The sequence below is a fragment of the Peromyscus eremicus genome, chromosome 10 (genome assembly GCF_949786415.1).
Source record: "Peromyscus eremicus chromosome 10, PerEre_H2_v1, whole genome shotgun sequence".
In the NCBI taxonomy this organism is placed as follows: domain Eukaryota; kingdom Metazoa; phylum Chordata; class Mammalia; order Rodentia; family Cricetidae; genus Peromyscus; species Peromyscus eremicus.
The window spans coordinates 9,497,021-9,967,020 of NC_081426.1; the positions used below are offsets into that span (position 1 = coordinate 9,497,021).

The 470,000-nt window shown below is 40.4% G+C and overlaps 5 protein-coding genes and 1 long non-coding RNA gene across 23 annotated transcripts in view; 4 read left to right on the forward strand and 2 right to left on the reverse strand.

Annotated features, from left to right (window-relative positions):
- Ehbp1 (EH domain binding protein 1) overlaps positions 1–30,578 on the forward strand; it is a 275,408-nt gene extending 244,830 nt beyond the window's left edge. For all 13 annotated transcript variants that reach the window (XM_059275363.1, XM_059275366.1, XM_059275368.1 and 10 more), the window contains 4 exons: positions 21,409–21,508; positions 22,716–22,789; positions 29,232–29,346; positions 29,561–30,578. In XM_059275363.1, the coding sequence (XP_059131346.1) occupies positions 21,409–21,508; positions 22,716–22,789; positions 29,232–29,346; positions 29,561–29,651 (380 nt within the window). In that variant the 3' untranslated portion in view covers positions 29,652–30,578. The remainder of the gene's footprint in view (positions 1–21,408; positions 21,509–22,715; positions 22,790–29,231; positions 29,347–29,560) is intronic.
- A 6,292-nt stretch (positions 30,579–36,870) lies between these two features.
- On the forward strand, positions 36,871–40,138 carry Otx1 (orthodenticle homeobox 1). 3 transcript variants are annotated; one of them, XM_059275425.1, is made up of 5 exons: positions 36,871–36,984; positions 37,814–37,987; positions 39,291–39,466; positions 39,548–39,613; positions 39,644–40,138. In XM_059275425.1, the coding sequence occupies exons 1-5, from the start codon at positions 36,871–36,873 to the stop codon at positions 40,107–40,109; spliced, it is 996 nt and encodes a 331-aa protein (XP_059131408.1). In that variant the 3' UTR covers positions 40,110–40,138. The 3 variants fall into 3 exon arrangements, with proteins under 3 accessions (XP_059131408.1, XP_059131409.1, XP_059131407.1); XM_059275426.1 differs by having other exon boundaries at positions 36,871–36,967; positions 37,836–37,987; XM_059275424.1 differs by having other exon boundaries at positions 36,871–36,967; positions 37,836–37,987; positions 39,291–40,138.
- A 6,051-nt stretch (positions 40,139–46,189) lies between these two features.
- Positions 46,190–175,355, forward strand: LOC131920899 (uncharacterized). Of its 2 annotated transcripts, XR_009381791.1 has the most exons (4): positions 46,190–46,295; positions 64,677–64,865; positions 174,727–174,887; positions 175,270–175,355. It is a non-coding gene; the product is annotated as an uncharacterized LOC131920899 (long non-coding RNA). The 2 variants fall into 2 exon arrangements; XR_009381790.1 differs by lacking the exons at positions 174,727–174,887; positions 175,270–175,355 and adding an exon at positions 64,938–65,137.
- Wdpcp (WD repeat containing planar cell polarity effector) lies at positions 117,400–410,272 on the reverse strand. 3 transcript variants are annotated; one of them, XM_059275369.1, is made up of 18 exons: positions 409,935–410,272; positions 317,991–318,074; positions 314,357–314,404; positions 313,449–313,499; positions 310,458–310,528; positions 310,124–310,183; positions 277,601–277,715; positions 275,100–275,233; positions 271,596–271,787; positions 254,384–254,993; positions 245,616–245,804; positions 242,274–242,397; positions 220,701–220,764; positions 190,656–190,758; positions 148,034–148,193; positions 125,566–125,648; positions 124,231–124,259; positions 117,400–117,476 (listed from the first exon to the last, which is right to left on the reverse strand). In XM_059275369.1, exons 2-18 carry the CDS (start codon positions 318,049–318,051, stop codon positions 117,426–117,428), a joined length of 2,145 nt encoding a protein of 714 aa, XP_059131352.1. In that variant the 5' UTR covers positions 318,052–318,074; positions 409,935–410,272; the 3' UTR covers positions 117,400–117,425. The 3 variants fall into 3 exon arrangements, with proteins under 3 accessions (XP_059131352.1, XP_059131354.1, XP_059131353.1); XM_059275371.1 differs by having other exon boundaries at positions 125,566–125,645; positions 409,935–410,271; XM_059275370.1 differs by lacking the exon at positions 409,935–410,272 and adding an exon at positions 379,197–379,315.
- Positions 409,974–427,130, forward strand: Mdh1 (malate dehydrogenase 1). The gene is made up of 10 exons (XM_059275372.1): positions 409,974–410,082; positions 410,392–410,583; positions 415,810–415,908; positions 416,558–416,654; positions 419,084–419,259; positions 420,484–420,606; positions 424,214–424,390; positions 424,819–424,932; positions 425,737–425,826; positions 426,798–427,130. Exons 2-10 carry the CDS (start codon positions 410,581–410,583, stop codon positions 426,921–426,923), a joined length of 1,005 nt encoding a protein of 334 aa, XP_059131355.1. The 5' UTR covers positions 409,974–410,082; positions 410,392–410,580; the 3' UTR covers positions 426,924–427,130.
- Positions 427,131–446,382: 19,252 nt separating this feature from the next.
- Positions 446,383–459,851, reverse strand: LOC131920849 (cytochrome c, somatic-like). The gene is made up of 4 exons (XM_059275311.1): positions 459,731–459,851; positions 452,876–453,001; positions 447,033–447,231; positions 446,383–446,551 (listed from the first exon to the last, which is right to left on the reverse strand). The coding sequence occupies exons 1-4, from the start codon at positions 459,849–459,851 to the stop codon at positions 446,383–446,385; spliced, it is 615 nt and encodes a 204-aa protein (XP_059131294.1).
- Between the last annotated feature and the right edge of the window lie 10,149 nt (positions 459,852–470,000).

Consider the following 470,000-nt stretch of genomic DNA (forward strand, 5'->3'; position numbering starts at 1 on the left):
ACCTTTGGTTTTAGTGACCCGTGGCTAGCTGTGATCTTAATACAGAAATGCATAATGTCAGAAGGTCAACAGTAACCTGATGCTGTATCACAACGCCTGCATCATTCCCTAGACTTCATCTCATCAGATGGCCATTGGAGCAGCTCATGACCTCTTAAAGAAATCTGAAAAGCTATTTTGAGAACGAGATAACCACATATGTGTGTTTTTTAAGTGTCACAGTATGTTGCTGTAATTGTTTTATATTATTTTACGGATGTATTTGTTCATCTTTTGCTGTAGCTAACTTCTAAGTTAAGTGCAATCATAGGCCTACAGGTGCAGGAAAGCACACACACACGGGTGCCGTGCATACACACGTAGCACTCACTCTTAGCAGTTCCAGGAATTACTCGATGGCCTTGGAGCCTGTCTTCCAGGGTAAAGGTTCTCCTGTGATTACAGTTATTTTAAACTTCTCGTGTCTTTTCCCTTTACAGTGCCGCGGACTAGGCACAGTGTGGCGCATGCTAGGCATTTGTTCCATCACTGAGCTCCTGGTCCTCGTGCTGCCTTTATGCGATTGGGAGGAGTGAGAGTGGTCTAGGAGAGTAAATCTGACATGCCCTTTAAATTTTTTCAAACTGCCTCCAGGAAGCTTTCCTGCATCATCCCCTATGCATAATTATCCTCTCCTCTCACAACATGTAAAAATCCTTGTAGCTGTGCGTGTTCATGACTGCTCAGGAGCTTATGGAATGTTGTACTTGGACTAGCAAGACTGAGATGAGATCCCTGTCTGCTGGCTCAAGGACTCAGCAGTATTCTGCATGTAAATGTCAGTCACAGTGAGACAGTTGTCCTGCTGTAAGTGAACATCCTTTGACTCCGCTGCTCCTTGTTACCCAGAAACCAGCATTTCCAAAGAAGGAAAAATCAAACGGATAATATAATGCTCCAGTTTCTGTCAGTTAGTAAGACAGAAATGTAGAACTCTTAGTTGTATAGTTTCCTAAGTTTTAGTTTTCTGTTCTTGTTTGCTTATTTTTTTCACTTATACTTTATTAATACAGCTAGGAGAGAAAAAAAACTGATATAAACAGTACTCATGGGCTTTTTATGAGTTTAGTTGTTGTTTGAGAGACTCTAGAAACAACTCTAAAATCTGAGATACTGTATATTTTTAAAATAGAAGTTCCATTTATTAAGTAAAAATTAAATTTGCCATTTTCATTCAGAATGGAGTCTTTCTTAAAAGCTAAGTGTGATTCGTGGTGTTAAAGCATGACTTTGTAAATATGTGCCACATGAGACTGGGAACCAGGCATGGTCCCAGCCCTGAGGAGTCTGAAGCAGGAGCATTGCTGTGAGTTTGAGGCCACCCTGGACTATATAGTGAGTTCTAGGCCAGCCTGGACTGAAAAGAAGATCTTGTTTCAACAAATAGCCACTTTTGTTAGGTTAGAACTAATCGACTTTGGAAAGTTGTATTTTCATGTATGTCAGAATCTCATTACTTTGTTTCTATAGATTTAAATGTTATGTCTGTTCATAGATCAGACTCCTCCTCATCACCCTGGTCTGACTAGATTTAAGCTGGCACACGTGAGGAGCATAGAATACATTTCTTGCTCAGAGACCAAACAGCTAGCCAGTCCCTGAGTATATTATCAGGCCAGCTCTTTCAGAAACGTATTGCTAAAGAAGCTTAACATTAATTATTGTAACTTTGGGAAGATTACATCCACACTAGCCTTGTAAGAAGCAGCATACACTTCTTGACCTCCAATGCTAGAGCTTTAAGACACAAGAATGGCATTTTACCAACTTTAATGGGATAAACCAGTATAATCTTGCAGCAGTAAGGAAAGAGAAAAGTGTTTGGAGTATAATACCTTCTGATTCTAATGGAGGCTGCCTGTTGTGTGTGCTGCAATCATCATTCATTTGCTTCTTTTGTTTTGTTTTCTGTTTTAATTATTTAAGGGAAAAGTGCCTATATTAAAAAAAAAAAAGCAGGTTGCTTATTGACCTTTTATCTCAGCTGGTACTTCTGTTTGTAAGCCCACTTCGTTTTTTGTATGTGGTATAGAAAGATAGACAAATATAAACAGATACACAGCTGCTCTGTGTTTTGGTGAATACCTAGCACTATTTCGAGAGCTCTGAAGCATATGTGCAGATATGTGGGGTAAATTTGGGCATGCCTTTTTAGTGTGGTTTCTTATTTCCCAGTTACAATCCCGTCATTACCGTGAGCAGTATGAGGGCCGGCAACGTGCTATGCCTCCCGCCTCTCCAGATTTTGTGTTGTGCCTGTGAACACCATAGTCATTTACCCAAATAAATATAAAGTGTATATTATGTTTCCTCCATATGTACATAATTTAAAAGCATTATTGATTTTTTTAGAACTGTTCATTCTAAAATAGAGAAATTCAGCATGTCTCCATTGATTTAATTCAGTACATGAGAATGTTGGATTATGATTCATTTTAATAGCTACATTAAAAAATACATCTAACATTCTTAATTAGAATAATCTCCAAAGCCAGTTAAATGTTTTAGAAGACAAACAGTTTAATTAGCTATCCTCAGAGGTTCCCTTCCCCCATATGTGCAGTGGTCACAAGCTTGGTGTGAGCCTTTCAAGCCTTCCTCAACAATTGGATGAAAAGGGATTTCAGGCAGATTAGAGGGGTGATGCTTTATATGTTTTTCCTAATCATGAGATGTGCAGCATCTACAAAGTTTCACAAAGAAATGAAAATTTAAATAAATTTTCCATTGACAAAGTAGTTAGCATTATTACAAACTGACGCATCTAGTGATAAGACGACTTAATAAATGTATTCTTTCCGTCCTGGACAGAAGCAAAACCAGTGCATGCTGGGTGGATGAGCAAGTGATATGGCAGATTAACATTCTAACTAGGGTCAGCGCTTTCTCCCAGAAATCACGTCTTTGTTCTGCTCTCCCATGGTGCCAGGACATTTTTGGAAATAAATTCAGAAAGTTGGAACAGAGCTGTTTGATTTCAGTCTTAATTTCAGTCTTAATTCTTGCTTTTTCTCTTGTTCTTGTTTACTGTATTCCTTCTCAGAGTAGAAATTCTAACATATAAACATGAGGTTTTTTTCCTTTGACTTTTACACAGTATCTTCAGAATTTGAGGCTTTGCTATGTGAAGAAGATAGATTTCTCTTGTACCCAGAAGGTCTCCCTCCCCTGAGCTGGCTTTCTGCTGCTTAGCTTTTAGTTTGCCCCTCAAATAAATAGTATTAGTAGATTTAAATTTTTTTATTATAATTGGATGGCAAATTGTTAAATAAACCAGAAATAAGATATATAAGGTTAACTGGAAAGAGTTAAGTTCACAACTACATGGTAGCTATAGTATTTAAGTTGTGTGAACTTCCCATAAAACTAAAACATTAATTTATCCTGTGTACATAAAGTACGTGGTAAGGTAGCATCTGAAGTTCAAAAAGCTGAATTGAATTTGAAGGGGGAAAGGGCATTTAATTGGTCTATTGAAATGTTAACAGAAACTGATATGCCATCAAATAGACTTTAATGACAGCAGTGTTGCAGTAATGTCTGTATTCACTTGCAAAATTGTTAATTAGGGCAGTGTGGTAGTTCATTTGTTATGTACTGATGTGCTTCACCCAATGAGAAAATCAATTTTATACGAGAAATTTACAAGACTTGCTCTGAGTCCCAAGATTATTTTTAATTGTCAAGTGAATGTTATTATACTGTAAACCCCACATACATATTTCAGTTGGAAACTTTCCTGTTTCTCTTCAGGATAGAATTCTTGTCCCCCCAGCCCCTTCTGGGATCACACTCAAGGCCTTGCACATACAAGTGTTCTGTCACCAAGATGTATCCCCCCAGCATCAGCAGCCTTCCTGTTCTATTTCATAACATCTTGACAAATTATAATGACCTATGCAAACATCTGAGTTTTAGTTTATATGAAACTTCGCTTAGTTGAGTCTGCCTCAGACAACACTTATTGTTTCTAAGTTAAACCAACTAAAGAGGAAAAGGGAAGCATAGGTGTGGTGGATGCTAATTCTCCGCCCTAAATCAGTGTGTAAAAACACTGGATGATGCGGTTGCTCAGCATAAGCACTTACTGCATTAACTGGGAAGGACTGCTAAGACCGTCTCAAGGAATTTCAAGATTAGTCATTAAATCTTACAAGATTCCTATCATAAAGTTCCAGCACAAATTTTGGCACTGTGAATTCTCTGTGTGTGTATGATGTGATTTGAGCTAATTATTCCCTAGGGCAGCATGTGCAATAAGGAATCTTAAGAATCAACTTTTAAACACAGATTTTTAATACACTTTGTTTCATACATATTACTACCACAAAATTATAAATGTTTGCAAATATGTAGAGTCTTGGTGGTCATCTAGTCCGGGCCTTTTACTTTCACTGATAAAAACAAGCATTTGGAGTAAGAGATTCACCCAGAGCTGTAAGGAGAACTTGGTCTTCTATTCTAGCCTGTCTGTTCTGAACCATGCTTCTTAGAACACAATTTTTAAAGAGAAAGAAAGGAAAGAAAGAAAGAGAAAACCTCAATCCCTAAATACTTCAAGAAAAAAATCCAGAGTTTGAAATCTATCTAAAAATTATCTAAAAATACACTGCAGCTGGATGTGTAGCTCTGGGAAAATGCTTGTCCAGTGTGTCTGAAGCCCTGAGCTTGATATCAGTGTGGGAGAAAGGAAGTGTGTATATATGTTGATAAGTATATGTTGAATTATCTGCCGTCATACATTACAGCTAAGTGAAGTCCTAATTGGAATCTCCTAAATCCATATTCTAACTCACTTACATAAAATAAACTTTTTGCAGTTTAGAGTCTAAATGTTCAAGAATGTAAAATATTGTATGTGTGGTAATATATCTATTTAAGTACGTTTAGGAAAAAAAGTTGTTTTGAATCAGTTTGTGAATCAGTTATCACTTTGTGGTAATAAATTTCTTAGGTTCTAGTGGTTTCTGCTTTTAAGTAGGTAAGTAGATATCCATGTACTGTTAACATTTATGGAAAGACATTGTTAGTTTTATACCATGAAAATCCTAGGCACATTGTAATATGCTTTTAATTCTTCAGTAAGATTTTATCTTGATTCTTTCCACATTTCAAACTACATATGTACACGGTCCCTATTTAGCTTGCTAGAATAATCAAAATTCTAGAACATTTCATTGTGCTAGTATGCAAATGTATTTACATAGCAATAAGTCTAGGTTTCCTTAAAGAGGAAAACAGAACTGAAAATTGAGACTAACAAATAAATGAAAGTTTCTCTAAATCCACTGAATAATAGAGGCAGTGTTAAGGCTAGCCACAGTGTTGAACTAAACAGAGGGATTACTCCTAGGTTTTGCATCAGTTGCTCTGCTGGGTGGCCTCACTTGTCAAAAAAAGAAAAAGAGGGAGACAGAGAAGAAGTTTAGCAGACAAACATTCACATGGACACATGAAGAAAAGAAGTATTCTTAATTCCATCAAAGCTTAAAAAAAATCAATCATTAATTTATTCTCACTTCTACTCCTGGTCATTTGTGAAAAACATCTGGTCTTTAAATCCTAAGAACCTAGACACCCATGTAGTAAAAGCTGCTGTGAAGAAGCTGTGGGTCTGATATGATGCGAAAAGCTATGTCCGTGTGTGTGTGTGTGTGTGTGTGTGTGTGTATGTGTATGTGTATCCTGTCTAACATATACTACATGTGTGTGAAGAAATAATACTGGGTATGATGTGATGTGAAAAAGCTCTATGTCTGTGTGTGTCCTGTCTAACATATACTACATGTGTGTGAAGAAATAATACTGGGTATGATGTGATGTGAAAAAGCTCTATGTCTGTGTGTGTCCTGTCTAACATATACTACATGTGTGTGAAGAAATACTGGGTATAATGTGATGTGAAAAGCTATGTCCGTGTGTGTGTCCTGTCTAACATATACTAAAGTGTTTACTTACAATGCTTTACCCATTTTCCATTTTGGATTCTAAAGACTTTGAAATGTAATGTGCTTTTGAAACTAGAAGTTTTAAATACTACTGCTTTTTAAAGTCGTAATTTTCATGTCTGTCCAAAGTTATTTAACAAAATAATATCTCAGTATTAGAGGTAATAGTGGTTTCTAGTAAAATCTAAATCAAGATTGAAAATATATATTTTAAAATAGTTTCAGGAAAAGCATCTTATTTTCTACACAGCTAAGTAGTTGTTAAAATATTTCTTTTAAAGCTAGACTTAGAAGACAACAAAAAATGCAGGATTGCTCTGCTTTTAATTTGGCATAACTAGGCTGAAGGATTTGACTTAAGAAACTGGTAGAGAAATGCATTTATGGAGACAATTGTCTAGTAATATTCACATTGCAAAGTCGAGAACTGAGTCACTATGACAGTAATGACATCTTGTTTAAAATTTGAAGCTAGCAGTGAAGGAGCTTGGTGTTGGGGGACATTTAAATATACTGTTTCAAGTTAGCAAAGTTTTAAGTACTATCTACATACATGTAAGCTACACTGTAGCAAAGAAAAATGGTACATTGCAGATCTTTTATGCTTTTGTTGTTTTAATACTAACACTTGGGAGGTTGAGGAGAAGGATTGGTGAGGCTAACCTGAGCTACATAGTGAGTTCCAGTTCAGCCCTGGGCTACAGCCTGGGATACAGATGTCTTAAGATACACACCAAAATGAATGAACTTTCAAATTATAGAAGAAAGCCTAACTCAAGCTGTAAGTGATGACACTTAGAGCTTAACTGAATAATATTTTAAAAATACTTAATTACATGTGCTAATATACTGTTTAACATATAAAAGTTCTCCCTCTGCCAGCATACTGCCTACACAGGCTAATGGCCTTTTATGTTATAACCAAGTGTTCTGTCAAAAGCTTTGTATACAAATCCTCCATCCTCTTTCTGTCAAACAACTTGTTCTGTGTGCCTTGCTTGTGGTGCTGAGGACCAAGCCCAGGCCCTCCTCGGCAGGTGCCCACTGGGTCTCTTTAAGCTACTTGGATCAGATTGCTTGGATACTGTATTTTGCTTACTGCTGCTCTCTATCATCCTCTGGGCTTTTAATAATTACAAATGTTAGAAGAGCTTAAATACTCAGATGTGATTTGATTCTAAGCTTTTACATGAAGCACTTTTTTCACAATGATAAAAAACTACTCCTCAGACATTTCACTTCTGCCATAAACACGTTATTGTAACAAGGCCCTGTTTCTAAAATATACATTGAAAGTAAATCTAAAATTTATGTGCCATATGTAGAATTCACTTGTAAAACTTTGTTTAGCCCTCGTTTCAGAGACACTGATGTCCAAAGAACTGTTAGGATACTAGAGATGAAAAGAAAATCACTTTCAACAGCTTGTGAAGTACAACGTTTGAAATAGTTCTTTGAGAAAGTACAGAATATGGCTTGCATGGGTCTCCTAACTCTCTGGGAAAATGAGCTGTTGACATTCTTTTGGGTAATCATCCAAGTTAGGAGGGCAACCACAAGGGTTTAGCAGATAAATTCATCCCTGAAGACCTTTATCCATTTCATGTCAACATAGAAACATTGGCATTGAATAGTGGTACTAATGCAGCCCATTTAGCATTCAAATGAGCCTTACCTTTAAAGTGGAAGAGGAGGAAAACCAGGTAGGTGATAACTTAGTTAAGTTTTCTAAGAAGTGTTTATTATTTGCACACTTTAAGCACAAGCCACTTTCCCCTCTCTATTACTTTCAGAAATAGAATTTGACTCTTAGACGTTGAGCAATCAGCTTTTGAATCTTAACTAAATAAATCAATCCTTCGTTTTACTTATTAGTTGTAAATCACAAAATCCTAATGTTTGTTCTAAAAAATGACTGGCAACATTTTAGGTTCTTCCTCTCTTTAGACTAAATGACTTGGGCAAAAGAGAAAGCCAAGCTGTAATAAATTCATTAACTAAGTATATTTAAATTAACTAAGATTCACTCACATACCCTTTCTTAGAAATGGAGAAAAACTTTTTGACTCACGCTGGAATGATACTATCTAGGGCTGACTGTGCAGGAAAGGTTCCCACAATGCATTGTACAGACCCAGGACTAACAAACACCCTGCTGCTCTGAGCCCCCCCTTCCCAAAGACAAAGGCACAATGAAATAGAAAGCTTACCACCGGTAGCTTTCATAGCTTTCAAAACGACAAACTAGGCGAACCCTGCATCTCCACCACTCCAATTTTGTCAGAATGCTAATGAGCTTGCTCTGATCTTTACTCGGCTTCCCGTGTTTTCTACATCTTCAAGGACCACATGGTGCTAGCAAAATAAAGACAACTAAATGAGAATTTCGAATGCTTTTTGTATTAGGACCTGGTGCTTTTCAGGGGACGCACTCGTTGAATATTCTCAACTTAAAAGAGTACAACAGGGGGTTGGGTATGAACTTTTTAGCAGGAGGAAATTTGAACAAAAGTAAATTAGTGAGATGAAGAAAATATGAGAAAAATTTCTGATTAATTTCCACTCCATAATATCAATGACACCTTTAGTCCCACTCGTACTCTTCTAACAAGGGACGCTGATAAAAGATGAATGATTCTGTGTTGTTCACAGTGACTGTTTAGTGGGTTTTAATAGCAGCAGTCTACATAAAAGGCACCAGGAAGTACTCCGCATTAGCAGTTGAGATCACTAGTTAATGGGATGATGCCTTTCAGCTTTTGTCACAAGATTATTAGAAAGGACGGGTCTCTCTTCTCACCCTTGCCTAGTTTGGAGTGCCTGTTGAGCACAAGTGCTAAAATACAGGTTTCTTGGTATTGTTCCACATGTAAAGCAAAAAACCTTTTAATGCAACACCTTTTTCCTTTTCTACCAGGTGATTTTGTTATTGATCTTTAATCTTCCCCTTTAGCTGTATTAAATGCTTCAAGTGTTCTGCTTTCCACTGTAGCCTTGATGCTGGCTATTTGTGTTGATAAATTCATTAATATTAAACAGGATGTAGAGAGAGCAGGAGGGCCTGTGATTTAGAAAACAACTACTTGGGCAGTTTTTGGATTTAGGGTATAGATAGCAGCATACAGTTGAGATTGCTGAAGTAAATACTGTAGGCTTGTGTCTGTAATTATGTGTCTGTTGTAAGGAACATACCTTTCACTCGCCCTTTTCTCTGCAATCACTATACTTGTACTAGGAGAATGAAGACAGTCTGCTCCCATCTCCAACTGCGCCCGTATCTAAACAAGAAAAAAATGGAAACCAAAACTGGCATCGTTTTTACACGCTAAGATATCTGATTCTGGACAGCTAATAAGTCCCTGAGAAAGGACATTTGGTGATTCTAAAACACAGTGACACCTACCAGATTTTGATGGAGACTTTTTTGTCTAGTGTTTTTCACATTTAACACATGAATTTGTTATTTTTTATTCGCTATTTGTATGCAGTGTTATTTTGAACTTTCTTGTATCCTAAACATTATATTTTAGTTTGTTGTAGTTCTGTTAGCACTGCTTAACTATTGCCTCTCAAGATACTGTAGTTTATTCCCACTTCTAACATAATGAAAGAGAAACAAAATCCTAGGAATAGGAATAACTTGGACAAGCATAGTTAACAAAGTCAGGGGAAACTAGAAACAATATTCTAGAAATCTATATAGTGTTTTGTAACTTGCAAATTCCAGATTTACTATCATTTATTTTGATATTTCTATCTCTATTAACTGTGAGTGGGAATTAAGATTCATTAAAATAAAATGTCCTCATTTTGTTCTTGATAACAGACATAAAATCTCTGTTCCCATACTAATTGCAGTGAGAAAAGCCTTGTCACTTAAGGTGTACATTAAACTAAGTCATTCCTTTTTTGGTTATTTAGTTACAAAGATAAAAAGAAATTAAAACTATACATTTAACATATATAATTTTTTCTAATTGACATACTATAATAAAATAGTAAATGATACTACTTATGAAGTAGCATGTTTTTATTTGATCTTGATATACACAACATATCAAACAGACAGGGAAGGTTATAATGTGTCTGCAAAGGACTTTTCACAAGAAGCAGCAAAATAAACAAGAGAATTTAGTATAAAGATTGTCTAAAGTCCTGATATTATACAGTTAGCTGTAATGAGTAATTACAGCATTGATTCTGTATTCTAAAAAAGCAGTATTTGAAAGATAATATTTTATATCTGAAATTTTTCTGCAAAGTAAGTTCTGTCAGTTTCCTGAGGCCATGTACTGTACACAGGCAGACTCCAAGATATGCTAGGATTGCCTTTTGGGGAGTAAAATGCTAACACATTTTTTGGTAATTTGGTATTAGAGATCTGCTTTGTATATCTGTTAATTTTTAATTGTGTGAAGATTTTAATTATTGTATGTTACCTGAATCCATCATTTTCTCATTATAAGAAGCTGTAATTTCGTGCAGTTAGTTCATTATGTAGAAAAGTAACAGAAAACATAATAGAAGGTGTCAAACAGTTGAGTTTTGTCAGTGTCCTTGATTAGCTGAATCAGAGCCACATAAGAGAGCAGTGAGCCAGAGCCCAGCTTTCTGGTGCTTCCTTTTGTTTTTGTTTTTGAGTGTTGGGAATTGAACCTGGGGCCTGGATATGCTTGACAAGCACTCTCCCATTGAGTAATGCTCCTAACCACTTCCAAAATTCCTCTATGAGCTTTCTCTTCAGAGTTCCTGACTCTAAGGTACCAAGACCCCCCTCCCAGCTTCCGTTGATGCTACTTTAACTTTAGGGGGGGCTTTTCTTCAGTGTTTAACCAGATGTACACCTTCATCTAAAAACAGCCCTTGCTGCTAGGAATTAGAACCCCAGCTGGGAAGGACGATAACCAGGATCCCTCTCTAGTGTTTGCGATTTTCATTCCTACCTTTACAAGCTCAGCTTGTAGCTGTGAACCTCGATTACCACAGTAACCATGAACACCCATCTGAGGCTTGAGGGTGAGGTCAGTAGCACAGCGCTTGCCGAGGATGTAAGAGGCTCTGTGATTCCCTAGCACTGTGTAGTTAGTGGTCTGTGTCATCTGTCCTGCCCTCCTGTGTCACCCCAACCCTCACCAAACTCTTGAATTCTTTTCATTCTTCTTTGTTCTCTCTCTACTTAGAAAAACAGCTGATACCATGCTTTCTGCTTTTCTTTGCCGGCTGGTCATTGGTCCAACATCTCTTTCGACCTGATCATCATTTGGACTCTTTAGGAGAAAAACCTGTAAATTGTGTCTAAAGTGGTAGCACCCAGTAGTTGACTCATTTTAATTTATGCAGGAAGTACTGGATCATAGATTTCTAGAAGAAATATAACCTCTGATTGAGAAATATAGAGTCCCCGAAGGTTTTCACGTCAGGCAGGAGTTTCCTCTGTCCCTGACTCTCATTGTATACCCAGCTTTCTCTTCTATAGTCTTAGTGGAATTTCTCATCTGCTGACTCATGTTTATTCATTTATCCAGAAAAACAAATGTATATTATTTCTGCCAGTGATATTTAGATGGTATTTTCCATGCCTAGAAACTTTGAATTGAAAATGTAAAATGTAATTTTTTAACCTGAGGAACGATTGTTTGAAACATGCTATTGCCTGATGTGGGATGCATACTTATTCAAGACTGCAATGATTTTTTTTTTAACATTTAAGAAACTAGGCATTCCAGGAAAATGTTTCTCTTTTTCTCAGCAACTATCTATGACATAAAATTCAGGCATTTGAACTGATTTGGCAGCAACATTTTTTTTCCTGAATGTGAAATTAGATTTGTATAATGTCATGCCAATGCTAAAACAACATGCCATACATGGAATATTACCCTTTTTTCTTTTAAGAAAGATTAATCTCAGAGATTTCTTTGTGAAAAGACCAAGACAGTGGTTCTCAGACTTAGATATCAATAAAAACAAAGCAAACAAACAAACAAACAAACAGAAAAACAACTCGGTATGGTAGTGGTGCAACCCTGCAATCAGCACTCAGCACTCAGCAGCTGAGCCAGGAAGAAGGATGAGTTGGATTCCAGCCTGAACTGTATATTGAGTTCCAAGCCAACCTGAGCTATATGGCAGGACCCCGAATCAAAAGCAAAAACAAGGAGACACCCCAAGTGGTTGTTAAATATACAGCTTCCTATGTCCTGCTTGAAAGAGCCCCATGCAGTGGGGCCTGTTGGTGTTTGTCTCCTGGGCACTTGCAGTAGGGATTAGCTGCAGAGTAGACTGCAGGTTCTTGGTAAACACACCATGTGGACTTAAGAGCATAGACTTTTAAATACTAAGATCCTCGCTGGAATCTAGGTGGTGGTCTCGGGCAAGTGCTTTTACCTTTCTGAGTCTTTTTCCTCAGCTATTTAAAACAGGAAAAGGGGGCCGATAATACCTGCTTCAGGAGGTTGTAGGAAAAACCACATAGACATGGCAGAGGGCAAATGAGTACTCAGTACAGAAACACCCGCTGCTATCAATATTTCTATTAGCTGTCATTGTTTTTACCTTGACTCTAACCGTACCTGTTACCTCCTGATCTGCATATTCTCATTCTGTAATGATCACCCCTGTTCCAGCACTTCTCTACCCCTCTCATGTGCCCATATTCCTCCCAAGAAATGTCAGGGCATGGTTGAGAATTTGGCATAACACTGGAAAGCTGTTTTAACTGTTGGTGGTTTTTAAACTCTAGGCTATATATGAAAGTAACTTTGATGAATATCTGTATGGATACTGTAATTTTTTCCTATTAAATAAGTAACTAGGAGAAAGAAACCTTGGTATTGTTTCATTTACTTTAAATGCTTCATGTAGAAAATTAATTTTTAGTGTGTATGGAGTTTTGTTGTTTTGTTTTTGTCCTATAAAGATACTAAGTTTGGGGTTTAATGGTATTTGGAAGAAATTTGTAGAAAGATAAATATTAATCAATAGACTAAAGTTTGGTATAGATATAAATAAATAAGCACACACGGTAACAAACATATGTATATCACTCAGTTATTTTCCCAGCCAGGCCAGTCTCATGTGCCTACAGTCTTGGCTACTTGAGAGGCTGAGACAGGAGGATCACTGGAGCACTTGAGACCAGAAGTTCAAGATTAAACTGAGGAATATAGCAAAACCTAATCAAAAATAAAATGCAAAAAGAAAGGAAAGAAGAAAAGAATGTTGTTTTCCTAAGTGCCTATTACCATCAAAATAAGAGTATAAGAAGTTTCTCTTTTGTTTTTAAGATGGTAGCAATGGGTGGGAGTTGCCGTGTAAGTTCAGAGTACAGAGTTCCAGGCACCTCACTTGCGCATGTCCATTGCTTTAGCTGGCTGGGTGTATTCTGTCTTTCCAACCTTTGCCCCTCCCAAAGCTACAAAGCCAACAATCTCAATGCCAGTTCACTCAGACTTACAAGTATCACTTGCGGGCCAAAGCTAAGAATTACATAAGGCACAGCATTTCTGTCCAGTGGTATCTTGTCTCACTCACAAGAGATGTAATTGGATAGACCAGCATATGGTCATAGTCATTGAAGCTTCTAGTTTTGTAAGAAAGATTAAAGATGTAGACAAGAGAGACATTTAGATTGATAAAACTTTATTTAATGGATTTAATTTTTAAGCCCCTAAAATTAAAATTTTGTGCAATGTGGATTTGTATAGACTTGTTTTCATTATTTTTGAAATTAAAAATTGTATTTCAAGTATAAATGATTAATTTCCTCTTTTTCCATTCTCAGTCCTGGGGATCAAGCCCAGAGCCTCATGCATGCTAGGCAAGTGTTATACCAATGAGCTACATCTCCAGATGAGAAATGAATTATGAAAATACTCATAAATATTTTAATTTCTCATGAGAATAAAATTAAAGAAAGCCAAAACTTAGCACTGTAATGCCATTTGTTTTGAATCAAGTGCTCATTTTACTGTTACTGTACTTTTGAGACAGGGTCTTACCATGTTGCTTAGGATGTCCTCAACCTCATTGTCTGGGACAAAATTCATATGCCATGACTCTTGGCTCATTCAGTTGCTTACTTCCAATCAAAGCAAAAAGCTAAGAATCATTAAAATTTTATTAAGTAGTATTATATTATCAATTAGTATTCTGTTTTAGAAAAAACTGCCAAATATCCATGAAGCCAACAAAGTTGGGTTTCAGATCACAGAATTTTATTAAAATATTTTTTTCTCATAGAGGACACTTTTGTATTTTGTTTTATTTTGTCTGATACTAGGTAGACCTCAAACCTAGGGCTTTACACATGCTATGTACATACTTTATGGCTGAATTATATCGTGGCTCTCCCAAATGCTTTTAAATTATCCTGAAATTTATCATTATAAACTAGGTAGCTATTTTGCTAAATTTGGTAGTAATGGGTATGAGAAATAAGTAATAACTGATGGGCTATGAAGAACCAACAGATGTGCAGTTGACTCTTACCTATGGGTAGGATTGCTCGGTCCTGTTTGAGGAGGCCCCAGCTGTGAAGAGACACAACATGAGGCCACATAGCTGAATGTTAGATTGCCTCATGAGGTTTAGGCCAGAGTCTGAAGTGGACTCTTGGAATATCATGCTCTTTGGGTTAAGGAAGATAGAATTTTATGCCGTGTTAAAAGTGGAAATGTAATATCTGCAGAGGGCTGGAAGAGATTTATAGATAACTATTGTTGGAAATTCTAGAGGTTCTAGACATTAAATGTGTGATTCTTCCATGAATTTCTGTCTAAAGAAACTGCCCGTAGCAAGAGGACCTTTGAACTCTGCTGCATAGAATGTGCACAACCTTGGAAAGAGAAATTCCCACAGGACCTTGTATTCGAGTAGCTCCTGTAAGAAAAGAGGAAGCATGCGGCTGGGTGTAATAAGCCTGTAATCCCAGAGTCTGTGCGGCTGAGTTAAGAGGATCAAAATCCTGCAGTTTCGGATCTGCAGGACCTACCCCTTCATCCTCTCACAGATCATACATAGGGTGGATGTTGGGGTGGGGCAACTCATATCCCTGGTTCTGGGCCTGGGTAGTTGCTGGGTTGGTTGGCCCACCAGCTCTTCCTTGTCCTCACCACCAGGGTGAGCTTTTAGCATTGCCCCCACTAGGGCCACAACAGGATATCTGAGAGGAGTCCCAGTGAGGGCCCAGCATTGATGGTGTAGCAGAAGCCAGAGGCCTCAAACCAGACCAATGACTTTGCAATGAACACTTCCAAGTAAAGATGTGTGGACTAAAGGGTTTACTGTGTGACTCACTGTGTCACACTGCAGCTTCTATGACAAGATTTTTCCTTTTTTCTTTTTTTTTTCTTTTTTTTTTTTTTCTTAATTTTATTTGGGGCAGGGAATGTTGCAAGGGTAGAGGGCAGATACTAAAGGATTGGGAAATGAATGGGATCCAGATACATGATGTGAAAGAATTAACAAAAAAAAAAAGGACCAAATTCAAGATTGGCTTGGTTACATATCAGGCCCCTGTCTAAAAAGGGAAAAGGGTTTGGGAATTTGGCTCTCTTTGAAGAGTGCTTTCTTAGTGTGCATGGAGCCCTGTGTTCTGTTCCTAGCACCTTATAAACCAAGTATGGTGGCTCACACCTATGATCCTAGCACTTGTAAGGTAGAGGCAGTATAGTCCAGAAGTTCTAGATCATCCTTGGCTCATCACGTGTTTGAGGCCAGCCTGAATTATATAAAAACTGTGGGATGGTGTCGGGGAGAGGGGGAAAAAAGAAAAGACAGCAGGGAGAGGAAGAGGAATGGGCATGGCTGAGAACCTGAGTTCAAAGTCACATGACTGTCCTTACAGAGAGGAAGAAAGGGGCTTAGGAGGACCAGTATCCCCACTATGTTCTGAGTTTGGCCCTAAGAAGAAAGGCTTTGGAGGTTCAGCTATTAGCAACAGACAAGGGACTCAGTTAAAAACATAGTCACCTAAAAACTGCCCTGAACAAAGACCATAGTGGATACAGAGTCAAGATGACTGGCTTCACCAGCTACAGGAACCACACAGTATATATAATAATACATTATAGTTGGTGGGCAAGGATAAGGGGGTTCTAAGGGGAATTGGGGGACGAGGAAAACATGATCAAAAATTGTATGAAAAATTAGATAAAGAATTGAGCTAGAAATTTATAATCTTTTAAAACAAAGACTTTAATATTTCTTTGATGTTTGTGTACATGGGTAAATGTGAGGTTGCTATAGCAAGCATGTGGAGGATCGATGTCTACCCTGTGGGTTCCAGGCACTGATTTCAGGTCTCTGGGCTTATCCGAAAGTGCCTTTACACATTGAGCCGTCTCTCTGACCAGAATTTATAGTCTTATCTATGAGTTTCTCAAAATTAATACAAGTGAGTACTAATAAAATGTACTTTGTTTGCACGATGTCGTTAAAGCTTGTGAGTAGGTGGACTTCTGTAAAATACTTTGGGTATGGTTTGGTTCCAGGGCCGGCAATGCTGTACCCAAATGACCTTTTTAAAAAGTGAGAGAGAGGGGCTGGAGAGATGGCTCAGAGGTTAAGAGCACTGACTGCTCTTCCAGAGGTCCTGAGTTCAATTCCCAGCAACCACATGGTGGCTCACAGCCCTCCGTAATGAGATCTGGTGCCCTCTTCTGGCCTGCAGACATAACACTGTATACATAATAAATAAATCTTTAAAAAAAAAAAAAAAAAAAAAAGAGAGAGGAGAGAGAGAGAGAGAGCGCAAGAGAAGAGAGAATAGAGTTGGATGGGTAAGGAGGTAGGGGGTGCTAAGAGGACTTGGGGGAGAGGGAAAACAGGGTGAAATTTTGTATTAAAAATGCTTTATGTAAAAAAAATTGAATTAGAAAAATGGTTAAGCCAATAAAGGCACTTGCCACCAAACCTGAGGACCTGAGTTCAGTCCACAGAAGCCACATGGTGGAAGGAGAGAACAGACTCCTGAAAGCTGTCCCTGACCTGCACACACACACACACACACACACACACACACAAATAAATCTTAAATCCTTGTGAAAAGATACCTCCAGAGTTTTTGACATTTAGATACGTAAAAGTTTATAAATCCCTCTTGTAACATGGGTGTGTATAACACGTGTGTGTGTGTGTGTGTGTGTGTGTGTAATTTTGTGCAGCTCTTCGTGTTCAGCTTGACATCAACGTCTCTGCCATATCTAGAGCCACTTTTGAGTCGTTCCTATGACAAGACTGTGAGAGAACTTTAAGGCAGACTCTCCAGCACAGACAGAAATGAGGGGCAAGCTGGCAGGGAGCTGTGCAGCTGTAGAGACCGTTCATGACTCAAGTGTCTTCACTCTGAGGCGCCTAATTGATTCTCCAAGTAGACAGTGATCCTCTCTGTGGAATGATATCTAGAGGAGTAACTCACTGTGTTTCATCCCTTTGCAAAGTATGTTCAGTGTTCCTTAAAGTACGGACAGCTTTGGTGTTGTGAGCATTTTAACTTTAGTCAAATGCCTACCTGTCAGTAGTTAGGGCAATCACACGGGACCTGAAATATGAATGCCTTGGGGGCTCTCAGCAGTGTGAGTTGGGGGTGGGTCAGTGATGGGGTGCTGGCTTACCACAAATGAGGCCCAGGGTTTGAACCTTAATCACTGCAATATAAATAAAACCATTCCAGATTTGGAACCTCACTCTTTATTTTAAAACCTCGAAAACACTGCTTCTGGAAAGAGTAATGAAGACCACAAATTGTTGGATGAGTGAAGGAATTCTTGAAAGAAATCATATCTTTTAATCTTTTGTGAGTTAGAATATGAAAGTGGTTACTATCCTTAACTACATTATTAAACATGTACAGGGTTGCTACTGCTGGGCTTCCCATGCAGCTTTCTGTGCAGTGACTTTTTTTACCTGTGTGAGAAGGAGAATGATATAAAGTCTAATTTACACACAGTTATTTTTCCAGCTCTTGTCCCTCGATATTTAGTGTTTTTACACCTCATACTGCAGCTACAGTAACTGATTGGAAGGAAAAAAAACTGATGTTAAGATATTTGATGTCAGAAAAGATGTCACATTCCTACAGGGCAAAAAAAGTACAGACCGCCTTAAGGGGACAAGCTTAAAAACTGTGTGTAGTTTTCATGTCTGTTACTAGAGATTATAATAGTTTTCAGGTGAGAACTTCTTTGGGGGAATGTTCTTATTGGCAATACTTAGCCATTTTAGTAAATGTTTACTGAACTTCTAATCCATATCTTTTTTAGTCATATCTTATTTCAGAGTGGCCTGCAGTAGTCTAAGTCATGAGTTTTGCAGGTTATGAAACTAAAAAGAATTTAGGATTTACGGAAGTATCAGTACTGGTTCTACAGTGATGAAAATGTATTGCAATTACAAATTTAAAGTAATTTTGAAAGAAGAAGTTAGAAGGTAAGGTTAAACAAGATTAAATGATTTCTGGGCATTTTGTAATGCAGGCTCCATTTTAAGCTACAGTGTAAAGTGCTTTATTGTGAGATCAGGTATTGTGGGGAAGCTAGGACTGCCTTTTCTATGACAGCAGCAGAACACAACCCTTTTTCTTTCTGCACTACCAACACGGCTTCGCCACCACAGCCCACTCTAAGTAATTAAATCAGTCCTTTGTACTTACCGTATTCTCCTCTAGTGACGGTACTAGATCTGATTATATGCTTCATGCATATTCAAAGTACCGCACTGACAGCTCTTTAATGAGCTCTTACTTAATCAGTATGAACAATGTTCATCTTGTTCTTTTTTTCCTCATGCATTAGAGCTAGGAACAGTTGGGAAAAATGAAACATCCAGCATTCATTTGAAAAATATATTGTACTTTGAAAAGTGTCTAAGCTGAGGAAGTTGCATTCTGCCCTTTAAAAGTCTGATGGACAAATTGGATTACTAGTATTGGATTAAATAACAAATGGTTAGAGGAGAAATGAGAAAAGCTCGCTGTGATCAGGGGCTTTAATATTTTTTGTTGCTTATAAAGCTAAAGGGGTCTTTAACCAGTTATTAAAGTCAGGATTAATTTGTAATGGTTCAACTTGCTGGCTTTTAAAAGCTTTTAAATTTAAAATTTTTAAATCTCTACAAACAATAGTGTAGGAATACGTTAAGAGAAACTTTAATTTTTTATTATTAGGCTGTCTATAGATTTTCATCACTGTATACTACCTCAGAAAAAGATTAGTGACACAGAATTGATTTATGTTTTTTCAGTGACTAGAAATGAGCTCTGTAGCAATGTGTAAGTGTGTCTTTAGATATTTGCTAGGCTTATTTCCTTTGGAAACATTACGTTCTTTTATTATTAGTTATTTCCTAATAATTATGGAGCTATCTTTGATTCTTACCTAGAAATCCAGACATGAACTAAAGAGAAAATAATACAGTTCCACATCAATATTGTTAAACTCAGGAAGCAGTGTTTTCCATTGACGAAAATGATGCTAATGTCAGAGAGGGCCACTGCTTCTAGTATTGCCTGCAAGCCTCAATTATAGGTTAAGTTCAACTCAAAACAAAGTTTTAATATGTCTGTATCTTTAGAAGCCACTGAGTTATGAGCACAAGAATTGAGTCTTTAATCAGAAAATGAGCTATCATAAAATCTGCACCTATTAATATTGCACACATGTGTCATTTCACTGATCAAAAACGCTTTCACCGGGGTACAATTGGCCTTTTTCCAAACTGCAAGCTTTTTCTCAGCTTTTTCTTTTTACTCTTTCTTCTTTTGTTGCTACCCGGGGATTTGTGCCTATCGCAGCCCTGTATCACATGACCAGTGTCAAGACATCACATGGTCCAAAGTGAATACAAAACCAGCCACCCTAAAGGAGAGATTAAAAATACTGTAAAACAATAAAGACTTTTGTTCAGACTCTGAAAGAATCTATCTTAAGTCGGCGTCACACATTGAGTTTTAACAAGATGTAATGATGGCGCACATCCTCACTGTTCTCCCTAATGACGGGCAGCATACTCTGAAGTTGATGCAAGATCTCATGCACGCAGATCTGCTTTTAATATTTTAAAACATTCTTTAAATTTATATTAATGTGGAAATAGTTTAATTATGGCATTTCTATAATTTATAAAGTAAATATTTAGACAACATGACAATATATACAATAGGTTATTATATAATATCATTTCACTGAAGTAAAAGAAGTTCGTGTCTGTGTGTGCATGTGTTTGATGGACATGGCAGTCTGTGGTTCTGAATAGCATTTGCCTGTGACCGTGTCGTCTTTAGGAGAAGAGGAGTTCTGAACTGAGGGGGTGCTGAAAGAAAGCCCTTTTAAAGTAGTTATACTTCTGCAGTGTTGGGAATTTTTAAGTAGACTCAATGTCTTCAACTTTTAAATGGTACTATCACACTTAAAAAGAATATGTACAGAACAGTCTTTGCAGGGATATTTAGTTCTTATTAGGTCTTTAAGTTTATCCTATGAATGTTGTGCAGAAATTGAACTGTTAATATTAAGTAATGGGTTAGCAAAGTAATAAAACAACCATGGATGGAACTCAGGGGAAAAAAAGTTAAAGGATTACAAATTTGACTTGGTATCATTTACAAGGAGAGCAAAGGGGATATATGGCAAAGGGGGGGTGGGTATTTTTCTTTAGTGTGATTGGGACCTGCACATTACTGTATATGACCAATGTCAAGGATGTGCTAGAATGTGTCACAGTCCTGGGGAGGAGCAGTGGCAGAGATGACTGAATGGGTGTGAGTGAATGTAAAATAGTTACTTCACAGTCCAAGTGTTAGAGTGTGTCTTTAATGAAAGGGTTTTAGTATTCTATTCATTGTAACAATTGTTTTTCCACAGAGAGCTGTAGGTCTTTCTTGTAGTCTTGTCATTTACAGTGCACTTAATAACTTGTAAGTAGTTTGTCTTGTCTGAGTCAACAAGTTCTAAGTGGTATGTGCACACGTGGTAATTTACTTTCCATGAAGAACGTAAGAAAGTTGTTAAAAGTATGCTTTCACAGGATCTCTGGACTTCTCTGGTCTCCCTGATAATCTTATGATTCTCATAATAATTTTTCAGTTTTAAAAAAAAGTCGTGACCATATGTCTGTCAGCACCCTGAGTTCCTCATTGAAACATAATAGCAAGTCAGCCTCTGGGGAGGATTTAAAAGGTGGAGCATTTTGTTGACGGTACTTAGTGTTAATATGATCTACAGGTGAGTTCAGGGGACCAAAGTGCATTCTGCACAAGTGCGGCCTTCAGAGCACCGGCTTCTGAGTTTGTAAACACTGATTCTGTTTTCAGAATATGCTATGCAGTATTGGAGCACCCAGAAGATTTTTCAAGTTAAAAAGTTGTGCTGGAGTGTTATTTGGCTTTTGGGTGTCACATAACACTCCTCTTTCTGGTCTGTAGGAAGGAACACAGAAGAAGAGGAGGCCATGATGCAGGAATGGTTCATGCTAGTGAATAAGAAAAATGCCCTAATAAGGAGAATGAACCAGCTCTCCCTCCTGTGAGTACTCAGCTTAACTGGCCATCTCAGGCTTCCCCTGGTGCCTTCTTTGGGTTTAATATTTACTAAGCTTAATCTTTTTCTCTTTCCTTAGAAAGCTAGCATATAAAAAATGTTCATCTGAACAGTAAGAATTTGCGAATGGACTGATAAGACACTGAGGGGAAACGTGTTTTTTTAAAGTCAGGAAATAAGTAACAATTTTGTGCATAAAGTATTTTTAAATTTTTATGTATTATTTGTGTGTGTGTCTGTGTATATATGTGTTTTCCAACTGTAGTGAGAGTGTGGAGGTCAGAGAACAACTTTGTGAAGTCAGCTCTCTTCCTCCACTTTCTGTGGATTCTGGGGAACAAATCCAGGTCATCAGGCCCCCATTTGTTGTGTTTAAGAAATAAATCCTTAGTACAGAAGAGGATTAGCTTTCACTTGGGGCTAGAGGAGAACCCTCCAGAAAAGTAAAATTGAAGTTTGTTTTTTAAATTCTAAGTTAAAAAATAAAATTCTTTTTAAGAAAAAATATTTATTATCTATAGACAATGTTGATATAAACTTTGGAATGAGAACTGAATTACCTAACAGTGACTTTATTGTGAGTGTAGTAATTAAAGTTCAGTGGAGACTGGACTAAATACAAGCATCCAAGACTTCAACGTTGAGTTCATTATAGAAAGTAATGTCATTCCCTCCTGCTCATTAGCAGTGTCCCTAGACTGTGTCAATAGTATGGGCCAGCTTACCATGTTTTATTGGAATGGAAAAACCTAAGTGTTGTCCTTTCTACCTTGCTGAACCTGGTAAAGGGGGGTATGATGAAAACTTAGGTTGTCTGTGTGTTCACTTCTCTCTGGTAGGACACTTGTGTTTCTTCTTTTCACATGAAGTGTTCAATAAAAGAGTATTTATTGTGAACTTTGAATATTTTCATTAGATCCTTATACCTGACACTTAATCCAAGAAGCATTTAAGAATGGGACTGCTTAGCTTTATACCTCAGTGCCATTCAGAACTGAAGGAGGAAAATAATAACACTAGTAAGCTTTCAACTGAGGAAGGTTTGGAGTCTGTATATCATTTGTTTAGAGTGGCTTAAAGTTAAATAGAAAAGTCAGTTATGACTCCTAAAATCAATGTAAACTAAAGGTTCTTTTAAGTGTTTAATGATTTAGTAATTAGCATATTGATGAACTTTTTACAACTTGCCTAGGGAAAAAGAACATGACTTAGAACGAAGGTATGAGCTGCTGAACCGGGAACTGCGGGCGATGTTAGCCATTGAAGGTAAGAGCTGAGGTGAGGGTGGGCCATGATAGCCATTGGAGGTAAGAGCTGAGGTGAGGGTGGGTGATGATAGCCATTGGAGGTAAGAGCTGAGGTGAGGGTGGGCCATGATAGCCATTGGAGGTAAGAGCTGAGGTGAGGGTGGGTGATGCCAGCCGTTGAAGGCAAGAGCTGAGGTGAGGGTGGGTGATGCCAGCCAGCCATTGAAGGCAAGAGCTGAGGTGAGGGTGGGCCATGATAGCCATTGAAGGTAAGAGCTGAGGTGAGGGTGGGCCATGATAGCCATTGAAGGTAAGAGCTGAGGTGAGGGTGGGTGATGCCAGCCGTTGAAGGTAAGAGCTGAGGTGAAGGCTGTGAGGTGTCAGCTATCAGTGGAATTTAACTAGTGCTATACACATCTGGTGTGACTAGGGCAGTTCTAATAGGTACCTACAGGGATTGTACATGTGCCTTGAAGACAGAAAACAGTATCAAAACAAAAACAAGAACAAGAAGTTAATTTAAATAGCTAATCATTATGTTTGCTCTTAACAGAAGTTAACTTTTGAGTCAATAAGAATAGATTTCTGTAAAACATAAAAATGTATGAGCTAATTTGTTTTAGATGCATTTTATCTGTGTACATTTTGAAGTTGTTTCCATTGGGGAGTTTTAGTAAAGATTTATTGTTTTGACTATTTGTCATTAGGACACTCTTGTTCTAGTCTGTTTGCTTTGCTTTGTTTTTAGACAGGGTCTTACTCTTTATCCCAACTTGTCCTATAGCCTGGCCTAGAATTCAGTATGTAGTCCAGGCTGGTGCCCATCTCGTGGAAGTCCTCCTGCCTCAGCTTTCCAAGTGCTGGGATTGCAGGTGGAAGCCACCACATGCAGCCTCTGTGTACTTCTTAACGTTTCACTCCTGTTAAGTAAATGTTTGTACAGTGATTGATGTAAGAGAAAAGGACATACTTGCACATTTTGTAAGCCGTCGAGATGAATGGTATAGAAATCCTATGCACAGTTTATAGTGGGAGCAAGCATCAGCTAGCTCACGTTTAGCATTTACTATATATTTTTTTAAGTTCTGAAGTGTTTTATAATGCTCTTCTTATATCTCCCAGTTAAAAACGCCTTATAGTTCAAAGATTTTTGCTTAAAAGCTAATCCTTTGGGCTCTGTAAAATAGATCTTTTGTCTAATCAATGCAAATTGATTTTCCTCTTCTGTATTGACCTCTTAACCCATTGACTGTCCGTGGTAATTCCGTTTCACCTGATAAGGTACCTGATCCATAAGTCAATTCTAATTAGTTCAGAAACTAGAAATTTAAGTTTGTAAGTGAAAGCCAAGACTTATATTCTTAAAATATTTAAAAATATATTACTCTAAAATAAGGCCTATTTATCAATGACCTTGTATGTTTTAGAAGCTTTACTTTAATTACTTTTATATCTCTAATCTCATTTGATACTATCACAGATAACATTTGTATATCTTCTTTTAAAACTCAATTTACTTTGCTTTTCAAAGCTTCACTTGGCTCATTTCTTTCAAATGGTGAGATGTATCAAATGCCATTGATAACTATTAAATTTTTTTAAATTATTTTAGAATTTTTGTGAAATCTGTCACTGCAGTAAAATGCCCAAGTACAGCAAATGGTGTTTTTCCTTTAGATATAATTTTTCTAGTTATAGTATGGTTTTAAAAGAGATCAGAAAGCTAAATAGTTGAAAAGTAGATGCAGCAGTTACTATATAAGTAGGATATATGTATAATGTATCTGTATATAATATATAACTCATTATACAGTATATTCTTTATAGATTCATTATACATTACACCCAATGTAAAGTAGTCTTAATTTGTTTTTATACCCATCCTCTTCTGTGTAGAAGATAAATTGTCCCTAAAATACAGCTTTACATGGTATAATTGGCGTTTAGGGCAGAGATGAAATACTGTTTTTATTCCCCAAACCAGTATTATTACTAAATATGCATCTTATAACACCCTTACACATGGAAATATCCCAGTTTCATTGGCCATCTGTATGCACAGGCTTAGAATCTACCATTTTTTCTGCCTGAGTTCTTACACATACAGCCATATTTTAGAAAACTTTAAATGCAACTATTAGTCTTTTGGCTCTCCACCCCGCCCCTCCCTCTCCCCTTCCTTCCTCCCTACAGGAGCATTTTCAATTGCACTGTCCTGTAGGTGACTGTACCTCAGGTCTCTGTGTCAGCTTCCATTAAGAGGAAGGGGAGAGTCTTGAGGAAAAGAACAGCCTGTTGATCACAAGGAGAGCCACTTAGAGATGCCTGTCTCAGTGGCCTGAGCAGGACATAGGCAGGGCCACCCTCAGCATGGACACACGTGTGCTTCAGACCCCAGAGCAAAACATGGAGCAGACACCAATAGTCCTGTGTTGTTTTCCTTCATCTGAAAACTCACTCCTCTTCTTCCAGCATCTTCTCCTTAGCCATAGTTCTGAACTAAAACCTTTCCAAGTGACTCCTGTGTTCAGAGCATGCACCAGCAGAGAGCAGAGAATAGTAACAGCCACAGCACACCGAAAGAAACATTCCCAGTGTGGTTTGAGAGCAAAATACTATGATAGTAATAATAATATTCAATTCATCCATTCTTCTGAGAACCCATAATCACTCTAACCCTGTTCTCCCTCTTCCCTGAGGGGTCATAGCCGGGAGTTGCTTCTCTACTGAGCTCAATTGTAAGGTTCCCTCAAGCTAACAAGCATCTTTGAGATACTTTTTTTCTATAGTTTTTGTAGTTGTTGTTCCAGATTATTTAATGCTCCCTCGGGAAAGACAAATTCATTTCAGCACACATTAGGGTGGGCTCTTTAGAGAGGGGCATGTTCATTTTCTGCACAAGAAATGGATCTACTCTAGGATTCGTACATCTTGATTTGTTCTTGGCTTAGAGTTTGAAGTGGGTGCTCTTCTAAAGGATTTATGCATAGGTTCACTATTTTTGTAGTTATGGTTTATATGATAAGCTTTTTATATTTAAAATCAATATGTAATCCTGTGGAGGAGCTTATCCCCTAAAACCCCATTTGTAAATCTATTTTAGCTTTGTTACACAGCACAGCCACAGTCTTCCATGGATTGATTAGGCTCCACAGTAGAATCCTATCAATGGCCTGTTCTGATGATGAGGCAAACTCCTTCAGGATTGCTAGTTGACTGGAACTAAAGATAAGACTTGACTGCAATCCCCCAATGTGCTCTTTACAAAACCAGTGTTAATTTTCATCAAAGTGCCAGGCTTTCTGATTGTGGCAAGTCTGAAGATTTTTACCAGACCTTTAGGTCTTTCTGTTAAAGTGTGTTTAGGTATTTCTTTTGCTTTTTTCCCCCCACAGTAATTATCAACTTCAGCAAATAAATGGAATTAGGGCATGAATAATTGGCCCTATATATGAAAAAGAATTTTTTTCAAATTAACAATCAGCTTGGTTGAGATAGGCATAGACAGCATCTCTTCAACACTTGGGCTCAGATGCAGCATCCAAACTTAATCCTGTTTGTGGTGAGAGGCTGTGGCTTCTGTAGCAGGAGCACACTGGAATCTTTAAATCAGTCAGAACCACGTTCTTAGTCTGCCCAAGTTAAAGTCGGTGCAGCTGGCCAGTTAGCTGTGACTGGTGCTGTAGATACACACAGCCCTTTCATTCAGTTTCTAAAGGTGATTCGGAAACAACACATGACATATCCAGGTGAAGCTATTTAGAAGAGATTTTTAAACTTAAGCTTGAACATACCTACTAACCTTGATCAATTTTGAATGTAATATTTTTAATGATCAAAATAGTTTACTAATTTGTCAATTAGCATTCAGATGTATATGTTAGTAGGTAAGTGTAAATGTGCATATATAATATGATTTGTACTTACTGTGGGAAAGAAAATACAGGATATAAGTTTGCTAATATAAAGTCTATTTATTGCACATACGTATGTGCTCTGTATTTGACTATTTTTAAAATATTAAACACAGTAATAGCAATTAACAGCAAAAATCTTTGCATCTTATGTTAAAATATTTTAAATGCTGATATCAGTTAAATTTGACTCTCAAAATGTTAAAAATTACCTAGATATTTTTCAGTTATAAATGTTTTTTCAATAATGGAAAATGTTGTTATTGAGATACAAAAAAAAATTGAGATAAAAAAATCAATATTTCAGAGATTATAGAACTTTTATCTGTTCATATTGTTAAAATTTAATTTTCCAGTGTTAATGAAATCCTGGCATTTAAAATAATTAAATCATTTTTAAGTAGTCAGATTCAGAGAAGTAATTTAATAAGAATTATGTATTTGTTGTTAAATCATTTTCTTGGTTTAAATTGAAATTTTTTAATTCACATTTTTTTGTGTGGAGAAAATGTGCTTCCTAATTGTAAACTTATCAAAATATTTTAAAGCAAAGAGTTATGGATCTTACACCAGCAATCAGAATTTCTTATTCATTAAAACTACTAATTTAATAAACTTAATTTTAATAAATAAAATTTAGTCCTAATTTCAGGATCTTTTTCTGAATTAATATTTCAAGAACTATAATTACGTAAAATTAGACTAAAATTGTCTATTTTAAAGATCCTTCCAGTTGCAGAGTCTGTTCAATTCACTTGCTCTGGAGAGTAAGACAGACTTAAGAGCAAGAAGAGATTAGAAATATTTCCGGCATTCCAGTGTCCTTACTTGCATGGGTCCAGAGAGTAAAACTGTAATAGAGGTGGCTTCTCTGCATTTCGTTTATTGTTAAAATTGAGACACAGCTTTCCATATGTTTCCTACCCTTTAAATGAGAGCATAATCAAAATCAGTCATTGAATGTATTTCTATTTGTGATGGTTTGTATGGAATGTGGGTAATTAGCATGGTGTGTTTAATATATGTATTTTGTGTTCGAGCTCATGGAATGAACAGTGATAAAATTGAGTGAAATAGCTTTTCCCAGCTTTGCTAACCTTTATTGCACGATGATGCATCTAATTTTTAATTTGTAAATACAAGATAGCATTCGCTGTGGCACCATTTGCTTTCCTAGAGCTGCTGAGCAGTTTGCTGTCTTGAATAAATTTTGCTTTGGAAGGGGGGGAGGGATTTGAACCAGCACATTCTTGTGTGGTTTGTGAAGATTCACATGGTAACCAGCGTAAGCATTGTTAGGTTTATCTGAATAAGCACCAGCCATGTGAGTTTTAACATGATTGCCCAGGGCAATGGAGAGAGAAGAGAGAGCCCCGAAGGATTGCACTTCTCTGGTTTTTGGAAAGTGTATTTGCTGGAGGAGGGGGCTGTAAGAGTCAGCGGCCAGGGTGCCTTCCCCCTTAAAGCTGGTGTCCTGTTTCCCTCCAGGTCCCCATTTGTTCTGCTATCTCCTCCTCATCTACTTCTTCTTTTCATTGTTTACCTTCCTAATGAGGGAGGCGGGGTAGACTGCGGCTTGATTGACAGCTACAAGCCCTTACAGTCTGGCCAGAGAGCAGTTGGCTTTGGTTTCAAAAGTGTTTTAAATGTTAGATTGTGGTCCTGTTTTTATCAAGTGAAACTGCTGCTCATCTTAAGGAAATTATCAAAGCTGAAAGGGTTAGGCTATGTCTATCACTGGGTACTAAACCTGGCATAAAAATGGCCACCCACCTATAGAAAAAGCACTGCCCAGCGCATTTTCCGACCTTTAACATGGAGTTTCAAAAAGAAATCTGTAATTTTTTCTTCCTTTGCAAAAGTGCTTCCATTTGAAACCACCCAGCAAATGTCTCCAAAAGAAAACTGGCTGTGATGTGATCAGGGCTGCCGTGTAATACTGCAGAGCAAATTTATTTTTTTACTTCAAAGAAAAATGCTAATTAGCCGATTCACTACTTTTAAAGTTATTGTGAAGCATATGGCGCCCAGTGTGAGATACATCCAACTGCTAAAATAGAGCGGGGAGGAAATTAGCGAAGAATGGGCTGTTTGGGGTGAGAGTGGGGGTGGGGAGGAGAGTAGGTTCTCAGGCAGATCCTCCAGCCCTTTCAGAAGGATTTTATCGCCCTTCTCTGCTTCCCCGCCTCCTCGTTTACCCACTCCCCCTGCCCCAAGCCCTGGGCCAACCTCTTCTGGACTCCAGCTCCCCTCCCCCACTTCGCCTGAATTCAGGTGCCTGCCTCCGCCTGGCCACTGACTCACACCTGGTTTCTCGCTGGCTCATAACCTGCGGGACCAATCTTCAATGAGTATTTACAAAGTAGGGTTTGGGGCGTGAAGCCCTGACCACCTCGGCCCAACTCCCCCAGCAAACACTGACTAGTGGCCGGGTTAAGGTGGTTTGCTGAGATGTTAGGAAACTGGATTAGGCGGGAAGGGGAGGGCAGGTTCCGAGCCTTTGCTCTGAGCCTAGGCGGGTGGTAACTGGCCTCCCGCCCCCTGCAGACTGGCAGAAGACCGAGGCCCAGAAGCGCCGAGAACAACTTCTGCTGGATGAGCTAGTGGCCCTGGTGGACAAACGCGACGCCCTTGTCAGGGACCTGGACGCTCAGGAGAAGCAGTGAGTGGGGATGTGGGGTGTGTCTAGGGAAGCCACCCGCCAAGGGAACATGAAGTTTATACAAAGTTCATTTCGGGGATCTGGGTGGACAGGTGCCTTTGTGCCCCGTCCCCCCATTGCCGCCGGGAATCCAGATAGCCTGTTTGGGGGGTATTGCTGCTCCCCACTAAAGGAGGAAATGTAATTCTATCTTTCCTGTTTGTCTAACATCCAGGGCAGAAGAAGAAGATGAGCATTTGGAGCGAACTCTGGAACAAAACAAAGGCAAGATGGCCAAGAAGGAGGAGAAGTGTGCTCTTCAGTAGCCTGCGGACCAGATCTAGGTCCCCGGCCAGGGACAGGCTGGTTGATTGAAAACTTTTTAACATTTTGTTTGACTGGATTGTACTTCTGGATCACCACCCCCTTTCCCTCCTCTCCAGATAATATGCCGAACTCCAGATAGCTTTAAGGATTGTGAGTTAATCATGAAATCGTTTTTTCAACCATGTGAAGTAGCTCTGCACAGACACCTTGTGAGTGACCAGTGATGGAGATAGATACTCAAGAAGCTGTCCAAAGGGGAAAGGCCTCTCTCTTCACTCCCCTTCCGTGTGGGACGACGAAAACCTGAAGCTGTTTGTTGTAGTACTGTTGATGATAGCATAAGGACCGTGGGTGGGGGGCACAGGGAGTAAGAAAATGTCATGAATGATTTGTTTGCAGTCCTGCCGTATGTAACACTGTTACCTGAATCTCATAGTTAGATCATAGTCTGTGTATTGGTGAAACTGTGTTCCATTTGCCAGTGAGGCTTTCTGCAGTTGTGTGCATTTCGCATAAGGATAATAAAGTTCCTCTCTGCTCTCCTCAGAGGATGATGGCCCTTTAAGGTAGCCTGAGGTAAACCTCGTGGTTTGAAAGGTGAACTGTGAGAACAACCAAGGGCTCTGATAGATGGGCAGCAGTTTACAAAGGCAGTTGTATCATCTGACGACGCGCCATCTTTTAATCGGAATAATTATTTATTACATCTTGCTTGGTTCCTACTTTTTGTTGGGGCTCAACATTGGCTCAAGAATGCTGTTAATATTTATTTCTGTATTGATAAAAGTCTGTCTTGGCACTAGAAGTAAATCTCCAATTACATCTCTAGCATAGCACTGTGTTTTGTGAAAATGGTTATGTTTATTTATTACAATACTGAGTCATATATAAATTTTCAATAAAAGCAGAAACTTTCTTACCTTAAACCCTGCTAATTTTTTTTTCCTTGCAATGAAAACTTTGTGTATCAGTAAGACTCTCCATGTGAAATCCAGCACAGGACACTGGACTGTTTGGAACTGACAAAGGTCCAGAGGAACTTCACCCATATAGAATGCAAATTGCAAAGTCATTAGTCACATCTCAGGGAGTAAAAACTATCCTGTCCTTTGGAAAGGGTCATCTCTCTGAAAGAGTCCAGGAAATTTGTGATTCCACACCACTGGGTGTGGGGACGCATCATGATGAATTTCCAAGCGTGTAGAACTGTGTCCCACCGTAACCGGCAAGTCTGTGGGTCCTGAAATGAAAGGGAGAGCTGTGGTTGGGGGAGGGGTTGTGCAGATGGAAGAAAGAGAGATGTAACAATTTCTATACGACCAGTAAAAATGGGCTCTTCTACACTGGGTGTCCGAACAAAGAAAGCCCCTTCAACAAGTCCTGAAACTTACCGGAAACACTGGTATTCACTTTAGCCCCTCTCTCTGTCTCTGTTTCTCTGTCTCTGTCTCTGTCTCTCTCTCTCTCTCTCTCTCTCTCTCTCTCTCTCTCTCTCTCTCTCTCTCTCTCACACACACACACACACACACACACACACACACACACACATATTCAGGCTTTCACTTCACTCGAAAAGTATGCTGCCATGTCCAATTACTCGTCTTGCAAAGTGGTAAAAACTTACACAGAATTCCTTGATGGCAAAGAATTCTGTTTCCTTCTCTTTCTGGTGAAAAGTTACTAGAACTAAGTGAAATCGGGTCTTTGTCCTCTTTATGAGAAAGCAGAGCGGCAAGTTGCTGCTCTCTGGGGACATTCAGAATCCTATCCAATTTACCCAGGTAAACCGGCTCTCGGAAATCCACCGCCCGGAGCATCCTGGGGCTCCCTTCGGGGTGGATTCGAGAAACCGTCCCTTTCCAGGGGCCTGTCAGGAAGGCGTTTTCCCCTTCCCCCATGCCGCCCCAGATCTACGAGGTGACCAAACTCCCCTAGTCCTGGATTTGCTTGCGATTGGGGGCCCCTCCCGCTTGGTTCCCAGCCTCGCGGGGTTTCCCTTCTCCGCAGCGCCCGAACGCCCCTCAGCGGCGGCGGAGCACGGGCTGGGACCGCGGGATCGGGCCGCAGCCGGGGAGTCGCGTTGCTGAAGCTCCGCACGGTGCCCGGTGGCGGGCTCCCTAAGGCAGGCCAGCACCCAGCCCGCCACCGGACGGAGACCCTGAAAACCCGCTCGGTGTGAAGAGACAAAGGGTCGGGGGCGCGGCGACCGCAGCGTGTGTGGCGAGCGGGTGCAGAACTTTCTCCCGGCCGGGGTCCCGGCCCCTTCCCCACCCCAAGTGTCTCTCCAGCCCCGCCACTCTCCGGCGGGCACGAGGTCACTGGGGTGCCGCATCCGGGCTTGGGGCCCGCTCCTGGCTGCTGGGCCTTAGACTGAGGCAGCGTCCCTCTTCCTCCTGGCTGCACAACAACCCTTTGAGGGAACCGTCGAAGCTTCTGGACCAGCGTCCTGGACCCGGACATTTGGCTAGCAAAGGCTGCCACAATCCTCTGCGCCGAATTCAAAAAACTTTCCTCTTGGTCTTACTCTCCTTCTGCTCTGTTCTCTCCTCTCTCCACCTCTCTCTCTCTCTCTCTCTCTCTCTCTCTCTCTCTCTCTCCTCTCTCTCTCTCTCCCCCTTTCTCTCTCCTCCCCCCACACCCTCCACCTCTCCTTTTTCCTTAATCCCAAGGTTTTACAGGATGAGCATTAAGGAAATTCGCCTGCAATTTGGGATTAGATAAATACTCTCATGGGAGGGGGGGGGGTCCTTGCCACTCGATACCTCCCACTTGCCCGAGAATGGAGGGGGACAGCATCAGGAACCGACAGCAACCGGCTCCCACGCGGTGGGCCTTGGGGACTGCGCAGGCACATTCCAATGCGCACAGCAGCCCCACTTCGTCAACCTGACCCAGGCTAGGGTCTGCGACAGCCAGCGCACCCGCCCTGAGGAGGCCAGAGTCCCAGAGAGCCGGAGCGTGAGCCCAGGGCCCCAGAGGGCCAACCCAGGCTCGCAGCCGGGAGGCCGGGACAGGGATGCGGCCAGGGCACACCCCAGGACGTCGACATTTTCGTGCCCGCCAAACCAGTGCGCCCTAGCCCGCGCCATTCCCCGGAACAGGGGGCAGGAGTGTATTTCGTTTCTTTCTTTAAACCTCAGCACGGTCCCCGTAGCTCTCAGCCTGACCGTCCGCCTTTGGGGATACTCCCGGTGGGGACCCGGGAGCCTAAGGTGTGTGCTCGCTCGGGCCCGCGCTGTGCTCTGCGCTGCTTCTTTTCCGCCTGCAGGTTTTATCTCTCTCCCTCTCATTTCCCCCCTTTCCTCGTGTTCTTTTATTCTGCTTTCTCTTTCTCTCGCTTTTGTGAATGGGCCGCGGTGTCTTTGTTCTGGAGAGAAGCGCCCGTGTCGCTGACTTTTGTGAACCAGAGAAGGATCTTGTAAAACCTCCTTTTCTCCTCCGTGGTCCCCCGCTCACACCCCTCCTTCCCTGCCCCTTTGATTAGATGTTCCCTCATCGTTCAAAAAAATGTAATTTCGTTAGTCTGGCGGCCACTTTCTTTGAACATTAGCTCGCTTTCAGCTCCAACTTCAATTAGAAGGAGTTGATTTTGAGAGATCAACAAAAGAACCGACCAAAGCCTTATTAAAGGTCCTAAGAAGATCTCTCGGTCCTTTGAGAAGCAGTTAAGGAAACAGTGTGCCCTCCATCATATTCTGTTACCGTATTTTATTCGGACTCCAAAGAAAAGTGTCGCTTGGGGGAGGGGAGCAGCACTTTGATGAGCGGCAGTCGCGGCCCCTTTTCACTCAGCGGGCTCCCCCTTCCTTCTGGTCGCCCCGCGCCCGGTCAGCGAACGGTGCGGACCGCGCGGCCTGGGCATCGAGGTGCTCCGGTCTACCGTGCTCTCGGCGGCTCCCGAACTCACCCACGCACATACTCGGGCTCAAACTTTTCACCCGCCTGTTGGGGTGAGACTGGGAGAAGATGAGGAGAAAAGCCTAGGAAAGGGCGGAGATGTGGTTCCCTGCTTTCAGTAGGAGATGCCATTTGAAAGAATTGCCTCGCTCGGGGTTGGGCGGAAAATAGTTTTTTCTCTCGCTTTGGAAAGTCCACACAGGTAGACGTCCTTAGCGAGTTTATTCGGCTGGGGACTGGGGTCTTCCAGTACGAACAATCCAGGGAAATGGTTTCCAGGAGGCTCCTCCCGTAATGTGGTGGGAAATGAAGTGAGGGGTCGGGGTCTGTGGCCACATTTTCCACCAGACGGTCCCTGGTAGGTGGAGACGCGGAAGGACAGATCGAGTGTGAAAAAGAAAGTTTTCTATCAAAACCTCGCGCCTAAGAAGTAAAATGTGGGGGGAGGGGGAGGAGTCTGAGTTCCAACAGTTCGGAAGCAGCTTTAGGACTTGCGAACACCTTTGGTGGGGACCCGGAGCCCCTAGAGACGCGGAGCAGCTGGTAAGCGGCGGCGCCTCCCCTGCGGGTGCTGGCCCTGGGCGCGGGAGTCCCGGGGCGCCGCGGAGTGCCCGGCGTGCCCAAAACTGCTCCCCGGAGCTCGGCTCAGCTGCCCGCGCCCGCACGAGCCGCCCGCAGGTGGGGGGCGCGGAGGGAGGGAGGCTCCGGGTCCCAGGGCGCCCCAAGGAGAGCCAGGGGCCGGCGAGCCTCGAGTCCGCCGCCCGGGAAGCCTGGCGCCCACACCCCGGCCGCGAAGCCCGGCGGCGCGCGCGCCAGCCAGAACCGGTTATCCAGCACCTTTCTGCCACTCCTCCGTAGCGCGGCCCAGGCGAGGGGAGGGCGGGGGCCCCCAGGCGGGCCTCGGGACCCGGGGCCCCCTCTGCTCCCGCGACTCCGGCGCTGCCGTCACCCTCCTCGACTCGCTCTGAGCGGAATTTGCCACTCGAGCCCCCGAGTTAGCGCGCGACCGAGGCGGGGCCGGCGCGCGGGGAGGGCGGGGGCGGGGGGCGGGGGAGGGCGGGGGCGCGCGGAGGTAACCCCGGCTCGCGCTGCCATTGCCCGGCGCTCTGTCACTCAGCCCGCTCGAGGCCCCCTATTGGCGGCCTAGCCCCGTTACGCACTTGCCTCGCGTTCACATACCCGGGGAGGGCAGTAGAAAGGTGATCAATCTTCATCAGGCTACATTTCCAATCACCTAAACAACCGAGCAAGACAAGCCACTCCGACAAGGTAAATTGCTTGATTTATTTAGTTTGCCAAGTGACTCTGCAGCATTTCTTCAGTCCCTACCGCCTCCATGTTGCACCGGGAGTGCAGCGGCCACCGCGAGCCACCTCCTAACTCTGTCCCTCGAAACCCCCCCCCTCCCGCCCCCCGGTCCCGGTCGAGGCCAGGTCTTGGGAGGAAAAGCATGTGGGACTTTGCAAACAAAGTATTTGTGCAATAAAGTGAAACCTGGAAGGACACGCACAAAGCTCCTGGAAAAAGCAGGAGACGGGAAGAGGGAAGTTGGGGAGAGGAGAAACCCGGGGGTCCTAGACCCGCCGCCGGGGTAACACCTGTGCGGCTCTGTTTTGCAGGTTGGCCGCCCCGAGGGTCTGGCTGAGGGCGCGAGGTAGATGGTGAACAGCCCCGGCCGCGGAGGGCAGGTAAGGAGGGAGCCGCGGGGCCGCGCGCCACCCCGGGACGGTGGTGCCTCGCCTCGCCTCTCCTTCCTCCACTCGACCCCCGCCACCCAGGTCCCCCGCGGGTGGGCGGGGCTGGGGGCCGGAGGCCGGGCACCCCTGGGCTGCGCCGCCGACCCTAGGCCGCTGCTGAGCCGGGCGCCCCCTCCCCCGCCTCCTCCGAAGCTGCGGAGCTGGGGTGCTAAGTTAGATGAAAGTATTCCAAAACTCACGCCGCACCGTCGCGGACCCCCCGTGGCTGGTGGCCCGTGGCCCTCCGCCTTCTGCGCCCTCGGCTGCCCTTAGTCCAGGCCGCGGTCCCCGAGGACCGAAGCAGGGGCTGGAGTTGGGATGGGAAAGCTCCCGAAGTCCTCCGTTTCCCCCTGAGTTCCCTGCCCTGGGCTCCTGGCAAAGCGGGGTGCAGCTAGGAGCCCCCCTCGGGTCCCAGGCCTACCCCCCAGAAGCCCTTCTTCGGCTGGGGAAGAGCGCCAGGGGCTCGCAGGGTCTGCGGCCGAACCTCGCGCTCCCGGCTCGGGTGTGCGTGAGCTTCCCGACTTGAGGCCTAGTTCGCTGCCCTCCACCGGGTTCAGAGGACGGCGAGGAGCCCGCGCGACCCCGGCCGCTCCGGCTCCTGAGGTCGCCAGCACTCTTGGGGCGGCTGGGTTGGTCATCCTTGATCACACCCTGGTAGGACGGTGTGCGCTCACCCGGACTTGGTAGAAAGAAGGCCCGGCCTGCGCCGGCGTGGGAGGGCGGGTGACCGCCTCTGAGGCACCCCTGACCTTGGGCGGCATCTGGAAACTGCCACTTCTACTGTGGCGCCTTTGGCGTCTTCTTGCCGCCTCAGCCGGGCCTGGGCCGCATCAGCCCTGGGGTGCGGTGAGGTCCGGGTTCACCCGTCTCCTAGCGTCGGGGGCCCAGGGAGGTCAGCTAGGATGGTGGTTGGGGCTCTGGCGGAGGGAGCAGCCCTGGGGCTCTCTGAAGGAATGGTGTGTCCAAAGTGGGCAGTCGCCTCGGCGATCCAAGGCGAACTTCTTGGGCCTCTGTAGTGCCAGCGGTTTGATCCCTTTTCAGAAACATTTGAAACTTAAACGAAATAACCCCGTACGCTCTGTACGGCCCTGCCGTCCCGGCGCCAAGTGAACATTTGCTTCAGCAAATTGCTTCCGCAGCACTAAAAAAAAAAAAAAAAAAAATGACTGCACTTGGGAATTTTGCACCCTCCCTGGTCCCGGCTCTCACCTCCTAGGCCCGATCGCGCTTTTAAGTTTTCTTTCCTGTTGACACTCGAGGAGTGTCTCTGGCCCTTGTCAAGCCCTAAAAGAGGAAGGAACGATGTGGGGAAAGTTTTCTAAGAAGCTGTGTGCTTGCTGAGCTTGGAGGAGAAATGTCTTGGGTTGCCACCCTGTGAAGTTCCTAGCCTGCGCCCCCTCCCCGTGCGAGGATTATAGGAACTGAAATCCAGAGTGACTGCGGGTGACGGTTTCCATGTGTCTCCTGTCTCCTTAGGCCAGGCCCCCAGAAGCAACAGCTTGAAGGACTTCGAAGTGGGAGCCCTGAACTGCTCCTGGCCTCAGGCCCCCTGGATCCGTCGGGGCGCCTCCACCCGCCTGTTAGCATGATGTCTTACCTCAAACAACCGCCGTACGGCATGAACGGGCTGGGCCTAGCTGGCCCTGCCATGGACCTCCTGCACCCCTCTGTGGGCTATCCTGGTGAGCAGTGGCCCTCGGTCCCTACCCCCGCGCCGCCTCAAACATTGGGGGAGTCCGTCCTTTAACGTTTGAGCCCACACTGTCCCCAACACAGGCCCAGGGAAACCATTAGCTTCCCGCCTGTTGCCTAGATCTGGTACAGGCTCACAGGTTTGAGTCAAGGGCTGGTCGGGCAGCTTAGAAACTGCAACCTACAACTTCGGAGTTGTGATGCCTGCAGCCTGTGGTGGTCCCACCTGCTAGAGAGAGCATGCTGTCCAACGATTTATTTCCTTCCCTCCGGTTCTCTCTTTTTTTTTTAATACCCCTCCGGCCCCAACATTTCATGAGGAATCCGGACTCGCTAGGCCCTAACATAGATAGCCACATTTCCCTTATGTCTAGCTGCCGTGAGAGCTGAGCTCTTTCTCCCCAGTCAGATAGAGTGCCCTGAGACCAGCGGCCTGCCCAACTCTCCCGCGGTGGTGCATGACTCCAGCTGAACCCCGAGTTTCTTTTGTAGATTCTACTTCTTTGCTTGAATTTATTCTCTTGGAAAGTGTGCCCAGGTCCTGTTTCTGCCTAGCTCTGTTCTACTTCCTACCTCACAGCCAGAAGTGTGAGGGCTTAGGGAGATGAGCAGCGGGGAATGGCTGGGTTGGTAATCTCCGAGAGGCACGGAGGCCGCAGGCCCTGATGTTTCAGACTGCAGCTTCTGGTAGATGCATCCACTCTGTCCCACCTGTGGCCAGGGAAGTTTGCGTTCGCGGAGGTCGGCCTTTCCCTTCCACGGCGGGGTTCTGGACCTGCCGGAGGACCTGCAAGTGGCCGCTAGTGCCAGTCCTCGTGACCCCCCGCTGACTGCAGGCGCCCTTGCATGTCCCCACAGCCACTCCGCGGAAGCAGCGACGGGAACGCACCACCTTCACGCGCTCACAGCTGGACGTGCTGGAGGCGCTTTTCGCAAAGACTCGCTACCCAGACATCTTCATGCGGGAGGAGGTGGCGCTCAAGATCAACCTGCCTGAGTCCAGAGTCCAGGTGCGGGATTCTGGGGCTCTAGAGTCAGGCTAGGGGCGCTAGGACGGGCCGGGAAGATGTGGCTCGGACGGTCTGGTGTTGGGGCCCATTCACCGACTGGACCGCCCCTCTCCGACTCCCCCTAGCGCCGAGCTTCAGTCAGCTAAAAGGGGTGACATTAAAAAGTAATGGCTTTGAGCCCAATGTCTAGCTAGCCCTGGTCCCCAGGGCGCTCGCGATGTTGAAAGTCTGTTTTTGGAATTTTGGGGAAGCCAGCCGTGTTCCCCGGATGTAACTTTCTCAGAAGGTTAGATAATGGCCCCTGCTTCTTGGCTACCACAGAACTTGGCGGTTTCCTACTGAGCCTTAGCTCTGCTTCGGCTCTTGTCTTTCGTACCCTTGCCCTGCGTCCTAAAAGTGCAAGATGGAACTTGGCTGCAGTCTGCCTCGGAGTGTGCTCCGCGGGGTGGAGTCGGTCTGGTTAGGAGTTTCTTCCAGTGTAAAATCCAGATGCTGGCTTTACCGTTTCTAAGATGCAACGGTTGAGAACATAGAGTTCTGAGTTAGCCCGACTCTTCCTGGAGGGTCTTTTGTCTCGACTTCTTTCCCCGAAGGCTCGCGAAGGGACTGGGAATGCCCCGTGTCCGGGCCCCTTCCAAAAGGAGTGAGAATTTATGACTTACCCTTCCATTTGGTACCCCACCTGGAGCCAAAAGGCCCAAGGAAATCTCACCCAGGCTTCCTTCACGAGAAGCCCGGGTCCTGGAGTACTGCTCCGGTCCAGCCTCCAGCCTTGCTTCTGTTCCCACCCAAACACTTGCCCTGCCCAACTCCAGTCTCCAGGAGCCGACTCGGTGAAACCCCTCGGGCCCCAGACTTGGTGACTGCCCTACACTCCGATGCTCTGTACCTCTCCGCTGTTTCCTGAGCTCTGTTCAAGGAAAACGGGGCCTTCAAACTAAAACGGGGCTGCGGGGAAGCAGCCAACCGCAGCAGCTTAGAGATGGCTGAACTTCTGGCTGGACAGACGCAAACGTTCCGCCCTCGGGCAGAGTTGCGCTGGGCTTGGGGAGGTGCGCATCCCTCCTGCGGAGGAGGCTGACTGGGGGCTTTGCGCAGCAGGATGGGGGAGGGCGCCAGAGCTGGGGACCTAGCACGTGCGGGGGAGGGGACAGGGTCTGGCAAGGCCGGAGACTGGGAGGGGTAGGGCTGGGATTGAGAGGTCCCCGAGATCCTGGGCGGGGTGTGCGTCCGAGGGGCGGAGGAGCACTGAGCTGCACCAGCCAGCCCCCTGATCCCCTCTCCTTCCCCGCGCTCACTGCAGGTCTGGTTCAAGAACCGCCGCGCCAAGTGCCGCCAGCAGCAGCAGAGCGGGAACGGAACGAAAAGCCGGCCGGTCAAGAAGAAGTCGTCTCCGGTGCGCGAGAGCTCGGGCTCGGAGAGCAGCGGCCAGTTCACGCCGCCGGCCGTGTCTAGCTCGGCCTCTTCGTCGAGTTCGGCGTCCAGTACCTCCGCCAACCCGGCGGCTGCTGCGGCCGCGGGCCTGGGAGGAAACCCGGTGGCGGCCGCGTCCTCCCTGAGTACGCCTACTGCTTCGTCCATCTGGAGTCCGGCCTCCATCTCGCCAGGCTCGGCGCCCGCATCCGTGTCGGTGCCAGAGCCCCTGGGCGCGCCAAGCAACGCCTCGTGTATGCAGCGCTCGGTGGCCGCAGGTGCTGCCACTGCGGCGGCCTCCTACCCCATGTCCTATGGCCAGGGTGGAAGCTACGGCCAGGGCTACCCCGCGCCCTCCTCCTCTTACTTTGGCGGGGTGGACTGCAGCTCCTACCTAGCGCCCATGCACTCGCATCACCACCCGCACCAGCTGAGCCCCATGGCACCCTCCTCCATGGCTGGCCATCACCACCACCACCCGCACGCACACCACCCGCTGAGTCAGTCTTCGGGCCACCACCACCACCATCACCACCACCACCACCACCAAGGCTACGGAGGCTCTGGGCTCGCCTTCAACTCTGCCGACTGCTTGGATTACAAGGAGCCCGCCGCTGCCGCTGCTTCCTCTGCCTGGAAACTCAACTTCAACTCTCCCGACTGTCTGGACTATAAGGACCAAGCCTCGTGGCGGTTCCAGGTCTTGTGAGCCCAGGAGTGAGAGGGAGTGGAGAAGAAACCAACTACCTGCGCCCTCCGTGGTCCCCACGCTGCTGCTGCTGCTGCTACCGCTCGCCTTTGCCTTGGCTTTTCCAAAACTGAATTTTCACTCCCCCAAGATGTCCATTGCCTGCAGTGCCGCTCCCATCTCTCTGCCACTTGCTTGGGGGGGTAGGGTGTAGACCCCTCTCCCCCTTGGAGGTGGGGCCCGGTGCTTCCGCTTGGCCCTCGGTTTCTTCACGAGATGGCAGTGTGCTCTCCCTCCCAACTCGTGCGTCACCCCTTCAAGTCTTTCTGGACAGCTTTTATGCACCTGGAGCCTTCTCAGGCTCTTCGCTCTGACCCTCTCTGTTTTGAGCTCAACAGTTTTATTTATTCTTTCTGGACACTGAAGTCACTAACTGGCGTATTATCTACCGTTTGGAGTGCGCCCATACACACTCCTCCAAATCAAACCCACCACTGTTTCTCCTAGCAGACTGCCTCCCCTTCAGCTGCCCTTGATCCAGCTCCCCATCTGCAGGCCAGAGCTTCCAGCACCCCCACCTCCCCAGTGGTGAGCGCTGAGCCAGGCCCTCGGGAGGAGAGTGCCCAGCCTCCATCCCTGCCCTGCGCTGGACTGATTCAAGCTTCCGCCTCGGCGGGAATGCTGTACATAGTCGGGTCCGTTCCAGGGACCACTTAAACTTTTTAGTTGCTGTTGGTTGAACTGAGCATCTCTCTTGTTTTAGCGTCCAGGAAACAGAACTTTAAAATATATACATCACATATCTATATATATACACATATATATAACAAAAGCAAAAAAATATTTCCCCTTTGTTCCCGTTCCTCTTTCTCAAACGATGGCGGTTCTTATTTTTCAGTTGTTACAAGCTGTCCTGCCCCTCTTCACATCTCCCTTTGTGTATTTATTAAAGAAACCCGCTTGGTTCCAGGAAGCTGGGCGCTGGAGGATCAGAAGTGAAGGAAACAGCTAAGTCGGGGTACGGGGCGGGGGCTAGACTAGGCCGGGCGCAGGACGGAGCCCTTCACCGCCCTAAGCACAGAATCAAAGTTTCGGCTTAGGAACAAACAAAAGAGGTGAAATTATAACACTGTGGAAAGCAGACCGACCCCGGAGTCCCAGGTCCGGTTCCTCGGTGGGTGTCTCTCTCTTTGAACACCCCTGTCTGTTTAGTGAGTTTTTAGTGAACCTTCACTCTCCGAAATCTGCGGAGGGCACCTGTGTATCTATCCGTTTTGGTTCTGGCCGCTTGGTCCAGTAGGTGGGAAAGTAATTTGTAAATTTGATTTGTCCGATGTGAAGATCACAAATTACTTGTTGAGATGTAAGGCAGTCCGTCTCCTCTTCCTCTTTCTCTACATTATTTCCCGAAAATAAAAGCAAATTAAGGAATGGCTTGTCAGCGTTGCTCTTCTAATTCCAGCTTCGGGTCTCGGTCTCAGGGGACTAAAAGGGAGGAAAGCTGTTAATAACCCGCGTGTTAACGACCTGCGCGAAGCTGGAGGCTGAAGAATAAGGCGGGAAGTCATAGCAAGAGTCCCCCAAAACGTTCTTTTAGGGAGTGTTCTCCCCCACACACTCCGCACCAGCCCGGCCTCTCCCCCTGCAAGGTTTTGACCCCCGCACCTCGTCGCCATCTAGGACAGACACAGGTGTCAGGACTCAATCCCAGAAACAGCTCCTTTCTCTTCAGAGGCAGAAGCCTGGCACTGATTTCTTCACCCTAATTGCTTGCACCAGAAAGAAGAGGAGGGGGAGGGGAAGAGGGTCGGGAGGCGGGAAAGGATACCGCTGTAATGCTGTCTGAGCTGAGCCAAAAAGGAAAACAAAACGAAAAAAAAAAAAATCTGTGTCCTGCACGTTGGCAGCAGAGAAGCGTCCTTTCGGCCGAGCTGTCCCGGGTGGCTTCACGGCGGCTGTGGGATCCTAGAGTCCAACCACGTGCTCAGGAGTCTTTCTAAACCATTAGTTCGCACCAGAAGTTGTCCAGTCACCAAACTATCTTCCCCAAAGGTTCTTTAGGACCTGTAAACACACATGGACCAGTACGAGTTTCACTTCCTCCGAGGAGGAAGACGCCGGGCCTGCAGCCCTGAGTGGAGGGCAGCTGGCCTTCCGTCTGGGGGAGACGAGGGCTTGTCAGTGTCACCCTTTCCTCCCCGCCAAGCCTGGGAGGCTAAACGGGAGGGAGACTGTGTTCATAATGTCGGCCGCCCAAGCAAACCCAGGGCCCACAACTGCCCAACTCTTCTGACGGCTCCCGAGTGTGAGGCCAAGAAGCCGAGCCCACGGGCGGGAGGCAATAAGGAGACAACGAAAAGTGGCCCGCGGAGTCGGCCGCATCCCCGCTTCCTCCGATTTCGTGAGCCTGGTGCGAGGCCGGGGGTCGCGCCAGCCCGGTGGCAGGCCTTCGAGCCGGGGCTGCGGGACAGCCTTCCCCAGCGTGGCCCGCCTGGGCCCGGGCGGCCCGGCTCAGGCCCAGCCCCTCCAGCAGAGCCGTCCCAGGGCGGGCGGAGGGCGAGCCTCTGGCCGCGCGGCCCCTCCAGGGCGAGCCGTGCCCGCGAAGGCCGCTCGGGACACGGCCCTGGGCGCCCGCCCCGCCCCGCCTGCTGCGCGCAGGCCCCTGGCCGCCGGGCCCCGCACCTTCGCGGGAAGCGGGGCTGGAGGCCCCGGCTGCGGGCTGGGGAGGCCTTCCCGGCCGCCCCACAGCTCCCGCCCCAGGCGGCCCGGGCGCAGCCGCCGCCCCAGAGGCCCCGGGGGGAGATGGGGGGACCTGAGCCAGGAGACCGGCCTGCCGTGGCCTCTGGGGCGGGGTACCCGACCCCCCGGGCCTCGGTTTCGCCCCAGGCTGGCCGGGGCGGTTCGCGAACTTCCCACCGGGGGCCGAGGTGGCTGGGAGCGTCGGTGGAGACCGAGGCCTGGGCTCCCGGGCGGCCGCTCGCTCGGTTCCCGCCTGCAGCACGAGGCTTCGCGGAGCAGCGGGCACGTGCTTCTCCCCGGGGCCCGGGGCGGGAGGGAGCCGGGGAGGGCGGCCGAGGGGGCCGGGCGCGGGGCCGGGACGCGCGCCGGTGCACAGGGCGGCGCGGACGCGCGCGGGCCCTCGGGGCGGCCGCCACCTGTTCGCGGGCGCGGGTTGGGCAGCGTCCCCGGGTCACCCGTCTCGGGAAGCCTGAAGTGTGTCTGGACCGGAGCCTGGCCACACGAGCTGGAACCGAGCGGCCTGGGCGCCCCAGCCGCAGGAGGACGTCTGCAGGGAGCCCAACGAAATCTCCAGGCGCTCGGTTCGCAGCCCGCCTCTGTCGGCTGGCTCGCACCGCGGGCCACCAAGGCCTGCCCTGGGACGGACGCGTGCGGGGCTCGCGGGTGACAGGTGGGCCAGCCCGGAGGCCGCCTGGGCCCGACTCTCCGGACTCCCTCCAGAGCACTGCGTTAATTTGTTGAAGCCCAGAGAGTCACTGGAATGAGACAGGGCTTGCTGCTGGAGCGCTTTTCTGGCACTCGGTACCGGTACCGAGGGTTTGGGAAAAACGCGGGTTTTCTGAATTGTCGGTGTGTGCGGGCGCGTGTTTGTCTGTTTGTCTGTTTGTTTGTTTTGACAAAATCCTTAGAGCAAACCGGGGGGGGGGGGGGATCTGATTGAGAGAATAAAGCGGGTGAAAACCTTAATGAGTGTCAGCAGATTCACGCCTGCTGTAATCCAGAGACCAAAACTGAACCAAACCGAAACACCAAGTTTTTGTTTAAAAAAAAAAAATTACTGCCCCCCCCCAACACATACACCATGTGATTTGTGGGAAACAGCAGCTTCCACAGCTGTTGTGATTTTTTTTCAATTTTAAAAATAAAAGATAAATTCATTACTAACTGGAAGAATTAATTATAATGTTAATGATGTCAAGCAAGGGTGTCTGGTGACAAGGTTGTGTTTAAAGATGTGGAAATAAAATGTATCTGATATATAACTGTCGCTAATATATACGTTATTGGTAAAGAGAATCTGCGTGATTACCATTCAAGACCAGAAAATTACTTGGCTTTTGATGTAGAATTGATTTAAGGATAGCAGTAACATATCTTTATGAAGTTCTCTAATTAGCCGGCTGTGGTGACACAAACCTGTAAGCGCAGCTCTCAGGAGCCCGCAGGAGGACACAGGAAGATCAGGAGTTCAGGACCAACCTCACCTACGTAGTAAATTAAAAATCTGCCTGGGCTGCAGAAGACCCTACCTCAAAAAGAAAAATCCCTCCCATGGCCCCCAGAAAGAAAGAAAAACTTAGAAAAGTTACAAGTGATTCTGTGTTTTTCACTTTGCCTCCCTTCCTTCATAAATTTCAGCATTTCATATGAAAATGAAAAGTCTCAAGATCAACAATAATAAAAATCACCACCAACTTAAATAATATTGCATAATAATGAATTTCTTATTCGACAACAGGAAGTTACTTCAGTTATCTTAGAGAAACAGTACGTTTAGATAAATGTTTGGGGGGGGGCGTCTGAAAACCAGAGTTCCCTGCCTGTTTTTAATAGATAGTTCTTGAGGAAGCAATTACGCCTTTTAATCATTGTGTTGATAGTTACTGGTATCTGAAAAGAAACATTGGTGTGTGCGGGGTGTGTGTGTGTGTGTGTGTGTGTGTGTGTGTGTGTGTGTGTGTGGTGTAGGAGAGACACATTCCATTTTGATCCAGTGTTTTCTTTAATTGTGCTTTAAAAAAGAGTTGGGTTTTACTTAAAACACATCAGGGCAGTGCTTGGAAGCTCGGGAGCAGAACCCCGGCCAGCAGTCCTCCGGTCCTCGGGTCATCTCAGTGAAATGGCAGTCATACAGGACAGCCCTACTTCAGACTGCTTTGAAACACATCTACTTTTGTTTCCTGAAGAGAAAAAAAGTGAATGTTGCTCTGAAAACTGAGTTGAGTGCTGCTGTAATATACAAAACTGCACACCTGTGTTTCTTGTCTATTGCTTGAGCCATGGAAGATCCTGAATACTGTTAGAAGTGTTCCAACGAGATCTGCAGTTCAAATAGATTTGGGCTCCCTTTAATCAATGATGAAGCATCAGTACAGAACTATTGAAAATCTATTGTTTCTAAAAAATTGTACCTCTTTTTGGTGACCAATATCAAAGAGATAAGACTGCATTACACATTCCCAGGTCACAAATGCCTTTTTAAAAAGGTTAATCTTTATTGAGCTGCTTATGAAAACTATTTGGAATTTTTAGAAATTCTTTTAAAGTAGATTATAAAATTATGATTTAAGGAACTTGAGTCCAAATTTTTGGAGGGATTGAAGTGGAATATAAATAAATCATAACTAATTTTGATACTTGGGGGTAAAAACTAAAATGTAAGAGTAAACGGTCTCTGATTCCACAGCGTGGTGTCTAAAGAGCTTATAAAATATTTTTAGTGTACAAATATTCTTATGTATGTTTGAAGCTCTGAATGCTTCTAAGATATACCATCATCTGTCACAGCTATTTCAAATAGGGATCGTATTTTCTTTTTAAAATTTATTTTAAATTTTTCCTGTGAAATATACATATGAAAGAAATTATAAAACAGATTTTTACACTTTAAAAAATAATGAAATATACATGGTGTTACAAGTTTTTAACAAATGCTTTGAAAAGTAGACTTGCAGTTGGTTACAATGTCAGTATTTAAACTTGATGTTAAATAAAATACATCTATGTTTTAGGTATTTGGTTAAATACTTTAGTAACTGTATATCTTTTAAGGGAGAGAAATACTTGAAAGAGATAAACATTCTCCAGGCTTTTGTAAACTCGTAGCATTTCTTGGTGGCGCTTTGTCTGGTTGTGTCCTTAATGAAGGGCAGCAGAAGATGCTGTTCCCGTGTTTATATTTGATGCCATTCAGGGGTGGCTTGGATCTTGATTTCAGTGCTGGTGACCACATATTTCTAACCTAACCCTCTCTTTTTGATTCTGTACTCATTCTCCTTCATCCCCTGAAGAGACCTCAGGGCTTTAGAACTTAGGGTGTTGATGAACTTAGGGTCTTCTCTCCTTCCTTGTGACTGCACCAAGGACTTGGCTCTAAAACAGTTGGGGAAGAGAGGGAGAGAGTAAACGGGCTTAGTACAAGTAAAAGCCTGATCCCAGCACTTGAGAGGCTGAACCAGGAGGATTGCTGTGAGTTTGAAGCCAGCCTAGGCCACATAGGAAGACCCTGAATCTAAGTTGAGGGTGGGATTAAGGACAAATGAACAAGATCTTCATTTAAGTCTTAGTTGTTAAGGCTGAGGGAGCTTACATAGGTTTCATTTTATTGTTGTACATTTAAAGTTTTATTTTTTGTTTTGATACTTTAAATAAAGGTCTGGGAATGTAGCTCAGTGGTAAAAATCTGTAAAGCCCTGAGTTCATCCTTGGCACTGGGGGTAGGGGGCGGGTTTAAAAAGCTATTTATTTGTTTGCAGGAAATAGTATTTACAGTGAGCTGTGGAGCTTCCCATGCTTTGGCCTACACACTATTATTCACATATATTGTTTTGTTTAATCTGCTTAAAGCTTCAGAAGTGGTGATAGGTGAAACTCAGTGACTTAGCTACCTACTCAAGGTTATATAGTGGTATGTAGCAAGCAGGCCTTGGTACTCACTGTCAGAGCTCAGGTCTTTGCTCTGGGAGATGCCATTTTATCTTGTAATATTTCAGCAAACATTCATTCAAAGAAGGCACATCATATAATTTGAGAATCAGATCAATTCGAACTCCTTTTATTTGTTTATTGTGCTTGTTTTATCAGTTAGATACCTGTGGAGAGGAAACCTCATCTGAGGAATTGCCTCCATTGTCGGAATAGCCTGCGAGAAGGTCTCAGGGGCATTTTCTTATTGCTAATTGATATAGAAGGGCTCAGCCCCCTGTGGATGGTCCCATTCCTGGGCAGGTGGTCCTGGGCTGTTAAAAGGTGAACGAACCAGAATGTGTGGGCCAGGAAGTAGCCTTCCTCCAAGCTTTCTGCTGAGGTTCCTGCCCTGAGGTCCTGCTTTGGCTTCCCCTGATGATGGCCTGTGACCTGTAGACCAGGTGGGCCCTTTCCTTTCCCAAGTTCCCTTTGGTCAATAGAAAACAAACTAGGAAGTTTGTTTATGATTTTCTGTGCTGGAGGTCAAACTCACCGCCTTAAACATTCTGGGTAAGTGTCTTCTACTGAGCAAATAACTTCAGCCCAAAGCTGTAAAGTTTGAATTTGGGCAATTGAAATTATTGTGTGGGAAGTTCTTAACCTTTTTTTATTTCTGGGTATCACTTACTTCTCATTTTAATGGTTTTCAGAGAGCTAGTAATAGCGTATTAAGTGAGGAGACTAGCGTGACACTAGATGCCTTCCTATTTTCCCCTTTAATTCCTTACTAATTTTAACGTCTAAGTGATTTAAAAATTCCTTACTGGTTGGTTCATGTTTATGAATAGTGTTTTCTTTTCTCGACTGAGACCTTTTTCACTCTTTATGACAGTGCTTTGCTGCAATTATGGGATTCCTGATCCAGGGAAGGCTTGCACACCGGACAGGAAACTGAGAACAGGTTAATGTGCTGTGTACAAGGCTTAATTTGCTTGTAAAGAAACATTCAGGATTTTGTTCTCACTGACCAACTTGGCAAGTTCTTTTTAGTTTTGATGCTTGTGGCTTGTGTTGTTGTCGTTATTGTTTGTTTTTATCTCAACCATGACAAATTCTTGCCTTTTTATATGAATTTCATTTTGCAAAACTAAATCTAAAATATGTTTAAGATGATTTAACCAGTTGGTGAGAGCAATTGTGTACACAGCAGAGGTCTTGGTTTCTCCTTCTCCACTATTTAAAATCCTCAAGATTCTATTCCTGCTACTGACTTCCTCAATCTTTCTTTTATGTGTAAGACAAAAAAAAAATTGTTCTTATGTTCTGTTTAGAGAATGAAACAGCCAAGGTCTTGTCTTTCCTTGCGTTTTCTCAGTTGAGCCACAGCATGTCCTCAGACAGCACCTGGTCATCTCTGAATGTCTTTTATTTGAACTTTTAAAATTAGAAACTAAGTTTTCTTTGTTTGTTGGATATGCTTGCCTAGCCTTCTTAGTATTTTCTAGTCTTCTATAAAATTGAGACTTTTTGATCATTGTCACATCTCTTGCAAATTTTAAGAGCTTTTCAAAATTCAGGCCATGAAAATGTTAGTATATGTTTATTTAAAAGCTCATAAAGTTTATGCACTCATTAAATCATTAGTGATCAATGCCACCCAGGCCAAGGAATAGCATATTACGACTGAAGGATTTCCCTGCATATCTCTTGGTGGTCCTCTCTGCCTCCTCAGAGGGAGCTATTACCTCATGCTCCTGGCCATGGCTTTCTTGAGTTTCTTCTCTAATTTAACTACTTGGTCATGCATTCCTAAGCAATATAGGTTCATTTCCCACGTTCAGAATTATGTGTGAATAGAATTACATTGTTTTATTTTGTTAACTCCTTTGCACACTTTTTATAACTATGTATCAGTAGGCACACTGCCTCTTGTTGAACAGCAATCTTCTGTATGCACATGTCACAGTTTATCATTATTCTGTTGAGAAGCATTCGGGTTGTTTCTCTTTGGGACAATTGTGACAGTGTCACTCTAAACACCCTTCTGTGTATATATATATGTATATAATGGTGCATATAAAGATGCAAATGTGTAAGGTATATTTTAGGAGTGAGTTGTTTGACCCTTAGGGAATTGTATGCTTTCACTTTAGCTAAATACTGGCATAATCATCCAAATTTGCTGAGTCAATTTACATTTCCAAATACTGAATGTGAATTCTAGTTTCTCTCTATTGTTTTTTTTTTTTTTTGCCTGAATTTCAGTATTATTGGATATTTCAAACTTTGACATATTGGGTGTATAGTACTGTTTCATTGTGGACTTATTATATTTTCTTGATTATTTAAAAGATTGAGCTTTTTATTATTTTTCTTGTCGATTTGGTTTTCTTTTGGCATGGTACTTTGTTTTAGGATTGCTCTGTGTAACAGCCCTGGCTGTCCTGGAACTAACTTTGTAGACCAGGCTGGCCTCGAACTCACAGAAATCTGCCTCTGTCTCCTGTTTGTTTGTTTGTTTGTTTGTTTTTTCCTCATTAGATCCTCTGCTCATCTCTGATTGGTGAGAATTCCTTATATATGCTGCATCCAGTTCTTTATCATTTGTATGTGTTGGACATACGCTTTCTATTCTGTGACTTGTTTTCAACTCTGTGGATTATATTTTCTTTTACATGAGCACAGGCGCTCCCAGAGGCCAGAGGAGGGCATCAGGGGACTAGAGTTACAGGTGGTTATGAGCTGCCTAGTACCGGTTCTGGAAACTGAACTCCATTCTCTGCAAGAGCATCAAGTACTTTTAACTGCTAAGCCATCTCTCTAGCTCCTCCTTTTATTTATTTAGTGTGTGCAAGCATGTGTGTATGTGTGTGCGTGCGTGTGCGTGCGTGTGTGCGTGTGTGTGTGTGCGTGTGTGTGTGTGTGTGCGCGTGCGTGTGCATGTGTTGTGTGAGAACATGGCACACGTGTGGAGGTCAGAGAACAACTTTCAGGTTTCCCTCCACTCTGTGGGGTCTGGAGATTGAAATCTGGTCTTCAGACTTCTCAGCCAGCTCCCCTACCACCTGAACCATCTCACCAGCCCCTGGAAGATGTTTTTAAAGCAGCAGATTAATAAAGCTTTTTCTTTTGGGTAATTTCTTGTGTTTTATGAAATTTCTTTCTTCTTGGTCATAGAATTATCCCTTTATATCTTCTGATGAAAGATTGCTTACAAGTTTTGCCTTAAATATTTAGCATTTGGTCCCCTGCTACAGGGGCCTTGAACATGCCAGGTGAGGACTCTCCTGTTGACCTGCTTCTGTGCCCTTTCCCGACTTCTTGTGTGTGACAGTCCTCCCTCTCCTCCTCTCCTCCCGTGAATCTGTATACCATCTTTGGGTGCTAAATCCTGTCTTTAATTTGAGGTTGTCTGTAAGTCCTCAGCTGAGCCCCCCCACCCCCCACCCCCTCACCCCCGTACTTAGTTGTCTTCTGGATCTTGCCACTCAAATGCCTTAAAAGTGTTTGCTACTCAAGAGTAATTGTTGTTGTTGCTGCGGGGGGGGGGGGGGGGGGGTGGGTACGTGCGTTGATCAGAGGCCAGCTTTCAGGAACTGTTTCTCTCCTTCCGGTGGGGAGTGAACTCAGTTTTTTAGGCTTGCGGAGCCCGCCCGCCCTTTCACCTTCTCACCCGCACTGAAGTCATTTTCAGCCTGTCTGCTCTTTGCTACATAGATTAAGTCATCGTGTAAGCCCAATGCCTGGTGGAATCTCTGACTCTCCTCCCGTTAAATAGTCATTGTGTCCAGGTGATTTCATTCTGAAATACATCTCAAAGCCATTCATCCCCTTCTCCCTAGTCGCACAATTACCACTCAGAGCTCTGCTTGCTGCACCACAGCCTTCTGTTTTTCCTCCTCCTCCTCTCCTGGCCCATGGCAGTCTTTCACACTACCTCAGAATTTCCTGAGACAGCAATTGTATCTCTTTCCTGCTTTTACAGCCTTTCATTGTCCCCATTCTAAGTGAAAACTGTAGCTCTTTCCATGACTCCTGCCACCACGGCAAGAATCCCACTGTTCCCCACACATGCACCTTCTTGTTTCCCAGAGAGGCTGGTAACTCATTGTGCTGTCTCCCCAGTTAGTCTCTCTGCTTGGAATAGCGTTCCTGCTCTCTCTATCCTGGGGAAACCTTTTTCCTTCTGCCCTGTTCCCCGACAGAATTAACCCTTTCCTCTCTGAGCAGCGGCTTTCATTCCTGTATGGCAGGGCATCTGTTTATGTAGTTATCTCCCACGCCAGCGAAGAAGGCTTGAAAGACAGAATGTGTTCATTATTTTTATTCTCCGCTCCTAGGAAGTCCTGATATTTAATAATAGTACCCCAGAATACTTAAGTTTAAGAATGGTGCTGACTTTAGCGGGGCAGGAAGGTTATAGTTGCATTAATTAAAAACTTGTAATAAAAATGTGGTTGACCGAGCACAATACAGCACAAATAAAATGCACTTGAACAGACTTAGCTGACAAGGTTAAATTTGTTTACAGAAATTCTCAGTACAGTATTGCTGAAGACATTCTTCTTCAGAGAATACAACAAGCATGCTCTACCCTGCTGCGCTTTTTACATTACTCACCTGACAGAACTGGCTAACTTACAGTGTGGAGAACTTTGCTAACCAGAACAGTGGCGGGCCACCAGTTTTTGCATGTGTTGGTTTTTGTAGACTCCCATAAAAGATAACGTAGTGTGGTCAAGAGCAGACCTTTTCCTGGAGCTCAGACAGCACACAGAGGCCACTGCTGGGTTCTGCTAACAGTCTGGAGAAAGCTAGGTTACTGTTTAGAGCATGTTGATGTTTCTCTTTATAGTGTTCACATTACTGACTTATTGAATATGTAGGGGCATTCCAAATACAAATGTTCTTGGAGAAAATGCTCTTCAGTAAGATACACACTGGCAGGTTTTTTTGTTTTTCAGATGTTTAGGTCCACCTGGAACTTGTGATGTTCCTGCCTCAGCCTCCCTCACAATGAGATTCAAGACACAAGCTCACAAGAGCTGCTCATGTTGTTTCTATGTGAAAGTCTGACTGAACGACACCTCAAAGAAGCTTGAAAAATACGCCCCTATATCTGCAGATCAATTGCTATGTGAGGAGTCCGGAGATTTTTAATAAACCAGCCTAAAAGCAACTTCTAGAAAACCACAGTCAATGAATGTGTGCTTATTCTAACTCTGTTTTGAAAATAAACTAAAATGAAGTTCAAGAATGAAAAGGGAAAACTAAGAACAAAGAACATGGTTTTGGAAGCTGCAATACTGATGGATGGGCAGCAACTTAGACAAGCTGAGCACCAGCCTGTACGGCCTTCAACCTTCCACACCTGGCTAGCTGTGACAGGGATATATAGGTACTGCTGGTTCTCGGTGGGCAATCAGCACCCTCTCAGCAGGAAAGGAGAGCTCTGTCTTACCTTGAAGTTATACAGCCATGTGTTCCGACTTTGGACTTTTGAGCCTGGAAATAATTATTGTAGATCAAGTATGCTGTATCCTAAGGGATGTCTGGGATGGTTTCCTCTTCTGCACCTTACAGACCCTATTTAGAAAGTAGGAATTCTAAATGGAGATGCCCTCCATACCCTGAAGGCCTTTAAGCTGCACTGGATGCACCCAATGTATACCTTTGGCAAACTCTAACAGCAACATGAAGTGTTTCAGCAGCAGACTCCTTGTGAAAATTTGACATTTTCTACCATTAACTCTTTTTTGACTGGGTCTCACTATGTAGTCCTGGTTGGCTTGGAACTTGCTATGTAGACTAGGCTGGCCTTGAACTCAAAAGAGATCTACCTTTCTCTGCCTCCAGAATGTTGGGAATAAAGGTATGCACTACCTGGCCGTGGATAGGAGGGGACTGGACCTGCCTGGACTGAATCTACCAGGTTGAACTCAATCCCCAGGGGAGTCTTTGCCCTGGAGGAGATGGGAATGGGGGGTGGGCTTGGGGGAAGGCGGGGGGGGGGGGGAGGGCCCCCCCCCCCGGCGAGAGGGGGGATGGGAGGGGGAGAACAAGGGAATCCGTGGCTGATATGTAAAATTAAATTATAAAATAAAAAAATTTTAAAAAGGTGTGCACTACCTTGTCAGACCATCAAGTTTGTAGTTTTCTCCTTTCTACATGCCCTTTTAGCACAACACATCCCCTGAATCTGTAGACCTGTCTTCTCTACATAATGACTGAGGAGGAGGAGAAAGCCAAATGCACAGCTAGCTACTGAATGCACCACAGAGTCATGGTCACCACCTTGGCCTTGGGGTCACAAGCTTCCCAGCAATCTCTGTCTTTCTCTCTTTTTTTTTTTTAAGGTGAGGAAATGACTTACTTCAACTTACACTTCCAGGGCATAACCCATCATCAAGGGAAACCAGAGAAGGATCACAAGGAATTACTAAGGAAGGCTACTTACTGGCTTGCCCTCCGACTTTTGCTCAACTCTCTCTCTCTCTCTCTCTCTCTCTCTCTCTCTCTCTCTCTCTCTCTCTCTCTCTGTGTGTGTGTGTGTGTGTGTGTGTGTGTGTGTGTCTCCTTCTCTCCCTCTCTTCCAAGACAGCATTTCTCTGTGTAGCCCTGGCTGTCCTGGAACTCTGTAGACCAGGCTGGCCTTGAACTCACAGAGATCTGCCTGCCTCTGCCTCCTGAGTGCTGGGATTAAAGGCGTGTGCCACCACTGCCTGGATTCAACTGGCTTTCTTACAGGTTCAGACCCATTTGCCTAGAGAAGGTGCTTCCCACAGTAGGCTAGGTCTTCATGTAGCCATCGTTAACTGAGACAGTCTCCTCCAGACACTGCTGCAGATCAATCTTATCTGGGCAATTACTCCATAAAGTTTCCCTCTTCCCTTTTCTCGTCTTTTTAAAATCTTCACTGTGATTCTCTTGAACCTTCAGGACTGACCTGCCCCCTGCCTCAGCATCTCCTTTACTTCCTACTTCTTTGTGGCAGTAGCACCCATTCTCCTGGCACGGCTCTTTCCAAGTCACTAACAACGTGTCTATCATCCAAGGGACAATTTTCAGTCTTAATCATCTTTAATCTCTTTATAACACTTGATTCAGGTAGTCATTTTATCGTCTATAAAATACCTTTTGTGTGTGTGATGGGAATGAACCCAGGTCATCAGCAGTTCCAGGGAAACCTTCCTCATATGACACTACTCTCTGTTTACCCATTAAGTTTTGGGGTTGAGACTCCTGTTGAGGATTTCTTTTCTAATTGTATGTGCCCTTACTGGGTAGTTCATTTCTGCCCGTGCTTTCAGGCACTCGGAGTTTGTACCTTCCCTGATGTCTTGATCCATTTGTGAGCTGCTTGCTATCAACACCACAGTCAGAAAGTTTTCACACCCATCTCTGTGCTTCGTTTTCTCTCTCAGTGAATAACAACTGCATCCTTAATCCCAAGAAGGAAGCCAGAGTCCTCTACAGTCCTCATTTTGCTCTGGTTACCAAGTTCAGTCCACTCAGTAGCTCTTAACACCCTCTGCCCTTTGCACTTCAGGTACCATGTACAATGTCACCACTGCAGTCTCTGACCTCATCCATTCCTGTAACCCGACACCCTTCTCAAGTCCCCTCCTGTGTGCAAATCCAGTGATAGCCAGTTGGCAAAGATGGCCTCCAAGGAATGGTCTCTCCCAGGAGTCACACTAAACTACATTCTGTGTGAAGTTACCTATTTTAGATCAACACTGAATGGGATCATAAGATGCTTACCTTTTTTATGACTTATTTTGCGTAACCATTTTGTTGCACTCGTTAGCAGTTCCTTCTCTCTTCAAGGCTGATTGTTCACGGCCCGCACCCACAACGTAGTACGGGTCGTTCATCCACCACTGAACCCTTGCGCTGTTTTCACTTTGGGGCTCCTGTGCACATGGTGTTATGACGGGAGTATTGAAACGTCTAGGCTTGAGTATTGGGGGTCTGACGGAAGTGGAATGTTCTATCATATGTAAGTCTATTTTTTTTTGAAGTAGCCACCATATTATTTCTCATAGGGGCTGTGGTCTTCCATTACCTCCTGCAGAGCACAAATGTCACCCTTTTCTATATCCTAACAAGGTATTTTCTAGAGTTGTCCTTTTTAAAAATAGTGGCCCTGATGTATAGAAGTGGGTTTCATCTCCCTAATGATTAGTTATGTTGAACATCTTGTGTCTGTTGGCCCTTTGTATTTCTTCTTTATTGAAATTTATGTTTAAGTTCTGTGACCACCTTAAAATCTGTTCTTTCCTTTTGCTGTTGAATTTATGAATCCTTTATAATTTTTAGATATTAGGTCCTTATCAGATATGTGATTTGTACACATTTTTTCCACTCCAGTGATTTTTTCATCCTGCTGATACTTTTATTTTTGATGTACAAATTTTTAATTTGATGGAGTCCAGTGTATATGTGTTTGGTTGCCTGTGTTTTTGTATCATATACAATAAATCATTTCTAAATTCAATATCATAAAGGGTTCTCCTCTCCCCTTAACTGTTTTGTGGTGTTAGTGTTTATGTTTCTGCCTCTGATGTGGTTTTGGTACATGTGGCGATGAGGCAAGGATGTGACTCCATTGTTCTACACGTGTAGATGTGGCTTTCCCACCAGCATTAGCCATAAATGACCCTTTACAACCAAGTGTTGGGTCCCCTTGCTAAAAGTCAGCTGACCAAACTGTTTCTGGGCTCCCTGTGGTCTCAGTCTGTGTCTATTTTTATGCCACCACTACAGTGTTTTTCACTTGTGCTTTTACTTTTAGAAATATTTTGTTTTGTTTTGTTTATGTTGGGGTGGCCTAGGGAGATGACTCCTGAGGATGAGTATGCCCAGAACTCATATAAAATCCAAGATGTGGTGGTAAATGGGAGGCAGTGACAGGCAGATCTCTGGAAGATTGCGGACCAGTTAGTCCAGCCTACTTGGCCGAGTTCCAGGCCATTAAGAGACCCTGCCTCAAACAAAAGGTAGAAGGCGCCTGATGAATGACACCCAAGGTTATCCTCTGTCCTTGATATGCGCAGGCATGCACAGGAGCACCTGCACACAGGTAAGCATCCATACATGAATGTGCAAACACACACACACTGACCAATGAACATTTGTGCACTTCATGGTGTAGAGCAGATTTTGTGTGTATGTGTGTACGTTGTGGAATGGTATCTATCACCCCACATTCTGACGTTTTGTGCTGGTCTGTCTGGATGCCTGGATTCCCATTTTCTGTTGAGCTGACGTGAGCAGTCCTGAGACACTTTCACTTGTTCTCAGATCAGAATTTTTTATTTCTGGAATTAAAAGCCCAAATCTGTTGTATAAGGTGACTGCCCTCTTCAGTTCCTTTTTTATCATCCTACATTAGTGCTCTCTTGCTTTTTAAACAGCCAGTTTCTTTAAAGAGTTTAAACTGATGCATAATTGTGCATATGGGGTACAGTGTGATAACTTCATACATGTAGACAGTGTGTAAGGATCTCATCCTGATATTTATTTTTCTCTCTCTTCAACATTTACCATCTCTTTCTGTTGGAAACCTCCAGATTCCTCTTTTAGTTCCTATGGCTCTTCTTTTTTCTATTTCTATGTATGTATGTATGTATGTATGTATGTATGTATGTATGTATGTATGTATCTATCTATCTATCTATCTATCTATCTATCTATCTATCTACCTACCATCTATCTATTATCTATCATCTATCTATCTATCTATCTATCTATCTATCTATCTATCTATCTATCTATCTATCTATCTACCATCTATCTATCATCTATCATCTATCTATCTATCTATCTATCTATCTATCAATCATCTATCTATCTATCTATCTATCTATCTATCTATCTATGTGCTTTTCTTTGAGACAGGATCTCTCTATGTAGCTTTGACAGGTCAGGAACCTGCTATGTAGACCAGGCTGACTTCAAACATATAGAAATCCACCTGCCTCTGCCTCCCCAGTGCTGGGATTAAAGACATACACCACCATGCCTGGCTCTTGTGGCTTTTTAAAAGATAAACTTTATTGTATATACTTAAGGTTTATTTGTGACTTTTGTAGTAAATTCTCAAAGTGGTCTGTGTGAGCACACTCACTTCAGTGTGCTTACTCAGGATCAACAGCTTGCTCTCCTGGATCTCTTGATTTCCTCCTTCTCTGCCTCCCTCCCTTTCTCCCTCCTTCCCTCCTTCCCCTTTCCTTTGTTTCTTTCTTCTTTTCTTTATTTCTATTTATTTATTTATCAATTAATTAATTAATTAATTAATTAATTAATTAATTAATCTTGCTGTGTAGACCAGGCTGGCCTTGAACTCATCTTTTTTTTTTTTTTTGCCTCAGCTGGCACTCTTCTAGACCACTCCTTGGTGGTCTCTTGAAATTTCATGTGAATTTTCTCTCCCTTCCTCCCCTTTCCCCCTCTACTTACTTATTTTCTTTTGAGATAAGATCTGAATCTGTAACTCTGGCTGGCCTGGAACTTGCTATGTAAGTAGTAGGATTAAACCATTCTCTATGCCTGCTTCTAATTCTTCCTTTTTTGAAATAAAATCTTACAGTGTTACCTAGGCTGTCTTCAAATCCAAGGTGTGACTGATGTCTCATTCTCCCAAGTGCTGGTGTTCAAGTGTGTACCATCATTCTGGGCTTCAGACTTTCCTATTTTTCTAAAAAATGCTCTTGGGGGTAGGGGAAGCTGGAGAGATGGCTCAGTGGTTAAGAGTACTTCCTGTTCTTCCAGAGCATCCGTGTTTGGGTCTCAGCAGTCATGTTGGGTGGCTCACAACTGTCTGTAACTCTAGTTCCAGGGGGGTCACATGCCCTCTTTTTGCTTCCATTTGAATCCCAACACACTTAGCATATTCTCTCTCCCCCCTCTCTCTGTCTCTGTCTCTGTCTCTGTCTCTGTCTCTCTCTCTCTCTCTCTCTCTCTCTCTCTCTCTCTCTCACACACACACACACACACACACACACACACACACACACACGAAAAATGCCCTTGAAATGTTGCATTGAGCTTGTATATTGCTTTTAGCAGTATCATTATCTTAATGATATTAAATCTGGAAGTCCAGGAATGTAAGATGCCATTCCATTTTATTTGATTTCTTTCAGCAATGTATCATAAACATGTACAAACCTGATATTCCGCAGCACTTATTCTTTAGTATTTTATTTTTTGGAAATTATGACAAAATGCAAATAACCTTTACCATCTTATCCAGTTTTTAGTATTCAGTTAGTATTGCTAAATGTATTTATGTTGTGGTCTGGTCAGTCTTCAGCACTCACCATCTGATACAGCGAATTCTATGCTAGTTAAAGCACGTTTCCTTTTACTCCCTCCCCTGGGTCCATGGCAACTGCTCTTTCACTTTCTGTCTATGCAGGTGACACAGTGGGGACCCCATTGAATAGTACCCTAGAATACTTGTCTCTTCACGGATGCCGTATTTCATCTGGCATGCGTCTTAAGAATTCACTGATGTCTTAACATGTTAGAAGGCCATGTACCATATTTTATTTATCTTTTTATTCCAAATCGGTGGCTTTCGCATGCTGGCTGGTTAATCCTGCTCTACACTTGAGTATACAGCATATTAGGGTCCTAGGACTGCTCTGACAAAGCATTCTGACTGGGTGGCTTAAACAGTAGTAACTAATTTTCTCTTAGTTGTAGAGGCTCGATATCCAAGGCCAAGACACTGCAGGGCTGGTTTCTCCCGATGCTTTTCTATGTAGCTTGTAGATGACTATTTATTTTTCCTTTTCCTCCTCTTTTTTTTTTTTTTACCTCTCCCTTCTTCTCTCTTCTCTACTCCCTCCCTTCTGCCTCTTCTTCCCAAGAGAGGATTTTGTAGAGTACCAAGCTGGCTTGCTCTATGGATTAGTATGACTTGAACATCTAATTTTCCTGTCTCTACCTCCCAAGCTCTGGACTTACCACCACACCTAAGACTGGTTGGTTGGTTGGTTTGCTTTAGCTCCTGAGACAGGCTCTCTCACTGACACTGGAGGTCACCGTTTCTCAGGGAGACTGTATGGCTGGCAGTCTCCAGCAGTTTTGTCTCGGCCTCCACACAAATGCCGGGTACAGGTACACAAGACGATGCCCAGCTCGTATGTGGATGCCAGGGATCCATACACAGGTCCTGATGCTTGTACTGTGAGCACTCTCCCTATGGTACTGGCTCCCCACATAAAATATAACTTTTTAATATTGATTTGTATCCTATAACTTCTGTTCTTCAGATGGAACTGTGCAACCATGGGTTGGCAATGTAGCCTCAATGTGATCTCATGCTAATCTTGTGCCTCTGTCTCCAGAGTCCTAACATTGTGGGCATGCACCAATGTGCCCACTCTGTATGTCCTCCAACTTTGCTGAATGTCTATTTATCCTAGCAGATTTTACATGGGTTCTTCCACATGGAAGACTGCACCTTCTGTGACTAGAGATGATTTTACTTCTTTCATTCCGACTTGAACCCTGTTAATTTTTTTCTCTGACTGCTGCTTCTAGAGCTCCAGTGCAAAGCCCACCAGATGATGAGGCAGAAGTGGGCATGGATGACTTAATGAACAAGGAAAATCAGGCATATTTGGTTTTTAGTTTAGTTTTGGTTTGACTATTAAGCAAACTATTCTTTGCATGGAGTGTATGCTTTCATATGAGGATGCACTTGGCACTACTTTGGTTTGGATGTGATGCACAGGAGAAGGACTTTAGAAGGAATCGTATGGGACTGAAAGAAGGGAGTGGAGCAGAGAGTGTAGGAGGACATCTTCAGAGGAGACATTTAAAGAGAGGTGTGCTCAGGGGCAGCTGGGACCACCCCACCACTAGGAGGCAGTCCCTAGCTGTCTCAGGGCTAGACTGAATGTCTAAGCAGGATTCTTCACATTGTTAACAACTATAACAAACGTAATGGGAACTTTTGCAATTCAGGAGTCAACATGGAGGGAAACCAAATAGGTTAAGTTTGTAAGTTTTCCGTGGTGCTTGGCTTCTTTGGTATGTGTCCACGTGACTTACCATTCCTGTGTAAGGAATGAAAGAGAAAGCTACTCATGGTCCTGCTTGAGGAGCAAACTGGAGCATGGTCACCCTACTGCTAGACCCCTTCACACTTATACATGGCAAATGTACTGTGCACTTAAAATTGAGAATATTTAGTCACGATGGCATCTTGGTTAATTTCTGCAAAATGTTAAATGCTAAAACAATCTACAGATGCATTCTTAAGGTTGAGAAACTTAATATAAATAAACAGTGTGTACTTGAATATAGCTGTAGTTTTCAAAATTTACCTTTTATTCCTCTTTTATTACACAGAATTAAATTTGTGCATTAGGCTAGACTGGCCTTTAGACAGTTTGTTAGAATGAGTCAGAGTAATTCTTAAAGTGATGCAACGTTCTATGATGATTGATGAGTCTGTAGCTCACTTCTGTTTCCTGCTCTTTCTGAATCTTTCTAACAGCAGCTGGGATCACTTGGCGGACTGAGTTTCTGTAGTCAGCATGTCCTGTTAGAACTTCCCCCTGCACAGAAAGATGTATATGCTTCTTCTGTTACAGGTCTGTCCGCTCTGATGCTAACCAAAATTTTAGGAAATTCTGTCATAACATGTTAGTGAACTCCCATGACTCTAGTCCATACCCTTCTTAAACTTTAAGTAATTGGTTTATATTCTTAGCATCCGCCACTCAACTAGCCAGCAAAAACTTTTCATAGTTTTACCATCTGAAGGTGAAGTAACATTCGTATTCTTTGGCTGCTCTGTGGGCCCTTGACCTTCTAACCTGCGGGTGTTGCCTGAGGCCTGGACTCCCACCTCTTATTCCCTCTACATTCATTTTCCCCATGACATCATTCCTTTTGGTGGTGAGAGATTCAGCAATTACTTTTATGTTGACTTTCAAAGCTATCTATTCAGATTGATCACCTTGATTAATCAAATCTGAAACTTAATTTCTATGTCAAACTAACTTCCCTAATATAAATGAAGTCATTTCTGTCTGTCTGTCTTCTCTGTAAGTCAGAAGTCACAGTGTGACTACCAGTCTTTCTCCTTATTACTTTCTCCGGGAGACTCTGGGCTTTATTTTTCCATTACTTTAAATCCAGGCTCGTGTCCTTCAAGAACTGTCATTGTTCACCACCGTCTCCTCTGCTTCCCTCCAGGATCTAACCCACCTTCCTTAGCTAATCATCTTTGTCATGGTGAACACAGCGTGCTGATGCTACTCAGTTCCTGGCAAACACCGCTGAAGGTGAGCAATCCTGAGCCTTGCCTCACCGCCCAAGGATCCTAGGGTTGTTGCCTAATTGCGAAGGTTTTTTTCCTCAGGAGCAGTAGAAGATAACCATTTGCATACTTCTCCGGTTGTTTCTCCCATTGCTTTCTTCTCCTGACTACTCTGCAAATCCCTCTGATGACAGACAGATTATACCTCTTTGTGCTTCGGCATAATCAAATGCTAGGAATGTAGTAAAACCTAACTGATAAGTATTTTGTCTTTTAAATTTTTATTTTTTAAAATATTATCTATGGGCCGGGCGGTGGTGGCGCACACCTTTAATCCCAGCACTCGGGAGGCAGAGCCAGGCGGATCTCTGTGAGTTTGAGGCCAGCCTGGGCTACCAAGTGAGTTCCAGGAAAGGCGCAAAGCTACCCAGAGAAACCCTGTCTAGAAAAACCAAAAAAAAAAAAAATATTATCTATGTATGTGTGTGTGCTGGTGTGAGTTTTTATGTGCACCTGTGCGTGAAGGTACCCACAGAGGCCAGAGGGCACCCGATCCTCTGGAACTTGAGTTACAGTCAGTTGTAAGCCCTCCAGTGTGGGTGCTGGGAACCTAATCTAGGTTCTCTGCAAGAGCAGTAACTGGTCTTCAGCGCTCGGCCCTCTCTCCAGCCCTAACTTATCTTGTCTTAGTCATGCTGTGTTTTCCAATATTTACTGTAACTCTACTGTTCTTGAAGATGTTAAAATATAATTTTTATTCATGTCTATATGTGTGTGAGTGTAACTATGTGTACATGAATACAGGTGCCCGAAGAAGCCAGAAGCATCACATCACCTTGGCGCTGGAGTCACAGGTGTTTGTGAGTGCCTGGCATTCGAGCTAGGAACCAAAGTTGTATCCTATGCAAGAGCAGCAGGCAGCAATCACTGAGCTACCGCTCCAGCCCAACTGTGCTGGGTTTGTTTTTATTTAATTATGGCTTTGGCCAATCATGTTACACTAAATCAAATTCTTATTTTTAAAGAACAAAAGTTTGTAGGCCAGTTGTCCTTCATATCATTGAACTGAACACCTCACTTTTCTTTTAATTGAAAATAGATTTTTTTCATATGATATATATAATTTTTTTGTTTGTTTTTTCAAGACAGAGTTTCACTGTGCAGTTCTAGCTGTCCTGGAACTCAATCTGTAGACCAGGCTGGCCTCAGAAATCCACCTGCCTCTGCCTCCAAGTGCTGGGATTAAAAGTGCCCACCACCAATGCCTGGCTCATATGATGCATTCTCATCATGGTTTCCCCTCCTTCATCTCTCAGATCCTCCTCACCCCACCCCACCCTCACCTATCCAACTCTATGTCTTCTTTCTCTGTCTCTTTAGAAAATAAACAAAAAAAACCAGAATAGAATAAAACAGACAAAGAAAAAGAAAAAAAAACAGCAAAGAAAAAGCATGAGAAGCACATACACATAGAAAACCCATACAAACACAAAATCAGAAACTATAATATGTAAGCAAAAAGCTGGATGTGCAAAAAGGGCACACCTTTAATCTCAGCACTCAGGAGGTAGAGACGGACAGATCTCTATGAATTTAAAGCCAGCCTAGTCTTCATAGCAACTTACAGGACAGCCACAGCTACATAGTAGAGACCTTGTGTCACAAACACTGAAAAACATTTTATTTACATAACTTTGTGTATGTGCAATTTTTTTCTCACCTCTCATGGAGTGGGCCTTAAATCCAATCAGACAGTGGTTGGTTACTCCCACAACTTCTGTACCACTGTTGCACCCGTGTATCATGTAAGCAGGTCATCATTGTAGATGGAAGGATTTATACCTGGGTTAGTGTTTACCTTTCTCTTCTGGTAACATTCACAGTACCTTAGAAGGGATCATGAATACTACTAGTCCATAGGGATGAAGGCTCTAGGTGGGCACCAGCCCAACTTCTCCGTGTTCAATGAGGTATGTAGGTATTGTCTTCATCATTAGGGCCTTACCATCAGTTTGTGGAAAGCAACCTAAATAACCTTGGCAATAACTCGAGTTGTTTGGGGATTTCCATGGGGCCCCTTTGGCCAACAATTCAATTAGATGTAACCCATTTCCAGCCCTGGAGGTTTCATTTTGTGGCAAGAGATACCTAGTTAGAACTTTGTGTCACTATTAATTGGTGATTAATTCCATCCATCCATCCATCCATCCATCCATCCAGAAACTTCTACTGTAGTAGATTTTTATATGACTCTTCAGATGGACTTAGTTTTAGCTGTCCCTCCCCATATACCCTTCCTTCCCCCCTTTTCCATACCCCATTTTGTTTAATTCTCCAGTACCAGCCTCCCACATCTCTTTATATCTATTCTATTTCCCCTTCCTAGAGAGATACATCCCTCCCCCCTAGTCCCTACTCTGTATCTAACCTTTGTGGTTATATGGATTGTGGCATGCCTATCAGAGGCTTAAAAGCTAACTAATATCCATATAGAAGCAAATATATACCATATTTGTCTTTTGTATCTGAGTTACTTCACTTGGGATGATTTTTTTCTAACTCCATCCATTTACCTGTGAATTTCATTTTTAAAAAGTTGAGTAATATTCCACTGTAAATGTACCACATTTTCATTATCCATTCATCTGCTGACAGATGACTCTTATGAGTGGAGCAGCAATGAACATGGATGAACAGGAGTCTCTGTAGTAGAGTGTAGAACCCTTTGGGTATATGGCTAAGAGTGGTATAGATGGATCTTGAGGTAGAACTATTCGCAGCCTCCTGGGAAATGGCCATACTGATTTCCACAGTGACTGTACAAGTTAGCACACCCACCAGCAATGGAGGAGCGTTCCCCTTACCCCATATCCTCGCCAGCATGATCTGTCACTTGTTCTATTGATCTTGGCCATTCTGACTGGTGTAGGATGAAATCTCTTTTGCATTTCACTGTTGAACTTTTAAAAGCTCAGTCATTTGTGCTTCACATTTTGAGAACTCTCTGTTTAGATCTGTACGTCATTTTTAATTGGGTTACTTGTTTTCTTGAATTTTTTTTAGTTCTTTATAATATATTAGATATTAGCCCTCTATTGGATGTGTAGTTGGTAAAGATCTTTCCCATTCTGTAGCCTGCTGCTTTGTTCAAATGACAGTGTGCTTTGCCATTCAGAAGCTTTTCAGTTTCATAAGATCTCACTTATTAATTGTTCTTAGTTTGTGTGCTATCAGCATCCTGTTTGGAATGTTGTCTTCTGTACTTATGAGTTCCCCAGTTTTTCTTCTTCAGGTTCAGTGTATCTGGCTCTATGTTATGGTCTTTGATCCATTTAGAGTTGAGTTTTGTACAGGGTGATGAATATGGATCTATTTGCATTTTTCTACATGCCAAAATCCAGTTTAACCAGCACCATTTGTTGAACATACTGTCTTTTTTCCAGTGTGTATTTCTGGCTTCTTTATCAAACTTATTTTTTAAAATAAATGCTTTGTAGCATTTACTTTATATTCTAAAAATATGACTTATTTATACATCTAATAAATGATACAGTGCCTTTATCATGAGATTGTATCGTTACTTTTCATCTCTGTCACCAAAAATTCCTGTCACAACAACTTCAAAGGAGGACTTTTGTTTCTGTGTTTTGAGGCAGGGTCTCACTGTGGAGCTCTGGCTGTCCTGGAACTCACTATATGAAGACCAGGAGATCTGCTGTCCCTGCACCACCACACCTTGCTCAAAGAAGGATTTATTATTGTTCAGAGGTGACAGTACATCAGGACGTGAAGACCATGGCAAAGCACAGCCATTCATATCGTGATGGCCAGGAAGCAGACACAGGGTACTGGGTGCTGGGTGCTGGGTGCTGGGTACTGGGTACTGGGTAGTATTTCTCCTTTTTATTCTGTTCAAGCTCCAGTTCATGGGATGGTGCTGTCCACAGTTAGGGCTGGTCTCCTGGAAACATCCTCACAGAAAAGCCCAGAGTTGTGTCTCACCTACTCTAGATGCTTTTAAAGCCAATCAAATGAAAAATAAGTGAAAACAACTATCTTAGCAATTTATTCCTTTAGGAAACTGTCTTAATAAACACATTGGAATTTTTTGCATGTACATGTGGGTATGTTATACTTTATGTGTATGCATGTTTGCATGTGTGAGTACACCTGTGTGTGTATGCATGTGCACATATGTGCACAGGCTTGTGGAGGATGACAGTTGTTTTCTTTAATTGCTGTCCACTCTATGTATTGAAGCAGGATTGCTCACTCGAACCCGGAGCTTGCCTAGTTGGCTAGACTCAGTAGCCAGCTTGCTCTGGGCATCCTTTATCTCTCTCTTCCAAGTACTAGGATTACAGGTGGCTGCCTGTCCACACAGCTTGTACATGAGTGCAGGGAATCTAAACTTCTGTCTCCATGGTTGAAGGCAAATATCTACCTGCTGAGCCGTACGCCAGAACCAGAGTCCAATATTTCAAGATGGATGTGCTGAGTCATGACCACATGTGAAATTTCTAAACAAACCAGATGTAAACAGATCAGTAAACAAAGGCAGCAGGGACATGAGGCAGTATCATACCCAAGCTGACTGGAGTGTGTTGTAAAAAGCATGGGGAGTGCTATTTCTTTCTCAATAGTACAATTTTCTGGCATGGTGAAAAATTCTTGGCAAAATCCCAAACTGTATTCCTCCAAAATTCAGCACATATCACAGCTCTGCAAGATGATGCTGTACTTAGGTGTAGTATGGAGTTAGAATGTAGGCTTGTGTGATTATGAACATAGTTGTCCCTCATGTGCCTATACATGAGGAATTAAAAGTAATGGAGGCAGTTGTTGCTGTAATTATCCCACTTCCTGGCTACTTGTTTCCTGCCCAACAAGTATCTTGTAACTATAAATTCTCCCATCAAATTTCTAAAACAATTTAAAAATATGTACAAATTATTATTATTATTTTTACTTAGAAGACTGATCAATGCTAAAATTATTTTGTTGCTGGGTGTGGCATCACACATCTTTAATCCCAGCACTTGGTAGACAGAAGCAGGTGGATCTCTATGAGTTCAAAGACAGTCTAGTCTGTATGGCTAGTTCCAGAGCTATGTAAGGAGACCCTGTCTCAAAAAAAATTTTTTTTCCTAATGAAACCAACATTTCCCAGTTTTCCACATGTGTTACAGATAAAACTGAGGGAGGGAACATACTCTTAAGATCAAAGTAAAATTATTTTTCTTCTAGACTGCAAGTTTTTTATAGTCTTTTAATGTGTTAACGGGGCTTATCAACCTACTCAAAACGGATGTAGAATTTCTCTAGATTATTCTATAATGAAGTCCTTTGAAGATTGCTAAATTCCACTCAGCACTACTAAGTGTATTAGACGCAGTGGGGTGGACTTTGACGATAAGCGTAGCAATGCCTGTAATGCGCCTCATTTATGGTGGGAGCTCGGTAGCCCTTGGTCATCTTCATTTCAAGGTACATGCACCTTGTTACTTACAAGCTACAGACACCGCTGTTCTACCAGAATGCCATAGAACAATTCAGTACTGAACTTTGAAATTTAATGAATCTAAGCGAAGTTATGAAAAAATATGAAAAGCTTTACTCTATCATTGCGTTTGTTATCAACCTCTAAGTAGCCAGATGCAGGCCAGGGCCGGCCCTGGTGGAGTGGATCAACATTGGGTCTCTAAGTGGCCGGGGCAGGCATGGCCGGATGCAGGCGTGGCTGGATGCAGGCGTGGCCGGATGCAGGCGTGGCTGGATGCAGGCGTGGCCGGATGCTGGCTTGGCTTTCGCTGGTGGAACAGATCAACACTGGGTCTCCTTTGACTTAAAATCTGATGTGAATCCTTTCTCAAAATTTCATGTGGGACGGACAGAGAGCTCAGTGGTTAAAAGCACTGTCTGCCCTTCCACAGGTCCTGGGTCCGGTTCCTAGCACGTGCTTGGCAGCTCACACCTGTCCTTAGCTCCAGTTCCACTAGACCGATGATCTCTCTGGTCTCTGTGAGCACCAGGCATTATGTGGTGCACAGATATACATGTATGCATAACATCCATACAAATAAAGTAAATACAATTTAAAAAATTTAAAGTTATGAAGGAATTATGTATGATTTGGAGGAGACAATATTAAGTGCATAAATGTATCTTTTAAGAAATACCAACCTAAATTCTTTGGAGAAATGTCAAGCAAAACTGAAAGTCATGTGGAAAAGTCAAATAGGAGGAAATAAGTGAAGGACACAAATAAACCACACGTGTGGAAGTGTTCTGCAGATGGAAAGCCCAGAACCCTCTGCAGGACTGTGCAGAAGCACTCACTAACAGAACAGCGAGTCTGGCTTTTCCTTGACAAATACTGTAGTTTTGTAAATTACTCAATTGTTTTCACACATTGTGCAGAGCTACTTAATTTCAAACTGCCTGTGTAGGATGTTTAGTAATTATGCTAGAAGATGGAAAATATCATAGAAAAGAATGAAGACTTTAGGTTTTACTGAATAGTTGGAAACCCTTTCTTCATCAGTAACAGAAACAACATGGTTGAACCGAAAGTAAATGGCACTTGAATCTGATCCACTCCTGCTTTAAGAATACCACTAGCTTGGCTGGATAGGTCTCGGTTAGTATTTTCCTAGTTGCCCAAAGCCATGGGCTCATTCTTAGCACCACATAAAACCAGGCATGATGGTGCATGTCTTTAAACCCAGCAGGTGGGATGGAGGAAGGGGGATCAGAAGTTCCTTATTCTCAGTTACATAGTGAGTTTGGGGCCCGTCTGGGATTCATGAGCCCCTATCTAAAAATGTTAGCTCTGTTACCAAGACAAACTAATTTCCTTTTCCTTCTCTTCTCTTCTTTCCTTCCCCCCCCCCCCCCACTTCTTTCTTTTGGAAAAGGTCTTGCTCTATAGCCTGTCTGGTCTCAAACTTGTGGTTCTCCTGCCTCAGCATTCCAAGTATCTGGTATTATAGATAGACACTTGCCATCGTGATTAGCTGAATGACTGGTGGATATGTTTCACAGCATCTGGACAGCTCCAGAAGGGTGAGAAAAGACAATGAACAAATATTTTGGGTGACCCAAATAACAGTTGGTTTCTGTTGTAACTGGACTGAGCATGAGGAAAAAGACAGAAATGTTTTCCTTATAGGAGCACCTAGAAATGTCATCATCATAGTACTAACACCTAAAGGGAAGGGCTGGCTGACTTTAACAGCAGAGAAAACACAGATTGTCTGGGAAGAAAGTGCAAAGACTCGCGACAGCTCCCTGCTTCTCCCCAGTGGAAGAACCAGCGTGGGAGATGTACCTGAGAAGAGCAAGGTCATGATTCTCCCTGAGTTATGTGGAACATTTGAGTAAAAGCAGGTGCAGCTAAAATAATAACTATTTCTAAATATGCTTGTCCAAATTAGAAGTCGCATCTCCGAGGACTTTAAATCATGGCTGAACTGCCGTAGCAGAGCAAACCCCATGCTGCTGCTCAGCACCAACAACATGGTGAGGAGCATTGATGGGCAGGTACACACAAGCCATGTGTGTGAGTGCCTCAGGCCATCCACCCAGGCCAGGCTCAACAGACGCACAGCTTGTCTCTCCCAGGTGACAAAGAAGGGCTGAGTGTGTCCTCCAAAGGTCGTGAACACAGAGTGAACTTTATTCTCAAAGCAACAGTGTTAGGAGGAGCAGCCTAGGTACTGACAGGGTCTTGAGGGCTGGGAGAGCCGTTACTATCCCAGGAGTGGGCTATTGCTGAGGAAGGTATGAAAGGGAGTCTGGCCCAATTTCTTTCACTCTTTCTTACTTGCTTGTCCTATCTTCCTCCGTGAAATAACAACATAATTATGGGCCCCTCAAGATACGCAGGTCTTGGCTAGAAAGAGAGCCCAGCAGTTAAGAGCACTTGCTGTTTTTAGAGAGGACCTGAGTTTGGTTCTTATCACCCATACATAGCTCACCACTACCTATGACCACAGCTCCAAGAGGTCTGACACCCTCTTCTGGCCTCCAGGGTACCCACACTTGCATGATACACACATACATGATTAAAAATAAAATTTTCTAAACAAGTTTTAAGATGACATGTAATTAATCTTGGATTTCCTAGCCTCCAAAACAATAAAAAACAAAATTTCTGGTCCCTTCTCCTCCCTGTTTCCTCCCCGCCTCTTCCCATCTCTTCTCTTTCCTTTGAATGATGTGGTGAGAAAAAGAGATGGTAGGAAGAGCTTGAGGGTCCGATGCAGGTAAAGAAATCCGTGTGAACACTTGAGGCGGTTAGCAAGCCGGGACTGTGTAACGAGACCCTACCCAAACCACCACCGACAAAAACAAAATGACCACGAGCAAAGGAACCCAACCCACCCACTTTTCATATTTTGGCTTTTTGTAGAAAGTGAAAAAGATTTGTCTTTAGTATAGTTGGACTCTGGGTACCATTTAATACTGCCCCAAACTGGACTATTGTTACTATGACTATTATTCTTGTTTGATGAAACCATTTTGTAATGTAAGGTACCTTTTTTATCTATGGACTGTGAGGTGACCTAATCAGTTAGAAGTGAGAAGAGTCAATTTTGTAAAAATGGCTGAGGAAGAGCCATATGAAATACTTTAATTAAAACAAATAAACTGTGATTTTGATCGGAAAGTGCATAGCCTTTTTCTTTTGCATCTTTGAGGTGAGGCTATGATATGTAGCCTACTCTGGTCTTGAACTTGATTAATTTATTCCAGGATGTCCTCAAACTCTCTGTCCTCCTGATTTAGCTGTGCGTGCTGGGATTATAGGAGTGTATCATCATGCCCAGCAATAGCTTATTTTTGAAGACTGAATCCTCTAGGGAGTTATTTCAGAAGTCTGAAAGCATGACCAATGTGAAAGTGTTTAATTTGCTGAGGATTGTTACAGCTGTCTCTGTTGTTGTTTTTACTCTTTGCTTTTTACTTTTTTGACTTTTTTTGGGGGGAGGCCAAATAAATAAATAAGAATCTTACTCTTACTTATGAATGCCCAGCCTTAGCTTGGCTTGTTTATAGCCAGCTCTTGTTAAATTATCCTATCTACCTTTTGCCTCTGGGCTTTTACCTTTTCTATTTCTGTATGTCTTTTCTTTACTTCTTACTCCATGTCTGGCTGGGTGGCTGGGTGGCTGGGTGGCTGGCCCCTAGCATCCTCCTTCTCCTTTTCTTGCTCCTCTATCTCCTCCTTCCAGATTTCTCCTCCTATTTAGTCTCTCTGCCTGTCAGCCCTGCCTATCCTTTCTCCTGCTTTGCTAATTGGCTGTCCAGCTCTTTATAAGACCAATCAGTTGTTTTAGACAGGCAAAGTATCACAGCTTCACAGAGTTAAACATATGCAACACAAAAAAATGCAACACATCTTTGCATCATTAAAGCAAATGTTCCACAGCATAAACAAATGTTACATATCTTAAATTAATATCCCAGAACAGATGTCTATAATATGAGATATTTTATTTTGATTTGGAAGGAGTAAATAATTTGCATAACTATCATAATTCATGTATTATTAGTAGAAATTGTTTTAAAATTAAAACTTCCTGAGGCTGGACAGATAGTTCAATGGTTTAGAGTACTTGTTACTCTTGCAGAGGACCTGGGTTTAATTCCTAGCACCCACATAATGACCTATAACCATCCTAACTCCAATTCTAAGGGATCTGTTGTCCTCTTCTGACCTCCATGGGCACCAGGCTTACACATGGTGCACATACATACAAGCAGGTGAAACATTCATACACATAAAATTAATTAAAATTTAAAAAAAGACACCCCGAATTGGGCCTGTACAAATGGCTCCACAGGAAAAGGCATTCACCATCAAGACAGATGACCCGATTCAGTCCCTGAGTCCCACAGGATGGAAGGAGGAAATCACTTCTGCAAGGTGTCCTCCGACCTCTCCATGTGCGTCATGGACCTCTCCGTGTGCGTCATGGACCTCTCCATGTGCGTCATGGCATATGCATGCCCGCACACAATGCATCTTTAAAATGCAGTAAAAAACGTTAAATATACCATATGTGTAAATTTCTATCTTAAGACTGTGAAATTTAATATTAATTTCATTACTAGGGTGAGGGTATAACAAGTTTGCCATTTGGTATTATTAAATTATTGCCCATTTAAAATAGTCTTTTCTGGTTTTTTTGTTTATGATTTTTTTCTCTTGAGATGTGGTCTTGTTATGTTGACCAGGTTGGACTCAAGGGAGCCTCTGGACTGGGCCTGCAAGCAGCCAGGACACAGCGTGGGTCGCTAAGCTTATGTACGCTCATCTTAGGTACCTATTCTGCTCAGAAAATGTAAGTTTGAAGTGCTGACTAGGAAATTTGGAAACATTATTTTTAAGAAGAGTTTTTGACAGACAAATCGGCAGCACCGCCAGTTTTGCATCATTATTTTTGGCAAGATGACTTGTTGTAATGCCAAGACCGAGATATATGGTAGCTGGAGTTAGAGATGATCCAAAAATTCCTTCTCAAACTGCGATAAAGCTCACACTCACAGGAAATGGAGTGTATATCACAAGTAACTAGGTGTGTACACGGCGTGAAAACTGCCCTAATGAATCTGGGGAGCTTCTAATAAGGAGACAGAATCCTCGAACTGCTACAGATTTCAAGTTAATGAAACATTCAAAGCCTCGGTGTTCAGTCAGGTTTGAGTGGTAGCTAATAAACACAGAAAGCATCGTGACGGTTTCTGATACAAACATGTTCTGTCTGTAGAAAGTATTAGAAGCTGCAAGAGAAAGGGCAGGAATGGTGAGCTTTCTGCTGAGGTGGCCTGAAAGACCATCTCATTTTTACTTTTTAAATATTTTTATTTAATTTAATTAACTAATTAAATTATTTTTGATAAAGGATCTCTCCACGTAGCCTTTTGCTGGCCTGGAACTTGCTATGTAGACCAGGCTGACCTCAAACTCCCAGAGATCCTCCTGTGTTGACCTTCCAAGTGCTGGATTAAAGGTCTACACCATCATGCCTGGCTTTTGGCAAGACCGTTTTAAATGATAGTGTGTAAGGTGCTGGGTGAGGAAGACCCAGAGTCTTGCTGAGCTCAGGTCACGCTGCAAAGACCATGTTCCAACCTGGGATTCGAACCCAGCACAGCTCAGAGAGTGGTTGGGGGCTCTGGTGAGCAGACATCAAAAACAATGCCCATTCTGTAATGAAAAATATCAAATCAGAGAGGAAGATCTGAACAGTGACCCCCTTCAAATAATCTCTCCAGCACTTTATTCAATATAGGAAAATTCTTCAGAAAACTGGCATTCTTCTTTATGTTTATATACAAGATTCACTCTAGTCATGAATGTCACTGGCGTAGCATTTGAACATATATGCATCAAAAATTCATTGTTTTTTGTCACTAGAATTAAGTAGAGTTATTTATTCACACTCATTAAGGATTGGGTTGGTGGCTTATACTTGATCTCGACTTCTTCCTGCCTTTGTATAACCACGTACAATTTATTTCCATGCTCATTACGTTCCAGCTACAGGGCTGTTTGCTTGCTTTGTGAGTTTTCTTTTTCTTTTCAAACGCCAGGCTTGTTGCCCTGCCTTCAAATGCTGCTGTGTCCTCTGCCACGCATTCCCGGGATAGTTTGTTTACTCTGTGTGTCTGGCTCCCCGTCACCTAGCAGGCCTTGAGGATCTGTGGAGCTACCATTTAGTCTCCCCCTGTAGTAGCATCTTTCAAACCCTGATCTAGATCTTCTCATCTTTCAAATGCTAATCTAGGTTTTATCATGCTGCTCTTGTTTGTGGTCCTTGGTCCTGTGTCACCCTCACTTACATGTTAAGTGTCTGTCTCCCCCTCAAGAGCAAGTCGTTTTGTCTGTCCGGTTTGTCACTGCATCTTTGGATGACAGAAGGTACAACGTCATTATCGCTCATCACTATCCACTCCGTTATTAGAGTGAGAAAGTGTCGCTCAAACTGTACCCTAAGCTTGTTAGCTTTCATATCAGCAGCCTGCTGTTTTACTTCCCCACACTGTTTTTAATCAGTTTCCTTGTGCTGTTTCCTGAACCAGTTTCCTGTGAGGCACATTATAGGTTTGGAATCTAGATTTAAAAAAATGATCATTACTCACCCCCCAGTAAGTAGCAATGTGTTATGCATGCTTTAATATCAGATTTTCTTTAGACTGTGACTGTCAGTTTCAAACGTCTATAGTTGTGTGGATCAGGATTGTTTGTGTAACCCTCAGGGGCATGGTACAAGCTAATAAATCAATGGAATTTGCAAAAATACTATATTGAAATAGGTTGGTACAGATGAGGAATTTAATTTTTTCCCCAAATGCTATCAACTTTAGGGTTTTAGGGATCAATGCATACTGCCTTATTGCAGTTTGAAAGAAAATGGCCCCCAAAGGAAGTGGCACTATTAGGAGGTGTGACGTTGTTGAAGTAGGTGTAGCCTTGTTGGAGGAAGTGTGTCACTGTTGGGGCGGACTTTGAGGTCTCTTTTGCTCAAGCTTCCCTCAGTGTGACTGGCAGTCAGCTTCCTGTGGCCTGCCTATCAAGATGTAAGGACTCTCAGCTGGCACCACATCTGCCTGCATGCTGCCATGCTTCCCACCATGATGACGATAGACTGAACCTCTGAAACAGTAAGCGAGCCCCAGTTAAATGTTTTCTTTATGAGAGTTGCCATGGTCATGGTGTCTCTTCACAGCAATAAAAACCCGAAGACACTTATTATTTGATGAACAGCAGTATCTTATTCTTGGGTTTTCAGTGTGTGTAGGTTTAGTTTAAATAAACAATAACTTCAGATAGAGGGAACATGAAAGGAATCTGCATTTTAATGTTTCTGTATTTAACATGAATTGTTACGGTAGGCTTATAAGAAGAGTATAAAAAGCTAAGTGTGTATTCCAACACCTAGATCAACAACTAAAAGAACAAAAGATAACGCAATATTAATTCAATAGACAAGTTAAGATGGAACACTAAAGGAGAGTCAAACAATTAAAAACATGGAAAATAAGAGAACTACAAGAAAAAAAAACAAAAAAATAAACTAATTCTAAAGCCAGATAAATTAGTATTTATATCAAATGTAAATGCTTTAAATATAATCATTAAAATATAACCATCATCAAATTTAATAATAACAACCTCACTATCTGTCAGAAATCTACTTCAAATATAATGGTATAGCAAGTTAAAGGAAATGGGGAGAATATATTATGCAAATAGTAATTGTGGTGGTTTGAATGAAAAATGACCCACATAGGCTCATATATTTGAGTGCTTGGCCCCCAGCTGGTGGAACTGTTTGGGAATGGTTAGGAGGTGTGGCCTTGTTGAAGGAGGTGTGTCACAGGGGGTAGGCTTTGAGTTTTCAAAAGCCTATGCCAAGCCTAGGCAGTCTGTTTCTCTGTCTCTGTCTCTCTCTCTGCTTCCTGCTTGTAGATCAGGATGTAAGTAAGCTCTTTGCATATGTAGGCTCATATATTTGAATGCTTGGTCCCCAGTAGGTGGAACTGTTTGGGAAGGGTTAGGAGGTGTGGCCTTGTTGGAGAAGGTGTGTAACAGGGGCAGGCTTTGAAATTTCAAATGCCCATGACAAGCCCAGGCAGTCTGTTTCTCTCTCTCTGCTTCTTGCTTGTAGATCGGAATATAAGCTCTTAGCTACTTTTCCAGAACCATGTCTTCCTACCTGCTGCCTGCTCTCTGCCTTGATGGTCATAGACTCACCCTCTGAAACTGTAAGGAAGCCTCCCATTAAATTCTTCCTTTTAGAAGTTGTCTTGTGATGGTGTCTCTTCACAGCAATAGAACAGTAACTAAAATGCTAATAAAAATGCTTCGAGTAACTATATTTAAAAGCAAAAATAGGCTGGGTATGGTGATGCATGCCTTAAATCCCAGTGCTCAGGAGGCAAAAGCAGGCAGAATTCTATGAGTCTCAGGCAGGCCTGATCTATATAGTAAGTTCCAGACCTGTCAGGGCTACATAGGGAGACCCTGTATCAAAAAGAAAAAAAAAAAAGCTTCAAGGAAAAGAAAATTACCAGGGGATACTATATAATAATTACAGGTTCTATTAATCTAGAAGACATTGATTTTTATTTTTTACATTTTTATATAATGAGAACTAATGAAAGGCATTAAGATCAAAGTGAAAAATGACTTATTGGAAATAGTTAATTGTGTAGAAATGTGCAAAACCAGAGTGCCACAGCATATTCAGCAACATTGCCAACCAGAAGAGAAATATATCAGGAATTAACATTTTAAAATCACATATATTTATTTATTTACTTATTTATTTGTTTGTTTATTGTGTGTGTATATGAGTCACGATAGTCAGAGAACAGTTTCTTGGACTCAGCTCTCTCTCTCTCTACCATGTGAGTCCTGAGGATCAAGTCTGAGTCGCCTGGCTGGAGGGCAAGGGCCTTCACCCACAGAGCCATCTTGCCAGCCCCCTCACATCTGGGAGTAAATTGAAGTAAAATTCACACAGAACACAATAAGAATTTAAGGTTTCTTTTAAATAGTCAGCTGCTAATCCAATCAGGACTGTTTTGTTTGTTGCTTTAAATAAAGCATAGATAACTGTTACTGAGACCTACTCATAGAACGGTTTCTCACTGTAGATCTCCCTAATGGGTCTCCATTCTAGTTTCTTGGCAGCTGCGCCGGCCCCCCCCCCCCCCCCCCGCTTCCCAAGATACAAATACATAAAAAGTCAGAAACTAAAATGCACAAGAACTAAACCAATTCTAAATGTCTATGCCTCTAAGAACAGATTCAAAATGTCTGACACACAAAGTGAAAGAAGTGGAAACAGAATTGGGGAAATCCAATTATCCTTGAGACTTCTGCACTCCTCAGAAAGTGTAAGAAGCTAAGAGAAAAATCATCAGATTGATAGGCTTGGGGTACAGGCTGTACCTGGCTCTCCCTCCAAGATAAACCAGATCCTAGGTCATCAAACACATCCATGCGAAGTCTGATCTCTAATGATATGGAAATAAACTGGAAAATATCAAAAAGGTACCCGGGAAGCACACAAGCATTTGGAAATTCAACATCATAGTTTTATAACCTCTCTGTGAAATAAATCTCAAGAGAGATTAGAGCACAGTATGGTCCGACTGAAAAGAACATTGTAAGCTGGGCATGGTGGTACAGCCCACAGTCCCAGCACCCGAAGACGATGCAGGGGGATGACAGGTTCCAGCTACCCTGGACACAGCAATGCCCCCACCCTGCGACACCAAACAGAACCATGAGAGCAATAAAAACAATGAAGGGAAATAACACCAACATGGTTTTCAAATATTCTGTAATGAAAACAAATTCATTTAGAAGAAAAAGTTCTTAAAGGCTCATCTATTCTGGATGAGATAAATGTAAAATTTATGAAGTAATAAATACTTAAGGTGATAAGAAAATAGTATGCATTAACAATCTGTGCAAACTAGTCTAAACAGAGGTAACAGAATAAGTAATACATACTTTAATAAAGATTAGACAATAAATTTTCCTCAAATGACACAGTGAATAAAATAACTGAAGGTGAATTTAAAATTGTTCTTAGCTGGAAAAAGTAGGTGAACTAGATATTTAAATGTGGAAGTTAAAAGAATGTGGGATCGCCGGGCGGTGGTGGCGCACGCCTTTAATCCCAGCACTCGGGAGGCAGAGCCAGGCGGATCTCTGTGAGTTCGAGGCCAGCCTGGACTACCAAGTGAGTTCCAGGAAAGGCGCAAAGCTACACAGAGAAACCCTGTCTCGAAAAACCAAAAAAAAAAAAAAAAAAAAAAAAAAAAAAAAGAATGTGGGAAAAAGAATGTGGGATCTTCTTGTGAGGGAGTTCTCCGTCTTGAGTGCCTTGCTGAGGACGGCCGAGGGGTAAGGGCGGCCTCTGTTTAATTTCTGCTCATGTTGACTGAAACAGCAGTTTACATGCTCTACAGGGAATTTGATAGTCCTTAGTCATTTTTTTATTCTGTGATTTTTTTCATGAGTCCCTGGTTTATTTTGTGAAACTATAAAATGTTTGGTTGTAAAAATAAAACAATTAAAAAATTCTGTGGTACAAAGGATGGCAAAATAATGTCTTCAAAGGTATTTCATTCCACTCAGTGGCTGATAGTCCCACAGAAACAACTTCCAGAACCAGCTGGTTTATTGGCATTTTTCTTCAGGTTTGATTCTTTTCATTCATTCATTTTAGAATGAATTTCCTACATCCACATGACCTCGTCCTTGACCATCCCATAGCGATGGCCTGGACTGTAACTCCAGTCTACATGACTCTAGCTTTTGTACCCACAATTACATGCCCTTGCTCTAATTCCCAATCTGCAGGAGACAGCTTCTAATTGCTTCTAGGGGTGAGATGTGTGTGAAGGGATGTTCATCAAATAGCACGATTCCAGGGCTATGAGCCAGGCATGTTCCCAAAGTAGAAATCTTGGTACCAATGGTACACATTATAACTTTCATTTTTTATCTATTTTCCGAGTGAAGCAGGGAATTTTTAGTCTTCTACTGTACTTGTGAATTATGTAAGCCCATCTCTCAAACTGAGGACATACTGACACCCAGATAAAGTGCCTTTAAATGGACCTTCCATTGTAAGGTTTCACTTTTATGTAAAATTGAATCAAATGATGACTTTAATTCTACCCCTTAAAATTAGATGTGTGTTGTATTTCATATTTTAAAGTAAGTTCATTTGTACTGGGTAGATATTAAAACCTTTTAGGAACTCCACTCCTGTTCTATGTACCTTTCTGGCATTGGATCCTGTTTAATTTTAAAATCTGATGTCCTCCTGGTGTGCCGAGTAAATGCATTATAATATGCCGGAGGATTAAGCCTCACTGTTCTGTGTCAGGCTAATCCTTCACATATAGATCATCACTTGACCTGACAGAAAGATGGCTGCAATTCAGGAGGAAAACCTCTGTGGAGAAGTATCAGTTCCATTATTTTATGTCAGATGAGTCCTGTACCTCTTGAGAGGTATTCATGCAGTTCCAAATCAAATTAAAAAACTCCATGAACACATTTTCTCTGGGTTTTATAGGGAGCCATAAAAAAGGTGTCTCAGTTATGTGACAAAATAATACAATTGAACATGTCTGTGCTGACTCTGACTTTACTGGAGGAACTTGAGTCCTTAGGAGTTATCCTTTTCTATTTTCATGAGAAAGTTTTAACATTGGTTTAAACTTTAATTTTCTTATACAACTTGAAGTGTTTCAGTTTAAACACAATAGTGAAATCATAAAAACATTTCTTTACTTGCTCATGTTTTCAAATAAACTAGGTAAAATTACATGCATGTAGGTGAATATTAAAATTGGTCACAGGAATGGAGATGGCTGCTATAGTCTGGGGATTAATGTATATTTAAGAAATGGCCGAGGCCAGGTGGTGGTGGTGCACGCCTTTAATCCCAGCACTCGGGAGGCAGAGCCAGACAGATCTCCGTGAGTTTGAGGCCAGCCTGGTCTACAGAGTGAGACCCAGGACAGGCACCAAAACTACACAGAGAAACCCTGTCTCGAAAAACAAAACAAAAACCAACAACAAAAAGGAGAAATGCTCAAAGGAAATTTAAATAAAGCATAGATTTGTTCGCTTTTTTTAACAGAAGGTTGTATAGAAGGACTTAATTATCATTTTAGACAGAGTGCTCTGTGACTGAGGAGAAATAGTGACTGTAAATGTTTTAATGAAAAGAAGAAAGTTTTGTTGTTGCTCACTTGTTTCTGGAGGCAGGATTTTACTCTCTAGCCTTCGCTTGCCTAGAAGTCAGTGTAGCCCTGCTTGAACTCCAGATAATCCTCGTGCTTCAGCTTTCTGAGATTTTGAGTCACAGGCAGAGCTGCTATGTTTGGCTTAAGAGTCCTTTTTCATATTTAAGACAATGTATGTATTGTCTTTCACTATGTAGCCCAGGCTAGCCTTGAGTTCAAGTCCTTCCAGCCCTTCCCTAAGGTGCTGACATTACAAGTCTGTGTCACTAGGCAGGCACAGATATTTCATATACTTACATAACACATGAAAAGTGTTTTATGTATATATGTTGGAACAAAGGAGAGTTCAGAACAAAGCATAAAATTACAGTAGATTGTAGGCAGTGTAAACTTAAAATCTGGATGTTTTTAACGGTTGTATTTTAGTCTCTGTGTTTTGTTTTTTAAAGGTAAGACGTTAAAGATTTACTTGTACTTGTGTGTATGTGGGGTATGTGCATGTGAGTGCAGATGCTCAGGAGACCAGAAAAGGATACCAGATCCCCTGGAGTTACAGGAAGTTATGAGCTTCCCAGCAGGGGTGCTGGAACCAAAAATCGGGTTCTCTGAAGGAACGGTGTGCGCTGTTAACTCTGAGCCACTTCTCCAGCCCCAGGGTGTATTTTTGTTTTCCTTAGACTGTGTTCAAAATCAAAAGTGGTACAGAAATCTCGTCCCTTGCTGTCCATATTTCCCACCAGCAGGGCATGTTGGCTACAGTTGATGGCCCTACATTGAAACATTACTACCTCAAATGAAAGTTTATTGTAGGGTTCACACTCAGTGTTTTCTGTTCTATGGATTTTGATGATGTACAATGAAACTTATCTCCTATCACACACCACCAGACAGAATAGTTTTAAATTTTAATTAATTAATCATTCCCCAGCCCGATCACAGTTCTCCTCTCTCTTTTCCTACCAGTCTTCTCTCCCAACCTCCCTCCCCGCATTCACTCCTCCTCCTTTCTCTTCAGGAAAGTGCAGGCATCCCGTGTATATCACCCAGTCATGGCACATCAAGTTGCAGTAAGACTGGGCACCTCTTCTCCTATTGAGGCTGGACAATGAAGCTCAGTAGGAGGAAAGGGTCCTGAAAGCAAGTAGCAGAGTCAGAGACAGCCCCTGCTCCCACTGTTGGAAGTCCCACAAGAAGACCACACTACACAGCTGTGCCACATGTGCAGAGGGTCAGTCCCATGAAGGCTCTCTGGTTGGTGGCTCAGTCTCTGTGAGCCCCTGTGTGTGGTGGGTGCTGTTTGAGGCATGCCCTGGTCTCTGAGAGCCCCTGTGTGTGGTGGGTGCTGTTTGAGGCATGCCCTGGTCTCTGTGAGCCCCTGTGTGTGGTGGGCGCTGTTTGAGGCATGCCCTGGTCTCTGTGAGCCCCTGTGTGTGGTGGGCGCTGTTTGAGGCATGCCCTGGTCTCTGTGAGCCCCTGTGTGTGGTGGGCGCTGTTTGAGCCATGCCCTGAAGTACCAATCCCTAGTGAGGCAGCTGTAGCTGTCACACTTGCCTATGACCTTGAGGTACCAGCATCTGGGCGTGGCCCTTAAGACCTGGGATACAAGTACACTGGCCCTCTTGGCTACCTCATGGTTCTGGATGGTGAGATCTTGGACCAAGCTGATCAGCGCCCAGACCCTGCGATAAATCTCCCATGGTTGTGAGTTTACCCCCATATAAATTCCTTTGATCATTAAACAGACTCAGTGGATTTATCCCATTATGTATGAGCCAAGGTTAATTGATTCTGTGGTTTTTTCTTGTGGTGTCCTTTGCCCCTCTGGCTCCTAAAGTCTTTTCTCCCTCTCTTCCACAGGATTCCCCAAGGTCTCTACATCTGTTTCCATCTGTTGCTGAGAGAAGCCTCTCTGATGACAGTTGGGCTAGGCAATAATCTATGAGTACAGCAGAATATCATGCTGGGCAGTGGTGGTGCACACCTTTAATCCCAGCACTAAGGAGGCAGAGCCAGGCAGGTCTCTGTGAGTTTGAGGTCAACCTGTTTTACAGAGTGAGATCCAGGACAGGTACCAAAACTACACAGAGAAACCCTGTCTTGGGGAAAAAAAAAAAAAGAATATCATCAGGAATCATTTCACTGATGAAACTAGAAAAGATCATCCTGAGTATGTAACCCAGACCCAGAAAGACAAACATGGTATGTACTCACTCATAAGTAGATATTAGCTGTAAAGTCAAAGATAACCATGCTACAGTCTACAGACCCAGAGAGGCTAAGAAACAAGGAGGGCTCAAGGGGGGTGCATGAATCTCACTGTGAAGGGGAAACACAATAGACATCACAGGTAGATGCGGAAGGGGTCTGAATAGGGGGGTGGGCATAGGAACAGGAGGGATCAGGTCGGGGAGGATGGAGGGAGAGAGTATTGGGAAGGACAACTGGAATCTGGGGGCATCTCTGGGATGAGCTAGAAATCTAGTATAATGGAAACTCCCAGGAATCTACGAGGGCGACCCTAGCTAAGACTCCTAGCAATGGGGGATACAGAGCCTGAATCAACCATCTCCTGTAACCAGGCAAGACTTCCAGCGGAGGGATTGGGACTACACAATATAACCACATAACCTTTGACTTACAATTTGCCCTACTTACAAGATATGCTGGGGTAAAGGTGGTACAGAAATTATGGGAATAGCTAACCAATGACTGTTCCAGCTTGAGACCCACACCCTGAGAGGGAGCGTACCCCTGACCCTGCCTGGAGGGCCAGGACCCAGAGGCCGGACAGCCCAGAGACCTAGGATAGAACCAAACATGACGGGCAAACAACAAAGAAACCAGAATACTTTAACTGCCCTAAGAATCTTCTGCCCCCGCCTGTTACTCTCTTATTCCCATAACCCTTAACACCCACTGCTCTTTTGCCTTTTCTAGAATCTCATATGGTTGGAGTTGTTTAGTAGTGGTTAACTTCTTCAGGTTAACTTGAAAGTTCATTTAGTACTTATTATCACTAAAGTGCCGAGTATTATTCCTTGAATTTTACCCACTCATCTACTGAAGGTCGTCTAGATTGCTTCCAGCTCTGGGCAGCTATGAATAAAACTCCTGGGCTTTACATGGATCTGTTTTCAGCTTCTTTGGGCCAATAGCAAGGAGCTCAATTGCTGGACTATCCCTTCCAAATGGCTGTGCTGCAGTGTATTACTATATACAAAGAACGAGCTCCTGCCCCATGTCCTTGTCAGCATTTGGTGTTAAAACTGTTCTGGACTTTGGACATTCTGATAAGTATGCAAAGCTATCATCTTAATTTGTATTTCCCCAATGACATGTGGAAAAGAGATTTGTTTCTTTTTAAAAGTTATAATTATTAATGCATATTAGTTGTATATATGAATGGGCTTCACTGTGCCATTTCTTACATGAATGTGCTGTGGGCTGGTCACATCGTCCCCATCTCTTACCCTTACCCAGCTGTCCCTCTATTTCTTTAGACCTTTTTACAATTCTAGGAGGAATGCTTTTCCACACCATCTCTGTGTCTTTATTGTTGAGCTATCTGTTCATGCCTATGGCCTGCTTTTTAATCTAGTTACATGTTTACTTTCTGAGTTTTAACAATTCTTTATATAGTTTAGGCAATGATTCACAAGATTTTAAAACTTTACTGTTTGTGACATTAATTTTTATTGTGTGTGCACATGCGTGTGTGGGTGTGCACATGCCATGGTCCACACATGGAGGTCGGAGGACAAATTTGTGCTGGTAGGCTGTTTTCCTCCTCTATGTAGGTCCCGGCATATTTGGCAAGTGCCTTTACCTGCTGAGCCCATCCACTGACCCATGAGATGTTTTTTTTTCCAGTGAAGTTTTCACAAAGACAGTTTCCTTTTGTTACATCCTGTGCTTTGTCTGCATTTACTCCGGTCCTGTTCCATCCCCTCCTAATAATCTCTTCGCTTCCTCTGCTCTCCCTTTTTTGCTTTCATGTCACACACACACACACACACACACACACACACACACACACACACACAATGGTTTTAGGGTTACTATTGCTGTGATGAAATACCATGACACAAAGCAACTTGGGGAGGAAAGCGTTAATATTTGATTTACATATCATGAATCACAGGCTGTTGAAGGAAGACCAGGACAGGAACCTGGAGGTAGGAGCTGATGCAGAGGCCATGGAGGGGTGCTGCTTACTGGCTTGCTGCCCATATCTTGCTCAGCCTGCTTTCTTATAGAACCCAGGGTTGGCTCCACCCACAATGGGCTGGGCCCTCCCCCATCGATCACTAATTAAGAAAATGCCCCACAGGCCTGCCTACTACCTCATCTTATGGAAGCATTTTCTTAACTGATGTTCTCTCCCCTCAGAGGACTCGAACTTTTGTCAAGTTGTGATGTAAAACTCTCCAGCACAGTATGCATCTGCAAAGTTAGAGAACCCACAAATAAGAGAAAATGTGGTATTTGTCTCTCTGTGTTTGGCTTATTTAACTGAATATGATGATCTGCAGGTATGTTCAATTTTCAACACATGACATTATTTTGTCTCCCTGGCTGAATAAAATGCCACTCTGTATCTGTACGACATGCTCTTTAGTTGGCCTCCTATTGATGAAAACCTATGCTGATCCTAAAAGTTGGCTAGTATGAGCATTGCTACAGTAAACATAAGCGCAGTTATTTCTATGGTATGGTGATTAGCGTCCTTTGGGTATATACCCCAAAGCAGTATACTTGAGTAATGTGATGGTTCCTGTTTTTAGCTTTTCTGGGAACACCAAACTGATTTTCATGGTGGCTGGACCAATTTGCATTCCAGTAGGGTAGAAGGATTCTGTTTTCCTTACGTCCTCTTGAGCCTTTGTTCTGTTTTTGTTTGTTGAGTTTTGTTTGTATCAAGAATTCTAATTGGTCTTAATAATAAAAACCTGGAGCCAGATATCCGAGTAAATGCTGAAAGATCAGGGACACAAAGGAGCCAGCCACAGCCACCTCTTACTTCACCAACTCCTCAGCCTGAGAGGGGTGAGCGCCTGTCTCCTCCTGCCTTATATTCCTCTCTGCCCAGCCATATCACTTCCTGTCTCCACATCCTTAGTGCTGGGGTTAAAGGCATATGTGCCTCCCAAGAACTGGGCTCAAATGTGTGAGATCCCAAGTGCTGGGATCAAAGGTGTGTGCCCCCACTGCCTGGCCTCTATGGTTAGCTAGTGGCTGACTTTACCCTCTGATCTCTAGGCAAGCTTTATTTGTTAGAGAACAAACTAAATATCACCACATTTGGTTTTTTTTGTTTTGTTTTGTTTTGTTTTGTTTGAGACAAGTTCTCACTGTGTAGCCCTGGCTGGTCTGGAACTTGCTCTGTAGACCAGGCTGCCCTCACAGAGATCCGCCTGTCTCTGGCTCCTGAGTGTTGGGATTAAAGGCCTGTGCTACCACACCTGGCTCTAATACATATCCAATAATTATCATTATTCACCTCTAGCTCTTAACATTTTCAGCCCTCTCTATCACAATGATCCCTTGGGAGCAGAGGGTATGATAGAGATATTCTACTTAGGGGTGAGCATTCTGCAGCCTCTCATTTACTTCACTGGGGGTCTCTGTGTTAATTCAAACAGAAGCTTCTGTGATGGGGGTTGAGAGATGCATTCACCTATGGGTATAATGAATAGTCATTAGGAGTCAGTTTGATACTGTGCCTATTATTTATTATTTAGCACTATAATAGTAGTGTGTTCTCCTCTAGGACCTATGACCTGTCTAGCCACAGGTTCTTGGCCCTGATAACAAGGCCAGATATGGGTTCCAACTTGTGGAACAGGCTTTGAATCCAATCAGAAAGTGGTTGATCACACCATGACATCCATCCAGTATTGCATCAGTGAGCATGTCTCGCCAGGCCAGTCGTAGCTTGCAGGGTTCATAGCTGGGTAAGATGATAATTACTTTTCTCCTCCAGTACACACACAGCACCTTCCAGCACTGTGAAAACTAGCCAATAAGGATGAGGCTTCCAGGTGAGTACCGGCTTGATGTCTCCGTTTTATGACTCATGTGTATGATGTCTTCAGCAAGCCATCCGGTTCCGGAGGGTAAGCAAGAGCAATGTCAATAGCCTATGATGGTTTGGGGGCTGGGGGGATTACTGGCCAACAAGTCCCCAAGAGGTAACCCTTTCCCAGCAGTGGATTGCTGTTTGTTAGTTTGGAGTGTCTCGTGGGGGCAATTCCATCGAAGCTTTTTAAAAATATATTTGTATGCATATATTGTAGGAAACTGCTACAGTGGTGGGTTTCCAAATAACTTTTTTTGAAATGTCCTTAATGTTAGCTATCCCTTCCAGGAAATTTTTATTTTTATTTGTTCTTTGAAATTATAATGTATTTTGATTATATCCACCTCCACTATCCTCTTTGAGCCCCCCCCCCCCGCCCCAGGAACTCTATCATATTTCCAAGTTCATGTCCTATTTATTTATTTATTTATTTATCTGTAGCCCACTGACTCCAATTAGTGCTGCCTATGTGCTCATGGGCGTGTGGGGTCAGCTATTGAGTCATGGGAGGCCGGAAGCCTAGCAGTGGCCAGTCTGGATCGTAAGTCCCTTCCCTTCCTGAGCAACCATCAACTGCTTAGGGAGGGGTGGAGCCATGGGAGTCCCTTCTCAATCTATGCTGGAATAGTTACTTTTTTGAGTTTATGTATATATGTGTGTGTGCCCTGTGAATTTATGTGTACCTCATATTTACAGGTATTGGTGGATCCCAAAGGGGGGTTCCCCTGTATCTGGATTTACAGATGGTCATGAGCCACGTGATGTAGATACTGGGAACTGAACCCAGGTCCTCTACAAGAGAAGTAAGAGCTCTTAATCACTGAATCACCGATCCCCAAGCCTGACACTATACTTTAGATTTTTTTTAAATTATATGTATGGATATTTTGCCTGTGTATATCTATAAGCCACATGTGTGCCAGTGCCAGGTTGTCAGGCATGGCAGCCTTTCCCCACTGAGCCATCTTGCTGGTCCCAGGATAGTACACCAAGTTCTGGCACAAACTTCCCAAATCCATTTAGCCCCTCGGACCTGTAGTCATGTCTGGGGTGTTAAGACTCCTTCTCCACACTGCTGCTGCTGTCCACACAGTTTGTGTGGCTTGTGGTCTCTTGTTCCCATCTGGATCCTGTGCCACGTTCCAGGTTCTGATGCCCTGCCTTTGAGGTCCCAATAGTACGTGAGGGGATGATGCTCATTCCAGATTTCTCAACTTTTGGGTTTTCTCCATCTCATCTGGATCTGTCTGTGGGCTGCTGAAATATTGTCCTCTGATAGTGAGTTCAGGCAGGCTGGATTCATTTTCTATGGAGGTCTTCTCATGGTGCCACAGTCCCACAGTCCCACAGTCTAGGTCCCTACACTCCTAGGTAATGGTGGACAAGGGAATTGTGGGCTTGTAAATGTTTTTATTTCAGATTTCCTTACTCCCTTTCTACTGCCTGCTGTGGGATGTTCTGTATGGCAAATGTGTTGCTTGGATTGGTCAATAAATAAATCACTGATTGGCCAGTGACCAGGCAGGAAGTATAGGTGGGACAAGGAGGAGAATAAAGCTGGGAAGTGGAAGGCTGAGTCAGAGACACTGCCAGCCACCATGATGATAAACAGCATTTGAAGATGCCGGTAAGCCACGAGCCATGTGGCAAGGTATAGATTAATGGAAATGGATTAATTTAAGCTGTAAGAACACTTAGCAAGAAGCCTGCCACGGCCATACAGTTTGTAAGCAATATAAGTCTCTGTGTTTACTTGGTTGGGTCTGAGCGGCTGTGGGACTGGGGGGTGAGAGAGATTTGTCCTGACTGTGGGCCAGGCAGGAAAACTCTAGCCACATCTGCCACTTGCTATGGCTGTTGAATTCAGACTTCCGCTTGGGTTTCTGGTAAGACAAACTGTCTCTCCATGGTTCTTTTTTAAATTATAATTGTGTGTGTGTGAGCGCGCACGTGTGTATCAGACCACATTTCTGTGGGTACCCTCAGAGGGCATCAGATCCCTGGAGCTGGAGCTAAGCTGGCATGGCTGCTGAGAACCAGTTGGGTCTTCTGCAAGAAGAGCAAATGCTATGAACTGCTGAGCATCTCTTCAGCCCCTTTCCATGGTTCTTGATCTGCTGGGTGCTCAGAGTCCCTTAGGGCATTTCCCTAGTATAATTCGGGTCCTATATTTCAATCCAGTGAGTCAGTCTTTGTCTTCTGATTTGGGAATTGAAGTTTAACAACTTCAATTCGGAATTGTCATTGAAAGATGCACATTTATTCCTGTCTTTTCATTTCTCTGTCATTTGATACCTTGGTAATCCTCATTCACTTATTTGCTGTTTCAGTGAGCTTTTCTTTCTTGCAGCCTCAATATGTTTACCTTTCTCTTCTGTGTACAGGATGCCATGCAGGGCTGGCTTAATGGTTATGAATTCTTTCAGTATGAGTACTTACCATGGCAAGTTTCTCTTTCTCCCTTAATTGCGAAGGACATCTTTCCTGGAGATAGCAATGTGAGTCAAATATTTGTCTTTTGAAACTTGAAATACACAGTTCCACCCCCTCCTGAATTTTAGAGTTTCTTTTGACAAGTGTGCTTTATTCTGATGGATTTGCCTTTATGTGTATCATCTTAGGGTTTCTATTGCTGTGACAAAACACCATGATCAATGCAACTTGGGGAGGAAAGGGTGTGCTTAGCTTACACTTTCATATCACTGTTCATCGTTGAAGGAAGTCAGGACAGGAACTCAAACAAGGCAGGAACCTGGAGACAGGAGTTGATGCAGAGGCCATGGAGAGGAAGTGCTTACCGTCTTGCTCCACATGGCTTGCTCAGCCTGCTGTTTTTGTGCCTGTACCATACTGTTTTTATTACTATAGCTCTGTAATATATCCTGAGGTTTGGAATGGTAATCTGTTCAGCAATATTCTTTCTCCTCAGGATTGCATTGGTTATTCATTACTTTTCTTTTGTTGTGATAAAACATCATGACCAAGGCAGTTCATAGAAAAGAGTATATCTGGGCTTACAGTTCCCGAGGGGTAAGAGTTCATAATCGTCATAGTAGGATGTAGCTGGCAGGTGTGGTGGCTGGAGCAACAAGCTGAGAGCTCACATCTTAAACCACAAGCAGGAAGCAGAGAGAGCAAACTGGGGATGGCATGTGTCTAAACTCTCAGAGCCCACCTCCAGTGACGTACTTCCTCCAACAAGACCATCTCTCAGGCCTCCTCAAACAGCTCCTGAGACTGGGGGTTATCTATCTCATTCAAACCAGCATAGCTGTGTCATCTCATTCAAACCACCATGGCTGCATCTCATTCAAACCACCATGGCTGTGTCATCTCATTCAAACCACCATGGCTGTATCATCTCATTCAAACCACCATGGCTGTGTCATCTCATTCAAACTACCATGGCTGTGTCTCATTCAAACCACCATGGCTGTATCATCTCATTCAAACCACCATGGCTGTATCATCTCATTCAAACCACCATGGCTGTATCATCTCATTCAAACCACCATGGCTGTATCATCTCATTCAAAACACCATGGCTGTATCATCTCATTCAAAACACCATGGCTGTGTCTCATTTAAACCACCATGGCTGTATCATCTCATTCAAAACACCATGGCTGCGTCTCATTTAAACCACCATAGCTGTATCATCTCATTCAAACCACCATGCCTGTGTCATCTCATTCAAACCACCATGGCTGTATCATCTCATTCAAACCACCATGGCTGTATCTCATTCAAACCACCTGGTTTTTGTTGTCTCATAAAAGCTTTAAGGTTTTTTTTTTTTATATTTTAAGAATACCATGGAGATTTGATTAGGATTGCATTTAATCTGTAAATTGGCTTTGGTAGAATTGTCATTTGCCAATCCATGAATATGTGAGGTCTTCCCAACTTCTAATGCAGTGATTCTTAATCTGTGGGTCACAACCCCCATGGGGTCAAAAGACCCTTTCATAAGGATCACCTAAGACCATCAGGAAACACAGATATTCACATTACAATTCATAACAGTAGCAAAATTACAGCTATGAAGTAGCAATGAAAATAATTTTATGGTTGGGAGTCACCACAACATGAGGAACTATATTAAGGGGTCACAGCATTAGGAAGGTTGAGGACCACTATTCTAATTTCTTACTTAATCTCTTTCTCAGAGATTGAAAGTTTTCTTCTTTTCTTCTTCTTCTTCTTCTTCTTCTTCTTCTTCTTCTTCTTCTTCTTCTTCTTCTTCTTCTTCTTTTTGTTTGTTTTTTTGTTTTTTGTTTTTTGAGACAGGGTTTTTCTCTGTGTAGCCGTGGCTGTTCTGGGACTTGATCTGTAGACCAGCCTGTCTCTGCCTCCTGAGAGCTGGGATTAAAAGTGAGTGCCCCCACTGCCTGGTGAAAAAGGTATTCACTTCCTTGGTTGGGTTAATTCCTAGATATTTTACTTACTCGTTTATTTATTTGAACTGTTATGAATGAAAGTGTTCTGTCTCTTTCTCAGCCTATTTGCTAAAAGGATGCTGACTTAAATTGACTTTGTCCCTGCGTGGGAGCCCACAATGACCCCAGCTTGAGGCTTGTTTCCATCTTGACTCAAGGTCAGAGAGTCTGAGTTTTGCTCTGCAAGGCTGTATAACAGGATGTTTGGCTAAAGGTGTGGTTGCCAGATGTCTTACTCCCCAAGGCTGTACAACAGGGTGCTTTGCCAGAAGGCGTGGTTCCTAGATGTTTTGAGAATTAAGGAGGTAGTTAAGCTTGTTTGTCCTTGAACCATGGTGTCCTTGAGAGGGGGAGGTTCTCTTGCCTCCCTTGCTTTGGGTATAAAAAGGCTATGAGAAATAAACTCAGGGCTACTGCGGTATTGACTCAGAGCCTTCCCAAAGCTATCCTGTGTCTCTGTCTTTTTCTTTTTCGTCTATGTCTTTGTTTTTCCTATCTATTATTTCTCAATCCTCACTCCCCTATTCAGGACTGTTCGATAGGTGGGGCCTGGCATACCTGGAAGCTGAAAATATTTATTTCTAGAAGTTGTCTAGTGGAGTTTTTAGACTCTCTTATATATAATATCTTGTCATCTGCAAATTTGGATAATTTGACTTTTCCTATTTACCTTTTATTTTCTTTCTCTTATTGATCTAGCTAGTGTTTCAAGTGTTATATTGAGAAGAAATAAGGATAGTAGATAGTCTTGTCTTGTTCCTAATTTTAATAAGATTGCTTTAAGTTTTTCTCCACTCAGGGTAATATTGCTGTGGGTCTGTCATATATTGCCTTTATTATGTTGAGGTTGTTCCCTCCAGTCCTACTTTCTCCAGGACTTTTATAATGGAAGAATGTTGGATTTCATCAAATATATTTTCTTGTGTGTGTGTTTTAAAAAGTCCATTTCTATTATTATATTTATTAACTTATGTATGTTGAACCATTCCTAGATCTCTGAGATAAACCCAACTTGATCATGGTAGATGATTTTTAAATATTTTGTTTATATTTGGCTTGAGAACAATTTTTTTATGTTTGGCTTGCAAATAATTTATTGAGGATTTTTTATCTGCTCATCGGGGATATTGATCTATTATTATCTTTTTTGTTGTGTCTTTATCTGGTTTTGGTATTAGATTAATGTTGGCGTCATAGATGGAGTTTGAGAGCGTTCCTTCTGTTTCTAATTTTTTGAATAATTTAAGAAATATTGGCTGCAGATCTTCTTTGAAAATCTGGTAGAATTCTACTGTGAATCCATCTGGGTCTGAGCACTTTTTAGTTGGAAGGTTTTTATCACTGTTTCACTCCCCTTATTTGTTCTGGTCTGTTTAGGTTGTTGCTCTCTTCTTAACTCTGGTGGTTTGGATGAACCTAGGAATTAGGTTTCCTAACTCAATGGAGTATGGATTTTAAAAGTATTCCTTAACAATATTCTGATTTTTTTGGGTGTCTGTTGTAATATTTCTCTGTTAATTTCTGATTCTGTCAATTTGGGTCATTTCTTCCTTTCTTTTGGTTGGCTGGGCCAAGGATCTGTCATGCTTGTTAATGTTCTCAAAGAACCAGCACTCAGATTTCTCTATCCTTGTGCCGTTTGCTTTATCCTGTTGCATTCATTTCTGCACTGGTTTTTAGTATTTCTTGCTGTCTACTGGATTCGGATTTGGTTTGTTCTTGTTTTTCCAGTCCAGGAGTTGTTCAGTCCAGCTGTCTCGCTGGTCTTCAATATGCACTGGAATCCTGAAGAAGTAGACTCTAATTCCAGTATGAAGGAATGGACTTGCCCGCAAGGCAGAGCAAGTAGGCAAGGAGAGAGTAAGAGGGAGGGAGGGAGGCAGAGGCAGAGGGAGAGGGAGAGGGAGAAAGAGAGGGAGAAAGAGAGAGATAGAGCTTGCTTTCTTCTTCCATGTCCTTATATAGGCTTCCAGCAGGAGGTGTAGATGTGGATTAAAGGTGTTTCTTCCCACCTCAAAGATACAGATTAGAGGTGGACATTCCTACTTCAAATTAAGCAAAAATCCCTCACAAGTGTGCAACTCCATTTTGGAGTTTTAGTTAATTCCAGATGTAATCAAGTTGACAACCAAGAATAGCCATCACAAGTCCCCCCCCCCATCAACTTGACACACAATCATATCTCCTTGTTATGATTAATTTCCGAATGAAAAAGTAACCAGATCATAATAATACCTAAACTGTCCCATGTACAATTGCAAAGCATTATAAATTTAGGTGTCAATGTCCTTTGAGGGACATTCTTTTAGTATCTCAAACTTAAGTATGATAATCATTGATATTCTCTTAACTGATATTATATCACATGATAAAGAAATGGAGGAAAGAAAACAAAAATATCTGTACAAACACAATCTTAACAAAATACAACAGAAATGCTCATGTCAACCATAATATTCATTTCTGCAACTGGTCACGTGGCCTTAGATGGTATTTAGAACTACCATCTTCTACTACCCATTCTGTATTTCCTCCACCCTCGGCAAGTCCCTCAGCAGATCTTGGTTCTTTTCCTGGAGCAGTGACCCATACCTTCATTACTGATGGGTCTGTGCCCTTTGTCATCCTGCCAGGATTAGGCAATCGCAGTTTTCAATGACTTTAATCTCAGGACCTGGTAGCACCAAGAGATGCCCTGAAGGACCTCCTGGACTCCAGACATCTTTCTTACTTCCACTGTGGAGAAGCAATCCAGTTTTCCCATGGTAATTTGGATCAATCACCTCTCCTAACACTGTTATTCCTTTCTTAGTCTACTGGCTTAAAGGCATCAGAAGCCCAAAGTGGCCAGGAGGAAAACTGAGGTCCCAGTTCAATGGAATGTTTGCTGTGGCTCCTGGCAGGAGCACTCCCAACTCTGGAACCGAAACTTCTAGGCTGGCAGAACTTGAGGTCACAGGAACAGGAAGCAAAAATTTTCTTAGTATGTCACTTGGGTTATAATGAGTGGAACTATTTTCCCCTTTTCACCCTTGATTTCTGGACCTGTGGGTCATGGCTCCATATGTTGGTGCCAGTTCAAAGCATGCACAGCCTTCTGGAGAACCCTGCCCCAGCTCTCCAGGATGCTGCCACCTAATTGACACTGTAACTGTGTCTTCAAGGCCATTCCATCTTTCTATCAGGCCAGCTGCTCCAGGATGGTGGGGGCCATGGTAAGACCAGTGGATTCTATATTGTGGTCCACTGTCACACTTCTCTGGCTATGAAGTGAGTTCCTTGGTGAAGCCATACTATGTGTAATACCATGATGGTGGATAAGGCATTCTGTAGTCCACAGATGGTGGTTTTGGCAGAAGTATTACATATAAGAAAAACAAATCCATGACCAGAATAAAGTGTCTACTCTAGTATTGACAAAGCATTGTCCTGTCCACAGAGGAAGTGGTCCAGTGTGGTCAGCCTGCCACTAGGTTGCTAACTGGTTAACCCAGGGAATGGTGCCATATCTGGGGCTTGGTGTTTGTCTCTGCTCTTGTCAGATCTGTCACTCAGCAGTAGCTATAGCCAGGTCAGCTTTGCTGAGTGGACATCCATGTTGTCAAACCCTTGCATAACCTCCCATCTTTGCCACCATGGCCACTTTGTTCATGGACCCATTGGGCAATGACAGGAGTGGCTGGGAAACCCATGACTGTCCACAGGATGGGTCATCCTATCTACTTGATTATTAAAAATGCTTATCTGAAGTCACCCTTTGGTGAGCATTTATATGGGAGATGAGTATCTTTAAATCCTTCACCCATTTAGAGATATGTATCCACATATTTCTTCCGAAGCTATTTTTTTCACCAATTCTCTGAACGTCCAGCCAATCATTGGCTACAGTCCATGGATGAGTGAACAATGGCACATATAGCCATCTCTACTTCTAAACAAAATGTATAACATGTCTACTACCTGAAGTTCTGCCCCCTGTAAAGATTTCCCCTCACAGGTATCTTTCAGGGTTGTCCCATAAAAAGGCTGTAATGTTGCAGCTGTCCACTTCAGTGGTGCCTACATAACATGTAGAACCATCAGTAAACCAGGACCAGTTCTTTTTCCTGCAGACAACTAATCATAAGGCACACTCCATGAGGCTATAGGTACATTGTTACCATGAGGCTTGGTAGCAAACAGCATTGTAAGGAGGAGTAGAAACCATAGGCATTTGGGCAACTTCTTTATGTAACTTGCTGGTCCTTTGGGATCTGCTCAGGCCTGATCTCATATCTAGCATTTCGATTTGATAATAGATTACTGCTGTGCACATCCTACTTTATGACTTGGTGGGTCCAATAATACCTAGCTCATGATGGGCAGTTCAGGTTGCATGGTAACTTGGTGGCCCATTGTCAAATATTCCACTTCCACTAAGGCCCAATAACAGCCAGGAGCTGTCACTCAAAGGTGGCACAGCCATATCTGAATGGAATGGCAGAAGTCATAAAGCCAGCACAGCTGCTTGACAAAGATCCAGCAAAGATGAGCCACATGATGGCTGCCATGTCACCTTTGGTTTTCATCTCCACCTGTTACATACTTGGGGCACTTTTAATATTTGTACAACTTGACAATATTGGGTTGATGGAAAATTCCTTACGAATCATTTATGCCTTCTCCCAGGAATGCTGCTTCTAAGCTCACCCAGGAAAGTCCTGAACATACTATCCCCCCCACACACATACTTTGAGGGAGATATCCTTATCTACTTGAAGGTCTTCCTTATGCCTTGGAGGTTGTGACACATAAAGAAGAAGCCAGAGGTCTCTTCATGAGGCTATGAGGCATTCTTGAAACATTTGTCCCTCTACTTACACAGGAACAAGATATTCAAAACAAAGTAAAATTCAAAAAGGTCAACAAGATTCAGTGGGCTAGAGGAATTGTCCACAGTTCAGATTACAAGGCTCTTCCCACTGTACACTCAGACAATTACATGGCATACAACTCTGCCCTACATAGAGGCATATTGATGAACAAAGTATGGAGTGGAAAGATGATAAAAGTATGAGGTATTAGGACCTCCCTCTTTTAGAAGTTAATTCATGCAGAGCCACTATAATGTCATATGACCAAGGAACAACAGAATGCCAGGATTAGACATATCGACAAATTCTATAAGGATATAAATGTGAACATTGATTGTATTATACCAGAATTTAAATAATAAATGCAACAGTTTTAGCCTGAGGATTTTTCCTGGGCACTCTGACCACTAAGAGTTAATAATACACTGCTTGAGACATGGCAAAATGCCCAGGGTGGTTGAAGGTTTTGTTTTGGTCTAATGTCCTTGAAGCAACCAAAACAGTCAGCCTGAGCACAGGCTGTCATATGCCTCTAGATTCTCAAAAATTAAGTTATGGGGTTAATGAGTAAGAATGATAACTCTGTTTATTAATGATGTCAAAACTTGAGGGAAAATGATTGGAAATGATAACTGTGTTCTGTCATAGTTTATTAATGATGACTAAAAGATGAGCAAAAGGAAGTGAGACACATGTTCAAAACCAAAAATGATATGATCTATGTTTTGGAACATCATGAATGTATCCCTGCTAACTAAATTCTGTATAAATAAAGAAACACTGGCTGCTAGTCAGTCAGGCTGTAAGATTCTCCCGACCACCATGGCCTGGCTCACATCCTTCTCCCACCGACTCCTTACATCCTCTGCAGGACCCATCCACCGCCAGGGAATGGCTCCCGGCACAAAGTGGGAATAGTTGTCTGCAGAGGATGGTAGAGCCTTGCTCTCAAATTCCAAAGGTCTCTTTTGTGATTCACCGATAGGGGCCTGACAAAGGCTCCAAACAGGATTCCTATCTGCCACTGACACCTCAAGTACCACCAGATTTGCTGGATCCTATGGTCTAAGTGGTAGAGCAGCCTGCACAGCAGCCTGGGCCTATTGAAGAGCCTTCTCCTGTCCCAGGCCTCACACAGAGCTGGCAGCTTTCTGAGTCCCTTGTATATGGGGCAGAGTAACACACCCAAGTGAGGAATGTGCTGTTTCCAGAATCCAAATAGGCCTGCTAAACATTGTACTTCTTTCTTGGTGGTGGGAGAGGCCAGGTTCAATAACTTATCCTTTACCTTAGAGGGAATATCTCTGCATGGTTCACACCACTGGACTCCTAAGAATTTCACTGAGGTAGGCCCTTGAATTTTGGTTGGATTTATTTCCCACTTTTGATGTGCATATGTGTTACTAATGGATCTCAAATGGTTGCTACCTCCTGCTCTCTTGATCCCATCTGCATAATGTTATCAATATAGTGTACCACTGTGATACTATGTGGGAGAAACAGACCACCCCTTCAAGTTAAGTTATGGCACAGGACTGGAGAGTTAATATATCCTTGAGGTAAAACTGGAAAGGTATACTGCTGGCCTTGCCAACTGAAAGCAACTTGCTTCTGGTGGTCCTTATGGATAGGTACCTAGAAAAAGGCATTTGTTAGATCAATAGCTGTGTACCATGTACCAGATGTGTCAATCTGTTCATGTAAGGATACCACATCTGGTATAGCAGCTGCAATTAAATCACCATTTGAGTTTTTGATAACCAACTGTTATTCTCCATGCTCTGTCTGTCTTCTGTACTGGCCAGATAAGAGAGTGAAAGGAGACGGACGGTGGTGGCGCACGCCTTTAATCCCAGCACTTGGGAGGCAGAGCCAGGCAGATCTCTGTGAGTTCGAGGACAGCCTGGGCTACAAGTGAGTTCCAGGAAAGGCACAAAGCTACACAGAGAAACCTTGTCTCGGAAAAACCAAAAAAAAAAAAAAAAAAGAAAAGAGAGAGTGAAAGGAAGATGGGCTGAGAACAATCACCCCTGCATCTTTCAAGTCCTTGATGGTGGCACTAATTTCTACAATTCCTCTAGGGATGCGATACTGTTTTTTGAGTCACTATTTTCCTTGGCAGAAGGCCTTCAGTTAGCCTTTCCAAGCATATTAGGCCTCATCCACAGGTCAGGGAACCAATGTGAAAATTCTTCCAACTTCTAAGTCTATCTATCCCAATGATACAGTCTAGGACTGGGGAAATAACCACAGGATTAGTTCAGGAATCCACTGGACCTACTGTGAGTCAGATTTCAGCTAAAACTCCATTGATTACTTGACCTCCACAAGCCCTTTCCTAACCAGAGGGTCACAATGTTTCCTTGGGTCTCACGGAATCAGTGTCAGTTCAGAACCAGTATCCAACAGACCCCGGAAAGTCTGATTGTCTCCTTTCCCCCAGTGGACAGTTACCTGAAATGTTACTCTAATTATTCTTTATCAATAAAAATCCAGGATCAGATATTGGGGTGAGAGCCTGAAAGGTCAGAGAAGCAGAGAAGCTACCAGTCCTTCCTATCTACTCTGCTCCTGCCTCCAAACAGAGAGCCACATCCCTTTCCACCCACCTTACTACTTCCTCTCCTATCTGTCCTCAGTCTTCCAAAACCTCTATGGTTAATTTTTGTCACTAGTGGCTAACTCTGCCCTCTGACTCCAAGCAAGCTATTTGTCAGAACATGATCAAAAAAAAAAAAAAAAAAAGAGAAAGGAAGAGTTTAACTTAGTAAAACCATATATAATACATATAATAACTATATACAAATATATACAGGTAAGAATTACATTAAAAATGTCCAGTCCATTTGTATTTGACAAATTCAGAGAAAATACTTTATTATCTGTCCTATCTTGGTGAGTCCAAAGTGTTGAACCAAATTCACTTTCTCTCCTAACTTGTATTACCAACCCAAACTGTCTTTTTATGTCTCTCAACCTTATACACTTTACACCTCTTTTAGGAGTTTCTTTTCTGAGTCTGGTAACAAGGAAAACTACAACTATCTAGTCTTCAGCCCCATCAGGGACCTGAGAAGAAAATAATGTTACCTGAGTAAACCAGAAATGCAAAGTAACAACTTCCAAAACTAAGAAATGAGAGAAACAACTAGCTGCCTGGACAGTCACCCAAGATTCCTTTGCAACATTGGGGCATCCATCTTTAGCCTAGAGGCCTAGAATATCTGATAGACTTTTCTGTGAAGCAGGAGTTTTGAAGGACTGTCCATCTTTGTCTTGGCAAAATTCAGTAGTCACTTCCTTTTGTGTCCTGCTTGTCCAATTTGGACAGCATATTGTCAGCAGTAGAGGCACAGGCAGTTTATTGCCCAGTGGCTAACTTTTGCCACAAAGAAAATAAACTCCAAATGGAGTTTCTTCAATACCCATAATTTTCTCTAAAGTAGATTGGTGCTGCCAGGAGCAGACATGTCTCATTGTCATAAAAAAAAAAAGAACTGGCCGGGCGGTGGTGGCGCACGCCTTTAATCCCAGCACTCGGGAGGCAGAGCCAGGCGGATCTCTGTGAGTTCGAGGCCATCCTGGACTACCAAGTGAGTCCCAGGAAAGGCACAAAGCTTCACAGAGAAACCCTGTCTCGAAAAACAAAAAAAACAAAAAAAACAAAAAAAAAAAAAAAAAGAACCTTGTGTTATTAAAATATCTTAAATGCCATGTTCTGTAGATCTCTGAAGTGTTTGAAGATGACCTGTCTATCTAAAATATATCTCTGTTTGACCTTGGAAACATACCTAACATGACTGCAAGTTTGATTGTAATAGGCGACTAACTACTAACTTGCATTTCTTTATTATCCTAAATAGTTGGTAATAATAACTTTATTGTTAAATGACCTGTATAGGTACAATATCTTGAACAAGAGTAGAAATATATGTGTTCAATATACAAAAATATCTTAAACAAGAGTAGAAACATATATATAGCATTAAAAAACCCTCAAATTTGTGTCAATATACAAAATCCATACCAATGTAAAACAATATAAAACTAGTAGTTGCTTTTTGTTTTAAAAATAGATTAAATAGTCTACCCTTTTATCCTATTTCTAAATCCCCCCTTTTTCTTTTTAGAATGATATCCCTGAATCTAATCTCTTTTGTTCAGCTTTTTTCCTGATCATTAGCAATAACAACTTGTAACCAACCCCCCTAAACAATGGCAAATATCCATAACCCACTGAATGACCAAAAACTGCCCACTCCACCTCTTGGGAATTTAGGCGTCATGTTCTTAAAATTGCTTCCTGTTGTCTGGAGGTGACAGTTTCTTTAGGAGATGCTGAAAAAAATGGGATAATTGTCAATTCCTAGGAGATCTAGCTATATCATTTATGTCCAGTCTTTGTGTAATAGGAAAGTGCAGGGCTTGTCTCAAGTCCTGGCTAGAGTAGTCTGTGAGGCTGGATCATCTCAGCTAGCCATCTCAAAATTGTCCTGAACTGTTTGTAGTCCAAAGCTGATCTTTGGGTGGTATTTGTCAGCTTGGTGGCATTACCACAATCCAGGTGGAATTGTCATTGTGGGGCCCCATCTTCCTTTTGGAGACTTTGGAGGTCACTGTTAGGCATGGCCATGGCTCACTGCAGAAAACTTAAAGATTTTAAATGTCATATGCAGCAGATCTCAAAGAGGTTAAAGGACCACAATTTGTTATGTACATCCAGAGTACAAAATTTAATTTATGGTTACCTGATAGAGACTCAAACCAGAAATCATGTACAGAAAGCTAGATGAAGCCTTTTTCTAGAATTAGTTAGTACTCTATATGATCATTAATATCATGACAAAAAGTTTAATATATATATTAATCTTATAAATTTTGAGATAATATTTATACCTTGAGAAAAGTTTCAAAAGAGCCAAAACCAGAGAATTATGAGATTAGTGGCAACAGAATAGTCCCTTAATTGTGGTTTTTCTTCTGTCCCATATCAGGTGGCTCTTCTGATATGAGATAGAGATTTTGGATTTTCCTTTAACAAGCATGCTTGTGTTTAGAGAAGGAGAGAGCCATGCTCTAACTCCAAAGCCAGGTTTAATTTTCAATGTAATGGACTACAAAAAGACCATTTATATTAAATATCTATAGAGAACAGCAGAAACAAACACTTGGGAAGATTTATGAAATTTTATCCTGTTGGAAATGTGATACACCAATAGGCCAATTTACTCTTTTTCTTGGGATATTTTTTCTGGATGATTCATCCTTTTTCTTCAGATGTCTCATTTGTCCAGTGGTCTTCAGATTCCTTAGCCTTCATTCTCCTGAAAGACAAAAACAGAACTCTGCCCCAACCCTAACTCTGGGGAATTTCCCTTGTGATAAGTTATATCTGATCAAATGAAAAGCATTTGTTAGTCTTGTAAGTTAGTTTAGATTGCTAGCTGATTAACTATCACCTCTTCTTAGTAAGAGGTCTCTCTTGTTTGAATCTATTCTTTATCAACTTTGATGGTATCCATAGCTTTTCTTCTCCTGTGGAAACAAAAGCAAAACCTCTTCCCCAACATAATACATATCCTAGTTTCCATTCTGAGTGCAACACATCTTTGAAGTATACAGTCTGATTTAATTCCATAGTTCTTTCTATTATCCAATGTCTCTCCACAGCTGTCATTTCCTTTCTCATTGGCATTTAGAAAATTTAAAGTTAATAAAGCATTGTGTAATCTATCTCTGGGGGTCTTTATTACCCCTTTCTGTTTATCAAGCATATCTTTTAGAGTTCAATTAGATCTTTCTATGACTGCTTGGCCTGAAGGATTGTGGTATACCTGTAATGTGCTTTATATTGCAATATGCAAAAATCTGTTTCATTTTACTAGAGACATATGCTGGAGCATTGTCAGTCTTAATTTGTACAGGTACACCCATGATGGCCATAACTTCTAATAGCTGTGTAATTATAGAATCAGACTTTTCAGAACTCAAAGCAATTGCCCATTGAAATCCTGAATATGTATCTATAGTATGGTGTACCTTTTTTTAATTTTTCAAACTCTGCAAAATGAAATACATACATTTGCCAAATTTCATTTCTTTGAGTACCCTTTGGGTTACTTCCTGCAGGTAGTGGAATTTAGTTATACGAAGAACAAGTAGGACATTTCTTTATAATTTCCTTGGATTGTTGCCAAGTGGTGAAAAAAATCTTTTTTAAGCCCTCCCTTTTTTAAACATGGTACTTCTTATGACATTTTGAGGCCCCCCCAGCACATTTCCTACCAATAACTGATCAATTTCATCATTACCTTGTGCTGAGGGCCTGGTAGACCTGTATGGATCTGATATGTGTTATATATAAGGGATGATTTCTATTTCTGACTATTTCTTTTTATTGAATAAATAACAAAGTTAATTCTGAATCATCTGGAATAAGTTCAGCAGTTTCAATATGTAAAACAACTCTTTCTGCATATTGAGAGTCAGTAACTATATTAAGAGGTTATGGAAAAATCTAATAATACCATGAGAATAGCATAAAATTCAGGCTATTGAACAGAATCATATGGGCTTTGAGCCACTTTACTTAAATTTTCTGACTTATAACCTGCCTTTCCTGACTTATTTGCATCAGTATAGAATGTAGGGCTCCAGAAATTGGTGTTCCCTGTACAATATGAGGAATGATCCAGTCAGTTCTCTTTATAAACTAAATTCTCTTGCTTTTGGGATATTTGTTGCTAATCTCTCCCAAAAAAAATTATTGCAAGCTCTTTTCCAATGTTTACTTTCTGCCCATAATTTATCAATTTCAGGATTAGTAAAAGGTACTACAATTTCTGCTTGGTCTATTCCTGCTAATTGACAAAGTCTTAATTTTCCTTTTAGAATCAACTCAGAAACATTTTCTACATATGTCTTTAATTTTTTTACTCTGTGTGGTAAAAATATCCATTCTAACATATTATCTTCTCTTTGCATTCAAATCCCTGTAGGGGAATGTGTAGAAGGTAAAATAACCAGAATACAAACAAGCTGTAGATCCAAATGATCCACGTGTGCATCTTGTAATTTCTTTTCTATCAGAACCAATTCTCTCTCTGCTTTAGCTGATAATTTTCTTGGACTATTCAAGTAACAGCCTGATGCTTCTCAATTCCCCTTCTCCACAACCAGGACCATGGCCAGGGAATGTTCCACCCACAGTGGGTGGGTCTTCCTTCCTCAGTTAATAGGATCAAGATAAATCCTCACAGGCATGCTTACAGATCTATCTCCCAAGTGATGTAGCTTCTTTCAAGTTGACAATTAACATTAACCAGTACAATAATTGTCTTAGTTAAGGTTACTATTGCTGTGAAGAGATACCATGACCACGGCAACTCTTATAAGAGAAAGCATTTAATTGGGGCTTGCTTACAGTTTCAGAGGTTTAGTCCACTATCATTATGCCTGGCAGACATGGTGTTGTTGGAGAAATAGCTGAGAGGTCTACATCTCAATCCATAGACAACAGGAAGAGAGACACTGAGTCAGGAGTTAGGGCTTTTGAAACCTCAAAGTCTACTCCCAGTGACATATTTCCTCCAACAAGGACACACTTGCTAATTCTTTTCAAGTGGTGCTACTCCCTAATGACAAAGCAGTCAAATATATGAGCCTATGGGGCCCATTCTTATTCAAACCACCACACTAATCATATTCAGTATTTCAATTTGTTCTTTTCAGTATTTCTCTTTATTGAATTTCATTTTAGTATGCTGTATTCATTTCCTTTAGTTGTTTGTGTTGTTTGTAGTTAATTTGAGAATTTACTCATGTCCTCTTTGATTTTAATGAACATTATATAATCATCACTTGTCTAGAATTTCATCTAACTGGAAGCCAGTACTATAGAATTGGTAATTTCAGGATGATTCAGGTTGCTTTGGCTTCTCATATTTCTGTTCTTTCTGCATTACGTCTTTTATAGCTAGGATTTGATCACTGGTTGGGTTTATAAAAAATAATATTTTTTCAATGGAAGTATTTGTAATGATCAAATAAGGCTGAATTAATACTAGCCTGAGCTATGTTTCATTTCTCTGTGCTGGGGCAATAGCTCAGTGGTTGGACCCTCAGCTCACATGCTCAAGACATCAGGTTCGGTGCTCTGTACTTCCAAGACAAGATGCAGAAGTAACCATCACTGATGCTGAAGTCTACTATGAAAATGCTATAGTACCTATTTTAAAATAATTGCCTCTCAACTCCAGTATTCTTTGTGAAGTAAAGGAACATATATAGTACTGTGTGCACTAAGTAAAGTGTGGATATGAGCAAAGAGTAATACTTGTGGTTAGGATTAGGTGCTGAGAAAAATAGGGGAGGGAAAAGTAAATACAAGGGAAGAACTGTAAAACCAGGAGATGTCATAAGGTGAACATGTATTGCCAAGAGGAAGAGATAAAGAAATGCAGTAGACGAACCTAAAGCAATCCTTCCTCAGCAGGGTCAGAAGAAGGAAAGGAGAGAGAGAGCGGGGGAGGGGAGCAAGAGGAGAAAGAGAGGGGGAGAGAGAGAGACAGAGACAGAGACGGGGGCAGGGGGGGCACAAAGCTTGTCCAGTAAACAGACATTAGATGTTAAATAAAGGTACCAGCAATGTGATGGTAAGGTCTGCAGCAGGGCGCTGCATCTATGCTGTCTCTGCCTGGCCCTGTCTTGTCTTGATGGTCTTCTGCAGATGGCCCTGCCCTGTCTGATGGCGGGTCCCAGATGTCAGTTGTTCCTCTGCGCGGTCCACTGAGGGGCTTTTTTTTTTCTTTTTTTGTGGGTCATGGGAACTAGTTCCATCTGGTGATGCTTTGGTGAGTGGTTCTGGATGTGGAGACTATCACAACGGGTACACTCTATCTAGACCTCAGCTCAGACCAACTTCTACTTTGAACATTAAATTGTTCAGAGTCAAAATTGTCCTGCTCCACCGAAGTCTGCAGGATGTTTTAGAGTAGATTCTCTTGATCTTTGCTATGGCTTTCTAGAGTGTAGATACTTTTCCTCTAGGGTTGCCAAGCCATGGACTCAACAGAGGTCATTTTAAACTGGCTTTTTGCCACTGTTCTGTTAGAATAGCAAATGTGGGGAAGAGAAGATTTTCCCACCTACCTCCCCCTCTCCAGGTGTACCTACCTCTGCAGCTTCTGTCTCCTCCCACTCCGTCCTGTTGCGGAAATACAGTGCACATTTTCTGGGTCTTTCTCTGTTTTGAGCTGTAGTTCCAGTATTCCTCAGTTAGACTCCTTCACTGGGTGGAGAGCATTGCCAAATGGGGCTAACTACTCTGAAGGAATTCTTTCTCCTTCTGCTTTACACTAGGAAGTTTCCTATTTTACTTTGCTCCTAAAACTAGTATTTTTCCACCATCACCCACCTCTTAGGATAGCTGTATTCCAGATATCCCAGATTATTCCCACAGATTGTAGCAGTCTGTGGGTGGGTGTCATCCACCATCTTCTGGAAGCTTGGCTTGTGTGTTCATGTTTTTTATACTGACTATTTCAGAATATACTAATTTAATTTTAATGAAATACAGTCTGTCAGTTCTTTCTTTCATGAATCTTGCCCCTGGTGTCACATCTAAAACATGACTACCAAACCCAAGGCCCTTTAGACTTTCTCCAACATTATCTTTTTAAGAATTTTATTACATTTTCCTGTGCACGTGGAAAGCAGTGGTGAATGCTGGATTGTCCTCATTTGAGCACCACCATTTTTCTTGAGACAGTGTAGAGAGAGTTCAGTCTCTCACAGAACCTGGGGCTCATTGATTCATCTGACTGGCTGGCCAGCAAACCCCAGGTGTCCTTTTATTTCTACCTCCTCAATTAAGTCCAGGCTACTGGGTGAGACTTTGATGTGGGCTCTGGGATCTAAGGTCCTCATACTGTGCAGTACACATATTAGCAACTGAGCCAGCCACCTCCATGCCTGTTAGGAATTCCATAGCTTTAAATTTTACAGTCGGTTTCTATAAAGATTGTAATGTCTCTGTCTAGAGATTCATTGTCTTTTTTTCATGTGTATATCCATTTGTTCCAAACCACAAATGAAGTGTCTTTCATTTGGTTCGTTGTACTGCCTTTGGTCCTTTGTCAAAGGAATATTGACTATATATAGGATAAGTCTATTTCTAGTTCATTGATCTATTTGCCTCTTCCTTCACCAATACCAGGATGTTTCCAATATGGGGGCTTTGTGGTGGGCTTTAAACTTGAGTAGTGGTAGTCTCTGCTTCCTCTCTTGACTATTGTGTTGACCAGGCTGGTTCTTTTGCTTCTCTCCATATAAACATTAGAATCAGTTTGTTGATCCCTATAGTTTGTGAGGTTTGGGTTGGAATTGAACAACTCTGTAGCTTAAGTTGGAAAGGACTGATCTCTGGAGAGTAGAGTCTTCTAAACCACAAGCACATTATACTTATTTGGTTCTTTGATCAGAATCTTACACGTTTCAGTGGCTAGATCTTACCGATTTGCTAGGCTTACACATAAGCATTTTATTTTGGGGAGTTTTTGTTTGTGTCCATGTGTGTGTCATTGAGGATTGACTAAGACCTTGTGCGTGCTAGGCAAGCACCACTGAACCATGTCCCCAACATTAAGGATTGTGTTCTTAAGTTCAGACTCTGCTTTGTGTTGGAATAGAGGAAACTGGTTGACTTTCATTAGCTTTGCATTTTGCAATCTTGATACAGTAACAGGTATTTTCTCATTAATTCTTTCTGCAGTTCTTCCATGATTTTTTTGTTTGTTTTTTTGTTTTTTTTCAAGATAGGATTTCTCTGTATATCCCTGGCTGTTCTGGAACTCACTCTGTAGACCAGGCTGACCTTGAATTCTGAGATCCACTTGCCTCTACCTCCCAAGTGCTGGAGTTAAAGGGGTGCACCACCACTGTCTGGCTTCATAAATTTTAAAAATGCAAATTGATAATTATAAAACTCAGGTTATAATTCTAAGTTGTTAAAGTGTAAAAGTAGCCTTAATGAAATCTTCCTCTTTTTTTTTGGAGTTACTTCAAGACAGAGTAGATCTCAATGAATCTATTTCAGAGCCTTCAAAATCATCATTACAATTACATATTTTAAAATTGTGATAAATTAAATATAATATACAATTTACCATCTTCATTCATTCTAAGTGTGTGATTCAGTAGGTTATGAAATCAACCTCTAGAATGTTCTAATCATGAAGCACCAAATCTCTATATGCACTTAATTAACAAATAGGTCCTGGTTCTCCTGTCCCTTCAACCATGACAACTACAGAGCTACTTCCCATGTCTACAGATTTGACTCCTCTTGATATCTCCTTTCACTGAAATGATATGCTTGTCTTTTTGTGACTGGTGTATTTCTCTTAGCACCACGTCTTCAACGTCCATCCATCTGTGTTGCAGCATATGTCGGAACTGCCTTCCTTTGAAGTTGAACATCCCAATGTGTATGTGTATACACCACATTTTATTTATCCATTCATCTGTTGGTGGACATTTGGGTACGTCTACCTTTTCGCTGTTATGAATAATACTGCTTTTGACATGGAAGTGTAGATACCTATTTGAGTTCTTCCTTTGAGTTCTCTTGGGCATGCGTAGACAGTGGTAATGATGGATCATACAGTAATTCTATTGGAAGTTTTTGAGGAACTATCATGCTGTTTTCAAGTGATTGCACTACTTTACATTTCTAGGAATAGTATACAATGGTCCAATCTATCTTGCCGACTTGTTTTGTTTTGTTTGCTTGTTTGTTTGTTTTTGGAGATAGGGTTTCTCTGTGTAGCTCTGGCTGTCTTGGTACTAGCTCTGTAGACCAGGCTGACCTCAAACTCACAGAGATCTATGTTGTATGATATTTTGTTTGTATTCTGACAAATAAATTTTGCCTGGAGATCAGAGGGCAGAGCTAGCCATTAGTTAACCATAAAGGCCAGGCAGTGGTGGCACACACCTTTAATCCCTGTATTTGGGAGGAGGAAGCAGGAAGATCAGGAAGGCCACCCTGGGCTACATGAGATGAACTAGTCTAAAAGAGAAACAGAGCCAGCTGGTGGTGGTGCATGCCTTTAATACCAGCACATGAGAGGCTCAAGTCTTTGATCCCAGCACATGGGAGGCTCACACCTTTAATTCCAGCACTAGGGAGGTGGAGACAGGCATATAAGGCTAGTGGTGACAGAATCTTGCCATCCCATTCAGTCTAAGGATTCGTAGAGACAAGATCTCCCCCATTTGGTCCAAGGATTCACAGAAGTCAGAAGTTTCTAGTGGCTGCTCTCCTTCTTTGATCTTTCAGCTTTCACCCTTGATATCTGACTCCGGGTTTTTATTGTTAAGACTAACTTAGGATCGTGCTTCAGATCTACCTGCCTCTGCCTCCCGAGTGCTGGGATTAAAGGAGTGTGCCACCACTGCAGGGATGCAGCATTTTTTAAAAAACAGTTTTATTCAGCTGTAAAGACATGAAATTTTCAAGAAAATAGATGGACCTGAAAAGTATTTTTTGCTTTTATTGAAAACAGATTATTTTCTCATCTAATACATCTTGATTCTAGTTTCCCTCCCCCTATGCCTGCCAGTTCCTCCAACTCCCCTCCCCTCCAGATCCACTCCCTTTTCTGTCTCTCATTAGAAAACAAACAGGCTTCTAGGAGACAGTAACCAGACATGACAAAATAAAATATAGTAAGATGAAGCAAAAACTATCATATCAAAGTTGAATATGGCAACCCAATAGGAGGAAAAGGGTCTCAAGAGCAGGCACAAGAGTCAGAGACCCAGTCATTATCACTAAAGAGTCCCATAAAACCACTAAGCTAATAGCTATAATATATATGGGAGGAGCTGGTGCAGACTCATGTAGGCTCTGTGCTTGCTGCTTCAATCTCTGTGAATTCATACGCACCTTGCTTAATTGATTCAGAGGGCCTTCTCCTGGTGTCTGCTACCATCTCTGGCTTGTACATTCTTGTTACCTCCCCTTCTGTAAGATTTCTTGAGCTCTGAGGAGAGATATTTGATGGAGACCTGTAGCTAAAGGACTAAGCCTTCCTCTTCCCAAAATTCTTTTTGTCTGCTTATCCTGTCTATACTTCCTGCCTGGCTACTGGCCAATCAGTGGTTTATTTATCAACCAATCAGAGCAACATATTCACAGTATACAGAAAGACATCCACAGCACTCCCCCCTTTTCTTTTTTTTTTTTAACAATCATAGATTTACTTTTTATTCAATGTTAATGTTAATGTTACAGAGTTCTTACACTGCCGAACCATGCCTGAGAACCCAAAGAAAGAAATGGTGTAATGGACAGCCTCCTCCACCCAGACAGTGTATTAAAACTTGATTCATGTGCATTTTGATAGTTTCACAATCTTAAAAAATTGTAACAAGACTTGGAATTTGCATCTGCTGCAGGTCTTCAGTGTTCCAGTACAGCATGCCATTAAACAAACCTCTTCACATGTCTCTGTTCACTTCTCAAACCCTAACCCCAAACAGATTTGGGGGTGGATGGTGGGTGGGGAGTAAAGCATACTTTCAGCAAAGTATGTGGCTCAAGGTGAGAGATTATTTGTTAAGGTTTCTGGTACCCAAATAAGTCTTCAGTTTGACCAAGAATCTCAAACTTCTAATCACCCAACATGCTCCTGGCTGGCTCAGATCACGCCAACATTATTGCCCAGAATGGCATGCAATCTGGTCAGGAAACACTGACCTACACCTCCCCCTCGCTTCCTGCACTGCTGCACTCACTCACTGAACTCAAGACCTATTCTCAAGCTAGGAGGGCTTCCCTCATTATCTGTTTCATTCCTGTCTCATCTGCATTTGGCAAAGGGACTCATTACAGACAAACCCAGGCACTGCCATCATGCAGTCTCAGTTGCCAATATAGAGTATTTGTACTGAACCATTTCTAGTGACACGGAAGTAGGTAACTGCCAGACTATTTCACTAGGTGGAAGGGAACATAGCAGTGACCTCTTTAAGGGCCAAGTACTACTGCAAAGTTCAATTGTAATTATTAAGAACAGAAGTGTTATATCACTGGCTATTCCCCTGCCTTTCCAAGTGACCATCGCAAACATACTCCCAAGGTGGACAAGAGCTGGCTGGGACAAGGAATGTATCTACACAATTGCCAGTATCTTCAAATTTGGGGCACACGCATAGACTTCTTATCAGACACAAAGCAAGATTCATGAAACAACTTCAGGGTGTTGGTGAGGTTTTGCTCCTGTTGAATTGAATTGTTAAAACAGTTCAGTGAACCCCTCCCCACCTGAGCAGACACCACTCCGTCCACAGCAGTTCAATTTAGACCTGATTAGAGGAGGCTGGAGCAGCACCTGGATTGGAGCCTCTGGCATCCACTGCCCTTTCTATCAAAGGATATCTGGTTCCACCCACGGATTGGCAAATTCACAGGGCATTTCACAATTCCAGTGCCTCAGTCAGGCTATTTCATCACATAATATGCTGTCAAAGAACTTATTCCAAGTCAAAGCAAGGCCTTAATGTGGAAACAGAAATGCTGAAAGAGTGTTATTATATATGTAGACCACAGAATTTATCCCTGAGAAGTCAGTTGCCTTGAAACCATTCTGGATGTTGGATCATCTGGGCCATGGTGTCACCAGAGACCTTTCAGGGGGTCTTGGCTGGTCAAACCTGATGTATCTTTTTTTTTTTTTTTTTTTTTTTTTTTTTTTTTTTTTTTTGGTTTTTCGAGACAGGGTTTCTCTGTGTAGCTTTGCGCCTTTTCTGGAACTCACTTGGTAGCCCAGACTGGCCTCGAACTCACAGAGATCCGCCTGGCTCTGCCTCCCGAGTGCTGGGATTAAAGGCGTGCGCCACCACCGCCCGGCACAAACCTGATGTATCTTAATCTGGAACAAATCCATAGCCTCTTGCTTTCTGTGGAAACAAAAGCAGAGCCTCTTTTCCAAAGCAACATATCCTTAGATCCAAATTTTGAAGTCAAGATACCTTTAAAATATACATATTGGATTAACTGAGCAGCCTTTACAATCAAATGTCTTTCTGTAGTAAAAAAAATCCCAAAGACAATACAATCCAGATTCTCTTTGTAAAATCCATCTTTACGTGGCTTATTTTTATACTACCTTTATTGTCTCTTTAAAGACTTTATTTTTTAAAAACTGTTTATTTAACTGTCTATCCTCCTTTTCTTCTTTCTTTCAAGCCTATGTACATTTTTACACACTGTAAACCATTTAAAGTCTTATTTTATCTGAATCTGTCTTATTGGGAATCTATTGCTTTAAACTGCAGCATGACTAGAACTGAAATGGCAGCCTTGGCTGCTGGCTCCACCTACCTCAGCTTCCCAACATGGTGGAACTACATTTACCAGCAGCTTTGGGGGAACCATGCTCACTGCCAGACTCTGGGAGACAGTGGTGGGTCTATGCCTCTATCAAAGGAGTGTGTAGCCCAGAAATCTTTTTTTTTCTGTACTAGCAAAAGCTATATCCAGCATGCAGCTTGGAATCTGCCATGCTGCAGGTCAAGCCTGCATGCCATGAACTAGCTATAGAGTAGCTCAAGCCTGCATGTTGTGACGTCTCGTGCCACCCACACGAGATATGAAGCAGGAACCTGTTTTTGGCTGTTTAGAATTGCTTATTAAGTATTCTCAGGTTTTAGGTGGAAACTGGAACGGTTGGGCACCATTTGTAGCCAGAAGTTTTTCTGTGTCCTGCCTAATCCATAGCTGCTCAGACCCAAGTAAACACACAGAGGCTTATATTAATTAAAACTGCTTGGCCATTAGCTCAGGCTAACTACTGACTAGCTCTTACACTTAAACTCAGCCCACTTTTGTTAATCTATATGTTGCCACATATTCCGTGGCTTTATCTGTATGCTGTTACATGCTGTTCCCAGTAACTAGAGTTTTCCTGCCTGGCCCACAGTCAGGACAAATCTCTCTCACCTGCCAGTCCCACAGCCGCTCAGACCCGATAAAGTAAACACAGGGACTTATATTGGTTACAAACTGTATGGCTGTGGCAGGCTTCTTGCTAACTGTTCTTACAGCTTAAATTAATCCATTTCTATAAATCTATACCTTGCCACGTGGCTTGTGGCTTACCGGCATCTTCACATGCTGTTTGTCATCGTGGCAGCTGGCAGTGTCTCTCTGACTCAGCCTTCTACTTCCCAGCTTTATTCTCCTCCTTGTCCCGCCTATACTTCCTCCTGCCTGACTACTGGCCAATCAGTGTTTTATTTACCAACCAATCAGAGCAACACATTTGCCATACAGAACATCCCACAGCAGTTCCCTGGACAGCAGGCTAGTGTCTGCTGACTCAGCCTTTCTCTTCTCAGAATTCTTTTTGTTTGCTTATCCCACCTATACTTCCTGCCTGGCTACTGGCCAATCATCATTTTATTTATCAGCCAATTAGAGCAACATATATTCACAGCATACAGAAAGACATCCACAGCAGAGACCTTCTATTTAGACTCTTTCTCCATGTACTGTCTGGCTGTGGGTCTCCGCATCTGTTCCCATCTGCTGCTAGAGGCAGCCTCTCTGATGATGACTGGATAAGGCATTGATCTATGAGTATAGCAGAATATCATTAGGTGTCATTTTATTGATACTTTTTTAAAGACCAGTAGTGTTTGGCTTTACCCTCGGTCTCTGGGCTATCTAGTCTCTGGTTCTTGGTTACCCAAGCAGTATTGGGTATGGGCTCTGTGATAGCTTGAATGTAATTGGCCCCCATAATCTCATAGGGAGTAGAACTATTAGGAGAGGTAGCTTTGTTGGAGTGGGTATGGCCTTGTTGGAGGAAGTATGTCACTGTGGGGGTGGGCTTTGAGGTTTCCTATACTTAGGATACCACCTAGTGTCTCAGTGGACTTCCTGTTGCCTGCAAGATGTAGGACTCTCAGCTGTTCCTCCAGTACCACATCTAACTGCATGCTGCCATGCTCCCCATCATGATGATAATGGAATGGACCTTTAAAACTCTAAGTTAGCCACCCCAATTAAATTTTTTCTTTTAAAGAGTTGCCATGGTCACGGTGTCTCACAGTAATAGAAACCCAAACTAAGACAGAAGTTGGTACCAGATGTGAGAGCCAAAGTTACATTTTAAGTTTTAATTATTATGCCTTAGAGATCCATGAAACAAAAATGCCTCTGATCTGCAAGCCCCTTGCTCAAGGACATAGTTCCTGAAATGCTAAAGGCTATTGTTTATGGAAGATAACAAACCTCATGTTTTCACTTCCCTAAACAAGTTTGTTTGACCCATCTGCACCAGATGTGCTTGACCACATGTGGGCGGGAGGTATGTAGGCAGGAAATACATCAGGATATATTCTTGTCCCTGATTGAAACTCTAAGTGAACCATCCCAATTAAATGTTTTCTTTATAGGAGTTGCTGTGGTCATGGTGTCTCTTCATAGTAATAGAAACCCAAACTAATACACGTTCATTCTTGTGGAGTGGGCCTTAAGTCAAATCAGATATTGGCTATTCCCACAAGTTCTATGACACCATTTCAGAGCAGACTGCCGGTCAAAGGTTTTGTGACTGGGTTGGTTTCCACATTTCTCTTTCAGTAGCCTGCAGGGTACCTTCCCTCACCAAAGAGACTAGAACACAGGGGTGAAGGCTCCATGTAGGCACCAGCTCAACTTTGCCTTGGTCAATGAGTTCTGTTGGTGTTGTCCACAGCAATGAGGCCCCCACTGTCAGTTTGTAGAGAGCAAACCTTTGTCTTAGCAACAGCTTGGGTTGCTTGGGGATTTCCAAAGGGCCCTCTTGGCCAACAACTCAATTGAATGCAACCCAGGCCCACCACTGGAAGCTTTGCCTGGTATCAGTGAGATGGCTGGTTGAGACTCCATATGCCCCATTACTAGGAGTCATCATTAGGATCACCTTCATAGATTCCAGGAAGTTTCCACTGTACTGTTTCTACTCCCTTTCCCAAAGCCCTCCAATTCCAACCATCTTCTCCCCACACTCTCTTCTTCTACCCATCCCCCTCATCTGACTCTCCCCTTTCATCCTCACCCACCTCCAGTTTGCCCAAAAGTCTCTTCTATGTGCCCCACCCAGGACATGCATGTGCTCCCCGCCCCCATTCCTCTTTACCTAACCTCTCTAGATCTATGGATTATATCTTGGCTATCATTTACTTAACTGCCAATATCCACTTGTAAGTGAACACATACCATATTTATCTTTCTAGGTTTGCGTTACCTCACTCAGGATACTTTTTTCTAGTTCCATCCATTTGCCTGCAAATTTCATGATGTCATTTTTTTTAACAGCTGAATAAGTCTATTGTGTAAATGCACCACACTTTATCCATTCTTCTGTTGATGAACACCTAGTTTGTTTCCAGTTTCTGGTTATTATGAATAAAGCTTCAATGAAAATGCTTGAGCAAGTGTCCTTGTAGTAGGCTGGAGAGTCCTTTGGATCTATCCTAAGAATGATATAGTTGGATCTTGAGGTAGATCAATTCCCAACTATCTGAGAAGCCACCATATTGATTACCATAGTGTCTGTCCAAGTTTGTACTCCCACCAGCAATGAAGTATTCTCCCTTTCTCCACATCCTTACCAGCATGAGCTGTTACTTGCATTTTTGATTTTAGCCATTCTGACAAGCATAAGATGGAATCTTAAAGTAGTTTTGAATTGCATTTCCCTGGTGGCTCAGGCTGTTGAACACTTCTGTAAGTGTTTCTCAGTCATTTGAGATTCCTCTATTGAGAAATCTGTTTAGATCTGTACCCCATTTTTAATTGGATTTGGTGTTTCAATATCTAGTTCCTTGAGTTCTTTATATATTTTGGATATTAGTCCTCTATTAGATGTGGGGTTGCTAAAATTATGGAGTGAGTTGACAAGCTTGTTTTGTTCCTGATTTTAATGGAATTGCTTTGAGTTTTTCTCCACTTAATTTGATGTTAGCTATTGGCTTGATACAAATTGCCTTTATTATGTTCAGGTATGTCTCTTTTATCCCTAATCTCTCTAGGGCTTTTATCATGAAGGGGTGTTAGACTTTGTCTAAGGTCTTTTCTAAATCTAATGAGGTGATCATGTATTTTTTTTGTTTATATGGTAGATTACATTTACTGATTTTCATATAATAAATCATCCCTGCATCTCTAGCATAAAGCCTACTTGATTATGGTGGATGATCTTTCTGATGTGTTCTTGAATTCAGTTTTCAGGTATTTTATTGAGTATTTTTACATCCATGTTCATGAGGGAGATTGGTCTGTAATTCTCCTTTGTTCTTGAATCTTTATGTGGTTTGGTATCCGGGTGACTGTGGTCTCATAAAATGTGGCCATGTCCCTTTTGTTTCTCTTTTGTGGAATAACATGAGGAATATTCTTTAAAAGTCTGATTAAGTTCTGTGCTAAAACCATCTGGCCCTGGGCTTTTTTTTGGCGGGGGGTTGGGAGAGTTTAATGACTGCTTCTATTTCACTAGGGGTTATAGGTCTATTTAAATTGTTTATCTGATCTTGATATAACTTTGGTAAGTGGTACTTATGGAGAAAACTATCTTTCTCTTTGATTTTACAATTTGGTGAAATATAGTTTTTTTTTTTAAAGTATGTCCTCATGATTCTCTGGATTTCCTCAGTGTCTGTTTTTAAGTCCCCCTTTTTATTTTTTATTTTGTTAATTTGGATATTCTCTCTCCACCTAACTAAAAAGTAAGTTTGGATAAGGGTTTATCTGGTCGATTTTCTCGAAGAACCAACTCATTGTTTCATTGATTCTTTGTATTGTTCTCTTTGTTTCTATTTTATTGATTTCAACCCTCAGTTTGATTATTTCTTACTCTCTATTCCTCTTGGGTATGGTTACTTCTTTTTGTTCTACAGCAGTGGTTCTCAACCTTCCTAATGCCGCGACCCTTTAATACAGTTCCTCATGTTGTGGTGACCCCCCCCAACCATAAAATTATTTTCGTTGCTACTTCATAACTGTAATTTTGCTACTGCTTTTCCCTTCCAAATGCCTTTAACTCAGTCAATATGCCAGACTGGTATAATTTTAACTCCTTTACTAACATTTAAAACCATAGTAAAAGAAAGTATAATACCATAGTTTTGGCTACTTGGTCTTTCAATAAACAACAAACAACATTTAGAATTTGTTATTCCCAACTCAGTTTATTGATGTGTACTAGGAATGAAACTCAGGTTGTCTGCAAGAGCAGCAAGGTCTCTCAGCTACCGAGTCATCTCTCTAGCACCCACACTAGATTCTTGTGACTAAATTTAGTTTACTATGTTTGAGTTAATTATTCCAGAGACATGTGAAGTTGGTGTCTTGATTGGTTTTGTTTTTTGTCCACTCGACACAAGCTAGAGTTATCTGAGAAGAGGAACTTCAGTTGAGAAAGACCTCCTTCATGGCCTTTCAGCAGGTCAGTAGGGCGTTTTCTTGATTAATGATTGATGTGGAAAGGCCTATCCTGCTGGGTACAATGCCATCCCTGAGCAGGTGGTTCTGAGTTGTATAAGAGGCTGAGCAGCATTCCTAAAGGGCCTCTGCTTAGTTCCTCTCTCCAGGTTCTTGCCTTGAGTTCCTGAACTTACAGGATGGTGAGTGATGGACTGTGACCTGAGAGCTGAAATAAACCTTTTCCTTCCCAAGTTACTTTCCATCATGGTGTTTATGACAGCAATAGAAAAGAAACTGAAACAGTCGGGAAGATGGGAAACGAGATTCTGTTTAATGTTCATGTGGGTAACTGGCAAACTTTACCACTAGGAACAATATTCATGGACCTATAAATACACGTATTCACAACCACATTCTAGCATAGAGTTTGAACTGCCTGACAGAGAAACTGGAGAGGGTACTGACCACTGCCATTCTCACACAGCTGCAGAAAATAGTGGTCAAGTAGCAAAAAGTTATAGTGCACCAGGAATGTGGCTTGAGGTTGTGGGATTGACAGCTAGAGTACCTGCAGGAAATGACGTCATCCTTGCAAAATCATACCTTTTCTTTAAAAATTAGTCAGCTTCGGGGCTGGAGAGATGGCTCAGTGGTTAAAAGCACTGGCTGCTCTTCCGGATGACCCACGTTCAATTTCCAGCACCCACATGGCAGCTCAAGAGTATCTGTAACTCCAGTTCCAGGGGTTCCAACATCCTTACACAGACATACATGTAGGGAAAACACTGATGCACATAAAAAAAATACAAATAAACTTAAAAAATTAGTCAACTTTGATTATCTGCAAGAGAAAGGATAGAAATAGTAAAAAAAAAAAATAATCCAACATGTCATTAGGATGGCTCAAAGATTATAAACTCAAAACTTTTTAGGCCAGTAGCAAACTGAAAAATGTAATTTTCACCTCCTTCCTGCTCTCATGTTTTTGGAAAGATGACAGTTTAACTCATATTATCAAAGACATCTATAGTTATAAACTATGTGTCATCTGCTAGTGGCAGGTATTGAGGACAAGGAAGGGCCTTTCATGCTTACAACTTACAGTGCTGTCACTTTATAGGTGCTGGGAGAAGATGGGTGGGACTTGGGGTCAGGGACAAAGGATAGCATATTACAGCCACAGGAGACAGAGTATTCCCCCCCCCAATGTATTCCCTGAGCCCCATTTCCGTATTTCCATGTGGCACTGTGGAAAGAAAGGGCTAGGTACCACCTGCACTCTCTGCAACGTTTTGAGGAACCCTGAGCTCATGGAGCTCAAATCTGAAGAAGCAGTAGCCTCCATGGGAAGATGACAGCTTGCTGTGGCAAGGGCCACCAGTTCCTCATTGCAGGATCCACGATGGAGAAGTGTCTGTTCCAGTAGGTCTGACAGGAACTTTTGCTTAACAAATATTTTATTAGTAATATAAATTAGTAATGTAAATAAGACCAGGATTAGAAATTTTTGTAAAGATTTCTTTTATTATATATTTATGGGTGTTTGGCTCACACCACATGTCTGTGCTTGGTGTCTGAGGAAGTCAGAAGAGGGCACTGGATTCCCTGGAATTGGAGTTATGGACAGCCATGAGCCACCATGTGGGTGCTGGGAATTGAATCTGGGTCCTCTGCAAGATAAGTGCTCTTTACTGCTGAGCCATCTCTACAGCTCCCTGTTATAGAATATTATTTTAAGATGTGTTACATTTGCTTATGCTGTGGAACATTTGTTTAATGATACAAAGATGTGTTGCATTCTTTTATGCTGCATTTGTTTAACTCTGTGAAGCTGTGTTACTTTGCCTGTCTAGAACACTTGATGGTCTAATAAAGAGCTGAACAGCCAATGGCTATGCAGGAGAAAAGACAGGCAGGGCTGACAGGCAGACAGAATAAATAGAATGAGAAATCTGGGAGGAGAAGAAGGAGGAGCAAGAGAACAAGGAGAGGAAGACACTAGGGTCCAGCCACACAGCCACACAGCCAACCACAGAATAAGAGTGAAAGTAAGATATACAGAAGTAAGAAAAGGAAAAAGCCCAGAGGCAAAAGGTAGATGAAATAATTTAGGTTAAGTAAAGCTGGCAAGAAACAAGTCAAGCTAAGGCTGGGCATTTATAATTAAGAATAAGCCTCCATGTTTGATTTATTTGGGAGCTGGGTGGTGTGTCCCCCCAAAAAAGAGAAAAGAGCAAAAAAACCCAACAACATTTTGGCACCCAATGTGGGGCTAGAGTAAAAGAAAATCCAACAACAGCCCCCAAAGGAGGAAAATTTTACAAGATGAGGGAGAATAAGACTTAAATGTTCTACCTCTGATGCTCCAAATGATGTATAGTTTCTGACATTTAAGAAGTACACACATTATGAAAATAAGTGGTTGAGGACTTTTATTTAGGGTCACTTTGCTATTGTTATGCTGTGCTGCATGTACCAGCTTTCCTTCTATTAAAATCCATACATGGAAAGCTGGTACATGCAGCACATTGAATCAGGGCAATATAAAAGATACGAAAAAGGCCGGGCAGTAGTGGCGCATGCCTTTAATCCCAGCACTCGGGAGGCAGAGCCAGGCGGATCTCTGTGAGTTCGAGGCCAGCCTGGGCTACCAAGTGAGTTCCAGGAGAGGCGCAAAGCTACACAGAGAAACCCTGTCTCGAAACCCCCCCCCCCAAAAAAAAGATACAAAAAAGGCAAGTTTTTTTTTTTTTTGAGTTTCTAGTGATTTACACCAAACCAAAATGAACCATTCTGAGAGAACCAACATCTCCAATGTCCTGCAAGTAAACAGATAAAAATAATTAAGCCATGTTCAAACAGAGTAAAACACTAACTTAACATATCCTTATGATTTTCAAGTATTTCAAAACAGTGAAATGAAATAAAAATGTGCTGTGCTTATGTAAATGGACCTTCATGTTTACCTTACTCAGTGACTACAATGTTCATAGCTATTTATAAAAATCAATCCATAACTAACACATGAGGCATAAAAGGGCAGTGACAGAGAATAGGGTGAGGCTGTGGAGCATCTGTGGACTCTAGCAACAGTCGTCATTTGTGACTCTGCTTCAACATGCTTTCAAGGTTCCTAGAACATGCACTTCTTGTTCTCTTTGGTGTATGTGTGTGGGTGTGTGTATGCGGTGTGCACACATGTTCATGTACATGAGGAGGTCTGAGGTTGGCAGCAGGTGCTTTGCCCAAGTGTTCCCCATGGTCATTATCACAGCAGAGTCTCTCACTGATCTCACAGTTTACCAAATCTGGCTAATACATTAGCAAGCTGTCCAGCTTGCCCCTGGGATCCCTCTCATTGCCTCCCAAGTGTGAGATGATATGTGACCATCACACCCACCTGGCTTTTATGTCGGTTCTGAGGATCTGAACTCAGGTCACCATGTTTACTGGCCAAGTACTTTATCCACCAAGCCATCTCCCCAGACCTAACATGTCCTTCCAAATCTTGCCTTTATTTTAACTGTTTGTTTAATTGTGACTTTTAAAGTAATAGGCCATAAAACAGTAAAGGTTATATTCCTTTTTGTTTTATGAAACCATGGAGAAACACCATGAGAATCTCATCTTTCTTCCACTAGTTTTCTTTTCATGACTCTCCTCCAACCTTACTAGCTACAGAGCAACAAGGTTTCATTACAGAATTCTGAGATTAAAGGTGTTGAAGGTAAGATAAGGATGGGCAATCATACTTGGAAATAAACAGTGGGAGTATTTTTTGAAAAACGTCACAGGCTACTTGCTATTGAAGTGACAAAAACAAGAAGTCAAGGGAGTGGGACTGGAGTGCTCCCTCACCAGCTCCTGCCATAATTGAAGAAATGTTCTTAAAATCCAAGTGGAAACCATTTATTTTAAAATAATTTTTGAGGTAGATATTTAAAAATAGTTTTAGGGTGTCGTACAGCTTAGTGGTGGAATGTTTGCTTAGCATGTGCTAAGAGCATCATGAATAGGAGTGGTTAAGTTCTATATTAAAGTCCTTCCGACTGAGAAAAGCTTTTCATAGACTCTGCATTAACACTTGGTTCCTGGAAGGCCAGGTTGCTTCCCTAAGAAGCTCTGTGTGCTTTAGCTGTTCCTTCCATCCTTCCCTTCCCTTTCCTTTTTCTCTGTCTCCTTCCTTTCTTCCTTCCTGATTCCCTGGCCCCTCCCCCATCTACTTCTCTTTCCTTCCAGTGATGCCAGGGTTTCCTTAATTTTTTTTTCTTCTTCTGAAGTTCTTGATTTAAAATCCATCTGGTTGTTAAAAACTTTACTTTAGGCCAGTGGTTCTCAATGTTCTCAATGCTGCAATCCTTTAACACAGTTCCCCACGTTGTGGTGACTCCCAACCATAAAATTATTTTCATTGCTACTTCATAACTGTAATTTTGCTTCTGTTATGAGCCATAATGTAAATATCTGTGTTTTTCAGTGGTCTTAAGGCACCCTGTGAAAGGGTTGTTCAACTCCTAAAGGGTTGCAACCCACAGGTTGAGAACCACTGCTTTAGGATATTGATTGGTACCTGTTTTACCTTAGGCAGATATATTGAAGATTAACAAAGCAAGATATTTTATATTTGATAATTTCACATTATTAAAAGTAAAGAATACTCATTAAATACAATTTAGAAAATGTAAATATATGGTTAACATATATTTGCTTTCAGTATTTTTCTACAGATGTTTAAATAAGTGAAATTATTTTAAACACATATACATATTGTCATGTTGGGGATTGAACCCATGGTCTTGTTAATGCTTGGGAAATACTCTAGCACTAAGCCATATCATCAGCTGGGATTTGGATACATAATCTTTGATTTTAATGTCTGAGTTTTATTCCATTACATACTATTGCTTAACCACTCCTTTTAAATTAAATCTACATGGTTTCTGATTTCTTTTTATAAATAACCCTGTGATGGATGTTCTTAGAGAGGGACCCTTCCTGTGTTTACTATTACTTCTTACTCTAGAAACACCCTGTAGAAGGAGGACTTTTGGCTTAAGGTTGATGATGTTTTAGCCCCCGATAAAAACTGGAGACTTGATGGTTTTACTTTGTTTCTTTCCTTTTGGTTACAGAAGCTGCCATTGCAGCGAGGCTGACCTCAACTTTATTGTGTGCTGACACTGCTAATCCTTGACTGAATCAAAGTGTGTGTTAATTCTTGCAGTAATTTACAGCAACAGAAGAGTGTACTGGGTTTCTCAACTGATTTCTACGTATGATTAAGTACCTGCCAAGCACTATGGCTGTCACCCAGTGTTGGGGAGACCATGTCACTTTCCCTTCCATGCACCCAGACTTTGCTAAGTAGACTTAGCATGTTAAGAGCTGCTTTGCTGCAGCTGGATTTGGACCTACTGTCACTTGAGGAAGTAATTTTCCTTGTATGGTCTGGTCATTTATGTTAGATTTCCTCTGTGTTACCAATGGTTCTCACTGCGTTTGATTTAACAAGCACCATTTTCCAGGAGGAGCAAGTTTGGAGCCCAAGGATAAAATGATAAGCATGGATTTGGACAGGTGTTAGGTCTGGGATATTATCTAGGCAGACTTACGCATTCTCCTTCTTGCACCTATGTTAGTTGTTTGGGAAACACTAAGTGATTTCACGCTTGTTCATAACAGCAAGACAGTGAGCAAACTAGCCATATGGCCTTAAGAAAGTTACAGTTTGTGTGGCAGGAAACTACCCGTAGTCCCTGCTGGCCTCACACTCACTCACTGTGTAGCCAAGACTGGTCTTAAACTTCTGTGTCTCCTGCCTCCAACTCCCAAGTGCTAGGATTACAGATGTTCACTACCACACCGGGCACAAGCCAGAAGTTACAAGTAATGCACTTTCAGAGATAAGAGGACAACTTGAGGGTCAGCTCTCTCTCTCTCCTTTCACTATGTGAGTCCCGGGGACTGAACTCAGGCTGGGTGACAAGTGTCTTAACCCACTGAGCCATCTTTCCAGCCAAGCTACAAGCTCTTTAAAGATTCACTTGATTTTGAGATCTGTCCTACTATGTAGCCCATGGTGGCTTTAAACTCATGGCAATCCTCCTGCCTCATTTCTCTGAATGTGGATTCAGCAAATTTATGGCTAATGATATGAATCCAATCTATCTTCCATCATTTCAAGGCCTGCAAGTCAAAAAGATAGATATCCAAGTTCCTCCACAAAAGTCTTTTTGCACTTCGAAATGGCTTGCAAAAATATGAAAGCATATTTTACAACAACTGCATGAAATTCATGTTTTTATGATAATTTTATTAGGACATAAGGACCTTCAATTAAGAATAGACTTAGGCTGTTTTTTGGTATGACATAAGAGTAAAACAGCCATAACAACATCGTAGTCTACAAAGCCTAAATGTTTTCTCCCTGGCCCTTCATGGAAGTGTTTGATGATCCCTGCTGTAAACACTACAAAGAAAAGCATCATTTTTTCTGCTTTTTATAAGCTTCCTGTACTAGAAACCAGCTTGCTAAGGAGGAAAACCATTCAAAATTCCTACCACTTGAAACAGTATAATTAGTATTACATATTGATTGCATAAACTAATGGAACTCACTGTAGGATATACATGCATGAATACTGAGTTCATCATGTCCATCCACCTTCCTTCTGCTCTGCATATCCTTCCTGGTATCCAGCAATCCTTTTATTTTCAGGTCCTACTTTTATTTATTTTTATTAACCAGTGGAGAGTGATTTGGCTCAAAATGGCAAAAATGTCAAGGTTGAGAAACCTGTCTAGAGCTGCACTGTTGTAGTGTCCAGCTTTATTCACTCCGAGCTGGCGACTATGGGAACTGCTTCGTCCCAGTTATTTCCATGGTGCTAAAAGCAGCCTTGCACAGAGAGCACCCGTGTGAGCTAGATCTTTACCAAAACCACTAAGACTGGAGTCAGCCATGAGAAGCACCTGGAAAATGTGATAATGACTCCAATTTTATCTTTTTGTTGGATATATCCAATTGAAGTTGGAAAAGAGGTGATAAAAATGTGGAAAAATCGTTATTCCTGTGGTTTGGAAGTGGTTTGTCCCCTAAAGGCTGATTAACAAAAGCATTAGCAAGTTGTAGGACCTTTTAAGAGTGAGGCTCAATGAAGGTGATAAGCCACTGGAGGCCTGCTCTCCACAGGAACTTATGCTGCACTTGCAGAGTAGAATGTTGTAAAGCAGCAAGCCTAACCCCAATCTCTCTGGTCTGTCTTCTCCACATACACTCCTGCCATTGAGATGCTGTGTTCATGAAGACCTTCCCAGATGCTGAACTGATGGGATTGTCCAATCTTGTACTTTCAGCTTCCATACTATAGCTTAAATATATTCTTTATAAAGTACATAGCCTTAGGCATTTCATTGCAGTAAAAGAATATAATGTTATGTTACAAGAAAATATGCATGCTAATTGAAACACTATTTAGAATAGCCAAGTTAGGCAACCAGCTGAGTGTTCATTCATAGATAAATAGATAATCAAAGTGTGGTGCTGTGGAATAATCCTCTTGTATACTGTAAAGATTTGTCACTCAAATTGGTTTAATAAAACGATGATTGGCCAGTAGCCAGGCAAGAAGTTTAAGTGGGGCGGCCAAGCTAAGGATGATGGGAAGGAGAAGGGTGGAGCGAAGAGTCACAAGCCAGATGCAGAGGCACCAGGAGATGAACGTGCCATGCTAATAAAGGTACTGCCATGTGACAGAGCATAAATAAGGAATATGGGCTAATTTAAAATATAAGAGCTAGTTAGTAACAAGCCTGAGCTATTGGCTGAGCATTTACAAGTAATATTAAGCCTCTAAGTCAATTATTTGGGAAGCAGCTGCCAGTTATTTGGGAACAGGCAGGCAGAAGAGAAACATCCAATTACAGTGTGCTATACATACAAAGTGGAGCTTTAGTAAGCCATAAAAAGAATGAAATTATGTAATTAGTAGGGAAATGGATGGAACAGGAGATCATCGACAAATAACCCTGTTCTAAATCATATCTAGATGTATATTTGTAAACATAATATGTATATTCATAGTTATGTGTTATATATGACATGGAAGTAGAAGACTGGAGAGAGAACTAGTTGCAAGGGAGAGGAGAAAATAAGGGAATAAATATGGTCAAAGTATACAGTGTACTCAAGTGAAAATGTGTTTACAAACTACAAATAAACTCTAGTCAAACACATACTCTCTCTCTCTCTCTCTCTCTCTCTCTCTCTCTATATATATATATATATATATATATATATATATATATATATATATATTTATATGGAGCTAGATGGTTTAGTGAGTAAAGGCACACGCTGTCCAGTCTGATAGCCTGAGTTTGATCCCTGGATCTGCACAATTAACGAGAGAGCAACCTCACAAATTGCCCTCTGACCTCCACATGCACATTGTGGCACATGCACGTTGTTGTCCATACCCCCCCCCACACAAAACAAATGTAAAGCTCTATTTCTAAGAGAAATTGCAAAGCAATATTTTAAATATATAAATAAAATTTATCAGTTTCTCTAAGTTTTAGCAAACTGAATGTAGACTATTCATACATATTCATTGGAATATAGACTGCTTTCCTCCTAACTAAATCCAGATTTAAAAAATAATGTCAATAAAGGTATGATTATCTATAAAGAGGTTGGTTGAACCAAGTAGATTTAGTCCTTGTAATCAAAGCCCTTGGGAAGATAAGGAATGAGGATTGCCCTGAGGTTGAGGCCAGTCTGGGCTACAAAGTGAGTTCCACTGACCTTGGGCTACAGAGCGAATTTAAAAATTAAAAACAAAGACTAACAACAAAAAATGCAAAAAAGTAGACTGAAGTAATGATGTTGATAGTTACTATTATTAGGACAGTTACATACAATTAACAAACTTCCACCACACTCATTCAGAAAATAATTTCATGGCAATCCTATGGAGCATGTGGACTCGTATGTGTTTTACAAATGAACTCCAGACTTAAAGAGATGAAAAGGATTTGTCCAAAATGACGCCATTACTGTAACCATCATTCATAATGATGCCTTACAATGAACCAGTTCACATGGCCTTTTGTGGACGATTCACAATACTAAATGAGGGTTTTTTTTCCCTCACACGACATTTTTTTTTTTGAGTTGATCAATTTAGGATGTCAAAGACAGAATACAAAGGGGGGCTTAGAATCACTTTCCAGAAATGATATTTTATATGCACTTCTCATAAAATTATATGAAGTAAAAAGTATTAGATAAATTTTCTCTACTGTCTTTTTAAGTCTTCTGAATAATTCCAGCCATCTACTAGTAAAGGAGTGATATGCACAGACATACATAGAAACACAGATACAGATTGCTGCTGTATTACTTGGCTCCCAGCCTATTAATTTTTGACTGTTGATGACTTCAGAGGGAGCTTTACTAAAAATAAACAGCTAAACAGTTATCTAGAAGCTGTTAATGTAGTCTGGTTAACGTAGGCCAACAGACAGCATGCGGAGTTAAGTTGGTTGTAGAGTTTCTCACAGACACTTTACCTGTCCCCTGTAGTCTTCTTTCAGTCCTCCTAAAATGAGATCACAGTATGAATGAGAATCTAATAAATCATCACAAATAAATTAAAATGGCAAAAACACTAGAGAAAATAATAGCCAGATTTTAACTAGTCTAAGATTGCCAATTACAAGAGGATGCTCAGCTCTCTCGACTGAAAAGACTTTCAATGTCCACATTCATTTAAGTGGAGGACACCCAGATTGTTCCTTTCTAAAAATATGTTTTTGAGACAGGGTCTCATTGTGCAGCTCTGGCTGTCCTGGAACTCACTATGTAGACAGGCTGGCCTTGAACTCACGGAAATCTGCCTGCCCAGCTTATTCTTTTCTTACAGTGGTATCTTCACAGCAAGGCAGGTGAGTTTCACTGACGTGCCAGAGCTCTTTACAGACTTCTTTAGAGACACAACGCTGCTCCTGAAGTTCCCAGATCTTACACTCTGCCCTCTTGACCTGTGACCTGCACAGATCCCCTTTCCTCAAGGCACTCAGTTCTGCACGCCTGACTATTGCGGCGTGGAGTGGAGCAAGAGACAGAATGGGTGGGTCAAGCTGGAGTCATCTTTCTGGAGGGTGGTGAGAGGACACAGAACACTGGCAGGCCACACTCTGCCTCTCCACTCTTTACACCATTTATTCTGCATGTTGAAATGCGGCTGCTTCCCAAGGGCTGTTCAGCTGGCCATGCTGGCTGCCAGTGATTGATTGCTCTGTCACTTCGTCACTCTTTTTTTTTTTTTTTTTTTTTTTTCCCTTGAGACAGGGTTTCTCTGTGCAGTCCTGGCTGTCCTGGAACTCACTCTGTAGACCAGGCTGACCTGAAACTCAGAGATCCGCCTGCCTCTGCCTCCCAAGTGCTAGGATTAAAGGCGTGCGCCACCACCATCCTGGTACATCTTTTAGGGAGTCTCTTACATGGTTGCTTTTGTTACATATTTACTGTGTACATATGTACACTGCTTTCCTGTTAAACTGGACAAGAACAAAATCACCTTCCCAGAGATCCTGAGAGTGAGACTACTTGAGTGTAAGCTCCAGGCTTACCACATATATGCTAGAAACATGGACTCACGGGTCCTGTTCTAGACCTACTGAATTAGAATCAACACTTTAACAGGCCCTCACATGTACCTGTATTTACTCAATCATTAAGGCTATCTTTCTTTTTTCATCGGATAGTTCATCGTTTTCTGTTCTACCAGCCACCAGCAGTCTTCCACTCCCTAGAAAGGCTTAGGGTTTCTCGTCAGGAGTGTACAGAAACTCCTGAAATGACCATGCTTCCTGTTGTCCTCCGTGGGACCCGAGTTCCATTACCTTCTGCATCTGAGGCAGTGATCACCGAAGAGTCAGGGTGGGGGCTCCCCTCCTGTTCACTCCTTTTCTCGATTGCCTGTCTGCTGGGTGGAAAGTTTTTAAGAGGAAAAAGGGATTCAGAAAGAAAAAAAAAATAACGGTAGGTATGTTACAGAAAGAATTCTATACTCTAGCGCTCAGTATAGTGAACATATGAAATATTTTCAAGCTTCTGAATATTTAAAAACATAAATTTACAAAATTTCCTTGAAACCTTTCAGCAATTATATCACTTTAATATCGTTATGTTAAAAAGAAAGTATCTTCATTTTCTAAAATATTATTATTATTTTAACAAGATCTCACTGTGTGGCTCTGACTGGCCTACAATTCACTCTGTAGACCAGGCTGGTCTTGAACACAAGAGATCCACCTGCCTCTGTTGGGATTAAAGGCATATGCCACACAGCCAGCCCCAATCTTATTTTTAATGAGCTATTTTGGCAGTTCTGGGAATGAAGGCCAGGATCCAATGCTTCCTAGGCAACATTCTAACACTGAAGTACACGCTAGCTCTTATTTTTTTCTGTATATTGGAAATATTCAACCCCAGTTCTGTTCTCTTGGCCTTCCTCCCTCTTACAGACCTTTCCCTCCTTACAGGCAGCCCCCCCCCCCTGTACTTTCATATTTGGTTTTTGTTTTTAAATCTAAGTTCCACATGAAATATTTGCCTTTCTGAGTCTGGCTTTTTCACTGAAGATTATGCTGTGTCATTTTCTTGTAAATGACATGATTTCATCCTTTATGGTGGAAAGTCACTTCCAGTTATCCCACAATTAAATATTTATGTCACTTGTATCCCTGCTCTTCCCTTCTCTAGGGCTCACCCGCCATGGTTTTTTACTTTCCCGGCTTCTGCTAATTACTCTGGGCTATAAACTCACATCTGAAGACTTGGAGCTAGGAACCACAAATGAGAGAGGACATGTGGTTTTTGTCTTTCCTAGTCTTGATTATACCACTCAACATGATCTTTTCTAGTTCCATCCATTTGCCTGCAAATATCATGATTTCATTTTTCTCTACAACTGAATATAGTATTCTATTACGTACATGTACCACATCTTCATTATCCATTTGTTAGCTGAAGGACATTTTTGTTGTTTACATTCCGTAGATATTGTGAATAGAGCCACAGCGAATAGGTAGGATGTCAAGTCCTTTAGGCATTTGTCAAGGAGTGTTAGAGCTGGGTTGTATGGTGGATTTATTTTAATTTTTTGTGATTCTCCATATTGATTTTCTGAATGGCTGCACCAATTTGCATTTCCACCAACAGTAAATGAAGTTTCCCTTTCCCCCACCTGTCCCTCCAGCATTTGTTAGTTAGTTGTTTTGTTGGTCTTAGATGCTCTGACTGGGGTAAGACGAAGTCTCGGTTATTTAGGTTTGCCTTTACCTAATTGCTAAGGACGACGAAGAATATTTGAGGTATTTATTGGCCATTTTTGTGACTTCATTTGAGAGCTCTCTGTTCAGACCCATAGCCCACTGTTTAAATGTGTTGTTTGTTTTTTGACTCTGTTTTTTAGTTCTTTGTATATTCTGGATATTACTCCTCTATCAGATGAATAACTAGCAAAGATTCTCTCCCATTCTCCTCAAATAATTGTTTCCTTTGCTGTGAAGAAGGCTTTTAGTTTTATGAGGCCCTACTTGTCAATTGTTGGCCTTGATTTCTGGACAAATGGAGTCCTGTTCAGAAAGTCCTTTCCTGTAACTATATCTCATAGGGTACTGTCTGCTTTCTTCTAGTGGTCTCAGTGCTTCAGGTTTCACAGTGAGGCCTTCAGCCTGTTGCAGTGAGTTTTGTACAAGGTGATCGATAAGGTCTAATTCATTCTTCTGCAAGTGCACACTCACGTTTTCCCAGCACCTTTTGTTGAAGATGCTGCCTTTTCTCTAGTGTATGTTTTGTATCTCGATCAAATATCAGACACCTGTAGTCACGTGTACTCACGTTTGAGTCTTCTCTTTTGGTTCAGTGGTTTACATGTGTTTGGTGCCAGTACCATTTTTTTTTTATTACTATGGCTCTGTAATATATCTTAAAATCTGGAATGGTAATCACTCCCGTATTTTTCTTTTCTCAAGACTGCTTTGGCTGTCCTGGGTCCTTTCTGGTTCAAGTAAATTTTAGGCTTTTTTTTTTTCTATTTTTGTGAAAATGAGATAGACATTTTGATTGTGCTTACACTGAGTCTGCAAATGGCTTTTGGTGGAATGGTCATTTTTACAATATTAATTCTACCAACCCATGCTCACAGGTCTTCCCATCGTCTAGTGCCTTCCTCAATATCTTTCTTCAGAGATTAAGATTTTCACTGTAGAGGTCTTGCGCCTTCTTGGTTGGGTTTATTCCTACATATTTTTTCCCTTTGAGGCTGGTGTGAATAGCAGTGTGTCCACCATCTCTTTCTCGGCGTGTTTGCTGTTGGTGGATAAAAAAGCTACCGTTTCTTCTAACGTACATTGCTATATTGCTGAAACTGTTGGTTGTTCTAGTTTTCTGGTGGAACTGTAGGGATCTCTTGGGGATAACATCCTATCATCTGCAAATGGGTAGTCTGCCTTCTTTTCATATTTGTAGCTCTTTAATTCCCTTGTGTTATTGCTATAGCTTGTGCTTCAAGCACTATATTGAAAAGAAATGGGATACTGGACAATCCTGTCTCATTCCAGACTTTCAATAGGCTTGCTTTGTGTTTTTCTCCACTTAGGATAATGCTGGATGCATCTGTCATATACCATATACAGGCTTTATTGTGTTGGACTATGCTCCCTCCAGTCCTACTCCCTTTAGGGCCTTTATCATAAAGTGTTGTTGGATTACGTCAAATGCTTTTTCTGCATCAATTAAGTCTATTTGTATAATTTCTTATATTTATTGACTTACTTATTTTGAACCATCCCTGAATCTCTGGGATAAAGCCAACTTGATCATGATCTTTTGATATGTGCCTATATATGGTTTGCAAATATTTTATTGAGGATTTCTGCATCTAGATGTCTTAGTTGCTAATTTTATTGCTGTGATAAAACACCATGAACCAAATCCCCTTTTCTTATGGCATCCAGGACCATGGGCCGAGGGATGGCACTGTCTACTTTGATCTGGGCCCTCCTCTATCAATCATCAATCAAGGAAATGCACAACAGGCTTGTCCACAGGCTGATCTGGTGGGTACTCTCTCAGCTGAGGTTCTCTCCTTCCAAATGACTTTGGCCTTGTGTCAACTGACATAAAAACTAGCCATCACATATGTTCATCAGGGATAGTGGCTCTGTTCTGCTTAGTTGAGCCAAGGATCTGTCATTCTTGTTTATTTCCTCAAAGAACCAGCTCTTACATTTGTTGATTATTTGAATTGTTTGTTTCTATTTCATTAATTTCTCCTCTTATTTTTATTATCTTTTGTCATTTACTGGGTTTGATTTGTTCTTGTTTTTCCAAATTCTTGAGTTGTATCAAAAACCATTTATTTGTGCTCTTTCTGATTTTTTAATGAAGGTTCTTAAGAGTTATAAATTTCCCACATAGGACTTTTTTTTAATATATCGCAAAGTTTTTGTTGTGTTGCATTTAAATTTCTTTTATTTCCAGGATTAAAAAAAAAAACCACTGTCTTGATTCTTTTTGACCCATTCATTATTCAATGAGTTGGTCAATCTCCATGAGTTTGTGTACTTACTAGAAATTTGTTTGCTATTAAGTTTTATTGCATTATGGTCAAATCATGGTCTATTTTTCTGTTAAGGTTTTTGTGTTCTAGGATGTGGTTTATTTTAGAGATGGTTCCATGGTCTCCTGAATAGAATTTATAGTGTTTGGTGTTTGGGTGGAATATTCTGTAGATATTTGTTAAGTCTTTTTGATGTCTGATGTCAGTTAATTCTGATGTTTCTATTTTTGTTTTTGTTTTGTTGTTGTTGTTTTGTTTTTTTCTGGATGACCTGTCTACTGGAGGAAATGGTGTATTGAAGTCATCTACTATCATTGGGTTGGTGGTAATCTACATCTTTAATGCCAGCTGTACCTTTCAAGTAGACAGCAATTTGTCAATTCAAGTGCAGCAGTTTGGTGCAGACATGCTTAGGACTTCTAAGGTCTTCTTGATCCCTCGTTCCCTGGATTAGGACTGAGTGTCCTTTATCTCTTTTCATTAGTTTCTGTTTGAAGTTTATTTTTGTCAGATTGTTAGGATAGCAACGCCTGTTTGCTTTCTGGTCTCATTTTACTGCAGTAGTTTTTTCCATCCTTTCACTCTAAGATGGTGTCCACTTTTGCTTGTTTATTTATTTTATGTCCTACCTGCAGTTTCTCCTCCCTCTTCTCCTCCCAGTCCCTCCCATCTCCCAGTCCATTCCTCCTCCATTTCTCTTCAGAAAAGGGCAGTACTTCCATGGATATCAGCCAGCTATGGTCTATCAAGTTGCAGTGAGACTAGGCACCTCCTTTCCTATTAAGACTGGAAGAGGCAATCCAGTAGGAGAAATGGATCCCAAAAGCAGGCAAGAGAGTCAGAGACAGCCCCTGTTCCCACTGTTAGGAGTCCCACAAGAAGACCAAGCTACACAACTGTAACATACGTAGAGGGCCTAGGTCAGTCCCATGTGTGGTGTCTATTTTAAAGTTAAGGTGAGTTTCTTGTCAGCAACAGAAAGATGGATTTTATTTCTTAATCCATTGTGCTAGCCTGCGTCTTCTGATGGGAGAGTTGAAACTATTAATATGTATAATCATTATCGAGAAGTGTGTTGATTGTAGTCATTCTGTTGTTTGTTTTGTTGTTGTGTTCCAGTAATTATAGCCTTATTTGTTTTCTTTCAAGAGTTCTCAGCTGTGCTTACTTCCTCTCTTCAGCCTGAAGTATTGCTTCCAGTATCCTCTGTAGGGCTGGTTTGGTGGAAAGGAATTTTAGCCTATTTGTGTCATAGAAAGTTTTTCTCCATCAACTCTGGAAGATTTTTGCAGGGTACCGTAGTCTAGGTAGGCAGCTGTGGTCTTGTATGACTTGGAGTGCATCACTCCACCTGGCTTTCAAAGTTTCCATTGAGAAATCAGTGGTTAAGATGAGTTTTCCTTTATACATGACTTGTAGTTTTTCTCTTATGGCTTTCAATACTCTTTCTTTGTTCTGTAATTTTAGTATTCTATGTCGAGGGGAGTTTCTTTTCTTGGTTTTGCTTATTTGATGTTCTGTGTGCTTTTATCTTTATGGGTGTGTTTTGCCTTAATTTGGGGAAATTGTCTTCTATGATATTACTGAAGAACTCATCCATATCTTTGACCTGAGATACTTCTCCCTCATCTACGCCAATATTCAAAGTTTTGATCTTTTCATGCTGTCCCCACATGTTCTTTTTCTGTCTTTAAAATTTTTCATATTCTCTGCATGTGTGGTCTAATCCTCTTCTTTATCTTCAAGTCCAGATACTGTCTTCTACCCGATTCAGTCTACTTGTAAGGCTTCTCCCGAGGTTTTTAAAATTGCATCACTGTGTTTTTCAGTTCCATGTTAAATGCTTCCAATAACTTTATATCTCTTTATTGAATTTGGTTTTTTAAATCTTGGATTATTTTGATCACTAAATGAATAAAATTCAGCTATAGATCTGTGTTTTCCTGGGTACCACTCAGGAAGAAGAACACTACTGTTCTTTTTAAGTAAATGGAATTATTTGATTTTCATCTCCTTTACATTTCTTAAATTCTTTGATGAAATTTGTTGTGGAATATTACTTTAACCATATAAAGATGTATTACATTTGTTTATGTTGCGGAATATTACTTTAACTATGTAAAAGTGTGTTAACATTTGTTTAAGCTGCATTTGTTTAATTGTGTAAAGATGTGTTGATGTTTCACCTTGCCTACCTAGATACCTGATTGGTCTAATAAAAAGCTGAATGACCAATAGCTAAACAGTAGAGGTATCAATAGGTGTGGCTGGCGGCCAGAGAGAATAAGTAGGAGGAGGGATCTAGGCTCAAGAGGAGTAGAGAGAAGAGAAAATCAAGGAGACAAAGATGGAGATGTCAGGGCCAGACAAGGAGGAAGCAGGAAAGTAGGACATACAGAATGAAAGAAAGGTAAAAAGCCCTAAGGCAAAATGCAGATGAAGAGAAACAGGTTAAAATAAGTTATAAGAGCTAGCAAGAAAGAAGCCTAAGCTAAGGCTGAGCATTCATAACTAATATTATGTCTCTGTGTCTTTATGTGGGAGCTGGTTGGTGGTCTAAAAGAAAGCCTGCTACATAAATTTATAATTGTTTTTGGAGTTCTGTGTTCTGGAGTTCATCTAGGTAGTTCTCCCAGGAGAAACTTTGTATAGAGCTGGTGGATTTTGGGAGTTTGGAGTATACTGTCTTCATATTGTTTATGTCTTTATGATGAGACCTAGGCATGTGGACTTCTTTTTTGGCTATTTGTCTAATGTAAGAATCTATGCTGCTTCAGACTAGACCAAGGTGGAAGAAAGCTGGCCTGGGGTCAGAGGTAAATCCCTAAAAAATGGGAATAAGTTAAGAGGAGGTGCTTAGGCTTCCTCAGAACTTGGGGGGTCCTGGGTCCCTGCACTGTGTGGTGAGTGTGAGGTCCCTGGTAGGGAGTGATTGGCAGAGAATCCCAAATGAATGTAGACAGGTTAGTAGGGACAGCTGAGGAGGGTAGAGGAGGTAAACTGGGGGTGATTTGGGCCTGCACCACATGTGGCAGTTGGTCCCAAGGGTATGGAGATGGGCTGGGAGGAGGGGTAGAGGTGAGCAGCAGGGCAGATCTAGGACGAGCCTAGGGAGACCACAATGAGGGAGAGAAAGGAGGGCACAGGAAGCCTCCTGGGTCCCCTCCCAGTGTAGTGTTGAGGGGCCCTGGAAGAGAATGTGTCTGCATGGGTGCATGTGTTTTGACTGTGCCCTGTCATATAAGGCCAGCTGTGAAATCTGCCAATTTTGGCACTAAATTTTTTTGGATCTGGGAATATTTTAGAGTTTGGATTTTTGAGTAAGTGATGCTTCACCTTTATTGTTAATCTGCTGTTGCTGATTTTTGCCTATAGAGTTATGAGAGATTGCTCTATAGTGTCCCATGTCTATATTCTTCCTTGTTTTGGCAATGGCAACCCCAGCAGGCAAGTTAGGTCTCTTTGTCTTGTAGTTTTTGAAAGATTGTATATAAATAATGGGCTTTGTTTTTGTTTTTCCAGAATGCTAGGCAGAATCCACCAACGATACTATCTGTGTCTGGACATACCTTTTTCAAAACTTGTGCTTTGTTTCTGGGCAGATTCTTACACTGCACAGCTTGAACTGGCTATCTATCCTCTTGCCTTGGGCTCCCTCAGTGCGGGGATTTCAGACAGATAGTAACCGCTTAGCTTGATGCAAGCTTTTATTATCACCACCTCCTTACTTACACTTGCCTCTAGTTTAATTTCCTTTTCTATTTGTGTTTTCATTGTGGAAACTCAGTTTGTTGATAAAAGACATTTTTTATATGTGCATCTAACAGAGTAACATTTTTTACAATACACAACTTAAGGCATATGCTCTACAACTCTGTATAGTGTGCCTCTAATTATCAGTTTATCTAAAATTATGTTTTTAAATCTGTAAATGTTTGCAGATTTTGTCTATCTCTTTCTCTTATTTGTCCTCAATTTAATTCCATTACAATCAACACACCGAACATACTGTGCATTTTTTCAGTTTGTCTATAACATCAGATGTGGTCTGTCTTATTGAATGTTTATGTGAATTTAAAAGCAATATACATTCAGGTGGCAGATGGAACAACTTTTTATGTAAACTCACATAGGTTTAGAAATATTTAAATTCTGGTCTTTTTTTTTTTTTTAATAAATCCACCTGCCACTATTCACATTTTGGGATTCTCATATAACCGTTCCAATGTATCCTGTCTGGAATTTTCATATACTTTCAAGGAGAGCCAAAATGGAGTGTATTTACTCCATCTCACCTGGATCTTAAGTGGCCATATAGTATCTAGTTTTGGGATATATCATATTTATTCTGAAAATTTCCAAAGAGAGATTTTGGTTGTTTACTTTTATACTAACAAAGTGATAGACATTTCTACTTAGAAATTACAAAAATGAAATTTAAAGCCATTACATTTTTAGGCTTTTGATAATGCCACTAAAATGACATTTTCAAAATATTACACTGATTTTCAAAAATTGATCACTAGAACAGAAGGACAGAATTGAAATCCTCCCCATCTATTCTCCCCAGTAGTGGTCATGCTGGAGAGGCAGTAGCTGGTGTAACCAAAAGGAACCCCTAACATTGGCCCTGCCTGTCAGGTGACTTAGTTTGATAAGAACATTCTCTTCATGCAGTCTAGATTACAGATATGAGGGATGACAATTAGAAAGTCACCATCTCACAATCTCTGATAAAATAATATCTAAGAAAAGTTGCCCAATGATTTCAAAACGAGAACTTAAAAGAAGCCAATGGGGCACTTTATAATGGAGAAAGCCAGGGAAGGGTCAGTCTTAGGCCCAGACACGGATCACCAGCTGTTGTGAGCATTTGTGGAGAGGAAGCGTTCTCTCCTCATCTTGTGTGCACAGTGTGTCTGAGAAACACACAAAGCCTGTCTACCATCGACCAATAGATAACAGGGAAGGCCTGTACGGAAAAGCATTACATGACAGTGATAGGCTATCTCTGTCACTGGCCCCTTCAGGCAGATTGCAGGATACATATATACAAATACACACAACACATACATATGTGTGCCATTTCAGTACTCTTGTTCAGCTGTTAGCTATACAGGAAAGAGCAAAACCACAAACTCTACTTTAAACTTTAAGGTATACAGACAGAACTATCTATCTTTCTGAGGTTGTTTTCAACTTTCTATACTCTCTCCCTGGAAGTCTAACCTTAAGCTCTGATGGGAATAAAAAAGCTAATTTCCTCAGTGCTTCTTGAGAGATATTAAAGCCACAAAGAATAACTTCCCTTTCATAATAAACTTTAGTGGGTCAGAAAAAGAATTTAAAAAAAATGGCAGATTAAGCTGGGAGGAAAAACAGAAATACTCTTAGTTTTGTTCTCCAATTTCCACTTTCTTTCTAACATTATTTTTTACTTAAAAATGATAATTACATTCATTTATTTGTGTGTATGTGCATGTGTACTTGAGCCAATGTATGTATGGGGAAGCCAGGGACAACTCTGTGTTCTCTCCTTCCAGCCTGTGTGTCCCAGGGATTGAATCAGTCTGGTACACTTGATGGCAGGCATCTTACTCTGAGCCATCTTCCTGGCCTCAGTCTTGAGTTATCCTCAGGCCTCTGTCTCCCAAGAGTTGGTTTACAGGTGCCCATCACCACTCTGGGCTTCTCACAGTATCTTGTACAGCTTTAAAAATCGTTGCCTTAGTCAAAATCTGTAAATATCTTTTGGTTGCAATGAATTGATGACATATTTTCATTTTTTTAAAAAGGGCTTGTGATTGACTATATTTTTGGGAACATGTTTAAAATTGGCTAGCTTTAGTCATTTTCCAAACTTAGAAAAATATATCTCCTGAGAATTTCTAGTTTTATAGGCAGCACCTATAAAGTAGCTAGTGGGCCGACAATGAATGTAACCAGGTCTGTCTAATATACTTACGAGCTCAGTTACAGGAAACGCTCAACATAGTCTACATTTATTTTGGTTAAAGATGTAAAAATGGACTTTGTAGACATATGCCATATGTTCCCCTTGCATGCCAAGTTAGCAAGAATTAAGACTGAGATGGGCAAACAAGGTCACCTTAGGCTGAGCCAAATTAGACAACAGAATAATTGTCAGGTTTGCTGTTGGCAGGGACAGTTTGTTCTGAGCCAATCTTCATGAATTATAGGCTGTAATTTTTCCCGGTAAGTCCATTGGCAGACATTCTGTTGACAATTTCTCTGTTTTGTAAACACTGCCATTCCCCTCACTTACATTGTTTCCAGGCACAGCAGATCCTGAATAAATGGGTATTTTTGTTTGTTCCAACTTTAAGGAAACTTGCATAGATAGGAGTTAATAAAAATCAATAAGGACAAATTTAACTTTTAATTTGGTAGCATTTCATTTGAAATTTTTTAGATTTCAGCTATAATAAACAGAAATAAATTAACCAGCAATAAACTGAATTTCTGAGTGTAAATATCAGGGTGGATAAATTTTCTGAGGACAGCACCAGTGGGAAGGGAGTTACCTCATTAATCCACCAGTCCATCAGTCCATCAGTCCATCAGTCCATCAGTCCTGTTCCATGCTGCCTTCCACCCCACAGTGCTGGCTAGTTTTAATTGCCAACTTGACATCTGGAATCACCTAGGGACAGAGTCTCAAAGGATGGATTGGTTTGTTCCAACTTTAAGAGAAGGTTGGGCTGTGGGCAGATCTGTGGGGGATTGTCTTGATTATGTTGGCTGATATGGGTGGCACCATTCCCTGAGTTTAAGGCAGAACTTTGAGTAGAGATTACATACTGGTCAGTAAGCATCCACGCATTCTCTCTGCTTGCGACTGGATGTGAATAGCTGCTTCTAGCCCTTGCCTTGACTTTCCCATAGCGATGGACTGTGATCAGAAACCAGAAAGCAAAGAACTTTTTCTCAAATTGCTTTTGTGCCGTTTCTGAAGTCAGTGGAAAGGTCCCTGGTTTCCCTGCTAAGTGTGATGTCTGCCATCTCCATGCTATGGAGCCTGGATGCTAAGACCTGTGTCTTTTATTCTTGGTGGCTTCAGCAAGTTTTTCATGAAAGTAGTTTGAATTTTGTCAAGTCTTCTCTGTATCTTTGAGATAATGACTTCTTTGTGTCCTTGAGTCTGTTTATGTGATGTAGTGTGTTTACTAATGTGTATGTTGGACTGCCACTGGAATACTGGAATGAAGCTAATTTGTGGTGAATGGTCTCAAATTGTTTATTTATGTAGTGTGTGTGTGTGTGTGTGTGTGTGTGTGTGTGTGTGTGTGTGTACAAACATGCCACACTGTGCATGAGGAAGTCAGAGGACAACTTGGGGCAGCTGATTCTTGTCTTCTACCATGTGGGCCCTGTGGATCAAACTTAGACCATCAGGCTTCACAGAGAGTGCCTTTCCCCATTCAGCCATATCAGTGGTGCTCTTTTCTCTGTTTTAAAGATTTTCATTTCTTTTTTTCAGGCAAGGTTTCACAGAGCCCAAACTCACGGTACAGCTGAGGGTGACCTTGACCTTCTGACCTTCCTGTCTGTACCTCCCAAGTGCTTGCCCACCACAATTGCTGTATACAGTGCTGGGGATCAAGCCTAGGTTTTGACGCACGCTAAGCAAAGACTACGAACCAAGCTGCATCCCCAGCCCTCAATTATCATTCAGGTGTATTCTTTTTTTAAAAAAATATTTTCATGTGTACAAGTGTTTTACATGCATTATGTAAGTGTGCTGGTGGAGGCCAAAAAAGAGTGTGAGAGTGCCCGGAACTAGAGTTACAAATGGTTGTGAGCTGCCGTGCCGGTGATGGGAAGTGTAGCTGGCCCTCTCCATGCAGCAACTGTCCACCACTGCGTGGCTTGCTGGCTCCTTCTGACGCACTCCCGAGTCTGTCTGCATGCACTGTTTTGAGAAGTTCTGACCTGTGTGCAGGAGGGAGCTTGGCCTAGAGTTTCCTTTGTTCTATCGTGTGATCAATATCTGCTTTTGTGATCACTATCACTGGTGTGTAGAGTCTGAGCACATGCCTGCCTTCTGTATTTCCCAGAGTCCTTTGGGGGAACACTGGTGCTAGCTCCTCGGTGGTCTGCTGGAATCCAGCAGCGAACCTTTCTGGGCCTGAACATTTTCATATTGCTGCTTCAACCTCATTGCTTGTAATGAATCTGCTTAAGATATTTATTTCATATTTTTTCTTGATAAGTACTACGTTTCTACAAATTCATTCATTTCTTTATAATTTTTCACTTCCTCTTATTTTCTGAATTTTATTGATATCTGTTGTAACCTCTCTATTTTCATCTCCAATTTTCTTAATTTGGATTGTAGCTCTTTTGGCTACTTTAGCTAAAAGTTTATTAAAATGTATTTTTTCAAAGAATCAACTCTTTGTTGTATTGGTATTTTTGTGGGATTTTGTTTCTGTGTCCGTTTCTATGTACATGTTCTTTCTTTCCATCACCTAGCTTGTTTTTGTTTTTTCAAGATCCTAAGGTTCATCATTTGGTTATTTATTTAGATTGCTTTGAATTTTTTTCCTTTTATCCCCTCTCAAGATAGAGTTTCATTGTACAGCCCAACTGTCCTGGAATCCATTCTGTAGACCAGGCTGGCCTCAAACTCACAGAGATCCACCTGCCTCTGTCTCCTGAGTGCTGGGATTAAAGGTGTGTGCCACCACTTGGCCTGATTTTTTTAATGTAAACATGTAATCCAAGATTACATTTCTCCTCTCATCCAATGACTGATGGAAGCGGATGCAGAGATCCACGGCCAGGGCCCAGGTGGAACTCTGGGAGTCCAATTGGTGAGAAAGAGGAGGGATTGTATGAGAATTGTTGAGACCATGATTGGAAAAAGCACAGGGACAAATAGCCAACCATGAACTATGAACCAATAGCTGAGGAGCCCCCAACTGGATCAGGCCCTCTGGATAAGTGAGACAATTGATTAGCTTGAACTGTTTGGGAGGCCCCCAGGCAGTGGAACTGGGACCTGTCCTTGGTGCATGAGCTGGCTGTTTGGAGCCTGGGGCCTATGCTGGGACACTTTGTTCAGCCTTGGTGTAGGGAGGAGGAGACTGGACCTGCCTGGACTGAATCTACCAGGTTGAGCTAAATCCCCAGAGGAGTCCTTGCTGTGGAGGAGAAGGGAATGGGGGGGTGGGCGGGGGGTGAGGGTGGGAGGAGGGAGGACAGGGGAATCCGTGGCTGATATGTAAAATTAAATTAAATTATAAAATAATTAAAAAACGATTACATTTCTCTGGACTCTTTTCATTGTATCAACAGGGTTTTGTATATATTTTCACTTTCTTAAATTCTAGGAATATTTTAATTTTTTTTTTACTATGAAACCCATTCATTATTCAGTGTTTCTCAATCTCCATGAATTTGTATGTATGCTCCATAATTTTTCTTTTTTATTTCTCTTTTTATTTCATTGTGGTCATATAGAATAAAAGAAAATATTGATGAGAATACAGTACTGAAGCTGTTCTTCCTGTGTTTGGCTAACTTACGTCATCATACTCAATAGTTGAATGGAATTGGGTGTATCCATGCATGTCTCTTTAGTCATAATGTCACCTTGATGGATTATGCCCTTACTCAGTTTAAGTGACTTATTCAGTCTGACTGACTTTGGTTCAAAGTTGAGTTTTTTAGTTATTGTGACACCTATTTGTTTCCTCATCCCACTTGCTTGGAATTCCTCAACCCCACCTTAAGATTCTGTTTGGAATCCCTCTCTCTGTGCTCCCACCCTAAGGCTGTGTCTGGCTTTGGTGATTTCTTGGAGGCAACAGAGAAAAAACCCAAAACAACAGAATCTATGCTTTTTCAGGCAGGGTCTCACTGTGCAGCCCTGGCTAGCCTGGAACTTGCTATATAGACTAGGCTGCCTCAAACTCACAGAGCTCTGCCTCCCTTTGCTGGGATTGAGGGTGTTTGTTACTATGCCTGGATAATTCTGCTTTTTTGATCTAATCTGATAGTTTGTGCCTTTTTATTGGGGAAATCTATCCCAGTAATATTCAGAGAGTAGGCACAGTGTGAAAATGTAAGGAGAGATACAAAAAGACCAGCTTTGCTTTCCAGTCACGGAAGTAAGAGGACATGACAACACTGTGTTCACATATTAGTTATCCTGGGAATAAGCATGCTCAGGGAGGAGGCGAGCGCTAAGGCTACGACTAACATCACATTGACAGAGGCAAACAACAGACACACGGAGGCAGTTCTAGATAAAGCAAGATGAAGAGCAAAAGGAATGAACTCAACCCAAAGCCACCCCAGCTCCTAGCAGCCTGAGATTCAGAGACCCCCACACCAGGTCAGAGAACATGCTTTGGGGAAGTCTATTGAACAGAAAAGTAAAAGGGAATAGTAGAGAGAGGAAGGGAAGGGGTGAGGACAAGGGCGGAGCAGGGCAGATGGGCCTGAAATAAGGGCCTTGGGTGAGGTGAATGAAGACTCTGGAGAGCTTCGGGGTGCAATGGACTGGCTCTCCACCGCTGCTGCTTCCGGCTAGGACATTCAGTTCCTCCCCAGATTAGACACCAGGACTTCCCTGGGACGCCCTCTGAAGGCTGGGCCACAGGGGCTGACTGATGGTTAAATGGTGCCGTGCTGCTCATGGCTGGCCGCCCGCGGTGGCCATGCTGGCAGAGGAGAGTGCTGGTTGGAAGAATCACAGCCATGGTTACCTTTTTAGAGCTTTACTGGGAAAAGGGGGGGGGGGAGATAGGGAGAGAGAAAGAGAGAGAGAGAAAGAGAGAGGGAGAGGGAGAGGGAGAGGGAGAGGGAGAGGGAGGGAGGAGAGGGAGAGGGAGGGAGAGGGAGAGAGAAGAAAGAGAAGGGGGGAGAGAGAGGGGGAGAGAAGAAGACAGACGGAAGGAAGGAGCAGAAAGGAAAGAGAGAGACGCACAGAGGGCCCGCCTGCTTTTTAGGCCGGGACGCTGTCGCAGGTTGATGACGTAATTAAGGACAGACTCCTTACACTGACCCTGTCTTCTTCCTGGGTCCTGTTCTCAGGGTGCAGGTTGAAATGTTGGCTGCACCCCCTCCCTATGTCCAGGGGGCACTCTTGGAAACTGTATCCAGATTCCACACAGGCTCTGCTCCAACCAGGTTTCCCCCTCACACACCATGCAGTTCTAATGAAAAATTTCTTTTCCATATTCTAGAGGAACTCTGTCAGCCAGCTTTTAGCATACAGTCCCATGACAATTGCTCTGGGTTGCCACAGAATGTGGTTAATGGAAGGTCTGGAGCCACAAGCTGAGTCCAGCAGGAATCTTTTTTTTTTTTTTTAAATGACTTCCAGGATATCTAAAGAGATGGCTTAGCTCTTAAGAGCACAAGCTGCTCTTGCCTTAGCATTTGGTTCCCAGAACCCACATCGTGGCTTATAACCTTCTGTAACTCCTGTTCCAAGACCCAACTTCCTCTTCTGGCCTGTGTGGGTATAAGGCATATACATGGTGCACTTATATACATGCAGGCAAAACACTCATATATTTCAAATAACTAAAAACCTAAATGGCTTCCTGAACAGGGAATATAGCTCAGTTGATAGTGTTCCTAGTTCAACCCTAGTCTTCCTGGGTTCAATCCCAGCCTCTGATTCCAGCACTTAGGAAGGCTAGGCAGGAGGATGAGAGAACTGGGAGGTTTCCCCATCATCTCCTCTCCCTCTGCCACTACGGTACAACATTTACCTCCCTTTGTCCCCCGCCACAATAACTGCCATTTAAAATATCTACTATAGAGGGTCCAGGGTACAATGTGGACTTTCTGAGGCTCTCTGTCTTATACCCTAGTTCTGGTGTTCCTCTAACTGGGAAGGGAAAACTCCCTAGTCCCTCTGGACTAGATCCTCAACTTTTCCTGTTCTGCTTTGTAAAAACATATTTTATTTTGCTATTGAATCGAGATTTTCCCATCAGCCATCTCTTCCAATAGCTATTATTTAACTTTGCCCAGTTTATTCCCAGGAAATTTTTGCAGACTTGCTCAGTGTATTATATGCCATCTTCCAAGAAACTTCAAAACTTTTTAAACAATTATTCTTAAGAGAAAGAGGAAATCCAATATGGAATTTCTAAAAGTAATTATAATAAAACACTACCTGTTCAAATACATGTTTAAAAAAGAATTCATTAATCATTTTTAATCAATAAAAGAATAAATGAAGCATTCCTGACTCAAAAATTCTAAAAGGTGAGAAAACAAAATGTGGACTCAAACTAAAATGAATCACAGGGCAGAATGAAGCTTAAAGCAGTTAATGGGAGAGCTGGCACCAGCAAGCTCTCTCCAAGTGGGTCCGATGTAAATACTTTAGATCTGTAGAGCATGCGTTCACCATTGCAACTACTCAGCTCTGTGTTGTGGCACAAACGCTGTCACTACAATGAATGTGTGTGGCTGTGGTCCAATAAAACTTTATTTACAAAGGAAAATGGTGGCTGGCACCCAAGTACAGTCTCCCAGTCTTCATGGAGTAATCCAGAGAAAATTGATTAAGAGATAACAGAGGTGGATGATTTCTACTGCAGTAGCAATAGAAAACAAAACTTCACAGACCCAGTTCCATCCTTTTGGGCCTGGCTTGGTTTTTGGGAGCACTGGAGACTAGAAATCTGCATGGTCCCTTTGTAAAGAGCAGAGAAAAGGAATCCAGATAAGGGGCAGAGAGCAGCATTAGCAAACGGAGACTCTGTTTTCTCTGGGCCTGCAATAGTGTGGAATGACATTTCAAAAAGACCCTGCTGAAGCAGCAGAGCTACATACAGCCTGTGAAAACAGCTCTGTGAACTATAAGAGGAAACTCAAGGAAGGGGACATGGGAGTGAGTACATGCTGATCTGGACCAGCAGAATTCTGCCCGACTCTATGACAAAGGTCTTTGTGTCTGGACTGATGGGGGTAGCAACTGGATCTGAGCCAAAGCTTCAGGGACTCTTCCACACCTCTCCAGGAAGCTCAGCAGATAACACAAAGGTTGTTGGGGGGGCACGGAGCAGCAACCGGATGCCTCCAGGCCAGGCCAGAGATGTGACCAGCATCAGAGGGAGACTTCATCTTTGCAGCACTGCCTACTGGCCAGGTCACTGTGTAACCCAGTCTACCAAAGGAAGGCCTGGGGGTAAGAACAGGAGAGCCCTGGATAGAAACAGACCTCTGAGAGCCAGGGATGCATCTCTCAGACACTAGAAGAATCCAGCAAAGTGACAGACAGACTGTCCTGATATGGTACTCTGTACCAGCTTTCTACCGGCCATATTTACTCTTTGTATTCTTTATATTCATGTCAATTCAGCAGGCCAGCTCTTGCCCTGTCCACTCTTCCCTGTCTGCCCGTTCCTTTTCCGTTTGTTTCCACCAAAGAACACAGTCTGGCCAGGTCTGCAGGATCTCTAGCTCAGTTCCCTAAGAGCTGGTTACACATGTCATTACTACCCTCCCTTGTAACCCTTCATCTTCCTATTAACCCAATACTGACCACATCTTACCTGAGTTGTTCTTCCTTTCCACTCATCCCCACAGTAACTAATATACTAGGGCACATGCTGCTCTAAGTGCCCCTTCCTAAAACACTGGCACTTAGAAGTGGCTGATTCATTATTCCACTGTTACTCTACTTGTACTGTGGGCCTACCCTTTGATAGCACTGGGGCTGCAGACAATTCTAACTGAAAGGGGATAATGGGGGGCAGAGCCTGGCCCCTCACTACAGTCTAGCAGAAGAAAACAACACAGCAGCCCTTCATAACCTAGTCTCTCCTGAGCAGTGCAAATGTCTCCTTGAACAGAATAAGTCTCATTTCAAAGAAGTAAGTGAAAACGTATTTCTAAAAAAATTAAATATAAGCAATCACTTAAATCTAGATGTGCTAGTTCTGATGCGAAAACATAAGTAACATAAAACCCGGAGCAACATAACTCCTCCAAAGTTACTAACCCACAGTGATACAGTGTGAGTGAATTAAATCCCAGACAGACAAACAAACCTACCACAAAAGAATGAGTATAAATAAGTTCAAGAAAATCAAAGAAGACACAAACCTCTGAAAGAATTTTCAGAAGACACAACAGCTGAATGAAATAAGACAGTCTCAATACATGACATGAGAGAGAATTCAGTAAAGGGATGAAGGGGTGTGGATTCTGAAACAAAAAACCAAAGTGAAATACAAGAAAATTAAAATAAGTCTTCCCAGTGGAATGGTCAGGGAAGGGGCAGAATATTGAGCTTGGAGATGGAATCAGGGAAGAAGGACAATGGCTACTTCCAAGATACCTGAGACACCATGAAAACACCAAATCTAAGATTCTTGGACATAAAGAAAAATTTCATTCTAAAGGCATAGAAAACTTTAAAAAAAAATCATAGCAGAAACTTCCCAGACTTATGGAGATTCCAGTCCAGACAGAGAAAGCATTGAGAACACAAACAGCCAAGATCAGAAAAGAACCGCACAATGTCATATTCTATTTAAAATACTAATACACAGAACAAAGTAAGTGGAGAAAAACATCAAGTCACATTGAACAGAAAATAATAGGAACTAAAAAATCCAGGAGGACCTGGACTATAAACACTTTCAACAAAGAAACAAAACACAAAAGTGACATAGAAAATGAAGGAGCCTTCCTATATACCATAACAAACATGGTGAAGAGGAAATCAATCAGGAAAACAATCCAATTCACAGTTCTCTCTCTCTCTCTCTCTCTCTCCCCCCTACCTTGGAATAACCCTAATCAAGGGAATGAAAACCTCTGTAATGAAAGTGTTGAGACACTTGAGAGAAATTGAAGAACACTAGCAGATGAAAAGATCTCTCACGTTCATAGACTGGAAGAATCAATATTGTAAAAATGACTGTCTTACAAAAATAAACAAATACAAATCTAACACCATTCTTCATAGAAATAGGAGAAAAATCTGAAATTTCATTTGGAAGTGCAAAAGACTTAGACAGTCAAAGTAATGCTGGAGGTATTAGGTCTGATTTCGAGTTGTGTTATAAAATCAGTACAGGGGCTGGAGAGAGAGCTTAATTGGTAAAGTTCTTTCTGTGCAAGCATAAGGTCCTGAGTTCAGTTCCCAGAACCATGTAGAAAAGCTAGGTATGCTTGTAGTTCCAGCTCTGGAGAGGTGGAGACAAGCTGATCCATGTAGATTGTTGGTTGGCCAGCCTAGCCTAATCAATGAGACTCATACTGAGAGATACTATCTCAACAAAACAAGGCGGGTGGCTTGCAAGGATGACATCTGAGACTGACTACTGGCTTCCACAGACACATCCACATACCCACACACATGAGCAAGCCACTCACGTACATATAAACAAAAGGCCAAACAGCATGGTTCATGGGTACTGGGACAAGGAACAGAAAAGATGATCCAGATAAGGCTCACATACCCACAGCCATGTGATTTTTGATAAAGATGCCAAAAATATTCACTGGATAAAACCAGCCTCATTAATAAATGGTGTTAAGAAAACTAGTTATCTGTATATAGAAGAATGAAACTAGATCCTTATACAAAAACAACTACAAATGGATGAAGCTGGAAAAAGGTGACCCAGACACAAAGAAAAACCTATGTTCTCTCGCACATGTGCATCTGAGCTTTGAATATTTAGCTATGTGTGTTTAACATGGACTTGTGGAAATGAGAAAGGGGCAATGGAAGGAAGGAGGAATCTCCTAAGGGAGGGGCAATATTAGGTAAAATGAAAGTAGAGAGGGAGAACACTGGAAGTGGAAAGTAAGCAGGGAGGGGACTAGAGGTATGGGGAGAGAGAAGAGGCGGTTAATTATCATAGAGGGTATATGAAAAGCCATATGTAAATCTACTATTCTGTAATCTAACCAAGTAATTTGTCTGGAGATAGGAGGCTGACAGAGGTGGAAAATGAGAGTAATTAGAATCCATTTTAAGCATGTATAAATATGTCAAAGAACAAGTTTAATGAGAAAATAGAAAAATTTTAAATGGGCTAATAAACAAAGTTCTATAAAGAACAAATGTCAATCATCAATAAATATTTTTGAAAGTGTTCAACATCCTTAGGTGGCAAGAAGATTCAAGTCAAAACTACTTTGATATTTCACCTCACCAGGGAATAACTATCATTGTGAAAACAAAATCAAATGCTGGTAGATGTAAGGAGTTACTCCCTGATGGTGGGAGGGAGACTGGTGTGACCACTGGAAATCACTGGAGGGGTTTCTTTAAAAATTAAAAACAGAACTACCACATGAGACAGATATACCTGGTTATATATCCACAGTATTTTTTGCCCTACCATACAGATACATTTTTTTTATTGCTGCTCTGTTCATAGTAGCAAGGGAAACAAGCATAAATGGCCATCAGCTGATGAATAATGAAAATGTGGGAGACAAACACAATGCAATTTTGTTAAACCATAAAGAAAAATTAAACTGCAGAAAAATTAATACAAGTAAAATACATTAAGTGAGGTAACTCTGGCTCATATAAAACAAGCATCCATCCTTATATGCAGATCCTATATTTTAATTTTTATAGAGTGGATTTATGTAGACATGTGTATAGAAATCAGGAAACTAGAAAGGGACCAAGAAGAAGCGGGGAGAGGCTTTATGAGAACAGAGGGAGATGAGCACATTTCATAGGACAGTAGAAGGGTCAAAACTGGACATAGAATGCTTCAGTAGAGGTGGGGAAAAGAAACATAGAGGATGTAAGGGAGGAGGGTCAACCAGAACTAAGTATGCGCAAAGAGCTAAAAGAAAACCCTACGATTTTGTAGGCTAATTAAAGAATAAAAGTTTGGACAAAGGTACCATGTGCAAGTGGGGGACTATGTAGGCTGGCATGAGACAGCTGTCATCAAGTCTTACTTGGTTGTGGACCAACCACCCTGAGTGCAGGTGACAACTAGTATTCAACCTACCAGATGAATAACTCTCTGATGGGAAGCCCCACTTGGCAAAGACCATAGGGTTACTGGCTCTGGAAACTGGTTGCTTCTGTCTGTAATTTCTCATGTGTCACTACATTTCTTCCCTAAAAACTGCTATGGGTGTTTTCTCACTGCTTGTCTGTTTATCTCATGCATCTATTCCATCTATTGGGGGCACTTATAGCTGTGGAATGTCAGGAAGATAATTTCTACTTAAGCTGTATAATTCTGATGAATAGAAATAATACTGGGGTATTTTCATAACTGACATAGGAAAGTAACAGTATTCTCAGTCACAAAGATAGCTAATTTTAGACTTCAGAACAAATTCAAAACAGAATAGCTACCCCTGCAGAGAATACACAAGGACAAGTTCCCAAGTGGCTGTTAAATCAAAGTCAGGCTGATAACACTGAGACATGGCTCCCTGTACAGGTCCTTTCAGTGGTTGGCTTTCTGCATATATTCCTAGCCTCAAGGTTCAGCCAACTAACTGTTTATTGTTTAAGTCCTGAATTTCAATGTCACTTTCTGTCTGGGAATCCTGACCACTCAGAGATATGTGCACAGCCAAGTGTTAACCCACTGGCCAGTCAGCACCACCTCCCTAGCCTGAGAGAAACTGTGATTTATCATGTATTATGAGAATGGGTTGGCCCCTGAAAATGTAACATATAAATGTCCAGAGTTTGGCTATTGATATGTGTGTGTGTGAGTGTGTATGTGTGTGTACTGACAGGGAGATGTAGCTGGGCATACAGAGAGAGCTGAGGAGAGAAGATGAGTAGAGAAGTAGTAGAGAGCTGTGTGAGAGAGCTGCTGCTATGTAGGTGAGAGAGCTGTATGAAAGAGATGTGTGCAGAGAGGGCTGTGTGTAGAGAAAAGAGATATAACTGTAAATAGAAGTATATGGCTGTGTGGAGAATGTGTGGAAAATGTAACTGTGTGAAAATAGATGTAACTATGTATAGAGATGTATGGCTGTGTAGAAGAGAGATGTATGTATGTAAAGAGAGATATGTAGCTGTATGTAAATAGATGTAACTATGCGGAGACAGAGAGAAAGAGAGTTTTCAAGATGAAGTAAAAGAGAAAGTTACCATCAGAAAGCATGTGTGTTTCTTTATTTTTCCCCTGAGATAGAAGTCTAGCCTTCAGATAGATAAGAATTTTTCCTAAGCCCTCGCTACTCTGAGGCATTCTTTTTGCTACCCTGGGTAAGTTCCAGGAGCTAGCCTCCTGGGCTGTGTTAACAAATTACATAATCATCTCAGTAGGTTCAGGATAGGTATCTGACAGTTCAACATGCCTGCATGAAGGTCCTGAAGAAACTAGGTATAGAAGACACACATCTAATAGAAAGAAGTCTGTATATGTTAAATCTATAGACAAAATTATACTGAACAAAAAATATTGAGGCCATTTCCTCTATAACCTTAGAATGTGACAAGGGTTCTCACTCTCTCTACTCTTAGTCAATATTGAGATTGGAGTCTTGGAAATAGCAGTAATAAAAATAAATAAAAGGGATATAAGAAAACAGACAAATTATCTCTACTTGTAGATTTCATGATACAGAAATGATACAATGGAATCCACCATAAGACTCTTGGATCTGATAAAGTCCTTTCAGCAAAGTGGCAGGATACAAAACCAACATACAGAAACCAGATGCACAATTGTATTTGAAGTGCTGAATGTGAACTACTTCCTTATATAGTAAACTCTCAATTCAATATATTTTACCTGTTAGAAGGGCCATTTGGTATTTTCTGATGAACAGCATGCCTGTGTGTGGAACCAATGGAAGGAAGATCTGGAAATGTGTTTTCTCCTTCAGGTGTTAAAGCTGGGCCAGCAAAAGCTTCATTTAGCATGTCTCTTCCATCCAAGGGCCCCAGGAGTTCTGTTTTATATACAATGAGTAAGATATGAGAAAAATGCAAATACAGTTTCTGCTAACTAGTTTGTGACTAACAATTCATGTGCCCAGTTCAGGTTTGTCCTTTGTTATCCACTGTATAGTATGGGGGGTGGGGGAGGGACCGGCAGTTCCTGTCTCTTATGAGTACTTTCATTCTACTTACCTCAGCCAGGGTCACCAACATGATTCTTCTCAAGATCAAGTTCAAAAATTCTTTTATACTTTGCCTATTCATAGTGCTTTTGTCAACACAATTCATCATTTGCTCTTTTCTTAATGTTACTCAATTGCCATGCTGTTTTATCATTTTGGACAATTATAAGGAATTGGTCTAATATATAGTACATAAACTTAAAAAGGAAAGTCATTTTTTAGATATTTTATGTGTATGTATATGGGCTTACATGAGTTTATGTGTGCCACATGCATGAAGCTGCCAGGCATCAGATTCCCTAGAACTGGAGTTATAGGCAGTTACCAGTCCACTGATGTGGGTGCTAAGAACCAAACCCAAGTCCTCTGCAAGAGCATGGACATACTCTTAATTGCTGAATCATCTCCCCAGGCCTCTCAGACATCTTTAAAAAATTTTTTCTTTAGATAAGTATTATTTTAAAATTTTAAAGTAATTAAAAACTGTGCATGCACACACACGTGTGTGTGTGTGTGTGTGTTTGAGTGTGTGTGTGTGTGTGTGTGTGTGTGTATGCACATGCATGAACAAGTGTGGCAGGCATGTGAAGGGAGGTTGACATGGGAACTGATTCTCTCCTTCCATCAGGCCCCAAGGATCAAACTTAGGTCCTAGACTCAGTGGCAAGCACTTTGCTCTCCATGCTATTTTGCAAGCCCCTATTTTTATATTTTTATTTACTTTTTGTGGTGACAGAAATCAAAACCAGGGTCTTGTGCATGCTAGGGAAGTGCTCTACCACTGAGCTATACTCATCAGTCTCCAATTAGAATTTTAAAATGCACAGGAAGAGGTATATTTCCATGTCACAGACATGTAAAGATGAGCAGACACACCTTCATGCCTTACAGGATGTTGTTTAGCAGGTTGAAACATAGTGAGGCTATGAAAAGTAGGTTAATCATGAGAAACATAAGCCTTGTGAGAAAATAAAACATTCCCAGGACCATGGTATTCATGTGGAGGGTGTGTTGTGTTTAAACTTTTTAAATTGTGTCAAGAAAGACACATGGCTTAAATTTTACAATCTTCTAAATGTGCACTCAGTAGTATTAATTATATCTACCACATCCTTGCATAGCTCATCTGTAGAAGTTTAACACTGTGGAAAACTAACTATATCCATTAACAATCCATTTTATTTCTTCTGCAGCCCAGTAGCTACCATTTTATATTCTTTCAATGAAGTTATCAAATTTAGATATCTTATATAGTATTTGTAGTTTTGTGACTGGCTTACTTCAATAAGTGTAAGTTCTTCCACCTCCCATTTTCCCATGTAATATTTTGTGAGAGGATTTCTTCTTTTCAAGGCTGAAAAACATTCCATCCACTGGGTCATCTATTTATGCAAACTTGGTTGCTTTTATCACCTAGACTTTTAAGGCAAACCCAGGTATGAGAGTGCTGATATGCCACTTAAAGAGGAAGGCAGAGAAAGAAGATTAATCAGTGTGGCACACTGGAAAGACTACCAGAGGGATCCAGCAACCTCATTCACCTGAGCATAGGCACGAGGCGCTGGTTTGCTCAGAGTGAGAATGAGGACAGAGGGCAAGAGATGTGTATAATTAAGTTGGGGCCAAGGCATAGTCTGGTTGACCATTGTCTCAATCTTGATGTAGCACGGTAGTCTGAAGTCCTTATGTGAGGGGAAAGGCGGCTCTCAGATGGTTATTCCTACTCCAGGTAGAGACTCACCATCAGAGAGAATTCTCACATAGGAGAGGTTCAGTCCTGCAAGGCTCTTTTGCCTCCCAGAACACAAGGTGACTGCAGATTGAGGACAAGGACTGGAGACCTTTAGGTCACATTGTGCAGGTGTGTAACTCTGCAAATCTGTCAGTAAGGCGCTTCGGTCACCCTCATCACTGTTCCTTTAGCCTCGAAGCAGAATGACAGGGCTGGGTATCCCCAGTTTCTAGGCAGGTGCTCCTGAGAGAGCATCGTGGGATAATCAGATACAGAGTAGAGAAGACACTGTACTCCCATCTTGCTTTCAGTAACCTCCTGGGCCCAAATGAGTAGTGACGGCCTTTGCAACAAATTCAGTTTCTGAATGTCTGCTGTGGGGATTGTGAGCAATGTTGCTATGAGCTAGATGGCACAAACACATCTTTATGGCCCTGATTCCAGTTCTTTTAGATGTGTATCAGGCAGTGGGACTGGCAGTTCTATGGCAGTCCTTTGTTACTGCTACAACAATTCAGGAAATTAAATTTTCAGTTTATTTTTTAATAATATTGTTTTATACATCAGACAAAATAACATTAAATAAAATAATAAAGGCAACTGACCAAAATTAAAAAAAATAAAGCAATCTGTAGAGACCCACGGAGGTTTTCTAGTTAGAACTTACTCAGGGTCTAAGTATCTGAGCTTGCTTTACCCAGCAGGGCTGCATAAGGGGATGATTTGACCACAGGCATGGTTTCCAGATGTTTGGAAGGGTCGGCACTTGGCTGTGCAGTATGCTTTGATCTAGCAAGGGGGGGGTCTTTTGTCCTGCCTATTGGCATTGTTAAAAAAGCCCTTCTGAAGAGACAGAAGGGGCCATTGGATTTTGATCTAGGCCTCCTGAAGCTATCCTGTGTTTCTGTCTGTCTCCTCTCTGCTATCTTTCTATCTAAAAGTTTCTTATCCCTCTCTCCTCCTCATAGGAACCCTGGAAAAGGTGGGAGCTGACCTCCCATAGATGGCACCTGAACAGGGACTTGGGTACAGAAGATAGATAAGTGAGAGCAGGAAAACCTCGTGGAAGCAGTTGGACATGTCCGGTTTTGTATGAAAAAGTTAGGTGGTATTTTATTCTTCAGGAGCAAATATAGAAAAATTAGCCTGCAGGAAGTATCTCTCACTCTGTCTAGGTTCCTCTCTCTCTTTCTCTCTTTCTCTCTCTCTCTCTCTCTCTCTCTTAAATTAGGGGAAAATATAGGGCTTAGGTATAGGAATATAGTGTAGGAAGCAACTTAGGGTAAGAGGAGAATTTCCCTAGTGCCAGACTTGAAAACAGTGTCCAGGAACTTGAAAACAGTGTCCAGGAACAAGCAGCCACTTCCGATTTAGCAGTCTGAGAAAGAAAAGCCGAAATGGGGCAGAGAAACAGCAAGCAGATGTTTGAATATTTGCTTGTAAAAAGTTTGAAAACCAGGGGAGTTAAGGTAGAACCACAACAAGTACAAACAGAGGTTTTTGGAGTTCATAGAGGAACTGTGTCCTTAGTTCCCTGATTATGGGACTCTGGAACAGACTCCTGGGGGACAATCGGAGTCAAAATGCAAAAATATTATGAGGAATATGGGCTGGAAAAGATTCCTGTGGAAGCTTTTGGCCTGTGGGCGTTAATTTGGAACAGTTTAGAGCTAAGCCTTGAGCAGCTGGGGGGAATTTTCCCTGAGGTGGACTCGGAAGAGACAAAACCCTCTACTCTGCCAGCTGCTAGATGAGAACACTTTTACAACATCACTCAGTCAGGGTCAGTTCCCTCTTGGCCATGAAGCCAAGTTTAAGGAACAGAAGTCTTAGGATGAGACAAAGGAGGAACTAAAGGGCTTGAAAAACTTAGTAATTTCTTTCTCAAAAACTGGAAGCTCTTCAGGTCTCTCCTTCCCAGGTCTCTTTTCCTTCTGTAGGGGTAGAATTAGACTCACCTGGGGGGGGTCTACCAGAATGGGAAAGCCACCCATAATTGCCCTGGCACAAAAGCCTCCTAGATCATGGCCAACCCTTGCTGCTAGTGCTGCACCTTCTCTTCAAGTTAGTATTCAGGAGGCAGCTAGCAGAGGGAAAGAGGTGCAAGGATTTCAAATGTTCCCCATAATTGAACAGCCAGACACCCAGGATAATACAGTGTAAGTGAAACCACAGCTTGTAGTGGCTGGGTTTCCTCCCAGAGCCGGGGTTGCTTAAGAGCCATAGCTTGTATCAGCATGAGGAAGCTTGAGCCCCTGGGGTGAGAGGCAGTTGAGAGTGCTCAGGCCTCAGGACTGGGATTGTAAAAGCCTGAACAGAGCTAGCAGCTAAAGTTGTGCAGTTTCTGTCTGCTGGTTGAGCAGAGAGCCTTCTGAAAGGAGTTCTGTAGCAGCTCAGTTACAGTGGCAACCACCTTTGCTCTGATGTAAGGTTCTCGAGAAAGACTGTCATAAAATGCTGCTGTAGCTGGCAGTGAAGTTTCAGCAACGTTTGAATTGTTGCATTCAGGGGAACTGCAATGAATTTGGGTAAAGGGACCACCCTCCAGCTGGTGACCATTTCTGCCAGTTCCGGAATGGCTGGCAAGGAAGGTGGCTCAGGGGGAGTGGCAGCCCCCTGGTAGCAGCACTCACTGAATCCTGAGGTCGAGGGAGCTGGATACAAAGACTGTAGAGGTGCTGATGAATTAGGCTCTGATTTCAAACTTTCAGGGGCACTATAAGACTGTTATTAGAACTGACTATTCTGAGCTTTTAAAAACTTCAGAAATGAAAATTTTGAGTTCACCTACAATTTTAACTGTGGTGACTCATGATTCATATACCTTCTGTCTTGTTGAAAGACAATGTAAATAGTTCTGTTAAGAGATCTCTTTTAGAGGTTTGCTAAAGTTTGTAAAATAGTCCTATAGAGAGTTTGCTCTTGAATGTAAGTTTGTAAGAATTGCAAATATGTATAATATATTCATGCTAATTGTAAATATGTATAGTAATACTCATACTAGAATGATGTTAACCTGTTGATATTGATGAACCATAGTTTGGTGAAGCTAAGGAAGTCTTTAAGTTTGATGCAATTGCATCAGGAGTTTATTGATTTATTTGATGCATTTGCATCAAGAGTTTATTGAATTAAAAAAAAAGGTTTTGGCACAGCTAAGGCTGCTATAAACATCTTAGGCCCATTCAAAAAAGGATATTCCATATTGGTCATTCTCTACTCCTTTCCTGGGGGGGGGGGTGCAGCAGCCCTAGGGATTGCTGTTGATATTCCAACTATTTGCAAGCTCTTAGTAGGGACCTGAGTCAGAGCTAAGTTAAGCTCTGTACTTCCCCCTGACAGAGGCTGTTAATCAGGGATGGACAATGCTCTTCTTGCTGTCGTCTAACCTAAGACAGAGTATGCTTGATGGAAAGTGTATCTCATGGGTGGGTAAGGTTGACTAGGGAAGAAGAATGACCTAAGGCAGGCACAGTCTATCTGAGGGAGCTGTAGAGACCCACAGAAGTTTCCTAGTAAGAACTTACTCAGGGTCCGAGAATCTGAGCTTGCTTTACCCAGCAGGGCTGCACAAGGGAATGATTTATGGGCGTGGTTACAAGGTGTTTGGAAGGGTCTGCACTTGGCTGTGTGGTATGCTTTGATCTAGCAAGGGGGAGGTGTTTTGCCCCACCCCTTGGCATTGTTTAAAAAAGCCACTTTGAAGAGACAGAAGGGGCCATTGGATTTTTACCTAGGCCTCCTGAAGCTATCCTGTGTTTCTGTCTGTCTCCTCTCTGCTATCTTTCTATCTAAAAGTTTCTTATCCCTCTTTCCTCCTCATAGGAACCCTTTAAAAGGTGGGAGCTGGCCTTCCACAGCAATCTTTAACCTTTTTATTTTCTTTTCTTTTTAAAAAGACAGGGTCTGGCCAGGTGGTGGTAGTACATGCCTTTAATCCAAGCACTCAGGAGGCAGGGCAAGGCGGATCTCTGTGAGTTCAAGGCCAGCCTGGTCTACAGAGCTAGATCCAGGACAGGCACCAAAACTACACAGAGAAACCCTGTCTTGAAAAAGAAAGAAAGAAAGAAAGAAAGAAAGAAAGAAAGAAAGAAAGAAAGAAAGAAAGAAAGAAAGAAAGACAGGGTCTGGCTGGCTGGCCTGGGCTAGCCAATTTATTATATAGACCAGGCTGGCTCCAAACTCAGAGGTCTGCCTGTCTCTGCCTCCTGGGTTCTAAGATTAAAGGGTTGCACCATCATTCTCTTTGGTCCTTTTGTACATCTCATGGGAACCGACTACGTATAGCAGAGGTGAGCAAGCGTGCATAAACATACACACACACACACACACACACACACTATTACTGGAGTGCTTCAGACAGTATTCTATTGGTAGTAGCTTTCCTTTTTGGCTATTCATTTTTAAAAAGATCCTTTCTCCCCTCAAGATTATAATGGACATGGTCACAGAGAATGCTCTTAAATATTTGGTCATTCATTAAATATTTAAATATTTGGTCATTTGACACCATTAAAACTTGCTGATCCCTAACAACATGTGCAGACATATAAAACATAAATAAAAAAATACAAAAGTAGTATGGGGAATAGGGTCCCAAAGTCGAGGTGCTTAGTCTCACCATGTTTTGTCAATATCCATGGGAGGCTTGTCCTTTTCTGAATAGAAATGGAGGAAGAGTGAATAGGGTGGAGGCAGAGGGGAGGTGGGGGGGAAGGGACTGGGAAGAGAGGAGGGAGGGAAATGTGGTCAGGATGTAAAATAAATTAATAAAATAAAAAAACTCCCATCAGGATATACAATAAATAATAAAATACAAACATATTTTTATTTTTAAAGTACTTGAAAAAAGTCAGGGCCTTGGAAATTTTGGCTCATTTTCTCTCTCCTGCTGCAGATTCCCACTGTGGCTGTAGTGGGGCCATCAACTATCATCTGTGGGATAGAGGAAGCCCTAGGCCTTTCTGGTTCACAGTGAGCGAGCTTGGGCTTTGCGAAGGAAAGTGAGTCCCAGCAGCCTTGTTTAACCTTAGCTTTTCCTTTCTGTCCATTCATATCATCCACTGTCTGCTTCTTAGTGTCTACATCATCATCAACTGTGCTCCTGCTGTGTCACACTGTCAACAGTGAGGCCCAACTCCTTGTTTTCTTCTAGGAGTTTTGTACTTCTGGGTCTTACATTCAAATCTTTCATTATTCTGAGTTACCTTTTGTACATGCTATAAGGTGATGGTATAGCTTACGGTTTTGCATATGAATATGGTTTTCTGGATACCACTAACTAAACTTACTGAAAAGACACTGCCTTTTCCGTTAGTGGTCCCAACATCCTTGTTGAAAATTATTTGACCACATACCTGAAAGTTTATGTTTGTGGTCTCCATTCCATTTTGGGTTCTATTGGTCTATATGTTCACTTTTAGTTTAGTGTCAGTTTTGATTACTCTACCCTTGAAATCCAGAAGTATAACATAGCTGACATTGTTTCAATAGTCAAGTTTCCCTTGACTATTCAGTATCCTCTGTGATTTCATATGAATTTTTAATAGGGGGCCATCAAATGGCTCAGTAGGTAAGGTTGCTTGCCACTGAGCCTGAAGACCCAAGTCTGGTTCCCAGAGCCCACACAATGAGGGAGAAACCTCCTTCTTCAACTTGTCCTCTGACTTCTACATGTGCACCACGCCACATGCACACAGATGTAAATGAATAAACGCAAACAAAAATTAAGACCCATCTTTGTAGTTCTGCAAAGTCATCATTGCACTTGGATAGGACTTGCACTGACTAGCCATTTGCCTTAGTGGTACTGCTATTGGTCAATATTTGTCTTCTAGTTCATGAATATGAGATGTCTGTTTTTATCTTTTTTGTTCTTGAGACATGAGTCTATACATGTTGTACAGGCTGGATTTGAACCACTGGACTCAACGAACCTTCCCATTTCAGTCTCCCAACTTTTGGGAAGACATGTGGGCTGTCACACCTGTTCTCTACTTTCTTTCAGCAGCGTTTTTCAGGGAACACATCTTTCACCTCCCCAGTAAGGTTATTTTCCTCTTTTAGCAACTATTGTGGATATAACTGTTTTCATTATCACCTTTAGATCACTCCCTTTGAACATGATGACATGTTGATTTGTCTCCTATCACTTTATTGCATTTGCTTATTCTAACAATTTTTTCAATGGAATTTAAAATTTAAGAGTTTTCTTTATATAATAAGATCATGTAATTAGCAAGTAGGTCATTTACTTGTTTCAGACCTGGATTTTTTTCTTTTACATCTTTTTGGCATAGTTAACCTGGTTAGGGAATTCTAGTACCTCATTAAATATAAACATAAAGAACAGACATCTTGGTTTTTCCTTTGTCCTATAGAAACAGCTTTCAGTGCTTCAAAATTGTATTTATTTATTGTATTATAGATGTGCATGTACCACTGTGCATACATGAAGGTCAGTTTTTCCACCATGTGGGCTCTGGGGACAACTGTCAGGTTGACAGGCTTGGTGACACAGCCTTTACTTGTTGAGTCATTGTGCCAGCTCAGGCTGTCAGTCTTCATCACTCAGTTTGCTTTAAATTGTAAGTCTGTCATATGTAGCCATTCTTATGTTAAGGTATTTTCCCTTTACTCTGCTTTGTTGAGTGTTTTCTATCATGGAAAGGGGTTGAATTTTGCACATGCCATGCTAGTATTGAGAAGATCCTTAGCTTCTGTCCCTCACTCTGTTAATGTGACAGAGTACCCTGACTCTCATTTGTTGAACCATTCTAGCTTTCCAGACAGAAGTCCTGATTGATCACTGTGTTGCTTTGTCAAATTAGGGTTGCTAGCATTTTGTTAAGGACTTTTTCATCAGTACTAATCAGATACATTGGTCAACAGTTTTCCTTGCCTTGTATGACTTTGGCGTTAGAACAACGCTTCCTTTTAAAAATGGTTCTGGGAAGGTCCCTCCTCAATTTTTGGGAAGACTTGAAGAGGATGTTTGGAATTTCTCTTTAAATGTTTGGTAGAATTCTCCAGTGATGTCAACAAGTTTTGGGCTTTTCTTTGTTTGGAGGTTTTGGTTACTAATTCAGTTCACTTACTAATTGTCTACCTGTTCTATTTAAGATCCAGTTTTAGTAGCTCAGCATGCACTGATGTAATGCTGGATAAGCACCCTCATCTGATGTACTGGGTAGGATTACCTGGAGGCATTTCTGATTCTTAGCAGAGCTGTTTTGTTTTTGTTGTTGTTGTAGTTGTAGTTGTGGCTGTTGTTTTTGTTGTTGTTGTGGTGGTGGTGGTGGTTGTTGTGGTTGTGGTTGTTGTGGTTGTGGTTGTTGTGGTGGTGGTGGTTGTTCTTGTGGTTGTGGTCTATCAATTTTGTTGTTCATTTTTTTGAAAGCTGCATCTTAAGTGTCATTGACTTTTTTTTTTTGGTCATTTTCTATTTTGTATTTTTTTCTCTGTTTTAATCTTATTTCCTTCTGGGTCTTTTGGTTTAATTTGTTCTTTTAGTGGTTCCCTCAGATATAAAGCTAGGCTATTTATTTGAGATTTTCTTTTTTTTGTGATGTATATCATATATTCATGTATTTCCCTTGTCTCAAGACATTTTAGAATTTTCTTTGTGATTCCCTTTTTGGCTCATTATATGTGTATTGCTTTATTTTCAAATATGAGTTTTCCAGTTTTACTCCTCCTACCAATTTTTGGTTTAATTGCACTGTGATCAGAAGATACTTTATATAATAAATATTTTATTAAAAGGCTGACTTAAGGACTGGAGATATGTCAGTGGCAGAGTAGTTGCCTACTATGCCTGTAACCCTGGTTTTGATACTGAGCACAACAAAGTTAAAAAAAGAAGAAGACTTGTTTTATGGCTTTAATTTGGTTAGTCTTGGAGGATGTTCCAGGGGCATTTGACAAGACCGTGTATTCTAGTTGTATGAATAGTCAGTATATATCTGTTAAATCTATGTCTGTGGAATTATTGAATTCTCTATCCACTATTAAAAACATAAAAGAAACTGTGAATTATTTAGAATTTTGTTTTAGTCTTTTTTCCCTAGGACAAATACTTAAGCTTATAATTCATGCACCAAATTCAGTTTATAGATGTTTACTCTATAGTACTTAAAAGTTATTTTCAGTTATTTACCAACAATGGAAATTGGTATTTTTTTCTTTAAATTTTCAAACTATTAGAAAGATGATACATTCTTAGATGTGAAAAGCAAATGAAATTTAAATTTCAGTGTCTAAATGAAGTCTTATTGGGGCACAGCCACCCTTGTTTATAATATACAATGTCAACAGTGTTAACTTGAGTAGTTTAAACTGTGTCTATGTGACCTACAAAACCTAACACACTTTCTGATTCTTGATGAAGTCCTTGAACCCTGCTTGTTTGTCTTTTCTACTGTTTTACTCTCCCCTATCTTACACATGCCCCCAGGATAGAAAGACAACGGTGGAAAACTCAGGAGACTAGTGTGTGATCCCTGCTCTTATCAGACATTTTAGATCAGTCACTCATCTCTCAGCTGCCTTTTCCTCTCTGTTCACCAGAAGTGCTAAATTGGCCTTGAGTAGTGGCACACATCTGGCATATCAGCACTGGGAGGCAGAGGCAGAAGGATCCAGAGTTCAAGGCTAGCTTGGGCTGCATAGAAGACTCATTCTCCAAGACAGTAACAGTTCCTGAAATGTTGGGTATGAAGTGTGTGCTTTCAACAACTGTTTGACTCAAGAGAACTCAGTGTGGGTGTATATTTGTCCCCGACCTGATCTTATACACCATTCTTAAATCTTTCTATTCTGTTGGCTCTGTGCCTTCAAAGGAGATACCTTCCCAGTCCCCAGTCTCCAGAGGATTTTCAGGGTAAAACACATTTCAAGGTGTGTAATCACAAGCAAGAATGAAAATCTTTTACAGCATTGTCTGTTAAACTGACAGCTCTACCTAACAGAAGCCATTAAAGTATTTACAAAGTAGCAGCTGCTCTTGTTAGAAATACAGCTTCAGGGGAATAAAAATAAACAAGCTGATAAGTGCAAGATAAGCCATGACCAGTTCTGTGTATACACTGCACAGTATTTAGAAAATTCTGATGTTTACAGAGCAATCATACTGTAAATTCTCAAGTTAAAAGGACACAGACCCAGTAAGGGCTGAACTGTTCACAAGAATTCTTCATGGTGATCTTTTAAACAATTTAGGAAATCCCTAAACATAATCTTTTAAGAAGTGTTAGCCTTTTGGTATGTGTTATTTTGTACTTAAAAGATAGTTGTAAGTGAATGAAGAGATCAGTTGAGTCCTGTGCTATCCTAAAACTTCAGCCAGGACTCTTAGGAAAATGAAATACAAGTCATTTTATACCTTAACCTACTGATTTAGTATTTTATATATGTGGCAAAGATTTGTATTTTCTAAAACTTTTATAGGATTCAATGTTGGTCACTGAAAATTACTGAAAATGAAGCTGGCAGTGGTATGTACCTTTACCATTCAACATCATAAAGAGAGAGAACTCCTGACAGTTACATAGAAAATAGGTACTTGTTAAGTCCTGGGATAATACGAGCTTGCCCACTTTATTGAATAACTTTTACTTATTGGTAAGAACATTATACTGAAAGAAAAATCTTCTGGTAGTTATTTTTAAGTATTATCTACTAAGAGCTTGAAGAAAACCTACACGATTTCATTAATGGATTTTTGTGGAAAGGCTAGAATTATCCCAAACCTTTAAAAATATTTTGGCATTATTATTCATTATTATTCCTCTTCTCATCCTCACATTAGTTTCTTTACTGTTGCTGTGATTAAATGTCTGATGACAGTGACTAAGGAAGGAAGGCTTTGCTCTGGCTCACACGTCAAGGTCCCATCCACCATCCATCATAGCAGGGATCAAGGGGGCAGGAGCTTGAAGCAGCTGCTCATAGTCTGGGACCCAAGAGCAATGAATGCTAGTGCTCAGCTGGCCTTCTCCCTGTAGAACCTAGGGGCAGTGATGACCACTTGCAGGGTGAGCCTTCCCACCTCCCCTAACCTAGTCAAGATACTCCCCCAACAGGCACGGCCAGAAGCTGACCAACTCCAGAGGATTCCTCACGGTCTCAGAAGCAACTCCAGATCTGTGAAGATGAATCAGTATTGACCATCACAAACCCTCTCACTGTATTCTGATCCTGGGGGTTTTCCCAGGCATTGTTTATAGGTGTGTACCACTGTGCCCACCTATTTTTAATACTTCTCAAATATAGTATTTTCCATGCTATTGATAAAGAAGATATATTTAGAACTGGGAAAAGTCAGACTAAGGTTGATGATGGTGATGAAGGAAGTATGAGGATGCTCAGAGAGTAAGAAAGAGGAAAAGGAAGTATGATGCCTTCCTGAGAGGTACGCATGGCAACTGTCTCTTAGGGTAACCTTGTAATGTTGTGTAGTGCTGGCCTCAGCTACTTCACAGTGGTCTACATGAAAGCCACATCCTCCAGTACAAAAATGACATCATATATTCAACTTTGTTTACTTATTTTTAACAAACTATGTATATTTCTTTGGGGGAGAGTTTTAAAAAAAATTGAGGCAGTATGTAGCCAAGGACAACTATAAACTGGTTCTTCTGCTTCAATCTCCCCAGAGTTTTGATTCATAGGCATGTACCACCATGCCTTGTGTATTATAACAGTTTTTAATGAGCAAAAATTTGTCTTTAACATTGAGTTTCCCCCACCACCTCAGATACTTGAGAAGCTGATAGGCCTAAATGGAAAGGAAGTAAATAATCACTAACTCTTCGAGCATATAAATATATTAATATCTAAGCCTGCCTATCTGCCTGTCTGTTTTTAATAGACAGTGACCTACTACATAGCTCAGTTTGGACTTGAACTTACAATCCTCCTACCCATCTCTCAAGTGCCAGGATTATAGACATGTACTACCATGCCTGGATTGAGATTAAAGTACTTTATAAGAATTTTATTTTCTGTTATCATGGCTATGTTTTAATTGATGTTACATTTTGGTTTCATATGCCAAGGGAAGGAGGGTAGGAGGGAGGAAGAGGGGAAGGGAGGAAGGGAGGAAGGAGGGAAGGAAGAAAGGAGGGAAGGAGGCAGGCAGGCAGACAGAAAGGCAAGCAGCAACATGTGTTTGGGGAGTCTATTCCAGAGAAACCACGTGGGAAAAGAAATTTAATAAGCAAGATCAGATGTCATTTCTTATTGTTTGTCCTGGTCAGAAAATATAATGGAAATCCAGAGTTGCTAAATCTATTTATTGATTTCCAATGGTGTCTCTAGGGGAAGCACTTGGGAGGCAGAGGCAAGTGGACTTCTGTGAGTTTGAGGCCAGGCTAGTACAGTGAGTTCCAGGAGAGAGAGGACTAGACAAACAGATCTTGTCTCCAAAACAAAACAATAAACAAAATAGTGGTAAGATACTAGTTATCATTGTTTCATTTCTATATTTATATAAAATATATGGCAATTTTATAAGTAGAAAATGAAAGGGCCAGGAATATAAAGATGAAGATTTGTTTCAATGACTTAATAATAGTCTATTAAGTTCAAGATTTTCTTTTTCTGGGGATTGAACCCAGAGCCTTGAACATGCGAGGCACTGAGCTGCCTATCCAACCATTTGAGGATTTTTTAAAGGCTCTTATTGTTGAGGTACCATCAACAGAAACTTCATTTAGGGAATCTGCATAACTCAGAAGAGTTTTACCTCTTCACCTAAGTACACTGTGCTTAGTCATGCAATATGATAATCACTGGTGTGGTGATATGTTGTGTACCCCGGTAAAGCTTACCTGGGGATCAGAGGACAGAGCCAGCCACTAAATTAGACATAGAGGTCAGGCAGTGGTGGCATTCACACCTTTAATCCTATCACTCAGGTGGCAGAGATCCATCTGGATCTCTGTGAGTTCAAGGCCATACTGGGCTACATGAGAGAAACAGAACCAGGCAGTGGTGACACACATCTTTAATCCCAGGAAGTAATATGGCAGGACACATATATAAGGCGTAAGTTATATAAGGCATATATAAGGCATAAGGAAATAGGAACTTGCTCTCTTTAGACTGAGGATTTTGTAGAGGTAAGAACTTGTGGCCAGCTTGCTCTGCTTCTCTGATCATTCAGCTTTCACCCCAATATCTGGCTCCGGGTTTTCTATTAATAAGACCATTTAGCAATTCGTGTTATATATGACACCCAACGTTGGGCATGAACCCATGACCCTGAGATTAAGAGTCTCATGCTCTAGCAACTTTCTATTAATAAGACCGTTTAGCAATTCATGTTACACACTGGTAACCTAGTGAGGGCAATTCTAGGTTCTGCTTGTGATTTCAAAGCAGGCCATTCAACTTCTCAGATAGTTGATGACAGTGTTAAGAAATGGCATTTTATTATTGACTACCACTATTTTTAAAAGGGCATTTATTTGACTGTTCATAAAAATAAAATATTCATGCTCTGATTTGCAAAGTCTCTACCTTGAAATTTACCCTGTAAAACATTAATATGATGGGTATGGTGGTTTAAATAAAAATGGCCCCCATAGGCCCATGGGGAGTGGGTGGTACTCTTAGGAGGTCTGGCCTTGTTGGAAGAAGTGTGGCTCAGTCTCTTCCTGATGACTGTGGATCAAGATGTAGAACTCCCAGCTACCTCTCCAGCACCATGTCTGCCTGCATGCCATAATGTCCCGCCATGATGATATTGGACTAAACCTCTGTACTGTAAGTCAGCCACAATTAGATGTTTTCCTTTATAAGAGTTGCTTTGGTCATGGCGTCTCTTCACAGCAATGAAACCCTAACTAAGATAATGGGGGAAAGGTATTTATGCAGATTTGTGAATAAACACATACAAACATACTCATTATTACAATTCCATATTTGAAACTCAGAGAATGACAGCATCTAGCTGCCTGTCATCTGCTTTCAAGTTAGCACCTTATGTCCAGTCTTGCTCTACAACCTGGAACATCTGAAGTATTGGGGATTAAAACAGATCATTACCTGAAAAACTTTAAAGTTAAAAAACAAAAAAAACAAAAAACTTAGGGCTTCAGAAATGAGGTTTCCTCTCCTTTGCTAGCTGTCACCAGAGATGTTTTTTGCTCCCCAGTCAGCTGTATTCCTTTTCACACTTTTAACGTGGACATCCTCAGCAACAGCAGGTCAAGTTTCTTTCAACTCCTTTTCTATTGCATCTTCTATACACAGCCATGTCTGGCTCTGGATCAATGGTTATTTTAGGTCCATTTTGATAGTGCAGATAATTTCTTGTATCTTAAATTTGAAAGGTCTACTATGCCATGTAACTACATATGCACAGGTTCCAGAGATGAGGGTATAACCACATGGTGGAATTTGCCTCCTATCCTATTTCAGAAAAGTTCCCTTCATTCCAAGGTTCTAGTAGACTTTACCCAATTTTCTTTCTGTGCATATACTGTAAGTTTTCAAGTGTATGTCTTCATTGTAATCTGCAGCTTTTAACATAATTGGGTCTCTCATTGATCTGACACCGCCTTACCAGGTATCAAATCCAGATCTTCTCATCTGTCTGAAACAGACTCTTTTTTACTTTTAACATTTCTGAATCAATATCTCGTCCTTTCTTTCTGTATTTCCCCGTAGCTATCTGTCTACCTGCATGCCTTATATTCAATACACTATTGGATTTTGCTTTGTCCCTATTTATTTATCTATCTATCTATTTATTTATTTATTTTTCTTTTTTTTGAGACAGGGTTTCTCTGTGTAGCTTTGTGCCTTTCCTGGAACTCACTTTGTAGTCCAGGCTGGCCTCGAACTCACAGAGATCTGCCTGCCTCTGCCTCCAGAGTGCTGGGATTAAAGGTGTGTGCCACCACCGCCCCAATACTTGGTGTTGCATGTTTTTTTTTATTTGTTTGTTTGTTTGTTTGGTTGGTTGGTTTTTTGAGACAGGGTTTCTCTGTGTAGCTTTGGAGCCTTTCCTGGAACTCTGTAGACCAGACTGGCCTCGAACTCACAGAGATCTGCCTGCCTCTGCCTCCGGAGCACTGGGATTAAAGGCGTGTGCCACCACCGCCCGGCTCTGAGCTTTCATAATTAGTAATAAGTCTCCTTGTTGTTTTTTGTGAGCAGGTGGCCCAAAGGAAAGACCAATTACTAATGGCCCCAAATGTCCCGCCATGTATTTCTACATAAGACTTGAAAAAGCTTAGAAAAAAAGTTTCTAAACAAACAAAAACAGAGCAAACACATGGCTTCCTAGTCCCACAATCTCTTATGCAGGCTGCAGTACAGAGATGTGCCCCCTGGCCATTGCCTGCAGGCTTGAGCCACCAGCGCACCATGAGCTAAGCTGTGCAAAGGTTTAATGTTTTGTTCATGCAGACAGAAAAGGTTACAGACACACAGCAAAGCAGGTTTGTAGTTGGAAGTTTTCCTGTGTCCCGGCCAGCTGGTAGTCAGGACAAATCACTCCTGTTTGTGTCCCCCAAGTAAACACACAGAGGCATATATTAATTATAACTGGTTGTCCATTAGCTCAGGCTTATTACTGACGAGCTCTTACACTTAAATTAAACCTTAATTATTACTTATGTTTAGCCAAGTGGCTTGGTACCTTTTCTCAGTCCTGTTATGTTATCTTGCTTCCTCTGTGTCTGGCCGGTGACGCCTGACTCTCCCTTCCTCTTCCCAGCCTTCTTCTCATTTGCTCGCCCTGCCTATACTTCCTGCCTGGCTACTGGCCAATCAGCATTTTATTAAACTAGTGTACAAGAGCATTATCTCACAGCATTTCCCAATTTCTGTCTAATCAAAAAGAAAGGTTTTAACTTTAACATAGTAAAATTAATAATAGAACAGTTATCAAGAAAGAATTACAGTTACAATATGTAGTCTATTTGTATTTTGCAAAATTAAAGAAAATATTCTATCATCTATCTTATATTCGTAAGTCTAAGGTTTTATATCTAACTTATCTTTTATCATAACCAAGGAAAATTATAATGATAACTATCTAGTCTTCAACTACATTAAAGACCTCAGAAGGATATTATATTACCTAAGTAAACAGGAAATGAATTGTAAGCAACTTCCAAAAACCTAGAATGACAGAGACAGCTGGCCCATGGACAGTCATCCAAAGTTCCTCTATAACACTGTGGCATCTGTTTTCAGCCTATAGGTCCGGAGTCTCTCAGTCATGTAGCATGAATCTTAAAAGTTCTTATTAATAAAAACAAACCTGGAGCCAGGTATTGGGGTGAACACTGGAAGATCAGAGAAGCAGAACAAGCCACAGCTTCCTCACCTCACAAATTCCTCAGCTGATCCTGTTTCCTCAAAATGAAAGCCTCTGTGTCCTCATCCAAATGGATCTCAGCTGAACTGCTACTCAAAAGCCTAAATTCTTAACCACGCTAGTTCCTGGTCCTCATGCCTTATATATCTTTCTGCCATCACTTCCTGGGATTAAAGGCGTGAGTCACCATTCCTGGCTGTTTCCAGTGTGGCCTTGAACTCACAGAGATCCGGATGGATCTCTGCCTCCCAAGTGATAGGATTAAAGGTGTGTGTGCCACCATTTTCTGGCCTCTGTATCTAGTGGCTGTTCTGTTCTCTGACCCCAGATAAGTTTATTAGGGTGCACAATATTTTGGAGAACACAATATCACCACACAGTCTCTTCTCTCTGTGTCCTGTAGAATGTCTGGCAGTCTCCTCTGTGAAGCAGGAACTTGAAGGACCATTTGGTCTTGTTTTGGCAAAATTTAGTGGTCATTTTCCTATGGGTCCTGCATGTCCCGTTTATACAACACACTATTGAACAGTCCAGGCAAGAGCAGTTTCTTGCCCAAATGGCTAACTTTTGCCATAAAGAAAGCAAAATCCATATGGAGTTTCTTCAATGCCCATCATCTTTTCTGAAGTAGATTGGTTCTGCCAGGAACAGGAATGTCTCAATGTTCAGAAAAATCTAAGTTTTTAAGACATTTTAAATGCCATATTCTGTAGGTCTTCGAAGTGTTTAAAAATTACCTACCTAATTGAAATATATCTATGTATACCTAGAAAACTTAACTAACATGACTATAAGTTTGATTATCATGGATGACTATTAATCTGTATGTCTTAATTATATATTACCATTTTAAATGAGTTGCATAAACATAATATCTTAAGCAAGAGTAGAAATATACATATAGTATAACAAAATTAACTTTAAATTTGTATCAATAAACTAAAATCCACAGCAATGTAAAACATTTTAAACAAGGTGTTGCTCTTTAAAAGTATATTCAATAATCTACCCTTTTATCCTATCATATCTATATTCTACATTTCTATATCTCAGGTTCAGATGGAAAAACCTCTAAACAGGTTATATTGTGTTTAACAATGTACATAGGCTTAAGAAAAAAAAAGGAAAAGGATATAGACAGCCATAAAAAATAGTTCAAAAATAAAAAAGTGAAGTCTTTAAAGCAAAAAAAAAAATAATAAGCCATGTAAGGATGGGAAATATTATAACACAGGGAGTTTAGACCTTACATGGTGCTTTGCTTATTTTGAATGCTATTGAATAGACAACAGCTGCTGAGAGACATTGGATTGTGAAAGGGATTGCTGAATTAAACCAACCTATATACTTTAGGGATGCCTTAACTTTAAAATGGAAGTTAAAAAAAATTATGTTGAGGAAGATGTTATACGTTTGTTTCCACAGGAAACAAAAGGCTGTGGATTTATTCCAGGTTAATAGAGATCAGATTTGACTGGTGGAGACCTGAGTATTTTGGTTATAACATGGAGGAGGAAGCCAAGAATGACTCCAGGACAGGTGATGTGTAAGCTGATCCCTCTGCATGGGAACAGCTCAGAGACGAGATGAGACATGATAAATGTTGTTTGTTACAGAGTCCTAATGCTTATTATTACATGTCATCCTTTCATATGACATGGATAGAGATTTGTATGAGTTTGGTTATACAGTCCAAATGGACTTATAAAGTTGACAGATGCCTTTTACTTGCTCAAACTTAGAACAACAACAACAAAAATCATCTTTAACTGACTTGTGCACACCACACAGTGCATACTTGTGTTAATGCAGATATGTATGTTACCTTTAAAAGTTTGTGTGTTTTCAGAGCAAGGGGAACAGACACCAATAGAAATAGGTGGCCCAGATGATCCAGCTTCTCAGAGTGCCTCTGCTGCAGTTTCCTCAGAGTTCTGCATCCAGAACAGCTTCAAGGCTGCTTGCTCAGATGGTCCAGCCTCACAGACTATTCCAGCCAGGACTTCAGAGAAGCCTTGCATTATCACACCCAGACTGGATATTAGCTAGCTCCAACCAGGACTTGACCATTATCTTAATTTTCCTAGGGTCCCCTAAAGATGTTATCACCCCTAGACAACAGAAAGCAGTCTAGAAAACACAACACCCATATTCCCAAGAGGTAGGGTGGGTGGTTTTTGGTCATTGGGTGGGTTATGGATGTTTGTCATCATTTAGCAGGGTTGGTCATGGTCAGGGAAAAAGATAAACAAAGGAGATTAGATTAGATTTTTTTCCCCTTCTTTCAGAAATAGAAAAACTATTTCTGAAGGGAAAAAGTGAGGTATAGTATTAAAATGATGGATTAAAGGGTAGATTGTTGAGTCTACTTTTGAACAACCACTAGCCTCAAATATTTTACATTGGTATGGATTTTTGTATATTGATGCAAATTTAAGGTTATTTTTGTTAGGACATACTGTACAAATGTGCTCTTGTTTAAGGTATTGTACCTATGCAGTTCATTTAATAATGTAATATAAATTTCTAGTCCTTGAAAGTTATCATTACAAACTATTTAGAATAAACAAATGCAGATTAATATTTAGTCACCTATAACAATCAAACTTATAGTCATGTTTTCAAGGTCAAACAGAGATATATTTTAGATAGGTGGTCTTCAAACACTTCAGAAACCCACAGCATATGAGATTTAAAATGTTATAATAACATAAAGTTTTTCATAACAGTGAAATACGTCTGCTCCTGACAGCACCAATCTTAGATGATGAGCATCTAAGAACCTCCATATGGAGTTTGCTTTCTTTGTGGCAAAAGTTAGTCACTGGGCAAGAAAGTGCCCTTTCTTTGACTGCTAACAGTATGCTGTCCAAATTGGACAAGCAGGACACATAAGAAAGCGAATGCCAAACTTTGCCAAGACAAGGGGGGGGGCGGGGACAGTCCTTCAAAAATCCTGCTTCACAGAAATGTCTGTCAGATATTCTAGGCCTATAGGTGAAGATGGATGCCCCAACATTATAGAGGAATTTTTGGTGACTGTCTAGGTTAGCCAGTTGTTTCTGTCATTTCTATATTTTTTAGAAATTGTTTGCTTTGCATTTCCTGTTTATTCAAGTAATACTTTATTTATCCTTCTCGGATCTCTGATGGAGACTGAAGACTAGATACTTATAGTTTTACAGTTTTCCTTGATACCAAATTCAGAAATGAAATTTACATAAGAGATGTAAAGCTTATAAGGTTGAGAGACATAAATGCTTAAATTGTTTATCTAAAAATGTTTTGAGGTCTAAAAAGATTGTTTTAAGATGGTAATACAAGTTACAATAGAAAATAGTTTAGGTATAAAACTTTAAATTCATCAAGAAAAGATAAATAATAGAATATTTTCTACAAAAATGCCAAATACAAATGTACTGGACATTGTGAATATAATTCTTACCTGATAATTGTTCTTACTATATATAGTTTTACTATGTTAGAGTTAAAACCTTTCCTTTTTATTTAGACAAAAAGGGGGATATTGTAGAATAATCTTTTTGTACACTGTGAAGATGTGTTACTCTGATTGGTTTAATAAAAAGCTGAACAGTCAATATGTAGGCAGGATTTCTGAGAAGAGAGGATGCTGGGAAGAAGAAGGTGGAGACACCAGGAGACCCAGAGCAAGCAGAATGGCCACTACAGAGATGAGGTAATAAAGCCATGAGGCAAAAAGTAAATTAATAGAAATGGGTTAATTTAAGATATAAGAGCTAGCTAGAAACAAGCCTAAGCTATTGACCAAGTTGGTGGCCCAAAGGAAAGGCTGATTATAGGGGTGTGTTGACCCTTGGATAGTGACTGTTATTTCAGACAGTAGCTCACCCTCAGAGAAAGAGGACAGAGCCTGTAGCCCTGAATACCAGTCCCTCAGAAGAAAACTGCAACTCCACCCTACTATAATGTATTCCTCTCTATTATACTGCAAATGTCTCTACTGTAAGAAAATTGACTAGAACTAAAGGAAAGGAAAGGAAATAAAGAGAAGCTCAACTAGAAAACTCCAGATGTACAAGTCCAAACACAGAAACAAAAACAACACATATACACATACAAATCAAAACAACATGTCTGCTCCAAAATTACTAATTCCATAGTAATGGCTCCCAGTGAGAACAACTTGGGAGAACCTTCCAGAAAAGAATATAAAATAAGGTTATAACTATATTCAAACAATGTAAGGAAGCCATGAATATACTCTAAAAGAACAAAAACACAGAGCCAAATGAAATAAAGAAGTCAATTCAAGAAACAAATACAGACTCATTAGTACTATAGAAATATTCTATAATGGGGATTCCCTAGATACCCTAAAAACAGACCTTAAAAGAACAGCCATAAACTTTATCAAAGAATTCAAGATTAAAGAAGATAAAAAAAAGCTAAATAAAAAGAATGACCTTAAAGACAAAAAACACCCAAGTTATGCTCACAACACAAATATAAGGCTGAATAAAATGAAGGAAATCTAGGGTTTGAAAATTGAATTCAATAAAGAGAAACTTTGAAGAGAATTCAAGTTGAAGTCAAGATGGAATTGAAAAACTCAACAACCCTATTAGAAAACTCAGGAAAAAGTTGTACAAGTTGAATGGATTAAGTAGAAGACTGAATATCAGATCTTGAAGATAAAGTAATTAGGCTACACAAGCAAAGAATAGTGAAAAAAATAAAAACACAGGGAAGGTACATGCAGAACCTCTGGGAAATCATGAAAAGACCAAATCTTTGGATTATAGGCATAAGTGAAGGAGAAGAATCCAGGGTCAGTGGCATAGACCAGATTTTCTATAAGATTATAAAAAAAAATTTCTCCAAACTAAGAAAACACACACCCATATATATACAAGAAGCACATAGAACAACAGGTGAAAAGAAAAGAAACTCCCCACAGCATATCAGTTAAAGCACTAAATATACAGAACAAAGAAAGAGCATTGAAACCTCAATAGAAAAAACAAAGGTCACATATAAAGGAAATCCTATCAGAGTAAGACTGGTTTCTCAATGGAAGCTTTGAAAGCTAGAAGAGTCTAGACCAGTGGTTCTCAACCTTGCTAATGCTGCAACCCTTTAATACAGCTCCTCATGGTGTGGTGACCCCAGCCATAAAATTATGTTTGCTGCTACTTCATAACTAATTTTGCTACTGTCATGAATCATAATGTAATATCTGATATGCAGGACATCTGATATGTGATCCCTGTAAAAGGGTCATTCAACCCCCAAAAGGGTTGTGCCACAGGCCTAGAGCAATGCATTCTAAGTTCTAAGAGACTATGGATGCCAATCTAGACTACTGTACCCAAAATAAACTAGCTGCCATAGTTGAATGAAAAGAAAATCTCTCCATTATACAAACAGGCTAAAAGAATTCCTATCCAGCAAACCAATCCTAGAGAGAATACTGGAAGCAATACTTCAGACTGAAGGGAGGGACAAGCATAGCCCAGGACAGTGGAACAGAAACAAGTGAAGGTATAATTACTGAGACACAAGCATGACTAAGAACACAAAAAGAACAAAATAAACAATGAAATAGAAAAACAATGAAATAGAAAAACAATGAAATGGCTGCAATCAATACATACCTTTAAATAATAACTTTAAATATTAAGGGCCTTAACAATCCAAACAAAGACAGCTGGCTGAGCGGACTAAGGAAAAAAAAATCCATCTTTCTGTTGTCTACAAGAAATTCATCTTAACTTTAAAGATAGGCACCTCCTTAAAGTAAAAGGATGGAAAAAGTACTCCAATCAAATGAGACTAGGAAGCTTTCTGGCGTATTATCATAATATTTGATGAAAGAGAATTCAAATTAAAACTAATCACTTCATTGAAATCAAGGGAATAATTGACCAAGAAATACTACAATCCTAAACATACACGTACCAAAGTCTGGTTCATACAGTTTCATTAAAGTGTACTACTAGAATTAAAGACATACTAACACCAACCCATTACTACTAGGTATAATGGCTAATTTTGATTGTGAACTTGATTATATCTGGAATCAACTAAAACCCAAACACAGTTGGGTATACCAGTGAGGGATTTTCTTTCTCTTTCTTTTTTTTCCTTCCTCCCTCCCTCCCTCCCTCCCTCCCTCCCTCCCTCCCTGTCTCTCTCTTCTCTCTCTCTTTCTCTCTCTCTTCTCTCTCTCTCTCTCTCTCTCTCTCTCTCTCTCTCTCTCTCTCTCTCTCTCTCTCTCTCTCTCTCTCTCTCTCTCTCTTCTTTGATATGTCCTGGAACTTACTATGCAGACTTGAACTCACAGACAGAGATTCTCCTTCCCCTGCCTTCCACATGCTGGGATTAAATGTGTGTGCCACCATACCCATTCAAGGGATTTTCTTGATTGGATCATATGGGGTGAGAAAAACTCATCCTAAATCTGGGCCACACTTTTAGTAGCAGATCACAGAGAGGGACAGGGAAAAATGAAACTTTTGCTTTAAGCCCACTTATCCTCTCTCTTACTGGCAAGTCCATCTATCCTGTGCTCAGGTATTCACTCCTTTGGGATTCCAGCACAAACTGATGACCAGCAACTCCCTAGGAATCCTCTGGGACTCTGTCAACTGCTGAGACATTCAGTCTTCTGGGCTGAACAACTACCGATTCTTGGCATTTCCTCTGAGAGACAGCCATTATTGGACCACCTGGAAACAGCCTGTGAAGTACTCTAATCTCTCACTGTGTCTCCCCACACCCCCTCTCACACACTCATTTGATCAGCTGTTTCTTTAGAGAACCATGACTAATGCAATAGATGATTTCAAGAATCTACTTTCTTCAAATAGCAGGTCATCTGGACAAAAATTGAACAGAGAAACAATTGAAAAACATCATGCACCAAATGAACTTAATAGATACCCACAGAATATTCCACACAATCACCAAAGAATATACATCCTACTCAACAGCTCATGAAGCGTCTCTAAAATAGACCACATCTTATGACACAAGACACAGCTGAACAAATTAAGAAAAACTGAAATAAGTCCATGTATCCTATCTGAGAATAATGCAGTAAAACTTAAAGATTGATGGCAAAAATATTTCTAGTAAGTCTATAAACTCATGGAGATTAAACAACTCGCTACCACATAAGGAAGGGGTCAAAGAAGAAGTTAAGAAAGAAAACACTTTTGGATTAAGCAGAAATGAAAATGGAATACAACAAACTCAGACACATTGAAAACAGCTCTAAGAGGGAGACACACACACACACACACACACACACACACACACACAACTTTTGAAACTACAAAATGCTTTAAACAAACATTTAAAAAATAAAAAACCAGTACCTTAGTAGCATTTTTCCTATTAAGCACAGATAAATAAAACAGAAAAAGTAAATATATGTATATATATATATATATGCTTACATTAAAAAATTAAAAAGAACACAAATAAATGACCTAATACAATTCAAAAATTTGGAAAAACAAGAACCAAATCCAGTAGACAACAAGGAATGATCATCAGGGCAGAAATGAAATAGAAACAAAGAAAATAATATAGAGGATGGTGACAGAGCTGGTTTCCGAGAAGATGAACAGACTCTGGGAACCTGCAGGCCACTCCAGCCAGGGAAGCTGCGAGGCTGAATGCAGATCTTCACCTCACCCTGTCATTCTCCCAAATCCAATCCCCCAGCCTCATCCCCAGCTCTGCAGCAGATTACCTGCTGCAGCCTCCCCTTCATCTCTGCCCCCTTTCTCCAGTGGATCCCACAGATCCTCCCCCCAAATTTTCTTTCCCCACTCATTGGATTTGAGGTCTGTTCCATGGGAGGAAATTCATGTCTCATATGATCACGTTGTCAAACTGCCTTTTAAATATTAATATTTATTCTTTTAGATTTGGGCTGCTCTCAACACTAGTCCAAGAAGCCTCTTTTTACAGTGGGCAATGGTTAATGCACAGACTCATAACTGGTCATAAATAGTTATAACTCATAACTGATTAGACTGATTTTGAGTGTTCAGCCCCAGATGGTACAGGTGTATCAATACCCACCCCATCCCAGGGCTCAGAGAATATCACAGAAGATGGGGCAGAAGGAATGAAGAGTTGGGGGATGTGGAGGAGGGATGTGAAATGGCGTCTTGGAATATGACATGGATTACACTCATGAACAGAAGCTGTGGTTACCTACATAGGACTTGTACAAGATCAAACCAGTCAGAATTCCATCAAGGGTGGAGGAGGGCTCACAAGGCCCCCTCCTTAGCTCAGGAACCACTGGCAATTGATGGCAGCTGAGGGATGGACAGTCATTTTTCTTTGGGATTATGTGCTACAGTGGATGGCTTGATCGATACCATGCACATATGAACCACACTACTGGACACAATGAGAGTAAAGAGAAAGAGACATAAAGATGCTGTGAAGGTTCAGGGGTCAGGGGAACTGGAGGTGGGAAATGGGGAAGAGATGTGATCACAATTCATTATACTGTATACTCAAAGAATATTTAGAAAATGGATGAATGTAGCTGGGCATAGTGATGAAAGTCTGGGATTTGAGTTTGAGAAGCTGAGAATAGAAGATCAAAAGTTCCAGATTAGCCTGGGCTGCCAACAAGAGACTGTTTCAATAAAAAAATAAATAAGTAAATAAAAATACAACAAAAAAGTGGTCAAATATTTTTTTTTTCTGAAAATGTATTTGCAAAGGTAAAGTGTGGGAGTGTTTGGTTTTCTTGAGATGGAGTCTGATGAGCCCACTTTGGCCTTGACCTTGAAGGGATCCTGCTGACACCTCTAAGGTGCTAGGATTATGGTATGAGTGCCATGTTCATGTAATAAGAAAAGTTTAGATAGGGTAAATGGAACCAAATATTTAATACTGAAAGCAAATATTTTCTATGAGGACTGCTATAAAATATTGTGGGACAAGGGCATTGGGTTGGGTTCACGTAAGCAGTATTTTCATGGTATAACTTCCACTCATTCCTAGCAATGAGTAGCAGTTTTGAACCTACAAAATGCTTTAAACAAATGTGTAAAAAATAAAAAAGTCAGTATCTTAGTAACATTTTTCCTATGAAGCACAGATAAATAAAACAGAAAAAAACAAAAATGTATAAGAACGGAGATTGTCAAACTGTGTTTATGCCAGATCCAGCTTGCTGGCTGTTTCTCGTAACTTGTGAGCTAAGAACAAATATAGAAAAGTAGACTACTTAGTGACGTGTCAACATTACATGGAGTTGGTGCTAACATTTATGTCCACAGAGCTTTCATGAGACTGGGCCTTGATGCTTCCGTTTACACATACACACTGAGCACACGAGCACAGGCAAAGAGAAGGCAGAAGGCGTACACCGGCACACTCGGAGCATTACACCAACGTTAACAAACTGCGGAGTCTTCAGTACTTCCTTCACCCTGAATAGGTTGGTCCATGGCAATCAGAGCTTCTAAATCTTCCCCAGTTTTATTTTAGTTCTAATAAAGAAATGATTGGTTTGTTCCTCAATTAGTCAGATTTTTCATTTTCATTTCTAACAGGTAAATTCTTCAGACTAACAAGAAACTATTTGAAATAGCTGTCTTTCTCTTGAACTAAATCTCACAGCTGTCACCTTGGAGTAAAAGGGAAGACTAACATATCATTTTGTGCTGGACCACATAATTAATGGACCAGTGCACACATTGATGGGTTTAGATGAAAAGTGATTGAAATTTGAACCACTAGCTTTCCCTTTCGTGTTACTTCAAAACTAGTTTGAGCTTCAAACATCAACTTACAGGTGTTTGTCTTTTCTTATTTGTCAGATGAAGACTTTTCTCAAGACAGTTTCATGGTTTGGTCCACCTCGAAAATAACCCCCCAGAAACTCATGATTAAACCTACAAAATAGGTAAGACTACGCTGTGTTCCTTAAGGAGCCTCAGTGAACATTTCCTTCTAAAATTAAAAATCAGAAGTGGTACTACGAACAAGTGCAAGTACCAAGTGTCCATGCAGAACGCTCTACTGAAAGTGAGGACTGAGCAATTCATTCACGTATAGTAGGGCTAAAACCTTTAATATCTAAACTACTACTTTATTGAAATCTAGAAAATACTCTGTTGCAAGTATGGTTTTTGTTCATGGAAAGAGGAGAGGGTGATGGAGTATTTTGATTGACTATATTGTATCTGTGCAGTTTGAATTTTTACAATCTTATATATATTTTTTAAATGAAGGAAGTTGCAATATATGCTAATGGGCCTTAAAAAAAGAAAAAGATCAAACTAAGGAAGAAGTTGTATAGTTTCTGTCCAAGTGTGACATGAATATATTTGTTTCTACATTCATGAAAATAACTGGTTATTTCTCATTGCCTGCTTTAAAATACAAATTGTTCAGTAATTCTTTATAAAATAACAAAGGTCTCCTTTGATTTTTTTGTATTAATATAATTTTAATTAAGTGTATGTTTTAAAATAATGATTTAAAATCTGCCACAAAAGTTAGTGAATTATCTTCTTTATCTTCATCTAAAATAGCTGTTGAATATCTGATCTAAATCATATTGGAGGCTGAGTTACCTATTGTGGTGCTCAACTCTGCAATATACATATGCACATAGGTCCATACATATGAAAGTCTCATAGACCCCTCTTTGCATTGCTCTGTACTATAAGGGCTTGCTGCATTTTTTTTCCAGATGGGTGCTTTTATGAGTCAAAACATTAAGAACATTTTCTGAATTTACCTCTAGGCATTAAGGCAAAAGAAGTATGGGTATTATAACCTGACTTGTTTTAAACATCACTATGCTACTCTGAATGACAGCTTATAATTTACAAGTAGGGTGTGGCTAATAAAGTCACTGAAGCAGACACAAGCATAGGTTTTCCCCTTATACACACTCCTGGCCTGTCAATCACACTTCCCAAATGCTTTGTTGCACAGACATGCCAATAACTAAAACCACATTTTACCTGTTTTTGTGCCCAAAGGCTTTTAAAAGGCTATACAACCAAACCAGTGTTTGGAAATCCCAGATTAAAGCTCAAGTCTTCAAGCACAGGCTTTTATTTCATCTAAAATATTAAAATGTCCTTGTATTTTCTTAAAGTAATTGATATGTTGTATCAAGAATGACAAAATTATAACTTAACAAAATTGTTAGGGTTTGGTTTTTAGACATTTCCAACGTTTTCTATACTTCTAAACAATGTGAATATGAATGACTTAAGCATTTCATGACTTAGTGATACTTACGTACATCATACACAAGGAAAACAAACAACAAAAACCTAGGCTATGCTGAGTACATTTCTTCAGCATGCAATTCCAAATAGTGAGTGTCCTTAGTCATTTTTTCTTGTAATCTACACATTCTCTGTATATGCTCTATGCTGTGTGGTTATTCTATACAAAGCTTTAACTTTAAAGCATAGATTTGGGTAGTGAAAGCAGGCTTGCAGACACTAAAAAGTTTGTGTATTTTTAGCAAACCATTTTCTGGTTTTAGCAAAGTGATTTCCATTGTACTAGATTTCAAAGGGAGAAAATGAGACCATGGCGCTGTTGAGATTTCACTTCTGTACACATTTCGTATTGGTGTACAGGGTGAGAAAGCAGGCAGAGAAACAGGAACGGCAGAAGGGAGGGAATCTGACTAAACACACTACTCCAGGCTGTGTATGAGTGACAGCTACATCTGTAACCTTTAGAGGCTAAAGGAAGTTTTTAGTTAAAATAAAAGTGTGTTGTAGTCTGGAAAACAGCATCTTCAGCTTGGATCATGTTTTCTGATGGCTTCTGTCTCCTGGCTCTTCTTTGTAGTGTTTTATAATAGTACTGAGGTCTTGACTATCTTTTCCTTAACTTGTAGGTATTGAAGGTATGTATGCTAGTGTTGAATGGTATATTCTGTGGCTTATTTTCTATATGTAGTATGCATAGAAATAAACTTTCATATATTGGTCTTGTGTGACACAGTAAAAAGAGAGTGAGGCTGACAGACAGAAGTGCCATGGGGTGGAAATGAAGGCTGGCTCACAAAGGAGCAGCTAGGCACAGAGGGCAGCAAGTCTTATGGCACCAGGAGCCACAGTCCTCCAGCCAGACTTCCTTCTGTGCGGACTACCTGGGCCTTTGGTGCTAGAGTTCTAGAGCCATGGGAGGACTTCTCCTGGGACCTCTAGGGTGATTATGGGTAATCAGTGTTCTGGGCACTGGTCATCCTTTCCTGGAGCTGCAGGACCTAACTCAGACAAGATCAGGTGATGTCAGGGCTGTGGGCACCTAAGCAGCTATTGTCCAAGGCTGTGGTATGGAGAAGACCTTCCCCAGGTCCCACAGGATGAGCAAGAGTATACTAAGTCTTCTAGTAACTCAACCACAGGTATAGAGAGGCAGGACACAGACAGAACCTTCCCCTTGTCCCAAGGGACAGCTGGTGGTTGTGCCGGGTTTTCATTTTCATGCTAATAGCCACAGTCTCAAGGCAGTGGTCTAGGGATGAAATCTCTAGGTCCCAAGGGCAGAGTAAAGAGCAGTATCAGGGTTTGGAACCCGGATTACATCTTTGTTCTTGGAGCTGCAAGACTTGGCTGGGATCTTTCTCATCTCCAACAGAGAGCCATATGTAATGCCAGAACTTTTTGAACCAGAAATCCCTAGGCTGTGAGTTGGGGAATCATGCTTACTACAGGGCAGATATAGATGAGGTGCAGGCTCAGGCCTCTGGAGGCTAGTGGTCCTAGAGCTGTAGAAAACCTAGGGGCTGTCCTCTGCTCTGTTTTGTTGGCAGGCCCAAGACTTCTGGTGGCATCCAAGGGCCAGATTCTGGGCCACAAAGGCAGGATGGTACCTGTCAGTGTTGTTGATGCAGCTACAGCCCGCGTGTGTTTTTTCATCAGAACCGAGTGGCTGTATTTAAAGTGAGCACAGTGGAATTCGGCCTTCAGGCATGCCAGTCAACTGCTAAGTGGGATTACTTGTACATCCCCGCCCCGTCCTTCTCCCTCTGTGTAGACTCACCAACCCCATCCAGAGAGCCTGGGTTAGCAAACTGCTTTCTTCTTTTCTCTGGATTGCCTTTCCCACCTCTGTAGCTTTTAGACTTCCTGTTACCTCCTGGCAGGCAGATTTGTCTGTGGTCACTCCTGGAAATGGCTTTTTACTTCTTAGTCCAGCTCTTTTCTGTGGCAGTCATTCACAGGGCACCTCTATTTGGACATTTTCACCTCTATCTTTCAGTGATTTAAAAAATACTATGCAAGTTGAGTTTACTTTATCCAAAATACCTGGAATGCAGATGTGTTTCGGATTTGGGGATGCTTTTGGATTTTGGAATAGTCACATATATATGAGATATCTGGAAGATGAGACTGGAACCTAAACAAAATTTCACTTTCATATTCTATATATACCTTACACATACAGATATGAAAGCAAGTTTTTTGTTTTTGTTTTTTTACAGATCTCCCTATGGCTGTCTTGGAACTTACTATATAAGCAAGGCTGTCCTTAAACTCACAAGAGAGCCACCTGCCTCTGTCTTCCCAGTGCTAGGATTAAAGGAGTTCACTACCACACCCTGCTTATTATTACTTTTTAAGATAATAGTAACAACTCACTATGCTTCGTAGGCTGAACTGGAATTCACGACCATCTCAGCTTCTCTTGTAAGTGGTATTATTGGATGGAACAACCAGTTTAGCTCAGACACTATTCTTAGTGCACTAGCCACACAAGGTTGGATGTGGCATTTCCTACTAGTGGAATCATGATAACATTTTAGAGCATTTCAAATTCCTGGGTTGGGGATGTATAACCTGTTGAAAACAAGGTCAGTGACTTTTTTGTAGAGATAAAATTCATATAACATAAAATTGTTTCAAGACATTAAGAAGTGAACAATTCACTAATTTGTTCTATATGAGTCAGTGACATTTTGTATAAGTTCTAATTACCCTTAGATGACATTGCACGTGATTGTGGATTCTGAAGCTCTTTACTTCCTCTGAAGAGTAGGCTATTGAGTCCAGTGCAAGGGAGCAGCGGGGTGGGCAGTGCGGTGGTTTTTATTTGACTGCCAACTTGAAGAGCTCTAGAGTTGCTTGGAAGACAATTTCTGGGCGAGTCTGTGAGGATTTTCTAGAGGAGGTGAAGGAGGCAGGAAGACCTACCCTAACTGCTAGACTAAATAAAAAGGAGAAAACAAGCTGAACTCTCAGAATTCCCTTCCTGCACATGTCATATGACCAGCTGCTGCAGGTTCCTACCACTCCTGGGGACGACGCCCTCAAACTGTGAGCCAAAATAAATTCTCCCCCAAGGTGCTTTGCTCAGGGCACCTTATCACAGCAGAGGGAAAAGAACTGAGATAGTAGCAAGATTACTGGCTGGTGCTGTTGACATTTAACAGGCTGTAAGTGACATCTAGAATGAAACAAGGTGAACACAGCATGCAGCAGTGACGCATTTCCTGTAGTGGATTGACTGCTTACACATAGTTTATAAAAAAAGGAAAACAAGAAAGAAGTCCAAGTAGCCAAGAAAAGACACCATAAGCTGACTGCAGCAGAACAGGCACATGGTAATTACGACACCAAGTCCACTCTTCTGTGAGAATGGAAGGGACATGAAAATGTCACGACTCAATGCAGTAAACTCTGACAACAAAATCACATAACCGTTCCCTCAAACTCATCTACAGTGAAGCAACCCCAACAAGAGCTCAAGTGGGGTGTGTGCATTTGTGTGTCTGTGTTTTCGTAAGAGGACGACTGGACAATGGAGAAGAGTCTTCCTATTTGGACTCCTAATGTTATGCAGCATTACAATGCACTAATTTTGAAAATTATCCATTGAATTACTCAGGACAAGTCTCCTTATGTGGTTTTTTTTTGTTGTTGTTTTTTTTAATAGTCACACAAATCATTTCAAGGGATACCACATAAGTTTATCTCTCTTAGGATGTATCCAGCTTAAGCTAACTGAAGAGTGCAGAAGTTGCCCTTTTACCATTAGCCGAGGAAGACAACAAGGCTCTGTGATCTTAAGCATTTCCTCTGCCCTGTCTGCACAAAGGGAAAAGACCATGGCAAGCTTTGCTTCTGATGTCCCAATGTGGCTGCAACATTATTTAGTATAGACTCTCACATGTCCAGAAAACACAGAACAATTAGATATTTGTGAAGTCCAGTACTGACTTTAATACCCACTTAACAAAGTTTATCTCAAGTGAAAATATAAATAAAATCATGAACACCGCAGTCAATGGATCTGGGAGGATGCTAGAGTCAAGTTCCTGCAGCAGAGCAATGTGTGGGTGTCTAGTGTGAATGTGCTTCAGGCTCCTGCCTGCTGATTAGTATACTGGAGGATAAAGATTCATGCTCAATTCTGCCCATCTGTAAAATCATTTTAATCTGAACATTAAAACAGTTTTAATGCATACTCTGTAATTCTTAGTTTCATATTTACTGTTTCAGTTATCCTATATTAATTATATAAGATGATGGGTTTCATTATGACTTTAATCTTTGAACTTGAGTTGTGTATGTGTAGGACATATGGAAGTTCTTTTCTTCCGTTGTGGGTTCCAGTGATTGAACTGAGTTTGTCAGTGTCCACCCACTGAGCCCTCACACCAGTCCCACAGGACGATGTTTTCACGCATATATACTTGGTACTCTGCTCATATCCACTGCCTCCATTACTTTCTCCTGTCTGTTCTTTCCCCTCCTGCTAGACCCTTCCTCCCCATTAACTGTTCACCCATTTTCATGTTACTCATGTTTATTTTTTTAAACTATAGTCTACACGAGCAAAAAGCAGTTTTGTTTTTCTGCGTCCAGCTTATTTCACTGAATGATGGTCCATCTATTATGCTGCAAATGATAGAATGTTGTACTTCTTTGTGGCTGAATAAGATTCCATCATATACACGTTGCCACATTTTCTTTACCAACTCATCTGCTGATGGCCATCTAGGCCGATTCCTCAACTTGACTATTGTGACTAGTGGCACTGCAAACGTGTGTGAGCAGACCTCTCTATTGCATGGTGATTCCAACTCCTCCTGTATATCCAGGAGTGGTATATATAACTAAATCAATGTGGTAGTTTAGTTTTTTGTTGTTGCTGTTGTTTTTTAAACCTCCATACTGCTTTCCATACCAGCTGCACCAATTTACATTGCCATCAAGATTATGCAGGGGTTCTGTCCCCCCAGAATCCTCATTAGCATCTGTCACTGGTTATTTATTAATAGTCACCTCTCTAAGGGGATGTTGTGGGGATTCCTTCAGTTCAGCCAATGGCTTTGGGAGTAGAAAGCCCTAGGGCGTGGTCTTGCCTGCGTAAGTGACTGCTTAAGAACAGAGGGAGAGAGGTCATGAGCTCTCTTGGGTGGACAGAGCAGGATAGTTGGTTTTGACATGGATTTGACATTTCCCTGCTGACTAAGGACATGGTTTTGTTTTGTTTATTTTTTTTCCAGGTATCTACTTTCCATCTGTTTTTTGTTTGTTTGTTTGTTTTTTTGTTTTGTTTTTTTTTTCTGCTGAGAACTCTCTGTTCATTTGCCCATTTGTTGACTGGATAATTCAGAACTTGGGGTGTTTAGGTTTTTTTGTTAGAGATTCTAGATATTGATTCCCAGATAGATGTATAGATAGAAGATATTTTCAACCATTTTATTGGCTGTCTCTTCACTTGTTTCCTTTGTTGTCCAGCCTTTTTATTTCACACTACCCCATTGTTCCTGCATGCAACCTTTTCATTATGCTCATACCCAATGTCCTTCTTTACAATTGACTCTCCTGGCCTCCTCCTTACCCACACAAGGTGGCAGGGTGTTCTCAGGCGTATGATGTACCCAGCATAGCTCAGCCTCAAACAGTAGGTTGCCCCCTCAAGCAAGATGGAGCCTGGTCATAGCATAGTAAGACACCGGAAGTGACAAGATGCATGTGGCTTTTGTTTTTCTTTTTTTCTTTTTTTTTTGGTTTTTCGAGACAGGGTTTCTCTGTGTAGCTTTGCGCCTTTTCCTGGAACTCACTTGGTAGTCCAGGCTGGCCTCGAACTCACAGAGATCCGCCTGGCTCTGCCTCCCGAGTGCTGGGATTAAAGGCGTGCGCCACCACCACCTGGGTGGCTTTTGTTTTTGTCATTTGTTTCTCTAATGCTGGTCTACTACAAAGCGTGTCGTCACTATCGAGGCTTGTGAAAACCATGGGCTTCTCTTAAGGCTAGAAGAGTACTTGTCCCCTGGATGAGGCTTAGGCCAGCCAGTCTAGCCACACTAGTGAGCTCTAGGTTCGGTAAAGAGGTCTTGTCTCAAACAGTAAGGTTGAGAGCTACAGGGGAAAATCCACACACACATGGGGAGGGGCAGGGGAGAAAGAGTAGTTTTAGTAGTGGAAGGAAACATACAACATAATTTTGTCACTTAAACTGGTGGGCCACAAAGAAATACGTGGTGCAGCCGGCCGTGGGCGGTGCAGCCGGCCGTGGGCGGTGCAACTGGCCTTTGGTGCAGCCATGGCAGCTTACTATGGAAGCCTCACGGGTGGGGTGTCTGGGAGTCTAGGGACAACCTGGTCTACACAGGGAGTTCCAGGCCGGTTGGTGAGATGCCATAATAACAGCATGAACCCTTTTAAAGGTATTATGGTCAAGATTTTTTGACATTCCTGACATGAGTCTTGGTGTCATGTTCTATCCATCACATCAAGGCATCTCACTTTGCATAAACAGAAGAAAGGTTATAAAAACTTAGCATGCATATCACCCCCTGTGAGAACATTTGCCAACTATTTCTTCTGCTTAATGAATCCATTTCAAATATCTAGATTGCCATCCTGAAAAAACTGTAAATTTCACAAAATAATAAAACATATCATTGCAGTCATAAGCTTATGAACAAGTCTAATTCTGAAAAAGATGGGAGTTTTTGACAGAAACAGTATTTTTCTTTCACATTTATCTTGTCTTCTGCCTTTGAATATGAGTGCTTAAGCACAAACCTGTCTTACTTCTTCTTTAAAAGCAGCTCACAGAGAACATGGCAACTAGCTGCTACAAATAATAAAGAATTAAACACGAAAGTAAAATTAGTAGAAAACTTACCTAGTATTTGAGGCATGTACTCATTAAGGAAAATCACCATGAAAATCTAAATAATCTAGACTAGCTCTAAACACTTCCACTGGTGATTATGGAGGCAACTGAAGTGAGAAGTCATGGTAGTTAGGCAATGTAAGACAAAGTATTTCTCTGAAGAAAAGTAACACACACACACACACACACACACACACACACACACACACACGCCTCCACTAAAGTAGACTACTTGACTAAGTGGCATTTAATCTTCTATTGTATTATAAATATAGCTGTAGGTCAAAATACCCACTAAATTAACAAGCCAATCCCCTTTAATTTCAGGAATTGCTTCCCATTCATGAGGGAGGAGATGTTCAAGACTACGTCCTCTTAGTGTAATTTGTCCACATCCCACACAATGGTTTTGAAGAAACTGACATGGGGCCCCCTCAGAGCCACCTTCCTGCAGTGTGCTGCCCACTTGTCTGAGGTGCCCAGATTTAGGACTGTTTAGCAAATGTGGAAAACAAAGAGGACAAAGAATGTTTCTTACTCTTGTATGTGTGTGTGCCAAAATTCTTAAATCAGAGTAGTCAATTGGTATCAGTTGGTGCTATGGCAGCAGGACATACAGCAACATCAGTGAACTAACCAACGGCAGAGTGCTCAGTGACTCTGAGTACGCAGCAAGCAATTAAATGCCCACGGTCTTCAACTCTGTTCTGGAAAACTGTGAGTCTGTGTCCTCATTTTAAAAGTGGAAAACTAATACTTAACTCCAGTGGTTACTGTACATGCTAAACATGTCTGTGACTGTGCCTAGTGAATAACATGTGCTAACATTTAGCAATTATTTTCCAAGAAAACTGATTCCTTTATAGCAGCAGATCTTGACCTGTGGGTCACAACTGTAGGGTAAAAAGGCCCAAGGAGAAAACACCCTGCCCCTGACTTGACCCCAGGACAAGCTTGAAATCCCACCAATCCCTAAGCTTGCCCCAGAGTCAGGCTGCAGAATCCCAACAATCCCTAAGATCCCTGAGCATGAAACCCCACCAATCCCTGAGCTTGCCCCAGAATTAGGCCACAAAACCCCACCAATCCCAAGCCACCCTGGAAAGTGCCCCCCAAGAAACCCAATATAAACTATGTATTCTGTTCAGTTTACTGCTGCTTCTCACCCTAGAGGCAGCTGTCCTCCTGGATTTTTCCTTCCCAAAAATCTCTTGAGTGAGGTTTGTTGTGTGGTGTGACACTTTCGACAGAAAGCAGCCCAGCTGTAACCTGAGCCAGAGCCCAGCAGAGCTGTATCACTTCTGCCGGGGAAGCTTTCCCCTGGTGGAGCAGAGTTGTTACACAGGGTTGTTACACAAGGTTGTTACACTCTGAGGGGACCTGAGCTGAGCTGGGACACTTCGCTGGAGCACAGCAAAGCAGAGCTATAAGCTGTGACACTTACAGAGCCTTTGTGGTATTCCTTGGCTCCTGACTGCCAAGATACCTTTCCATCCTAGCCGCATCACTTACAGTGACCCCTTTGGGGTCACTTATCAGATATTCTGCAAATCAGATATTTACAATACAATTCATAACAGTGGCAAAATTACAGTTATGAAGTAGCAACTTAATAATTTTATGGTGGGGGGGTCACCACAACATGAGGAACAACTGTATTAAAAGGTCACAGCATTAGGGAGGTCGAGAACCACTGCTTTATACTCTTATCCTGATACTATTCCAGCTTTGGACTCAACATAGCGTAGACAATATCTCCTCAGTAAAATATTATCATTCTTTGCTTAGTAACTGCTTATTTAATGATAGGCAAGTTTAAATACAATAATTTAATATTTCAGAATTCAAAACTATGTTAAAGAGTTGGGTATGTAGCTGAGTAGTAGAGCACTTGGCTAATATACATGAGATCCTACATTTAATCCCAGTCCTGCAAAAAAAAAAAGGATAAAATTGTATTTAAATAATAACAATTTTTCTTGAAATATTTAAAAAATAGCTATTTATCTTAGAAAGGAATATTTAATCTAGAGGAAAAGCAATGCCTAAGAACTGGTCTTCTTTGAAACACCACATTCTGTGGTTGACATATCACACACACACACACACACACACACACACACACACACACACACACGGGAGAGAGGGCGATGACAAAGATTTGAAACCATTATATTTTAGGAGTTTCACTGACAGTTCTCCATCCCTCAGTGGTAATCCAGCTTTGTAAAGAGCTCTGAAGCCAAGCAAAGCAGTTAGTAGTTCTTGATGAGTTTATCATAATGAAAGGCTTAGAACTATCTCTTCATACAAAAAATTCCCAGAACAAACTTGACATGTCACAATAAAGGAAGATGTGGAACAAAGTTCATTTCCTACTGCCTGTGGGTCAAGATGTAGGACTCTCAGCTCCCTCTCCAGCACATGTCTGCCTGCATGTTGCCATGATGACAACGGACTAAACCTCTGAACTGTAAGCAGCCCCAATTAAATGCTTTCTTTCTAAGAGTTGTGGTCATGGTGTCTCTTCACAGCAACCGGAACCCTAACTAAGACAGAAGAGAAAGGTGAAGTAGAGTCAAAAGCAGGCTGGCATGAATATACTTCCTAGGTGAAACAGGCGACATCAGATAGCTTGTCAAGCACAGTGTAAAGTTGGACAGTCAGCCACAACTGAAATTACTTACGGAATTAAAATTTTCTTTTGAAATTCAATTTTAGAATTTTAAGTATTTACAATTTTCCTACAGGTATACACCCACCTCTCTACCCTTCCGTTACTCCCCCCTCTCCTGCTGTCTCCTTTGCTCCCACAATCGCACTTCCCCTTTCTTGTCAAATAGACTTGCATGATTTTATGTGTTTATACAAAATCTAGGAACCACAAAGGAGAGAACACAAACAATATTTGTGTTCATGAGACTGGCTTAATTGGCTTAATTTGAAAAACCTACAGTTGCATCCAATTTCCTGCAAATGATATTACTTCATTCTCCCGGGCTGACAATTCCATTGCATTGGCACCACATTTCTTTATTCATTTATCTGGTGTTGGACTCTAGGTTGATTCCATAGCTTAGCTATTATGAACTGTGCTGCAGTAAACACTGTTGTGCAAACATCTCTGTGATGTGCTCACTCAGAGTCCTTCGGGGAAAGACCCAGGAGTGATATAGCTGGGTCGTATAGTAGCTCTATTTTTAGTTTTATTGAGAGAGTTCTGTAATGCCTGGCCTAGGCTTCTGCATTCCTGTCACCAGCGTGTGGGTTTCCCTTTTGTCTGTATCCTCACCAGCATTTGCTATTTCTTTTCATAGTAACTGTCATTCTTACTGGAATAAGATGGAATCTCAATTTTAATCAGTGTTTCCCTGATGGCTAGAGTAAGGCTGAACACTTTTTCCTGTGCTTATTGGTCAGTTGTATTCATTTTTGAGAACTATCTGTTCACTTGATAAGTTTGTTTATTTATTTGATTTCTTGATGTTTTAAGAACAAGATACTTTATGAACCAACTTTTGCTTTTATCCTTGTGGCACCTACTGGATATTATTTCTATACACACCTTTACCATGACTCTAGGAAAACCAAACAGGCATCTTAGGAAGAAGAGAACTTGCTAAAACTCAGGCCTTGAATGATTTTTTCAGTGGTGTGGGACTGTAGTGACAACATGTTGGTAAACAAAAAGCAAGATGAGGATGCAGCCTCGTGGTGGTGAAGTGAGCCTTAGGACCCAGTGGTGGGGCCAGCCAGTCCTGGAGCACAACTCAGGGTTGTGAAGACAGAGCAAGGCACTTTCTCTTTTAAGTCACTGTGATTTGTGATCTTTTGTTCAATGGCATCCTGGGAATATTCCAGAGAGAATACTTCATCTAATACCTAAGAGGAATATTCCTAGAATCAAACAAGAGACCATAACACACATGTAGCAGAGTGCTAGAGAGTTCCCCAGGAACCCACAAAGATGACTCCACTATAGACTACAGGCAATGGTCAAGAGGGTGCCTGAGCTGACCTACTCTGGTGATCAGATGGCCAAACACCCTAACTGTCATGATAGAACCCTCATCCAGTGTCTGATGGAAGCAGATGCAGAGATCCATGGCCAAGTCCCAGGTGGAGCTCCAATCAAGGAGAGAGACAGGTGGGATTATATGAGCAAGAGTTATCGAGACCATGATTGGAAAAGGTATAGAGACAACTTGCCAAACTAGTGGAAACACATGAACTGTGAACCAATAGCTGAGGAGCCCCCATGGAACTGGACTAGGCCCTCTGGATAAGTGAGATAGTTGTTTAGCTTGAACTGTTTAGGGGTCCCCCAGGCAGTGAGATCAGGACCTGTCCTTAGTGCATGATCTGGCTTTTTGGAACCTAGGGCCTATGCTGAGACACTTTGCTTAGCCTTGGTACAGGGAGGAGGGGATTGGACCTGCCTCAACTGAATGTACTAGGCTCGGCTGACTCCCCAGGGGAGACTTTGCCTTGGAGGAGGTGGGAATGGGGGGTTGGGTTGGGGGGAAGGCTGGGGGGTGGAAGGAAGGAGGACAGAGGAATCTATGGTTGATATGTAAAACGAATAGAAAATCTCTTAGTAAAAAGAAAAAAAAGTGAAAAAAAGGATCAAAGTGTAAAAATAATAAAAAATAATTAGTAACACCTGTATTTTATAGGCATTGCAGCTTATCACTCAAGACTTTTTCTTACTATAAACACATGCCATGTTTTAATTTGAAAGGCACTATTAATCGCTAACCATCACTAAACTTACTCTTTGCCAGTCACTGTTCAAAGCATGAATTAACTAACCCAATCCCATGCTAATCTATAACCTATAACTACATAATTATGCATGTATAACTACAGCTACATAACCTATAACTATAATCTAGTACTTATTAAGAATGTGTTGAACACAGGAAAGCTAGGCACAGAGAAGGTCAGTTCCTTACTCATGGTCTTGTGTGACAGCCGAACAGGTGCCAAAGTCCAAATTGAGCTCTTTCACCGTGCTGTGTTCTAAAACCCAAAGCAGCCATCTCACAAATCTTCCCAGGTTTACTCTTGTATATAACACAACCTGCTACATTAATTACTCAGACAATAGATGATTACAGATTGAGAATACCCGAAATAATCAAGTAGCATAAAAATGAACAAATCCTCCACTTAGGTCAACAAAATTTGCACGGTCTCAACTTACATTATGACTTTACTACAATAGAGTGAATGAGTTTTGGCTTATAGGATTTGTGTTTTCCAATGTAATTTTAAATACAGATTATCATCCTTTTTATTTTATATTTATTTTAGCTCTTCTTGTCATACTAATAAGCAACATAAATTTATCATATAGTACCAAGAAGCAAGAAGAAATAGAAGAGACAAACTATTCCATACCTTACTGCCACCATCTAATTCTTATTAATGTTAATTTTATGTTTTATGGTTATTAACCACATGGCTGTGTTATATCATGTTGAAAATGCCTCTCTTTCTCCCCTACTTAAACCCAACAACGTCAGAGTCTCTGACTGACTGGTTTGGCCTAGTTCTGTGGCTTTGTCCCCTTTAGAATTACACCTTGAGGACTAGAATCGATGGTGGTGGGATTTAAGAGCAACTGAGAAGTGATGACTTTGGATGCCAACACCATAAAGCCAAAGCCTTATATGACTCATTGGGGAAGAAACTCGCTATAGTACTTTCAAGTACTTCTAAAGTGGGAATCTTCTAAATCTGTGTTTAGGAATTACTCAGACATTATACAGAAACCAAGTCTACTACAGTCCTGGGGGTCTTTTCTGTAGACCACAACAGAAAAACTAAGAGGAATAACAATTTTGATATGCATTTGTCAATACTGGAACACTCAGCCGCATTAGACAAGCTGGGTTTAAAAACAGAAAGTACATGCAGATGTATTTTTATTTTGTTATACTATATACAAAACCTTTTATTTTGTTACATTATAAAGTTTAAATGAACTTTAAGAGTCAATGTAGGCTTTTGATCTATCTTTAGAATACTACATGAAACAGCGACATTAGCAGCTATGACAGAAAAGCACACACATGAACCCTGAAATACCCTGATAAGGGAGAGAATTATTTTAATATGCGACACATCTGTGTCATCAGTAAATGGTTAGGTAAGCTTCTGTGTTGGCTCACAACAGCACTGATGGTGACAACACACTCATCTCTTTCTCCCCAGATCTCATGAAAAGAGCAGTGTGGAGCTGTAAGATGGCGCAAAGGGTACAGGCGTTGGGTGCCAAACCTGACAGTCTGAGTTCAAGCCCCGGGATCCACATAGTGGAAGGAGAGAATCAACTCCCACAAACTGTCTTCTGTCCTCTACACATGTGTTTTGGTATACATATACACACACAAACACACACACACAAATAATAATAATAATAATAATAATAATAATAATAATAATAATAAATTAAAAAGAGCAATGTGTTTTTACATTCTTCTAAACAGTGACCTTGGCTGTTACGACTTATCAATTTCTTTTAAAATTGCAGCTTGTTAGGCCGGGTGGTGGTGGCGCACGCCTTTAATCCCAGCACTCGGGAGGCAGAGCCAGGCGGATCTCTGTGAGTTCGAGGCCAGCCTGGGCTACCAAGTGAGTTCCAGGAAAAGGCTCAAAGCTACACAGAGAAACCCTGTCTCGAAAAACCAAAAAAAAAAAAAAAAAAATTGCAGCTTGTTTAAGAATATTCTACTATTTCTCAAGACTTAGTAATTCTTGCTTTTAAATACACTGTGTTCTACAAAGAGTAATTCAAATAAATCAATTATACCCTATAAACAATAGAAATGACATTAAGAATTCCCTAGAACCAAAGCACATTTAAAAAGTATTTGGTTTTATTTTATGTGTGTTGCGTTTTGCCTGTATATATGTCTGTATGAGGGCATCAGATCCCCTGGAACTGGATTACAGACAGTTGTGAGCTGCCATGTGGGTGCTGGGAATTGAACTCGGGTCCTCTGGAAGAACAGTCAGTGCTCCTAACAGCTGAGCTCTCTCCAGCCCCCAACCACAGCACTTTACCAAGTGCATTAGCTCTTACCGACTCCAGAAGATACTGACATGACGTCAATGTCACATGCTCTTCTTCTCGCCACTTCAGCCAGTGCCAGTTCACCCACATCCAGGGCAAGGTAATGAATATCCTTTGGAAACAAAGAAGACAAAGACTGATTAGAAAGTAATCTTGATAAAGTTATAAAGTGGAGTCTCAAAGGAAGAAATGTTCAGAGAACAAAATAGATGTGGCCACTGAATATTCTTTTTTCTGTTTTCCTGTTTCTGGCAGACACTCAGTCCCAAGTAAACACACAGAGCCTTATACTAATTACAGACTGTTTGGCCTATGGCTCAGGCTTATCATTAATTGCTATTACAACTCAACCCATTTCTATTAATCTATGCATCGCCACGTGATCAGTGGCTTTACTTGTGTTCCATTACATCTTGTTTCCTGAGCAGCGGCTCACAGCATCTGCCTCGACTCTGCCTTTCTTTTCCTTGTGTCTCTGATTGGATTCCCTGCCTGGCTCTATTCTGCCTAGCCATAGGCCATAGCAGCTTCTTTGTTTGTTTGTTTGTTTGTTTTGTTTGTTTTGTTTGTTTGTTTTCCTTTTTTTGTTTTTTGAAACAGGGTTTCTCTGTGTAGCTTTGGTGCCTTTCTTGGAACTCACTCTGTAGCCCAGGCTGGCCTCGAACTCACAGAGATCCGCCTGCCTCTGCCTCCCGAGTGATGGGATTAAAGGCATGCGCCACCACCGCCCAGCTACACTAAGTTCTATACAAGGAATATTACAGAAGAACTTAAATTTTATAAGCCTAGAAAATATGTGTTAATATTAATACTACCATTTTTAAACTCAGGTTATAAATAACATAGGTGAATTACAATTCCATTCTCATTTTTTTTTGAACCTAGTAGAGAGACAGATCATTACAGGCCAATTGTGAATTATAAAGAACTGTGACAGATTTTAATGGCAGTTATTTGTCCATGCTGGAGCTAAAGGGAAGAAGCTGATCTCTGCTCTGAATGTTGAGGATTTGTGAGAACTGTACTGGGGAAGCAGCAGCATGTGAATGACATCTGTGCATATGTGTGCAAAGCTTGAGTCATTCTGGAAAGGGATGGCAGGTCTGTCCAATGGGAGAAGTGCTGGGCACATGGGAAAGCGATGGAAATCACAGAGTAAGCACAGTAAACACAGTCACTGAAAAAACTTCTGCAGTGTGCAGAATGGTCACTGGAATAAAAATTCTACTGCAATAAAAATGGAAAAGAGAATATAAACTGGCAGTCTATAATGAACAAATATAAATGCCCTATAATTATGTAAAGATATTTCATATTATTCAAATAAATGTAAATCAAAAAACTAATTTCTGATTTTTTTGAATTATATGAATTTATAAGAAATAAAATGTCATACTTTGATATATGCACAATATGCAATGAATCATCACATCAGGGAGTTAACACATTGGCTAAGTTTCTAAAAGTTAATAATTGATTGCAAAGCTTTGGCACACAGGCACATACACTCAGAACACAGTTCCTCAAGACTTTAGTGGTCAGGGGTCAGAAAGTATGTCTGATGTGCCAGACTAACCTGTGTTGGTACATTTCTCAACTTAAGAATAGCTTCTAAATTTCTAAACGGTTGAAAGATATGTGTTCAACCACTGTTCATGAACTTTGAAGGGCTGTGGAATTAGCTTTAGCTGCAGACTTGAAAATGTTTTAAACTAAAATTACAAGGGAAAATTGATTCTGTGAAACATACTGTGATAAAATCATTCTGATGAGAACTAAAATTGTTTGAATTGCAAGTCATGTCAGGACTGCAATGTCAAAAGATGTGTTTTTCAAAGTGATATCTTCATTCCTATACAAATTCCCAGAAATATATTTTAATTTCAAACCACAGCAATGTTTTTCAGGCCTGTATGCATGTGTAGAGAAAATTTCCATATTCCAAAATCCATTTGGTGTGCAATTAAGGAGCTTCTACTGGAAATGATTTGCAATGTAATGACATGCTAAAGACATTCTAGCCTTTCAGTTAATAGAAATCTAAAAATGCCTTCCAACCTGTGAATGCACTCAATGAAAGCCATGTCTCAGGGATGCATACTGGCATTTGGTAGTACTGGTATATACAGGTGGAAAGGTATTTGTAAAGGTTTTCAAGATATGAAAGTCTCATCATAGATCAGCACCAGCAAATCAACCTTTATGATAAATTTCGAGGTTAGGGAACACCACATCTTCCAGAAAGCTCCATTTTTTTTTTCATATTTGTAAACCTGGACTACAAAAAATTGTAAGTCAGTGTACATAATTTATGATATTCTAAATTTCACCAATAAAAGATTGATGGAGGGTTTGGAGATAGCTAAGTGAGCAGAGCACTTGCTACACAGCTTGAGGAGAAGGGATACCCAGAAACCACAGAATGCTCCCTTCAAGAAGCACACTCACTATCAAAGATGACACCATCTTAGAGTAAAGAGATAGGAAAAACCACTCCAGCAAGTGCAACTAGGAAACAAGTAGGCATAACTAATTCTACCTGAAAGACAAACGCAAAACCAAACAAGACAGAAGTGATAAAGAAAGTCACTTCATATCACGGGAACAGTCCATCAAGAAGACATTTCAACTCTAAACATGTATGTACCAAACAGAGGTAAAACCAATTTCATAAAACAAATGTAACCATATATAAGGTCACATATTAATGGCAAAACAGCAACAGTGAATGACTTCAATATTCCCCTTTCACAGACAGGTCATCTAGATAAAAATTAGAGAAACAACGGAGTTTAACGACACCACAAATCAGCTGGACCTAACAGATACCTACAGAACATTCTGCCCAAACAAAAGACTCTACTTTCTTCTCAGCAGCCCACAGAACTTTATGTAAAATAGTTCATAAATTAGGCCACAAAGTAAGTTTCAATAGCCCCAGTGTTCTATTTTACCACAATGGAATGGTAGAAATAAACAGCTAGAGAAACTACAGAAACTCATCGAAATCACACAATGTACTGCTGAATGATGAATGAGCCACTGAAGAAATGAAGAAGGAAATTTAAAATTCCTAGATTTGAATGAAAATGAAAACCTTGGTATATAATGAAACCAGTCCTAAGAGGAAAGTTGTTTATAACTGTAAGTGTCCAAACAAACAAACAAACAAAAATCAGAAAGTTCAAATAAATAACTTCATGGTACACTTTAAGCCCCTTGGGAAAACCAGAAACCAAAACAAACATAAAAGCTGTAGACAGGGAGAAATAATTAAGATAAATGCAAACATTAATGAAACAGAAACAATACAACAGAATAAAAAACACAATACAAAGAAAATAAAAACATAATTAACAATCCTTTAGCCGAATTAATGAAAGCAAGAGGATCCATAATAATAAAACTTGAGATGAAAAGGGGAAATATTACAACAGATACTGTTACTGTTGATTACTCAACTCCACATGGGACATGGACATTAGCCCTGCAAGGCTCAAGGAACATTAAGGAGAAAGGGCAGAAAGAAGGCAGGAGCTGGTGATGGGGGAGGGCAGTACACACTATCTTCTGTGCAGGACGTGCGCTTGCACTGGACCTGTCAAAAGTGTGTCAGGATAGGGAAGGATTCATGGCGCCTGTGCATCCCTAGAGAAAGACAGGGTTTTGATAGATGCTGGGGGCAGGGAGGCATGCCTTCAGTAGTGTTAATCCTCTATGTCCTGGAGGCTAGCTCCACACCCATGCCCACACTAGGAGAGGTGGCTCATGGTTAAACTCGGGGGTCATAAAAGTGAAACAAAAAGAAGGATGGGGGGGGGGCTGTGAATATGCTCAAAATTCATTGTATGAAATTCTCAAAGAATTAATAAAAAATTGTTTAACAAATGAAACAAGACACAAAAGCAAGAGTGGCACTTGTATGCAGGAGAAATAAAAAGTTAGCCATGCAGCGATGGTGCACACCTGCTGTGGGATGTTCTGTATGGCAAATGTGTTGCTCTGATTGGTTAGTAAATAAAACACTGATTGGCCAGTAGTCAGGCAGGAGGAAGTATAGGCGGGACAAGGAGGAGAAGAATTCTGGGAAGTGGAAGGCTGAGTCAGAGACACTGCCAGCCGCCTCGATACCGAGCCACGTGGCAAGGTATAGATTTATAGAAATGGATTAATTTAAGATATAAGAACAGTTAGCAAGTAGCCTGCTACGGCCATACAGTTTGTAAGCAATATAAGATTCTATGTTTACTTGGTTGGGTCTGAGCGGCTGTGGGACTGGCGGGTGAGAGAGATTTGTCCTGACTGTGGGCCAGGCAGGAAAACTCTAGCTACACACACCTTTAATCCCAGCACTTGGGAGGCAGAGCCAGGTGGATTTCTGTGAGTTCGAGGACAATCAGGTCTACAGAGTTCATTTCAGGACAGGCTCCAAAGCTACACAGAAAAACTGAATTCTGTAACAACTGAAGAAGTAATGCCAACCCTTCTTAAACTACTCCAAATAATTAAAAAGAAACCTTGTAGGCTTATTTTATGAGGCCATCCTTTGTATGATAAAACAGAGACACGAGCACTAACTGAAAACAACAGACAAATAAATATCCATGTGAATACCAGCACGAAAATCCTCAATGAAATAATAGTAAACTTAGTTCAACAGCACATTAAAAAGCTTACCATGCTCAACTCCATGTCAGAATTGTTCAGTATATGTATATCAATACATGTGAAATATCTCATTAACAAAATGAAGGACAAAACCTACATGCTAATAGCAGATGCAGAAAATTCAACATGTCTTCATGATTAAAAAGAAGAGGCAGTGAAGAGATGTGGTAGTAATGTTTCTCAGCACAACAAAGGTCATATTCAACAAACCACCAGCCAGAAAGCTTTCTCATCTAAGGTAAGGAATAAGGCATGGATAAATATTTTGATTCAATACTGTACAAAAATGTCCTAGTCAGGGCCGGGTGGTGGTGGCGCATGCCCTTTATCCCAGCACTCTGGAGGCAGAGCCAGGTGGATCTCTGTGAGTTCGAGATCCAGGAAAGGCACCAAAACTACACAGAGAAACCCTGTCTTGAAAAAAAAAGTCCTAGCCAGGGCATTAGGCAACACAAGGAAATAAAATGTGTTAATTCAGGAAAGGAAAACATAAAATAGTCTCAGCTGACAGATGACATAATTTTATACATAGAAAACCCGAGTCCACCAAAATGCTATTAGAACAAATAAATTCAGTAATGTTTCAATATATAAAAATCAGTAACATATCTATATGCCAACAACAAACCAAGAAAAAGAAAAATTAAGAAAACACTAAAATTTACAAAACCTTAAAAATACTTACAAATTTAGTCAGGAAGTAAAAATACGTACAATATAAATCACAGATGAAAAAGCTGTAAAGATGAAAACATATTGAAAGATATCTCACATTCAGGGCTGGAACTATCAATATTGTTAAAATGTCCATATTACCTAAAGTAAAGTGATCTCAGATTCACTGCAATTCCTAGGAAAGTTTCAATATAACTTTTTCACAGAAATAGGGAAAAAAATCTTCAGTTGGTATACAAGAAAACACCTCAAATAGCCAAAACCAAAACCAAACAAAAAACTTCAACAACAAGAACAAAGGTGTGGCATTTCACTACCTGACTTCAAATTATGCTATAAAACTATAGGTACAGCGTGGCATGGATACCACATTATAGCAAACTTTGTTTCTTTTACCTTTTCCTTGGGACGGTAGTGTTGTACCCTAAGTGCTAATCAAATGCTCCACCACTGAACTACACCACAGTCCCGGGCAACTCATTTTGAAAGAAGCCATAAGAACACACAATAGGGGGGAAGTCTGTCCAATAAAAGATGTAGGAAAACTGGGACCCTACATGCAGAAGAGTAAAGTAGGATCTGTGTCTTTACCATGTTCTATATACTCAGCTCAAACAGCTACGATGTAAATTTGGTTCTTAACTACAAAGTTACTACACGGAAACAGGAAAAGGTCCAGGACACTGGTCTAAGGAGGATCTCTTGGACAGGACCCTAACAGCAGAGATAAGACCAGCAGCAATGGAAAGCAGAGCTCCATCACACTAAAGGGCTTCCTCAGAGGAAAGGAATCCACCAACACAGTGAAGACACACCACACTTTTTAAGAGGCTAAAGTTTCCCTGATATGACTATCATGTTCTAATCATATTCTGAATTATCACCTTGTATCCGTGTTTCCCCCATCACCCTCTTGTTCCTCTTTCCCTCCCTTTAGACCTCTAGCTTTCCCTCTCCAGTCCCCTTTCTTTTTTTTTTCTTTTTCTTTTTCTTTTTTTTTTTTTTGAGACAGGGTTTCTCTGTGTAGCTTTGCACCTTTCCTGGAACTTGCTTTGCAGACCAGGCTGGCCTCGAGCTCACAGAGATCCGCCTGGCTCTGCCTCCTGAGTACTGGGATTAAAGGCATGCACCACCACCGCCAGCTTCATGTGTGTGTGTAGATACATATATGTATATAATATACATGTATTGTACATATGAGACCAAATACACACTATTCATTTAAATCTGATTTATTTTCCATTTTAATATGATGATCTATGGTTCCACCCATTTTTCTGGAAATGGGATAGTATCATTTTTCTTAGAGCTAATAAAATTACATCTGTATATGTAATCACATTTTCATTAAAAAAAGTACTAATAAAGAAATTAAATTCTTCCTTTCCTTTGTATCCCCTTCATTTCTTGTCTTATTTCCCTAGTTAAGACTGTGAGCACTACATTGAATAAGAATGTAAAATTGTTCCTTACGTATTCTCAGTGTTTTTTTACATTCAGTATAACATTGACTATAGATTTACATAGATAACTTTTATGATGTTGAGATACGTTCCTTCAACTCCAATTTTCTCCAGGCTTTTAGCTGGAAGGGGTAAGAAACTTTGTCAGCACCTTCACATGTAATCATTGGGATAATCCTGTGATTTCTGTTTTGAAGCCCAATTATGTATTACAATACACTCATTGATTTACCTATGTTGAACTACTCTTGTATTCCTGAAAGAAACTGATAGTTCTTAGTGTATGATTTTTTAACGTGTTCTTGAGTTCAGTCATTATTTTACTAAGAATCTAACATCTGTGCTTGTGCTAGGTAGTTTTTGTCAAGTTGACACAAACCTAGACATACTTAATAAAAAGGTAATCTAAGGAGAGGAATTTCCTCTGTCAAACTGGCCTGTGAACATGTCTGTAGGTGGTTTTTGTTTTGTTTTGTTTCTTGGTTCATGATTGACATGGGTGGGGCCAGCTCACTGTGGGCGGGGATACTCATGCTGGACAGGTGGTGCTGAATTGTTTAAGAAAAATGCTAAGTAAGACATGGTAGCAAAGCAGTCAGCAGCACTCCTCCTTGGTCCCTGCTTCAGTTCCTGCCTTGAATTCCTGCCCTGACTTCCCTTCACAATAACTATACGAGTAAGATGAAATAAACCCTTTCCTCCCTAAATTGCTTTTGAACATGGTATTTATTACAAGAATAGAAAACAAATTAGGACAGTGTTCATTAGGGATATGGGACTTAACTTTTGTTTGTTTGTTTTGTTGTACCTTTATCTAGTTTTGATGTCAGGATAACATTGGTTAGCATAAGTCTGTTAAGGTGCCATCTACTGTATTCTCTTGAACAGTTTGAAGAACACTGATGTTAGCACCTTAAAGTGAGTTTGGCAGGCCACGAGACTCTTTGTTGGGAAACGTTTTTTGAGATAGTGTGGTGGCTTTAATGAAAATGGCCCCCATAGGCTCATAAATTTGAATGCTTAGCTACCGAGTGAGTAGAACTATTTGGGAAGGATTAGAAGGTGTGGCATTCTTGGAGGAGGTGTGTCAGTAGGAGTGGGCTTTGAGGTTTCAAAAGCCCACACCTAGCCCAGTGTCTCTCTCTCTCTCTCTGCCTACTGCCTGCAGATCAGGATGTAGCTCTCAGCTACTTCCCCAGCACCATGCCTGCTTGTCAGCTGCCATGCTCCCCACCACAATGATAATGTGACTGTTGGGACATGTTGGGTTATGACACATGGCTGTTGGGAATTGAACCCTGGTCTTATGGAGGAAGAACCAGTCCTCTTAATCACTGAGCCATTTCTCTAACTCCCAAGTGTAGGTGGAAGTTTCTGGGTCCCACCTTGAGGTTTTTGTTTTTGTTTTTGTTTTTCATAGAAGTTGTCTCTAAATCTGTAAGCAAGTCCCCCATTAAATATTTTCTTCTATAAATTGGTTATGATGTCTCATCACAGCAATAGATAGGGTTTTATACTGTAGCCCAGGCTGGCCACTAACTCATAGCAATTCTCCTGTCTCAGCCTCCCAATTATAGGATTGCAAGTGTGAGACACCATGCCTTATTCTAGAAAATTACTAAAACTTCAATCTCATTGTTCATTATGGATGTTTAACTGTTTATATAATCTTATAAATTTACCCATTTCTTCTCAATTCACAGGCATTTGTCTTTATTTAATTTGAAAATTATTACTATTTTATGTGTATGTATGGGTGTTTTGCCTGAATGTATAAGTATTAAATATGTGTGCCTGGTGCCGCAGAGGCCAGAAGAGGGTATCAGATACCTAGAAAGTAGAGTGACAGATGGTTGAAACTTGTTGGGTTGTGACATATGGCTGTTGGAATTGAACCCAGGTCCTCTGGAAGAGGAGCCAGTACTCTTAACCATAGAGTTATCTTTTTTTTTTTTCTAAATAGAAGTTGTCAAAGTATTCTCTATCCTCTGGAATCTGTTGTAATGTCTACTTTTCCACTTCTAATTTTATTAGTTTGAGTAGTATCTCTTTGTTTTGGTCACATTGAATAAAAATTTGTCAAACTTGTTTATTTCTCAAAGAACTCTTTAAGTCTATGTATTGTTCTTTCAGTTTCCATGTCAATAATTTATGCCCTGTTATTATTTCTTGCAGACTAATGCTTTTGGGTTTGGCTGGTTCTTGGTACATCATTAGGTTATTTTATATTCCTCTGATTTTTCAATGTAAAAGCATTGCTAGCTATAAATTTTCGTAGTATAATGATTTTGCTTTATCCCAAAGACTCTGTTAAGATATATTTTAATTTTCACTTGATTCAATGAGTATTTTAATTTATTCCCTCATTTCTTTAACAAATCAAGGATCATTCAGTAATGTGCTATCAGGGGCTGGAGAGCTGGCTAAGTAGTTAAGAGAACTTGCTGCTCTAACAGAGGACCTGAGTTTGGTTCCTAGCACCACATAGTAGCTCAAAACCATCTGTAATTCCAGTTTCAGGTGAGCTAACACCCTCTTTTTCATGGGTACTGCATGCTAAACACTCGTATACATGATACAAAATAAATCTTTGGAGAAATAATCTTTTTTAATTATTTTAGAAGAATGCACTGTGAGTCTTCCATTTTCAGCAGTTTTTTATAGTTTTTCTTGCTACTAACATCTAGTTTTCTTCCACTCTTATCTGATGAAACACAAGAGGCTGTTTGATGTTGTGTACTTTGTAAGGTCTGCCCCTGGCCTAGAAGGTGCTGTCTCTGGAGAAGGTCCCATGGGCTGCTGAGATGATGCACACTATCTGTATGCTGTATGAGATGAATGTATATTCTCCATATGCTATAGGAGATGAATGTATATTCTCTATGTGCTACATGGGATGAATGTATATTCTCTATATGCTGCATGAGATGAATGCATATCCTTTATATGCTGCATTGATAAATGTATATTTTCTATATGTGACATGAGAAGACTGTATATTCTCTATATGCTACATGAGATGAATGTATATCCTCTATATGCTGCCCAGGATGAATGTATATTCTCTGTATATTGTATGTGATGAATGTATATTCTCTATATGCTGCAGGAGATGAATATGTATTCTCTTTATGCTGTATCAGTTGAATGTATATTTTCTACATGTTGCATGTGATGAATGTATATTCTCTATAAGCTGCATTGGTTGAATCTATATTCTCGATATGCTGCATGGGATATATCTTTCATCTAAAGGTGTAATTTAAGTAAAGTTTTTGTTTATTTTTAGTTTGAATGTCTTAATATGTCAAGTAATCAACTATTATTATACCAAGACTTGTGTGTCATCTTATATCCATTTAGTGTTTGTTTAGAAAATTTAACATTTGGTGCATATATATTTATAACTGTTGTGTCTTGATGTTTTCTCTCTTTATTAATATGTATTGAACATCTTTATCTCTTCTAACTTGGTTTCAAGTCTATTATGAACAAAATAACCACACATTTGTTTTTAGCTACTGTTTGCCTGATAAATTTCCTTCCAGTTTTTGACTTTCAGTCTGAGAGTGCCTTTACCAGTGAACTGAGTTTCTTGAAGGCAAGAAATAATTAAATCTTCTTTTTAAATCTAGTTTGTATATTTAAATTAATAAGTTGATATTATTTACATTTACTCAAAAAGAATTGCTAATTCTTATATTTTATTGCTTGTTTTTTTTTTGATTGGGTCAATGTTTAGTTTTCTTTTTCTTCCCTATATTATTACTTACAGAAATAAGATTAAATAACAAAATAGAGAATATAGGAGGAATGAATTCAAGCTATTATCACATTATTACATTAAATATAGGAAACAGAAACATTTGAAATAAGATGGTCATAACTTACAGACATGTATCATAGACCCAAGAACACAAGTGTATACATAGGGAAACACAAAACAGGGCTATGTATTTGATAGGAGAGAAGATAAACTGGAACATCTCCAAAAATCCTTATTTCAGAAGATGCATGAAAAGGAAGAGGGTACTAAAAAACCAAAGATGTGATTAAAAAAGTAGCAGTCAAATCTAATTATATTAATATTTATATTAAGTAATAATGTTTAAAAGAGTCTAATAAAGCAGAGGTTGTTACATTGGATGAAAAGTAAGACTCAGACACATACTTTAAGACATGGAGTAGAAATAAAAGAACAGAAAAAGATAAAATGCAAACACTAACCAAAGACAGCTGAAGTATCAATAGTCAAAAGACAAGTGAAATAGAAAAAGGGATATTTTATGATAAGCATTCAATGGATTCAAAACACTTGAAGTAAATCTGAGCAATGAATAGAGAAGTGCTGAAATCTATAACTAAATCTTGAAGTTTAATCTCTGCTATCTAAGTAGTTATTGGAACAAAATCAGGTTAAAACAGACAATACTATTAAGCAGGTATAACGATCGTTACAGACTACTATCCAGTGAGAACATAGTACACATTCTTTTCAAGTGCATTGGAAGGTAGCAAGACAGACTATGTGCTAGACCATAAAACAACTCTCAAGAACTGAAAATTACAAATAGTACTGAAAATAATTTTGAACAAAGGAATTAAGTTAGGTATCAATTTATAAATGCATATGAAAAATCTGCTAGAACTTGGCATTAAATAGTTCACTTTCAAATATCTTATGGAGTAAACAACATACCTTAAAATAGCAATAAGATACATCAAAGCAAGACATGCTATAGCATACACTATAGATATAGCTATAGCATATAGTGTAGACACAGACACAGCAGTATCTACAAGGAAATTTCTGGATTTGAGTACTGTGGTAGTTTGAATGTACTAGGCCCCATAATCTCATAGGGAGTGGCACTATTAGGAGGTGTGGCTTTGTTGGAGTAGGTATGGCCTTGTTGGAGGAGGTATATCACTGTGGGGGCAGGCTTTGAGGTTTCCTATGCTCAGGATATCACCCAGTGTCTCAGTTGACTTTCTGTTGCCTGCAAGATGTAGGACTCTCAGCTAATCCTCCAGTACCACATCTTCCTGCACACTGCCATGCTACCCGCCATGATGATGATGGATTGACCTTCTTAAACTACAAGCGAGAACCCTCAATTAAATATTTTCCTCTAAGAGTTGCTGTGGTCATGGTGTCTCTTCACAGCAAAAGAAACCCTAACTAAGACAAATACACATACAAAAAAACAAAAGAGAGAAATAAAGATTAACATAAAAATGAATGAAATGAAGCATTGGGCCTGGCTTTAGCATCTGAAACTTCAAAGCCCACCCCCACTGATACACTTCCTCCAACAAGGCCACACCCATTCCAACAAGGCCACACCTCCTAATAGTGCCACTCCCTATGAGGATATGGGGGCCATTTTCATTCAAGTCACCATATGAACATTAGATGAAATTCAGTTTCCAGTATGCATAAAGTTTACAGTGGGTCACGCTCAGGCAGAGCTGTACATTCATGGCTACATTCATATACAGATAGTAGAGCTGGCATACCACATGACCTGCAACATCTCCAACATTTGTTATTTCATTTTTATAGAAACATTTGCTAACCACTTGAGATACTTTGCCCTGATGAAAAATTTAACATGATTTAGAATCACCTACAAAATACACCTTTGGCCATGCCTGTAAGGGCATTTCCAGAGCAGTTTAACTAAGGAGGAAAGACTCAAAGTGAGAGTAGGCAGCACCATCTCATGGGCTGGGTACATGGACTGAGTAAAGATGGGGCAAAGAATGAGAGCTGAACATCAGCATTCACCTCTCACTGCTTCCTGACTGAAGGTATAATGTACCCAGCACCCTGAGGAGCCCACTGCCATGACTTCTACCCTCTCAAACCCTGAGTCACAGAAACCCTTCCTCTCAGACGTTATTTCTGTCATAGGAATGAGAAAATTAACTAACACATTTCTGAAACAGAAAATGGACAGTAAGTTGGGTTTGAAAGGGCATACCTGTAATCCACCACTTCAGAAGTTCAGGCAAGGGGACCACAAGTTCAGTGCCAGCTAAGGACACACAGTAAAACCGTTTTGAAAGAAAGAAAGAAAGAAAGAAAGAAAGAAAGAAAGAAAGAAAGAAAGAAAAGAAGGAAGGGAGAGAGGGAGGGAGGAAGGGAGGGAGGGAAGAAAGAAGGGAGGGAGTGAGTGAGCTGAGGAGCCAGTTAAGATTTTTTCATCTTAATAACAACCAAATGCAATGCTAAGCACTGTGTGCATCATGAAGAAAAATTCCTAACCATAAGTAACTTATTTTCAGTCTTTAAAAAATATCATGGTTTTGAAATATCTTCTGAGCATTATTTATTTATATTTTATTTACTCCATTTTCTAAAATGATGGTTGGCATTTACTAAAAACAGACAGACAAACCTTTAGAGCGGGGATGTGGCCCCACTGGAGGAAATCTTGTTTAAAAGACAGTTGGAAGCATGAGAAACAAAAGAAAGAGGGGCTCAGGAACAAAGCAAAACAAACCTGAGATCATGAGTGTCAGCTCTCAGAGTTGCTAAGCCAGGTATCTTGAAAGGTGATATTGACATTGTCATTAAGCTTAAGTAGTTGGTAGTTTCCAACTTGACAGCACCTTTAGCCAAACAGCTATTTGTAGTAGAATATTATTTTAAGTGTGCTACTTTTGTTTATGTTGCATTTGTTTAACTCTGTGAAGCTGTGTTACTGTATCTGTGTAAAACACCTGATGGTCTAATAAAGAACTGGCCAATAGCAAGGCAGGAGAAAGGATAGGCGGGGCTGGCAGGCAGAGAGTATAAATAGAAGGAGAACTATGGGAAGAGGGATTGGAGATCTAGAACGAAGTAGCCAGAGAAGGAGGAGGACTCCAGGGGCCAGCCACATACACACATCAAGCCACGGAATAAGAGTAAGATACAGAATAAGAGAATGGGAAAACGCCAGAGGCAAAAGATAGACGAGATAATTTAAGTTAAAGAAAGCTGGCTAGAAACTAAGCCAAGCTAAGGTCAGGCATTCATAATTAAGAATAAGTCTCCATGTATAATTTATTGTGGAGCGGGCCCCACAAAAGACCAAAGACTGACCAATCAACAACAATAGCTATTGTTCTAATTTCTTTTCTGTTGCTGTCATAAACACCACAACCAAATACAACTTGGGAAGGAAAGGGTCTTTTCAGCTTAGATTTCCATGTCTGTCCATCATTGAATGAACTCACGAGAGGAAAGGAAACAGCAGGAATTTGAAGCAGAAACCATGGAGGAATGTTGTTCATTGGCTTGTCAGTGCCAGCTTTCTTATACAGCCTAGACCCACTTGCCTAGGGATGGAGCTGCCCACAGTAGGCTGGCCACTTTCACATTAAGAATCAATCAAACAAATCCTTACAGACATGGCCACAGGGCAGTCTGACTGAGGCAATTCTTCAACTGAAGTTCCCTCTTCCAGGTGACAACAAAAACGATAGCTATCAAGAAGTACATTTTTAAGTACTGTGGATGATTGATAAATAAAGTGCTGATTGGCCAGTAGCCAGGCAGGAAGTATAGGAGAAAGGAGAATTCTGGGAAGTGGAAGGCTGAGTCAAGAGTTGCCAGCCAGACACAGAGGAAGCATGATGTAAGATAACAGTAAGCCATGAGCCATGTGGCAAGGTATATGTTTACAGAAATGGGTTAATTTAAGATATAAGAACTAGATAGCAAGAAGCCTGCCACGGCCATATAGTTTATAAGTAATATAAGCTTCTGAGTGATTATTTTATAAGTGGGCTGCGGGACTGCGGGGGATTGGCAGAACCCGGGGAGAAACATTCCAGCTACAGATTGAAGGTATGGATTAGTGCAGAGAGTTTGCCTGACATGTAAGGGGTCCTAGGTTCTATCCCCCCAGCACATTAAAACAAAACAGAGTATATGTTTTTAAATTTAGGGCATATTTTATTTTATTTAGAGAATTATTGGATGAACTCCAAGATATAGAATTTAAAGGAACAATTATAAACTTCAAAGAATCCAAGGAGTTTAAAGAACTTCAAGAGAATAAATGCCTGAGTGATGCAGAGCAAAACCCAGAGATAAGGCTGACTGAAATGGTGAGGATAACCCAGAACTTGACAGCCAAATTCAATGAAGAAGCAGAAATATTTAAGATAGCTCAAGATGAAAGAAAGACAGAATTAAAAATCTAAACAATCCAACAAGAATACTGAAGGGAAGCTGTATAGGGAAATGGATCAAGTGGAAGATAGACTAGGGATCAACAACATAAACAGACTCATAAAAATGGGGATACTTAAATCATAATTTAAAAAACTTTTCTGACTTAAAAATGTCTAGGCCCAGATTTCTACCAGACTTTTAAAGAAGAGCCATAGTCAATCCTTTTAAAAGTATTCAAAAGCAGAAACAGAAGGGGCTATCCCAAATTCTTTCCATGTAGGAAGATTACTTTGGTACCAAGTTTAGGTAAAGACACAACAACAAAGAACACAGAGATTCAAAAATCCTCAACACATTCTTCTAAAATGAATATAGACATTATTTAAAAGATTATCTACATGATCAAGTTGGCATTATCATGAAGCTACAGGGATGGTTCTATAACATGAATCTTAAAAGATCTTATAATAAAAAACTCAGAGCCAGATACTGGGGTGAAAGCTGAAAGATCAGAGAAGCAGAGCAAGCCAGCCACAAGTTCTTACCTCAATGAAACCCTTAGTCTAAAGAGAGCGAGTTCCTGTTTCCTTACACCTTATATACCTTTTTGTGTCCTGCCATATTACTTCCATGGATTAAAGGTGTGTGTCACCACTGCCTGGTTCTGTTTCTCTCATGTAGCCCAGTGTGGCCTTGAACTCAGAGAGATCCAGATGGATCTCTGCCTCCTGAGTGATAGGATTAAAGGTGTGAATGCCACCACTGCCTGACCTCTATGTCTAATTTAGTGGCTAGCTCTGTCCTCTGATCCCCAGGTAAGCTTTACTGGGGTACACAATATATCACCACATTTCCCCTTTTTTTTGTCTAAAATAATAAACGGTTATAACTAATATAAGAAAAACTATATATAATAAGTACAAGTATATACAATATATATAGGCAATAAATACATTAATAATGTCTAGTCCATTTGCATTTGACAAATTCAGAGAAAATACTCCATTATCTGTCCTATCTTTGTGAATCCAAAGGATTGTATCTAATTCACCTTCTATCCTAATTTGCATTACCAACCCAAAACTATCTTTTGATGTCTTTCAAACTTATACACTTTACACCTCTTTAGTGAGTTTTTTTCTGAATTAGTTAACAAGGAAAATTATAACTATCTAATCTTCAACTTTCTCAGAGACCTGAGAAGGAAACAATATTAGCTGAGCAAGGAAGAAGTACAAGCAAGAGACTTCCAAAATATGTGAGAAATGACAGAAACATCTGGCTGCTTGGACAGTCACCCAAGGTTCCTCTGTAACATTGGGGCATCCATCTTCGGCCTACAGGCCTAGCATACCTGACAGACTTTTCTGTGAAGCAGGATTTTCTGAAGGGCTGTCCTACTTTGTCTTTGCAAGGTCTAACAGTCTTTCTTTTGTGTCCTGCTTGTCCATTTTGGGCAGCATACTGTCAGCAATCAATATAAGGGCACTTTCTTGCCCAGTGGCTAACTTTTGCCACAAAGAAAGTAAACTCCATATGGAGTTTCTTCAATGCCCATCATCTTCTCTGAAGTAGATTGGTGCTGCCAAGATCAGACATTTCTCATTGTCATTAAGAAAAGAATCTATGTTACTAAATATCTTAAATGCCATATTCTGTAAATCTCTGAAGTGTTTGAAGATGAGCTGTATATCTGTTTGACCTTGAAATCATACTTAATATGACTAAAAGTTTGATTGTAATGACTATTAACTTGCATTTCTTATATCCTAATTAATTGGTAATAATAACTTTTAAGGACTAGCAATTTGCATTACATTGTTAAATGAGCTGTATATGTACAATACCTTGAACAAGATTAGAAATATATGTACACTATTTTCTAACAAAATAAATCTCTAATTTGTATCAATATACATAATTTGTATACAATATACAAAAATCCAATCCAATGTAAAATATTTAAAACTAGTAGTTGCTTTTTAAAAGTAGATTCAATAATCTACCTTTTTATCTTATCATAGTTCAACAAATGCAAGTCAGTAAATGTAATAAATCACATAAATAGATTTAGAGAAAAAAATCATATGTCATCTCAACAGATGCAGAAGAAGCCTTGAACAAAATTCAATGGGAGCAGGAATGGAGGGGAACAGATCTCAACACAATGGTGGCTGCCATGACAAACAACCCCCAGCATCATCCTAATATGTGAAAAACTTGAAGCAATCCCATAGAAACTAGGAAACAGACAAGCTGTCTGCTGTACCTACTCCTCAATATTGTGCTCAAAGCACTAGATGGATCAATACAGCAAGAAAAGAAAATTAAACAAATACAAACAGGAAAACAAGTCAAGCTATCCCTATTTGTAGATTTGATATGATATTATACATAAGAAATTCAAACAATTTCACCAAAAAACTTCTAGAAATGATGAACAATTTCAGCAAAGTGGCAGGGTACAGAATTAACTTACAAATATCAATAGCTTTTCTATATACCAATATCAAACACATAAAGAAAGAGATAATGGACATATTCTCATTCACAATATCCCCAAAGAAAATAAAACATGTAGGAATAAACCGAACCAAGAAAGTGAAGGACCTATACAATAAAAATTTTAAATAAAGGGCAAGGGAAAAGGGAGAGAGATAGATAGGGGAAGACACTAGAAGACAGAATGTTATAAAAATGACCATTCTACCAATAACTATTTACAGATTCAATGCAATCCCAATCAAATTCCCATCTCATTCTCACACAAATAGGAAAAAAACAACTCTAAAATTAATCTGGAACCATAAAAGATCCTAGATAGCCAAATCAATCCTCAGCCAAAGGAACAGTTATTAGAAGGATGACCATTCCAGATTTCAAGATATATTACAGAGCCATACTAATAAAAACAGTATGGTATTGGCATAGAAATTGACAGGTAAACCCCTGAAACAAAATAGAAGATCCAAACATGAGTTTGTGTAACTATTGGCATCTGATATTTGACAAAGATGCCAAACTATACACTGGAGAAAAGGTAACACCTTCAGCAAATGGTGCTGGGGAAATGAGATGATCACATGCATTACAATGCTGTTATCTACTGCTTTTCACAAAACTAACTCCAAATAGATAAATAATCTCAACATGAGAGTGACAGAAGAAAACAAAGGCAGTACCCTACAGGATACAGGGTAGGAAAGGGCTTTCTGAATAGGACTTCATCAAGGTTAACAGTTGACAAGTAGGACCACATAAAACCAAAAGCCTCTGTATAGCTAAAGAAACAATAAAACAAATGAAGAGGAAACCCACAGCATGGGAGAGAACTTATACTAGTCATATATCTGACAAAGGACTAATACTAAGAATATATAAAGAACTCAAAGCCAAGAATTAAAAATACAAATACTCATTAAAGAAAATGGGCCAGGCCTCACCCCTCTTGACAAGTATTCATGATACTAAAAGGTATTCTGCATATCAGAGGAGGTGGTCAACACCAACCCAGCTGCAAACCCTTCCATCAATGCTGACCTGTCTGCATGACACGCTCGTGTAGTAGTGGCACAAAGGTTGTGGGGTAACCAACCACTCTCTGCTTGGATTTAAGGTCCATCCGTGAGATGGAACCCATGCCTGACAGTGCTCAGGTGGTCAAGAACCTGAGACTAGAAAAGCAAGAAACCTAGAGAAAAACCAAATACTAAAGGGCAGGCCCCATGCCCACAGTAGATGGTCAACATAAAACTAAACCAATGGTATTTTGGGAGGCTTTTTGTCTTGGAGTGTCTGGGCATTCTACCTTACAGCTTTTGCTTATATATTATGATTTCCAATTTTGTTTTTTTACGGGATTTCTGTATAAGGGAATGTGTGTGTTTCTCTGCATCCGTATGTGTTTCCTTTGCTTTTTCTCTGGCTCTTTTACCCCATGTTAGTTTCTTTATTTGGTCCTACTCGGGTTTGTTTGCTCTGGTTGTTGCCCTTTTGTTTTCTAATGAAAGAAAGAGAGAGAGAAAAGGGTGTGGATGGGGTGGGGGTGGGGAAGACCTGGGAGGAGTTGGGGAGGAGAAACTATGATCAGAATATATTGTATGAAGAGAAGTATTTTTATTAAAACAAGAAAAAACAAAGAAAATGAGCAAAGAGTTCTCAAAATAAGGAAAAACTGGCTAAGAAATATCACATAAATGTTTATCATTCTTATCAACTAGTTAAATGGAAAACTAAACAAATCTGAGGTTGAATCTCGGCCCAGTCAGAATGACTACGATGAAGAGAAGGAGCGACAACAGATTCTGGAGGGGAGGGGAGGCAAGGTGCACCCTCGTTCACTGCTGGGAGTGCCAAGTGCTGCAGCCATTATCAAAGTCAAAGTGCAGAACTCTCAAAAAGTTAAACATAAATCTGCCATGTGATCCAGCTGTACCACTCCTTGGCATTTGCCCAAAGGACTCCACAGATAGTTTCTCAGCCACGTTCATTGCCCTCTATTCACATGGCTAAGAAATGGAAACCAAAGTGTCCTTCCACTGACAGAGGAATCTTAAAAATGTGGTACATATACACTGTTCAGCTGCAAAGAAGAATGAAATCATAAAATGTGCATGTAAGCAGATGGAAAAAAAGACTATTATATTGACTGAGGTAACCCATAAAGAGAAACTGTGTTCTCTCTCATCTGTGGTTCCTAACTCCAAATCTTCAGATGTGAGGACATACCCTTTAGTATTGGAAGAAAGCAGTGAAGTGAAAACTGACCATGGCAGGAGGATTACAGAGTGTCAGAGGAATAGCAGGATACAAGTAATATGACAGGAGAAAGGGGGAAATGGGTGTAGGGAAGCAGGAGCAAGAAGTCAATGAGAAGCAGAGGGAAGAAGGAGAAAACCAGTAGCAAGGATGTCTGAAAAAGCCATAAGGAATATTATTTCTTGCTTACCTAAAATTACATACTATACATACAAGTGTGTGTATATACATATGTAGTTTCAATGAACTTATGCCACTTGGGGTAATAATGCTCTCCCCAGCAGGGCATACACTAATAAATACCCCAATATCAAGCATGAGAATTCCCCCGTTTTGAGTTGTTGTTCAGCGTAGACTAAGAGTTTCCCAAATGATATATCCTATTGCTCCTGCCATTGGTTGCCTCCTAGAGCTTGAAAGTAAGTCCCTATTGCTGAAGACACCATGCACTCTGGACACAGGACTCTAGGATTTCAAGGCCAGCCTGATCCTAGCACCCATATCTGGCAGCTCATAGTTGCCATCTCCAAGAGATCTAATCCCTCTTCTGGGCCTCTGGGATGGACGGACAGACGGACGGACGGACACACACACACACACACACACACACACACACACACACACACACACAAAGTTTCTCTAATTTCCATAGATTCAGCACAAAAGGAGAGATTTACTCTGTGTACACAATAGACTATCTTAAAGAAAGTGTACTTTGTGTATTAGTTAACTGTTTTGAGTGGAGACTTCCAATTAGAACTTCAACTTGAAAGCCCAAGTTAGGTTTGAGTCACTAGAGTCCAGAAAGGTACATATATTCCTGCAATTGAAAATTGCAATTATAATAGATTAAATGCCAAGGCTTATTTCAGAAGTTAGCAGGTATAAAACTCTTCTATGTAAAAACAGTGCCAAAGAAGCAATTCTATGTCAACTTGATCACCAAGCAAGTGCCTAGGAATAGCAGATGTAAGCCGCCCTACAAAAACCATGCCAATGGAAGACAAACTACCCAACAGTATTATGCCAAGGGAAGGCACAGATGGCTGGAGAGCAGCAGTTATAGGTCTTTTTATAGCATTATCAGATGGTACATTTGACATTCCAACTGGCCTTGTGCCAATGGCCAAGGTAGTTAGAGATGCCAACATGAGAATGCTCAGAAGGCACACTCTTCTTCATGCCATCCATGATGGGGCCAGAGAAGCAATCTTGGGTGGTTTTTACGCCACAATGAGTATAGCAAAACAATTATCTTTTATGCCACAATAATAATTGCTTTGGAGAGGCTACCTGAATTTTCAAAGCGAGAATAATGTTCTAAAGACAAGAAATTAGAAGCAGCATTTTGTGACCAAAGCAATAGACTTTCAAGCCACACAGATTCTACCTAGAGAAATAATGGGCAGGGAAGTATCTAGAGCTGCTGCTGTAAATAAAGATGTACATTTTAAGAGCCACCTCAAGCTTCCACAAAGTTTCAAGTACAGCTCAAAGGTTACCTTTTCTGAACTATTTGAGAAAAAGTTACCAACCTAGTTGAGAGGCTTTACATTTCCTACAAAACCACAAAACATCAAAAAAAAAAAATGAAACTAGCACTGATAATTTGCACCCACATAACTGCAAAGTTTCAACTATTCTCAGCTGTTCATTACACCCAACAGACCAACTTTTGATGCATTTAGTGATGACCTTCAGTCTCCTTTGGTCTTCTCCCTACGGAAGCATCCCAATTTTCAGGAGCACAGGCTACTTATAAGAATGACCCTCAATTTGGGATTCAGGATTCACCTTTTTGGTAGGAAAGTCACAGACAGGATGTTGTATCCCTGCTTTTATACCAGGTGGCAAACTATTTTCGTTTGCTCCATTTCTGTTTTATTATTATAATTATTGTATTATTAGAGTTTGGCATTTGTAGTACAGACTGGTCTCAAACTTGCTATATTGCCAAGGATGACCTGATTCTCTTATCTCTACCTCCCAGGTTCTGGGATAACAGGAACATCACCACACGCAGCTATCTGTTCTGTTATTGATGAGTTATGACTGTTAGATTTACACAGTGTTTGCCAATTTTCTCCATGGCAGTTACTCTTGTTCCCTTTGTAAGTAATAGACACTTTTTATAACATTTTGAAAAACACTCTGAGAACCTTTCACTAGCCATAGAATCCATTAGAAACTTTGTCCTTATTTAGTTATAGTCAGGATGTTTGCCAAACTGTGACTTTCTAATTCAGGCGTTACTTTTACAGTTGAATTTATTTACTTATTGACAAGTGTACCAGTATGGATTAATGGTTACCCCATACATTCTGATACACTGTGGTTCTCATCACATTCACTTGAGATATTTCCTAATTTCTTTTGTGATTTATTCTGAAGATCAGGAGATTTTTTTAAATAACGCCTATTTAATTTGAAATACTTGTGAACTTCAGAAATACAGAATATTACTGATTTGTAACTTAATTCCTTTGGTTTCATGTACCATTTTTTAGAATGTTTTGTGCCTTATCATACACCCTATATATATAAAATAAATATATGATAAATATATAACTAAATGACGTACATTTGAAAATAATGTAAATTCTGCAGTTGTTGGAAAATAATGTTGATTCTGTAGCTTCCAAAACATTAAGAAAAGTTGATTCACATATTTTAAATATTTATAAATCCTTGCCTACTTTCTCTATGAATTACTACATCTATCTTTTTACAGTTTCTCAACTTTTGTTTCAAGTATTTGAAGCTCAGTTATCTTGTACACAATTGTTTATTGTGTCTTTTTTTTAACTAAACTTTTATCATTATACATATCTGTAAGGGGAATGTTTCTATAATTTTTTGAAACTACAGACTTCTGAATTCAAACTTTGATTTTTTTTCTAAATGTTTGATATTCTAAATTTGTATTTCTCTTTCTGATGAGAATACCCATGCGAACATTTTGTTTATCTTTTTTTGAAAACCTTGTGGCTGCAGTGAAACCCTTATCTCTAGTAATTAATACCTTGTTTTCACAATGACTTTGTAGTAGTCTTTTTCTATGATCACGTTTACATATTTTTACCTTTAAATTATTTGTGTTGCAACAGTAAATTATATGCTGAATATAACCTCTGACCTTTACTTACTAAAGAAGTTTACTTTTTAACTGGAAGGTATAATCTATTTGAATTCAACTTAATGCATATGTTTGGGCTTAAAAATTAAAATCTTGCTACTTATTTTATTTTGTCTTTTTCTGTTTTAGATAGAATATTTTAAAATTTTTCCATTTTTCTGTATTGCCTTTTGAAAGTTACATACCTAGAAGAAAACCCTCTATTTGCTATAATATGCAATTTTAACTTGTTACAATATACCTGGGATATTTCAGCAAAGAGGTACCAATCATATACCAGTATAATTCCATCTGCCTATGTTAGCATCATTCATTTCATTTTTACATGTAATAAACACAACCTTAATAACATAAATTTTACTTTAATATCTTATTTTTGCCAGGCGGTAGTGGTGCACACCTTTAATCCCGGCACTCAGGAGGCAGAGGCAGGCAGAGCTCTGTGAGTGAGTTCCAAGAAAGGCACCAAAGCTACACAGAAAAACCCTGTCTCCAAAAAAAAAAAGTCTTTTTAAAAGAAATGAATCCTTAAAAGCTAGCCACACACAAATTGACACTTAAAAACTATCTATATTTGTTGGGTACCACATTGATATACTAATATATGCATATGTTTTATAATGTTTAAATGAGAATAAACATATACATCTCAAACATTTACATTTCCATGTGTCGACTATGCTTTGAAGGGTAGTAAGATAGAGAAAAGACTATTAATTCACTGCTTCTCATTCCCAAGGCTTGGGTGCATATACGAATTCTGGTTTAAACTTTTGAACAAGCTTTACTTATGTTTTCTCGCAGTGTAGACATGTTGGTGCATTCTGTCACCTTTGATTCCTTTCAAGTTATCTTTATTTTATCCTCACCTATGGATATTCTCACTGGATATATTCTGTGTTCACAGCTTTAATTTTTTCAAGACATTAAAAGATACCGCACTATATCTTGGCATGTAGTTTCTATTGAGGGCAACTGTAATTCACATCAGTTATTGGTATTTTTGAGCAGTTTTTTAATTTCTATGTAAAGACTTTTCTATCTGGGTATCCTGTGTTGCTAGGATGTGCCTGGAAACTGCTTTCCTGTATTTGAGTTCACTAAGATCTTTGAATCTGAAGGCCATGCTTCCATGAAACTTCTACTAAGAGCATGACTCCAATTCTGCAAGTCATTCAGACTGTTCATTTTGTTGTTTGTTTTATTTTGTTGTTTTTGAGATTGGATGGTTTCTGTTCACCTGTTTTTAAGTTAATTTTACAATTTTCTCCTAATGGGCATTTTTTTTCTATATTTTTTTGAAATTTTTGAGTTTTGAATGCGAACATTTTTAACCTTCCAATTTTGTACTTTTTAATTATAGCTCCTGTCTACCCTCTTTTATCAAACATAGATGCTCTCATACAATGTAATCTGAAGACGGTTTCCCCTCTGATCCTCCTCCCAGTCTCTCTCCACCTTCTCTCTACCTGCATTCATTCCCTTTCTGTCACTCACTAGAGAAGGACAGGCTTCTAAGAGATAACTGAAGGGTTCACAACATGCCCCCACGGTCGGGCGTGTTTGCATATACCCAGCAGACACTTTCGCCTAGCCAGCTCCAGATCAGGATAGCCATTTCCGGTCAGGGCATGTCTCCTGACCAGGATGCCCGGTGGACCTGGACACTTCCTCCTAGCCAGTTCCAGATTAGGACAGCCATTTCCGGGTCAAGGCGTCTCGCGCGACCAGGATCCGAGATGTTGCACAATGTAGCCATGTGATCTACGCGCTTGCGTGGAGTAGTGACGTCGACCTGTGCACACTCAGCCTTTAAAATCCGGCGCCATGTTCCCGGTTCTCCTTCCTCTCCACACACGTGTTTCCTACAGGCCTGCACACTCTCTGTCCCTTTATCTTTAATAAAACTCTTAATAGAGGATTCTGTCATGTTTCGTGACATTTCCTTGCAGGGTAAGGGGACAGCGCCGTCAATTAATTAACAATAACAACAAAACATAACAAAATAAAATGTAAGATAAAACAACTATCATATCAAAGTTGGGCAAGGGAAGTCAAGAGAAAAATAAAAAAAACCCAAGAGCAGGCAGAATAATCAAAGACCTACTCACTCACATTCGAGAGCCTTGTTTTTAATAAGAATCCCACCCAAACATTTTGCTCGTCATTTCTTTAAAACCTTGAGGGTGCTGTGAAACCACTGTAGCTGTTACAGTGTTACTGCAGTTGGCTTTCCTTGTGATCATAAATGTAAGCAAAGACAATCCATCAAGATTCATGTGAAATAAAACAAAAAATCGGGAGAAAAGGAGTATGGAGGGGGCACTACAAATTGGAGGACACACACATTCCAACAGATAGGCAAAACGCAACAAAGGAAGAGAAAAACATGAGCCAGCATTCCTCTGAGACCCTCCTAGGCTGACAACGTCTCAATAATGGAGAACAGAAGTGGGAAGAGAGCTGAAGTGCCAAAGACGCTGGAGTCCTCCACACTCAAGAGGATCAATGACCAGAGACAGGAACCAAAAGAACAAGAAGGGAACCAATCTGAAACCTAAAGAAGAAAGGTATGAAATTAATTGAGGACCTAGATGAGAAAATTACTAAAGAAGATGAAAGAATCAGTAACGTGAGAGAAAAAATTTAAAACATCAGGGAAAAATCCCATAAAGAAATTCAGACACTGAAAAAGCACCAGACAGAAATTTTTGAAATGAATCAACCAAATAAACAAACAAACAAACAAAACAACAACAAAAACATAACATAGCAGAAAGCATCATCAGCCTTCAAGACCATGTAGAAAGAAGTCATATTGTTTTCAGGAAAATAGATATGCCAATTGAATTATGCCTATTTCAGAAAGATAAATTATGTTTTCTCTCATTTGTGGTTCTGAGATTTTATATATACACAAAGTCTTGTATGTATATATGATATGAAAGTAGAAATGAAATTGTGGAGAAAAAAGAAGAGGGAAAGGGATGGGAAAGGGTCTCAATATGCAGCATACACATACAGGGAAACTTAAAAAAAAAATAACTACAAAAAAGATGTCAGTCATACCTAAAGCGATCAATGCAATTCTATTAAAGCTTCAATGATATGTCTGTGCAAAACCAGAAAAATGCATCTTAAGATTCATATGCAATCTCCAAGGATCTCAGATATACAAAGCAGCCCAATTCCAAAACAAACTATAAGTCCACTACAAAGAAAGCTGCATGATCCTGGCACAAAGTCAGAACTATGGAACAATGCAAGACAAAAGAAAGTCCATAAAAAGTATTTGTCCATCTATAGTCAAATATTTTCTGACAAGAATCTCAAGAAAAACTTACTGGTGCTCACTGCTACCTGAACTGCTTCGAGAACCCTAGTCCACGGTTTCACTACCACTGACCTTGAACATTTTTCTGTGCTTATGGATTATTTATAATTTTGATTTTTTTTAAAATGCCTTGTTGTGGTTTCTGGGTTTTAGTTCTGGTATTTTACTCTTTACTGGTTACTTTTTATATATCAGCATATTCACTCTTTGTTAAGAAGAATGCTGGAGGCCAGCAGTGGTGGCACACGCCTTTAATCCCAGCAGAGCGAGGCAGATCTCTGTGAGTTTGAGGCCAGCCTGGTCTACAAAGCAAGATCCAGGACAGGTACCAAAACTACACAGAGAGACCTTGTCTCGAAAAAACATACAAACAAACAAACAACAACAAGAAAGAATGCTGGAACATCAAAACAACTTAACTGAAACTTTCTGCAGTGGTTTCAAATGCTACTATGACTGTAGATTAATTCAAGTACACAAATCAATCTATTTTCTAAGACACTGTGGTTAAGAGAACAGACTATGAAACAAGGCTGTGTTAAATGATTCTAAGCTATCAAGTAGAGACATTTTAAAAAACATACAAATTTCAAAAGTGTCTAGAGCCCAGAATTACTAATCTTACACACACACACACACACACACACACACACACACACACATATACACACACACCTTAAAATTACTGTAAAAAGATTTGAAATGTGAGTAATAGAAAAACATTAGAAACTCTAGTTACTAAGTTATTATAGTATGCCAGGCACTTCAAATATGTTAACTTATTCCATACTTTGGCAATTTATGCCTTGTTACCATTTTACAAACAATAAAATGTAGGCAAACAGTGTTAGGTAAACTACATAAAACCCACACAGCCAATAGCTGAGTTGGGAACTGAATAAACGGTCCTGAATATTGTTTTAAAAAGTCAATCTGAGGGCACTGGTGTGGAGATGGACCTGAATGACCTGCCTCTTCTACTCTAACCCTTTACCCTAAAAGCTGGCTTCCCTCTTATTCTCCAAAGCCTCAGGTCTCCCCCGAAATGAGGTGTAGAAAAAAGATGGAATGCAGCCAGATGTTACTAAAGATGTCTCTTCTGGTTTAAAGCACTCAGTGTGTGTGTGTGTGTGTGTGTGTGTGTGTGTGTGTGTGTAATCCCAGGGTTTATTGTGTGACACTTGAAATCTGTATTATACTCAAATTGTTGTAAATGAAGTTTTACTGGAACACACCAACACTCACTGTTTGTACACCGTGACAGCTGCCTTCACTCTATGATAGTAGTGTTGACTAGCTGTAAGGCTTGCAAAGTGAAATATTTACTACCTAGTCCTTTCCAGAAAAGGCTTTCAGACTCCTGATCAAAATTATGATTGTATCACTCTTCTGATTCAAACCCTTCATCAAGTTCCCACAGCTTTAAAGACAAAGTCTAACCCTTAGCTCACACTGGGCCTCTCTAGTCTCAGTCACCAGGTTCCAGCCACATCACCTTTCTTGTCATGTCATATACCTTGATCTGTTCATCACCACCAGAGGCTAACGTGAAAAACATTATTTTCAGGTTAGCTGATCCTTTGCGTGGTGTTTTTGTTGTTGTTGTGGCTCTGAGACAGTCTCATGTAGCCCATGTGGGCCTCAACATTGCTTTGTAACCAAGGATGACCTTGACTTCCAGTCCTCCTGCCTCTACCTCACAAGTCATGGGATTACAGGAGTGTGCCACCGCACCTTGTTTATGAGTTGTGGAGATCAAACCAGGACCTTGAGCATGCATGACAAACACTTTGCCAACTGAGCTATGTCCTCAGCCAGAGAGATTTCTTTTTTTGCGGTCTCTTTGGTATTATTTTTAATCTTTAAGGAAGAGATGGCTTAAAGATAATAAATCCTTTGCAAGTAGAGATAATCCTGCTTATTTTATAAACTTTCATTTTTCAAAAGAGGTAATATTTCTTAGAATATAGGCTATGAACCTCTGGCCAGATGAAATTTAAACACTAAGAATCAATCTATACGAAAACATGATAAATTCTTTTAGATAATTTCAACATCAACTCTCAAATGTACAAAAAGTACACAGTACTTTCATAAACTTAAACAGAGCTCTGAGGCCTCAACACTTTGTATTTTGAGATGCCTTAAAATAGACCTTGGCTAAAGGCGATGTCTTAGACGAGGAGTGAAGATGTGCACTCCGAATAACGTCTGTACTTTTCCAAACTGAGTCTAGTCAGCCTCTCCTCTATTTTAACCCATCAGGAGAAAATCTCTTGGGTTAAGGAGATTTGAAGGAACACAAAGACTTTCTCTAAATTTGTACTGGGTTAAACAGATTAAAATGCTGAAACAAATACAAAAATAGTTTAGAAGGTGGTTTTGATAATTATATTTATTAATTAATAAAAGAATAAACTACAGAATACAATATTCTTAGAGAAATTTTGCCCAGCAAAAAACATCACAATTCTAATCATAGTTCTTACCTGCCCCCCGGCCCCACTCCAATGGAACTCTCAGTACAAAACAAGAAACATGGGCCAGTCCTGGTGACCAATGCCTTTAATCTCAGCACTGAGATGGTCTAGAGTGAGTTCTAGGCCAGCCAGAGCTACATACTGAGACCCTGTAGAAAGAGGAGGAAGAGGAGTGGGAAGGAGCAGAGGAATGGGAGAGGAAGGGGAGCGTGGAGGACGATATACCTCCACTGGAATACTAAGCAGAAGAGGTGGGAAGACAGAGAGAAGAAAGGTCAGTCAGGTGGGAATCAGAGCTCTGACATGGTGCTGTCCACAGCAGACTGTGGTGAAACTGGTAACCTGTCAATATACTGACATGCCTGCCCAAGTGGAGAGTGAAACGAAGATGGAAAAGACAGTGGTTATCCTTTCGAAAGCAATTACTATTTTTTCATGATTAATGTATGTACAATTGATTTGAAAATATGAAATTCAAATTTTGTCATCTGTAATTCAGAATTTTAATACCAGATTCACTTGAAACACAAATGACCTAAGGAAACAACAACACTTAGACAGTATCTTCATGGTGTAAAAGAACAGTAAAAACCTTTGTCTTACTGTTTCATTGATAACAATGGAATTGCCACTTCATTCATCTGACCTCACAGGGTGAAAGTTCTCATAAGACCGGAAGCAGGATGGGGGAGGGATGTGGGAGTGACATCGGAGGGTTTGGAGGGAGGAAAAGGAAGAGAGAAGTGTAACTAAGTTACAATCTGAAAAACAAACAGACAGGAACCTGACAGTGGGCACAGGGTCTGTAAGAAGCTGGGCAATGTCACCCCGGGGCAAGTGACAAACAGCAGGCCAGGAGTGTGGCGGACTCACCACCTGTAGATTCACTTTTCTCTCTAGTTCTGCCAAAACTCAAGTAAAGCATTCGTGATTTCTTACTTCTCACTGAAGCTGAGGGACCAACAGTATGTCCAGATCTCTGGGACACATTTCCTCCTGTTGCCTGGCTTCTGTAGCTGCAAGCTTGCTCAAAGCATGGATTAGAAAGACATTTAAACTTAATAGATGGAAAGGTGTCAATCCTGCACATCAAGGCTCATGGGGAGAAAAGTTCAAGAATTATAAATGCTTTGAAAACATAAAAGATCCTTTGGCCCTGGCAAGGAAAATGTCACAAAGTCAAAAGATACTAGATAGCTATGACCACCTTCACGAAGGCAGTGCTGCGAGCCACAGTGGAATTAACAATGCCTTCCCTCCATGTGTCTAAGGCCACAAATGACACTAATCCCTTTGAATGGTCACAAAGGCTGACAACTTACTCAGCCTTAGAACTGAAGGCACAAAAATCATCTCTGGGAATGACTTACCATAAACAGGTCACGAGCACCAATGTCAACAGCTAAAAGAAAGGCCTTTTCAAATCTCTGGTACCTGTGATAAAGGGGGAGATGTGTTAGTTGTGAACAAAGCTATATAAAAGAGAAAAGTGGTTTGTTTTATGTATTTATTTGATATTATACGCATTCTTCTGATGGGGAAATACTTTCCAAAACAAAGGGTGTGGCCCACAAGGATTTTCTGACATATGACATGTTCTTACACTGGGGAGGAGCTGAGCCCAGAGGCCTGGGAGGTCGTGAATGCGACTTCTGTATGAGTGGAAGTCAAAAGAGACATTACCAAATGTGGGGAGATGAAAACAGACACGAATTCCTCATAATTTTCATTTTATTTGGTTTTTTAAGAGAAACTTGTGGGGATATAAAGAATATAGCAGGATAAGAGTAATTGACACATTACAACTGTACCTCTTTGTTTCTTAGATAAAAGTTAAGAAATGAAATCTCATATTATTATAAAATGTCACATTTCTAAGTCTTAAAAAACATTCTCAGCTAACTTGAAAGAATAAAACAAATTATTTCTAATTTTAAAAAAGATATTACTTTGTGCTCTTTTCAATGATCATATTTCTTCTTAGAATTTTCTATTTTGTTGTTGTTTTTGTTTTTCAAGACAGGTTTTCTCTGTGTAGCCCTGGCCATCCTGGACTTTGCTCTGTAGACCAGGCTGGCCTCGAATTCACCCTGCCTCTGCCTCCCGAGTGCTGGGATTTAAAGGCGTGTGCCATCATCGCTGGGCTAGAATTTTCTTCACAAAAGTTTTATTATTGGCTAAGACATGTAAGAACAAACTTGATTTTAAGTGAAGTGCCTCTACATAAAGTTTAAGAGCTCAAGAGAAAAGCACATTGCAAACACTTCAAACAGGTTTAGGGCACACAAATTTGTCCTTGTTTTGTCTGAATGCAGAGAGTCATTTTGATAGAACTCATCAAAACAGCTTGTAGACTGCTCACCATTGTGTTTTATATTGTAAAATCCAGTGATAGAAAATAAGTACTAAAGACTAATAGTACACATTCCATTTGCAAGGTACCTAACTTAATACTAGACAGGAGTTGTTAGGTTCTGGAACATGTTCCACATTAGGCTTGATGCCTTGGGATGGCCATCCACCCTCCCCTACCCACTTCTTACTAGGAATTCAAGTAATTTGCCCAAATCTCTCCTAGCTATAGGTCCTGTGGCAATTTTGTGTGTTTTTGTAGAAAAGGGATTTATCGGAAAGGAAGCATGCTGTCTCATGTACGAAGAACAGAAAACATTGGTGTGGGAGTGCTTGTTCATGCCCTTGCCTCTGTTTTGCATGGTCCACATGCTGCAGTGCTGACTGCCCTGTGACACGTCAGCAGCGGTAGCCATCCACTTCAAATGATTTAAAGTCTGACTGTACGAGCCACATCTAACCCCATAAACTGCCCCTCCTAAAATCGCCAGCCTTGGTTCTTCCCTTTCCTTCATTCCTTGTTTCCCGTTTTGTAGGCTGATTTTTGCCTGTCTCCTTTAGAAGTTGGTATTCTATAGTCTTTAATTTCTATACTTACTCCAGTCTCAATAATCATATCAATGACTCATAAATTTACATCTCTAAGATCCATTTCTCTGCTGATAGCCAAATTCTTTATTTCTAGGAACCTCAAAGTTAACATGTCTAACATGTATACTGTAATATCACTTTGGCAAACATACTTAGGACACATTGAAATTAGAGGAAGTAACAAAACAAATGTCATTATGAAGCCCATTCCTTTAAACAACGGATATACACTAAAAAAATCAAAATAAACCCAAAGGAGTCCTTATTCTAACAGAGACGCTTGCACATCCATGTTTATTGCAGCTCTTTTCAGTAACAGCAAGGAAATGCAGTCAGCTTAGAGGACCGTCAGCCGGTGGATAGTGAAAATGTGGTACATTTGTAGCTGAAGTTTTCCCGTGTCCTGGCCTGCCAGCAGTCAGGACAAATCTTTCCCACGAGCGTCCCCCAAGTAAACACACAGAGACTTATATTACTTATAAACTGTATGGCCATGGAAGGCTTCTTGCTATCTGTTCTTATATCTTAACCACTGCTATTAATCTATAACTCGCCAAGTGGCTCGTGGCTCGTGGCTTACCGGTATCTTACGTCATGCTTCTCCTCGTGGCGGATGGCAGTGTCTCCTGACTCAGCCTTCTTCCACCCAGCCTTCTCCTCTCTCTTTGTCCCGCCTACACTATCCTTCCTGCCTGGCTACTGGCCAATTAGCATTTTATTAATCAATCAATCATAGCAACATATATTCACAGCATACAGGACATCCCACAGCACTTCCCCTTTTCTGTTTTTCAAAAAGGAAGATTTTTAACTTTAACACAGTAAAATTACATATAAAACAAGAATTACAGTTACAATATCTAGTCTATTTATAATATCTAGTCTATTTGTATTTGGCAGAATTAAAGATATCCTATCTATCCTATATTTGTGAGTCTAAGGTTTTATATTTAACTTATCTTTTATCATAACTAAGGAAATTATAACTATCTAGTCTTCAACTACATCAAAGACCTCAGAAGGATATAATATTATCTGAGAAACGGGAGAAGGATGCAAGCAATTTTCGGGAGTTTTGCAAGAGTAGACAGAGACAGCTGGCAGCCTGGACAGTCATCCAAAGTTCTTCTGTAAAGTTGGGGCATCTGTTTTCAGCCCACAGGCCTAGAGTCTCTTGGTCACTTTTTTCTGTGTCCTGTAGAATGTCTGGCAGTCTCCTCTGTGAAGCAGGAACCTTAAGGACCATTTTGCCAAGCAAAGTTTAGTGATCACCTTCCTATAGGTCCTGCATGTCTAGTCGATCAAGCAGTCCAGGCAAGAACAGTTTCTTGCCCAAATGGCTATTTTTGCCAAGAAGAAGATAAACTCCATATAGAGTGTCTTCGATGCCCATCCTCCTCTCTGAAGTAAATCGGTGCCGCCAGGAGCAGACATGTCTCAATGTCCAGAAAGTCTAAATTTTAAAAAATATTTTAAGTGTCATATTCTGTAGGTCTTTGAAGTGTTTGAAGATTACCTACCCAATTGAATTATATCTATATATACCTAGAAAACAACATGAATATAAGTTTGACTATCATAGAAGACTAATTATTAATCTGTATTTCTTAGTTATCCATTACAATCTAAATGAGTTACATAAACATAATATCTTAAACAAGAGTATATATATATATATATATATATATATATATATATATATGTTAGAACAAAACCAACTTAAAATTTGTATCAATAAACTAAAATCTATACCAATGTAAAACATTTTAAACAAGTTGCTCTTTAAAAGTAGGTTTAATAATCTACCCTTTCACCCTATCATTATCTATACTGTCCCCTTTTTTCTTTAGAAAGAGATTATATTTATAATAAACCTGTTTTAAATAAAAATTTTGGTTTTTCTCTGTCCCACACCAGAGGGCTCTTCTGATATGGCACAAAAGAATCTCTCAAACTTTTTTTTTCCAATATGCTTGGGTTTAGAGAAGGAGTGAGCCAATTCCATCTCCAAAGCCAGCTTGGTATATTTGGGAATTTGGGCGTAGCTTCTCATACTACTTTCTGCTGGATGAGGGCACTGTATTCTTATGGGGACATAAAGAAAATTTTAGGATTATGGAGTAGTCCATGAGGCTGTATTCTCTGAGCCAGTTGCCTTGAAACTATTCTGGATGTTGGATCATCTGGGCCATAGTGTCATCGGAGACCTTTCAGGGGGTCTTGGCTGGTCAAACCTGATGTATCTTAATCTGGAACAAATCCATAGCCTCTTGCTTTCTGTGGAAACAAAAGCAGAGCCTCCTTTCCAAAGCAACATATCTTTAGATCCAAATTTTGAAGTCCAAGTATCTTTAAAATATACATATTGGCTTAACTCAACAGCTTTTACAATCAAATGTCTTTCTGCAGTTAAAATTTCCAAAGACAACACAATCTAGATTTTCTGTGTAATATCCATCTTTACGTGGTTTATTTTTTATATTACCTTTACTGTCTCTTTAAAGACTTTATTTTTTAAAAATATCTATTTTTTATATAACTGCATATTTTTTTCATCTATGAATAAAAATGAAATTTATAGGAAAATGGATGGAACTGGAAAACATATTATGTGAGGCAACCCAAGTCCATAAAGACAAGAACTGCATGTTATCTCTGATATGTGAAGCCTGGCATGGAATTATTGTTTATTGTGTGCATGCATATATATATGGTATATATGTAACTGCAGGTACCAGTGCCCATGTGTGCAGTCAGAGCATCCTCATCTTCCTTTGTCTCTCCATCTTAGTTCATTGAGACAGGGTCTCTCACCAAACCTGGAGTCCACTATTTCGGCTAGGCAGGTGGCCAACAAGATCTAGTGATCTGCTTACTTCTGCTGTCTTTTTTCACTCTGCCCCCCACCTGCCCCCAGCAATGGGGTACATGTCAGGGAGCTTGGCTTCTTGTGTTTCTGTTGTTCATGCTGAGATGTGAACTCAGGTCTTCATGCTTGTGCAGTAAGCACTGTTACCCACTGAGCCACTTCCCTATACCTGGTGCACGCGTGTGTGTGTGTGTGTGTGTGTGTGTGTGTGTGTGTGTGTGTGTGCGCATGTGTGTGTGCGCATGTGTGTGTGCGCGCGCGTGTGTGTGTGTGTGTGTGTGTGTGTGTGTGTGTGTGTGTGCTGGAGTGATGGAAGGGAGGGGAAAGTTATGTAAATACAGAACTCAAGAAATTCTAAAAAAATTAAATCTCCATCATTTTAGCCATAATAGTGGGTATGTGATAGTCTTGTGTTACAGTTTGATTTGCATTTCCCCAGTGACTTATGGTGCTGAGCATTTTGTATGTTTATTTGCTAACTGGGTGTTTTTATTGCTATGTAGCATTACATTGAATGCTGAATCCATGAGATTTTCTTTGCCGATATATTTGTAATTCTGTTCTTACACACACACTTATTTGTTCCTTACCAACTGCCTCTTTACCATTATAGAATACCCTTCTTAAGTGTCTAATAATAAATTTTGCCTTAATGACTATTTTTATTATATTTTTAAAAGACAATATAATATTCCATTAAGTATCTTCCTTCTTGGTTTTCTGTTTCCTAAATGCTTTTGGTGTCTTTCCTGCTTTCTCTATTAGAAAGCCTTTAGCTGAGACAGCAGTGGGTGTTGTATGTATTTGTTTTGGTGAGTGTACATGTACGTGTGTGTGTGTGTGTGTGTGTGTGTGTGTGTGTGTGTGTAGAATATACACATTAGAGTAGGTACATGTACACAGGCATGTGTAGACAGCAAGCACTTTCCTAACTGAGCTATCTAATTCTAGCCCTGTCTTCATATGCTCCTGCAGGTACTCTTGGGAATATTGTTCCAACCTGGGGCTGTGAAACAATCCAATGTCTGTATCAGCCCTTACACAAACCACTAGAATGGTCAAAATATATAACCATTGTTTTTGTTGTTTTGTTTTGTTTTTGTTTTTGTTTTTTGTTTTTTTGAGACAGGGTTTCTCTGTGTAGCTTTGAAGCTTGTCCTAGAACTCGCTCTGTAGACCAGGCTGGCCTTGAACTCACAGAGATCCAATTGCCTCTGCCTCCAAGTGCTGGGACTAAAAGGTGTGTGCCACCACCACCCGGCACAACCATGGTTTTAAAGCAAGGTCTTTCATGACCCTCTGGCACCCGCCAGCCATATGAGGATTGCAGACCTCTGACTGCCCCCACAGACCCTATCATACTGAGGAATGAGGAACCACAGGGAAGGAAGCAGTAAATATCACAATGCCTTCCTATCACAATTCAGCAGCCTCTGTCTTCATTAAGCATTGCCTTGACTGCTGTAAGAATTTTAAAAAAGGGCTGTTCAATCAATTTTTGCCCATTTAATGGGTACTTCAATTCTGTGAGCAATTCCTGGAGTTTCTTCCTATTTTTCATGACAGGACTACTTGCACTTCTATTTATAGATGGCTGTTTTCCTGGTAAGACCTTATTTTCTACAAGCTGTTCCCAGGCAATGGTTGATGATTCCTGAGTAGACAAATATTAAAGCTGTCCTGTTTCTAGGTGACTTAAGATTGACACTAGATTCTTTAGATGGGTGACTTTGGCTTGATGATTTTCAGTAACCTTTCCTTAGCAATATGCTACATAATTGTAGAATATTGTAATGGTGGGGACAACACAGGGGAGCAATGTCTACCAAGACAGTGGACCTAACCAATTAGTACTGGGTTGTATTTACCCTCAGGAAGGAATGATGGAGTGCTATACACAGTTAGTGGCTCTATGTAAGCCTCTCTGGTAGCTTACAAAGTCATTCTTCATCTGAATGGCAGGGACAGTTAAAGTGGAACAGCTAATAGAGGTATCACAGAGTTTAAAGGCACTACAAAGGCAGTTCTGCTGGGATCCTGAAATAAGGGAACGGTACATCTGGCTGGCACATTGCTCCTGAGGTGCCCAAACTGCACAGTTGTTGAATGTGAGCCAACATTTCTGTGCTACAAGATGCTGTAGAGACCTTTGCCTACAATACAACACATACTCCTCACACCCATTAGAACATGCCTCCAGTACTTTCCTGGCTACCAGACTGACAACCTGGGATCTATATTAGTACAATGAGCTAGGGACATGCTGAACCCAGTAAGGTAAAGGACTATATATCCACAGAGTTGTAATTAGACAGTGTATACCACAGGAACACTCCTTGGAATGAATTCTGAGCATGTTTTAACATGGGATCTGGAACAGAAAACTGGTTAACAATTCAGTGACATCAAAAGGGTTATTTAACAGAATATAGAACTTTTCACTCTATCAATGACCCCAAAAGATGGAACAACTCATAGAGGGCTAGGAAAAACAGGAACCAATACTCAATGAGATAGAAGTGTCTGAGTTGTCACAGCAAACCACAAAAGAAAAAAAGGTAGAGGGTAGATTAAGGAAAGGATGGGCATATTGCTACCACAGGGTGAGCTGCAGTGGTGGTGAACACAGCAGATGCCAGAGGCTTCTGGTCTTGCCCCATCTTAGTTGATATGAAATAGCCTAACTATACTCTACACCTGTATGGAAAACCGGACATTAGTTGCCAAAAGATGCCCTGGCTGTTGTGTTGGGATCTGAAATCCACCTACACTGAGAATATCCTTGACCAGGGCTGCTAAAGCAGGTCCATTCCCAGAAGATATGGAACCCATCACCATTCCTTGACCAACTCAATGCAAACATAGCTTTAGGTTTCAGCTAAAGACTTGGATGACTCTTGTGCAAGTTTTGAAGTTGTTTCTTTATGCAGCATCTACCTGGCATGTATACAAATCTACAAATTCTCACCTCCCCAAAGCAAACAACTCAAAAAATGGGCACACCATATGACTACTCTTTCCCGTTCTCTGGTCTAAAAGGCATGTCTAGTCAGAAATCGTGTTCTTATAGTCCATGGTTTTTAAAAATTATCAATTTCACTTTTTCTGTAGAATAAATTACAGGTTCCAAGTGTTTTCTAGTAATTGTCATTAGATACAATATTCTGGAAAGATAGTAGAAGCAGGCCATCTGATTTCTCCATACAACTAAAGAGTCTGTATAGGCCTCAGTCTTTAGAAGGACTGGAGTGGAAATAATATCCCTCGATTGCAATGCTTTGGGACAAGGTCTCTATAGCCCAGGTTTTTGGCCTTGAAATCAATCCTCCTGCCACAGCCTCACATGTCCTGAGATTATAGGTCTACACTACCACAACCAGTTCCAATGCTCTTTAAACTCCATCACTAATGGCTTAAATGTAATTTAAAAGAGGTCATCTTCTTCACTTAGCAAGTTACAACTCATCTAAAACATTTACACTTCCCCGTGGACACTCAGATTCACCACACACTAGCTCTGGAGCTGCGTTACAGACCTCAACAAAAAACTTTGCTTCTAAGGGTATTCTCCGACTGAGTCCATGTACCTCTTATCTCCTGTCCTAGTTACGTTCTGACCAAAAACCACTTGAGGAGGACAGGGTTTCTGTGGCTTATACTTCCAGCTCACAGTCCATCACTCACAGGGGACAACGATGACAGAAACTCAAGGAAGGAACCATGGAGGAATGCTGCTGTCTGGCTTCTGCTTGTTGGAGTATTTTTTATAGGGCTGAGGACCACCTGCCTGAGGAATGATGCTACCCAAAGTAGGTTGGGCCCTCTTGTATCAGTTAGTAGGAGAACTCTATAGACTTAGCCCTTCACCCGTAGACTAAGCTGACCCAGGCAATTCCTCAATCGAGGTTCTCCTCTTAGATGACTCTAGCTGTGGCCAGCTGACTATTAAAGCTAATCACGACCTCCCTCTCTGCCTTTTCCTCCTTGCCCCTGAATCACTTCTCCTTTTCTTTCTCTTTCCTCTTCCTCCCTTTTATGTTCATTATCGCAATACTACTTCCACAGTGTTTGAATCTTAGTAAAATACAAACATCATCTGGCTCCTTCATCTACATTTAAACATTCACAATATCAACAAACAGCCTTCTGAATTTCTCTTGCTTATGAAGTAGTCTCTTTTGCTTACCTGCATTTGCAAGGAAACTCCACAAATATTTAAAAAGTAATGTTTAAACATTCCAATTAGAAAACAGACAAAAACCATTCAGGAGACATTTCAACCAAAGGTATACAGATGGAAATAAACACCTGAGCATAGACTCAGTCCATGTCATTTAGCCATAAGGAAAATGCAAACACAAGTGTCAATGAGCTATGCCCCGAATCTGTTAGTATAGCTACAGTGAAGAACAATTAGGAGAACCTGGCTCTCTTGAGCTCTGCTGGTGGGAGGGCAAAGCACAGCCCAGGCACTGTGAAAACAACAAACATGGCAGAGGGCAGGCCCCGCAGAAGTGAGAGTCTTCACAAAACCCCGAGGCTTTGCTTTTTAAGATCTCCAAACCAGAAACAAACAAAATGCCCCTTGATGGGAAATTCCCTGATGGGAAAAACTAAACATTTCCAAACATTTCTTGGAGAGTTAGACTGGCAGGTTTTGTGCATAGGAAAAAAAAAAAACAATATTCATTAAAACATTACCAATAAAGTCTTTCCCCCAAACAAAGCAAATGAAAACAATCCTCAGCTCTGACTAGACCATAAGCCAAACAACAGAAGACAGGCCTGGAGTGACTTTACTCTGGATAGTCACCGAATTTGAAGCATGGTCAAAGTCTAAAAGGTTAGGTGACACCAGCCAATGTTTTCATGTTCAACAAAAGCTAATAAAAAAAATGACTTTTGTCCCTTCCACAAATTCTGTTGACTTTTTTCCTCAGAACCATTTCAATCTTTCCAACTGAAATCGAAAACTACTTAACTTGCCACCATCCCTTATTCTGAACAGTTTTTATAGTTTTCCCTGAGACACCCTGAAAGATTGCCCTTCATCCTTCCCTCACAGGCACCTTCCTGGGTCTGAACCCTTCCTACTGAGCCGCTTCTCGATACCCAGTGTCCGTCTCTGCACACAGATGGCCTGTGCTCAGCCAAGGCTTCACACTAACATACATGTTTATTTTAAAATGTTGGTAACGGCTCATGGCACCTGCTGTTTCTCACTTCTTGTGCTCAAACCCCAGTGTGCTATAGCCCATCGCTTTTCAATAATTCTCTGAGCTTTCCTTCCACCCCAGTTGTAGGCCTTCCACTACGGTATCAATTAACTCAACATGAAAGCCACATCCATTGGACAGAACCTATTAGGACGACTCATCAGTGCAGCTGACTCAGACGAAAAACATCTGAACCGCAATGATAAAAACCAATCATTCAGACATCATGGAACACAGTAAATCAGATATATATAGCCATCCTATAGATTTTAGTAAAGTGTTTCCATGACAGGACAAGATGGAAGAAAGTGAGAGAATAATCTAGGTTAAGATTCAAAGTAACTTTAATCACCTAGGCATGTGGCCATAAAATATTAAAGCTTTTAAAGAGTAAACTACAGGTGAGTTACAGAAAATAAAATAAAATGGATAGGCAAAAATAGATGAGAATAAGTCAGAAACATCTATACACAGTGGACTAAGAAACATTAACACTGTGGCCAAAATAGGTACTGAATAATTCATGCACAGCCTTGAATATCCATGATGCTGATGGGCCACTTATTCTGAGCATGAGTTACAACCTCAGCAGCCATCGGCAAGGTAGAGTTTCTGTGAATGAGCACCATTCTCCACTCCTGGTGTGTGGGCACTTGATAAATAGTTGTGGAATAAATTAATGATGTTTATTTTTATTTTTATTTGAGATAGGGTGTCACTATATAGTCCATCTGGCCTAGAACTCTCTATGAAGACCAGGCTGGCCTCAAACTCACAGAGATCCACTTGCTTCTGTCTCACTAGTACTGAGATTAAAGGCATGCATCATCACTGGGCATGAATAATATTTACAAAAAAAGAAGAAAGTCAAGAAATACTTAATTTTACTTTAAAATATTTTATAGGAATTAATAAGCTTTAATACATGCCTTTTTCTAATACTGACATGACTGCACTGTTTTCTAAATGATCTTTCTGAAGAGATTATAAAATATTCAGTTTTTAACTAATTTCATTACTGTTTAAAAGACAGAATCTTGCTGTACAGCTAGCACTGAAGTCATGGTAATCTCCATTCAGCCTCCTGAAACCTGGGTTACAGGCACAAGGCAGCACACCCAGCTTCTAGTCCATCACTCTTCAGGGGCATCTGCTGGGCCCTGCTTTGAAGTGGATGGAGGCTTTATTTTTTTGATTTCTCTTTCCTACAGCTTCCAATTTTATTTACACAATTGTATTCTTACATTAACAAGGTAATTTCTTTTCTAATCCTAATTTCTAGAGTTAACATCCGTCCTTTTTGTTTATTTCTGGGTACTGCAGTGTGTGGGCACTAGATTACTTCTATGCTTGTGGTTCATAACTGATTTCTGTTTTATGAACACAAATCACATTTACAAAAATAAGAATGAATTATTTTGTCCTTGTCAAAAGCCAAAAGCCATCTAACTAGACATATTAACATCTAGATGTTGACTGCAATTATTTTCACTTATTTGTATATTTTTAAATTTTAAAATTTTAAAGTTTTAAAAATGAAAAACTACACTAAGATTGAAAGCTAATCACAACCTTAGGAGTGTTCATGCAACTGTGAAACCAAACTGGAAAATACACATAGAAGAAGTCTAGTTTTTGAGTCACAAGGCCACAGCTGCTATCAAAAATGGTTTAATTTGTGGAAACAAAACTTTGGTTCTCATGGCTACTCATAAACAGATTGCTCACTGTGTTTCTGTGATTCTTGATTCAAATGCTCCACTTCCAAGAAAGTATTTCATTCGTTCCTTTTTCTAGTGCCATGACAAAATGCCTGGCAGAACCGAGGGTGGGGGCTCGTTCCGACCAGTTGAAAAGGGGCCCAGCATTACGGTGGGAAGACATGGCCGCAGCAGGGAGAAGTGGACGGCCACACTGCAGTGAGAGAGACGTGCCAGCAACCAGCACGCAACAGTGCTGCCCACAGCCAGGGCGGGTCCCCCCAGTTAAACCTCTCTGGAAAAGGCCAGCACAGCATGCCCAGAGGCATGTTTCCTAGGTGACTCTAAATCCAGTCAACTTGACAATGAAGATTACCCACCCCAGCAGTGCCTCCCGAGAATGTAAAGAAGGCTTATCATTAGAAAACCTGCAGATGGAATAACTACCCTTACAGACCAGGGATAGTGGGAGATTAAAATTTATAGATTTAAAGACTTAGATAACGTTCAGTGAGACAGCAATTATGATTAGCATTGTGGGGAGACAAGAAATGCATAAAAACATAACAGTGTATATGACAACAGCATCATACCAAACTATGAATGAGTAGCATCTTTTCACTGAAGTCACAAGTAAGACAAGAAACCTTAACATAATTATTCACTACACAGAATTAAAGTGTAAATGTATGATGCATGGGGGCATGATGATTATCTGTAGACAATTTTATGCCCACCTCAGAACCCAAGTCAATTACAAAATTATTAGAAATAAATTTTAAAGTTCCAGAAGAGTCATACACTATTTCTCACATACCAAGACTCACCAGTTATGAAGTTTAATTAGAAGAAAAAAACAGTAGTATTAGCAACAAATAAAAAACAGATATACTACTTAGAAGGAAGGAGATATGTCTGCAAAAACAAACTACAAAATTGAATGAATGAAGAGAAACAGAAGAATGAAGCATACAAACATATCAGTTCTTTACAAAATTAACACACATACTCATGTGTGTCATGGCATTCTAGTCAAAAGCCTCCAAAGACTTGCTTAAAACAACACTGGAGTCCATTTGAGAAATTGAAACTATGGCACAGGAACACTCTGAAGGGCTAGCTCTCTGGATCACATCTAAACTTAGGGTAAATGGAGCCAGGCCCAAGGCACACAGCGGTAGTCCACGTCACTGAGGCCTTGGTTCTACGGTTAGCCTGGACATCATGGCAAGGCCCCATCTGCATCAGTTCACTTCTCTGTTGCTGCGATAAGACACCAACCAGAAACAACTAGGGGGAGAAAAGGGTTTACTTCAGCTACTTTCTAGTCCACCACTGAGGGAAGCCTGCGTAGGAACTCAAGACAGGAACCTGGAAGCAGGTACTGAAGTAGAGACCAGGGAAAATGCTGCTTACTGGCTTCTTCCTGTGTCTTGTGCAGCTTTCTTACATAACCCAGGACCACCCTCCCGGGGGTGTCACCACCCACAGTGGGCTGAACCTCCCTCCTCGATCACTTCAGGAAAATGCTCCGTGGACATACCTCCAGGCCAATTTGATGAGGGGCAAATCCTCACGTGAGGGCCCCATTCCCAGGTGGGTCCAGTTGAGTAAAGTTGACCAGAGCTAACCAGGACACCATCTTAAAAAAAAAAAGTTCTAACAAATGAAACAACTAACTGTATGGGCACAGGAATGTTGCTCTAAGTATAGGTCAGTAGGAACAAGAAATCAAAGCAAATGTATTTAACAAGGTAAGAGGATGGAGAGGTTACTTTTAATACCCTGTGTTAAGGTGTTTCCATGCCCAGAATCCATATAAAAGCCAGGTGGGCTTGGTGGCCTGCCTTTTATCCCAGCTTCCTTGAGACAAGACATCCCTGGAGCAAGCTGGCTTGCCAGACTAGCTGCAAAGGCAAACTTCTGATTCAGTGAGAGACACTGCCTCAGGGGATAGGGTGGACACTGAGTGAGAAAGACATGTGATGTCAGCCTTAGGTCTCCACCTGCATACATACATGCATGTGCGCACACACACACACACACACACACAGAAACCAAGAGAGAGAGAGCCGTACACATATATGCATATATTACACACAAAAACCCAGTCTCAGTAACAGCAAATGACCAAGGATTTGCTACTGTTTTGTTAAGAAAACTAGAAATTTAGATGACTTGTGATATGTGAAGTTTGTGGGCATGCATGCACATGAGTGCACAGATCCACCAGATGAGTTCAACTTTGTGACTGCTGTCAAAAACTGTCCCATAATTGTAAGTGTGGAATAAAAACGGGCTCCGATGTCATGAGAACATTATGAATGTGACATGAGATAACTGGCTAGAGCTGGGAGAAAATGAAGCTGGATCTGTACATTATTTATTATGCTAAATTATTTTCAGAGTACTGGAGGAACAAAATGTGAAGCATAAGGTCAGAGATGACTGAAATAAGCACGTTACTGGTTACAGAAAAATTTCTATAATCTTAGAAAGATGCAAGACGGCAAGCAAGAAATCACAAAACACAGTAACATTGGTCATTTAAAATGTCTATTGAAAGAACAGTCAGAAAAGATGCACTGAATTGAAAAATAAGTAGCAAGTGGGTTTTAAAAGTATTTGCAATGTATGGAAGATGTTAAAAGCAGGAAGAAAAAGATCCCATAGCAGGAGTGGGGCTGAGGAGAGGAACCGGAGGGAAGGAGCGAGGGCAAGCCCTGACCATCTCCTTTTCTAAAACCGAAGAACTAAATAAAAATTTAAAAACAAACAAAAAGGTCTATATTCCAACAGAGCGAACAGAGAATTCACACCTAAGCAAAGTGGGTCAATGAATTTGAAAGGATCTGCACATTTGTACTAAAGACACAAACAAGGATGCTCACAGCAACATTACAGGCAAAGCCCAAGACAAGATTTGAGAAATGAGGGAGTAAATGGCAAATTCCTGCATGTCTTTGTCCAAACTCCAAAGGCAGTCCAAATAGCAATAAATGAGTTCAGCCTGAACTATAGGAGGATTTCCAGTGGCTAGATGAATGTTAGCATTCCTCAGGAACTTAGGAAGCTGGTTCCCTTCTACCCAAAGGAGCCATCTCCCTTACCTCTGGCAGGAGGGACATTGGCTCCCTGTGCCTATCAGCACATCAAAGCTCATCATCAGGCTCCCTCAGTGTCACAAGTACCTGTTACACATCTTGGAGTCCCTGCTAGCATCCTGCCTAGCCCTTCTCACCTCCAGCTCACCAGCTTCCCTCACTGTAGCTATTAATTCTCCCTAGAACCCTGATATTTTTGCTATGATTTCTCTATGGTCTGCTCTTGCTTTAAAAAAAAAAAATGAATGAATGAATATCTAGCCACCAGGATAAAAGTTAACAACTGAACTGTCATTTCTACCTGCTGGGAGAGGGAAAATCAGTTTTCTCCAACACAGTGACACTGGATGTATCAACCACACCGGGACAGGCCTCACAGTCAAGAATAGTTGACCAACATAAAATGGACCCTACTGGGTTTTTGTTGTTTTGTTTTTGTTTTTATTTGGTTACAGTCCGGTGTCTGTTTGTTTTTGGTTTTGTTTTCTTTTTGCCTATGGTTTTGTTATTGTATTGGGGTTTTGTTTGCTTTTTTGAGAAAGAACTTAAAGTTGAGTGGGTAGTTAGGGGGAGAGGATCTAGAAGGACTTGGGGAAGGGGAAGAATATTGTCCATTTTTAAATGGTTGCTGCCTTTTAAGCCATAGCTATCTGAATCAGCAACTGCAACCCCACCACTACCAGCAGCGGTTAGGCTGAAAGGGCCGTAGCCAGAGGGAATTCCCTTCGGCGCCAACTCTTGCAAAGCTATGAAGGGGACTTAACTAAACCTCTGTCCCTCTAAAGAACTCAAGATTCAAAGGTTAGGGTGGAATTCTGCTCCTTAGAGAGCCTGAATAGCAAGTAGTTCACCTCCTCTCCTTGTCCTCGTGCTTCTCATGGCCCCTCCTTATAAACCTTTTCTCACCTGGCTCCTCCCTACCACTTCCTGTCAGCTAGTTGCTGACTCAGCCTTCTGACCACAGGTGAATTTTATTTAATCAAACACATGTTTGCATCACTAAACAAACACATTCCAGAGCATAAACAAAAGTAACACACCTTGAAATAATATTCTACAACAGAATATGATCAAAATATATTTAAATTTAAAAATTATTTCAAATAATTAAAAAAATAAAAATATAGTGTAAATTTACCTTATCAGCCCACTCACTGATGCTATTATAATATCAGCATATACATTTCACAGGTATGCATGCTGTTCTGTGGAATCTAGCCCTACCAAGGGTGCAGACTGGAGCTGTCTTTCTTGTTAGATATAGCATTTGTCTTTTGATGATTACAAGTGTTTAGTTTCTAATCAAAGACCTTTCTGCTAAATGAAAACATAAATTTAATGGACTAGTTTGTGGTGATATATGTTTTTAGTAAATACTGGAAAGCTTTTAAGAAAAAATGTTTAAAAATTTAAGGACTGTACCACCATCTGCAACTCCAGTTCCAGGGGATCTGACACCCTCTTCTGGTCTCCATGTCCCCAAAGCACACAAACGGTGCACAGATATACATACAGGCAAAAGGGCCATTCACGTGAAATAAAAATAAATCTTCAAGAAATAATTACCTTCATTCCTATATAGTACCCCGCAAACCCTCAGTGCTAAGATCAACTCCACTGACTTCTACTTCTGAAGAGATTGAGTCCATGTTACAAATGACACTTGTCTCCTCTTCCTCTGGCACTCAAGACACATGCTCCCGAAACTGTAGGTCTCTGCTGGTATTCGTTTGTAGCAGGGGCTTGTAAACTTTCTCTGTAAAGGGCCAGAGAGCAAATACACTTCGAGGGGTACACAACCCTGTCACAACTGTAGCTTGCAAGCAACCATAGGTGTTATGGAAACAAACGGGCTGGACTGCGTTCCAATGGCATTATATTACAAACCTGGGAGGCAGGTTATAGTTAGCTGACTCCTGCTTTATATAATCGGCCCTGGCATCTGTGGTCAAGGACATGCAGTGACTTGAAATGGGGAAATACCTATTTAAATTGGGCTGTTGGAAGATTAACAAATAGCCAACTAGCACAAATTTGAATTCAGTACCTCATGGTGCTGGGAGAGGAATGATTTCCTGGGGGAATGTGTGGACCTAGTGCGTCCTCCCTGGCATGGGCATTCTACTCAGTGCCAAGTGCTACTAAATTATCTCAGAAACACAGTCTGAGGGGAAGGCACAGGGAACAGGATGATGTTCATCCAATGGACAGCGCTTCCACCAGACTGGCAGCATGAGTTTTCATGATCTGTTGTACTGCGTGGCAACCCCAGTTGATAAGAATGTATTACATCTTTCTAATTTGCTAAAATACAAAATCCTCTGTATAGAAAATAATAAATTGACGAGATTGACAGATACGTTAATTAACTTGATTCAATTCACACTGTTCTCTATAAATACACAGAAGTACTCTTTGTTAACTAAAATAAAAGTCCAAAGTTTCAAAAACAAAAAACCTTTCTCCTGTAACCATGAGGAGTACTAGGGCCTAAAATCATAATCTTATCACTTCTTAGGATTGCCTTGCTTTGGGTAACAATTATTTCTTCCTAAAGGAAAGACTTAACACTGATCAACATCTTTATGTCTTTAAGAAGTTCTGACTACAGGTTTGCTAAGAGAAAATGGCCTCAGGCAAATATTAGGCAACATTTGCTTAGCAATGGCTTAATTCTGAGGAGCACCCTTAAATGACCTAAGATTCCCAATTGCCTAACACTGTCATAAGTAGGTTTCATCATAACAAGGTTATACTTAGCACGCAGGGTGATTATGGTTGTGAGAGTTAGAATTAGCAGACAGCGCTGCTGTGGATGTATTTGGAGGTACACTACTTTTTTGTGTGCAACTCTTCCTAACTTACTACTGACATTCTTGTAAGTGTGCACTTGGACTTCGGAAACCTAGAACTCCCTAAGTAGGTAAAGCTTATCTCAGAGACCTTATGTCTGACATTATGAACTCAAAGGAGCCAGAAACAAAAAGATTGTAGTGTCTCAGAGACCAGAGGAGCCTCAAAACTAAAAAGAAATTTCACCTCCCTAACTGTTTCTCTATTAATAGTTAAATAGCCTAAGAGTTTTTTAAAAATTGAATTAGATGTATTCATTTTCTGTGTAAGTGTTTGCCCACGTGCATGTCTGTACAACACATGCAGGCTTGGCTTCTCCACAGGTCAGAAGAAGGCATTGAGCCCTCTGAAACTGGAGTTCCCAGTGGGTGCTGGGAACTGAACCTAGGCCCTCTGCAAGACAAACACGTATTCTTACACACCGAGCCATCTCTCCAGCCCCTAATTCTTTTTCTAAGTTACTATGTGCTTTCATTTTAACGCTGTAGTTTTCAGACATCATAACTGAGCAGATAAACAACAAGGCAGAAATGTCAGGCTTGCTGCCAGTGGCATATACCAAGGTTCTTTAAAACTCTTATGCACATGTGTGCATGTTTCTGTCTGTGTGCATGCATGTGCCCATGGAGGTCACAAGAAGGCATCAGATCCCCAGGAGTTAAAGGTGATGTGGGTGCTGAGACTCGAACTCAAGTCCTCTAAAAGACCTGTATGCATTCTTTACCACTGCACTGTCTGTCCTGTCCCATGGGTTGGCTTTTTTGTTGCTGTGATAAATATCAAAAGAGAAACAAAAGGAAGTAAGATTTATTTTGGCTCAAAATTTCAGGTTTCAATCCCTGGTTGGCTCTTCCCTTCTTCCTGAATTATTAGTACAAATATTAACGTCAACACAATATATACCAGCCACATTCTATTACAGAAATGTCCAGATATACAGCAAAGTTGACAGAATAAACATGAAGCACCGATGCTCTAACATCACGTTACAACTGGTATCACACATCTAGCCACTTATCTATTCTTATCTACACCAATCCATTTTAATTTTTTGTGTATAAGGGAGAACACATGTATTCTTACATTCCTCTACATAAAATAATAAATATTATATTTTTATTTCTAAGCAGTAAGTCGTCTTCCTCAAAATAGCTTACTATTTTATAAGCATTTCAAAAGCACCTGCCTTTATGTTAGAATCATTCACATCACTGTATCAGAAAACAGTAGCCTTATGTTTGAAAAGAAAATTAATTAAAATAAATCATTAACTCTGTAAATCATTCTACTTCCACATTAATGAAATAAACTTCCTATGGGACATAGTCACGTGAAATGTTTGCTTTTTCATTTCATCAGTATTGACTTGTTCCTATCACAGTTTCTGTTGGTTTGTGATGGAAAGCTCTTATTTGATAATGGTTCCCCACTAAGTGCTCTGAAGACTATTCAGTTTCACAGAGGTGGAAAGGTGAAGAACTACTTTCTAAGCATATTTCAGGCAAAGCTGCATTTATTTTTTGTAGGTGTCCTGCAGCTTAACAATTTTTATAAATAGTCTATTACTTCTTTAATTTTATTAAAACAAACACTTTATTGAATGATTTATACTATCAGGGAACATTTCTTTTTGAAACTCAGCAATTTTGAACACATACAAAGAGTTCTCAAGAAAGATATGTCTTACAGTTTAAGTATGTTTGAACTTGAAAAGCCAAGAAACACAGAAAGATGTCTGGAGAATTGCTTTCCAACAAGAACAAAACCCAAATTGTATACAAACACTTGTTTTAACAACCACACATACACTTGTCTATTAGCACAAAGTCAGACTGTGACCTCAGCCTTTGTACGCTGTATCAAAGTAAAGAAAACGCAGCACTCCCCTCATCAGGAATCCAGCCTGAGTCCCACTCGAGTAACTTCAGCTATGTTCCTAATCTCCTGAGGCTCCTGTCTTCTTCCTCAATGTAAAATGCCACAAGGTGGCCTTAATTCTTTAAAAGTGTTTAGGGAGTGTTAAAGTAATGACCAGCCAAACCTGGAAGTCTCGTGCAATCCTAGCAGGTCCCACTTTTTTTAAAAAAAGGCATTTGACCTGTTTCGTTTCCCCTAGATAAAACTTCTCGGCCCATTAAACGAAAGGATGTTTCCAACTTAGGCTATCTCATTCAGTTTCTACTAACATACATTTCTCTTTTCTTTTGGTTTTTCAAGATGGGTTTCTCTGTATAGCTTTGGGGCCTGTCCTGATCTTGCTCTGTAGACCAGTCTGGCCTCGAACTTACAGAGATCTGCCTGGCTCTGCTTCCCAAGTGCTGGGATTAAAGGCGTGTGCCACCACTGCCCATTTCTTTTTTTAATGCCCTGTATAGCCTACTACTGAAATAGAAACTAGTGAATTTCATTGCAACTAAAAGCATTCAAAAACAGGAACATGAAAAAGTAAGCATTCCCGAAGAGAAACAGCTCACCGGACCAAACAGACCAGTTTGAATATAATCCTGATGACAGTAGTAAGAGTCACCCTGTCACAAAACACCCAATTTAAAACCCATAGAGGAAGAATATTCACGTTCATGGATGAGCTTCCTAGGGCAGAGGTTGTAAAAATACAAACAACTGCTGTAAAATCAAGAGGCCAAAACCACAGTGATCTTTTTGAGCTCTTTAGGTAAGAAGTTCACTCAACAATCTTCCCCAGAAACAAGAAAAATTAAATGGCAAGGAAAGCAAAGAGCAAAGCCGTAAGTTCAAGTATGCGTGCCTTTAACCCCAGTGTTTTTAGGATATGCTCATGGATGAAGACTGTCACATTTAAGATGAAGTGTCTCTTGAAATATGCTAACACCATTCAGATAAAAAGGCAAGATTCAATTACAGATAATAACTCTTGCAATATATTAACATTCCCTGGCTTTCAAAAATATGATTTTCTAAAGGCCTCACTGCTGTGTAGAGTTCAAAGTACCACTTTATATATAGATAAAATTAATTATGGAGCACAAATGCCTGTCTAACAGTATACCTCCTCAAGCTTGACCAATCTGAGTCCCCCCACTTTTGGGACAGTTGAACATCTGTCAATCAGCCTATTCTTGCACAGATGACAACTCACAGTTATTTTGGAAGGTAGTATCTGAAAACTAAACAACAAGTTATAGTAAGTGTCTTCAGGAAAGAGTAAAAAACAGTGGAACCAGCCTTAGATCCATGGCCACTTGTTGTTCATCTAAGTAAGCCGATCCTCTAAGCCTGAGGTTATTACTTCAGGACATGATAGCACTCCCTTATAAAGTTGTTCTGATAAAAAATAAGAGACTATTATCAAAGTCTTTGAATGTCCTGCACAGTACGGCAGCAAGGACATTATTAGAAAAGTCAACTCCTTCACACAGTCCTTCCTTTTTGTAAATAGAACTCAAAAGTTTACTATAACACACATATACAGAATACAGTAAGGGCACATAAACAACTGAAAGAGAGAATTTGTAACAGACCCTGGTACATACCACTCATCCTGAGAAATGGATCATGATTGATGTATTTGAGCATCCCAGTCACCTGTACACTATTACATTTCTTTTCATTCCAGAAAATAACTCTCACAATAACCATTTACCTGGTTTTAATACTAGTTACCACAGCATTTATGAGTCTGTAATCTTTCTATCCAGATTTTTATCTCCCTTCCATCCTTCTCTGTGAATGTATGCTATCCTCCAACTTACAGAATTTTTTCTCAGAGCAATATTTGACATTTTTATCAAACTGTCAAATAATTCATAAGGTTGAAAGAACACATATATACATATAAAGTAGAAAAATGAGTTACAGTGAGGTTGGCAACTGCCATATCATATGCAAGGACAATGGAGAAGTCTCTCTCTAGCAATCACGAAAAGATAGCAAGTCCACAACTGCCTCACAGCCTCATAGCACAGACACAGAGTTCTGCCTTCAGTTTAAATCAGAATATTTGTTTAGGATAGGAACAAAGTTCAGTTCACGTTTTCATGTTGACTTTTCCACATAGCTTTTAGTATATCATATTAAAGAATAGAATGTATTACTGATGATGTAAAGGCCCTAGATAATATTCCTAAAAAGGAAAGGAATAACAAATAAAGACTAATACAATGTGTTTTTTTTTTAAAGAGGAAAGCTGTCAGAAAATGGTCATATTATGGAGAAGCATTCATGAAAAGCAGCTCTTTAATATGTATCTGATGCCCACCAAACTGGCGGTATTATTCACCTGAGCAAGTGGTGGAAGAATCTCCTGGCATACTTGCTGATCTGGTCTCTGTACTCCAAAATAGTTGTATCCAAAAGTGGTCTTGTTGGAGCGTAGAAGGTTCCAAGGCTTGTCTCAAGCTGCGCTGTGGAATTTAAACATAGCAGCACTTAAAACAAGAGAAACTCCTTCAATTACAACAGAATATTTGTGTTTGCAGTCAGTCAGGTTCTGCAAATTTGGATGAAATGTGAACTTGTTGCAGGAAAGATGAAATTAAAATATGACAGCTGGTACAAAAGCAAACCTGTGTATAAAATGTCACTTGAGACAAAGCTGACAATGACTCTGAGCAATAAAAAGCTGTCAAAATTGAAGAAATCCATAATGAACCAACATCTCACCACAAATGGGTAATTAAAACAGTGACTCATCAAAGTAATACAGTTTGAACTAGTATTTCCAGTAAAATCAATTTGCAGTGTGCTCAACATTATGTGTTCTCTTTATTGGAAAGGAGAAAACTAACTTTTTGAACAGGGAAATGAAATTAGCACAGTAGAAATGTTTTCTTAAAAAATACCAATAAGGGGCCAATAAGATAGCTCAGCAGTGAAAGACATCTGCTACCAAGCCTGATGACCTGAGTTCAATCCCCAGGATTCATATGGTAAAGAAGAGAATGACTCCCACAAGTTCTCTGACCTCCACACATATACTATGGCTAATGCACATGCACACACATTCATGCACGCATGCACACACACTCACTAAGTGACTAACTATATATTATATATATATATAATATTTAAAATTAAATAATACAAATAAAGACTTGTATATTGGAGTAAGATATGTCTGTGATGCAATTTTAGGAGAACAATGAAAATCTGTATCTTGTCCCTAAATCCTACCATAAACAAGGTTCCGTGGTTTGTCCTTTCATGAAAACAAATACCCTGGGATAGGAGAAGATTGGAAAGATGTTTTTCATAAATGGGGGAGGCTCAGAGATAAGAGATTAGGGGATAAGGAGCAGCCTGTCTACTTCACAGTTTTACCAAGATATGCCAGTGGGGCTGTGCTTCTGCCCAGAAATACCTGGAAGCAATTACCATATGGACAGAACATGAGTATGTATGAGTATACTATAGTTCACAGTTAGATTCCTCTAATATTTGTGCTTCCAACGCTGGATTGAATAAACAAGTCATTATTTAGCGAAACTCTTAGTTGTCGGCCTATTTAGATTTCCAAGTAGTAAATACCTCATCAGAGTAATTGCTATGGCTTGACTAAGCTTCAGTAATGTCTTTATTTTTTTCCAATCTCAAATCTACACAGTAAAATAGGATGCATTTTGGAGGTATTTTCTTTCAAAGCAGCAGTCAATTTAGATTAAAATTGAACATAGCACTGTCACTGTGAAAACAAGCCAGATTCTTTTCCTATTGCTTGTTTTCCTGACAGCATGTTCCGTACATCTGAAATGTTCAAGTCTACATGGAATACGTGTAACTCCCAGCACAGCTACGGATTCATTAGGCTGCCCAGCTTGATGTTGAAGGCAGAAATGAAGATCTCAAAGACAGACACAACACGGATAGAAATAACAGCGCACTAGGTTTCACTAATAAAAGGCCAATGAATTACCATGTCAAATTTGTTAGATTCAGATAAAATAAATCTCAACAGGGAATTCTGAATGTTTTAGAAATGTGTTTTGTAGTTACTTGAGAGGAAATGCACATAGCTACTTAGCATATACACATTTGGATAACCCAGGATATATAGAGAGTTTGTTTTAATAGCCCAATATTATAAAAGCTTTTTTTATTTCTCTATTTCTCCAATACAAGGCTGTGAAAAAATCTTTTATTAGGATAGGAATCTGATAATGCCCATTTGTGCATTTCTTCATAATCTTTCTTACAACCTAGCAATTTAATAACATAAATTCAATAAGGTGCAAGCAACTTCTCAGTGTCTGGAGTGAAACTCAATATTTTATGTCTCCGTATTTCTTCTTTAACTGTGAACTTGGGACTTATTACACAGAGCATGTATATCACTACAGACCTGGGAGACTCTGCTCTTTTGTTTCTGTTGTTACTTTTGACAAGTACTCAATCTTGAGAAGTGTATCAATATTAAAAAAAATAATTACTTGAGATAACTCTGTAGGCAAAATTACAGTAATTCTTTATCCCCTAAAATCTTGGGGTTATACTTTTTCTTTCTAACCTATATTTCTTGAATACCAACAGTGGGTCATGCACTGTGGTAGACATTTTCTTCATGTAAAAATACTGACATTTCCATAGGAGAATTTGGACTACTGTCAAAAAGTTTAGCTCACTCTTAAACACACATTAGAAGGGAATTCTGGGAGTTAGGTTAAAGTCTATAATATAAACTTCCTAGAGATTCACGAGCTTACCAGTCAACTACAGATTTTTATCAAAAAAAAAAAAACTTATTATTTTGGAAAGGTAATAAAAATAAAGAAAGTCTATTTCTTTATTTTTAGTGAAAATACTAAAAAAGAAAATGTTCTCCAGTAATAGACTTTCCCTAATTTTCTTATCCTGTATTATTTAGTGATACTGTCTAGTTATAACTTCCTAATGTTTATATTAGTAGCACAAAGATATGAAATAAAATTCTAAATCGCAGCTATTTTGGTATATTTTATATCATATAAAGGAATAACAACTCATACATACATGCTAGAGAAGTGGAGATGTAAAAATCTGTTCTCATATCTTATGTGTCATTTGTTTCCTTAGTGCCCTCAACCTCAACAACACATCTTGGATTTCCGTGGGCAAATTCCCAAGAAAAGGTGAGGAAATCCAAGCAGGAGAAGCAAGATGTACATCAAAAGTACAGACCCAAAGGATGAAAACCAGAAGGGCAGCTGGGCTACAGACAATTCTGACACACACAAAAGGAAGTGTAAGGAATTACTTTCTGGACAGAGGACTTACGAGTGAGAAAACACACTGGTGTTTAACATGAGATAAGAAGAAGACCTTGGTTTGCTGTCCTTTGTCTGCAGACAGAGAGAATAAATGAAATTTCTGATCAGATCTTAAATCTGAGCATATTCCACACATGAGCTTGACTGAACTGTGTAATGATGACACTGTGAGTTTCAACACAGACACAGGCAGAAAAGGTGTCCTCTGTGTTGACAAATACCACACAGGAAGTACCATTTGGTAATAATTTTTGATATCCTTTCACTTTTAATATAGCATTAATACTTTTGTCCTTCAGTCTCCAATAACATAACTAACAATCATTCTGAAACTGACTCAAAATGGATTTCACGTACACTCAAAACCACTGATGTCTGACCTTCTCTCTCTGGAGTGAGTCTTTGTCGAAGAAGATGGTTCATGATGGCGCTCATGCTGACGAAGCACTGCTGGCCCATGGTGTCCCAGTTCATGCTGCTCAGGATGTTTATTGCCTCATTCATCTCATCACAGTGAATGTACTGGAAGATGAGGTCTACCAGGCCAAGCTGTCCTCGAGTGAGGACGCCTGTCACAAAACAAGTAAAGCCAGGTGAATCTTGAAAATACAAAGTAAAGTAATAAAACCAAACACACTCTTTACACAAGGGGAAAAACATACTGGGAAATCAGAGGCACATTGGTTTGCCCTTTCAAAAGAAAATAAATCCACTTCTAATGTTGACAGAGCAGGAACATTAAAAAAAAAAAATAAGTTCAGCCAGAGTCATTTAGTTTTATTTAGAAAAGGCCATTGGCATTTGAAACGGACAACTTTTCCATGTAAAATGGCAAACACTAGCTTTTAAGCACTGTTCAGTTTCGTTTGTTTCGTTTTTTCATCTTTTAAAAATGAGGCTGGGAAGATGGCCAGCTGAAGAACTGTTGGTGAGTAAGCATGAGGACCCAAGGTCAAGCCTCCAGAAGCCAATGTAAAAATTAGGCAAAGCAATGCATGTCTATGACCTCAGCGCAGAGGAAATGAAGCCAGTGCATCCCGAGCGCTCGCTGGCCAGCCAGTCTAGTTGAATGGGGGAACTTCAAGTTCAGAGAGGGACCAAAACAATGGAAAGCAACTGAGAAAGTCTCCAGAACTGACCCCTGACCTCTACCCGTGCACACATGTAACATACACACAAATATGTAAATATCCATACACACAAATATGTAAATACCCATACACACCAAAGGAAAAAATTTAAATGCTAACTGTAGTTTTTTTCTTCAGCAAGTGTTTTATTGATTTAGGTAAGTCTATAAAAACTCAGTACAAATAATCATAAAACTAAATGAGAAAATTTCTGTGAAATTATTTTATAAGCTATAAAATAATATAAAACATTACTGTAATTCTTTTTATTACTGTCATCAGAATTTAACTGGAATATTTATAGGTTTCATGATTTTCAAAATATATTAGTTCATGAGAAAGATGCTGAAATTCTTCATACTAACTCCAAGTTACATAAAAAGAAAAAAACAAACCTACTTATGCTGTATCTAACAAGACTCAACTTGACAGGGAATCTGGGGAATGGCCCTAAGTATACTAAGCAGTAAAACTTTACTATTCCTTTTAAGTTGTAGAATCAACAGATGTAACTACCAAAGCTCATGAGTCTGTGTCAAGCACTGGAAGTCCTATCATAAATCAGGCAGCTCCTGGCAGTAGATGGCATGTGTAGCAACTTTGCAGAAACTGAAAACAGTCTCTTTCGCCAACCTCTGTCAGAAACAGCAATTCTACTAGGAGCAAGAGGCGGAAGGAAGCCGCTCTGAACAAAGGCTACATATGATCACAGTCAAACAGTTCAAAAGTAAAGACAGTGTTATTTTTAATGGTGGTGGAGGAGACACAGGACATACAGAGAAACAAAAAATGAATGATAATAGGCTTTGCATCTGAAATTATGCAAACTAGACAACAACAGGAAGACACTTTTAAAGGGCTTAAGATAAAAATAAAGATAACCTAGAATTCTAAACTCTTATAATAGAGGATTCAAAATTCATGAAGAGATAGAAAGTCTTTAAATACATCTAATAATAGAGTTCTGAATAATGCAACAAGAACGGACAGAACTGAACGGGGTGGGAGGACCTAAGTAGACAACTGGATTTCAGTGTATCTTTCATGAATCAGAGACTATATAAACAGAAATTCTGGAAAAATACTTGAAAAACACTGTCAGTGAAAAATTACCAACTAGATATATTTTCTTTTCTTTCTTTTTTTTCCATGACAGGTCATATGTAGTCCAGGCTGGCTTCAGACTCTTTATATAGTAGAGGATGGTCTTGAACTTCTGACCCTCTGGCTTCTGACTCTCCTGTGCTGGGATTACAGGTGTGCACAGCCATGCCTGTCCAAGAGTAGCTACACCCCTAACCCAACACTTGTAAAACATTTTACCCAACAACAGTGGAACATGCATTCTTTTTGAGGACACACAAAACATGAACCAAGCTAAAGCATGTTCAGAGTAATAAAACATCCTACAGTGCATTTCAAAGGTTTGAAATCATAGGACTAGATTAGTTCTCTAACATCAAAGGAATTAGATATAAAAACAGAGAGAGAACTAGGAAATCTCCAAATATTGACAAGAAATGTCACCAAGTGAGATTTATCACTAGAGATTTAGCCCTGAGGAATCGGAGAGATGGCTCAGTGGTTAAGAGTACATACTGAGGCTAGAGAGATGGCTCAGAGATTAAGAGCACTGGGTGCTCTTCCAGAGGTCCTGAATTCAATTACCAGCAACCACATGGTGGTGCACAATGGGCTGGAGAGATGGCTCAGAGGTTAAGAGCACTGGCTGCTCTTCCAGAGGTTCTGAGTTCAATTCCCAGCAACCACATGGTGGCTCACAACCATCTGCAATGAGATCTGGTGCCCTCTTCTGGCCTGCAGTCATAAATGCTGTATACATAACAGATAAATCTTAAAAAAAAAAAAAAAAAAAAAAAGAGTACATACTGACTGTTCTTGCAGAGGACCTAAGTTCAGTTTCCAGTACCTACAACACACAGCTCACAACTACCTGTAACTCCAGCTCCAGGGGATCAAATTCCCTCTCCTGGACCCTGTGTTCTACATTCACATGTCCACATACACATATACATAATTAAAAATAAAACAAATCTTCAAAGTCCACTAGAAGTCGTTGTTAAATTTTTAAAAATACAAAATATGAATAAAAGGAAAAATAATAATAAAGAAAAGAAAATATATGGCACTAACCATAATATGCTCAACTCCAAAAGTCATCAGGGAAATGAAACTAACAATACTATATATGCACCCTAATGGCTAAAATGAAAAAGACCATTGATGTAATGTCTTTTGAAAATGTGGAACAACTACTGCTCTCCTTGCTCACCCACACACTAAACTGTACAACCATTTTAGAGAACCATCTTTCTTTCCAAGTAGCACATGGCCCTGACAATGTCCTTGTCTAGGTTTTTCCCAATAGCAATGAAAATATGTGTCCATATAAAGACTTGGTCATAAAAGCACAGGACATTTTTAGTGCTTTAGCTTAGAACCTGAAATAAACCAAATGTCCACCAACATGTGAAAGACTAATGAAGTATCATGGAGTAGCAATTTAATGGATTACTGTAAGGTAACATGAAAGGAAACTAACAGATAAATACCAATATGGAAGATTCTTGCATGTTAATGCTGACTGTGAAAGCATCTAGACACAAGAGTATTTACTCTATGGCCACATTTCTATGGAATTCTGTAAATAGCAAATCTAATTGGCAATGAGAGCAATCAAAGTAGTGCTTACGAGCTTTGAGGAAGGACTGTAGGAGAATGTTTTGGAGTGATGGGAATGTGTATCTTGTTTGTGTTAGCAATCATGGGAATGTATGTAGTAAACTCACTGACAAGCATTTTAAGTGGGCATATTGTATTTATGCAGATTACACTTCAATAAACTTGATAATAAAACCATTCATTACCTTTCCAAAGTGAAGGAAGCAGACGCTGTGTAGAAAAAAAGGTTCATTTCAAATGAACTCAGAGATGACAAGAGCCATTTAAGTTGATAAGACATCCAACATAATACCTACATTTCTTTTCTCTCCTTTTCAGAATTAATGGATTTCATTGTTACATTTCCTTACACATGTATCACTGGATTTTGGTTGTCTTTGCAACCTCCCTTACGTCCAGCCTTGCTGATTCCTTCTGATTTCATGTCAGATACATGAGAGAAAACAGGTCATACTCGATCTTCCTCTCCATTGCCCTCTCTCATGCTCCCCTACTATTGTTTGACATCTTCCTTTCTACTTGTCTCCCTACTTTCATGTCCTTTCTCTTCTATTCTTTGAATATTCTATACATAGGAGATATATATATATATCATATACTATTTGATATTTGACACATCTTTTGCAGAAATTAACTACCATCACATGTTGAGCAAGCTATAATACTAAAATAACTCAATGTTACTCAGCTGTCAAAATATTAAACTCAATTATTAAAAAATGACATTTAAAGAAAATATTATATTACAAAGTTTCTCAAAAAAACATACATAGTTCTTGCTTTTTAGAGAGACAGACAGACAGACACAGATACACACACACAAACACACACACACACACACACACACACACACACACACACACACACAGAGTCTGGGATTTTTAAAACTCAATGAGAGAAAAGACATTAGCTTTAATTTAGGTTATTCCCAGCTTTGCAGGCTCCATGTGGGCACTGTAGGGTCATTCATGTAGCTAGACCATCACCACCACCACCACCACCACCACCACAGAAAGTGAGTCAGAGAGCATATGCCTTGGTTAGGAAGCTACACTGTTATGGTGTGGGTGGGGAGCCATAACCTGAGAAGCAGACGTTATTAATCTACCACTGAGTATTACCGTTGGATAATCCATGACCAAATTTGATCTGTTACAATGATACCTCTTAAGTGTTTGGGATATAATTAGGGTAATGAATGGAAAGCAAAGGAGTATGGACAGAAGGTCTCTATTTGATGAGGATAAAATATGAAAGTTTTTGATTTGGAGGCTCCAACTAAATAATTATAACATCTACTAAAATGGAGAATATAGAAAAGTGGGTTTGGGTGAAATGATGGTGGCTGCATACCTACACATTATATGAGGCAGTACCCAGCAACTCAGGGAAATGTGTAGATGTAGAATCAGGAACAATTTTGGACAGAGTCAGAGATAGGACAGTGGCTGAGTCCATTCTCTGCTCCTATAACTGACTGAGTAGATTATAAGCAGTGCAAGTCTATTTAGCTTATGACATGGGACAAGGGTAAGTGGAGACTGCATATACAGCAAACACACCCCTCAGTAACTGCATCAATCCATTTATGAGAGCAGATTCCTTGGGACCTAATCAGTTCTTGGAGATTCTACCTCTTCACACTGTTACAGTGGCAATTAAACATCACTATGGCTTTCAGAGATGAAATTCAAACCATAGTGCACAGATGAATTATAAAGAAACTTTCAACCAGAACAAAATGAGATAAGAACCAGAAGTATCCTCCTGAAGAACTCCATTTCATGAGTAGGTAGAAGACAAGTGAAAAAAAAGAGCTGTGTTCAGAGTCATAAAAAAATGTTCTTTGATCATGGAGGTAGTTCGGCCAACATCAACAAAGGAAATACATTTATCACACAGGAAATCACCAGAGACCTCTCCATGAGTAGTTCCAGAAAGTGCTGCAGACCCAAGCCATAGTTCTGGTACTGAGGAGGCAGTGAGAAGCAAAAATGTCGGCAAAGTCGGTGTTCACTGTCACATCAGCGACTTTGGAGATGGAAGAAAGTGGAACACTTGTTCAGAAGCAAAAGAGAAACACTGTCAATGAACATTTGTTTTTTATGAGGTGGCCAGGGCCTGCTTCTGCACTGATGTACTAAGATTCATGGGAGGTAGGAAGGACCGCAAAATACAGGTGTCACAGGAACAGTGGTGGCAAGAGCAGCCTAGGGCTAGCACTAGCAGCCTGGCCCTTCACAGCATACACCATTAGTGGAGTGGGGGCGGGGGGAGCAGGTAAACTCAATGAAGTGCTAATACCAGGAGAGAGCCTGTGTTAGGACAAGACCTGATGGCGTTAAAGCATTGAAAGAGTGGAGAGGGCTAGACAGGTTTCACCTCAGTACAGTGACCAGGGCCCCTCTCATAACTAACCCCAGTCTACACATGTGCATAATGTCACAAGGCTTTCTGAATAGTGCACTTACTCTGTCTAGAACACAACGTTGGGAGCATGACACTTCTGTTTCCCAAGGAAAACACTCATCGGGAAGTCTTCTTGAAACAGAGAAGATGTCCTTTACATACCCAACATTCTTGTGTAACCATTGAAAGGAATAAGAATGGAACGTCTATCCTTAAGAGTTTTCCTACAGCAGTATACTAACTGACCTGTTCTACAGTGAAACTCCAAAAATGTTAGCATATTGGCATCCGCCACTGCCACGTTTACATGTGACAGTATTCTATTTTAAACTATGATCTATGATTTGTCTTTACAATTTTAAATTGTAAGCTACACCTTTCATGTCAAATTTTCCAAAGGCTTGCATAACAAGCATCTGAAAAAGAGTCTCATAAAGCGTTCTCTCGGGAGAGCTGCACATGCAACTACCTGTTTACATATGCAGTAACTTGAATTATACATGAAAATGCCACATGGATGCCCAGAATCAGCTCTGTGTTAATTCAAGAAGTATATTAATTTTTGGATGTATTTAGTAGCAGATCATAAGAAAAATCTGTTCTTTAAAACTAGGTTTTCTTTTTTAAAAAAAATTGCTGGTTGGAATCTACTATTTCAAGTAATCTACTCCTCCCAGGAAAGAAAATTTGATATAAATATTAATTTCATAATACATTAAAAATGGGACACAAAGCTTTTTAAAAAATCCTTAGATATTTCACATTTAGCTCTTTCAAAGAGCTAAACTGTAAGACTGCAGTTTCTCTGTCCTGTAGACTTAAATGAAAATACAATTTAAAAGATAAATGTCAGTTGCAGAAGTCATCACCTTTCTATCTGAACGCTTGACTTCTATTGGATAATTCTATTCCAAGAGACCTTCTTGGGAAGGAGGTGACAGCCAACTCATTGCCTAATTGATTTAGGAACAGTGCCCAGGGAGACAGTCCAATTAAGTTTACAAGCTGGCAATTAGCAGGAAGCCCTCTAAATCCCTACACTGAGAGCCTGTTTACTTTAGTAAGAAGGCAAATTCACTAGAGACAGGAGGACAAAACTGTGCTTTTTGCAAAGCTGTTGTGAGGAGGCCCACAAGGAAGAGCGGAAGGGATGCTAGGTGTGCATGGACAGACAGCATTCTGTTTGACAGGTAGCTGAGTAATTTAAAGGAAGGAGAGAAGAGAAAGAAAAGGTAAGAGAAAAGAGAGAAAGAGAGAGAGAGAGAGAGAGAGAGAGAGAGAGAGAGAGAGAGAGAGAGACTGTATATTTTAACAGACACAGAAAACATCAAACATCCACTTTAATTAGTGCTGTATATGGAGACATACAACTGTTAAAATGTAGTTGGTCAAAGTCTAACTGGATTATCTTATAATAACAGAGATTCCAAACATTTTTTAACAATTTTAACATTATAAACTGCCAGTGGCATTTCTACTGTTAGAAGGAACACAGACATCATATATGTACTCTATATCTCAGGTTAATCAAGTCATTTTTACCAGACTTACTTCTTACATTCAATTTGGAGGCAAGTAGATCAGTGTGAAAACAGAGAAAGCAACTGGGGCTCGACAAACACCGTGATGTCTCTAACATCTAACTCTGCACCCACAGCAAATCCTGTAAGGTTTTCAAATGCATTTTCCTATTTTTTCTTCAAGTACATAATGTGTGTTCATTTAAAAAATGCTTTTTGTAAACCTAAGTCCCTCAAAGAATGTTAAATTATACAAAACCACCTAAAGCAGTCCTTGTTCTTTCAATACATACCTAGTAATCCAAAGCTACAAAAATCAATGTTATTTCACGTTAAGGTTCCTTAGTAGAACCTTAAAAAGCTATATTATTTTTAAAAAGATATATATATATATATATATATATATATATGAGAAAACCTTAAAAGCTATATACTTTATATATATTAAAAACTTAAAGACTACTTTATAATTTATAGACACTAAGAAAGACCTTAAATATTTCTATACAAACAGAAAAAACAAACAAAAACAAAAAACCCACAAAGCTATATACTTAATATATATATAACTTAAAGGCTACTTTATAATTTATAGACACTAAGAAAGACCTTTAAATATTTCTATACAAACAGAAAAAACAAACAAACAAAAACAAAAAACCCACAAAGTTACACAAGATCTTCAGTAAATTCTAACTAAGTATCTGACTTAATTTCCCTTTAAACATTTGCTCTACACAATTTCAACCTGGACAGCAACAGACATGGATGAGCTAAAATAATTTTTATAGAAAAGTGTCACATTCTATAACACAGGTTTTCACGATGAATTCAGTTAATTTAAAAATTTTGATCTATCTATTTCTTATGGAATATTTTAGATAATTATTTCAGAAAAAATAGAAATGAAAGTTCAGATTTTAAAAATATTTATTACATATTTGTGTATGTGTGTGCACACTTACATGAGTTTCTGTGCACCATGTGTATGCAGTGCTTGGGAAGGCCAGAAGGGGGCATCAGCTTCCCTGAAACTGGAGTTACAAGTAGTTACGAGCCACCATGTAGGTGCTGGCAACTGAACCCGGGTCCTCTGAAAGAACAGTAAACACTCTTCACCCTTGAGCTATCCCACCAGCTCTGAAAATTCATACTTTTAAACCATCATTATGGACAATTAGCACAATTTCCAAAGTCTCCAATATTTGATATTCTTTTGCTAATTAGAAAACTACCCACAGTGTTTTCAAGGAACCTATAGGCAATCACTGAAAGGTAAACATACTTATGGGATGACAAACAAAAAACCTACCATTTGAAGAATAGTTTGATGCCTTAGTTATGTAACCAACATAAACAAGGTACTTACCAGTCTACTTGACTTACCAAGTTTAAACAACAGCACACCCACAGGTCCTCTATTGAACCTGAGGAAGAGGAGATCATAGATTTCTCCTCTTTCAGACTTCTGGGAAACAACAGGAGGAGCTATCCACTGCATTTGAACAAGACTGCTTGAAACATCAAAGAATTTATTGAATTGCAGAGTCTCCCTGGGTAAGCGATCTTCAGCCAAGAGCTGGATGTTAATAGGGGCTAGAGCAATGTCAAAAATTTGCAGTTCCCCTTGGTTGCTGCCAACTAGCAGAATGGCACCACTTGGGTGGCAGCTTATTAATGACGGCAAAAGTTCAGCCTGGGCCAAGAGAGTCACTCCGCGGTGCGCTTCATAGAGAATTACTGACGAGTCTTCACAGCCCACAATCAGTTTGTCTTCAGTGGAATTCCTGCAACAGCTGATGGCCTTCGATTTTAGTGGTATTCTGGTAACTGACACGCAATGGAGTTTGTTCCGGACACACTCATAGACACAGCTGTCAGCCATGGGCTCCTTGTCTACACCGCTGGAGCACTCCACTGTGAACACCTGATAAGGCTGCTTGGTGCCAAAGCGAACATCCAGAGGATTCCATTCTGTGCGAACAGAACTCAGAACCTGTAAGAAATGTGCTAAGTCCATTAAGACAGACCTTGGTCTTAGTTCAGCTGTCAGGCACAGGACAGCCTTTTAATTCAGAATCCACTAAAGACCAACAACTTCAGCTCAGGCACCAGCAACAGCAGTACACAGTAGTACACAGAGCACATAAATATTTCAGCACAGCTGCAGGAACTGAACTACATGATTACATTTAACACAGTTTTAAATGAATCTGAAAATCACTTAAAGTTGCATTCATTAATATAAAACTAGCAAAGTAGAATTTTATTAAGATAATCAGACTAGCAGAATATATTTAGAAGTTAAGAAAATTTAGGGGACTTTAAAGGGTTAAGTAATAATCACCTTTCCACCCACCACCCTTACCAATTTTGAAATTATTAATAGATGATTGCCTGGGTAGACAAAGGGAAAAAGCTTTTGTGCTCTATCAAGTATTACAGAATTACTTTGCTAGCATAAAAACAAAAAAATGACACATTGCTGTATAAACAAGTTCTCAATAGAAAGAAATAATGTAATATGCTAGCTTTAAATGAGATAAGAAACTAAAAATTAATAAATGGTACATGTTACAACTTGTGAAAAAACAATTTAAAAGCATCTTTAGTGCAATAAAAAATAAAAATTTATTTTACCTGTCCACAGAAACACCAAAGCAGAAAAAAGAAAACAGGCTATTCACTTATTCATATGTAAATGGGGGCAGTAAAGAATGGTGTTAAACACTTTGCCCAAAAAGTAAATCACTAAATGATGTAGAACCATTAAATGACATTTTTGATAAAAATTTTCAACTGTACGCCTATAGTGCACATTGTTTTAGTAACTTATCACATGCTGTTTGAACTCACTGAGAAGCAGGCTGAGGAAGTGGGGTTGCACACTTGCTTTTAGATTCACAAATGTTGGTCTCAAGGTGTTCTCCCAGGTCCCTTGTTTGGGAAGAGCCTACCCTCCCCAAGTCAACTCTGACAGGGAGGGAAAAGAAAAGCAAACAGTCTAAGAGACACCTGAGGACAGCTGGAAGGTGACTGTTTCCTAGGAAGGCCACTGTTGTTCATCCCACAGTATAGGAGGCCTGCAGTGGGGAGGGGAAGCTGGAAGTTCTCCACAGCCAGGTCAGCCATGGAGACAAAGGTCACTGCTTCCTGCTGAGTGTCTAGGCACTCTGATGGTTTGCGGATGTTTGTCTCTCTCTTGCTATTTATTCCTTTACTCTAGAATACACTTAGTAAAGTCACTCATTCCAAAACTGAGCCTATTGTTATCATAGATCATTCTCTGGGCTACACAGACCACCACCAAAAAAAAAAAAGGATATACAGAATCTGCTTATATTTGACTGAGATCTGTCCCTGGGTTAGCAGTATGACACCAAAGTAATTTTCTTGTATTAGAGTGTATTATTAGTACAACTCATTTAACTATTTCAACAGTTCCTTGTGAATCAAACTATTTCCAAAAGGCACCTTTGGCGGTGCTGTGGAATACTAGGCTGGGAAGGGCATGAGCATTGACATAAGTTTGTGTATGTGTGGGCATACACACTGAAGCCTCTGGATGGATGATGGGTATCCTACACAACCATTGTCTACTTTGTTTTTGGAGATAAGATCTCTCACTGAATCTGGAATTCTCCAATTTACCTAGAGTAGTTGGCCAGAAACCGGGGATCCTCCTGCCTCTGCTTCCCCAGCACTGGGATTACAAGTGTACACCACTCCCAGCTTTTGATGTGGGCACAGAGACCTGACCTTAGGCCTCCATACTTGTGTGCCAGGCACTTACCAACTGAGCAATCTCTCCAGCTCTTGATGATGTTTTAAGAATTAATCCAACACCTCAGGACCAATTTAATCTTCCAACTGCATGGCTTGCTCTCACTTTCCTGTTCAGATCTTTCAATGGCCACAAACTAACTAATGGACTAATGATTTAAATTTTATCCCCTGCCTAGAACACAAAATACTATAGTAGGTCACACCAAATCCCTTACCTTACTGGTACCCTTCGGGCTCCGGTTTTCATTCGTTAGTAAATATTTTAGTATAACTGTGTACTAGGCACTGTTCCTGAGGAAACAGCAGTAAAAAACGGTCCTCTCCCAGCCGGGCGGTGGTGGTGCACGCCTTTAATCCCAGCACTTAGGAGGCAGAGGCAGGCGGATCTCTGTGAGTTCGAGGCCAGCCAGGTCTACAGAGTGAGTTCCAGGACAGCTAGGGCTGATACAGAGAAACCCCTGTCTCAAAAAAACAAACAAACAAACAAAAAACAAAACAAAACAAAAACAAAAAAAAAGTCCTCTCCCAGAGGCTCATGTTTTGAGAAATCATTCTCCACCTTGTGGGGCTATTTTGTAGGTAGTAGAGACTTCCGAGGCAGCACCTGGCTAGCAGAAATAAGTCACTGGGGTACTAGGCCTTTGAAGATTCTACCTGGCCCTTTCTACTCCCTGCCTGCCACATGTGGACAGCTGCCTCTAACTTGGACCCACAGACACAGCTGCTCCACTACTTTGCCACCCCCTCTAGGGTAGGCTAAATTCTCTAAAAGGATGAATTCAAGTAAGCTTTTGCTTTCGTTGAGCTGTTCTGTCCAGGAGAAAGACCATGTTTACTGCAACTAATACAATGTGTGGTGTGCACGTGTGGAGGCCTCGTGTCGGTGTTTTCTTCCATCTCTCGGAACCTGGTCCTTTCCAATTCAGCTAGACCGACATGCCAGAAACTCCACGAGTTGTCTGTCTCTGTCTCCAAGGTGCACACCACCATGCTCAGCTGTTTACCTGGGATCCAAAGCCATCTCCTCAGGCTTTAGGGAAAGCTCTCTGCTGAGCTGCCCCCACAGCCCCAGGTTCCCGGTTTTAATGTCTGTCCCAAACTGGCACTACTTTAAGGCTGCAGAGTTTTTCAGAGGTGGGGTCTGATTGGTGAAATTAGGTGATTAGAGGTAGGCATCTGAAGTCTATACCCACCCACCTCCCAGCATGTTCTCTACTTCCTGTCTGCTGCCACGTGAGGAGTCTGCCACACACTCCTGTTGCCATAAAGTCCTCAATCTCTTCCTCACCATAAAAGATGCAAACTCCCCTGAAATTGTGAACCAAGATAAATGTTTTCTCATTTAAGTTGTGTATGTCAGTTACTCAGTCATAGCACTGCAGAATAACCAGCCTGTTTGTTCCTATTCTCTTCTGTCCCTGTGTCTGCATTCCTTTGCTCTGGTTAGAAGGCAGGACACCTACCACAGGAGGGTCTTTTAGCCTCCTTTGGGTGAGACAGGTCAGGGGATTCTTTTATTGACCTCAGAAGAGAAAGGTAGAATAAAGAGAGATGAAAAAGGCTAGAGAGATCCACCTGCTTTGGTTGTTTTCTAAACTCCTTGAGCTTAAAATATTCAGTACACTGACGTGTCATATCTGGGATGGCATTTCCTATGTCCAATCACAATTCAATGGTGAAATAAAAGGCAAGAATCAACAAGTAAACATATAGATATCCTAAATGTATACTTCCTGAGTACCATCAAGTAATAAGTCAGAGTAAGAGGACTGGGAAGCAGTAAAAGTGGGGAAGGACTATGATAGAGAAACAGAAAAGAGGCCTGTCTGATGAAGACAGTGAAGGAACCTGGGAGAAAAGAGCTGCATGCTGAGGAAGTGGGCCCTGCATTAGAAGTGCCATGGCCTGATGAGGGAGCGACTATGGCTCCAGAAAAAGGACCAAGGAAGACAGCATTAGAAACTGGCAGTTGAAGGGCTGACTAATGATGGAACTGAACAATAAGGACTTTGATATTTGGCTGAAATAAAGTGAGAAACATAAGCCAAATTTGTGAGCAAAGAAAGACATAATCTGACTTGTGAGTTCTAGTGTTACCCATCTACAGTCTCCTTTACATATTTCACTGAGTTCAAACTGAAACCTGTCCTACGTTTTCCCAGCTGTATCACTTCACTCATGTCCTGTCTGAAATCAGTCTTTCTTCAGAGACTAGGTTCTTCTTACCAATCATGCTTAGCCTTGGATAAATTGTGAGGATTAATGCTGTCAAGTGGAGACAGTCCGGAAGTACACAGAAGATAAGCCTCTAGGCATGTGTGATGGTTAGTGCTAAGCTTCACCTTGACTGAACTTGGAATTACTTGGGAGAAGTATCTCTGAGAATGTATGTGAGGGACTGTCTTGACCCCAGTGGTTAGTGTAGGAGGACGTGCTCACTTTGGGTGGCACCATTCCCTGGGAAGGGGATCCAGGATTGTATAAAAAAGGAGAGGATGAGCTGAGCACAAATACAGATACAGATTCATTGTTCATAGACTGTGGACATAATGTGTGAGCAGATGCTCTGAGCTCCTCCTGCCTTGACTGCCCACCATGATGGCCTTTGCCTTAAACCATGAGCTGAAATCAACACTTTCTCCCTTAAGTTGTTTTGGTCAGGGCATTTTATCACAACAAGAAGAAAGGGAACTAAGCTGCCTGTGAGTAACTATCTAAATTAGATTAATTGTGAAGCCCCACCTTAACTGGAGTGGTGCTATTCTATGGGCTGGGGTCCTGAACTGAGCAAAAAGGAGAAGCAGCATGGACTCAGCATCCACTGTTCTCTGCTGCTTGAGTGCAAGTGCAATGTGACCAGCTGACTCTTCTCCATGGTGGGTGCAGCCTTAACTGGGAGCCAGACAACTTCTTCCTTGAGTTGCCTTTGTCAGCTAGTCTATCACAGCAACAGGAAAGATGACGCATATGGAGGTAGACCGGAAGGCCCTGGTTTTCTGAAGGCCAGCTCTCTTTTATTCTAAGCCTGCCTGCAGAAGTGCTTCTGTTCCGATATGCAGTCTTCTGTTTCAGGTATTTAGTCACACGCCCTCATCTCACTATAAGCTTAAACAGCTCTCTTGTGTATTTCACACTGTTCTATACCTGTGAAGCAGCAAGCAAAAACTGCGCTAGCTGGAAGCACGCCCACATTTCAAAAGACTAAAGCAAGTGAAACACTGCAACGGCAGTTGAAGTATACCTCTAGAAAACTTAAAATTGTACAGGGGAACCCTTTGGACATACTGAATATTTTAAACTGAAGGAAACGGAAGACACCAAGAGCTATGCGATATTGAGGGAAATCTGAACTCACACTAAAACAGCCTGAGTAGAAGGGTCCAGGCAGACAGCAGCACAGTCTACAAGTTACAAGGTAGGCTCAGGATTCAGGGATCAGGGATCAGGGCTCAGGGTCCCAGGATTTTTTGTCTCTAAGGGTCTGTGAGACCCTCTTTAACAGGTCTCAATCCATGCTCTGCTACTACTGTTAGTGACCATTTAAGGGAAGATGTTTTACATAGTGTAACTAAAAATGCCACTGGCTTGAACATAGCTTGACAGTGAAGCACTCAATGAATGAGGGCTTGGGTTTGACCACAGCACTACAAAACCAAAAACAAACAAACAAAAAAAGAAAATGAAACAAAAGCTACACAAAATTTTAAAGATAAAAACAAAAACAACACTAGAGATACATTTTGGTTTAAAAGTATAGTATTATGCTACTTTTCTTTTAAGATTTATTTTCTGTCTAAATTCTGTTGGGTAGCAGGGGGCTATGTACATGTGTGGAGCTAAAGTCACAGGCCAACCTGTGAGCCATCCAACACAGGTGCTGGGAATTGAAATCCAGTCCTCTGCAAGAGCAGTACCAGCCTTTAACAACCGAGCTGGTTCTCTAACCCTGGAACATGCTGCCCTTCATACACATCTTAATCACTTCACTGCTCCAAAAATAGATGCCACGAATCTATACTCTGGAGATAAGAACAATGATGGTCAAAGAGATAAGCTGATGATGACCTAGGGTCTCAAGACACCCTGCCTGGAGAACACAGGTAATTTACAAGTTCATCAGTTTCCCTTCCCTGTGATCAGAGGAAGAGAGAGACACACAGGCATCAATAACCTCACATATGGAGAGGAGTCCCCAGAAAGGGAAGAAGAAAGAGGGCGAAGGAGGATGCATGTGGTAAGTTGTTCTATCAACCCACATTCTAAGGGCCATTGTACATAGTAATGACCACAGAAACATGGAGTGTTAGATGATTTTCCTTAAAGATGCTTCATTCTTCAATCAATTCAATTGTTCTGAATAGAGTGCACTCATGAAATGTAAATGGTTAATTAACTTTAAAATGAACCAAATAATACTGTCTCCTCAAAACAAAAATTACATAAATATAAGCTAATACTGTCCATTCACCATTAATTTCTTCTATGGTATTCTGGAGTCTTTTGACAGAACTATGTAAAGAACAGATAGAGCTGTGTTTATAACTCTCAGAATGATCTGTTAACATAAATAGCCCAAACACCTGCATTTTAAAGTATTATACACTTGGCTTTAGAATTTGCTCCTACTGAACCTGATTCTGTCTGTCCATCACGGTCAACACTGTGGAGGAGATGCAGCAGTTGGGCACCAGCTCGTTTTTGCCAATGGAGTCCTGAGGCAAGCTTACCACTCAGAACTCCAGTTTTCTCTTCTGAAAAGGTAGAATTGCTGTAAGAATTAAAAATAACAGCTAATGTGCAAGGAACAGAAGCACCCTCAATAAACAGATTCTTTTATTGCTGGTTCTGAAAAGAAATCTCCCAATCCTTTGGCAAGGTCTATAGTTAATACAATGAATGAAAGGCACTGATCACTAAATAAAATCCACATTTCTTAAGATTTATGGTTGATACTTAGCCAAGTGCCAAGTGTAACACATGGAGGAAAAGTTTAAATACAGAGAAGATGTGGTTTGGAAGGTAATATCAAATGGATTTTATCTTTTTATTAGACTTACCACTGTACTTGGTATATGACAATGGTCAATAAATATCACGACTCCATAAATTTTAAAATGAGACAAAATTATTGAGGGATGAAAAAGAAAAGATTCAAAATTTGGTAAGTCAGACAAGGCAAAGCAGTCTCTGCTTTAACATGAAGATGAAGAGGCGCTCAACAAGGAAAGACAGGAAGAAACCTGAGCACAGTGTCACCAAGAGAAGCTCAACAAGGAAGGAACAGGAAGAAACCTGAGCACAGTGTCACCAAGAGGAGCTCAACAAGGAAGGAACAGGAAGAAACCTGAGCACAGTGTCACCAAGAGAAGCACAACAAGGAAGGAACAGGAAGAAACTTGAACAAAGTGTCAGCACACCCAAGGCTATCTGATGTCAGAGGCAGCCAAGGAGGGGGGATTTTCATTCCAAAAGATGGGTAATCATGCATGTGTTAAAATAAGTAAATGTTAAAAATGTAAAAATTTTGGCTAAGAAACAGCAGTACAATCAGATGAGGTTCTAAAACTTTCTAAAAAGAATCAATTTAGCCAGGTTTAAATCAATCAGCTTTCAGGTTGAACCAGAAAAAAGTTGCATTATGGTAAAATTTCATTTTCATTCTTTAAAAAAAAAAATCTAAAATTTTCAGGGAATGGTGGCACACACCTATCACATCTATAATCCTGGATATTGGCGGTAAAGTCAAGAAGGTCAGTTGAAGGTCACTCCTCAGCTACATGGCAAGTTCCTAAGTTTCTGAAGCCACTTGACTAAAAAACTACATAGACTCCATCCAGGAACAGCACAAGAAAGGCCCTGTCAGTCAATACGACTGATGGCCATTCCTGAAAGATATTTCAAATTCAGAAAGAACAAAAAGCAGAAAAGGAACATAGTGTTAGAGACTGGCCCACATCTTCAAGTTTCATGTTTCAGCTAGAAAGGGTATCTCTCATGAATCTTTTAAAAGTCACCCAATATGCAAATCAGGAAATTATTTAAAGAGAGGCCTTTTCTGGCACTGAAACCTTCACCAGTAGGTAAACAGGTTACTTAAAAGATTATGCAGCAGCCAGAGCTCTTAGCTTATCACTAGGATTTATTCTGAAATCTACATTCTCTATATCACTTTGCAGAATTTTTAGGAACAGGAGATAAAAAGTACATTTTATTTTTACTTCTTTTTATGAAACATTCAACACACACATAAAAGTGGAGAGAAAAATATGTGAAAAACAGCTTTAGGAAATACTATCTTTTTGCCTCAATTTTAAAAATAAAATATCACATATAAGTTGAAGCCTGCCAGGCCCCATTTCCTTCTATCCCACCCCAGAGGCAACATTATTATGAATTTGGTATTTATCCTTATGTATATTATTATAATCAATCTAGAACAGCCCTATAGAACATGTAGAATTATTCTGTTTTATAAGTTTGCATAAATGTTATTAAACTGTCTTATACTGTAATTTCATTTTTGCTCAATTTATTCTTCTGCAATTTAAGAAAGTCACACAGATATAGTTTAGTCTTCTATATAGCATTCCACCCTCTGAATGTATCACAAAATATGTTTTTATTTGCCTGTTGGTAGACATTTAAGCTGGTGTGTGTGTGTGTGTGTGTGTGTGTGTGTGTGTGTGTGTGTGTGTGTTTTATCAGGGAGAGAACATGGGATATCCCATTTGCTTAGCAAGCAGTCTACCACTGAGTTATATTTACAACCCATTATTTAAATTTTTAGACAGGGTCTCATTCAGTTATTCAGCATGCATTGGACTTGTGGTCCTCCTGCCTCAGTCACTAGAATAGTTACATTTACAGACAGCACTACTAGGCCTGAATCCCCCTGTCCCCTTCTCTCTTTCTCTCCAGGAGGGAAAACACAGAAAAATTATTCTCACAGAAAGAAAGCATACTTACACCATCTTACTATATAACAAAATATAATACAGACTGTTTATTAGTTAGAGTTTCTATTGCTATGATAAAATACCATAACCAAAAGCAGCTTAGGGAGGAAAAGGTTTACTTCCTCTTAAAGCTTGTGACTATCATCCAGGAAAATCAGGGTAGATACCTGGAGGCAGTTACTGATGCAGAAGCCATGGAGGAGTGCCGCTTACTGACTCATTCAGCCTGCTTTCTCATACACCCTGGGGCCACATGCCCACAATAGGATGGGCCCTCCCATATCAGTCACTAAGAAAATGCCCTACAGACTTGCAAGCTAATCTTATGAAAGCTTTTTCTCAATTAAGAGTCTCTCTTCCAAGATATGTCTAGGTTTGTGTCAAGCTGACAAAAACCAGTCAGCACACAGACTTAGGGACAAATATGTCCCCTGCTTAGATTGGCTACTGGCTATAAAATTGAGGCAAACAATTGACATTTTTCATTGAAAAATACCTCAAACATTATGAAAAACATGAACTAGTTTTAATATTTAATTCATCAATTATATATTTAAACAAAATATCTAGCATTTGCTTTCACATATAATATGTTTAGTGCATGTTGAAATCTATTAAAATTTTTTCCTGTGCTTCCTTATTGATAAGCTTGAAAGATCAACAGATACTTCAGTTGTTTCTAGTTCTTTCTTACTATTGAAAGCACCAATGCTATGAATATTCTCTGTATGTGGCTCCTTGTATACACAGACCGTTTTCCTTAGTGTCAGAAACTCACCTTTAATTGTTTCAGTTATCACTGTGTTGTTCTCTATCACAGTCTACTAACTTTCTCTTCAACCAGTGGTGAGTAAGAGTTCCCTATTGCTCCACACAGTCAATCCAATACATCATGAAAAACAGAGAAGTAACATGGGGCCAGTACCACAGCTGAGTGGGTTAGGGCCCTGCTAACCAGCCTGGTGACCTGAGCTGGAGCCCTTGAACCACATGGTGAAAGGGAGAACTGACTCAACTTTTCCTCAGAACTCCACACACATACTGTGGCACACACATAAACAAGCGAGTGCATGTGCGTGAACACACGCGTGTGCGTGCACACACACACACACAAATTTTTATATATATATATATAAAATTTTTATATATATATATATAAAAAGAACTTTTCAAATAAATAGCAGCATTTGGTTTTAAATAGATGTATTCCCTATTTTTAACATTTCCAATTAATTCTGACATTTGTATAGAGGATAAATATATAAATACCATACAATCATAAACATATGTTTAGAAAGATAAACATGTCTACTAGGAAGCATAAACACTCTTGCACCCATACCTTTCCGCATGTGTAAGTTAAAACCTTACTGGTTTGGATTAAGATAGTTTTCTAGTCTAAAGAACTACTTTTCATGAAGTAAGTCTTTGAAATATTGTATTGACTATTATAAAAAGTAGTTCTTTAGACTAGAAAGCTATATTAATCCAAACAAGTAAGGTTTTAAGAAAGAATAGGCAAATAGTTAATGGGACAGAATAGAGAACCAATGATTTTTGACAAAGAGCAAAGCAAGTCAATAAAGAAAGCAGTCTTTTCAGCAAAGAGTTCCCAATAGCTACACATACAAATGAAAAAAAACATGAGTCTAAACACAGACACTTAGTACAAAATTCAGGTTCTAATTAGAAGTTTTATCATGACAATAAACTACTAGCCATAATATTCAGAGTAGCAGCAGTGGTACCTTAATTTCTTAGTCTCTTTAAATCTGCACATACACTAGACAATTCTTTTAGATGGCAATGACAAATACCCATGAACAACTAGATGAGGATTTTAAAGAGAGAATGATATGCAATAAATATGTTATATAATAATTTAGACTATTTTAAAGTGAGAGAAGAGAAATGAGCAAAACAGAGGAAAAAAACTGAATGCCCTCAATAATTATAATACTAGTGGTAATGCTAGGATGATCACCTAGACAAGGGAGGCATGAGTGTGATATGGGACATAGTAAATAAGAAATTATGTGATCTAATGCATTCCTTGAATCCCTGTAAACTAAGAGTTTGGGTACAGAAAATAGGAAATATAGAAGTCATACAGAAAAATTAAAATTAGGAATTCTGTAGCATTGAGCTAGAAGTACCAATATGGACATACTATGAATATGTACACAAATACAAATATTGCTACTGAAGAAATCTAGAAACAATGACCAACCCCCAGACAACAAGCCAATATCCCTAATATCTTGACTTAGACTCAAAATTATCATTTTCCATTAAAAACAAAAACAAAAAAACAGTGTCACCGGGAGTTGGCGGTGCACACCTTTGATCTTAGCACTCAGGAGGCAGAGGCAGGTGAATCTCTGAGTTTAAGGCCAGCCTAGTCTACAATGTGAGTTCCAGGATAGCCATGGATACACAGAGAAACTCTGTCTTGAAATAAAACAAAATGAACCAACCAAACAACAACAACAAAATAACAACACAACAGTGTCTTAGAGAAATGCCTAACTGCAGCTGAGGCCTGGCAATGCACAGTAGACATGAACTACTGACACAGCAGACAGCTGGGGATCTACCAAAGTTGCTGAGACTATAACAGGAGAGAGCAATTTGAAGATGCGTTATTGGCCACAAATGCGGTAATGTAAGCTTCTAAAGGATACAGTTACAATTTATGAATATATCAAATAGAATGTTTGAATCTATGAATTAATAATATTTTAAAAATTAAAATCAACCACCTTTGTTATAGATCGGTTTATTATCTTGACAAATGGTAAGAAAAAAGATATTTTTATTCAGCTTATTATATAAGGCTGATAGAGGTATCATTTTATAAAAGAGTCCAAATAATAAATGAAAATAAAATAATCTAATTAGAAAGTTACTATTTTGTAACATTAATGAATGAATCAATGCACCTTGGAACTGAACATCAATAGTTGCTATCATCAAAAACCAGAAACAACTAAGAAGGCAAATGAACTTGAAACGACACACCTGTTGATAAAAAGACAACTACTCCTGAGAGACTCCAAAACTACCCTGCAGACTGGTCAAAGGACAGAGAAACGTGGCAGAGGCTTGCCATGTGATACAAACTAGGTCCAGTCCACGCCACTGCCTTTGCAATAGATACATTTTAAGGAAAGAATGGGGCTGATGGGAACTTGTAGATAAGATACACACTGAAATGCTTTAAGTGGATAGTCTGCTCTGTTTTCTGGGGATGCACACACAGGTGGTAGAAACTGTATACGCAAATGAGAAAGTGGTTGAAGTCAATGGCAATGGTTACCTTGGGGATGGAGTAGCAGTTAAGATTGAGACAGCAGAGAGGTGCTTCATGAGGCTGCAAAGTTCTAGTTCCCCACCTGGCCACTGAGTCTAAGGGGGTTTTGCATATAATAGCACATTAAGCCATGCCTTTGTGTGGTTTGTTTTATATGCATTGTATTTTGTAATAAATATATATTAAGCCAGCACTTACAAAAATGCAAGCCTCGAATTCCCTAAAACGGAATATTTGAATCATTTAGCTAAAAGCTAACACAGATGTACTTCATTGGGTTCATAATGAATTTTGGTATTCACAACTATTTTAGCTTTTCAGTTGAAAATATCTGTAAATTTTCTGGATTCCTTTGCCAAATTGTATTATATTAATAGCTGGACACAAACACTTTCCCATCAGTTACTACTCTTAAAGAATTGCCACAAGCCGGGCGGTGGTGGCGCACGCCTTTAATCCCAGCACTCGGGAGGCAGAGCCAGGTGGATCTCTGTGAGTTCGAGGCCAGCCTGGGCTACCAAGTGAGTTCCAGGAAAAGGCGCAAAACTACACAGAGAAACCCTGTCTCGAAAAACCAAAAAAAAAAAAAAAAAAAAAAAAAAAAAAAAAAAAAATTGCCACAAAAATAATGCTTCATTTGGGGTGGTGCCCAGCATTGAAGGCAGAGGCAAGACAATTGAGAGCTCAAGGATAACCTGGGCTACATGAATCCTTGTTTCAACACAAACAGCAATAAATAAACACAAACAACAAAATCTTTCATAAGAAAAACATGTGTCTGTGAGGTTTATCTACCTAGGTCTGAAACGTTCTGCGACTGTGTCGTGACTACCTTGGTGAGCAAGTTCAGTTGGTCTCTTGACAGATACTGTGATGTTAGCACCACGGGCAGAAAGAAGTATCAGATTCACACATCTAAAAAGCTAAAATGACTGTGCAAATATAAAAGAGAAGAATAAGTTGTCATGAGATTCTTGTCAGAGTAAATGTATATAACAGAAGAAAATGATAAAAAATTTTCAAAATAAAGTATAAGGAATAAAAAATTTAAATGGAGACATTACCATATAATACACAATAACCCACACATAAACTGCTAAAATATGCTCACATACGTATATACAGGCTCATGTATGTGTGCAGGTGCATATGTGTGGCTGTGTCTGGGGAGGTGGGAGGTCTGTGCTGTGTGTTGTTCCTCAGTAGGCATCAACCTTGTTCTTTTGAGATGGGGTCTCTAACTAGGACATGGTGCTTGACAAGGGCTGGGCTGCCAGGTCAGAGAGCCTGGGATCCTGTTGTCTCCAACTCCCTAGTGCTGGGGTCACGCCTGGCTTTTTATGGCCCTGCAGATCAAACTCAGGTCTGTAGGCTGAACGACAACTGAACCAACTCCCAAGCCCCTAAAATAGGGGCTTTATGAATTTACTGATAAAATTCCCTTTTCTACACTATTTATCACCCATTTTTCTTAGACTACATAACTCCTTTGCTCCACGCTTCTAATTAAGATACACACTATTTGTTTAGAACTCCGTGGTGTGAAATTGGGCCAGGCGTTTTCTAATATCCATAAAATAAATTTAAAAATGTTTTCCCTCAGAAAGACAGATAATTTGGTCACAGAGAGTTGATTTCTGTTTCCTTTGTTTTCTTTTCTTATTTTTTTTAGCAGCTTGGTAAGCCAATTTTCTACTTAGAGTCTACTGTTAAAACTCTCATTTGCTTCACTATGTGGGCTTTATCCTTTCCATGGTCTGTTATGCAAAAAAAAGATGGCTTCAGTTTTTATTTTTTTAAGTTTGCTGTAAAGCAGTGGTTCTCAACTTGGATGCACATGAATCACCTAGGGAACCTGAAACAGATTACCGATGCCCCCTCCTGCCCGGAGATTCTGATGGAGGAAGTGTGGCGGCGAGGCTCAGAAGCTCCGCAGGCGACTGTGATGTTATTACTGGGGAGGAACACTGTTCTAGGATTCTGCCACTGTTGAAACAAAAGCTTATTATCTTTTTGGTAAGGCCTAGACAGGAAATGCTTTTTTAAAATTCTATAGTTTAACAGATTCAATTTCTTCTCTGAAGATTCTTTCCTCTTTTGGTTATAATTTCAGTGCTTAAAAGCATATTGTTTTATTATTCTGATGGTTTGTTTAAAAAAATCTGTAGCTGCTATTGAAAAAGAAACTAAAGGAATAGTCTTGACCATGACTTTCAGCCACTGGTGGCTTTAATGCATGACATGCTAAAAAATGTTCCACTTAAAGATTAATTCTTCGTACGAAAAAGTAAAACAAGTATCTCCCCCCACACACATTTATTTACCTTTTAAATAGCGAAATTCACAAAAGTTTCTGGAAAGAACTTGACGAATTTTTTGAAGAGTTGACTTTTGATAGAGCAGCTAAAAGGGCCGAGTGCTAAGACAAAGCCCTTGCCGGGAAAATGAACTGCACATAATAAACTATCAGAAGTGAAAGAGAACGTACTAAGGAGAAAATGGGCTTGGGGTGTGGCTCAGGGGTAGAGTGCTTGCTGACCGGGCATGAAAGAGGCTCTGGGTTAGATATCTGGTAGCACAAAAAAATGATATTCACATATCATATACAAATTTATAAAAACGGATTCAGATGCTTCCATAAAGTGGATACTTTCATGAAAACTATGGGAAACAACTTGACAAAACAGAACTGCCTGCCACAAAAAGACTTAAACAACTCTTTAAAAATGGAATCAGTAACTTATAAAAATCTAGCTCATATAATCCCCTTTGACTCTGTTTCAGAGGGGAGAAAAGGCTAGCAAAAATCACTCCACAGTGTTAATAAAGGCTTGAAATTAAATCTAGAATAGATAATAAAAGCAAGCAGAATTGGGTACCCATCTCATCTTTGAGCACATTGTAAAGCCTTTTAATCTTCTCACTATCTGAGTAGAATCAGCCACTCCCTGTCGGCTCCTACTACAGCTTATACACACTCTACCTACAGCAAACTGACCAAATGTTTTCATATTTGTCTCTCACCGGTAAAAAAAAGCAACTAAGGTCCTTGAAGGCAAGATAGTTTCCTATTCCTGCCATCTGGGATGAAATATACAGGGTATGCAAGGTCATGCTCAGAGCTGCTGGCTACTTCAGGCGGAAACACCATTAATACAGGAAATGGGAAATAATGAGTCGGTGAGTCAATTCATGTGGCCGGCGCATAGATTTATATAAGAAAACAACACTGGAAAGCTAGGTCAAGATCAAATAAAGACTTAAGTGGAAATGACCACAACAGATCTGTGCTTTAGTCCCCATACCTGCACTCTTGAGAGCCACCAGGGGGCTGGGTTGAACTCAGATGGTTTAAATTTACTATCTTAAAAACAAAAAAACTAAGGCCAGTTAGACTAGATAATCTACCCAAACCAGACACAAAACTGGGTAAGCTTACTGCAGAAAAATTGGAAAAAAGTCCAGTTCTTAAGGAAGACATGCATATATATCAAATATGAAGTACTAGGACCCTTCAATATTAAAAGGCAGCCTAGCTGGACATGGTAGCACATGCCTTCAAACTCAACACTCAAGAGGCTGAGGCAGGAGGATCAGGAGTTTCAGGTTACATAACAAAACCCAGTCTCCAAAATAAACAAAACTCAAAAGACTGAAAGTTTATGTAGGTGGGAAAAGAGAATGCATAGACCTACTCACTTCAAACCAGAACACTAATATAAGAAATACTTCTTAAAGTCTGAAGTTTTAGAGGAAAACAGTGGAATAGATTTTCTTCACCCAGTCAAAACTAAAACTTTAAAAAGGAGAGAACCCTTTTTGATTATAAAAAAGAACACCAAAAGTTTGTGTTTACACAGGTACAAAGTGAAAGCACACACAGTCCACCACGTGGCTGAGTACAGGACCACAGCACTGTGGGAGACACAGACTGAGAATGCCAACACGAGTGAGTGCAGGCTGTGCTCCCAGGGCTCCCATCTGCACTCGGGTCCTGAGGGAGACTGCTGTGCTGAAGCCTCCCTTGCAGCTCCTTGGCCCACTGACGGGACACCAGCACAGGGGCTTGCACGGAACAGGCATTTGCGGAGAGTTGCTAAGGGTCACAGGTAGCATGGCTTTTCCTCAACAAACAGTACTGGTGCTAACGACAACCGTGAACAGTGATTACAAGTTTGTTGTGTGTAAGTGTTATGCGATACACTATTCTTACCAGTTTAACTCTACTTTTCAAATACTGAAACGACAACACCTAGAAGTTAGTAACTCACTCACGCAGAGGGCAAAGTAGAGCAGAATCAGCATATGAACCCAGAAGCCAGTGTTTTCAATCCCTGCACAGTTCAGCCAGCCTGAAATTGTCTACTTATGCTCTAGCTACGTTACATTTTAGGATCTCATTTTATATTCTATTTCCTTTTGAATATTTGAAAAATATAAATTATAGGTTTAAAATGTATTCACACATATTTCAGAATAGAAAAACCAGCAATACTGTTTTATTTGCACTTCATTAAAACATATGCATTTGTTTTAGATTTACCTGCAGTCCTCCTTGAGTAAAACCCAGGAGCAGGAGATTGGTTCTGTCCTTCTCAGAAGAGATTGGAGTCCAAGGCCAAGCGCCATCACTGACCAGCGGCCACCAGCAAACAACTACATCCTGAATGGAATTGATAGCTAAGCGACGCTCTAGTGTCCTGTTTGCTGGGCCAGGTATGTCATAATAGGAAATCTAATGGTTAACAAACAAACAAAAAGAAACACGAAAATGTTTCTTTCAAAATAATCTGAGTAGTTCCAAAAAATCGAAGCATCTGTAAATGTAATACACACAAGTAAATATGCATCCTCAACATGTGTTTAAGAGGGTGTCAGAATTTACCAAATTCTTTTGACACATACATAAAAAAGACATATGTTCAAAATTCTCCCAATTTTTAGCAGAGGAAAGGGAAAAAAAGAAATGTGAGTTAGGATGGAGGAACTAGATGTAGCAATTCCAATCAATACTAAAATGTACAGTCATGGTTGCTTGACAGCATCGACCTACACATAGGGTTTAGGATCAGCTGTATTAAATGACAAGTTCAGTACTGCTGACCAAGAGTGTCTGACTACTATTTAAGACATAACACAGTAACAATGACTGACAACAATAAAAGGAAAAAAAACAACCTGAGGCAAATATCTCTTAAAAGAATATATGAGACGTATACACACATATTCTGCATAAAAAGGATAAGCCATGGCATCGTACGTGAAAGTTTATGCAGCTTCTGAGAATTACACTTCTCTTTCTTAGGAAGGATTTGTCGAATTTATTATTCAAACTATGTTATTTTGGAACATGGTTATTTGAAAACATAAGCACGGCACCATCTGGGTGACACATGCCAAGGAAATATAGATTGCACCGTATTTCTGCTTAAGGAATTAATGGAAGGTTGATAGCTTGGAAGGAAAAAAAACTATCTTGCCATTGCTGGTCAGCAATAATCGAACCACTTTCTGGGGATTAAGCGCATGGCTAAGCCTACTGGACCAGACACTAGCAAAGGGCAGGGGGTCTTCTTATCAGAGAAATGCTTCTGGAGCCAGTCTCACTACATGACAGATTGCTTTCATATTCCTGTCTGCAAGGCAACAAAGGATGGCAGTAATGCGATAATGCCAGAGTGCAATGGGTGTTAAGAACCCGTTGCATTTATGTATTGTATTTAGTAAATAATCAGGCTCATCCAAATTGTGATCTCACCACTCAACCAAGGCCATTAAAATCAAGGTTAATGCTTTAATAATCCTCTGCTATTTTTTTTCCAACATGGTCAAAAGGAACTCTTTTCTATTTGCATGGCCATAATATTATTGACCTCTTCATCCTCTGAATACACATCAAAAGGAACCAAATCAAAGTAATTACCAGTGTTGTTCTCTCATAGCAAACATTTAACTCTTTGCACTGTCCCTCAACTGGTAAACTGAACTGAATTTTAAATGTGGACAGGAAAGCTTGTTAAAGGTCAATACTATCAGGATATTTACCCTGAAATTCTTCTTGTCAAAATTATTTCAGTGTGAAATAATTAAATTATGGTATAACTGGAAAGAAAATCAGAATTATAAATACTCGATAAAAGTTTTTGTTTTAGAGTCCAAATGGACATTGATAAAACACAGATGCATTTTATGTTTTTAAGTATAAATACTTATAGTTAAGTTTTTGATGTAATTATTAAAACTTCCTTCTTATTTGAGAGAAATACTATAATTGCTAAATATTTAAAGACACATGCACATTATATTTTGGTATCCAGCCTGCCATGTAGGCATGTTACAAATTTCCAGATGATAAAGTCAAGTTAAAAATGAGTGATTGGCATGTTCAGTTTTTGTACAATACAGAGTAGTTGTTGTTTCAGATTTTATGTTTCCTGTGAATTTGAAAGGCATTGGTGTTCTGTCATGATGCTCAAGAGAGCAGGGAAAATGGGTAAGTTTCTTACACTAGCCTTCCAGTTGGTAAATGATGGCATTCACTAATTATATGTTTCAAACATTGCAGTAAGAAATGAAAATCATGGTCTTTCCAGAAGGAAACATATTCCTCTATTGTGTAGCAATGATATGGAGTGCCAATAATTGCCAAAGTCCAAAGGCAGAAATACTGTGTTAAACCCCCTATTTAAGCAAGATAGACCCAAAGATTAGGCTTATTTTTTATATTATTTTCTTTAAAAAATACCTGATACCCTCAGAGTTTCAGCTCTCATTAGCTACCATCTTTCAGTCAAGAAGACATCACTCAGTTACCTATCATATCTGAAACAAAGGAACTAGTCATACAGGATTTTACATAATAAGGTTAATAACACTTTAAATAGCTTTAGCTAATGAAGAATGATACATTTTTAAAAATCAACATTAGGAAAAAAACAACATTTTAAAATCAATATAGGTTAACAATTTGGGGAAAAAACAATGCTGTAATAATATTAAAGGGAATCTTTGATTTTTGACTAACTAAATATAATACATGAATATCATAAATTGCCAATTAGAAAAAATCATTATCATGTAAATTTTATAGAAGCTCCACAAATCTGGCATACTAGCCATATTGTATTTTATTATCACAATGAAAAACTTATTTTAGGTAATTTTTTCCATGTTAAACTCTTTCTTATAAGAATAGATGTTTCTATTAAACAAATTATATATTTCCTATGCCACTATTACCCCAATCATCATAAATAACAATTCCAAAGTGCAGAAAGTTAGATACAAAAAAACAGCTTCTAAGCACACATACCAATTACCAGCTACAGGACTGGCTTTGCCTCTGGCATACATGTGCATCATTTTTAAGAAAGCTGTATCAGCTCTGTTCCCACTGAACAGTGAACTGTCTCAAATCCACGTCACAGAGGCTGGATCAATCTTGCAAACACAAGTCATTGCTGAAAAGATGCCTTGAACTGAAACAGCCTGGAAAATGTATTAGATGCTCACCCTTGCAGAGAGTATGCCTTTCCAGCGGTTAAAATGTAATGTGGAAAATTTAAGCACATCATTTAAACTAAAAATCCTGCCTTAACAGATGTAATGTCCATGATACAGGGAAACAAATTCCCCGGGGTTAGCAGAGGGAGAAGGACTAGCACACCTGAAAGAAATGTCCTTTTGTATTCCCCCCTGTACAGTTGGGGTGGGATGTGAGCGTCTTCCCATTACTTACTGCATTTTCTATTAATCTTTGAAAGACCTTCCTTCTTTCCTTTCTCTGAGTGAAAACCAGAGTAGCTATATGAATCCTCAGTGGAACGTGAAAAAGAATTATCTACTAACATCAGCACGAAAGCCAACTTTGCACTCTATAAGCTCAAATATGTCATCATTAGGCCTCCACCACAGGAAAGGTGCAAAGCTAGATTCAGGTTTCCCCAAACCCACAATGTTCAAGAGTAAAAACCATAACATTAACTCATGCAATGCTTTAGTGTGCTTTAATGAGTAGTAATATGACTATATACATTGAAATTTCTACCTTATAATCCAAGGCTGAGAGTTTTTCCAATCTCTTGTTTACATCAAGAGAATCCATCTTCTTTGTAAACTGAATAAAACATAGTTTGTTTTGCGCCAAAAATGATAAGATGATGAAACTGTCTGTAAGAAGAGCTAAACAGGGATTTAATGATCCCAAGTTAGAACAAGGTTAGAACAAGTTGATACATTTCCACTGAAATATTATTAAAAGAAACTGTCAGAAAATAAATATAAATGAAGTTACTAACATCTCCCAAATATATCCTGGATGATGTTAAAGATAGGAGAAATAAACAATAACCATCAATACAATCATAAGGATTTGGTATTTTCCTCTGTTTTTCCATGACTATTTCCATATAAACTAATGTTTGAAGACCACCACCAAAGAAAGTATTTGAAAACTAGAGCACAAAACACATAAAAGAGGCTGGGCATGGTGGCACATACCTTTAATCCCATCACTTGGAAGGCAGAGACAGGCAAAGTTTGAGGCCAGCCAGGGATATGCAGTAAGAGCCTGTCTCCAAAAAAAAAGGCGTAAAAAAGATTACAGAGACTTTTATTTGTGTTTATGTACGATTTCTACATTCATATATTCATATAAGCCATTTGAGAATAAGTGGATTGATGCTGATCAGTGGTCTCTACCAACCTTATTTTTTTTTTTAATTTAAAATTTTTCATCTATAGCTAGGCGGTGGTGGCACACGCCTTTAATCCCAGCACTAGGGGGCAGAGGCAGGCAGAAATCTGAGTCCAAGGCCAGCCTAATCTACAGAGTGAGTTCCAAGACAGCCAGGGCTACACAGAGAAACCCTGTCTTGAAAAATCACACAAAAAATTAACTGTAATCCCTCTTTTGAGGACTTACAAACTGGGTGAAATAAAGTATGCTATACCCAAATGTATATATTATATTAATATTTAATAATGAAGACCAGCAAAAAATACTTGTACAGTTTTATTTCTAAAGAATATAAGTAGGTAGATAGTATCACAGGTTATATACAGAGTCATTACTATGTGAACTGCTCACAGGCGAAAAAAGAAATTACTAAACATTGTCTATACTTTTCTCTATTCCACCTCTGCATGCACATGCAGTGACCCACAGTGGATCTGCACAATCGCCAGAGTCTCTGGAGAGCTGCCAAGAAACCACATTGCTATCATGTCCCTTGAGAGTGTATTATCTGGGTACCAATAAAAGAAACACGTGAAAAAGGGCAACTCCGACAGAAGAGTGTTGGAAGTTCCCTGTTCAGTCTAACAGAAGAACATGAATATGAGAAACCATCATAGTCGGTGTTATCTGCAAAGTCAATGAAGGGTTTGATGAGAATAAGAAAACAGAGCACCTCCACAGAGAAGTCCCTTGGCATCATACCCCTACGTGGTGGAGGAAGTGGCAAGCCCACAACCCTGCCTGCTTCCACCTGTTGTTATCAGTGGTGTTGCTAAGTGTAACCCTCCCACACAGCACTTTCTTTAAAGTCTGCAATTATGCCAGGATGTCCTCAGAAGCGCTGAGTGGTGCCTATAGCAGAAGGGGGCTTCCCACTCACCTCTGTCCTCTCTGCTAGACCACATCTTTCTTACTCAGTTTAAGACACTGGTTTTAATCCTTCATGATAATTTGGCTTGTCTTTAGATTTTTTTTTCCTCCAAATAAAGGAACAGAATCTTAAAATCCAGAGTCAGCATAGTAGAGCAGAAAGTAGGTCAGAACTTGAGCTCAGATGATGAGTTTAACTCAGCCACTTCCTAACTACATAAGCCTGACCATTACTCTGAATAGCTCATCTTCACCTTCCTTATCTACTAGAATGAAAATAACTATATCTTCTATAGCCCTTTCTCGAATTAAATACAATGGCACCCAGCACGGAACCTTTATAGCTCAACAAATATCAGTAGCCTTCCTACTCAATAAATGGCTTAAAATCTTTTGAATGTGCTTTATCCCAACCATGCACGGTGTTGTCACCTAATAGATCTGCTTCCCTGGTGTATCTAGCATTGACTTTTGCTACTTAGAAAGTATAACCCATTACTCAGAAGCTAGTATTCATGAATGAGTAAACACGCAGCTTCATACGGGAAGCAAAGCACTCAGGGTATTTCACCAGTGCCTGCCTTGGCATATTTGTGTTATTTATGTATAATTCATTTGGAAAAATTGGAATTGTCAATAACAGAGAAATTATTCTTAATGAATGAGAAAAGTGTACTTTAAAATTATATTCAAAAGTGTAAAGGAAAGATTGGAAAGGACTTAGACTCTGAGCCTAACACTTATCAAGAAGAAAAGTGCACGGACATTAAATATTAGTTGAAGCCTGTTATTGGTCCCAGGGGTTGTAAGTATGCTATTACAAGCAATTACTTGTTGTGTTTGCAAGTCCCCAGTGGTAATAATTAGTCTACCTGTTGACAAAGTATTTCTCCTGCCCCACTGTTAATGTAGGCAATTGATTTGCACACGGGTGTAATTACCATCACTGATGGTGTCTGAGATGAGCTTCCCCACCAGGCTTCTGTTAATCACCACTTTCTCCAGCTGAGGCCCAGAAAGGCTTAGGGACACCAACACACCTGAACCAAAGAGGAGCTAAAACCAGGTAACGGGGAGAGAAGAAGATATGCTGAAAATTAGAGTCTTTTTAAAGTCTCTTTCTAATCATGCAACTCACATAGATATTTTCACATGCATTCAAACCATGAAATCTCAGGTTTTACTTCTCTGAAAAACAGTCACCAGCATTCTGAGTGTGAGACAGGCAGCTCAATGCACAACACATTAAGTGCACTAATGAAAGCAGCCAGCAGAAATTTAATGTGGTCCGTGTTTATCAGACACCTAATCTTCTAAATGCTTAAAAAGTGCCATGTAGAGATCTACATGAACAGCCTGGACATGAGTGGGGGTAGTGAAGGGCGAGGGTCGAGGGAAAGAGAGCTTGGGGGAGCGGGAGATCCCAGCTGGATCAACAACAGAGGAGAACAAGGAATAGGAGACCATGGTAAATGAAAACCACATGAGAATAGGAAGAAGCAAAGTGCTAGAGAGGCCCACAGAAATCCACAAAGATACCCCCGCAACAGACTGCTGGCAATGGTCGAGATACAGCCCGAACTGACGTACTCTGGTGATGGGATGGCCAAACACCCTAATTGTCGTGCTAGAAGCCCCATCCAACTACTGAGGGATCTGGATGCAGAGATCCATGACTAGGCCCCGGGTGGATCTCTGGGAGTCCAATTAGCGAGAATGAGGAGGGTTTATATGAGCGAGAATTGTTGAGACCAAGGTTGGATAAAGCACAGGGACAAATAGCCAAACGAACGGAAACACATGAAATATGAACCAATGGCTGAGGGGTCACCAACTGGATCAGGCCCTCTGAGTGGGTGAGACAGTTGATTGGCCTGATCTGTTTGGGAGGCATCCAGGCAGTGGGACTGGGTCCTGTGCTCATTGCATGAGTCGGCTGTTTGAAACCTGGGGCCTATGCAGGGTCGCTTGGCTCGGCATGGGAGGAGGGGACTGGGCCTACCTGGACTGAGTCCACCAGGTTGATCTCAGTCTGTGGGGAAGGCTTTGCCCTGGAGAAGATGGGAATGGGGGGTGGGCTGGGGAGAAGGTGAGGGGGGCAGGAGGGGGGAGAACAAGGGAATCCGTGGCTGATATGTAGAACTGAATTGTATTGCAAAATAAAAATTAAAATAAATAAATAAATAAATAAATAAATAATTTAAAAAGTGCCATGTAGAAAGAACAGCTTTGTTTTGTACTCAGAAAATGTAAAATTTCCATATTCACACATGGAAAGGTTAATGTTTATATCAGAAACATAAAAACTATTTCTTGAAGTTTTGATAGTCATTGCTGCTCATTGAATCCATGATGCCATGACTACAATATAAACAGCTAATTTGGAACTTAAGCCCTATTCACTTCCCCAAATAAAGATTTTATAACAAAAAGCATTAAAAGAAATATAAAGCAAGGCAATTAGGTAAACTGTTAAAAATCTTAAAGTCCTATGTAACGCACAGCATCAATAACTTCACAAGGAAAAACAAAAGGAGTAAAGCCCCTGGCCTTCTATGTCAGTGTCCAGCAGCTGTTCAGAGAAGAGGGCTGGATAGAACCGTTATCATTTTACAGCACTCCTTTCCATTTGGAGCAGCATAATTCATTCATCTCCAAATGTTTAAAACTTCTGAAAGGACTCTACATATGTGTGTGCTTGTTATCTATGAGATTTTGAAATATCAACATTGGAAGAAATTGTTTCACCTTCAAGGCAACAGACTCAAAGCTGATGAATCATGGAATAGCATATGGCATAAGAAGAAAAAAAACCAATTGTTAGTAAACTAATCATGAACATGCCAGCCAAATTCAAAGACAACCATGACTTAAACAACACGGGGAATCCCCCGCCCACCTAGGCATCATGTCCCAGCTAGTGACGATGATTCTCTGTTAAGACGAATTTGGACATGTGTAAAAGATGAGCAGCATGAGGGACCAGAGTCCTTGGAGGAAGGGGACCACAGTTGCCCTACTGTTAGAATCTCTGTCCCAGGCAACAGAAATCTTGCTTGTATCTGACTTACTAGACTGCTCTAGTCCATGCCCTTGCCTCTGCAGAGCCACAGTGGGAGATGGGAAAATCAACCATCTTTAGCAGTTTGGAAATAAAAGAAGGCACAGTTGTTCCAAGAGTTACAAAATACTTCAGAAGTTAATTAATGTCTACTGAATTAATCCAGCCTTACTACAGATCTTGATAGCAAATGATTCACTATTTCTATGGGAATTTCATAGCACGTGGTCTTCGCTCCCCAAATTTTCCCTTCTCAGATATTCAGAAAGACATGGCGTGAGGCTCAGTTTTCTTATCTGGCTCTTCCCTTTCAAGTTTGCTCAAAACATCACTAAAATATGTCCTTTTCTATTTATTTTTCTTTATAAAAATGTATACCTATTTTCCTAAGCATGCTTTCTCTTAGTCACTGGTGACTTGTTTCTTATGTTACTGGCTTGGCTACATTTATTTCTGTACCTGCAGTGCTAGGCACATAGCAAGCACTCAGGAAATATATGGAGAAAACTCATAACTAACTCATTATCATATTGGATAATATACTTAGAGGAAACTTAACCTAACCTTCCATTTTCACATGATGCAGATACACCTGCAATCTGTCAATCATGAGCCTTGGCTGGGAAGGAGCTCAGTTGGTAATGTACTTGCCTAGCATGCAGGAAGATCTGAGTTCTTTAAATTCTTTTAATTAATTTTATTTATTTTGGTATGCATATGTATATTCACATGCTAGTTGTAGGCATGTGCTACAGCATGCATGTGGAGACCAGAAAACAACTTGTGGAACTGATTCTGTCCTTTCTCCATCATATGGGTCACAGAAACAAAGACAGACTGTAGGCTGTAGGAGAAACCTTTACTAGCTGCGCCATCTCACCAGCCCAGAGTTCTGAGTTCTATATCCAGCACGGAATTATCTGGGCATGGTGACACATGCTTTCAATGATAGCATATTCAAGGTAGAAACAGGAAAAGCAGAAGTTCAAGGACATCCTTGGCTATTTAGTTGAAGGCCAGTTTGGACTACTTGCTACCTGACCTTATCTCTATAAAACAAAAACAAACAAAACAAAATACATGCAGCATAGAACTGAGTACTGCCAGTGACCAAAGCTCACTACATCACCTGACAGCTACCTTAATTAGGACAGCTCCAGTTAATTTGAAAATATGAGGAAGGACAGTCTTCTGTTTATTTAACAAAACCTGAATGTTGATTATATGACATGCCTGCAACTAAATGTAATGGCTCAAAAATGAATTAAGGACAATCCTTAAAGGTAGTTAAGCAGGCTAATAGAAGAGACACGAGTAGGTGTAATAAAGTAGTAGCACCAAACCCATTACACAGTTTGAATACACGTGGGAAACTGACTAAGGGGTGAACCTGGAACTTGAGGTTACAACTAAAACTGCCTTAGAACTTTGGTCTCAGCCTCAGTTTTCTTCAGTTGCATATCTGCATATATTCAAAGACAACGGCACAAGAGTTAGAATATGACTCTGAAATCAGTGGTGACTAGTTGTGTGACATTGAGTTACTTAACATCTCTGTATCTTCAATTTCTCACCTGAAAGAAGATATGATACTATCTTCCTCACAGGATGAGGGTTAAGTAACTTTATTAACAGAATTTGTAATAATGCCTGGCACACTGTTTGCTGCTGTCCAACCATTTCTATGAGTTCTCATTATACTGCTCGCCATCTCTGAAGCCATTTTTGTCTTAAATAAAAACTCAGCACCCATGTTGGACTCAGAATTGGATATAAAACACTGGCCTCCAGGTGACTGAGTTTTAACTTTTATTTACTAATGTTGTGTGGATACAATGTGAGTGTGTGTAACATGTCCTATGACGACATCCCATGGGGTGTCTGCACATTAGAGGACAACTCTTGGAGGTGGTTCTTTTTCTGCCCTGGGTTCCAAGAACCAAACTGAAGCCAACAAGCTTTTGTGGAAGTGCCTTTACCCACTGAGCCATCTCATCAGCTCTTCATGTGCATTCTAATCAGAAAAGGGACAACCTTTTGATACTTTTCCAATTTGCAATGATTTCATAAGGGCATTTACCTTCAAGCTTCAGAACTTTGGAACTAAATTTGTCCAGCTTTCTCATTTCTTTCTCTATATGTTCCGTTTTCACCATCATTACCATGAAAGAATCCTCCTCTCCTGACACAGATGTTCTACAGTCTATGAACCCTTGCTATGCTATAAAATTCATTTCAAAAGGCTGATTTTGTGAAGATGGAGAAGAAACATGAAACCTGGGGGATTGGGTGCAAGAGGCAATTGATACTGGATAAGATTCAAAAGCCAGAGTGTTCCAGAGCAGGAGGAAGTGTGCATATATCACATAATATCTGCACATGGAGTTGGCAGCAGTGACTTGTGCACTTGAGTATTCCATTGGGCCCTTTCACATAGTTATTCATATAGTCATTCAGCCCACACATATATACTCAGTGTATTAAATGAGCCGTGCACTATTCTGAGTACTCAAACTACATCAGTGAACTAAGAAGCAATGCCTTGGATTTCCCTGTCCTCGTGGATACAGAGAATAACAAATAGTTCAAATATAATAGCATTTAGTGATAAGCTGTATGGAAGAAGAGCACAGCAAGATGGAGCTTCTAGGAGGAGGCTGCTGTAAGCATGACGCATAATAAACAAAAAAGGACCTTCTTGAAGAAATGCCATGGAAGTGGAGGTTCAAAGAAAAGGGAGAAATTAAGTACCTAGAGAAATGGAACTTAGGCAAAGGAACAACAGAACACAAACTCTGAGGCAGACTATGCTGTGCATGACCAGGGAAAGCTGCCCCATGTACCTGAAGGGGAACAAGAGGCAGGGGTCCTCCCTGACAACAGTGTACAGAGGGAGTCAAGGGCCAGCTCTTACACTGGAGCTTGTTAATGAGAAGACATTACATTTCAGCAGAAATCTATATTAAGTGAGGGAAGGGACAAAAGCATGTAATCCATTGGGAAAATCTTCCAGTCACCCCCAGAGAAGATGAGGACTTGAACCAGGACAGCCATACTAGAGAAAATGATGTGGACAGTCTTAGGATAGCCCATTGTCCAACTTACCGACAGCCTATGGGCTACACGTTGCCAAGGACAGCTATGAATGTGGCCCAACTCCAAGTGGTAAGCTTATTAAAAACATTATGGGATTTCTTCATTATCTATCTCTGAAAACTCAATTGTGTGGTACTTGAACATGAATGTAGACAACAACGTTGTATCTCAATGTCAAAAGATTGATTATTCCTGTAAGAGTATCTACTAGTATTTGTGAAGAATTGAAATGTGGCATGCTTGGCCTAAGCAACATGGTTTACTGAGGTAAGGAATGTTAGAGGCAAAATTTCGACTGTGGAGCATCAGGAGCTTGGTTTTCAACAAGTTAAGTCGCCTACAGAATTATAAGTGAAAATGACCTTGTGAAAAGTAGAAATGGAGTCATCAACAATATCATGGCCACATTTAAACACAGAAACAGTTAAACTCTCTTTAAAATTTAATAGAAAGGGAGAGAGGTCTAAAGTCTGAGCTCAGGAGTTCTTAGTGTTCATTGGGCTAGATGTGTGACACTAAGGGAGCTTCTTTTCTGAAGCTTCCTCAGCCAAAAAAAGAGACAATACTGTCTGTGTATTCCATAGGATGAGGATTGAACAACCCCTTTTTTCCCCTTAAAGATTGAGTCAAGCTTCTTAGAGAAAAGAGGTTTGGGTATCTATTAAAATCAAGGTGTGCCCACCATTTTTGATCTCTAAGTGTCCTGTGACTAAAGTCATCCCTAATATCAACTTTTGGGAATATGAAGATACAAATTAATTAATAAGCTAATTAGTGCATTTTATAAGAGCCTGTTAGGGAACATAGATTTTACAAATACTAGTGTCAAAGGAAATCCTGGATGTGGTACAGGAGATAACTGGTAGATTTAATAAAAAGGGGAAAAGTTCCTATTTGAAACAAAAGCACCACTCACACCTTTGTCTGCCTCACCAAAATGGCCGTATTTTAGTCCTCCAAGATGGAGAGAGCCCTGGTGTGACTTGGTAGGACAAGAAGAAAAAAGCATTCTAAGGTTCTGTTCCATGGCAAGGTGTAAGAATGTTCTGGAAGCTTAAAAAAACGAGACAGAGAGAGCAGTCCAAGTAGCAAAGGCGGCTTCTGAAAGCAGCTGAGGGGAGACAAGCCCCATTCCCAACTCTAGCCCAATCTGAACAGCTTGCAGCTGGAGACACTAAGGCAGTGTCCGAGTCTTTCCTCTTCAGACAGGACACATCTTTTCTACCCTGCTCTGCTGCCTTTATCATTTCCTCTCTTGTTGTCTTCAATAAGCTCAGGGTTTTTCTTTAAGAAACTCAGAAATGATTCTAAAGTTGTTCAGGTGGCTATTCAAATTGGTTTCATTTAACCATGGCAGTCTAAACTGAATATCTAACTGAAAGTAGAAAAGTACTTAAGGAAAAAATATTATATCTGATGGTAGCATTAATCAAAGCATAAATAACAAAACACTGAGTTTAATTTATTCAACAGGTCAAAACCCATGTGAGTGCCTCCTATATACACAGGTATACAAGAAGTATACAAATGGAGACAGGATGGTAGACAAGGCAGCATAAATTATATCTGTATAGAATACAGAATATCTTAGAGGAAAATGGAGGCTTGAGTAAGGATACGTAGCTGACTGAAAGATGTGGATTACAACCCATAAAGAAAACAAATACATGGCTGGAGAGACGGTTAAGGAGGTAGATATTCTTACTGCTTAAGCATGAAGTCTGGGTTCAGATCCCCAGGACCCACACAGAAACCAGATGTGACAGTGCATCTGGACTCAAGAATTAACTAACTGGTTCAAGTAATTGTGCATGAGCTACTTTATACTATTGACCCAAACAATTCCACTGAATTCAATATTCTTACTGGGTGAGGGCACTGTCCTAAATCCTTGTGATTACTATCCCATCTGAGTAAATATGAAAAGGTAAGGTAGACAGGGTCAATATGAAAAATCAACAATTGTTGATAGGTTATCCATGATGGTCAGGCATCCAAAACAGATCACATGAGTGCAGAGGCCTATAGGGACAACTGTGCCAAACACTACAACCCAAAGGGCAATACTCAGAGTAAACTCTGGGGACAAGAGCATCACAACGATACCTACTGCAGTCCACTCAGAGGAAATCTACAATGAAGACTAGGATCACTGATAATTTATCAGACAGCCTGTAGGATGTGTTTTCTGCAATCTATTCCTTCATTCAGCAAACATTAAGTATACAGAGAAACCATGACTAAGATTAATCCACTGAAGCACAAAAACAAAGGTGAATTGGCTAAGGCAGTGATTCTCAACCTTCCTAATGCTGTGACCCTTTAATACAGTTCCTCATGCTGTGGTGACCCCAACCATAAAATTATTTCATTGCTACTTCATAAGTATAATTTTGCTATTGTTATAAACTGTAATGTAAATATCTGATATGCAGGATAGCTGATATGTGACCCCAGAGGGGTCACAACCCATAGGTTGAGAACCACTGAGATAAGATGAGGGTAAAACAGTTGAGTCATTATACAGAATTACTTCAGGACAACAAACAATAGGAAATAAGTCTTCTTCTGGATAGAGAAGTGTTAACATTAAGTTTTCCCAAAGACCTGTGTCTATTGTGCAACATATAAAATAAATTCATGTCAAGAGATGTATCTTTCTGTTTTATCTACTTAAATTTAAGAAATCTCATTTTATTTATTCTTACTATAAAACAGAAGATACTACACTTTAACCCTATGTATTTAAAAAAATAAGAAAACTGATCATTCCTAGAACACATTTAGGTGGTCAAATTCACAAAGAGAATAAATTAAGGTAGTTTTTATATTGCCAGTTTTTTTAATCTAAAGGGATAGAAAATGCATAGTAAGATATATATACAGCACTTGGGCATATTTTATCATTTACAGAAACCTTTGTACATATTATAAAGAACAACAAATGCTAGTGTATCTCATGTTCAGAACAAGCATGCGACTTAGAGAGAATACAATATGGCTAATTCTCTAATCCCAACCAGATGAGTAAAGCCACTAACTAAAGATCTTATAATTAGTGGAAAGCAGAGACAAGACAGGTCCATTGTTAACAGTTCTATACCCCTGTGCAACCAAAGAGGCATGCTCAGTCATATCCTCAATGCTTACTTTTCAGTTAACTTCTATGCATTATCTCATGTGGTTTGGTTTTCTTCACTCTAAGCCAATGATTTTCAATTAGGGGCAATTTGGGACACCAGCCAGCTATATCTGCTGACACTGTAGTGATCACCTGTCTTAGGGTTACTACTGCTATGATGAAACACTATGACCAAAGAAACTTGGGGAGAAAAGGGTTTATTCAACTTATGTTTTCACATCACAGTTCATCATCAAAGGAAGTCAGGACAGGTACTCAAGCAGGGAAGGGACCCAGAGGCAGGAGCTGAGGCAAAAGCTATAGAGGAATGCTGCCTTCAGGCTTGCTCCTCATGGTCTGCTCAGCCTGATTTCTTATAGAACCAGGACCACCAGCTCAGAGATGGCACCACCCACAATGGGCTGGGCCCTCCCCCATCAAACACTATTAAGAAAATGCCCTACTGCCTACAACTGCCCTACTGCCTACTGAGGCTTCCTCCTCTCTATGACTCCAGCTTGTGTCAAGTTGACATAAAACTGGCCAATACACTGCCTCTCTCTATATTAATCACAGAGCCTTACCTGCAAACAGTGCCTGTAAATGAGATGCTGTGGAAGCCAAGGTTTTTCTGTCACCATCAAGCAGATTTAGCAGCTCCTTAAATACTAATCAGCATTTCTCTCACATAAAGAAAGATGGTAAGCTGCTCTCTGTCATGAACAAAGCCCTGATCAGATGTGTCAAATGGAGTTGTGGGCAGTGCACAGCACAGACCTAGAGCCTGTAGAAATCTGCTTCATGTTTCCCTCACAAGGTTCGGTGCTATGATGACTAATGCCAGCTGTTAAGACAGAAAGAACCTCAAGGCAAGTCATCAAGTTACTGTGGCGTGTGATAGAAATATCCTGTTAGGACACCTCTGCTTTCACTCTAATTCTTTGCACAACAATCAGTCTTCTTATCTATAATTTAGGCTCTTGAGTAATTCATCCATCAGGTGGGAATGCCCCAAGCAAATAAGCAATGTCTACGATGCCAGATATATCTCAGACTGTAAACTGATAAATTGCCATTGCAGTTAATAATAAATCAATCGCTTCTAAGTTTGGCTATTGTGAATGTTGTCAGTACATGAAAATAAATAAAGATGACATAAGAGATAGATAAGTTTAATTAATCAGAATATTTCTGCCCAGATCCAGGATACATTGCAGGAGTGGGAATACAATTTCTAAAGTTACAGATCTATACAAGCAGCACCATTTCATTTTACTCTGGGGAAAAACAAGTGGGACAGGTGCACATGTAACACACTCAAGTAGTACAACACCAAAGCATGTCAGAAAGAATACCCAAAACTGTTGGTAGTAGATGTCACAGAGAGGAAACTGGGTGCTGGATGGCAAGAAATAAATTTAAGCTCTTGCTTTGGGAATTTTAAAAAATGATTTTTAAAAGACTTTGGGGTGTTATTTTTCTATAAAATTTTCCTAAAATAAACAAGAAGTTCCTAAAGTACATCCTCACAGATATGCTTCCTATGTTGTGGTCATAAAGAGACAATGGGAGTGTGCTTCTGAAGAATCGGAATATTGAAAATCCTCGGACCCGTGTTCACTAAAAGAGTCAAGTAGAATTGAACACTGAGTTATTCTCTGCGATCTATTTTAATAGACTTCAACACAATCTATTTTCCATGAGAGGACCTTGATTATTCATCTATATCTAATTGCCTTATTTACTAAAAAGACCACCACCAACAAAAGTATAACCAAGCAATGGATTATTAAGCACCTGTCAAAAATAAGGAGGTACTCTACAAGCATTGGAAATGGGGGTTTCACTAGTCAACCTAGGATTCTCCTGACAGCAAGAGACTCCTAGGTGTCATCTACTTCTTGACTGAGGAGAGTTACTGTGACTATCTTATTTACAGGAATATTTTATGATAAATGTAATTATGGAAGTCTGGAGAGATGGCTCAGTGCAGAAAGTGCTCGCCGAGCAAGCATGAGGACCAGTGTTCAGCTCTCCTGTACCCTCCTAAAAGCTCGGCAGGCTTACCAGCCCATTTATAGTCCTAGTGCCTAGAAGACAGAGAGAGGGGCTCCCCAGGGCAAGGTGGTTGGTGTTCTAGCAGAATCTGCAAGCTCAGAGAGAGCTCTGCCTCTGTGATAAAGAGTGTCCAAGGAAGACACTAAAGTCAACCTCTGGCCTCTACATGCACACACACACACACACACACACACACACACACACACACACACACACACGGAATACACATATACTCACACATGTACAATGAATATGTATACATGCAAGTCAAATAAAGACGGACAGGAGCAACTGCTTTCATTCCACAATCATTTGGTAAGCAGGCTATCTACTAGCTTAATGGTTATCTTTATTTTTCAAACTATAAAACTAAGAGGCAGAAATCAGAACTTAGACAAGGAAGTGAATATATTTTCTCTATCAGTTACATTGTCATATAAAATTGCTGAGTTCCAGGGCTGGAGTGATGGCTTACCACTTAAGAGAACTTGAGGCTTTTGCAGAGGATCTGGGTTCAGTTCCCAGCACCTACATAGTGGCCTACAATTGCCTGCAATTCCAGTTCCAGAGGTTCTAAATGCCCTCTTCTGGCCTCTGGGAGAACCAGGTAAACATGTGGTACATAAGCATACATGTAGGAAAACACTCATACACATAAAATCAAAATGAATCTTTTTAAAAAAAAAATTGCTGAGGACTAGAGTGACAGCCCCATGGTTAAGAACACTGACTTCTCTTACAGATGACATGAATTTGGTTCCCAGCACCTTTAAGTAGCTCACAACCATCTGTACCTCCAGTTCCAGGGGATCTGATGCACTCTTCTGGCCTCTGTGCGTTCCTGCATGCACATGATATACAAAACCTCACATAAGTACACACATATGCATAAAAATAAATAAATAATTAGAAATTAAATTGCTGAGTTCCTATACTCCACCTTAAATAGTTCACACATGTGTTTCTGGCTAACACAATTCAACCTGGGCATTAGTAAAAAAAAAAAAATGTGTAAAATAGCACACGCTTTTACTTCTTAAAAAGAAAGAAAGAAATCAAGCCAAAATGACAATAACAAAAAACCAGTATAAACATCCAAATATAATAGATTGAAAGTCTTCTGATGAAGTAATAAAGACGTATAACTTTAACACTCCCTCCCCAAAAAATGTGGGAAATGTTTTGTGTTTATTTTACTTTTCAAAACATGGGAAGCAACAGCACATGAACTATTCTGTGCCTTATACATGAATTTAGCCTTATACATACTTGCTACTAACGGTAACAATTAATGAGAAAAATCATAGTCTTGAACCTGTTTATTGTATAAGAATTCTCAATGCTTTTGAACCATTGTTAAATGCGAAGGCCAAGGAGACAGAAATTGTAAGCTTCTTTGGCAAAGTTTTAAACTGAGAACAATTAATAAAATAAAAGAAAGAACTGTTTATAGAGAAAGAAGGAAATGTCACTTGATAAAGATACATTATTGTGAAAAGCAAAAATTTTGTGCCATAATCACATTCCAAAAAATGGATTCATATTTTAATATATTCCCAAGTTTAATTAATGTATCAATTGATTATCACAGTTCATTAAACATTGGACTGAAATTGCCAATTTATACATTTTTTTTCTATTTTTTTTATGAAAAGAAATGACATTTTTCTTCCCAAGGAATACAAGTTAGCTACATAAAAGCCAGTCTAGCTAAACACAAACACTCTCTCTCCCCCCCGCCCTCTCTCTCTCTCTCTCTCTCTCTCTCTCTCATTTTGTATGTGTGTGTACATATTTGTGGCGGGTGAGGGTGGGTATGTGTACCTATATGTGTGTCTATACATGGAGGCCAGAAGCCAATGATGGTGTCCTCCTCAATTACATTCTACCTTATTTTAAAAATTTTTATATTATTTATTAATAGAAAAGGGGGAGGAAATATGAATATATTTGTGTCATGGTACACATGTATAGGTTAGGTCAGAAGGCAGCTTGTAGGGTTCATTCTTTCTCTTCTATTATGTGGGATTCAGGAATTGAACTGAAGTCATCAGGCTTGGCAGCAAGACCTCTTATTCCCTGAGCTATCACATGAGTCTTCCACCTTATTTTTTGAGACAGGTTCTCACTGAATCTAAAGCCCACCAATCTGACTAGAATGATTGGCCAGCAAGCCCTAATGGTCTTCTGTCTCCACCTCCCCAGTGCTGGGATTATAAGCAGCTATGACAGCACCCAGTTTTTTCACATGGGTGCTGGTGATGAAACTCAAGTTTTGTCTTTGTATAACAAGCACTCACTGAATAAACCATTTCTTCAGCTCCTACATATTTTTTTATTTTAATACAAGCTTTTGTAAGTGTATCACACAAATTATGTCATCCTATGATTACTCTCAAACATGTTGTTACGACTCTCTAACAAAGTGAACGCAAGTTTACTCTTGAAACCTGGCTTCCAGGGCACATTTGCCATCTCTTTGGCTGCTTCATGTCAGTGTCCCTTCATCCCGTCCCCTTTTCCCCATCCACTCAATCTTTAAGCTTTGGTGAACCCCAAAGCTCTAAACATAGGCACTCCTTGGTCACCCCAAGTTTCCTGTTTACTACTATCTGTGCAGTAGCATTAAATCTCAAAGTTCCCCCAAACCACAACACAATGATCTAATTGACTTCCATACTTGGTTACCTGATGGGCAATTCAAACAGAGCATGTCCAAAACCCTTCCTGATAGTTCCCTCAAAAACTCTGCTCCATTATTTTCCATCTCAGTAAACAGTAACTAGACTCTCCCAGATGCTTGGAAATTTCTTCAACAACCTCCCATTTGGCTCCATCACAAAATGTGGATGCCCCAACACTGAAAATATATACAAGATCTGGCCATTTCCCACCACTCTACTACTGTCACCCAGTCACGACCACATCAAGCTGCGCTCTGGACGATAATGATGGGCTCGAAGTGGAGACTGATCTGCTTCCAACCTCATTCCCTGCATCTGTTCCCATCACAAGAGCTGGAGTGACCCATCTAAGAAATAAACCAGATCACATCCCTCTTCTGCTCAGAACCTTTCAAGAGTTTGCCTTCGGGAGTAAGGGCCAGGGCCTTTCAGTGTCCAAGAAAGTCTGACACAATACTGCCTCATTCCTCTTTCTTCAGCCCTTTCCCAGGCCACTCCCTTCACTCCTTGGTATTTTCTTGTTGTTTCTGTCATTTTTCAAAACAGGGTTTCCCTATGTAGCCCTGGCTGTCCTGAAACTCTCTCTATAGATCAGGCTGGCCTAGAACCCATAAAAATATGCCTGCCTCTGCTTCCCGAGTGCTGGGATCAAAGGTGTGTGCCACCACACCAATATCTTTGGTATTTTCTAAACATGCCAAGTGTAACCCCACTGTCTTGTGCCTAGAACCTTCTTCCTTTTCTGTAGCTTGCTCCCCGACTTCATTTACAGCATTCTCTTAGCATATCCTAGGCCATCAAAATATTAGGACACTGTGCTCCTACCAGTCAGACCTTCTTTCTTGCTTTATTTTGCTCCAACAGTTTTATCTTCTGATATAAAATATTTTATTTGTTCATTTTTTTCTCGAATGTCTTCCCTGTCACACATAAGCAGAACAAGGACATTTGATTGTCTTTGTCCCTTTTGTTCACTGCTATTCTCAGCAGCTCACAGAGTGGCCGCAGCCTCTTCTGCCATCATGTCTCAGATTCAGTCCAAAAGAGGCAAAGAGCAGAGGTGAAATGTTACATCCTAGGTGAGTCTGTCCCTTTAATACATTTTCTTGGAAAACATACCAAGCTTCATCTCACCAAAGCCAGAAGTGTTTTCTATATCCAACTCTAACTGTAAGAACACAGAAGCTGGGGCTTTTCATTGTTTCTGTGGTTACACTAACATCAGGCTCTGTTAATAAAAAGTAACACTATAGGAGAAGCAACTAGCAATGTCTTTAATGTCTTATTTCTTGATTTAGCTCCATTATTATGAATAGAACCTAGTTTCTCTTATGTCTTTGGGTTATAACTTTTAATTCTCTTACATGAGGTTACAGGGAGACAGGGGTACCTCCCTTTATTTATCCCCACCTTATTGCCTTGAGAGAGGGTCCCTTACTGAACCAGAAGCTTGACATTTCAGCTATGCTGACAGGTTAGGAGCATCATGGATTTACATTGCCCTCCCCTGAGCCCCAACACTGGGGTTACAAGAAAGCACAACCATGCTTGCCTTTTTACATGAGTGCTGGGGATTTGAGCTCAGGGCCTCATGCTTGTACAGCAAATGCTCTGACCCACAGGGCCATCTCCCCAGCCCCCGCTTCATCCCTTTCACCTGTACGAATCCCTATTTCTCAGATCTCATGAATTCTAGCTATGTCATTGACTTGGGGCAGCCTATCTCTCAGTTACTTCCTTTGAAAACTGCATGGCAGGGAAACCATTTTGAGAGGTAAGAAGTCTGAAAGTGTTGTTTAAGTTACAATTCAGAATTCTATTTATGGAATAGAAGAGTGTTTTTGGACTCTTCTATTGGTGTATTGGAACCAAGCACAATAAAGAGTTGAAATGAGGCAGCTACCTGGAAATGGAATTCTAGTCACTGAAGCACTGAGTACTTTCGAACTGGAGATTCTGAGAGGACGGCAGATCAGAAACAGCTTCTATAAAACCAAGACTCTGGGTAAAAGAAAGTCAAGACAAAAAATGACCCATAGAGAGATATGGAAAATAACTACAGAAAGAAGAAACAGGTCTAAGTGGGATTTTTTTCCATAAAGAAGCCAGGTTTATACAAAGACACAGAGGGTGTGCATATAGCCCAATCTACCAGGAAAGTGCTCTGACTTGCTCCCAACACCAGGCACATGGAGAGAACCTAGGAGAGAGAACTCACCCTGCTGCTATAAACCTAAATCAGCAGCTGAACTCAACAAGCAGCAGACACACACTAGAAAAGGGGTGGGAAATCTGAAGTCAAAAGATCTCACAATCCACCCACACCCCTGCCTGGAGAACAAGCCACAGGACCACAAAAAAGCAAGGCAAGTTCAGCAGAGAACAGCGCCTTTGCAACTCATGGGGACAGCAAGGAGAGCTAGAAGACCTTTGTTGGGGAATATTATTTTAAAGTGTGTTGCATTTTTCCTGCTGCTTTTGTTAACAATTCAAAGATGTGTTTGATTAAATAAAATTAACCTGAAAGCAGGAGGCTGAGTCAGCAAGTAGCTGACAGGAAGTGGTAAGGAAGAACCAAACATAGCAAAGCCTGGTACATTCAGTTGAGGCAGGTCCGAGGCCCTCCCCCCTGCATCAGGTTGAGCAAGGCTTCCCACTATAGGTAATGGGCTCCAAAAAGCCAGCTCATGCACCAGGGATAGATCCTGACCCCACTGCCAGGGGCCCCTTAAACAGACCAAGCTACACAACTGTCTCGATTATGCAGAGGGCCTAGTCCAGTCTTATGCAGGCTCCACAGCTGTCGGTCTATAGTTCCTGAGTTCCCATGAGCTTGGTTCAGTTGTCTCTGTAGTTTTCCCCAACATGATCTTAACCCCCACCTCCTCATATAATCCCTCTTCCCTCCCTTCAACTGGACTCCTGGAGCTCGGCCTGGTGCTTGGCTGTGGATCTCCTTATCTGCTTCTATCAGTTACTGGATGAAGGCTCTATGATGACAGTTAGGGTATTCACCAATCTGATTACAGGGGAAGGCCAGTTCAGGCACCCTCTCCACTATTGCTAATAGTCTAAGCTGGGGTTATCCTGGTAGATTCCTGGAAATTTCCCAGCACCAGGTTTCTCTCTAACCCCATAATGGCTCCCTCTATCAAGATATCTCTTTCATTGCTCTCCCACTCTGTCCCTCCCTCAGCTCAACTATCCCATTCCCTTATGTTCTCATCCCCCATCCTTCCCCCTTTCATACCCTCACCCTCCGGCCCTCAGTTTACTCATGGAGAACTCATCTATTTCCCCTTCCCAGGACAATTCATGTGTCCTTCTTAGAGTCCTCCTTGTTAGCTAGCTTCTCTGGAGCTGTGGGTTGCAGTCTGGTTATCCTTTGCTTTACATCTAGTATCCACTTATGAGTGAGTACATACCATATTTGTCTTTCTGAGTTTAGGTTAACTCACTCAGATGATATTTTCTAGTTCCATCCATTTGCCTGCAAATTTCATGATGTTATTGGTTTTTACAGCTGAGTAATACTCCATTGTGTATGTGTACCACATTTTCTTTATCCATTCTTCAGTTTAGGGACATCTAGGTTGTTTCCAGGTTCTGGTTATGAATAATGCTGCTATGAACACAGTTGAACAAGTTTTATTGTGGTATGATTGAGCATGCCTTGGGTATATACCCAAGAGTGGTATCATTGGGTCTTGAGGTAGATTGATTCCCAATTTTCTGAGAAGTCACCATACTGATTTCCAAAGTAGCTGTACAAGTTTGTGCTCCCACCAACAGTGGAGGAGTGTTCCCCATAGCAAGGGTTTTTTTTTTAAGTGGGGATTGAGAAAAGGACACTGGGTTTTTTGGAAGATGGCAGCAAAGGGAGAAGGTTAGCTACTAGTTATTCAGCCTCTCTGAGTGAGCAGAATTCTACCTAAACCATTGAATCATGAGTTCTTTAGGTTTAGATAAAATTTCCCTTAGTAGCTTTGAAACAGTCAGTGCCTGAGGGAACAGAATCCCCTCAGGCTGCGGCTCTTATAGCCAAACCGCTATTGCAATCTGACTAGGATAGCTTTTGCTTAAGGGGCAGGCAGCCACTGTAGATAATAAAAAACTGTTAACAACAATTGGCACCCAATGGGTGGTAGGAGGAGTCACACTAGCCAGCTCTGCTGCATCTGTTGTCTGGACTTCTCCACACTAGAAGTCAGCTGCCACTTGCCCAGAGAAGTCAACAGAATGGTGAGAAATTTGGGAAATCCTTTTGGAGAGTAGGAGAGAGTTAAATAATATTTGTAGAGAAAAGGGGCTGGCTAAAGAAACGCACCCTGACCCTGGAGCCCAGAACTAGGGAAAGATGGCTCAGATAAGGCCAGAGAAAGAAACACAGTTTGGCTCAAATCAGAGCCATCTCTGCCCCTGGCCAAGTGACTCGTGAAACCAACCAATCACAGAGCAGGGCAATAGAATCCTGGCCCTAGGACCCAGGACCAGGGAAAGAAACACGGCCTGGGTTTAGGGCCTGACCCAGAGAAATGAACCAAGGAAACATGCCCTGACTCTGAAACCACTACCAAAGAAACATTCTTGGCCCCTAGAATCACAATCAGTGAATGAAATGTGCCCTGGCCTTAGAATAAGGGTCCAAAAGCTAAGTAAGGCCAGTGAATAAAACAGAGTTTGGCTCAGATCAGAGCCATCTCTGCCCCTGGCCAACTGATTTGTGAAAACAATTGATTACAGAGCAGGACAGTAGAATCCTGGACCTAGGGCCCAGGACCAGGGAAAAAACACAGCCTGGGTTTGGGACTTGAACCACAGAAATGAACACTTTATCCCCAAACCCAGAACCAAGGAAATATGCCCTGACACTGAAACCAGTACCAAAGATACACTCTTGGTCCCTAGAATCAGTCAGTGAAAGAAATATGCCCTGGCCTTAGAGGTAGTGTCAAAAAGCCAAGAAAGGCCAGTGAAAGAAACACAGTTTGGCCCTGAAATCGGGGCCATCTCTGTCCCTAGCCCACAAAACTGGCCAATCCCTGGGTAGAAAAAAAACTAACCAATCACAGGTTGACTCCGCCCCTGGGACATCCTATATAAACCGCCCTGCCTAGTCAGTTGTAAGCTGTTCTCTCCACCCTGATAGAGGCAGCTACTCTCCTGGACTCCTCCTTCTTTATTAAAAAAGTTTTGGGTGTGAAGATCTTCATTCACTGGTGCACAGAAGAACCTTCCTGAGATGTCCCATAGTGGACTAAACAAGGGAGAGCTGAACAGAAGAACCTTGCTGAGCTGTCCCTCAGTGGACAGAGCAAAGAGGAGCTGAACAGAAGAACCTTGCTGAGCTGTCCCTCAGTGGACAGAGCAAGGAGGAGCTGAACAGAAGATCCTTGCTGAGATGTCCCTCAATGGACAGAGCAAGAAAGAGCTGAAAAGTAACACTTTTCTCTGGAGCCAGAGGAGATTGCTACATTTTTGCAATTTCTTAGGTGGAGAAGCAGAGTTCTGCTAGGAAGCCTCCTTAACTGGGGGCTGTGCAAAGCTTAGCTGCAGTGGCTCTCCAGGAGAGAAGCAGTATTGCTATATTCCAAGTTCCAGTTCCTGGCCTGACTTTCCCAAGAAGTCAGAAAAACTTCCCCTCCAGGGTTGGGCTGTGTCTTTGCAGTTCCAGCCGTCAGAGCTGTGCTAAACAGCTCCAGATGTCCAGGACACCTCCAGGGCAGACCTGCTCTGAGCAGCTCGAGGTATCCAGGATACCTGGCCCTCCAGGGTTGGGCTGCCTCTTTGCAGCTCTAGCCATCAGAGCTGTCCTAAGCAGCTCCAGGTGTCTGGGACACCTCCAGGGCAGAGCTGTCCTGAGCAGCTCCAAGTGTCCAGGATACCTCGCCCTCCAGGGTTGGGCTGCCTCTTTTCAGTTCCAGCCACCAGAGCCATCCTAAACAGCTCACAGTGTTGTCTGACTCCCAGGTAGTCAGGACACCTCTCCCAAGAGTTGCAAAACTCACACTTTGGTACCAAAACCTGGGACCAAACCCACAGAGTTGCAACAAATTTACTTACAATATTGAAAAGAGATTTTTCTTTTCTACATTAAGAATGGGAAATAACAATGCAGGGTGCTAGGGCTCTCTCTATACTGCTACCTTAGAAGGCTAGAAGTTAGAATCAGAATATGGGAAGATTAATGATTTAACTGACACTGATATAATACAGATAATACATACTATCAGTATGGTAGTTAATATCTTATCAATAATAATCTTGGTAGTTTTTTGTGCTAAATATGACAGGTGGATTAATAGGATGCAGGTCTTGGAAATATATACTAATAAAAAGAAAAATGCTCAGATACAGACAGAAGAGAAACAAGAGAGGAAGGAGGAGGACTTCAGGGGTCAGCCACCTGACTACATAGCCAGACATGGAGTAAGAAGGAAAGAAAAGGTTTACAGAAATAGAGAAAGGTAAAAGTCCAGAGGCAAAAGGTAGATGGGCTAATTTAAGAAAAGTTGGCTAGAAATAAGCCAAGCTAAGGCCGTGTATTTATAATTAAGAATATGCCTCCATGTGTGATTTATTTGGGAGCTGGGTGGCGGGCCCCCAAAAGTGCAAAAAATCCCAACAACAACCTTAAAGGTGAAAGACTGGAAACTCATCATACCTCTACCCATGCTATTACCCTTTACAGCGAGGGATCCAACCAAACCCCTGGAAGAACATGGCAGAACATAGGGTATGGTGCAGCATCCTGATGCAATCTTCAGAATCCAAGTAGCACAGACTGGAGAAAGCATAGTGTGCTGAGAGTCTAATTCCAAGAGACTCTCAACACACATTCAGGCCATACAGGAAGTTGGTGATGGAATTCAACACATTATCCTGACACACAGAATTGTTCGTGTTAAACTGTTCATGTGAGTGTGGACAGAGGACAGGAAACTAGAAAGCATAGAAGGATTTTTGTTTTTAAGAAGAGGCCCTAAGGAAGAGGGTGCAGAAGGTAACAGAGCACCTGTGGTATCAAGTGAAAGGGACTCAGCATGTGAGTGCAGTGATAGGAGTAGTTATGGGGAAGGGGATCAACTAAAACTAAGTATGTATGAAAATACCATGAGGAAACCTGCTTCCTTATATGTTAATTTAAAGATAAAGATGTAAAGAACAGGCTCACACAGGCACAAGTTCCTCAGGTCCACAGAACTTGTGGCTGATAACACCCTTAACCTTCACATGTGTGTTGACAAAGGACTAGGGCACATGGTAGCAGGTGGGGTTGATCCTGTCTCAACCTCTGCAGCTTATTTTCAGTGTATAATAAAATGTAGATTTCCACGAAAAGTTAGAAAGGTGTATTTTCCAGTTCTTGGAAATTTTCTCTTTTTTACCCAGTTCCAATTATTAGTTGGGTAGTAAACCTTTTTGGTTAATTTCCATTCCTGCTGCCAAGTATGACTCATAATCAAAGGCTTCTTTCATTCTGTCCTACAGCATGATATTTCAACTTTACTTTTGATACTTCTATTAATTTCTCTATGCTGTCCCATGTGTTTTATTTGCTTCTCTATTGCGGATTGAGCCTAGGGTCTTGTATGTGCAAGGCAAGCACTTTCCCACTAAGCTATGCTTCCAGCCATATATTTTCATATTCTTCATTTGTAAGAATTTCTTTTTCTCCTGATTATTTTTATTTATACTTATTTTTACTTTTATTTATGTGTAATTGTGTATGTGTCTATCAATGTGAGTGTCTCTCATATGTATCCATGGAGGCCAGAAGAAGGTTATGGGTCCCCTGGAGCTGGAGTTACAGGCAGTTGTGAGCCACCTGACTTGGGTTCTAGAAACCAAACAGGTCCTCCAGAAGAACAGCAAGTGCTCTTAACCACTGAGCCATCTCCCCAAATCCTAACTATTCTTTGTTTTTTTTGTTTAAAAAATCAGAATTCTATTATTATTTCAATGATATAATCACATCTCTTATCTCCATGGGTATTAATTTTAATTTTGTAAATTTAGTTCTATTAATTGCATGCCACCAATTCTTTGTTTTCTGTGTTTTAGTCTCAGACTTAAAGTCTTCATATTTACAGACAGATTTTTTTTTTTTTAGTTGTATGGTGATCTCTATCTGGTTATATTTACAAGCGATAAGAAGGGGGGTTTGCATGGATAGACTTAATCAATTGAGCTTTACTGTAAAAATATTGCTTAGCACATCTCCTTTTTAGAGAAAATTACCAAATGTCAGTATTGATACATTTGGGTTTGGGGAGTGCAAGCCATTTTTGCCCCAGACAAGGGCCAATAAACAAATAAAATGCAAGCATAACCTCAGTGGCTAGACATGGGCAGGTTAAGGCAAGTCTCACCATTCTGGATGCATGCACAATCCTCTCATTTTTAGCCTAGCCCCTACAGTGATCTGAAGGAAACTGCCCCCATAGGCTCTTCAGTTGGAAGAACTGTTTGGGAAGAAGTAAGAGGTATGGCCTTGTTGGAGGTATGTCACTGAGGATGGGCTTCTAAGTTTCAAAAGCCCATGCCATTCTCAGTTAGCTTTCTCTGTCTCTCTGCCTTGTGGCTGTTGTCTCAGCACCTAAGTGTTCAGCTACTGCCCTGTGCCATGCCTGCAGGCCTGCTGCCACAATTCATGATAGTCATGGGTTCTACTACCCTTTGGAATCATGACCCCCAAATTAAATTCTTTCTTTTATATGCTGTCTTGGTCATGCTGTTTTGTCATGGCAATGAGTAACTAAGACACCCCTTCACTTTTTTCTATCACATTCAAAGATGTAAAATCCAGAAATGGTTTGGTTTCCTACATATAGGAAATTCATTTATCTCATTCGCTCATTACACAGCTTTCAACATATTCTCTTATTTTCTGTTTTACACTGTTGTATCCTGGATGCCTTAAAAATCTATACCTTTTTGGCTTTCTATAACATAAAATGTTTATCTCCTAATGATATATTCTGTTACAGCAATGATTTCAGCAAATCTTCTGGCTTGTAAAGTCATGTCCTATACAGCCACTTCGTTTTTAAAGCTAGTGGGTATCTCTCATTATCACAGCCATCTTCTTTTCTTTGTTCTCGTAAGTTATAGCTTTTTAAAGATTTTACTATAATTTAGTGAAAGTTTAAGAGAACATGAGAATAATGACACAGTTTTAGTCACATATGTTTAATTGGGAGACCAATGTGTGTTCCATATCTCACTATGACTGAGGGTATGTTTACATGAATATTTTTCTATATTTATGCTCTACCAAAAAGGAGTGTGGTGTATACATCAATTAAAGACAGAAGCTGTAAAGCTACAATGCCTTAGCTAATTGTATAGTTGTATATATATACTAATTGTATAATTACCATATATTTCTTGTTTCCTCATTGGTAAAATGGAGATAATAATAAAAACAGTGGTACATGCCAGCAGTCCAGCCCATGGTGAGGTTGAGGCACATGGACTCCAGACCAGCCTGGGCTACATAGTTAAGACTCCATTACAAAATTAAAGATTTGTCTTTATCTGGGGAGATAATCAGGAGAATTAAATGGAAAAATACATAGGCAGGCACAATCCTGGTAACAACTCTAATTCATTAGTTCATTATGGGGTTCAAGTGTTTATTTTATGATATAAAAAAAATGTATAGGGATATATATATATAATCTATTACTATAATCTTAAATATTATGCATTAAAATATTTATACCTTATGATGTATATATGATATATAATAAATTGAATATTTATATACATTTATACCAAAGGGAAAACATCAAATAATGAATAATTGGCAATAACAATTCATTGGATTAGATGATTTATGTCCCCTGGGTTTTCTGGGTTTTCCAAATAGTCTGACTTAAAAATGTCTGTTATTTTTTTCTAATTAAGCTAGCTAACAAGGAGGACCCAGAGAGGGACACATGGATCACCCTAAGAAGGGGGAATAGATGAGATCTCCATGAGTAAACTGGGGGTGAGGGGTGAGCAATGGAGGGTAGGGGATGGGGTGATGAGAACATAAGGGAACGGGATGGTTGAGCTGGGACAGGGATGGAGTGGGAGAGCAATGAAAGAGATACTGTGATAGAGGGAGACATCATGGGGATAGGAAGAAACTGGGTGCTAGGGAAGTTCCCAGGAATCCATAAGCATGACCCCAGCTTAGACTACTAGCAATAGTGGAGATAGTGCCTGAACTGGCCCCAGTAATCAGATAGGTGTGTACCCTAACTGTCATCATAGAGCCTTTCTCCAGTAACTGATGGAAGCAGATGCAGAGATCCACAGCCAAATACTAGGCAGAGCTCCAGGAGTTCAGTTGAAGAGAAAAGAGGGAGTCTATGAGCAAGTGCATCAAGATCATCATGGGAAACATACAGAGACAACCAAACCAAACTACTGAGAACTCATGAAATTTAGACCAACACCTGTGGAGCCTCCACGAGACTGGACTAGACCCTCTGCATAAGCGAGACAGTTGTGTAGCTTGATCTGCTTAAGGGGCCCCCTGGCTGTAGGATCAGAATCCGTCCCTGGTGCATGAGCTGGCTTTTTGGAACCCACTACCTATGATTGGACACCTCACACATCCTTGAGGCAGGGGGAGGGGCTTGGACCTGCCTCACCTGAATATACCAGGCTCTACTGACTTCCCATGGGAGGCCTTGCCTTCTTGTAGGAGGGAATGGGGGTGTGCTGTTGGTGGGGGAGAGGGTGAGGCTGGAGGGGCAGGAGGAGGGAAGAAGGGGATCTGTGACTGGTATAAAAAATGAGTAAAAAAAAATCTTAATTAAAAAAAGATAATAAATACTACTTTGCAAGTAAGAGAATGGTAAAGTATTAAGCTGTTACATACTGGCTAAGTTTCACTGGCCCTGAGTGCTCCTAGATTGTAATACTCATTTGTTTATCTTAACAGGAAGCCAGGCCAACCCTACAGCAGTCTTAGTATGGCTTAAAAGTAACCAATAATCATATGTACACCACACAGAAATTTTAAAGAAGCATTCAAATATATATATTAAAAACAGCATCTATGGAGAAATCTTTTTGGAAAGGCCTTCTAAAGTGTCTGAGAGTTTCTTACTGCTGACACTCTCTGCTCGGCAGGAACCTTCCTTTTCCTCACCTAAGTTACACCCTTCCTTCAAAGTCCAAGTGAGTCTAATATCCTTTATAAAGTCGTAGCTAGCAATTTTAATCAGCAGCAACCCCTGAACTCCAGATACTATATCAAAAATGTAATACCCAATCTCATATTATTCTTTAATTTTTTGATTCTTTAATCATTAGTTTTCTTTTTCAAATATATGTGACATTCCTGTGACCCACACTAGTCTAGGTTCAGAAACGAAGTGACTGTGGAGTGCTCAGCCCTAAAGGACATCTATTCACACCCTCCACTAAAGGCTCGGTCATAAAGGACATCTATTCACACCCTCCACTCAAGGCCCAGCCCTAAAGAACATCTATTCACACCCTCCTTTCAAGGCTCAGGGATCACTGAGGAACAGCCAATGGCAGAAGATGACTGCAGTGAAGCAGTGTTTTCTCTTTGCAGAGGCACTGCACACAGAGCACACAGTGGTGGTGACTTCATGCAGAAGGTCTGTGAAAGATGAAGCTAGACAAAACCCCAGCATCGATGGGGGAGGGGCCACAAAGCCTCAACCCAGTAGAAGAGCTCTTGGCAACTGAAGGCTGATAGAAGAGGGGAGTCAGTTTCCTCTAGTGTGTGGCCCCTGAGAGGACACCCATGCTCCGGGTAACAGCCCTACAGTCAAGCACACACTGGTAGCACTAAGTGGACCCATTAGGATTTAAAAAACAAACAAAAAACAGTATGTGAAATTGGATGGGAAAAGTGGTAGAGGAGGCAGGAGATAAGTTGATAGGTTTGACCAAAACACACTATTTGCATGAATGAAATTCTAAAACGATGAAAAACTCATGCAGTGTTTTCAGTAGCCACTAATAACAAAAGATGAGTTTATTGTTGAGTACTCGCAAACACCCACTAGAAGCTTAATCACAACACTGAGCTTTAGATGAGCAGCCATCAAACCAGAAACGGTCCCTTCATCTGTCTTTCGGGCCCTCTGACTTCTACCCACTTTGATTTCTACAAACAAACTTTCCCACAGTTCCTCACTATCCTGACTCTGTTTCTCCCTCTTTTGCTGCTAGGTTTTTCTCCCTTATCCACTAAATAGACATTCCTTGGTTCTTAATTTTTTTTCCTATGGTATCTACTATCCCTCATAAGGTACAAATTGAATGGTTTTAACTCAAGCCTTTGGCTGTCTCCTCAAAAAAAAATTCAAATCCAACCCTCCACTCTAGTTCCACATCTCCAATGATACCATGACTTGATGACCTCTGGTAAAACATGGGCAAACTAAAATTTTACATGTCATTCTAAATTTCCCGACTGGCTATCAAAACTTTCTTTAGCTTAGTCTTATTGTACACATCCTTTGAAATTATTTTACTCCTTCTGGTTAACTTGTTATCTTATATCCCATTGCCAGGCTAATCCTTCTGTAAGACTAAATTTAATATGGCACCTCTCTGATACAAAGTATTTACAGTGTTACAGGACATAGTATCAATATCTCATTGTAATATTCAACGTCTCTATTTAAGGCAGCATCAAGGCGCTTTTCAGATCAATTATTCTATTCTTCAAACCACTTGTTCCCAAATGGGCCCACTTCCTCACTGTTATGTAGATACCACCACCCCCACTTATCCCCTCTGTCTCTCCAGGTTTACCACTTTTATATTCCCTTTTAGGTCTGGTAAAATTTTAACTTCTCTATAATCTGTTAATCATTTCAGATTATACTGATGTTTGTACCATCTCTGGCTCCTACTGAGGTTTACAATGTAGCACTCATTAGTCTCGGTGACTTAACATGTCTTCTTCCTTTCCACCTAAAGCATAGTACCTCCTACCAAGGTGGCAGGCAGTGAAGATGGTATGCTGGATTGTGCATAAATAAAATGCTAATCCTGATACTGATAACACCATGGCTTGTATTTTACTAATTTATGTAGAAATCAACTTGATTTTATATATAATAAAAAGAAATATTAAGCTTACAGACAATATAAGTCTAGCTACCACCCCTCATCCAAGATGCCTCTCTTTAAAGCAAATGGAGATCATCATAGAAAACCACAACCGGGCACAATGATCAACAGATTAAAGGAGCCCAGCCCCAACAGATACATCTGTATCATAGCTCCTGCACCTGTGACTCAGGGAACACTGCAGAAAAGGAGGTAGAATGATTCTGACAGCCAGAATACCAGAAAGTTTGCTTGGAAAACAGTCTCTCCTAGATGGCTGTATAAAAACAAGACTGGCATGACAATAATACTAATGGACAAGTTAATGTGGAAAGGGGAAAAGCTCACAGGGTCCCACCCTTGGGCAATGAATGACACTGGAAAAAGGGAAATTAGCCTTTCATAGAGACAAGCTGCCATATTGGCTGTCCAATGCAAAGTAGTCAGCTCTCAAAACATATACACACTAACAACAAAAATGGACTCAGCAGATTCTATTTATATATTTGTATACACACACATATGTATGTATGTAACAATGATAAGCAAAGAAAAAGAGGCTCTCAACTTGAAAGTGGAGGTGGAAGAGTCTGAGGGTGGTGGGAGGCCTAGAGGGAGAAAAGGGAGGATGGAAAGTGATGCAATTGTATTTTAATTAAAAAAATATGTATTTTTAAATTTTATTTTATAATTTAATTTAATTAGACATATCAGCCACGGATTCCCTTGTTCTTCCCCCCCTTCCCTCCAGCCCACCCCCCATTCTCATCTCCTCCAGGGCAAAGACTCCCCTGAGGATTGAGTTCAACTTGGTAGACTCAGTCCAGGGTAGGTCCAGTCCCCTCCTCCCAGGCCAAGCCAAGCGATCCTGCATAAGCCCCAGGTTTCAAACAGCCAATTCATGCACTGAGTACAGGACCCGGTCCCACTGCCTGGATGCCTCCCAAACAGATCAAGCTGATCAACTGTCTCACTTATCCAGAAGGCCTGATCCAGTTGGGGGCTCCTCAGCTATTGGTTCACAGTTCATGTGTTTCCCATTCGTTTGGCTATTTGTCCCTGTGCTTTATCCAACCTTGGTCTCAACAATTCTCGCTCATACAAACCCTCCTCTTTCTTGCCAATTGGACTCCTGGAGCTCCACCTGGGGCCTGGCCATGGATCTCTGCATCTGGTTCCCTCAGTCATTGGATGGGGTTTCTAGCATGACAATTAGGGTGTTTGGCCATCCTATCACCAGAGTAGGTCAGTTCGGGCTGTCTCTTGACCATTGCCAGTAGTCTATTGTGGGGGTATCTTTGTGGATTTCTGTGGGCCTCTCTAGCACTTTGCTTCTTCCTATCTCATGTGGTCTTCATTTATCATGGTCTCTTATTCCTTGTTCTCCCTCTCTGTTCTTGATCCAGCTGGGATCTCCCGCTCCCCTAAGCTCTCTTTCCCTCGACCCTTGCCCTTCATTACCCCCACTCATGTCCAGGTTGTTGATGTAGATCTCATCCATTTCTCTGTCATTGGGCGATCCCTGTGTCTTTCTTGGGGTCCTGTTTTCTAGGTAGCCTCCCTGGAGTTGTGAGTAGCAGTCTAGTCATCTTTGTTTTACATCTAGTATCCTCCTATGAGTGAGTACTCAAGAAATTAGACATCAAAATGCCCAACAGTCCAATTAAGAAATGAGCTATAGAACTAAACAGAGAATTCTCAACAGAGGAAACTCAAATGGCTGAAAGACATTTAAGGAATTGTTCAACATCCCTAATCATCAGGGAAATGCAAATCAAAACGACTCTCAGATACCACCTTACACCTGTCAGAATGGTTAAGATCAAAAACACTGAAGACAGCTTATGCTGGAAAGGATGTAGAGCTAGGGGAACTCTCCTCCACTGCTGGTGGGAATGCAAGCTTGTACAACCACTTTGGAAATCAATATGGTGCTTTCTTAGAAAATTGGGAATCAATCTCCCCCAAGATCCAGCTATACCACTCTTGGGCATATACCCAAGGAATGCTCAATCATACCACAAGGGCACTTGCTCAGCTATGTTCATATCAGCATTGTTTGTAATAGCCAGAACCTGGAAACCACCTAGATGCCCTTCAACTGAAGAATGGATAAATAAAATGTGGTACATATACACAATGGAATACTACTCAGCAGAGAAAAACAATGACATCATGAGGTTTGTAGGCAAATGGATGGATCTAGAAAAAATAATCCTGAGTGAGGTAACCCAGACTCAGAAAGACAAACATAAAAATATATTTTTTTAAAAGCCAGAATCTACTTGTGGTGGTTTGAATAGGAATGACCCCACAGACTCATGTGTTTGAATGCTTGGCCCAGAGGGCATGGCACTAATAGGAGGTATGGCCTTGTTGGAGGAAGTGTATCACTGTGGGAGCAGGCTTTGAGGTCTCATATGTTCAAGCTATGTCCAGTGTGATACACAGTCTCATTCTGCTGCCTGTGGATCAAGATGTAGAACCCTCAGCTCCTTCTCTAGCACCACGTCTGTCTGCATGCCGCCGTGAAGATAATGGACTAAACCTCTAACTATAAGCCAGCCCCAATTAAATGTTTTCCTTTATAACAGTTGCCATGATCATGGTGTCTCTTCACAGCAATAGAAACCCTAACTAAATACCACTCCTTCTCCACTTCCCTTTAGCAAAGAGCAGGCTTCTCAGGGATATCAACCTAACACAGTATAACAACTTATAATAAGACTAAGCACAAACCCTCATATATCAAGGCTGGGTGAGGCAACCCAATGGGAAGAAAAGAGTCCCAAGAGCAGGAGAAAGAGTCAGAGACACCCTACTCCCACTGTTATGAGTCCCACAAAAACACCAAGCTAACAAACATAACAGATAGGCAGCGCAGGGAATTCGGGAGCTGGGGACTGGGAGGAGTAGAGGGAGGAGAAAGAGCAGTCAGGATGTATTGAAAACAAAACAAACAAAAAAGTTATGATTAAATGAGTTGCATAAGGTCACAATTTATGTATGATAGACTTGAAAAAAATTTCTTTTTATATAGCCTACCAAATAACTCATTACAGCAATTAAAACCAGAAGCTATCTTTTCTTGGTGTTTTATGACCTATAAATGTAGAATTATTATGAACATAAACCAGAGTAAAACTGATTATACTATATATATATATATATATTACATATATATGTATATGTAAGTCAAACATTTTAGCCTAAAGATCAGTGTGTAAGGTTACATCTATACTTAATAAAAATATATTTAATTACAAAGTAATTTATAGATATGACCATGACGGAAGGCACAATACTTTATGGGCTTTAACACTCCACCAGAGTGATGAACTATTTAATAGTATTTCACTGAAACTATTTTTCCCTTTAAAAAGTTAATATAATTGGTTTAAGAAAGCCAAAGCAAAAAACTATTAAATACATTCTATTGATTGCTTAAGAAGACAAAAACTAGAGTATATTTACTAGGTACTGAAATCAAAACTCTAAATGATATCTTATTGCTTTAATAATCTCATACTAGGAACAAGGATGGTTTGGGGGGGAAAAAAACCTACTAAGAATTTTTAATCCCCAAATTTATATATATAGGTAAGTCTTAATTTATAAATTGTTCTGAATTTACAAGTGGGGAAATTAATTTTTTATAGGTTACAATTTATAGATCATGGTATCAATAATATAAACTAAGCTTTGGTAATGACAACCTGTAAATCTTCCTTATTTGACATTAAGATCTACGCTCAGATTATAATTTCTTCAATCCTTTATTCAGCAGCAACCTCTTCAAAGATTTCTAAACAAGTGGACCCTTTAAAGATTCCTTAAAGAGATTTCAACTAAATTGAATTCCATAAATCCAATTTTATCATTTCTTTATAAAAATTCACAGTAGAGAAATGGCCACATTCAGAGACTGAGAATCCAAATGACAGCATCAAGATGTCCAGGAACGGGACTGGGGTACAGTTCACTGGTTAAGAATGAGAGCAAGAGGACCAAACTTCAGATCCCTAGGATCCACATGAAGCCAAACATGGCTATGTATCCTCAGAAGCTCAGCACGCATATGTGTGTGTGTGTGTGTGTGTGTGTGTGTGTGTGTGTGTGTGTGTGTGTGTGTGTAATGGAGGTGAGGGAAGAGGGTGGCAGGCAGATCCCCGGAGCACAAGGTCAACTGCTGCCATGCCAGGACTGAATGCACAGGGAGAGCACTAACAGAACTCAAGCATGTCCATGTCTCACTGCCACACTGGCAGATTCAGGGAGACTGGTAAAAGAGTTTAACATATTATGATCAACTATAATTTAACAAAACCTAATAAAAATTTAACAAAAAGGACAGACCCTTTCCTTAAACTGAAATTCTAGCTTGAACATCAAATTATTTTTAACTTACTGTGACATTAGAGACCTTTAGGAATGGAACTCACACACATTTTTCAAAGATATAGTGAAATTTTTGCCTGACAGATAATGTTAGGAAGTCTCCCAAAGGCCCTGAAGATGTAAGGAGTGACTTGGACCTGTGGGCACAGAGGAAGTTATCTTGTGAAAATATATCATATCAAGAATGTGCTGGGAGTAAAAGGTCTATTTTAGAAAAGTCTTATCTACCATAGAAATAAAACAGAACATAAAATTAGGTAAATCCATCAGAACTGCCCAAAGCAGAGTCACCGGTACACCAGCCAAAGCCACCAGGGCTGTCTACTGTAAATTACAAAAGCAATTTTTACGTATATTCTATCATTAAAAAAGTTTCTTTTTGGAGTTGAATTAATTCAATAATGAAAGATATCCTTTCTGCAACATGTGAACCACACACAAAACCCTTGTCATTAAATTAAAAGCAATGAAATCTGTCTAAAAAGGATCACCTAACTAGGATGTTCCACTGCATTTTTTAAGATGCCTGACATGTTCCAACTTACCCCAGGTGATGGTAGGGTGGAGGCCATGAAACACACCTCCTAATGTAGGTGGCAGGCTTGCCCTCCAGTCAAATAATTTTGAACCTGTTTTTGCAGTGAGTAACCGCATTAGGAACTCCAAGTTTAAGCTGAACTAAATCTGAATCTTACTGGAGCACATCTGATATTCAAGCTTGAAGGTCTCATTACATATTTCTATGCAAATAAGTTACGATTTTAAACAATGCCATCTTTTTTTGAAGAGTATCCTAAGGAGAATTTTAGAAGTGTTACGGTTCCAAAAATATTCATTCAGCCTTGTAACATTCTAGAAAGTAGAAATTCATGCCAGATGACAAGGTAACAACTAACCTCCATCACAAAAGGGAGAGCAGTTTAGACAAAACAAATAATGGAATTTTCTAAGAAGGAAATTAGAATTAACTAAAATAGTCTATGTTGAAAGAGGTAAATTAAGATATGTTTGTAATTACTATGAGTTTGTGTTAGGAGGTTTATGGATAGAAAAATGGGCCTAACTTATAAACAAGAATGTTCACACATTTTTTAAAAACTGTAATAGAAAGCACAAAAAATAAAACTAAAACAGTATATTTGATTCCAAAAGTAACTTATAATTATTGGTAGTGGTAATACAATATAAGTGTACAGATAACTATAACCCTTTCTATCAAAAGCAAGTAAAATTTTTCCAAACAAATAGTATTTTTAAGTGTATCTGCAAGGCTAAGGCATTTACTTGTCCCTTATTTTGTGGTCAATGTGTATAAATTATGATGTCCTGATTATGTTCTAAATCTAGGTCTGTTGAGCACAGGGCTGTCCAATAGAACTTGTTGCCGTGGAAATGGTCTATATCTGCATCCTTGACTGCCAGGAACTTAAAATGGGGAGAGCTGTAACTGAGGAATGGAAATTTAACTTTATTTAAAAATAGCCACATATGACTAGTGTCTACCACATTAAAACATACAGCCCAGAGGGTCAGCATGCAAGACTTACTCTCTGGTTAAATTAGGTTTCACAAGCATGGTATTCATAAATGTTTATAAGAATACTTACACTGAAAATTTTTTTGTTCTATGGTGTTACTGTCATTTAAAAAATATGCTAGTGAATATCCAATACTACATCAAGATAAACCAAGTGAAAAACACTGCCTGCAAGGATTCTTACTAGTGTTTGCAATATGTCAATATAACCACACTGGTTAATGAGGCAGCTTGGTGGCCTATGTCAATCTGTCTAATGTTCATTCTAGAATGACTAATATTCAAACTATGAAATATCCACTCCTGAAAAGTTTTTTCCATTATCTATCAAAACACAAGAATAATTTACAATTATTACATAGCTTTCAGCTCCATTGGTTAAACACTGCGAAAGCTTGTCAAACGATTTACCTGACAGATGTATTTGTTCTTCCATTTGCTCAGCACACACGGACTGTTTTGCATCAATTCCTGAAGGACAACAGAAAGAGAGAGTGCAGTTGGCTACACACTTTGTCATTATCAGTTAAAGTGCTTCTGATTTGCAAGAAAGAAAAAAGAAAAAAAAAAAAGAGGCAAGCGATCAACAAGCCACACAAAGACACAACTGTGTGGGAAGCTCTCTCTGGACAGAAGTAAAGCCATCATCACCAGGAGAGCTGCTCCTCTATGAACATTAAATCTGGTGAAAGACGTTCTAAAGCAGGTTTGTTTCTTCCCATTTTTGAAACCTTTTGAAAGATACCTCCAATTCTTTCAGTGTGTCTCGAAGTTTTTCCGGGCGTCTATTTTTGAGTGTCCAAGGATAATCTCGTGCTGGCAAATAAAACATGTACAACAGTTAGTTAAACATGAATTAAATAATGTACCTCTGTTTAGCAGTGTGCCTTAGAGGATTAGAATAAGACACCCCATAACTGAGAGGAAGCGGACTTCATCGCTATCACTAAACGGCAGTCTTTTAAAAGGCTTTGTTACAGAAACAGATTTTTAACACAAACTAATCTCCCTGATTATAATTTTGTGATGACAACCAACAAGCCTGAGAGACCCTAAGAAGTTTTGGTAGGCCAAGGGACCCAGCAGTATTTCGTAGTAAATGGCCTGATCTTATAACTTGAGTAACTTTTTAATGAAAATACTCAAGGTTCAACCCAAAAGAAATTCCAGCATCTCCAAGTGGCCAACTCAGACCTGAAACTTCTCATTAATAAGTTAACTGTGGTGAGGAAAGAAACAGAATATAAAAGTAATAGGAAGAAAATTAATTTAAACATGACCAAAACACTATATACTTCAACTCTAGAAAAAAAAAGGGGAATCCAAGTTTTAACAAATAGGTATTAGGAATGTTCCTTGAAATAATTCTCTCAAATGTAAACACTAACTAAGCCATAAACTCTTTAATCTATAATGGTGTCCTACCTGATAGATATGTTTGTGCAATACTGCCCTAAAGCTTGTGGGAGCAACCAGCCAGTACCTGATTTGACTTACGGCCTACTCCACGAGAGTCAGCCCACTCCTAACATTGCTTGATTGCTTGGATGACCAAGAACCTGAGACTAGATATCCCAGGGACCTAGGGACAACTGAATACTACTATTCTTTAAAAAATAAAATTTAAAAACAAAGCACTCCCAATGACATTCTACTATACTCTTAAGTGTCTCGTTCAATCATCATCAGAGAAGCTTCCTCCTGTAGCAGATGGGAAAAGATGCAGAGACCCACAGCCAGGCATTACACAGAGGGTGAGAGACCTTGGAACACTCAGCCCTGAATGGGAAGTCTCCATCAAATCCCTCCTCAGTGCTCAGAGAACCCAGCAGAAGAGGAGGCAGAAAAAGTCTAAGAGCCAGAGGGGATGGAGGACATCAACAAAACAAGGCCCCTAGATCAATATGAGCAAAGCTCATGTGAACTCACAGGACTGAGGATGCACACACAGGGCCTGCTCAGGTCTGCACCAGGTCCTTTGAGTATATATTATGGCTTCTAGTTTAGTGTTTTTATGGGATTTTTAAGTGTGTGAATGTATGAGTCTCTGATTCTTGTGCCTTCTCTTGGGCTCTTTTCCTTCTGTCTGGTTTTTTTTTTTTTTTTTTTTTGTCCAATTCCAATGTGTTAGCTTTTGTTTCATTTTATTATTTATTATTTTATTATGTTCTATTTTATTATTATTCCTTAGAAGCCTGTTTGTTTTCTAGTCAGAGACAGAAAGGGAGTGGATCCAGATGGGAGGGGAGGTGGAGAGGAGCTGGGAGGAGCAGAGGGAGGGGAAACTGTAATCAGGGTGTATTATGTGACAAAAAAAAAATCTATTTTCAATAAAAGGAAAAAATAAAATAATTCTAAAATCTATGCCACAATCCAATAATTATATACCTTGTTTATTTTAAATAATTTCAATTGAGAGGTTATTTAGTAGACATACAAAGTTAGCCTAAAATTAAATCTGTTTTAAAAATTAATAAATATGGGCAAGGGGTCTAACTCAGTGATAAAACACTTGCCTAGCATGTATGAAGCCCTGGGTTCCATCTCCAGCACCCACCACATACAGATGAATACATGGTACACGAATAATATTAATACCATGTTAAACTCACTGGAAAAAGATGAATTAATCCTTAGTCTCATAATTAATAATTCTAAAAATGAACTGTGTATATGAATGTATATGTCATGTGTGCATATACAAATAATATATAGCATATATAGATATTTAAATTTAAACGTAGAAATTGCAATGTATCCTATTTCAGCAAGTTTAATTTGGCTCTATAAACATAATTTTGATGTGTAGAACATATGTACAAATTTTAAGATATGTGTTACAGATACTAATGCAGTATTCTAAAAATTAAATGTCAGTTCAATCACTTAAATAAGGAAAAAAGGAAGGCTTTTCAGCTCTAGATATATTCCAAATAAAACTTTAAATTGCATTAGCTTTAATTCATTAAAACCATATCTCCATGTAGTTATACTATACATATAACATATTTGTATCTTTCAGACTAACAACTAAATAAAATGTTGCTATAACAAATCTCACTTTGGCCCAGAGGGTGCAAGCACCCACTGCAGAGACTGACAACCTGAGTTCAAATCTTGGGACCAACATGGTGGAAGGAGAGAACTGATTCCCCCTGACTTCCACGCACATGCTATACACAAGCATGTGTGCACGCACGGACACACACACACACACACACACACTCTAATAAAATAAATATGTTAAAATAAGTAAAATATGTTAACAATTTAGTCAAAACATGAAAAATTAAATGTTATCAGAACTTAAGCATGATTTATAACCATTTTCTCACACAAAAATAAGGTGACATAATAAATTTTACTATAAGACTTTCATGATTGATACATCAAGTCACTATGTTGTATACCTTGAACATTTATAGTTTTTTAGCCAATTAAACATTTTAAATGAAAATAATTTATTTAAAAATATTAAATACAAATACACTTAATTTTAAGTTTTTGTTTATAAAAGCACATATCTTATCAAAATTGTATACAGTGAAGATTTTAATGATTTCATAAGAAAAGCCTAACAAATACAATTATTATTCATGAATTCATATACATAAACAATAGGGATCAGTAATTATAAGAAATGTGGACAGAGTAACACAATTTGTGCAGGAAACAGTTACTCTGGAACATAATACTGTTTTTATAATAATTCTAGAAATATATAAGGTGAACTTACACTCTGCCAGCCTCTGTTTTTCTTCTAAGTTACCATGCTCTGTTGCTGACACTGTGGCAAAGGGAAGATGAATAGAAGAAAAGTGGAATTTGTTTTTATTAAAGTATCTTATATTTTCAGTGGGCATATAGAATACACTGCTGCAGACACTGAGATGAATACATGATGCTGAGCTTTAAAAAGGACAGTTGAGAGAGAATGTCACAATGTGTGTTTGCATGTCACAGAAGCCATTGCCTTAATGCACAGTGAAAAGGCTTAGACAGCACAACAGGTGGGCCAATATTCTGAGCTTCCAATCTCATCAGACAGGAAAGGGAACTGCAACCGAGCCCAGCAGAGAAGCTGCTGCAGTCTGTCATCAGAGCTCTGAAGTCAGCCTATTAACCGCCATGCTAAGCACAGGATGCTCTCACAGCCCCCACTTCAACGAAGAACAGAACAGGAAGTAACTCTAGCTAGGGAGACCTTTCGGCCCATCATAAAACTTCTGGGATTAACAGGATTAATCAGATAAAGAAAATTGATCATTCACTCAGAAATGTCTATTTCAGATATCAGGTGAGGATCCGGGAGGCCAGCATCACGGCGACCAATGCATTAACAATGCCCTCTGCTGGGAAACCAATAAATAAATGTGACTAAGACTGTCCTGTTATCAGCCTGATCAGCAACAAAATGAAAATTTTCACGTTATTCTACAACATTTTCTCAGTATTGCTTTATTTTTGATAGATCAGATAGATATCAACCTTAGTATTTTTTTTCTTTAAAAAACCTGAATTGACTGCTCTTAAAAGTTTGGAATTTATTTAAAGCCATAAACACAGAGTTTTTAATGTTGCTAATTCATTGCTCAGAATATTTCATTTATAAAACCAGTTAAATAGAATATGTGAGTACTTTACCTGGTGGATCTTTCTTGTCATAGTACTGGTAGACGCCGATGTCTCTATCTATAGAAAGAAAGAAATAACATTAAATTATGGTAAAAAGTTCTGGAGAATAAGAAGCCAAATCATACTATATCAGAGGGAATTGTGGGGAGGGGAGCAGAACCAGTCTCCTTATGTTTCTAGAAATAAAATAGCTCAAAAGCATCTGGCCATGGGTTCATCTATTCTAGGGACATGCAGAAACTGGAACGTTTATCGATCTAATGAGAAAGTCGGAATGGCATAAGGGAACACGCTAGAATGGCATGGGGAAGATTAGTGAAGAACTGAATCAAGGAAGACCAAGTTTTCTCTTTCACACTTCCTCGGATAGTTTTCACAGGGCGCTACCAAAAGGAACTGCCACTAAGCAATGCCAAATGAAGTCAGTGGATGGAAGAAAATGCCCTAGCTGTTGGATTCCGAGCTGTGGCTTGCTTTTCTCCAATTTAGCTCAGAAGTCTAGTTCCCATCCTATAGCATTTGGGAGGAAATCTGCAAGAAGAAAGGGGGGATTACCGGGAGCTGTGGATAAATTATTATCTGAAACTTGTTTAGAGTCAAAAGGCTTCCAAACCTATTCAAATTCAGATGCTCTGCTGGGCTAGGTAAGAGACAAAGTGAGACTTCGCAGATGTTGGGATTGATTTAACCAAGGGATTCTGTTCTTGCAATTTAAACAAGAGAACAGAATAATTTTGCCATGTCTATGAATAATGAAATATCTCCTTTATTGAAGTAACACTTGTTTTCCTCCATGCAAAAATAATTCTCAGTCACTAACATAAGGAGGCTACAACTGTCTCTCATGAAGTAGAAGCAGTACAGGCTGCCCCCTAGTGACTGACTCCAACCTTTGTCAACCTGATGGACAAAAACAGAAGAGAAAGACATGTAAAACTACTATAATTGAGTCTGCAAATATGTAACAGTCATGTGTACTTGATATACTTATATATATATGAGTATACTCAATACTCATATATTCATATACTCATATACTCTATACTCATAACTAAAGCTTATTTTATTCATTGTGAAATTAAGACATGATTTTAAAGAATGCAATTAGATGTCTGTCGTTTAAATGGCAGATATCTACTAAAGACTGACTGGGAGATCATGGCCCCTTGAGCACTCACAATATTTTGTTAAGCTGAGTAGTGATCTCACGAATGTGCTCACTTTTTGATAGTTCACAGCATATTCTTACAATCTGTACACTTTTCAGTACATATGTTACACTTCAATTTTAAAAGTTTCTTGTTATTTAAAGCTATGAGCTAGAACTGCAGGCATTATATACGCAAGCAATATCTCCCATTAAAACATTCCAGTTTATAATTATAATATTATTCCATATAACCAAATATTTACAACTCTAGAATAGAGCTAGGAAGATCATAAAGGACCCTGAATTCTGTGCATAGATCTGACCTTCCTGTACCTGGCTGAGTGAGATTGAATGTAACTAGGACAAGGGCATCTCCATAAGGAGACCTGTCCAAGCAGTACCAGAGCTGGGGGAGGAAGATGTCCTCCCAGCTAATAATACAGTATCCAGACAACAAACACAGTATGTTAGAACCCCTGCAAGTACAAAGTACATACACAGAGCATAGCAGCTCGGTATGGGGTATTAGAAAACAAACAAGAGAAGCAAGACGTGGGAATCATGTGACTTGTGCCAAGGACCACATGAAGTAAGAATGATATCCACACAGGAGAGGGGAGACAGAAATGCTAGACTGATATCTAGGAGTGTTTGACGGGTTAACTAAAGACACGGAAGCAATGAGAATCATTCTGTCTGAGAAGAAATGTGGATATGAAAAGAGAGGAAAATTATTTGGGAGATAATTGTTTCACTTTTCACTTTCTTCTTGTGCTATACTTTCAATTTCCAGATCAGTTAGCATCCGTGTTCTCTAAAGCTCCTGTGTCTGGTTCTGTACTTCATGGCCTCAGCTCTTTCTTTAGGTTGGTGATTTTCTCTTCCTTCCTATGTAATCTTAGTTTCTGCAGAATTCCCTTTTCCTGTTTGCTTTTTATTACTCATCTTCTTTCCTGTAGAAAATTCTAACATATCTGATGATTCCTGAGCTCTCTTACAAGTGAGCCTCTAGAAATCTACTGAAGCTTCCCATACCTGAACAGGGTTTCACTGAAGAGGCTTCACTGACCAGCCAGGGACCAGATATTTCACCAAAGACCCCTAAAACATCAGGGTGGATGTTTTCTCTTTGGGTCCCTGCAGTAACCCCAGGGAAGGGTTCAGTTCTCAATCCCCTTCTTTCTTGGCAAATATACAAAGGTGAGAAGACATTCGCAGCCGCAAATGAGTTAGGAGGACCTCATCCATCAGCATGGCAGCTTCAATTTTCTCCACCTACAGTTTAGCAGGTCTCCTTCCTGCGGCTCTGGTATCCTAGAGTTTCCACATCATGGAGGTGTCTCATTATTTTACACAGACACACATTCCCTCTGCTGTCACCCTGGGGCCACATCCCCATCTTCCGAAGTACATGCTCCTCAAGTTTCAGCCTTTCCAAGGTTTGTAAGATACAAATGGGCTGTCACTGGAATTCTCTTCTCTAGGCAAATGGTACTCAGATGTTTACTCTGCTAATTCCTTCATCTCTTCTATTTCCAAAAAACTGTCCAATTGAAAGTGTCCTTTTCCTAACCTCAGGTTTTGTGTGTTTATGCATCTTTATTTTAATTGGGTTAATCTTCTTTTAAAAGTTTTGGAAGGAAACAAATATGAGTCAAGTCTTAAACTAGAAATTTCATTTCAATATACTTTAAGGAGAATCAATGAAAACATGGCATTCATTTGTTATTGTATATTCACTATTAAGAAACAGCCAGTACTCTGCAAGGTAAGCCATTTTCCTGATAAAGATATAAAAGTAATGTAAGTAAAAATGTATTTCTAAATATAAAAATTACTCTGAATAATTAAAGTAGAAAACATTTATAAGTTGTTTTCTAATGAAATATATATTATTCTATATACACAGTTCTATTATTTCTATTCAAGAAATATAAAACACAAACAACAAAGATAATTGTTCATCTCAGTGACGTTTGAAATGCTTTTAATATCAAACAGAAATGTCTTTTCATTAGCTAATCTGCAAAAATGTATGACTATACAGCAGTTGAATAAGCTTAATAAGAAATTGAACATGTGTGTATCTTTAGAAGGAAGAACTATTAGACTAGTAAAATTAATTTCATAACTCGAGCCAAAATATAAGTTAATAAGAGTATTTAAAAAATTTTTTTCGCCGGGCGGTGGTGGCGCACGCCTTTAATCCCAGCACTTGGGAGGCAGAGCCAGGCGGATCTCTGTGAGTTCGAGGCCAGCCTGGGCTACAGAGTGAGTTCCAGGAAAGGCGCAAAACTACACAGAGAAACCCTGCCTCGAAAAACCGGAAAAAAAAATAATAATTTTTTTCATCACCCAATTTTTCATTAAGGATGAAAAAAAAAAGAGAGACCGCAATTCTATCTGCCAAACCCAGGCCCTAACTTTGTCAGTACTCATTGATAAGAGTGTAAGAGACTGAAGAGCCCTGACACTGATCCAGAGTGCACTCACCCGCAATGTGTAAGGTACTCTTCAGAGACCACAGGTGTAGCTCAGTCAAGCAGAAAGACATCTGATGACAAAGGAATCTCTGTCCTGTTCAAAGTAATTAGAAAAAAAAAAAAGAAGAAGTACCAATCAATTATTTCCCATTGCCAATCACAATCTCAACCTCCTTTAAAAAAAAAAAACTAATATTTGAGATATGGTCCATTAGGTTAAACACATTTTCATGTATTTTGTTAACCATCCAGAAATAAGCTCTAGAAAAAAGAAAAATATACTTCTTTTCCTGAATTTACTATGTCATCACATTGCGAAATGTGGTAAGGAGACTATCTATATTTGGGTGTTCAATAACATATGTTGAGTTATAGCTCTAAGTATACTTAGAATCGTTTAGTATGTGAATATCTTCTAAGTCATAATTTTTAGGAAAAGTGGATCTACTAGGTAGTTACTAAGTACAAACACATTTTGTGATACATTGCAATATATAAAGCAAATATTTTAGATACCCCACATATAAACAGGCTATAATGGAATGTGCAGGGTAAATGGCATATAGTTACTATCATATGAGGTACAGTTACTTAAAATAAACACAATAAAATTACATTACTAACCAGGTAGTGTGTTAATTTGAATAGCATGATAGACAATCCAAACATGTTTTTAAAATCAAGATAGTTAAAATATACATCCTGTATTTCCTCCTACTTCAGTAGCAGGGATTAGTAACATACACAATTGATACTTTAAAAAAATCAAATAGGACCTCATCAATTTGGATTGATTGGGAGAAAGTCAGTCAAACTCTAGAAAAGGTTCACATTTTACAAGTATTTAAAATTATATAACTTTCAATGTTTGCTTAGAAATTCATATTAGACATCCTATGTTATATATTAGAAATGCATCTAATGATTTAAAATAAGCACATTATAGAAACTGTAAAAGAAATAAATGTTCATTTTAATGAACTTCTGGAAAACGAAATAAGCTTGAAAAGTATTTTAAGACAACTTTTAATAGATGAAAAGAACCTTCAGCTTCTTTAACATTAGGAGTGGCTAAAATATTTCCCACATTATTCATATGGGTAATAATCCAAAGTCATTTCAGACATAATAAAAACTTCCCTTGCCCTCACTTCACTTTTACAGAACCAGGATATAATTACAATCATAAAGAAAATTTATGTTCTGCTAAGGAAACAAAGTATGCCATGGCTGAAGAGGAAGAATGAAAAAGTGTGGTAATTTAAAAGAGGGAACCAATTCTGCCTCAACAGTAGAGCTCTGAGAAAGCATCAGAGAAGCTGTGAAATGTCCCAGAAGTCTCCAAAATAGCACAGGACTCCAATAGTTTGATGATGATGGAGGTAGTGGTAGAGAACACTAAACACTGGATGATGATGGAAGTGGTGGAGAAAACTAAACATTGGATGATGATGGAGGTGGTGGTAGAGAACACTAAACATTGGATGATGATGGAGGTGATAGAGAACACTAAACATTGGATGATGATGGAGGTGGTGGTAGAGAACACTAAACATTGGATGATGATGGAGGTGATAGAGAACACTAAAAATTGGATGATGATGGAGGTGGTGGTAGAGAACACTAAATATTTGATGATGGTGGAGGTGGTGGTAGAGAACACTAAACATTTGATGATGGTGGAGGTGGTGGTAGAGAACACTAAACATTGGATAATGATGGAGGTGGTGGTAGAGAACACTAAACATTGGATGATGGTGGAGGTGGTGGTAGAGAACACTAAACTGGATAATGATGGAGGTGGTGGTAGAGAACACTAAATATATGATGATGATGATGATGATGATGATGATGATGATGATGATGGAAGTGGTGGTAGAGAACACTAAACATCTGATGATGATGGAGGTGGTGGTAGAGAACACTAAACATTTGATGTGATGGAAGTGGTGGTAGAGAACACTAAACATTTGTTCTAAACATTTATATTGTAACTCATTCTTTCCTCCTAGTTATTTGTGACACCAGTAGTACACTGTGGAACTGAGGTCACAATGCCATCTGCTGGTGAAGGCAAGCTTTGAATCCAGAGGCTCTGTTGGCTATCCCAGTGCTCTGCTGTAGCATTGGTGTATACCAAAGTATAGAAGTATATATGGTAATTTGATGAAAAGGATGGCATGCTCCAAAAGACAGTGGAAAGGTTAAAAAAAATGACAGATAAGGTTGAAAAAAGTAGGAAAGTGTGCTAGGAAGGTGGCTCAGTAGGTAGGTAAGAATGCAAATGCTGTAAGCATGAAAACTTAAGTATGAATCCACAGCACCTACATGAAAAGCCAAATATGATTATACATGCTTTTATTCCCAGCATTGGAGAATGGAGATAGAAGATTCCCAAGAGCTCACTGGCTAGCTAGGATAGGCAAATGGTGAGCTTCCATTTCATTGAGAGCCCCTGTCCCAAAGCAATGAAGCAAGAAGAATAGAGGAGTACTCAGGGTTCTGCTCAGGCCTATGCATGGGAATACACAGGCCCATACACCCACACACTCATATGCATGCACCATACACAATACACACAGGAAGGAAAGGAAGGAGGAAGGGAGGGAGGGAGGGAGGGATGGAGGGAGGGAGGGAGGGAGGAAGGAAGGGAGGGAGGAAAGAAGTCAAGCAAGCAGAGAAGGGCTAAGAAGGAAGTGGGCTATAATGATAATCTTTGGACTGACTCTAAATTTATTTTCTTCTTGCATCAAAATGTCTTCAAAGGCAGTAGATTAAACAAAAGACCCTTACCTTGCTGTAACTAGATGCTCATCTCTCCTGCATATCAATGACTTCATGAGTAAGTACTAAATAGAACAGGTGGTTTACAAAGAAAAAGCATCCTTATATGAAGACAGTCACACACAAAAGGAGACATTTGAAATACGATACACAAATGGGTTGACATTTCATTGTGTTAAAACATGATGTGATGAAACAGGTGCATTTGTCCTCTGACATTGAGTATCAGAAATCACCATCTCTAAACTACACTACAAAATAAAAAAAAAAATGCTTTTCCTTAACTTAGAGTTTATTCAGATGCCAATAACAATAATTTGTAGCAATGTGGGCAGAGACAAGGCTGGTTAAGCTGCTTATAGTTACATAAAGACTATAAGTTATTACAGATAAAAGCCTACAGATTAAGGAGTACACTTTTACTTACATACTAAAAGGAGACAACACTTGAAATCCTGTTTTTTGTCAATTCAAAAGAAAAAAACTTGCCAAAACTTTCTCCTGATAACAAAAAGGAGGGTAGAATATATTCTTAGTAGCAGTACACATTCGATGGAGATACATACATACATATATGTGTGTGTGTGTGTGTGTGTGTGTGTGTGTATACACACACAGAGGTGTGTGTGCACACGTGAATGTGTGTTACCTATATATATATTTTTTTTAATTTGGAAGTCCTAAAACACTGAGATATTGTGATATTGGGAGAAAAGGCGAAATGAGCTTGGTGGAGAGCTTAAGATGTTAAGGGCAAACGAGCTCATCCTTTGCATCTCCCACCGGGGAGAGCTTGAGGGTCAGGAGAGCCTATAGCCACAGACTCATCTTCTAGTTCAGCACCTCACGATTCATATCAAGCTGTAATGGGGGTGGAAGGACTGGGGAAAAGGTGCTTCTGTAGGAAGTGGTGTCCAGCCTAAAGCAGGCAGCAAAGCAGCCACCACATTGATGGGCTCATAGAAAGTATGGCGTCCAAGACAGAGTGGAACCTGGGCCCAGCAAGAGCAATATGGAGGTCAGGAGGGGTCCACAAGCCTTGGAAACAGATGCAGCCAGAAGCTGAAGTACACGTGAGTGAGCAGATGGAAAGAAACGGCCAGTGAGGTCATGATTGGACTTGCTCATAGACACACACCGCAATTCTGTGAATTCCCCAACATAAGTGATTCAAGAGAAGATTTTGTGTTAACAGAGAGGGGAGAAACAGCCCAATGTTATTCACCCTTTTTTCTTGAACTTCAACACTCTGCCAGGAAAACCATAAAAATTTGAAGAGTAAATAAATGGAGTAAATAGAATGACTTCAGTAAAATCCACAGTGCTAATTAGACAGGAAGGGAGGAAAGAGAGCAAATCAGTCCTCTTTTAACCTCCAAGATGCCTTGCCATCTTTAAAACTATACAGGTTTTTAAAACATTTTGGAAACATCTTGCATCTTATTCAAGAATGTCACCAGTGAAAAAGAATGCTGGTAATTTCCTGGTATGAAAAATCTGCCTGGAGGAAGTAATCAAGACTGAGCTTGTTTCATCCAAATATTGTATTAGTGCAGAAATAGCTGTTTTGAAGTAGGAAAGAAAAGAACTTCAGAAGCACTCTGGATTTGCACTTGGGGAAGGAGGTGTGGGCAGGGATTGAAAGAGCAGGCAAACAGGGGGTTCCCAAGCTGAGAAACACTGGCCCATTAGTGCCCTTTCTCTGGGTGACCGAGGACTAGAACAAAAGTATCTGTGCAGAGCAAAAGTACAGGATCTTAAAAATAATGACTCAAAGAATAAAAGACTAAACAAAATGACACACATGACTTCAATTTTCACTCATTTGAAGTGTCTTTAATGTTCTGTTTATTTTAATCATATAAGGTAGCTTATGTCAGTTTCAGTTCTCTCAGGAGACCATTTTGCAATCCAAATATCTAGTCTTCATGACTAGATAAGCAGTATGATTTAAATTAAACCTGACACAAATTTAAGATGGCATTCTGTATAAGGAAGAATCTATAAGAGTGCAGAGTTTGAGGAAAAGGAAGTAAGAAAACCCTTTTACTTCCTATTTAATCCTCAAAAGGCTCTGTGTTTGAAGACAGGCCTCCCATCACTTTCTTCCATTTCACTTACATTAGAACTATTCCTTTCTGTAGTAACATGCAAAATAGAAATCATTCCAGGAGCATACTGCTGATAATATTCTTTTTTGGAAAATAAATATATGTTTGAGAAGTAAAGATTAATTAGCATTTAATAAATTGCAAAATGCTTGTCTTCTGCCAAAGTGGTTAGGTCTGCAGTCGCTGTCTTGTGAAGCCAGCTATTCTGACTCCACGGAGGAAAGGAAGCTTGAGGGCAAATAGAACTCTATGAAAAACATGACAGCAGAAAACTAACGAAGCAAGAGGAGCCAGTGCTAGGACACCACGGCGCCAACAAGACATTTCCAGTGGATGTATAGCAGCAGCAGAACCTGCACAGAGCCTGAGGGCAGAAGTGTGGGACATATATTTGCTGCTTATTCTCATATATTTCCTTGAGAATTCTAATTGAAAATGTTCAAAAAAAAGATAATGAAATAGTATAAATTTACATAAACCACTGGTTCGTTGCATTGTTACAATCATAATTACTTTTCAATTACATAAAATTCAGTGTATTGCCCTCCAATTACTTTCTAATATCATTAACATACAGTATCATTAAACATCTGTTAGGTATATTCATGAACATTTCATCAAAAACATATTGTCACAAAGATTTTTTCCTAACAACTTTCAACAATGAACCAAACAAGCAAAGTTTATGCAAAAGGACAGAAGAATCTCAAGTAATGAGACCTCAAACTTGGGCTAAATTTACTGCACTGGACTACTAGGGACTGCCTTATTTGTGATCATAGAGGCTTACTGCATCTAAATATAACTGACTATAAAAAGCACTTAAAGTATCTTATGTGTATACTGCTTTACCATAAGTCTCAGATACAAAGATTTATAGCAGGCTCTTAACTCTCAAATAGTATATAATCCAGCATCGCAGATAAAACAACCATGGAATATGAAATCTGCAATGCATATCACTTTAGTAAAATAAACAAAGACCTCCAGATGCCCAGTAGATGGTACAGTTTGGTAAAGAAATTGTTATTGTTGTTGTTGTTGTTGTTATTTTGGAGACAGAGCTCACTATGCAGCTTGCAGCCCTGGTTCTGAAATCTCTGCAGACAAGACTGGACTCAAACTCACAGAAGTCTACCTGCTTCTGCCTCCTGAGTGCTGGGATCAAAAGTGTACACTGCCGTACCTAGCTAAAGAAATGATCATATAAAGTATTTGAGGATTGGTAGATTTTGCATGAGGGAGACAGAGACTAAAAATAATGAAGGCAAAAATTAAAAATACGGGGGCTAGAGAGATGGCTCAGCAGTTAAGAGCACTAACTGCTCTTCCAGAGAACCTCGGTTCAATTCCCAGCACCCACATGGCAACTCACAGCTGTCTGTGACTCCAGTTCCAGGAGACCCAACACTTAATGGCAAAACACCAATGCACATAAAATAAAATAAGAAATAAGAAAAATACAAGCTTATTTATTTTTATTCTTACAGTATTGATTTAGTGGGCAGGTAGCAGAGAGAGATGAGGGCAAACAAAAGATTTCTTCGGATGTCATTTTTAAGAATTTGGACTTCTGTTTACTAAATAGTAGCTAAATAGTGGAATAATGAAAAATGTTTCAGGTTATAATTATTGCAAGATTACCTGAAGAGACAGCAAAAAAGGAAAAATGGAGGAAGTTTTGGTACATAAGAGACCTGTTAGAAAGATATCTGAAGTAGCAGATAGCAAGCACTTGAATTGGGGTTGTGGTAGTTGCAATGTAAGAGAGGTAGATGGAAGGGAGGAAAGGAGAGAGGGAGAAAAGGGAAGGAGGGAGGGAGAGGGAGAGAAACGGCTCAGTGATCTTGCAACAAAGACAACAGCATATGGGCATTGATGGCTTGCCTCCTCATCTCAAGGCCAGCAAGAGGGCCCCAAACACTCAGCCATTATAGTGACTGGTTCTACCACTCAACCCACACACTTGAATTTTCCTAACCACTGACCTCACTAGTTGGTGTCTTGTTATCCTTCAGGTTCCCATCAGCATGTAACCTTGGTTGTTTCACCACAGCATACTATTCTTAGCCACACTGGTTCCCAGAAACCCTCTACCCAGACTCCTTCCCATTGGCTTATCCTCACAAGCAGGAGTTTTTACCAAAACATCACAGCAAAGTGTAGTTTAAGAGGAGTGGGATTTGCCAATGTTAAAAAAAAAAATGGGATTCTAAACATAGTTGAGATAGATATTTGAACAATTATCTTACAAAATGATCGGGGAAAATTAATTTAATTAATATTAGGCCAGAAACACTAAGGAAGAGAAAATGGTGTAAGGCACGTAGGGGTAATACGGTGATCAAACTTGTTAGTTTGGTATTTGAATACAGAGATGATCTCAATATGATTTAATGAAAAATCATGTTTTATCAAGGACACAGAAATTAAGCCTGCTACAAAAAGGTGTGGCTCCACTATTCTGACTTCTGGGCTCTGAGCCAAAAATTCCTTTATTCTAATCCTGCTGTGACAAATTTACCCAAATCATTTAACCTCTCTGCCTCAATTTCCCCACATGCAAAAACAGGGATAATGATAATGACCTACATTTGCAAGGATGTTGTAAGCATTAATTAATGTTGTATAATGCTTTGAAGATGAAAAGGGCTGAGTATTATAAGTGAGTATTGCATAACTAACTGCCTATAATATGAGAATTTTATCCTTTAATTTTATTCAAGCAGCAGTTATCAAATAAACGAACTAGGTACCTTAGTGATACTTGCCTTCTAATGTTTCAAATTATTATTTAAGGTGTATCTAGATAGTTCCTGTATTAAAAGTGCTTCTTTACAGTATACACTGAATGCAAAATGTCTCCCACAGACTCACATGTTGTAGAATAGATGGTCCCCAGCAAAGTGGCAATTTTTTAGGAAATTATGAAGTTTTGAGGCCTAGCTGGTGGACAGGTCACAGTTGGACTCTGAAGTCATGCATGCCTCCAATCTTTGTCAAGAGCTCTTTACTTCCTAAATCCACAAAACGCGAACAAGCTGTACTCCAAGCTCCCAGAAGCATGGTGGAGCTGTCCTGTTACCATGCCTTTCCTGGCATAATGGACTGATAGCCCCTGAGTTGTAAGGGAAAGTAAATCCTTCCTCCCTCAAGCCAGTTCTGTGTTCTGTCAACATTACCAAACTAGTATGGCATATAAAGTTCCAGATCATTTTGAAAAACTAAAACATCTCTCAAAATGTTAAGTTCATATTTGTTTAATAATAAGCTTGTAATCCAAGTATCCCATAAGGGTATAGATAAGATAAGAGATATTTGGGGCTGAGGAGATAGTTCAGTTAGTGAAATGTTTACCCCACAAGAATAAGGGACCTAAGTTCAATTCCCAGCACCCGATAAAAACTTTGGCATGCTGACACATCATTACAACCCAAGAACTGGGGAGGGTAAGACAGGCAGATCTCTGAGGCTTGCTAGACAATCAGCTATTATAATCACAGCACCCCAGGTCCCAGTGAGACCCTGTCTCATAAAACAAGATGGATGGCTCTTAAGGAATGATACCCAGGGTTGGCTTCTGGCCTCCACATGGGTGTACATAGGTGTGAAGCACCAACACTTTTAGCGATGAAAGCTTAGACTTAGCCTAACCACTAAGCAGCTGAATGGTAAAAGCAGTTAAAAAAAAGAAAAGAAAAAAAAAAAGCACTGTGTTAGAAACTTTCCTGGCTTAACTAGCTTCAGCTGTCAACCTGACAACCAGCATCTGAGGGAAGCTCATTTGGAGATTGCATTAATCAGATGGGCCTGTGAGGGGCTGGAGATGGCTTGGTGATCACGTGGTTGCTCTTCCAGAGGGCCCAGATTCAATTCCCAACACCCACATGGCAGCTAATAACTGTCTACAACTCCTGTCTCAGGAAATCCGATACCCTCTCTGGCCTCTTCAGGCACCAGAGATGCATATTGTACATAAACATACATTCAGGAAAAACACCCATACACATCTAAATAAATTAAAAAAAAAAAAAAGATTGGCCTGTGAACATGTCTTTAGGGAAGGAGTTGATGTAGGAGGACCCAGGCCACTGTGGGCAGTACCATCATCCCTAGTAGTAGGTGCTGAGCTGCGTAAGCAAGGTAGCTGAGCTAGAGAGCAGGCCAGTAAACAGTACTTTCCACAGGCTTTACTTCGGGCTCTGGCCTGAAGTTCCTGCCTTGGCTTCCTCCAATGATGGACTGGAAGTATAAGAAGAAATAAACCCTTTTCTCCCCCAAGTTCTTTTGGTCGTGCTTACCACAGCAGCTGAAAGCAGTAAAACAACTTCCTAGCATGTTCTTATTCTAAAATAAGTTTCCAGCCTTAAGTGGAGAAAAAGTGAAGAGAAACTTCTTATCTCATTAGACACTATCTGGTCTCTTGTCTCTTCTGGGGTTCTAAGTTACAATGGTAGCACACACTCACTGTGTTTTCAAAGCAAACAAAGCAGAGGTATTGATGTAAAACTGAAGTCCTTCCAACACTAAGGGAGCCAGTGCACAGCACACCATGTGTCCTTCCAGAATTCCTTGGTGAACTCACATGTCCACACTCATGCCTGGCGTGTTTTGTGTGTTTGTAAAGTACAAGGTTTTAGTGTGCATATACTTTGCTGTTTTTCACTGAACAGTCCAGAAAGGATACTCATGTTCCATTGAATGTGATCATAACTTACTTAACTATTCTCTTACTAAATAGGAATGTGTTTTCAGCATTTGCCTTGCAAATAACAGTACCATGAAAAAGACATATTAACACTTTACACATTGGTAGTACCCACAATGGCTGTATCATGTGAAACTGCCACTCAACACAGGACTTCTTTTCCTGAATCCTTAACACCTTGAAGCATTGTCAAAATTTCACACTGTTGCCAATCTGATAAGTGAAAAAATACATTCTTTTAATTACAGGTTTTATTTTTCTATTCATTAATAAGATCAAGCATCTTTTCATGTATTCAAATAATTCTGTTTCCTCAGAAAATTACCTATTCCTATCTTATGCCCACCTTTCTTTATCCCTTCCTGTACAAATGGCATTAACCCATCATTATATACATTGGAGATACTTGTCACTTAAATTTTATCAGCCTTATACATGGAGAAAATGGGAGAATATAGTTTCTCTTTTCAATAGGGAACTGGCCATGGCCAAGGTCTCTGAACTCCCATTCAGCTGATGGTCTGCAAAGTGCCGAGAAGACCAGGCCCGTGGCCGGGATTGACCAGGCCCGTGGCTAGGGAGGGTTCTTCACAGCTGCAACAGCAGGTTAGCTGCTGTTTGTGGATAAAGCAAAATGATCTGTTTCTAAGTGATCCGAGAACCTGTGCATCGTTCTTGCTTAAGAGGGCAGAGGAAATTCTATTCCTTGAAAGGAAGAATCCATTCACTTCCATGAAATAAACTATGGAAGAAAAAAAACTTTCTAAGTCTCCTGTCATACTTAAATTTGGAAAATATTTCTCTAGGGCATTATTCAAACTGTTTAATTCACTTAGTTAAATAGATCTTGTCAATTTAACATTTTCCACATGGTAAGCAGTTTTGACATTTAGACAATTTATCAATGGCTTCTTTGCTGAAGCCTGCCTCCCCTTCTTTCTACTCATTACATGCAACAAATTAAATTTCACTAATATTTAAAGATCAGTGCTGACCTTTGCACAGCCATTTTCTAGGTTCCTATTAATACAAACATCTTGTTTGCTGGTGCTCATTTTGAATATTTTGCTACACACACTTTTCCATTATTCTAGCTAAAGTGCTTTTTTCCACGATCTTGCAAAATTACTGGTAGAGCTTACATTAGGCATCTTAGAAAGACAAAAAGTGTGCTTGTATAAGCAAATAACAGAAACAGGAAGAACAATTGTCTCCCACCAGCAGCCCAACTCAGGTCTGACCTTTCTGAACTTCAACAATATGTAATTACTAATGGTTTTCAAGGGTGTACCTTAACCACAACAATAAAAAGACAAAATAGAAATGTTAGCAATATGATAAGGTAATTAATTCTAAATTATAACTATAAATATAATTCTATGTTACACTTGAATACAAAGAAAAATGTAGCTTTGAAGAGAAAATAAATTAAATTTCAGGAATAGGTCTTAAGGTTTGGTTAAAGACAAGTAAACACTGAAAGGCTCTTATCTAAACCAACGCTTAAATACTGAAGTAATTTGTCAATTCAGAATTACTGTTTTAAAAAGTATATAAATCAAAGTGAGTAAAAGAGAGAAAGAAATACAGAAAGCCTTTCTCTCAAAATAAGAGAGACACTGGAAAGTACTGAAGTGCCCTGCAGCTATACCAACTCACCCTTGTCGGTCCCTTGTCAACACTTCGATGACAGATTGCCACCCCCTCCTCTAGAAACAAACCCTAGTAGCTGTTGAAAGAAGCGCTTCTTATAAAAAGTGGAAGAACTCATGCAACTTGATAGTTGTATAATCTGAAATCTTTCTTTTCACACACACAAAAAAAAAACTTAAAATTTTTTACCTGTGGTTTCTGTCAAACTTGGAAGATAAAGAACCCTGCTTAATATGGTGAAGCACAGGGCACAGGGTGAATAACATCTTCAGATATTACTGAAAGCTTTATAGCCATTATTTCATTGAAGCCTCACAGGAACCCTCTAAAATTATTTACCGAGAGACAGAGAGAGAGAGAGAGAGAGAGAGAGAGAGAGAGAGAGAGAGAGAGAGAAGTGTGTGGTGTGTGTGTGTGTGTGTGTGTGTGTGTGTGTGTGTGTGTGTGTGTGTAAAAGCATCTTTCCTGGAGTGGGACTTTCCCCAAAGAATCCTCTTCTGTATGCAATTATATGTAAACCCCTTAAGTACAAGCACAGACAGAAACAGGAGGAAGGACGCAAACAGTCATCAGCTTGGGAGGCGCAGTTAGACTGGAAATGTTCTCCACAGCTTCCTGTGGACTGTTCTTTCTTCTCCACCTCTCTCTAACTGAAGGCTGTGCACTAACTTTGGATAGCAAAGTTTGGATGTTCTAATAAAAAGAGAACATGAAGTTGGGAAGGGAACATGAGAGTGACTGGAGAGCATTTTCTAGAGGTGGTATGTGGAGGGGTGGTTATGGTGAAAATCCATATGAAAGTCTCAAAGAGTAAAATTTAAAATATACAGAAAATGAACAAAAAAAGGATTCTTTTCCACCAACTTTTATTTTACTTAGAAAGCTCTTTAAGAAAGCAACTTAGATGCCTATTTAAAGACTGTTAGCTTGCTTATAAATAAATTAATGTAATTGGATTATCTGATTAGAATTAGTGTTTCTGAGGTACTAAGAATTTTCCCTTTTATTTACATAGCAAACATTACAGATGATATAAAAATGAGCTCCAGTTGGCACTGACAGTTGCTGAGAGAAGAAGGGTCAGTTTTCTTTAAGAGCATGACACTCTCCAGAGCAGGCCCCACACTGAAGAATATTGGCACAATATTGGCACAAACTAGACTCAATGAGTTGAGAGAAAGGGTGGAAATGAATCTGGGAGATGTTGAGAGCAGGTGAACATGATCAAAATATATGGTATGAAATTCTCAAAGAATTAATAAAGTATTTTTTAAGAAGCTCCAATGTGAATTATGACTGTTTTATAGCTAAGCGGTAAATTAAATCCGACTTTAACTACTCTTATTGGCAGCAGCTCTCCTGACGTTGCTGACCCATCAGTCTCTATAACAAATTCTGAATGAAATGCAAACAAACCCTAAATTCTTTTCAGAATTCTACAGTGAATCTTTCAATACTATGATTGGATCTTTCTTTCTACTGTTTCTTCCCTGATTGGCTGTTTTTGTTTTACTAATGGTTTGTCACAGGATTCTTTCTTAAATAAAACTTTCAGTATTTTGTTTCATGAGTTGAATAGGGGACCAAATGAGATAACTTAGAAAAGAACAGTCTTTTCTTACCGAAATGAATGCCTATGAATAACCACAATGTTCCCTAAGAAGAGATCAATTTCACCTCAACAGATTTAACACAGGCATATATCATCAGGGCTTACAAACGCTAAGAATTTCCTAATGAAGTAGGAAATTATTATGATCATGTTTTGGCCTAACGCCCCAACAATGATCAATAAAAAATGCATCCTATGCTTTAAAACTCATACTTTACACCATTACCATCTTTTAAAGTTTATGGTGCATGATAACCACTCAGTACACGTCAGTTTCCCTCTGTGAGAACTCAATAGCCATAAAATTATGAGTCTGATTTTAGTAGTAAGGAAAACTAAGTCATTATCAGTTTCATGGGTATCATTTCAACTTTTAATTATTTTTGTTTGGTTCAACATATAGTTGCATAATCTACTAAATGCCAACAAGTAGGCAAGGCACAGTGGTACGCACTCAGGATATGAAGAAAAACCTCAACAACCTGTCCTTGAAGCAGACATAACTTAGTGAGGGAGGGGTGTAAGGAGAACAACATGCAATTCCACCACAGTGTAACCAACAAAACAAAGCCATGAACAAGAGGGAAATGGAAAGAAAGTTACTCCTGAACTTTAATATGATCTCAGTCAAAATAAAAACAAATCATTACCCATTTTCAGAACTTATTTCTTCAAAGAAAACAAACTATATGATGTATATAAATCCATTATATTTCCCAAGTTCCATTTGACAGTTTTTTAAAAATGTACGTATCTTACAATAATGTGTGTCTTTATCATAGTGTAGGTTTTTTATCAGAATTTGTTATTAACTCAATAGTACCTTACTGTCAATGGTAAATCAGAACTAAGGAAATGTCGTATGTCAATGTTTGATTTCCTTTGGTAAAAAAATTAGCTACAAGTGACTCAGTAACATACCCTGATAAAGACGGGGAGAGGACATGGACAGCTAGATACTTTGATACCCTTCCAAATTCATGGGACAATTAAGGGGGAAACCCTCATTGGAAAAAGATACTAAAGGCAAAATAAGAACAAAATAAATCCAATCAAGATTTTAGAGTATAAACAGTAGATGGGCAAGAGATAACTGATGACAGATTTGAAGAAACAGAAACCACATACCTATGGAGGAGAGAGAGCTCAGAGTAGGTATCCTGGAGAGGCTCAGAGATGGGAAGCACAAAGAACTTCTGAAGAAATGGCTGTGCACAGAATAGTGAGAGCTAGAGAGCTATCTAAGTCTACAAGATAAACTTTAAGGTTCTCTTCCCTACTAAACCTCCTTAACACTGTCAGGCAGGGATCTCACCCAATACATAAAAAAACTGGAAACGGAACTTTTTGAGAGTTTATATCAGAGCAAACTCTCTCTTTCCCCACATGGACATGTATGCAAACAGAGATCTTCCATTTCTAGCTTCCTTCCCCTCATCTCTTCCCCCAACTTCAGCAGGAAACCCTAGGAAGCCACTCCAGCCAGAAAAGCAGAGAGGCTGTGCAGATCTTCACCTCTCTCTCCATTCCTTCAAGTCCAATCCCCCAGCCTCATCCCAGCTCTGCAACAGACCAACTTCGGTGGCCTCTCCTCACTCTATGCCCCCATTCCCAGAGAACTAAGTAGGTCCTGGTGGAACACCCTACTTGTCACCCTCCTGTGGACCCCCTGAGCACCCTGATCCTAACCCATCCCCCTTTTTAAGTATCAGGTCCCAATACCTAGAAACACATTTTTCCTGGAACCCCTAGTGACCACCATCTATCAGAATCCCAGAAGAATGTCCTACAAGGGAACACACAGTCACCACCCTCTCTAAGAACCAGAGATGGCAACAGAAACCAAGGAACAAATCACCCCCCAACAAAGACAAGACCAGATATCAGCACCTAGAATTACAATCTTCCAAAATCCAGATGCCTAGATGCCAGCATAAAAACACAATCAATAACATCCAGAACTATATGTCTCCACTAGAGCCCAGCAACTCCACAGCAGGCCCTGAATATTGCAACATAGCTAAAGCATAAGAAAAAGACCTTAAAATAGCCTTTATGAAAATGATTCAGGTTCTCAAAGAGAAAATAAATAAGTCCCTTAAAGAAATCTATGAAAACACAGTGGGAGGAATGAATAAAACAGTTTAAGAATTCAAAGTGAAAACTGAATAAACAAAAACCCAAACTGATGTAATTTTCATTAGGAAAGAGAAATAGAATAGTTATAAATGGGATGTGGGAGGGGTGGAAAGAATCAGCTTGGGGGTTGGAGGGAAGAAATACAAAGAGACACAGCTAAAATTAAGGGACACTTGAGGGGTAGTATGGAAATCTAATACAGTAGAAGCTTCCTAAAATATATAAATATATGAAGGCGATCTAAAGAAAATTGCCAAATAATGGGAGAGACAGAGTTCCAACTGGTCATCTCTTGTCACCAAATGAAGCTTCTAATCCTGGGATTGGGTTACATCTAACTGAGTTGTTGGCCAAAGGGGCCCCATGAGAACCCCCAAACAACCCAAGCTGTTGCCAAAACTATAGGTTGCTCTCCACAAACTGACAGCAAGCCCTTGTTGCTGAAGACAACACCCACACAGCAGATTGAACATAGCAAAGTCTAGCTTATACCTACACAGAATTTTCACCACTACATTCTAGAGTCTTTGAGAAGGAAGGTACTCTGCATGCTACCAAACAAGAAAGATAAACACCAACCCATCCACAAACTATGTGATCTACAATGGTGTCCTGCCTGGAAGAAATTCTAGTACAATGGTGGCACAAAGCCTGTAGGAGTAACCAGCTGATAAGTGATTTGACTTACGGCCCACTCCACAAGATGGAACCCATTCCTGACACTGCTTGGATAACCAAGAACCTGAGACTAGATAGCCCAGGGATCTAGGATAAAACCAAATACCACTGTTCTTAAAAAAAAAAAAAAAGTAACAATAAAATAACTCCTAATGACATTCTGATATACTCATAAACCAATGCCTTGCTCAGCCGTCATCAGAGAAACTTCCTCCTACAGCAAATGAGAATAAATACAGAGACCCACACACAGGCATTATACAGATAGTGAGAGACCTTGGAACGCTCCGCCCTAAATGGGAAGTCTCCATCAAATTCCTCCTCTCTGGGCTCAGGGAACCCTGCAAAAGTGAAGTCAGAAAGAAAGCCAGAGGGGATGGAAGACACCAAGAACACAAAGCCCTCAAAAAGGATATGAGCAAAGCTCATGTGAGCTCAGAGAGACTGGGGCAGCATGCACAGGGCTTGCATGGGTCTGCACTGGATCCTCAGAGTATATTTTATGGCTTCCAGATTAGTGTCTTTGTGAGATTTCTGAGTATGTAAATGAATGAACTCTGATTCTTGTGCTTTCTCTTTTTCTCTTGTTTATTTTGTCCAATTCCAATGTGCTTTTGTTTTATCTCATCCCATAGAAACCTGTTTGTTCTCTAATGAGAGACAGAAAATGTGGATCCAGACCATAAGGGAGGAAGGTAGGGACGGGAGGAGTAGAAGAAGGAGAAACTGTAATAGGATATATTATGTGAGGAAAAAAAATCTATTTTCAATTAAGATTTTTAAAGAGACTATAACAAAAAACAAACACATAACAACATCAAGGAGAAAATAAATGGAGATTTGGTTTAAGTGGGAAGTTATTACCTAGCATGTACAAGTATCTCATTAGTTTGTTTGTATGTATGTATATCTCACTTAGAAGGAAAGAAGAAGTATACCTAAGTGCATAAACATAAGGAGGAAGAAATTTGGAAATCAGACTGATTCTGAAAAACAATGAAGAATACAGAAACAACAAAACCATTAAGTCATACCACAGAACTGAAGAGTGTATCTTTTCAGGTTGAAAGAAACCACTAATCATATACCCAATATTAAGAATTATATAGTCATTAACACCTAGGGAGATCATTTTCCACCTCAGTATTCTTCAGAAACATGGCCCTTCTTTCCATTCCCCCCAAATACCTGGCACATGAGTGCTTCAGAGCCTTTATAAATTTTGCTGTTATTTGTGGAAGTGTCTCCTCTGTGATCTTTGAGTGACTATCAGGTTTTATTCTCTACCAAAGGCATTTCTTCCTAAGTTTTCTCTGGTGACCTAATATGAAATAGCTCTATCCTGCTCTTTGCCACATCATTCTGTGATGCTTACTTAATATTTCTTACTATTTTTTTATAAAAATATATGGGGAGAGTGATAATTCAACATGTATATTCATTATGTAATGTTTAAATTGGGGTAGTGACCTTTCTGTCTCCTTAAATATATTCTGCTATGGGATGTCTTTCTGTACACCGTGAATATATGTTGTTCCCATTGGTTGATAAATAAGCTGGAGAAACTTCCCACTACATTTGGCACCCAACGTGGGGCAAGAACCCATGACCCTGAGATTAAGAGTCTCATGCTCTACTGACTGAGCTAGGCGGACTAACTTGGGGCTCTTCAGTTTCCATAAGGCCTAAAAGAATTTTAAAAGGGCTTCTAAACACACAATAACGGAGCCAAAACTAGTTTCCTACTTGTGTCTTTCATGTAGGCCACGGTACAGAGACGCCACAGCATTCAGACTGGAGCACAGCATGGTGGATTCCTGCCTCAGTACACAAAGGTGTCTCCAAGCTGTGCAGCACACTGCATGGTGAATTTAGCTTTTACTCACACAGACATAAAAGGTATGTGGGCCAGCTGCACACTACCTGGTGGCAGCATGGACCCCAGAGTTGGCGAGGTAAGTGTGACTCTCTTGGGTACCTCCATCATGTTGGGAAGCCAAAAGGGGCAGAGTCAGCTGCCAAGGCTGCCATGTTTGTCCTAGCCACACAGCTTAGCAATTTAAAATCTCTCTTGGTCAAAGAAATTATAGATTTACAATAAGACAGATTCAGATGGAATAAAACTCTAAATGGTTTACAGTGTGTGTAAAAATGTACATAAACTTGGAAGAAAGAGAAAAAGGAGTATATGCAGTTATATAAAGAAATAGATAGTTTTAAAAAATAAGGTCTTTAAAGAGACAATAAAAGTAATATAAAAGTTAAGCCATGTAAAGATGGAAATTATGCCGGCCAGTGGTGGTGCATGCCTTTAATCCCAGTACTCAGGAGGCAGAGCCAGGCAGAGCTCTGTGAGTTTGAGGCCAGCCTAGTCTACAGAGTGAGATCCAGGACAGGCATCAAAACTACACAGAGAAACCCTGTCTCGAAAAACAAAAAACAAAACCAAGATGGAAATTACACAGAAAGTCTGGATTGTGTTGTCTTTGGGATTTTTAACTAGAGAGAGACATTTGATTGCAAAGACTACTCAGTTAAACCAATATGTATATTTTAAAGTTATCTTGACTTCAAATTTTGTGTCTAAGGATATGCTGCTTTAGAAAAGAGGTTCTGGTTTTGTTTCCACAGAAGATGAGAACCTATGAATTGATTACAGGCTAATATGGTTGATCAAACAAGACCCCCTGAGGTCAATATAGCCTCACAGACTACTACAGCCAAGATTTAACTATAATTCTTAATTTTCTCAGGATCCCCATAAGACTGCCAAGTGCACCCAACCAGCAGGAAGTATTATGAGAAGCTACACCCAAATTCCCAAAATATTGTTTATAAATGTTTATTTTTATTTAAAGGAGGTTGATTATAAATGAAATTTCTTTCTAGAGAAGAAAAGGGGATATAGATATGACAGGATAAAAGGGTAGATTACTGAATCTACTTTTAAACAGCAACAACTTGTTTAAAATGTTTTACATTGCTATGGATTTTGGTTTATTGATACAAATTTAAAGTTAATTTTGTTATACTGTATATATACTTCTATTCTTGTTTAAGGTATTATGTTTATGCAACTCATTTAAAATTTTAATATACAATTAAAAATACAGAATAATTAGTCATTTATGATAATCAAAGTTATAGTCATGTTAGTTAAGTTTTCTAGGTATACGTAGATATATTTCAATTAGGTAGATAATCTTCAAATACTTTAAAGATCTACAGAATATGGCATTTAAAATGTTTTAAAAACTTAAGACTTTTCTGGACAATGAAACACATCTGCTCCTGGCAGCACCAATTACTTCAAAGAGGATGATGTGCATTGAAGAAACTTATTATGGAGTTTGCTTTCTTTATGGCAAAAGTTAGCCATTTGGGCAAGAAACCACTCTTGCCTGGACTGCTTGGCAGTATGTTGTATAAACGGGACATGCAGGACACATAGGAAGGTGACCACTGAACTTAGCAAGGTGAGAGGGTCCTTCATGTTCCTGCTTCATAGAGGAGACTGCCAGACATTCTGCAGTACACAGGGAGAAGTAACTGATGAACTTTGCCAATAGGTGAGACAATCCTTCAAATTTCCTGCTTCACTAAAATGTCTGCCAGAGACTCTAGGCCAGTATGCTGAAGATGGATGCCCCAACATTTCAGAGGAACTTTGGATGACTGTCCAGGCAGCCAGATGTCTTTGTCATTTCTATAACTTTGGAAGTTACTTACAATACACTTCCTGTTTACTTGGGTAATATTATATCCTTCTGAGGTCTTTAATGGAGTTGAAGACTAGATAGTTATAATTTTCCTTAGTCATGATAAGAGATAAATTAGATATAAAACTTTAGACTCGCCGGGAGGTGGTGGCGCACGCCTTTAATCCCAGCACTCGGGAGGCAGAGCCAGGCGGATCTCTGTGAGTTCGAGGCCAGCCTGGGCTACCAAGTGAATTCCAGGAAAGGCGCAAAACTACACAGAGAAACCCTGCTTCGAAAAACCAAAAAAAAAAAAAACTTTAGACTCACAAAAATAGAATAGATGATGGAATATTTTCTAATTTTGCCAAATACAAATAGACTAGATATTGTAACTTTAACTCTTGCTTGATATCTGTCTTGTTATATATAATTTTACTATGTTAAAGTTAAAACATTCCTCTTTGATTAGACAGAAAAGGGGAAGTGCTGTGAGATGTCTTTCTGTACGTTGTGAATGTATGTTGTTCCCATTGGTTAATAAATATGCTGCTTTGGCCTATGGAACGGCAGCTTAGAAGCAGCCGGGAAATCCAAGCAGAGATACAGGAAAGAGAAAGGTGGATGTGGAGAGACACAAGCCCACTGCTGAAGGTGCAACAAGATGCCAGCAGACCAGTAATGCCACAGTCACATGGCAATACATAGATTAATAGGAATGGGTTAATTTAAGATGAAAGAACTAGCTAGCAAGAAGCTGAAGCCATAGATCATACAGTTGGTAATTAATATAAGCCTCTGTGTAATTATTTTATAAGCAGCTGCAGGACTATGGGTAGGAGAGATTCATCCAGATTGCTGGGCAAGGCAGGACTAGAGAAACTTCCCACTACAATATTCAAAAGTTTTTTTATTCTAGTATCTGTTCGTTTGTTCATAACAGAGTCTCAGGTAGTCTATGCTGTCCTCAAACTTACCACACAGCAAAGAATGGCCTTGAACGCTTTCATTTTCTTGCCTCTACCTCCTGGTGCTGCGACTATAAGCATTATAAAGGCTAAAGTTATGTTTTAAATTTTAATTACTGTGCTTAAGATGTCTATAAAACAAAAATGCCCCTAATCTGTAAGCCCCATTTGCCCAAGGACAGATAACCTCCTGAAATGCTGGAAGCTGTTGTTGATGTAAGATAACAAGCCACATGTCTTCACTTCTGTAAACAAGCTTGGTTGCCCCAGCTGTACAAAATGTGTTTGATCACAGGTAGGCAGGAGGTACATAAGCAGGAAGTACGTCAGGATATAATCCTGCCCGATTGGACAAAGGCAGGAAATACATAGCCTTGTGGGGTTTGCCTTTATAAGCCTCTGACTAATGTTATTCAGCACCATAATCTGGGAATCCTGGGTATAGACCTGGCCAGTGTCCATTGTCCTAGCAAGTATTCAATAAAGCTTGCTTCAAATTTGGCTCACTAATTGTGGTAGTGACCTTATTCTTACCTGGTGGGATTAACATTTTCTGGAGGCCCCAGAGAGATCAGACCATCCACCCAATCCTAAAGCCGGACTTCACCCAGGATTCCATGGCTGAGGGGCTACCTCTAGAGGTGCACACCTTCAGACATTCCAAGGCTCCAAGGCATGCTTTCTGTTTTGTGGACTACCAGAGTGAACTGCCAAGCTGAGAAAAGTAGCAAGTACCTATGGCAGCAGTTCTCAAGTTATGGGTCATAACCTCTTTGGGACTCAAATGACTCATTCACAGGGGTCGCCTAAGACCATCAGAAAACACATATTTCTGATGGTCTTAGGAAGTGAGACACTGCTCCTCTATCTATCTCCAGGAGGGTCTGCTCACATGCAGATATGCCCACATATGAGTCATAGCATGATGACATAATCACACAAACCCCATCACAGATGCCCTGAACAAATACAGTTGTATGTGACAGGGCCGGCTCCATAATTTACTTATTCAGACCAGTCACACAAGTGTAGAAAGCAGCTACTGTGTTGAAAACAGCAGTATTGGAAGTAAAATGACACTTCATGAATTACAATTACTGGGTAAATGTAAAACCATGTACTGCAAAATCATCAACTACTATAAAAAATCTATACAATGGGAAATTAATCTGGATGCTTATAGGTCTTTTTATATTAAGCTGTGGTTGATGTAAATGCTGCCCCTTTGCGATAGTAACAAGTATGTTTTTAAAAAGAAACTGTATTGACTCAACTATGCCATGTATCATCTTTTGTATTATTAAAGTTATTGTTATATATTATTTTCATTAGAAAACCATCCCATGATAGTGGATCATTTAGAGAAGAACATTAAGAAAAGATAGTGAGGATTTTTAACCTCAATTATTACAGTAGAAATTGGGAAACCGCAATGTATTATTTGTTATGAAGTTCTATCAGCCAAATCACTGAAGCTGAACAAACTAAAATGCCATTTTGACAGCAAGCATCTGAGCTCTGCTGGCAAGGATACCACCTATGTTAGAAGCAAAGCTGATGGACTCAAGAAAGCCAGACTTGACAATGGTGGAAAGTACCACAAACAAAACATAGCAGCTATTGAAGCTTCATATATGGTGGCACTCAGAATCACCAGGACTATGAAACCTCACACCTTTGCTGAGGAATTACTGTTGCCAGCAGCCAAAGACAAGTGCAAGTTTTGATTAGAGACAAATTTGTTATACAACTGAGTGCAGTTTCCTTATCTAACGACACTGTCCACAGAAGAATAGATGGCATGTCTGCTGATATTCTCAATCAGGTAATCCAGGAAATTAAATCTGCTCCACTTCCAATACTTAGTATCCAGCTTGACAAATCTAGACTTGCAAACTGTTCAGTAACTGGTTTACGTGAGGGATATCAATGATAACGACTTGAAAGATGAATTTCCTTTTTGCAAACCTCTTGAAACAACTACTGCACGTGATAAATTTGACACGGTTGGTTCATTTGTGAAAGAGCGAAGATCTTGTGGGAAAAGGTTTGTGGTGTTTGCACAGATGGCACTCCAGCTATGCTAGGATGTCGATCTGGATTTCAACTTTTGGTACTGAACAAGTCACCAAAAGTCATCAGAGCTCAGTGTATGATTCATCGGCAAATAATAACAATGAAGACAATGCCACATGAGTTACAAGAAGTAAAGTGTCATTAGTTCAGTCAATTTTTAAAGGTGAGCACTTTAAACAGTCAGCTCTTTTGCCAACCATGCATTCGGATGCACCAAACAAAGCTCTGCTATTTCAGACTGAAGTGAGATGGTTGTCCAGAGGAAGAGTTTTTAAACATGCTTTTGAGCTTCATGATGAACTCAAAACATTTTTTAATTAGAAAGCAAGACTGCAGTTCAAAACATTTTTCAGCAATAAAAGTGAATTGTAGAAAATAGCTTACTTGGTGGACATCTTTACCATCTTGAATGAGTTAAATTTACACTGCTAGGACCAAATGAAACATGCCTCCATTTGTCTGAAAAGATATGATCATTCCAAATGAAACTTCAGCTCTGGCAAAAAAAAAAAAAAAAAGGAAAGAAAAAAACTGGATGAAAATAAATGTACACGTTGCCTCCCTTATCTGCTTTCTTTGAGGAACATGACAGTGAACCAGACCAAAGGATTATGATGATAATTTTTGTGAAAGAACCCTTGCACATGCTTACAGATGAAATTTCATCCTATTTTCCAAATCTACCTGACACCCCATTTGCACTTGCCGGAAGCCCATTCGCAGTCGAAGTTGAAGGTGTTCCCGAGACAGCACAAGAGGAGGTCATTGAGCGCATGAGCAGCAATGCCATGAGAACTGATGTCTCTACAGTGCCATTACAGAATTCTGGATCAAGGGTTTGCAGTCATATCCCTTCTGTCTGAGACTGTGCTGCCCTTCTTCCATTTCCAACAACATCTTTGTGAAACAGGGTTTTCCAGCTCGGTTATCAAGTCTAAATACAGTGGTAGACTTGTTATGAAAGAGGATCTTCACTGTGCGTTTGCGAAGACTGCCCCAAGAATTTCTGATCTGATGAGAAAGAAGCAATCTCAACCTTCCAACTGAGGTTGGTTCTTTATGCATACTGCTGCAAAATATAACAATGAAGTTTACTGTTGTTACATTAAGACTGTTACCCATGCTACACCATGCTTCAAGACAAAATTTCATTTACTAGTAATTAGAAATAAATATTTTACAATACTGTCTTAGTTAGGATTTCTATTGCTATGAAGAAACACCACAATCATGGCAATGCTTATAAAGGAAAACATTTAATTGGGGCTGGCTTACACTTCAGAGGTTTAGTTCATATCTTCATGGCAAGAAGCATGACCGCATGCAGGCAGACATAGTGCTGGAGAAGGAGCTGAAAGTGCTATATCTTGATCCTCCACAGGCAACAGGAAGTGAACTGTGCCCCATACTTGGCATAGCTTGAATATATGAGACATCAAGGCCCGCCCCCACCGTAACACACTTCCTCCAACAAGAACACACCACTTCAAGAAGGCCATACCTCCAAACAATACCACTCTCTACAGGTCAATTAAGTCTATTCAAATAACTACAAATATATAATTACATATTGTTTTGTGATTAATCACTATATTTAATTATGTTCAATTTGTAACAATGAAAATATATCCTGCAGATCAGATATTTACATTAGTATTCATAACTATAACAGAGTTACAGTCATGAAGTGGCAATGAAAATAATTTTATGGTAGGGGGTTCACCACAACATAAGGAACTGTTAAAGGGTCACAGCATTAGGAAGGTTTAGAACTACTGATCTACAGAGTTTTCCCCTAGTAAATCATAGTAATTTTCTGTGGTATCTGGTTCTGTTCTGAGGGATCCTGATCTGGGATGTAGAGGAGTTCAATGGGACCCAGGAAAAAAGCAAGACCACCCTCCCACCTGCCTAGTTCTGGTTATTTAGAAAGTTTTGTCTGTCTGTTGTGTGTGTGGATGGATCTGTGGTTTCTGGTGTGTTCAAATGATGGTAGCCACCACATATTTTGTTTCTGACTAGTCTCCTTTGAGTGTGTAAGCTTTCTGTGTTTTGTGTTTATTGGTTTTGGTTGTACTATCTCTGCTACTGGCAGCCACCAGCCACCACAGCTAATGCCACTTGTCATGGCTGCTTTGATTGTCAGGGCTCAGAATTTACTCCGAGCTTTCTAGTCACTAGATTCAGGTTATCAGGAATTTCGAATGTCTTTTGGGTGTTGATAAAATTAAAGTTGTTTTATGCTGTTCTATTATATTGAAAATCTGGCTTTGGAGTTTATGGTTCTCCCTCCTCTAGACCCAAGCACGCTTGTTTAACTTCCAACTGTCCTGTGTCAGGTGGTCCACCCAATTTTGTGACAGGGAAACGAGATCAAAGCAAAATAGACACACACAAAAAAAGTTAGATTATTGGTTTCATTTAACTGTCTAAAACTTTTGCTAAGATATAAATCTTATCTCAAGATTTATAAGACTATTATGTGAACTTTTTGTACCTCAAGATTTGTAAGTTTATTGAATAACAAAAAAATGTTAACTTAAAACTTGTAACACAGGGGGTTGATAGTTAAAAATCTATACATAGATAATCTTAAACAAGGCATGATGCTACCTTAGCCACTGTCACTCATCTGGATGGAGGAAGCCAGGTGACTGGCAGCGACCTTTGCTAGGGTTGGAGAGGGTGGATGCCATGTGACTTCAACACCATCTCGATTAAAGGGACCACATGGTATAAACCAACCAAGGAGGCAACACCAGGTGTCCAAAATATTTTGGATTAGGATGGATTTTTGTATGATAATGTTTGTCCTGAAAACAAAGTCATAAAAACAAAGTTTATGAAAGATAAAAACAATGATTGTATAATTAAGGTATTGAAACTGAACCTCCATGTGTTTATACATAAAAATGTACCTTGTGTTGGCAGCCAAACATTGTAATGTAAGAGCCATCCAGGTGGTATTGGTTTTAAAGACATGAAGGAGTCGTGGAGATCAGCTGAGGCTTCGCACTATGTGGCAGCACTGGAGTTCCTAAAGAAAGCCCAAGAGAGGGACCCCAGTAGTTTGGGAGATGCTGGTACCATATGATAGCCACCAAAAACAACAGCCTCGATGAAAAGGAGCTGACTGGACCCTAGAAGACAGTCTGTATATGCTGCCAAGGACAGGGCCAGAAAGGTGACCCAGGTCCCTTGGGGAAGCCCAGAGGAGTGTGAGTGATTCTCAGATAGATATTGAGCATTAAGTTGTTACACTGTTGGAGCTTGGTTTTGCATTGTCTAGATATAGTTGTGTCCTGTTTCTTCCCTCTTAAAGTAAAAAAGGGTACTTGTAATGTGAGAAATCCACAGAGTCTATTTAATGAGCAAGGGAATTTATTAGGGGGTAACTCACTACAGAACAGGTATTTATCATTGGGTTCGGGAAAGCCGAGCTATATCCCACACTGATCTTCTTCCAAGATCTGCCTCGTCAGTCCCAGCATCCAAACCATGAGGGAGTGAAGAGAGTACCACATAGTGCATCCCAGGTCTTAAGGGTCCCAAGTGGCCACACCTCAGGGGCATGTACTTCAAGGTCATAGGCAGGTGTAGCAGTTACCTGCTGCCTCACTACGAGTGGTACTTCAAGGTCATAGCTAGGACAGCTACTCACTACATCTCCCCCTTTTGTCTAAATAAGAAAGTTCTAACCTAATAAAAAACTATGTACAATAGGAATGATTTTCAAGTATTGTCCAGGAGAAATAAAGGGTAATGACCTAAACAAAAATGGATCTACAACCAACAAGAACAACATCAAACATGAGACACATACTAAAATCCAGAGACGTCAAGAACATAGGTAAATGGCATGTTACAGAGATTATTCCAAAGCTATATTATCCTGAAGAATCTAAACCTAGTGCTTAATAGAAACTATTAGTCTTCAACCCCATCAAGGACTCTGTCCCGCAGGTAATAGAGTTTGGTTATAGAAGGAACAAGTAGGATATTTTTTTTACAATTTCCTTGGCTTATTGCCAAGTAATGGAAAAAGTCCTTATTCAAACCCTTGCTATTTACACAGTGTTTCTTATGAAATTCTGAGGCTTCTAACACATTACCTATTAATAGCTGATCAATCTCATCATTATCTTCTGCTAGAGAACCTGGCAGACCTGTATGGGATCTGATATGTTTTATATATATATATAAAGAGAGAGAGAGAGAGAGAGAGAGAGAGAGAGAGAGAGAGAGAGAGAGAGAGAGAATGTTTCCCATTTCTGATGATTTCCTGTAATTGTATAAACAGTGAAGTTAATTGTGTATTATCAGGAATAAATTCAGCAGTTTCAATACATAAAATAACTCTCTCTGCATATTGAGAGTCAATGACTATATTGAAGGGTTCCGTGAAGTCCATTAGTACCACAAGAATGGCATACATTTCTGCCTTTTGTACAGAATTGTAGGGGCTTTGAATCACTTTATTTAAGTCTCCTGATTTATATCCTGCCTTTCCTGATTTATTTGCATCAGTATAGAATATAGGGACTCCATAGATTGGCTTTTGCTGTACAATGTGAGGAAGGACCCATTCAGTTGTTTTATGAATTCTATTCTCTTACTTTTGGGATACCATTTTTTTTACATATTTTCAAAAGTCTTTTTATTTTTATGTAAATTTGACAAAGTTTACTTTAAAAAATAACCAGTGTTAGTACAGAAAATGTGAATAATGAAGCATACAATGATGAGTGGCTCCCCAAGAAGACATTTACAGAATCTCATAATTGTAAATTTCATGTGACAATGACTCAAAAGTATATATTCTATATAAGTGCTATATATTTCAAAACATATCTAATGTCATAGCTCAGTGTATGTCACAAAGGATATATTACTATTTATTAATGCGATTACATGTTTTTCTTTTTTATTTTATAATTTAATTTAATTTTACATATCAGCCACGGATTCCCTTGTTGTCCCCCCTCCCGGCCTCCCCTTGCCTTCCCCCCAGCCCACCCCCAATTCCCATCTCCTCCAGGGCAAAGACTCCCCTGAGGATTGAGTTCAACCTGGTAGATTCAGTCTAGGCAGGTCCAGTCCCCTCATCCCAGGCTGAGCCAAGTGTCCCTGTATAAGACCCAGGTTTCAAACAGCCAATTCATGCACTGAGTACAGGACCCAGTCCCACTGCCTGGATGCCTCCCAAACAGATCAAGCTGATCAACTGTCTCACTTATCCAGAAGGCCTGATCCAGTTGGGGGCTCCTCAGCTATTGGTTCACAGTTCATGTGTTTCCCATTCGTTTGGCTATTTGTCCCTGTGCTATATCCAACCTTGGTCTCAACAATTCTCGCTCATACAAACCCTCCTCTTTCTTGCCAATTGGACTCCTGGAGCTCCACCTGGGGCCTGGCCATGGATCTCTGCATCTGGTTCCCTCAGTCATTGGATGGGGTTTCTAGCACGACAATTAGGGTGTTTGGCCATCCTATCACCAGAGTAGGTCAGTTTGGGCTTTCTCTCGACCATTGCCAGTAGTCTATTGTAGGGGTATCTTTGTGGATTTCTGTGGGCCTCTCTAGCACTTGGCTTCTTCCTATTCTCTTGTGGTCTTCATTTATCATGGTATCTCTTTTTCCTTGTTCTCCCTCTCTGTTCTTGATCCAGCTGGGATCTCCCACTCCCCTAAGCTCTCTTTCCCTTGACCCTTGCCCTTCATTACCCCCACTCACGTCCAGGTTGTTCATGTAGATCTCATTCATTTCTCTGTCATTGGGCGATCCCTGTGTCTTTCTTAGGGTCCTCTTTATTAGGTAGCCTCCCTGGAGTTGTGAGTAGCAGTCTAGTCATCTTTGTTTTACATCTAGTATCCTCCTATGAGTGAGTACATACCATGTTTGTCTTTCTGAGTCTGGGTTACTCACTCAGGATGATTTTTTCTAGATCCATCCATTTGCCTGCAAACCTCATGACGTCATTGTTTTTCTCTGCTGAGTAGTATTCCATTGTGTATATGTATCACATTTTGTTTATCCATTCTTCAGTTGAAGGGCATCTAGGTGGTTTCCAGGTTCTGGCTATTACAAACAATGCTGATATGAACATAGCTGAGCAAGTGCCCTTGTGGTATGATTGAGCATTCCTTGGGTATATGCCCAAGAGTGGTATAGCTGGATCTTGGGGGAGGGATAACAATTGTTAATCTCTCCCAAAAAGTTACTGCAGGCTCTTTTCCAGTATTTATTATCTTTCCATAAAGAGGAAATCTCCTCATTAGTTAAAGGTACTACAATTTCTGCTGGGTCCATTCCTGTCAATTGACAAAGTCTTAAGTTTCCTCTTAGAATCAAATCAGAGATCTTTTCCAGATAAGTTTTTAATTTCTTACTTGGTTTACATGGTAGAAATTTCCATTCCTATATAATATCTTTCCTCTGCATCAAAATTCCTGTGGGGGATTGTCTAGAAGGAAATACGACTAGAATGAGGTTAAGTTCTGGACGGCCCACCCATGCTCCCACGTGGGGGCGCCAGATAATGCAAGAAATCCTCGGAGTCTGTTTAATGAGCAAGATAATTTATTAGGGGGTAACTCACTACAGCACGGGTATTTATCATAGGGTCTGGGAAAGTCGAGCTATGTCCCACGCTGATCTTCTTCCAAGATCTGCCTGGTTAGTCCCAGCATCCAAATGATGAGGGAGTGAAGAGAGTACCGTGTATGTGCATCCCAAGTCTTAAGGGTCCCAAGCGGCCACACCACAGTAGCTTGTACTCAAGGTCATAGGCAAGTGTAGCAGTTACCTGCTATAGAATTTATTTAGAACTTATGTAGAACTTATTTATTGTACATTATTAAGGATCATTAAGACATGTAAGTTAATGGTGACTACTTCATAAAAGATCAACTTCTTTAATCTTCTCAGAACTATGCTTGGAGCCTTGCTAAGTTCAAGTGTAATTCATTTACAATGACAAGCTTTATTTAGCCTCCTGTATGTGTTTTCAAGGTTAAGCCTAAAATCAGGTATACCTGATAGATTATGGTCCTGAAACTCTTCAGAGATCTGCTGAATACAGCATTTAAAATGTTTAATGGAAAAAGCTTCCTGTGATAGACAGAAATGCCAACATGTAGATGTGACCCTAAGGTCTCCAGAGAAGACAGATGGGGCACAGACCTAGATTGTGGTGACACTAACCATAGGAAAAAAATTGCCCCAATGCCTTGCCTGCAACCAGGACGCTGCCAAAATGGGTACAAGCAGGATACTGCAGAGTCAATTGCCCCACTTTGCCTAGACGAGGTAGGCCAGTCCCCCAAGTTCCTCCTCCACAAGAAAGTCTGTCAAATCATTTGGACCCAGTGGCTGAAGACTGATACTGCCCTGGGGCCTCTGTCCCCAACTAAGCCAGCAAGACCATGGGAACCTAGGGTAAGCATCTAGATCGTAGGTAAGTCTCTGTCATTTTAATTGATACAGAGGCCATTTGGCTTATTCTTCCTGCTATAATTTATCCTTCTCAGATCTCTGATGGCATTGATGGCTAGGTTAACTGTAACTTTGTCATTCTAATAGCAGCAGGCAACCAGCTCTTTCCCCAAGGCTGCAGCTACCTTGTTAGTTCATTTCATATGTAAAATCAGGTCTTGCTTTTTCTAGAGCTACTAGGTCTCCTGCTGAGAAAGACAGACAGGTTTGCCTTGCTAATAGGCTTCATATTAAAGGATAAAAAGGTTTCAGATGTAATTTTTTACTATACCTTTCTTTAAAAGAACTTGCTTTGCCATGACTGTATTCTTTAATCAACTAAAGTTTATATAAGTTTAAGGGTCTAAGAAAGTGTCCTAAGGTATGCAAAGGTCTGAGGATGTGAAAGCTCAAGTAAGTTTTGAAGGCCCAAGAAAGTGTTTTAAAATATGTAGGTAAAAGTTACAAAGGTATAAGAAAATGATTTAAGGTAATAAAGTTTCAAATTTCTTTTCCCTTCTATGCTATTGTTATATGAGTCTTTCAAAAGTTCAGAGTTTTAACATTGATCAGTGGAGTTCTGATATGCTGGTAGAGCACTGACTACTATTATTAGTCACAAGCTCAAGATTTTAAATTTCCTTTGGTTGTCATCTAAGTATGCACTTAAAGTTGCTTCTCATCAGGCTAAAATCATCTCTGTCTAATCTATATATACAACTCTCTAGACAGAGAAAAAAATGCTGATGCTTTTTAACCCAAAGCTATAGCTTTTGCTATGATTCAATAGCATGAGTCTACTCTTTTTGTAAACTAAGAAATTCATGTGAGCTTCAAAGAGTCAAGGGAGTTGTAACACTCAGATCCCCCTCTAACAGGTCAAATAGACTAAGATAAGTGCAGCCTAAATTTCCCCACCTGCCTGTTCCTGAGGATAGGGGAGATCTCTCTCTCTCTCTCTCTCTCTCTCTCTCTCTCTCTCTCTCTCTCTCTCTCTCTCCCACTCCCAGTCTTGGAACTCATCCCCGCCTCCAACTACCATGACTATGGGCCTGAAATCTCCAAATGTAAGATTTTCTTTCAAGTTCCTAAACTTTAACTTCTGTCCCTAGTCTATATCTGTCCTAGCAGATTTCCACTTGGCTGACAGATACAATCCAGAAATCAGCTTCACACTGCAAACTGCTCCAAACAGCTGCAAGCCCTGGACTTGCTGAAAGCTGATGTCCAGCCAATGACTGCTCCCTGTCTCTTCAGCTGGGTCAGCTAACCAGATGCTTCTGATGAATGCCCCCATTGCTTGAATCCCCTCCAAGGGCCATGACAACAATGTCCTAATTTCAGCAGCAAGTAGTTACAGAAAAGAGTATGTCACCCTTATCCTCTACAAAAGGCTGAAGTTTTAGTTCAAAAGGAAACTCCATGGTAAAAGAGATAGAATAGCTACCTATAGTACCTACTGGCCTACTAGGAAAGGTATTATAGGTACTAACTACCTTTCCTAGTAGGCCAGTGGGTACCTGTTAAAACCAAAAGGACCAAGATCTATCAACAGGTAGATTTAGTTGAAGCAGTTCTACAATATGATATTGCACTTGACTGCTCTATGTAGAACAAAGAGGTTACTGTGTGGCTTTAAGAGAAAAGTATTATTTCTATACAAACTACTCAGGAATCATTAGAGATAATCTGGCTGTACTAAAAAAATGTAAAAATGGGAACCTGAGATGAAATAAATGACTAGTCCCCATTCTCATTTTTGGGCTCTTCCTAGATAGTAACTCTGATATCAGCTATCACAGGGCCTTTGGCCCTTCCTTTACTACTAACTACTATTGGCCCTTGCATCATTAATGCCTTAACTAGATATATAAATTCTTATCTGAGTGCCATTAAACTGATAGTTATTAGATCCCAATATAAACAGGTACCCACCATAGAGTCAAGGGTTTGACTCAAGAGGGGAATGAGAGGGCTAAAGTTATATTTTAAGTTTAAATTATGCTTAAGATGTCTATAAAACAAAAATGCCTCTAACCTGTAAGCCCCACCTGCCCAAGGACAGATAACTTCCTGGAATGCTGGGGCCTGTTGCTCACGTAAGATAACAAGCCATGTGTTTTCACGTCTGTAAACAAGCTTGGTTGCCACAACTGTACAGGATGCGTTTGATCACACAAAGGCAGAAGGTACATAGACAGGAAGTATGTCAGGAAATAATCTTGCTCCTGATTGGACAAAGGCAGGAAGTACACAGCCTTGTGGGTCTTTGCCTTTATAAGCCTCTGACTAATAGAATTAGGGCCCATAGTCTGGCAATCTCAGATATGGACCCAGCCAGTATTTAATAAAGCTTGCTTCGTATTTGGCTCAAAAATTGTGGTAGTGGTCTTATTCTCACCCAATGGGATTAACAGCATGAGCCACTATACCTCATCTGAGTTTTTTGTTCTAATACCATGTCTTCATTGTATCTTTGTTGATTTGTCTTGAATATTTGAATCTTATCAGGGATGCCAAATAAATCCACTATGTAATATTAACCAGTATTCCATGACTGGAGATTTGGGGATTGAAGACAGCCAATGATCCAAGATTCCAAAACAGCAAGAAAGCATAACATACATAAAGCTGGAGTACCAGACACAAAAAGAAATAACTTCGACTTGAGCCTGATGGAAGCAAAGGAAAGTTGAAGATTATGTTTTGAGGTATTGGGGAATGGATCCCTAACAATCTCCCACTTTCCTGTAAGTAAAGCACTGCTTCTTCTCCTTTCAATTAGTCCTGTGAAATAGCACCTCTTACAGAACACACAGCAAGCACACACTGTCCGGTGTGACCTGTTCCTCTGAGCATCCTCTCTAGGAGTGCAAACTACTGCATGTGCTGTGTCATCTGGCCCTCGTCCCTGTCAGTCAGATGCTGAAGTCCAGAGAATCCATGCAAACATGCTGATACTTCAGCTTCTCCATTAATGTAACATGTGCCCTTCACCTCTGATTAGGGCTCTCATGTTTCCTACCAGCATCCATGAAATAGGCAGGCTAACCTGGTACTTTAAAAAGCAGGTTAAAACCTTGGATGAATCATTTTTAATGTGAACTTGAGAAGAAAATGAGACAATGCTGATAATTTGCTTTCTCTCTAATGAAATGATGTCTCCAGCTGAGTTGGTGGGAGAACAGAAGCAAGCACAATGAATACAAGACCCAGTACTTAGTCACCTAAACCACAATGCCAGTGTTACTTTCAGTACTAGCTTCTCTAAAACCTCCACATACAGTCAATCAACAACCTTGTTGTGGTTGTTGATTATTTTCCAGGCTCATCCAGTTCTCTCCATCCTTACTATTATCACTGTAGTTTATGACCCCAGTACCTCTCAACCAATTACTTACAAAGTCTTCACTTGATATACCTGTCTCTAATCAAACTCTTTCCAATTCATTTCCCACACTTCTATGAGGGTTTTTTCCCTCTCTTACAAATAATAAGGATAATTATGTTAATATTTAGAAAAGCTTTAATATGACTTCTGATTGCACCAAGAATGGAATCCCAATGATACACAAGTTATACATGAAATAGGTCCTTATACATCATTCCATGCCTACCTGTGAACAATCTCCAAGCCTCAAAATTCTCTAATATCTTTGCTTTTTAACATATCATTTCATCTGAAGTGCACACATCTACCTCCCCTTCCAACTCTTTGTCTTGTTAACCTTAGGCCTCAACTTTGACTTTCTTCAGAGAAGTTTCCCAACACCAAGATCTGGTTAAAAGACTAACCCTAATTCTATCATAGATAATTTAAAAGTAAGTACTTTGTGCTTTCTTCAACACAAAACTCATCAACTTACACACTAGATGACCTATTTACTAGTCTCCTCTATAAGGCTGTAAACGACTTTCACCATAATAAAGATTGTGCTCTTCTTTACTGAGGTCCTTCAACATAGTAGATATTCTATAGTATTCATTATCAAATAAATGGATGAATAAAGGTCTAATCTCTGCCAACAAAAAGCAAGCCTCAGTGGCTAAATATAAACTTGATAAATTAACAATGATCATATACTACACTCAGAACAAAAGCAAGACTTTGTGTTTTGTTTCTCATTTTGCATAGGTCAAAATAAGGCTTAATTTTTCAAAAGACATAATCAGCAAACTAAAAGTACTCCTCATAAACCAGGAAAGGAACCTCAAGAACCATAGTTTAGGCCTTTGCATTAAACAAATGAAATATAATCATTCATTCTAAGTATATATAACCAATTATTTCTAAATTGCTGCCATTAATATTAAAATAGCATAAAACACTAAAAATTTAAATGCATAGGATCTCAAATAAAATATTAAAACAAGCCAGAGAGATGGCTCACTGGTTAAAGTGCTTTCCAGGCCAGTACAAGGACCTGAGTTTGGCTCCCCATGACTCACTCCAAAGCTGGGCAGAGATGTACATACTACATAGATGTCCCAGCGCTGAGGAGATGAGGACAGGTAGAGCCACAGGATTTTCTGGTCTTCCAGTCTAGCAAAAACAGCAAGCTTCAGGTTCATTTAGAGACCTTTTCTCAACAAAAGGAGGTGGAGAGGCAATCTAGGAATGATCCCAAAGTCAACCTCTGGCCTCCATACACACCTGCTTGAGTGAGCAGGCAAGTGCACCTGTACACATAATGTGCATGCAAACCACACACAAGACACTAAAACAAAAAATAATTAAATATGAATTAATTAATTAATATGCTCATATCTACTTTTTAAAAAACATTGAGAAATGTGATGTCCTGTAGAAACAAAATTCTACAACCCAAGATAGAACATTTATAATTTTAAAATATTTTAAGCTAAAATTGTCCTTAACAAAATGCTTTGGACGTTCTAAGGGAGAGAAATTCATACATGCAAATTTACCCAGCTATGAAGACCACTTATACACTTAACATTTTTAGCATATACTACCAACATAAACATGCTTTAAGTCTGCAACACTTCATATTTTCTTTATAGCTTAATATGGCCATCAGATGTCAACACCTCCTTTAAAAACACTCATTCGCATAGAACTGAAGGAAAACATTTTAAAGCATGTATTATGCTGACATGTATTTTCAAACTGACAAGACCTCACCAGTCACGAGTTTATATTTTCGAAAGCAATACAGTATCCAAGGAAATGAAAGTAGCCTGACACAGTTCCACTGTCCGGTAGTTATGATAGTCAGGATCCCAACAATTCCAGTAAAGGAACCTTTTAAAAAGTTATTCCTGGAAATCAGTCCCTTTTATTGTACTATTAAAACTGCATAGTCTGAGTTTTATATAACTCTATGGTTAGCAAGAATATTCTCAAAACATTATAATGCCAGTCACCAGAATCCATGCAATCTCTCAGATTTTCTCAAATTCTCTTTTTGTAGTTCTTGAACTCAAATCTCCCAGAACTTTAACACACTATTAAAAAACATTGATTAAATGTCTATTGCTAAAATACTTATAGGAAATTTTTATTAAAATTAGCTCTTGATGAAAAGTGAATTCCCAACTGTTATATCATTTTAAATTGTTTATCTAACAAATACTTTGTTTTTTAAATTAATTTGCATTTTCTGCTAAGATAACCTACAACTTTTACTAATCTAGAAATCACTGTAGTTCTATCACTGCATTCTGGGCCCCTGATCTGAAACCTCCACTATAATATGAAGTAAAAGTTGTATAGGCACCACATTCATGCCTTTAATCCCAGCACTTGGGAGGCTGAGTCAAGAGAACCAAGAGTTTGAGGCCAGCATGGGCTACCTAGCAAGATTATCTTTTTTTTTTTTTTTTTTTTTTTAAGGAAAGGAAAAGTGTACACCTATTAGAAGGTAGTAGGAGACAGAATTCTTGATTGCCAAAGCTTCTGTAACTGAGCATCCTAAGTCTGTCTCACAAATGAGAGCTAAAAAACAACAACAAAGAGTCAGGCACCAAGCTTAATTATTCCAGAGTTGCACTACTGCCAAATTCATTATCCAGTACTTTTTCTTTCTTAGTAGTTAAACGATCTATTGCCTACAGCCAAGCAAGGAACACAAATAATTTTAGTAAGCATTATCATTTATTTACAGATACATGAATGAATGTATGCCCTATCTTGAGCTATTCAGGTTGATATTTTATAAGTCAAATACTGTCTTCATTTTTATTGACATTCAAGACCAGATATCCTATTTAAGGCTATATTATAAGAACTACATCATTAATTTTGAAAATTAAATTAAAAACAGAGTTTTCATTTTTATTTTATTATCAATTACATGCATATGTGTGTGATTTATACACATGAGTGCACTGCCTGCAGAAGTCAGGGAGGACAATGGAGTTGGAGCTACAGTCAGTTGGGAGCCATACCATATGGGTGCTGGGAACTGTACTCAGATCATCTGCAAGGGTGGTATGTGCTCTAAATGGCTGAGCCACCTCTGCAGCCTTAATGATTAGATTTTGATAGATCACATAGAAACCACTTTCTGTAGAATTATTTGAGTGGCTTAATGATGGTCTGCAGAAGTTTACTTAAGGCAAAAAATATTCTTTTGTATATTAAATAGCATTTGATTCACTAATTATGCTTATAAATACTTAATAGGCACAAATATTTGTTCCCTTAATTTTTAAATATTTCTGTTTTTCTTGTATAACTCAACTGTTTAGATTCCTATAAGGTCAGACTATTAACCACCAGTACAAATAAAATTATTTAAATTAATTTTAGAAAAGGATGAAAATCAGAAAGTTCATTATACAAAATGTTCATTTTCAGAGCAAATAATTACATGTACTGTACAAAGAAAGCAGCTTGCTGGTGTAGAAGCCCCCTCTTATGGTTGGCTAAGGAATAGAGTTGCTGCTGGCAAGACACATTTCAAACCTTCACACATAAAGAAATGCTAACGGCTGACCAGAAAACATAAGTGAAAATTTTGTATTCTGTATGCTAATAATCAGGTATCTTTATGTGAACACTTATATTACATACAAAATACAAAAAGGAGGCAATCTAGAACTATGTATATTATATAGCTTTCCTAAAATACAATGATTAAATTATGTATTTGTTTTTCATTGGCTCCACTAAGACTTAAACATTTTAATCCAATGAGGATTCAGTTATATTTTGTAATTTTTTTCTAACTGCATACAAATATGTAGTTCTTATTAACAAGAGTTTCAAATCTGCATAAAATAAATATGTATAACACAATACAACATATAATGAAGTTATAATCACACATGGATTTTCAATCTACATTATCCTTAATTATGTAATGTTAAAAAACTTATTGATAACTTTCATAAATATCTATCCCCACAATAACAGCATTTATTGTTTATAAAATCATTGATCTTTATTAAAAATAGAATAGCAAATATTAAACTTCAAAATTAATGACTTTATTTCAACTCAGTTTCAAGTTCTGGGTTTCTATACTCGATTTTATTCTCTTCCTCTGATCAACCAAGTCAATTACTAAATATTAAAGGCAGGAATATAAGGTTCATGTAAAAGCCAAAGGAATACAGAGTAGTTAAAAACTTCAAACCAATTGGTCTACAAACCAACTTGCTTTTTATATCATTCTCAAATCTCTTTGGTTTAGCTTTCCAGTCAACATGGAGATCAGCTGTAACAATCTACTCTCTTAATGAGTAGTCTATGTGCAACTACCCTGCACACCAAACACAAGGCTTACTGAGCTTCTACATGCAGCTTGCAAAGATTATCTTCTAAATAGCTAAAGAAATTTGTACATATAGAATATAAACCCAACTTCTTTACAAAGGCCAAACAAACTTGAATAATGTATATGTACAGCTACACACACTCCTACATCAAACACACACAGAGAGAGAGAGAGAGAGAGAGAGAGAGAGAGAGAGAGAGAGAGAGAGAGAGAGAGAGAGAGAGAGAGCGAGCGTCCTCCACACTCTACCAGGCCTCTACATAGCTAAGAAGTTCAGTTATAGTCATTAAAAGGATTATCCAAAATAAGTGCCTGCATAACAGTATCTGGGATGGGGTTGGAATGAGCTATATATTTAACAGAGCGTGTCAAATGTGAGGATTCCCATTCTTGAGACTATATGTATTACCTAAATGAAACTATTTGAAGTCTGAATACTGCATTCAATAATACAGCCCTGGAAGGAAGCTTTTTTTTCCCCCTTCCTCAAGTGAATTTGATGCTCTGAAAGACTGACAGCTTTGGAGGCAAAAGTAGAACTCTAAACTAAATTAAGCATTCACAGAACAAACACTGCAGCTGCAAGAGCAATTCAAATTTCCTATCACCATGTTTCAATCCTCTTTTAAAAGAATGATTTCTGAGGTCAGAGGTTACTCCCATTTTCATGGCTATTCAGCCCCCAGCTAATGTAGCTAACATGGGTGCTATTAAATGGTGGCAATTTTGATAATGGCTATATCTGCAGGAACATCCAGTCATTTTATAAAGGCTGCCAACTACTATAAAAGTAGTGATTTTTCAATTCAAAATTGTTTCTGTAACATTTTATCTAAAGTTGGTTTGCATGACTCAAATACCAAACTAATGTTGTTAAAATATTAATGACATGAAATTATAAGTACATTATATCCCAAAAGTTTTAACAAAAATTTATATAAATAGAAATACATCATCAAATAAGCCATGAGCAATGGCCCAATTGCTTGGACTAAAAAGAGCTCCCAAATGGTCTCTGATGAGTGTGTCTGAATCTGTACAGACATGTATTTCACAGACTGAAAAGAATAACTTTTTCCTTTGAATCTCCTCCAATAGTTACTGGGAATAATATACCATTATGCATTATAATTCAGAGAAACTAGAACATTGTCTGCAATACATTTGAATTTATACTTTTAAAATGTTCATTACATTTGTATACCTCTCTGCACGCCATAGCACACATGTGAAGGTCAGAGGATAACAAGTAGGAATGGTTCCTCCTCCTTCTGCCATGTGGGTTCTGGGAAGGGACTAGATGTTGTTTGACCAAATTAGTGAAGTCTACAGATGGAATACATGCCTAGCATATGTGAGGCCCTAACTTTGATGCCAAGCACCCCAACTGATCGGTAAAAAATAAGTCAAATCAGTTTTGAGTCTGTGTCTGATAGAGTATCGGATTCATAGGAAAACATGAAAACAGACATAGTTCATGTATGTCTGTCAGTTGTAACAGCTGACAGAAGCACTTAAACTCGTTCTGATTTATTTGTGATTACCACCAAGTGTCTTAGAAAATGGAAAGATAGTTGTTCAAGATGGTGCATGCCTCTAATTCCATCATTCTGGAGACTGCAAACTATTTCAAGCTCAAAGCCAGCATGGACTCCATAGTAAGACTGCGTCAAAAAAAAATGGACAAATATTGCTGGGTGGTGGTGGCATACGCCTTTAATCCCAGCACTCGGGAGGCAGAGGCAGGTGGGTCTCTGTGAGTTCGAGGCCAGCCTGGGCTACCAAGTGAGTTCCAGGAAAGGTGCAAAGCTACACAGAGAAACCCTGTCTCAAAAAAAAAAAAAAAAAAGAAAAGAAAAAGGACAAATATAACAACTCAACAACAGGAAGAACAGGAGGCAAGAGGGCCTCTTTTTGTGCTTTCAGAATATTGGAAAAACATCTAAATGTAACCAATACAACATCATTCATGAGGTCAACGGGAGACATACACAGCTTTTTAATTTACAAATATGACTACATTTGAAGATAGAAAGGAACTTAAAAACAAAATCATACAGAATTAAAATTGAAGGTTTTCAATTATCTAAACAGAAATGTCTTCTTTACTTCTTTATTTCCACACATAAACCAAAGTTACTTTTTATTTAAGAAACTGCCTCTTTGAGAGAAGACCTCTCCCCTCCCCTCCTCCTCACTGCCTGTGGCAGGTGGGAGAGCTGGCCCTGCCCCTCACTGGCTGCAGCACTACAGGAGAGCAGGCCCTATACCTCCACTGGGCAGCACACAGAGCTGACCCTGTTGATGGAGATGCAGGTTAGCCAGCCCTGACTGCTTGAGAACAGGAGAGCCAAAAACCGCCCCTCTCCACATACTCCCTACAGCAATAGGGAGAGCGGGCCCTAAGCCTCACATGGGCAAAACAGTAGAGCTGGCCCTGGTGGGTGAGTGCTGGTGAGCCAGAGGGCATAAAAGCAGGAGAACTGGCCCTGCCCCTTGCTGCCTGCTGCATTGCATGAGCTAGCCAGGGTAGTGCTGGAGAGCTCCCCTAGGTGGTGATGATGAGGGACAGCTGGCCGGCTAACCAACCCAGCTACCACCCAGGCCCAGAACCAGGGTTATTATAAGTCAGCCCACCCCAACATCCACCTCATCTATGATCTGCTAGAGCACGTGAAGGGGCTGGTCCCGCTGGTCCCAAAGCTGTGGGGTCTACATGACACAGGACAACAACAGGGTATCCAAGAGGCATCCCAGTAAGGGCTAGTGTCAATAGTGCAGCAGAAGTCAGAGGCCTCGAACCAGACTATGACTCATTGCAATGAACACTACTTACAAGTAAAGGTGTATGGACTAAAGGGTACACTGCGTGACTCACTGGGCCACACTACAGCTTCTACACTGAGAATTGTTTGTTTGACTGATTTGCTTTGTTTTTTGGGTTGTAAGGGAAGAGGGTGGACTCGAAGAGATAGGGAGATGACTGGGATCAGAATACATGATGTGAAATCCACGAAAAATCAATAAAAAGTTTAAAAAGAAAAAAAAAGAAACTGCCACTTCAATTTAATAACTTAACATCCTGGACTTACATAGGAATGCAAGTTTATTTGTTTGTTAGTTTGTTTTTGAGACAGGGTCTCTCTATTATGTAGCTCTGGCTGTCCTGGAACTCACTATGTAGACCAGGTTGGCCTTGAACTCCCAGAGATCCACCTGACTCTGCCTTCTGAGTGCTAGGATTAAAGACGCGTGCCACCATGCCTGGCCAGCAAGGCTTTCTTTTAATGTATCAAAGATGGCAAAGTCTATCAAGAGGAAAGCTATTGTTCAAGTCTGATTTGATGAAGACCTACTTGAAAAGATGATACATAATAATACAAATAATTACTCAAACAGTAGGATATATTAGAATTCTTTGGAGTAACAGTAAGTTTATAGGACTGTAGACAAAGAGCACACAATAATTGTTCATAGAGAATCAAATGGGGCCAGCTGTTTAAGAGGATGTAGTCAGATCTTCAAGTGTGATAAACAATACACAGATACCTTGGGATTTTTGTGGTCTAAATCATAAGATAGAGTCCCTACCTGAATTTCTGACCAATCAGTAGAAGTATTCCTTAATTCTACTTCAGTATTTTGAGAATTCTTATTTCCAAAATTTCTTCAAACTATAATCCTGGCACCAAATAAATAAATAAATAAAACCCACTTCATTCTATGGTCCTTGCACAATTGCACCACCTAGTGTTTCCTAGGCAATAATCATACAAACTAAATACAAGTCTCTATTAAAATCTCTTCATCACCCTGATACCACCATAATATATTAACCATCCAAAGTTCAATTTGTTACCCTTATTTTGCTTATAAAAATTTAATTGTCTGAGATTTATTAAGACTTAAATGTTTTAATATTTAAATTTCTAGATCTGTGCTAAAGTGCACATTTCCAATACATCTAAACTGATTAGACATTATTTCAAAAAGACAAATTTTCTGTGTATATGTATGTACAGGTGTGCATGTGTGTATACAGGTGTGCATCTAAAAGCCAGAGGCCTACCTTGGATGCTATTCCTCAGGACCTGTCCACCTTGTGAAGAAAGGACCTCTCACTAGGATCTCTGGCTCACCAATCAAGCTCAGCTGACAGGCCTACAAGCTAAGATCCAGGTGTCTACCTGTACCTGTCCCCAAGTACTGGGATTCTAAGCATGAACTACTACATCTGGCCTTGTCACTTGGATCCTAGGATCTATTTCAGGACGTCATGTTTGCACAGCAAGCACACTGCCCACTGGGCTATCTTCTCAGCCCACTTTTAAAATCTAGAATTTCTCAATGTCAAAACAAACAGAGAAAAAGGAGAAATTGTAGGCATCCTCTTCGTGGATGCTTCCTCTTCTCTCTACTCAGAATGTTGAAGGAACAAAGAATGTTCCCCACCCACAATCATATTTCCAGAGAGAGTTATTCATGAATAAGGAAAGATATGCTACTAAAGTTTCCTCAATAAGTAATTGCCAGATTTTTAAAAATTAATATTTCTGTTATAATATTAAGCAATAACTTCTTCAAAGCTTTATCCATAACTCATAGGTAAATGACCATAATTATACTAAATTTACAACATTAACCTGACACTCATTTAATAGTGTACACAATGATTATAAGCTATGACCAGGTATAAGTGATAAATTGTTCATATGAATTACTATAATCAACACTGCTATTATATAGCTAAAACTAAACACTTATAAGTTGAAGGAGAGAAAGGGAACCCAGTTAGGACAGAAAGGTATTCTAAGGTCCTTCCAAAGACTTTATATTCTATCATCGACACTTGAGAGAGCCAACCTTATCCCTTCTCTAGCAGCAGTATGTCATGGTTGTGGATATGCAGAACTCTGGCTGGTAAATACACCAGTTCTCCAACTTGCCAGCAACATCCAAAAGCCAAGAGAGAGCCAATTTGGTGTAGAATAGTAGTCCTAAGCATTAATGTATATGTAGGTTAGGGTGGGGGTGGAGAAAGAGAGGGGTGAGAAGACAGAGAGACAGAGACAAACTTGAAAATGGAGTGCTTGAATTCAAACTGATAGCTAGTCTCGCCTCCCACTCAGACAGCAGATGTATGAGGTATTCTAGCAGCTCTTTTTTGGACTGGGTCTATTTCCCTTCATTGTTAGGCCTATACCAGCAGGCATTTTCCTGTCTCTCCAGCCTGTTGTGCTTGGACACTTTATTTTCCATCTGACCTCTAGTTAAGATATGACTTGTGTGATCTGCTTATTTGTCTAAAGCTGAACATGAGTAACAACTCAAGTGACCCTTGGTGCAATGATGTCAAGTACAAACCAGATCCACCTAAAAATATGCATGGGTTCTTGACCACTGACTATCTTCCCTAGCGGCTTAAGTACATAGAAATGGCAGCGTGCCCTCTAACCACCTCTGCCAAAAGAAGATAATGATCCCCAAAAGCCTGACCTTCCAACCCCTCTACTCTCTTTTGACAAGTTTTTGTTATACATCTTAAGAGATATAAGGAGTTCAGATAGAAAAGCATTGTGAAATATGAATGTGGTTTGAAAATTCAAACTTTTAAAGAACGATCTTTCAGGGTTGGGGATTTAGCTCAGTGGCAGAGCGCTTGCCTAGCAACCACAAGGCCCTGGGTTCGGTCCTCAGCTCCAGAAAAAGAAAAAAAAAAAAAAAAAAAGACCGATCTTTCTGCAGACTAGTCTAGTCTGTTGCTCCCTTGACTCTAGAGAGCCACTATGATGAGACAGCATCTCACATCTGAGAGCCATCTCTCTCAGAATTCTGAATCTACCCCAGAACCCCAAAGGTCCATGATTCGGAAAATGCCATGAGATTCTATGGTCATAGAAGCATAAAAGTGATACCTGTGGGGGCCTTAGCCTATTATTAGCTTCTCTAATTGACAAAACCAAGAAAAACAGGTGTCATTCTCATTTCTCCTAAAAGATAAAATGAAAGTGGAAAATGCAAATGGAACTTTTTTAATGCTTAGATAGGGCAACAGACAACTCGGAACCATAAACATGAACTAAGAGCAAACAGTGATAATAGCTTTAAATTCAACAGGAAGAAGACAAACTATAGACCTGACCCACACACCAGAAATCTAACCAACAACCCACCTCCAGCATGAAGCTGAAATCCTCAGCATACAGAGGCAAGGGAACAGACCCATGCCATTGCTCTATCTCAGCACTCTAACAAGTTACCTTGGGACTAGAAGGGCATTGCTCCCAAGAAACTGTAGCCTAACATCAGCCATCTCTTAGCCCCAAAGTTGCCCCAGATGAGTAAATGGTTTAATGCATTAATCATGGTTTCCCACCATGATTAATGCAATCAATGCATTAATCATGGTTTCCCACCATGATTAATGCAATCAAGATAATCCCCTGAAGAAATGCTACAGGACAACCTAGCTAGGCAGTGAGGGCATTAAGACTCTCTTCCCACGTAATTTTAGATTGTGTCAAGTTGACAATCAAAACTATCAAACTACCCAAAGAATGTTGTGGAAAGTTGTTTCACTACTATCAATATTTAATTTGGGCATTCATTTTTATTAGCTTATAGTAATTGCATAAATTAATGAGATCCTTTATATAATTTTCAAACATGTATAAGTGGACCGAGATCATAGTCATTCCCACTTTCTCCATTACCCTCTACTGTCTGCCTCCAACTCCCTCTTCCAAACAGATTTCTCTTTATCACTGGTTTCTTGAGATAGGGTCTTACTATGTAGTCCAACCAGAGGGCCAACTCACAATCTTCCTTTGTCAACCCAAGAACACTCAGGCTGCAGGTGTACTAGTCATGCCTGACTGTTATCTGTTGTGTTTGGGTTGGATTTTTGTGGTGGTAGGGCCTGAACATGGGGACCTGGGAATACTAGGCAAGTGCTCTTCCACTGAGTTGCATGTCCAGCTCCATTGGGACACTCTGAAATTGAGCAAAATGCTGAGCTTACAATTTTCTTTATAAAAGATGCATTTTTTCTTCAGATTGGAGAGATGCTTCAGCCAGTCAACTGCTTGCTACACAGCATGAGGACCTGAGTTCAGACTCCCAGCACACATGTGAAAGCTAGGAACAATGTAAATCTCTGTAATCCCAGGGCCAGCCAGCATAGACAATAAACTCCAGTTTCAGTGACAGATTCTGCCTTAAAATATAAGGTGGAGAACAATAGAAGAAGACAGCCATCATTAATCTCTGGCCTCTTCATACAGACATGCACATATCCATATACACACATGTAAACCACATACACACAGCAAAAAACTGGTATAAATGTTTTTCTATTTAGTCTCTTTATATTTTTGTTGTTTGTCTAAGAACAGTTGTGCTTAGAAAAAGAAATACACCCATACCAATATGCTAAAAATTATTTTAATTTTCACTATTTTGGAAAGTAATCACATGCAAATTTTTAAATGTTATGTCTATATTAGGTAACAAGTGTTCAAAGGATATTAAAAGGCAATTCAGTTTTAAATAGATAGACTCTGACAAACACAGCAGTTCCTCTTTTGGAGTTGATAAATTGCTGGGAAGACAAAGAACACAAACAGAAACAGTAAAACAAAGATGCAGAATGTTTAAGAGGAAGAGTATGACTAAGCAGCAAGCAAAAGGCACTAACAAAGAAACTATGACATTACTTAATACACAGAAATCACCATGAGCCATGGATGATTAGAAAGAGCTTCCTAGAACACCAAGCTGTGAAGGAAAATGAAATCATAAACTCCACAGACAGATGGAAAGGAAAACAATTATACTACTGTATGAGGCTGCACATGCCTAGGAAGACAAGTGGTGTGTGTTCTCTCTCCCATACAGATCCTAGCTTCGAATCAAATTTTGTTTTGTGTGCTTAACTTGGAGTACATGAGGAAACCAGCAAACTAGAAGAGGACCATTTGGAACAGACACATTAAAGGATGGGAGATAGTAAAATAATTGGTAAAATGAAAGTAAAGATGGAGAATCCTGGGGAAGAAAAGATTCAAGTAATGGCGGGCAGGGGAGGGGAGGGTATGAGGGGATAGGAGAAGGTTTAAACAAAGTAAAGAGTGTATGCAAAGCTATTTAGAAACTTTCAGTTTTGCAATTTGTGCAAAAAAATATAATTAGATAATTTAGCAGAGCACAAGCAACATAAAGCAACATGAAGGGCATATGAGGGTTGAACGTTTAAGGAGAGATGAGGGTAAGGGGATGGGAGCAGGGGTAGGAGGTGGGTTAACCACAACTAAGGATGTATGAAGAAGCTTGTGGAGACACAGTAGTTTATAAACTAATACGCTTTTGAAGGGGATACTCTAGGTGCTGGAGAGATGGCTCAGCAGTTTAGAGCACTTCCTGCTCTTCCAGAGGACCCAAGTTTAGTTGCCCACACCCATGCAGGGTAGCTCACAAGAAGCTCTAGGAGATCTGATGCCCTCTTCTGGCCTCCACAGGCACCCACATCCAAGTGACAGATGCACAGAGACATACACATGAACGAAAATAAAAATTAAAATAAGCTTTTTTATAAGGAGTTTTAACAGAGGAGCCCTGCACTGTGGGGCAATGTTGCCCTCAGAATACATGGGTTATCAAATGAAAATCTCTATACAACAGGCAGGATCATTCACTATGAGTTACTTGTCAGAGAAGCAATTAAGAACCACCAAAATAGCATACATAGGTCATTGCCCTTGCTCTTGGTTGCCAACAAGAACTAGATAGTAAGACTTTATTGTTGAAGATACTGCACACTTTGGTTCCAGACATAGATAAATCAATTTCCAACTAATCTGGAAATGCTCTACCTGCGGGCTAGCTTTCATGCAGCCAAAAGGGGCTATGCAGGCTGCTGAGGAAGAAAAGTCATCAATGATCTTACCCAGTGTTCGACCTACTACTAAAATGCTTACCTTCCAGAACATACCAAGTGAGATGCACCCACTGGCGCATTCGTGGCATGACAGTCATGGGACAATCAACTGTTTTCTGGGTGGATTTGAGACCTGCTTCACAGGAGGGATTTCATGCTCAGTTTTGTAAACCTATTCAAAAGCCCATGGCTGGGGAGGTAGACATCTAGGGGAACCCTATCATTGTTTCTCTAAATGGTCATGCGAAACTGCATTCTAGATATTTATGTCCATACAACAGATCAGTTATACTCTCAATCTTGATCAGAGAAGCTTTTGCAGTGGGTAGTGGTTAAAAAAGAGTCATAACTCATCAAAGAGCTGAGAATAAATGACTGAGTGCTCAGTACAACATGGGACATCTTTATCAATATGCCCTAACCCAAGACTCAAGAAACATTGTGAAAGAGGGAACAAAAGTATGTAAGGACCGCAGGGTAGAGGAGACATGTGTGAAATGCTGCACGGCAGTTCTACACATGAACTCACTACAGCCATGAATTGTACAAAATCAAACAGAGTGAGGGACTGGTTCCTAAGGCCTCAACCCAAACTGAGGAACTACTGGCAGATGACGGTACTGAAGAAGGAAAAACCACTTTTTGTTTCTGGGGTGGCCACTGTTAGGTTTATCATATACCAGTAGGACAACACTAACTGGACTCAGTGGGTTACTAATTAAATTTTATAGACAAAGTTGGGGGTGTTCCAAGAAGAGTTGAAGGGAGTAGTATTAGATTTGCTCAAAATACATTATATACATTTATGGGACTTTCATAGAATTTTTAAATAAAATTATATCTATTATTGAAAAAAATAAAAGAAATCGCTTCCTAGGACCAATGAAATGACTCAGCCAGTAAAGACACTTACTTCCACACCTGAGGACCTGAGATAAACGCCTGGGATTCATGTGGTAGGAGGAGAACCAACTCCAACAAGTCATCGTCTGAGCTACACATGTGCACCAGAGTACATAAGCATAGACATAAATGCACATGCGTGCGCACACACACATACACGCAAAGAGAAATGTTAGCATATTAGCAAGTATTTAGAAAATAGAGGTAATTTCATGTGATTATAACCAAAGTTTTCTTCAACGTAAAATGAATTAAAGTGTGTCTAAAGATGATTTCTACAAAGCAATAAAGAAAATATGTTACCGCAAACTATACACAACCCTTGAATGCCAAACTAAAGACTGTGAAATGAAATTTAACCTGTCTGGGCATAATAGCTTTGAAAGAAAGCCTCTAAGACTTTTGTTTCCACCTGGGGAAAGTCTTCATATTTTAAGAGTTTTATTCTACCCACACCACTAAAGAGGTGAGGGAAGGGAAGAATGAACATAAAAATAAGTTTAATTAAGTTTACCAACTTTTTACAAGTAGCAAAAAAGTCATAAGTAAATAGAGTGAACTCAATTTCAACTGTCAAATTCCACTTAGGAAACACGATACTGCCTTTTCTTCTGTTCTCTTCAAGGATGAGGCATGTATTTTAAGCTCGTGCGAATATTTCCCCATCTTGGTACATGTCAGAGCCAGTTGTTTTTGCAGCTTTGAAGTCGCTTCAAGGTCTGTTATTTGGGTAGGGAAGGGGGTGACAGCCTGGGGTGCTTGTCCTCCAGGGTGCTATTTTTCCTAATACTGCTCTGTTAAGAAATGATTTATGTACTTTGGACTGTAGGGTATTTTTCCAAAGATTTAAAAAAAATAAAATAAACCCAGCAAGTCCCATGTTGACATTTTCCATTCATTTATTTTGTGTAAATATTTAAACTCACTTTTACATCCATCTGCTCCTTTAAAAAAATTTGCATGCAACCTTTTTTCTTGGTAAGCAGAGCTTTGAGTGTGAAATGACTCATAGGTACCCTCAGCATTTGAGGAAAAGAGGGCATTTTGTTCTAACTTCATTATGAAATCATCTGAAATGAATGAAAAAGTTACACTAATAATACAAAGAACTCCTGTAGTTTCTTGTCTCGGTTTCCCCCATTGTTAACATTTTACGTAACTAAACTGAGTACTATCTATCTCATCATACAAACACACATTAGTATTCTCCAGACCAACGGAGATTATGTCGTCACCTAACGTCCCGTTACCCTTTAATACTTGTGTATGTTTCCTAAAACGAAGGGTGCTAGCCTAATACCCACACTCCAACCATCAAAATCAACAAAACAGCACAGGCGTTACAGAGGCCTAGCTAACGTCCCTCCTACTCTAATAACGTTCAGAACGCCGTTCAGGGCCACGCCTTACATTGGACTATGATTTGGTCCCATTCAGTCTGGAACACTTCTGTCCCCTCTTGACTTGGCCATCGTTCAAGCTGATTACCTATAGAAGATTCCTTAATTTGGATTTTTCTCATATTTCCTTGAGAGTAGACATGGCTTGCATACTTTTAGCAAGAATATGACAGAACTAATCCTAATCCCCATTTTTTTCTTCATAAAAATAGAGAAAACTCTCCAAAATTTCATATAGAACCTCAAAAACTCCTAGATAACTAAAACATTCCTGAGCAAAAAGAACAATGCTGGAGGGATTATCCTCCCAGACCTCAGCTATATCACTGAGGCACAGTAATAAAAACATATGGTATTGGCACAAAAACAGACATGTGGAAGAGTGGAACAAAAGCAAAGATCCCAACGTAAGGATACGTAACTACAGGCATCTAATATTCCACAGAGATGCCAATAACGTACACTGGAGAAGAGAAAACATCTTCAACAAATGGGGCTGGGAAAACTGGATGTCCACTTGCAGAAGAATGAAATTACACCTGTATCTGTAGCCTTGCACAAAAACTACCTCCAAATGGATTAAAGACCTAAATGTGAAATCAGAACCACTGAAACTGCTAGAAGAAAATACAGGCAGTACCCTAACATGATATAGGTGTAGGAAAGGACTTCCTGAATAGGACTTCATTTGTCCAAGAATTGCAGCCAACAAATGACAAGTGAGATTCCATGAAGCTAAAAAGCTTTTGTACAGCAAAAAAACAATCGAGTGTAGAAGAAGCCCACAGAATTGCAGGGGATCTGTGCTAGCTACACAGATGACAGAGACCTAATATCCAGAATATTTAAAGAACTCATAAAACACAGAGTCAAAAATAAAGACCCATTTAAAAGACAGGCTCAGGATCCAAACAAAGTTCTCAAAAGAAGAAATAAAAATGGCTGAGAACTGTTCTTTGTCCCTAGAAATCAGAGAAGCGCAAATTAAAACAACTCTGAGAGTTCATCTTATCCCAATCAGAATGGAAAAGATCAACAAAACAACCAACAACAAATGCTAGAGAGGATGTGAGAGAAAGGACACCCTCTTTCTCTGTTTGTGAGATTGGAAATGAAAAAAAATGGAAACTGAACTCTCTATCAACCAACAAGTAGATAAAAGAAAATAAGTTAAATATACACCATGGAATATATCCACCTGTGAAGACAAATGACCTCATGAATTTATAGGTAAATAGATGGAACTAGAAAATATCCTATTGAGTGAGGTAACTCAGAAATACAGACATTGCATGTTCTCTCTCATCGGAGGCTCCTAACTCCAAATCTTCAGATGTGAGTAGATAAGCCAGAATAACAAACCAGGAAAGTAGAAGGGACCATTCAGGGGCTGGGTAAGAAGCAATAAAGAAGGGAATAGCAAGGTACAAATAATCTGGAAGGGAAAACTGGAAAGATGGGGGTGGGGTGGGACTTTACTTAGGGAGAAGGAAGGAGGAGGAACCATACTAATAATTATCTACCTAACAGCACTTACATGTAAGTAACTGTGCTATAGGACTAACAGTGCTCACCACAGGAGCCACAGACTAACAAAAATCTCAACAGTAGGCATGAGAAGACCTCTTTTTAGTTGCTGGTTGTCCAAGAGATTTCCAAACATTATAGGCTATTACTGTTATCCTCCAAAGGCAGAAGGTAAGTCCCAATAACTGAAGAAACCATCTACTTTGGACAAAAGACCCAGAACCTGAGCTGGATATGACCTGAAAGCATCTTCCCTGAAGACCAGATGGCATTATATCAGCTTCCAAAGGAGGGAAGGAACCAATCGTCCTTCCTATGTATGAAGCCTATGAACCCCAACAATGACGAGCATGGCATGCCAACCGTAAGGGTACAGTAGTGGTATGCATGCCTTGGTGGTAACGAACAGTTCTGTCATTGGACTGAAGACTCACTCAACAAGAGAGAAATCATGCCTGTACTGGAAGCCTAGCCAACTCTCTGGGCCTAGTGAAGTCATAAATCCTGGAGGAGAACCTACAACCACTTTACTAACCCAGCATAATCTATAACTACATTCTAAATATTTATCCTCATACCCCCAGATCAATGTAGTTCTCACTCCTCAGGAAAATTTCTTAGCCGGGCGGTGGTGGCGCACACCTTTAATCCCAGCACTCAGGAGGCAGAGTCAGGCGGATCTCTTTGAGTTCGAGGCCAGCCTGGGCTACCAAGTGAGTTCCAGGAAAGGCGCAAAGCTACACAGAGAAACCCTGTCTCGAAAAACCAAAAAAAAAAACAAAAAATTTCTCTTTGTAGCAGATGAAGAACATTACAGAAAGTCAGAACTGATCAAAATACAGAGTTTGGAGCCCAGTCACAACTGATACATCTATAATACAACTCCTGTGTCTTGGGCTCAGGGATCATTGGGAAAGAAGGAGTAGAAAGATTTTAGAAGTCAAAGGAGCAAAGAATTTGATGTGAGATTGTGTCTCCTAGAAACATCAGAGACTACATCCATTAAGTCTTAACAACATGGTTACCTAAACATGACCTGAACAAGGAAGATCATTAATAGGCCTGCTACCATGGAAGAGGGAAAGCTCAACCACAGACAAAGAACCAAAAGCAACTAAGGAATGCTGAAAGCAAGAGAAACAGTCTTCTGGTCAATGGTCAGTCTTGAAACGATATATATATATATGTTATAGTACATGGACTGAGCAAATGTATTACCATATTATAAGAATAGACAGACAGACAGACAGACAGACAGACAGATATCCTAAATAATACACACACAGGATATATATGTATATATGTATATATGTATATATCCTTGTATGTATATCGTTTCAAGACTGGACTTTACATACATATATATAGAAAAAGAGGCCATGAATTTGAAAGATAGCAAAAGGAGTACATGGGAGGGGTTGGAGAACGAAAAGGGAAGGGGGAAAATGATTTAAATATAATCTAAAAAAAATCATAAAAAGAAAAAATAACAGAATAGTTGTTGTTTTTGAGTTCATTATCCTGAGAGATAAAAGTATCACTTGATGGTGTCTAGCATGATTTTGCTCACTTTTAGTAACTTATTCAAGAGTAAATAGTATGTGTTTTGTGGGTAAATATTTTGAAATTATGCAAATCCTGCTTCTTATCAAAGTATCAAAGTTTCACCTATTATAGACTCTTATGATGATTTTGCTCAAATCCAATATTTTTTTACCTTTATTAGTTGGTAAGTAAGGTAGAGATTTCTGTCCAGCTCTCCTTTATTTTTGTGCTTATATTTATATCAGTATGTACTCATGGATTTCAATTTATTCAATGAGCTACATTTATTATTTATCTTGACATTGAAAATACCCAGGATTTGGCCAGCAGGATTCCCTGAAGCATACTCCCATGGGATTTGAACAGTTTTCTTATTCTTTCAACACTTCTTTGATTTTGGCACAGCACACCATTTCTCTAAGGAGAGCCCTTATTCCTCTTAATGGGACATCATATTAGAAACAGATCTTGGCACTAGTACATTCATTGCTACTGGACTGTCACTGCTGCCAAGTCTCAGAGTATCAGAGATGTGAGACATACTTAGGCATACATACACATACACAGACCCACACCTACGGCCCATTGCAGCTTCAGTGACTCAAAGGGTGGCACGTCTAATTCTGGTCTTAAGATCTCCAAAGAACAAGGTCTTAATGCACATGCAATCACTCTGACATAACTTCATAATAAACCAATGGAAGCTGAGCAAGTGCAGAGAAGGGCAAGCAAAAAGACCCGCACTTCCAGCCTCCAGCCAAGGACTTCTTAAAACTTTTTCCACCTGTGACCTTATTTTGCCTGAGAAGTTTTTATATGACCCTAGGTATACTGGTTTATGAAGCAAACATTTACTGATTTATAAATCATAAAGATATTTATTTTCAAACAATTCTTAGGTATGCATACGATCTTGTTTGTTTTGTTTATTTTTCGAGACAGGGTTTCTCTGTGTGGCCATACTGGAACTCACTCTGTAGACCAGATTGGCCTCAAATGCAAGAGATCCGCCTACCTCTGCCTCCTGAATGCTGGGATTAAAGGAGTGTATACATATAATCTTACCACTTTTAAACATGAAAGCAAATTTTCCCACTAATGAGAAAATGTGCTTATTTCTTTTTATGTAAAGAATTAAATAATGGCTGAGTATCTGACACTGTAGGACACAAAGCATCTTAAATGCTTTCCAACGTGGACTGCTGCTTTGACTTTATAACGTTCTTCCATGCCAAGAACACCACTTCATATGAAGACATAGCATAAAATGGCACAAGTATATTTAGGATCATTTCAAAATTTGTTGAAAATTCTTTCCTAATCCAAAGCCACAATTCATTTAATGTGGATTTTGTGTTTAAATAAAATTTGAGCCAGTAGCTCAAACAGCAAATTTTAAAACCAAACATTCTAACACCGTACAAATCAGAGATACAGTAATTTGCTACATGCTAAGGAATGATACTAAAAAATAGATAGGGTCTTTACTTTTGTAACTAAGCACTGTTTCTGTAAGAGCACTGCAGTCCATGCCAGTCTGGAACCCAAGCCACGGTATCAGGCAGCGTCCGCTGATGCTGTGCAGCATGATGGCATGTAGAGGGCAAAGTACACAGGCTGTGTGTTCAAAGCCAAGGCTGCAGTGATGCTGTGCAACACACACAAGTGAGAACTGCCAAAGACATCCGAGATTCATTTCACACTTGATTTTGAATTAAATTTTGACTACTGTGTGTTCAGAAACCTTTGGCAGTTGCCAAGATTTTACAAAACTCACATTGTTATGTGACCCCCATAAGGGTTGTAACCAAGAGCTAGCTTAAGTAGCTGTGCTCTTGTCTGACAAAGGGCTATCTAGAAACTGCCACAAATATAATATGTAATAACAACTGCTCTGTCTTGTAGAAAATGGTATCATTTAACAGAGTAAGAACTGCTGTGGATATCGCTCTGTATAAATAAAATGCTGACTGGCCAGTAGTCAGGCAGGAAGTATAGGCAGGGCAAGCAGAGAAGAGAATTCTAGGAACAGGAAGGCTGAGTCAGAGAGAAGCTGCCAGCTGCCGCCATGACAAGCGAGATGTTAAGATACAGGTAAGCCACGAGCTACATGGCAACTTATAGATTAATAGAAATGGGTTAATTTAAGATAGAAGAACTAGATAGCAAGAAGCCTGCCACGGCCATACAGTTTGTAAGCAATATAAGTCTCTGTGTATTGACTTAGTTGGGTCTGAACAGCTGCAGGACTGGTGGGTGAGAGAGATTTGTCCTGACCGTGGGCCAGGCAGGACTGGAGAAAACTTCAGCTACAAAGAACTATTGTTAGAAATGAAAACAATCCTAAAACACTGCTCTAAGAGTCACTGTTGACTAATTCTAAAAGAAAAGGCCAAGATACAAAATATTATAAAATTCTACACATGTGAAATATGTAGAATGGTCAGTTCCATCCAGAAAAAGTGGTCACCAGCCAGCCTAGCAAATAACCTAGCTGTCATCATAGAGCTCAAGTTTTACTGAATTAGCGTGGCAAACTTCAGTGGAAGGTTTTGTTGTTATTGTAAGGTTATTTTGTTTGATTGTTGTTTTGTGCAACTAGTGGGGAGGAGGGCTTGAAATTCCCGATGTCAACAAAGCTGGCCTCAACCTTACAGCAGCCTTCCTTCCTTGCCTCTCAAGTGCTGGGATTACAGGTATGGGACACCATGCTCAGCCAAACAAATATACTAAAACCACTAAACAGTATACTTTAAAAGGATACATTTTACAGTATATGAATTATATCTCAAAAAAAGGGGGGAGGCTGAAAGCAAAATTCCTTGATGGTACATCAAACATTAACTTTTGGGGCTTCTTATGGTGAAAAATGCCTCTGGCTTTTCTGCATGCCAAATACAGCAATTTCAGTGGATAACACACTGCCTTGAAGGTAGAAAGGTAGTCCCTTAGAAAAGCTTAAAACATAGGTGTACATGGGGGCGTCACTGTTCTAATTCTGTAACTTGTGGCTTTGGAATATTTGATTCAGCAAATGCGAAGTGTATGTTTGGGATCCTTTATGCCCACATCTCCAGTTCATCTACAGTTTGTAAACTTCCTGCCATCTCCCATATATATATACTGGTGAAACCAAGTGTCCTTGTATTTTTTTGTACATTTGTTAAATGTTTGAAACATTTTTATAATAAAAAGTTAGTTTTATTATTATCATCAACTGAATCATGTATAACGAGCTTTTCTTCAAACAAAGGGGATGAAATGAAAAGATTAAAATTGTGTTATTCAGAAGTCATAAAAATGAGTATAAATTTTGAAAGTAAATTTTCAAAAAAACTTTTTTGTAACTCTGTGGCATTTGATATTGTTGAAGTTTGAAACTACAGTCAGACTTTTTGTATATTCACTTTCTCTCTCCCTCTCTCTCTCTCTCTCTCTTTGGCTTTTGGTTTTTCGAGACGGGTTTTCTCTGCGTAGCCTTGGCTGTCCTGTAACTCACTCTGTACACCAGGCTAGACTCAAACTCACAGAGATCCACAAGCCCCTGCTCCCAAGTTCTGGGATTAAAGGTGTGCACCACAAGCCTGGCTTATATTCTCTACTCTTATATACAATCTCAGACTTATTCGGTTATTTAAAAAGAAATAGCATAAAAAAATAAATAGAACATAACAATTGTCACCCCTAATGATAGACATTTCTCCAAGAAAACAGGGAATATAATTATTGTTCACTAGAACAAATCAAGTATAAATTCGAGGACTCATTAAAGATGACATAATTGACCATCTTTAGATCCTGGGATAATAAAAGAACAGAATGAAGGGGCTGGGGAGATAGTTCAGTTAGTAAAGTTCATGCTGTGCAAGTGAGAAACCCTGAGTTTGATATTATATTGAGTGAGGTAACTCTTACCCAGAAGGACAGACTTTGCATGTTCTCTCTAATCTGAGGCTCCTAGTTCCAAATATTCAGGTGTGAATACATAAACTGGAATACCCATAAACCAGGAAATAAGGGGGTGGGCAACAAAGAGAGAAATAGTGGGGTACAAGTGATTGGAAGTGAGAAGTGGGAAAGTGGAGGAGGAAAGACAGGCAGGGAAACAACAGATCATATGTACCCTTCTGCCCACAGCTAAGTGTAACTTCTCTCATCAAGGAGCTGCCCCTCTGCAGCAGATAAAGATCTTTGCAGAAAACCACAGCCTAACAAAACATGGAGGAGCCAGGCGGTGGTGGCGCATGCCTTTAATCCCAGCACTCAGGAGGCAGAGCCAGGCAGATCTCTGTGAGTTCAAGGCCAGCTGGTCTACAGAGTGAGACCCAGGACAGGCACCAAAATTACACAGAGAAACCCTATCTCAAAAAAAAAAAAAACCCAAAAAACAAACAAACAAAGCGTGGAGGAAAAGTGGTCGATCCTGTGGTGCCCAGCAACAACTGATCCATCTACCACTCCTGCATCTACAGCTCAGGAGCATCGCAGAAGGGGCAGAGCAAAAGAGCCAGAGGAACAAGTATGTCTTCTAGAGCTGACAGGAAGCTCCACCAGTGGCACCTCTTTCAAAGTATGTAAGTGGGCAGTCCTTAGCACAGTCATGTGGCCAGGGCTCCATAAGAGACTGCACCAAGAGCAGAGTTTCTAGAAAGGGTAGGTACATCGTCTCATTAGAGATGCATTACTCCTCCGGTCTCTTTAGCACAGCTTAGCATGAATTAGCCTTTCTGAGACAGGCCTCTTGCTCACCTTGCTAGCACTAGCTGGATGAACTCCTACTTTTCTGTGTAGCTTGGAATCTTGGAATTGTTCGTGTCTCTTGGTCTCCACGCAGAGCCAGAGACAGAACTTATATTCCACTTTATTGGCCAGGAGGAAGTAGCATTGCCTTAATGGGCCTCAACAAAATGACTGTGGCATCTCCCTGTCACATCATTTGGGAGCTGGGCTGAAATACTTTGGGGGAGCAGATGACATCAAAATCTAGAGATCCAGTTCTAAAATGGATCACAAGCAGGGTGGAGTATCTGGACTAGAGCTTCAGTCACACCCTCCCATACAGCCTCTAAGCAAGGGTGCCTTTTTAGGAGGAGATAAAAATAATAATAAAAATAATAATAATAATAATAATAATAATAATAATAAAAAATTAAAAACAAAAACAGAACTCCCTAGGTAACTGTTAGAAAAAAATGACATCATGAAATTTGCAGGCAAATGGATGGAACTAGAAAAAAATCATCCCAAGCAAGGCAACCCAGACCCAGAAAGACAAGCACGATATGTACTCACTTATAAGTGGATATTAGCTGTTAAGTAAAGGATAATCACACTACAATCTACAGACCCAGAGAGGCTAAGTAACAAGGAAGGCTCTAGCGGGGGACACATGGCTCTCCCTTGGAAGAGGAAATAGAACAGATTTTGCAGGTGGACTGAGGGTGGGTGGAGATGGGAACAGGAGAAATCAGGTTAAAGAGAGAGGGAAGAGGGAGAGAATACAGGGAGAGACAACTGAATAGGGAGGCATTTAGGGGGTAATGTGGAAACCTAATGCAGTGGAAACTTCCTGGAACTTATGAGGGTGACCCGAGTGAGGACTCCTAGTAATGGAGGATGTGCCTGAATCAGTCCTCTTCACTAACGTGGCAAGGCTCCCAGTGGTGGGACACCAACCCAGTCACAAAACCTTCAACCCACCCCTGCCTTGCCTGCAAGGTGTGCTGGGGCAATGGCGGCTCAGAGCTTGTGAAATCGGCCAACCAGTGACTGGGTGGCCAGGAACTGGAAGCTGTATGGCTCAAAGACCTAGGGGAGAACCAAACATGAATGACTAAAAAAAAAAAAAAAAAAAAAAAAAAAAAAGCCACATGCGGGAGGCAAGACAGCAGCTGATCCTGCCCCTACCAGCTGCACCACTAGGGAAATCGAGCCCTGCACCTTGCCTGGGTAGCACTGTTAGGGAGGGAGTGTGGGTAAGCCTGCCCAAAAACATAAGCATGAGAAATCGGGCCCCACCCCTCATCTGCCATAAGGTGGTGTGGGGTAAGGGAGAAGGGCTCCCCCCATGCCCCCACCCCCACTCTTCCACCCCCACTCCCATCCCTATCTCCACCCCATCCCTGCTGCCTGTGGCAGGTGGGAGAGATGTCACAGAGGTCAGGAGAGCAAGAGAACTGGCCATGTCTCTCACCAGCTACAACACTCAGGAAAGTGGCCCCTGTACCTCACCTGGGCAACACTGTAGAGCTAGCCCTGGTTATGTAGGTGCTCGTGAGAGCAGAAGTGGCCCTGCCCCTTGCTGCTTGCTGCATAGGGTGAGCTAATCCGGTTGGTGCTGGAGAGCTCACCCTGGTTTTGAGGATGAGGGAGAGCTGGTGAGCTGACCGACCCAGCAACCACCCAGACCCAGAACCAGAGCTATAAAATCCACCCCATCTAGGATCTGCTAGAGCACATGAAGGGGCTGGTCCTGCTGGTCCCAAAGCTGTAAAGTCTACATGACACAGGACAACAACAGGGTATCCAAGAGGCATCCCAGTGAGGGCTAGTGTCAATAGTGCAGCAGAAGCCAGAGGCCTCGAACCAGACCAGTGACTCATTGCAATGAATAGTTGCAAGTAAAGATATATGGACTAAAGGGTACACTGCGTGACTCACTGGGCCACACTACAGCTTCCATTTTTCTTTTCTTTTAAATTTTATTTTTTTTATCTTGGGGGTGGAGAAGGTTGCAAGGGCTGAGGGCAGATGCAAAGGGACAGGGAGATGAGTGGGATCAAGATGCATGATGTGAAATCCACAAAGAATCAATAAAATGCTAAAAAACATTAAAAAAATAAATTTTAAAAGTCAATGAAATGATTTCTAACAATATTCTGCTATACTCATAGATGGGTACCTAGCTGAATTGCCATCAGAGAAGCTTCCTCCAGCAGCTGATGGGAGCAGATGCAGAGACCCACATCCAAACATTAGGTATAGCTCGGGGAACCCCACAAAGCAGGGGGTGGGGGTGGAAATGATGATTGTAGGAGCCAGGGGATCAAGGACACCAGGAGAACACAGCCCACAGAATCAACTAAGCAGGGTTCATGGGGCTCACAGAGACTGAAGCAGCAATCACAGGGCCTGCCTGGGTCCCCACTAGGTCTTCTGTAAACATGCTATGATTGTCTAGCTTAGGGTTTTTGTGGGACTCCTAACAGTGGGAGTGGGGGTGTCTCTGACTCTTTTTCCTGCTCTTAGGACCCTTTTCCTCCTACTGGGTTGTCCTGTCCAGCCTTGATACAAGGGTTTGTGTCTAGTCTCATTGTTTGGTTAATATCACTGGGAAGCCTCTTTTCTGAAGGGAAACAAAGGAGGAGTAGATCTGGGGGGGAAGGGAGATATGTGCAGGGGAACTGGGGGGAGGGGAGGGAGGGGAGGCTTTGGTTGGGATGTATTATATGAGAATAACAAAACAAACCAACAAACAAACCAGAACTCCCTTCTGGCTTTCCCGGCCAGAAAACAAAGGACATTCCTGGAACTGCTGCCTTCAGGATCCAGGACCTAAGCTGCCTGTCCAATTTCTATTTCCTGTTCATCATAACTTTACTTTATGCTCTAGTTTGCTACATAATTTTTCTTTTGTCACTGTTAATACTTACTCAATGACTACAATGTCACACCATCTCCCCTTTCAATCTATTTCATCATATGATTCCTCCTTAAAACTTTGTTTTGTGTCTTGCCACATCTTATAGAATTATCAGTTTGTCTGTCTTGTGTTTCCTCTTAGTGACTATGCCTCTGATCAGCATGGGAGTAGTTACAGAAAATGGACTCTGTTCATCAAAAATATTTGGAACCACATCTCTCAGAAAAGGGTTGTGGCTGGGGAGAGACAGACAGGCAGAGAGACATCTATTGATCAAAATTAATATATGAAAAAGCCAGTTGCAGAAAGGGACTAGAAACCCTTCCCACCTAGGCTACGTACAACAGGCAGCATATGTTCAAGACCAGGCTGCAACAAACAGACATGGAGAGGCAGGTGCTACATAAATGACCTACCAAGAGCCATGCACCTCACAGCTTAGCACTTCTGAGTTCGTGTTTCCCCTCAGCTCGCTGTCTACTCCATTCTTGGAAGTGCTTCTCTTTCTTAGGAAGCTGGATTTCTATTTCTAAACATGTGTCTCTAGTCCATTTTTTTGTCCTGGGTCACAAGAGCCTTAAAAACGTGGGTAAGTGCTCTGAAACTCATATTTAAGCTTCTAACATCATGTATTCTTCTGTGTATATCTAACAAGAGCTATACTATGTCAACAGCACAAAAAGGAAGTGCTAACAGGACACAGAATGCCTGGGAATAATATCATATGTCAGAATAGATGTGGGGATCCAAACACTGTAAGTGCTGCTCTAACTGATCCTGAACTTTAATTTCCCATTACTCTGGGGGACTGGACCCAGTTACCTGACTACAAACATTTAACTTACATGGGCAAAGAATAAGTGGGTCAGAGCAGAATAAACAGAATGCTAATTGTTTAGAAAACTGACAGCATACATGTGACTGTTGTCCCCCAAACTCCCTGCTTTCATGTCCTCTGCTATATGGTAGATTGGACTAACAAACATATTCTCGATTTACTTAGAAGTTCTTCAGAGATGATTATCACTATAACAACAGAAACACTTCTAATAGGTACCTCTAATGACATCTCAGGGCAAAGTGAAGGGCAAGCTTTACCCAATCGGTGCCCGCTTAGAACTCAGTAGGCCCTGGTTTCCCCACCCAACACCAGAGAGGAATAAACGAATGAACAAATGAGTCTTCTCAGACTTCCTCCCGTAAGCCCTAAGTGTTCCAACCCTGAGAAATATACCAGGAAAGGGACTAGACCAGGAATGGAATGAGTGACTCCCTCGCCCTCAGAGACTGAAGCCCTAAGTGTTCCAACCCTGAGAAATATACCAGGAAAGGGACTAGACCAGGAATGGAATGAGTGACTCCCTCGCCCTCAGAGACTGAGGCAATTTTCAATACTTCTCAATGCTGAATGAGTAAAACAAAACAAGAAATAACTGGATGCTGAGACGAGATCACAACTATCATCTACAACATTCATTTTCAAACATTGCTTTAATCAAAGCAATATTCTATATGTGAAATTACAAAAATATGTACACATATAAAATGTTGCTTTTTCTCTCTGCTTCCTGTGTGTGGATCTAAATTTAATCAGCCAGCTTCTTGCTGCATTCACATACCTTCCTTGTCTGTTGCCTTGCCTTCCCCTTTTCCTCTCCTCCACGGAGAGCTGCATACAGGGAGCAGAACCAGCTGAAAGAGAGATGTGTGCTACAGACAGCAAGGCTGGAGGGCAGAACAATCTGTGCCCACTGGAACCAAAAGTTCAGCTGCTGGACACAGGCCTACAAGATTTGCTGATTGCCTGACTCCATTTCAGTCTCGTTTTGGTCAAAACTTCCCTCCCTATGTCTCCATTCTTCCATTCTGAAATGGGAATGTGCATTCTGTGCCCTTATATGCTGGAAGAATGTAAATTCTATTAAAAATTTTACAGAGTGTTACAGTTAACAGATTGCCTTGAGTCTCAAAGAGACTTCATACTTTTGAACAGTGTCAAGACTGTTAAAGAGTGGGCACTTTTGAAGACTAAATGCATTTTGCATCATGACATGGCCATGAGCCTAGGGGAACCAAGGATAGAATGTTGTACCTTCAATATGAAATCTAACCCCTACAAAAGCTAGTAGCCCAATTAAAAATGGGGTACAGATCTAAACAGAGAATTCTCTCAATAGAGGAAATTCAAATGGCTGAGAAACACTGGAAATAGTCAACATCCTTAGCCATCAGAGAACTGCAAATTAAAATTACTTTGAGATTCCATCTTACACCTGTCAGAATGACTATAATCAATAATACAAAGTCAGCTCATGCTGGCAAAGATGTGGAGCAAAGGTAACACTCCTCCATTGCTGACGGGAGTGCAAACTTGTACAGTCACTGTGGAAATCAGTATGGTGGTTCCTCAGAAAGATGGGACTTGATCAACCTTAAGATCCAGCTATCATACTTTGGGGCATATATCCAAAGGATGCTTCATCCTACCAAAGAAACGCTTGTCAACCATGTTCATTGCTGCTCTATTCATAAAAGTCATAAATTAGAAACGACCTAGATATCCCTCAACAGAAATAAATAAAACATGGTACAATTACACACTGGAGTATTACTCAGCTTGTAAAAAAAAAAAAAATGACATAATAAAATTTGCAGGCAAATGGAAGGAACTAGAAAAAAAATCATCTTGAATGAGGTAACCTAAACCCAGAAAGATAAATATGGTGTATATGCACTTATGTCTGAATATTAGCTGTAGATAATCAAGCTACAATCTGTAGACCCAGTATAGGTGTTTGAATAAGAATGGCCCCCACAGGCTCATATATTTGAATGCTTGGTCATTAGGGGGTAACACTAGGAGGTGTGACCTTGTTGGAGGAAGTGTGTCACTGGAGGTGGGCTTTGGGGTTTCAAATGCTCAAGCCAGGCTCAGTGTCTCTCTCTCTTCCTGCAGATCCAGCTGTAGAACTCTCAGCTACCTCTCTAGTACCATGTCTGCCTGCAGGCTGCCATGCTTCCTGCCATGTTGATAATGGACTAAATCTCTAAACTGCAAGCATACCTCAATTAAATGTTTTCCTTTATAGGATTTGCCATGGTCATGGTGTTTCTTCACAGCACTAAAAGCACTATGATACCCAGAGAGGTTGGGCATAGAGAAAGGGACTTGGGGGACACCTGTATCTCCCTGGGAGAGAGAAACAGAATAGATTCTATAGGTAAACAGGGTAGGGGTGAGAGACAAAAATGAGAGAATCAAGTGGGAAGGGGGAAGGGAGGTGGGATTGAAGGAGGAAATGAGGAGACAGCTAGAATTGAAGGACATCTGAGGGGTAGTTTGGAAACCTAATGCAGTAGAAACTTCCTGTGTATATGCAGGTGACTCTAATGAAGTCTCCAAATAACGGAAGAGATGGAAACTCCAACTGACCATCTCTTGTCACCAAATGAAGCTTCCAGTACTGGGACTGGGTTTCATCCTATTGAGTTGTGGGCCAAAGGGTCCCATGGAAATCCCTGAACAATTCAGGTTGCTGCCAAGGCAACAGGTTGTTCTACACAAACTGACACTAAAGCCCCAATGCTGAAGACAACGCCCACACCCACACAACTCATTGAACATGGACAGATCAAGCTGGTGCCTACATAGAACCTTCACCCCCGTGTTCTAGAGTCTTTGACATGGAAAGACGCTCTGAAGGCTACCAAAAGAGAAACGTAAACACCAACCCAAACACAAACCCTTTGATCTACAATCTGTCCAGCCTGAAAAATGTGCTAGGGCAATGGTGGCCCAACCTTGTGGGAGTAACCAAGCGATGTTACCAAGGCCCACTCCAGGACAGGGAGCCCATAGCCGACACTGGTGACCAAGAACCAGAGACTAGATAGCCCAGAGACCTAGGGCAAAACCAAATACTACTTACCTTAAAAAAAAAAAAAAGTAACAACGAAATGACTCCTAATGATATTCTGCTATACTCACAGATGGATCAGTATCTTATTCAGTCATCATCAGAGAGGCTTCCTCCTGCAGCAGATGGGGACAAATACAGAGACCCACAGCCAGACATTATGCAGAGAGAGAGAGAGAGAGAGAGAGAGAGAGAGAGAGAGAGAGAGAGAGAGAGAGAGAGACCTTTGAACACTCAGCTCTAAATGGGATAGCTCCATCAAATCCCTCCCCTCAGAGCTCAGGGAACCCCACGGAAGAGTAGGTAGAAAGAGTAAGGGAGAGAGGATGGAGAACACCAGGGAAAAAAGATCCTCTAAAGCAACTAACTGAGTGAAGTTCATATGCACTTACAGAGACTCACAATCACAAAGAAGCAGCAATCACAGGGCCAGCATGGGGCTCTTTTATTTTTCTGTTGGCTTGGCTTGTCCAATTTTGATGTGATGGTTTTTGTTTTGTCGAATTTTATTTTATTTTGTTATGTTTTGATGTTTTCTCTTAGAAGCCTGTTCTTCTCTAGAACAGATAGAAAGATAGTGAATCTGGATGGGAGAGGAGGTAGGGAGGAATTGGAAGGAGTGGAGGGAGGGGAACCTGTATTCAGATTACATTGTATAGGGGGGAAAACATGTTTAATAAAAGGAGAGGAAAGAAAGAGAAAGAAAGAAATGTCCTCAATAAGCTCATGTATTCAAACACTTAGAACCCAGCTGGTGAATTAAGTAGTTTGTGTAGGTTACAGAACCTTTAGGAGGTAAAGTCTTCTAGAGGAAGTATGTCGCCTGGGGGTGGGTTGGTGGAGTCAGGCTTTGAGGGTTTATAGCCTTGCCCTACTTCCTGCTCGCTCACGCTCGCTCACTCTCCCTCTCTCTCCTTCTTGTGTGCTCCATGCCTCCTGCTTGTTGTCAGGCCTTACCCTCTGTGATAGATTCTATTACTCCAGAACCGTAAGTCAAAATAAACTCCCTTTCTCCTCTATAACAAACAAATAAATGCTACTTTTATCTGTTTTATACATTGCAATAAAACAAAATTCTTGACTTGGGGGAAAAAAGGTTCTCTGCTATTTAAAAGAAAAAAAAGTCTGAAAGCATAATAATGTCATGTGTCTTCACACCACTTGCAGGAGGCTGTGGGGATTATTTCATAAGCCTGAGAACCAGTCTGTCAGGAATAAAGATATGCTAAAGAGACATTTCTGTGCTTCCTCTAGGCTATGAGACTATTGAGACAATAGACCCTCAACCTGTAATTTCCCCAGGAATCTCATGCTGGCAGAAAGGAAACACAGAAACCCAGTGCAGCCAAAGAGGCACTCGTCTCCAGTGAGCTCACACTGTTTGGACACTTTGTCAGAATACCCTGCAGGAAAGACTAGAGTCAGAGACAACGGTGGGTTAATGATGTGGGGACCACACCTTGACCAGAGCTACTTAGTTATGCATACCTCTTGCATATTTAAACCTAAACCTTCTGTCAGGACTCTGAAGGCAGATTGGGATAAATGGATTCCACTAGACTTTTGTGTTCCTCCTCTTGAGGCAGCCACATTAAATAAGTCCTCTTCTCTTGTCTTTCATTGTTTGTGTCTTTAACTAGCTTGTTGAGGGCAGGTTGCCTAGTCGACCATGTCAGGTCTGCCAGGGCCCAGGCTACAGCCCCCAAAACCCTGGTAGCAATAAAGGTTAATGTCTCTACAAAACAGCAGCCTACTTTTTCTTTCTTCTGCTATGTTTCTACTCATCAACTTATCCCTAAGCTATCCTAGACTAAAATGCACTGTCTTGTTTTCCAGTTTGATATAGTGAAGGAGGAATGTGACTGTTAGGTTTAAAAGTCAACTTGCCACAACTTAAGACAATGACTCTTGCATGGCAGGCCAGCATTGGAGAAGAAATCATTTATCATGCCCTACATCTCAGAATGGCAGTCAAGCACTGTCTTGAATGTGGCCCATTGTTTGAGACCTCTAGGGACTGGGAAGCAAGGAACATTCACATTTCAGGGAGCCAGAGGAGTTGGTGTCTAGATGGGAGAAGACCAGAAAAAGCGACTATGATAGACAGTGCTGGGCACAAACCCATGGAGTTTAAGCAGTGGGAGGGTCCCACAGTAAAAGCTGCTCTGGTGTTTGGCCCTGCCCTCTATGGCAAGAAACGGTCTCATCATCTAAGGATTAGTGTGGCCAATGGATTGCTTGAACTACAGAGTTGCCTTACCGATGTATATAATTGACTGCTGGACAGATAATCACCCAGACAAAAACAAATTAGGAAAAAAAAACTTAAGTTAAATTGTACCATAGATCAAATGGACTTAACAGACATGTGAGTCTATATAACAGCTAGAACATACTTTTTTTTTGAAACTTTTTTTTTTAAACTTTCTCCAAAGTAGATCACATTTTAGGCCATAAAGGAGTCTTAATAAGTAAGTATGAGAGAATCTAAGTAAGTGCTTGGACCTTATCAGAACATATTGGAATGAAATTAGCAATCAATAGAAAGAGAAACTCTACAAACACAGAGAGATTTAACAATATACTCTCAATTATTTTTTGAATTATAAAAATGAATTGGTTTCATTATAATATGATAATAGGTTTCACAGGATATTTTCATACATGCTTTTCTCTCCCACAACATACTTTTGAACAATCCAGTGGATCACTAGAGAAATTCAGGGAAGAATTTTAAAAATTCCTAGAATCGGCCGGGCGGTGGTGGCACACACCTTTAATCCCAGCACTCGGGAGGCAGAGCCAGGCGGATCTCTGTGAGTTTGAGGGCAGCCTGGGCTACCAAGTGAATTCCAGGAGAGGAGCAAAGCTACACAGAGAAACCCTGTCTCGAAAAACCAAAAAAAAAAAAAAATTCCTAGAATCAAGTGAAAATGAAAACACCTTCAAGAATCTTTGGCAGTTCTGAAAGATTTGTAAGTATGAATGCTTACATTTAAATATCAGAGTGATTTCAAATAAATAACCTAAATACCTGCTGCAAAGTCTTAGAAAAACAAGAAATGAATTAAACACAAAGTTAACAGATGGAAAGAAATGAAGGGCATAAAATAATGAAGCAGAGGCTGAAGGAACAGTAGAAAGATCAAAGAAATGAGAGGTTGGTGTTTTAGAAATAAACAATATTGACAACATTAGCCCAAATAATCAGAGAGAGAATGAGAAGATTCTAGTTAATAAAAGTGCAGAGAAAAGAGTTATCACAGCAGAAACCAACCAAGTGTAGAGGACCATTAGAGAATGCTTTGAAAAGTAGGAAAAATCTAAAAGAAATGGATAAATTTATAGACCCATATAAGCTACCAATATTAAATCAAAGGGATTTTTTAACTAAAATACATGTAAATCAATGAGACTGGGGGAGGGGGACACACTGGGCCTCTTTACTGTCTTTCCATGACACCATAATGGTGTGCACAAGTGTCCTGGGGAATTCTCTCAAGAGCATCAACAATGACGAAAAGAGAAGCAAATACTAGGCTGCATCATGCTCTGCCCCAAAGTCACTGACTGTAACTCTGATAAAGAAACAGGGTCCCATTAGCGAGTCTGAAATCACTGAGGATGAGGAAGCTGGCAAGGACTATCCTGAACCTCACAGGCAGGTTAATCAAGTGCGGACGGCTCGGCCCCAGACTTGAAGAGCTGCTCGAAGACCTAGTAAAAGGATAGAATACTCTGTCCCCATCCTGTCAGACAGTACTGACAACTTCACCCGGCATCATGAACATGAAAAACGAAGATGAAGACACAGGAGGGAAAGTCTTGGGATTCCTTTTATAAATATACAAAACATGTCTAGGTAAAATGCCTCAGTAGGGAGGTCACTGGGAAAATAGAAGGGAACCTTGCCTATCTTAAAGAAGACCAACAACAGCACCCCTAACTAGTCCATACAAAAGAGGAAAGGATGGCTCCAAACTTCTCCTGGGAGGCCAGAATTAACCTGACAAGTAAGAAAACAACAGGGAGAAAAAAAAAAAAAACTAGAGTCCAGTTCTCCTGATGAACACAGATGCAGAAATCATCATACATCATGACTGCGACGACTATTCTTTGTTGTCAACTTGATTATATCTGGAATTAACTAAAAGCTGAAAATGGCAGGGCACACCTGTGAAGGACTTTTGATTTATTAAATCATTTCAAGTGAGAAGATCCACTTTTTTTTTTTTTTTTTTTTTTTTTTGGTTTTTCGAGACAGGGTTTCTCCGTGTAGCTTTGTGCCTTTCCTGGAACTCACTCTGTAGACCAGGCTGGCCTCGAACTCACAGAGATTCACCTGCCTCTGCCTCCCGAGTGCTGGGATTAAAGGCATGCGCCACCACCGCCAGGCTCGAGAAGATCCACTTCTAAGGCAGATCTTTTGACATGGGAAGATCCACCTTGAATCTGTCCACACCTTCTTCTGGCAGCCTATATAAAGTACATGGAAGAGGAAACTTTGTCTCTTTGCCTGTTTGCCCTCACCCTCGCTGGCAAGTCCATTCCTTCACTGGCACTACAGTCCATTTCTTCAGGATTCTGGCATATGCTGAAGACCAGCTGAGACATCCAGCCTCATGGACTGAACAACTACTGGATTCTTGGACCTCTTATTGTACCAGCTGGACCACAGCCTGCAAACCATTCTAATACATACATTCTAATGAACCCCATACATTTTCTTATATATTCATTATATATGTATATTTATATAGATACATATATACATTCTATAAGTTCTATTCCTCTAGAGAACTTGACTAATACAAAGACCAAGTCAGTTTCATTCTACGAATGAAACATGGTTTAATATATGCAAATTAATAAGTATAATACAGCAAGCACATAAAGATTTAAAGACATAAATCATATGATCATCTCAATAAATGTGTTAAAGCCTTTGACAAAGTTAAACATTCCTTCATAATAAAAGCTCTGAAGAAACTAGGAGTAGAAAGAACATACGTCAATGTGACAAAGCTTATATACTATAAGCCTTTATCAAACATGCTAAATGGGGAAGTCTGAAAGCATTTTCTTTAAAACCTGAAAAAAAGACTCTTAGTCAATATAGTGCTTGAAGTTTTAGCTATACCATTACTTAAGCCAAGAGAATTAAATAAAGGGGATACAAACAGTGAAGGAAGAATAATAGCAAACTGTCCCTATTTGCCTAAGATGGTCCTCTATTTGAAAGGCCCTAAAGACTCTACCAAGAAACCCTTAGATCTGACATTTTCAACAAAATAGCAGACTACAAAAGTCTCAACAAACTTGCTAAGAGAGACATAGGGAAAAACAAAATCCCACTCACAATAGATTTTTAAAAAACTGAGAATAATTCTAACCAATGAGGTGAAAGACTGACTTGCACAATTAAATTTTTAAAACACTTAAGGAAAATAATAAGCAGACATAAGAATATGGAAAACCTACCCCATGCTCATGGACCAAAAGAATTAATATTGTAAAGTGACTATGTTATCAAGAGCAACCTTCAGATTCAATGCACTTCCCATCAAAAATGCCAAAGATATTCATCATACAAAAGAAAATCTCTCCAAAAATTCACATGAAGTAAAAAACCAACAACAACAACAACAACAACAAAAAAAAACACTCAAAGCAATCCTGAGCAATGCTGGAAGTATCACAAAATTATACTACTGGGCCATAATAACAAAAATAAAGATGTAAGTCAGTGGGATAGAAAACTCACAAACTCACATAGCTACAGCTGTCTAACTGTTTTACAGATGTGCTAAAGCACAGGTAGAAGAGAAAACTAAATAAACATCACATATTCCTCTTGCTGGTGTGACAGATGCTGACAAAGCATCTCAAGGAAACTAGTTTATGTGGTTCATAGTTTATGTGGTTCAAAGCTTAGTGTGGTTCATAGTTTATGTTGTTCATAGTTTATGTGGTTCATAGTTTAGTGTGGCTCATACCTTAGTGTGGTTCATAGTTTATGTGGTTCATAGCTTAGTATGGTTCACAGTTTAGTGTGGTTCATAGTTTAGGGTGGCTCATAGCTTAGTATGGTTTACAGTTTAGTGTGGTTAATAGTTTAGTGTGGTTCACAGTTTAGTGTGGTTCACAGTTTAGGGTGGTTCATAGTTTAGTGTGGTTCATAGCTTAGTGTGGTTCATAGTTTAGAGTGGTTCACAGTTCAGTGTGGTTCACAGTTCAGTGTGGTTCATAGTTTAGTGTGGTTCACAGTTTAGAGTGGTTCACAGTTCAGTGTGGTTCATAGTTTAGTGTGGTTCACAGTTCAGTGTGGTTCACAGTTTAGTGTGGTTCACAGTTCAGTGCAGTTCATAGTTTAGAGTGGTTCACAGTTCAGTGTGGTTCATAGTTTAGTGTGGTTCACAGTTCAGTGTGGTTCATAGTTTAGTGTGGTTCACAGTTTAGTGTGGTTCACAGTTTAGTGTGGTTCACAGTTTAGTGTGGTTCACAGTTCAGTGTAGTTCATAGTTTAGTGTGGTTCATAGCTTAGTGTGGTTCATAATTTAGAGTGGTTCATAGCTTACGGTGGTTCATAGCTTAGGGTGGTTCATAGTTTAGTGTGGTTCATAGTTTACGTGGTTCATAGCTTAGTGTGGTTCACAGTTTAGCGTGGTTCATAGCTTAGTGTGGTTCATAGCTTAGTGTGGTTCACAGTTTAGCGTGGTTCATAGCTTAGTGTGGTTCATAGCTTAGTGTGGTTCACAGTTTAGTGTGGTTCACAGCTTAGGGTGGTTCACAGTTTAGTGTGGTTCATAGTTTAGTGTGGTTCATAGTTTAGAGTGGTTCATAGTTTAGGGTTCCACCTATCACGGGCAGGGGGCACCACAGCAGAAGCAGAAGCCAGTTGGTCTCATTGTATCCAGTCAGAAAGCAGGAAAGGAAAAATAAAGTGATCAAGTTAAAACTGCCACCAGAGGAAGCCTGTCTTCCTCAGAGCATCTCAGGCCCACAAGGACTAGAAACAATCAACAGCTTACTTAGGGTCAGAATCTTTGGAGTCTCAAGTGTAACTACACTGACACTCTTCTCATTCCTAAATCTAAACAATTCACTTCATAAAACCACTTTAATTTCACTTATAAAAGGAAATTCTTTAAGAGAAATAAGTAAATTCATCTACTTTGTAACTTTGACTTTTCTTTAGTTAGTTCTTAAGCCTTGTTATAAATTACATCTTTTGAGCACCATAACTTCCGCCCCAGAAACACAGTGTATCAAATGCAAAGATACCGTCCTGCTTGGGTTTCTAGTGCTGTGATAAAACATCATGATCAAAGGCAACTTGGGGAGGAAAGGGTTTATTTGGCTTACAAGTTAAGATCCATCCTGAAGGGAAATCAAGGCAGTAACTACTCAAGGAAGGAACCTGGACGCAGGAACTGATGCAGGAAGAGTGAGTCTTACTGGCTTGCTACCCATGGCTTTCCATTCCAGCATTCCCTCGGCTTGTGTTTTCTTTATTGCCTCTATTTCAATTTTCAAGTTTTCAATTGTTTCCTTCACCTGTTTGACTGCTTTTTCTTGGTTTTCTTGACTTTCTTTAAGGGATTTATTGATTTCTTCCAAGCTTGCTCAGCCTGCTTTCTTATACAACTAAGGACCAACTGCCAGGGGTAATACCACCCATAATGGGCTGGGCCCTCCCACATCAATCATTAATCAAGAAAATGCCCCCACAGACTTGCCAGGCCAATCTAAATTGAGGTTCCTTGTTCCCAAACGACTCTAGCTTGTTCAAGCTGACAAGAAACTAACACAGATACCTAATACAACTCTCTCTGGAGAAGCTACACTCATGTCTTGTATCTTCTCTTTTCTCCTCCTCCTTCCACCCTCCTCCACTTCACACTTTAAAAAAGTACATACTAGTTCTTATCTCTGCTTGACTAACTTGTTAACTTTGCTTCTCTCCACCCATCCTCAAGTTCTTTTCTGCAGCATAGTTAAGAATTTAGCTTTGACTGGGTGGTGGTCCCATAGGAAGCAGTCCTGGGCCATGTCTCCCTGTCATAAATAGAATAATATGTCTTTTTGTTTTGTTTGAAGAGAGGGTTAAGTCTTTTAGCATGTTCTTGAGGCTGTGAGACCCACAGAAGACGTGTTTTATTTTAGAGACATGGATCAGTTACCTATATCTCTGCCCAATCAGCTATAAAGTGAGGCTGCCATACCTTTTTCCTTTTTAGGTTTTTTTTTTTTTTTTTTTTTTTTTTTGGTTTTTCGAGACAGGGTTTCTCTGTGTAGCTTTGCGCCTTTCCTGGAACTCACTCGGTAGCCCAGGCTGGCCTCGAACTCACAGAGATCCGCCTGGCCCTGCCTCCCAAGTGCTGGGATTAAAGGCGTGCGCCACCACCGCCCGGCCCTTTTTAGTTATCTTGCAAAGAATTTTACAAAGGACACTGATAAACAGTCAAGTGGAAGATGCACAGTCAATGTGAAGCATCCATGCTCCCTCTGGATAAGCTACTTTCCAGGAACCTTGACATATTCATCTATGTAAAGTTCTCTGTGTCCTTTTGGGTTTTAGACCTAGTTGATTATATCACTGGTCATGGGAAATCAACTCAACTTTTAGACCCTCTACCCTCACTATAGTAGGGGCAAATGTAGCTGAAAGTCTAACTTTCAAGAAAGTTGATTTACCTGGAAACCAATACTTCTATCCAGGATCCACCCCATATTCTCATTAGTAGGCAAAAAGATGCATCATTTGGAGATTTTAAGAATTTCAGGGTCTGTGTACCCCTAAACTTAAATATGTATTTTTATTATACCACATATCATACATAGATTAAATATCTACTAGTTAATAACTTTCTCATAATCAACTCATAATAATAAAATCAAATTTTACAGCCAAAAAAGACCATATTCTTTCAGTACCCAAAGTTAGTTCCACTATTTTAACCATTCTTATTTTCAAATAATGATAACCAAATGCTTTTTGAAAATCCTCTGGCAATTAGCCGTAGTTATCTTGGTAACTTAAATCATTTTAGATGCATGTTTAGAATTTTTATATTTAATCCTACCTGGAGAGTAATTTCCACAGTGGTATTTCCTGACACTAAAACCCAGACTTCATGTCTCTAGCATAATCTTGCCTGACAGTGGCTTTAACTTCAGTGAGTGTGCGTGCATCATCTTCCCAGCAGTGTGGCTGGCCTGGGCTTGCTGGAAACAGCTGCTTCGGTGAAGCAGCCCTTCCCATGTCACACTCTAAACCATTCTCACAGACTGGATAAGGAAGTACTGTGCTTTAACATAAACGTGAGCTGTGAAAGCACTCCTCTCCCCTCACCCACTAATGAGCTTGAGGAAACCAGATAGCTTCCTATTCTCCACAGCAGAACTGCCAGGACATCCCATCTCACTCTTTTCTTCCTTCATCTCTTTGCTATACAACCTGGAGATGAAATGTTTTATGTATGACAGGAAAAGTAACATATCATTAAAGGAGGCAAACACGGAAAACCTAATAGTCACATAACCACAAAGATTCCCCAAACTGTTCTCACTTTTAATATTGAAAACAAATAATTTTATGTTAAATAAAAAATGTCTGAGACCCTAGTCTATATCCTCTAAAATTTTGAACAAATATATTTGATATGAAAACAGCATTTTATCCAAATATCAAATATTACAGTGAATATTTGAACAGCAAACACAAACACTCCTAATCCCAATCACAGACTATGTTGTGAAATGTTAATGTATTTAAATTTTTTAATTATACATGGAATTAACTGGAATACTGTACTTTAAACAATTCATTATTAATATTTCATTCATATTAAAATAGTAAGAACACAAACAAATGATCTCCAAAGCAGGAAATTTTCAAAAGCAAATTATATGTTGTGGGAAGTTTGACAATGGCTTCTAAAAAATGTTAACTGTAAATAGTCTACAGTCTATACAGATCTCCATACAAGTGATTAATATCTCTTTTAAGAAAAACAGTAAATAATAATGCTGTACTAACATAAACATAAAAAGACAATACTAAAATATACTTACACCTCTTAATCAGACTAAATTAATAAGGTAGATTTAATTAATAGTCACGGTTTCACAATAATTTTAGTGAATAAGGTATTAAATTCCAGAAAATCCTTGTCCCAGAATAATCATTATTTAAACAAATGTTAAATAAATAGCATAATATTAATTTCTAAAGATACCCAGGAAGGAAACCATTCATCCTATATTGCCAGGATACGGTTCTGGTAAGAGGAGGAACAAGATGCATACATATCGCCAACCCTACCCATAGTAGCCATTTGGAGAAACTGCTCTCCACCTATCCCACTACATGGAAAGCCAAAAGACAGTCCACAAAAATGAATAACATGTGTTTTTGTGTTTTCTTCTTGCTTGCTTGGTTTTTTGTTTTGTTGTTTTTGGAAACAGGGGCTCATTGTGTATGTAGCCTTGGCCAGCCTAGAACTTGTTATGTAGACCTGACTAGCCTTGAACAGAGAGAGACCTGCCTGCCTCAGCCTCCTAAGTGCTGTGATTAAGGTCATAAGACATCAACCCCTACAATGTTTTCAATATCACAATTCTCTCCACTTGTGTCCTGCACACGTATCTGAGAAGCTGGAAATGGGCAACTGGTATAAAAATCAGGAAGGGGAAGCTTTGCTCAAACGTCAGCAGTGCTGATTTACCTGGCCTTCCTAAGCAGCAGTGCTGATACCGACACAGTAAGACCAGGAAAAGGAGTAAAGTTTTCCAAGAAGATGAATTACTCTACAGATGGAACCCTAAAATAAGGTCTGTCAACGTCTAAGGCAGTTCAGTTGGGGAACCCAGACGCACAGCTGATTTCCGACATTCAAGAACGGTTTACCGTTCTGTTTCATGAGGCTCGCACAACTGCCAACTTTCCCCTTCAGCAGTTTGGCTTCCCTGGCTCACCTGAGGCCTGGCAGTGACTGAGGTATGTCATCCTCACTGCAGTCAAACCTGCAGCTCAGCTTCCCACAGCAAAGCATGTCTGGACTCTGTCCCCAGAGACCAAGAGTGCGGAATAAAACACTTTCTATTGTTATCGTTAGCTCATTCCCTCTTCGTTCATGCCAAATCAGAAAGAAAGTATTGAACTCTCACTCAAAGAAAGACAACACGCTAGGAATATAGCTCAGTGGTGAGCCCTTTCATAGCTTGTATGAGGCCCTAGGTTCAAGTCCCAGCACACACACACACACACACACACACACACACACACACACACACACGGAAAAAAGAAAAAGACAAATCCTTAATCTGTTAATGTAATTCACTAAATAAGAAACCATTAGATCCTGTGAATTACATAGTGAAGATTAGATAAACAGACAGACAGATGAAAGAAATGCAAAAAGGAAGTGAAAGAGCAAGGGAAGAAGTGAATGACAGGGAGGGAAGGAGAGAGGGACAGAGGCAGGCAGGAAGGCAGTGAGAAGAGGAAGCAAACTTACAGTGGAATGCTATCTAAGAAATGAACTCGGAAAACTGCCTCATACCTATAGTAAGAACTAACTGAGGCAAAAATCATCAATGGGTGTTAAAACACTTATTTTGTATTGTATCAGTGAATAGGTAAAATTTTGGTGAGAAATATGACATTAATGAGCCTTGAAATATGTTCCCACTGATTATATCTTTATTTTATTGAGGAAAAAATACAATTTTATATGGAAGAAATTTGATAACAATGCTTTAATCAATTGAAATTAATATAACAAAGGATGACAAATTGATTTTAAAAAATCCCGATAAGACCACAAAACCACTTATGTAAATCTTATTGCCAAAAATATATGATCTGAAAATAATCACAAGAAGCATCAAATAAAATCAAATTAAAGGACTGAAGTGGCGCCTTTAATCCCAGCACTCGGTAGGCAGAAGCAGGCAGATCTCTGAGTTCAAGGCCAACCTGCTCTACAGAGCTAGTTCCAAGACAGCCTGGGCTACACAAAGAAACCCTATCTCAAACCCCCTCCCCCACAAAAAAATTAAAGGAGGCCATGCCTCCCAGAAAAGCAGGTGGGCTGCCCACAGACCTTCTCCTCTCTCTCTGTTCCACCAGAACCAATACCTCCAGATTCATCCCTAGCACTGCAACAGACACCAGCTTCAGCCTCCCCAACCTCCTTTCCTCACTCATCACTATATCCCAGCCCCAAACTCCAGCAGCCCCCCCCACCAGCTAAACCACAGTAAATATAATCTACCATGTAAACAAACTGAAAGAAAAAAACAACATGATCATCTCATTAGATACAGAAAAGGCCTTCGACAAAAATCAAACACCGCTAAGAATAAAAGTCCTAGAGAGATTAGGAATACAAGAGACATACCTAAACATAATAAAGGTAATTTACAGCAAGCCTATAGCCAACGTCAAATTAAATGGAGGGAAACTCAAAGGAATTCCACTAAAATCAGACGAGGCTGTACACTCTCTTTGTATCTATTCAATATAGTACTTGAAGTTCTAGCTAGAGCAATAAGACAACTGAAGGGGATCAAAGGGAAAACAACTTAGAAAGGAAGAAGTCAACGTACCATCATTTGCAGATGATATGATAGTATATATAAGTGACCCCAAAAATTCCACCAGGGAACTCCTACAGCTGATAAACCCTTGCAGTGAAGTGGCTGGATACAAGATTAACTCAAAATTATCAGTAGCCCTTCTATATACAAATAACAATGGACTAAGAAGGAAATCAAGAAAACAGTACCTTTCACAATAGCCTCAAATAATGAATATATTTTGGGGTAACACTAACCAAGCAAGTAAAAGACTTGTATGGTAAAAACTTGAAGCCTTTGAAGAAAAAAAATGAAGATGATGTCAGAAGATGGAAAGATCTCCCATGCTCATGGATTGGTAGGATCAACATAGTAAAAAGGGCCATCCTACCAAAAGCAATCTACAGATTCAAGGCAATTCCCATAAAAATTCCAACACAATTCTTCACAGAGCTTGAAAGGGTAATATTAGGGAATATTATTTTAAGGTATGTTACTTTTGTTTATGTTGCATTTGTTTAACTCTGTGAAGATGTGCTACTTTGCCTGTCTAAAACACTTGATGGTCTAATAAAGAGCTTAACAGCCAATAGCAAGGCAGGAGAAAGGACAGGCAGGGCTGGCAGGCAGAAAGAATTAATAGAAGGAGAAATCTGGGAGGAGAAGAAGGAGCAGCAAGAGAACAAGGGAGGGGGATGCCAGGGGCCAGCCACCCACTGAACAGCCAGCCAAGGAATAAGAGTAACAATAAGATACACAGAAGTAAGAGAAAGGAAAAAGCCGAGAGGCAAAAGGTAGATGGGATAATTTAAAGTTAAGAAAAGCTGACAAGAAACAAGCCAAGCAAGATCAAAAACTCTGAAGACAGCTTATGTTGGAGAGGATGTGGAGAAAGGGGAACACTCCTCCACTGTTGGTGGGAATGCAAACTTGTACAGCCACTCTGGAAATCAGTATGGCAGTTTCTCAGAAAATTGGGAATAAGTCTTCCTCAAGACCCAGTTATACCACTCTTGGGCATATACCCAAGGAATGCTCAATCTTACCACAAGGACACATGCTCAACTATGTTCATATCAGCATTATTCATAATAGCAAGAACCTGGAAACAACCCAAATGCCCCTCAACTGAAGAATGGATAAAGAAAATATGGCACATATACACAATGGAGTACTACTCAGCAGTAAAAAACAATGATATCATGAAATCTGCAGGCAAATGGATGGACCTAGAAAATACCATCTTGAGTGAGGTAACCCAGACTCAGAAGGACAAACATAGTATGTACTCACTCATAAGTGGATACTAAATGGGAGGGAAGGGATGGCCAGACTGCAACCCACAACTCCAGAGAGGCTAGCTAACGGGAAAAGACCCTAGGAGGGACACATGGATGATCCTGTGAAGGAGAAGTGGATGAGATCTACATGAGTGAATTGGGGGGGGGGGGGTGGCAGAGGGCGAGGAGTGGGGAAGAGAACATAGGGAAATGGGAGGGTCAAGCTGGAACAGGGACAGAGTGGGAGGGCAGGGAGGAAGATATCATGATAGATGAGGACATCATGGGAATAGGAAGAGGCAGGGTGCTGGGGAGGCTCTCAGGAATCCACAAGGTTGACCCCACCTTGGTCTGCTGGCAGTGGTCCAGAGGGTGCCTGGACTGGTCTACTCTGGTGACCACCCTAGCTGTCATCATAGAGCCTTTGTCCAGTGACAGATGGAGGCAGATACAGAGATCCACGGCCAGGCACCAGACTGAGCTCCAGGAATCCAATTGATGAGAGAGAGGAGAGATACTGCAGGTGAGGGACATCGAGATCATGATGGGAGGATGTGCAGAGATGACCGGCCACACTAGACGAAGCCCATGAACTGTGGACTGGTGGCTGTGGAGCCCCCATGGGACTAGACTAGGCCCTCTGGATATGGAAGACGGTTGTTTGGCTCAAACTGTTTGGGGGACAGCAAAGCAGGGGGATCGGGATCTGTCCCTGGTCTATGGGCAGGCTTCTGAAATACGGTGCCTGTGGTGTGACACACTGCACAGTCTTGGTGCAGTGGGAAGGGGCTTGGACCTGCCTAGGCTCAGTGTGCTGGGCTCTGCTGACTCCCCATGAGAGACCTTGATTTGGAGGATGTGGGGTTGTGGGGTGGCTTGGGAAAGAGGGCTGGGAGTGGGAGGGGGGTTGTGGATAGTATGTGGAGTGAGTAGAAAATTTCTTAATAAAGAAAAAATGAAAAAAAAGAAAGAAACAAGCCAAGCTAAGGCCAGGAATTTATAAATATTAATAAGCTTCCATGTGTGATTTATTTGGGAGCTGGGTGGCAGGTCTCCAAAAAGAGCAAAAACAACAACAACAGGGTAATTCTCAACTTTATATAGAAAAACAAAAACCCTAGAATAGCCAAAACAATCCTGAACAACAACAACAAAAAAAAACCCTGCCAGAGGTCTCACCATTTCTGATTTCAAGTTGTACTATAGAGCTATAATAACAAAAACCACATGGTATTGGCATAAAAACAGACACGTTGATCAATGGAATCAAACTGAAGACCCAGACATAAATCCAAACATATGGATACCTAATTATTTTAATAAAGAAGCCAGAAGTACACACTGGAAGGAAAAGAGCATCTTCAGCAAATAGTGCTGATCAAACTGGATGGCTGCAGATAAAAGAATGAAAATAGATCCGTATTTATCACCCTAAACAAAACTCAGCTCCAAACAAATCAAAGATCTCAACATAAAACAGATACACAGAACTTGGTAAAAGAGGAAATGGGGAATAGCTCTGAACTCATTGACACAGGAGACGATTTTCTGAACAGAACACTCATAGCACTGGCACTAAGATCAACAATTAATAATGGAACCTCATGAAACTGAAAAGCTTTTGTAAGGCAAAGGACACCATCAACAGAACAAAGCAAAGTAGCAGTCTACAGAATGGGAAAAGATTTTTAGCAACTCCACATCTGATGGAGGACTAATATCCAAAAACATAAAGAACTCAAGAAACTAGATATCAAAAAACCAAGTAATCCAATTTTTAGAAATGGGGTACAGATCTAAACTGAGAATTGTGGTTGATATATTGTGCACCCCAATAAACTTATCTGGGGGTCAGAGAACAGAACAGCCACAATATTAAACATAGAAGTTAGGCAGTTAGGCACACGCCTTTAATCCTAGCATTCCGAGGCAGATATCCATCTGGATCTCTGTGATTTCAAGGCCACACTGGAAACTGAGCACACACCTTTAATCCCAGGAAGTGATGGCAGGAAGCAGAAAGGTATATAAGGCGTGAAAACCAGGAACTAGAGCTTTTAAACTTTAGGCTTTTTAGCAGCAGTTCAGCTGAGATCCATTCGGATGAGGACTCAGATGCTTCCAGTCTGAGGAAATAAGATCAGCTGAGGAATTGGCAAGGTGAGGTTGGATGTGGCTTGTTCTGTTTCTCTGATCTTTCCGCATTCACCCCAATATCTGGCTCCAGGTTTGTTTTTATTAATAAGACCTTTTAAGATTCATGCTACAGAGAATTCTCAATAGAGGAATCTCAAATGGCTGAGAAACACTTAAAGAAATGTCCAATATCCTTAGCCATCAGGGAAATGCAAATCAAAACTACTTTGAAATTCCATCTTATACCTGTCAGAATGGCTTAGATCAATAACACAAGTGACAGCTCATGCTGGCAAGGATCTGGAACAAGGGGAACACTCCTCCATTGCTGGTGGAAGTGCAAACTTGTACAGCCATTAAAGAAATCAGTATGGTGTTTCCTCAGAGGGATAGGAATCAATCTACCTTAAGATCCAGCTACACCACTCTTGGGCATAAACCCAAAGAACACTTGACCCTACCACAAGGACACCTGCTTAAGCATGTTCACTGGAGCTTTACTTATAATAGCCAGAAACTCGAAACAACCTAGATTCCCTCAACAGAAGAATAAAGAAAATGTGGTACACAATGAAGTATTATCCAGCTGTTTAAAAAAAAATGATGTCATGAAATTTGCAGGCAAATGGATGGAACTAGAAAAAAAACATCTTGAGTGAGGTAATCCAAACACAGAAAATAAATATGGCATGTATTTGTTATTAAGTTAAGTACATGATAACAAGATATAATTCATAGATCTGGAGAGGTTAGGTAGAGGGGTCTAGTGGGGGATACAAGCATTTCCCTAGGAGGGGCAAATAGAATAGACTTTAAAGGCAGACTGTGAAAGATGAGGATGAGAGTGGGGGAGTCAGGTGAGGGGGATGGGGTAAGAGGTTGCTAGGGGGCTTTGGGAGATGGAGTAGAAACCTAGTGCAGTTGAAACTTCCTGGAATCTATGAAGATGATCCTAATGAGGATTCCCAGGAATGGGGCATATGGAATCTCAACCAGCCATCTCTGATGCCAGGCAAAGATTCCAGTGGCTGGCCTGGGTTGCATTCAATTGAGCTTTAGTCCAAGAGGTCCCATAGATATCACCAAACATTGTCTGGTGCTAAGACAATGGGTCTCCACAAACTGATGGAGGTGGGGTGGATTGCCAAGGACAACATCCACACAACTCATTGAGCACGAAAAATTCAAGCTAGTGCCTACATGGAGCCTTCACCCCTACATTCTAGTCTCTTTGATGTGGGAAAGTATTCTGTTGGCTACCAAAAGAAAAATGTGGACACCAACCCTGCCTGCAAAATATGCTAGGGCAATGGCAGTACAGGACTTTTTGGAGTAGCCAACCAATGTCTGCTTTGACTTAAGGCCCATTCTACAAAAAGGAATTTATATCACATACTGCTGGGGTAGCCAAGAACCAGAGACTAGATAGGCCAGAGACCAAACATGACTGGTTTAAAAAAAAAAACAAAAAAACACCTCAATGACTCCTAATGATATTCTGCTATACTCATAGATCAGTACCATTTCCAGTCATCATCAGAGAAGCTTCCTCCAGCAGCAGATGGGGACAGATACAGAGATCCACAGCCAGACATGACATTGAGGGAGAGTCTAAATGGCAGGTCTCCATCAAATATCTTCCCTCAGAGCTTAGGGAACCCTGTGGAAAAGGAGGTGAAAAGACTGTATGGAGGACACCAGGAGAACAAGGCCCTCTGAATCAACTAAGCAAGGCTCACATGAGCTCACAGAGACCGAAACAGCAAGCACAGAGCCTACATGAGTCTACACACCAGGTCCTCTGTGGATATACTATAGCTGTTAACTTAGTATTTTTATGGGACTATGAGAATGAGTGGGTCTCCAACTCTTTTGCCTACTCTTGGGACTCTTTTCCTCCTGTTGGGTTGCCATGTTCAACTTCATTATGATAGTTTTTGCTTCATCTCATTAAATTTTATTTTGTCATGTTTGGTTGTTATCTCTTAGAAGCCTGTTCTTTTCTTTTTTTTTTTTTTTTAAAGATTTATTTATTTATGTATACAGTGTTCTATCTGCATGCATGCCTGCACGCCAGAAGAGGGCACCAGATCACATTATAGATGGTTGTGAGCCACCATGTGGTTGCTGGGAATTGAACTCAGGACCTCTGGAAGAACAGGCAGTGCTCTTAACCTCTGAGCCATCTCTCCAGCCCCAGCCTGTTCTTTTCTAATAAGAAACAGAAAGGGAGTGGATCAAAGGGGAAGGCAGGTGGGAAGGAACTGGGAGGAGTAGAGGGAGGGGAAACTATAATCAGGATGTATTGTATGAGAAAAGAATCTATTTTCAATTTAAAAAAATTAAAAGTCATACTATAAAACCAACTTAAATATCAGTATTAGCATCATGAAAGACAGGGGGCTGTTACAAATTATAGGCAATTAAAGACAACTGACTATTAATAATTCAATAAATTATAGGATGATCCTATATCCAAGAGGACGTTAAGAAACATTGAAAAAACTGTCAAAATGTGAACATGGGAGTATATGTGATGGTTAATACTGCCTGTCAACCTGACAGAATCTAGACTCACATAGCAGACAAATGTGAGGTTTTATAGATTAGGTTGGGACAGGAAGGGCAACATTCCATAGGATGCAACTGGAGACGGACTTAAAAGGAGAAAGCGAGACAACACCAGCATCCATCTCACTCTACTTCTGAGGATGCCTTATGACCAGCAGGGTCATGTCTGCCACCATCCTTCTTTACCACAATAGACTCCAAACTGTAGCCAAGATCAGCTCTTCTTTCCTTGAGTTGTTTCCTGTCAGACACTTTATCACAGAAAGGGAAACAATATGAAACAATGGTATCCATCAAGTCCAAATTTCCTGAATTTTATAACTATCTGATGGTGATATGAAAGATTCCTTGTGCTTAGAAAACACACACTAAGTTTATACAGGGCATGATGTCTGCAAGTTACTCTCAAGAATAATGTCTGGCGGGGCGGGGGGCGGGGTGCAGTGGTGGGCAGTGTGTGAAAAAGTAAATGTGACAGGATTTGTTAACTATTAGTAAATCTGGTTGAAAGGGAACTGAAAAGTGCTTTTTACTATTTTTCAGTAAATTCTACATACTTCCAAGATAAAGGAGAATGTGAGGCATAAAAGAAAGAATATTCCTGTTCCCCAAAAAGGAGAAAATAAGAGGCCACAGCCATATCCAGCTGCCTTGTAAAAGGAAAGCTTCAGGACACAGAGGGGTAAACAGAGGCAGCCCAGCAAGCTGAGCTGAAGAGACAGAGCTCAAACCCGGGAGGACAAGGTTGTTGTCTCTGGAGAGGGCCCAGGTAGAGAGCAAGCTACAAAGAATTCCTGAGGGCTCCCCTTAAGGATTCAGCTAAGTACTAACAGCTCATGAGACAACCATAAGGCCCACGAAAAAACAATCATATACCCACACAGAAGACACACATACATAATTCAAAATAAAATAAATCTTTAAAAGTCAGTAAATGTTTTTGAAAATATCCTCATACTCAGTGCATCTTACAGAAACAAATGAATAACAGTTTGAAGACCCCAGTAACTTTTTTCTCTCAATCAACAACCAACATCCTCAATTCTTAATTACTCATTCCTCTGACCTTCCTTACTAGTTTATAAGATGTGGACAAAATCTTGAGTAAGAGTAATCACTACAGCCTTAGTCTACTGTTTTGCTATAACAAAATACCTGAGGTTGGTTACTTGAGAAAGAGCTTACTTTAGCTCATAGCTTTGGAGGCTGAAAGTCCAAGATTAGGTGACCACGTTTGGGGATATCTCTGTGACATGTCCTAACAATAACAGCCACGTGGCATGTGTGAAAGCAGTACAAATCATAATTCCAAAGACAATTCAAATGCCGAAGTCACAACTTGAAATCCCAAAGGGTCAAAATCTTTAAAGTCTAAACTCCCCCAAATCACAATCTGAAAATATTAAACTTCTAATTGTTGAAATCATGGAAAACTAAATCTTGAAATCCACAATTCCTACTCTGGGGGAGGGTTATACTTAGGGCTGTGTATTTAAGGGCTACAGTTGGCACCACAGTAATTTATCTGAACATTTTTTTCCATTGTTGTAAGATAAAACCTTAGAAAAGGCCTGTTCAAATATTCTCCAAATGGCATAAGAGACTTAAATAACTAATACCTACTATGTACACCAATGTCAAGTTATTAAAATAAAAGGTGAAGAAAATCTAAGAGCTATCAATTTATAAAAGCAGTTGACCAATATTGTAATGTGTAGACCTTTTACCTTACCATTATATTACAATCTGAACTCCCTCATGGTGCTTACAGATTGTAATGATGCATTTATGACTATCTCTCTTTACTTTCCACAAGACTGCAATTTCCATGAAGAACAATGGACACTCTCTGCTCTTTCTACACTTTATCCTTAATAACAATATTTGATCTCCCAAATGGCGGGCCAATAAATTTGCTTTATAAGTGAATTGGAATCACTTATTGCAACCATATTATGTACCACAATACTACCATGCCGGCATTATTTTCTACCATCTGCTATACGATGTAACTCATCTTTGTATAAATTCCAAGAGTGCAAATACAAATGGTTGAAAAAAATTTTTTAAAAGAGTTCTAATTCATCCAACACACATTTTGCAAATTTGGTTTACTTGAAAGAGTGCAGGTTTGAGTGTGTGTATGTGAATGCTGAAACCTCTCAAATAAATGAAGCAACATCTCCTTCATGTGTCTGCATTACGAAAGGTGACATCTGTCAAGGCATTGGTTCTTTAGTGGCTACAGATGCAGTGAGGATGTGTTCTGGACTGTTTTTTAAGTAAAGAAGAAGAGAGCTCTGAATGTATGAAATATTAATACACATATGGAAGTCAGAGGGCTACACTTCAGAGTCAGTTCTCTTCTTCCACAGGGATCAAACTCGGGTCATGAGGCTTATACAGCAAGTGTCTCTACCCACTGAAGCATCTTAATAGCCTGTTGTGGTTTTTCTCAATGATTTTATCAAACATGTTAGGTTTCAGATGACTGCATTGCAAAGCTGGATAGCATTACCCACATAGTGATGTATATTTACACACTTCGGCTTGTGGCCTATTTATGAATATAACTTTTCTGCTTACCAGTGTCATATCTAAAGACATGACTGTCTTTAGAATACTTGGGAGTTTGTGCTTGTGAAAATATGTGGGCTATCATTGTGAAACATGGCCTATGAGGGTTTTGTTGTATTTTTATGTTTCTCAAACAATTCTCCTAGAAATGTAAAAGTCTTAGAGTAACTACTATTGCTATTTTTTTTTTCAGCATTATGCTCAAAGATTTTAGAGCCTAAGGACTTTGATCTTTTATGACATCCAAGATGATAACATTTAGGGTTGTCTCTTTGGGGATTATAGCACAAATGCATGCACTAGAAGCCAAACGCCATAGTTCTCTTGTACAACTCAACAATATCACAGTGACAAATCCAGTCCGAGAGACCTGACTTCTCCTGAGAGATGGGTATTAATCCCTTCTGAAGGCAATGGCCTTATGGCCTAAGGACCTACCATGGTCCCCACCTCTTAAAGGAGTCCTCAGCACCTCGCTTGCACTGACAACCAGTCTCCAACATATCAACTTTTGGTAGTACAATATGTCCAAACCATAGCATTTATACAATTTTTTTATAAAAATAGGATCATAAATAATGCAAATTTTTCATTCAATGTTGCATTTTAATGTTTATCCATATGAATATACATTCTGTAGTCCATTGACTTCCTACACATTTTTCATTTTTTATTTATCTGAGACAGGGTATCACTATGTAGCCCTGGCTGGCTTCCAACTTTGTCAGCCTCCTGAGTGCTGGGATTAAAAGTGACCAGCCTTCTGTATTAATTCTGGATATATAAGTTATTTTCAGAGTTCTACTCTTAAAAGCAGGACTTAGAAGCATCATCTACATCACTTGATTTAAGTGGGTATCTATGGAAGAACAATTGCTCCATTTTGTTTCCAGACCTAATGGTCATTCTGTGTTATCATACCAAGCAAACTAAGGCTTACAGAGACCAAGAAGTGCATTCAAGGTCACATGGCTAAGTAGAATAAAAACTAATTAATTTTCACTTCTTCCAATTAAATGAAAAAATTTAAGATTAGATTGCTGATATGCCCAGAAAAAAAATGTAATTGTCAAAAAGAATCCTGGTGGATTGTTTTCTCCTGTTTCACCTAAAATTAAAAAAGAACGTAGGGAGACTGACAGTTTAGTGGGTAAAAGCACTTTCCCCAAAGCCTGACAACTTGAATTGAATCCCTGAGACCCTTATCGTGGAAGGAGTAAAACCAACTCCCACAAATTGTCCTCTGACCTTCATGTGCATGCTGTGACACACCTGCATACATGCACAATCACACACACACACACACACACACACACACACACACACACACACAAGCATAGGCAACAAATACAAATGTAGTAAACATTTTTTTCATAAAAAGAATGACCTAGCTACTAACTCCACTGAGTTCTTCCTTTTGTCCACTAACAGCAACTTGATTCCATGAAGGTCACATGACTGTTAAAACCTTCTGTACTTGAGTACTCCTGAAAACGCTGGTCCAGTCTCTGCAGGTGAGCCGCTTCAGCAGCAGTCAGCGGAGCTGGCAGGACACAGAGGGCAGCACAGTCTACACAGCAGGACATGCAAACAGGCAGGGTTTCCTTGTATGAGAGTGTGGGGTGGGTGTCTGTACATGTGTGCTATGGGATGTATATAAACTGTGTGTACAAATGAAATAGCAATAAAGTAGTTCTCAATGTGGTTATAATTTTAAGTTCAATTATAAGGGTTTTTATTTTTGCCTTGACTAAGTTTGATCTGAGGTTTAACTATGCTTTAGACATGCTGAATTAAATGTGATAATTGTTTTTAAAATGCTACACATCCATTTTAGAAAGACTTTCTACTTTTAAAAATGTTCTGCATCTCATCTAAACTAAAGGATTTCCAAGATTAATCACATTATTCTTATGTTTAAAAAAGGATATGTCAAACTTCCTTTTAGCTAAGTCACTATTTAGGCCTGTATACTCTTTCATTTAAAAAATATTTATAATACTCAGTTTCTGATTTATCTCACAAACGTTAACCTTTCTTTGTAAATGATTCTATTTTTATTCATACTCTACTACGCTGTATTATCATGCCTGTGTTATACATGGCTGCGGTAGCAAAGTACAGATCTGTAAAAACGCAGCTAATTCGGCCAACAGCAGCAAGGGTTTCTTTCTGTTACTGTCTAACCATCACTCAGCTACTTTCAGTAAGAGGAAATCAGATTACAACAAAATAATTACATAAAAGTTCAACAGTTCCAGCTGAGTGCAGTGTCTCACACCTGTAACCCTAGTACTCAGGAGGCTACGGAAAGAGGACTGCTGTGAGTTCAAGGCCATCCTGAACTATATAGTGAATTCTAGTTTGAGATCTTGTTTCAAACAACAATAACAACAAAAACAGAACAATACAAAAGGCTTAAAAGTTTGATTTTGCATTTAAAAAAACCTAAAATGTATGCCAATTTCACATATGCTACAAATAAAATCAGTATGAGGATAAATAATTTTATACTATAAAAGATCTTGTGAGCCCTAGGATGCCTCATGGGTAAAATGTGCTTGTACTTATTCTTGTACATGTGGATATATTTTGTAGTTATAAAATCACATGAATTATTAATAATAAATCAGTTCATACTTCTCCTTTCCACCTACTAACACAAAATACTGTAAAAAAAATATACTTGATTTATACACTCTTAATTAATTTTTCATGTAAAAATACTGATATCTAAACATAAACTCATCTATCATTTTCCCAGAAATATATATATCAAAACAGATACAGTCATGTTCATTGTTTTAAAACATTAAGCCAGGGCTGGCAGATGGCTCAATGTTAAGCACTTGCTGTATATGCATGCAGACAGGAATCTGGATCCACATAAACTCCGGGGGGGGGGGGGGGGGCATGGTGGCTTACCTGGAATTCCAGCAGTATAAGGCAAACAGAGGAGATCCCAGAAGCAAGTGCTTCTAGACCAGCCGCATAGGTGAGAGAGGGTTCAGTGGGAGACCCTGCTCAAGTGAATAAGGTGGAGAGAGATCAAGAAGACTCCTAAGTCAATCTTGGGCCTCTAACTACGTGCACATCCATACACACACACAAGAGTGTCTGCAGACACATGTGTACTCAACAGATGCAAACCACACACACATACACAGGAGGAAAAAATAAGAAAAAGACTTAAGACAAAAAAAGAATCTAAAATGAGAACTGTGAGGAGAACTGGATGTTGGCTAGTAAGAAGCCTGGGCTCAGGCAAAGAAGGGAGGCTATGGGAGAAACAGCTGTGGGATATGAAGAACTAACACATGGATGTGAAGGTTAAAGATGACAGCCAAAATTACAGCAATTTAGTTACAGGTTAAATTGGGTTTTATTTGTAATTCAAGAATCTGGGCAGAATCTATCCTACAAAATAAAATGAGAGTTCCCACTGAGCAATGACAGAATAATAGGTTTTTCAAAGTAGGAGCAAGGAAACAGAACAGAAAATAAGATCGAGCAAGGGGGGAGTATGTGGAGGGTTTGGAGGGAGGAAAGGAAAGGGGAAAAGATGCTAATATAATCCAAAAATAAAAGTAATTTTTGAAAGCTGACTGGTGAACATAAGGTTGGGGACATTTTTTGGTGTTTGTTATTTGTTTAGGAAGGCTGACAGGAGTAACATGGGTCTACTTCATTAACCACTCTCGGCAGAAAAAAATTCTTCCAGGGGGAATTTATTGGCTTCCCGGACGTTTCAGTCAGATTATGCAATTCTGCATAAGTGACTCAGTTCAGTCTTATCGGTTATGGCCTAGCATAGGAGCCAGTTCCAGTAACATTTCCCCCTCCTTCCACAGGAATGAGAATTACTATCAAGTTTAACTTGCAAAGAATGTTTAATACCAAGAACTTAGAAAAAAGACAAGCTCATACAAAGTATCTCAAGATAAAATACAGCACTGTGGATTGGCTGTTTCTTCCATAAAGAGTCACATATGAAAAAGGTAAAGAAAATACATCTATCTATGAACAAATAACCAAATTTGCTGATACTACGATCTTGCACTTTCCAGGCCCCAAAAATTAGGAGAAAAAAAATGTTTGTTGCTTAATTCATTGATTGTGTTATAGCAACACCAACCTAGGTAAGTTATTATAAGTCATAAAAATCATATATGAATACAGACCTTGTAGGAGTTACTATCGTATTGCTGTACCAAAACGCCACAATCAAGACAACCTACAAACCAAGTGTTAACTGGGCTTATGGCTCCAGAGGGTAGGAGTCCATGACGGCAAAGTGAAGGACAGCAGCAGAGCAGCTGAGAACGCACGTCTCAAACCTCCAACAGGAGGCAGAGTGCACTGGGGATAGCTGGACGCTTTTGAAACTTCAAAGCTCTCCCCTATGACACAACTCCTCCAACAAGGCCACCCACCCCCAATCCTCCCCAAATAGTTCTACCACCTGGGGACCACGATGCAAACATATGATGGAGGCCATTTTCATTCAAACCACCACAGACCTGAAGCACATATTAAAATATTCAAATGCCTTAGTAGGCTGCTCTTTCTCCACCCTCCATTACTGGTACAACCTGAACCTGATAAACACATCAGGACTGTAAACATGGATTCTTTCAGGATAAAAGACAAATTTTGAGGCAAAATTGGGCTTTTTTTCTTGTCTTTGCAAGGTCCTTTCCTGGTCCATCAGCATTTCATAAGTTATTCATGCCATAGGAAGCCCAATGGTAAAAGAAACGGTTCCTTAAGATATACTACCCCTGTTTCTGTTCTGAGTATAACTTTCTTCCACAAAATTTTATGATAAAATACTGACCAAATCAACTTGGGGGAGGAAAGGGTTTACTTCAACTTACTCTTCCACATCATACTCTATCATTAATGGAAGTTAAGGCAGAAACTGAAGCAAAGACCATGGAACACTGCTTGCTGGTTTACTCAGCTACCTTTCACACACAGCCTAGGCCTATCGCCCAGGAATGGCACTAGTCACTTCAATCAGTGTGCTGGCTAGTTTTATATCCACTTGACTCAAGCTAGAATCAGTAGAGAGGACAGAACCTCTACTGAGAAAATGCCTCCACAAGATCATGCTGTAGGAAAGCCCATAGGACATTTTCTTAGTTAGTGATTGATGGGGAGGGCCATTGTAGGTGGGGCCATCCCTGGGCTGGTGGTTCTGGATTCTATGAGAAAGAAGGATGAGTAAACCATAGGGAGCAAGCTAGTAAATAGCACTCCTCCATCAGCTCCTGCCTCCAGGTTCCTTTTCTGAGTTCCTGTCCTGACTTCCTTCAATAATGAACAATGATGTAGAAGCGTAAGCCAAATAAGCCTTTTTTCCCCAAGTTGTTTTTGGTTATGGTGTTTCATCACAGCAATAGTAACCCTAACTAAGACAATCAGCAACCAAGAAAACAACCCAAAGATGTACACAGACCACGCTGATGGAAGCAATTCCTCAACAGAGTGTCTCTCTTCCCAGGTGACTCTAGTTTGTGTAAAATTGATGAAAACTCACCAGCACACTGTGGCACTATAAATGCAGTTGTCGCCTCATCCTAGCTGCCTAGTGGAACACCCATTTGTCCTCAGACAGCACCCCCTTATTAAAGCCCCCCAAGTACAGAATAAGCCTTTTAACAGGTACCAGATTGCTGTGTTGCCTTTGGGAATTACAAATGTTTGTTTCATGCTACAGTGATCCGTAAAAGGCAGTAATTATGTCCTACTCACTTCTGACCTCTAGAGCCTAACCAAGTGTCTCAGCCTGTTATCCTAAGTTCCTATGGCAGATCTACTAGCACAGTCCCCGTGAAATCAGTTCCGGCCTTTCCCTCTTCACTTGGAAATCCTGTATTCTCACCCTCAACCAACAACGGAGACTCTAACTAGATGCTTCCACATATAGTTGCTCCGTAGGAAATACCATAAAATAACAGAACTGATGCTCATTAGAAAACTAAGTGGAAACACCAAGTATACACACGTGCCCTGGAATCTGAGAGTCTCTGACAGAGGTAGCATTTAGAGATACAACCCATGTACCGGCTAAGTGTGGACAGGGACAGATGCAGCATCCCAATGTAAAAAGATCAGTGCTCAAGAACAAAAGCACCCAAGGAACAAAGTGATTCAAGGAGTCATTCAAGTATGGTACTTTCTATTGAAACCTACATGCATTGGACCCTGTGCTGGTTAGTTTTATGTCAACTTGACACTAGCTAGAACCAGAAGTTAGGAGGTACTCTCAAGTGAAAGCATGTTTTCATAGCAGGCTGTAGGCAAGCCTGTAGGGCATTTTTTTGATTAGTGATCCATGGGGGAGGGCCGAGCCCCTTGTGGGTGGGGCCATCTCTGGGCTGGTAGTGGGGGGGGGCAGTTCTATAAGAAATCAGACTGAGCAAGCCAGGAGGAGCAAGTCAGTAAGCAGTATCCCTCTGTGGCCTCTGCATCAGGTCATAACCTCCAGGTTCCTGCCCTGTTTGAGTTCCTATCCTGACTTCCTTCAGTGATGGACTACAGCGTGGAAGTGGAAGTCTAATAAACCTTTTCCTCCCTCCACATGCTTTTGGTCATGATGTTTCATTGCAGAAACAGAAACTCTAAGACAGACTCTAAGGCATTATATTTCTTTCTCCAAATAGTAAGTCTTCCAAAAAAAACAAAAGTCAAGCCTCTCAGCATTCACTTACTAGTGACAGAAAATCCTGAAGTTAGACCAATAGCATATGCATTGATCCGCTCCAAAGCACCACGTCTTTCGGAATATTCACACAAAACAAATTGGAGGATACAGCAGTTCCCTTAGCAACCTTCATTTTAACTGAAAGTCTCCTCCGTTGTTTTAGCCGCTGACATTCTGCCTGTAACAACCAGTGTCCCCCAGCCTCCCGTGGAAATACGAGTTTGGCATAACTTTATGAAGATGTTTTAAAACGCAACCAGTTTCCAAAAAGAGAACGAGTGAAAAGTGTCAATGTTCACGGAAGGCAGAGAAAGTTAGATCCGTGTCCCACAAGCTCCTATAAGGAAGGGGCTCACTCCACAAACAAATCTTTCTGGCTTTACTTTGGAAAAGTCTCACTGGTGCAGAGCACTCCTCTCTCGTGAACACTGTGGCATCCACGCGCTCCCGACACTAACAAGGGACCCGGGAGGTCGCCCACACCCGCCCGCTAGGTCCGACCCGGGTTCAGGCAACGTGCGACAGCGCCGCACCCTGTTCGGGATCCAAAATGAAGAGAAAACCCCTCAGGGCCGAGCTCACCTGCCTCCAGAGTGGGGACGCAGCTCCACTGGGTCTTGGTCCCGAGAGCGCTCAGGTGCGCCTGACTTGTCGCCTAGCAACGGTGAAGCTGTCCGCTCTTCCGGACGCGTCGATTCCTCCCGCCCCTGAGAGAGTGGGTTTTTAAAAGGTTTGTTTCCGGGTCGAGCGGCCTTTACGCAACGTAAGGTCTCAGCCTCCCTCGTTTAGCCTTGGGGGAGGATAGAGCCTCGGTGGCGCGGCGGCTGCTGTCGCTCAGGGGTCGTTTCTCCTCCCTCGAGTTAACGCCTCCCCTCCCGCCAATTGCTGAGCCCCGTCAGTCAGGCGTTTCAACCTCAGCACAAACCCTCCGCTCACGGACGTCCTCCAATCACAGAGGCTCAGCCCCGGGGACTACTTTGCAGTCCGCGAAGCGAGCAGAAAGGAGGGCCTTTCGGGAACTGTAGTTTCTCACTGTCAGGAATACACGGAGATGGGTGCCAGAGACCCGCCGGATGAACTACACTTCCCAGAAAGTGCGGGAGAGATCCAGCCGAACCTTTCCTGGCGAGCTCAGCGCTCACTCCCACAGTCGGTTCCGCGGTAGAGGTGACCTGACTCCTGGAGACCGCCTTTGCAGGTGCACAAATCGTCCACGCAATTCTCAATAATGGTGAGTATGGGCTCCTGGATCCTGCAGCAGCTCCGGCCTCTCGGCTTCATCCTGCGCTTGACGCGCTTTGGAGAAGCAGTAATGCCAGGCGCTGTCCTTCGCGCGGTTTGCAAAACCCGACTCATCCTCGCAGACTGTCGCAGTAACCCAGTAATTGGAAGGGAGGTTGCATCTATCAGGGAGTTCTTAAAAGGACTCTAGAGAAGTCGTTGTCCTTGGAGAGACGTGTTTCGATCCTGACGCATGGCTGAGGGACAAAATTTTCTCCGAAGGACGTTTGAGGATTTGACGGGGATGAGATTTGATGGGAGGGAAAGAATTGGGTCCTAACCTCTATTTTGTCACTTAAGCTCTTGGAAGGAGTAGGCCTGTGATGTTGAGGTAGGTAGCGCTCCAGGTTATGATCCCAGTTTTCAGGAAACATGTTTCTGCCATATCTAATTTCAAGGGGAAAAAAAAATGTTACTGAAAACCTATTCTTGATCTTCTTATGTAATGCCAGAGCTCGTTAGCATCGCTAGTCAAACAATTAGTGTGGATATTCTTTACTATTCTGTCACGTATTGCAGCATACCTACTTGCAAATGTAGCGCAACCATCTTGTTGAAAGCTCTAGATCGCTGGATCTTCCTGTCTTGTCCCAGCTGGGGGGGGGGGGGGAGGGGGGGGTGAAGGAACTCTGACGTAGGAATAATCTGCGTGCTCTTTGAAGGTGACATTTATCACCAGACTGGAAATTGCTACAGTACTTTAGAATTTATATTTTGAAAATACTTTTTCTCCTTTAATCTCAAGATGGGGAGTATGAGAAAATATTTGGATGAATTGGAAATTTCACAGAACCCGAAAAGACATGTTTCAAAGCAGGGACAAAAACTCCCTCAATCTCTATAAGAGACCCCAAAGGGACAACTACTAATTCCCAGTAAATGTTATTTTGGCACATAAGTAGTTATTTAAATTATGGCTTAAGTGGTTTCTACTGTAGTGATTTTAGTCATAAAATGGGGGTGGTTACCCAAGAACTTCAGACTTTAGAATTTTAGATCTAGATGAAAACCTTTAAAAAATCATCTTAACCAAAGCCCCAATTAAAATACTAAAACTTAGTTCTTGAGACCCAGAATATGAATTTCTCAAGGTCACAAGATTTGGGTCTCTTCTTCCCATTTTACCTTGACTGTATCACACATTTAGCAAGTCATTCTGTAATTTCAGTAGCTGAAGTTACTCGTTAAAATATAAACCCATAATGCCAGCGTGTAATATCTAATAGCTTTATTCCTCATCTTTCAGAATATTGGAATTCTGAAGTTTAAAGGGGATTTGGAAATTATTTCATCTAATCTTAAAACAGCCTGGCAAGGTCATTGATTTCCCAAGGTCATGGAGATCCAGGGCCCCTGATGCGTTCCCTATAGAGTAGACAGAACCAGCCTCACCCCTAGAAGGTCACATCTGTGCCAGATGGCATAGTCCAGGTAGAAGAGTTCTGTCAGGTTGCAGTCTCACATGATTCAGAACCTTCTTGTGTCCTGGCAAGAGTATGTGAGCAAATTACTGATTTAGAAAAGAGCTGTCAGTTCTGCTCAGTGTGATGGTGCATGCCTTAAATTGCATCTCTTGGGAGGCAGAGACACACGGAGCTCTATGATTTCAAAACCAGCCTGATCTATGTACCAAGTTCCAGCCAGCCAGGGCTACATAGGGAGACTCTGTCTCAGAAAGAAAAGAGCTGTCTTTTTGTAAGCCAATCAAAAGCATTTTTTAAATGAACTCTTTGCCATTGTCCATAAGGGAGTGACCTAAGAGTACCTGGGGGATGGGAATGACACCACTTCTCTTTTGTATTGCAGTAAACTAGAAAGTAAAAAAGGAATGCTGTTCTGTGGAATAACAAAGGGGAAAACTACAATTAAAGCTTTTCAACTAAATAGCACATTTTTAAGACAGCCTATATCCTCAGGAAGGTCATTAATGCCCTGCCAAAAGAGAAGCCATTCCTTTTTGGATTTTGGCAGAATGCCCAGATATCTGAGCAAAGAATAGTAACCTGCATTGGTACTGTTGCATTGTGGGAAGTCAGTAGGACTCTCCTACCCAACTTTCCAACTGCAGTATCTCAGGAGAGCGCTAAGAACCAAACTGATGGTTTCCTTTGCCTACATCATCATCATGCAGATACTAAGACAGCCCTTATGATGGAATGGCTCAGACACAGAGGGAACCTGCTGGAGTAGAATTAACTGTTGATTAGTTGGCCACAGCCTCTTCACTACAGACTGTGATACTGGGAACTCATTTTTGAAAAATGGCTACATTACTCCGTTCTAACCATCAGCTAGAATTTTTGGAAGGTTAAACTTTATAGATGTGATTGGCACATTCTCCCTTCTTTTTCTTTTTTCTTTCTTTCTTTTTTTTTTTTTTTTTTTGCTTTGTTTTTTTGTTTTTGGGGGGAGGGTTGCTTTGTTTTTGTTTGTTTTCAAGACAGAGTTTTTATGTGTAGCCTTGGCTATTCTAGAACTCTCTCTCTCTCTGTAGACTAGGCTAGCCCCCTCCCTGGTACCGGGTTTAAAGGCATGCACCACCACCTTCCAGCTCCCCCTCATTTCTTATCCCAGTTTGCTTTATGCTGTTCAAATCAAATTTGGGATGAGGTTGGTGGTGATGATCTTTTGGGATGGGGTTGGTGGTGGTGATCTTTTGTGGGGGTTGGTGGTGATGATCTTGAAGGGGCTGATGATCTTTGGTTGTTTGTTTTTGAAACAGGGTTTCATGTAACCCATGCTGGCCTCTTGGAACTCCTGACCTTCATGTTCACCTCCCAGCCCTAGGATTGCAGGCATGTGCCACCATGCCTAGATATCAGTGTGGTTTTGTTTTTGTTTTATCTTTTCTTTATGCTTACCCTTAAGCTTTACCTTTACATTATTCATTCAGTAAATATATGTTGAAACCTGTATGAAGAGTGCAAATTTTAATCAAAGGCAAATTGCTCTCAAGGGAACATCACAGTCTAGCTGAGTGACAGACATGGAAATATATAACTGCAGGATGTAGGAATCTCAGAGGCAATGTCCATGGTGTTCTCCCACCGACACACTCAAATAAATGTAATAAAAATATTTCAAAATTGTGACATAGTTTTCCTTAGTACAGCTGAAATATGGCCCCTCAGTTTCCAGTCTTCTCAATACACGTGTACATGTATAAAGTATCTTCATTTTTTTAAAGTACATTCAATTTGCTTCCAATTGTGTACATTTCAGTCTTTATTTACATGATCCAGCTATTTCTTAAGCAAGTACTTGAGTTCTAGCTGTGCACCTGTTTTTATCTATCAGTTGAGATATAGCAGTGGATTGAATTCAGGAAGATGAAATAGGCAAAGCTCCCAGAAGAGGGAAACAGCTTCTCCCTTCTCATTTCTCAACTTCAAAAGGAAAGATGACAAGATGAAATATATATACAGGTCTATAATAGTATTGGCTCCTAATAATGATATATTAGAACATATATCGTAAAGCTGTGTATAGCAGAAAGTAACCATATAGGATAATGAGTGCTATTCATACATAGAGTTTATTTTGGACATAGATACATGTTTTATTAAGTACATATTTATTAATATAGGTATATATTTTTATTGAAATTGGTTTATGTAGATATTAAGTTTAATATATCTAGAGATACGGAAACAGGGGAGAGATCCAGAGATCAAGGAGAATTTTTCTCCATAGCTTTCTGAGGTTTTATCTTTGATATATTTTCCTACTCCTATCCTGGGCATGTTTTTGAGGAAGAATTGCAAGTAAAATCTACTATGGTCAAATTTATTTCTTTGTAACAATTAATACTTATTTCCTGAATTTTCTTTTTTGCCGTCTGTGGGGACCAAGTCACTGAGTGCTGCTGACTTCAGGCCACCCATCTTCCAGTCTCAGACGGATGACTCACCTAGAAGAGACCGTTCTAAAAAAAGAGAGATGAAGTGTTTCTATGCCCGTCAATTTAGCGGGTCATTTCTTCATGCAGGGAGGGACCAGGGTGACACAGAGTGCAAGCACAGTGCCCAGCATCGTCAGGGAAGGGACACTTTCTCTTCATCCTAGCCTATAAATTCACTGAGCTTAATTTAAACTTTTTCCAGTACTCAGCCCTCATTTTGAATACAGTTGTTATTTTTGTCTGTGTGTCTTCTTTTATTCAGAGTCTCTTAGACTGTAAAGCTGCTTTTTTCCTATTATATAACTATTATACTTTTTCTATGGTTTCTCTTCCTCCTTTTAAAAGATACTTTTCCCTTGGAATCAGATTGTCAGCTATTGCTGATTTAGTACAATATTTAATACTAAAATTTATTATATTCCAGATGTTAATAATTTTCTACTTGAAAAAAAAAATTAAAGGCTTGGACCAGCAAGATGGCTCAGTGGGTAAAGGGAATCTGCTGCCAGGTCTTACAGCCTGAGTTCAATCCCCAAGACCCACACAAGGGAAGGAAAAAATCCAACCATCACAGCATGCTGTGTCGCGTATACTCCCATCTCATATATTTTAAACAAATATAACTTTTAAAATAAAGGCTTAACACTGAGCATTGTAATGCACACCTTTAATGTCAGCACTCGGGGGTAGAGGCAGGTGGATCACTGTGAGTTTTAGGCTAGCCTGATCTACATAGGGAGACCCTGCTTCTAAGTAAATGCAGGGTTGTTTTTGCTCTTTGGGTAGTTAAGTCAAAGCAGAATTGTTTCATTAAACCTTTTTGGTTTAAAGGGAAAGGTTTTAGTCACTGCTACACCTTTTCCTAGTGTGCAGGATTCTGATGAGGTGGGAGTCAGGATTTGCATGATAAAGATCTTTGAGGCTCCTCTGACCTGCCTGGGTTTATATCATCTCATAATATGGATATGACCTTGTGGGCCTAGTTTTTGGCAAAATGTCCCCCAAAGATGGACACAGTTGCGTAAGTAAATTCAGTTTTGTGGTTTTTGCTTCTGTTGAGTAAAAGTTAATGCTTCATAAGTGTGCCGACGAAGGGCACACTTGGTAAGTTGCATAGTTCATTTGTCCATTCTGTCTTTCCTGAAAACAAGCCTAGAGGTTAGCTTTCTACTAAGCTAGGAAGAGACTTGCAGGTCTCATACTCCCTTTTAAAGCATGTTTTGCCTTATTAAACTAACACTTTAATAAGCTGTGACTGGCTCTTTTTCATTACAGTCTGAACCAATCAGAGTCCTTGTGACTGGAGCAGCTGGTCAGATTGCATATTCACTGTTGTACAGTATTGGAAATGGATCTGTCTTTGGTAAAGACCAGGTAGGCGCATGTCTATAAACCTTGGCATTGTAGTAAAAGAATGTTCTTAATCAGGTTCTGTATCTAGTTGCAAATGGTGAATGAAGAGGCAGTCTCAATAACTGTAATAAGTCCTTTGCTATTAGTAGAAGCTAGTAAGATGTTTATAGGCTACTCTGCAGGACTGACCATACTTGAAATCAGAGTTCTTCAACTTAGCTTAGTGCAACCAGCAGGTAACAGTGTGTCACTGATGAGAGTGACTGGGAGAAGGGGAGTCCTGTGAGAAAGTTGTTGAATCTGTCCTTTCTTTCCAGCGATGCTGTTTTGAACCCAGATAATCACCTGAGAAGTCTACCCCCACAGGAAACAGGCAACCCCAATTCTAGCAAGTCTGTTTTCTGTACACTAAAATCCTTTTCTAAAGTATTGATTCTTTCTCTTGACCTACAGATAGTTGAATTTTCCCTTCATGTCAGATATTGTAGTTATTGTTAGCTATCTAAAATGAAATCATACCTACAACCACTAGTAAAAGCAAGCTGTGGCTTCTCCCTTCCGTAATTATGACTGATTAGTGGAAGCTAAGTATATCCAGACAGAGCTGGGGCGGGACTTTGAGAGTGAGTGCCGCCCACTCCACCGACCTGCTGTCCTTGCTCTTTGGCAGCCCATCATTCTTGTGCTGCTGGATATCACCCCCATGATGGCTGTTCTGGATGGTGTCCTGATGGAACTGCAAGACTGTGCTCTTCCCCTTCTGAAAGGTCAGTAGGGAAGTCAGAGAACACAGATTACATGGCACTTTGTATCTTACCAAAGGTGAAGTTTTTAGATTCTTATTAAAGATTGTCAATTAGAAATTGTTTCACAAAAGTATTTTTTGTTGTTGTTTTTTTGAACTACACTACTTTTTAAACATGAATACCAATAATAAATAAGTGCAAAAGCAAGAAACAATTAGTGGCAAGTCAAGGGCTTGTTTTTTCTCACATCTACATATATTTATAACAATAATTTATAATTAGATATAATATGCTCAAGAATTATCCCACCAGGTTGTTTGCATTGTGCTATTACTTGAAGTCTACTTAGAAGTAATAGTAGCATCGTGTAACAGAAAAATTTCCATTCCACAGCATGTTCTCCAAGGCTATGTGCTGCCTAGGCATTCATATATGCTGGTCCCTCATATATGTCCCCTTTCATCTGCCAAGCACTGGGTTGAGACGGGTAAATTGTCCTTAGTGTTGTGCACGTTGAAGGAAAACATGATCTCTGTCTAGTCAGACATTTCCTAGACGAGAGACTCTCCTGTGCAGATCATTTGGTTGTGTGGCTCTGAGCTTTAGTCTAAAGGAATACCTGATTGCGCTAGGCCCTCCCCTTACCCACAGCCATTTCATGTCGGCTTCCTCTTGGCATTTTCCATTTCCATTTCCATTTCCCTTTTCTGCTGGTTCCTCTGCTGTCTTTAATGGACCCAGTGTCCTCAGGCTGCTATGATGTGGCCAGAAAGGGACAGTTTGACAAAGGATGGGTACTTTTTTTTCTTCTGATGTTCCTCTATTTGGGGACTCAGCAACCTGACTGATGTGCTTACTAGCCTGAGACTTACATATAGAAATGCTGACTCTCGGCCATGGCCTTTGTAATACGCTCAAAGGAAAGCAACGCTGCATGTTCCTTGATCAAAAACACAAGGTATATGTGTTTGTCCAGTTGAACTCTGGACTGACCTCCCTATCTTATCAATTTCTTATGCCTTAGTTCTTCATCTGTGAAATGTGAAGATAACATTTGGTAGAATACAATCCTTAGCATTATCCCTGGTACATTATGCCCTAGTAAACATTATTTTTCAATTTGTACTTGGTATCTTTTTTTTTTTTTTTTTTTTGGTTTTTCAAGACAGGGCTTCTCTGTGTAGCTTTGTGCCTGCCCTGGAACTCACTCTGTAGCCCAGGCTGGCCTTGAACTCACAGATCTGCCTGGCTCTGCCTCCCGAGTGCTGGGATCGAAGGCGTGCGCCACCACCGCCCGGCTGTACCTGGTATCTTAAACCTCAAAGTAATTAAAATCTAAAGACTAGGTGAATTGGTTTCTCTTTGTACTATCTATGGTAATAAATGAAAAAAAATGTTATTTCCAAAGACATAATCATGTAACATAATCATACATAATTATGTAAAAGATAAAAGCTATAGAGCTATTTTAATTTGGTAGTTATTGATGTAAGAAATACAAAATAATTATTGACTTTCTCCTGTGTTGTTGATTATTTTTTCTACTCTTTTGTTCTTTGGTCCTTTGGGGGGGCCTCTACCCAGCTCCCAAATAAATGACACATAGAGGGAGGCTTATTAATACTTACAAATGCCCGGCCTTAGCTTGGCTTGTTTCTTGCCAGCTTTTCTTAAATTATCCCATTTATCTTTTGCCTCTGGGCTTTTCCTTTCTTTTTTTTTTTTTTTTTTTTTTTAGCTTCTATATATCTTACTTTCACTCTTACTCCATGGCTAGATGTATAGCTGGGTGGCTGGCCCCTTCTTTTCTCTCTCCTTGAACTTTTTTTTTATTATTTATTTTTATTTATGTGTATTGGTATTTTGCCTAAATCCATGTCTGTGTAAGGGTGTTGAGTCCCTGGAACTGGTGTTACAGATAATTGTGAGCTGCCATGTGGGTGCTGGGATTTGAACCCAGGACCTCTGGAAGAGCAGTCAGTACTCGCAACTGCCTAGCCATCTCTCAGCTCTTGAACTTCTTTTCCTCCCAGGTTTCTCCTTTTATTTATTCTTTCTGCCTGGCAGCCCTGACTGTCCTTCTCCTGTCTCACTATTGGCCGTTCAGCTCTTTATTAGACCATCAGGTGTTTTAGACAAACACAGTAACACAGCTTCACAGAGTTAAACAAATGCAACATAAAAGAATGCAACACATCTTTGCATTATTAAAGCAAATGTTCCACACCATAAACAAATGTAACACACCTTAAAATAATATTCCACAACACTCCTGTGTTCTTAGGGGTGTTAAATGAATGTATTATCTTTTTTTTTTTAGGCATCTGAAAAGTATATCACTGTGAACTATAAAAATAAACATTTACCACAGTTTAAATGAATAAGTAGATTCAGTATGAAAAGGGAAACTTGGCCTTAAGTAGCTCTGTGTACTTTTGCCTTGTCCACAGATATCATTGCAACAGACAAAGAAGAGGTTGCCTTCAAAGACCTGGATGTGGCTGTCCTTGTGGGCTCCATGCCAAGAAGAGAAGGCATGGAAAGGAAAGACCTCCTGAAAGCCAATGTGAAAATCTTCAAAGCCCAGGGCAGTGCCCTGGAGAAGTATGCGAAGAAATCAGTAAAGGTGACTGGCAGCATATTTGACAGTCTCTTTCTTATTTGCATTTTCAAACTTCTGCTTTGATGTTTAAATGCCAGGAGAATTGCTTGATTTTGTTTCCAGTTCTTACAAAGGTTGCTAGGTTCAGACATGGCAGCCTTCTTGTGACTTTGCTAGAGGGAACTTGTTGAGAACTTCCGATTCATCTGTGTATTTTGGAAGATGGCTGCTAAATGCCTTTGTTCTCAGTCACAGGAGACGCAGCTTCTGAGTGTTCATATTCTTCAGACAGAATTGTTACAGTCTGTCTCTTAAACGAGTTGGCATGACTCCCTCTTCTCTGTAGCTGTTTATATTCATTCTAAATTTGTCTTAATATTTCAAAACCACTCTTTTGAGTTTTTGTTTTGTTTTTCAAGGTGGTTTTTCTATTTAACAGCCCTGGCTATCCTGGAACTCGCTTTGTAGACCAGACTGGCATTGAACTCACAGAGATCCACCTGCCTCTGCCTCCTGAGTGCTGGGATTAAAGGCAAGCTCCACCACCTTCCAGCTCCAAAACCACTCTTTACGAGTGACCTATTTATAATACTTCATAGTTGTCTACATTTTTGCTTTCTGTAGATTTCATTTTAAATAGTTATCTTTGCTAATCATTAACAAAAAATAAGAACTATTAGGAACACACAGGTCTCTTGGTAAAAGATTACAGAGATATTCAGACTGGTAAAACCTGGGCTGCTTGGGATTTGTGGTTCTGTTTACATGGTGATTCTACCCCTGCAAAAAAGTCTTTGTTGGGGGAAATATTCACACACTGGGACACCCAGAGGCAGTTGGTGCTCACAGGGCAAAAAAGATGTGTGTGTATATTTGACTCATTAGATTTAGAGGAGTTGTGAAGACAATTTGTATTTTAGCAAATAGCCCAGGTAATTCTTAGGATTAGACCAGTTTAAGAAACACTTAAGAAAAATTGATTTCCTAAAAAAAACTTTCAAAAAAAATTTTATGAATGACTCAAACTCTAAGATGAAGCTTTAGATTTCTTGCTTTTTGTGGTAAATAGATGATCTGTCTCCATAGTAAAACATAAAGATGTGTCCCTTGGGTTGTGAATACTGCCAGCTGGAAACTGACTTGTATGTCATAGAAATCTGATTTTAAAAAGGTACCTGTTTGACATGTTTAGTCCAGTTCTAAGACAGGTGTGTGGTCTGTGTGTCTTTGTGCCTCCTACCCACCTAGGTCATTGTCGTGGGGAACCCAGCCAACACAAACTGCCTGACGGCCTCCAAGGCAGCCCCGTCCATCCCCAAGGAGAACTTCAGTTGCCTGACTCGCTTGGACCACAACCGAGCAAAATCTCAGGTAAGAAGATTTTGGCTTTTAAAACTTAAAGATTTAGGCTGTAAAACTTTTTTCTTTTTTAAAATAATTAAATTTTGGTTTGTGTGTTTGTTGTTTTTGTTGAGCAGGAAACTATTCCTTTGTTTAAATTAAAAGTTAAAGAGTCTTTGGATCTATTCTCTAAAGGCCAGGGGCTGGCCTGCCTCCTTAGTTTTATCTTCAAGTAACCAATTGTGAACCTGTGTGTGTGTGTGTGTGTGTGTGTGTGTGTGTGTGTGTGTGTGTGTGTATACCAATTATAATTCAACACAGTTGCTAATGTTGCCTTGTTATAGTAGTTAAAAATTAGTTACAAAGCAGTCCACACCAGTGAGAACTAGTTGGTGCCTAGCCCAACTGTAATCAGAGAAGCTTCACCCAGCAACTGATGGAAACAGATGCAGAGACCCACAGCCAAACACTAGGCAGAGCTCGGGGAATCCTGTGGAAGAGGAGGAGGAAGGATTATAGAAGCCAGTGGAGTAAAGGGCACCACAAGAAAGCCCACAGACCCAACTAACCTGGGTTCATAGGGGCTCACAGAGACTGAACGGACAACCAGGGAGCCTGCTTGGGACTGACCTAGGCATTCTGCATATATGTGACAGTTGTGTAACTTGATCTTCTTAGGAGACTCCTAACAGTAAAAGCAGGTGTTCTCTTACTCTGTCGCCTGCTTTGGGGACCCTTTCCTCCTACCAGATTGCCTTAACAGAAGAGGAGGTGCCTAGGCTCACTGCAACTTGATATACCATGGCTGGCTGATATCCGTGGGAGGAAGGGGAGGAAACTTTGGTTAGAATGAAAAAACAAAGTAAATAAATAAAAACAAAAAAAAGTTACAAATGAAATAACACACAGCACATAGTTTAATCATGTCATATGTGAAGCTTATAGAACAAAAGACTTGAGTGGTGTTTATACTCATTTTTCTCTGTAGCTGAGCAATCAAAATTAGATTTTAATGCTCAATTTTAATCTTTTAAAATATTTTACATAATTATTAATATTATCAAAGTATTCCTTCCAGGAGACTTAGATAAAGACGTGAAGGCATCGGTGACTAGGAGGTCAGTAGCTCTTCAGAACACTGGGAGCTAAGGCGCTCATTCAGGCTAGCTTCTGCAGCCTTCTCTGTTCTGGAGTTCTCAGACACAGCACTCTTTCCTTTTCTCTGGCACTGTGTGTCCATCCTTCAGCCACAGAGCGTGGCTTCTGTATAGGTCTATGGGAGTTGTGCTATTTATTATGTTAGCTTGAAGAAAACTTTTTTTAAAACAGGAAATTATATGAGTTTAAAGTTAGAAAATAAAAAACCACTGTCTTACACTGAGAGTTGACTCTTTCAGCTCTGGAATATCCAATAAAAGATAAAATACGGGTTGGGGATTTAGCTCAGTGGTAGAGCGCTTGTCCAACGCAAGGCCCTGGGTTCGGTCCTCAGCTCCAGGGGAAAAAAAAAAGATAAAATAATTTCCATGTGTTAACTTTACTACAAGATTGATGCTTTAGGTAGCTTTTGATTCTCATGGTGACTGTACAAGGCATTTATTGCACTTGTTTTATAGATAAGAAACATGAGACCCAAAGAGATCAGGGAGCCTGCCCAAAGTCACAGAGCTAAGTAATGATGGAGCTTCTAGATTTACCTGGATATAAACTAACCCCTGTATATGTTCTAGACAGCAGTACTAAGTGAACTAAATACATCTTACTAGCCCTTACCATGCTATTACATAATAAAAACACAGTAAAAATTGCTGCTATTATTGTTTTTATTATTAAGAGATATATAGCCTAAAGTTGACTCATCCCATAAATATTCTTCAACATCCCAGTTAACATAGGCAGTTATTCAGTGAGATGCTTTGGGCTGTAGGCAGTGTGGTGGCCGGAAGGGATGGGATCCGACTGGAGGACAGGTATAAGCGAAGTTTGCTGCATCTTAGATGTGGGCTGACCTTAGTTCTACAGAGTCGGAAGAGGTGAGATGACACCGAAGCCGCCTCATGAGCCGCCTTAGCAGAAGCAGAGGTTGGACAGTTCTGCTTCCACAAGTGTCACAGAATGGCACTTTGTCCCCGTGCATGAAACAGTTTCCCTCGTTGGGGCAAAAGTCATGAATGAACCAAGAGTGACATTCTCGTGGTACATCACGTTTGGCACACACACTGACTCACAAGCCCTTGGCCAGGCGGTTTCATTCTGTCAGTCTGGCACAGTGAGAGCCGTCAGAAGCTTCTGAAGAAGCATTTTCTTCCTCTTATAGATGTTGTTATTCCAAATGAAAAGTAATTAAACCCAAAATAAAAATGAATCGTGACAAGTCCTCCGTATTTATTCAAAAATTCAAAAGCTTTAGGTACCTACTGACTGATCTGTCACCTGAACTCTGCTGTGCATGTAAAACCCAAAGCTGGATGTATAACACAATATGTACATATGCACAAGATGATTTGACAGTGTTCTGCTGTTGGGGGAAGAAAATTACAAGGATTGGAGAATTAGTCAAAAACTGAGCAGGTCTACATGACAGACTCGAAAGTTTGCCTAAGGAAGCAAGAAATGTTATCCTTTGTATGTGTTCATTTCACTGGTTCTGACGTGACTGCCTTTCAGAAGCAGCATCTGCTGGGCACAGAACATCTGTCCTTTGTTGCCCAAAGGACTATTAGCTCAAGAGATCAGAGGAGTGAGAGACCAAAGGCACATGAACAAAGGAAGTAAAGGACCTAAGGGCCTGCAGTAGTTAAAGCTGATAGTCAAGGGGTCAGGAGCTCTTAAGTTCTTAGTGCACTTGGGACTTTTACCCAAGGTACAGATATTAGTGTAAGTATTCATAAATGTATTCAAAATTGTGGTATAGAACTGTGTGAGCAAATTTTGTTTTGCTTAGCTACAGGCTAGTGCAAATGTTCTGAATGTGTTTAAAGCAAGCTAAACTGTGTTTATTATGTTCTGTGTCTTAAATGCATCTCAGCTTAGACTATTTTCAGCTTCTGATCAGTTTATCAGAATGTGACCATTCTGTCGTAAGTCACATCTGGAGCCTCCTTTATTTTAGTCCTCAAATCTATAAAATAGGGACAGTCACAGTTTGGTAATATGAGTCCCTTCTTATACTAGTATCTTTAATTAAGATTAATTGAAAATTAATTTCTATATTATATATAACAAAAATTTCACCAAAATAGAATACATATACCAAAAGTATCTGAACAGTCAATCGGTAAGTTGGCCTTCCATGTACGCATTAACAAAATAAAGCTCATATTTATGTATTAAGGATCTGATAACCTGAGCAAAGAAACTTATTATAGTGATAATCTAATCATGAATTACAGGATGCTCTCTGCTCTTTATTCTTATTCACTGCAGTGCTTCAGGTTCATAGTTGTTGACACCAGTGAGTGCTTTAGGACATTGCTGAGCAGTAAAATTGGCCTTTTTTTAAATCTGTGTTTTTAGCTTGTATTTGCTTAACGTTTCTGAAGCTTTTTTCCTTTACATAAGAGCCTCTGTTAAACAAGTCAGAATCTGCAATAAAAATCAATTGTCCAACTGATGTGTTTGTTTTAAATTGAACTAGATTGCTCTTAAACTCGGGGTAACTGCTGATGATGTAAAGAATGTCATTATCTGGGGAAATCACTCATCAACTCAGTATCCAGATGTCAATCATGCTAAGGTGAAGTTGCAAGGAAAGGAAGTTGGTGTGTATGAAGCCCTGAAAGATGACAGCTGGCTCAAGGGAGAGTTCATCACGGTAAGAGCCTGCGCCCTCTGAGCAGTCAGTCAGAGACAGACAGACCACACTACTGAGCTGAGTGTCTGGCCAGCGGCTCTGCAGACCGTTAGTGTTCTTTAGGTCATACAAAAAGACAGTTCTCATCGCCTGATCTGACTTGTGTAACAGTCGAGATTACTGTCCAAGTCGAAAGAACTGAGCCATCTAGTTTTGTTTATGCCAAGATCTGTTCTCTGTGTTTAGTTTGTCACATGTTCTGTAGGAATTTCTACTTCTTTATCCAAAAAGTCTGGTGCTTATAACTGAATTAGGATAAGTAAGATTAACGCTGGAGGAAACTCAGTAAGCTATGGTTGCAGCGACCTTTCACTGCAGGGTAAATGTGGAACTGATGAGAAATTTGCTGTCGTGCTCAGATAACACTGTCTCTCTGTGCTCACACCCAGACTGTGCAACAGCGTGGTGCTGCTGTCATCAAGGCTCGGAAACTGTCCAGTGCAATGTCTGCCGCAAAAGCCATCTCTGACCACATCAGAGACATCTGGTTTGGAACCCCAGAGGTGAGGTTCTCGTTTGTACCAGCCATTCTTCCAGTTTTGTCCCTTGGTGCTAGAGTGTAAAAAGAGCAATTATGCCAGTTCAGTTCATTTCCTCGAGCCTGGGAACCCAGGAATATTCCTTAACCTTTCTAAGCTGTGTTATTACATGACATTTATCACAAAGGATGTTAGGAGCTAAAGGCAGTTATATATGGTAAGCCATTCTTTTTTTGGTTCTTCGAGACAGGGTTTCTCTGTGTAGCTTTGCACCTTTCCTGGAACTCACTCTGTAGCCCAGGCTGGCCTCAAACTCACAGAGATCAGCCTGGCTCGGCCTCCCGAGTGCTGGCATGAAAGGCGTGCACCACCACCACCCGGCTGCCATTCTTGAAACCAGGATTGGGCTATAGGATTCTCAACTATAAAATAAGGGTGGTGTTTGGGGCTGGAGAGAGATGGCTCAGCAGTTAAGAATGCTTGCTTCTCTTGCAGAAGACCCAAGTTCATTCCTAGCACCCAAGTCAGGCAGCTCAACCACCTTTAACTCCAGCTCCAAGGGACCTGCACACACATGTGCATGCACACACACACATACATATAAATAAAAATTTTTGTTCAATCTCAAAAAAATACGAGTGGTGGAGCTGTGACCCACTTTCCACATGATCTGGAAGGGTGGGTAAGGGGATGTGTGTGAACCAGCATTGCTGTGCTCCTCAGACTGTAGTCATGCATGCAGTCAAGGAATCGCCTGCTTTCATTGTAGTTTGTTAGTTGGTTGTGTAAACCATCCCTGTGAGCCATAATAGTGTGAATCTTCTTCAGGGAGAGTTCGTGTCAATGGGCGTTATCTCTGATGGCAACTCCTATGGTGTTCCTGATGACCTCCTCTACTCGTTCCCTGTCGTGATCAAGGTGGGATGACATCAAAGAGGAATGCACGCGCGCGTGCACACATACACATACATATTATCTATTTATGCAAAAAAAAATATATATATATATCCCTAAAGTAGATATTCCTTCTAATGCAAGTCATTAATTAAATACTGAAACTAGTCTGGAAAGCAAGATTCAACTCTTGCTGCTAGATACTTTGTTATTACAGTAATTCTGCATTGTACCCATAAATAGAATCTTATTTTCTCATAAACCTATAGAGTACTGAACATTATTCTTTATTATAATCATGGTATAGTTCATTGTAACTTTCTGTGGGTTTCTTTCAAAATTCAGTGAGTTTTAAACTCAAGTGTTGTGATATTCATGGCTTTGGGATTGAACTGAGGGAATGAAGAAATCACAGACATGTTCAGAAAGCTGGGATTGGGTGGGTCAGGGACTCAGATGAAGTTACACCAGCAGTAACCCAGGAACTGAGAGCCTCTATCATATACAGCTAAGCAGGAGGCAGACTGCTAAAGTAGGAGGTCTCTGTAGGGGAGCAGTCATGCAGGAGGAGGAAGCTTGTTTGATGTGGCTGATACTTTCTGCATACACTGTCAATATCAGTGCTAGGACCAGAGGAAGGCCTTGCCATTCCACTGAGTTGGAGGCATTGGGGTCCTTGGCATGGTGGTGCTCATGTCATGAATACTCATTCATATGGGGTACATTTGCTCCCCCACACTAGAGTGCTTGTAGTTCATTGATAATTATGACTTGGGCTTAGGCCATGTGTTCTGGAAGAGCTCTTGCCTAGTATGTGGGAGATGCTGGCTGGGTTTCATCCCCAGTGTGATTTAAAAAGTGGACTCTGGCTCTTGACTGGCTCTTCAGAGTTAGACTTTAAACAGGTGCTTTGAGATACCATTTCTAGCTAGGCTGTCCCCTGCTGAAAGGTTACTTTGACTTGAACTGAATCTCTTGCAATTGTTCTCTGACAGAATAAGTCCTGGAAGTTTGTTGAAGGCCTCCCTATTAATGATTTCTCCCGTGAGAAGATGGACCTTACTGCAAAGGAACTGGCCGAAGAAAAAGAAACTGCTTTTGAATTTCTCGCCTCTGCATGACTAGACAATCATGTTGATGTCAATAAATACCCCAAAGCTGAGGAATCAAAATGTCGTCTTTGAGCCTAGTACCAAACAGTAATAATGCTATACTCAAATTGTGAACAGCAACATTTTAAATAGTATGTTTAAATAGCTTCATGGTTCAGATCTGTGAAAGTCTATCATGCTGTTACTGTTGATCTAAATAAAAGTGTATTCAAGTGATAGTGTCTCAGCCTCTATTTCTAGCTAATATTTAGTATCTTCAGGAAACCAGTTTGCTCCAACAGATTGTAATTTTACTTTTGTTTTTGTTTTTTGTTTTTTCAAGACAGGATTTCTCTGTGTAGCTTTGCGCCTTTCCTGGAACTCACTCTGTAGTCCAGGCTGGCCTCGAACTCACAGAGATCCGCCTGCCGCCGCCACCGCCACCCAGCGTAATTTTACTTTTTTAAATTCAGTAAAAGAAAGATGGAAAGTGTTATAAAGTAAACCATCACACAGATGGAAAGCCCAACAGATCTATTTTATAAAGATCTCATTACTTAGACAAGTCATATATTTTTAAATCTTTGAAGGTTGGTTCATGTTTTGCTGATAATTTGATTTTAAAATTAGCTGTAAGAAGACTGCAGGTAATATTCTATCTTCCTTAATTTCTTCTATAGTAGAATAAGGAATCATTAATATTTCATGGCCAATATATACCACAGTGTTAATGTTTGTGATTTAAAATTGGAAATATAATACTAAAAAAAGTGGTTTTGAGGCAGTCTGTTTTCCATGAAAGCATATGCGTTGTCTTTTCATCTTTGTGCTCAATACCAGTGAAGGTGTGGGAAGTACACTATGTCAGAAACAGATGAACACTGTCAGTCTTTCCTCAGTGTCAAATTTATTAACAATAAATTGACACGGGCGGTGGTGGCGCACGCCTTTAATCCCAGCACTCGGGAGGCAGAGGCAGGCGGATCTCTCTGAGTTCGAGGCCAGCCTGGTCTCCAAAGTGAGTTCCAGGAAAGGCGCAAAGCTACACAGAGAAACACTGTCTCAAAAAAAAAAAAAAAAACAAACAATAAATTGACAAGGCATGACAGTTTCATTGATAGCAATTTGCCCAAATACCCCAGCTATCCTGGATCCATCACCTTAACCCCCACCTCCAGCCAAGGAGAATATGGGTTTTTTATTCTAATCTTAATAATAGCTAGGTTAGGTCACAGCTTACTCCTTTAAGACAGTGATCACTCCAGGAAATCAAGCTTGAAGCCTGAGGAAATCAGACCACCTCACCCCCTACTCACAACTCTGGTACAGAGTTGAGACAGCGGTCTGCTGTGGCTGACAGACAGCTCTTAACTTATGCTCTTCCATGCTCTTTGTCACGTGTGCTATCCCTCACTAAGTCACACAGTATAAAACTCCCTGCCCCTGAGAATTTACAAACAGCAGACTTGTTCAGGGGGGTTCTCTGCAGCCTCTTGGGCCTCCCTCCTCTCTTGCCGTTCCCGTCATGACAACTATCTGACTCCTGAAGCCTCCCCCCCAGGTTTTACAGGGAAGCCCTTCTTTCCCTGTTAGGCTGTTTTTGACATACTGGTTTTGATTGCTCTCCCAGCTGAAGGTCAGATCATGGTCTTAAAGCCCTGTCTCCTGATATACCTCACTTCCAAAGGGTGGCTATGTGTCCACTCCCTTCAGGAACAAACCACTGCTGTGTCCTTTATGTAGCATCCTCGGATCACACGTTACACACCACCCAGCGAATCTCTCTATATATTGTATAGAGAGACTGCAGAACGGCTTTAAATAAAGGCGTCTCAGAGAGTCTCAGAGAGGTCTGAGGAGCCAACATTAAGAAGACAGTGAACGGCCGGGTGGTGGCGCACACGCCTTTAATCCCAGCACTCGAGAGGCAGAGCCAGGCGGATCTCTGTGAGTTCGAGGCCAGCCTGGGCTACCAAGTGAGTTCCAGGAAAGGCGCAAAGCTGCACAGAGAAACCCTGTCTCGAAAAACCAAAAAAAAAAAAAAAAAAAAAAAAAAAAGTGAACAAAACGGAGCCTGAGAAAAGCTACAGCGGCAGTGAGTCACACCACAGGAGGCCACAGGTCTGAAAGCAAAGCTCAGAGTCCAGCTGCAGAGGCAAAAGAGCAGGAGTAGGTCCAGATGAAGGAATGGACCAGCAGATGGACAGCAGGTCCACATAAGCAATGAAGTGAGCTGTTCCCACAGCAGGGGAACAGCTTCAGGCAAGCTGAAGCCTCCAGGACAGACAGTTCTCTTTCTAGCTTTGCTAACTACAGGATGGACAGGGGACAGGCCAGTGAGACCCATCACCGCTGCAGTGTATAGGTGTTCACCTCCTCATGTGGTTCAGGCGAGTGTTACTCCGTTTCCTCGGTCTTCTTGGGCATGGATTCCCTGATACAGTTTTAATACCCCATGTGCCTCTACAGCCTCCATTCACCCCTATAAATGGCTGGTCCCCTTTCCTCTCCCAGGAATGTCAGTCATCAGTCTGCTGTGTGCACAGTTCTGGATGGATGGTGCCATTCATGTGTCCACCCAATTGCAGAGTTATCCTGCATCCTCAAAATGGTGTCAAAAGCACTTGGAAATGGAGTCTGCCAAGAAATGCCCAGCTTGGAAAGTCACCACTCTAAATAATATGGAGTGACTTAGGACAGGGCATAGCCTGATCTCAACAAGATTATTTAGAGGCTGGAGAAATGGCTCATCAGTAGAGAGCACTCGTTGCTCTTGCAAAGAACCTGGGTTCAACTCCAACACCCACATAGTTCGTAATCATCTCTAAGCCCAGTTTCAAGGGATCTGATGGTGTATGTGATACACATACATGCATGCAGGCAACACATCCATAAAGTAAAATAGCCCAAAAAAGATTATTTGTAACCAGTTTTCATATTGCATGGATCCATTATCTATAAATTAGGAACTTGTGTCCTGAAGCAAGGAGACTAACTGCTCATCCTCCCAAACCTCTCCATTTTGGGGCAGGAAATAGAGAATGTAATTCCCCACCACCTCAACTCTGCTGCCAGCAAAGGGTCTCTAGCAGCCATGGATAGTCCCCAGAAGGAAACACAAATATTATCTGTTAAGAGTGAAAGAAAGCCCAGACAGTAACTCTGCCCACTCACTAAATCATACGGATTGCTAATGAGGTCTAGATGAACTATAATTTTATGCTCAGATCAAATTAGTACTGTTGGGGTTATTTATACAAGAACAGCTCTCATCTCAAAGGGAATGAGATCATTTATTCTAGAGCCAAATAAAAGTAACCATGGCAAAGGAACACAGATTTAGGTTACCCCAAATTCCATGTTCCAGTACGGCAACAATTTCATAGTTTTTATAGAAACAGAACAAAGAAAAGTCATAAATCTAGACACTTTAAATATATTGGAAACACCAAGTAGGCAGGTTTCAGGGAAATGAGGAAACCTTTGCTATATGCCTCAGATGTTATCTAATAATGTTCTAGCTTCATGTTGGTGGAAGCTAGTGGTCACCTATATCCCAAAAAGTTTCATTTGACATTAGGTCAGATGCAGGTAGGCATGTAATGGCTACTACAGAGGATATCGATAGCCTAAGTTAAACTGTAATGAGGCTCTGAGGAGGGTAAAAGGGCAGGTGAAAGACACACACCCTGACCCTGAAACCAGAGCCAAAGAAACACACCCTGACCCTGAAACCAGAGCCAATTCACTGTCCCTGAAACCAAAGCCAAAAGGTTAAAAAGAGCCAATGAAAGAAACACACCCTGGCCCTGAAACCAGAGTCAAAGAAACACACTCTGCCCCCTGACCAACTCAGCATAAAAATCAACCAATCCCTGAGTACGAAATCCAGCCAATCTCTGAGCTTGTCCAAGCTTAGGGATCAAATCTAACCAATTTCCACCCTGAAAACCTTCACCCTGAAAAGCTCCACCCCTAAGAGGCCCTATACGAGCCCTGTGCCTGGTCAGTTGGGAGCTGCCTATTTCCACCCTGGCAGAGGCAGCCACTCTGCTGGATTCTTGAATAAATCTCTTGAATGAGATTCGGGTGACGACCTTCTTTCACTGAGTGGAGCAGGGGAGTAACAACCCCGTGGAGCGGAGAGGAGCAGAACTGGAACTTTCCCCTAGCAGAGCAGAGTTGTTACACTCAGAGGGATCTGAGCAGAACTGTAACAGCTTCTCTGGGGAAACCCTCCCCTGCTGGGGCAGAGTTGTTACCTTGGGGAAACTTTCCCTGGAGCAGAACTGTAAGCTGCTATGCTTACAGTGATGTTTCGGTTTACAGTGACGTTTTGGCTCCCGACTGCCAGGATACTTTTCCATCTGAGCTGCAATGCTTACACACTGGACCTGCAACATTCCAACCTCTCTACGGTCACTGAAGTTCTAATCATTTAATCAGCCTTGCAGAAGGTCCAGTGTAAGGTGTGCTTCTGAGACCTTTCCTTTACAGGGCTCAGGGTCCGACACCTCACAGGGCAGCACTTTGACTTACTTGGGTGCGAGGAAATTGGAAGAACCTAAGACGCCATGTTCCTGGCCTCTAATACAATCACTACCCCTTTCTTCCTCTTACAGAATCTAGAATTTTAATTTTTAAATTAAATTTTAATTCCTCTTACAGAACCTAGAATTCCTCTCCCCCAAAGTAAGCCATAAAACCTAAAAAGGCCATTTTTCTCCTTTGCGGATGCTTCCATAAGTTCCTGTCCCAGACATGAATATGTGGAGGTTGTGTGTGATACTTGGTTAAGAGGAATCTGAACAGACTGTGCTGGGCTCCCCATACTCAGTTAATGATCATTGGGTCATACCATTTTGTTGAATAAGATGCCCACTCTCCAATCTTCATAAGTATAAAAACATTGAAACTGTGCTCTGAAGTCTTCAGTCTAAAGGCTCCTGAGTCACTTAGAGTTTTGAACAAATAATTTTATATGATTTATTAGCCAGTCTCTCTCTCTTTTTTTTTTTTCTTTTTGGTTTTTCGAGACAGGGTTTCTCTGTGTAGCTTTGCGCCTTTCCTGGATCTCACTCTGTAGACCAGGCTGGCCTCGAACTCACAGAGATTCACCTGCCTCTGCCTCCCGATTAAGTGCTGGGATTAAAGGCGTGCGCCACCACCGCCCGACATCAGCCAGTCTCTACAACAGTGTTTGGTGTGGGCCTTACATGGGTAAAGAAAAGGCTCACCGCCCTCCACCCACCAGCTTGGGACCCGGGGTCTGCACAGCTTGTAGTTTTCCACTCATACTGTCATTTCACTTTCTGCTCCTGAAAGGAAGCTCCATGTTTCACTACTTAACTAAATTCACTCCAAACCTTTTATTCTGGTTGACAGCTACTTTGGTAACAATATTTCAGACTTTAGCTGGAAAGTTAATACTTGATCTATTTAAATGTGTTCAACAGAGAGATATGTCTGTGTGAGGCGCTGGGCTACCACCAGAACACTGATGAATTCTGCATCAAATCTGTTAGTTATTTTGCGGCACTGTGCTCTTACCCTCCAAGGAAATGTCACGAAACATAACAGAATCCGCTAATAAGAGTTTTATTAAGATAAAAGGGACAGAGAGTGCTCAGGCCTGTGGGAGACATGTGTGTAGAGAAGAAGGAGAACCAGGAATATGGCGCCGGCTTATAAAGGCTAGGCGTGCACAGGTCGACGTAACTACTCCACGCATGTGCGTAGATCATATGGCTACGCTGCGCGCTTCCGTTACCATGCAAAGTCACAGATCCTGGTCACGCGAGACGCCTTGACCTGGAAATGGCTATCTTGACCTGGAACTGGATAGGCGGAATTGTCCAGGTCCACTGGGCGTATGCAAACACGCCCAACTGTGGGGGCGTGTTGTGAACCCTTTAAAATCACAATAAATTCATAAAATAAATTCAAGAAAATAATGTGGGTGAGGGTCCATTTAGATAGCAATAGCTCTCTCACTGTCCTGGAGATCTGGTTAGTGTCACAGGCCACAGGAATATGAAATAGAGGTCCAGCTGTATATAATAAAGCTATACCTTGATGGGTCAAGGAATCCTTCAAGAGGGAAATCATGTATCAGGGAATTTTTTTTTTGTGTTATTTGGCTTTTTAATAGATCAGCTGTTTCTTGCTATAAATTTCTTGTGCCCATAATTTCCCCAAGAACAGTGTGTATGAACCATTACTTGGGCATATACACTCAAAGTACTTGGATAAGGTGACATAGACAAGGCCTTCTGTCTCAGGCTCCCTGCTCCCTTTTTAGCATTTGAATTGAGTATCTATCTGCCTTCTGCAAATATCTCCTTTAGCAACATCCAAAGACAGGACCAGCTCCAAACAAAGCATCTAAGGACAAGCGATGAACAAAATAGCTGGTCAGGCCACCCGCTAGGTGCCTGAAGCCCCTGAATGAAGGTAAAACACCCTTTTGGAGACATAGCCTGACTCCTAGGCCAAGCATCTGGCTCCTAGGTGTATAGCTTTGCTTCTTGTGCAAATCAAGCTCAGCTCTCCCCTCCTCTTACAGCCCTAAAGCAACTTCTTAGAACAAAAGGTTTTCTTCATACCAGGTGCTTCAAGCTGTGATGCAAATTGACTGGCTATCGAATACTCCTCCCCGTCCCTGTCAGAAAAACTGCGGCATAGGAAAACAGAGGCAGTTTTAGTTATTTTAGTGACTTATAGACTTCTTTACCCAAACACCTGTAAGACTGTAGTTTAGGCACATTTATGATAGGCTTGTAATGTTTCCACCTAACCACATATGAGGATATATTTCTAGCACATAAAGTCCTTTTCTGATTTATTCCAGCCCTTATCTAACTCCACCTTTATTCACTCCCACTTTGGGTTGCAAATGAAGTTCACCAGGAAGCTTCTGGTAGGGACCTTGCAATTCTTGTATTGTACTGTAAACATGAGAGTGTTGTTTCAGGGGAGATATAGACCAGTCACCTCCCCCCCCCCTCCCCGAGAGAGAACCGAGCAGAATTATGGTGGCAGAGGAATAAAGCAGATGAATGAGAGAACATGGTGTGTGTAGATTGATTCATTGTCCTTAAGATTAGACTTATCAGCTGGTTGTAGATTGTTCCCGGACCCTAGGAGCAGGCTATTGAGGGGCTAGACCCCCATAGTCTACATTAGGTTAGTTAAGAATGAACCTGAAGTATTAGAAAAAGGAGGTCCTCACTTTCTGAAGGGAATGATTGATGGAAAAACTCATCTGTGGATGTAACTCAGGGATAAGCACTTGCCTAGCACACACAAAACCTGGGTTTCAGTCCCTAGCACCTCATGCATTTTTAAAAAGGAAAGGAAAGAAAAAGGAAGATAAATGGAAGGAAACTAAAGCAGAAGGAAGGTCGGAACTGGGTCTGCTGCAGGAACAACAGGGGTGGGTCCAGATGAAGGAGCAGGTATACATCAGAGGACAGCTAAGGAAGCCAAGTCAACAGCAGGGGAGTGAGTGGGAGGACCAGGGCCAGCTGGAAATTCTGTCTGTAAGTCCTTACACACACACACACACACACACACACACACACACACACACACACACACCAGGTATCAGAGGACAGATCATTATGGAGCCATTGCCATCATGGTGCTAGATTTCTACCACTGTTAGGGATACCAATGAAGGAGTTACACCCTTTCCTTGGTCTGGTGTGTCTGATAAGTCATTAGGCTTGGTTTCTCTGATATGATTTTAATTGATTAATGTGCCCCTACTGTCTCTGCTTACCCCCAATACATTCATAACGTGGCTCCCTTTCTTTTTTTTTTTTTTTTTTTCGGTTTTTCGAGACAGGGTTTCTCTGTGTAGTTTTGTGCCTTTCCTGGAACTCACTTGGTAGCCCAGGCTGGCCTCGAACTCACAGAGATCCGCCTGGCTCTGCCTCCCGAGTGCTGGGATTAAAGGCGTGCGCCACCACCGCCCGGCACGTGGCTCCCTTTCTACTCCCAGGAATATGTGACTTCTCAGCCAGTCTATGCTGCACGGATAGGCCAAGACAGAAGGTGGTGTTTGCAGACCCACCCTAGAGCACAATGGTCCTTCACCTTTAAGTGGAATCAAAAGCTGCTTGTAAGATGGAGCCTCTCAGAACAAAGCACAGCTTGGACAAAATCACTGTTTTACACAAATATGTAGTAACTTAGACCAGGACATTGCCTGCTTTCAACAGGGAAAAGGAAAAACCCTGGTCCTGGGGTCGAGGTCCATTCTGTTGCACGGAGAAAAGGCCTGGACCAAACAGGAAGATACACAAAGGGCTTTGCTGGTGCCCACACATAGCTCCCACTGTGGTTCTCTGGAGAAAGTGTCTTTTGACATAAAAGAATTTATTCTAGAGCCAAATTTCAAGATGATGGCCTGGGAACACAGACTCTGCTTACCCCAAGCACCATGTTCTAATGTCCAGGTTCATGAACTTCTTAGAGACTTAAGGTGGTCATAAATCGAGATACTTTCAACATAGTGATGGAAATACCAGGTAAACACACTACAGCAAAGCCAGGAAATCTTTGCCACAGTTTTCAGATGTTATTTGATGACATATTTAGCTTCTGGGATGATGGAAGATATAGTCAGTTAAATTACTACATCCTATATGACAGCCCTAAGGTCAGACCCATGTGAGTGATAAATAGTGATAAAGATAGCTTTGGATAATCTGGTTCTAGGTCTGCATCATTCCAATTCTCCATAATCAAGAAGTGCTTATTAGTCAGTCAGTCAGCCCACTCCTATAAAATCTATCTTTTTTTTTTCTGGGAACTTTAGTTCAAGGGATTCAAATGAAACTGGAGCAATAGGAAGGTGCTAGTCCATGCTAGACCCTTACAGTAGGAAGGTGCTAGTCCATGCAAGACCCTTACACTAGTCTGATACAGATTGAATTTATTTTTGAAATGCAAACCAGTCCAATGTTCACATCTGAGTCCTTTATATATTCTTCACTCCATAGCTTATAATAATAAACATCAAAGGAAAATAGAGATTGTTTTAGAATTGTATTGGTTTTGATATTATCAGTAATGTTGATTAATGAACAATTTTGATGATCTTGGGTAGAAAAGGCCATGCTCATTAGAATGCAAATGTGGAAGAGCTAGAGAGATACAACATCCCTTGTATAGAGAAAAAGATTATTGAGAAAAGCACAGCTGGAGTCCTAGCACTTGGAGGGGGAGGCAGAGGATCAGTAGTAGTTCAAAGTCATCCTCAGCTACACAGCAAATTCAAGACCATCTTGAGCTAGAGACCTGTCCAAAAAGAAATGTAAGTGCTGTGGGATGTCCTTCTGTACGCTGTGAATGTGTGTTGCTCTCATTGTTAATAATAAAACTGACTGGCTGGTAGACAGGCAGGAAGTATGGGCAGGACAACCAAACTACAGAAGGGAAGAGAGTGGCAGAGTCAGGCAGATGCTAGCCAGCCACCAAGGAAGCAAATATATTTTATATATATATGGTATAAAAATAAGGTAACAAGCCATGAACCACATGGCAAAACATAGATAGAAATATGGGTTAATTTAAATGTAAGAGCTAGCTAATAATAAGTATGAGCCATAGGCAAAGCATTTATAAGTAATATTAAGCCTCTGAGTGGTTATTCGGGAATTGGCAGGTGAAAGAGAACCATCCGATTACATGTAAGTATTAGTTATAATGTAAAAGTAACTAAATAAAACCACAACCCATAGTAGGGCTTCCAAAGCTGAAAGAAACCTTTGAAATTATCTAGTATTTTTGTATTTTCTTTTTATAAATTCTACAGCTAATGATATTGAATTTTTATGTAGATTTCTTGTTTGTTCTGTAAAAATGAAATGCTTTTCTCCAATATACTCAAAAGTAAAACTGGAGCTGGAGTAAGTAGAAAAACAAGTTACAAGTGGATGTGGATGGAGGTTTTGCCTTTTCTGCTTTTACAGCAAGATCCTGTGCAGCAGAACTGAGTTCCAACAGCTAACACTTCACTAGATGGGAATCTATGATAACTCTCAACTACCCTATTCAAGACACAGAATACATTCTTGCACATTAGGGGAGAAAAAACTGTATCAGCTACAGACTTGTGTCCAGAATTGTAGGTCATCTGTTAACCATCCTTAGCCACTTGTCCCAATTGACCAAGTGATAAAAAGCAATGAAGAAGGAGCAAAGGAGGTTGTCCATTGTAGACACGTATCACGGCCGTACTGGAGAAAAAAATAGGGGGCCACATCCTCAGCCCTGACTTTGGGTTGACATGAGCTTCTAGACAACACAGGGAAGGAGGAAGAGGCAAGAAGCATCCATTGGCAAGCAGTTTGGGTGAAACAGTAGTCTGGTTGATCACTGTTTCGTGATCAGCCATGTGGAGCCTTGTCAGTAAACTGACTGCCGCCATCTTGGTGTGTGGGGTGGGGCAGGGGGTAGTTTTAACTGTTGGAACAGAGTTTTATTGATCAGACCTGTAGGCAATGGAGTCCAAGGTGACCACAAGAATGACTCAAAGAATACACCATAAAGTAGGATGGATTGGGGGCAGTCTCCTTCAAGCTTATGGCAAAGGCTGGAGACTTCCAGGAGCCATTCTGGTGATTTGGAAAGGATGTGGTAAAAGCTGGTGATTGACAATCTACTGATTATGATGTCCCTACAAATCTTGAAAATATCATAGTTACTGTAACACTGGTGTCCTTAGCTACGGTGGTTTGAAAGAAAATGGCCCCTGTAGCGAGTGGCACTATTAGGAGGTATGGCTTTGTTGGAGTAGGTGTGGCCTTGTTGGAGGAAGTGTGTCACTGTGGGGGTGGGCTTTGAGGTCTCCTATGCTCAAGCTATGCCCAGTGACTTACTGTTGCCTGTGGATCAAGATGTAGAACTTGATCCTTCTCCAGCACCATGTCTGCCTGCATACCACCATGTTTTCTGCCATGATGATAATGGACTAAACCTCTTCACTGTAAGCCACCCCAATTAAATGTTTTTCTTTATAAGCATTGCTGTAGGGCTAGAGAGGCGGCTCAGTGGTTAAGAGCACTGATTGTTTTTCCAGAGGTCCTGAGTTCCCAGCAACAACATGGTGACTCAGAACCATCTATAATGGAATCTGATGCCTTCTTCTGTTATGCAGGCATACATGCAGAGAGAGCACTCACATAAATAAATAAATAAATAAATAAATAAATAAATAAATAAATAAGCAAACAAATCTTTAAAAAAAAAAAAAAGAGTTGCTGTGATCATGTGTCTCTTCACAGCAATAGAAACCCTAAGACATTAGCCTTGAAGGGAGAAGTATTATCCATTTCAGATAAATATTCCTTACACGATCAGCATGTCCACATGTAGAATTGAGCAGAAATGTTACCTAAAACTTGGGACAGCAAAAGAGACAGATGTAAAATGAAGGCACAGATGTTGCCCCCACCCCCTGCATATCCACAGACGAGACAGACTGAGCAAAAGCAGCCTCTAAGTTCTTGTAACACTCCTGCAGCTTCAAGAATTGATACGTACCCACGTTTTAATATACTCACTGGAGTGGTGCCACAGAGCAGCTGCCTCTCAGCACAGCTAGCAAATGCAGAATCAAAAATGTCACAAGCATCTCTGATTTAGAGACAGGTGGAAGATAGGATGAAAATGGTTATGTTGTACTTTCAGATGACCTTATGACCTCAGTCCTTCCTTATTCTGTGTGTAAAGGAAGGAGAATGTTTTCTTTTGCCCTTGTAGGTCCGGTTCTGGGTCCATGCCTTAAAATAACATAAACAGGAGAAAATCAATTTTACTTAGATGCATACATATCAGAGTTCCATCGAACTATGAGACTCAAGGAAGTGGCCAGATGATTGTCATATCAACCTGTGTTACAGAAAGGATAAGGGGTTTGGGGCTTTTGCAGGGTGGTGGTGAAGTACAGAGGGCCAGGAAAAAACTGTAAAAAGAATAGCACTGCCCAGTCCTGCAGGTAAGAGACTCCTGACAAAAGATGGCTCCACAAGTAGCTGTGTTCTTGGCATGGACAACTTTACAGTGGAATTTTCTTGTAGAAATGTAAGTTTCCTTTACCAAAGGAGAAACACCATATTTGAAGCACTTGAGGTCAAGAACTGGTTCTCAACTTCCTTTTAACACCAAATAATCAATATGCCAAAGCAGCACATTTTGAGGTTAGATCTGAACTCCTTTATATACATATGCATACTCACACACGTACACATATGCATATACATTTTCATTTGAATATTTTATCTTGGAAAGTACAAATATCATGTGAAATCAAACAGCATTTAAAGAAGACAACATTTTTTAAAGGAAGAAAAGTGATATGGTAAAATTCTCCAGGTGAAGTTTGCTTTACCTGACTTTTTATTTATTAAAAACAAACTTTGCATTTCAACTATTAAATCCTTGAGGATTAAGACAGATTTAAATGAAAGAGGAGCTTATGTAAATATACCACCTTTAGGTTGGAAATAGGGACAATTTTCTGTTCTGCTCAGATATCAATGTCCTGTTGAGAGGAAGATTCCTCAAAATGGTGAAGGGAGCTTTCAGAATAAAAACGTAGCCAGCATGGAGTAGAGGGGAGAACCAGGAAGGCTGTATGTGAAGGCTTTGTTTCCTGGGGTAGCTGCATCTTTGAACTTAATAGCTTAAGGGTGGGGGATGCAATCTACACCTCGAATAAATGGGTTTCATTGTGCCCTCCCAGTACAGACAATACAGTTGAGCCTGGTCACAAGTCATTAAGAATTTAATTGCCCAGATGTTAGGCTTTTTCCTTCTCTCCAAATCTGCCATTGTCAGATGGTGATTATCTTCTGTCTCCATCTCTTAGATGATGATCACTAGACCCTGGAACAGTCTTTCATTCAGTATCCTAGAGGTCTAGCTGGCACAATTCCACATTCCCTTGGCTCACTTTGAAGCATAGGTACTGTAGCCCTTTCAAAACGTGTTACTCTTGAACTTTTTAAAATAGAGTCAATTGTTTTATTTAAATTGACTGTAAACTTTATGGTGTATGGGCTCATTTTATCCTGATTCACGTTAAAATGTAAAATTAAATACAACCACTCTCCAGTTCCCCAGAATGCATTTCTTTATTCTCTGAACCTTTCATTTTGTGATATGGCTCCCCTCCCCCAACTCCTGTTAGTCAGCAGGCCATTTTAGGGGAAAAACACCCTCATAACAATGGCTAGCGAAGACTTTTAAGCTTGTATCAGTATGCTGGATCATGGGTAACCCAGATAATGCGAGAAAATTACAGCATCCTTTTAAACAGATCCTAATAGAGGGAATTTCAAGGTTTGGTCAGCTCCTCCCCCTCCCTTCTTTGCTATCCACAATACCCCTACCCTTCATAAATCAACTGCCATCATCTGTACAAAGCCCAATCCTGCTCTATGGGAGCACAGCTCAAATGGGACCTTCTGGGACATGTAATTTACCGTCCTCCGGCCACTTGCTGCTGTGTGGCAACACCCACACTTTGAAGCTGAACTGCTGCTGTTATTTCTCTCCCATGGTCTGTGTCACACTGCACCAAATTGTAATCAGCAGAGGAGCCAGGTTTACAGCTCACAGGCTCTCAGGGCCTGGCACCATGCTTTATGTCTGGTAAGGTTTCAGGAATTATTGTTGATTTTACTTGAAAAGCACCACGAAAAGTCCAGGGATAGTCAAATAGTACAGTTTCTGACCATTTCCAAAAAGGAAAACTTTCTTGTGTTGGCTTCAAGGAGCGGACTCTGTTCTAAGTTACAAGGATGGAACTGTTACCTCAGATTTTCGTAGTGTTCCAGGCCCTCACTCTTTAGTTCAAAGTACAAAGCTCATTTATCCTTCAACTGTTCTCAAGACAGTCATGATCTAGAGTTATAGTAGTCAAGGTTTAACTGGCAACTTTTACTTTCTGGTAAGTGATTTGGCTAGAAAGACACAACTTCTTAAAAATACTGACAATCACAACTGAAGCTGTACACTCTGATAATATCTTCTTGGCCCATGGAGTGGGACAGAGTACCTACTAAGCCATTTCATAACAAAGGGTATTGATGTTTACTCCTTCCCAGTAGAAAAAAAAAATGTTACTTTCACTTTTTGACTTTCAAAACAAAATACTTGGTCAGAAATAATAATGATATTGAAAATTGCATCATAATCTTACATGATATGTTAGCTTTCTGTTGCTATAACAAATACCTGAAATGTTGTGCCCAGATTGTGACCCCCAGAGAGACCACCAAGGACGAGCAAATCGGAATGCAAAAGCAAGGTTTAATTTCGGGATATCCAAAATGCAATACAAGCCTAGGCAGGGACTTCGTCCAACAGATCCAACGCAGTGGAGGCTGGAGGAAGTGCCCACCTATCTGCAAGCTCAAATTTTAAAGGGAAAAATCACAAGGTTACATCGTTTAGGGGTGCTAGTAGGGGTACAATTCTGATTGGCTCGCTTCTAGGGGCTTTCTAGAAATCATGGCTTAATCTTACTTCTAAGGGAGTGGTTGCCCGCCACTATTTCTCATTGGCTGCCCCCAGATGGGGGCGTCTGGTGATTACACAGTCACTATGGAAACTAGGGTTGGGACATTCTATGGTCAAGCAGTTGCCTAGGGGGCCAGGGAGAGGACATTCCATAGTCCGGCAGCCATTACCTCCTGACTACCTTGTGACTCTGTACTTTTACACTTCCTGGTTTCTGGAAACTGAACTGACTGGTTTCAGTAACTTCTGGCCTGTTCCAGTAACTTATGGCCTGTAGCTAAAAAGGAGCAGTCTTAGGCCTTTAGTTTTGGGGTGAAAGCATTTTGGTCTTATTTTGGTTCCACAATGATAAACATTATAAAAAGCTTATTTTGGATTGCAGGCTAAGGTTTTTCCAGTCCATGATTGGTTAGTTCCTTTGCTTGGGCTATCATTTACAAATATATAGACACACACAAACACATAGACATATACAAACAATAACTCTTTGAAAAATAAATTACAGGCCTAGAGATATGGCTCAGGGGTTAGTATGGTGATATTTTATTTGTACTGAAATGTGATTTTATTCGTATGTTAATAAATAAAGTTGCCTGGAGGTCAGAGCTAATAGTAAGCCATAGCAGAAGTCTGGCAGTGGTAGCACACGCCCTTAATCCCGATCACATGACAGGCAGATCTCTGTGTGTTCAAGGATACAGCCAGCAAGGAGACACACGCCTTTAATCTCAATACCAACCATAGAAGACCTGGAGGTCTGTACAGACAGGCAGTGATGAGGCAGTCATGTGGTTGGGTTTACAACCAATGAGAAGGCAGAATAGAAAGTCAATAAAAAGGACAAACACACAGGAAGTAGGTCTCTTGCGGAGAGGTAGGACAGTAGCGGCAGTGAAGGGTAAGGTTTTTACTCTTAGCTATTGCTCTGACCTTTTGGCTTTTAACTCCGTATTGGGCTCTGTATTTCTTATTTAACAAGATGGTTACATCTACAGGTTAGAGCACTTGTTGTTCTTATAGAGGACCCTGGTTCAATTCCCAGCACCTACAATTGTCTGTAACTCCAGTTCCAGAGAATCTAATGCCCTCTTCTGACCTTCATGGGCCCCAAGCATGCACGTGGTACACAAACACACATGTAGGCAAACAAACACATAACGTGAAAAAAAATCTTTAAAAAATTTTAACAAAAAAGAAAGCACTCATATCAGTTCAGGGTCACAGGAAGTGAGCAACCATGGCACCACTAAAGGAACAAGATAATTTTTACAATAAGTAACAATAAAAAAACAGAGGATTGAGAATTGCTGAGCATAAGTGTGAAAATAATTATTTCAACAGAGACAGAACTCATAAGAGAAGACAAGGACAGCTGATGAGATGAAAGACATAATAGAGTGTCCATGCCAGACTTCATGGAGGCAGGGCCTGTGCTCAGAGCAAGCCACTAAGACTAGTCAAGAAGAGAGCAGGACACAGTAATAGTGGCTGGTCATACTTCTCCATGTACATATAAGGTACATATAAGTACATATATGGGGTGTGGGGAAGGTCCCCAAAGCCTACAGCCTTCTCTTTTTTCCATCTCTCCACCCTATCATTAGTCTCCTTTGTCCCCCTAGAGAATTTTACTTCTAGGATCACAGCATACATGTATACACAGTTTTATGTATCTCAGTAAAATATAGAAACCACAAATGAGAGCAATGTACATCTGTTTTTCTGAGATGGTTTAGAATCGTTCAATATGATGATCTTCTGTAGCTAATCACATGATTTCATTCCTTTTTTAAGGATGAAAAATTCCACTGTGCATATGTACTACATTTTCCTTATCCATTTCTCTGTTGTTGGATACCTAGGTTAGCTCCATAGTTCAATTACATAAGTAGTGCTGTAATAAACATTAATGTCTCCATGAAAAACTGACTTGGAGTCATTTGGATAAGTACCCAAAAATGGTACACCTAGGTTATGGGTCATGTAGAAGATGGATTGTAATTTTTTGTTTGGTTTGTTTTTGAAACTTCCACACTTACTTCCGCAGTGGCTGGATTAATGGTTTCTATTCCCACCAGCACTGTCTACGGGGTCTCTTCTGTCCACATCTGCTACTATTTCTTTCTTTCTTCGTGGCTGACATTCTGACTGGGGCAAGCTGGAATCAGTGCAGCCTTACTTTGTGTTTCTAGGACGGCCAGCAAAGTTGAACATCTGCTCATTTCCTAAGTCCACATTTTGATTGGGTAGTTTGATTCCTTGTTTCCTTTTTTAGTTCTTTATATATTCTAGATACTAATCTTTTGCCAAGTGTAAGGCTAGCAAAGTTTCTCCCAACCTGCAGGCTGTCTCTTCTCTCAAATAACTATTTCTTTTGCTGTCCAGAAGCTCTTCAGTTTCATGAAGTCCCATTTGTTAATTGTAGGCATTATTTCCCAAGTGACTAGAGTCCTATTCAGAGACACCTAGATTGCCAAGTGTTTAACTTACTCTCTTCTAATGGTTGCAGTGTTTCAGGAATTATGATAAGGTCTTTGATCAATTTGGAGTTGGTTTTGTGCAGGGTAAGAAATAGGGATCTAGTTTAATTCTTCTGCATATGTAACTCAGTTTTCCCAGCACAATTTGTTGAAACAAAACAAAACAAAACAAATGTTTAAGTCTTTGTCAAAAATCAGGTGGCTGTAGCCATGTGGGCTTATATCTAGGTCCTTAATTCTATTTCATTTATCTGTCTGTCTGTTGTGGTGCCAGTGCCACACTGTTTTGTGAATATGAAACCACAGCAGAACTTGAAATCAAGTACAGTGATGCCACTGACATTATTCTTTTTTGCTTAGGATTCTTCTGTGATTCCACATGAATTTTAAAACATTAAAAAAAAAAAGGTTGTTTTTTTTCTCTGTGAAAATGGTATTGGGATTTTGACTGAGATTGTATTTAATCTGTAGGTTGCTTTTGGCAAAATAGCCATGTTTGCAGTGATGATTTTTCTAATTCATGAGTATGAGACACTATTTCTAGTGTCTTCTTGAGAATTTTTTCATTGTAGCAATCTTTATTTCTTTGGTTAGGATTATCCCAAGCTTTGTTGTTGTTGTTGTTGTTTTGTTTAGTTTTTGTTTTTGTTTTTTCAAAACAGAGATTCTCTGTGTAGCTTTGTGCCTTTCCTGGAACTCACTCTGTATCCCAGGCTGGCCTCGAACTCACAGAGATCTGCCTGCCTCTGCCTCCCGAGTGCTGGGATTAAAGGCGTGTACCACCCCCCACCCCGCTATCCCAAGTTTTTGTTTGTTTATCCATTTGTTTTTGAGACAGTTATGAAGGAAACCGTTTTCCCCTTTATTTCTTAGCATCTCTGTCCTTGGCATATAGAAAGTCTATTGATTTTTGTATGTTAATTTTGTATCCTGTCACTTTGCTGAATGTGTTTATCAACTCTAAAGTAGTCTTCATAATCTCTTTCTTCTTTTTAAACTTACAAACTATCTCCTTTATTTTAACCTTTCCATCTAATGAGTTGGCAAGAAGTGTCACTAGCAATCACACATATACAGAAGTTCCAGTTTTGTGTGTTTCTGAATGGATGTTTAAGGACAACTCTGAATTACATAGTCTTAGATGATAAAGGATTCAAAAGTAAGTTCTAAGTTGCTGGTTTCTAAAAGCATTGTAACTTATAGATCAACTATAAAGAAGTGCTAAATACTCTTTATCTGATGTTATACATAAACCACAGTAAGTGCATTTCAGTGGTAAAAGGCAGCATCCTTCAATTTAGGGAATTATAATTAAAGCGACATCATCAAGAATAGACAGTTGCAGCTGGGCAGTGGTGGCACATGTCTTTAATCCCAGCACTCGGGAGGCTGAGGCAGGCAGATCTCTGTGAGTTCAAGGCCAGCCTGGACTACAGAGGGAGTCTTCTCATTTCTGAGATGGTGATAGAATTTTCCCAATGTTTAAACATGTTCACATGCCCAGTTATATAAATTTAAAATCATTCAATAGGTTTGAGGTGGCACCCCCATCTTTGTGAAAAGTAGAACTTCACTAATTACGTCCAGTCGTATCATGAGAAAGGGAGAACAGAGATAGTATTTATACAACTGGAATTGTTATTTAAAAAGATCATATCGGCCGGGAGGTGGTGGTGCACGCCTTTAATCCCAGCACTCGGGAGGCAGAACCAGGCGGATCTCTGTGAGTTTGAGGCCAGCCTGGACTACCAAGTGAGTTCCAGGAAAGGCGCAAAGCTACACAGAGAAACCCTGTCTCGAAAAACCAAAAAAATAAATAAATAGAAAAATAAAAAGATCATATCCACTTTACTACAGGTCAGTTTTACTTAAATCAGGACTGCCCAACAAAAACATTGTTAGCCATTCATGATCTGAATTTTGGTGTATTAATTAAACTGCAGTACACATTAAAAGCCATGAGATATTTGTTTTGTAATAAATAAGGCAGTGGAATTACTCATTGAAAGACCCTAGCCCTTCAGGCTTACACCCCCAAGCCTCAGGAAGAGAGAAACTTCAAGCACCAGGAAATGAGAAACTTAAAATCTAGTTCCCAGGGCAACCTGACTCAGCCACTACTCAATCACCCCTGTAACAATATAACAATGTAAAAAGATTTCTGTTAAGAGATGTGCTCAACTGTGACTGGGATAGTTGCAGGTGTTCCAGGAAGGACCACCATGACCTGTGTGTAAGCTCCACTCCCGCCCTGATACCCCCCTTGAGGTTTACATAACTGTACCCCCTCTGTGATCAGGCCATGAAATTGTATGGGAATTGTAATCTTGTGGGTTTTGTAGGTTTTTCCTTTAAAAGCCCTTATGGGGCTGCAGTAAGATGCAGCTCTTGCTCTTACGAGCAGAGTTTGCCCTTCTGTACAGAAGCCAATAAATTCCTCGTGTTGTTGCATCAACTGGACTGGAGTCTGGGTTCTAGGGGCTCCCACTTGAGACCCTAAACTTTGGGGTCCAACACTCATTAGTAGTCTTTTTAAGATCAGCTATTAGGTCTGTCCTTTCTCCCCTCTTCTGAATTCCAGTGAAGATTGTTTTTGTTCCAGGGATGTATTTCCTAGGACTCTCTGAATATGCCACCAGGCATCTGTTGTGGAATATTATTTTAAAGTGTGTTGCATTTTTTTCCTACTGGTTTTGTTAACAATTCAAGGATGTTTGATTAAATAAAATTAACCTTTGAGCAGGAGGCTGAGTCAGCAAGTAGCTGACAGGAAGTGGTAAGGAGGAACCATGTGTAGCAAGGGTTTTTTTTTTAAGTGGGGGCTGAGAGAAGGATGCTGGATTTTTTGGAAGATGCCAGCAAATGGAGAAGGTTAGCTACTTGCTATTCTATTCAGCCTCTCTGAGCGAGTAGAATTCCACCTCAAACCTTGAATTGTGAATTCTTTAGATTTAAATAAAGTTTCCCTTAGTAGCTATGAAAGAGTTGGTGCCTGAGGGAACAAAATCCCCTCAGGCTGCAGCCCTTGACCCAAACCGCTGCTGATAATAGAGGAGTTGCATTCGCTGATTAGGGCAGCTGTGGCTTAAGGGGCAGCCACTGTAGATAATAAAAAACAGTTAACAGCAGGCATCCTCTCCCCTCTCCCCAGACGATGCCTTTGCTCTTGTTGGTGTCTGGGTAAGAGAATCTAGTGGCCTGACCTGTCTTCCTCCCAAACAGACCATGGAGATTTGGTCCAGTCTTATGCTTGCCTTCCTGTTCCACAGTGTGGCACTGGGCACATTTCTGAACAAAAACCTTCTTGCCTTTCTCAACATCACCTATTTTTAATTTGTTCCCAGGTGGTCAACACCACAACTGCTGTGACCCAATGATGAATGTCCTGCTCTCGCCTTCCTAATCTTAGGTGTAGAATCATATCTGAAAATGGGGATACTTGAACTTCTCCCTTCCCTACTGTATCCCTTGGGCTTCTCTCTTGTCTCACTGCTCCAGCTGAGACTTTAAGCCTATACTGAACAAGAATGGACACCCTGTCTTAGTTCTGATTTTAGTGATGAAATGCTTAGAGTATTTCTCTATTTAGCATAATGTTGGCTATAGGTTTGTCATGTACAGCCTTTATAATATTCTGATATGCTCCCTTCATTACTAGTTTCTTTAAGACTTTTATCATGTATGGATGTTGGATTTTGTCAAAAGCCTCCTTTTGTTTATTGAGAGGGTCATATGATTTCTGCCCTTGAGTCCATGCTGTGGGATGGTCTGTATGTCAAGTGTGTTGCTGATTGGTCAATAAATAAATCACTGATTGGCCAGTGGCCAGGCAGGAAGTATAGGCGGGACAAGGAGGAGAATAAAGCTGGGAAGTGGAAGGCTGAGGCAGAGAGACACTGCCAGCCACCATGATGACAAACAGCATGTGAAGATGCCGGTAAGCCACGTGGCATACAGTTTATAACCAATATAAATCTCTGTGTTTACTTGGTTGGGTCTGAGCGGCTGTGGGACTGGCAGGTGAGAGAGATTTGTCCTGACTGTGGGCCAGGTAGGAAAACTCTAGCTACAAGTCCATTTCTGTGAAGTGTTATATTTATTTATTTGTGGCTTTTAACCATGTATATTCCTGGAATTAAACCAATCTGACCATGGTAAATGTTCTTTTTTACATTATCCTGAATTTGGTTTACAAGTGTTTTATTGAGAAAATTTGCATCTATTTTCACTAAGGAGCTTGGCATGTACTTCAGTGAGCTGTTAAACATTTGGTTGTATGGCTACCACCACAATCACGATACGCCATCTCATGACCTTTTTCAGTCATACATATCAGCTACCAACGTAATTTCTGTCCCTACAGCTTGTCTTTTCCAGAATTTTGTGTGAATGGTGCTAAAAATGTTGCCTTTCGTAATCTAGCTCCTTTTGTCAGCAAAGTGTTCTTAAGAGTTGTTCATTTCATTGCATAGTAAATAGTTCATTTCTTTCTAATTGTTGAATTATGTCTTAAATTCCAAGAAATAAACCTAATGCCATAGAAATGGAACATTTTGATAAACAGCAGCAGGAAGGACCGTTCCCTCCTTGAGTTAGGATCCTCAATTGCAATTAAAGAGTACATGTTGTGGAATATTGTTTAACTAGGCTAAGATGTCTTATATTTGTTTATGCTGCATTTGTTTAATGATGTAAGGATGTATGTTTAATTATGTAAAAATGTGTTGCTTTTGTTTCACCTTGCCTGCCTAAGGAACATGACTGGTCAAATAAAAAGTTGAATGGTCAATAGCTAGACAGAAGAATGAGAGACGAGGCTGGCAAGCAGAGAGAATAAATAGGAGGAGGAATCTAGGCTTGAAGAGAAAAAGAGAGAAGAGAGGAGAGAATGAGGGAGATGCCAGGGGCCAGAAGCCAGGCAGCCACCAGCCAGCCAAACATGAGGAGTAGTGAAAGGAAATAAAGGAAAAAGCCCCAAGGCAAAAGGTAGAGAGAAACAGGTTAATTTAAGTTAAAGGAGCTAGCCAGAAACAAGCCTAAGCTAGGCCAAGCATTCATAACAAATAATAAGTCTTTGTATCATGATTTGGGAGCTGGTTGATGGCCCAAAAGAGAAAGTAGAAGTATATTTCTTTTCTCAGCAGTGAGATCATAAGACTCAGTCTACTGTCAACTAAAAATCCCACATAATTTTCACATAGATTGCTGCTTGGTAGTTGCCAGAGCCCAGGTGATGTTTGGAATTCAAGCACTATGGTGATATTTTATTTGTACTGCAATGTGATTTTATTTGTATGTTAATAAATAAAGTTGCCTAGGGGTCAGAGCTAATAGCAAGCCATAGCACAGCCAGGCATTGGTGGCACACGCCTTTAATCCCAGCTCTTGGGAGGCAGAGCTAGGCAGATCTCTGTGTGTTCAAGGATACAGCCAGCATGGAAACACGCACCTTTAATCTCAACACCAACCATAGAAGACCTGGAGGTCTATACAGACAGGCAGTGATGAGGCAGTCATGTGGTTGGTTTTACAACCAATGAGAAGGCAGAACAGAAAGTCTATATAAAGACAAACAGACAGGAAGTAGGTCTCTTTCGGAGAGGTCTCTTGGCTGAAGAGGATAGCTGCAGCAGGCGGGTAAGGCTCTTAGCTCTGACCTCTTGGGCTTTCATCCCTGCATTGGCTCTGTGTTTCTTATTTAATAAGACGGTTGGTTACATCTACAAAGCACAGTATGAAGTCCATTATTTTAGGGTATTTGCTTCAGCATATTAATGATTATGGCCCTTATCTAATTCTAGAACATTCTAATTACCTCCCAAAAGAACTCTATGTCTATTCAGCAGTTTGCCTCTCCTTTTCTCCATCTTTTGGCAGTTACTAATTTTCTTTATCTCTGATTTTGGTAATTCTGGATTTTGCATTTCAATATAAACATTCAGTATGTGGCCTTTTTGTCTACTTTCTTTTGCTTAGCACCTATTTTCAAGGTTCACACATGTGACAGCATTTCTCCATTTGTTATGGCTAAATAATGTTCTAGTATAAGCATATTCCATTTTGTTTCTTGAGTACTTTAGGTCTTTTCCATATTTTACACAGTGTGAACAGTGTGGTCATGAGCATCTAATGTAAGTTTTTATAAGATATATGTTTTCAACTATATCAGGCACACACACACACACACACACACACACACACACACACACACAGACGGGAGTAGAATTGTTGAGTCATAAAACAACTCTGTTTAATTTTCTGAGGGACTGCTAAAAATTTCCCACAGATATACTTACCATAAACCCTTGGTACATCTTGTTGTTTATCAAGTTCCATTCACCTGATCAGCCAGCCCAGTGAGTTCACTTGCAAGAAGGTGGGGCGGGTGGTTCCTGGCTCTTCCCAGGAAGTGGGAGGTGTGAGGTATAGCTAAATTGATCCATAACTGTGGAGTCTGAAGCAAAAGACAAAAACAGAAAGGGGGTTCAGGAAGGGGTTGGTTTAAACAGACAAAGCAATAGATAAACTGAAGATATCTGGCTAGGAGTCCCAAGCCTGAGACAAAGGGGCTCGCTCTGACTGGGATCAAGAAAGAGAGCCAAAGGCACAAGAAAGGGGAACCAGGAGACGTGATCCAGTAGACACCTTAGACACTGGAGTGGCCAGCCAAGGCTCTACCAGAGGCTATGGCTTTGTCTATGGGTCTGAGAGGACGTAGTGCAGCAACTGGTTGGCATGTTATCTCCCAGATCTTTGTTAATATGGAGGTGGAGTTTCCACCATCTGCCCAAGGCCATAGTGTTCAGTCTTCGGCTTGAGTCATTTCCCGGAAAGGCTTGCCCAAACACAAATCCTGGGCCCCACATACTGAGTTTATGATCAGTAGGTCTACATTGGTGGCCTTGCATAAGGGGGTTTCTGTCACCCTTTAAGCCTTGCCCATCTCAGTGAACTTAATTCTGAAGTTCGTCACTGCCCAAGTCTTTATCCTAACGACCAGCAGATGCTCCTTCTTCTTACAGGGAGAAGACCAGGGTACGGAGAAGAAGATAAGATCTCAGTGACGTGTTCTGAGTGAAGCAGGAGGAAGATGAATGAAGTAAAAACCTGAATTGATGTTCACTGCCTAGCAAGCCTGAGGACTTCCTGGAAGCCTTTCTTACAACCATGGTTTTTCCTAAGAACTGACGAGCTGCCGTGCAGCTCGAGAGGGGGAGAGAAGAATAGGTGTCATAGCTCACACGCACGAAAAGGTGCAGTGCAGTGAGGCTGGCCAAGTCCACAGTGGAAAGATAAACAGCAATTGCTGCATTGTTGGGAGAAGTGAAGCAACCTCAGTGCCTTTCAGTCAGCTTTGCAGTCGTGTTAGCACACGAGCTGGAAGACAGGTATGGGGACCTGGCAGTGGTTCAGTGACGTGGACGCACAGGACGTTAGAATTTGCCTCCCTTGAACATCTAGACACAAACCACACTTGGGGTGACAGGGTGACAGTATGGACCCTGGCTCACTTTCTGACCGTCTGGAACAAAGCCACCCTGTTCGTCTAGACTGCCTGCCTTCCTGACTGTTGACAGAGACAAATTCAATTCTTACTTTTAAATCTCTTAATTATAGCAACTTAGCCTGTCCTTAACAAGCATGGGTATGTTAAGAATATAACCGTAAATATTTGAAGCTAGAAGACACGTAATCATGAAAATAAAGGCAGTGCATAGTGAGCAATGAGCAGGGGACAGAAAATCACCCTAGACAGGATGTTAGCAAATGCTTCTAGTTCAGTCAGATTGCCAAAAAAAAAAAAAAAAAATCTTTCTTCATGTGCGTGTGTGAGTGTGTGTGTCTGTATGTGTATGTGTTTCTGTGTGTGTGTGTCTTTGTGTGTCTGTGTATGTGTCTGTGTGTGTATATATGTGTCTCTGTGTGTATATGTATGTGTGCCTGTGTGCATGTCTCTGTGTATGTGTGTCTTTGTGTGTCTTTTTGTGTGTCTCTGTATGTGTGTGCCTCTGTGTGTGTATGTGTCCATGTCTGTGTCTCTGTGTATATGTATGCATATGTGTCTGTGTGTGTCTCTGTGTCTGTGTGTGTGTTGTGGTGGTATTGTGTTCCCCAGAATATTGTGTGTCCTAATAAACTTATCTGGGGTCAGAGAACAGAAAAGCCACAATATTAAACATAGAGGTTAGGCAGTGGTAGCACATGCCTTTAATCCTAGCATTCCTGAGACAGAAATCCCTCTGGATCTCTGTGAGTTCAAGGCCACATTGGAAACAGCCAGGCATGGTGACTCATGCCTTTAATCCCAGGGAGTGGTGGTAGAAAGCGGAAAGGTTTATAAGGCATGAGGACCAGAAACTAGAAGCATTTGGCCTGGTTAAGCATTTTGGCTGGTTAAGCATTCAGGTTTCTGAGAGCCATTGGGATGAGGACACAGAAGCTTCCAGTCTGAGGAAACAGGACCAGCTGAGGAATTGACAAGGTGAGATAGCTGTGGCTTGTTCTGGTACTCTGACCTTCCAGCCTTTACCCCAATAACTGACCTCGGGTTTGATCTTATTAATAAGAACTGTTAAGATTCATGCTACAGTGTGTCTCTCTCTGTGTCTCTGTATGTGTGTCTGTGTGTGTCTCTGTGTGTGTATGTGTCTCTGTGTGTGTCTGTATCTGTGTGCATGTCTGTGTACATCTGTGTGTGTGTGCCCATGTGTGTGTATGTGTCCATGTCTGTGTCTCTGTGTATATGTATGCATATGTGTCTGTGTGTGTCTCTGTGTCTGTGTGTGTCTCTCTCTGTGTCTCTATGTGTGTGTCTGTGTGTGTCTCTGTGTATGTATGTGTCTCTGTGTGTGTCTGTATCTGTATGCATGTCTGTGTACGTCTCTGTGTGTGTGCCCGTGTGTCTCTGTGTGTGTGTGTGTGTGTGTGTGTGTGTGTGTGTAGGCTTATTTTAAGAAACTGGCTCACACAGTGTGGGGGCTGGCAAGTCTGAAGTTGGGCAAGAAGGCTGGAAACTCAGGCAGGAGTTAATGCTGCAGGCCTGTGGCAAAATTTCACCAACTTCACTTTTGGCTCGGAATTTAATGAGGTTTCCTGCATTATCAAGGATAAATTTAAAGTTTTAATAAGTTAGACACAACCACAAAATAACTACAGTAACATCTGGGTTAGTGTTTGATTAAAAAGCCCAGTACCACAGCCTAGCTTAGTTGCTTTGTAGACCTGACAGTCACAGCTTCTCATAGGAAGTGGCATTTAATTCAGCTTGAAGAATGGAGAAGGCTGCAGTAGGCACGAGGCTTGCTTCCGTCAGGCTGACTTTCACACACTTATTATTAGGCCGTGTGTTCTTGAAGCTCTGACTTTCCTCACAGATACAAACCACTAATCTAAGCCATGGTTCCACGTGGAGGAAAAGAGGTCAGTGGAGTAAAGGCTGACACTGAGGAGCTGTTTGTTCAGACTGTGAAATACTGAATGGTGCCCCAACCAGTCCCACACGGACACGAGCGTGGTTTTCACAGTCGCTTCTGTCACGTTCTGGAGAGAACAGAATACTGACCCAGTAGAAGATTCTCTCCCTCTGTCCCTCCCCCCACCTCCCTACCCCCCACTTGTGCATGTGCACACACACACACACTATTCCAGTTCTGTCTAGAGCTTTGTACATAGATAACATTCAGTAACTTGAATGGCACAATCTCTGGATGCAGATGAGTCACGAGGCTTACACAATTCACAGCTGTTGGTGAAGTTAATGTACGAGAAGCAGTAACAGCCTCTGTGAAGCAGATCTAAGTCGAGCAAAGGTATGCTCTTATCTGACAAGAGAAGGGAGGAGTTAATCTGCTTGAAACGGGTGCTGTCTCAGTGTCTATACATCGGCAACTACATGGAAAGACCTACCAGATGGCTCTCCTGTCTGCCTCAGAGTCTCCACCATCTGCTAAATCTATCAGCACTGGAGACACTTTTCCTTCCTGTAAGCCTGCTAATTTAAAAAAATATTTTAGACTTTCTGAGGAAAAAAGTTTTGATATAAGAGAGATGACAGGAACCTGCGGATAGGATTTGGAATATAGTTGTCTCTAAAGATAGTCTCTGCTGTGTTTACTACAAGCTCAACTGTGACTAGTACCTCACTACAAATTTCAGGTCCACTGCATTGTGGGATATCTTAGTCCCATTTTTTTTCTAAGCTAAAATGTAGCATATACAATGGATCTGGTCTCTGAAGGAAAATTTGTTTGCAAGGGCTGCTGAGGCGGCTCAGATTGTGCAAACATTCTGCAGAGTCCGACGGCCTGGTGGATCCCCACATGGAAGGAGAGAACCGACGACCTCGTGTTATTTTCTGACGGCCACACACACGTGCCATGATGTGTGTGCACACACACTAAATGTAAACGCAATGCAGTTTTTTCAAAAAGTAATATTTTGTTGTAAGAGTCATTACGGTCTGCCATTTCTCTTATAACTCCCACCCTGTAATTAGACAATATGAAACAACCATTTTTCAGACATTAAAACACAGGCAATGTGGTACATTAATGTCCAACAGAAAAGTCTAAAGCAAGATAGACCCTACCTACAGTTACTCTTGTTTTCTTCCTTGAAGCAATTTTCTGGAATTGGTTGGAAAAGAAAGTCCAGAGAGAGTCTAATGGTCTCCTGGTAAAGGTGGAGATCATAGTTATAGCTAAGACGGAGTCTAGACAGAGAAAGATCCAGAAGTCTGCACAGATGTGACTGCCTGACAATCAACGTGAGGCTGAATAGTGAGCTGTGGAAGGACAACTACATGGACAGTGTGAGCCGAATAGTGCCCACAGCTCACAGGGCTGGAACTCAATCAACCAGGTCTCCATTACCCAGAAATGTGAGCCGAATAGTGCCCAAAGCTCACAGGGCTGGAACTCAATGAGGTCTCCATTACCCAGAAGTGTGAGCCAAATAGTGCCCACAGCTCACAGGGCTGGAACTCAACCAGGTCTCCATGCTCCAGAACAGAGAATCCTTGCTACATGTATGAGGAATTCAGTAGACCTCAGATAGGTCAGACCTTAGTGGCAGGGTTAAATTAGACTTACGAGTTTACTCCAGATATGCCTTAAAAAAAAAAAAAAAAAAAAAAAAAAAAAAAAAAAAAAAAAAAAAAAAAAAAAAACTAAAAGAAAGCCTAAAAAGTATTAAGATAATCTGCCAGTAAATTATTGACAGAACAAAGTGAATTTAAAAATTTTTTTAAAAACATTGGCCCGTGGTAGTGTGAAATTTAAGTCCAACATCCAAAAAAGAGTATTGACCGGCAAAAAACACACAAAGTGTGTCCCATAGTACAGAACTATAAACCTATAGAAACAGACCCAGAAATCAGACAATAGGATTAGACGAGAAGCTTAAAAGAACTTTCAGAAATAGTATAGATATGCCCAAGGATTTAAATGAATACATGAAAGTAATGCAGGATAAATTAAAATCTTGTACGGAATTCTAAAATAAAAATTTCACAGCATAAAATAAATACAAGTTTAGATGTTATAAAAAGAATCAGTGAACCCGAATAAAGAAATAAAAACTATCCAAAATAAGGCATTTTCTGAGAGACTAAGAATCCATTGAATACAGGCAGGGTACGATAGCTGTCCTCAGGGCTGGAGTAGTTACAATTCTTTCTTTCCACTTTTTAAAAAAAATGGGCTGGGAGGTGGTGGCCCACGCCTTTAATCCCAGCACTCAGGAGGCAAAGGCAAGTAGATCTCTGTGAGTTCCAAGCCATCCTGGTGTGTAAATCAAGTTCCAGAACAGCCAGAGCTGTTACACAGAAAAATTCTGTCTCAGAAAACAAAACAACAAAAAAGACTATGGCTCTAGATGGGCAGAGAAGTAGCAACTGAGGGCATCTGTCAGTCTTCTGTCATATAAAATTCATTATTACAATAATGCATTAATAAACTCTGTGTGTGTGTGTGTGTGTGTGTGTGTGTGTGTGTGCACTGAGCATGCCTGTGAAGGTTTCGTTTTTGTTTTTTTTTTTTCGAGACAGGGTTTCTCTGTGTAGCTTTGCGCCTTTCCTGGAACTCACTTGGTAGTCCAGGCTGGCCTCGAACTCACAGAGATCCACCTGGCTCTGCCTCCCGAGTGCTGGGATTAAAGGCGTGCGCCACCACCGCCCGGCGGTTTCGTTTTTTTTTTAACTGGAATAAAGTGGAAAGATCCACTCTGATGGTGGATGGAACCATTTCATGGGCTAATCTGTAGACTGAATAAAGGGAGCTTACTGAGCATCATGCATGCTTCTTTGCTGTCTGTCTGTCGGTTTGTTTATTTATTTATTTATGTTTTTTTTCAAGACAAGGTTTTCTCTGGGTAGTCCTGACTGTCCTGGAACTCTCTCTGTAGACCAGGTTGGCCTCAAACTTAGAGATCCACCTGCTTCTTCCTCCAGAGTGCCAGCATTAGAAGCATGCACCATCACCACCTGGCTGCTATCTGTTTACTGAGTTCAGATGCAAAGTGTCCAGCTCTCTCAGCCTCCTGCCTCTGTGACTTTCCAAGAATGATGATTGTAACCTGGAACTCTTAGCTGAAACAGCCTTTCTCCTTCAAGCTGCTTTTGTCAGAGTGTTCTGTGACAGTCACAGAACACAAACAGAAACTAGTCCTGAGAAGTGAGTCATGGCTGTAACAAACCTGAACGTGTGGCTTTGTTGCCTCTAGAACTGTTTTGTAGGAAGAATGTGGAAGAGAACCTTGGGCTAGGAATGCCATTGAATACAGTAAACAAAGACTAATGAGCCACCTCAGTGGGAGCTTGGAAAAGAGGATGCTGAGAAAGATGCAAGACAGTGGAGGCCTAACTCATGAGGTTTCTGAGAATGTGAAGGAAATACAGACCCCATCTTAGGGTAGGGCCACCATCTTAGACCACCTGCTGCATTCAGTTCCAGGAAGGACCTCAGGAATGTGCCATGACAACTAGACCAGATACAGGGCAGTATGCTCCCACAAACATTCTGTCTGTGGTTTATGGCCCTTGAAGATATCTAGATAATCCTGCTGAGCAGCCCAGATAATCCTGTTCAGCAAGCTGTGGTTCTCCCCCCGAAAAAAGTCCAACCCGATAGTTTTAAATGTGGTTTTGTGCCAAAAGTCTAGACCAATAGTTTCAAAATATCACCTTGCCCCATATCCCTTCTACCCAATCCCAAGCATGTAATTCCTGGCTTTCAGTTTTTCCCTATAAATACTCTCTACCCCTGGGACCGCCACCACTGCCGCATTTCCCTCCATCTGCCATGTGGTGGCTTAGGTCCGAACCCGACAATAAAAAGATCCTTATGTGCTTGCATCGGAAACTGGCTCCTTGGTGGTCTCTGGGGGTTTCATGAAACAGGTACAACAAGAACAGCAGGGATCTATCAGGGGTTGTGTTAGGGGCTCTTTGCAATATTTTGGTCAAGAATCTGGCTTTATTCTGCCTGCATCTTGGGAACCTGAGTGAGTTGAATGTAAAGATAACAGATACAGTCTATTTGACAAAGGAAAAGTGTCTGGGCAAGCTTAAGGATTGGTCAAAGACAGCACAGTGTAGATGACATTCTAAACGGTCTCATTAAACAAGAAACACAGAGAGAAATGCAGAGTTAAAAGCCCGGAGATCAGAGAGCAGTAGTCAAGAGCTGAGACCACCTTCTTACCACTCCTGCCACTGCCGTCCTTCCCCTGAGAAAGAGACCTACTTCCTGTGTGTCTGTATTTTTATTGCCTTTCTGTTCTGCCTTCTCATTGGCTCTAAACCCAACCACATGACTTTCTCGTCACTGCCTGTCTATACAGACCTCCAGATCTCTATGGTTGGTACTTGGATTAAAGGCGTGTGTCACCATGCTGGCTGTGTCCTTGAACACACAGACTCTGCCTGCCATGTGATCAGGATTAAGGGCATGTGCTACCACTGCCAGACTTCTGCTTAATGACCTCTGATCTCCAGGCAACTTTATTTATTAACATACAAATAAAATCACATTTCAGCACAAATAAAATATCACCATAGCACAGACAACAAAGCAGTCGTAACTACTAAAGAGATTAAGTCATTAAAGAAACCCGGTGTTCTTCAATGGGACAATATAAAAGCGTTCCCTCGTGGTGAGCACACAGAAGCTAACACAGCTGTGGTCCCAGAAGGCTGGCTACATCTTGAGCTGGCAACAGAGTTGGCAATGCCATTCATGTAGTACTGGTTTCGAGGGCATGGAAGGCGCAATACTGAGGGAGAGAGCAGATGAGGCCAGTGTGTGGCAGGGTAGGAGTCCCTGCGCACAGGTCCTGAGAGGCCACTGTGGAAAGCTGTGATGATAAAGCCTTAGCTGCAATGTTGAGTCCATTACATTGGAGATGCCAGGACCATGAACTACGTGCCAAGGAGAGCAAAAAGCCCAGAACTGAGGCAGCCCAGGAGGGAATCTGTGCATGCTGAAGGCAGCAGAGCTAGAGGGATGGGGCTAGCTAAGCTTTTCCGGGCCCAGTTGATTACAAGTCCCAGGTGCAGGCACAGAACGTCAGGGTTCAGTGTTTGCCCTACTGGAATTTGGCTTTGCTTTGGTGTGATTGATCATTGTCATGCCTGGTTCTTCTATTTTAGAACAGGAGTGTTTATTCTATGCTGTATACATTAAAAATTCACAGTTAACCTTATGGCTTGCTCAACTTGCTTTCTTATAGAACCCAGGACCACCAGCCCAGGGGCGCCCCACCCACAATGGGCTGGGCCCTCCCCCATCAATCATGAATTAAGAAAATGCCCTACAAGTTTTTCTGCTTACAGCCCATTCTGGAGGAATTTTCTTAACGAGGCTCCCTCCTCTCAGATGACTGTAGCTTGGGTCAGGTTGACACAAAACCAGCCAGCACAAACGATCCCCTGTCTACTTGACACACAAACACATCACTGTCAAGCCACAACCTTCCCTTTCTGTTCATCCCCAAGATCACACATTGATATAAACATCACAATATAAATCATTTTACAAACTTAAGTCCCACAACCTTACAAATTCAAACACTTTAAATGTTGTCTCTTTAAAACTACCCAGTCTCTTAAAAATCCCAAGTCTCTTCAGAACCCCCAAATCTCTCTCTTTTTTTAAAGTTTGATGTCTATTAATTGGGCCATGTGGGGATTTTGTTTGGTTGGTTGGTTGATTTTTGTTCTGTTTTGTTTTAGTTGTGGTTTTTTGTTTGTTTTGTTATTGTTGTTTTGTTTTGTGATTTTTTTTAAAGAAGAGGAAAGGACATAAAATGGAAAGGAAGGAAGGAAAGAGAATGTGTTGGGAAGGGTGCATGAGAGGGGAAGGCAGAGGGTGATAGGGTCAAGTACATCGTATACATGTATAAAATTGTCAAGAGTAAAGGGTCTTAAAAATAAATACTTTTTAAATTTTTTGAATATATTTAAAAAATCTCCACTGTAGGCTCCTGTCAAATAAAAAATAATACTTTCCTACTTCAAGAGGGAAGACCCGGAGCACAGTTACAATATGAACAAAGCAAAATCCAAACTCCCACAGTGTAAATAACTCAATGTCTAATGTCTGGGACTCACTCATCATCTTCTGGGCTCCTCCAGGGGGCATGAGTCACTTCTTCTCCAGCTCTGCCCTCTGCAGCACACACAGCTTGTCTTCTGGGCTCCTCCAGGGGGCATGAGTCACTTCTTCTCCAGCTCTGCCCTCTGCAGCACACACAGCTTGTCTTCTGGGCTCTGGCTGCTCCCCTCCACTGCTGCTGCTGTTCTTGGTCATCCCATGGTACTGGCACCTCCAAAATGCTGGGGTCCTCTGCCGCACTGGGCTGTGCTCTCACTGGCAGCCTCCCCTGTCTTCATGGTCCCTTTACTCCAGGCCTTCAACTGCCGGTGAGCTGCAGCCTCTTCACCCATGCTTCTCCCGGCCTCTCATGTTTCTGAGTCTCAGCTGCTCTCGTGATCCCTTCAGACCTTCAAGCCCAGCACCACCTGGGGGATTCTTAGACTTCCAGGTTGGCTGTCAGTGCTGGCCGCCTCTGGAACACAGCTTGCATGTGCTGACTCTGAGGAAACACTTCCCAGAAGATTTCACCTCGAAGATGCTGGTTTCTTCGTAATTACCACTCATTTCTCAGCGTCGGCTCACGAGCATAAATTGTACCCATGAAGCAAAGGTTTCACACCAGTGATGCCAATCTCTTGTTAATCATGGCTGACTCCTCAGCCCAGCTGACCAGGACCACAAACTCTTAATTCAAAATAGCAAATAAGCAATGGCCGTGAGAGTCTTTAAGTAACTCTCAAACTTCCATCTGAAACTCACAAGCCAGGCCTCCACCATCTGCACTTCTGTCAACATTCTTTTCTTCTAAGCTCCCACAGAACATCTCACCAAGCTTTGAACACTCAATGGCTTCTCTTGCCCAAAGTTCCAAAGTCCTTCTGCAATCCTCCCCAAAGCAATATGGTCAGGTCTGTCACAGCAATACACCATAACGCTGGTACCAATTTCTGTCTAGTCAGGGTTACTATTGCTGTGATGAAACACTATGACCAAAAGCAACTTGGGAGACAGGGTTTATTTGGTTCTCACTTCTACATCACTGTTCATCATCAAAGGAAGTCAGGACAGGAACTCAAACAAGGCAGGAGCCTGAAAGCAGGAGTTGGTACAGAGGCCGTGGAGGGGTGCTGCTGACATGCTTGCTCCTCATGGTTTGCTCAGCCGGCTTTTTTATAGAACTCTGGACTACTAGCCCAGGGGTAGCCCAACTCACAATGGGCTGGGCCTTCCCACATCAGTCCCTAATTAAGAAAATGCCCTACAGGCTTGCTTGCCTACAGTCCAATCTTATAAAACGATTTTCTCAACTGAGGCTCCCTCCTCTCCAAAGATTCTAGCTTGTGTCAAGTTGACATAAGACTATACAGCATGGTGAGGGAGGCCTAAATCTAGAGTTAAATTATGAAACAAAATTACAATCTTTCATTTTATCTTTTTATTCATAGCTTTTCATATCATCTGTAGTTTTATGTACATTTGCATATAGGTTATCTACTGTATAACAAATCCCCTGAAAACTTAATGGCTTAAAACAACATATATCTTTATATCTCAGGTTTTTTTTCTTTTTTGGGTTTTTGTTTTGTTTTGTTTTTGTTTTGCAGTGTGGGGGGCAACATGGTTTCAAATTCACTATGTAGCCGAGGATGGCCTTGAACTCCTGATGTTCTGGCTTGATCTTCTGAGTTCTGGGATTACAGACTTATATACCACATCTGGTTATTTCAGGGTTTCTGTGAGCCTGTTTCTGCTTGTGGATGAGGTAGCAATCAAAGTGTTATCTGGAAGGTGTTATCTGAAGCCAACTAATGAAAATTTACTTCTGTGTTCACTCAAGTGATTGCTGGAAGATCTGCTTCCCTGCAGACTACTGAAACCAAACATCCGTTCCTTTGGAGCTATCGGCTTCTTTCCACACAGCCTTTCCAAAGAGAATCCAAGAGTTCAGAGCCAGAGCCAGTAAGCAGTCGCAGGTAATCTCAAGGCAGAACTCCCAGGGATCCAAAACTAACTATGGATGTCTTCCACAGTGACACTCTGTATGTCTGTCCACCTCACCTTCCAGGGATCCGAGACTAACTATGGATGTCTTCCATAGTGGACACTCTGTACATCTGTCCACCTCACCTTCCAGGGATCCGAGACTAACTATGGATGTCTTCCACAGTGACACTCTGTACGTCTGTCCACCTCACCTTTCAGTGATCTGAGACTAACTATGGATGTCTTCCACAGTGACACTCTGTACATCTGTCCACCTCACCTTCCAGGGATCCGAGACTAACTATGGATGTCTTCCACAGTGATACTCTGTACGTCTGTCCACCTCACCTCCCGCTAGACTGTGAACTTTTTGAAGGCTAGAACCACACTGATTTGTTCATGACTATTTTCCCAGCATCTATTACAGTACACAACAAAGAGTGAGACTTCAATGTGTTTGTCAAAATAATGGCAGAATGAGGATATTTATTGTCTACATCCTGGAGTTTAAATATGACAACGTTCTTGTTATCATTCATCTTTAATACATACAAAGAAACACAAATCTTATTTCTGTTACAACTTTTGTTTGTTTGTTTGAGACAAGGTCTCACCTGCCCTGGCTGGCCAGGAACTGGCTTTGTAGACCAGGCTGTCCTTCAGCTCATAGAGATCTGCCTGCCTCTGTCTCCTGAGTCCTTTTCTTTTTCTGTTTTGTTTTGTTTTTGTTTTTTTGAGACAGGGTTTCTCTGTGTAGCTTTGCGCCTTTTCTGGAACTCACTTTGTAGACCAGGCTGGCCTCGAACTCACAGAGATCCACCTGGCTCTGCCTCTAGAGTGCTAGGATTAAAGGCGTGCGCCGCCGCCGCCGCCGCCGCCGCCGCCGCCGCCGCCGCCGCCGCCGCCGCCGCCGCCGCCTGTCTCCTGAGTCCTATGACTAAAGTATACACCACCATATCCAACTCCTGTTACAACTTTCTATTGCTAACCTGAGCACATATTCAAGTGTCCAATACTACGAAGACAGATAGACAGTGGTGACAGATATTGAAGTTACCTGAGAAGGTGATATGGCGTGAAGTAATAGGTGCCAAATGCGCTGCAAGGCCAGCAGATGCTGCAGACAGCGGGCACTGCCAGGAAAGAAGCCACCAAGGCTTGCTTTGTGAATCCCAGCCCCTGATACATGAGCAGGACGTTAACGAGCGGAAATCAGAAAGGAGAGCTTCCAGGTGGAAAATACCACCTTAACAAAAATGTAAAAGCAAGGTGTCTTAGCTGAGTGCAGGAATACTTAACAGAATGCTTGGCAAGGGAAAGGGGAGTCTCCAGGGAAAATCTGGAGAGAAGGTAGGAAAGGAAGCACAGAATCTTAAAATGATGGAATAGAATTTCCTGGCTATTGGTTATGTAATTTAATCCTCTCGTGTTAAATATAGAGACACAGGCATGTAGAGGTCAAGTGAGCCTCCCAATGGTCCACAAGTCTGTTGCAAGGTAGTAAGTATTAGATACAAACAGTGCACAGCTCAGTATTGAATACTTTAAGAAAAGAGAAACTGAGGAACATGTGAGAAGACAGAGAGAACACTCATGCTCATGGATTGGAATAAGTAATATTGTGAAACTGGCCACCCTATCAAAAGCACTCTGCAGACTCAATGCACACCAATAAAAATCCCAACGCTATTTTTCACAGAAGTAAAAAAAATCTTAAAATGCATCTGAAAGTACAAAACACTGCAGGTAGACAAAACAATCCTGAGCTGATAGAAAAATGCTGGGAGTATTGTAATGTCTGATTTTAAGAGCCATGGTGAATAAAAACAGTAGCATGGGTAGAAAAAAGAACATGGAGACTGGTAGCATAGAATGAAGACCTATGTAGAAGTCCACACAACTACAGACACTGGCTTTTGACCAAGGCATCAAAAATAAACACTGAAGAAAAAGGCAGTATTTCCAACAGTGTTAGGAAAATGACATCTATACATAGAAGAATGCGCTAGATCTTTATCTCTCACTCTGTACAAAAATCAACTCCAAATAGATCACAGATCTACAACAACCTAAAACTTCGAAAGGAAAATGTAAGGAATAACTTCAGGGTCTATCATAGGTAAGGACTTTCTGAGTAGGACTGTGGTTACTCAGGAAGTAAGGCCAGTAATAGACAAATGAGACCTCATGACATTACCAAGCCTCTGTATCTCATAAGTTAGAGGAAATTCTTGCCAACTATATCTCCAATAGAGGATTAGTGTCTAGAATATACAAAGAAATTATATATATATATATATATATATATATAAAATACATATAAGGATATATAACACATATAATATATAATATCATGTGTATTTATTACATATTAGATACAACATATTGTATGTATAAGACACACACACACACACACACACACACATATATATATATACATATATATATATATATATATATATATATATATATATATATATCTCAACCTGCCTGAGGGACATGTGTCCCACCCCTGCATTCCTTCCAATGCCCACTCTTCAGATCAATAATCTCTCAACTCTTATTTGAAAAGCTTACATTTGGGCTGGAGAGATGGCTCAGAGGTTAAGAGCACTGACTGCTCTTCCAGATGTCCTGAGTTCAATTCCCAGCAACCACATGGTGGCTCACAACCATCTGTAATGAGATCTGGTGCCCTCCTCTGGCCTGCAGTCATACATGCTATATACGTAATAAATAAATAAATCTTAAAAAAAAAAAAAGAAAAGCTTACATTTGTGGTATACGGTGATTAACATAGAGACCTACAACTGGTCAAGGTGCAGAAAATAAGAGACTGCAGAATTCTCGGCCCTGAACAGAACATATGTGCAGCATCCCTTCTTCCTGAGGCTCCGGGTTCGTTGTGGAAGAGGAGACAGAGTGAGCATAAGAGGCAAAAGTGGTAGGTAGATGTCTCCAAGGAGACAGTGTCTTCTGGACACAGCAGGGCAGCTGCACAGATGACTTCACAGAAGTGGCGACAGTGTGTACAATACCTGTGCAAGCCCAAGACGGACCAAATCTCAGCATGGAGATGAGAGTTGGGCGCAAATATGTGACATATATGTATAAGCAGATACCTCAGAAGTGAGCGGTAAACACTCCTAGCCATGGAGCTGCTGGCAATTTTTAGCACCTGGGAGAGGGACGGACAGTTTCTCCAAGAGGGCAACACCTGGTCAGTCAACCACTCTCCAGTGGAAGACCACATTTCCAAGAACATCTGGGAACCACAAATTGGTCTGGATGGTTTTCAAGTGGATAGGGGAGGTGGGAGTGGATCTGGATGAACTGGGGGAGGGTGAGAGAATATGATCAAAACATGTCATTATAGGAAACGTTCAAAGCACTAATAAAATCATTAAAAGTTAAATCTTGGCGGATCTCTGTGAGTTCGAGGCCAGCCTGGACTACCAAGTGAGTCTCAGGAAAAGCGCAAAGCTACACAGAGAAACCCTGTCTCGAAAAACCAAAAACAAAAAACAAAAAACAAAAAAAAAAAAGTTAAATCTCGGGAAAACAAACAACCCAATGAAAATATGGTTTGTACAACTGGACACAGCATTCTCAAAAGAAGAAACACAACTGACTTACCAACATTTTTAAAGTGCTCAATATCCTTGGCCAGTAGGGAAATGGAGATTAAAACCACTTTGAGATTCCATCTCATCCATGTTAGAAGGGATGGGGGAAAAGGAAGCCCTTATTCATTTTTTAGAGAGTGTGTTAAATTGTGAAGCCATTATAGAAATAAGTCTTGACATGCCTAAAAAAAAAAACCCCTAAAAATAAAGCTACCATATGAGCCAGCTCTACCACTCCTGGGCATATACCCAAAAGTGTCTACAGCATACTGCAGAGATTTTTGCACATCCATGTTCTTTGCTGTTCTAGTCATAATAGACAGGAAAAGGAAGCAGCCTAGATGTCCATCAACTGATGATTTTAGATAATGAAAATGTGGTACATTTACACGAATATAATTCAACTGTAAAAAAAAATAAAATGATAAAATTTTCAGAAAAACATATGGAATAGGAAAATATATTGAGTTAACCCAGGCCCAGAAAGACAAATACCACATGTCCTCTCTCATGTGTGGATCAGAGCACTGAGATTCTAACTTCATGTGTTTAACTTGGAATGTCCACAGAAACCAGGAAGCTGTAAAGAGGCCCGGAGAAAGGAGGAAAAGACCTAGATTTAAAATCCAGCTCTGCCACATATCAGATTTGCCTTAGGCAAACCTCTTTTTAGCTTGATCATTTTAAAAACAGTTATGAAAGTTTATACTACACGATGCTTTTTTAAAAGATTGAAGAGTAATACTTTACTGTGTGTACGTATTAAAACTAGGTACTTGTGTAAGGGCTTCTGGAATAACTTTTTATCCTCCCAGGAAGAGAGACAGACAGACGAGAGAGAGAGAGAGAGAGAGAGAGAGAGAGAGAGAGAGAGAGAGAGAGAGAGAACTAGTGTATAAGCAAATACCTCAGAAGTGAGTGATAAACAGCCCCAGAGTGTTGCATTCTCTCCAGAGCAGGACCATGTGTCTAACTTCCTAAGCATGCTGTCACTCAAGCATCCTTTAAACCCAGGTTGCTGGAACTTTTTGTCTAGAGAGTCCAGACGATGCAGAGATGTGAAGACATTCTTGGGGGGTTTTATCCCTGTGGTAGATATACATAAATGCTATCTTTCTCCATGAGCACCAAACAGAATTCTTAACTTTCAGAATTTCCCCATAGGTACCACTGTTGTTGAAAGGACAAAGTCTTGTTGGCCACTAGACGGTCCAAGATGAACAGCCCCACTGACTGCACTGTCACTCATTATGGAAGTTGGCATGGCAGAGGAATTGAGGGCATAAAGTGAACAGACAGCCCTTCATATATGTCTGGTGTGACATGAAAGGTGTGCTTTCCCCACACAGGAAAAAGGCCCTTGTATAGCCTTTACCAAGATACACAATGGTATAAACAGGAATTTTATGGTTTCGGTAGTGTTATTTCCATGTATGAACTGAAGACATCAGAAATTGTGATTTAACTTCAACAGCTGCTTTGGGGCTGACATCTGTACCACATGTGGTGGAGTTGCCATTGGTGATTGTTACCCTAGGGGATTCAGGGTTGAGATGTTCACTCTCAATTGTGAAGCTTCTCAGTTCCAAACCACAGACATGATTTCAGACCCTGAAAGCCTTCGCACGCATCCCTCTCAGACGCTAATGCAGTTCAAACAAATGCTAGGATGCTGCAGACATGCTGCAGACATGCTGCAGACGTCCTTGAAAATGAAAAGACTTTTGAGAACAAAGTCTCTCCTCTGCCCGGAGACAGCCTTCTACCTACTGCGAATTCAGACAGTCTGAGCTGTAGAGTGGGAGGGAGTCAGGCCTTAGAGGCTGACCTTGGTGCCTGCTGTGAGTTCTCAGGGCTCTTCGCTAGAGACAGATGCTGTATTTGAAACAGAGGCATTCTGATGGAAACTGCTCCTTCCCTAGGTTCTTAAACTCCAGTGTGAAAGGTAGGCTTTCTTCTCAAATCTCCATACTGTTCTGGTGAATTCGCCTCCCACATGATCCCAGAGGAACACATTTTGTACTCCACCCTTCAGGCTGCAAACAGATTAGTCCTGTGCACTGGTTCTCTGGAGTCTAATCACCTCGCTGCCTGGGTTTTTTTAATCTTCTTGCTGTAGACGAAGCTTGCTCATGGCAGGCATTTTACCTTCTGGTCTACCCTAGAGCTCACCTACTTAACACTATTGGCCACACCGAGCACCCCAGAGCCACACACTAATCCTACCCCACATGAATACAACCACCCATTCTCAGTCCCACAGGCATTCATTGCTGGGGAATTTCAGAAAGTCAACATGGCAATATTCTTAAATTCCTACCCTTAGAGTTCACTAAATCCACAAAAAGAGGCATACATAGGCCAAGTGTAAACACTTCTTGTTAATTTTTGGGAAGTTCATCTTATGTGATGAGATGCCACACTGGAAACATTCATAAATGTTTATTAAAATTGGGGGCTCTCCAGTGTAGTGACAGAACCAGAGCTGCACAGATACATGAAAACTTAATGAGCTGCACACTTTAAATAAGTGCAGTTTCCGTGGAGTGAACAGCAAGAGAGCTGGAGAGAAAACGCCTGGTTAAGCCAAGCCTGCCAGGTTAGACTAGTTTCAGATCTTTACTCTCCCTCCTCTCCTCCAAATCGATCCCCCAGTCTCCTTCTCACCTCTCTAGCAAACTACCTGTTGTGGCCTTTCCTCACTCTCTGTCCAAAGAAAATGTGTAAATCTAAAAATCCAGACACAAAACATCCAGGAAATAAGGAACAGTAGGAAAAAAAAACCTAATCTAAGAATAATAGGAAGAGAGGAGGAAGAAGAAACCCAGGTCAAAGGCACATAAAATATTTTCAACAAAATCATAGAAGAGAAAAATTTCCCTAACCTAAAGAAGGAGATGTCTATCAAGGTATAAGAAAGCATACAGAACAGCAAAAAGACTGGACTAGAAAAGAATTTCCCTCAGCACAGACATCAAAACATTAAATGTACAGAACAAAAAAAGAATATTAAAAGCTACAAGGGAAAAACACCAAATAATATATAAAGACATATCAACTATAATTACACCTGACTTCTCATATGGAGACTCTAAAAGCCAGAAGGAGGTGGACAGATGTTCTACAGATGCCAGCCCACAGATGCCAGCCCAGACTACTATACCCAGTAAAAATTTAATCACAATATATGGGAAAAAATAAGACATTACACAATAAAAACAAAACTGAAGCAGTGTCTATCTACAAACTCAGCCCTATAGAAAGTGCTAGAAGAAAAACTTCAACCTATAGATGTTAACTACATTCATGAAAACATAAATAATAAATAATATCAGACCAGCAAATGAAAAAGAAGGAGGTGAAAAACCCACACCACCACAGCAAACTAACAGGAATCAATAATCACTGCTCATTGATAACTCTCAATATCAATGTTCTCAATGCCCCAATAAAAAGACACAGACTAACAGAATGGATGGGAAAACAGGACCCATCCTTCTGCTGCATCCAAGAAACACACCTTAACATTAAGGATAGACATCACTCAGGATAAAAGGATAGAAAAAACATTCCAAGAAAATGGACTTAAGAAACAAGCTGTTGTAGCCATTTTAATATCTGATAAAATAGACTTCAAACCAAATCTAATCAGAAGAGATATGGAAGGACACTACATACTCATCAAACAAAAAGTTCACCAAGAGGACCAAACCCAAGGGCACTCAAGTTCATAAAAGGAACACTACTACAGTTTAAATCACATATTGACCCTTACACACTCAGAGTAGGAGTCTTCAGTACCCCACTCTCGTCAATAGACAGGTCATCCAGACATAAACTAAACAGATAAATAATGGATTTAACAGATTTTATGAACCAAATGGAACTAAGAGATAGTTACAGAACATTTTATCCATACACAAAAGAATATATCTTCTTCTCTGCACCTCATGGACCTTTCTCCAAAATTGACCATATACTCAGACACAAAGAAAGTCTCAACAGCAGATCAGTGGATACAAGAAAATTAAAATAACATCCTTCATTCCATCTACCATGGATAAAAAGTGAACATCAACAACAACAGAAAGCTTCCAAACTCATGGACATTGAACAACTCACTTCTTAATGAAAAATGGGTCAAGAGAGAAATAAAGACTTCCTAGAATTGAATTAAAATGAATACACAATATACTCAAATTTATGAGACACAATTAAGGCAGTTCTAACCAGAAAGTTGATACCACTAAGTACCTACATAAAAAACTGGAGAGATCTAATACTAGTAACTTAGCAGCACATCTGAAAGTTCTAGAGCAAAAAGAAGAATCACATCCAAAAAGAGTAACTGGCAAGAAATAATCAAACTCAGGGTTGAAATCAATAAAATAGAAATAAAATAACAAAACAAAAACAATATGAAGAATCAATGAAACAGATTTTATTCTTTGAGGAAATCAATAAGACTGTCAAACTCTTATCCAAACTAACTGAAAGATGGAGAGAGAAGAAGAAGATTAACAAAATTAGAGTTGAAAAGGCAGACATAACAACAGATATGGAGGAAATCCAGAGAATCGTAAGGACATACTTTAAAAACCTATACTCCACCAAATTGGAAAATCTAAAGGAAATTGATAATATTTTTGATACATATCACCTACCAAAATTAAATGAAAATCAGATAAGCAATTTAAATAGACCTATAACCCCTAGTGAAATAGAATCAGTCATTAAAAGCCTCCCCCCGCAAAAAAAGGGCCAGATAGTTGAAGCAAAAAAATTCTATCCAATTTTCAAAAAAGAGTTAATGCCAAAGCCTCTCAAATTATTCTACAAAATAGAAACAGAAGGAACATTGCACAATTTGTTTTACAACATATCAATACC

What these genes read in the sequence shown, in the direction of transcription:
- Otx1 (XM_059275424.1), top strand. Translation starts at nt 36,871, where the DNA reads ATGATGTCTTACCTCAAACAACCGCCGTACGGCATGAACGGGCTGGGC. An exon ending in CCCCTCTGTGGGCTATCCTG is followed by an intron (nt 36,968 to 37,835) that starts GTGAGCAGTGGC and finishes ATGTCCCCACAG; the next exon opens with CCACTCCGCGGAAGCAGCGA. An exon ending in TGCCTGAGTCCAGAGTCCAG is followed by an intron (nt 37,988 to 39,290) that starts GTGCGGGATTCT and finishes CGCTCACTGCAG; the next exon opens with GTCTGGTTCAAGAACCGCCG.
- Wdpcp (XM_059275369.1), bottom strand. Translation starts at nt 318,051, where the DNA reads ATGTCTTTCTGCTTGACTGAGCTACACCTGTGGTCTCTGAAGAGTACC. An exon ending in GTGCTCGTGACCTGTTTATG is followed by an intron (nt 190,759 to 220,700) that starts GTAAGTCATTCC and finishes TTGTTTCCAAAG; the next exon opens with GATATTCATTACCTTGCCCT. An exon ending in AAGAAGACTACAGGGGACAG is followed by an intron (nt 117,477 to 124,230) that starts GTAAAGTGTCTG and finishes GTTTACTTGCAG; the next exon opens with GACATTGGAGATGTTGGTTC.
- Mdh1 (XM_059275372.1), top strand. An exon ending in CTGTCTTTGGTAAAGACCAG is followed by an intron (nt 415,909 to 416,557) that starts GTAGGCGCATGT and finishes GCTCTTTGGCAG; the next exon opens with CCCATCATTCTTGTGCTGCT. An exon ending in TCAAGGGAGAGTTCATCACG is followed by an intron (nt 424,391 to 424,818) that starts GTAAGAGCCTGC and finishes GCTCACACCCAG; the next exon opens with ACTGTGCAACAGCGTGGTGC.
- LOC131920849 (XM_059275311.1), bottom strand. Translation starts at nt 459,851, where the DNA reads ATGGGTGAAGAGGCTGCAGCTCACCGGCAGTTGAAGGCCTGGAGTAAA. An exon ending in AGGACCCCAGCATTTTGGAG is followed by an intron (nt 453,002 to 459,730) that starts GTGCCAGTACCA and finishes TTGATAATGCAG; the next exon opens with GAAACCTCATTAAATTCCGA. An exon ending in CTTGCCAGCCCCCACACTGT is followed by an intron (nt 447,232 to 452,875) that starts GTGAGCCAGTTT and finishes AATTAAAAATAG; the next exon opens with GTGATGTTGAGAAAGGCAAG.